The 576,716-nt window shown below is 43.3% G+C and overlaps 5 protein-coding genes across 14 annotated transcripts in view; 2 read left to right on the forward strand and 3 right to left on the reverse strand.

The window, feature by feature from the left end:
* The first annotated feature begins 669 nt into the window (after positions 1 to 669).
* Positions 670 to 10,982, forward strand: CYB561 (cytochrome b561). 3 transcript variants are annotated; one of them, XM_079798565.1, is made up of 6 exons: positions 670 to 889; positions 6,929 to 7,140; positions 7,775 to 7,873; positions 8,049 to 8,152; positions 8,591 to 8,748; positions 8,944 to 10,977. In XM_079798565.1, the coding sequence occupies exons 2-6, from the start codon at positions 6,942 to 6,944 to the stop codon at positions 9,134 to 9,136; spliced, it is 753 nt and encodes a 250-aa protein (XP_079654691.1). In that variant the 5' UTR covers positions 670 to 889; positions 6,929 to 6,941; the 3' UTR covers positions 9,137 to 10,977. The 3 variants fall into 3 exon arrangements, with proteins under 3 accessions (XP_079654691.1, XP_079654690.1, XP_079654689.1); XM_079798564.1 differs by lacking the exon at positions 670 to 889 and adding an exon at positions 1,056 to 1,164 and having other exon boundaries at positions 8,944 to 10,973; XM_079798563.1 differs by lacking the exon at positions 670 to 889 and adding an exon at positions 1,253 to 1,520 and having other exon boundaries at positions 8,944 to 10,982.
* A 1,402-nt stretch (positions 10,983 to 12,384) lies between these two features.
* TANC2 (tetratricopeptide repeat, ankyrin repeat and coiled-coil containing 2) lies at positions 12,385 to 293,442 on the reverse strand. 7 transcript variants are annotated; one of them, XM_079798830.1, is made up of 28 exons: positions 293,305 to 293,442; positions 248,800 to 248,893; positions 212,333 to 212,404; positions 188,141 to 188,212; positions 159,669 to 159,779; positions 145,533 to 145,681; positions 136,163 to 136,349; positions 134,589 to 134,852; positions 117,894 to 118,019; positions 92,102 to 92,383; positions 87,646 to 87,779; positions 83,159 to 83,390; positions 78,421 to 78,587; positions 74,188 to 74,795; positions 61,214 to 61,322; positions 52,554 to 52,676; positions 50,908 to 51,144; positions 46,565 to 46,750; positions 41,412 to 41,505; positions 35,060 to 35,193; positions 34,033 to 34,156; positions 30,245 to 30,420; positions 29,654 to 29,786; positions 29,082 to 29,111; positions 28,164 to 28,255; positions 25,513 to 25,659; positions 22,796 to 22,896; positions 12,385 to 21,225 (listed from the first exon to the last, which is right to left on the reverse strand). In XM_079798830.1, exons 2-28 carry the CDS (start codon positions 248,864 to 248,866, stop codon positions 19,266 to 19,268), a joined length of 6,117 nt encoding a protein of 2,038 aa, XP_079654956.1. In that variant the 5' UTR covers positions 248,867 to 248,893; positions 293,305 to 293,442; the 3' UTR covers positions 12,385 to 19,265. The 7 variants fall into 7 exon arrangements, with proteins under 7 accessions (XP_079654956.1, XP_079654953.1, XP_079654958.1 ...); XM_079798827.1 differs by having other exon boundaries at positions 12,386 to 21,225; positions 188,030 to 188,212; XM_079798832.1 differs by lacking the exon at positions 159,669 to 159,779 and having other exon boundaries at positions 12,386 to 21,225.
* A 97,686-nt stretch (positions 293,443 to 391,128) lies between these two features.
* Positions 391,129 to 473,089, forward strand: MARCHF10 (membrane associated ring-CH-type finger 10). The gene is made up of 12 exons (XM_079797498.1): positions 391,129 to 391,266; positions 396,028 to 396,134; positions 405,853 to 405,972; positions 425,623 to 425,794; positions 439,641 to 439,793; positions 445,652 to 447,056; positions 452,039 to 452,205; positions 454,845 to 454,954; positions 464,027 to 464,140; positions 469,206 to 469,316; positions 469,529 to 469,571; positions 472,875 to 473,089. Exons 2-12 carry the CDS (start codon positions 396,045 to 396,047, stop codon positions 472,934 to 472,936), a joined length of 2,547 nt encoding a protein of 848 aa, XP_079653624.1. The 5' UTR covers positions 391,129 to 391,266; positions 396,028 to 396,044; the 3' UTR covers positions 472,937 to 473,089.
* A 6,024-nt stretch (positions 473,090 to 479,113) lies between these two features.
* On the reverse strand, positions 479,114 to 536,819 carry MRC2 (mannose receptor C-type 2). Of its 2 annotated transcripts, none has more exons than XM_079797497.1 (30): positions 536,131 to 536,819; positions 503,650 to 504,051; positions 502,564 to 502,737; positions 502,204 to 502,368; positions 501,590 to 501,703; positions 500,984 to 501,127; positions 498,013 to 498,201; positions 497,695 to 497,849; positions 495,910 to 496,017; positions 493,543 to 493,658; positions 492,926 to 493,074; positions 492,101 to 492,318; positions 490,655 to 490,797; positions 489,473 to 489,575; positions 489,053 to 489,191; positions 488,907 to 488,942; positions 488,466 to 488,626; positions 488,284 to 488,351; positions 487,351 to 487,451; positions 486,905 to 487,047; positions 483,788 to 483,902; positions 483,505 to 483,668; positions 483,222 to 483,330; positions 482,485 to 482,723; positions 482,197 to 482,365; positions 481,956 to 482,102; positions 481,527 to 481,646; positions 481,153 to 481,332; positions 480,660 to 480,686; positions 479,114 to 480,538 (listed from the first exon to the last, which is right to left on the reverse strand). In XM_079797497.1, exons 1-30 carry the CDS (start codon positions 536,258 to 536,260, stop codon positions 480,315 to 480,317), a joined length of 4,452 nt encoding a protein of 1,483 aa, XP_079653623.1. In that variant the 5' UTR covers positions 536,261 to 536,819; the 3' UTR covers positions 479,114 to 480,314. The 2 variants fall into 2 exon arrangements, with proteins under 2 accessions (XP_079653623.1, XP_079653622.1); XM_079797496.1 differs by having other exon boundaries at positions 479,114 to 480,541; positions 536,131 to 536,817.
* An 8,116-nt stretch (positions 536,820 to 544,935) lies between these two features.
* TLK2 (tousled like kinase 2) overlaps positions 544,936 to 576,716 on the reverse strand; it is a gene marked incomplete at its 5' end in the record, with an annotated part of 85,766 nt that continues 53,985 nt past the window's right edge. Inside the window, 10 exon segments of the mRNA XM_079799206.1 lie at positions 544,936 to 547,838; positions 550,462 to 550,569; positions 552,400 to 552,511; positions 556,726 to 556,864; positions 558,050 to 558,219; positions 561,609 to 561,698; positions 567,132 to 567,223; positions 570,052 to 570,133; positions 571,850 to 571,947; positions 572,770 to 572,836. Coding sequence (XP_079655332.1) covers positions 547,665 to 547,838; positions 550,462 to 550,569; positions 552,400 to 552,511; positions 556,726 to 556,864; positions 558,050 to 558,219; positions 561,609 to 561,698; positions 567,132 to 567,223; positions 570,052 to 570,133; positions 571,850 to 571,947; positions 572,770 to 572,836 — 1,132 coding nt within the window. The 3' untranslated portion in view covers positions 544,936 to 547,664.

Genomic DNA, 576,716 nt, shown 5'->3' on the forward strand with positions numbered 1-576,716 from the left:
GCAGGGCATTTAAACCGCGGGACTAGTGAGCTTTCCCGACAACCCTTTTCTGGGCCCCTCTTGCAGGCCGAGAGCTTTGTTACTTTCACTGTAATAAACTTGGCTTCCCTTTGCTTATCCCTTCCTTGTCCGTGAATTCATCAACTTCTAAAGACACCCTACCCAACAGGTCTCACTGCCAGGCATTCAACAGGAAAGGGCCTTTTGTTCTAAGCTTGTAGGAAGTCTGGGCTGGCCTTGTCATCTACCCACAGCATTTCCTGGAAAAAGAACCTGGCCCGGGCTGCAGTAGGGGCTGGCCTCTAACCTTGGCCTTGCCGCCCCCCCTCGCCCCCCCTTCCCCCCCCCCCCCCCCCCCCCCAGGTCGTCATGAGAGGCTGGGAAGGACTGATTTGTATCCTTAGGGGGCTGGGTAGTCATGTCTGTCTCAGGCAAAGGCCCCTGGCGTGTGTGTGTGTGTGTGTGTGTGTGTGTGTGTGTGTGGAAGGGGGTGTCCTGCTTTCCAGAGTAACATCTCCTTCGTGGCTGCAACGTGGGCCAAGGCCCGGGCTCTGTCTGACACCTAGTGGCCACCTGAGACCAGGGCGGGGCGAGGCCAAAGCAGAAGGTGAGGGAGGAAAGGGAGGAAATCCGGCTGCGCTCCTTCCCCCGCACCCGGGCCCGTCCCGCCCCGCCCATCCCTCCAGCTGGGCCCGCAGCTTCCCAGGAGCCTGGGCCGAGAAGCCCCCCCCCCCCATACCCACGGGGTCGCAGGTCACCATGAGCCCCCGAACGTGGGGGACCCCGGATTAGAAGGTTACCTGCGCTGGGTCTGAAAGGCCGGGTGGCGGGGCCGCCTGCGCGCCCCCCAGCGCCCTGCGCCCTGCGCCCCTGCCACGCGGGACCCCAGGTTGGGGCTGGGATGTGACAGGACCATTGGGGGCACTTCCGGACCCCGCGACCTCCCTCTCCCGCCCCCCCTCCCCCGCGACCCCCCTCGCTTGACCTTCCTCGCGTCGTCCGCGGCGCCGCCAACCCGCCGCCGCCCGGTCGCCATGGCGACGCCGCGGCACCGAGGGCGGCGCGACTCGCGGAACCGGCGGAGCGGCCCGGGCGCGGCGCGGGGAGCAGGCCGGCAGGTGGGCGGCGCGGCGGGGACCAGCTCGAGGCCCGGCACCCGGCCAGGTAGGCGGCCCGGGCCTGGGGGAGCGGCGCCCCGCGAGGTCGGGGAGGGGCTCAGGAGCGTGCGTGTGTGCGGCGGAGGGCACCGGGGGGCGGCGGGCCAGGTGCGCCCCGACCGCGCCCAGCGGGCCAGGCTCCCGGAGCGCAGCGATCTCCGTGGGCCTCACCCGCCGCCACACCTGTCTGCTGCCCGGGCTCGGGGACTGCCGAGCGAGGCCCGAGGGTAACGACGAGCTTGTCTGCTCCTTCCCGGGCGGTCAGCCTTCGGCCCCGGCTTCCTCCGGGCGAGTGTCTGCGGCAGTTGGCATGAAGGGCCCGTGGCCGAGATCGGGCCGTGTTCCCGGGCCGGCGGAGAGGAGGTAGGAGACGGAGTGGGTCCGCACCGTTTTCCGTGGTTGGTCTTCTGACACCTGGAACGGAGACTGCCAAATCGCGTGCCTCCCGCCGGCCGCCTCGCTTCTGTCCTCCCTGCCCCTGTCGCAGGGCCGGCGTGTCCAGATCCCTTCCTCTAAATCCTCAGCTTTTTGGTGTGAAAGTAGGAGTTAATCATTGGGGAAATCCTGACTCCTAGGCTTGGCTTGGGTGGGCCCTGGATTGTGGGCCCAGGAGGTGCAGAACTGAGCTGTGCAGGCCTTTGGCACCTGGGGGCTGGCCGGGCACCACCCTCCCTGCGGGCCCCCTCCCCCAGGGCACCGCCTGGGAGCCACGTGGAGCCTGCAGTCCTGGCAGGTCCTCAGAGGCTGGCACCCCTGCCACACCCCTCCCCCCCAGTGGTGGCCCCTTGGTGGTCGTGGGGAATTTTCCAAAGACTCATTAAATGAAGCTCGATTCTGTTCCTGTGTTTTCAGAGCAAAAAAAAAAAAAAAAAAAAAAGCTTTGCCACCTTCTTGTAGGGACCTTGGTTTCTCCTGTGAAATTGGATTGAGGCAGAAAATACAGGCAACGTGTAAATGCCAAGATGAGCCCCATACAGAGGAAGGGCTGCAACCACCTCACACCCTCATATCGCGCCCCCCCCACCCCCCCACCCCCCCCCCCCCACCCCCCCACCCCCCCCCCCCCCCCCGCCCCTGAGGAGCCTCCTGAACCCAGAGTGCAACCACCTCCTTGTCCCACTGCTTCCCTTGGCCGGCAGAGCTTGGGGTGGTTCGGGGTTCTTGCTGTCTGTGCCACTCGGCTCTCTGTGGCCCCAAACCACGGGTGTCAACAGCTTTTGAAATGTGGCTCTTCCTACTAAGAACAGACTTAGCTTTTGTTCGATGGCTGTTGCCTGAGTGCTGACTGCGTGGCAGGCAGTGTGCGCGGTGGGGTACAGGCCGGTCCCACGGAATCTTTGCTTCAGGCCAGGAAAGTGGACCTCGGCGTCCTCCTCCTTACGGACGGGGAAGCAGGCTCCGAGGGGAGACGGGGCTGCCTGGGAGCACACGGTCCTGACCTGGGGCGCTCTGAAACCACACGTCTGAGCGGGCCGCACTGTGACTCGATGGGCCCAGGGGGCTTTTGCCTTTGCGGACCCTTCCCCATAAAAGTGATAGCAAATAAATAGGGTATTTTACGACTGGGTTGGTTTAAAGACAAATATAATCCAGATTGGAGTAAAAATTAAAACATTTTCTTCTTCAACCCTAAAATTTTATTTTTCCTCCTGATTTTAACAGAAATCAAGACTTTTTTTTTTGGGGGGGTCCCTACAAGTAATGGAGTCCTGGCACGGAGTCCCCTGTACCTCACGGAGAACTGGACTCAGTGTCTGACTTCCAGCTCTGCTTTCTTCCTGGGGGCTCCCGGGAGGTGGGCTGGTCAGCAGGTGCCCTACCTCGCAGCCCAGCCCTCGTGTTGCCTCTCCTTCGTCATATTCTAGGACGGCGGTCGCCAACCTTTCGGACCACCAGTGGCCCGCGGACCACCGGTTGGGGACCACTGTTCTAGGACACTCCAGGGTTAGCATGTCAAACTCACGCCCGCCCAGCAGGCCGCATGCCTCATTTAAATTGAACTTTATCCCCCGCCCCCTCCCCTCCCCCATCAAGAAAAGGCCCAGCCCCGCCCCCCACACACTCTGCTCTAACTCAGTTAAAGCCCTGCTGTAGATAAGGAGGGCAGTGGCCAGGCCGGAGGACGTGCGCAGTGTCTGGTCCCCGCCACGAGATTAGGCCTGTGACCTTTTAACGAAACCGTGGGCAGTGGGAGGGAGAGGGATGCTCAGCACGTTCGAGCCCTGCGGGCGGCTCCTGTCCCTGTTGATTTCATTACGTGGAGTCGGACGCAGGTGGACATGGAGGGAGGAGTGGCTGCTGAGGAGCTGCCAGAGATCTGGCACCACAGCCCGTGCTCTGACAGGAAAGGCGGTGGACGTGAGGGGCCGCCTGGGCCCCCTCTGGCTCCAAGACTGGTCTGGGCCACAGAAACCTTTGGGATGGAGAGTGGCTGCCTCCGGGCCCTTGAAGCTGCTGCCCACATTTCGCTCTGGGGACAAGGGAGGCCCAAGAACTGCCAGAGTTCTGGGGGGCCAACCCAGCTAGGAAGGAAGGACGAAGAGTGTCGTTGCTCTCCCCCTTGGGGAAGGAAGGAGCGTGACCCCCAAGGCATTTGCTTACGAGGGAGAGCATCTCAAATGAGGTCAAGGTTTCAAATGCAAACGTGCTTGTGGGTAGGTCCGATTCCATCCAGCCTTGAGGTGTCTCCTCTGAACCCCCCCGCACTGGAAGCAGCCCCTCTTTGCACAAAGATCGGCTGTCAATTTTGTTGAACCAAATAAGCAATGGGGAAATGCCGTTGCCGAAGGCATCCCCCAGTTCATCGTCTATAAGACACAGAACCACTCACCACTTTGTCTTTTCTGTAAATCTGGATTTTCATGCTTAGATCTTATTTCACGCTTAGGTCACCTGTAGGCGGCAAGGCACAGGCCTGCCAGAGGTGGGCTGGTCTGGCTTGGGGTGAGTTTTCCGGTCACCCCTCATACCTGGGCTGAGAATCACCCTTAAATTGGAAGGGGACGAGGGAAACAGATTGGGCCTCCGTAATTCCAAAGGGCATTCTTTGTCTCTGGCTGGATGCCGAGCTACCAGGGTCCACGTGGACCCCGAGGGCTGCCTTTGGAGCATTCGACAAGAAGGTCTTGACACTAGCCTTCCTGCCATCCCTCCTCTCCTAACCCGCTGTTCCCACCCTGCTGCGCCTGTCAGCCCACAGGGGGCACCAGTGGTCATGTGATGTGGGTTAAACTGCCTTAGGAGCATGGGCCCCCCAGGGTGAGGAGGACACGGGGCGGGGGTGGGGAGAGACTGCCTCGGGGCCCTGCTTCAAAGCACCTTCCTTGGCAAGCTCCCAGTCGGATCCGGATTGGCTTCAGTGTTCGGAAAGCGTGACAGCTGTCCCTTAGTGACTGGGCATCAGAATGGGCAAAGTCACAACACCCACAGCCAGCCAATCCGGGGCGAGCCAGAGGAGGCGCTCTTCCGCGTGGACCGTGGGAAGTGCTCTTGGAGCCGAGTGTAACCTGGGGCTTGAATTCTTACGGCCCTTTCACTTTGAAATCTGTGTCTGCTCCGCAAGTTATCGACGTGCCCCTTGAGGTAGGGCCTCTCCCGTGTAGTTCCAGCCTCCAGCAGTGCGTCCGGCATGGAGGAGGTGCTCAGCAAACAGCTGAGTTGAGCAGCTACTTGCTGCTGATAGTTTTGGGCACGTCCTTGATCCTCTTTGAGCCCCAATTTCATCCGTCACATGGGGATAATACTGCTGTCATGGTGCTATTGCAAGGACGACGTGGGAGACCGTGGGAGGTGCTGAGGACAGAGTAGGGGCTCCCAGTGATGAAGTGCCCTGTCCTCCTGCAAGCACACGTCTTCCCCCACTCTGCCTGTCTCCTTAGGGAACTGGTGGGTCGGAAAAGCGCCGGCTCTGGCTGGCCTCACCACCCAGTGGCTCTGAGGTCCCCGCGACCGTCCGTGGCCGCCTGAGCTCCCACTCTGCTCTTGCTAGTCGTCCCCCTTGGGTTAGAGAGGAGTGGCAGGCCCGGGGGCAGAGCAGGTTCCCGCTGTCCTTCCTAATTCAGAGCTAATCAGATTCTGACCGCCAGGGCTCTCTGGGGTGAATCTAATAAAGGACAGGACAGCGTTTCTCTTCAGCACATTTTCCTTGTTGGAGTCGGGCAAGGCATTAGACCCCCAGGACACAGAAGAGTGAGGCCTTCAAGGAGCTCACAGGGTGGTCAGCAGAGAGGCCGCGGGAGCCCAGGAAGCAGGACACCAACAGGGTGAGCAAGCGCCAGGCCAGCCTTGGGGACAGGGCGGAGGGGGATGAAGTGATGAACACACGCCCATGTCAGGTTGGTGTGGGGCGGCGGGGGTGGGGTGGGGGGGCTGCGGGAGGGGAAGAGGGGCAGTTGCAGGGAGCAGGGATCCCGGCGCACAGGAGCGTGAAGTGGGGAGTAACACAGGTTGTGTCATTAGCCCGGGAACAGTGACAGTCTCCCGAGTGGACTGGGCTGCGGGTGGCACCTGAGTGAGGATCATTGACGGAGTTGGCATTTCCCTGGCGGGGATGAGCGGCTGTTCCTGTGGCGGGTCAGACGGACTGAAGAGGGTAGAGAGATGGGGCAGAAGCTCGGTGCCCTGGCTTGGGGTGGTGACAATGAAGACAATGAAGATGGCCAGGAGGGACGTGATGGGAGAGGCCTGGGGAGGACCCCGGGATTGGGTGGGCTGTCTGCGCTGGGACTAGGAGGACGGCCGCTCTGGTTCCCTGGGAGGTCGGGAGAGGACTGTGGCTTCGGAGGGGCTGTGTGTCAGGATGTCCAGGTAGAGACGTTAGCGGACAGTGTGTCCAGGTAGAGACGTTAGCGGACAGTGAGAGATGGGGTTTGGTTTGGGGGAGAGGACACAACTGGCACTAGCTGTAGGAGCCACCAGTGTGGAGGTGACCCCTGTGTTCCTGGGTTTCTGACTCAGGTGTTCCCACCGCCATGGCAGTGTTTCTGGGAGATGACTTGACACAATGTACCTAAGACCTAAAAAGAACCTGGCCCTCCGCCCCGGGTCTCCACTTCCCCAGTGAGGCGTTCATCAGGCAGGTGTGCAAAGAACACTGAGGGCTAGTGTTTAACAAGTGAACAGCCGCCCAGTTCATCCTTAAGTTAAAAAAGCAGGTGAGCCCTGGCCGGTGGCGCAGTCAGTGGAGTGTCGTGTCCTGTATACCAACAGGTGGTGGGTTCGATTGCCGGTCAGGGCACCTACCCAGGTTGCGGGTTCAATCTCCTTTCCGGCCGTGTGTGGGAGGCAGCCTATCGATGTTTCTCTCTCACATCGATGTCTCTCTCTCCTCCCCCCCCCCCCCCCGCCCCTCCTTTATTCTCTCTTTCAAAACAATAAAAGCATGTCCTTAGGTGAGGATTAAAGAAAGAAAAGCAGGTTAGAAATTGGTGTGATCCTGTTTCCATAAAAGTATGTGTATGCATTTCTAGGAGAAAAGGATGTAAGGTTATAAATGAAAATGTGGAGGTTTTCTCTTTGCTTATTTGTATTTTACTGTAGGCAGTGTGTTACTAACTCCTTCCTGTTAGGACAGCCGGCTCTCCCACTGAGCTGCTCTCAGAAAATGGGGGGTGGGTGTGGAGGGGCTGGGAGAGGCTGGTGAGCACGCATTAGCCCAGAGTGTGGGGTGTGGGGCAGCAGAGAGGGGGGTGGCAGGGGGGCGCCTTGGGGCGCCTGGGCTGTGTCATTTGGAGGTTGTGGCAGTCCCCTGAGCTCTGCTGTCTTTCCTGCAGCTGCTGCCTCAGCATGGAGAGCCGTGCCAGCCCCCGCCCTGGAGGGCTGCCCTACTGTGTAGCTTTCTCCCAGCTGCTGGGCCTCACCGTGGTGGCGGTGACCGGCGCCTGGCTGGGTCTGTACCGGGGAGGCATTGCCTGGGAGAGCGCCCTGCAGTTTAACGTGCACCCGCTCTGCATGGTCATAGGCCTGGTCTTCCTGCAGGGAGACGGTGAGTCCTGCGAGCTCCCTGGAGCCGCTCCCAGAGGGGTGCTTTGTGACCCCATCATCCCTGAGGTCTAAGATTCTGGAAAAGACAGAGAAGGAGCCTGGAGACACTGGGAGTCCAAACAGGAGCCCTGACATGGGTGGTGGCTCCTCCTCTCTCCCTTTCCAACGTGTCCCAGCTCTTGCATCTCTGGCCTCAATAAGGAGCCCCCACGGGTGTGTGCGCTTCGCGGGGAGGAGCCTGGGGGAAAAGTGAGTGTGCGTGGGGCGGGGAGGAATGCTGGACAGTCCTCTCTGGGTAGGAGCGAGGCCCCACCCTGCCTGCTGAAAGAGTGGCTCAGGCTTCAATATCGGACTATTTGAGGGCCCTCACAGCCATAAGGGGAGCTCAGAAGTTGGGGGCACCTCCGTGTGACTGCATGATGAACCGAACACTCATCCTGGAATACACAGGATGCCTGACCAGAAGGTGTCGGGCCATGGGGGTGGAGCCAGCTTTCTCCTCCATTCCCTGCGGCTGGGGTACCTGGACAAGCCCTTGACTCAGATCAGCTCTCAGCCCCGGGGTGTCTCCTGGCTGCTCAGGCAGGAAGGCCTGGTGCTGGTGAGGGTGCTGACTCCCTTTCTCACTCCCACAGCCCTGCTGGTTTACCGTGTCTTCAGGAACGAGGCCAAACGCACGACCAAAATCCTGCACGGGCTGCTGCACGGCTGTGCCTTCATCATCGCCCTGGTGGGTGAGTTCCTGGGCACAGCCCTGCCTCCCTGCCTCCCAGGCATCCCAGGCGGGGTGGGGACAGTGGGTGCTGGGACAGGAGCCCAGAAGTCCCAGCTAGTCAGGTTTCTCCTGGGTCACCTGCCCTCTCCCTTCCCCCATTGGCCCATCCTCACGTGACCCCTGTCTCCGGCCAGGCCTGGTGGCGGTGTTCGACTACCACAGGAAGAAGGGCTATGCTGACCTGTACAGCTTGCACAGCTGGTGTGGCATCCTTGCCTTTGTTCTCTACGTTGTGCAGGTGAGTCCTTTCTGCCCCACAGCGGTGGGGGGGCAGGGGGCAGGGCGAGCCAGGGGTGGGGCAGGCAGAGGAGTGGGGAGGAAGGAGCTGAAATAGTGCGTGTGCCCCATTGTCCAGGGTGCGTGCCCTCAGGTGAAAGTCCTTTAGTACAGCTGGATGCTGCTTTCAGATTCTGAGGTGGGTCTAAGCCAGGATTTTAGGGGTGAGGGGCCTCGGATCCCGGCGCCCTTCCAGCTGACACCCACGCAGTCTGGCCAAGGCCCAGCCCCCCGAGGGTGCAGGAATGACGGAGACCAGGCCTGAGGCCAGGACCTTACCCTGAGTGCCCAGTGCTCCCGCCACCGCTCTGACAGTGGCAGAAACCCGTGGGTGGGTGAGGGGTTCCTCGGGTTGGTGAGCCGATGGCCAGCGTGGTCCCCTCCTCACCGTCCCTTCCAGTGGCTGGTGGGCTTCAGCTTCTTCCTGTTCCCTGGAGCTTCGTTTTCTCTGCGGAGCCGCTATCGCCCACTGCACATCTTCTTTGGCGCCTCCATCTTCCTCCTGTGTGTGGGCACAGCCCTGCTGGGCCTGAAGGAGGCGCTGCTGTTTCAGCTCGGGTGAGTGGCCTGCCCCCTGGGCCTCTGCCTTCTGAGCCAGCTCTCTCTGGGGAGTGAGCCACCCAGTGGCTTTCTCTCCGGGTGGGGGAGGGAGGGGCTGGCTTGGACCAAGGCATCTTTCTGGCTCAGGCGTGAATGGCAGTGGCCTAACGGTGACCCCAGGGGTGGCTTCTCTCTCTCACCCTGACCCTGCAGGGCCAAATACAGCACGTTCGAACCCGAGGGTGTCCTGGCCAACGTGCTGGGGCTGCTGCTGGCCGGCTTCGCCCTGGTCGTGCTCTACATCTTGACACGCGCCGAATGGAAGCGCCCCCCGCAGGCCGAAGAGCAAGCCCTCTCCATGGACTTCAAGACACTGACGGAGGGCGACAGCCCCAGCTCCCAGTGACGGGCTGCTCGGGCCCTGCGGGGGTGGCGGGGCCTGGCCGCAGGGCCGCCTCGGGTCCCCGTTATCACAGGGGTCTCTCCCACAGCCTCGGGGGCTGCCTTCAGGATCCCTGGCTCCCGGGATGCTGGGCAGAGCAGGTGGGGACCCGAGTGGGTGGGGACCATGGGGGCAGCCTGCCTCTTTGAGCAATGGCTTCCGGGTTGTAGGGCTTGGCCACCTCTGCTTCCCCCTCCTCGCAGATGCTTTAGTGCCCTGTTAGTCGTGCGCAGACCCTGCCCCTGGTGTCCCCATCACCCCCTCAAATGGAGAAGCTTTGGGTAGGCGTTTGGGTGGTTGCAGAAGCTCAGACCCCTGAAGGAGTCGGAGAGCGGCTCCCCCAGGAGAGGCAGTAGGTGAGGGCAGAGCCCTGGGGCTGTGGGGGAAACTGGGCCTCAGCGACAGGCCCGGCAAAGCCAAGACTTGCTTTGTGAACTGAATTCGAGCCAGGAGTCTCGTTAGCCTGGGGACACGTGGTCCGAATGAGCCTGGTGTTTGGCAGCGGAGCCAGTGAGCCTATCTGTAAACTATGTGGGTGTTCAGAGCGAGGCTCCCCTGGAGAGGGGCGGGACTGGCCCCTGGGAAGCTCTGGAGACGGCTCTCGCCCAGCTGTGCTCTTGAGCCTTCCCTTCTTTAGCTCTGGCCGCAGGATGGCTTTGCTGGGAGAGGGGATGGGGCACAGACAAACCTCCCCCGGCAGCTGAAGAGGAGGAGAGGGCCCTGCGTAGGCTGCTGTGGGTGGTGGCTTACCTCGCAGCTCAGCCTGCGGCTCCCCTTGTCCATGCTCACCAGCCAGGCAGGCACTGCTCTGACCAGAGGCTGCGGGCACGACCTTTTTATAAGTGAAAAGCTGCTCCTCCCGCCCCCTTTCCCTTTCAGGGGGAGGTGGGGCTGCCCGCTTCAGTTGGGGAGGACAGCCTCATCTGCCCTGACCATGCAGGGCCCATCCAGGGCCCATCTCTGCAGGAAGTGGGGACTGAGTCGGAATCGCAGTAATCCCCCAACCCCACACGTGTGCTGTGCTGTTAGCTGAGTCACTGTTTGGCTTCAGTTTAGAAATAACGTGATTAGAGCATCGATCTTGTGCTTCTTGGACGTGGCGAGTGCTCTCTCCTTGTTTTGTTCATTTTCTGGGCTTTGAGGAGCATGACACAGTTCCAGACAGACAGTTTACTTAAATGAAGAAGCTAATAACATTTCCAAATCGAGCGTGTTTTTTTAACCGTTGCCTTTTTCACAGCCTCATGCTGCCTTAGAGAAAGGGGGTAGTCTTCTCTACTGCTCAGATTTCTGAAACTCAGTGCCTCCGGCGGCGGCGAGGCCACTTCTCAGCAGGTGGCGGTGGTCCAGCGCCCTCCCCCGCATGGGCTCCACCCAGCCCCCCTCGCCTCCCCTGCAGCTTGCCTGGACGAGGCTGTTGGCCCGTTTAGATGGTGCACTCAGTGGGGGCCCAGGCTTCATCAATTCTTTCATCACTGAGCACACACTTGTGTAGTCAATGTTTACATGTGAGAAAACCCCACCTTAGACAAACTACCAAAGGAAACTGTGTATCTCCCCTGCCCAAATGCCGCAGAGAAACGGAGCCTTGGATTCGCGAGAAAAGTCTGTAAACCAGTCTGTTTGCCAAAGTGTATGTTGGGTGACTAAGGAGCCAAAAAGCCCCCGAAAGCTGACCCGCGGTAGTTTATCGTGTTTTGCCTGTGGCCAGTCTTTTGTGAAATATAATGTAGTGTTGATGCAACAGGAGATTCAATAAATGTCTACAGCAGATGTCTCGCCCGTTATCGTCATTTATTGTGGCAATAAGGAGCCAGTGCTTTCGGCAGTCAGGTACACGAAGGCAGTTCTGCCGGGTGGAGAGAAATAGGATGTCCCCAGGCGGGCACACAGGTCAGTGACGAATGGTATCAGCACAGGCTCAGAAACAGCCCAGATCTGCCCAGGCACGGGCCTGGTGGGAGGCTCTTCCATGTGATGAGGGAAACCCCCTTCTCACCCCTCGAGTGGCCTGCACGATGGAGCTGTAAGGGGCTGATAAAGGCCTCAGCAAGACGTTTCCCCCAGTATTCCATTAACCTTTTTCTTTTAAAAAATATGCCTCTTTATGCCTTAAGAAGAGCAAAGCTTTGGGAACCGAGGTCCCGGGGACGTTGGGTGGGATCTCACCGGACGGAATACACCGTGTGCTCCTGAAAAGCACTGTCACTTAAAACGACTCCCCAACTTAGCTCACTCCACGGGGACCCTGCAGCAAAGCCTCTGATGTGGCCACGGTCCTTTGTTGACACAAATTCTTCCTAACATTTCCTTCCTTTGCAGTGTGGTGTCTGAGCCAGAGCTGCAGAGGTCTCTGCTTTATGCAGCTGAAGAGTCTTTCTCCCGAATCAAGGTTCTCTGTGGACCTTCATTTGCTTAAAAGCATGCAAAGCACGTTGCTGGATACACGCCACAGCTGAGCTCAGTCAGGGTCAGGGCTATGGGCTCTCAGGGAGAGGGCAGAGGCACCTTGACCTGTGAGTGTGCCCTCTCTCTCTGGCCTTTGTGCGAGCCTCTGAGACTGAGGGGTCTCTGTGTCTGAACATTCCAAGGACCCAGACAGGGCGACGCCCCTCCCTCCGGTGTCACTCCTTCACCTCCTCAGGAGGAACCCACCTCCTCACAGGGCCTGGAAGCCCCTACACGTGCCAAAGTGACCCCTCTTGACCTCGGCAGAGTTGTTTCTCCAAAGGAGCACAAAGCAGCGTTTTCCAAGCGTCCTTCTTGAGCCGCTGCCCGTACTCCCGCGATTGTTCAGGTTGCTTGCTTGTTGGGCCACCTCTTCTGAGCACGTGGGCAGCCTGGCACAGGGAAACCGTGCAGGCCGGTCTGAGCCAGTCCCACCTTTGCCTGTGTCAATTTAAGTTCTCAGCATCTGCTTCTGCATTTGTGTTCTGGAGAGAATGCTGCCCTCTGTCAGAGGTTACGTGAAGAACAATTAGAGAACATGTCTAGTCCCTATCCACAGCGTCTCGAGAAGAGCCCATCACCATGGCTCTGAACAAGGCCGCTCTGCGGGACCTCCCCTTTCACCACGGCGCCTCCCAGGCACAATACACCTGTTATGAGGGCCCCATCCTTGTTCCTGGGAACAGACACACTCAGTCCCCAAATTTCTCGACTCCTCCAGCTCCCATTTTTAAAGCTGAGAGGATGACGCTGCGTGCCACCCCCGTCTCTGCCTGTGGAAGGGGGTCTGGCTACCATGTGGGCGCGTGTGCAGCGGTGCATTGCGCTACAGGAGCTGCTAACGGGCGCCTGTGGGGAATGGAAATAAGGGGAAGACGGTCTGATTCGGGACTTCTGGGATTCGACAAAGACCTTGCTGTTGCTGCTGCTGTTTCTTTAGTCAGGTTCAGGGTAAGTTCCTTTTTAACAATTAGCTTTTTAGGAATCACTACCTTCACCTTTCTTCCAATGTCCCAGGCATCCTTAAAAAGCTCTTTTTCCCTCTTGCCAACCACTTATTTTATTTTTTAATGAGCTAACTGGCTGCCCAGGAATGGCTTTCAGATGAGCAGGTGGTTCTTTCGGGTCCTCTCCTCTCTCAACAGTCCTGGCTTCCAGGCCAGGATGGCTGTGCACCCCGGGTTTCCTGCTCCCCAGCTTTGGTCGTGTGGGGGAAATGGAAGTGGCTACGCAGCAGGCATGTTTGTTCACACAATCCGGTGTCTAGAGGAAGTGGTCTCCTTCCTTGCTGGTCCCTGAAGTAAAAAGAGGTAGGAGCTAGGCAGGAAAGGTGGCCGGACTCAGTGCTGGCCACTTTGTAGACAAGATAATGAGCCTCCACAGCCAGTTTCAGGAAATCTGCAGCTCTCCATTCACAGTGCATTTGCCTAGCTCTCTGCATGGCGAGGACTGGAATTTCCGGCCAGATTTCTGAAGAAAAGATAAAGCCACTGAAAGCAGTGGGCTCCCAGCGCTGACCGAGCCAGCCCTGGGACAGCTAGGGCTGCCCCCTACCCTCGGGCACAGCTGCTAACCTAACGGCTCTAACTGGGTTTTGGGACGGCAGCTGGAGTGGGTGCAGCCTCACCTCAGCTATTCAAATGAACCGAGGTCAGTGCTCGCTTGGTGTGGCTGGAGAAAAACCTCCCACTGAAGACAAGGCCTCCCTTTCTCATCAAACGCGTGAGCCTCGGCGGACAGGCCCTCAGACGGCCTTTTCTGGCCCACGGTTCTCCAGGGCCCATCAGTGTCCAACTCCAAGGAGGTGCTCAGGCACTTCACCCCGTGAGCACAGCCTGAAGGGGTGATTCGGAAGGTCTCCCAAGAGACCAGCCAAATCAGCTCGCATTTGGCCTTCGCCTTAACCCGCCGGAGTCGTCCTCAGGAGCTTCCTCGGCACCGCAGGCCTCAGTGAGGGTGAGCTTGAGCCAGCTCCCTGGAGAGTCACGGAAGGAGAAAGCACCACAACGCCATGGTTTTCCAAGTGTTACCCATTTATAAATAAGTACATTTGCTTTCATACATACAGTTCATTGTACAGATGGCGATCTGTATACATGGGCAGGAAAATGCATTCACTTAACTTTTCACATCTACCTCACACAGCTCACATGTACAGACAATAAAACTGCTCAAGCAAGTACAGCAAAGGGAATGCCTTCCTTATACACAGGGGCTAGATGCCTCTGGGGGGGTGGGACTCCCCACGGCACGAGTTCACAACTGTGTGGTGTTCAATATATCAGCATAGAGAACAAACATGCATTGGGTAATATATACTGTACAGGGAAAGTCCTTTACATCTGAGTTATAGAAAACCTAAAGGAAAACTAAGTGCATTAAAGCTTTTTCCAGCAAGTGTCTTGAAAGGACAGCAAAAGGAGGAAGAATCAAAATCATATTAGTACAAATCACTCTTTAATTGTAGACTGTACATGTCTGTACTAATTGAAATCATCTTGGATTTGGAGGAGACAGAACAGAGACGGAGATGCTGTGCTGTACGGAAGGGAGGCCACGCCTGAGAACGGCACCTGTCCTGAGCCTGACAAGGAACCGGCCCCACTCAGCAGGAATCAGCCAAAGGAAAACAAAACAAAACAAAACAGAGAAACAAGGCCAGAATAGGAAGTGTAACTTACAGATTTCCAAAATAACCTGTGAATGAAGTAGAGATCTAGAGCCAGCATTTCTAACTTTTTTCCAGTTAAGTTGGTACACAATAAGGCAGGTACATTCAAGTACTGAATTTTCCAGAATTAACTCTGTCTGGTCCCGGGGACAGACGGGATTGAGTTGAGTCCCCCTAACCAAGTGTTTTGGTTAGTGATTAGGCAAAAGAAAAATCCAGCCAGCAAGTGCTAGAAAAACAATGCAGCTAGGCCCCTTCCTTTCCAGAGTAGGTCTGTCTGAAAAAACACAAGCGATGCTGGCCTGCATCTACGCATCCAGCTAAAACCTGACAGGTCAGCTTAGTGGAGATATCACAGAGTCAGCAGGAAGAAATGAGATGAGGTGGGTGAGGAAACATGAAAGTAACACTTGATTTTTGGTGTCCAATTATGCGTTCATTTGGTACTGACTTTCAAAGCTCTGACTGTGGCCATCATGTGGCCACAGGCATCTCAGGGTGGCTCAGCTGTGAGGCATTGGACACCGAAATGCAGGTTACCGACACTTCAGCCCTTGAGTGGTCTGTTATAAAAGGAGTTGATGAAGACCTGGTGGTGATTCAAGTAGCGCTGCACATGGCTCCACCAGCCCCATTGTGCTTGTGTCCAGGCCCCCAGCCAGCCACCTGTTCTTGGGAGCAGCCAGAGCTGAGTTCAAGGCATTGCATGGTGAAGGTTTCCATGACACGTCTTTGTAGGTAGCTCTTACCCCTAAGCCCTTTGTTCATTGTTGTTAGTCATGGTAGATGGTCAGTCGGGAATTCCTAAAGGAAAAGGAGAAAAGGCCACACCTCCCAATGCACATGCAACAGGGCAGCTCCGGCCTCCGTGCGGGAGCAGCAGCAGGCGGCCTCTGCAGGTCAGCTTGGGAAGTGGGCAGCCCAGGGACAGAGAGGCAGGGTGGGTGAGACTGGGACAGGGATAGGCACATCCTGACCCCCCAGGAGAGCCTGTTCCATTTTGTGGCAAAGATTCAGTGACCAACTGCTTTTGTCCAAGGCATTTCTGCAGTAGAAAAATAACTATCTTTGAATCAAACCATCCAACTGTGACACGTCTGGAGTTAATAAAAGCTGGAGGCCAAGAGGGACTGAGATGGGTGCTCACGGGGAAGAAGGGGTCTTCTGCATACCCATCCCTCCACCAGAGCAAGGGAGTGCTGGCCAACCTTCTCCCAGCCTCTGCCTGGCTGAAGGTCCAAAGCAGGGAGTGTTCACAGAGCTCATCTTCACAACTGGCCCAGATGTGTGAAGACCCCTTTCCAGACCTTTGCTCGCCTTCCTGAACCCTCAGAGCCTATGGGCCAGCCTGGTGCCCTAGAGGCCTTCCCTGGAGGAGATGCTGCCTTTCTTTGCTACTGGACAACGCTGTGTAGAGCCACAGTGACGCCTAGTGGTAAAGTATGGTGAAGCAAGGTGACATCCACAGAACCCAATGTCTAGGACTAAAATCTTAAGGAAAATACTTAAGGATATTAAATTAGATACTGATTAATTTTTCTATTGGGTACATCTCTGGAATACAAAAATACCAATATTTAGAGAGGGTTTCATAAACTACTATACAATATAAGGACTAAGAATCCCTTTCTCTAAGCTGTTCTGTTTACAATAATTTAGGAAGAGTGTTTAGTAATCCAGGCTTAACTAAATCAGCCAACTTGTATCTCTGGACAACGACCTGGGGTACTGTACATGATTCTAATTAGTGGAATTTTCCTGAGCCTTCGAGTTTAAGTTAAACACATCTAAAAAGAGGGCACATGGGAGAACAAAATGGGCTTGTGCTCTATTAACTCGGGACTTTAATAGTGCACGCCTGCGACCTGGGCAAGCTACAGCAGCAGATACAAAATGGTCTCCATTTTGTCCATGCCAAATTCTCATGTTACACAGGTTTTCCCTTTACTTTGTAAATAAACATTACTTTTTAATTGTTAATTGTGTGCCTTACTGATCCAGTAAATAAAGTAACCATGTCTCAGGAGTCCCTAAGAACATTGCTGGAAAAGCACTTTAAAATCACTGCAAATATTTTTTTGTATTTAAAAATTCTTACTCTTTTTGATGCTTATATACAAGTTATTTCTTGTGCTATAAATGTTGTGATCCACTGCTTGATTTCTTTCCTTTTTTTTCCTTGAAAAACACACTATAAGACAAGAGCGTTTTTGCTATTTTCTAATGAAGACAGTACTCACACTTAAATATCCAGTATTAGAGTCACAAATTCAAACAGTAAAGTGCACCCATTTATAGACATGACGTGATGGAAACCCATTAGTGCAAGAATTCTGGGCAAACGGAACGTACAACCTATAAGCTGAAGTTTGTCACCACTGTCTCCATTTCAGGGTGATGTGAATAGGATGAGAGGAACTTACTGGTTTCATATGAAAAATCCCCCCTCCCCCCCCCTGAAGCCAGACATTGGTTCAGCAAATGCTGTTGGGAGAGGGGCAACTCTCAGGTACAGTACTAAGATCATCCCATGGCAGTGAAGTAGCAAAACAGGGCACAGGCAGTCTGCTTACAAGGAAGAACTCCGTCTCCTCCCCTATAAGGTCCAGTGGGCATTTTGTAGGCAAAAACAACTGGCGCCCAGTAGTGATATTCACTCCCTCTTCCAATGGCTAAAAACAAAATGTATTTTATCAACATTTTAGGTATTCTGTCCAATGAGACATAGACCCTAAAATCTCCTATTTATCCTGGAAAACCGAAAGAGAGACCGTGGGGAGAAGTAGCGTATTTATAAAACCACAGAACCTGTTCACCCACCTAGTCAGGGGAGGACAGATGTATGTGTCTTGTTCCAAATAAGCAGGGGCACTTTTCTAAGACACTGAGAAGTTTTTCAAAATGTAGCAGCGGCTCCTCAGTGAGAGGTGGTTAAAAAGGGACAAGATGCAAAAAGCCCAACAGGGTTAAGACCTGGACAGAGAGGGAGTGAGAGGCTGCTGGGCTCCCAGCTGTAGGCTGTGCTAATGCTGTAGATTTTCATCTTCTTAATGTGAGAGAGAGAGAGAGAGAAAGAGAGACGGGGGGAGGAGGGGAGAGAGACACGCTGATGCCCACTCTGCTCTCATTGAGCAGATAGTCCTTTGGCATCAGAGAAAGAGTCTGGGTCTTGAGTTAGCCCAGCTGTTGCCTCTAGCACAGGGTCAAGTCCCGGCCTATTTCAGGCTTGGAGGCAGAGGGGTCCATCTATTTGGCAGAATCTAAATTAGTGAAGAAGTGTTTCTGGTCTCAATTTCATGCTTCAAGAATGTTGGAGCGATGCTTTCAGAGGACACTTACTATTACAAACAGGTCTGATCCCACCTGGATTTTTATTCAGGAAGTTGCCCTACCTGTAGCCCTTTACGAACAAGAGCAGAGTGATTCCTCACAACAGAGAACTAATTCTCTTTTGTTGAGTTTGAGTTTAGAAGGTTAAACTTTAAGAACTGATAAGCACTCAGTGCCGGGCCTATGCTCAGGCTTTGGCTTTCAGTGTTCTTGCCACTCATCTCATGCTGGCCTCAGTCCCTCAGGGGGCAGCCTAGCTAGAGACCACGAGACACAGATGTGTGGAGGGTGCCTGGATCAGAAGACCTGGTATCTTATGTGCCCCCACCCAGGCTGAAAGGGGGCCTTCTTCACCCTGAAAGGAGACACTTTGTGGTGCCTGGTTTTCAAAATATCACTCCCCGAACACTCCTACCTAAAAAAAGAAATAATAGATAATGAAACTACAGATCTCAAAATGGAATAAGACAACATCTGGCACAAACTGCAATGGCCCTGGGTGCAAATTCTGGGAATAAGTCTTTTAGTCCCATGAGAATTCAATTTGTTTCTCAAAGAACCAATTTCTTCACTAAATACCATCTGGGTTAAAAAAAAAAAAAAAAAAAAAGAGGGCCAGTAGAACAGTCTAGCTCCAGGCGAAGATCCACCTAACAGGATTATTGCACCAGCCAATCTTCAGTTTACTTTTTGTGGAATCTGATGCTCTGTGACACTTCAGGATCTAAAGGGGGATTTCTCCAAAGATTTTCTACAGCCTTTCAATGAGAATCCAGAACAGTCTTTCCTTCTCTCTTCCTATATATTTATTTATTCCCTCCCTCACCCATGGAAAATCAGTAGTTTTCAATGGTAATTGTTGACTAAAGATCTAAAGAATAATTTCAGTGAATTATTAAAAATTATCCATGATTTTTATCCAATTTTCTTGGCTGACCAAAATATTTAAAAAGCTGGTTGTTTTAAAAATGTTGTTAAAATGCTTCTTGGATAATAAATGTAGTGGTATTTCAAATAATTACATTGGTATGTTTTTTCTTCCAATTTAACAGACATTTCTTCTCTTTCTCTTTGATCCTTTCACCCCCACAGGAAGACCAGCAACAACCTAAAGGAACATTCAAGACCTGAAGCCTGCAGGGAGCTGGCAGTAGGGGAGACCAGGGCACCAGAATGCACTGGGGCTGGCTATCTGGAAAACACTGGGTCAGAATGCAAAGGCAAAGGGAGCATCACACTCTTTCTAAAGTTCCTAGAAGAAAACGAACACCTTATTTTTGTAAAAAAAGAGAAAGACATTTACACAACAAGAACATCAGTGAAAGCGATTGTCTCCTGGAAAAAGCTGACCAGTGTGTCTGATCTCCCTGGGTTAAAGCACACGGCACAACAATCTCCTCGTTGGCATCTGAAGAGAGGGAGAGAGCATGTGGCTGGGCACAGCAAGAGAAACTGAAGTCCTGGCTCACTGGAGGCCAGCTTCCCAGTCGGCTGCATGCAAAGGATTTCAGCATGTGGGCTGCCACCTCTGAACACCACACAGAAACTACATGAGAAATTAAGCTAGAGAACTACCTCAAATGTGGAAACCAAGCCTAAAAATGTGCAGTGAAAACATACGGGTCTCACTCCAACAAACGTCTTTTAAACATTAGACTCCACAAATGGTCTCTTTGGTTTGATAGGGGATGTCTGCCCTTGTCGAGAGTCCCGGGACAACTGCCTGTACAGGTTGTCCTGGTATGCCTGAGCCACAGGGAGGGTCCGAGCCACCTTCACATCGGGGTATGAGGAGGCCTGGCTGACTCTCTCTAAGAGGTCTCCGCGGGACCCGTTCGCCAGCATCCCATGGGGGCTGTAATAATCGTCCTCCAGCAAATGGCCATTCTGTGCATTGTTGGTTTTGTTATAAAAGGCAATGTTGCTGATGGATGATGGTGGGCTGAAGGACTCAGGCTGAGGCAAGTTTCCTGGAGACGTGGGGCTGAGAACAGTATCCACCGATGACACTGCCCAGGTCCGATTCTGCTGGTGAAGGTGGGGGTACTGTTGAGTCCGGGCTGTTTTATCTATGATCCCCATGAATGGTGTGGTCCTGGATCGGGTGGGCTCACTGGGGTAACCTCCCTGAGTGGGAGACACTGGCGACAGCTCATCACATGACCTATCATATGCAGGTTTTAGTGGGATCTCCATCTGTTGAATCGAGGAGGATGGCCGGAAGGTAGGAGTTAGGTTGGAGGCAGATGAGATACTATTGCTAGATGGAGAGAAGCGAAGGCCTACGCTTTGGGAGTGCAGCAATGGCCTGGGAGTTGGTGGGTGGGGTTTGATTTCGTTGGGGTTGACGCCAATAGGTCTTCTGATTAGATGTGACACATCAGGGGAACCTAGTTGGCTAGAGGAACGCTCCAGTTCTAGTTTTGAGTGACAGACCGGGTAATAGGATGCGGACTGACTACGTCCAATCTGTGGTGTCTGGCTGTATCTCATGCCACCTCGATATGCTGAGGATGGTCGCTGTGGAAGGTCTTCTTTGGTCAGCCCTCCATGCTGACAGATGGCGCCCGCACTCAGACTGGCCTGGACATGCTGCACAGGTCGCCCATCCCCAACAATCCCCCCAATTGACCCTTGATAAACCAACCGGCTCTGACTTACTCCTATGTCCCCTTGTGAAGACTGGTACTTACTAGCCATTGAGTGGGCTACTTGACCATAGGCCCCTGTGGAGATGACAGTGCTTGAATGAACAGCAGAGCTGGGCTGGTTGCTTCTCACAATCTGGGCCTTCGCAGGCTGTAGCCTGAGCCCTTGCTGGGGAACCGCCACAGGAAGCTGAGGCATCTGGTAGGGCCTCTGGGCCATTTTGGATAATGGAGATTTTGGCCTGCCAGGAAGCTGACTAACATTTGTTTCTTGCTGATAGCGCACAGGCGAGCCAGACTGGGCTCTATAGACACTCATGCTTTCAGCTGGAGGGCTGGCCCGATACTGAGGGCCTCTACGGAGAGGGGAAGGGGGAGGGCTTGGGTATTCTTTGCCCTGCCCTCCCACAGGAGGGGGGCTAAAGCGGTAAGATCCACCCTGATGAGCCGGGGAAGTATGTGGTGGACTAGGCCTGTAATGAGAGTTCTGGTGAGTTGGAGAAAGGGCAGGTGAGGTGGACTGATAGCTCTGTCTAGTGGGAGAACCTACAGAACTACTGGACCGGAAGTCAAAAACCTGATGAGAGCCAAGCGGAGAGCTGGAGATGTAGGCAGAGTCCCTATGGGCTGGAGAGGAGGGTGGGCTCTGGATGATCGGGAGCCCCTGACTGGGCCGTGCCTCTGTCTGGAGGCCAATAGAAACATTTTCAACATCCTGCTCCAGGTACTCCTCCTCGAATATGTCTTGCACAGAGTATATGTCTTCATGCTGTGGTTCAGGTTCTGCTTCTTCTGGTAGCTGCTGCTGAGGCGGCTGTGGTGGCGGCTGCTGCTGCTGCTGCTGCTGCATCTGCCTACACTCCTCCTCCACTCTCATCAGAAGTCTCTGGATCTCACGGTTGTTTGGACACAGCTTGATGGCCTCGTTCAGGTCCTCTAAGGCTGCTGCAAACTGTCTGCTTGACAAAATGTAAACACAGGAACTGGAGTTATTCTGAATCAACAGGAATCACCCAGAGCTGAGAACATGGTCACTATTTCAGAGAACTGTGGGAGCATCTGTCAGAGTCGGGGGTTTTTAGTTTTATTTGATTTGTAAGGAAGGAAACAGGTAGGCTGTCATTCTAGAGGAGTCCAGAATGCTTCTCTAACCCGTTCTGCCTCCATCTTCCTTCTGGCCTTTCTGGGATTAGTGAAGAAATGTCCTCATTTTGTCACTCCAGCCAGGCCCTTCAGGAAGATTCTCTTAGTGCCCAAATGCACACCAGGCAGTATGAGGGTTGGGTGGGGTTGTCATTTACAGGGTCACTGTCAATTAGCTTAGGAACAAAATAATAACTAAAATGTTTAAAGATCTTGCTGATACAGCAGAATTTTTTTGTTATATTCTTGATATTTTGGCTCCAAGTTTCAGGCCTGTTCAATTCCTAGGCAAGAACCCTGTCTTCTGCCCTTCCTGCCCCTCATCCCACAGCACTATTGCTCCTCCATTCTGCTACATCAAAGCTGGGAAGATATTAGGCTTGCTGACTAGACAGCTCAGATTCTAATTTACAAATTAGGATGTGAACTATCGAAGATATTCACGAGGCCCATTCTCTTTATTAATATTGCCCAGAAAAGAAGCAATTGGATTTGTGGGGAAGGAATTATTCGGTGGGAAAGAGAACTTGACAGTCAAGCTTCTGAAGAGCTTTGCTACCCCAGCTAGTTAAGATTAGTATTACTGCCACTGTTGTCACTGGACTTACCCTGGGTTTGGTTTCCAGGACCACATCCCCGCCCTGGTTATATCAGTGAGCCTGAAGCAGTTCTTTCCCATGTAGTTTGGGAGAAGGGTGGGATGCTGGCAGGAGGCATCAAGGACAGGGACAAGGTATCCAAAGATCACTGATGGCAGGTTCTAGGTCTTTCTGGGACCCTTCCTGCCCACTGGCCAAACCACAGCAGATGGGCATGAGGGATGGAGTCCACTGTGGGCCCCCTCAATCCTGGCAGCAGGGCCTCCACGAGTTTGCGGTAGGGCTTTAGGTAAGAAAGAGGTTTGATGCCACCAGACTTGAGGGAAGCCCCCCAAGGAAGACTAAACAATCCAGGGATTCCCCAAATGCCTACAGGAAAAGAAAGAGGAGCCTGTGATGTAAGTGACCATCCCACTTTTCCATCTGAAAGGGTTGAGGGGATGTTGCTGAGTGACTTCTTCCTAAGTCACCAGTGTCTCCTTATGCTCCTGCTTGGGGGTTAACACGATTGAGAGATGGCAGAGGCTTCTTGGAAGAAGGTGCCACTCTCCAACATGGAAAAGATGTTTTTCACCCAAAGCAAAAGGCTCTAGCTTTCCACAGCCCCGAGACTTGCCAACCTTAAGCTGAGTATTGCTATGGGAGCCATCCCCAAAGCGTGCCCTACGAGTCCTCAGGGATAGACACACTTGGGTACATATGCCCCAGGATGGCCTACATGGCCTTGGCCAGATTTTCAGAAAAGAGACCTCTTGCTTTTTACCCTCTCTCTCTCTCTCCTCACCTGCTGCTGCGTTTTGCCCTTGCTCTTGCATAGTAAGCTTCATAAGATTTCGGTTTCAGCTCCAGGGCCTTAGTAGCAAATTCCTCCGCCATTCCAAAATCCTGTCATTACAATAGGTGTGCAAATAAGTCATTGAAGAGATATGAAAAATAGACAACTTGGGAATAACACAGATCATATGTACATTTCTTTGACACTTATGGATGGAATACCTGGGATTCCTGACATGCCTGGTATGGCTTTAGCCATGTGGCCCACAGCTTGAAAGTTCCTTCTGCCTTTGCCCTGTGTGGCCCTGCAACCGCTCATAAGAATTTATCTGCCCATAAGTATAAAAATACTTTTAATTTTCCTTCTTTCTGCCCTTCTCACGAAGTTCTTTCTAGGCCAGAAGCCAAATGTCAACCCAATGAAGTGCCTCCAGTTGGAAACCTAAACTCATTACACATGCATGAGGCCACACACAGAAATAATCACTTCCCATGACACACACATCTACACCTCACATGGAAATTCACCCTACCTCCCACCTCCCTGCCACACCCACTATTCCTTGGTTTTCCAAGGGATGAGTGAAATCCAAGAGGATGAGGTCTGTGCTGGCTAGATGGAGTAAGGACAGTCGATGTGTTCAATTCTCTGGTCTGCTTTGTGACCTTTCAGAGTGTGTTGTATGTTTTCTTTCTTTTCTTTTTAAAAAAAATATTTTATTGATTTTTTTACAGGAGGAAGGGAGAGGGATAGAGAGTTAGAAACATCGATGAGAGAGAAACATCGGTCAGCTGCCTCCTGCACACCCCCTACTGGGGATGTGCCCGCAACCAAGGTACATGCCCTTGACTGGAATCGAACCTGTGACCCTTCAGTCCGCAGGCTGACGCTCTATCCACTGAGCCAAACCAGTTAGGGCTGTTGTATGTTTTCTTATGCATACCTACTTCACAGGTAGGATAAGAGCAATACAGTATGTGAATGCTCTGTAATCAGTTCTTGGCACAAAGTAGGTGCTCAGTAAATGGTAGTTTCCTTTTTATTTCAGAGGACTTCTCTGGTCTGTTTCTTCTCTTAACTGGTTCCTTATTTAGGAAACATTTAAAGTAAAAAACCCAAAAGAGGACCCTGTCTATGACTGGGGTCTGTGCTATCACTTCATCTCTTGATCATGGAGGCTCCCTGGAGGGACAAAGCCGTAGTTTTTAACCCTTACACAAAAGAGAAGTTTTTCCTTCCTCTTTTAATGTCAAAGCACAGCACAGTAGCCTCTGGTTACACTTGTGATTCCTAATGCAGAAAACAAGGCCTTAGGAAGAACAAAGGCCCTGGGACACAGGTAAAAATTAAAAAATAAATAAATAAAAAAAGGATGGGCAATTTTCTACCAAAGACAGGCTTCAGGTGCTAAGCAGAGTACTGCTCATGGGAAGTGATTATTTCTGAACAAATGTGGAGCTAGAGAGAAAGTATTCTATCTTAGCAAGGTTGTCTTCTATCCCTACTGTTTCCAACCTTACCCTTTACTTTTTTCTTTTGAGACTATTGTTATGTCTGGGAAGATCATTTTTTCGAAGTATACTATTTGTTAGGCAAAGAGAAGCCAGCAGGGTGGCAGCAGCTCCTGTGCTCTGTCTCTCTCTCACTAGCTGCTGTCCCAGGAGACCCTGGTGAAGATTCTTCTGTTTCATCTAAGAACCTCACTGCCTCCCCTAAGACACCCACCCCCTCCTAGGAGAACCTCTAGTGGCCCCACTGTCCTCAGCACCCGGGGCAGCTCTGCCTCTTAGGGTCCTAACTGTCCTCTGAGACACCCAAGGCTGTATCAGGGCTCTTTTCATTGTCAGGTTTTAGATGGATGATATGAAGATCATATGCGCAAATAATCTTTCCGATATTGATAGCAGAGCCATTGCCACTGAGCTGAAATCTCACTATTGTAGAGCTGAGTTCTTTATTGATCAACACTCCTGTTTGGCTTGGATTATTTCTATCTCTTGATGAACTATGAAACCTCAGGCTGGTGGATGACAGAGACTCCTGACATGATCTTAGCTATTCCCAGTATCTGAGAGAGGGTTCTTGGCCCTGGAGTGTCTGCATGTCAAGGCTGCTGAGGGCATCAGAGACTGTCTGCAAGGCAGGCAAGAAGGACCAAGGATTATTTGAGCGATAATAAGGGACCAGGAAGAGTGCTAAGATTCTATCTGTAAAAAGAAGGGACATGGCATGCTAGGATAAAAAGATGAGTAGACGTGAAAAGTTCAAGATTAGCCTTAGAAATTAAATCTTGAAGTTCATGGTCCTGAGTCCTCTTTCCAGCCCATCCATACGTGACTCGGGAGCCTTCTACAAAGGGAGGGAATGATTAAAATTCATAACTAATTGCAGCTGAAATTTTAGTGACAATTGCTCTCACATTTTCCCAACGACCAGAAAGTTGACTTTGGGGTGGGGAGGATGATGACAGTTTTTTAATCACTTTCAGTGGGAATTATGAAAACTCAGAAACCTATAAAGTGCCCACAGCATTAACTTTTTTACAGTTTGATATGGATTGTACTTAAGAGTTGATTTCTTTCAAATTGCAAATGTCAGTGCTCTGTGAAGGACAACCAAGTTCCAAATGGGCCAGAGAAGGATCAGGGGCCTGGTAAAGGCTAGTGAGTGACTTGGACTGTCAACCTCCAGGACTGCAGAAAGGAGCTGGGATGAGAATGACTTACGTTCATTTTCCTGCGACACCGAGAGAGGTTGAGGAGAAGAGACACCTTCAGTTCCCGGAAGGTTTTCAAGTCCTCACCAAACCCTTCTCTAGGGAATTTCTTCAGAGCGTACTGGTAGCGCTGGGCAGCCTCCTTTACTTTACCTTTCTAATGGGAGGACAAGATGGCAAAACACAAAGTTGGTCTGCTGAGCAACTAAGTTTGGTCCCATTCCCTTCTTCTCTCCAGTCATTATGAAGAGTTAGCCCTCCCAAATGCCACTTCAGAGAGTAGGTCCGGCCCTGAACATGAGAGCAGAAGGGGCCAGCCTTCCCTTTAGTCAAGAAAGGCTCGGGTTGAAGGGGTTACCCAAGATACAAGCCAGAGAAACAAAGCCGTGTGATGAAAGGCCTGGGACCAGCTTCTCAACTGGATTCCTAAGGGACTGACCTCACTCTTTCAAAGGAGCTTTCTCTTGACCTGATCTCCCGGCAACACATATTTCCTAGTCTCAAGCACACCAAAATGACTACTTCCTGAATTTTGCTTATCTGGAAAACTCTTTCCTTGTTTGATGTTCCACCTTGCCAGTCCTCTAGAAGAGGTCATTCTCTTCCTCACAAAGGATGCAGGAGCTAAAACAATCTAGTTGCTGGTTCCCTACTCTCATGGCATAAAATAATATCAATCAGTTTCCCCCGTTTTTTGGAAAAGGCATGGGTAAGGTGATAGTAGAGAAGTAAAGTTTAGAGTTTGTGATTCTATCTGACTATGTAGGAGGGATTTCCCAAGATAAAGCAAATCTATGATCAACTTAGGGACCTGGTCACAGAAGTCTTGAACTTTTATTACAATTTGTATTTGAAAATCTACACACTGAGCCCAGAATGATGCAGGAGGCACCCTCATTCCTCTAGTTAATCTTTATCTACTCTCATCTTTCTGTATAGCTGCAACTTTACCAGGAATCCCTCTCTCTTATTTTTTCTGTAGCACCTCTCATTAAGGAGAGGTTTGGAATCTTCCAAGGTAGGATTCTGAGTGGGACTAGTAGTAGCTCTTCCATTCTCATTAGGAGGTAGGACTCCTTGTCTTAGACTATCAGAAGTTATGTTATAACCAGAGCTTAGGTTCTTGAGGGAATGCAATTCTCAGGTCCATAAATATGACAGTAAAAGAGGCCCTTCCTTGAAGTTATGTGAAATCATGGTTGGGTCAGGACTCAAGTTTCCTAGAAGGCTAAGAGTCTTAGATTATCATGAGTCTCACTCAAAGTTCCCCAGGAAATACAACTCTGTCCCCAGGAACTCTGTGCACTCCTTACTCTGGGGTGGGAGTGTACATACAGTCATCTCCAGGGCCTAGAGACGTCTCAGTGAGGCCCAATGCCCAAAGCTGGGCTGAATTTGTGTTTGTTTACCTTCAGGAGAAGATGATTCAGCTAATCTTAACACAACATGTTAATTCTGACATGGAATGTTCTTAAGGGACTTCCTATAGGCCGTGAGCGTTTGTGCTAGGAGGACATGGAGCCCTCAGCTTGAGTTGTGAGTACAAAAAGACTCCATTCTTTTTGTTATTGTCATCCAATGAGTGACTTCAAGCAAATCTTCTAATTGCTCTCTGTCTTGGTTGTCTTATCTTACTCAGAGATATTGATAAATTATTATTATAGACTCTTAAGTCTATGTATATATTAAACTAGAGGCCCAGTGCACAAAATTCGTGCACGAGAGGGGGGGTGTCCCTCAGCCCAGCCTGTACCATCTCCAATATGGGACCCCTCGAGGGATGTCCGACTGCCTACCGGGATCAGGCCTAAACGGGCAGTCAGACATCCCACTCACAATCTAGGACTGCTGGCTCCCAACTGCTCGCCTGCCTGCCTTCCTGATTGCCCCTAACCACTTCTGCCTGCCAGCCTGATCACACCTTAACCACTCCCCTGCCACCCTGATTGATGCCTAACTGCTCCCCTGCCAGCCTGATTGCCCCTAACTGCCCTCCCCTGTAGGCCTGGTCACCCCTAACTGCCCTCCTTTGCAGGCCTGGTCACCCCTAACTGCCCTCCCCTGCAGGCTTGATCGCCCCCAACTGCCCTCCCTTGCAGGCCTGGTCCCTCACAACTGCCCTCCCCTGCTAGCCTCATTGCTCACAACTGCCCTCCCCTCCTGGCCTGATCCCTCCCAACTGCCCTCCCCTGCTGGCCATCTTGTGGCGGCCATCTTGTGTCCACATGGGGGCAGCCATCTTGTGTGTTGGAGTGATGGTCAATTTGCATATTACTCTTTTATTAGATAGGATATGTAAGACAAGATCAATACTCTTTTCCATGGACTGAAAATATCTGCACTACATTATTTTACTTTGACTTGTCCCATGAATTTTCAGGTCCCACTTAGCAGATTCCATGTAGAATCTATATTATTGCCTAACAGTGGTTAAACTAGGTCTTTAGGTTGATCAGCTACAGGCATGTGTAGGCTATTCTTGCTCTCTTGCTGAGAAGGTGAAAAGCCTGGATTTTCAATTTATAAGCGGGGCACAGAGGGATGACATTCTCCCTTTGTCTCTAGGACCAAAGATGAGAACTGTCAAGACTTCGGTAGGTTCCATATGTAGAAAACAGTCACTGGCTGTTTTGAGGAAACTTCGTTCCTTTTTCCCCTCACCTTATAAAACATGTCCCCCTCTTCCATCAGCTTGCTCAACAGGATGATCATGATGTCTGGTTTGGAGGTGGCCATCGCCCATGTGGCTGGACCTGTAGTGTACAGGATGCATGATGGGTAAAAAACTCATACAATGTAAGGGTGGTAGGAAGCTAGGTGAAAAAAACATCCTGGGGGAATTTCTGCTGAGAGAACAACTTGCTCCACAAGAATTTCCTCATCTTTTGGACCTGGGAGTATCTTAATGACTCCCACTGCCTAGAAGCTGCACTGGACTATATTCACCTTAAAATAAGAATATCTGAACTGAGTTTGTACCACAAGAGGGCAGCAAAGTCTGCATACTGTATTTGGGCAGGCAATGGCTTAGTTTGGAGTTATTTTAAATTAAAAAATTGGGAGGAAGGGTTTACATTAAATGTCACTATAAGATTTTAAACATCCAAAAAGAGAAATTTACTTTAGAATCTGGGACTCAAAGGCCCCAACTATTCAGTTTATTAATATTTAAATATGTACTTTGCAGAGGGAAACCATTCAAGATTCTAAAAGCTCCCTTAATTTGTAAGTATTGAGTAGGACTCCTGGATTTACTGTGTACCAGGAGCCCAGTCCCAATGTCAGACAGACATGAGACAAGCCAAGATTATTGAGGACTATTTTACCCCCAAAGAGAAAGAAAAGGTTAAACTGATTAGTTTACAGATGCCTGAATTATTTACCAACTAAGCTTTTCAGGGTTAGTTATGAAAAGTTCAAGTTATTCTCTACAACAGTCATTTAAAAAAATCTTCTTTTAAGGTGAAGTAAATTAAAAGATTAGAGGTGTGGGGACTCATGCAGGCTAAATCAAAGAGGAGAAGGCAAAGCTGACCAAGCCATCAGACCACGCCTGATGCTGACAGCGGTGAAATATACCTCGTGGGCGACTCGGTAACGTCTGACAACCTTCAAAGAAAGGAGAAAACAAAAAGTTGTAGGAGAGGAAAAAAAAATGGATGAAGGTGAAAAAGAAGGAAAAAGCAGCAGTGAGAGGCAGGCAGCAAAAAAGCCAGCATATAAGCCAACCCTTGTCTACAGGTCTGTGGGTGGGGAGCGAATGGGGCAGCAGCAGCAGGGACTTAAGAGTCTGAAGCACATACAGAGCAAGGGAAGCAAAGGCTCACGGCCGTGCAGGGATCCAGGATGCTCACAGGGTGGGGCTGATATAGAGGCACTAGCACTAAGATGTGCTGAAGGTTCAGAGCAGCCTCCTGGGTAAGGCTACAAGGGGGCATGGCAGAGAACCATGTGATTTTACTCGGGGTAGTGTAGACCATGGCTCAGATGGCTTTCTCTGGGCCAAGAGCCTTCCTGTTCACTTGGACAATATTTGGGCCAGGGCAGAGGGGAAACTATATACACTCACACCAAACACCCAAGGCAGCCAGACCACTGGACCAGTCTGGCCTCTGGGCACAGATGGCCAGCACCTTCTTCCTTTCTCCTACCTATCTTGGCTCCTTTCTTCAGAAGAGTGACAACGACTGAAGTGTTCCGGCACCCCACTGCCCTATCCAACGGGCGCATTCCGCTGTAGTCCACATGCTCGATCATGGCCCCGTGATCCACCAGGAACTGGACCTAGCACATGGATCAAGCAGAGCAGTTAACATAAGTGCAATGGTTCAGCTCCACCAAGGATGGCTGCTGCCTGCCCTTTATTCAAGTGCTGGTCTGAACCAGGCTGAGTAGCCATGGTATTTTAGGCCATACCTATATGCTTGGTCTTTAGTGGTGTTTTGAATTTTTCTGTCCTCTAAAGTATAGCTCCAAGAACTTTTTATCAGGAATCACCACACACAACCCTCAACCCTAGATAGCATTATGGATGGAGAATTCAATATACACTTGGTTCTAGCTTAAAATTGTAAGCTTTGAATGGCAAAGAGCCTATTATTTCCTTGCTAGTTTCAAAGGGAACCTAAGATAATTCTTTTCACACAGTTGGCACGTCGTACTCACTAAATTAGAGATCAACTTACTGCACAGGGAACACTCCCCTATCCTTACCACTGTGAAGGTTGTTTAAAGACACTCACCACCTCAGCATCACCATAGAAAGCTGCCAGATCCAATGGGGTGCGGCCATTCTTGTCAGCATGGTCTGTGGCAGCTCCATTATCCACCAGAGAACGTACTACAGAGAGATGACCCTTCAAACAAGCCCAGCTGAGGGCTGTCAACCCTTCTTTGTCCATCAGAGCAATGGAGGCACCTATGAGAGCAAGTATAACGCAGGGCTGAGGAAACATGAAAATTAATAGCAGAAGGGAGTGTTGAACTTATGGCGTACATTCTGCCGAAGCACAGCTTTTGTTTCTGGCCTGTGAGTTACCTTTCAATAAAAACTGTTAAAAAAATCGATCCTACAAGCTGTTAGTAGAAGAGAAGAAAGTCCAGCTGTTTTACTGGGCATTCCAGGTCCTCCACAATCTATCCCAAGCACACCCTCTGTTCTTTAGTTTCCTACTTCCCTGTGAGAATCCTCTACTTTGGCAAAATGGATGTACTCACTGCCTCTAGAATCTCCCATACTCACTTTTGGTTCTGTTGCTTCCATGTGCAGAATATCTTTTTCCCCCACGAGTTGCCTCACTTCTGCCCATTTCCTAGAACCATCTCCAATCCCCATTTTCAAGCTTCTTGTGGTTGGTTCACTGTTACTTCCTCTTGAATCTGTTTAACATGTCACCTTATTCTGTAGTTAATCTTTTAAATTCTCAATGAATGTTTTCTGAACTCAGTGCAAGTTTTCATTTATAGAATAGTATAAACTCCTTGACAGAATGTGAGGGAAATGGACTCATGGAAAGAGACCCAGGACATAGAGAAAATTCAAAGTTTAATTAAACTAGTCAGCCTTCAATAACTTCATGCCCACTGTCTAAGCCCCTTTTATATTCTGCATCTGCCTTCAAAATGTCTATTTTCATCTGTAAAGATCAAACTCAATTGACACATTTTGTAATTAGCCTGAAATTCAATATACACTTGGTTCTCAGCTTAAATTGTAAGCTTCTGGATGGCAAAGAGCCTATTACTTTCTTGCTAGTTTCAAAGGGAACCTAAGATAATTCTTTTCACACAGCTGGCACGTCATACTCACTAAATTAGAGATCAACTTACTGCACAGGGGACACTTTCCAGGCTGCCCCCTCAGCAGGACAGGATTCAGATGTCAGACCAAGCTTAGGACCTGCCCCAGCCAGCTCAGGTCTACTCAGCAGCTATCTGGGCCTATCACCTGTGTATCACTAGAGGTCAGATAACTACTTTGTGGCTTCCCATAGCAGGACGAAGGGCTGGAAGGAACCACACCTCTAACACATAAATGTTCTGGGTGAGCTTTTCACAATGGTACATTCTGCATTTAAAACATCAACTCTGCCCAGCTGGAATGGCTCAGTTGGTTGAGCATGTCCTGTGCACTGAAAGGTAGCTGGTTCAATCCCTGTTGGGGCACGTATGGAAGGCAATTCATCAATGAACATCGATGTCTCTCATATTGATGTTTCTCTCTCTCTTTCTCTCTCCCTTCCTCTAAACATGTCCTCAGGTGAGGATTAAAAAAATAACAATAAAAATATTGACTCTACCATGGAATGATTTTGAATATGAGACAGAATCCAAGGAGTTTTCTTAGACACATCTATAAATTCCCTGGACAGGGCATCCAGAGGTGAAAAAAACAGGATAAGAAGGTTCTGGATGTAAATTATAGATAAATTGATTTTTCCAAAAATAAGAAAAGTTGGAATTTAAGAAGTTAAAAGGAGATACATATGAAATAAGCCCAAAATTCAATTTGTAATTTTCCTCCTCTTTCTTTTCCCCCTTGCAGTTAACAAGACTAACAGTTCTCCCAAACATCCATCTTCAAACTTTGGAGTTATCTTCAACCCCTCCTCATTTCCTAAATGCAATCAATCTTTATATCAAAATCACTGTTGCATTTGGCCCTTCTGTTCTATTCTAACAGCTACTGCACCTGGATTAGGACCTCATTACCTCTCATCCATTCTACTACAATGGCTTCCTAATGGATCCCTATAATTCCGTCATCAAATCTATTCACATTATTGCCTGAGTGACTTTTTTTTTTTTAAAGCACAACTCTAGCATAAATTCCCTTTTTAAAAGTCTTGAAAGGCTCCCCACTGCCTTTAGAATTAAGTCCAAACTCTTTTAATCTGCTCCTTTTCCATTTCTTTGCACATATGCTTCCCATTTTATTTCTCAACAGCACTCATGTACTTCACTGGACAACTTGCCTATTTCCCCAAACCTGTTGTGTACTGTTCCTCCTTCTTCACCTTTCAATTACATTACTCCCCCTCCCTGAGCACAGAACATTTTTCCTATTCATATTTTGAAGTCTGTCCTATTCTAACTCAAATACCTTTACCAGAGCACTCAGGATTCTCTGCTTTTTAAGGTAGTTATTTACCTCTGTTTCATCCCTTCCTTACTAGATTATGGACCCTTTGAAGGGGCACAGATTATAGTATATTAATTTAAAAAAATTACTCACAGTTACTGGCATAGAGTTCTACAAATAACATGGGCTAAGTAACTGTTCATAGAATTTGTTCATTTAGTAAAAGTTGCTGATTTAAGTGTGAAAAATTAAACAGTACAAAGATCAGAATCTCTGCAGTGGTTAAGGGAGAAGAACTTGCTGGAATCTGTGCCTGATGATCTTCTATTGGAATGTGCAGTTACCTCAAGGCCATTAGTGGCTGAAGAGCTCCTGCCTTTCCAGGAGACTTGGGTTGTCCTTAGACATTTACTCCTGCCACATCTTACCCTGGGAATCCAGGCACATCCCACTTCCTCAACCAACTCCCTCTAAGCAGAAGTGAGAAGAGGTATCATGAAACCAGACTTGTTTGGTAGCTTGTACTGAGGAAGCAAGAACCTCTTTGCACGCGGGGAGAGCAGTTCTCTGATTCTGACCCCACCTTTTGAGCCTGAAGTTGTGGATACAAATCTTCTTTGGAAGATACAGCTAAAGATCCAGTAAGTGTTTGACCAAGTTGTAGTTTAAAATCTTAGAAGAAACCTCCTCGTCCTAACTCAGCTACCCTTAGCTGCTCCAACCTGGGCGTGATTCTTCAGGAGGTTGGTTTCCTTGAAGTGTATGTGCTTATGGATAGATGTTTTTGGTCCAGTTTACTAACAGGAGAAGCTAACTAGAATGGAATCATTAAGACCAGTCACAATCACACTACCTCTTGCTTCATGCAAATAAATGCTCAAGTTCCACTAGATAGTAGTGCAGAGTCAGCAGTGACCCCAGCGTTTCCACTGCAGAGGCCCACCAGCACTCCCCACAGGTAACTGTTCTGCACAGGTAACTGAGGTCATAGCAATCAAAAGGAATCTGAAATGTTTTGATGGTGGTGTGTATCCTTTAACTTATTTCTCATTCACCAGGAATACGTGAATGTTGGTAAATGTCAAAAGGCATTTATTACAAGAGGAGGGTAATAATATCCTGAGTCCTCAAATAGGGTACCATTGTCAGCAATTGTCTTAGTCTCCAGCTGCCTTCTTTGGATATAAGAAAAATGTTAGTTGTGCAAGACTGCAAAATAACTGATAAAGTTAAAGTCAAAATACAATCCCTAGAAGATGATCATTTAAAATGCAAAGTTTGGTGATTATTCAAACTCTTTAACTTAAGAGTTTGAATATGTTAATTTGGTTAGAATACTAAAGATCCCTCAAGCCACAAGGATTAATAATATCTTTCTTAACATTTCTTGGAATCCATCACTGGAAATTATGGGCACTGACCATCCAGCCCTGGCAGCCCAGGACTAACCTTGTGCAAGTAGAAAGTCCACAGTTCCCAGATGGCCTTCAGAAGCAGCCATCATCAAGGGAGTCCGACCTTGCTTGTCTGCCATGTTGACATCAGCTCCATGGGTGAGCAAAAGATCAACTATCTGCAAGTTCAGAGAAACAGGAGCCAATTATCCAGGAAGAGCTGCTGAGCAGACGCAGGCATGCTATCCCAGACACTGTGTGAACCCCCACATAACTTTCCACTGCAAGCACCCCCTCAAGTTCCACACAGTCCTTCTACCATGTGATTTGATCTATGACTCTAGAAGGACAGCCAAATGTGAAGAATTCAACTCTGAATGCTCAACTCAGCCACTAAGTAAAAAAAAAAAATTTAAGATAATAATGGCCAAGATGTGGACTAAGCAATCCCATAACTAAGCTCCAACACAAGTCACCTCCTGTGTCAGTGCCATTTTATTGACCTCTAGAAGTTGCAAAGCTGCCTGCAGTGAATATTTGTGACTGAACTGAGTATTACAGAGAGTCTCAACTCTTTAGCACTGTTTGGCTTCTACAGCCTTTTTTCTACTCAAGTACTTTGAAAAGGATTATTACCAATATGCTTTCTTTTCCATCCTAAGTGTACAAATTAGCATTTATCCAGAAGCCAAACATCTGGAAAGACCGCATAACTAAAATTTATATACACCACATTTTCTTTTAGGAAATCTCAGACACCTGCAAATAAGTGGTTAGCAGGGATCTGTTGAGATATGAACCTCCCCAAGAACTTGTGAATACTGTGAAATGTTCTCTAGAAAAAGGCAATTCTACGACCAGGCCAAAAGTAGCCAGTCTTTCTATACAATCTAGATGATTTTGAATGCTAACTTTTTGACATATTCTCAACTATGGAATATTAATAACAAACACCCAAGTCCTCAAACGTGATGATTGCTGGGTAACTCAAATTTTGTGATTCTTTTTTCTCTCTATGCATCAGGACTTCCCACCTAGAATTCACTCTTGCCCGTGGTCCTGAAAGTAGCTGCCATGCTTACCTGCCAGTGGCCCTGGCGAACAGTGCTGAATAGGGGCACTGCCCCTCGACGGTTTGGCTGGGCCACTGCCGCCCCTTGTTCCAAGAGCAGACGACATACCTCCAGTTTGCCCCTTCCGGCTGCAGCTGTCAGGGCTAAGGGCAGAGAACACAGACTGAAAACAGGTGGCTCTTGCAATCTCTAATCCTGTGTGTTAAACATGGCAGTATAACTGTGTTTGATTAATATAACTGCTACTTTACCTCCAAGAATAATGATTTTAGCTACTTTTGTCATGAAAATTTAAATGAATACAACTACATTTAAATGGGCTTCTTTATAATAGACAGAAACAATTATAAGAACACATTTACTGAAAAATCACCTTTGGTCAAACTTACTTCATTTTATTTTTTCCTACCCTGACTCTTTTTTGGTACCTCTTTCCTAGCTACACACCGTCTACTGGTCTATGTGTGGCTGGAATGCAGGGAGAAGGGCCTTTGCAGAGTAAGGTCTTTTTTTTTTTTTTTTTACAGAGAGGAAGAGAGAGGGATAGAGAGTTAGAAACATTGATGAGAGAGAAACATCAATCAGCTGCCTCCTGCACACTCCCCACCGGGGACGTGCCCGCAACCGAGGTACATGCCCTTGACCGGAATCGAACCTGGGACCTTTCAGTCCGCAGGCCGACGCTCTATCCACTGAGCCAAACCGGTTTCGGCCAGAGTAAGGTCTTGTTTTTAGAATTAGCTAGGCACAATCTCTGGCCACCTGTTCTTGGGCCCTTAAACCCAAGAACCAAAGTTAGAAACTGCAGTCCACGGGCCTTGGGCCAGTTTTTATTCCTTTCCTTCATTAGTTGAGACAGACATTTCTAGTACATCTGCAACCATTTTTATATGAGGGTCAGAAGTGTTCAAGGTAACAGTCAAGATGAGAGGTGTGACAAAGGCTCTTTTCTTTTTTTTTTTAAATATATTTTATTGATTTTTTACAGAGAGGAAGGGAGAGACATAGAGAGCTAGAAACATCGATGAGAGAGAAACATCGACCAGCTGCCTCCTGCACACCCCCTACCGGGGATGTGCCCGCAACCAATGTACATGCCCTTGACCGGAATCGAACCTGGGACCTTTCAGTCCGCAGATCGATGCTCTATCCACTGAGCCAAACCGGTTTCGGCAAGGCTCTTTTCTTGTGAATATAAAGATGGAGTCACAGAGAGAAATTAAGCTATAGTGAGTATAAGGGACACAGCAGGAAGAAACTTAAAACGGTCTTTCCTTGCTGCTGTTCTTTGATACAGTTGGTATCTGCAATTGAAATTCAAATCAAATGGTCATTTATAATCTTTTTCAAGTGTAAATTATCGCATTTTGTCTTTGGGCTTGGCCAAATTTATCCACAACTGATTCATGTGCAAAACCAAGATGACCTGTAATTTCCACCAAGATAAACCTTCAAGTAATCTTTTCCTTCCTCAATGATAAGAAGGGCTTAAGAAGGGGCAATTTTAGAAGATATATTCACTCAAACTAGATGCATCTATGCCTTGTCCTATGTGCACTTTCAGTTTTATTTGAAAAGTCCTAACATTATTTCTGTCCTGTTCCTCACAGATAGGAAGTGGCGTGGTCCCACCTGGGGTGAGGGTCATTTCTAAACCACCAATGGATGTGTACAGGTATTGATGGGTCTGACTATTGACTTGATAAAGAAGTTTTGTCTCTTATTCTTCAAATCAAAATCAAAGCGATCTTCCCTCTTTCTCAAGTTTGTATTTCTAATAGTTCAGAAACAACAACACTTTAGTTCTTGGGTTAGAACACCAGAGCAGTTTAAGAACTTGAATGGACATTATAACATTGTATACCTGAAACTTACACAATGTCATAGATCAATTATATCTCAGTAAAGCTGGGGGGTGGGGGAAGAGAACTTGACTGAGTTAGATACTTGTGAGGAATCATAGCATCACCTTGTTGGTACATAAAACAAATAATTTGGAAAATTTCTAACTCCCATGTTCTGATCCCATTTAAAGTAGCCACTAGGTAGGTGACAGGGTTGCAGCAAACTTCCCTTTTAATATCCTGTGTATGGGAAAAGGGGGACAAATACATTATTTTTCACAAAAGAATTTATAATGCCCTGGAGAAAATATCCACAGTATTTCAGAATCAGTCTTTCAGCAATGATGCCAGTTCATAGAATACAGTTGACATGCATAACCAGGGCCCATCTTGAAAACAACTTATACTGTCCACTCTAACCTGGAATTATATTGCTCTGGTTGGCTCATTTCAACCCACTGGATTGCATATTTATATGAGAGGGAATGTTTCATTTGGCCTTTTTCTTTGTTGTATCTTCTTAGGTTATGATGTAATTTGGCAGGAATTCATATCTCAAAGCTGATAGCTGGATATGGTCATTAACACAGCTGGCCAATTTCATCTCAGAGCAACACAACTATGTAAAATGGGATCTGTGCTTTTCAAAATCCAAAAGCAAGGAGTTGCTTTGGCTGGATTTTATAGAAGTCTTATCAAAAACTTAAAACTTTTTTGAGGGAAAAAAAGGAAAAAAGATTAAGGTAAAGCCAGTTCTATAAAAACAACAAACTGATTCTCAGTGCAAGCACAACAGTTTGGAGCCAAATCTCTTCCTTAGAGACCAGTAACAAAATTTGCTCGCTAGCTTGTCAGCATCTGATGAGATTATCGGACATAAATGGTCCTTTTCCAAATGGAAAAATCTAAGGAGTATGAAGAGGCAGGCAAGACACAGCTCAGAGTTGGGGAAAAGCCAGTTTGCTTGGATGGGATGCTGACACTAAATAGAATGCAGCGAAGCAAATGGTTCTTTGTTGTTTTTTTCAACCTAGAAAGAGTGCAGCAGACAGGTCATGTAAGACCAACGGGAGGGGGTGGTTGTGAGACAAACACTGATCACTGCTATCCAAAACATTAATTAAACATTTATTGAGCTACTTGTCAGACTCTGCTCTTAAGGAACTCATGGTTCAGTAAGAATCACAGACAAACAAGTAAATTACTATACAGTGTGATATGTACAACAGAAATAAGTCCATGAAGGTTGGTTGTATGGAGGTGTCACAGGGGAAGAAGTGTTTGGGAAGAGCTAGATGCTGAAAGAGAAATAGGAGACTTGCAGGCATTCAAAGGCAAGGAGGAGGCATGTTAGGCACAGGCAGAGAATGTATAAAGGCAATGAGGTAGGAAATAGCATGTTTATTGTATATGGAGTAACTGGAGAGATGGGCAATAGATGAGGCTAGAGATCATGACTGGTCTTTTTTTAAAAAATATATATTTTATTGATTTTTTACAGAGAGGAAGAGAGAGGGATAGAGAGTTAGAAACATCGATGATAGAGAAACATCGATCAGTTGCCTCTTGCACAACCCCTACGGGGGATGTGCCCGCAACCAAGGTACATGCCCTTGACCGGAATCGAACCTGGGACCTTTCAGTCCGCAGGCCGACGCTCTATCCACTGAGCCAAACCGGTTTCGGCATGACTGGTCTTTTAATGCTACATTTAATAACTTAATGTGACAGGTGGTCATTTAAGGGGGGTAAGCAGGAAAGTGACATGAACAGACTGTGGCTCAGAAAGATTGCTTTGGCTGAAATCTTGGAGATGAATCACAAAAGGGTGTGGCTACAGACAAGAAGATCAGTTAGGACGTATTTGCAATAACCTAGGCAAGAGATGATGAGGGCATGAATGAGGGTATCTTGTTTACTCTGGGAACCGGCTTCCTCTAGCAACTCAAGGGCCATGGAGTGGCTCAGGCCCTTGAGTTGCTGGAAGCTTTTAATGCTGGTCCTAGTTTTTGCCCATAAGACAAAGGAGAAGAGGAAGTGGTGAATAATCTTGTCACCCTAATTGCTTTTCTTCTGTGTTGTTCCATAAAAAGTCTGTGAAAACCCTGTGGGATGGAAGGGGTCAGCCAGAGGGTGAAAGCTGGATGTAGGAAGATGCTACCTGGAAGGATAAGAGGCTGCAAAATGGGGACAAAGGCAACAAGAATATTATGGTGATCTGCTTTTAGAAAATCAGACATGTAAAAATTGCACCTCAATAGTTCACTGATTCTAAGATGCGCTTTTTTCTTTCACATTTTAACACCTCTGAATTGAAATCCCTCTTACGATTGATTTGATAATAAAGAATTGTGCCAGTTTAACTGGCAGAGGTTGTTGTTTTTTGTACTGGCACAAAATGTATTGATTATATAGTTTCTTATAGTTACTGGTGTCTTAGATTCAATTTAGTAAGTGGTACAGATTGTTGAAAACATCATGACCATCATATTTTCCTCAGGGATAAATTATGTTGTTTAGAACAGGGTTGCAGTCAACCAGCTGGCTGTAGATGATAGACCTTCATTCCCTATATAAGGGAAACATATATAAGATTTTGTCTTTGGAGGAAACATCACAATTCAATGGATCATTATAAATTTTAAATGATTATGTACTATAAGTTAGAAAGGAACATGTTTACTTAGTTCTATCACTATAGAAAGAAAAGCAACTCATAGTTTTTGGTGGGTTGTCAGAACATTTTTACATAGCAAAGATATCATTTCCCGCAAATTTTTCTAAGGTCAAATAACTTTTTATGGGTCTATAAATTATACTGCAAATGTATTTCATTCTATGCCATATTTAAATAGCATTTTATGTTTCTAATGCTGAAACTGTTTCATATAAATACCATGGTAAACACAATTCTGATTATAATCAAACTGACACGAAGCTTTGAGTTTTCACAATCTTGAGATATGATAGATGTGTAAGACAATGTAACAAATTTTACTACATACTTAAAGTATGAAATGTTTTAAAAGTCCTGAGACCAAAAAGTTTTATTCTATTAAGCAATTCATATAGAGAAAAATGTCTTCCACTTAGTTCACACCCTTCTTGAACATTTTTAGTAATTCTTTTAAATATATAACTAGAATGTGTTAGTCTTGTAATTTCTATCCATTATCACCATTAGACCACTACTTTTTTGTTCTCCCTGTGGTTATATGTGCATGGTCTGACCACGGGAGTCTGCTGGGAGGGATGGCAGCGCTGTGCTGGGGAAGGCTTTGCTGACAGGAACAGTAAACCAGTATGTCCCTTCTGCAGCTCTAGCTCACAACATGCGTACTCCAGCACTGCTGATGTCCTGGCCAGTCTCTTCCCCCAGTCTGTCCTCTGGCTTCCCTCAGGGTGGGGTCCCAGAGACAACAGCTGTTTCCAGCTGCACATTTTCCTTTAATCTGTCACAGGCTCTTAAGCTGCAGCTGCCTGGCATCTGCTACCTTTGGCTCTTACAGAGGGAGGGATTGTTTGAGAAGCAAATTCCTGGGCTTTGGACCATTCTACATAATGTTAAAGAAGCCATGAAACCTATGTAAGATTTTTGCCATGGATGGAAACATTGCAATTCAGTAGGTGATTGTAAATTTTAAATGAATTCAAGTATCTTTTCTTATTTTTAATAACACTCTGACTCTAAGCAAAACACATAGACTTCTTGTTTGGTAAATATTCTCCCTAACTTGGCAATCTCAATATTGGTCTCCTCCTGGCAAAAATGATACATATCTGTGGTGACTCTACAGTTTTCATTGCCCTGGTTCCATAAAAACACATAGGTTACTAATGTTTCTCCAGATGTTGCAGTTTAGACTTGGGGGAAAGACAATAACCATTTCCTACAAAGGTCACAAGGAAGAGGCTTCTGTTTATGTAGTAAATACCGAGCAATACAGAAATCGCTTTGCTACAGACAGAGAGATGGCATGTGGCTGCGCTTTACAGGGTGGCACCTTCATGTTGCCCCCCAAGACCAACTTGACTCATACTGTGTCAGGTACCACTCTGCCATAGCACTTGGTGAAGCCAGAGTCGTAGATAAAAATGTAATCTCCTGGTTTACAATTACAGGTGAAGAGAGTTATTTTGATGGGAGAATTATTTATTCCTAACTGTTACAAGGATAACATCAAAAAAGAGAAAGGCCACAACTATTTTCTGCTCTGGTTTGGCACATTGTAAGGAAACTTTCAGTCTTTTAAAAATATTTGGAAACAAGAGCAGGGGAAAGTTTTGTTTGAAAGAAGACTCTGGTGCTAATAGTATGGGGAATCCAAAGGGAAGGCGAATTGAAAGGGGGAAATTGCTTGACTTTTTACTTCGGCTGAATTGGTCTCCAATACAAAAGCCACCAGAGAGATGCCTAAGGTATGCCAGAGAAAAAATGAGGGTGGGTGATGCAGAGAACACCTCTGCACACGTACAACAAATACATGAGAGAAGAGAGTGATGTCCATGACATGTACCTGTCTCTCCCCAGAGACTGTCAAAGCTGTTGATCTGTGCTCGCTCCACTTCCTCTTCATCTTTTTCTGGAAGATCAAGTAGGTAGGAGACAATCTGAAACAAGAAGTTGTGTCAGCTCAACCTCAGGTGGAAAACTATGCTACTGACATTAGCCTGTGAGGTTTGAAAGCTACCTGGATGACACAAGTGTTATGAAGTCTCTTGCACACAAAAGGAACAGAAGTGCCTGGCCTAGCAAAGAAACCCGAAGCTGCCATGATGAGCATCTGTTCCTATCAGGCACAGTTTACATGCTTCTCTGAACACAATTCACTTACATAGCATATGATTTTTAAAAATTACATATTTCTTATATTTAACTTAAAGAAGCAACCCTTCATCCTCCCAATAAAAATACCAATAAATAAACATAAAAAACAATCATTAAAAAAACATAAAATAAATATGGACAACCTTAGGGCTTGTAGGTCTTCAGAGCACAGTGATTATCTCCTTTAAGTATAAGGACTGTTTTGGGGACATGGGGGAATGGCTGCAAATTAGAAAGGAAAGTGACAGCTCTGTTTCCAGAAATGTGGCTGTAGAGAGAGTTTTAAAAAGCCTCGCAGAGATAACAAAATTCCAGCTTTACTTAATATTCCTGGGTGACATGTTAGGTCAGTTGATAGGGTAGCCATATCACTGAAGCAACTCCTGCAGTGGTGAGCTGACTGGTACTGGCCCATGAAAGCTGAACTTTAAATTTTCGGGACTTTTGCAAGCCCAGTGTTAAACAAAGACGTTTATTAAAAGTTAAATCACAATTAAATTATATTTAAAACAAAAGTTAAAAAATAAAATCTTGTTATTTCCTGATTTAACTGTTTTACAATTATCTATGCTCTTGAGGTGATTTATATCTACTGTGTCTGTATGATGAAAATATTACAGAATGGTGTGCTACTGTGTACATCTCCACAACTTTGTGTTCAGTGATGTCACATTGGTAGCTTGAAATCGGCCATGGAAAGAGTATCTACACCCTGAAACTGGCAAACATTACAAATCAGGATTTAATTTAGCGCTAAAGCTGAAAGAATTCCAGTTTTAAGAACATAATTTGCATGAGGGCAAAAAGTAGTTTAACAATAGGTCACATATCAGATTTAATGACAATAAAATTATTGGGTAAATTGGGTTACAAATTTCATCTATAAAATCATGGTAGAGTTGCATGATAGCCAACTTGCTAGGTTGGCTATGACACAAATTTAGCAAACATCAACATTAGCATTCAATTAAGAGTATTGTGCTCATTATCACTTGTAAACTGTGTACTAATGTTCTTTGTATCAGTAAAATTTATAATAAATTTAAGTTTAGTCATGCATTAGTTAATGACGGGGACATGTTCTCAGAAATGTGTTATTAGGCGATCTTGTCTTTGCCTGAACATCCTAGAGTACACTTAACAAAAACCTAGATTCTATAGCCTACTATACACCTAGGCTATATGGTATAGCCTATTGCTCCTAGGCTACACACCTGCACAGCACATTATTGTACTGAATACTGCAGGCAACTGTAACACAATATTAAGTATTTGTATATCTAAACACAGAAAAGGTACAGTAAAAATACAAAATGAAAGATAAAAAAATGGTGCATCTGTATAGGGCACTTACCATGATGGCGCTTTCAGGACTCGAAGTTGCTCTGGGTGAGTCAGTGAGTGAGTGGTGAGTGAATGTGAAGGCCTAGGGCCTCACTACTGTAGACTTTATAAACACTATACACTTAGGCTACACCAAATTAAAAATTTTTTTTTCTTCAATAACTTTTTAACTTTATAATTAAAACACACTTTCAACTCTTATATTAACAGTTAGATTAAAACACAAAGACATTGTATAGCTGCACAAACTGGAAAAATAAAAAAGGAGACATATGTACTACTATTTGTAATACCTTAAAAGAAAAAAAAGAAAATAAAAGTTTTTAAAAAATAAAAAAGATATTTTCTTTATGTCCTTATTCTATAAGATTTTTCCTATTTTTAAAATTTAAATTTTTCTATTTTTAAAACTTTTTTTTGTTAAAAACTAAGACACACACACACACCTTAGCCTAGGCCTACACAGGGTCAGGATCATCACTATCATTGTCTTCTACCTCCACAACTTGCCCTTCAGAGTGAAACAGGGGGGAAAGGATGGGGAGGAACTGGATTAGATAAATTCCCAGGTCCTTTCCAATTCCCACATTCTGTGCCCATAATTCTAGGTACCTTGGGAAGGTGTTCAGGGGCAATAACATGCATAGAGCTGTCATCTCCTATGAAAACAATGTCTTTTTCTGGAACACCCCCTGAAAGACCTGCCTGAGGCTCTTCTTGAGGACTTGTCATTCTTTTCAGAAATAAGTCCATGGTGGTCTTTTAAAAATTTTTTTATTTTCCACCATAAATTTGCCTATAAGCAGATACTGCACTATTAATGAAAAATTTTTTGTTGTTAGGGTACATATTTTCAAACTTTTAAAGGAGCTTATTGAGGTCTTCAAAAGCTTCTACTTTTCTTAGGGATTCTTCTTCTCTTTCTTCTGCAATTCCTTTTCTCTTGCCTCTTCTTCAGTTATGTATTCCTGTTCTAGTTCCAACAACTCCCCATTAGTCAGTTCCTTAGGAACTACCCCTAGGAGCGCCTCAATTTTATCATCACCCACATCCAGGTTAAAGTGTTTGCCATCTCAGCTACAGCCTTGTTGATTTCTGCAACCTTCACATCCTTGGCAAATCCTTTGAAATCAGGGACAAACCTCTTGAGTGTCTTCCAGATGTCATTTATATACTCCTTGGTTACATCATCCCAAGCCAAAGCAAAGGTCTTAATGCAGCCATAGACACTGTAATCCTTCCAGAAGTGCCCCTGTGTCTTTGACACTTGCAGCAACAGCCTGGGCAAAGGTCCTCCTTAGGTAGCAGGCCTTAAAAGCTGCTATAACTCCTTGATCCATTGGTTGGATCAAAGTGGTGGTGTTTGGAGGAAAAACACCACTTTGATTGATATTGGGATGAAGATCACCAATAAAAGGAAGATGTCCAGCATCATTATCTACAATAAGCAAAATCTTGAAAGCATGTGATGCTCTGAATAGCACTTCTCCATTTTGCTGGCATAGTAATTCAGGAGGGCATCTTGGAAAAGGAAATGGGTCATTCATGACTTTATTTGCTCCTGTAGTACACTGCCAGTGTCTGCATATTGATACGCTTGAAGTGGTATCTTACTGTTCCAGATCACAAAGGGTTTCTTTCAATTTGTAGCCTGAAACATTGCCCCCAGGCAAGACTGTTATCCTGTCCTTAAGAGCCTTGAAACCTGGCAGTGACTTGGTCTCCTTATGTATGAAAGTCCTTTCAGGCATCCTTTTCAGAATAGGGAGGTTTTGTCCATATTGAAATTCTGGCAAGTAATTTTCCTCCACAATCAGCTTATCTAGAGTTTCCAAAAATTCCTCAGATGCCTTCACATCAGCACTCACACTCACCACTCACTTCTGCATTATGAATAATGATTCTTGAATCATTTAAACTACCCAGAGCTTGCAGTAAATTCAACATTGTAGTTGGGTCCAGACTTTTCTTTCAACATTGCAAACAAGCATTTTGCTTTGGCCATGATCATCACAGTGCTGAGAGGGATACGCTTTTGTGTCTGATCTACATTCTAGGTCATTAGAAATTTCTCCATGTCTGATAAAAGCCCTTCTTCAAATTTTTAGTCTGGTTGCCCTCAATGAAGCAGACCCTTTAACAACTTCTGACGTGTAGTTCTTGTTCTTAAAGATGGAAGCTATAGTGGAATGGGGCATGCCTGACTGGTGAGCACTCTTAATTTTGTTTTCAGGTCAATCACTTGATGTGCCCTCTACCTGGCAACATTAGCAGTGAATTTAGGAGCCATAATGAACAAAACAACATGAGATTAAATCAAGCACAATTGAAAATGATGTGTTTGATCCACTGGTTGAATCAAAGAAGTGGTGAGGTGATAAACACAAGATGAGTGAGGCTGCTGCTGGAGTAACATACATAATGTTTTACACCAAACTTTTTTTTATAAGTCGCAAGTGTATACTCTAAAATAACGATAAAATACAGTATGCAAAATACTTAAACCTGTAACATTCACTTATTATCACTATCAAGTATTATGTACTGTACATAACTGTATCTGCTATACTTTTATACAACTGATAGAAGTTTGTTTCCACTAGCATACCACACACACATGAGTAATACGTCACACTACAACATTACAATGGTTATGACATCACTAGGTGATAGGAATTTTTAGCTCCGTTATGATCTTATGGGACTACATTCATATATGTGGTCTGTCGTTGACCAAAATGTCATTAGGTGGCACATGTTAGGTGGCGCATGACTGTATGTATGCTCTTGTCTCTGTCTCTCTTTCTCTCTCTCCCTCTTCTCCTCCCTCTCTCCCATTCCACTCACTCTCCTTCCCATAGCTGATTGTTAACATTTCCTAGTATACTACCAATTCCATATATTTTGCCACTATATTATTACTATCATCAATAAACAAGTTAGCAAAAATACCGTTTGTATAGTATTTAACAGTTTACAAAGTACTTTTCATAACAGCCTTGTAAAAATAATTTATTAGACTCACTCTACTGATGGGAAACTAAGGTTCCATGAAGGTTGGGTAAATTGCCCAAGGTCCAGAGCTAATGAGTAGCAAAGTTGGGACTCAAATCTAGTCCTTCTGAGATTCTAAATGTTGTGCTATTCCCATGTCACACTGCCTATCCATGGGGACACAGCTCAATAAATAATCCCTCTGAGCCTAGTGTCAGTGTGTGTTAAATAGGGGTGAAAGGATGGGGAGGAACTAGATTAGATAAATTCCAAGGTCCTTTCCAATTCCCACATTCTGTGCCCATAATTCTAGGTACCTTGGTTAGAATTCAACTGCTTCATGGAGTCTATGCTTCCTATTCCTCAAAGTAGTATTCAAAAAGCTAATTCATATTAATTAGAGTGGCAATTTTCAATAATGCAACCCTTTTCTCCTGGTCTCCTAGTCTTTCAATATACAGATTGAAAAAAACCCCAAACAAACCTTATTGCCTGCTTTCTTACCTCAGTGTAACCCATACTGGCTGCAGCAATGAGGGCCTGCTGGATGGCCTGGCTCTTCTTAAACACCCCTTGCTGCTGGCTGGCCATTGTCCAGTCACACTGAATCAGAAACTTGACAACCTCCAGATGACCTCGGAGTGCAGCATGGACCAAAGCACACTGTCCATTCTTATCCAAGTGATCCACCTAAGGGAAGGGGACAGAGAAATCTGTGTAAATGAAGACTGGGGCTGTACCCCAACTCTAGTCACATCATCCCACTGCACAGCCTAGACTACTAAGAGCCAGTCTTTCCCATGACCTGAACCAATCTGAGAAAATTTAGAGGATACTCTCCTACTCAGCCTAAATCACTACTGAGCTATAACTCTGGTAGAAGCCCCCCTGGGGAGAACCTGGGGTGGGGGGAGCGGTTACAGGGTCAGGCTTTTGTTTTCACATCAAAAGAAACAAACAAACAAAAAAAACTACAGAAACCTCCAGTTCCAGCTTTGTTTTCCTGAGGTATATTCTCCTTTGTCCTTAACTAGTTCTTTTCCAACCAAGATTGGAAAGACTTGTAGCTCTCTTGGGATAAAAAAATGTATTTGAAACCATGAAAGGAGAACAACAACAACAACAACAACAACAAACATTCTGAAGCGCTCTCTCTCTCTCTTTCAGAGAAGTAAAGTATCTTGTATGATGAATCACACATTTGACCACCGAGCTTTGGCAAAGGCTGCATCTTTCTTCCAGTGTGAGGGCAGAATCTCAAAGATTTGACCAAAATGGCTAGAGGTACTTGGACCTTAATGCTAGACTCAATTCCAGAAGCAGTTTTTACAATGCAGTGTTGGTTTAGGCTGAGAGAAGGGCCTGATTAAGATCAATCTACCAGAAGGTCCCTAGCCACAGCCTTTTCTGACAGGTAGGCAGGTTATCTTCCAGTGGCAGTTAGAACATTTGAAACAAATTCTCTATCTTATTTTTCCCAGCTTTAGGTCCACTCAGCCATTTATTTAACAAATGTTTACTGAATGCCTACTATGTGCAAGGTGAATAAGATAGTAAAATATAAATTCTGTGCTCAAGGATTTTCAAACAAGGTAGGGGAGATGTGACCAATATGATAAACGCCTGTCCAACAAAGGAGTTTATAATAAATGCCATACGAAGAGTAAATGTGCAATAAAATTTCAGAAAATTCCCAGCTAGAACCTGAAATGAATTTAGTCAGAAAGGTGTTATGGTCTGAATGTTGGTGTCCCCCCAAATGATATGTTGGAATTCTAACCCGGATGGCATTAGAAAATAGGGCCTTTGGGGAGTGATTAGGTCATGAGGGCAGAGCTCTCATGAAGGGGATTAGTATCCTTATAAAGGGACCCCAGAGAGCTTGCTTGTCCCCTTCTACCACGTGAGGACACAGCAAGAAGGCTCCGTCTGTGAACCAGGAAGCTCTCACTGGACATGGAATCTGTTGGCACCACGAGCTTGGGGCTTAGCCTCCAGAACTGTGAGAAATAAGTGTTGTTTATGAGCCACTCACTCTATGGTATTTTGTTACAGCACCCAAATGAACTTAGGTCTAAATTAATTCACTAATAGGAAAGGATTAATTCTAGTTTTTGTAAGGAAAGGGTACATAAAGGGGAAGTTTAAACTGCAAAATTGAGAGGGTCTTATGAATGAATGGGTTAGGGATTTGAAAGGACACAGTACTCATATTGAAAGAGCTTCCAATGGTCAAATATGGGCTAATTTGAGCAACAAAATAAATCATAATAGCAACCATTATAGTTCATAGTATAAAATCAGTATCTAGAAACCCACTATGCTAGAAATAATTGAATAAATACATGTGGGAGAAGTAACAGCTCTTCCTTACAATAGAATTCCAATAAAAAATATTGAAGGAATGAGAGAAATAGAAAAATCACCATTAGGCAAACACCTTAGCAATAATTACTGCAGTAAGAAATCACTGACGGATCCTAAAATTAGTGGACAAAAGCATGAGAAACAAGTCTCAAAGCGTCTCCCTAAAATATAATTCTTAATTAAAAAGAGAAGACAGTAACTTCACACCTGAGAAACCTGGAAGACACTACCTTAACAAAGCAACAGAAGTTAATGGTATCACTTCGGTGGTATAATTGACAAAAATATATTCTAACGATGAGAAAATATCAGACAAACTAAAATTCAAGAACTTTCTACAAAATAAATGGCTAATATTCTTCATTATCTCCTTAATGCAGAAGCCATGGGAGGGAGTATGAGGAGAGGACAAAAATCTTAGTGAAAAGTTATATTAAGAGAAGGAAGAGAGAAGAGCAACCAGACAGGCAAGAAGGGTACTAGGACCATATTACAAGTTCTGAGAAGTATAATCAATACTAAGGGGTGAGAAATGAGAAAAAGTTACTTTATTTGGTGACTGGCAGTTGTTGGTGGATTTTGAGAGATTGGCTACATTTGAATGCCAGGAGACTGTGTTTTATTTATTTATATGTTTGTTTGTTTATTTAATTGTTGACAGTATTACAGATGTCCCTCATGTCTCTCCTTCCCCCCCCCACCCTGCCCCAACCCCACCCCATCCAGGCCTTCACCCACATTATTGTCTGTGTCCAAGTGTGTTATTTTTTAAAAGACTATTATTTATCAGGCACTAAATCAGATAGAGTTCATCTCTTTTAAAAAAGGCTTTCTTGTTTTTAATTATCCTATTTTCTGGATAAAACAAGTGAGACTGAGAGGGGTTCAATGACTTCTCCAAGCCCTCACAGAAAGTAAGTGCAAATGCAGGCTTTGAACAAGTTGTGTTTGATCCCAAAGTATATAATTTTTAATGACTTGTCTCCTCCTTCTCTCATGGAAGCCACACACCAAGTAGTTAAGGAGTACTAAGTGAACAGAGGTAGCAAGTACAGATGACTCTTAGAACAGGTGTGGTAGATATAGAAGGTAAGAGATGGGAGCTTCTGGTTAGCAGGAGAAAGGAAAATTTCTCTTTTGAGTTAGAGGAGACATTCATAGGTTTGTAGAAACTGGGGGAAAGGCAGTATAAATGTAGAAAAAGAATGAAATACAATGTGAGAGAATGAGCAACTTACTGAGAGAAAAAATATAGGTGGAGGCCACTGCTTTGGAAAGGGAAGGAAACAGTTCCTTCCTAAGGCAGAAATGAAGGGGAGTGTAGGTAAGGATTCATAGTTTTGAGATATACATTGAGAGGAACTCAATCTTAGTAATGTAGGAGGGTAAAATAAGTTTGAGAGGGTACTGAAAAGAACACAAAAGATTTATACATCTACTGTGGGGAAAATGAGAGATGAGTAAAATGACAGCTGAGCAGCAGGAAAGACCCAGGTGAGATTAAAATGTGAATTCACAGCAACAGTAATAAGGCCCAATTATCATTCTATTTCTTGAGGTGTTCATTCTATTGAACAGGACTTTAGAGGTGGCCCATTACTGTGTCACCGTAAACATCAGAGGCTCAGGGATTCCACTGAGAGTCCCAGGTCCCAGTTCCCAAGGGAGTCTCAGGAGTCCCATTCTCTTCACTGGTAAAAACACTGGACACCTCAGAATGAGGTCATACTTATATTTCATATTACTTATATTTCATTGCAAAACCACCAAAATCCTCAGTTTGTTTTCATGACTGAAACAAAATACCACAAAGCTACAATTTCCCCAGAGGCCTCCATTTTGAGGCCAGCACTTTTCACCAATATTTTGAAATTGAGTTATTTTACATCAGTGGCTTTTGGGTTACTATAAAGCAAACACATTTTTTAGAAAGGTTTTTAGAGAATTAAAATATACTAACAGAAACATTCTGAGTGTCTCTGGTCAGTTTGAGGATAACCAGAGAGAACCACCTTCTCCCCATACCTCTCCGGTGGTGACCTTCAAGGATAGGAAGAGGGAGTCTGGTCTCTGTTCTTATCTCCATGGTTAACTTATCTTTACACATGAAAGGCTGAGGCTGCAGGCACCATTCAGTTCAGATTTCCCACTGCAGTCTCCCTGCTCCTCCACCTTCTCCTTCCTTACTCTGAGCTCAGTAGAGAATTTCCTGGTTGTTAGGTACAGACTTTTAGTGGCTGCTGCTAATGAGATTTTCTAAGTGCCCCTCAAATGGTTTAGGACCGTGTCCAGATGCAGTGTGGAGCTGGCGTGCAAACACTGGGATGTCTGTGGAGCCCGTCCTCCCTTTGATCTGCTCCCTAACAGGGTCTGATGTGCTCCACCTGGATTCATGAGGTAACACAGGAGATAAGGATGACTACAGCAGGAGGAAAGATAAAGGGAAGAAAGGAGAAGCAGCAGAGCCAGGCAGCCATTACCTTGGCCCGTTTCTTGCACAGCAGCACAACGATGCTCAGGTAGCCCGCCGCTGCGGCATAGCCCAGAGGAGTCAGGCCACTTTCAGAAGAGACATCCACATTGGCTCCAAACTCCAAGAGGAGGGCCACCATTTCTGTGTAGCCAAGATGAGACTGGACACACAGAATTGGGGCATTATTTAAAACTTCTGTCCGATAATTAATGTTGGCACCTCCCAAAATCAGCAGTCGGCTGACCTAGAAATAAGTAAATAAAAATAACACTCAAAAAAATATAAGTCACATCCTTTTAGTCATCTTTTATTAAGTCATCTGGGACCCCATAATAGTGTCTAGTAGCATTTAATGAACTGCTTTGTTTTATAATTGTTATGTGTTCCTTTTTTTCAATACCTTGCTTGTGAAAGGGATGTAAAATGTCTCTTTACATAAACCACTTAGTCACTAGAGAAAATGCCATCTGTACTGTAGTGCTGAACACAGTCTCTACCATTGAACTGTTGGTCAGAAAAGCCCCTACCAAAACAAAAGCTACCTGAGATTGACTTACTCCCTAAAAGCAGCAGGACCTGATCCTATAAATCAGGGTCAACTACTATATAAGGTCAATAGTTTGCTCTTTAATTCACAGAATAAAATGTAACAATTTAAAACATATTATTGCCTTGGCTGGCACGACTCAGTGTTTGAGCATCAACCTAGGAGCCAGGAGGTCACAGTTTGATTCCCGGTCAGGCCATATATGCGGGTTGCGGGCTCAGTCCCCAGTGTGGGGCATGTAGGAGGCAGCCAATCAGTGATTCTCTCTCATCATTGATGTTTCCATCTCTCTCTCTCCCTTTCCCTTCCTCTCTGAAATACAATATTAAAAAAAACATATCCTATATAACAGGCGTCCTCAAACTACAGCCCGCGGGCCACATGCGGGTGTTTTTGCCGTTTTGTTTTTTTACTTCAAAATAAGATATGTGCAGTGTGCATAGGAATTTGTTTATAGTTTTTTTTAAACTATAGTCTGGCCCTCCAACGGTCTGAGGGACAGTGAACTGGCCCCCTGTTTAAAAAGTTTGAGGACCCCTGCTATATAATAAAAGCCTAATATGCTAAGTGTCCTGTCGTCCGTTCAACCAATCAAAGCATAATATGCTAATGATATGCTAAGGCTGCTTAACTGCTTGCTATGACGTGCACTGATCACCAGGGGGCAGACAGTTGACCGGTCAACCAGTTGCTATGATGTGCACTGACCACTAGGAGGCAGACACTCCAACCGGTAGGTTAGTTTGCCGCTGGGGTTCAGCCCATCAGGACTGAGCGAGATGGGCCAGACATGCCCTGGAGCCCTCCCACGTCCCTCCCCGGCCCTGATCGTGCACCAGTGGGGTCCCTTGGCCTTGCCTGCGCCCTCTTGCAATCTGGGACCCCTTGGGGGATGTTGGAGAGCTGGTTTTGGCCCAATCCTGCAGGCCAGGCCGAGGAACCCCACTGGTGCATGAATTTGTGGACTGGGCCTCTAGTTATCAATAAAAGGCTAATAGGAGACAGTCTAAGGCAAGTCAAAGTTCAATTAAACAGCCACTTAAATGTTCTCCTAATTCTATGTTTCACAGTTAATTCTTTAATCTACGTAACTTGTATGCATTTACCTTTATATTTGGAGTGTAGAGATTTCTTAAAGATGCCAATGCCATGGACAGACCTTCTGTGCTGTAGGAGATCCAGAGACCTTGGAGGATGGAGGATGACACACCAACTTTTTTACTCAAACCCTGAAAAAGAAATATTGAGACAAGTCATTAGCCCAGCGAAAAAGTACCATTGGCAATAAGTTAGTAACCTCTAGGTTTGGGGTACTAATAAGTGAGAGTCTCACCCTAACAATGCCTGTGCCCAGCAAAACCACTGATACGGACAAAGACTGGTTCTGTTGGAATAAGCTAAGTTAAAATGTGTCTATCTTAGCAGTCTCTTGTGACAAATCTACACAATACCTCTCTCTTCTGCTATATTTGGATATAATTCCCCCCTGACACACACACACCTTTTCTATTAGCCTTCTTGAATCAATCTCTTAAATTCAAGTTAGTAAAATACACACTGTGACACAGACAATGCAATGTGATCATTGAGCTCCATCTCATTTCCTTCCTGGGCATTTGGGAAAATGATATTTCCCAATCTCCTTTACAGACATGTGGGGCATGTGTCTGATTTCTGGCTAATAAAATATGGGCAGAAGTAATATATCATGTCCAGGCTTGGACCCAAACTTCCTGTGCATTTCTCCACACTTTCCTTTTCTTTAAAAAAATTTTAAAATTGATTTTAGAGAGAGAGGAAGGGAGAGGGAGAGATAGAAACACTGATGACAGAGAAACATCATTAACTGGCTGCACCTGCATGCCCCCCACAAATTTATGCTGGGGATCAAGCCCGAAACTCAGGCATGTGCCCTGCCTGAGAATCGAACCAATGACCTCCTGGTGCATGGGTTGATGCTCAACCACTGAACCATACCCGCCAGGGCCTTGCCACACTTTCTATTGTTCTTCTTGAATGGAGGATTCTGAGGTCCTTGGAGATTTTACTACTAAGTGGAAGAAGCCAGTCCAAGGATCTGTACTGAATTGCAATGTAAATGAGAAATAAACCTTTGTTAAATCATTGGGATTTTGTAGGTTTGTTACAGTAGCTAGCATTCCTCACCCTGATACATAGTGCAATGATCATGTCTGTTCACCCTCAGGAAAACAACAACATAGGTTGACTGCCATCAGCAACAAATTTTCTCTTGTATGGCTGGCCTAGTTCCCATGGCATGTACTAATGTTTGCCCCTTTCACGTGGGCTTCTCCAAAAGGAAGTTAGAATAATTTGTGTTTTAAATTTTCTGTTGTTCGGGCAAGACTCTTTCACAGTTATCTTACCATTCTGCCAGTATCTGGGTCAAGTGAGGAGTTAAAGCAGGAAATCCTGAGGGCAGGAAGATATTAACAATGAAGTTTGAGATCTAATAACTGGATCTGGGGAGGCATTCATTTTAAAAACTTAAGCTACTTCTGCTTGCTTTATGCCTTGAAATGCACATTCTTCTACTTATGTTCAAATCAGCAACGTGTATTTAGCTTCTCTGAAAGATGTAGCAACTCACTCCTCTGCTTAGGTCCTACAAGTCTTGAATTTAAATTACCCTTGAATGTAAATTACCCTTTTTTTCTGCATGATATCCAGGATAGTTTCAGTCATTCAGGGCACCAAGTAAATTTTAAATGAGAAAGCCCAAGCTGTCTAGAGTAAAGCTGGATGTTCCCAGAACGTTGTGTTGTAATTTTTGCTCAGGGGAACTTGGGTGGATTTCCACTTCTGGTAATGGTTGATCTAGGTAATTTGGACAAACATTCCTGCTAAGGACAACTAGAAAAGCTGTACAAAATTTAAAACACATCCTCCTTGAAGACATGGAAGGACTACAAGTTGAAGAAGAATTGCTGGGCCAAAGATATAGGATAGAATGAAGCCCAGAACAGTTGGGCTTCATTAGAGCTGTTCCCCACTGGGTGTGCCTGCCAATTCTACAGAGTTACCTAGGAGTGCTTTTGATAGCTTTGGAATTTATGAGTAGGTGAAACTATTCTGTATGATACTGTAACGGTAGATACATGACATTACACATTTGGCAAAATCCATAGAACTATACAACTCACACAATGAATCCTAATGTAAACTATGGACTTTAGGTAATATGTCAATATAGGCTCATCAACTATAACAAATGTCCCACACCAGTGCAAGATTTTAATAATAGCGGAAATGTGGTTGGGGGAGTGAGTATATGAGAACCAACTGTATTTTCTGTAAACCTAAAATTGCTCTAAGAAATAAAACATATTAATTAAAAAACAGAAGCCTGGGTTATACTCCAGAATAATGAATAATGGTCTCTGGGAGTAAGGCTCAGAAATATGTGTATGTGCTTAAAGTTCCCCAGGAGAATCTAATGTACAGTAGTCCCCCCTTATTCGTGGTTTTGTTTTCAGTTACCTGTCATCAACTGCAGTCTGAAAATATTAAATGGAAAATTCCAGAAATAAACAATTCATGTTTTAAATTGTGCATCATTCTTAATAGCATGATGATATCTTGTAGTCCTGCTCCATCATGCTGGGATGTGAATCATCCCTCTGCCCAATGTATCCACGCTGTATGCACTACCTGTCCAGCAGTCACGTTAGTAGCTGCCAGTTATCAGATTGACTGTGGTGGTATTGCAGTGCCTGTGTTCAAGTAACGCTTATTTTACTTAATAATGGGCTCAAGGCACAAGAGTAGGGATGCTTGTGATTCAAATACATCAAAGAGAAGCTGTAAAGTGCTTCCTTTAAGTGAAAAGATGAAAGTTCTTGACTTAAGAAAATCAAAATGTATGCTGAAGTTGTTAATCTCTACAGTAAGGACAAATCTTTTTTGTGTGAAATTGTGAACAAGGAAAATGAAATCGTGCTAGTTTTGTATCATCAACTGCAAAAGTTATGACCCCAGTGTGTGTAAGTGCTTAGTTAAGATAGACAGGACATTAAATTTGTGGGTGGAAAACATGAATAGGCAGCAACAAGTTACACCAGAAAGCATGAAGCCTGTATGAAAACTTCCATAAGGCATCCCCTGAAACAAGTGACATCTAGCCATTTACCACAAGTAAGGGATGGTTACACAAATTCAGGAGGAGGTTTGGACTAAAAAATATAAAAATTACTGGAGAGGCTACATTCACTGATGAAGAAGTTCCGCTGGGGGTCTTGGAATGTATCCCCTTTGGATAAAGGAGGACTACTGTATACACAAGTTGAAAACCATTGATCTAAATCTCTTGATAAATCTCAAATATACATAGAATTATATAATGACTGTGATACTATTTATGCCAGGTTTAAAAATCATGAAATAATTCTGTATATAGTTTATGAATATATATCTATGTTGGGAAAGTATAAATTATGGATGAGAAGAACACATATTAACTCAAGGGTAGAAATTATCTCTGAGAAGGGAGAGAATTGGGGTAAGAGAAGGATACAAAGGGGACTTCTATTGTACTTGTTTCTTAAACATAAAGAAAAAGACTTGAAGCAAACATGGACAAATCTTAACACCTTTAAAAATGGTATAGCATTTGATTATTCAATTATCTCTGCTTTCTTATGTGTTTGATATATTTCATAATAAAAAAAATAGGAACAGGGACATCTTGTCCCCTAAGATGAGAAAAAGAAAGGTAAGAATTGATAATGATATAGACTGATTTACTGGTGAGAGGAGGAGAGTAGTTAAAGAAGTCACACTTGATTGCTTTATTTTTTCAGTGACTCATAAATCAGGCTGTTTAGTTAGTTGACTTGGTTAAGAGCTAGAGGAGAAAAAAATGGGAAAAGGAGTTGGTAAATGAACTTCAATTAAATAGTCCAGTAAAGAGACCACAAAGCAGCACTCAGTCCCAGTGAGGCTGGAATAAATACATAGGAAATGAGTCTGAAATATAGAGCTAGATTCTAGGATTTGTGGTATAAGTTTTACTTGTACCACGGACTTGCTAGTCTACTGATTTCTTCTGCTTGGTGGGGTTGACCCTTTGCTTCTAAGAGTTCAGTTTAGTGAAACTCAAGTTGACAAAGGTGACAGGCAGATCCCTTTACCAGGCAGGAGGTAGCAAAAACCCCACATAATTCTAAGCTGATGGATTCTTAAAGAGACCTTGAGGTTCAGACAACTAGAAAAAGGTCTTTTTAGTATCTATAACTATTGCTCAGGCAAGAAGAGATCTCGTTTTGTCAGAGATGAATGGTAATGGAGTGCCTTTCTTAAATATTTGTTAGAATCTAAATTTATAACACTTTACTAGCTGGTAGGAAACTTGATCAGTATTTTTGAATACTTCCTGAAGAAACAGAAAGCATGAAGAAGCAAGAGCAATCTCATCTTAGGGCTCTTAACTATGGCTCAGGTATCTTAAGATCATGGCAAAAACTAACCTTGGGGGGTTATTTAATAAGTTTCTTTTAGGCAAATTATTTATAAATATATTGCCAATAACCCACTAGTAGATATCCAAATATCTCAAATGGATTATTACCCTTCTTATCCACCACTCACACAGCCATGTTTGGTTGTAATAAAAGGATCCTGGTAAACAAAGGAAATTATGTCTTTCATTATAGAAAAGGGGCTGGCAAACTATGGCCCAAGGCCAAATCCAGCCTTCCACCAGTTTTTATAAATCATGTTTTATAAGAACACAATGACACCCACCCATTCATTTCTGTATTGTCTCTGGCTGCTTTTGAGCTACAATGGCAAAGTAAAGTGGTTTCAATAGAGACTCTATGAAGTACAAAGCCATATTTGCCAATCACCGCTGTAGAGGATGCTAAGTAACCTCTGAAGTGTAAGGGCGATATAACCATATAAAATCTGTGCTTATGATTAAGTCTTATTGTCAGGAGGTTTTTATTAATAATTTGAGTCATATAACCTTGTATTAGATATACACTGAGTGGCCAGATTATTATGATATCTGAACGCATAATAATCTGGCCACTCAGTATACGTGTGTGTGTGTGTGTGTGTGTGTGTGTGTGTGTGTATGAGGCCCGGTACATGAATTCGTGCATGGGTAGGGTCCGGCCAGCCTGGCCAGGGGGAGGGGACATGGGCGGTTGGCCGGCCTGCCTGCTGGTCGAACTCCTGGCCGAGGGGACAATTTGCCTATTAGCCTTTTATTATATACGATATACACTGAGTGGCCAGATTATTATGCATTCAGAGATCATAATAATCTGGCCACTCAGTGTATGTCTAGTATATATTATGTATTTGCATTTTATTATGTACTTTACATATTTTATATGTATGCTCCTTATAACAATCCTGACAGATATTTTTACCATTTTATAGATGAGAAAACTGAGACTGCTTAAGGTAAATGGGTTCTGTACTTGAACCCATGCCTTTTGATTAATGTCAAAGGATCTTCTACCCTTTAGATCAGCAGTCGCCAACCGGTGGTCCTTGGATCACTGGTGGTCCGTGAGGTCCGAAAGATGGCAACCGCTGCTCTTGATGTCTACTTACAGCACTTTCCCCCTGGCCAATAGTTCTGTTCTGGTAAGAAATGCTATAGGATTGACCAATCCAAGGAACATTTTAGAAGGCAGCATTTAGGGAGCTAATGTAAGAGCATTCCAAAATCCTTCCAGTGAATAGACCCAAACCAGTGAAACACCCTGCATCACAAACTAGATTGAAATATCTCTGGCCACAATGCACAAACACCCTGTTTTCTTTTCATAGATTAAAAAGAAAAAATTTAAATAGCAATGAGAGGATTATAAAAGAATTGTAAGTGCTTAATATCATTGGTCATTAGGGAAATACAAATTAAAATCACAGTAAGAAACTACATCATATCCACTAATATGGCTAAATTATATTTTGTGGCATAGTGCATACGATTTTCTTAATATCAAGAAAAGGTAAGACAATGTCTAATAAGTATTGGCAAAGGTTTAAAAAAACTGGAACACTCATGCATTGCCGGTGAGATTGTGAAAAAGTACAGCCACTTTGAAAAACAGACTGGCAATTCCTCTTCTAGATATATATCCGAGAAGTAAAGACATAGCCACACAAAAACCTGAACAATGACACTGTAAATGTGCTCAAGTGCCACTGAGTTGTTCACTTTAAAACGGCTCATTTTATTTAAAGAAAACTAAAAAGGGGAATATCTGTACACTAATGTTCATAGCAGCATTATTTACAATAGCCAAAAAGTAGAAACAACCTGGATGTTCAACTAGTGAATGAATAAACAAAATGGATTATTTGGCAGTAAGAATTAATCAAGTATTGATATAGGCTATAACATGGATAAACCCTGAGAACATTACGCTAAGTGAACGAAGCCACACACAAGACCACATATTGTATAATTCCATTTATATGAAATGTCCAGAAAAGTTAAATCTATAGACAGAAAGTAGATCGGTGGGTTGCCAGAAGCTAGAAGCAGCATGTAGAGTACCTTCAAATGGGCACAAAGATTATTTCTATGGTAAAGGTACTAACAGTGGTGATAGTTACACAACTCTACTTATACTAATTGTCACTGACTTGTGTGAGTAAAATGAGTGAATTTTATGATATATAAATTAGACCCGAATAAAGTTGTTAGAAGCAAAAAGAATGAAAAGGGCTCCACAGCCAGCCTAATCTCCCGAATTACAGACCCACAACCTCCGATTTTTAGACTGATTAATGACATGCTATGTACTTTTTCACAAAGATAAAATAAGGGAAATTTAAAATTAATTGGAAACAAATATAAATTGGGCTACATGTCACTGCTGATTAGAGGTTCTAAGTGGTACAGGGTATAAGCACAGAGTCTATTTTTGCCTTTTCATGACCTGCAGCTGATGGGCACTGAGAATTCTAGCAGTCTGTGGGAAGCCAAAGCCTATCACCAGGGAGAACTCTGCATTTAAAAGACCCTAAAAGTGTAGCATCAGGAAAACCGTAGTCCAAGTCTACATTCTTCTACTTGCAGTCATGTCAGCACCTATGCTGTACACCCAAGTATTTATGGCCTGAATCACACAGGGAGCCACTCTTATCTTAGGCAACCATGTTGTCTGTAGCAACGTAAGATAAAACTATGTCAATGATGGGTGTATGGTTAAAATGTAGGTCTCCATGCACTGGATACAGTCACAGTGGGTCATTTACCTGTTAATGTGGTGTTCATTTTATGGTTCAGAAAAGACAAGCATAAATTGCTTTGCATCTGATCCTAGGCAGACAGTGATGCTAAAAGCTTAAGAGTTCAAAGTGGTGATGCTTAAAAGTTAAATTTCCTATCTAACTGAAGGATAATTATCTCAGAATTTCTCAAAGTAGCAGATACTTTTTGGCCCATTTGAAACAGGAAGGAGCCACCTTGCCTGCTATTTTAGTCCCACTCTGCTCCCACTTATCATTGGGTGAGATAATTTTTTTTTAGTACAGTGATTTTTCAGAGAAGAAAATTATGATTCAAATAAAGGACCCGTCACTGTGGGTTCACATCTGTCTATCTGATGAACAGGCTTCTCTGGCTGTGTGCTTACATACGGGGAAGATTTGCCAGGCTCTTTGAATTGTCCTTCCTGCCATCTTTCTCTCTGAAGAGAACTAATTTATCTTTAACAGTATCTCCTGGAGGAAGTCCAACCCAGAGAACTGTTTAAGATACCTGTATCTTTCAACCCTGAGCCAGGAAAAGCAGTCTGAAGAGACTGTAAGGATGGGAAGTAGCAGACTTCCAGCAAACTGTGGGCTAGAAAAATCAGAATATTTCTTCCTTGACCTTTGTGTTTTTACCCTATACTGGTATCAAAACTAAAAATTCCTTGAGATTAGGGTCTGCATCTTTATTGTTTTTGCAGCACTAGTACCTAGGACAATGCCTCAGTAAGCGCTGAGGAAACAAATGCATTTGTGCACAAACAGTGAATGATGTGCCCTCCTCTGGGTCCTCCATTCCAGCCTTGTGAATGTTGAGAGATGGGAGCTGATGCTATAGAGTACTTAAAAGTTTTGAAACTACTGGGAGAAAAATTGGGGTTATAATTTGAAGAGAGAATGGTTCCAGATGCTTTGAACATCACAACACTAGAAGTATTAAAATCTTCACTAAAAGAATTATGAGGCCCTGGTCGGGTAGTTTAGTTGGTTAGAGTGTTGTCCTGATATGCCAAGGTTGCAGGTTCAATCCTTGGTCAAGGCACATACAAGAATCAACCAATGAATGCCTTAATAAGTGGAACAGTAGGTTGATGTTTTTCTCTCTCAAATCAATAAAATACAAAAAAAAAATTTTTTTTTTTAAGATTTATAAGAAAATTGAAAGAGTGCTCGCTCTCAGTGATTTTTTTTAGATACTGTGAAAATCTGCAACTAACTGCTACAACATGACTGTCCTCAGGAGATCGTAGGTCATATATTGAATATACATCTATATGCTTCTCATCTAAATGATAATGCACGTACATTTCCTGGAAAGCCTAGCAGTCCATTAAAATGGGTTGACAAATGAGGTTTTCTTTCCAAATGCCTAGGGAGGAACAGCCATACTTTTCAGGACATGGACTGGCTTTGCAACAAAATAATTTCAGAAAGCAAGGACTTCACAGAAATAACAGTAGCTTAAAAACACTGTTAAGGAAAGCCTGCTGGAGATGGAAAGAAAAAAGCCTCTAACTTCTCTAGTTACCTTAAAAATGTGTGCTTTGAGGATGTGATGTCCCAGTTCAATAGTCTGCTGTCGGTTTAGTTTTCCCTCTTGGCGGGAAAACCAAAAGGCAAGTAATGTGTGACCACTCCTGCAAAGAAAAAGAGACTCATTTTAGAAATGTTAATGCACAAATTCTGCTTTGGGTGGAGGACTGTTCAGGTCTAGCCAAACCTCCAAGATTCTGTCTCATTCAACCAGTTTCTTAGGGAAGGGACACTTGCAACTGGGCAAAGAATGAGTATTGAAAAGTTCGTAGCTTTTACCAGTCCTTTACCCAAATCACACGTGTGAATATCACAAAATGTCACTTCTAGTTAGCTTACACCCATCCCACACACAGATGGCATGAAAAGATTTTCATTTTTATTTTTTGTCTCTGTCAACTACTTTATTTCACCCATGCTTTAAATGTCAGTATTCCTCAGGATCTCATTTTTGGTCCTGGTCTGTCCTCTAATTAGCTCATCCATCATCAGAGCCTTCACCACCACCTGCATCCTGTATCTTTTTCTCTAGTTAGACTTCTCAGCCTTAGATCAGTATACATCCAACTGTCTATTGGATTTCTGCACCTGGAGGTCCCAGAGTATCTCAAATTCAAACTGGATTAACAACCTCTTCCCCAAGTGAAGTATTCTCTGGTCAGCAGCTATCTTCCCTTTCCTTCCAGTGGAGGAAAAGGAGTAGTTTTTCTTTGGAATGACCATTATATATACTCTATATGTCTTATACAGTATCTACCACACTTCCACATGCTCTCTCCTCTACTAGACTGTAGGTTTCCTGATGGCATCCATTCCTCCCGATCTTCTTATGAACAGATTCCCACTCTGTTATGAAAGAGAAAACCCCTTTTCTGCCTCTGCATGTTGTGTTACCTGCCCCTATAGTCCAGAACTATTGTGGCCCTCTTGTGGTCATGTGGCAGCTACCCTAAGACAAAGCCAAATGAAGAATTAAGCTAAGAGAATTGCAGAAATATAGCACCTGAGTCCTGACTGTACAGCATTAGGAGCTGCCCTAATTTTGGATTTCTTGTTATATGAAGTATCTAAAAATTTATTATTTAATCCATTCGAGTTAGAATTTTCTATTTCTTCTAGCTCAAAGCATCCTAATGAAATACTCCTTAAAGTATGAATGTATGTATGGATAGGTATGTGTGTATGCAAGTGTATATATCGAGGGTTATGTGTGTTTCTGTTTACATTTATGACAGGAATTCTGAGTGATTTATGTTCTTCAAAGCACCTAGCACAGCATACTGCATATAAAAATTCCCCATAAAATTTTTTGGAAGCAAAAGAAAACTGGGCATTAAAGAAAGGACATGCGATCGCCTTTGGGATGTGCCTTCTCACCACACTGGCTCTAGCTCTGTGGACACAGAACTCTCTGTGGAACTGTATTACTTTAAGTAACTCTCTTCTCCCCACCAGGTTAGTGGCCAGCAGAGTCCTAATGCCACTGGTAACACAATTCTTCTATTCCTTTCATTTGAAGTGTCATAGAAAAGGGAAATGAACCCAATTTCAATTTCAAATCCAGTGAATTAATCCAACAGAAGGAAAAAGTAGCAAGTGAATTTTTGTTGGTAACACTTCCTTGAGAGGAAGCCCAAATGTCTACTGGACGATATTCTTTCATATTGAACACTGGCTACTCTGCCAGGTTTAATATTTGAGATATATCACACTGAAGCCTAAAAAGCAAACATGTTCTTTATTTCTTGGTTTTTGTTTTTGTTAAGTTTCAGTAAAGAACAGGGGGTGGGAGAGTTCCCATCTTACGGGAATCATCTCATAGAGATTTCATTCCAATAAGATTAAAAAATAATTTTACCACGTTCTAATCTTGAGCTTCACAGAATTTCTGAATTCTAGTGGTTACCTGATTGGTAAGATGAACCACAATTGCAGGGAAGTTATTTAAATGAGAGAATATCTCAGACAAGGATAGCCTTCATGGAACCATCAGTAGCCTCCCTGGTGTAAGAATTATTACTTTAAATAACTCATCCATAGCTGTACATAGTGACTAGAACTCCTGAATACAGGCCTCTGACCCACCACCTATGCTTTAGGTAATTAATGAAAATCCATGCTTATCAGAATTAAGGGGGAAAAAAGTTCATGTCTGACAAGAAAATGAAATTTCAGTTAGACACAAAATTGACTTTGCCCTAGTACCTTCATTTTACTACCATAACTAAGAAATCCTGGTAAGACATTTGCATTTCTCTAGTATACATTTCAGCTAGCTACAGATAATAGTGCTTGCTTTGTTGTTGCTCATCAGGCACACTGGAGAAACAACAAGCAATATAGGCCAAGAGAAAGATGAAGGAGACACTGTAATTATTTTCTTTTTAGATATAATCAAATTACATTACTCATAAGAGAATGACTCTGATCAGTTCACTGAACTCAAAGCTTATGGTGTTCAGGAAACAAAGGGTAAAAGCAATTTACAATATATGCTGGCATTTCCATTTGTGCCCTACTGTTCTAATAAAATATGGTGCCACTGGCTAACCTGTGGTCTGAATGTGTTACACTACATTTGTCTATATTTATGTGTATTTTTCTTATCACTTTCTTACTCCTGAACTCACTTCCTTTTGACTCCTAGCCTTACTATTCTCTAAGATCACCAGTAGCTTCTTAATTGGTTTTCTTTTAGCCTGTGATTTTGTTTCTTTCTATTTTCTCCCTCTAGCCTTAGGTCAGAGTTGAAGATTCTTCCCCAGCATTGTCCCTGGTCCCCTGTCCTGGATATATACATGCTCTGACAAAAGGCAGAGAAGGGAGTATCCAGAATAGTAGAGGGTCGATCCTACCTCCATTCTCATTTTCAGCACCTCCATATGGATTATTGGAGACAAGTGATACTCACCCTTGGACAACTGTGGATTACAAGGCAGTGAGGAGCTATCCTTGCATGATAACCCTATTTCCCTAGACCTCGAAAGTTGAGAGCAATGAGGTCTCTTAGAAGAAAAAAACCTTTTCTAAAGCAAGAATCACCCTCCCTCCACCACCGCACATTTAACAGTTTGGAAGTTGAATAACTTGTTTTATACAAAACATATAATGGCACTATATTTGTTTTTCTAATAGATTTTCACTTAGTACCATCCCCCCCCCCCCCGCCCCGCAGGGAGATAGCTAGCCTTAAAGTTTCTATTTGTAGCACTGAAACATGCTAACAGATGGAATCAAATATTTCTAGCATGAATGTTTTCTCCATTGTTCTAGTCACAGTCACTAATGTGTAGTCACATAGATTTCATTAGCTCTTGGAATGACAAACTTGACATACAACACTTTGGTGTTTCAGAGAAATAACACCGAAGTGTTCTGATATTCCTGTGTGGTGCTCAGATGTAATAAAGTGGAATAGTCATAGCCAGCTGGCAAGAAACTGCTTGCAATCTAAAGCCTATCTTATTTATCTCATAATTTGGACTGAAATAATGTTTGCTGCTGTAAAATGTCTTTGTTATAGAGGTAAATGTGGAGAATTACTTAGGGAGACCCAGTGAGACCAGCATTATGGGGCAGAGATAGGTAGCTGCCTACAAAAGATTTGTGCTCCTTTGCACAGTCAAGAGCTGTGGTGAAGTGGCTACTTTGCCAGGGATCTTGCATTCACATTCAAGAGGGTAATGTGATTGAGTTCTGGCTAATGGAATACAGGCAGAAATTATATTGCTTCAAACTTGGCCCAGAAAAATCTCCTTTGACTTCTACAACCTTACTGTTTCTTGTTTCTCCTTCTAACTCTAATATTACTCTTGTAAATTATTATTTGGTTCATCACTTTATTCTAGTATTAAATATATTGTTATCATGCTTCTAAACTTCCTGCTTTATACTCTTTACTTGAGTGATCTTGTTTAGTCCTATGACTTCTACTGTTAGTTTTTCACTGATAATTCCCAAATCCATAACTCTGTGTCTGAGTTTTCCCTTTTTCTATTTTCCAAAGTCACATGTTTAAATATATTTGTGCATCTTCTCTTGGAGGTAATTCATTATAAACATGCCCAACATAGGACTCACCTTCTCCCCATAGCCTGTTCTTTCTCCTGCTGTTGCTCATGCTAGGACCCCTCCTCCATTCAGAATGCTCTGTCCGTCAGTAGCTTAACTATGTTACACTGCTCAGGGTAAGTGTTTAAGTCACTTTTAATCCCTCCACCCTTACCTTCCACACACTCATACACACCAAGTGCTGTTGAGTATCTCCAAAATGTCTCTCACATGCATACCAGGCTCTCTATTCTTACATTACAGGTCGTGGTATTTCTCACCTAGACAAATAGGGCCATATACCACTTGTCAGAGCTGTTTTTCACATCATCAGAGTTATCTGATCATTGTCTCCTCCTCCTCAAAATTATAGAGATTCCTTATTATCTACAGAATAAAATGTTAAGGTCTTAAATATGGTTTTCAAGGCTTTTTTTCCTAGCCACATTCCTATCAGTCTTTCAGACCATCACAACTTCTTTCAATTCCCCAAAGGCACTTTGCATCTCACACTTGCACTATGGCCCTATTGTTGGTTGCTATGTGCCTGACCTCCCTTTAAAGGGCAAGGCTTTAATGCTGGGGATGTCTTATTCACCTAAGTTTCTCTAGGGTATAGCACAGTCCTTGTTGTAGAAGTTCAATAAATGTTCCATAAATGAATAAATGCTAAGCAGATGTGTTCCAGGAAGAGCAACATGAGGACTTCTAGGTCCACTTTCCAATTCACTACCCAACTCAGCTTTGAATCTGTGGGCATCTCTGTTGCCATTGTTCAACTGTGAAATGAGTGTGACTATGACTCAAATATTGAGAATAGATTGACAATCCTTATCTTTTTCACCTCTCACTTAAAAAAATCTGCCTGCACTTAAACTTTGGTGATTGCTGCCTTACAGTCTGCTTGATGCTATCAAATCTCAGCAAATAACACCCACACTTCTTTCCTTCCTCTTTAGCTTATCAGTTAGAAACTGCTTTGGTATGTTCTTCTCATGGATTTCTCATGGATCCTAAATATAAAATACATTTCTAGTCAGCTTGTCTTACTGTTTCTTTTTCAATGTGGGAATTAAAGAGCCTGATGAACTAGATGTAGCAGACTAAGTAAAGTATGCCCAAGATCTACCTTTGTAGAAATGAGCAGAGCAGCATTCTTCTTTTTAAACATAGACTTTGGAGAGATTTACTGCTTTCTCCCACTTTGCCCCAGTTTCCAATTGTCCTTTAGTTCATTAGTGCACCACTGGCCTTAGGAAAACAGACGCCTCTCCTCTGACAATGGAGTCTTTAAGCAGTCGGCAGGGCTTCACGAGGCAGAAGAGCTATGACTCCACCAAACTGTCGCTGTTTGAAACGTCAGCAGTAGGCACAGGATTTATCACGTCGCTCTTCCTCCTCCATGTACCTAAGCTCTTTGTTTATACCACTAGTACAGCGCTCTGCCTTGAATTATAGTTATAAATGTGTCTGTTAAAACCACTAAGCTGTAAGTCCTGGTAGACAGATCTATTTTATTCATATTTGTATCCCCTTCAGTGCTTAACACAGAACCTTGAATATATTATGTAATAAATGTTCACTGAATGCTTGTTGAAATGCCTGTCTTCGCTCATTCCTGACACATGGTCACAGAGTGAACAAAAGACAGTCTTTTGAACTGTGAGAAGAGTTTCTCAAATATTTTCAGTTGCAAGCTTAATATTAGTACCACTTACCATTTTTTTGTCCACTAATTCATTATTAAAAAAATATTTACTGAGTGCTCACTGTGTGCCAGGCACTCTATTAATCATTAGGAACACCAAGGTGAGCATGCTAGAAAACATTTTTGTTCTCATTTGAGCTCACTGACATTCTAGAGGGGAGAGTAAACAAGAAAGGAGTATTCACATACAGTAAATTAATGAGAGATTGGGATTAGTGTAGAAAGTAAAAAGGTTGCTATGATAAAGAAAACCAGGAGAAACTTACTTAGATATGGTGACAAGCGGAAGTCTCTCTGAAGAGGTGGCATTAAGCTGAGATCTGAAGGAAGCATGAGATCTTGCCATGTGATGAGTGAGAGAAAGTGAGCTCCAGATGGAGGGAATTGTTAAGTGCAAAGGCCTAGAGGTGGGAAGGAGTTCAGCAAGTTCAAGGAACTGGCAGATGACCGGTTATGACCAGGAAATTGTGTATAAACTAGCTCAATTTAGAGAGGTAGGCAGAAGCTATCTTTGTAATACAGAGCTTTGAAAAATCTGTCTTTAATTTTATTATAATCACAACAAAAAACCATTGAAGGATTTCAGGAAGAGGTTACATGGTCTGATTTGCGTTTTTAAAAATCACTTTGGCTTTTGGTGAAATGGATTGAAGGGGAGGCCAATTAGGAGGATAAGTAGTCCACGTGAGAGCCTAGGGTATGGTAAGTAGAGATGGAAATAAGTGGATACTTAAAAGTAAAATTTGGGTGGTAGCATCAACTAGATATGCTACAGTGAATACATGTCTCACAGCCATGGGTTCTTGCGGTAGAGAGAATAGAAGACTATTAGAGTTGATTTTACCAAATGTGGAGATCTATCTGCTTCTGAAAGTCTGTAGAGACAGCAGAGTAAGTTGCTCTACTCACAAAAAAGACAGTGTGCTGTCATATCCCATTAAGCTGGCGATACTCCTGATTACTGTGCCATTAATCTTAGTTTGACAACCTAGGAAAGCCTGTGGGGTTCCCACCTTTTCATTCAGCCAGTGTTGCTTCAGAGACTCCTTAACAGGATAAATTAGCCTCTATTTCTGAACTCTCAGTACAGAAGCCCCCTTTTATCCAAGGTTTTTACTTTTCGTGGTTTTAGTTATCCATGGTCAACCATTCTGAAAATATTAAATGGAAAATTCCAGAAATAAACAATTCATAAATTTAAATTGCATGCTGTTCTGAGTAGCATGATGAAATCTCATGCCCTCTTGCTCTATCCTGCCCAACAAGTAAATAATCCCATGGTCCATAGTATCTACACTGTGTACAGTACTTGCTTGTTAGTCACTTAGTAGTCATATGGGTTACCACACACACAAAAATAGACTCTCTCACATAATTTTTATTGTAGTATATTGCTATAATTGTTCTATTTTATTATTGTTGTTGTTAATCTCTTATTTTGCCTAATTTATGTTAAATTTTTTTATAGGTGTGTATGAATAGGAAAAAAAACATAGTATGTATAGGGTTTGGTTACTATTCAGTTTCAAGCATCCATTGGGGGTCTTGGAACATATCCCACATGGATAAGGGGGTTGGGCGCTACTGTACCCAAAATTTCCCTTAACCACCTGCTCTACTTCTCCCCATTTTCAGATTTTTAGGTGAAGTTGTTTTAACCAGTATTTGCTATAAACACACACACACACACACACACACACACACACACACACACACACACGGTGGGGCAAAAGTAGGTTTATAGTTGTTTGCATGGAAAATAATACAATAAATAAATAATTATACAAGAATAAACTCTGGGTTTCATGTACCCACAATTGTAAGCCTACTTTTGTCCCACCTTGTATACATGTATAACTATATCCATATCCATTTAACTTAAATATATTTTTAAACATATAAGCACTATCACTTTCTTGTAGCAAAATCAACCAATATAGGAGAGTACAAGTTCTTTCTATGTTTTTGTTAGTTCACTCTCTTACATGCCTGCCAAATCTTAAAATGATGTTCTTTCTCCATCTTATAAGCAGAATTATTTCTCTGTATAGTTATTAATTAGCAAACTTCACATGAGTTTCTTTGACAATAAGAATAAGTAATTCTCAGTTTTAAATGTGCTGGGGAAGAATTCTGATAACCAGCTTCTTCCAAATTTAATTTTGGGTTTGAAAAAGGAAAAAAATGTTATTGCTGTCCATCTTCAAAGATATGAGAGTTTTAAAGGTGGGAACATTTGCCTATTTGACTAATAGATGTAGGTCCCATGATTTATGCTGAGAGAAAAATTTGTAAAGTAGAAGAACATTGGCAAACTGGACACACTCCAATATATACATTAGATTTAATGTAATTCTCCCCTTGCATTATATCATAAAACCACAACTATGGCCACTAGAGTAATACTCTTAAATTTACTCTTGATGCCAATAGGGAGTTAGAAACATAGCTAATAAGAAAAAATATTTATTGTTAAATTAGACAAATCCCCAATAATATTACAGATTAATGAAATCTCAATTGGAAACCACACATCCAAATCATGACATTTGAATAGTGATTTCTCCTTAGTGGTAGAAAAGAATTAGAAATGAAGCAAATCTAAACCCAATACAGAGATCAGACAGTTAATATTTTCAGCAGGTAAGATCATCTACTAATGGTTAAGTGCTAGTAAGGGATGTTTGGTATACTTCCCTTCTCTTTGCCTTAACTCTTCCAAACCTCCTAAGGGTTGATTTAGTTCCTGGAGTTCCTTTTTTCTTCCCATGACCCATCACTTTGCTGAATTCTTTCCTAATGCTTTTAGAAAGCAGAACCCATGGTCTAACTTGAGGGTTTGTGCTTCAGTGGGGGAAGGTTAAGTGTCATCTGGCCTAGAGGCTCATGTTTGGAATAAAAAACACCAAACAAACAAAATCACCATAACCCTGCAATTCACCATTTTGTGGTCATTTCAGACCTACGTATTCTACAAAAAGCCAGACTGTCCAGGTCCTGGCACAGAGTTTTCCTTTATAGGAAGATTGCCCTCTTTTTTCCTTAGATAAGCTGCTTCTTCTCTGACACTCTGCTTTGTGGCATGGATCTGAAGCACCAGGTCTCCAATGTATAATTCACTGACTAACAGGGCCCAAATAATTAGAAAAAAATCTCAATAGACCACTTATTATATCAACTCTGTTCACAAAGAATCAAGTAAGTACTCAACTATCCTCATAGGTATAAACAGGATTTGTGTAGCCTTTTCCTTTTTTCACCCACCATAAAAGTTGCTTCTCTTAGTTTGAGGAAATCAGGACACCCCCAAACTAGGCTTCCAAATAACAATCTCAGGTTGTAGCAGCTTGGTACTCATTAAAAAATGTTCACAACAAGCTTTATGTGTTTTATTCAAACAGTTAAAAAAAAAAAAAAAAGGCAGCGAGAATTAAAGAGAAAATAAGGCAGCTGGGCCTTCTAATCTCTGTATTAAAATCTTACATATATATTCCCATTTATACATATATGTTGATCTGCAAGCTGTTCCTAGGGAAGGTGAGACCAGATACTATGAAAATAGAGATAGTGAGGAAAGGAAACAGAAAAATAGAGTGGGGATTCATTCAGGGATAGTCTAAAGCTATGGAGAAATATTAAGCCGTACCACAAGGCTTTAAAAACTAGACAGTACCACTAGGCTGGAGGTCCCAACTGTCTACTCTATCAGCCTAAAATTTTACCTAGCAAAGTCACTAGTAGGTTAGGCATAAGGCTGGTGACTTCTCTTAAAAGCCTTACTTAAAATGCATAAGTTGCTTCAAATGGGTTTTCTACTTCCCTCTTATTAGCATAATAGCAGAGATTAGTTTATTAGATTAGTGAGTTAATCTGATATCTCAGTGCCTAAGGGAATAAAATTATAGGACAGATTAATTTCAGAGTATGACAGTGATGAATAGTGGGAAATAAAAAGCAGAATAATGTGGTGAAGTCTCAGGTTTGTGAGGGATTCAAAGGGTATACTTTTATGTAGAATGCAAATCCAAAATCTTACAAGTTTTGAATAAAAGATTTTTGAGTGCTACTTTACTTAGTTTGGTAAACACATATAAACACACACATACAAATACCCTACACCTTGTTAACAAGCCAAGAAAAGACATCTTTAACTCATCTCTCTCTGTGACAGTTGTATGTCTATGCAACATTAGGTAATTTCTCTGGGGCATCAATTCTCTGCCCTGATTCTGGAACAATAGAAAGTCTGATACTTAAAATGAAGAAACTGTCTCAACTGCAACACTGACTTCTGTCTCTGCTATTTCCTCTTTCCAGCACCATCCTCAGATTACTGACTCTTCAGTTTAGCAGAAGCAGCTCTCCGGGTGGCCTATTTCTGATGAAGATCAACTACTTTTGGCTTCAGTGGAATATTCTTATCTGTGTCTAATGCCCTAATAAGGTCAACAAGTTCAGGGTGAACAAGTGAGTGCTGAAAGTCCAGGAAAATGGACTAGGAGACAGAGATGTTCCCTTGCTTCTGAAAGTTCTTCTTACACAGAGATATGGATGTTAGGCACTGGCTTATCTAGTGTAATTTTAGAGGCATCAAGTTGGTCTCCCCTGGTCTACTGAGATACATTAGATGCTACAGAGAGAAACTGGAAAGAAGGCAGAGAACAGAGGGGGAAATATGTACAGGAAGTAGAAGCAGAAGGTCACAAAGACAAACCCTGCTTGGAGAGAGCCCTACTAATCAGACTTGCCTGAAATGGAAAGCAATTACAGCCAGTTTCTTTGAAAGGCCACCTTGGGCTTTGCCAATAGCATTAAATTCTTAGTGAATTTCCATCTCATTGACCCAGGGGGCCTCAAACTCTGAGATCAATACTTTAGTAACAAAGCTGGTGCCAGACAGTGCTGGGTAGAAGACTGAATTCCAACTGAAATGAAATGTAAGGAAGCTTTTATGATAACTCTTGGTCCTACTATTTTATTCTCTGCCATTAAGTGATATATGATGATCCCTTAGCAGCCCTGAGCGTTATTCAATAACCAGGCAACAGACTACAGGTACACCTCGTTTTATTGTGTTTCATGTTACTGAGCTCCACTGATGCTGCATTTTTTAACAAATTAAAGGAAAGACTCTTCACCCACGGAAAGATTATGACTTGCTTTATTGTGGTGGTCTGAAACGGAGCCTGCAATATCTCTGAGGTGTGCCTATACACAGCATTTAAAGTTAGAAGTGTTTGCTTTTCTTGTCTCAGTGTATCAGCCTGTTGCCGAAATGCTCCTAGTTAATAAACAATGTTGAGAAGACTGTAAAACCATGATATGGCTACATAAATACCACATTTTTTCCTTTGGGAGCCCCTGAAGGTTTCATTTGTTATAAGGACACTGCTAATTCTGTGGTAGTCTGGCTACTGTGAACCTCAGCTTTCAATTCTCTGAAATGTTTCAGAATGAAAGAGCAGATCAGCTAGCAAAGTTTCCCTGGAAACTGATTTCAAAGTGTTTATAAGTTAAAGAGACCAATTCTAGATAGGTTTCTTTTTCTTAAATATGTGGTTGCTAACTCTTATGTGTTAAGCATCAGTGGCAGTACTTGTGGGGTTTATAATAAAATCCTCTTGGGAATGTCATACAATTTTTGTTTGTTTGTTTAAAGCTTGTGCCCCAAAATGCTAATAGTAGAAGACTGTTGCTACCTATCCAATTAATCATAGGATTGCATTAAAGTGAACCTGACGGGTCCATTTACTGCAAAGAGAAGGAAGGAAAAAAGACATTCCTAAACACCCTGTATGTACTATGTACTATTCTAGGCATTATACTTACTACATGACCTCACTTAATTCTCAACAACTTTAGGAATTATTATCCCTTTTATGTAAGTAAGAAAACTCTATCAGAAACATGTAACTTCCCAAAGGTCACAGTTACTAGAAGAGGTAAGATTTCTAAGCAGGTAATCTGACTCAAAAGTTCATGTTCTTTCCACTAGTTTGTTTCTTTAAGTTTCCCTTTGAGGGTAAATACCAGGAAATCTACTGTCTGGCTTGATATCGTCATCAGAGTCTGGAACTAATTTTCTAATGAATCAGCCTGAAGTGGGCGGAGCAGCATGCCCACAAGCAGTTGTCTCTAATAAGGCTGGGTGATGAACAAGCCAAGAGAGTAATAAAACCTCATAGTCAAATTTGGCCGGTCTTTTTGAGCCAGAATAAACTCTGCATTTGCCACCTATGTTGTTGGTGTCTTTGTTTCCAGGAAATCAGTAGACCTGCTTTTGAAAACACCAACTTAATTAAAGGAATAATTCTTTGAAAAAGGTAATGTGGAGAAGTAGAAAGAACACACCCCTAGGAAGACAGAGATCTGGTTCTACCCAAGAGAATGGGAAACAGCTTCATATTTAGTCTGGTTTGTTGAGCTGAGGAAGATTTTTAAGTCAGGGTCAAGTCCATCAGGAAAGAGTGCTGGGGTGAATCAGTGCTGTCTGCCATGGCTGAAGGACAGGGGAGTGGTGGTACATACCATGTATTTGCCACCCCTCTTCTAGTCCCTCCTCCTTTCTCCCACCTATTAACTTATGTTGGACAAGTGATTCAGAATTTTTAAGGCCTTTTATAGTAAAATGGGAATGGCACCTTATTTATCTAAAGGTAAAGTGGCTAGACCAACTGATCTCTTCAGTTGGTCACCAGTCTTTTTCAGCTATGAGATTTAAGCTTCAATTTCCCAGTGTAAATCTTAGCACTGGCTGGCCTTTAATGGGATTAGTCATTGGTGACTTTTAACAATGGTATGGCTTTTAAAAGGGCAATCGCAGTTTTAAAGTGATTCTGCTCTAAGTCAAAGAGATGGATAATATATCAATTCTTTCTTCATAACTGAAGAACACTGAAGAAGTCTGTTAAATGGCTAAATTAATTATAGCCTGGGATCACCAGTGTGAACCCAGAATATTATTTAGGAAAAATACAGGAATGTACAGGAGCATTCTACATTTCTATGCAGATTTTGAATCTCAAGGAAATAACAATGTGAGAAAATAAATTAGTTAATCTCACTACAACCTTGTCTTGAGAAGAAACAGAGATACTTCCTTTATGTGAAATGTTCAATGGAGAACACTTCTCATTGCTTTCAATACCCATGCTCCCTGCAGTTAAAAACAAAATAGGCTCAGAATTGCTTATTACAGATCTATGGCTTACCTGGGATCACAGAGAAATTTGGTTTTCTCTCCTTCTTCTCTCCAGATAAGCCATTCTCGAAAAGAAGGATGTACAAACATACGAGTCATGTCTCTGCGCTTGATTAGAAACATGGAGAGGTTCTCCATTCTCTGCTGAAAGTCCTCCCATTCTAGTGTGCCTTCAATGCTACCAGCATTGATGGCCTGGAAGATATGTTCATCAGTCAGTGGGTGGAGAGAGGCCACTGCAACATTCAGGAGAGGCATCACCCGGTCAAAGGAAGACTGGGTTGGGAACTTCATATTGCACTGGAGCAAATAAACCTCAGAGAGCGAAACAGGAACTACTTTGTAGCTAGAACTCTTTAACACTAGATAGCCTTTCTCTATGAGGTCAAATGTGAGTTTCAGGTATAAATAGGACCCTTGACTGAGGGTCTTGAGATGAGAACTGAGTTTGCCAAATGTAGTATTGTCCATTTTGCCATTAAGTGAAATGTTATTCTGGATCTCTGAGCTGCTGTGTATCCGGTGCAGGATGTAAGCCTGCAGGTCCTGGTCTATGGCTTCATTCTCTTCTAGTCGATCCAAAAAAATCCTATGGAAAGGCAGCAGCTTGGTAATTTCCTAAAACAGATGGAGAGAGAGAGATAGACAGAAAGACCTTCAGTTTCCCCTAATTCTTATGATAAACTATGGGGTTAAAAATTTATTCTGAATTTCTGAGTGGCTGAAGTAAACATAACCAAGTATTAGTATGCATAGATTAAAACAAATTAGTTGCACAGGAAGAACATTCTTCCTACTATTGAGACTTAAGATAATTTTATGGTTCCTCATAAAGGATACTTTAGGAGTGATTTAATGGTCAATATTCGAAATAACACTTCTAAAATAAACAGAAAATGGAGTACCTTATAACTTTTTTTTTTCTCAGTGTAAACTATGGCATAATGTCCAAGTAAGAAATGCATACGGACTCAAAGAATGCCATATAAAAATGTGGCTTTCTAACCTTCCAAATAAAATGATGCATTTTAATACAGACCTTTTGAAGATGCTTTAGCCCAAAGGAATATTTCTAATAGTGGAAAGCATGGTGTCTTGGTGATTAGCTTGGACATTATATTGGGGAGAGGTGATAGGGCTTTGTGGTAACTCATGATCTGGATTTCATCTTCTGTCATCTGCTTACAGACTTTGCTCCTGTAAGTATCCACTCTCTTTCCTGCCATCCATTTCTTCTCTGCTACTGGATCACACAAACCCCGTAATTCCTCCCCTCAGCTACAATCCTGTATCTCAGTTCCTATTTTTTAGTAAAATTTCATAGTTTTCTCTATGTACTGTATCTAATTCTTCCTTTTCCATTCTCTCCTCCATTTGTTGCAATAAGGTTTCCACACCATCACCTGACTGAAATGGTTAAGGTTATCAATAATCTTCACCTTGCCAAATCCAATAATCAAGCTGCAGTTTTCATTTTCCTCAGCCTCTTGGCAGCAGTATTTGACACAGGGGATCACACCGTTCTCCTTGAGTCACTTCTGCAGCTTGCTACCTTATAGCATGTTCCCTTAACTTTCCTCTTAGCACACTGGCAACTCCTACCCAGGAATTTTTGCTGGTTCCTCTTTCATTTCTCAGTCCTCCCGGGCTCAGGTCTCCATTCTTTTATCCAGCCACTCACTCCCTAGGACAATTAATTTGGTTCCATAGTTCTAAATTATCATCTCTATGCAGATAATGCCTAACTTTGTATTTCTAGCTTAGTCATCTCCCTTGAGCTCTCCTCTTTTATTTCTGTCTACTAAATGTTTACACTTAGATGTTTCATACACAAACCTAATGTGACTAAATCAGAACTGCTGACTTTCCCCCCCTCCACAAAACCTTCCCATGTCAATAAATGGTATTATCACAAACCCTACAACCAAATTGTAGGAGGTATCTATGATCTTTCTTCTTTCCAGCATTTACCCAGTTGCTCACCAAAACCCCATGATTCACACCCGAATCTTCTCTCTTGCTCACATCCACATTTAACCCATAAAATCCTTTTGATTCTTCAAAATTTTGTCCAAATACGACTTTACAGGGTCTCCATCATCATCTTTAATCTAAGCCACCATCATCTTACACCTATATTTCTGCTTCCATTCTTGATCCCCTAGATTTTATTATCTACACAGCCAGCAGCCAAAATCTTTTAAAAAGGTAAATCAGATCTGATCACTCTATAAGGCTCCTTGAAGAGGCCTTTCCTATCTGTCCTATCTAAATAACTATCACCCCCATTTATCCCTTTATCCTATTTTGTCCTTGTAGCACTAATACTACCTATAATTTTAACATATGTATATATAATTTTTTACTTGTTTATTGTTTGTGTTCCTCACAAGAACATATGCTTTATGAGGGCAGGGAAATTGTCTGTCTTGTTCATTGTTGTATCCTTAGCTTGTAGCAAATGCCTCACATACCTGAAGAACTTAGGAAATGTAGAAATAATAAATGATCAATACGAGGGCTCGTTGTTTAACACCTATAAATTATTTCACTGTCAGAGCTGAATGAAAATAATTTTTTGAAATTCTTGGTTGAATTGAATGAAGTATCTGGGAAGTATATAAAGACACTGAAATTTGGACTTTGTAGATTAATATGCATAATACTTTTCCTGTTCTTTGGCATAGCTGAAACTCATACTTAAAAAGTCTTTTGAGATTACACATGGCATTATATAAAAATATAAATGAGGATAACATCTCCTAAGCATAGATTTAATATAATTAATCAGAGATTGTGTTCCTAGAAGTTTCATCTATTCATCTTTCATCTTTAACAATCAAGCTACTGACCGATTATGACAGATTATATGATTTTTATTTGTAAAGATGCGTTTATGTTGATTTATTCACATCCTTTAATTCAAATTACTTTGAGATTAATAACAAACATCTACAAGATGGTAGCCAGGATTAGAAGTATACTTTTTTATCAAAGAGGGCAGTGAAGCTAATTGGTTAATATACAGGAATGGTACTAAGTGCCTGGGAGGGGGAAAAAGGAGGGAAGCAAGACTACTTTCTGTACATTAGCAATTGTTATGAGGGGGTTGCATCAAAATACAGTAAATCCTCACTTAACTTCATCAATAGGTTCTATAGCTTTAAGTGAAACAACGTATAACGAAACCAATTTTATCATACGCTAATTGATAGAAACAAGAGTTAAGTTCATATGGCATCTCATCAGTGTTACAGCGAAACAACACTGAACAAAACGTTATTCAAGAATCTGCAATAGGTGTATAATAGATAAGATTTTAGTGTTCATCAAAATATTTTTATGTTTATAAAAAAGACAGTTTGTTAGGGGGAAAATGTTGAGAAATCCTGTTGCAAACCAAGTGTGAATAAGTAAAGAATGGGAGATACCAACTCAGCTACAATGAGAATGGCAGAGAAGGTGGGGTCATTTATCCTTCAACCATATGTCTTTACAGGCTCAGTTCCACATTCCTAGTCCTTCGCTGGGGCCATTAAGTGATCAGGGAATGAGCAGGGAAGGTGATTAAAAATAAACCTTATCTCGTAGTTGTAGTAAATTTAACCTCAAACTTTAATATTGACAATAGTTCTTTTTTTTCCCAATTTTTTAATTAAGGTATTATATGTGTACATATCTTACCATTGCCCTCCCCCCCACCCCACTCCCATATATGCCCTCACCCCCCAGAGTTTTGCATCCATTCTTAGATGAAGGCACATAGAACTCCACCATCATGCTATAGAAAAGTTGTTCAAGTAGAAGCAGAGGGAGGAACTAGAAAATCTGACTCTAGATTGTACCAACTTTAGCATGGCATTAAATGATAAAAAAATATAAAACAAAAGTCAAGCAGTAAATTAGAGTGTTAAGAACTCTATTTGCGTTGCTGTTTATCCTCAGGACAATGTCTAGAAAAATGGACACCTTCTTTTCATGCTATTTTGAAGGACACTTTATCAAAACTTACCCAGAGCAATAGGAATGAGAATCTGAGCTAAGAGAGTCATATAGAGAGAATGTGCTCTCTAAATCTTATGTCTTACTCTCAAAATAGACCCTTAGAGAATTATCCTTGCTAGGGCTCTAGGACATGGTAGAGGTTTAGTAAAACTTATCACTAAAGGAACAAGGATCTAGAACTTTTTCAGTTTAAGCACTCTCTAAGGGAAATAATTTATGTTCCAAAGCAAACACATACCTGTAAACTGGTCCTAACTGTTACAATTAGTTTGAGCCAGGAAGGAAATTTTCCAATCATTTTACTCAGAAATGATACAATTGTATCCCCATAATCCGGTTTGTGAAATTCTGCTTCATTTAATCCATCAATTAAGATGATGAAATCTTCATCTGGAATTTTTCTCTCTGAGGTAGAAAGAAACAAATTACTTAATAATTACCAAGTGGATAAGTGAGTTCTTTATGGGTCTTTGATTAGATATTTGGTTGGGGCAAAAAATACTAATAAAAGGTCTTTCATTTGTTTACTAAGTGCTCAGAGTACATAATTTATTATAAAGAGAATAATTCATGAAGTGAATTCATTTGGTTTTCATCAGGTGTAAAAGCTTTTGTCACATATATGTTAAATATATGTATTATCATCATTTCCCCCATGTTATCAGATGTGAGATAGTCTGAGCATTACATTTATGACAATCTGCACATGGTAATTCATGTTCCTTTGGGAATTAAAAAAAAGGAGGTTTAATTTGAAGTCCAAATCAGTATAAAGTACTACATGTGAATGTGTAGTAACAAGGAAGGGATGGGAGAACAGAGAAAAGGAATCCCAACCAATAGACAGATTTTAACTAGGCAGGTTGGATCACAAACTCTTATAGAACTAACAGCCTCCTAGACTATCCCTAAAATAGCTCCAATGGGATTAGACTCTTTCATGATCTTCCCAGGGGATGAGAAGTCACATGAAGTCTGCCATGCTTGTGGTTCAGTTCCCTCCTGAACTCTATTATATCTTAAATTGACAAAATCAGTTTATCCTTAGGGCTAGGATGTAGAAGAAGGCTTGGTAAAATTTCAGGCTTCTACTCTCATTAAATGCTTACTGATTTACTACATTGAACAATTAAAAATCCCCAGGTTGAATCAACATTTTAGTACAAATGAGTTGAGTAACAAGTAAAGGTTACTAGTTACAGTAATAGGACCTTACAGATCCTGAAGGGAAGAAGGCTGGGGAAGAGAGAAAGAAGTCACTGGATGCCTAAAGTGGGAAACAGGTTCTATCGAGGAGGAAAAAGATGGAGCTTGGGGTAAAAGGAAAGCTCTATGGATTGTGTACAAGATGATCTCTGTTAGCCTTTAAAAGAGTCAAGACCAAATGAAAGTCTACATATTTTGGTTTCACATTTGAAAAGATGTACATTTTTCTGCATGATTAATAAGACTTGATATTTCCCCCCTAAAGTACAAGCTTTATATAAAAGAATTTAATTTCAATATCCTAAGTACTAGAAGTCAGTTTTCAAATTATGAAAAGTTTTTACTATTACTTTCATCTGGTAACATTTTAGGAAGAGAAATGAACTAGGATCCTAGCTCTTGCTATTAACAATGAACATTAATGAAACAGCATTCTATATGATGTAGTCTGAGAAAGCACATTATTCCTTTGGGGAGTCCAAAGCATTACGGAAGAGAGGAGTTGCTTGGCACTAATTGGGATTTACCTGCACAACTGGGGGCTCTTATGTTCTTGGCTTTGAGGACGTTGGCTCTCTTAAGTGTAATTGTGCCTTTAATTTCCACAGAGGAATTTTCTAGTTGCATTCTGCTGGGCAGATATAACAGACCTATCCCTTGTTACTGAACACCGTCACCTGACCCCACCCAGTGGTGCACTGGAGCCCTCCTGACTGGTTCAGGAGAATACACTGTAATATTTTCAAGAGCTGGCACCCTAAAATAGGCAAGGTGGGAATATTTATTTACACAATGGAAACTGGCCATTGTTACAAGCCCTCCTCGTGCAGCTGGTTAAAAATTTACTAGCAACACCACTGTCTCCACTGCTTCAATTACACTTCCTTTAACTTCACCAGGCTCCTTCATAAGAAAGCCATGATTTTTAAGTGGAGAAAAAAGTCTGATGATAATGCACTCGTTGAGATTTTCTTTGGGAAAAACATTTCAAACACATTCTCAAGCATAAAGATCAAGAACTTGGTGTTAAATTGCGAGGTAGATGTTTTAATGAACAAAACAATTCAATGTCTAATAAAATTAAATTTTTATTTGCATAAATCACCAGTAGATATTATTCATCCCATGAGTAAATAATATATCATTTCTTAAAAAAAAGAAATAAGTGCATCACTTAAGATAATTATATTATTCTAAATCTTGACTTTTTTTTGAGATCCTTTTCTTTTGAAGGAGTTACTTAGAAGTCACCTATTAATACAGTTGCTATTAGGTGTCAAAATATTTCCCCTGTTAAGAAATAAGAATGGCATGTTTATCTAAAAATATATTTTTTAGGATTCAGATAAACAAAGGTAAAGAATTTCCAAATGATACTAATATTGCAAAACACTGAGAACTATTCCTAAATATCCTTTTTCTTTGCTAAATGATGAAGTTTTCAATTATCAACTTATAAGGTAAGACTTTGAGGATCTTTAGACTGTGTCTTTCAAATGCAACCAGCTTTATAAGAATGTTCCTACATGTTCATTTTCAAACCTTTGTAGGTTATTAAAAACATACTCTAACTCAGTAGCTTTTAAAAGATTTTACAGACAAATGAAAATTTTAAAAATTGCTACTTATATATTTAAATGTAAGAACATTTAAAGTACAACTACTATCCACTATCACCATTATTTCACAGAATAAAACAATATTTTTACATTAAAAAAGTAGGAGAGACATAATCTATCTAAACTTTACATATATGCATATGCAAAACTACATCTATATTTATAGGTGTTTCTTTCTTTTCTTTTTAAAAAATGTATTTTTATTGATTTTAGAGAGGAAGGGAGAGGGAGAGAGATAAAAATATCAATGATAAGCCCTAGCTTGTTTGGCTCAGTGGATAGAGCATCAGCCTGTGGACTGAAGGGTCCCAGGTTCGATTTTGGTCAAGGGCACATGCCCGGGTTGCAGGCTCAATCTCCAGTGGGGGACGTGCAGGAGGCAGCCAATCAGTGATACTCTCTCATCATTGATGTTTCTCTCTCTCTCTCACTCTCCCTTCCTCTCTGAAATCAATAAAAATATATTTAAAAAATAGCAATGATAAGAGAGAATCATTGATCAGCTGCCTCCTGCATGCTCCCTACTGGGGATTGAGCCCACAACCCGGCATGTGCCCTGACTGGGAATTGAACCGTGACCTCCTGCTTCATAGGTTGATGTTCAACCACTGAGCCACCCCCAGCCAGATTTTTTTTTTTTTTAAATGGAATCTATGGGGGTGACATCAGTCCACAAAACCATACAGGTTTCAAGTAGGCTGTTTCTATTTTCTTATTTTGCCATGGACTAATGAAAACCTCAAATGGACTGGTTCTTAGGAACCACTGTTCTAGCTGACAAGTCTTTGGAAAGGTTTCCTAAAGCCATTAATCCTTGTTTTTAATCCCTTGTAAATATATATATTCGCCAGGGATTCCTCACTGCCCTCACATGTATACTTAACAAATACTTGAACTTTCTTCCTTACTAGTCTCATTGTAAGACTCTACTTAGGTACCTGAGAGAAATAAGAATTATAGAAACAGCATGAGATGAGATGGTAGCAAGTACCAAAGTCAGAACTGAATCCCAGTGCATGATATTTCATTATTGGTATATTGTACAGAAATTAATAGAAAATGAAAAGGCGGCTCATATTAGACATTTTTGTTCAGACAATCTGCATATTACATGTGAATTACCTTCCTTTTGGTTGTCATAACATATTAGTATGACCTTTCACTTCATATTGATGGCTGAGAAACTTCAATGTACAAAAAATAATTAAATATATTTGTGGAGAAATTTCAAGATTTAAACAAGCCTAGGGTATGGTAAAGCTAATAGGTATAGAGATATTCACAGAGATCATCAGAGTGGAAAAGAGAAATTTTGATAGTTGAGTAAACAGCACGAAGGCTGAAATAGCTGAAGATGATAGCCAGAAGAATGGAAATTATAATCACTTGTTGTTTCCTATGAGTAGCTCCAAAACCCTCAAGAAAGGTAAGTAATTCTCCCAGGAATAAACAGGATTGCTCAGGAATCTCATGCTTTCTCAAATCTTTTTCTTTGGCTTCCAGAATTGACAAAACATTGTTAAGGGGATGGGGCGGGGATAGGGCAGAGATGGGTAAAGGAGGAGACGTTGCACTTAGGCCATAGTCAACACTAGAGATGCCGAGGAAAAGAGGAGGAAAGGCAGAGGCATGAGAGGGAGGATTCCATTTCACCCCTTGCCCCACTTAAAAAAATATCTTTATACCTTTTAGTGGTCAATTAAGCTATTTTTAGTATGTATAGTGAGTTGTGCAACCATGGATGCCATTTCCATTTACCTGAACTGTAGAGTAATAAAAAGCATCAAGCATAAAGATGGGAGGTTTCTAATAGTGGAAACTCCACAACACCAAGTTGGAGCCGTGATTTTACTGATTTATTTGAACTCACAGAAAGGACTGGAAGTTCTACTATCTTTACCACAAGAAAGATGCATTATGTTTGGAAATGATAATGAGAATATTTATAAAGAAAGAAGGAAGTGGCATTTCCTGTAGGAATTATTATTTTTCAAGTAAAATCTTTTATCTGTTAACTGTATTCTGTGGGATATCAGCTATGGAACATTTATTTTTGGCAATGTGATAAAAAAAATCATTTCTGTAATATGCTGCAGGTAAACTCGGGCTCCAACGCCTCCACCTTTCATCTTCTTTGCATCTCATCTGTACCTTTGTGGAGATTCTCTAGAGGCTCCAGGACACCCCTCCGGAAAGAGGCCATGGGGTCTTGAACACAGGACCGAAGGCTCAGCATGCTCTGTAGGTGAGGCTCCCGAAGAAGCTGCTCCCGATAGGCCGCCAGCTGAGGGGAGCGGCAGAGCAGGGCAGCAACATTGTGGACAAATTCTGGCACCAGGCAGGTGTAGGCATTATCTGCTTGGCAATAATGATAGGCAACTACCTACAAAAGAAAGATGAGAATGCAGACACGTTTACCAATAGCAAGAGCAACAGCCACAATTATCTTCTCTAACATGGTTTTTTGTTTCCCTATCCCTCAACTTTTTCAAGTAAAAATAAAAGCTGCTAACTCAGCCTGGCCAGCATGGCTCAGTGGTTGAGCGTCGACCTAGAACCAGGTCGATCCCAAGTGTGGGGCGTGCAGGAGGCAGCTGATCAATGATTCTCTCTCATCATTGATCTTTTTATCTCTCTCTCCCTCTACTTCCCTCTCTGAAATCAATAAAAATATATTAAAAAAGAAAAAGTAGCCCTAACCGGTTTGGCTCAGTGGATAGAGCGTTGGCCTGCAGACTGAGGGATCCCAGGTTCGATTCCGGTCAGGGGCATGTACCTTGGTTGCGGGCACATCCCCAGTGGGGGGTGTGCAGGAGGCAGCTGACCAGTTTCTCTCTCATTGATGTTTCTGGCTCTCTATCCCTCTCCCTTCCTCTCTGTAAAAAAATCAATAAAATATATTTTTTAAAAAATTTACTAACTCAGAAATTGCCTGATTTATCTAAGATCAGAAATTTGATAACATACTTTTACTGTATACATATATCATAATTATATATCAATTAATATTTATAAATACAAATGAATTTTCCCTCTGGATTATAAGAAATAGGAAGCAAGCCTGAGAATAAATATTTACATTAATCTCTCTAATATTTATTCAGCATAGAGCAGTATAGGAGTCTGATTTTATAACAAAGTATTAGGAATAATATATTCAGAGAAAAACCATATGTCAGCCTTACCAAACACATTTGTTTATGTCATCACATTTTAAATTATATTTATGCTATAAAAAGCCTTATAAAAATAAAATAATTCAGTTTTAAGAATTATTACATATTTTCTGAACACCTGTAGACAAGAAAATCAAAATTAGATAACAGGCCTGGCCAGTGCTCAGTGGGTGAATGTCGGCCCATGAACCAGGAGCTCATGGTTTGATTCTAGGTCGAGGCACATGCCCGGGTTGTGGGCTCAATCCCCAGGAAGGGGTGTGCAGGAGGCAACCAATTGATGGTTCTTTCTCATGGATGTTTCCAACTCTATATCTCTCTCCCTTCCTCTCTCTCTAAATATATATATATATATATATATATATATATATATATATATATATATATATGAAAAAGAGAAAAATTAGGTAACAGGAAGAAGGAAAGGAGTGAGATTTTTTTTGTCAGATACAGGTCTTAAATTCAAAGAACTTAGAAAATGTATGGGTCTTCATGGAGGGACCTGGAGAGTATTACGCTAAGTGAAATAAGCCAGTCAGAGAAAGACAAGTATTGCATGATCTCACTCATATGTGGAATCTAAGGAACAAAATAAATTCAGAGACAAAAAAGTATGGAACAGACTGTCAAATCTCAGAGGGAAGGCGGGGCGGGGGGGTGGGTAGGGGGAAGAGGGGGAAGAAAGAGATCATCCAAAGAACTTGCATGCATCTCTATTTATATAAGCCCAGTGACTGAATGGCGGAATGACCAGAACGACCAGTCGACCAGTCGCTATGACGTGCACTGACCACCAGGGTGCAGACGCTCAATGCAGGAGCTGCCCCCTGGTGGCCAGTGTGCTCCCACAGTGGGAGCACCGCTCAGCTGACCAGGATGAGTGGTGCTGCCACAGCAGGCTGATCCCCGCAGGCCATGCCCCCCACCAGTGCATGAATCCATGCACCAGGCCTCTAGTATAAGTATAACCCATGGACACAGACAATAGGGTAGTGAAGGCCTGGGGAGGGATGGGCTAGAAAGGGTCAATGGGGGGGAAAAAGGGGACATATGTAATACTTTCAACAATAAAGATTAAAAAAAGAAAAGAAAATGTATGAGTCTTAATATCACCCAGGGTGTGGGTTGGCTGGCTGGAACCTGGAGTTTTAAGCTTGGAATTTGTTTGAATTTGCAGAGCTTACTCTTTGCCTCAAGGACAAGTGCAGAGGGTCGTTTTAATCTAGACCATTCTGTTGGTTCCTTAGTACCCACAAAGTGATAAGATTGTGTAGATAACATGAAATTGGCAGGGGAGATTCAGCTTGAATATATGGAAGGAACCTGGCATGGTGTTCAGCACACAGTATGCGTAGTTGTCTCCATCATCATTGCCTTCCTCCTTCTCGTCCTCTCCATCATCATTATGGTCATCATCAAGGTTCTATATAGTCTCTTTTTCAGCCACTGGTTTTGTTCCTACAGGCATTTGAAATTTGCCCCAAGAGCACTCATAAATGTACTATTGGGATTCCAGCTCTTCAATCATCTCTCAGAATTACCCATTAAAGTGTTCTGCTTTGAACGGATTCTTAATCTGTAGGTATGGTCATCCCAATTCCTTAACAAATGCTGGAAATGTAACTTTAATACCTGAAATCCCTCTCATTAAGCATACAAAGATTGAACAATACAGAAAATGTTACTAGACGTATAAAGCTGAGGATAGGAATTGCTTGTGAGTGAAGCAATGATATGGAATTGGAAATGAGAAATTGTACTAAAAAAACTTAACTCTTTTCGTCAGGTAGACTGCTCACTGCTGAAGTAAGGAACCCAAAGAGAAAACTAGGCAGCAATTAATTTGTGACCTCAATGAACAGTGAATGTTAGTGATTATGTCCACATGGATACAAATCTCCATTTTATAAAAAGCAAACATCAAACCTCTAAATCAATATGAACTTCCACCATATTTTACTTCAATTGATTTCACAGCTCAAAAAGCAAAACACAGCTGAGCAAATCAGCTGTTAACTTACCCTTTACCTAAAGTAATGAGATAAGTTTGAAGTTAAAAATTCTGAAATTTAGGAAGAGGGTTCTTTTGCTGCTTTCATTAAAAACCATCTGTACTCTTGGCTGAATGAGGTTTTATCTAACAAAGGTTAAATAACATGGCTAATGGTGCCCCTTTTACAGCTACTTCTCTTTTAATTTTAAATATTTCTTTGGTATTTCAAATATAAAATCTTGATTCCTTTGAAGAATTCAGGAAGAAAGATCATTCAACATCTTCATAAAATCTGCACTGTGGTCCAAAATAGGTTTATTAGACATTTCAAAATAGTTATGTAGTATGTGTATGTACATACAATGTGTCAAAAACATTTGATACTTCCTGCAAATTATCTATTGACATTATCTACAACTTTCCTTACATATACAAATAGGAAACAAATCTGGGAATGTAGTTTTTTCCTTCAGTCTTCCATTGTATCAGTGTTCAGTGATGGACGTTAGATCACTCCCTACAGCTTTGAGGAAGTCATCAGGGCCATCCATACTGGGTCACTATTATTCCAACTTCCTGGAAACGGTTCAGAATGAGTCTACACTCAATAAATCAGGCAGGTAAAACCTTTCTCCTTGGTGAATTCTTGTTTCTTACAATTACTTGTTGAAATTTCATTTTCAGTTATGTCTTTTGATTATTATCAATTTTTCCTTCTAAAGTTTTTATGTTAAATCCCTAAACTTGTAGAGTTGGTATACAGTATTATATTAGTTATTAAAACAATTCTACCCAAAATATATAGGATCTGACCAAAATCGTATTAATTTTTTAAAGACAGTAAGTGAATTTTAAATTACTTCTGTGAGGGAAGAAAGGAAAGGGGAGGTTTGTAGATCATATAAATAAAAGAAAAGACTGGAGGTCAGTATAGCCTTGGGCATAAAAAGCTTTTGACTTAATACTGTACATAAGAAATGATAAAACTAAGCAGAATCCTCATTAAAGGCCCTAATCAAACGACTGAGTGGCAGCAAATTTGTCAGGCTTGTTTAAAAGTCAAAGGCCTACATTCTCTAAAGACCATTTCCTACTTCAAATGAATAATCTGTGATAGGATTAAACTAATCTCAAATAAAGAAAAGGCACCTTTGAATATTTGGAATTTGGACATAAAAATTTAATTTACACAATGACTGGCATTTGTATCAGTTAAATTCTGAAGTTGATCATATAACTTCTTTGAGTCTCAACTTCCTTACCTACCCATTTCCTTTCCAACTCTAAAGTTCTGGTTCTGTAATAATAAAGTATTTTTCTAGGAACAGCAAAGAAAAATACACTTTTCTCCATGTTCTCATGGTATACCTGTACATATTTCTGTTCAATTTGCCTAGGGTTTCCCTACCTTTGCCCCCTTGATGTTAAAAGGGAACTAGCATGCCCACAAACTGGGAATCCTATTGTACCTGTGAGGCTAGTCTCCGCATAGCCTCCTCCTGCCGCCTGCGCATTTCTGGAGTTCCTGGGCAGCTTCCACTGGTAATGGATGAGTGGGCTGAAGGTGGTTGTGTGAGTGGCAGCTCTCTGTTGGCATCCACATCTGGATTAAAAAGATGAGATGTTTGCATCAGACAATCATAAAACTCTGAACTAAAGAAAGACTGGTGAAATTTCATTTGTTGTATGATCCAGCAATTCTATTCCTAGGTATGTACCCTAGAGAAATAGAAACAGAGGTCCATTCAAAAACTTGTACACAAATACTCATAACAGCTAAAAAGTGGAAACAACCTAAATGTCCACCAACTGACAAATGGTTAAAATGTGGTATATCCGTACAATGGACTATTACTTGACAATAAAAACAAATGAGATACTGATCTATGCTACAATATGGATAACCCTTGAAAATATTACATTCAGAGAAGAAGCCAGTTACAAAAGATTATATATTGAATAATTCTATTCATATGAAATGCCCAGAAAACAGAATCTATAGGGACAAAAAGTAAATTAGTGGTTACCAGGGGGTGAAGGTAGGGAGTTAAGAGGAGACTGGAGATAGCTGTTTTTTTTAACAATTCAATTTGTTCATGGAATTTAGAAAATGTCTTACCTACACTAATAAGTACAAAATATATTTATGAATGCAGATCATACTTTAAAAAATGGGTACCAAAGTAGTTGACAATAAAAACAAATGAGATACTGATCTATGCTACAATATGGATAACCCTTGAAAATATCACACTTACTCAGAGAAGCCAGTTACAAAAGACCATATGTTGTATATTTCTATTTATATGAAATGCCCAGAATGAGTAGATGTTAATTAACGGTCAAAAGGTAAAGGAGGAGGAATCAGGGAAGACAGTCCTCATTCAACTCCTACCAGTGAAACTGAGATATTTTCCCTTCAACTGGAAGAGTAAATCTTCTGGTCACTGGACAGAGTTCTGAGCAATTGGAGGAGGGTAGCTGTGGGAGATGACAGTGAAAAAATGCTTGAAGAAAAGTGTCAGCTGAGGTCAAGTTCAGTGACTGTCATTTCTGTTGTTTATTCCCTCTCCTCACCACTCCCATTTTTCTGGTATTTGATTTTGTGGGTAGTTACTGTTTGAATACCTTCTGTCTTCTAGTTATTTCTTTTAAATATGCCTTATTTTTTGTCTGCATGTCTTTCCTTTCTGTTGGTATTCAGAGAACAGTAGAAATAAAAGTTAATATGAAGCCAGTGTGCACAGCGAACTGGCAAAACAGACTTCTGAAATGAGCAGAGTAGGGAGGGTAGTGGTTACTTACTGAACAGCTGTTTGGGGGACTTGGCAGCTGTTGGCAAATGTCAAATCCAAATAATAACTAACATTGACTTTCAGTGATAGGAAAATATAGACTTGTATTAGAGCTTCCCTAACTACTGTACTGAGGATACTTGTAGTTAATTCAATAATGCCTGAATTACACAACAGGTCTATTTTCATAAAATGTTTTGCTCTTTGTGTGTGTGTGTGTGTGTGTGTGTGTGTGTGTGTGTGTGTGTGTGTGTGTGTTGGAGGGGTGGGAAGATGATTGGTGGGGGAAGGTAAATGGGGGAGTCAGGTTTGGGAAGGGGTGTAGGTGGAAAGCAGGATGACAGGCTAGTGCCTGCCTTGACAGCTTTTCTGTACCTTCCCAGGGAAATGACAAGGAGGGGGCGGGCTGGGGGCTGAGTGTCTGTGGGGGAAGGCTGAGCCAGGCTATGCAGTACTGCAGACTAAACTGCTCAGGTCTTCTACAGCAGTGCTGCTCAGTGCGGAGGAGGCAGGGCCAGAAGAAGAATGACAGATGATGCAGAGATGGAAGATGGGATGTGGGGGCTCCAATAATTTTCCACTTGTTCTCATTACTACCACTACATCACTGGTATCACTTACTGAGGGTTAGGCGAGCCGGTGGGATTACAAATAAATTTATCTAAGCTTAATGTAAATTAAACACTGTAAAAAACTAAGCCAACTCTCTATATAGACATCATTCTTATTCTGCTACTGCCAGCAACATTTCAGTGCCAGCTCATACAGTAATAGATTAATGCTGAAAACAAAACAAAACCCAAAAAACAGTGTGCATTTTATCAGTCACCTATTCTTGACTCTTCTTAAGGACTGGTGGTTCGGTTAAGATGGTAGAGGCAGAATGTAACTTGGACATCAAATATTACAACAAAAATTATTTTTTTCAAGGTAACTGCTGGCTCTGGATAATTCTGATAAACACACAACCACATATTTTATCCTCCTTGACACCTTTCCAAGGTTTGAAAGTTAACTATCAGACCAAATCTACAGTTTCAACATATGGACATTTATCTCATGAATGGGAGGGTCATTATTTTTAGTTTCTCTGGAGATAAAGGCAATGGATGTTGAGAATAACTTAATGAACCACCTTGAAAGAATCTCTACTTTCGGGAGCACAGGGGCTGTTTTTTATTAACTCTTGCTCTCCCAGACATGGGGGGTATGGGGACTCCCAGATACCTTTGCTTTCTGAGAAAGCAGCTCTTCTTGCCTTTGGCATTTATCCTGTCATGCATGATTCTACCATTCTGTTATCTGAAACAGTGATAGAGGAGTCAGAGAGACTATTAGCTATCTGCTTTTCTGCCTGACACCCTCAAATAGTTAACCTCTTGGCTTACTCAGATAAGAGGTAGTTTGGTGTGATACTTAAGCACACAAAGGAAAATACTGGGATAGGTGTGGAAAAATACTTTTAACCATGAATATATTCTTAGAATCAGAGAATTTTAGCAAAGGAACAAATCTTAAAGATCATCTAGTCCCACTTTCTCATTTACAAATGAGAAAACTGAGGTTTAATGAATTAAAGTAAAATTATCAAGGTTACAAAGTATAGTCAATTTGAATGTTGGGGCTCAAACTCTGGGCTCTTGATTCCCACATGACCTATGCCAATCAACCTCAGAAAGTTTCATGTAGAAACTAAGCATGACATTATTCTTAAGAAAATATTCTTTCATACAAATTCTTATACTCTGGTAAACGGACTCTTGATTCAAACAGTTTTCTCTCTAGGCACTAGCTGTTCTTCTACATGTTAGATATCCATAAATTTACCTATGGCAATCTGCCTACTTAATGACATAAGAGTGCTAATTAATTTCAACAGGAAGCCAAGATGTTTGGAGGGCGTTCAGTGAATTCCTGTTGAGTTTTAGCACTGTGCTAGACTCTGTAACAACTATAATCTCAGACAAACCATTTCTAGTGACTGCTGTTCTGAAAATTTGTGGTGAACTAGACGGAGCTACACTAGCAGACCAATAGTTTCTTTCCGTTTTTTCTCTCTTATAACTAACAGAAACCAGGTAGACTATACGTACAGTGTGTACAGGAAGAACATTTCCTTTTATCTCCTTTACTGAAGTGAATGAATTCTACCAAAAAGGAGAGCAAAATGGGCAAGAGAATGGCTTCTGAAACCAGACTGCTTAGTGTTAAATTCTAGTTTCACCATTTACTGGCTATAAAACCTGGGAGGTTTGCTTAACCTCTCTGAGCCTCAAATCACTTATCTATGAAATGAAGACAACAGGACCAACCTCACTGAGTTGATAGGATTGGATGAATTAAGACTTACTAAGCTGTCAGACAGTATCTGGCATTAGGGGCCATATGAGTATTCTATAAATAAGTAAACAAGATCCTGGTGGTGATCATCCCAAGCTGTGCTCTGCCTGGGATGAAAGAAGTATGGATAAATATGAGGTCTTAGCATCTTCTCACAAGGAAGCAGGAGAAACCCTTCAAGGGCACAATGACGTTCAAGCCCAGGCAGTGCAATACTGACATCAATGGCAAGGAAATGAAGGCATAAACAGATTGTGCTGGCAAGTAACAAGGAGACCTGGGCACAGGCTGAGCAAACCTGACAGTGATGAATGCAAACGGCTCTTACAGGCAATTGCTGTAGTTATTCTCCAAAGGACAGACAAGCCAGATAGCCAGTAGGGAAGAGTCATACATTTTTCTGAAAGTTTTTTCCCCCCCAGTCACACTGAGGTGACTGTTGGATATGTGGGATAAATGTAAGCAGAGTATTATATTCTTTCCCTCAACTCTGAATTAATGGTCCTCACATACAAGTCAGGATTTGCAGATATATAATAACAAAAGCATAATATGCTAATTAGACTGGACGTCCTTCTGGACGAAGCCAGGGCTGCAAGGGAAGTCCAGGTCCCGGGTGCCAGAGGGAAGCCCGGGTCCCGGGTGCCAGAGGAAGGAAGGCCTACTCGTGCACAACATTTCGTGCATTGGGCCTCTAGTCAGAAAATAAAAGGATATGAGACAATATAAATATGTTAGAAAAAAAATTCAGAGCAATGAAGCAGGGAGTTCTTTAAAAAGGAATACTTACGTTTGGGGGAGGCATGCGGGCTGTCTGAGGCGATCTGTCTCATCCGTGTTCCATGGCAGCTGAGGGCCACAAGTCTGGAGATGATGGCGGTTTTGCCGAACCCAATGTTTCCCACAATCACTACTCCTTGGTTCACGCTGGCATTTGAACTTTGAAGTTGAGCATCTATTTCATGGAAAACCCAGTCCCGGCCAACAAACACTGACTCTGTAGTGATGCTGGGCACTTCAAAGAGCAGAGGCTTCAGGGAGATATCTGGAGGTCTATAAGGTGCAAAGCGAACTAGAAGGAACAATAAGAAAAAAGAACTTAGGCCAAACCATCAGCATTGAGAGAAATAAAGACAAAAAGCATCAACTTAGAGTTACAGTATGATGGTATTCTGGCTTATTCAGAAAATAATAAAACTCTGATTTTGGTTCTATGCAGATAAGCAATGACAGGTGACTTAGAGCCATTTGATACTCTAGTTGGCAGAACACAAACACTGTCGAAACAGTAATGATTTATGGGACAGTCAGAAAGTCAGGGTAATATTAAAAGCTATTAAACAATGGGGATGGCCTGGGCACTAGCAATCAGGATAGATGCACAAGTAGTAAAAAAGTAGGGTCCTGAAGGCCCCCTTCTATGCCTGGGGATAACCTTGTAATTGTTGGACTGTGAGGAGGTGCAGAGTTGGAGTTCCTGGGGGAGAGACCAGACTGGCGGTCCTTACCAATCAGTAAGGGCATATATCAACATTAACAACCAATATGGCCATACTAGTATATACCAGTCCTGTGGAAAGCAAGGTAAAGTTTCTTTAAAAATACCAATGAAACTAGAAATTCCTTTAAGTTCATGATTTTATATACATACATATATTAAAGGAAGCAAAGCCTCTAAAGCTGATGGTTTAAAAGGTCTTAAGCAGTCAAAGAAGTAGAAACCAAAGTTTCACCTAATGTCTTTGCACTTGTACTAATTGTATCCATGCCAATTAAAAAGATTTTTGACTTATATACACCTGTCTTGGGGATGAATCTCTATTGCTTTTCTGTGCTTATGTAGTTGTGGGATGTGCTAAGGGCCAAGTAGGAGTTCTACTTTCAATAGTTCTCCAAAAATGTGTAATAGATGTGACTTGGTTTTAGAGATCAAAGTTCTAATTGTATTGATGGTAAAAAGAAGTCCTGCCTGACCTCTCTTACCTGAGTTAAATGCCTTCTCCCATAACTATTCTGAGAGTAGCTCTAAGATGTATCATTTTATCTGTTTGTATCTTTAACTTAGCACAGTGCTTTCAAACATAGTAGGTGCTCAATAAATACATACTGAAAGAATCAATTAAAAATAAGGTATGGAGAGAACCAAGATGGCGGCATAGGGTAAACACCTAACTGTTGCCTACCACAACAATTTTGAAACAGCAACTGGAAAACAGAACGCACACCGTCCAGAACCACCGGAAAGCTGGCAGAGTGGAAAACCTGCAACTGGAGAGGAGAGGAGAGTGGGACGCTGAGCCTCAGAAGCCGTGGAGGTGCGGAGATCCGTGAGCGCGGAAAGGGCGGGCGGCTGAATACGGGGCAGGCTTGCTCGCAGCGCGCGGAGAGGGAGGGCAGCAGACGCTGCGTGGCTAGCTTTCTCGTTTGGGAGAAAAACAGAACCTCCGGTCTGCACTGAAATTCAGCTGCGGTCGGGGAGAAACTGGGCTGTTTGGCAGTGGATGAGGCTCGAAAGCTGCCTTCTCTCAGAGGCGCGCAGCCATTAGGGCACGGAGAAACCGACCCTCTTAGGGCGGCGCGGACGGAAACCAAGTTTGTCTGCGCCATTCTGAGACTCCGCCCCATCCGAGCTGAGCACAGCCCTCCCAGTGACTGGATTTCTCATTCAGGAGTAAAACAAAACCTCCGGTCTGCCCTGAAACCCAGCCCCAGCTGGGGAGAAACTGTTAGGCAGTGGGAGAGGCTCGAAAGCTGCCTTCTCTCAGAGGCGCACAGCCATTAATTCGGGCACGGAGAACCCGTCCCTCTTAGGGCGGAGCAGACGGGAAACCAAAGCTTGTCTGCGCCACCCTGAGATTCCGCCCCATCCAAACTGAGCACAGAAGCTCTCCCAGCGGAGACACTGCTGATCCTCACAGCCAACTGGCTTGGAGATCAATTCCCGCCAGTGATACCAACAATCCCAAACACTCTGAACTCGTTTCTGGGGACACGCGGGGGGACCCAGACGCCTACGGGACTCTCGGCCATCGGTCGGAGAGTGAGAGTGACTTTTCTGTCGGTGTGGACGACACCAGATTTCAACCACTCTCATAAGGGACACATTCAAGAGGCAAACTCAGTGAGCACCAAAGCCCTACTGTGTCTCCAGCACAGCAATTCTTCCGTTATAGACACAGCAGGCCCTCACAACCAATTGGACCGGAGGTCAATTCCTCCCAGTGTACCAACAGCAATCAGGGCTTTTAACTACACCAAGACTTTCCACTCAGCCCACAAAGGGCGACCACCTAGGGTGATTGGGGAAGCTGAGCTACTGGCCCCTATAGGTCACCGACCACACAAAGCCACTCCATCAACACAGGGAGGCAGCAAAATGTGGAGACATCGAAGTATGTCACAAGTAGGAGAGATAGATGAAAGCCAACTAATGGACGACACAGTGTTCAGAACCATATTTATAAGGTTACTCAAGAATCTTCTAAAAACCGCTGATAAACTTGAAGAGACCTTCAAGGACCTAAATGAGAATACCAAAAAAATGGAAAAGGACCAGTCAGAAATTATGCATACACTGTCTGAAATAAAGAATATACAGAGTAGACCACCGCACCCGAAGAGTCAAACCAAAGATCTGGAATATGAGGAAGAAAAAAACACCCAACCAGAGAGGCGGAAAGAAAGAAGAATCCAAAAGTGTGAGGATAGCATAAGGAGCCTCCGGGATGGCTTTAAGCGTACCAATATCCGAATTTTTGGGGTGCCAGAAGAGAGAGAGCAAGATACTGAAAACCTATTTGAAGAAATAATGACAGAAAACTTCCCCCACCTGGTGAAAGAAATAGACTTACAAGTCCAGGAAGCGCACAGAACCCCAGGCAAGAGGAATCCAAAGAGGACCACACCAAGACACATCATAATTAAAATGCCAAGGGCAAAAGACAAAGAGAGAATCTTACAAGCAGCAAGAGAAAAACAGTTAGTTACCTACAAGGGAACACCCATACGACTGTCAGCTGATTTCTCAACAGAAACTATGCAGGCCAGACGGGAATGGCAAGAAATATTCAAAGTGATGAATAGCAAGAACCTACAACCAAGACTACTCTACCCAGCAAAGTTATCATTCAGAATTGAAGGGCAGATAAAGAGCTTCACAGATAAGAAAAAGCTAAAGGAGTTCATCACCACCAAACCATTATTATATGAAATGCTGAAAGGTATTCTTTAAAAAGAGGAAAAAGAAGAAAAAAGTAAAGATAAAAATTATGAACAACAAATACATATCTATCAACAAGTGATTCTAAAAATCAAGTGAATTCAAAATCTAAGGAACAGAATAAACTGGTGAACATAATAGAATCAGAGGCATAGAATGGGAGTGGATTGATAATTCCCAGGGGGAAAGGGGTGTCTGTGTGGGGGTTATGGGAAGAGACTGGACAAAAATCATACACCTATGGGTAAGGACAATGGGGGGGGAGGGAACCGGGTGATGGGGAGATATGGGGAAAAAAAGGAGAAACAATTGTAATAATCTGAACAATAAAGATTTATTTAAAATAAATAAATAAATAAATAAATAAATAAGGTATGACACTCTAAACCCACTTTATATTTTGGAAAATAAGGGCCAGGGGTGGGAAAGAGAACAGGAGAAAAGGAAATCATAAAGGAGGAAATGAGATCTATGTATACTGTTTTATTATTCTAGAACATACCTAAACCACTTACATATCATAAAATGAGATCTAGATATGACAGCTTACTTAAGAAAAATACATAAGCATGCATATATGTACACTCTCATTTAAAACTGTCTGAAATCCATTAGAATGATAACTGAGCATTTTATAAAAGGATGACAATTACAAAAGTAGTGCAAATAATTAAAAATATAAAGCCAAACTCTAATAATAGAAGCAAATAGTTTCCTGTATCAGTTTAAAATGTCCCCAAATTTCACTTAAAAAAAAAAAAAGGCTGTGGAGATACAGCTACATGGTCACTTATAATTTCCTAATTCACATCTCTTTGCCAAAACTTACCCTTTTAAAATCCATAACTATAATCACAGCTCAGTGAAAATTAGACTATAACTTCCTAAAAATATTTTTTTAAATTCTAGTGTCTTATAGCTAATAGATTCTATTTTACTTTTCTTAAGCATTATTTTATGAACTATAATTCACATACCATAAAATTCACCCTTTTAAAGTATACAATTTAGTGGTTTTTAGTATATTCCAGCCCCTGGCAATCAGAGACTTTCTCTCTTTACAGACTTGCTGATTCTGGACATTACACACAAAAGTTATCATATAATATGTGGCATTTTAGGTCTGACTTCCTTCACCTACCATAATGTTTTTGAGGTTCATTTTTGTTATAGCATATATTGGTACTTCATTCATTTTTATTGCCAAATAATATTCTATTGTATGCCTATATCACATTATTTTTATCCATTTATCAGCTGAAGAACATCTGGGTTGTTTCTACTTTTTAATTATTATGAATCATGCTGCTCTGAATACTCATGTACAAGTTTTTGTGTACATATGTTTTTAATTCTGTTGGGTATATATCAAGGAACGGTATTGCTAGGTCATATGAAAACTCTATATTTAACTTTTTGAGAAACTGCCAAACAGTTGCATTTTATTTTATTTTTTTTCTCTTTCTCTGCAAACTATTTTTATTTTTTTAGACAGATCTTTTTTTGTTTGTTGTTTTTTTTCTTCTTTAAAAAAATAAATCTTTATTGTTCAGATTATTACAATTGTTCCTCTTTTTTCCCCCCCATAGCTCCCCTCCACCCGGTACCCACCCCGCCCCTCTGCCCTTACCTGTCCTCCCACTGTCCTCATCCATAGGTGTACGATTTTTGTCCAGTCTCTTCCCGCACCCCCATACCCCTTCCCCCCTGAGAACTGTCAGTCCACTCCCTTTCTATGCCCCTGATTCTATTATATTCACCTGTTTATTCTGTTAATCAGATTTTTTATTCACTTGATTTTTAGATTCACTTGTTGATAGACATGTATTGGTTGTTCATAATTTTTATCTTTACCGTTTTCTTCTTCTTTCTCTTCTTAAAGAATACCTTTCAGCATTTCATATAATACTGGTTTGGCGGTGATGAACTCCTTTAGTTTTTTCTTATCTGTGAAGCTCTTTATCTGACCTTCAATTCTGAATGATAGCTTTGCTGGGTAGAGTAATCTTGGTTGTAGGTTCTTGCTATTCATCACTTTGACTATTTCTTGCCACTCCCGTCTGGCCTGCATAGTTTCTGTTGAGAAATCAGCTGACAATCGTATGGGTACTCCCTTGTAGGTAACTAACTGTTTTTCTCTTGCTGCTTTAAATATTCTCTCTTTGTCTTTTGCTCTTGGCATTTTAATTATGATGTGTCTTGGTGTGGTCCTCTTTGGATTCCTTTTGTTTGGGGTTCTCTGCGCTTCCTGGACTTGTAAGTCTATTTCTTTCACCAGGTGGGGGAAGATTTCTGTCATTATTTCTTCAAATAGGTTTTCAGTATCTTGCTCTCTCTCTTCTTCTGGCGTCCCCATAATTTGGATGTTGGTATGCTTGAAGTTGTCCCAAAGACTGCTTACACTATCTTCATATTTTTGGATTCTCTTTTCTTTTTGCTTTTCCGGTTGTGTGTTTTTTGCTTCTTTGTATTTCAAATCTTTGACTTGATTCTTGCGATCCTCTAGTCTGCTTTTGGATCTCTGTATATTATTTTTTTATTTCAGTCAGTGTATGCTTAATTTCCAGTTGGTCCTTTTTCATATCCTCGAGGGTCTCACTAAATTTATTGGCCTTTTCTAGAAAATTCTTGAAAAACCTTATAACCGTGGTTTTGAACTCTATATTCAGTCGTTTGCTTTCCTCCATTTCTTTCATTTGTGACCTGTTTCTTTGTCTCTGCATTTGGCTGCTTCCCTGAGTTGATAGAGTGGCTTTGTGTGCTAGGTGTCCTATAGGGCCCAGTGGCTCAGCCTCCCCAGTTACCTGAGGTGGACACTCTTGGTGCACCCCTTTGTGGGCTGTGTGCACAGTCTTCTTGTAGTTAAGCCTTGATTGTTGTTGGTATCACTGCGAGGAATTGACCTCCAGGCCAACTGGCTGTGAGGATCAGCTGTGTCTATGCTGGGAGAACTTCTGTGCTGGAGACATCCTTATGAGACAAGACTTGCTTCAGTGGGGCTTTGGTGCTCACTGAGTCTGCCCCCTGAGTGTGTCCCTTATGGATCTGAGGAGTTGTAATCTGGATGGTCCTACTATGACCCCTGGGTACACTGGCTCTTGGATCTCCAAGGAGGTGCTAATTTAGCCTCTGCCTGAGGCCACCCAGAAGGAGCTACAGAGAGATCTACAGATTCCTCTTCTTTGTTTGGGTTTTGGAGGTGCCCAGATGAGGCCCAGCTGTGAAGCAATGCAAGCTGCTGCAGGGCGTTGGGCCTTATTTTGGATGTTCTGGGTCTTTCTGACTCAGCTGCAGTTTGTTAGGTAAGTTTAGATTTCAAAGGACCAGGCCATTCATATGCAAAAGCCTCTGCGCACAGCTTGGATGGGGCAGAGTCTCAGGGCGGAGCAAACAGCAATGGCTTCCCATCAGCCCTGCCCTAAGAGGCTCCCGGGTCTCAGTGTCCCGTGGTAATTGCTGCAAGCACCTCTGAGAGAAAGCCGCCCTCGAGTTCTGCCCGCTGCCAGACAGTCCAGTTTCTCCCTGTATGAGTCTGGGTCCCCAGATTCTCGCCCGGAACTGGAGTTCAGAGCAGTCGGGAGCTTGTGTCTCCCTCCTGCTTGAAAAAAGACAGCCGCGTACTCAGTTGCCAGCCCTCTCTGCGCGTGCACCTCCGTACCTCTGCATTTTACTTCTGCAGTTCCTCTGAGTCTCAGTGTGCTTTTCTCTTCCCTTCTAGTTGTAGAATTTCCACTTAGCCAGCCTTCCTGTGGTTCTGGATGATGTACGTTTTGTCTTTTAGTTGTAGTTTTGAAGTTGTTGGGCGAGCAGCAGTTCAGGTGTTTACCTATGCCGCCATCTAGGTTTCTCCCCCTGTATTTTATTTTTTGCTATTTTTCACAGAATACAGTCACTATAGAAAATTTAGGAATAGTAAACAAATAATGCCCTAGCTCAGTGGTCGCCAACTGGTGGTCCGTGAGGTCTGAAAGGTTGGCGACCGCTGCCCTAGCTAGTTTGGCTCAGTGGATAGAGTGTCAGCATGCGGACTGAAGGGTTCAGGGTTTGATTCTGGTGCCCGGGTTGCGGGCTCAAACCCCAGTAGGGGGTGTGCAAGAGGCAGCTGATAAATAATTCTCTCTTATCATTGATGTTTCTATCTCTCTCTCCGTCTCCCTTCCTCTCTGAAATCAATAAAAAAACAAAAACAAAACACAAAAAACTAATAATTGTGTTCCCTCTAGCCAGAGAGAAATACTACTCACATACTATATATTCTGAGTTTTATCTGTACCATATACACTTATTTTACAAACAAAAAAATGGGATCATATGATAGACACTGTTTCATAATTTGCCTTTATCACTTAGCAATTCCAGAGTTCTGAAAAAGTTGATTCTGTCAGACGTGCCAGCTTCATGGTTGCTTCAGTGGAGGGACTGATTATTGTATTGCCTTACTTCATCATTTTCCATAATGTCACTCAATAGCAGGGGCTGCTAAACCCTCATGGGGTTTCCTGGTATCTGAGTGCCCTTGCTGGGCAGACACTTAGACAAACATGCTGAGCTCTGGCTGAACAGTCATAGAACTCCCGGGGAGGAAGGAGAAAACAGAACATCAGTTGGCTTGAGATGAGTCTAATTATGCCTAGAGAGACCTAAGGTTACAGAGAACTTAGGGAACACAGAACTGGTTTCAGAACCAGAATTAAAACCTAATTCTGACTCAGAAATTCAGGTTTTTCCCTATTATATTATGTTGTAACTGCTCTATAGTATGTAAGTATTAAATCTTAAAGTGACATGAGTTCTCCAACTGATGACCAGAATTGATAGGTTTAGCTAACATGTTAGACTCTCTTCTTTATCCTTCACTTCTCCTGTGCTTCCCTTTAGGAATTACATGCTTCATCAGAGGTGACCTTTTCAAAGACAGAAGAGCTACTCAGACACACTCAGTTGCTTTCTAAACTAACTTATCTGTTCAGGTCTAAGATTACTTTATATTGTGTATCAAAAGGGACTTTCATGGCCCGGCCTGTGTAGCTCAGAGGTTGAGCCTTGACCCATGCACCAAGAGGTCATCGGTGTGATTCCTTGCAGACTCGATCCCCAGTAGAGGGTGCACAGGAAGCAGTTGATCAATGTTTCTGACATCAATGCTTCTCTCTCTCTCTCTCTCCCTTCCTCTCTGTCTAAAATCAATAAAAACATATTATTTTTAAAAGGGACTTTCATTGATATGGCTAACGTGATTTTATAATATTGAATAAGTATAGACTCAATTTAATTCTTAAATTTTTTGGAAAAATTCTATTAACTTGTTCTCATGTTAACGTAATCGCTCACCATATTTTATTCTACTGAGAAAGCTTTGACATTTAAAAGTTATTTTAAAATTTTTCTAAAAATGTAATCAATTCACAAAAACCACAAGGGAAGAACAGACAAAATTAGCCCAGTACCATATGGTAAAACAACTGTAGATACCAAGAACAGCCTAGAAATGATTTCTGTACCTCTGAAACTGAGGCTTTTGTCAGATCAGTACATTAAAAGAAAGCCATACTTCTTATGTACCAAGAGTAAAGTTAGGACATATGAATAAGAAAGCATTTTGGTCTGTATTGTAGGACATGTAAGTAATAAATATTCTCTGTGGAGTTCATATTCCTAAATATATGTTTCTTTGTTTGGGATATCAACTAGTTTTAAGAGATTTTCTAAGGCAGAAACCACTGAAATAATCCAGTGAGAAATTACCACAGCAACTATAGCTGAGCTAAGGGAAAAAGATGAGCTGATCCATACCATTTAGTAACAGATGTGGCTTTCTTACCCTTGGAATTCAAGAAGTGGAAGTCCCAGAGCAGACAGACCATCCCATCCTTCTCAAAACATGCCAATAAGGTATACTGCAATTTACTTTGAAATTTGTAAAAAATAATGGGTGGATAAAGAAAGGGGTAGATGTATAGACATATGACAAAATAATATAGCAAAATGTTAATGATCTGATCAAGGTGGTGGGTATATGAGTGTTTATTGCAGAATTCTTTCATTATTTTGTATATCCGAGAAATTTCCTAATAAAATGTTGAAGGAAAAAAGGAAAAACATTGCAATAGGGCACAAAAAATCAGACAAGCTTTGGATAGCTGTTTTTAAAATGGATTTAATAACCACACTAGACTCAGATCAGTGTATGCATCTCTTCAGTGCAAATTAGGCTCACAGCAGACAAATAAATTCTCTCTAGGAAACAGTCTCTGTGAGACTTCAATAAGTATAATTACATATCTAGGCTTATAGCGAAAACTGACCTTTATTTAACTAAGGCAAAGAGTAAACATTTAAAAAACAAACAAAAGTGCATTAAGGCTAACAGATCCACTAGCCCAAATGCAAATATAAACACCTGCAGCAAGAGGAGAAGGGAAAGGGAAAGTGGGGGCAAAAGAACTCTAACTGGATTTAGAGTAAAGCATATTTACTCATGGAAAACAACCATGAATCATCATAAAAGAAGTCAGTCACAGGACTGGCAGGAGAAAGGGTAGTGTGTAACACAGCCAAGGTCTGGTGCAAACAAGAGCAGAATTGTATTTCCTCACATTCTCCCATAATGACTGTAAAGTCTAGCCTGGAAGCAACTCTGTTCCTCAGAACAAAAGATAACTTTTTAGGGTTCATGCCATGCATGCTATTCTCAACACAGAGGAGAGGAAAAACACATGTGCTTCAGACAAAACCTGGTATCACATTAGCACCAAACATAAGTAAAAAGACACGCTTTTCCCCCTTAAGAAATACTTAAACCGAGGAATGGGCTCATTTATCCACTGAATTTCCAGAAAGCTCACTCTCCCATTACAGGAGTCAAATCTCTATAGGGTCTGTTGTTTATTCTTGGTGCTCTGGAATAGCACAGTAGGCAGCTCTTCCTACCTCTGGAAATGATTTTTTTGAAGAATGTCCTAAAGGACAACCTAAAGATAATAGTCTGAGATATGTTCATTCCAGATAACTTCTGTGTGGTTGTTTTTTAAAGATTAAATAAAGCAGAATCACTTTTTGGGTCAGCAGGGGATCATATAGTAAAGTGGGTAAAACTGTGTGGACTCAGAGCCAGATGCTTCAGTTTGCATCTTGTCTCTGTTACTCACTAGCTGTGTGACCTTAGGATAGCTACTTAGGTTCTCAATATCTCAGTTTTCCTCATTTTAAAATTAGGGATAACCATGATTCTGTGAGGATTAAATAAGTTAATGCATGTAATGGACCTAGGACAGTGTCTGGCTGTTAACTGCTATCACTATTCATATTATCAAGCCAAAATAGATATCTAGTGCAACCATAATCACCCCCCTCTAACACACACTTAAAATAAAAATATTGAGAACATACATAGCCCTCTTCCCTTTGAGGCTTCTAACTTATCTCCTTTCACTAACCAACATTTTGAAAGAGCCATGCTTGCTATCTTCACATACACAACAATAATTCATTCTAGCCTGGCCTCCTTCAATTTTACTCTTCAGAAATTTTTTTGGTTAAAGTCACTAAAGACTTTCTTACTGTTAATTCTAATAACTTATTATCAGCCTTCATGCTTCTTAATCATTCCTCAGTATTTAATAGTTTTAACTAAGTCCCATTTTTTGAAATACATTCCCTTCTTGGGCTTAAGATGACACTTTTTTCTAGTTCTCCTGATGTATCTTTTAATGGTTCCTCCTTTTCTGCACATCCCTAAAATATTGTCATTCCTAGGTTACTTCATGTAAACAGCCAGCAAATATATGTACCTGACATGATCATGCTAACACCAACACTTCTATTCTCATATCTCATCAACTTACCCTACCACAATCACCCAACCTATTAAGTCCTTTTTAACTAGTACAATTCTTGTCATATGGTATGTATATTCAGTAACATTTAACAAGTGAAATCATGAATGAAAATAGTGAATATTGATTTTCCATTCTCAACTGCAAAGAAATATGGATAGACTTGGTTTTATTAGAACAGAATGGCTAGGGGAAAAGACAGTTACAGGATGCAAACCCAGGTCTTTGAAAATCACTGTTCTGTATTAAGACAATAAAAGGAAATAGCTCATTTGTTTGCCACTTTTCAGGCATACACTCTTGTTTAAAGGCTACTGTCATAAACATTAAATAAGACAGTTGGGGAAGAAAAACTATTATTTTCCCAGCTCTGTGTATAACATAAGCAAGGTCTGGATGCTGGCCAAGGTACTGACAAAGAATAGCATTCCCACAGGAAGCTGGGGGAAAAGAAGAAATGTGCCTTAGAATTAGTGTCCAGAGGGGAAAGAATAAAAATTTTTAAAGACTAATTTTCTTTCTTTCTTTTTTTTAAAGAAAAGTTACACACATTCATTTGGGTAACTAAGGTCTTACTAATGTGAGATTTACCGTTGTGCATTTAATTCTTCATTATTATAGGTATAGTAGGTATTTTAGCTCACAGAGAACACAATTGAACTACCAAGACAGTCGTTTTCTAATGAGAGATGGATTTATGCTTTGGTCCATCTCATCTATTAATTTTCTTTTTAAAAATTTGACATGAATTTTCACTTCTGGCCCAGATGAAATAACAAGGACCAGATTTACTCTCCAACCTAAAACAATTCCCAAACAAGTTCAGCTCTAGACAAAATATATAAAATAAAGGTTTTCAAGATACTAGACATAGGCAATGAAAAATAGTTACTCTGAGAGATGAAAAACAAGTAAGACAAACCCTATGCCACTTATTACCTTGAGAAAATTTCCAGGCCACGATATGGGGAGGGAGAACCTAGTTAGGTTCTGGCTGACTCCCTTAGTTGAGAAGATGAAGCTGAGAACCCAGGCAGACCAAGGTAGCAACTGTTAAGAGGACAGAGTATTGGGAAGGAGAGATCCGTACAGAAATAATTCTGAAGACTTGTGGAGCATAACCCTTGAGTAATCAACAGAGTACTGATGTGTATAAGAAAACCACTCAAGACAAGGTAAAGACCTAACCGAGAGGATTAGAGAGAAGAGTGCTCACATAGGGCTTACATAGGGCCAGGAACTGCTTACACAGGGCCGGAACAGTGCCTGTTCCTACCAGTCAGAATAAAAAAATTCACAATTTACAGGACAGTGGGTAGAATATCCAGAAAGGTCTCGTCTCAGTAATCCTATATAATAAAAGGCTAATATGCAAATTGTCCCCTCGGGAGTTCGACCGCCTGGGAGCTCGACCACTTGCTATGACGTGCGCTGACCACCAGGGGGCAGCACAGAACAAAGGAAGGCCCCGGCCGGTGGCCGGCAGCTAGGGGAAGGAAGGCCCCAATTGGTCCTGATCACTGGCCAGGCCTAGGGACTCTACCTGTGCATGAATTTCATGCACTGGGCCTCTAGTACAGAATAATGAGACCTGTAATAAATATTGTTCCAATCCTATTCAACAAATTTTAAAGGTAAGACCCAAAAGTAATCATACTGTTTCCAAATAACTTAATATTCCAGACAGAAGTTAAAGAATATTTATATAAATACAAAAACATCCAACACCCAATGAGTTTGAATTCACAATGTCAGGCATCCAAACAAAGATTATTGGATATGCAGAAAAGCAGGAAAATATCAACCATAATTAGCAGAAAGATCAATCAATTGAAACTGACACAGAATTGACAGAGATGTTAGAATTAGCAGAGAAAGATATTGAAACAGTGACTATATTCTACAGCAGGGGTCCTCAAACTTTTTAAACAGGGGGCCAGTTCACTGTCCCTCAGACTGTTGGAGGGCCGGACTATAGTTTAAAAAAACCTATGAACAAATTCCTATGCACACTGTACATATCTTATTTTGAAGTAAAAAAACAAAATGGCAAAAACACCCTCATGTAGCCTGTGGGCCGTAGTTTGAGGACGCCTGTTCTACAGGTTCAAAAGTAGGGCATGCGAGATAAAAAAAGATCCAAATTTAACTTCTAGAGAAAAACGATACAACATAAGAAATGAAAAACACACTAGATAGGATTAGTGACATTACAGAAAATGAGTGACCTTGAAGAGATAGGACTAAAAACTATCCAAAATTAAACACACAGAGAAAATAAGAATCCTCTGAAATAAAAAGAGCATCAGTGACTGGGACAATTCCAAGTGGCCAAATATAGGTGTAATTGAAGTTACTGAAGAGGTAGGGAGGGGGAGACAGAAAATGTATTTAAAGAAATAATGGAGGGCTATGACATTTCCAAATTTGATGAAAACTATAAACTCACTGATCCAAAAAGCTCAATGAACCTCAAGTGCAAGATATATGAAGAAAATGACTCCAAGGCACATTATAATTACCTGGTAAATTGTTCAAAACAAGTGATGAAGAGAAGTTCTTAAAAGCATCCAGAGAATAAAAAGACACATTAAGCACAGAGGAACGAAGATAAAGATGACAGCAGATTTCTAAGAAACAATGCAAATGAGAAAGCAGATCTGCAACTTTAAATTATAAAAAGAAAAACCTGTCAACCTAGAATTCTATACTCAGTGAAAATGTCTTTCAAAAATAGTGATGGCCCAAGCAGGTTTGGCTCAGTGGATAGAGCGTCAGCTTGTGGACTGAAGGGTCCCAGGTTTGATTTCCATGGGTTTCGGGCTCTATCCCCAGTAGGGGGCGTGCAGAAAACAGCTGATCAATGATTCTCTCTCATCATTAATGTTTCTATCTCTCTCTCTTTACCTCTCCCTTCCTCTCTGAAATTAATAAAAATATCCTATATAATAAAAGAGAAACATGTAAACTGACCATACCTCCATTAAGCTCACCAGCCAATCAGGAGTGAGTATGCAAATTCACCCGACGAAGATGGAGGGTTAATTTGCATACACAGGCGCTGAGTGGCCTGGGTCCCGGGAACATCCTTGGGACCCAGGCCACTCTTAGCCTGTAGGCCCGCACATAGGCCCTGAGCAGCCGGGGTCCCAGAATGCTCCTAGCCTTTACGGGCCTATGGGTGCAGGCACTAAGCGGATGTTCCTGCCCTGTGGCCGCTTGCACATGTGCCAGCGCCAAGCGGCGACCTGGGGCCACACCCCCCAGCTCAGCGTCCACAATGCAGGGCTGCCAGTCTGGGGTGTGTGTCCCCGGTGGCGGTGGCTGCTGCACCCCCCAGCCCGGTGCCCACAACGCGGAGCTGGCTGGCGGCCTTGGGGGCATGCCCCCCCAGGCAGTGGGGACACGCCCCAAGCCCATGAGCTGCAGAGGAAACACCTTTTCTTTTATTTTTTTAAAAGAATATATTTTATTGATATTTTTAGAGAGAAGAGGGGAGAGGGATAGACAGTCGGAAACATCGATGAGAGAGAAACATCGATCAGCTGCCTCCTGCACACTCCCCACTGGGGATGTGCCCCCAACCAAGGTACATGCCCTTAACAGGAATCAAACCTGGGACCCTTCAGTCTGCAGGCCGACGCTCTGTCCACTGAGCCAAACCAGTTCGAGCGTAAAAACCTTTTCTGACCGCTCACTGGCTAAGCTCCCTGTACGCCGCCACAGTGTTCTTGGTAACTTGGGTTATAAGAATCCAAGAAGGTGATCTAGGGTTTTTCCACCACACTCCTGGAGGAAAAAATGAAGGTCTGCTGCTGGAGGGGCTAAGAAATGCCATATCCTGCCCTAGCTGGTGTGGCTCAGTGGATAGAGCCTCGGCCTGCCGACAGCAGGATCCAGGTTCGATTCTGATCAAGGGCATGTACCTAGGTTACAGGCTCCTCCCTGGCTGGGGCCCAGGTCAGGGCGCATGCAGGAGGCAACCAATCAAAGTGTTCCTCTCACATTGATGCTTCTCTCTGTCTCTCCCTCTCCCTTCCACACTCTCTAAAAATCAATGGAAACATATCCTCAGGTGAGGATAAAAAATAAAAAAAGAAAGAAAGCAATGTCATATCCTATGAAAGACACATCTTGAAAATGCCTAAAGAAAGTTGTCATTTTTTCATGGTGAAGGGACTGGAGTCCGTGTTGATGAAAACACCTTGGTGGCTGCGGTGGCTGGCAGTGGCTGCAGTAGCAGGGTGATGGGGTTGGCACCTTCCCCTAATCAGCCCGGTCACCTCCCGCAGAGGGAGGCCAGACTGCGGCTTAGGCCCGCTCCCTACAGGGAGCGGGCCTAAGCTGTCAGTAGGACATCCCCTGAGGGCTCCCAGTCTGTGAGAGGGGGCAGGCTGGGCTGAGGGAACTCCCCGCAGTGCACAAATTTCGTGTACCGTGCCCCTAGTATTTAAAAAAATAGTGATGAATTTTTTTCAATTTCTATATGTCTGACAAAGTCTTTATCACCAGTAGATCCACAATATAAGATATGTTAAAAGAAGTCTGCCAGGTAGAAGAAAAATTACACCAGATAGAAACATGGATTAACACAGAGAAATGAACTGCATCAGAAATGGTGACAAAACGGGTTAATATATAACACTAGTGGCCTGGTGCATGAAATTCATACACGGAGGGGGGGTTCCCTCAGCCCAGCCTGCACCCTCTCCAATCGGGGACCCCTTGGGGGATGTGCAATCTGGGACCGCTGGCTCCTAACCACTCACTTGCCTGCCTGCCTGATCGCCCCTAACTGCCCTCCCATGCCAGCCTGATCTCGCCCCCAACTACCTCTACCTGCCTAATCACCCCTAACTGCCCTCCTCTGCCGGCCTGATCTCGTCCCCAACTGCCCTCCCCTGCAGGTCTGATCTTGCCCCCAACTGCTCTCCCCTCATGGCCTGATTGCCCCTAACTGCTTCTGCCTGCCTGATCACCCCTAACTGCCCTCCCCTGCCAGCCTGATCTCACCCCCAACTGCCCTCCCCTGCAGGTCTGATCTTGCCCCCAACTACCCTCCCCTGCCGGCCAATTTGGTTCTGATTGGTCAGTTTCTATGCCAGTCAGTGTCAAAAACTCTGCCTCCTAGGCAGCCATTGGCTCCTCACAGTTCACCCAGATTTGGTTCTGACTGGTCAGTTTCTATGCCAGTCAGTGTATCTGGGCCTATCTCCGGGCCTGATCAGAGAGGTGGGGCTGATCAGCAGCGCCCGCGGAGGCTTGAAGAGAAACAGAGGCGCGGCTGCTGGTGAAGCCCAGAGAGAAAGAGAGAGGCAACAGCTGATCAATAGCTGCCACGGAGGCTGCGGATCAGACCCTGCCTCTCTCTTCGGGCCTCTCTCTGGGCCTGATCTGCAGACCCCTCGGCAGTTAGTGCTGGGTCGCCACAGCAACCCAGCACTGACTGCAGGACTGACTTCCAGTGTTCAGTCAAGCCTTCAGTCAGTTGTTACAGACCCTGGGTTTTTATATATTAGGATTTTTCCTTATTTTTTTTAAATTTTTTTTTAATATATATTTTATTGATTTTTTACAGAGAGGAAGAGAGAGGGATAGAGAGTTAGAAACATCGATGAGAGAGAAACATCGATCAGCTGCCTCTTGCACAACCCCTACTGGGGATGTGCCCGCAACCAAGGTACATGCCCTTGACCGGAATCGAACCTGGGACCCTTGAGTCCACAGGCCGACGCTCTATCCACTGAGCCAAACCGGCCCCGGCGATTTTTCCTTATTTTTAAAAAACTCTTTTACAGATAACTGTCTTTTATATGGTGGAACTTGTAACATTTATATAAGTAAAATGTCTGACAACAATAGCATAAAGGCTGGGAGGAGAGAAATAAAAATAGATTACTGTGCAGAAAACAATTCACATAACTGGTTTTAGACTGCTATCATTAGAGAGCCTGTTTGTGAGGCTGGCCCTTACCTGAAATCTCAGAGTGTGAATTTCAAGAAGATTCCTACCATTGACCAGAACTAATAAGAGTAAATTGCTGTGCCTAAATTGTTTGTACAAACAATATAGTTTGTGCTGAACACCTGCTTTTTTTTTCTGGGAGTCTGGAATTTTGGTATGTTTTAGGCAAGAAGGTCTATAGACCAGACCCCACCAAAAATCTTGGGCACTGAATCCCTAATGAGCTTTCCTGGCAGACAACCTTTCACATGTGTTATCACAGTCATTCCTAAGTGCATACCATGTGACTTCATTGAGAGAGAATACTTGGAGGCTGTGTCTGGTTTCCTCCGGACTATGCCCCATGTGCCTTTTCCCTTTGCTGATTTAGTTTTGTATCCTTTCACTGTAATAAGGCATAGATATGGAAATGATTATATGCTGAGTACTGTGAGTTCTCCTAGTGAATCATTAAACCTAGGGGACACCCCTTACACAAGTATTATAAAAGCCTTATGCTCTACATAAAATGGTATAATATAACTTGAGGGTATACTGTATAAATTAAATCTATATACTAAAAATAATGAAGCAACCAGATACCAAAACCCAACAATATGAAGAGTATAGCTAATTAACTAAAAACATAATATAGACTCATAAAAATACTCAATTCAAAAAATGGGATGAAAAAGGGAAATGCAAGAAAACAAAGAACAGATGGAAAAAAAAGGAAAGCAAATATCAAAATGAAAGATTGAAAACTGCCCAAGTAAAAATATTAGCTTTTCTTAAGTATCAACAGAGTTCATTTTAAAGCTAATAGCCTTAGCCAGTTTTGCTCAGTGGATAGAGCATTGGCCTGTGGACTGAAGGGTCCCAGGTTCGATTCCAGTCAAGGGCACATGCCTGGGTTGCAGGCTCAATCCCAAGTAAGGGGCATGCAAGAGGCAGCCAATCAATGATGTTCCTCTCTCATTGATGTTTCTATCTCTCCATCCCTCTCCCTTCCTATCTCTCTAAAAACCAATAAAAACATATTAAACAAACAAATAAAAAGAATGGGTAACAAGGAAGAATGTGAGAAAATCAGGCAACATAAAAGCCTAGATATAGGAGCTAATGAAGATGGTGATTCAAAGCTGAATCCAAGACTTAAAGTCTTAATGAGAAGAAAATTGGGGTACTATTAATAAAAATAAGAAATTATGAGTTGTTTTGGGCTAATGAATCACTGTGGTGGCCTCTCTGATCATAGCCCCTGATGAAAGGCAGCCATGTGGGAATTATGTTTATATGCAACTCTGTTTCCCATCCCTTTTTGTATTATACTAGAGGCCCGATGCACGAAATTCGTGCAAGGGCCTCTGCCGTGGCCCCCGCCTACTGTGGCTTTGTCCAGAAGGAAGGACGTCTGGTCTAATTAGCATATTACACTTTTATTATTATAGACTAGAGGCCTGGTGCATGAAATTCATGCACTTGGTGGGGGGGGGGGAGGGTCCCTCAGCCAGGCCTGTAGCCTCTCGCAATCCGGGATCCCTTGGGGGATGTCCGACTGCCAGGATCGGGCCTAAACCAGCAGTCGGACATCCCTCTTGCAATCTGGGACCACTGGCTCCTAACCACTTGCCTGCCTGCCTCATCGCCCCTAACCACTCACCTACCTGCCTGCCTGATCACCCCTAACCACTCGCCTGCTGCCTCCTGATCACCCTTAACTGCCTCTGCCTTGGCCCCTGCTGCTGCGGCTTTGTCTGGAAGGATATCTGGAATGACGTCCGGAAGGTCATTCGGCTGGTCTGGTCTAATTAGCATATTACGCTTTTATTATTATAAACTGTCTATGACATAGTATAGTATGGTGTTTAAGAGCACAGTCTCGAGCCGAAACCGGTTTGGCTCAGTGGATAGAGCGACGGCCTGCGGACTCAAGGGTCCCAGGTTCGATTCCGGTCAAGGGCATGTACCTTGGTTGCGGGCACATCCCCGGTGGGGGGTGTGCAGGAGGCAGCTGATCGATGTTTCTCTCTCATCGATGTTTCTGACTCTCTATCCCTCTCTCTTCCTCTCTGTAAAAAAATCAATAAAATATATTAAAAAAAAAAACAAACAAAAAAAACAAAACAAAAAAAACCAAAAAAAAAGAGCACAGTCTCGGGAATTTGTCAGATAAATGAATCTTGGCACTGCCAATTACTAGATATGTAACCTTAAGCAAGTTATTTAACCTCCCTAAACCTCAGTTCCCTTACTACCGATACTTACATCCAAAAGTTGTGAGGATTAAATAAGAACGTGTTTAAAGCTCTTAGCACTATGTCTATAAAGAACAAGCACTCCAAAAAATGTAAGCTATCACTTTTATATATGTTTAAAGTGTCTCATTCTCAACATTTGTCTAAGTGTTTTAAGAAATCCACTGTATTCTATTAATGTGGGGATGAAAAGGGGGAAAGGCTTATTTTACTCTGGAAAATAATATTTTCAGTCTTTGAATAACTTTCATATTGAATTTCAGCTTTTGACAGTGGTTTTCTAGGACATTTTTTTTAGAACGATGTGGAGTTATTGCTGAATGGAATTTTCAGGAAGGGAACAAAAATATTTGGAAAACAGTAAAAGAAATAGGAAAAATTCAATTTTCCCAAATATTGCCACTTTTTACATGTTTCCTCATATTTAATACCACAAAATTCTGCAGTTCTGTATTTTACTAGTATGTGGGGAAGTGATCCCATTAGAAAAGTATTTTTATATACTATTAAACTGGAAAGCTTAGATCATCTTACTGAAACAAAAAATGCTTTGCAAAATGTTACCTAAGTAAATTTAGTAACATTATGGCCACTTTAATAAGATTTAGTTACTTTTGGAGAAAATAATGATAGAAAGATTAACTGGGAAACGGATTCCTTAAATCTAATTTAGATCAAAACATCAAAATGGCTTAATGGCTACTTATTTTTCCTTATTGCACTTAAGTCATTTAAAATATTTTCAGTGATTTATTCTTACAGAATTAGATATCATAATTAGAATTTCTTTCATGTTACTTCACAGCCTTTCTTTAAGGAGTGTTATTTAATGCAAGAGGTCAATATGTGCCTGTTAGAAGATTATGTAGTTTCTAGACTCTCCTCTTTCTCAAAGGTAATTATTTCTTTCTTCTGGGTCTTATGGGGGAACTTTGTTGTATATTAGCTATTGTTTGGGTTTTCATAATTTAAGATGGAGTTTAGCAAATAAGGCTGGCTTATATACAAACCAGATCTGGAACTACTTTAACAAGTAGTGATCAGCTTAAAAAAAAATCATAGCCAGACTACTCCAAAAAGTATAAATTAGTTTCTAGAAGACATTCAAAGGCATCCAGTTTGAGTACTATAATTTCAAATTTTAGGGTGCTCTGCAACAGAGTTGACATACTAGTAAAGCTTACAATCTATCTATCTAATATTTATATATAGGCAGTTATGTGCAAGCAACCTTATCTCTAGATTTTGAATTTATCTAAAAAGAAAGAAATTTAACCTTGTAAAAATAAAACAATGAACAATGAGACAGAAAACACTGATGGAAATATTATCTTGTAAATGTGAGAGCTAGTCAGGCAATGATCAAGATGACTAAGCAACCTCAAGGATGTATGACTCAGTGGGCTATTGCAAGAGTATTAGCTTCATGACATGCATCTTAGTCATATTCATAAAGAATTCATTGTTTTGGAAAAGTAAGGGACTCAAAAATGGTGTGAAGCACTGATTTTATTAGACAAAAACTAAATTCTTTGCTTTGATAAAGCCAAGTTAACGGTAGCAGGGTCAATTTCACATAAATTCTGCCAATTAGTCAGAATACCATTTGCACCTATGCCCTCCAACCTAGAAACTATTAAAGCAGCTAACTAAACCCAGTGCCTGTGAATGGCCATTTATATAATGGAATTTAGTAAAAGTCCTAAGGAAACAACATATTTTGAGAAATAAGTTTTAATTAGGAATGTGTAATCTCTTCGAGCAGAATAGTGATTATGATTTAATATCAGGAAGGTTAGAGACTTATCATTAATAATTTGTTGCTAATTTACCCCAAGTAGCTCCTATTCAGTCATTATGCTATATTTTGTTTTGTGTATTTTAACTCTCCCTGCTTTGCTTTACATATTCTATCATAACGTTTACTATACTAGTATTTGTCCATGAAAGCCAGCAACCTCTCCCCTCCTTTTACTAGGCAGCAAAATTAGTTTGTCTTTCTCTGTGGAATAGAGATGCCATTAAGATGGTCAGAAACAGTGAGAGGTTTCAGGTGGATAATTTCTAGCATAACTCCACATTAACACAATGATGATTACATTTTAAAAATGGATACCCAATTTTAAAAACGAAAATTAAAAACTTTAATAAGGTTTCAAATTAATATCTGTCAAGGACATTAGGCTCTGGGACTAGAAAAGGCACTTGCAGAAGTTTAGCCAGTTGTATATTCTGCACTATCTTCCATAACTATCATTAAAGCTCAAGCCCTTAGGTGGTTGACAGCTAGGAATCTCATAACTTATTGCAATAGGATCCAGGACAGTGCACTTATGTGACCTTGTATCCTTTGTTGGGCCGTGTCTCCTTTGTCGGGCCGGGTCTCTAGAAACATAAATTTTGGTAGAACAACTGTTCAAAACAGCTATCTTAAGAAGTATAGAAATTTTACTAATGAAGTGAATGTTAATACCCCACTTGAAGACCCAAATTCTAGCTCAGATTTTACCCCAGCAATTTCTGTTTCAGCAGTCAAAAGACTATCATTCTGAGCAAACAATTGCAGTTACTATTAAGGTAATTATTAAATGAACAATGCCTGTATTCTTAAACCACATTCCTGATCAACTTCTAACCAATTTGCAAATTGCACTTTTTTGCGTTCTGTATGGTCCCTAAAGCATAAAGCTTATCTTCAATTATAATGGTATCCTCTGCACCAATGGTTCTTGAAATGTGATCTGGGGACCACTGGGTGTTCTCAAGATACTTTCAGGGGGTCCACAAAGTCAAAACTATGTGCATAATGCTAAGACATCATTTGTCTTTTTCCATTCTCATTCTCTGATAGTGTACGGTGGAATTTTTCATAGCTTACATGATGTTAACACACAATGGGTTTACTATTGTTTAAAAAAGTGGACAGATATTTTTTAAAATTCTCAGTTTTAATTTCTAATATGATAAATATTAATAGACATAATTCATAAATACAGGCTTTTGACAGTCCTCAATACTTTCTAAAGTGTGTAGAGGGGTCCTGGAACCAAAAAAGTTTGAGAATCACTGCTCTAAACAGAATAGTGCAAGACTGCCTGTATGAAGCACCAAATAAATCCTTGCCACCTCTTTAGACATATATTCAAGGATTATTATTTCAGATAATCTCTGTACTTGGAATCAGTAAATTCAGCACCTACTGGATACACTACAGTGTATGTGACCATTAACTGTGAGGATCCAGGGTCATTTAAACCAGAACTCTGATTTAAAAACTGTATCATGATTTGTTTGAGTAATATTTTAAAATATAGAAAGAAATACCTCAATGTAGAAAGATACATCTTAATTTATACTAAAAAGGGTTTTTAATCACTTTACTATTTTTTTCTGGGTAAAGCTGTTTTACTCCAACCATAACCAGAAGAAGAAAAAGATATAAAACTGAACAATGACTGCAATTTGTATGTCCCTTTAAACAGAATTAGAAAGAATAATGTAACACGTTTTTTAAAAATTATGCTAAGAAAGCAATATGATTCTATTTTTACAATAAAGTGCAATGTTTTGGATGTAAAGATCACAAATTATAAAAGCTTGCCAAGCAGGTCTATGGAAACATGAGGAGAGTGTGTCCAAGTTTGCTTTCCTTTCTTGTTAATGTGTTTTAAGTCATTTCATAAGTCACAGAGTACATTTGCAAACAGTAATTAAGATAACATGCTACTCTTTGAGGGACAATTTTGTCCAGGGCCTCAAAGTTCTAAATTAAAGTATGCTTATTTTAGAAGGCAAAATACTGCTTAGTAAACATCCAGTAACTTATGGATTAATGCATTCATCTGGATGGCATGTACTAACCATTTAGACCATAAAAAGGAAAGCTTTTGAAAGAAAAGACAACTTTAAGGAACTGAAATTCTAATATCATAGTAACATTATCAGTGAACAAATTCCATTTCTAAGTGTTATTGTAAACAATGTTGAGATACTATCTGTAAGGGTATAAAATTAGTTTTGTTAAGGGATATATTATTTAGGCAGAGCGATTCCTAAAGACTTAGTCATACTTTGAAAAAAAATCTTTGTATGTACTCTGGTTTTACTGAATGTTCAGGCTGAAGCTCAATGCAATGAAAAAGATTTTTTTGTTGTATTCTAGATACAACTGATATATGTGTGTAAACATCAAGCTCAGTAAAATGCATTTGTCAGAGCTCTTACAAATCTTTAGATACTAGAAGCAGAAATGTCCCATCAAGTATCACTAGAACCCAATATGAAGAGTTCGCAAAAGCACACAGTTAAAACCTATCAGTTAATTTTGTTTTCTATCTAAAATAATAAAAGTGAAACATGCTAATTAGACTGGATAGCCAAACGACCTTCCGGACATCCTTCTGGATGAAGCCACCGTGGCGGGGGCTGAGGCAGAGGCAGTTAGGGGCAATCGGGCAGGCAGATGAGTAGATCGGGGCATCAGGCAGGCAGGTAGGCAGGCAGAGTGATTAGGGGTGATGAGGCAGGCAGGCGAGTGGTTAGGAGCCAGCAGTCCCAGATTGCAAGAGGGATGTCTGACTGCCAGTTTAGGTCTAATGCAGGGATTGGGCCTAAACCGGCAGTTCGACATCCCCTGAGGGGTCCCGGATTGCGAGAGGGTGCAGGCCGGGCTGAGGTACCCCTCCTCGTGCACGAATTTTGTGCATTGGGCCTCTAGTTTAGTATAAAATTCATTATTCATTGACGAGCAAAGCAGAAAATAAATTCAACAATGTCAGTATGTTTTACAGAAGTGAGATACATAGTGATGCCAATGTGGCAGATTTTAACCAAATTTGAAGGTCTATATCTATATGTATAAAAGAGTAATATGCAAATTGACTGAACAATGGAATAACCAGAACGATAGCTTGACCAGTCGCTATGAGGCGCACTGACCACTTCTCTGTTCTTCCCCAGGGCTGGCAGGCTCCGATCCCCAAATGGCGATGGGGAACTGGGGGTGGGTGGCGGCGGGGGGTGGGGCCGGCTGCCAGCAGCTGGGGAAGATGGCCCTGATCACAAGCCAGGCCTAGGGACCATACCTGTGCATGAATTTCATGCACCGGGCCTCTAGTAGATCAATAGTTGTATCCAATCTTCTTTAGTATTTCTATGCATCTTGGAACAAATCATTTATTTAGTTTTCTGACTAAATTTATTCAGGCTTTGGATATAATCAACTTACCAGCACTAAAATATTACTTGACACAATACCACATTTTGGGCTGGAAATACACTATTGCACATATAAGCAACTAGTATGTGGCTAACTAAAGAAATGGCAAGCAGGATGGATAGAATTAAAAATAAAACTATGACTACTAGTATGACTAAGGCCATCAACTCACTATTGTTGATGAGAGGTACGATAATTGTTGCGATACAATCATTTGATGCTCCCAGTTGCCTACTCATCATTGAAAAACTGTCAGTATAATGACTTCCAGAATGGACAGCAGGCATGTATGATCTTTTTTTGGTGTGAGTTATGCATTTTGGCAACATAGGGATTTAGAATGGGGCACAGGACAGGAGGTAAGAAGGAGAACAAAAGCAAGATGAAAATCTGTAAAAGAATATTAAAAATATACTTGATGTAGTAGAGCTATGGATTACTACTAGATACTAGATAAAGCAAACCATCTGTTAAGGCTATTAAAGACAGTTCGGTTCATTTTGAGCAAACAAGAGGCACAAGCAGAGATACCAGTAACAGTCTCTCAACTAGCCCATGGTTATAACAAAATGAAAGTCTTTGAAAAGATCAGGATCCTGACTGTAGAAACAAGCAGCATGCACAGAGAGTGTAAACAGGTACCTGAGTGGGAAACAGATAAGTTTAGATGTTGCCAGGACAGGACTAGAAGCCCTGTCTAAAACTCCAAGAAATTAAAAGTACAACATGTCACTAGAAATGGCCACTAGAATGAACATAAATAAATTCTCTAGCAAAACACCATTATCAGCACCAAGTTCATGCTGAAAATGGCTAGGGTTGAATTTGGTCAACAATCACTTAGGAAATTCAGGGCTTTTAAAAGATTATTTCCCCTATCACCACCAGCCCTTTCAGAATTTCAAGGAATCAATGCCAACACTTCTATATGTAGGTAATTACAATTCCGTTGTGCAATGTATTTGTATTTCTCTTCTATGGTTACATGCTCACTTCTTAAGATAGGTTTAAGTAAGTGTAGAAATTGGAAACAAAGAAACTTTTTGCCTATAGTCCATTTCCATTTTCCCATGAGCATCCCCAAACAAAGTAATCCTGTGGTTCTAACCTCTTAAATCCTGTTGTGTGCGAACACCACCCATGCTCTGTCTTGGCATTCGAAGAGAAGTTCTCAAAGGTGTATGTCTCTGCTCATCCAGGTAAGCGAGGTCCTCCAAGTGGGCAGAACTTGTGGCTGACAAGACAGAAGAGTTTAGTCAGAATACTTAAGTTTCAAAAAGTTACTTTCAGTTCAGTTAGTCTGTATCTCAAAACGTTGGAATCAGAGCTTATTCCAGCAGATACATTTACCAACTGTTTGCTGAATTCAAAATCCTCATCAGTGTCTAGAACATGGGCCAGGGAAACATGTCAACAGTTGTCTTCAGCTCCTTCATCACTATCAACTGCTTGAGCTTATGGAGAATACTAGCAACAAGTTGGCAAACCTTAGTACCTGATAACAAAGATTATTAGTTTTTGTTTCTTTTGGGGTCACAAATCCCATTTACAGAATAAGATATAAACATCATCAATCAAGAAACCTGTTTCAAATTATATTGAGTTGTAAGAAAAACATGACATTTTATTTTCCACACTCTTCTTTCATGATAATGAAATAGAAACCAATTTGTGTGTGTGTGTGTGTGTGTGTGTGTGTGTGTGTGTGTGTGTGTGTGCTGGAAAGGTGGGAACCTGAGACAATGGATAGAGAACTGCCAAAGAGCATTTAGAAACTGCCAATATCCATGAATTCCAAAAACATTCTGTTGCTATCTCAAGATAATCAAGTATTAAGGTCCTCCCATTCCATGTATAAATCCTTTAATTCCTAACACAGCCACAAAAGAGAAAGAAAATGGGATTGACACTGCTGAGTATTGAGAGCTGTTGGGTCCACTTAAAATGAACCAAAAAATGAAGAAACTAAGAATCAGAAAGCACTGAGACAGAATAGTTTTTAACAAAAAAAAGTGGAAAAACTCTCAAATGGTTATTTAGAGCCTATAAATTTTTAATTAAACCATTAATTCAATTTGTTGCTATGTAAGATCTGTGCCAGAGGTAGGTTCAATCATTCAATGACAGTTATTTACTGAGAACCTACCATATGCCAGGCACTGTTCTTGCTGCCCTCCTTGGCTTAGTAGCCAGTTTACCTCTGATGACTGTTTAGAATGGGTGAGAAGAAGCAAACTGAAATCACTTCTTGGCTTCTGAGATCCAATGAAGTATTATCGTCTACATTCCCAATCAAAATAAGACACAAACAACAATAACATAAGGTGAATTATGAACAGTGGCACAAAAAAATTTACACAGAGCTCTACAAGCTAAGAGAGAAAAAAACAAAGAAAACAGGAGAGAAGGAAGAAGAGAAAAAAAATGTCAAGAACAAGTGCAAGAGATAAATATTCCCCCTCATCCTTCAATTACTGCAATTGTCTTGGTTACCTAGGTCTGTTAGAAATTCAGACAAAAGACTTACCAAATTATAATACAGTTTCTAGAAAAAAATAAAAATAAAGGTCTTTGAAAACTAGTCTAGGGAACTTACACCAAGAAAGCGAAGTCAAATGCCACATTACTCACCAGAGGGAGGAAGAGAGTATCAGAGGAATAAAGATAATCTTGTTCTCAGCATTCTGAAATTAAAACTATCCAGAGTAGATAACTAACCTTTTATTGAAAAACACTGGGGACAATGACTCTTACACCATTCCCACTGTATCTATGAATTAGTTATTTCTTACGTTTAATACAATCCCTCCTGCTTTACCCAAAGTCTACTTTCTTTTGTTTGGTTCTTTATCCATTAAAGGGAGCCCTCAGAGGTTCCGTCTGCACAGAGCCTTCCTTGGAGCTCAGAAATATTATCATCAGTTGAGCAGGAGCCAGTTCACAGAGATATGAGTTTCAACTTTGTGGGGTCATTCCTCCAGTCTTCTACAGTTTACCAATCTCAACCTCTTCTCCTGTTCCATAGGCTCAGAGGTGGTAGTTGCTTCCTGCATTTGCTAAATCCATGATACCTCAGTAAATAACCCTTTCAGTAATTTAAAATCTAGTTAACAATTGTTCTCATGTCAAATTTTCTGTTAAAATACCCATATGGTTTCTGTCTTCTGGCTAGCCTCTGACTGGTACATCAATCTATCTAATAAAGAGGTAATATGCTAATTGACCCTCACGCTGTCGAAAAGATGGTGGTGCCCACAGCCAATAAGGAGGGAATATGCTAATTGACTGCCCCGCCCTCAATGATTGCGGCACCCAGTCCCCTCAGCCCCCCAGCCGCCCAGGGCCGCCCAAGGCTCAGGTAACCAGGGCCGGCCGAGGCTTGCGCTGCCAGCAGCAGAGGCATGATGGGGCATTTGCCTTCCCCTGATCGCCGGGTCACCTTCCGCCCCTGAGGGCTCCCAGACTGTGAGAGGGGGCAGGCTGGGTGGAGGGACCCCGCTCCCCTCCAGTGCATGAATTTTCATGTACCGGGCCTCTAGTAGAAAATAAATGACCAGCAATCCCTTTCTATGATGTTTATAATAAAGAATTATCACAGCATGCAAATGTAAAAGAGATCTTAAAGGTCATCCAGTCTAGAGGTCAGCAAATTAAGGCCAGTGGATGAAATCTGGCTTGCTACCTATCTTTGTAAGTCAAGTATTATTGGAATATATACAGCCTTGCCTATTTAAGTATTCATTTACAACAGAGTTGAGTAGTTGTGGCAGAAGCCATTTGGCTTGCAAAGCCTAAAATACTAGCTGGTCTTTTAATAAAAAGTCTGTTGATTCCAATCTAATCAAGTCCCCTCATTTTACAGATTAAGAGACAGTACTGTAGAGTGGCCTGTCTAAAGTGAATCACTCAGGTAGAGCCAGGCCTTGAAACCAGCATCTCAATCCAGTGAGTGCTATTTACATTGTACCCTCTTCCTCCTCCATTTAAAGCTACACAGATCTAATTCTTTCTTAAAAGGCTTATTTCCCATATCTTATTCACCTTTGCCACTTTCCTTCAACTCCCTATTGTTTATGGCTTTGAAGGGCAATAATCAAACTTAGGCCTTGCTAATGCAAAGTAATGATGTCCAGCATGTCACAGACTAATGCATCTCTGCACTTTGAATATTTTCCACAGAAAGAAACAAAAGAATAAAGCCCCCATTTTTTAAAAAATAAGGAAAGTTGTCATAACATACTTTTAAATCTGATAAACAGAAGAGTAACATAAAAAGATTAATGACAATGAGAATCTTTTATGCACATTAAAACAAAATTCAAATTAAACCTTAACGGCTGGATGAGTGATTTAGTTACCATTATGGCAATATTAACGACAAATTATATAATTTTAAAGCAAGACCCTAGCAAGGTTCTATGTGCCAATACATTAAAATGGTTTGATATATTTTAATAAAAAGAGAATGTCTATTTCATTAGTAGTAGGCAGAATGACATAGAAATATATAACATGGAATGGAGCAAAAAGCTGTTGCAAGAAAAAAAGCCTTGAGTCTATCTTTTTTTATATATTATATCCTTCTATTCTACAAATCTTTTAAAGATTAAACTAAGGGAGATCTATACTTTGAGTATGAATTTAAATTAAATAACATTTACATAATCCATTGAAATTACTTTGTATTAGAAACAATCTCTGGCAAAGATTTTTAGCCACAGCCTTACTTTCCACATGTTCAACTTCTTAAATTCAATTAAGAGCTACTGGCAACTTAAAAAATATTTTAAATTGATTTCAGAGAGGAAGGGAGAGGGAAAGGGAGATAGAAACATCACGATGAGAGAGAATCATTGATTGGCTGCCTCCTACTGGGGATCGAGCCCACAATCCAGGCATGTGCCCAGATCGAGAACTGAACAGTGACTTCCTGGTTCATAGGTCAATGCTCAACCACTGAGCCACACTGGCCAGGCAACGTTCATAAAATATAAATTTTAGTGTGAACTTACGTTTTACTAAATTAATCTTTACTATAGTAATTCCTAGGAATATAAACATCAATTGTTTTATTGCTTTATTTAACAAAACCAAAAACGCAGTAAAATATTTTGAAATGAGTACATTCCTCAATTTTGGACAGATGACATTAAAAGAAACAGACAAACATTGCAATTACTGATCTGTATGAATAGTCCATTCTTTCACAAATCCAAATACTCATGGGCAAAATGAACCTTAAAAAAAGCAGTGACACTGAATATCAAGTGCAACAACTCTGAAGTCCTTATTTAGGGCCTAGACAGATCTGAAATCAGCCAATGGGGAACTATTCCTTCAATCTGAACTGCAGTTAAATATGGTTAATGTTTACCTAAGTCTATTAAATAATACTTCTTTTTCTTATGTTAGCAATTAACATATTTTTGTTGTCTCTCAGTCTATCACTATTTTCTTTATCAAATTAATCCAAAGTAATTTTATTGCCTTTTTCCTCATTAAATCATTATTTTCCTTTTTAAAGTTTCTTCTATTTTCAGTTTCTTTCTGTTTATTCATTTTCAAAAATCTTGTCCCTTCAAATGCCTTATTTAAAAGCACGAGTCAGGAGACCTGAAATTCTGTTAGCTGTGTCTCTTTGTTCTACTAACTATATGTAGTTGTATTCTCCCTCAGAGTCACTTGAATCTTTTCCATTTACAAACCACTTTCTGAGAAAGAGTCTTCATCATACTTTGTCAAATGGGATCTCACTCCTTGTTAAAATTTGCCCAGGCTATACTTTTTCTGCTTCCCTGACTGATCCCTCAGTCAGATTAATTGTTTCTCCGTTTCAGCAACCACATACATATATTGCTAATTAGAACTTGTGTTATTCAGCTAGTTGTTTACATGTCTGTCTTCTCTTATTATTAAAAGGTTCTTGCCCTGGCCAGATGGGTCAATTGGTTGGAACATCGTCCCATACACCAAAAGGTTGTGGGTTCAATTCCTAGTCAGGACACATACCTAGGTTTTGGGCTTCATCCCCAATCAGATGAAAGAAACGTATCAGTCTCTCTCTCATATCAATGTCTCTCTGACAATTAATAAAAGCATATCCTTGGGTGAGGATAAAAATAATTATAGAAGGTTCTTGAGGACAAGAAGGCAACATCTGATTCATCTCTAATAACATTATCCCTTCAGAGTAAATCAGAGTGCCCAGTATGTAATGCTCAATACAGAACCGAATTCCAGACTAGTCCTACTTAGATTTAGAAATCTGACTGGCTCTATCCTTATCCTCCTCATTACTCTGCTTAATGCTTAACAGACATCACTATGGTAATATGCTTGGCTCCAACAATCCTATATAATAAAACCCTAATATGCAAATCAACTGAACAGCAGAATGACAGGTGGAACGACTGGTCGCTATGATGCGCACTGACCACCAGGAGGCAGACGCTCAATGCAGGAGCTGAAAGAAATGGCACCATGGACCTGGCGCTGACAAAGCAACACTCGGCTTCCCCCATATGGAACACAGGCCCCACGACCACCCTGGAGCGACAGCCCACCAAACTGCAGCCAACGCTGTCGAGACCCCATGGTGCAAAATGTGGCCCACAGCCCAGTCCAGCCTGGAAATGGTTGCTGTGGGCACTGGGTAATGACATCACATAGTAACGTCCGGCTTCCTCTCCCTAGAGACTAGCCTCCTTGCAGTTTCTTTAGCCCAGGAACATGACTTGCTTTACAGCCAGGTGCAAACATTTTACACTTTAACCAAATGTCTGTGAAGCATTTTCCCGTGCCTCATCTCATTTGATCCTCACAGAAGTCCTGGAATAGGTAGATAGGAGACTCAGCACAATCCTATTTTCTTTTCACTAGCCGGAAAACAGATTTAGAAAGTTTAGAAACTTGACCCGACTGAAAAGAAGTAAGAAATGATGGGCCTTGAAAATGACTTCAGGTTTTCTCACTGCACAGAATATAGTCAAACACTGCTGCAGTTAAATATTTTACCCTTTGTTCTCCCTGCGTGATCTACAATAATCCTCTTCATGTTGATATTTACTGCTGTGTTGCTGACAATTACCTAAAAGAGAAGTTGGGGTGCTTCACTGGGCTGGAAAAAGTTAGCTAAATCAGAAAGCAGGTCTAATTGAGCAAGTTTATCCTATATAATAAAGAGACAATATACAAATTAACCCTCACACCCTCACAAGATGGCTGCCTACGACCAGGCCGGCAGGGGCGTTAGTGAGGGATGACCAAATGACTGAACAAGCAGGCTGCGTGGGGCGACCAGGCTGGCAGGGAGTTAGTGAGGGACGACCAAACGACTGAAGAGCAGGCTGTGTGGGGCGACAAGGCTGGCAGGGGGGTTAGTGAAGGACAACCAAACGACTTAACAGCAGGCTGCATGGGGCGACCAGGTCGGCGGGGTGGCCATGAGGGGCGACCAGGCTGGCAGGGGGGGTCAGTTGGGGGTGACCAGGCCAGCGGGGGGGGGGCAGTTGGGGGCAACTAGGTCAACAGGGGTGGCAGTTAGGGGCGACCAGCTGGCAGAGGGGGGCAGTTGGGGGCGACCAGGCCAGCCGGGGGGGGGGGGTGCAGTTGGAGGTGACCAGGCTAGCACGGGGTGGGGGGGCAGTTGGGGGCGATTAGGCTGTCTGGGGGGGGCACTGAGGGGTGACTAGGCTAGTTGGGGGGGTGACCAGGCCAGCAGGGAGGGGGCAGTTGGGAGCAACTTGGCCAGCAGCAGGGGGCAGTTAGGGGTGACTAGGCCAGCAGGGGGGCAGTTAGGGGCGATCAGGCAGGCATGCAGAGGCAGTGAGGGGCAATCAGGCCGGCGGGGTGGGGGTGGGGGCGGCAGTTAGGGGCAACCAGGCAGGCAGGTGAGTGATTAGAAGCCAGCGGTACAAGATTGTGAGACGGATGTCCGACTGCCGGTTTAGGCCCGATCCTGAGGATCGGGCCTAAACCGGCAGTCGGACATCCCCCCTGAGGGGTCCCGGATTGGAAAGGTTGCAGGCTGGGCTGAGGGGACCCCCCCACCCTGTGCATGAATTTCATGCACTGGGTCTCTAGTTCTATATATATAAAAGGCTAAGTTGACTTGCACATGCGCGATCCATATAAAGCTCTTGCTGGTGCCAATCACACGCATGTGTTTCGATTTGTCATTGTCAATCATGAATTTGGTTGACACTTCTATTATAGAGAAAGGGTGAATAGCGATAGTAAAATATTTCTTCTAATTAATTTCCTTTCAATGTGCATGAATCTGTGTACCAGGCCACTAATGTTCATATAATCTTCCTTCAAGTACTCCTTTCAGATACTCTCTCTCTTTATTTGTGTGTGGTTAATCCTCACTTGAGGATATTTTTTTCCATTGATTTTTAGAAAGAGTGGAAGGAGGGGGGGAGCGAGCGAGCGAGAGACACATCAATGTGAGAGAGACACACATCAATTAGTTGCCTCCGGCACTCACCCTTGAACTGGAATCGAACCCTTGACCCTTCGGTCCTTGGGCTTATGCTCTAACCATTGAGCAAAATTGGTCAGGGCTCTCAGGTACTCTCGATCTCTTAACTTTTCTCTAAAATACATGCCACTTTCTATCATACTATATAAATTACTTATTTATTATGTTTATTTTACTTTCCCTGGCTAGAATGTAAGCTCCATGAAGTTGGCAATCTTTGTTTTGCTTATTAATGATTCTTAAGTGCTTTAAATATTGCCTGGCATGTTTAGAGTAAATCAGAGTGCCCTGCATATAATGCTCAATATAGAATGAATTCCTACTTAGATACAGAAATCTGACTGGCTCTATCCTTATCCTTAATATTTTGACATAATTTTTAGAAGTTAAAATAATGCTCTATAAATGCTTGTTTAATGACTCAACAATTGTATTTAACATATACTTTGTGTTTTGGTTACATTTAAACAATCAATGAGTAACAAATCAGGATTTGTCTTATCCAGTTATTTGAAAGCTAAAGATGAAGGAGGTGGCCATAACAACAACACCTTGTACAACATCATCCCACACAAACACCAATGATATATCTAATAGACATATACATTCTCATCTCATGATGCTACTCTTACTGTAAAATTGTATAGGCAAATATTTGCGATAATTCTGTCAAGTTAAATTAATACTATAATACTTAAAGAACACTTTCCAAATATGTTTAGAAGAGATGATTTGGTAAGTTTAAGGGAAATAAAGAAATAAGAAAAAACAAATCTGTAATAAACCTTTCATATAAAAATTAAGTGCTTTAAAAAGTAAACCCATAAAACCTGTCAATAAAAAAGCCTTCTCCATTTTCAGAGAAGGAAGAGGAAGTAGAAAAAGGGAGCATATTATTTTTGAAATTTCATTAGATTGGAACAGCTGACTCACTTATAGAACATTTAACTGACATACTTTTTAGAATTCAAAATAATTTAATACACAAAGGGGCAGAAAAAAAAATTCAGAGACAACATTTAGTACAAAACATTCCAGAGACAGCTCTATATTGAATTTGAAACCAGTTTGAATTATTTATTCTTTTATCAGTTGCTATTACTGCAAATAGATTTTAGCAGCACAATTGTCATTCTGGCTGATCTGAGAAGGGAGCCTGGAATGACACTTAGTTTGCAACAGCCTGGGCAAGAAGCCACTCTGAGTCCTTACACCTTTAGATTCATTAAGCCAATGTTCTTAGGTCTGAAAAGCCCATCTGGATTTTTTGTAAAGTCCTCATTACAGTTCCTGATTCGATTCATTTAAATCCCTCGGGAGTCCCATTTTTGCATTTACCTGATTCTTAGGATCCTTTTCTTAGGAAAATGTGCAGCTCCAAACATTAACAAGTAGATGGTGAAAGTTTATATTTTAACTGACTTCTGTTGTCTGTATGTTTCCCTGATAGACTGACTCTTCATTTTCACACACAGCATGGAGGACAGCTGTTGCAAGTGAACATTTCCTGCTTCCCACATCCCTCCAATTCATTGCCAATTTCACTTTAAGACATCATGTATGACCATAGACAGCCTACTCTGATAATTTCTGCCATGCAACCGCAAGTCCACAAGGGTTCTTTATTTTCTTCTAATACAACAGGCTTAAAAATAAATATGGAATAGTGATTTACATTTTGAAAACAATAAAACACACAGTTTTAATTTTCTCATACTTAAGACTTTTAATTTAAAGGTATATAACTAAATTTATATTTGGAAAACTGAGTTACCCCAGAAAAAACACAAGCTTTACTACTGTCAAAACTCATCTTTAATGACTTCGTCATTTTAGTTAAAAGCTCTTGTTTTCAGTAAAGAGTACTTTTTACATATGTGGTATGTGGAGCTTTTAATTGGTATATCCTATCTAATAAAGCAGTAATATGCAAATTAACCATCACTCCGCTACACCCACCACCCACGCCCACCAACCAATCAAGAGTGATATGCAAATTAACCCAGCCAAGATGGCAGTTAACTTGCATATCCAGGCGCAGAGTGAAGACTGAAGACAGTGGAGAAGGAAGCCAAGCACTGCAGAAGGGAGCAAAGCTGCAGAGAAGTAAGCTAGCGGGGCGGTGGAGAAAAGAGGGAAGCAGGCAGGGCGGGGGAGAAGGGAGTGAGCGAGGCAGTGGAGAAGGGAGTAAGCGAGGCAGTGGAGAAGGGAGGAAGCAAGGCAGCGGAGACGGGAGGGAGCGAGGCAGCGGAGACGGGTGGGAGCGAGGCAGCGGAGAAGGGAGGGAGCGAGGCAGGGGAGACGAGTGGGAGCGAGGCAGCGGAGAAGGGAGGGAGCGAGGCAGCGGAGACGGGTGGGAGCGAGGCAGTGGAGAAGGGAGGGAGCGAGGCAGCGGAGACGGGTGGGAGCGAGGCAGCGGAGACGGGAGGGAGCGAGGCAGCGGAGACGGGTGGGAGCGAGGCAGTGGAGAAGGGAGGGAGCGAGGCAGCGGAGACGGGTGGGAGCGAGGCAGCGGAGACGGGAGAGAGAGAGGCAGCGGAGACGGAGGGAGAGAGGCAGAGGAGACGGGTGGGAGCGAGGCAGCGGAGAAGGGAGGGAGAGAGGCAGCGGAGACGGGTGGGAGCGAGGCAGTGGAGACGGTAGGGAGGGAGCGAGGCAGAGTAGACGGGTGGGAGCGAGGCAGCGGATACGGGTGGGAGGGGGCGAGGCAGAGTAGACGGGAGGGAGCAAGGCAGCAGAGACGGGTGGGAGCTTCTCTCAGGCTGCAGGAAGCCCTATTCCTGCAGGAGTATTCCTGCAATGGGCGGCTAGTCTAACTATAAGATTTTACCTGTTTGAGTCTTTACGTTTCTAAAAGTATACAGTTAAATCTAATAGACCAATATATTTATACTTATAATAAACAGACTTCTGTTTTACTAGTAATAGTTAATAAAAAGTACATGATTGCTTTTAAATTTCATTATATAGATTTTTTCATTTTTTAGTTAAAAGCTCAGAAAAATTTATGCCTTAACTGGTTTGGCTCAGTGGATACAGTGTCAGCCTGTGAACTGAACGGTCCCAGGTTCGATTCTGGTCAAGGGCATGTACCTTGGTTGTGGGCACATCCCCAGTAGGGGGTGTGCAAGAGGCAGCTGATCGATGTTTCTAACTGTCTATCCCTCTCCCTTTCTCTCTGTAAAAAAATCAATAATAATAAAAAAGCTCAGTAAAATTTATGCCCTAACTTGTTTGGCTCAGTGGATAGAGCGTCAGCCTGCGGACTGAAGGGTCCCAGGTTCGATTCCGGTCAAGGGCATGTACCTTGGTTGAGGGCACATCCCCAGTAGGGGGTGTGCAAGAGGCAGCTGATCAATGTTTCTCTCTCATCGATGTTTCTAACTCTCTATCCCTCTCCCTTGCCACGTGTCCTTTCCATTCTTTTTAAAATCAAGGGACTTAGGGAATAATACAAAGTTTTAGTTTTTAGAGTTCAATCCAGCAGCAGCCTCAAGGACTGTAAATAATTCCTTGACAATTTCCTGGTCCTGCTCCATGTGGCCCTATAACAATGCCAACAAACTCAGGCAAAAAGAGGGTGCTTCTCTTCCCCCAGTGGAGAGCAGTCTGCAACACAGCAAGGACCCTTTAAACAACTACTCCCCTAGGTGTTTTTTTTTTAAGTGATGCAAATGGTATTTTCACATCATTATTCATCATTATTTAGCCTCTAAAATAAATAATTATATTACTCATACTGAGATAAAGTTTTCTTAAAAGAGAAATTTAAAAGCTGGATTTGAATAAGGCCTTTTATTATTGGCATTTCATCACATACCCCTCCTTCCCTGCTGTACATATGCTTAGAACAATTTAATAAATATACTGTATCTTCCCTCTCTATTTCAAGCTCTTACCATAGTTAAGATCCTTAATTATTTCTGTTAACCAAGGAGATTTGATCTTCCCCCAGTTTGGGGAAACCACTTCTATGTACACACTGGAAAGTAAAGGAAAATATGTATATCTAGAGCTAAAATGAGAAGAGGGCACCCTCTTGAGCTAAGAAAATTTATTTTAAAAGATGATTTAGATATCTAATCATTTAAGCTACCAGAGATGGTGTTCTTATCAAATATTTATATACATTATACAGTTAGCAGGATAATACCATATGCAATTAATTTTATTTTTCTACATTCAGGAAACATTTCCAACCTATAATCCATTCAATTTTAAAAAGAACTGAGTCATTTTTCTGCCTCTTTGTGAGGACACTGAAACCATGATTGTCAGACACAGAAAACCTAATACAAACTATTCCCTGACGTATGACTTGCCTTGTAGGAAATAGTAGGTCTGTTTGTATTACATTCAACACTGACAAGAAATGATTATCTGATTAAGTATTTTGTTCAACATAGTCAATATGTACTATGACAGTATAAGCTCCTATTCTCCAGGACAGAACTAACTGCCTTCTGATGGTGCATTTAACTTTTACCCTTCCTTTCCTTTGGAGAAGCATGATCAGTACTACTTAGAATTTGAATATCATTTTTAGTCAGTGTTATAGGATGACCATTGTGATTGGTAAAAAAAAAAAAAAATCAATAATTAAGGTCTGTAGGAATAATAATTTGTGCTAATATTATTCCCCCACTCTTTTTTTTTTTTTAATATGAGGGGGACAGGAAAGGAAAAAGAAGAGAGAAGAAAACAATTTAAGTATGCACAAGACGTATTTTCCAATACTTGAATAAAAACAAACTCCAATAGCAAAGAAAAAAAATCACTGTTTCATGATACTTGATATAATCGGCATACTTTCTATTAAAAAGATAAAGAAACAATGATAACAGAAGCACAGTTCATAAAAGAAGCACAGTAAAATTTCTGTGATCCAAAAATATATCAGTAAGAAATGAAAAAATAAGCGACAGAAAATATTTTGCAAAAACATCTGATAAAAATATTTATCCAGAATTTACAACAAATTATTACACAAATAAGAAGACAAATAACTCAATAAAAATGTGCAAAAGGTTTGAGTAGATATTTCATCAAAGAAGATATATGATAGCTAATAAATACATAAAATGTGCTCAGCATCATTAGTCATTAGAAAATGAATATTAAAACCACAACAAGATAACATTTCATACCCAATCAAAAAGCTATAATAAGGGATAAAACAGTAACAAATGGTAGAGAAGATGTGGAAAAACAGGAATCCCCCTACTGTGGGTGGAAATGCAAAATGGTGCAGCCACTTTGGAAAACAGTTTGGCAGTTTCTTAAAAAGTTGAACATAAATTTACTTTGATACATCATAGGCATCTATCCAAGAGAAATAAGGACATATGTCCACCCAAAGAATTACACATGAATGTTTGTAGCAGCACTATTCACAATAATCAAAAATTGTAAAAACCTAAATGTTCATCAACTGGTGAATGGATAAAATCGTATATAATAAAAGCATAATACGCAAATTGACCAAACAGCGGAATGACCAGTCGGCGGGGTGGAGGGGGAGGGGCAGAGCTGGCAAGCAGGCAGCACCAGGCCAGCCAAGGCGCGTGCCAGCGGGCAGAAGGACGAGACGGCAATCAGGGGGTGGCGGCAACCTGCGGCAGTGGAGGGGCAATCGGGGGGGGGGGGGGTAGGGCTGGCCACTCACCGGCCAGTGCCATCCCCTGATCGGCCCACCTGGTGGCCTTCCACAGTGGGAGGCCAGACTGCGGCTTAGGCCCACTCTCCACGGTGAGCGGGCCTAAGCCATCAGTCAGACATCCCCTGAGGGCTCCAGGACTGCGAGAGGGTGCAGGCCGGGCTGAGGGAACCACCCAAGTGCACGGATTTTTGTGCACTGGGCCTCTAGTGTAGTAATAATAGCTGTAACAACTGAATACTATTTGTAATAAAAAGGAACAAACTTCTAATACATGGATGAACCTCAAAAACATTATAACAGACATAAAAGACCACATATTGTATGACTCCATTTATATAAAATGTCCAGAAAAGGTAAATCTATAAGATAGAAAGTAGATTAGTAGTTGCCTGGAGCTCGGGATGGGAATGAAATTAATATTAAATAGACATGACAAGTCTTATTGGGATAATAAAAATGTTCTAAAACTGATTCATGATGAAGGCTGCATAACTTGGTAAACATATGAAAAATTACTGAGTTGGGTGAATTACTCAATATGGGAGAATTTTATGTGTAAAATATAGCTAAATATACTTGATTTTAAAAAGAATAAATTTCACAGAAACTGCTGCTACTACTGAACTAAGGTGGAAATTAGAATAATTTCTGGCCAGTCTGGGTACCTAACAACTTCAACAAATGAATAAGTAAATTATCAATTTATTGAAGTTATTAGGTTAATATACACTAAAAAGAGGTATTTCTTCAAAGATCAAGTTATGTTGCCTCAGACTATTTCTAAATCAAAGCCAAGGGAAAATCCTTCTAGAAAGAAGTTTAAAAATACTTTAAAATTTATTTTAAATTGAGGTATTATTTACATAAAGTATGTAAATCTTATGTGTATAGCTCAATACATTTTTTATACACACACACATGCCACAAAGAGACACACCCATGCAACCACCATTCAGATCAAAATATACTAGTAGAAGGCTCCTTTACTTGCTATTCCCATCAAAAGTAACCACTACTTTAGCTCTATCACCATAGAAGTGCCATAGTTTTGTCTGTTTTTCTGAACTTTATATAAATACACATACTTCATACATTCCATAATGTTGTCTGTAGCAGTAGTACCTTCTTTTTCATTGTTGTATACAATTTGTTTTCCAGTCTACTGTTGACAGACAGTTGAATTTTCAACTTTTGGAAGTTAAGAATAAAACAGATACAAACATCCTTATTATTTGTCTTTTGGTGAACATTAGAACTTATTTTTTATGGGAATCCCATATAGGAGTAAAATTGCTAGATTTTAGGTAACATGCATTAATAGCTTTATATGTCTTTAATAGATCTTGCCAAGCAACTTTTTAAAGTGGTAGTATCAATTTATTAATATACTCCCACCAGCAATGTACGACAATTTCAATTGCATTATATCATCACTATCACTGGCACTGCCATTCCTTTTAATTTTGTGGGTATGGGTGTAGTAGTAACTCAGTGCCAAGAACCGTGAAGGATCTGATATTTTGCAGATATTACCTAGAATATTGGCATTTCCTAGGATTTTTATGTAAATGGAATCATATACTATGTACTTTAAAAACAATCTGGCTTCTTTCACTAAACATAACTATTTTGAGATTCATTAGTTGTTATAGTGTAGCATCCATCTTATATAAAAACTGTTTGAAATTTTAACCCTGCTATTTTGGTTTCTGTAAATGCTTGTATGCTTAAATAATAAGGAAAATAAGACTACTCCCATTCCAGAGAGGCCATAAACTATGCCCCAGACAGAGTTGTCAGTGCTGGAACCAGGCCAGGCCTTGAGATATGGTCTTATGGCCCCTTCCCAGCACATAGGCCTTCTTTTTCAGAAGGTCCAGAAGTCTCATTCCAAACTTGGAAAACAAAGAACTAGAAAAAGTATAAATAGGGAAAGTTTCCTCCATGTTGGGGGCTCAGAATTTGAAAGACACATTTTTCTCTGGGCCTGTGCATAATTATAATAAAATGTAACTCCCCTTTCTCTAAGCGTTGCTTGGTTTTTCTCTGGTCTTCTGTAACAATAGTATCAATAGTTCATTTCTGCCCTAGCTGGTTTGGCTCAGTGGATAGAGCGTCAGCCTGTGGACTGAAGGGTTCGATTCCAGACAAGGGCACGTGTGGGAGGCAACCAACTGTTGTGTGTCTCTCTTACAGTGATGCTTCTTTCTCTCTGTCTCTCCCCTTTCCTTCCGGTCTAAAAACCAACAAAAATCCCCCCCGCCGCCCCCCCCACCCCCACCAAACAAACAAATAAATAGTTCATTTCTTTTTGTTGCTGGGTAGTATCCATTGCAAAGATATACTATAATTAGTTTATCCATTCACTGTTGATGGGCATTTGTTCACAATGTTTGGCTATTACAAAGAGATTTGCTATAATCATTTGTGTATGTCTTTATGCTTTCATTTTTGTACATCTACTTTTATTTGTATAAATACTATTGGGCTTTTCACCTCACAATGTCTTTCTCATAAGGTATAGCATCTAGGATTCTAATATGACATTATGGGTAAGGATCAACATATTTAAAAAAGGCCTAGGAGAGAAAATATTCTATCATCATATTAAAGCAAATAATCTTGAAAAATTAATAATAAAATCTTCTGAATTACTGTTCTGCCAGGTGAGGCATTGTCCACATAACCAAATGATGACAGATGCTGATGGTCTCCCAGAGGTTGGAACAAAGAGTGATGGTTTAGGAAAGGTATGAAAATGAAAAAGAACTGGGAAAGGCAAGAAGCATTACACTATCACCTGCATAAATAATTATATCTGGGAACTAAGAGCACTTGACTACAGTAAGTAATTTATTATCTTGTATCAGTAAAATAATCCTATCCAGTCATTCATCAGGCAAGTGAAAAAGACTAACTGTGATTTTATAGTATGGACAACGTTCAAATTATGACACATTTTTAAAATGCCAGGATTCCCAATTATTCTGCAGAAGTTCTTGGTCTGAATTATTAAATAGTAACTTAGGTGTAGGAAAAATATCTTTAGACATCAATTCTAAATAGCTGCTTAAGAATAATGGCTCTATATTCCAGCCATTTAAACTTCGGAACCATTCCTTTATGACTGAGGCTGCTAGTGGTATTTATGAGTTATTCTTTAGCAATGTAGGCACCTGGTAATTCTTTTATAATAAGATAGCCAGGATACTGTGAAAACAGTGAGCTCTTAGAATATGGAAGTGGAATTCTTGCCTCTCTACCACTCCCTCAAACTACAGAGGATGATTTCTGATAATACAAACTCTACTGAAATATATTTCAATTTAATTTAATGTTTTTTAAAATTTTAAAACCTCAAACTGAAATCCTTTCAAAGACTTCTGTGAGAAAAAATATTTTTAGAAGTTCAACAATATACTTTATAGATTCTTTTTCTGATTTTGTGCATGTTTTTTGTATTTTGGGAGAACTAAACAATCAACCTTTTGAGGAACACAAGCCTTCCCCCAAGTTAAAAAAGATATACACATGTATATTACCTAAACACAAAAGAGCAGCTTAATCAAAGAAGATGAATGGGAAATTTAAATACTGTTAGATAATTTATTTTCATTTCAATATATACGCCAGTAAAATGGTCATTTTTTTGAAAACCTTACCTGCTACTGAATTTGGTCGTGGCATAAGATACAGAGGAATAGATTGTACTGATTGCGATAAAACTGTTTCCAAATTCCTCTCTGGGATCTTATTCAGACTATAGGTGGAAGCTGTCATATTTTCATCTACTCGGTATAAACAGGAATCCATGCTGGATTTTTGAGACTGCCAAGGTTTTAGATTTCCTCCAGATCCTAATTCTTTACTGCTTTCCCCAACATATTTTGTGCGTTCTACATTTTCAGAATAGCTTGTCAACGTAGCTAGAAAAAAAGAGTAAAATGAATTGTTTAAAACAACAACAACAACCCTGGAGATTAATCTGTTAGTACTATGTAAATTCAAGACTAGATAGTAAGAATATTAGTTACATTATTTTTTAAAAGTTACTGATGATCTTTTCATTTCCACCGTGAAGTTTAGATAATTGAAACCAAAGTATATCTCTCACATATTTTCTCTTATCTCTCTTATTTTTACCTTAACAACTCTATTTAAATAAATCAAACAAACTCATACATCAGTGCTAAAGGACAAACAAGGCAGGCCTATCAGTACTAAAATGTTCAGAATTTCATCAAAAGGAAATTTATATAATTTTCATGAATTACTGGAGTGCTCCAGAGGTCTCAAAAAGATCTGTATATTTATACTCTTTTTATCTTATATTTTCCCTCATTTAAATTTATTTCCTGATCCTTTATATGTAACAAAGAATTAGAAAAAAAGAAACAGTCCCTAAGAAGAAGCTAATAGAGGAGAAAGAATCTGTCCTAATAAGGAGGCAATACAGGGCCTTGTTTGTACACTTCAACTGTAGCTCTAATCCTATCTAGTCCCTTAATGAAATCAAACAAAAACTGAAAAGGCTTCCAGAACTTTATTGAGTCTTATCACTAATTATAAACAGGAAAATTTCCATCAACCTTAGATATGGAAGGGCTCAAATACATTAAAATCTAGATTATAAAAATCTCAGCAATAATTATAAAACAAGAATATCATCCCAGGAGAGTTTTTAAATGTTAGTTCATATTCTCTTCTTTCATTTTAAATATTCGTATTGTTAAAAGAAGAGACCTAAGTTCATGAGGTAATTTCCATGTTTCTTTTCAGTGAAGTTTTCTCTTTGGAAATTTAAATGGAGTTCTGGACTTTGTAGTAGCAAGGAAAGAAGGTGAATTACAAAGGAAGACACCCTGGTTGCCTTCCTGCTTTGCAGCTCTTTATCAAAATATGTCCTCCTTGCATCTGAGAATTAAGTGCTGCCAACCAGTCTCCATATCCCCACTGATATTAGGGAGCCCAGTGCCACGGCAACATCTCCCTGTCAACTCCATCAGAGTGGGCAGTCACTATCAGGCTTCTCAAAATACCAGTGGCCCCCACCTCCACTTAGTCATGAGTTATCCTTTTCATATATTGTTCCTATTACCCTTTTTATATATTCCTGGATTCAATTTGTTAAGAGTTTTGTTAAGGATAACAAATACCAGCTTTTTTGAAAACTGTAAGCTTGTGTAATTATTTTTTAAAAAAAGACATAAAATGATTAACATAAAAACCAACTCACCAATGATGCCACTATCTCTGCTTTCGAGGGTGGAGGTTGGACTAGTGACAGCCCCATAGCTGCAGTCCTTGGCTGTTGCATTTGTACTGACTGGTGGGAGGGTGGAGCAGGGGCTACTAGCTGGTGGAGAGGCAGTGCTGCTAGTCAAGGTGGAACAGGGACTTATCCGCTGGGTGATTGCTGAGGTCTGAAAAATTGGAATGAAAAATAAGATAAACTCACCAGCTATTAAAGTAAAATATTATCTTATGGTAAAACAATCTTTGATGAGAAAAAAGAAAATCTGCATGCAGCTTTTACATTTATTGCGGTTCTATTTGTTTTTGCCTTCCAGGATAAGATATTCTGCATTCTACAATTAAGGTGATACTTAAAATGAGCAGAGACTGTGGCCAGTTTTTCTGCCTAGGAAATTTCCAGTAACAAGTATTCTTTATCATTAACACGAATTAATGGAAAACAGTTTTATAATATATATAATTTTTATTTTTTACAGAGAGGAAGGGAGAGGGATAGACAGTTAGAAACATAGATTAGAGAGAAACATCAATCAGCTGCCTCCCGCACACCTCCTACTGGGGATGTGCCTGAAACCAAGATACATGCCCTTGACCGGAATCGAACCTGGGACCTTGCAGTACGCAGGCTGAGCCAAACCAGGTAGGGCTGGAAAACATTTTTAGATTAAGCACAAGTTGATCTTGCTAAGTTTCCAATCAATAAAATTTCTGAAAGCTTGGAACTTTGTCTTGTTCATAATTTTTCTTTGGATAGAAAAAAACCCCTACAGCTGAGAAAAAATTAAAAAAAGGTTCATAATGCAAATAAGTGTGTTTTGGAAAAACATAGGTGGCTGCCCAGAAATAATAAATGAATGCAGGGAAAATGCTTTAATCTAAAAGTTAGTCTAATAAAATAGATCAAACAATATTAATTTAATTAAAAACTAAATTTTTCTGTAGAAACTGATTACTGACTAAGATCTCTTTGTATCCTGAGTAATTCTTACACCTGAAGTTATCTCCTTTTTTAAGTTTTTGATGGGAAGGAATAAAAATAATCACAAAAAAGATTGGTGGTAATATATTCGATTTACTGAGTTTAATAATAATTCACTTTTCTTTAGCTCTTTCTACTCAAATAAATTACTAACATAATGAATAAAAGTACTATTTTTTCAAACACTAAAGAAATTCTATCCTTTTCAAAATGTGTGTTCAGTGACAAAATCACATGAAAGAAAACTGATGATAAATTTCACATCTTTAATTCTTAATTTTAAAAGAAGCTTTTCAACTTCTTTAAATAAAGAGTCTTCATATTCTCTCTGCTAAAATTGAAGATTTACATTTAATATTTGATTGGAAAAGGTGTTGATTACTAGATATGAGGATATTAAGGCTCTTTGACTCACCCTAAGATATTTCTAGATGAAATCCCTTGTATTAAATAATTTGTGTTGAAGCCAGGTTTTTATTTTCATTAATATGCTATAAGCAGATCATAAAAGATACATTCAGCTCAACATGCACAAGTGACATTCTCAGAACCCTACATCCAAGTAAATCTTTTCAATCATATCAATAATATGGAACTGATTTTTCCTAAAACATAAGCTATCAAATCTATGCCATTTCTTTTCTACTATAGAATTTTTCTCCAGAGTAGGAAGGAGTTTCAATTTCTTTATAATCCCCTCTATCTTTACAAAATATCAGATGAATGATTTTTAACTGGGCATGCAGTAGAATCACCTGTGGAATGACAAAAACAAAACAAAGCAATCTTTTCCCTCTTTTTTTACTGAATTTATTGGGGTGACACTGGTTAATAAAATTATATAGGCTTCAGGTGTATAATTCTATACATCTGTATATTGTATTGTGTGTTCACCACCCCAAGTCAAGTCTCCTTCCATCACCATTATATCTTCTACCCCCACTTTCCCTCTGGCAATCATCATACTGCTTGTGTCTGTGAGTTGTGTCTTTTTTTTTTTTTTTGCTTAATCCCTTTATCTTTTTCACTGAGTCCCCCAAACTCCTTCCCCTCTGACAGCTGTCAGTCTGTTGTCTGTATCTATGAGTCTATTTCTATTTTGATTATTAGATTCCACATAATGAGTGAAATCATATACTTGTCTTTCTCTGACTGGCTTATTTCACTTAGCATAATGTTCTTCAGGTTCACATGCTGTCACAAATAGTAAAATTTACTTCTTTTTAATGGCGTAGTAGTATTCCATTGTGCAAATGTACCACAGCATTTTTATCTACTCATCCACTGATGGACACCTGGGCTGCTTCCAGATCTTGGATATTGTAAATAATGCTGCAATGAACATAAGGATGCATATATTCTTTGGAATTACTGCTCTGGGTCTCTTAGGATATATCCCCAGATGTGGAATTGCTGAGCCATAAGACAGTTCCATTTTAATTTTTTGAGGTAACTCCATACTGTTTTCCACAGTGGCTGTACAAATCTGCATCCCCAACAACAGTGCATGAGGGTTCTCTTTCTCCACATGCTCGCAAGCGCTTGTCTGCTGGTTTATTTTTTCTTTTTCTTCTTTTCATTTTTTCTTCTCTCCCCCTCCCCGCAGCCTCAGTGTATTACAGTGATTTCCACAGGCACCTCTTCCTTGGGAGTCAGCCACCCTTTCAACCTCTGCCTTCTAGGCCAGTGGTCGGCAAACCGAGGCTCGCGAGCCACATGTGGCTCTTTGGCCCCTTGAGTGTTCTTCTTTTTTTTTTTTTTAAATTTCTTTATTGATTAAGGTGTCACATATTTGTCCTCATCCCCCCATTCCCATCCCACACCCCTCCCCATGGATGCCCCAAACCCCTGTTGAACTTAACCATTGGTTAGGCTCTTATGCATGCACACAAGACCTTTGGTTGATCTCTCCCTTCTCCCCCCACCCTCCCCTATCCTCCCTCTGAGGCCCGATAGTCCGATCGATGCCTCCTTGTTTCTGGTTCTGTTCTTGTTCATCAGTCCATGTTGTTCATCATTTCCCCTAGATGAGCGAAATCATGTGTCACTAGAGATATACTTATAAGAATTGAATGTGCGACGAGCAATAATAGTTATGCTGACAGGCAGATGAATCAGTCTGTAGTGAGTTTCTTTCTGGACCAACAGTTCTTTTGAGACCCAATATCAATGTCCACCAGTTCCTTATGAGTACGTGTCGGCACTGACCCCTCAGCTCTGGATGGTGGACAAATGGTGGTAATGCAGGTCCGACTCCCTCTGGTTTGGTCTCGGCCGGACCCAGGGGCCCACGGCCTCACCCGGACCCGGGGCCAGGCTCACCCGGATCCAGGGGCCTACGGCCTCACCCGGACCCGGGACCCAGGCTCACCCGGATCCAGGGGCCCACGGCCTCACCCGGACCCGGGGCCAGGCTCACCCGGATCCAGGGGCCCACGGCCTCACCCGGACCCGGGACCCAGGCTCCCCCGGATCCAGGGGCCCACGGCCTCACCCGGACCCGGGACCCAGGCTCACCCGGATCCTGGGGCCCACGGCCTCACCCGGACCCGGGGCCCAGGCTCACCCGGATCCAGGGGCCCACGGCCTCACCCGGACCCGGGGCCCAGGCTCACCCGGATCCAGGGGCCCACGGCCTCACCCGGACCCGGGGCCAGGCTCACCCGGATCCAGGGGCCCACGGCCTCACCCGGACCCGGGGCCAGGCTCACCCGGATCCTGGGGCCCACGGCCTCACCCGGACCCGGGGCCAGGGTCACCCGGATCCAGGGGCCCTCGGCCTCACCCGGACCCGGGACCCAGGCTCACCCGGATCCAGGGGCCCACGGCCTCACCCGGACCCGGGGCCAGGGTCACCCGGATCCAGGGGTCCACGGCCTCACCCGGACCCGGGACCCAGACTCACCCTGACCCAGTTCCCAGCCTCACCCGGACCCAGGGGCGCGCAGCTTCACCCGGATCCGGGACCCAGCGGGGTTTCGTCTTCTTGATCCCATTTCCTGTTGGTCAATTCCATCTCAGTAATTCCTTCGGCCATTTTCTCAGAGCTCCAGGGCAGCCGCCGCAGAACTCGTTGGGCGGCGGGCTCGGCGAAGCTCCGGTGTGCCCGGTGCGCGGCAGCGGGCTGGTCCGGGGTGGCTGCGTCGGCCCTTGGGTCTGCAGCGGTGGCCTGTCACCGAGCGTGCGCACCTGGCCGCTTCTGGGGCGTTGAGATTCTTGAAGGACTCGGAGGTCAGCAAGCGCGGAGTCTCCCACCCCATGTCTCCCAGTGGCTCGTCTGTCCGTGCTCGGCAGCGAGTGGGGCCTTCCCCTCAGCCGGAGACCGCCGGGGGAACTGCGCCGAGCACGTTCCAGGCCGCCACTGTGTCGCCTGAGCCGTAGTTCTTAAAGTGTGATCTTTGGGTCACCGGCATCAGCATCATCCCGAGTACCCCTCTCTTTTATTCTAGTTGTAGAGCATCTGCTCAGTCAGCCCTCCGGTGGTTCTGGATGGTGTCTGCTCTGCTCTCCCGTCGTAGTCTCAAAATTGTTGTGGTAGGCAACAATCAGGCTTCCGCCCTATGCCTCCATCTTGGTCTTCCTTTGTATAGTTAAGTCTTGATTGTTGTTGGTGTCGCTGGGAGGAATTGTCCTCCAGGCCAATTGGCCGTGCGGATCCTCTGTGTCTATAAAGGAAGAGTTGCTGTGTAGGAGACAGATTTATGGGCCGGGTCTTGGTGCAGCAAGGCTTTGGCGCTCACTGAGTCTGCCTCTGGAATGTGTCCTTTATGAGAGTGGTTGAAATCTGGTGTCATCTCACACCGACCACTAGATGCCCTTGTTTCTGGGTCTCCAATGGTGTGTAGGTCAGCTACTACCTGAGACCACTCAGCAGGACTTACGGCAAAAACTGCAGTTTCCTCCTCCTGTCTGAGCGTCCCTAGAGCAGTCCGACTAGAACCGCAGTTTATCTGGTCAAGCTGCCATAGGGCAGGCCACCCACATGCAAAAGCCGTTGCTTGGAGCCCAGGTGGGCCTGCAAGACGTGCGGGGCGGACCTGCAAAACGAGCGGGGCGGGTCCCAGGGCGGGGCGAGTCTCAGGGTGGGGCGGGGCCTCAGGGCGCCACCAGGCCATGGCGTGGCGAACCACACTGGCTGCAAGTCTGCTTTTTCTGCTTTCCACGTTTCTAAGCCCCCTCAGTTCCGCACTCCAATGCAGCAAACACTGATTGCTGGGCGCACCTCCACAAGGAAGTCACTCCCACTCTCCGATCCAAAGGCCGAGAGTCCAGCCTCTCCCCGCAGGCGTCTGGGGAGCTAATCTCCCCTAGGGTTGGAACAAAAGCCACAAGTCCCTTCCCCCGACCCACGCGCCTCTGCACCTCAGCTCCTCCATAGTTCGCTCTTTCCTCTTCTCTCTTAGCTGTAAATCCACCATTCAGCCAGCTCTCCTGTGGTTCTGGGTGGCAGACGCTCTGTGCACGGCGAAGTTCCTTTGTTTAACTTTGAAATTGCTGTGCGCGAAGTTCCTTTGTTTGACTTTGCTGCCTTCTTGGTTCTCCTCTCTCAAAATGGCTAGAGGACTTGAGTGTAAGACAGGAAGTCCTAAGAATCCTCTAAGTCGGTGTTGGCGGTCTCCGGGGCCCCGAGGATCTCAGTGGGGAGCTGGGCCAGGTCGGTGACGCGGGTGGGCCCGTCTCGCAGAAAGATGGTCTCTTCCTTCACCGAGAGCCGCTGCGCCGAGTCCGCGGCCGCCGCCACAGCAGCTGCCGCGGCGCCCACGAGCTCATGGCCCCGGCTGCGGTGTTGGCTGAGAGTAGCAGCCGCCCGGACTGGGGAGACGCGAGCAGGAGTCGCCGCGCTCACCAGTCCATCTTTTAGTTGTTTTTCCGAAACTGCCATGTGAGGCAACAGATCAGCCGTTCACCTCCGCCGCCATCTTGGCTTCTCTGGCCCCTTGAGTGTTCTAATGCCACTTCTTCAAAATAGACTCGCCCAGGCCGAAAACCGACTTCTGCGCATGGGCCACGAAGTTTCAATTGCACTGTATGTGTGCGCCCGCACGTGGTATTTTGTGGAAGAGCCACACTCAAGGGGCCAAAGAGCCGCATGTGGCTTGCGAGCCGCGGTTTGCCGACCACTGTTCTAGGCCAAGTATGCTCACTTAAGGGTCCTTTCCTGTAAGACAATCTCATGGAGACTGGGCCATGCCCGGAATAGCCCAGCCAAGGCCTAACAGGCGAATCTACTCCCAAAGGGCTGACACTAGTTGCCAAGAGCCGAGCCCAGCCTCTAAGACCCCAATTAGTCCCGAATAGACAAAGCCGTTCCCGAAGGGTGGAGTCTAGCCCTGCAGAACTGAACCAGTCCCAAAGGATGGAGCTAAGCCCAGAAAAGCCGAGCCCAGATCTGAACAGCTGTAGCCAATCCCAAAGGGGGGAGACTAGCTCTGTTGATTTATTGATGACAGCCATTCTAACAGGTGTGAGATGATATTTCAGTGTGGTTTTAATTTGCATTTCTCTGATGATTATTATTGTGGAGCATCTTTTCATATGACTATTGGCCACCTATACGTTCTTTGGAGAAGTGTCTATTCCAATCCTTTGCCCATTTTTTAATTGGATTGTTTGTTTTTTTGGTGTTGAGTTTTATAATTTTTTAAATAAATTTTGGATATTAAGTCTTTATCAAATGTATCAGCAAATATGTTCTTCAATTTGAATTTTTTCTTGTTTCTTGAGATATGCCTGTAATACTATGAGTTTCCTTCTCAGGACTGCTTTTGCTGTGCCCCGCAGATTTTGGGTTGTTGTGTTCTCATTTGTTTCAAGTTATCATTTGATTTGTCCCTTGATCTCATTGTTAACCCATTCATTGTTTAGTAACATGTTATTTAGCCTCCGCATCTTTGTGTGTTTTTCTGTTTTGTTTTTTTCCTTGTGGTTGATTTCTAGTTTCATGCTATTATGGTCAGAGAAGATGCTTGATATTAATTTCAATCTTCTTAAATTTATTGGGACTTGTTTTGTGTCCTAACATGTGGTTTATCCTAGGAAATGTCCCAGGTGCACTTAAAAAGAATATATATTCTGCTGCTTTGAGGTGAAATGCTCTGAAGATATCAATTAAATCCATCTGATCTAGTGTGTCATTTAAGGCCACCGTTTCCTTGTTGATTTTCTGTCTGGAAGATCTATCCATTGTTGTCAATGGGGTGTTATAATCCCTACTATGCTAGGGTGGTGCGGCTTAATGATTGAATGTCCATCTATAAACCAGAAGGCCACGGTTTGATTCCCAGTCAGGGCACATGCCTGGGTTGTGGGCTCGAACCCCAAAAGGGGGTGTGCAGGAGGCAGCTGACCAATGATTTTCTCTCATCATTGATGGTTCTCTTTCTCTCTCTCCCGTCCTCTTTGAAATCAATAAAACTATATATTTTTAAAAATCCCCTACTAAGACTGTATTACTGTCAGTCTCTCCCTTTATATCCATCAAGATTTGCTTTACATATTTAGGCCCTCCTATGTTGGGTGCTTAAATGTTTATAAGGTTGTATCCTCTTGTTAGACTGCTCCCTTCATCATTATATAGTGTCCTTTTTTTGTCTCTTTTATTTTAAAGTCTGTTTTGTCAGATATAAGTATTGTTACCCCAGCTTTTTACCCCTTTTCATTTGCATGAAATATAAGCATGCTATCTTTGTTAGTACACTGTCTGGCTCCGAAGAAAAGTCACCAAATGAACATGATCTCCTAGTTCATAGTAATCTTCCTAAGGCTTGAACTTCTGATTATCAATTTAGTCACTTTCTTCTGTAGTTCCAAGATAGTGTTATGGTATACTATACTCCAAGAAGGCTATCATTTAGCTTTATTATTAACGAGAGGCCCAGTGCACGGATTCGTGCACTGGTGGGGTCCCTTGGCCTGGCCTGCAAGGATTGGGCCGAAACTGGCTCTCCAACATCCCCCAAGGGGTCCCGGATCGCAAGAGGGCGCAGACCAGGGCAAGGGACCCCACCTGTGCACAAATCCGTGCACTGGGCCTCTAATAGGCATATAAGATCTTTGGTTAATCTCTCTCCCCCCCCCCCTGCTTCCCTCTGAGATTCATCAGTTTGTTCCATGTTTCAATGCCTGTGGTTTCCACTCCTGTGTCAAGCTTCTGACCCCTGGTGGTCAGTGCGCATCATAGCTACTGGCCAGTCGGCTGGTCGGCCAGTCAGCTGGTCACTTAGACTGTTATATATATAGATACTTTGCCTTTGTTTAATGCTATACAGTTTTTAAAAATTTAATATTTCATTTACTCCTTTATTAACTAAGTATAAGACATATTATTTCCCTCATTTAAGAAATTTGAAAATGGAAGTATGAAAGCTATGAAGTAGCTTATTTTTTACATATACATATAGCTTATATATTTATATACTAATAATATTGCATATTATTTTATACCCTTTATTTATATGGCATCTTACAGCTTACAAAGTATTTTAATATTTATGATTTAACTTGATCCTAACAACAATCCTGTCAGGTGTTATTATTTCATATTACACTGGAATAGTATGGTTCTTAACAGACTGCATGGATTTAAATATTATTAAACCACTTTCTGGCAGTGTGTTCCCATTTTTTTAATATCTAAAAGTTAATATAAATGGACTCTACTATATTGGGTTGTAAGGAAGCTTAAACATATATACCGTAGGACCTTGGGTTATGTCGGAGATCCGTTCCTACTGCACGACATAATGAGATTTTCGCTGTAAGTCGGAACCCACCTACATAAGTATCTATGTCATTCACATGGAGCACATACACAGCAGTAATGAAGTGAAACAGTAAAAAAAAATTAAAAGAAAGGTAACAATTCCTGACCTTTACTTGTGGTAAATAAATAATAAAAAACATAAAGCACATATGTACATACATCGAAATGATGGAACTTTGTGGGGTTTTTTTTAAATAAATAAATGGAAGATGGCAACGTAACCACGAAAAGACGTACGTTGAGTCCGACATAACCCGAGAACTGCCTGTATATCAATTTTACTTATTGGTTTATTTACCCATTCCTTTTCTCATTCATTCAATAAATGAATCAAAATCTTAACATGATTTTTTAAAGCTAAGAAAGAAACTTAAAGATGTTTTATAAACAGAACAGATAAAGTGATTATGAAAAATTAAGTTGTATCTTCAGGTATCAAAAAGCATTCAACAATTGGGATTATTCCTCTCAAAACACACACACACACATACACACACACACACACACACACACACACACACACACACACACACCTGTGACATTTGCCCTTTCCTGGTATAACAGGTTGATTCAGCCCATGTTTCACAGAATTGGTGACAAGCAGTTTACCTGATTTTCATCTTCTACTTCCATGTTGTATTGGTCACCTGGCTGAACTTCTGTGACTTTCTCTCCAAGGAGGAAACCCAGACGAGTCATGAGTGTGTTTGCTGCCTCATCTACAGATGGAGGGGGACCAAGTTCCTGTTCAGCATCACCTGAAACAGGAAGACATTGAAACATGAACCTTACAAAATAAAATGGCTATTTCTACAACTATTACTACATTTAGCTTGGTTATTTCCTTTGTTTTCACATTGTAAATCCAAAATAACAGGGTCCCTGTCTAGAACCTGATTTTCCCACATTTACATATTATAACTGATATACTCTACTCAGATTATCCTCTATTTATTTACTTAAAATGACTTTGAGAGAATGTTTTTGTAACTTACTGAATAGAAAAGTTTCCTATTTCTTTGGCAGTTAGCCTTCCAATATAGTCCTCGTTTTGGGATCTAGTTCCTGGCCATAATCACCACCTTTATTAAGTTTTTTTTTTCTTTCTTTAGAGTTTGTGTAACTATTCTTAATTTTTAAATTAAATCAGTTCAAACTTACAAAAAAAGTTTCAAGATAATACAAAGAATATTTTTTCCTTAACCATTTGAAAGTACTGACATGAGGTCCCATCATCCCCAGATATTATGTATTTCCTATAAACAAAGACATTCTCTTACATAACTACAGTACCAGCAGAGAAATCAGGAAACTAACATTTTACATTATTATGATCTCACGCACAGACCCCATTTAAATTTTCACATTTGTCCCAGTAATGTCCTTTCTAGCAAAAGGATCCAACAATTTAGGATTAATCAATGCATTTAGTTCTCAGTTCTCTTTTATTTCTGGAACAGTTTCTCAGTCTTAACTTTCATGACCTTGACACTTTTGAAGATTATAGGCCAGTTGTTTTGCACAATGCCCCTCAATTTGAGTTTATCTTGTTACCTCATGATTTGACAAAAGTAGTGCTGTGCTAACTTTGATTGCTTGGTTATGGTAGTGTATGTCAGATTTCTCTACTCTAAAATTACTTTCTCTCTTTGTAGTGAATAAGTATTTTTCAGGGGGATACTTTGAGACTATGTAAATACTCCCTTCTTCAACAAACTCCCAAACTAAAAAAATTTTTGTGATAAACACATTTGTCATTTTAACTGTTTTTAAGTATAAAATTCAGTGGCATTAGGTTGTGCAACCTTTTCCACTGTCCATTTCCAGAACTTTTTAATCTTCCCCCAAAGAAACTCTGTACCCATTAAATAATAACTCCCAATTTCCCCCCTTACTAGTACCTAGTATCCTCTCTCCTACTTTCTGTCTCTGTGAATTTGCCTATTCTAGGTATCTCATATGAGTACAATCAAACAATATTAGTCCTTTTATGTCTAGCTTATTTCACTTTGTGTAATGTTTTCAAGATTTATTCATGTTTTAGCATGTATCAGAATTTCACTTTTTTATTTCACCCCTTTTTATGACTGAATAATATTCCATTGTGTGTATACAACATTTAGTTTACCTATTCATCTGATGTTGGACACTTGGGTTGTTTCAACATATACTATTTTATGAATAATGATAGTATAGACACTGTTGTGCAAGTATCAGTCTGAATCTCTCCTCAACAAATTTTGCCTCCTACTTTTAGCATCCATTAATTTTCTTGGTTGAATTAATTATCACCATGCTTGCCAAAGAGTGATTTTTCTAAATTAATTACTCTTTCTATGGTGTACTTTTTTTTATCCATCCATCCATCCATCCATCCATCCATCCATCCATCCATCCAAGCTCAAAGATTCCTATCTTATTCAATGAGTTATAATCTGTTACTACCATTAATTATTTTGTTGCTCAGATTGTCCCAGATTTGGCCAGGGAAAGCTCTTTCAATTTGGCCCCTGTAAACTTTTGTCATATCCCTGTCATTTTCTGAGCACTTCTCTGCTTTCTGGCACAAGATGTTCCAGGCTCATCTTGTACTCTCCCTGCCTGGAATGAGTCTTTTTTCCAAGAACCCTTGGTTCTTTTTAGTGAAGAAAGGTATATAGAATATCAGGTATGTTCAATGCTATTAGGATGTCATTGTCCTCCAAGTCCACTCAGTGGACTAAGTCATTATATTCATACACATACATACATATATGTATGCATACATAAACATACACATGTTTGTTTATACAACCCCTCCTAAAATTCACAGTGATGCTCTAATTCCAATTAAATACCATACAATTAATGGTAGTTTTTCTCCTTTCCAAAGCTGTAACTCTGTTCCCCAATAATGACAAATCTGGCTCTCATTAACCTTAGTTACCTCATCTAGTCCTCCTACATGTAACAAATTTCACTGTTGCTCATTGCCACCCTGCACACAGATGCTCTACTTATCCTGATTGGGTTCCTATCCTATGCCAGAGAGACCTGACTTACCACTTCTCCCACAGTCAGGTAATTTTTTTCAAAATTGGTATATATAATTAACATACCATAAACTATCACCTTGAAGTGTACAATTCAGTGCCTTTCAGTAAAGTTATCAACCATCACCACTCTATAATCCAAGAATATTTTCATCACTCCAAAAATAAACCCCTTTCAGGTTCATTTTTGCCCTGAAAATAGGACCCTTAAAATTCCTTATCTCTGGCATTCATTTTAATCCTCTGCTTCCAGACTGCTACATTCTTTCCATACAATTAGTTTTTAGAGTCTCTTTCTATTTAGGCTACTTTTCAGTAGTTACCAGCTATAGAAATTACTCTTTTCAAACCTTGTCCCTGAGGGATGCTGAACAAAGTCAGTATAAGGTTCTTCCTTGGCCTCACCATCGAGATAAATTTACTCCAAATAAAGAATGTATAGAAATCACATAAAAAGAAACCAGGGAACTAAAGATGATCTATTCTAAATGGGATGCAGAATGATTTACTTAAACTAAATACCTATTTACATTAACTTGATTCAATATCAACATTTTTTCAGGTTTTGTTTTACATTCAGATGCATTTGGTCTAACCATATAACAATTCACAGTAGCACAGATCCTACAGGACATTAAAATTTTTTTTAAAACCAGATATGTCCTTTCAGCTTAGTAAGCATTAGCTATAGTATCACAGTTTGATACCAAAATACAATAGCTTCTTAATTTTTAGAATATTTAGTATTACACATGAAACCATTCCAAATGGCAAGACATTGAGATGTACATTGTTATTATTCAGTTTAACATTTATCTTAACTTCTCTACTAAAGTCACAAGGTGGGGGTCAGAGGAAGGGACTATATGTACGTTGTTGTATACTATTATTTAACTCAAATGTTCCATCTGTGGAAAATCTATATAAAACTCACATCGACTTTATGTCAAAAGTAGAAAAACAGGCTCTATTTTCCCTTCCCTATTTCCTCTCCAAGAGGCAACAAAAATAGATTTTTCTGCCACAGACCAGAAATAAGAGAATTGGTAGGGTTATTTATTTATTTATTTTTAATTTCTTTATTGATTAAGGTGTCACATATTTGTCCTCATCTGGTAGGGTTATTTTTATGGTACAAATATTTAGATTTATATAGATTTTCTCCCAAGAATGATTAAAAGCTTCTTGTTTCTTGATAAAATAAAAAGGTAACTGCTCATTAACTACTCTTTTCCCTTTCTATAGATTAAACTAGTTAAGCTTTTCCAAGTTCTTCTTGGCATAGATTCCTGACTTCTGGATATTCTGGGGTTCCATTTCACTTTTTTCTAGAAAGTTATTCTGATAATTACCAAATTCTTTATATTTACATGTTAATACTAGTTATTATGAGAATAAAACATGGAGGAGATACAGTCATTGATTTTAAAAAGTTTATAATCTACTAGAGGCCCGTTGCACGAAGATTCGTGTAAGAATAGGCCTTCTTCCCCTGGCTTCGTTCCCGGCTGCCCAGGAGCCTGCAAGTCCTCGCTCCCGGCCAGAGCGCTGCTCCTGTAGCTCCCTCCACTCCCCGCCCTCCCCCTCATAGCAGGCACCCCGCCCCACGCCGCCACTCTGGGCCTGCATATGCAAATTAACCAGCCATCTTTGTTGGGTTACTTTGTATACTCACTCATGATTGGCTGATGGGTGTTGCAGAGGTATGGTCAATTTGCATATTTCTCTTTTATTAGTGTAGATGTGGAAAATATGACATACTATATGCTTCATTTATTTAATATATAGTGCAAGTCACCAAACATTTCACAAATATTAACTTAATCTTCATAACAACTTTCTGAAGTAGGTATTATTACCTTATTTTACAAATGAGAAAATTGAGGCACAGAGAAATTAAATTATCTACTCAAAGTCACACAACCTATAAATGGTTGTAGCCCAGGCTCCCCTACTGCAGAATCCATGCTCCCAACTAGTATGTTATACTGGCTCCCTCAATGGAAAGAATTATTACAATTAGTGAGAATGTTTATGTAAGACAAAAGAAAAATTAGTAAAGGGAAGTTTATTAATACAAAAAGCTCTGCTCATTAAAGACACTATTAAGATGGTTAAAAAGCAAGCCATAGAGTGGGAAAGATATCTTTAATTCATATACCTTAAAAAGAACTCATATCTAGAATGTATAGAGAATTTGTATAAATTATTAAGAAAAATAAAAACAATCCAATTGCTGGCCTGGTTGCCCCTTAAAAAGAACTCATATCTAGAATGTATAGAGAATCTGTGGGAAAAGAGTAAATTAATTACTCATTCTATGGTGTACTTTCTTTTATCCATCCATCCATCCAAACTCAAAGATTCCTATCTTATTCAATGAGTTATAATCTGTTACTACCATTAATTATTTTGGGGAAAGAATAAATTAATTCTTTATACAGGAATTTACAAGAGGATAGCCAAGTGACCAACAAGCATATATGGTAAAAAGCTATTCAACATTATTGGGATACTAGAGGCCTGGTGCATGAAATTCATGCATGGGGGGGGGAAAGGAAGGGGTCCCCTCAGCCCAGCCTGCACCCTCTCTAATCCGGGACCCCTTGGGGGAATGTCTGACTGCTCCCCTCTGCTGGCCTGGTCACCCCCAACTGCACCCCCCTGCTGGCCTGGTCACCCCTCATGGACCCCCCACCAGCCTGGTTGCCCCACGCAGCCTGCTGTTCAGTCGTTTGGTTGTCCCTCACTAACCCCCCTGCCAGCCTGGTACCCCACACAGCTTGCTTGTTCAGTCTCTTGGTCGTCCCTCACTAACACCCCTGCCGGCCTAGTCGCCCCACGCAGCCTGCTTGTTCAGTCGTTTGGTCGTCCCTCACTAACCCCCCTGCTGGCCTGGTCGTAGGCAGCCATCTTGTGAGGGCATGAAGGTTAATGTGCATATTACTTCTTTATTATATAGGATGATCATCAAAACCACACTGAAATACCACTACATATGTGCAGCACAGAATAGCACACAAAACAAAGAAAAAACAGCCACCTGACAATCTATATATATAAAAGTGTAATATGCAAATCGACCGAACGGCCGAACAGTGGAACAACCGTCTGGACGACCACACTATGACACGCACTGGCACCAGGCCAGCCAAGGCAGGTGTGGGTGGGGGTTGGGGTCGGCTGAAAAGCCCAGGTCCCAGGTGCCGGCAGCCGGAAGAAAGCTGGTGCCAACAGCCGGGGGAAGGAAAGCCTATCCTTGCATGCATTTTGTGCATTGGGCCTCTAGTCTATATATATAAAAGCCTAAATGACCATTACAACAAAACAACTGGTCGCTATGACGCACACTGAACACCTGGGGCAGGAGCTGCCCCCAGCCCGCAGGGCCTGATCACCCATGGGGCCTGCCAGCCAACCTCCTGGTTCCTCCCCCGGGCTGGGACAGGGAACCAGGGGTGGGTGGCGGCAGACATGGCCCCTTTCCCAGGGAGGCCAAGGGTGGCTCCCTCCTCAGGGCCAGTGGCCAACCTCCCGGGTCCCTCCCTCATTCCTCTTCCCGGCCAGCAGGCCCCGATCGCCTGATCAGGGCCTGCTGGCCAACCTCTTGGTCCCTCCCCAGGCCAGCAGGTCCTGATCGCCTAATCAGGGCCAGGCCCTAGGCTGGGACGGGAACCAGGGGTAGGTGGTGGTGGATGCGGGTGGCGAGGGAAGGAGGAAGGGGAGAGTTGGGGAGGTGGGGAGATAGGGAACCATACAGTGGCGGCGTGGGGGTGGCAAGGGAAGGAGGTGGGGAGGCGGGGAGGCAGGGAGGTTGGGAATCTGATTGGCCCTGATTGCCGGCCAGGCCTAGGGACTCCACCCGTGCATGAATTTCATGCATGGGCCTCTAGTATGGGATATAAGAGCACTTAAATACTGCTATGCTGGTGGGAATGTAAATTGGCAGCATCAAATTTGGAAACAATTTCAAGCTGAACATACTGAAAACCTTCTGACGCAGCATATCCACTACCAGATGTACACCAAAAGGAGAGGTATACATAGGGGTAGCAAAATATATGTAACAAACATTTGTAGAATTGTTCATAACAGCCAAAATTGTAGGCATACAATGAAATATGACAGCAATAAAAAAGAGAATCTTACAAACATACCATTGAACAAAAGAAGAGCGACAGAAGAGAATGCATACTAAATTATTACATATATGTAAAGTCTGGAAACTGGTAAAAGAAATAATTGATCATCACAATCAGAATAGTGGTTATGCTTGCAGGGAGTGGATAATGATGCAGAGGAAGTATGAGAAAGCTGAAGTGCTGGTAATGTTCTATATCTTGATTTAGGTAGTGATTATACGCTTGAGTTCACTTCATAAAATTTTACGGCTTGCATAAATTTACAATTTGTGTACCTTCCTGTATTTATATTTTCATTTTTAAAAATTATAGAAAAGGTATTAAGGACAGAAGACACTGGGTTTGAAAATGAAACAATATTCATCAATTTTTTTTTCTCTAAGAAAGAAGTCTAGAATTATGAAAAAAGAAATGTTATATGTATTTTAAAAATTAGTACAACATAATAAATTATTTGACCAGTCCTCTTATACCAGTTAACAACTTCAAGTGGAACAATGACATAAGGATAGAGAGAAGCCAATGTGTAAAGAAATATTTTGTAAGTTAAAGGAAGTGTTAGAGAGCAGAGAAGGAAACTAACTTGTCTTGGAAGAGTGGAGGGAAGAAAAGGAGGGAAGAGGGTTCTTGGAGAAGGCCACACTAAAAATTCTTGTAACGGAGGAGTTTTGATTTTTTTAACAGAAATTAGAGAAAGAGAGTAGAGGAAACAATTTCCAAATTCAAATTCTGTATCACATATTACTTTAACGCAAACACAAAACTCTAAGATCAAAACTGATTAAATGTAATATACTAGTTAATGTTTTAAAAGAGTGTTTTATTTCTGAAATAATATTGATAGTAGTATCCTATATAATAAAAGGCTACTATGCAAATAGACAGAATGGTGGAACAACTGGTCACTATGACACACCCTGATCACAAGGGGGCAGACACTCAATGCAGGAGCTGCCCCCTGGTGGTCAGTGGGAGCGCTGCTCAGCCAGAAGCTGGGCTCATGGGCTGGCGAGCGCAGTGACAGTGGCGGGAGCCTCTCCCACCTCTGCGGCAGCGCTAAGGATGTCCGACTGACGGCTTAGGCCCGTCAGTTGGACATCCCGGAAGGGCTCCCGGGCTGCAAGAGGGCATAGGCCGGGCTGAGGGACCCTCCCTAAGTGCACAAATTTCGTGCACTGGGCCTCTAGTTAGTAACAACAACAACAACAACAACAACTAATACTTATTGAGATATTACTATCTGGTACTTTTCTAAGTGTTTCATGTGTCTTAAATAATTTAATCTCTACAACATTTCTTATCTTACAGATAGTAAAAGTGAGGCACACAAAGATTTAAGTTCTTGACCACAGTTCCAGAATTAGGCAAGTAAGCAGAGTCAATATTAGTCCACGCTGGTTGGCTCCTGGAAAAATTACCTCATTATTTTGCCAAGAAATATATGATTATTGAGTATAAATTGTTTATATGGTTATTTTATTATTTTCATCTTTAATAGTATCCAGCAGAATTATCTGATGATAGACAATATAGGAAAGCATTCATTCAATAAATATTTACTGAGTACTTTCTGCGCCCAGCACTATGTTAGGTGTTACATAATACATTATGAACAACGGGGTGTGATCCCTATCTTGAGGAGCTTAAACTCTCATGGAGGAAATTAGTAAAAAAAAAATAATAAATTAATTAAATCATAGTAAATTAAACTCTGTGAGAACTGTGTAGGCAGGATATAAAATACTGTAAAAAAAAAAAAGCAAGTGCTGAATATTCAGAACACTTTTCTTTTTTTAAAATTGAATTAAGTTTATTAGAGTAACGTTGGTCAATACATTAAATGAGTTTCAAGTGTGCCTTTATTTTTCTTGATGACACCAATTCCCCTTTCAGAAATGGTTTATGCTTTCAACATTTGCAAAAACTACCTTCACTTAAAGTAAAGTAGCCAAACTGTGGAGGGATTAAACTATGATTAAATCTGTGCCAAAACATAAAAATAGACACATAGATCAATGGAAAAGAATAGAGAGCCCAGACTAAACCCACACATACATGGTCAATTAACTTATGACAGAGGCAAAAATTTACAGTCTCTTCAATAGATTAGACTACTATCTTATACCATGCACAAAAATTAACTCAAAATAAATTAAACACTTGAATGTAAGACCTGAAACCATAAAACTAAAAGAAACCATAGGCGGTAAGCTCCCTGACACTGGGTTTGGTGATGAATTTTTTTGGATCTGACTCCGAAGGCTAGGGAAACAAAAGCAAAATTAAATAAGTGGGACTACAGCAAATTAATTAGCTTCTGCACAAAGGAGGAAAATACATATATTTTCCCACCGACCAGCCGGTACATATAATATGCACTGGCAATTTAAAAATAAATGTTGACTCACGCATGCGCAATACATATAAAGCTCTCGCTGGCGCCAATCGCACGTGTGTGTTTCAATCTGTCATTGTCGATCGTGAATTTAGTTGTTTTTGTAGACGTTCTGAAGCTGAAAGAAAGTGGCGTTGTTGACAGGATATGTCTGAAGACCATTAATAAATCACAAAGACAAACTCTAGGCAGAGTAGGAATATTCCTATCTAAACCCGTTTTTGAACATGGTCAGTTATATGTTGCTTTCTCTTGAGTTCGAAGAGCGTGTGATGTTAAAGTTGTAAATATTTCAACACAAGGGATATTAGTCAAGCACTCTGAAAGTGTTTTTACTCTTAATGTGGTATACAGGGAGATATTAAAATAAGTTTAATCAATTTATCAGTCATTGTTTTTATCAATGTTGTTTTTATATCATGTTTTTGTTGTTTTTATAAAATTTCTGTTGTTATTATTTATTAATCAATTTATATATTATTTTCATATACATTTTACTAATTTTCTTTCATCTCTGACACATATTATAGAGAAAGGGCGAATAATGATATTAAAATACTAGAGGCCTGGTGCATGAAAATTCGTGCACTCAGGGGGGTCCCTCAGCCTGGCCTGTGCCCTCTTGTAGCCTGGGACCCCTCGGGGGATGTCCATCTACTGGCTTAGGCCCGCTCCCTGAGGGACTGGGCTTAAGCTGTCAGTCAGACATCCTTAGCACTGCTGAGGAGGTGGGAGAGGCTCCTGCCACCGCTGCTGCACTCACAGCCTTCAGCCCTGCTTGTGGCTAAGCGGAGCTCACCCTGTGGGAGCGTACTGACCACCAAGAGTCAGCTCCTGCATTGAGCGTCTGCCCCCTGGTGGTCAGTGCGCGTCATATCAACTGGTTGTTCCACAGTTAGGGCCAATTTGCATATTACCCTTTTATTATATAGGATTTCTTCTAATTAATTTCCTTTCAATGTGAATGAATCCGTGCACTGGGCCACTAGTCACAAAATAAAAAGACAAGCTTCTAAATAGGAGAAGATATTTGCAAATCATATATCTAATAAAGGGTTGATATTCAAAATACATAAAGAACTCATACAACTATAACAACAAAAAATAACCAATCCAATTTAAAAAATGGGCAGAAGATCCGAAGACATTTTTCAAAAGAAGATATACAGATGTTCACCAGGCACATGAAAAGATGCTCAATATCACCAATTAGCAGGGAAATGCAAATCAAAACCACAATGAGATATTACCTGTTACAATAGCTATCATCAAAAAGTCAAGAAATGACAAGTGTTGATGAGGATGTGGAGAAAAGGGAACCTCTATGTACTGTTGGTGGGAATATAAATTGCTACAGCCACTATGGAAAACAGTATGGAGGGTCCTCAAAAAATTAAAGATAGAATTATCATATGATCCAGCAATTCCACTTCTGGGTATTCATCCAAAGGAAACAAAAACAGTAATTCAAACAATATAATTTACAATAGCCAAGATATGGAAACAATCTAAGTGTCCATCAAAAAATGAATGGATAAAGATGTGGTGTACACATACACGCAATACTACTCAGCCACAAAGAGAATGAATTCTTGCCATTTGCATCAACATGGATGAACCTTGAGAGTATTATGCTAAGTTAAATAAGCCAGACAGAGAAAGACAAATATAGCATGATTTCACTTATATGTAGAATCTTAAAAAAGAAATAAAAAACCCCAAATATATACAGAGAACAGATTGGTGGTTGCCAGAGGGGAAGGGGGTTGATGAAAATGGGTGAAGGGGGTCAAGAGGTACAAATTTTCTTATATAAAATAAATAAGTCACAGGGTATATAATGTACAGCACAGGGACTATAGTCAATAATATTGTATTGCATATTTAAAAGTTGCTAAGAGAGTGAATCTTACACGTTCTCATCACGGAAAAAAACCTGTAAATTGTATGGTGACAGGTGATAACTAGACTTATTGTGGTGATCTTTCACATTGTATACAAATATCAAATTATTATGTTGTATATCTGAAAATATTATAAGTCAATTGTACTTCAATAAAAAGCTGTGCCAAGAAATAAATGTCTAATAGCTAAGGTATCCAAATCCCTAATCTGTACTCCATAATGGCAGGCTATGCAATCTAGTTTCACAGACTCTTTTAATTCTCAGAATTCTCTTACCATTTTCACATCGGGCTGTTTACATTTTTCTTTAGAATCTGTTAATTATAAACTGCTTGTTCTCATCTATATAAAATTGCTCAGAAATTTGTATCACATTTAATCAAATAAAGAAACCCATGCTTTCTGTCTAACAGTTACAAAACCTATGATTAGCTTGATTAGCTTGGTTCAATTGCCAAAGCAAACCTGGTTAATATTCATTTCTTAGTTCTTAAATGATTACCTAAATTTTTCCTTTCCTAATGAATGTTGGAAAATGGGTGACTGCTAAAAGCAGAAGATATTATTTGTCACAGCAAGTACTGAAGTCAGTGGGCTCTTCCACATCTTCCCCACTCCCCAAACTAAGCTCCTGATTGTGAGAATCACTGCCTACCAGTGATCAAGAATCAAAGCAACCAACCATCAGCTCAACTCTACTCACTGAGTGGCTGACTTTAAAGCATTCCTACCCTCTTCTTAGTTCCCTTGGGCAAACTTGAAGAAGAAGGGGTAGGAACAGATGAAACAATTGTTGAAACCAGGGTCTGGGTACATGGCAGGTTGTTTGGGTATGCTTAAAACTTTACACAACAAAAATTATTTTCTAGCTTGGCCATGTGACTTTACCTGGACCCTGGACTGTTATGAAAGAGGCTTGAAATGTGCATGTGAACTTGGGCTTATATTCTTGCGCTCAGGTGATTCACCAAAAGAAGTGCTTCTCTCCACCTGATGCTCCTTCAGCCTGAGGCCCAGAATGAACACAAACAGATCTGAGCCCAACTTGAACCCTAGAGCTGAACATGCAGCCAGAAACAGAGCTATGCCAATCAATATTTACAAATCCATAGGTAAGAAAAAAAGTTGCTTGTTTTTTGGTTGTAATGCATTTTAGGTTGATTTGTTACAAAGTATTATTGAGCACTTAATTTTTAGATAGTTAATTTGCCTCAAATACAACCACAACTTAAGTAGCAGACCACAATGAAATCCTGGTAGGTTTTTTCCTACCATGTATTTTCTGATCAGTATAATCACTGCCTTACCTTCATAGTCACTTATTTCTAGTTGTCACCTTACTCCAGATTCTTTTCTATTTCTTATTCATCTATTGATCTTCTCTTTTTAAAAATACAACTTACATAAATCATATTCTTATGAAGTATACAACTGAATAAATTTTGACAGATTTATACATCTGTGAAAACTGCCTTTAAAATCAAGACACAGAAAGAACATTTCTACCATCTCTGTAAGTTTCCTTGTGTTCCTTCAAAGTCACACCAAACCCTCTCTCAACCTCTACCCACAGGCACCCAGTGATCTGTTATCTTACAACATGTTTTAGTTTCTTCCTGGCTTTCTGAATATCTAAACTGAGGTTTAGTTTGGTTTTATTCCAATTTAGCAAGGAACTCATGCTTGTGGAAAATATATGTAAATAATAACATGGATAAGGTTCTTCGTAGTGATTCAGCAATGACATTCCAACAACAGCAGCTACCTTGCTTCTTGACAATAACAATAGCTAGTTTAGATTAAGGATGTAGGATGAGCAATCAGGAAGTAAAAGATGGGTCTCCATAAAAATTATTCTGCTTTACAAATCTGAAAAAGACAAAGCCTCTGACAGAATTCTTCTTCCAAAACTCAATGTAGAAAGAGAGAATTAGTGGATTTATTTTACTTTATCACACTAAAATTTGTGTGAACAAATGCAAAGCACAATATTCCACTGCCCGAGAAGTATAACAATACCTCAAATCATGAAAGTAACTCTTCTAACAATGTGCTACAGTGCCATTATATAGCTGATCTGTTCCTTTTAGAAAAAGAAAAGCTGGTGCCTAATACGTAACTATTGTGATTAACTAAAAAAAATGCATATTCATCTACAACAGTGGATGAAGCCCAGGGTTCTGCACCCTGAAAGTGAAATCCCCAAATTTTTCAATATTCAAAACTAATTTATAAAATCAATCGCTTTGCAGCCTTTTGGCTAAGATAAAATGTAGTATAAAATCAAACGTCTGATTAGGTTTGACCCAGGTTTTTGCCTATTGTATTTTTCTTTTGATATATAAATATGTCTTATCTGGGATCAGAGATTTATTATCCCGACATTTCAGAAGAGAGCTACTGATATCTTCCCTAGAACTAGAAATCGTTTTATTCTGCTGACCCCTAATACTGTAAATATGTAGCAGTTGTATTCATTGTGGTTTAACTTCAATTTTAAAAAGCAGTAATAAACAAAGGACCTAAAACCACACCTTCTAAGGTCCTTTACTAAAGCTCTGATCTGTATACTCAACTAAAGCTGTGAACATTTCTGACACAGCCCTATAGACTTACTGGAGAGTGAGTGTAAAGAATGTTGCCAGGCAACTCATCTAAGTTTGGAAGAATCTAAGCATTGATAATGACTCTGTCTCAGTTTGGCTCCCACACAAGAAGGGTTTTAGTGAACTCCCACATATATTTACAGGCCATTCATGAGAAGAGATATTTCTAAAAGTGTGTGTCCAGGAGTCCAAATCAGGAACCTATAATGTTTCTTTTCTAATTCAAGTTTAATGTCACAACTATTTTCTACACTGTCTAGAAATCTAATAGGCATTAGGCAAAATAGGCCACATGTAGAGGGCTAATGTTGAATGAACATTTTTTATTCATATCTTTAACATTCCTATTTGCACATGGCCAAAGCAACATTTCTTCAAGTATCCCAAATCATAAAAATCACTCTGAAAACTAATTATTACCACAATTATTTAAATTATTTTGAAAATTATCTTTAAAATTTTTTTCAATACTTACTCTCATTAATATCAATAGTCAAAAGGATGTTCAGTAAAAACTATGTTCTAATAAGGACAATATGCAATCAGTTGTGAAAGAGGTAATGGATGTTTTTATAAATGGTATACATACAAAATACTGCTCTGCTGGATGGGCCTGATCCAAAAACCTCCCTCTTTCAAAGCAGACACTTTGCATGCAGGCTTACCAGGGCAGTATGCATCCACATCCAGTTTCTGAGCTGAAGTGAGGGTTGGGGAGCCAAGCTCGGATTCTGGAATTCGTGGGCTCTCAACAAACTTTGCTTTCCTCAGAGGGGCTAAGGACAAAAAAAGAAACAGAGAGGGGGAGGGAAAAGGGGGTGGGGAGAAAGGAAGGAAGGAAGAAAGAAAGAAAAAGGAAAGAGAAACACAGGGAAAGAGAAGGGAAAGAGAAACATAGAGGGGTCATGAGTAAGGGGAACAGCAGGCAACAGATGGAAGCACTTAAATGAACGACACACTCTGTCAGACTCAGATCAGGTTACCCTATTTTTTGTGCCAGAAAAAAAAGATTGCATTCTTCATAGAGGAGATGGGTCTTGTTAAAAAATCACAGCAAACTGGAAAAGCTAAAATCTAATAATCAAAACTATGAACAGAAGTTGTAACTGTTTATAATCTTTAGCTAGTTCTCTCTCTTTATAAAGTGAAGAGCTTCCTTATTTTGTCTTTCATTGTCATTAAATACAGGTATTAACTGAGGAAAGTACAGGACTAAGTTCTAGGATTTTGTTTGTAATAATTGTAATCAAAGGTTTTCTTTATTCACAAATATCTATTATAATACTCAGTTGTGATAAATACCATAAGAAAGATTAATCTACCTCACTAAACAAGGAAATCAATCACCTGAATGTTCAGCTACTGGCATAAGAAGTCAAAACTGCTAGTTGACTAAGATATTAACTAGGCCATACCAGTTTGATACTGGATGCTAAACAGGATTTAATTACAAATATAATCATGTGGTCTATGGAACAGTAATTTCTGTGCCATGGAATCCATTCATTCTTGTAAAGAATGAAATATAAAATATAATTGACAAATTGAAAGCTTTACCTATTGAAAGCTCATATAAATTTTACTTACTGATTAAAATTAAAAATATGAAGATTGCTTTGGTACTTTCAAACTAAGTTCTATTAAATAAACTACAATAGGGTGAAAGTGTTTAGCATAGTATCAATTAAATATGAAATTGATTTGTATGCTATAAATTAGTGTCATAACTATAGGTGTCTAAGACATTGAGTGCCTAAGATCACATTACTTTTTTCAAGTTTCTGCATATTCTTCAAAATCCTCACCCATTACTCCATTACTGGTCCACAAGGAATTCTAAGTTATTCCTAAAATATTCTGTAAAAAGTAATATGGAACTTTGTTACTATAATGGCCAGAATTTTTCTCTATTTTCTCCAGAGGATAAAAATAATAAAGTATTAAAAAATATTTTTGAAATATGCCAGTACTCAAAACCTACAACTAACTCACACTTTAAATCCTAGAGTGTATATGTACTAGTACATTTTGAGCTTCTATTTAAAAACCAAAATAAATCCAGTTACTATCTAATGGCAACAAAGGCTAAGGGTGCCAACAGTATGGTTTTCCACTAAAAGTAAGCTTTGAAATAGCAGAACTCTCACCTCTGCTAAGAGTGTATATAATACTTGAACCTATTTTTAATAGCCATGATTACAAATGAAGATCGGAAGTGATGTATATGCATGTCTGCAGGCTTCTAATAGCCAATATCAGAATCTTTTATCATGATCTCACCAATTAAAAATAATGAAGTGATTTATTTATCTAATATTGTTTAGTATAGAAGAAATTATTATAAGTTAATTCTGAAAGCTCTTAGGTCCTTTAGAGAATTTTATTAATACACTGTCATGGCAACAGAATAACTATTTTACCTGCTGAGTTCTGACAAGGACAGCACTGGTCCCTGCTCAAGGGACTCTATATATCTAAAAATCTTAATAACAATTTTCATAATGAAATTTGGGGCTAGCAGACAGACAGAAATTAGCAACTTAGGGTAGGTATGTAAGAAAGAAATTCAAGGAGGAAAAGAGAAGTTGAGGGAGACCTGAGTAATATACAGGAATTAAGAGATGGAGTCAAGGAGGAAAATCAGGATCGTAAAGATCTGCGAAGCTCAACGCCTTGTAGAGTTCTGTTTTCCCTTCTCTGAGAATTCCAACTGAGGCTATCTTTAGCTCATAGCAGACATTTAATTATTTTTTTCTGCCTTCATCTCTCCTTTATCCATGCTATACATCAGGGGTCCTCAAACTTTTTAAACAGGGGGCCAGTTCACTGTCCCTCAGACCGTTGGAGGGCCGGACTATAGTTTAAAAAAAACTATGAACAAATTCCTATGCACACTGCACATATTTTATTTTGAAGTAAAAAAAAAACAAAACGGCAAAAACACCCGCATGTGGCCCGCGGGCGTAGTTTGAGGACGCCTGCTATACAAGCCCAATAATGAATCTGAATTATTTTGTAAGGTCGCTTATAATGTCGCTCTGATCTAAGTTACAGAAGACTAGTCATCTGTAAGTCAATCAAACACAGGTGGTATAATCAACAGCATGACAACTGTCCAATAAGTCTTAAATACTGCTTGGTGGAGAACATAAAAGGCCAACTTGGAAGATGGGAATAATATTTTGCCTAGAATTTTAATATACTTATTTATTTAAAAAAATGGCATATAAGATGATTCAGGTGAATAAGAGAATTCTATGTCAGAAGGGTTTATTAGGTAATAAAACAAAGGGAAAAAAAAGAAAAGAAAAATGAAGTGGTTGAATTGAAATGGGTAGGAAGAATCTAAAACCAAACAGGGATTTTATTGTAATGTAAGAGATAACAGGAAAGTAGGGCTCTGAGAAGTGATCTGAACCAATATTGGGAACATGATTCTTATGCTGTAAGAGAATTGAGTTTGGGAATCTGGCAGAGATTGACAGGAAGGATACATATTGGTTCAGAATATGGGCTTAGTCATTTCAAAGATTTAGGTCTTGGTTCTAGTACTTATTAGTAGTAACAAAATGAGCAAGTTAACTTAGCCGAACATGCATCATCAAAAATTAGGATCAGCTTAAATTTAATTTTTCATTCAAATATAATGGTACTTATTATGCTTTATAGATTAATTATATCTGTAAATAAAAACAAATATAATGCTTTAGATTACAGTGCCTAGAATAGTGTCTGGCATATGGTAACTAGTTAATAATTATTTGCTACATGAATAGAAACAGTAGAAAAATCAAAGCAAAAACAGGGGTTACAAATAGAGTTTTAATAAAATAAATGTTTTAAAAAGCACTCATGGTGTTCGCTTTGGCAGCATATATACTGTACTAAAATTGGTATGATACAGAGAGGATTAGCATGGCCCTTGCATAAGAATGACATACAAATTCATAAAAAGCACTCATGGATAACATAAATGTTAATCACACTTATAAATACCCTTACTAACTTAGACTTTCATAAGCAAACATTATATAAATCACCATTATTATAATCAGACTAAATAATAATTTAATTTCTAGCTTTAATGACTGGATTATTTCCATTTAAAGTTTCCGACAAAATATGCTAACGAGGATATAGTTGAGTTAAAAATGAAACACTAGAAAAGACACTTTTGTTGTATCCAAGCACCTCCACATTCAGCAATATTTGAAGGATGCATTAACAAAAGAAGTCAACATCTCTTTATTCTTTACTTTCCCCAGGAAGGTTAGGCAGCTGCTTTCTGACCCTCAAAGGCATGTAAGTCACTAGTTGATCAGTCGGATCCTTTTGAGCCTTTTTAAAGCTTTGCTTAGGCAGATGTAGGGTAACTTTTTAGTCTAAGGCTAGTTGAGCTCTGCTACCAAAATGTGTCCTTTCTTGGATTTCTACTGAATGTTCCTGATGCTTTTAATAAGATCTCTACACACTCTGGCTGGTCAGAATGGAAAAACAAACAAACAACAACAACAACAAACACCTCCCGTTCCTGTGGGAACTCTAGGAATTGTTCAGTTTAGAGCTTCTCTAGTCTCATGGAGTCCTACCCACCTATGTGCAACTCATTATTAAGTTAAAGGCTCTAAGGATAATTTTGTAGTTCTCTTTCTGCTTAGCTCTCTATTCTTCAATACTCTGTAAATTCCAGTTGCCTTGCTTCATTAATTTCTGATCTCTGTTTTCTCAGTTCAACAAGACTGTCACTCTCTGAGTTCCCCACCATCAGGAGAATACTTTTAGGCAAAAAGCCAGAGTTGACCTAGTTTACTCCTCCATCTTTTCTCTCAGGGATCACTTCACCATACTGTCAAATGTCCAGTTTCTGAAAACTGTTGTTTCTAGTGGGAGAGCAAGTCCAATACTGGTCACTCCATCACAGTGGGAATAGGTATCTCGTGGTGTTTTAATTTGTCTTTTCCAGATGTTTATTATACACAAACGTGGCTGACAAAAGGCAGAACCTTTGTCTTATATATTGCTGTAGCCTTAGTGTGGACCACAAAGCAAGTACTATTATTTGTTAAATGAATTAACTATTTATGTTTATTTATATATTTTTGGAGGCATTAAATAATCTCTTTATGTCTTTCATACATTTGGTGATTAAGGCCTAACAAAATTGGTGATTCAAAGTCATATCCAAGGTAATTCAAGAGTAAGTCTATTCCTCCTACAAAAGTTCTATTTTCATGCAACTATGTTGTACTACACAAAGGATATACTAGACACATTTATATAAAGATAGACCATACCAGCAATAAAGGTGGAGACTAACATAGTGCTTGCTCCAAAGAAAGAATTACTACAAAAAATTATTGTAATAACTTTTAGGACATTCCTACAAGACAACTTCAGTGGCATTTTGAATAAATTAAATAGAAATTTTTTCATTTCATGAAACTGATATTTAAATCTTTGTTTACCTACACATGCTATTACAAAGAAAAAGGCAAATTACTGCAGCATACAACTCATTGTTATCATGTCATTTCTTTATAGTAGTGAATGGCAAAACTCAGGATATATGAGATAAAATGATAAAATAAGGCAGTATAGATTTCAATTACTTTAATATCTTTGCATATATAAATCAATAATCTGAGTTCAGAAAAGCCTTTTTAAATATGCTAATGATACTCCAATGACAATTAGATTAATGGTATTAGGTTTCATTTCCACATATCTGAAGAAGCACTAAGTTTTTAATAATATGAAAGGAGTTTAAAATTGTTGGTATGTTGGCTTATGTGATTATTGGTTTACTGATATGAGCAATTCTATATATTTGTCAGGCCAACTTCTGAGTTTAAAGTACTAGTAGCTATGTTATATAACTACATTTAAATTTAAAATACCACATAAACATATCATCATAGAAATTGGAAAATATAAGAAACAAATATAATGCAATTAAAAATTATCAGAACCCTACATACCTCTGTTAAAGTTTCAGAGCATCTGATCTTTCCTATATTTCATATAAAATATTAATGCCAATAAAAGCAGCTAAAATGACTAATGTCTTGTCTTTTTAATATACAGCTTTTGAAAGGAATACATAGACCCTAAAGGTGGCAAGTGAATTCACTGAGCAACATTTTACACGAAGAGTTGTATCTCTAATATAAAAGCGAACATTAGCCACAGTTTTTCCTCATTAAATGACTCTCGCCTCCTCAAAATATGAAATGTCTCAAACAAATTTTATATATGTAATATATAAATAGATAACATATTTACATATGTCATTTATGTAATAATATGGAGCATACATGTGGTATGACTGTAAGGAATGAGGCTAGCTGCACTTGTAAATGTTCTAAAAATTAGCTGTCCAACTGACGTGGCTCAGTGACTGAGCACTGACCTATTATCCAGAAGGTCACGATTTGATTCCCAGTTAGGGCACATGCTCAGGTTGTGGACTCGATCCCCACTGGGGGGCATGCAGGAAGCAACCAATCGATGATTCTCTCTCATCATTGATGTTTCTATCTCTCTCCCTCTCCCTTCCTCTCTGAAATCAATACAAATATTTTTTAAATAAAATTCAGTCAATTTATCCCCATCTTAAATTAAAGGAAAAAATATATGTTCTCTAGCACCTTTAACCTTTTTCACTCGGATGTCGAGTGTGACTCGACACGGTTAGCATTAGAATAAAGGAATAGAGAAAAAAGCAAGTGAGTGCAAAGGGTTAAACAGAAATATCTACAATTCATATCTTCTCATCAGACACCTATGAGAAATTATAAGGAAAATCTATATATATAAAAGGCTAATATGCAAAGTGTCCCCTTGGAAGTTCGACTGGGAGACTGTGAGTTCAAACATTCGCTATGACGTGCACTGACCACCAGGGGGTGGTGTGGAACCAAAGAAGGCTCCTGCCGGCAGCCAGGGAAGGAAGGCCCCAGCCAGCACCCAGAAGGCCTCGATCGGCCCTGATCGCTGGCCAGGCCTAGGGACCCTGCCCGTGCACCAATTTTGTACACTGGGCTTCTAATAGTAGAATAAAGAAATGAAGATCATGATGAAAAGAAAGGGCTTTAAAGTGAGACTTGTGTTACATGGCCTATATAATGTGGTCTTCAAAAAATTACTCAATTTTTCCAAGTTTGGATTCCGCATCTTAAAAATGTGAGCCATATCTCCCTCTTAGAGTTGTTATGAGGATTAAATTTAAAGAGCAAAGTGTAGATAAGGCTAAAAAAAGATACTGTATTAATATTTATTATTCTTTGATAATAGAATAATTCTATTATTCTGAATTTAGAGGATTAGTAGCAACTGCACATTTCAAAAATAAGCCAGAAAGTTAATGGTCCTTCACAGTTAATCTTTGAAAATGTCTCAGTAGTCATAATGTGCTACTGAAGGCTATTGAGTGAGCTCCCCCTGGAACCACAAACTAAAATATAAACCTTGGAGCCCTAGCTGGTTTTGCTCAGTGGATAGAGTGTCAGCCTGCAGACTGAAGGGTCCAAGGTTCAATCTGGTCCAGGACACATACCCAGGTTGCAGGCTCGATCCCCAGTAGGGGTGTGCAGGAGGCAGCCAATCAATAATTCTCTCTCATCATTTATGTTTCTCTCTCTCTCTTTTCTCTCTCCCTCCCCCCGCCCTCTCTCGCTCTCTGTCTTTCTCTCTCTCTTTTCTGAAATCAATAAAAATATATTTTAAAATAAAATAAGATAGGGACCTTGGATTTATGGATCAACCATAATATACACAATAAAATGTTCTGTACATCTCTAAACTAAGTAAGCCTATGTAATCATAACAATACTATGCCACTTATCTCCCAAGATTATTGTAATGACTGAAATGAACTCATCTTTGTAAAGGAATTAGCATAGTGCCTTGTACATAAAATGTACTCAATACTAGATGTTGTTGTTTTTGGTAAATGATAATGATGATATGATAGGTAATAGAAAAAACATGGACATGTACAAAGTAAATTTTAAGATGCTAATAAAAATATTTGGTATCAAGAGGGGATGATTTATGATAGCAAACTGCAAGAAGTAATCTACTCACATGTCTTGCCTCAGTTCTATCTCCCTATCCCTTGTACCCAAAAGGATAACTGTTACTTATAGGTGAAGTTATTTTGTTTAATATATTTTATTTATTTTTTACAGAGAGGAAGGGAGAGGAATAGAGAGTTAGAAACATTGATCAGCTGCCTCCTGCACACTCCCTACTGCAACCAAGGTATATGCCCTTGACTGGAATCGAACCTGGGACCCTTGAGTCTGCAGGCCGACACTCTAGCCACTGAGCCAAACCAGTTAGGGCTAGATGAAGTTATTTTCTTTAGAGGAATATGTATTATAACAAGAATACTAGGACAGGTCCTCTCATATGTATAATGGGGAAAGGTACATGTTGGAAAAGAGGTATATATGAGAAAGCTAGTAGCTCATTCTTTTTTGAATATTTTATATGACATTGGATTCAGGTTTCTGGTATTATAAATTTGAAATATAAATTTTACCCCCCCTCTATTATTATCTAAATCATCAAACCCTACCAAAATTTTTCTTTTTTTTCTTTTTTATTGATTTCAGAGAGAGAAAGGGAGAGAGAGAGAAACATCAATGATAAGAATCATTGATTGGCTGCCTCCTGCATGCCCCCTACTGAGGACCACATGTCCCCTTGATTGGAATCGAACCTGGGACCCTTCAGTCCGCAGGCTCTATCCTCTGAGCCAAACAGGCTAGGGCCAGATAAGCTCTTTGAATGTAGGAACTGTAGAATAATCATCTTAGAACAGTGTTTTAAGAATGATATATAATGCCATCACATTACTGTTTTCCATTTTGCATCAGTTCTCAATAATGGCTGAAAATATGCTGACTAAGTACAGTAACATAAACTTCCTTGGGAAAAAATAGTTTTACATATACTTATGAACTAAAAAAAATAACCTTGGATACTAGCATGTAAATAATGGTCAGCCATCATTTACTGATAACTCCAAATTGATTTCTAAGAGGCAGACCCAAAAGGCCTAAGGTTAACAAAGAGAGAAAAAAGTTAAAAATTAAGGAAAGAAATGAAAAGCCTCTTTTTTTTTTTTCTGTTTCAAGACATCAGGAAAGTAAAATGAAGAAGATCCTGGGCAGTCAATGTGGGAGAAACAAATCTGCTGCAATCTGCATAAACATAAACACTATGCCAGACTGTAATGAAATCCTAAAAGGGTAAATTACAACAAATAAGCCTTTGTCCCATGGGCAAAAATGACTACTGAGACATTTTCAAAGATTAACTGTGAAGGACCATTAACTTCCCGGCTTATTTTTGGAATGTGCAGATGCTACTAATCCTCTCTCTCTCTATATATATATATATGATAGAGAAATATGCTAATTAACCGGGACACCATAACGGGTCGACCGAACAGGAGGAGGTTGTGCGCGCAGCGTCGGGGGTGGGGTGGCAGGGACCTGGGCTGGGGAAGGGCCTGATCAGCAGTGGCCGTAGCTACTTCAAGGGCTGGAGAGGGAGGCAGGGCCGGACCAGCAGCAGCCGCTGCCGGGCCCGGGGAGGGAGGCAGAGCCAGACCGGCAAATTGAGGGTGGGCAGCACCGCGTGATTTCGAATTGCGTGCTGGGCTTGTAGTATATAATAAAAGCCTAATAAACAAACTGTCCCCTCGACCAGGAGTTTGACCGCTTGCTATGACGTGCGCTGACCACCAAAGAGCAGCACGGAACATGGCAGGGCATCGGTGACGCAGCACTGGTAGTGGGCAGCGGTGGAGGTGCTGCCAACCCTGATGGGCCCTGAAGAGAGTGGGACCACAGCGGGATGGAGCAGGTGAGCGGGAGGCACCAGGCCAAGGTGGGTGCGAGTGGGGACCCAATCGCCCCACCCATCGCCCTGTAGACAGTAACCAGCAGCTGGCATGCCCTGATCGCCTGATGGGGGCCAGGCCCCAGGCTGGGACTGGGAACTGGGAGTGGGTGGCAGCAACCAACCTTCTGCAGCACCTGGGTGTGGGGCTGCGACCTCTCGGCGGCTACCTGGGGGCAGGCATGATGAGGACGGAGGTGCAGTGAGAATGCAGGGTGTTCGCCAAGCTTGCTCTCACTCCCCCTGCTACCCTCCCCCAGGATGCCAGGGCTCACACACCAGGAAAGCCTCCGTGCTCAGGTGCCAGGTGCCTGTGAGGAGCCTATCCTGCACCCGGACTCTTCCGGGTGAGCCGAGCCGCAGCTGCCAGGACCACAGGGGCCAGTCGGGCTCCCCATGGGTTCGCGCAGGAGCTGGTCTGCGAGGCCGGCCAGGAGAGAGTATGCTGCCCGCCTGGTTTCCGTGCGGCACCACTGGGCGGCCCAGAGGCCCCAGCCCGCAGCATCTGGCTGTGCTCACCGCATCTCCAAATGGGGACACGGGCGCCATGACTCAGGCAGAGGGGGGCGCATGGGGGCCCAGGGGCTCAGGTGCTGCCCAGGGCCCAGAGGTCAGCTAGGACCTACCCTTCCACGCTTCGATCACCGACCAGGCCTAGGGACCGCACCCATGCAAGAATTTCGTGCACCGGGCCTCTAGTCTTATAAGAAACTCACAACAGAGAATACTTCACCACCCCCTAACTATGGGTAAAGAATCACATTCTTTAACCTTAGAATATCTGTCAGAAACTCCCAGTCTTTGTAACAGGACAAATAGCTTTTCATTTCTCTGAAACTCTGGGATTATCTGACTGGGAAGGAATGGGGAAGAATATAAGGAGGGAAGGGGGTGAAGGGATTGAGCATAAAAGAAGAAAAAAGAGAAAGAACTTGTGGATACGGACAACAGTGTGGTGACTGGAAAAGAGTATATGGGGGATATAGAGGTGGTGGTGGAAAAGAGTATATGGTGGATATAGAGGTAGAAGCAGGAATTTTTATTCTGGATTTTCTTAAATACACAAAGGAATGAAGTACTATTTGCCTTACTCTTCTTAGTTGTGTCAGTGAGAGGGTGATCTATAAATATGCAAAAAGTAGACTGATTTAACACAGAGGTCTTTATTTTCATTAGACTCCTCTCACTCTTGGTTTTTAAACTAATAAAACACATTGCTCTATTCACCATATTACATTCTTTAAATATGAGGGAAAAAATCTTGGTAGTAGGATGGAAGTAGAAGCAGTATTACACAATACAGTCAAGAGGAATGAAAGCAAATCTCAAAAGTTCATAACTTTTTCTTATGCTTTCTATTATTTTAAGAATGTACCTCATTGGATGTATGGTAAAGTGAAAACATGTAAGTATGGAACAATAAATGGTAAAAGAAAGAACACTAAAGTCAGAGTTTCTATAAAATTTAGCACAGCCCAGCGGGTGTGGCTCAGTGGTTGAATGTCAACCTATGAACCAGGAGATCACACTTCGATTCCTGGTCAGGGCACATGCCAGGGTTGTGGTCTTGGTCCCTGGTAGGGGGAATGTAAGAGTCAGCCAATCAATGATTCTCTCTCATCATTGATATCTCTCTCTCTCTCTCTCTCTCTCTCTCTCTCTCTCTGAAATCAATAAAATATGAAAAACTTAGCATTAAAACTAAATGTTGGTTCTCTAATACACACATATTTCTATGGTTAGAAACAGGTAACTTTTGAGAAAGTGTCAGTATTTATGAAAGACAAAAATCTCAAAATCCTATAGGGTCCTGCTTCTCTACAGCCTAGAAAGCTTCTCTACCAGATGGATCCACTCACAGAAAACAACTATAAACTCGAAACAAAATATAAAAAACAACTACCTCAAGGCCCTGGAGATTGAACAGTAGACAGAGTCTGGAGGAAAGCTGACAGTTGCAAGAGAAAAGACCAGACTGGGATGAGTGTCCCATTTTTTGGCATATATGCAGACCATAGTCAGCAGTGCATGGAGTCATTAAAATTCCAAAAGAAAACCTAGTTTTTCTAGTCTTGTGGCAACAACAACCACTGAAAAGTGAAGGGAGGAAGATTTCCAAAAAGGAGAGAACTACAGGAAGGAACCCAATTTCTGTGTATAAACTCTGCTCAAATTTCTGGCTGATTCCTGAACCATGCATGAGGCAGAACTGAACTGAAATGATGCCCAAGAGATCAAGTTAACTGCCTGATAAAATATTAACACTTTTTGAAGAAATATGACAAAATCCAGAGTATCCACTAAATAAAATGTCCAGGATACAATACAAAATTACTTAATACATGAAGAACCAGGAAAACACGACCCATTATCATTAGAAAAAATGGAGATCACTCCAGATATTATAATTAGCAAATAAGTAATTTAAAGCAATTATTATAACTATTTTCAGTGAGGTAAAGTAATATGTTCTCTTAATTAAAAAAAGGAAGAAATCTCAGCAGAGAAATAGAAACTATTAAAAAGAAACAAATGGAAATTCTACAACTTAAAAATGAAACAGCTGAAATAAAAAGTCACTGAATGGATTTAACAGCATAGTATTTAAATGTTTAAACATGACAATTTAAATAACAGTATATAGTGTGTTTGTATATATGTATGTACACACACATACATATACATATATACTATATAGTAAATTGAAAATAGTTTAAAATGATAGAGGAGTAAGTGAATTTGAAAATAGCTGAGTGAAAATTATCCAATCTAAAGACAACAGAGAACAAAGAGCAAAAGAAAAAAAACCCCACCTCAGGACCTGTGAGATGATATCCCAAGGGTGTGTGTGTGTGTGTGTGTGTGTGTGTGTATGCAATTAGAGTCTCAGAAAAAGAGAAAACGGGGGTGAAAAAGTATCTGAATAATGGCTAATTTCTCAAATCTGTAAAAGACAACGTTTCATAATCAAGAAGCCCAGGAACCCTGTGCAGGCCATCAATTCCCATTCTTAAAGTATTAGAAACATCTTTGACAGATCTCCCATATTCCTAGATTGTATTTGCTTATGCTTATTCCTTAAAATCTTTTTCTCCTTGTACCCTTTCCACTGCTACCATCTCAGTTTACCATTGTCCCAAAGGCCTCCTCAATCCATTCCTGGTTTTACCTTCCACAGAATCCTTTATGTTCCAGACAAACTGATGTATTCACCATTTGAATGCATCCTGTCCTCTTGCTTCAAGTTTTTACTAGTCACCTTATTTATCATTTCACTTTCTAATCCACATGGTAAATGCAATCTTTCCCCCCACTTAAAAACACACACCATACTATTCTTTAAAATATTAAAGTTCAATTTAACTGGGGAATTTGAGCAAAATGTAACTTTTCCATAATCTTCTGGAGTGCCAAGATGATTGCTGTCAAACTTTGCTCTGCACAGTTATCCATTCTTCTTTCCTTCTAAATCCATAATCTCCGTTAGTCACTTCTTTCCCTAAGTGTGCTCCTTGGAACACTTACTTGTTGCACATGATTTTGCAGTTGTTATGTAAGAAAAAACAAAGTGTCTGTTGTCAAATAAGTTTTAGAGATACTAGATTAAACAGTTAAATAGGTTCCTTTATTGCAGGACTTCTCACAGCTTTAAAAATGCTAAACTGTTAGTTTCTTCATCATCATTCTTTTTCATTTCTCTCATAAAGTTATTTCCTTTCTCATCCCACTACAGCTTGACCCAGCTCCATACCACTACTCACTCTTTTGAACAGAGTAAGCCTTCTACCTTTAATTAGATTCATTTTTCATCCCTGCTTTTTAATTCCCAATCTATTTCTCCAGAGAAATATATACTTATTTCAGGATCTTTATTTCCTAAAAATAATACCCAGACCAAGAGATCTCAGTAGTATGTCTTAAACTTGGGAATTCATACATATTGGTAGTATATTTTCCTGAAGAGTGAGTTTTAAAGATTTCTTTTTTGAAATAATAAAAATGTAAAAAGTAGACTATTTTTAAAAATATTTTTTTACTTTTCAATTACATTTGATGGAATGTAGACTACTTTAAAAGAAAAAAATATGACTTCCAAAAACATCTAGGTTTGCTTTGGATGTCCCTTTAAGCTACATCCTGCACTCCTTTCATATGCATTCAAATTTCTCTGTCCCAAATATATATGTAAAAAATATCCAGGTTTGCTTTGATGCCCCTTTAGGCTACCTCCCATATTCCTTTGGTATGTATTCAAATTCCTCTGTCCTGAAGATACTCCCTAGGAAAAGTCCAAGAACCACTGAAGTAGGCCAATGAAGAGGAAGGGTAGAGAAGAGAGTTATTACTTAGAGAATGTTTCCTTTGTGATAAGTATTATACTAGATCCCTAATAAATATTATCTTTCTTAATGCCTACAATGACACAATAAGGCATTATTTCATTAATGTTATAGAAAAGAAACTTCAGAGGTTAACATGTCCTAAGCTACAAAGCTCACAAGTGGTTAAAATGTTTTGCTTGAGAACATTAGAGTGATAAAGAAGACACATTTATAATAGAACTATTGACTGATTCCCATGAGAAAAAAATAACTAGAAATCACTGTTTTAAAATAATTTATCATCATTGTGAAATTTTTGGTCTTAATGTAGATTCTGACAGGAATTCAGATTCTGACAGAAAGGAGGCACCTATTTCCTACTAAAAGCATATTAGCAGTATTAATGAATTTTTAGATATTCAGAAGTGCTATTGGATGACATGTTCAAGTTTTAGTTAAACCAAGGAAGAAACTAAAGCCTTTTATACTTATAAATGTTATATATTATTTAGTCATTAACTTATTTCCTCCCAAATAAAAGCAATGCCTCCTATCAACTAGGATTTTACCCAGTTGTCTATTATATTAATAATATTGGAAAGACTTCAAGGGATTTCAGAAAGTAAACCTAAAGACGTCAAACTCTTTTGAAATTAAGGGGTTAAATTATAAGTCCAAAGTAGAAGGCTTAATTTTTTCACAGAACATTGCCAGTTAAATCTGCAACTTGAATCTTTATATATTGAACAAACCAGATGGCTCTTACTTTAAGAAAACCTAAACTAAGAGTACGGTATATAATACACAGATTCACCAAATCAACTTACTGCAGAATCTCTCAAAATAGGGAGCTTCACTAGTGGATTTTAAGTTAGACAAGATACAAACAAATATGCTTATATACAACATTTCAGGAATATATTATTGGGTAAGGCACCAAACATTAAAAAAAACAACACAGGATGTCCCAAGGAAGATTCTTTAAAATGAATAAATCTATTATTAAAAATATAACTGTTTTTCTAAAAAGTGCTCAAATCAGTCTCTTTTACTATTAATAAGAATTATGGTACCGAGGTAATGGAATACAAAATTCTTTATACATATGCATTTATAAGGAAAAACTAGTAATAAAAAAGTGTTAACTTACAATGTATAGTTATTAAATATACATAAATTTTAAAATTCATATTTTCTTGCACAATGGTTAAAATGTGAACATTCAATTTATTTAATCTATTACTTACAAGGCTTTCAAATAAAAGTAAAATCCTTTTACTAAATGACATATGACAGTAAGTATAAGTGATTAGTACTTTCATTATCCTTTAATATATTAATTCTCCCTATTCAAAGGTTTCTTAAACATTGAGCAAAGTCATATGCACAGCTCTATAGACTAAGATCTCAAGAATGTAAGAAATATAAATCAAAATGCAGTAATAATGAAGTAGCAAAGTATTTTTTCCCTAATTGTACAAATTAAAGGAACCCAGTTATACCCTGAAGTATATCTTCTCTGAACAAAATGCATTTAAGAAGAGGAATTCAGGAAGATAAATAACTGAAAAAACCTAGATAAAATGCCTTTTTCTTTGTGAGTGGCTGAAGATCATTCTAAATATTCTAATTTTGAAAAACCAAGTTCCTACTTTTAGTACATTTCTAAGTTACCACAGCCAGAACTAAAAAGAGAAATTAAAAGCCAGTAAATGAACAGTCTTTTAAGAAAATTCAATCTATAAATTCAATTTATCTTAAATTGATCATTTCCGAATGGTCTGAAAATACAAAAATGGAAAAACTCTAGTTAACCTTTCTCAACTGGGAAAACAGACAATATAAATCAACGTAAGTAGCAAATAATGTTAAGTTAATAAATCCTTAAAGTTATGCAAGTACATTCATTTGTAAGCATTGCAGTTAATGAAAAAGGCTTAATGTATTAAAGAAGCATGTTTCCAAAAATTCTAGGTTTCCACACTATTCTTTAAAAGTGTACTTCTATTGCAATAGGAAGTAAAAATCTATTCTGGAATCACAACTAACAAAAAAAGCAATATGACCTTCACATTTACATTAAAAAACTGAATTAACAGCTTTCTTCACAATGAAATATTTTTAAAAGTATGAAACTATTTCTAAATGTTCATACATACACACATAAAAGTAAAAGAACACAAAATTAAATATATATGCTTAAAGACATTTCTTAATGGCTCCCCTGAAAACTATGTCAAATTCTCTTAGGTTGTATTTCTTTTTCTACAAAGCTCAAAGTAGGCCTCGCATCTCAAAAATCCATGTAACACACAAATACTCTACTCATCATACTCACAGGCTTTAGTTTATCTTCCTCGTTAGTCAATACTTTTTAGTCTTTTCTCCTGAAAACCTGAAAGGCTTCTTCTTATTCACCGTCATGTTGTTATCAGAACTGACACATCAGTAATGATCCACACTTGAATCTTCGGCACTCAGCTCTTCACAATGCCCAGAACTTACTGTGTGTTACAGGTGATACTTCTTACAGCAAATGTTGATCATGGTCCCAAAGCATAAGTGATGCTCCCAAAGGAGCTCAGAACCCTAACAACCTCACCTGCTTCTTTTTGTATCCAGAGATGCAATGTGGTATTTGTCTTGAACAGCTAATGATTTCAAGACAAATTATACGGACGAGTTCTTTTCATTAGATTGCCTGACATAAGATCCATTCAGACTACTGCAGCAAATACAGATTGTATGATTCCCTTAGGAAAAAGGAAGTATTTTTATACAATATTTCTCTGTGACGCAGTTTAATTTACCCTTCTGTTAGAGCGAACTGATGGAAGAACTGGTTCTGAGGTTTCTAATGGCGCAGCACTAACATAGTGAATGATTCACGGATGTTCTTAACATTCAGGAGTAACATGGAAGGCTAGCAATACAGCCCAGGTCCAGAGCTGATGAATGGCGCAGTGCTGCTGTTGTCATAGCAACTGAGAGGAAAAAAGCAGCACCATATAAGGAGCTGTGACATGAATTCTGGGAACGATTTATTTTAAAAACCTGTAAGCTCCTCATGCCGTAAAGCTATAAACTCCTCTCTTAGTTATTCCTTCTCAGATTTTTCTTTTCTGAATTCCTATCAGAGCTGTATGAATGAATATATATTGCAAAATACAGCAAGTAGTCACTAACAAAACACTGCAATTAATGTAACTGAAAATATTAATAATACTGTATATGTGCCTGCTTTATCTTCATAATTTATTGGGTTAAATGGTAAATTTAGACAGTGGTAAGGAAGGAACTGTCTAGAATGTAAGATATCAGAAAAGTTATTTTTAAATATTTAGAGATATTCAAAACCTGACTGAATGCCTTTCATTCAGATGGCAGTATCAGATACACCAAAACTACAGAACTATCAATTGATTAACTAATATAACAGCAATGGTATCATTTTCAAAAAGAGACATACTACCTTCTATATTCCTTCTAGATGCAGAAAGGTTCAAGAGACACTAACTTCCTGAAAATGTGAATAGCCTTCACTCATGATCAAGGAAATGACTTGTGTTAATCACTGGTGAGACAGGGTTAGTGTTCCATCCCATGTGTCTGAAGGCCTTTCCCTATAGGGTGTGGTGAACCTTTCTGTTGTCACAGTTTCTCCTCACCTCCCAGGAATCCAGAAGAGTCCCTTCCCTTCCAGTGGACAGCAGGATAGCTTGAAAAAAGAACCGTGGGAGAAGGGGAGCTAGGGTTAATGTACGGATTTAGCAGTGGTAATGGTACTCTGCAGTATTCTAGACATGGCTGTGAACTTTCAGTAGGCTTCTGAAGCATATGGTCCACTGGTGGTATTCATCTATTGAGATAGAACAATTCTATATGACAGTGATTTCAATCTTTTTTTTGGTCTCGTAGCACACATAAACTAATTACTAAAATTCTGCGGCACCACAAAAAATATATTTTTTTGCCGATATGACAAAAAAAGGTATAATTTTTATTCTTTCACACCAAACAGCTATTGTTGTGTTAGCTGTTGTCTCTCTTTTTTTTTTTTTTAACCTGATAATCTAAGGTAAATAAAGTCAGTGCCTCTGACTAAATAGCCAGGTATTGCAAAAATTATTGTAGCACATAGGTTGAAAATGACAGCTATATGAAATTGTTTATATCATATCAATGGATATTTCTTTCCTACCACCACATATTTCATGAAATGTTCCGATATAAAGTAAAGCAAAAACAATAAGGTAAATTTATTTATTACACTGTTCTCTTACGTGGGCAGCATTGTCACTATAATATATATTCATCAGTGAGAGAATATTCTTTCATGCCACATATTTATTATTCTTATGGGTTAAATATATCATTTTCTATAATGAGGGAAAATATGGTTTAGCATTATAATAAGTTCTATTTTATGATGTGAATATATATTAAAAGCTAAGCATTATATAATCACATACTATAATTTACTTCCTATTTGGAGAATCACTAAGAGGATTTCTTGTGAATCATGGATATTTACTTACTTGCCTTTCAAGATGTGTTGTGACTGAGAAGTATTTCTGAGGACCAATATTATTTAATCTTTACATCTAACATTTGACACTTTGTAAACTGCTCAAATTCCAGCAGGTGGGCAGATAAGCAAGTAGGGAAGACAGGGTCAATTAAGTATAAAAACAGACTTCTAGAAACTGTGGCATAAAATCATGGTGAGTTTTCTGGGCAAGATCACAGAGGAAGCATGAACAAAGAAGGATTTTCTTTTTTTCTGTAACCATCATGGTATTTTCCACATTTAAAAGTGATAACCCCATGCCTAGCCGGTTTGGTTCAGTGGATAGAGCATTGGCCTGCAGACTGAAGGGTCCCAGATTTGATTTCGGTCAAGGGCACATGCCCGGGTTGCGGGCTTGATCACCAGTAGGCGCCTTGCACAGCCAATCAATGATTCTCTCTCATCATTGATGTTTTTGTCTCTCTCTTCCTTCCTCTCTGAAATCAATAAAAATAAAAAATAAAAAAGGGATAACCCCATAGATGGACCTTGAGAGTATTATGCTAAGTGAAGTCAGTCAGAAAAAGCTAAGAACCATATGATTTCACTCATATGTGGGATATAAAAGAAACTCATGAACACAGATAGCAGTGTGGTGGTTGCCAGAGGAAAGGAGGTGGGGATGAGGGGTAAGGGGACCTATTATGATGACAGGAGAAGATTTGACATGGGTGGTGGGCACACATTGCAACATACAGATCTTGTAACATAGAAATCCACACCTGAAACCTATATGATCCTATTAACCAATGTCACCCCAATAAATTTAATTTTAAAAAGTGATGCCCAACTCTTAGAACCACCACATACTAGCTAAAAGGGATTTAAGGGGTTCAGAACAGGCCTCCCCAAGATGTGCCATTTGGCATGTGAATTATTTTAAGCTGTAGGCAATTGAGACCCTGTAGGTTCAGGTGAAACTTCTGCCCCTCCCTTAACTACCTAGAAGAATTTAAATTGGGGCCTTACCCATAATAAGAGCCATTACCAGAAATAACTTATGACCTATGTATAAGGAAGGGCATATTTCTAATTACAGAACACCTGTTCTTCTTATCATTTGCAAATGATCGCCCTCCCCTCCAAAGCCCCAAGGCTCTTCTTACCTTGTGCCTTGGCTCATGATGCCATATATGCTCCATTTTACCTTTCTGTTTCTGAACCTCTTATGTATGTGGGGTCTCTGACTCTCTTATGTATGTGGGGTTCTGATACATATGCATGTAATTGAATTTGGTTATTTTCTCTTGTTAATCTGTCTCTTATAGATTTACTTAGTAGACCAGCCAAAAGAAACCAGAAGTGTAGGAAAAAAATTTTCTTTTTCCCCCACATGATATCAGCAATTACTAACCAAGTGATTACCAACTTTTCCACCTGTTAGGATTCCTTTTATTTTTCCCCATATAGACTTCCATTTTGAAAGATTTTATCTATCAAAAATTTATTTATTAATTAAACAAAGAAACAGTAACTATTAATCGGAGTTTCTAATAAATGTGAGTTGATCACAGTAAGATGATGCAAATTTATTTAAAGCAAAAAAAATGTATTTAACTGGCAAACCATGTTTGACACAACAAGTGCTAGGCACATAGAGAAATGCTCTACAAACATTTCTGTATTCCTCTTAACTCTAAGGTATTATTATTCTTACTTACATATTATCCAGACATAAAGCTTACAAATGAATGAGTGTAGAATTTTAACATAGTTCTTTGTCCTACTGGAAGGCCTGGACTCTTAACAGTATGGCACTATCCAAATCCCATGTGTGTAAACATCACAAAAGGATTCTTTATTTGATAATACATGTTGACATGCAAGTGCTCAAAATATACATACTGACAAAGCCTCTCTTCTTAATAAAACTTTGTCAGGCTCCTTCTGAGCCCTGTTTTCCACTATGCCTCATCCTTGAGTCTTATATTCAAGCCTGCAGTCTAGCCAAGTTGTAGCAAGAATCCTACTAAGTCAGTTTAGTGAGAATCACCCCACCCTGATAGCTGATCACTTTGTCCTTCCTTCAGCAAAAATTGTTAAATTGGTTTAACAAAAATCCTATCCTTGATGTCTCCTCTTGCTAATTTTCCATCCACTGCTGCCTTCCCTTCCTTGCTTCTTGGCTATAAATCCTTAACTGTCTTTACTGTATTTCAGAATTGAATCCAGTTCTAAACTGAGCTCTCTTTTTCCCTGTTGCAATACTTCCTGAGTAAAATCCCTCTTTACCACTTTAATTACTGTCCGGCTCTGGTTTTCTTTAATAATACTGACTCATGATACCTGAAGTTATCTAAATTGAATTAAGTAATAACTGACTAACATCCTTTACTTTTTGTCTGGAAGGCTACAGGGAGAGCAATGGGAGCTACTTCTACCACTGAATAAACCTTCAACCTATAAAACTAGAGCATCTGAATTAGAAACAGTACTCGAATGAGGTCCAGACCTACTTTAATTAGCATTAGTGTTAGTATTCCAAAGAGTTTAAAAATCTTCATTTACATTTTTATTTAGCTTTAAAAGTATTTGGTAAGGTACTTTATCCATATGGAAATTAAAATAGAAGTATCTAATTTAGGACTGATGGAGCTTAGACTACCACACATCTACTAGATTTTTTAATCTAATAAAATTCACTATAATACAACTTATATTTTTTCTAAAAATGCTCTTTATATTTTCAATTTGGTGGCTTTTCAATACTTTTCTCAAGACTATGTTTCCATTTTATCCAAGTTAAAAATGACAAGAATAAAAGCATTTATTCAATGTTTATTATATGATAGGTTGTATGTTTAAGAAATCTTATTTAATCTTCACAGAAACTCTGTATTTTTCCTAATAATAAAATTCACTAAAGTGTATCTTGAATTCGTTTTCCCCCAAACTTCAAGATAATTATTTTCATTTAAAGAACATATAAGTGCATTAAAACATATCAGACTAACATTATGCATAGGCTCTTTTTATCAAAATAGCTTTAAATGATTTTTACAGGGTGTCCTGAAAACAAGTCAATGATTCCATTTTATCTATGATGAAAATAACTACTTCGGCTGCAGTTAGTATCTAAAATAACTAGGTTGCAGCATGATCAAATTGATTACTGTGATTTATTTACCATCTAAATTGGCTTGCCACAGTCATTCCAATCTATTGGTAGCAAATACCTTTTAAATCAGGCCAAAATTACTTTTTCCCAAAGCCTAGTTAATAATCCATTTGATATCAGGTTACTCCTCAGAAAAGTAGAGAGGAACTCATTTGAGGTAATTAAGTAAATTACTTGAAGGTCACCTTCCAAAGGCTCAGAACTGATACTGAACATAGCTGATAGAAAGTCACACAAATCTTAAAGTTACAATAATTATAGCTAACATTTATGGAATACCTAACTCTGTGTCAGATGCTATCTTATGAGCTTATACATACCAACTCATCCAATTCTGTTAATAGTTCTATACGGTATACACTATATAATTTTGTTGGTGTTTGTTCTTTTAAATTTATTGGGGTGACACTGATTTAGGTATATACTATTATCATTCCCATTTTAGAAACAAGTAAACTGAAGTACAGAGACTTACAGCAAATTTACACAAGTTTACAGAATAAGAAAATGGACAACAGGGTCCATTTTGTTACAATGCCTCATGAGATTTTGGATTTTAATGTGGTAAAAAAAATACAACTACTATATAAGAGTATAAAACAAAATTTATGTCATCTCTTTCCCATTTTTTAGTTAGAGTTATTGTATCTCCATACCACCACCAAATGTATGTGTTTATGTATGTATATCATTTCAAAACACCAATGGATTACTATTATTGATAAATATTTAGATTTTCATTTTTTACTATATAAATAATACTATATATATATATATATACACACATATATACACACATATATACACACACGCATACATAGATACACACATATAAATTTCAAATTTTTTCAAATTTATCTGAGCAATAAAATTGCTGCCATAAATTATGTGCATTACAATTTTGATACATATTGTCAAACTTACAAAAAGGCCGCACCAATTTACACCCCAAACAAAGTGTGAATACTCAAAATTTAACTTCTATTAAACTTACAGTGTACATAATAGACAAACAGTATAAATTCAGTAAGTGTTGAGTAAATAGACTACTGGCACTCCCAATTATCTATATTCTAAGAAGTATGCCGATAGGCTTCATGATATTACCAACAAAAACATCTTAAAAAGAACACTGAATAAGAATCTAGAGAATTGTGGCAATTCCATTACCACAACACTATGCTATCTTTGTACACTCTCTTCCATGTCTCCTCCAATGCACAGCAATATCCAACTAGGCCAAATGAACCTTGAGGCTTGCTCAACTTCTATAGCTTCTAGTTTTCCTTTATTGCCTAAACCAGCGATTTTCATCCAGCATGCTGCAAGAATTTTTGAAACATGCAATACCTGACTATTTAGTCAGGAGCAACTGACCTCTTTTCCCTTGGAATGTCAAATAAAAAAATGACAACAGCCAACACAACAATAGCTGCCCTACATGAATGAATCAAAATTATATATACACTAGAGGCCCGGTGCATGAAAATTCATGCACTGGAGGGGGGGTCCCTCAGCCCGGCCTTCCCCCTCTCACAGTCCAGGAGCCCTCAGAGGCGAGAGGCGACCAGGCGATCAGGGGAAGGCGATGCCCCATCACACCTCTGCTGCTGCTACTCCGGTAGCGCAAGCCTCAGGCGGCCCTGGGCGGCTGGGCAGCCACCATCCGAGGCTTGCCTGTGCCTCGGGCCGGCCCTGGGCGGCTGGGGGGCTGAGGGGGCTGGGGGACTCCAGAGGCAGGCGCGCGGAGCAGCGGGCCCGGCCTTGCTGCGCACCTGCCGCCCCAGCGGGGCTGAGGGGACTGGGCACCACCATCTTTGAGGGTGTGACAGCCAATTAGCATATTCCCTCCTTATTGGCTGTGGGCGCCACCATCTTTGAGGGTGGGACAGTCAATTAGCATATTCCCTCCTTATTGGCTGTGGGCACTGACATCTTCAAGGGCAGGGCAGTCAATTAGCATATTCCCTCTTTATTAGCTGTGGGCACCACCATCTTTGAGGGCGGGCAGTCAATTAGCATATTCCCTCCTTATTAGCTGTGGACGCCGCCATCTTTGTGACGGCATGGGGTCAATTAGCATATTCCCTCTTTATTAGATAGGATATATTTTTGTCAGATTGGCAAAAATAATTTTTGGTATGCTACAAAATTTTAAAAATCAGTTTATGTGTGCCATGACATGAAAAAGGTTGAAAATCGCTGGCTTAAGTCACTTGGCTATCACTTCTGCTACTGGAATAAAGTCTTACTAGTATTTGATATACCAGATGCTGTGGGTGAGTTAGCTAACTTCCCTAAAGCTCAATTTTTACATTGGTATAATGAGACAAATTTGGAGTTTAAAGGCCTGGATGTTAACCCTGGCTCTGACAGCTTTCTAGTTGCGTAAGTTTGAGCAAGACATCTGACCTCTCTAAGACTTAATTTACTCATCTGTAAAATGGAGATACATGTGAAGAATACACGAGCTAATAATATGTGTATGTCACACTGTAAGCATTCAAATGAGAATTATCACCAATATTATTACTATCATTCAAAAAAGTATAACTTTTAAAACATGCAAAATTTTAAAGTTCCAAATTGGTATCTAATGTTAAAAGCAATTTTTAAAAACTCCTCACTAAATTTAAACAATTTTTGTTAACAACAACAGCTAACACATTCTGGACACAATATTTGCCAATGCCATTTTAAGCAAGTATTAAACATTGTGATCAGCCTCAATGGTGTAGGTCTGATTACCCATGATGTTGGAGATATCATTATCCCATTTTACATATGAAGAAACAGAACTACACAGCAGTGAAGTAAGTTTCTAAGAGCTGGGTTACAAACTCAAGCAGTATAAGCCCAAAGCCTATTTCTCTCTTAACCACTTACACTGTATTAATTTGTTTTTATACTGAATAGAGTGAGGTATGTAGGCATGTGTGTAGATATACAATATATCTATATATATTTAAAATTTCATTTTCTATCGCCAAATTTCCTATATGTCTTTATTCTTGAGCAGACCTTTCCCCACTCTCACTCTCTGAAGACTAAAGATAAGTCAAAATATTTAGAAATAGAATAGACCTATTTCTGCAAATAAGTCTTCATATATATACCTATGCGAAGGACTATAATAAATATGCTAAGAGTACAGAGATTATATAATAACAATGATAGGAAAAGGTTACTCCTTTATTATGTCTTACAAGATAAAAAAAGATTGTCTTTTTATCCCTTGTTAAGAATTAAAGATCTATTCAAAGATCAGGAAATCATGTACAAGATTAATGAAATGGGATACACTAGTCTCTCATACTCCATTCTTCAGATACTTGCCATCAAGATGTGATTAAAAGGTATATCAGATCACATTACTTCCCATTCCAGCTCTGCTTAAAATTCTAAGTATAGGCTCCTTATTATGACCCTAAAAACTCTGGCTTCTACCTACCTCTCCAACTATGTTCTAGTACTCTCACCCCGACTTACTCTGCGGAAGCCACACTTGCCTTCTTTTAATTCCTGGACCATGCCAATGGTGCTTTCTGCTTCAGGACTTTTGCACTGGCTGTTCTTTCTGCCTGGAAGGCTATGACCCTAGATCTTCCCATGACTGGCTCCTTTTTGTTATTCGCACTTCAGTTCAAATATCTCCTCCTCTGACCACTCCATAGAAATAAATCCTACCTCCACCCAGTCTCTCTCTACCCCACTTCCTACTTTATTACCTTCATAGTACTTGTCATTATCTAAAATAGAGTATTTATTTATTGGTTATATGTTCATTACCAGTCTCTTTCCCAGCAGGAATATAAATACCTTCAAGGCAGGGGCCTTAATATGTCTTTTTTACCACTTTACTAACTGTATCTAAAGTAGTACCTATAAGGCCTAAAAAAATATCTTCACTATAGCACAGAAAAGAAATTAAATATTAGAAAGTCAGAAAGAAAATAGAATAAGATGACTAATCGGGCCCTACTTATTTAACTTGGTTGGTAATATGAATACAGGGAATATAAGACAGTTGGAAGTTTACGTGCATGGAAATAGATAAATTAGTAAGTGTTGCCCTAATGGCCAGATTACTTTAATGCATTTTGTTAAGAACCATTCTCTGGGAGAAATTTCCTTATGGTCAGGTAATCTTTCTCCAGTCAACTTTCTCTTTACTTATTCAAAACAAAATATAATTAGGAAAGGAAAGATAACTGATGAACAATTTACTAATATTTTAAAGTTAAGTTTTAGATTAATTTCATTTCAGGTTAAACTAGAAAATTCTTAACATCTCTTTCAATTTGCAGAAAATTGGCCACAGAAAATTTTTTATAATATCCTCTGTCAAAAGACCAATTTCTTTCATTAAGAAATTTAAAAATGCATTCTCTAACTTTAAATTCTTAGATCCTTGACAATCTAGGACAATAGTCAGCAAACTCATTAGTCAACAAAGCCAAATATCAACAACGATTGAAATTTCTTTTGAGAGCCAAATTTTTTAAACTTAAACTTCTTCTAATGCCACTTCTTCAAAATAGACTCGCCCAGGCCGTGGTATTTTGTGGAAGAGCCACACTCATGTGGCCAAAGAGCCGCATGTGGCTCGCAAGCCACAGTTTGCCGACCACGGGTCTAGGAAAACTAGAACTATGTGTATATAGAAAATAAAACAAAACTGTTTGAGAGGATACATATACTTCAAGCATTGTGAAATTAAAACTAAATAGTTTATACATGTAATTAACCAAGTATACCTCTTATTAGTGGCCCGGTGCATGAAATTCGTGCATGGGGAGGGGGGGGGGTGTCCCTCAGTCTGGCCTGCACCCTCTCCAGTCTGGGACTCCTCGAGGGATGTCCAATAGGAATGGGCCAAAACCAGCAGTCAGACATCCCTCTCACAATCTGGGACCACTGGCTTCTAACCACTCACCTGCCTACCTGCCTGATCACCCATAACCACTCTGCCTGCTGGCCTTCTCACCCTCAACTATCCCCCCCTGCCAGCCTTCTCGCCCCCAACTTCCCCCCCGCCTTGCCGGCCTGATCACCCCCAACTGCCCGCCCCTGCCGGCCTGCTCACCCCCTAACGCCCCCCTGCCAGCCTGATCGCCCCCAACTGTCCCCCTGCCGGCCTGCTCGCCCCCGACAGCCCCCCCTGCGGGCCTGCTTGCCCCCAACTGCCCCCACCCCCGCCAGCCTGATCACTTACTATTTCCCTGTATTACCTCAGTGATATTAGGCATGTTATTGACTTTGTTATTACATGTATACTAGAGGCCCGGTGCACAAATTTGTGCATGGGTGGGGGTCCCTAGGCCTGGTCGGTGATCGGGCCTATTGGGGCCATCTCACCCAATCTGGGAAGGAGGGACTGCAGGAGGTTGGCTAGCCGCGAGAGGTTGGCTGTGGGAGCACACTGATCACCAGGGGGCAGCTCCTGCATTGAGTGTCTGTCCTCTGGTGGTCAGTGCGCATCATAGCGACAGGTCGACCAGCCAATCAGTTGACCTGTCGTAACCGTTGCTTAGGCTTCTTTATACATAGAGATATCTTTTTATATATCCTATATATCTTTGCCTATTTAAGTTGAAGTTCAAACTGGAACAGGCAAATGAAATAGAAAAGTGGTATCTCCAGAACCTCAAGCAAGCCAGCTAACTTCTATAAGGAAATGGCTATTTCTTTCTAAGTGTGTGGTAAAATGAAGCCACTTGACAGCCATCAAATTTGTTTTTTTTGTTATTTTCAGTAATCAGTAATACCTTAAACTGCAAGAAAAAGTGGGTGTTTCTAAGCAATGAAATTTTATTCACACAGAATCACATAAAATTTATCCTATTTTTAGATATCAGAAGAAAATAAGTATTTTAGTAAAATATTACTCAGCTATTTTACTGATTTTTATCTAATAGCCAAAGAATCAAAGTAGACTTTGCTATTTCAATATGCCTAAAAACAATAAATATTATAAGAGGAATGACTGATGCTTTGTGGAACTATACAATAAAGAAATACTATTTTAATGAAAAAATATAAGCATTGTAAAAGTTTCATTCAAAATAGATGAAAGAGAGAAAATCTGACTTTGGGTGGTGGGCATACAGTGCAATATACAGATCTTATAACAACGAAATCCACACCTGGAACCTATATGTTCATGTTGACCAATGTCACCCCAATAAATTAAAAATAAATAAATGGAAGAGTCTAAAATTTCTATTTCCTCCTGTCTCCTCCTATTTTCTTAAGAATTGTCATATGATAATAAAACCTCCCTACTGTCTAGCTCAATGCCAGACACACAGGAAGTAGTCAATACATCCTTTGGGAATGACTTAATTTATTGCCTCCATGTACTCATAATCCAACAAAACAAGTCAACTTTCTGACATCGGATATATACTGATAAGTTAAAAAAAAAATCTAACGAAGTGACTCAGGCTTACATATTTTCACACATAAGTATCATTGAACATACTAAAATGTCTTCCCTGAAAAAGATTAAACAAACAAAAGTTCATTTAATGAAGACAGTATCAGACCTAACAACTTGATTCAAATGGGCAATATATATTCAAGATCATATTAAAGTCAGTGCAATCCACAACTTATAAATGATAGTAAATATCCTAAGAAGTTGGAGGAATGTACAGTGGAGAGTATCTAAATCAGCTTTAAAAACAGATATGAAATATACAAATCAAGATTTCAAACAAAAACATGACTAATGTACCTTTGCTGAACTATGAAGCTCTTATTATCCTAAAATTATAATATCTCCATCTGTTAATCTGACATGAACAAGCTGATAAAATGAAATCAGAACAACAGTGTATTCTGGCAAAACTTGAAATTTCCTGAAAGCCTAGAAAAATATGTCCACAACAGATGGATAATTTAGAAAATAAATACATCAATCTGTCAAACTGAATATTATTCTAATTCCCTAAATTAAAATCAGTAGGAGCTCCTCTTTCCAAGAGTCTATGATATTAGAAAGGCCAAAAAGGAAAAACACCTTAAGATGCACATAAACAGATCTGATATGACCTAAAGTGTCATACTGTTAGGTTTACTTAATTTAGGCAAGGTCCTTACCAGTTAACTTCTTCACAGGTTGGAGCCGAACACTGATAGACTGATGTGTGAGTAAGGGGGAGGATGGAAGAGAGCGAGACATGCCCTCCATAATCCGAATGTGCTGCATACCTTCACTCACTGGAAGTGGTGGGACGGCGTAGTCTGGCTCAAAAGCACAGTCGCTTTCTGTGGAGATGCCACCTGTTAGAAGAGGATGGAAACAAAAGAGTTGGTGAGAAAAGATTCTTTCTTCTCTATTAAAATTTGTCTTTTAGGATGATTCAGAATAGCATATCCTATATAATAAAAGCCTAATATGCTAAGCATCTGGTTGTCAGTTCAACCAATCAAAGCATAATATGCTAATGATACGCTAAGGCCGCTCAACCACTCACTATGACGTGTACTGACCACGGGGGGGGGGGGGGGGGCGGGCAGTTGACCGGTCGACCAATCACTATGATATGCACTGACCACCAGGGAGCAAGCAGTCGACCAGTTGCTATGACATGCACTGACCACCAGGGGGGAAGACATTCCAACTGGTAGGTTAGCTTGCTGCTGGGGTCCGGCTGATAGGGACTGAGTGAGATGGGCCAGACATGCCCTGAAGCCCTCCCGCGGTTCCTCCCCAGCTGGTCAATCTCCTGTGTCCCTCCCCGGCCCCACGGTGGGGTCCCTCGGCCTGGCCTGTGCCCTCTTGCAACCCAGGACCCCTCGGGGGATGTCGGAGAGCCAGTTTCGGCTTGATCCTGCAGGCCTGGTCGAGGGACCCCACTTGTGCATGAATTCGTGCACTGGGACTCTAGTATAAAAAATAATTATAGTGCAAAGCCATAAGTATTACAATTAGAGCAAAGCTCTTCAATTCCCTCCCACCCCCCGCCCCATAAGACAAACATGAAAAAAGATATTCACCTGCTTAACAATCCAATATATGCATTTGCTACTCGGTCACTGTAACTATTTCTTACCCCCTCTCGCCAAGAAAGTATGAGAAAATACAAGTGGATAAAAGACTGACATTATTATATGGTAACCTGTGAATCTTTCTCTAACATTTTAAAATGAGTAAAATATAAGCTGTTTACTTCCGCTTACATACTGTTAACTCCAACTCCTAAGAAAGTCAGATTATATACTTCAGACCAACTTTCCCCTAAGAAAACTAGAACATTTTTTGGGTGTTCCAAAAAAAAAAAATGTAGCCACACTTTGGCTGCCATTATTAATTCCAATGGGTTAAATCTGAAAAGAAAGAAACATTAATTGAGCTATCAGCTGTTAAAGTGTGTATACATTTTTTGGGACACCCTGTATATATTTTAAATCTTTCTGAAGGCACTGGAAAGTTAATAGCATAATGAAGAATTACAGAAGAAAACTGAAGCCTGGCATTTGGGGCTAAAGAAGCTTTTGACAGTTTTATAGAGCTAGAAAAACAAATATTGGCATGAAGGGAGAACAAAGTTGTGGAGGGGGACCTGGTAAAACTCCAACACTTTCGTTTGGAAGGCCAAAGGGCTACACTCTAGTAGTAAATATAAACCCAAACTAGGCTGGCCTTTACAGGACTGAAACCCAGCTCTAAATGTCTACCACAAAATTAAATTAAGGAAATCTTGGATTGCTAGTGCCTGCTAAAAATAAACATAAATCTTCTTAGAGGAAGATAACAATGTCACCAGAGGTCTCAAATTATTTGCACAAATTTTCATACACAATAACAATAACAAAGAGATAAGATAACATGAAAAAAGTAAGTCAGAAAGACCATGCAGAAGAAATAGTCTCACAAGAGATACAAATGAACCAGGAGGGAAAAAAGACTAAGATACTTAGGAATAAATTTAACCAAGGAGGCAAAGTATTTGTATACTGAAAACTATAAGACATTGATAAAAGAAAATTTAAAAACATACAAATAAATAAAAGATACCTGTGTTCATCTACTGGGAAGAATTAATATTGTTAAAATGTCCATACTACCCAAAGTGATCTATAGACTCAATACAATCCCTACCAAAATTCCAATGACATTTTTTCACTGAAATAAGAAAGCAATTCTAAAACTTTGTAAGAAAAAATGAATCAAGTAATCTTGAGCAAGATGGACAAAGCTGGAGGCATCACCTTCTTGATTTCAAATTATAAAGCTACTAGAGGCCCAGTGCATGATTCAATCATGCACGTGTAGGGTCCCCTACACGCTTTCGCTTTTCGCGGTGGAGCTGGGTGCTTGTCCGCTGGTGCCGGAGCAGGCAGGCACCCAGCTCCCCCACTTTTGATGGTCCGCGGCTGCTGAGGGGGGCTACCCAGCTGTTGAGAGGCGCAGGGGGCGGAGTCCCGCCCCCTGCGCCTCTCAACAGCCGCTGACGGGGGCTGCCGTGGACACCTGGCTACCCTGCCATTGAGAGGCGCAGCCGGGTGTCCGCGGCAGGCCCCCTCAGCGGCCGCGGATCTGGCCGTTGAGAGGCACAGGGGGCGGGAGTCCCGCCCCCTGCGCCTCTCAACAGCAGGGTAGCCCCCCTCAGTGGCAGTGGATCCCTGCCTCTCAATGGCCGGATAGGCCACCCCGAGTCCCGACCCCCAGCCTCCCGCCGCCCAATTGTGGGCGTAGCGGAGTAATGGTAATTTACATGTTACTCTATTATTAGATAGGACGGTAGTCAAAATAAGTTAGTAGTAGCATACAGACAGACACGCAGCACGCAAACAGACCAATGGAACAGAATAGAGAGCCTAGAAATAAACCCATGCATATATAGTCAACTAAACTTCAACAAGGGCACCAAGAAGACACAAATAATCTCTTCAACAAACTGTGTTGGAAAAATGAGATAGCCACATGCAAAGGAATGAAACTGGATCCTTACCTTGCACCACATACAAAAATCAAGTGAAATGGGTTAAAAATGTAAACATAAGAACTGAAACTATAAAACACCTAGAAGAAAATATAAAAGGAAAGCTCCTTGAAATTGGTCTTGGCAATGATTCTTTGGATTTGACATCAAAAGCATGGGTAACAAAAGCAAATATTAACAAGTGAGACTATATCAAACTAAACAGTTTCTACACAGCAAAAGAAACCATCAACAAAATGAAAAAGGCAACTTACAGAATGGGAAAAAATACTGCAAACCATTTATCCAGTAAGAAATTAAAATCCATATATTTAAGAAATTCATACTCAATAGCAAAACTAAATAACCTAATTTTAAAATGAGCAAAGGGCCTAAATAAGCATTTTTCCAAAGAAGACACAAAAATGGCCAAAGGTACATCACTGATAATCAGAGAAATGCAAATCAAAACCACAATGAGACATCACTTCATACTTGTTAGGTCAGCTATCATTAAAAAAAAAAAAGTCCAAAGATAACAAGTATTAGCAATAATGTGGACAAAAGGGAACACTTTACACTGTTGGTAGGAATGTAAACTGGCCATTATGGAAAACAGTTTGGAAGCTCCTCCAAATATTAAAAACAGAACTGCCACCCTAACCAGTTTGGCTCAGTGGATAGAGTCTTGGCCTGCAGACTCAAGGGTCCCAGGTTCGATTCCGGTCAAGGGCATGTACCTTGGTTGCGGGCACATACCCAGTAGGGAGTGCGCAGGAGGCAGCTGATCGACGTTTCTCTCTCATCGATGTTTCTAACTCTCTATCCTTCTCCCTTTCTCTCTGTAAAAAATTAATAAAATATATTTAAAAAATAAAAATAGAAATAGAACTGCCATATGAATTAGCTATTCTATTTCTGAGTATATATCAAAAGAAATAAAATTATTATCTCAAAGAGATCATTGCATTCCTATGCTGAGTGTGGCACTATTCACAATAGCCATGATTTGGAAACAACCTCAGTTTCTATTGATGGATAAATAAAGAAAATGTGATTTCATACATGCGCACGCACACACACACACACCACACACACACACACACACACATATTAGTCAGCCTCAGAAAAGGAAATCCTGCCCTTTGTGACAACATGATGAATCTGGAGGATATGATAAGCGAAATAAGCCAGACATACAAAGACAAATACTACATAATCTCACTTATATGTGGAATCTTAAAAATACGGAGAGAAGAATGGTGGTTACCAGGAATTAGGGGGCTGAGGGAAAAGAAAGATGTTCAAACTTTCAGTTGTTAGATAAATAAGTTCTGGATCTTAGCAAATTGACATCTTAATTAGCTTAATTGTGGTAATCATTTCACAGTGTATACATTTACCAAAACATCATGTTGTAAACCTTAAATATATACATACCACTTGTGTTTATCAATCATACCTCAATAAAGCTAGGAAACAAAGAGTGGAAAATATCAAAAACAAGCACATGGTCTTACATGAAATGATGACAATGTAGTTTAAACCAAGAAAAGATTAAATCAATTGTTCCCAATTGTGTTAGCTTTAACCTTTGCACTCGGATGTCGAGTGTGACTCGACACAGTTAGTATTAGAATAAAGGAATCGAGAAAAAATCAAATGAGTGCAAAGGGTTAATTTCAGCATATGGAATTCTAACTCATTTTGAAAACTGCTGGGGTATATGACCCTATATAATAAAAGGGTAATATGCAAACTGACCATCACTCCAACACACAAGATGGCCACCCCATGTGGACACAAGATGGCCGCCACAAGATGGCCAGCAGGGGAGGGCAGTTGTGGGTGATCAGGCCAGCAGGGGAAGGCAGTTGGGAGGGATCAGGCCTACAAAGGGAGGGCAGTTGGTGGCAATCGGGCCTGCAGGGGAGGGCAGTTGGAGGCAACCAGGCTGGCAGGGGAGGGAAGTTAGGGGCAATCGGGCCAGCAGGGGAGCAGTTAAGCATCGATCAGGCTGGTAGGGGAGTGGTTAGGGGGTGATCATGCTGGCAGGCAAAAGTGGTTAGGGGCAATCAGACAGGCAGGCAGGCGAGCGGTTGGGAGCCAGCAGTCCTGGATTAGAGAGGGTGCAGGCTGGGCTGAGGGACACACACCCCCATGCATGAATTTCGTGCACTGGGCCTCTAGTGTATTATAATTTAACCAGTCTCTTGTTTATGGCCACTTATGCAGTTCTTTCTAGATGTAGATACTAAACACAGAACTACTGGGGCAAAAGTGCTGAGAATTTCTATTGAGAAATTCTGACCAAATGCTGTATTAAAAGTCTGTATTGCCCTAGCTGGTTTGGCTCAATGGATAGAGTGTCAACCTGTGGACTGAAGGGTCCAGGGTTCGATTCCTGTCAAGGGCACATACCTCGGTTGCACGCAGGAGGCAACCAATTGATGGGTCTCTCTCACATGGATGTTTCTCTCTCTGTGTCTCTCTCCCTCCCTTCACTCTCTCTAAAAGTCCATGGAAAAGTATCCTTGAGTAAGGATTAACAACAACAGCAAATCTGTATCATGTTGCATGTTTTTTTTTAAAGTATGCTTAATATTTGAGAAAAATGAAAGTATAGAATGTCAGCAATGACTTAAAATTATGGAAACAAAAACTTAATAGATAGACTGAACAAGAGATTAGATAGAATTAATAAACTGGAAAATAAAACATTTGTGCATCAAGGGCACTATCAAGAGAGTGAAAAAACCCTCAGAATGATAGAAAATATTTGCAAATCAGGTATCTGATAAGTGTCGAGAATTCAGAATATATATAGAACTCCTACAACTCAACAATAAAAGACAAACAATACAATTTAAAAATAGGCAAAGGACTTGAAAAGACCTTCAAAGGAATGAAGAAGATCTACAAATTGATAATAAGCACTCAACATTAAAAGATATTCAACATTATTACTCGTTACAGAAATGCAAATCAAAGCCACGATGAGATATTACTTTAAAACCAGTAGGTTTTTTTTTAATCCTCGCCCAAGTAAATGTTTTTACTGGTTTTTAGAGAGAGGGGAAGGAAGAGAGAGAGAGAAACATTGCTGTGAGTGAGAAACATCAATTGGTTGCCTCCTGTACAAGTGAGTGAAAGCATCTCTTTTCACTTGAAATGTTCTAAGTTAAATGATAATTTTAGAATCTAATAATACTCCTTAAGGAATAATATTGCAATTAGTCCAATCTGGATGTCCTAGTTTACTTTTCTGCTTAAAAATATTTTCCTTCATCTTCTCTGTCCTATAAATTGTGCTTGAACTCATTGTAGCTATAGGGAAGGAAAAAAGCCTTAAAAATATATGTTTTAACTAAAGAAAAGTACTGGGAAGCAGTCACATAATTGGACTGTATTAGTCAATCTTTCTTGGGTAGATTGGGCTATTAGGTTCAGAACTACTCTGATGTGTCTTTGATTTGGGGCCTACTCACTGAAGGGTCAGTAATTACATAGGTAATGCTCTTCTTCTCTATGGTAGGTTACAGGAGTGTAGGAGGCCAAGTCAAGTCAGAGGAGCATATTTAAGGCCTCTGTTCACTCACATTCCACCTGGCATACTTTAGAGAGAACTACTAAAAAATTACATAGCAAAAGAAATAAATATATAATTTTATAACAGGAAGGAAGTAAAAAATTGGGAACCCAATTTACCAAGCATATAAGATAATGTTTATTGGTACCCCAAAGTACTTAATCTTTATTTCCTACCTTTCTTTTTACTACCACTTTTCTTGCTTCAGTCAACCAAACATAAGTTACTGAAATAAGGTAATGGAGATATAATGGCAGAAAAATATAAACTGCTACTTTGACAGAAAATACTCAGTTATGTTGGATACATTGTGATTAGACATTCAAAAACTGATCTAACAAAGCACAGAAATAGTAAGTACATGGACAATAAAGAAATATTAGGGCCCGCCCTGGTCAAGTAGCTCAACTAGTTGGAGAATCATCCTATATACCAAAAGATGGTGGGTTCAATTCCTAGTCAGGGCACATACAGAAGGCAACCAATCAATGTTTCTCTGTCACATCAATGTTTCTCTTTCTCTCTCTCCCCTGCTTCTTCTCTCCCTAAAAGCAATAATAATAATAATAATAATCATCATCATCATCATCTCAGGTAAGGATTAAAAAATAAAATATTAGTAATTATGATTCAATAAAATTTCAGTCATCACTGTCTTATATTTAATACAGATGATTATTAGATATTAAAGTTCAAGTTAATTTTAAAATTCTTTACCTAAGGCAATCCCTATTCTAAACAACTATATTCTAATATTTCAAGTTATGTAAATAACCACAAATAATACTTATAAAACAAACCCCCCAGCATGATAATTTATTGAACTATACACATGATTTGCAAATTTTTCAGTTTACATGTCATACTTCAATAAAAGTTTATTTTTAAAACATACACAGAAAAACAAAACAAAACATAGCATGGTGATTAACTCCTAAAGTCAAGAGCTCTTACATATTTCAGAAACAATGAGGTTTTGTCTACATTATTCCAAATGTTCTTTTAAATCAAGTTTTATATCACTTTGTGAGTTGGTAATCCTATATTATAAAAGGCTAATATGCAAATCGACCAAACGGTGGAATAACCAGTCGCTATGATGCACACTGACCACCAGGGGGCAGATGCTCAATGCAGGAGCTGCCCCCTGGTGGTCAGTGCAGTCCCACGGGGCGAGTGCCACTCAGTCAGAAGCCCTGAGCTGGGCTCATGGCTGGCAAGCACAGCAGGGTGGCGGGAGCCTCTTCTACCTTTGCAGCAGCACTAAGGATGTCTGACTGCTGGCTTAGGCCCGGCCTTAGCTGGCAGTCAGACATCCCCTGAGGGCTCCCAGACTGCGAGAAGGCACAGGCCAGGCTGAGGGACCCCCGCAAGTGCACAAATTTTGTGCACTGGGCCTCTAGTATTCTCATAAGTCGATCTATCAGGCAGGAAACAGGCCAAGAGAAGTCTAAAAACTAGTATAGGATCATGTAGTCAGATAGCATGAATGCCTATGTAGAAAATTCTAAGGAATCTACAAAAAAAAAGCTGCTAGAAAAAAAAAGTGAGTTAAGCAAACTCAAAAGTTAAAGCAGCAATTTTCAACCTTTTTCATCTCATGGCACACATAAACTAATTATTAAAATTCTGCAGCACACCAAAAAATATACTTTTTCCTATCTGATATAAAAAATAGGTATAATTTTTATTCATTCACACTGAACGGCTATTGTTATGTTGGCTGTTGCTATTTTTTATTTGACAACCTAAGGAAAAAGAGGTCAGTGCCCCTGAAATAGCCAGGGACTGCATGTTTTAAAAATTCTTGTGGCACACTGGCTGAAAATCACTGCTCTATAATGAAAGCATCATAACAATAGTTGTTTTATCTGCCTTGTTTCTGCCCCTCAGTCTGATTGAAACCTGGGTTCTGGGAGGATAGGGGTGGTTTAGCTGACCCAAGCCTCTAGTCTTCTGTGGAGGCCCAGAGCTGACCTTTCCACCTACGTATCCTATTGGTGTTTTCGTCTCACGATCATGATCTCAGCACAGAAAAAACATCTTTTCTTACAGAGGCTTGAATGCACTGGCTAGGATCTCTCAACACAGTAGCAAAAAGTAATGAAAACAGGCATCAGAGAGGGAAAACTCAGCTTTTCCTTACAATGTCTGCATCAATGAGATACAAATAGAAGGGAATCTTACTGAGATATATGTTATGAATGTAATCTATGTGAAAAAGCCCTTTAGAGGGAATACTAGTCTTATTTTGTAGGAGAGAAATCATAGAGGAGAGAAAATCATGAATGCATGAATTGTAAGAAGGCCTTCAGTAACCATTATTCCTATTACAAACATGGGAGATTTAAAAATGAGGGAAACTCTTTAAATAATTTCATAGCAGGAGAGTATCTAGGCTATTTTCAACCCCAAAATGTACATGAGGTCTCACACTGAAAACAAACTTTATTAAGGTAATAAGTGTGGAAAATTCTTCAGGAACATCTCTAGTCTTGTGGTACACAAGAGAATACATACTGGGAAGACAATCTATGAACAGAGTCTTATGGGAAAGCCTACAGCTGAATCACTCACTTTACTATTCACCAGAGCATCCATACACACTGGGAAGAAACTCTACAAATGCATTGACTGAAAAAAAAGCCTTCAGTAGGAACATTAAGCTCACGATGCCTATGTGAATACACACAAGAGAGAAACACTATAACTATAATAAATTCAGAAAACTCTTTGAAAGGAACTTTATTTAACCTTATTGAACACATGAGAACATCCTGGTTAGGAAATATATGAATGCAGTGACTATGGATAAGTTATCAGAAGTCACTCATCCCATGGGGAAAAAGTGAACACACAGAGAAGAGAAACTTTTTATGTGTAATGAATGTGAGAAAGGCTTCAAATGATCCCTTTCACCTTTATAGACATACAAGAATTCACACTGGAGAGGAACCTTTTAAATATATACAATGTGGGAAAGCCATCAGCCCAAAATTTCCCTTGTTTTACATAACAGAATTAATACAAAGAAACAAAGAGTATGAATGTTTAACAAGTACCAGCAAGGATTTGACATTGAAAAACTTGACTAGGTTCTAGTTCCAGGAAAAATAGAACAAGCATATTCTACCTTTACTCACCCACTGAATGCAAATATAAACCCTTGAAAGGATGCACAAAGCTCACTTACAGTTTCCCAAGAGGGACAAAAAAAACCAAACAAACAAAAACAAAACAACCTCCCAAATGAGAAGCACCAATGAAGTTCACAGTCCAGGGACATAGGCTTACCAAAAGACTGAGACCTAATCATAGGACTATAGGATGCGTTTCCTCCCCACCTTACATTTACATTACTATTTACCACAGTTCATATTACCCAGTACATGTTTCCACTTTTCAGCAGAAACTTACAAGGCATACCCAAAGGTAAAACACACACACACACACACACACACACACACACACACACACACACACACACACTTTGAAGAGACAGAACATACATCAGAAGCAGACCCAGATATGATTGGAATGTTTAAATTCAGGCTATGAATTTAAAAAAATACACACACACACACACACACACACACACACACACACACACATTTATTTATTTATTGATTTCAGAGAAGGAGAGAGAGAGATAGAAACATTAATGATGAGAGAGAATCATTGATCAGCTGCCTCCTGTATGCTCCCTACTGGGGATCAAGCCCACAACCTGGGCATGTGCCCTGACCAGGAATCGAACTGTGACCTTCTGTTTCCTAGGTCAACGCTCAACCACTGAGTCACACTGGCCGGACCAGGCTATAAATTTAAAAAATAAAATACTTACATATAATTCTAAAACAAAAAAAGGTACAATATCCATATCAGAAAAACGATAAAACTCTGATGAAAGAAATCAAATATATAAGTAGATGGAGAGAGTTCATATTCATGGGTAGGAAGAATCAAAACTGTCAAAATGACAGCTCTTTCAAAATTGACCTAACAGAGCAATTGGAATTAAATCCCAGGAAGTTATTTTTGCTGATATCAACAAACTAATTCTAATGTCCATATGGAGAGTCAAGGAACCAGAATAGCCAACTCAATATTTGAAGGGGAAGAACAAAAACAGAGGACTGACAATATTAAACTTCAAGACATACTATAAAGCTACAGTAATCAAACAGTGTGGTACTGTGAAAAAGAATAAACAAATAGATTAATGGAATAGAATACAGAGCCTAGAAATGGGCCCACATATAGTTAACTTATCTTTGACAAAGGAGCAAAGAGGAAATACATGGAGAAAAGACAGCCTTTTCAACAAATAGTGCTGGGACAACTGAACATCCACATATTTTTAAAAAAGAATCTAAAAAGGGACCTTACACCCCTCAAAAAAATTAACTCAAAATGGATCATATACCTAAAAATAATATGCAATACTATAAAACTCCTAGGAGAAAATCGCAATGACCTTGAATATGGCAAAGATTTATGACCTTGAAAAACACTGTCAAGAAAATAAGAAAAACTTCAGACTGGGAGAAAATACTTGCAAAAGTCACATCTGATAAAGAACACTAACTCAACAAGAAAATGTAAAACACAGGCAAAAGAAGGTAATAGATGGAAATAAACATATGAAAAGATATTCAACATTATATACCATTAAATTGCAAATTAAAATAATAATGAGAATCCCCTGCATACCTATTAGAATAGCCAAAATCCAAAACACTAACCACACCAAATGCTGACAAACAAAAGGATGTGAAACAAAAGGAACTCTCATTCACTGCCAGTAGGAATGCAAAATGGACGATGTACTTCGGAAGAAAGTTTGGCAATTTCTTACAAAACTAAACATACTCTTACCTTATAATCCAGCAATCCTGCTCCTTGGTATTTACCCAAATGAGTTGAACTTATAGCCACACAAAAAACTGCACATGGATGTTTACTGCAGCTTTACTCACTACTGTCAAACTTGGTAGCAACCAAGAATTCCTTCACTAAGTGAATGGATAAATAAACTGTAATGCATCCAGACAATGCAGTATTATTCAGTGCTAAAAAGAAATGAGCTTATCACACCATGAAAAGACATGGATGAACCTTAAATGTATATTACTAAGTAAAAGTTGCCAATCAGAAAAAGGTACATATTGTACAATTCCAACTGTGTGACATTCTAGAAAAGGCAAAACTTATGGAAACAATAAAAAGATCAATGGTTTCCAGGGACTGAGGGAAGAGAAGGATGAACAGATGTAGAAGGAGGATATGTAGGCCAGTGAAACTATTCTATACTAGAGACCTGGTGCAAAAAATCCATGCACAGGGGTGGGAGGCGGGTGTGTCCTTCAACCCGGCCTGCACCCTCTCCAATCTGGGATCCTTCAGGGGATGTCCAACTGCCAGTTTAGGCCTGATCCCACAGGGAGTTGGACATCCCTCTCACAATCTGGGACTGCTGGCTCCTAACCACTCGCCCGCCTGCCTGCCTGATTGCCCCTAACTATTTCTGCCTGCCAGTCTGATCGCTCCCTAACTGCTCCCCTGCCAGCCTGATCGCCCTCAACTGCCCTCCCCTGCTGGCCATCTTGTGGTGGCCATCTTGTGGCGATGTTGTGTGACGCCACCTAGGCTTTTATTATATAGGATAGGATGATACTATAATGGTGGATACACATCATTATACCTTTCTCAAAATCCACAGAATGTACATCATCAAGAGTAAACCCTACTGTAAAATATGGTTTTGGATGATTATGATGTGTCAATGTAGGTTGTAACAAATGTACCACCATGGAGCAGGATGTTAATAGTGGAGAAGGCTGTGTAAACATGGGTGTAGAGGCATATAAGAATTCTTTGTACTTTTCATTTAATTTTACTGTGAACCCAAAACTACTCTAAAATATAAAATCTACTTTTTAAAAATTAAATACACAAACATAACAACAAATAAAAAAGGCTGCATATCTGAGGCGTCTGAAAATAAATAGTAGTGGGCAGACTGGGAAAGGAGCACAGAACATGAAGTTCCACTGAAGTGGTGGTGAATTTACCACTTAAAAAAATATATATGTTTTTATTTATTTCAGAGAGAGGAAGGGAGAGGAAGAGAGAGAGAAATGTCAATGCTGAGAGAGAATCATTGATTGGCTACCCCCTGCACGCCCTCTACTGGAGATCGAGCCCAAAACCCAGCAGCATGTGCCCTAACTGGGAATCGAACCGTGACCTCCTGGTTCATGCACGTGTCAACCACTGAGACACACCAGCCGAGCAACTTATCATGTTTCTTCCTCAGGTATTGCCTGGCCTGGACTCAGAGGCAGCCCAAAACTCATTAAGTGTACACAGGGTTAAAAAAAAAAAAAAAGCTCCAAGTAAATCCCTCCCTTTCTGGTGAGGAGCAGAAAAGGGAACCCTTGCTGATCTGAGAGACCAAGGGAAATCCCTATTTTTCCCCCCAGTCTCCAGGCAATTCTCTGGCAGCAACAGCACAGAGGTAGTAGTGGTGACTGGGCAGGTACCTAAAACTCCGAGAGAAGGTAATCCTTTTTTCTGACTCAAGGAAATATGAGCCCAAAAGTGTGAAGCAAATCTTCATTGCTGCTTTTCCTCTTATCACTTAACCTGGATACAGATACAGTGGCTGAAACTGAACAGCAGAACAGGAAAACTAGAGTCCCTATTTTTTAGCCTGAGTATGGGAAGGGAGATTCTGGGAAACTGGAAAGTGTTGGTGAGATTGGGATGAGGTCAGATAGCAAAGAAAACAATCCCATCAAGTTGAATATGAACTTCTGGTACCATCTCTGAGCTCTGCATGCATGGGTCTGGTCCTAAACAATATGCCACAGGCTTTGAGAATATAGCAACAAGATATACCACCACTTTGATCCAAGAATCGATAATGGATCACATATGTAGAACTGATCTAAGGAGTACTACTGCAAGTGCTTAGAAAACTGAACTGACACATTGGGACCCCAGCCACTAGAAAATAGTTAGGAACCTTTGTCCTGAACATAATCTAGTAGACTGGCAACCAACACACACACACACAACCAACATTCTCCTTAGGTTTTAAATAAAACCCAGGGTCTCATACCGTCATACTCAAAATGTCCAAGATGTAATCCAAAATTATATGGTGTATAATCCAACAGGAAAATTTCAACTTGAGAAGGAAAAAATCCATAAACAGATATCATCCTAAGATTACACAGATATTAGAATAATAAAACAAAGAACTTAAAGCAACTATTAGAAGAATGCTTCAATAAGTAAAGGCAAATATTCTTGAAAAGAACAGAGATAGAAAAATCTCAAAATCTGGTGTATATTTTACACATACAACACATTTTCCTTCAGACTAGTCACATTTCAAGTATTCAGTAGCCACATGTAGCCAATGACTGACTACTGTATTGCAGAGTAACGTTCCATACCTATATCCAAAATCAAATTCAGTCAGTCTCTATAGTATAAGGTAAAAAGTATGGTCCAATAACTAAACACTGGGAAGATCCAAGGGTGATAACTCTTACCATATCCCCATTCAACTTGTCTACATGATCTATGCAGAAGACAGAGAATGACAGTGAATTTTTATAACTTATTCAGGTGTGACTCCTGCTGCTGCTACTGTTTTAAATGTGGTTTTGTTGCTAAAGCAAATCAACATATCCCTGGCACCTAGTTTGCATTTATTGACTTGAGAATGAGAGCATCATAGGCAGTATGCATTCAGCTGTCAGAGTTAGCTACACATTTCACTGCCCTACCTCCTATTAATTCACCTGCTCTGGGTAATAATCTAATCCACAGGGACCTTAACTGCATTTCCATCCCATAAGCCACCATGCTGGTCTACTACACTGATAATTTCATGCTGACTAGACTTGGTGAACAGGAAGCAGCAACTGATCTAGATATTGTGGTTAAAATACATACATGTCAGAGGGTGGGAAATAAATCCCACAAAAATTCAGAGGTCTTCCCCATCATTGAACTTTCGGTGAGCCATACGGTCTTGAGCAATAGGCTTTCCAAAGTGAAAAAGTTGCTGCCCCTACTCTCTCTCACTAATGATAAAGATGTACTTGAATTTCTGAAGCAACTTGTACCTCATATATACCAGTATATGAAACTATGAACCATCTACCAAGACTGTTGAGTGTGAGAAAGGCCCAGAACAAGAGAAGTATGGGCTGCTGTGAAAGCTGCTTTGACACTTGGGTAGTAGAACCCACCAGATCCAATGTTGCTTGAAGTATCTGTGGCGAACAGGGATCTTGTATGGTGCTTATTACAGAAATTTAGGTGACTCTCAGGGCAGACCTCTAGTATTTTATTTTAAAACTATGCTATCCTGTACAAGTAACTATTGTCCTTTTTTTGAAAAACAGTTTTTGGCTGACCACAGAACCTTAGAATGAATGGTTGACCATGGGCCACTATGTTATCATGTGACCTGGGCAGTCCACCATGAATTAAGTATTGTTGAACCAACAAAGCAATACGATTGGTGTATACTGCAGCACTTCATTATGAAAAGAAAGAAGTGTATATAAGATCAGGCTTGAGCAGGTCCTGAAGGCATAAATAACTTGCATGCATGGGCAAGTGGCCTAGATGCCCAAGGTTCCTACTTCTGCTATATTGCTCCTTTTCTCTCAATCTGGATATATCTGATTTCATGAAGAATTCTCTGTGACCATCTCACTGGGTGGAGGTTGGAGGGTGGGATAATCATGTTTGTTTACTGATAGCTCTGCACAACAACATGAGGATGACAACAACACTACAATCCTACTCTGGGGTAGTCCTAAAGGATAGTGGTGAAGGGAAACCCTTCTTGGCAAAAATGTGAACAGGGTACTTAGTTATTCATTTTGCCTGCAAGGAGAGAGGACAGAGGTACTGGTTCTACACTAACTCATGGATAGTGTTTAGTGATATGAATAATTAAAAAACTGGTGACAAGGAAATCTGGAGATGAGGTATACTGATAGACCTCTTTGAAAGGGCAAAGAGTATGATATAACTTGTGTCCCATGTGAATACTTACCAAATAGCAAACTCTGCAGATTAGATGCATACTAACCCAGTAAATAAGATGCTTTGTTTGGAGGACTCAGCCAATATCTTTACCCAACCACTCTATGCTTGACCAATGGGCTCATTAACAAAGAGGTCATGGTAACAGGGATGGAATTTATATAGTGGCTTGGCAATAAGGACTTCCACTCACCGAGGCCAATCTGACAATAGCCACAGCTGAGTGTCCAACCTGCCAACAGTCCATGAATGTTGCATGCACTGGGAAAGAGGTAGTTGGAAGCCACCAACATATGGTACCATTCATGGGATGGTCAGCCAGCTACCTCTCCACTCATTTCTAGACTCTGGTGGTTTCCCCTTCCTTCTTAATAAATCAACTATAAACTTAAAATAAATATTGTTTATAGCATGAAGGTTTTCAGGTTGTCTCATTCTGCCCCCTTGTGGGTATCAGCTCTTCAATCTCTCACTGGAATAAAATTTATTAAATTCAAACTGCTCCTCAAATGAAAGAAAACCAAAAAAAAAAAAAAGTATTCAATAATAATTTTACCCAAGGCTTTATTAACAGGTTCCTTCCTCATCATTTGTTATCCAACTGTTTATGAACCTTCATTAAAATTTATAAAGTTTTTGCCCTAGCTGGTTTGGCTCAGTGGATAGAGGGTCAGCTTGCGGACTGAAGGGTCCCAGGTTCAATTCAGGTCAAGGGTATATGCCTAGTTTGCAGGCTCGATTCCCAGTAGGGGGCGTGCAGGAGGCAGCCGATCAATGATTCTCTCATCATTGATGTTTCTATCTCTCTATCCCTCTCCCTTCCTCTCTGAAATTAATAAAAATATTTTTTTAAAATAATAAAATTTATAGTTTTTCAAAGAGGTTTTCTGTTATCTCGCAGAAAAAATCATATAAGATATAATAAATCAAAATCTTTCTAGTGTCCAACATATATTTTTGAACCTTTCTAGCTGCTATGCTTTTATTCCCTTTCTTTCATAAATATGGACAAGCAAGGAGTGGCTTCTACCAGGCTTCTAGTGTTAACTAGGCCAATTATAATACTAAGTAAGATACTCAATATGTTCTGACACAAAATATGCTTGGAGCTGCATATTCCAAGAGTTTAAGATGTTACTAAATATAGTATTATGAATCACTTTGAAAATATGAACACTCATAGATGAGGAAACAGTCGACTAAATAATGGCTTAGTTGTGCTATAGACCATTATACAGACTTCAAGAAATTAGAATTTAAGTATGTCTCTGGAGATATGGCTACTTTACACTGTTAATTGGGGAAGAACAGAACAAAAATTGTGTTTTATTTTTAAAAATATTCAAACTAATACACACACACACACACACACCCACACACACACACACACACACACACTACTATATCCTTGCATAGGCCAGTATGAGCTCAGTGACACATCCTTAGCACCCCAAGATAATAAGAAATTGTTAGCTAGAGCAGCGGTCGCTAACCTTTCGGATCTCACAGACCACCAGTGGTCCGCAGACCACTGGTTGGCGACGGCTGATGAGGGCCAATTTCAAGTTTAATTTTATGGAAAAAGAAGTATTACACAAAGAAGAATCAACAAGAAGTTAATTGTCTGAAGAAATATAGGACTAGAAATAATGACACTTCAAAGGAATTTGTCACTTAAGGTCAGACCTTTCAATTCTTATCCAACCATCAACAAACAAATTTGTATTTTAAGAATTAGAATGAAAAGATTCTAAATACATGCTACTAACAAGGCTCATATAAATGAAACTTGGGGTGTATATCAGTATAAAGCCTGATTATTTCCCACTGAAAATAATACCTTCACAGTACTATTCTGAGAAATAAGTGAGGATGATGTGAAACCACCTAGCCTAGAGCCAGCATATATATATTATTACATGTTATGTTTATTTTCTTTATTCCTAAAGCAATCTATGTTGAAAGTTTAAATAATTTTTATCATAATGATAACTACTAAAACAACAAAATAATTTTGTGCATTAGTGATGCCCCTATACCAGATATACTCTTACACTGAGATAAATTCTATACTGAATAATGAAATCTTTTTTCTTATCATTCAATATAATAAAACACTGCTGGCTTAATAAAAAAAATCTTTGTAACTTAACAGACTAAAGAATAATTAGAGTATTTTTCAAGAGCATGAACATCTCATCTACTAAATATTTTACATATTTAAAGGAAATAAAAATAATCAGAAGACTGCATATTTGACAATTTAGTACATTACTACTATAGATTCACCAGCATGTACTTATCAAAGAAATGGGCTCTAAATAATGGGACTCAGGCAAAGTCAAACATTGTATAGTTTCCCAGTCTTCCAGTATGAGCTGGTCGTGGGCATTATTACACCAATACACCTTGTATATCAGAGCCTAATGCCTGCACAATGTGATCTTTGCGAAAGTAAATAAAAATTTGGTTTCCACCATATTACACTGGCTCATGCACTTATTTAATATCTAGAATTTAAAAATTAAGTTTACATATAGTTGACCTCTAATGAAAAAATTATTTGATGCAAAAAATGGAGCTAGTACAACAACAAAAAAACAATTCTTATGATGTAATCCATGATTCCCAAAAATACAGAACCAGAATTCCTAGAATTGATAAGCTTCCTTTATCAATTTGATAGCTTAAATGCAAGATGCAAAGATCCTACTGTGAATAAACTCCTGAAAACCAGAAACCCAACAAATAGGACCAAATTAGTAAATAATACAATGCAATTATATATAATATACTATACTGTAAAGCAGAAAATATCCACCCAAGCTTAGAAGGCCATACCGGGTTAAATTGGCACATCAGTTTTACAGTCATATTTCAAGAGCCTTATTTGTACACAAATCTATAGAGTTGATAGTCTGACAAACTACTTATATTCAACATATTTCTCACTGCTTTACTTTTCCAGTGACATAACTAATAGAAGTGGACATCAGATCAATATGTGGCCTCGGCATATCCACATACTTTCCCAAGCACAGTAAGTGCTAGATATTTGTTCATTCTTCCATTGAGTACATCATGACAAATTTTTATATGCAAGTGTTCTAGGATACAGTGGTGAACAAGACAAAGTCTCTGCTCAAATGAAATTTTCTTGTAGTTGAGACAATAAACAAGTAAATAAATAATTAACTTTAGGTAGTGAAAAATACTATGAATTTTATGGCCAGGTATTTAGGTAGATGGTCAGAGAAGGCCTCTTTCACATAAACAGAAATCTATAGCTATTTAGTCAAGAAAGAGCAAGTGTACAGGCCTTGCAAAGAAAACACTCATAACATGTTTAAGCAAAAAGGCTAGCACAGATGAAACAGAATTGATAATGGAGGGATTGCTGAGGACATAGAGTTAGAGTATTAGGAAAAGGGCAAAGGGATCATGCAAGGAAACATAAAGACTTTGTGGAGTTTATTCTGAATGTGATAGGAAACCACTGGAGAATTTATTTTTCAAGCTTGGGGAAAGGATTTGATTTGTTTTAATAAGAGCACTATAGCTATCAAATGGACAACAGACTATATGTCGGCAAGAATGAAAATTAGTTAGGCCCGGCTGGCGTGGCTCAGTGGTTGAGCGTCAACCTGTGAACCAGGAGGTCACGGCTCGATTCCTGGTCAGAGCACATGCCCAAGTTGTGGGCCGATCCATGATTCTCTCTCATCATTGATGTTTCTCTCTCTCTCCCTCTCCTTTCTTCTCTCTCTAAAATCAATAAAAATATATTTTTTAAAAAAGAAAATAAGTTAGAACACTATTATAGTAGTAAAGGAATAAATGATGGTAGTTCAGACTAAAATAGCAACAATATACAATATAGGTTATGTGGAAATAACAGAAAATGTATTTTAAAAAGAACAAATTCTTAAAGCATTATAAAACAAAACAGAAAACCAATAATGAAAGAGAAATCCATGGAAAACAGAAACTAAATGCATTTGGACTGAAAAAAATTATAGCCCAGAGTATGCATAGGAGGATAAACTGTGAAAGATGAGTGTTCCCAGTCTGTTTTAAGCACAGAACCAAAAGATACAAGGAACAGGAAGGGCCAAGGGGCAGCAATCTGAGTAAGAGGGATGGGACCTGATTCAGTCTAAGTAGTCAGGCAATCTCCCATCTCCTACATTTGATAAACAGAAGACATGAGAGGTCTCTGCCCCTAAAGCAGAGGGGTGAGTGTGGGTGGGTATGTTTAAGTCAGAATCCATCATACTCGAAAGATGGATCAGAGGCGGATCTAGCTAATTAACACACAGGAAAGAGTACTTATGCTCAAAAGATAAGACACCTCACCAGACACTTTACCTTACATGTCTAATGTTATTATTGGAGAAGAGACATTAAACAGAAACTGTATCCACAATCAGGTAGGGCAGTTTATCATGCATTATGCGCCTACATAGGCATATCAGTTGGATTAACCAAAGAACATATATGCATATATGCATAACCCATGGATACAGACAATAATGTGGTAAAGGCCTGGGGGAGTGAGAAGAGTCAATGGGGAAAAAGGAGCGACATCTATAATACTTTCAACAACAAAGATACATTACAAATAAATAAATAAAATTAGTTTGCTCTGAACAGACTGGCATCTGCTCTGGTTGGTTGATATTTACGGCATACTCATTATTAAATATTTTGAATATCATTCCCCCAAGATTCTCCAGATTTTAAAAGGTCACTCAAGAAAAAATAGATAATTCAAATATTCCTATATTTATTAAAGAAATTCAATTTGTATTTTAAAACTTTCCCACAAAGAGGAATGAAGTGATAGCAATTCTATACAAAATATTCCAGGAAATTGAAAAGGAGAAAATATTCCTCAACTTTCAACTACTCCTGTGAGGCCAGCAATACCCTGATAACAAAATCAGACACATTATAAGACAAGAAAACTTAAGGTCAACATCCCAGATGAACACGGATGCAAAAATAATGAAAACTCGCCCTACCCGGTTTGGCTCAGTGGATAGAGCATCTGCCTGCGGACTAAAGGGTCCGGATTTGATTCCAGTCAAGGGCAAATGCCTGGGTTGCGGACTTGATCCCCAGTAGGGGACGTGCAGGAGGCAGCTGATAGATGATTCTCTCTCATCATTGATGTTTCTATGTCTCTCTCCCTCTCTCTCTCCTCTCTGAAATCAATAAAAAAATATTTTTCTAAAAAATGAAAACTGTCTTAGCAAAAAAAAAAAAATCTATCAAATGTACAAAAACAGGCCACATAGGCCAGATCTGCTCTCCCTGCTTTAGAGCTGCTTCTTAACCATAATAGTCCAAATCAAATAACGAAAATATTACACAAAAGTGGAGTAAACTAATAAGGTTTACTATTGGAGGTAAATGGCATGGACATCAGCTATCCCACACCATGTCCCAAGGCTGGACTTATTCTAACATCTTCTTTACTACACACTGTTTTCCATTGAGTTTACAATATTTTCACTTATTTTATATATCTATCACCAATTCAAACCTGAGCCTTTGCCTAAAAATTTTCTAAAGATAGTTAAATACATCAGGTTACTATCAATCTCATTTCTTGAAAAAGAGTCTTCTGGGGGCTTCTAACCTACTTCAATCTGGTCTGGTTGCCCTCTGTCCCTGTTTTTTTCATTGTCATCCTGAAGAGTTCTTCACTTTCCCCTTTGTTAAATTCCCTCTTCCCTGTAACCGATTCCTTTTATTTGGCTGACTTTTTTATTTTGATGGATTATATCCTCCAACAGATTCCTAGAAAAGGCAGGCAAAAAAACACACACAAAAAAACCTTACATGTCTTAAAACATCCCAATTTTATTCTTATATCTGATCAATAGTTTTGATGCATATGGAATACTAAGGTTGAAATTATTTTCCTTCAAAATTCTGAAAATGATGTTCCATTTTCATTCAGTTTTATAATGCTTCCACTGAGAGGTCCAAAGCTAATTGATTCCTGTTACTTTGTATATGACAAGCTTTTTCCTCTCTCTGGGAGCATGAAAAATCTGTTTTGCCCAGTAATTTGAAATTTCACTACAATGTATTTTTGTTGGTGTTTATGTTCATCCACTGTACTGAACACTCAGTAAGCCTTTCAACCAGGAACCTCAAGTTCAAGAAAATTCTTTTGAATAATTTTATTGATGATTTATTTCCCATTTTCTCTGTTCTTTCTTTTGGAAACAACTATTATTTGAAAATTGAAATTTCCTGGACTGGTCCTGTAAGTTTCTTAACACTCTTCACTTCTTTTCTATAATCTTTTTTTTTCTCAACTTTTTCAGAGATTTCTTCAACATTAATTTCCTATTACTTCTGATAGCTTTTGATCTCTGCTATCAGAATGTTAATGGTGAAAGCCTCTTTTAAAAATCAGAATATTATTCTTTTATAGTACCTCCTCCCTGTTTCGTGGCTGTATTATTTTCTCTTATTTCCCTGAGGATGTTAATAATGGTTCAATTATTTTCCACTGTAAAATTTCTGTTCTCTCCAAGTTGCTTTATTATGTTTATTTTAATCTCCATTTTTAAGAGGATTTTAAAAAATATCTAGTAATCTTTCATTAGCTGCTCATACTTAGGAGAAAAGGCCTCAAAGGCTGACTGGGAGCTTTGATATATGGAGTGATCTAGCTGAGCTGCTTACTTAAGAAACCTCTGATGACTACATTTACGTCTTCCTTTTTAGTCAGATTCCTCAAAACAATTAAGTAATAGTGTAAGTTAAAATTTCCAAATCAACCTGCATGAATTATTCCTCTTTTTATTCTGCAACAAACTATTTAATAAAAAAAAATACAACTCCAAAACTTGGGAAGAAGGAAATTGAAGAAAAAGGGAACAGGATTATGAAAAAGAGCTTTTATAGGATTAAAACACCACACATTTGTAAATCTAAACTTTGTTTTATTTGTAAGTAAAGAGTTTCTAAAAAACCAAACTCCGTAATGACTGCCTGAAATTCTGTAATATATTTAGGTTCTTAATTCTCATTCACTTATAAGATCACTTCATTCATTCAACAAAATTTTTTCAGTAATTACTATATACCAGAAACTTATTCTTGGCACTGAAAATAAAGCAATAAACAAGTCAGACAAAATCTCTGCAATCATGGAACATTCATTCTAGTTTTGGACAGAGAAAATAAAATAAATACAAAGGAGATAAGTACTATGAATAAAAAAAGAGTAGGAGTGCCACTCATGTAATCTATATCTATATCTATAAAAGCATAAGCAACCATTATGACCAAATGATTGAAACGACCAATGGACCAGTTGCTATGACGCGTATTGACCACCAGGGAGCAGAAGCTCAATGCAGAAGCTGCCCCCTTGTGGTCAGTGCGCTCCCACAGCCAACCTCCCATAGCGGGCCAACTACCCCGGTCCCTCTCCCAGCCAGCCAGCCACCATGAGCCCCTGATGCTAAACCATTCGTAGACAACCTGCTTCTGGGTCAGGGTTTCGTATTTAGCAGAGCAGCTCCCTTGCTGCGATCTACTGAAAGTCAGCCCTCGACACAAGAGTTTGTCTCGCTCACATCCTCTCCCTTCTTTGGGGGCTGCCTGCCTGCCACGGTGGCGGCACAGTGGCAAGGGAAGGAGGCGGGAAGGCAGGGAACTGCGTGGTGGCAGGGTGCCGATGGCGGAATCGGCGTCTAGCGTCCATTCCTCCCGCACCTGGCCCGGCGACCATCGCCTCCTCTCCCAACCCCACCGGGCCCTCCAGGCCCTGGGCTGGGACTGGGAACTGGGGTTGGGTGGCAGCAGACACGGCCCCATTCCCAGTGGGGCCGAGGGTCAGCTCCCTCCTTAGGACTGGAGGCCAACCTCCCGCGGTCCCTGCCCCCAGCTGGCCAACCTCCTGCGATCCCTCTACCCATCCGGCAGGCCTTGATCACTGGCCAGGCCTAGGGACCCCACCCGTGCACGAATTCATGCACCGGGCCTCTAGTTTTAAATAAGGTAATTGAGGGAAGGCCTATCTAAAAATGTCACTGGTACATCACATTTTAACCTAGTTTGGAAGCTGTCACTTCAAAAAAGAAAACAATTAAAAGCCTATGATGATAAATTTTAAACAGAAAAAGAAAATAAGAATATCCTAACAGTAATTATAAGCAAAAGCCACCTCTTCTGAGAGAGCTAAGACTATAAATATAGCATTGACCAAATTTTTAAAAGCCAGTGTGATGATACTCTAACAAACGTTACTGTTAAACATTTACTTCTGGCCCGGCTGGCTTGGCTCAGTAGTTGAGCGCCGACCTATGAACCAGGAGGTTGCAGTTCAATTCCTGGTCAGGGCACATGCCCAGATTTCAGGCTTGATCCCCAGTGGGAAAAATGCAGGGAGCAGGCAGTCAATGATTCTCTCTCATCATTGATGTTTCTATCTTTCTCTCTCTCCCTCTCCCTTCCTCTCTGAGATCAGTAAAAATATATATTTTAAAAATTTACTTCTGGTTATATTCCATACGTGTTACCCAAACATATACCACAATGCTCCAAAATTACTTAAAACCTTAATATCATTTAAAAATGACTTGAGATTATTTTTTATTTTCTTTTACCTTTAACAAATGATATCATATACAACTGTTTTAAATTAAATATATTGGAATATAGAACCTTACGACTGTAACAACTAAAGCCCTAGAATATGTAAACTAGACGCAGTGAAAACCCCAGTCCTCAGATTAAGTAGTAGGAAGGTATAGCTAATATCTTTTCTTTCTAATTTACCTTGCCCAGAGCGACTTTGGCGAGAGTCTACACTTGACTGTCTTCGATCCGGTGGTTCCTCGCTCCCTCCATCTGCATAAAATTAGAAAAAACATAAGCAAATAAATAATAAAATTTATGTAATATAGACTCTGGTTCTGCCTATATCTTAAAATTACTATATGTATCATTTGTTTTCATTTCTTATAATTTCAATCATTAAAATATTTGAGGATATTTCCTATATAAACCAAAGGTTCTTATCCTTAAATTTTGTATTCTCTCTCTTAAAGGGTATTCTTTCCTTATCCACATACATATACACTTTACTTTACATATAATAAAGCTATGTTATCAACTCTGAAGTTCATTCACAGAATTGCAATTTAGAAGCCTTGATTTAAAGCATTGCCTAAATTAATTACAGCTGCTTATTTATCTAAAGTAGTGGTCGCCAAGCGGTGGTCCATGAGGTCCGAAAGGCTGGCAACTGCTGGTTTAAGGAAACCTTTGGAGCAGCGGTCACCAACCGGTGGTCCATGGACCACTGGTGGTCCATGAGGTCCAAAAGGTTAGCGACCACTGATCTAAAGTATGTCAAATAATCCCCAGGGCTATATGTTTTACTATAATAAAAATTACATGTTTTATGAGTGATAAGAATACTTATTATCTATAGGTATAAAAGCCTAAGTGACCGAACAACTGGTCAACCAGTTGCTATGACGTGCACTGACCACCAGGGGACAGGCGCTCAATGCACAGAATTGGGCTCCCTCCTGTCTGGATCGGGCCTGCGGGGATCAGGTCAAATCCGGTTATCCGACATCCCCTGAGGGGTCCCGGATTGCGAGAGGGCACAGGCCAGGCTGAGGGACCCCACCAGTGCACAAATACCAGGCCTCTAGTCCTATCTAATAATAGACAAATATGCAAATTGACCATACCTCCGACACACCCACAAGCCACGCCCACAAGCCACGCCCACCATCCAATCAGAGTGAGTATGCAAATTAACCCAAACGAAGATGGCTACAACCACAGAGAGCAAGGTTTCCTAGGTAACAGAGGAAGCCAAGCTTTCTACCTGACCTTGCCAGGCCTAAGCCTCCACTCAAGCTACAAAGTTTCAATTATAGAAGGTAAACAAATTCAAACAAATGGCAGCAGAATGGAGATTGAGAGAGCAGGCCAGGGTTGCCGCCGGCAACAGGGGAAGCAAAGCTTTCCGCACACCCTGGCCGGGCCCACCCACTTAAGGCAACAAAGTTTCAATTATAACCCCAACACAAATGGCTGCCAGCCTTGGAGGGAGCCCTAGGCTTGGCTCCGCTCCAGGCTACAAAGTTTCAATTGTAGAAGAAAAATAAATTCCAGATACCAGGGCCTCCGCTTGGGTTGCTAGGGGGCATGGCCGGCCTGCAAACCACCACAGGCCCCTCGCTCAGGCCGCCCCACACCCCAAGGGAACCCCCACCTGATCTGGGACACCCTTCAGGGCAAACCAGCTGGCCCCCACCCCTGTACCAGGCCTCTATCCTATCTAATAAAAGAGTAATATGCAGATTGATCATCACTGCAACACACAATATAGCTGCCCCCATGTGGTCAAAGATCCTGCCCCCATGTGGACACAAGATGGCCACCACAAGATGGCCAGCAGGAGAGGGCAGTTGGGAGGCACCCAGCCTGCAAGGGAGGGCAGTTGAGAGGGACCAAGCCTGCAAGGGAGGGCAGTTGGAGGTGATCAACCCTGCAGGAGAGGGCAGTTAGGGGTGACCAGGCCGGCAGAGGAGGGAAGTTGGGGGCAAACAGGCTGGCAGCAGAGTGGTTAGGGGGTGATCAGGCTGGCAGGCAGAAGTGGTTAGGGGCAATCAGGAAGGCAGGCAGGCAAGCAGTTGGGAGCCAGCAGTCCTGGATTGTGAGAGGGATGTCCGACTGCCCGTTTAGGCCCGATCCCTGGGATCGGGCCTAAACGGGCAGTCGGACATCCCTTGAGGGGTCCCATATTGGAGAGGGTACAGGCTGGGCTGAGGGACAACCCCCCTCCGTGCACGAATTTCGTGCACCGGGCCTCTAGTATAATACATAAAAGTGCAATGTAAATCAAAATCAGAAAAACTCAGAAATGAGAAGACAGAAACCAAGAAAGAATCCTATATAATAAAGATGTAATATGCAAATGGTTGTTACACCGTGAAGCGTAACGACTGACCGCGTAACGACCGGATCATGGATCAGCAGGAGGGTGGGGCAGCGAGCTATGAGGGGGGCGGGGGAAGGAGGGAGCTACAGCAGGGCAGGGCAGCAGGCAGAGAGCTACTGGAGGACGGCAGTGAGCTACTGGCGAGCTACTGCCGCAGGGATTCGTGCGCAGGGCTACTAGTTAGAAAAAAACAAAAATAATTTCAGTTATGAAGACTAAACTATTAAAAAAACACAAGAGCAAATAAACACAACAAAAAATATTTTAAAAACAGAAGGTAAAAGAATGAAAATCTTTAACAAATTATTTTTAAAAGAAGAAAGAAATTAAAAAGGATTTGCAAGATGACAAATGTTGGAACTAGGCAAAAAAGATCCAGATATGAATAAAAATAAGAGTCCCTAGAGAAGAAAACCAAAGTAAAAAAATGGACAAATATAAAAGCTAGAATTTAAAAAAGCTTCCCAGGAAAAAAATGTCTATGTATGTGTAACATATATGGTTATATGTCTGTGTAAATACATGTATACATACTCACACAAACATACATATATGTGAAATTACATATAAGAACACCATGTGTACTTGAGACAATCAACTTAGATCAAGGCACCAAAGCATTTTCTATTAAAATTCCTGGACTTTAAAGAAAAAAGGAGAAAAAATCCTTTGGGCATTTAGGCAAAACATCACATGATTTATAAGAAAAAAGTAATAGAAGAAAATGGAGTAATATATTTAAAATACACAAAGACATATTTGAAGGTTTTCCATAAAATAAAATTTACCTTTAAGTATAAAGAGTAATGACAAGCTGTTATCAACACGCAAGAATTTAGGAAATATTGTTCTCTTCCTAGCTCTAACAGAGGACTAACATTGGGCAACCAAAGTGACTAGAGACACATCAAAATAAGGACTGGCAGTAAGAATTACACATACAATTGATGAAGGTTTTAAAACAGAGAGATTATAGTATGTAATAATAGCTATAAGACATGACAATGTAGATACAGAGCAAGTCAAGTTATTTGCATAATAAAGACTTACTACAAATATACAGGGTGGGATAAAAGTAGGTTTACAGTTGTTCTTATGGAAAATCTATCCTACATAATAAAATGCTGATATGCAAATCGACCAAACAGCAGAATGACCAGTCTCTATGATGCACACTAACCACCAGGGGGCAGACTCTCAACGCGGGAGCTGCCCCCTGGTGGTCAGTGCACTCCCACAGGGGAGCACCGCTCAATCAGAAGCCGGGCTCACAGCTGGCGAGTGCAGCGGTGGCAGCGCTACGGATGTCTGACTAACGGACATCCTCCAAGGGTTCCTGGACTGCGAGAGGGTACAGGCCAGGCTGAAGGATCTCCCACCCCCCAAGTGCATGAATTTCATGCACCGGACCTCTAGTCTACACTAATAAAATAGTAAGATGCAAATTGACCATACCTTCATGACACCCGCCAGCCAATCAGGAGTGAGTATGCAAATTAACCCAACAAAGATGGTGGGTTAATTTGCATATGCAGGCGCCGGGCGGCGGGGCGGGATGCTTGCATCATCGCCATGGTGATAACACAGGCATTCCGCACCGCCCCAGCTGCTCTGAGCAGTGTGGGAAGGTGGAAAGGTGGCTCCCGGCTGGAGCAAAAAGGCGGCTCTGGCCGGAGCAAAGGCGGTGCCGGTAGCCATGGGAAGGAAGGTCCGTTCTTGCACGAATCTTCATGCATCAGGCCTCTAGTATATATATAAAACCTTAATATGCAAATAGGCCAAACAATGGTTGCTATGTGTGCTGACCACCAGGGGGCACGCATGGAACATGGGGGCATTGACAGTAGGCAGCAGAGCGCGGAACATGGTGGACATTGGCTGCGGCAGGATGGTGGAGCAGGTGAGCGGGGGCACCAGACCAAGGCTGGGCGCCGGTCACTGTCATCAGGACGAGCTTCTGGTGGTTACTGAAAATTCTTTGCTCCTGCGTGCGCCACAATCCCTCCCAGTGCTCACACCTGCTGCCAGTGCCAGCCCCGATCGCTCGGCACCATCAGTGGTGTGAGCAGTGGCTGCCAGCCCTGATCACCCCTCAGGGCTTCTCCACCTCCCCCTGCTCCTGAGGGGCAATCAGGGCAGCAGCCACCGCTCACACCTGCTGCTGGTGATGGCCCCATTCACACCCACAGCCAGCACCAGAGCCGCCGCTCGCACCCACTGTCGCTGTCAGTGGGTGTGAGCAGTGGCTGCTGGCCTCAATCACCCCCGAGGGCTTCTTCACCTCCACGTGCTCCTGAGGGGTGATCGGGGCAGCAGCCGCTGCTCGCACCCACTGCTAGCACTCGCTGACAGGGCTGGCCCAAATCACTCCGAGCCGTCAGCAGGTGAGAGTGGGGCCGGCACCGTCAGAATGTGAGAGCAGCGACAGCGGGAGTGGGGCTGCCAGTAGACAACAGACTGGGGGCCGCAGCGGGAGGGCCCGGGTGGGGGCACGGAGGATAGGCCGAGACCCACCCCTGTGCCCACTGCAGCCTCGCAGCCCACAGTTCCTTTCAAGGTGCATGAATTCGTGCACTGGGCCCCTGGTAATAGAATAATCTTACCTAATAACAGACAAACATGTAAACTGACTGTACCTCTGATACACCCACAGCCAATCAGAGTGAGTATGCAAATTAGAAGGCCAAAGATGGCAGCTGCCCAGCTGCTCCAGGTGCGGAGTGGCCAGGTGGGGCAGGACACATGCTATGAGAGGGAGTGCGGGGGGCGAAGGGACCTACAGGAGCAGAGTGCCACAGCAAAGGCCTGGGTCCTGGGTGCCAGAGGAAAACCGGTGCTGGAAGCCAAGGGAAGGAAGGCCTACTACATGAATCTCTTCATGCAACGCGCCTCTAGTCCTATATAATAAAGAGGCAATATGCAAATGGTCATTACACCGTGACATATAAAGACTGATCATCAGGAGGGTGGGGCAGCGAGCTACAACTGAGGGAGAGCTACAGGAGGGCGGGGCAGTGAGCTATAAGCAGCAGAGAGCTACAGCGGCGGTGAGCGGGCGGCCAGCTCAGGCAAGTGGCAGCAAGCTACTCGCACATGGGTTTGTGCACAGGGCCACTAGTTAATAAATAATAATACAAGAATAAACTTGCATATTCACAACTATAAATTTACTTTTGCTCCACCCTGAATGTGAACTTAAGAGAGGAAAACCCACTGATGTAACAGGTACAGAAATAATAAAGGAAAGACCTGACTGTCCAACCCAAGTGCTAACTTCTCAAATCAGAGCTGAGATTTCCTGGATTTGAGATAATCATCAGAGAACATCTGTTTTTTTATCAGCTTACTGAGTTAAATTCAGGAAATAATATAAAACAACATATCTTTAATACTGAGAAACATTGTTAATAGATTTTTTTATTCCCATTATTTCAAAGAGTTATGAATAATCTCACAGGAGAATTACCACATAGGATAGACAGCTTTCAACTCAGGTGTATTAGAGCACTAATACATTCCTAATAAAGAAATACCAACCATATAGAGAATATTCAGTATTTAATGATTTCCTATGAAGGAATTTAAGTTAGGGGAAGTCTAATAAGAAAGTGACTAAACAATTCCAAGAAAAATGTTTTCTTTCCTGTAAGTAAGGGATACTTTAAATGATTTATTCTTTTCAATTCAGGATCAAAACATTATAGTTGAAAAATAAGCAACTTAAGTGACTTTAAATATGTCAGCTCAAACACATTTTTAGTGTTCTCAGCTAGAATAAATATTAGATTAGATTTCTGAGTTTAAATTTGGGAGTTGTCTTCAATCTTCCTCTAGGAACTTAAGTATATGACCCTAATAGAAGGGGTGGGGAGGCATTAAAACTGAATGGAATACAAATACACACACACACACACACACACACACACACACACACACACACGTATTAAAGTTTTACTATTCAGATATGAATAGTATACACTTAATGCCAACAAGGACAGACATGACTTGGTGGACATAAATGGAACTTAAAAGAAAATGCAAAACAATGACCAGGAACATAAGCCAAATTTGTTTATTAGCCAAGGGCCACATATAAAGAGGTACATACATGCCATGTTCCTGGCTACATAAGCACTCTGATAGCCAGGAAAAAACAAACAAACAAACAAAAAGCTTATCTACTTAGGGTTAGAAAAGAAAGGAAACCACAATTTGTTCAGTATCTATTCTCTGCTGGGTACAGTGGCAGTAAGGTCTTTACAACATTATCTCATTCAATACTGATAATAATTCTATGAAACAAATATTATGCCTATTTTATTTATTTATTTATTTGTGTGTGTGTGTGTGTGTGTGTTTTAATTTCTTTATTGATTAAGGTGTCACATATTTGTCCTCATCCCCCCATTCCCATCCCCCACCCCTCCCCACGGATGCCCCCACCCCCCTGTTGTCCTTAACCATTGGTTAGGCTCGTATGCATGCACACAAGTCCCTTGGTTGATCTCTCCCCCCGACCCCCACCCTCTCCTACCCTCCATCTGAGGCCCGACATGAGCGAGATCATGTGTCACTAGAAATACACTTATAAGAACCGAATGTGAGACAAGCAATAATAGTTATGCTGACAGGCAAATGAATCAGTCTGTAGTAAGTTTCCTTCTGGACCAACAGTTCTTTTGAGACCCAATTTCAATGTCCACCAGTTCCTTATGTGTACATGTCGGCACTGACTTTTCAGCTCTGGATGGTGGACAAATGGTGGTAATGCAGGTCCGACTCCCTCTGGTTTGGTCTCGCCCGGACGCAGGGGCGCGGCTTCACCCGGACCTGGGACCAAGCATCACCCAGGATCCGGGGCACGTGGCCTCACCCGGACCCAGGTGTGTGCGGCCTCACCCGGTCCCGGGATCCAGCCTCATCCGGACCCAGGGGCGCGTGGCCTCACCCGGACCCAGGAGCGCGTGCCTCTCCCGGACACAGGGGCGTGGCCTCTCCCGGATCCAGGGGCACACGGCCTCACCCGGACCCAGGATCCAGCTTCACCCGGACCTGGGACCAGCCTCACCCGGATCCAGGGGCGCACGGCCTCACCTGGACCCGGGACCCAGCCTCACCCGGATCCAGGGGCGCACAGCCTCACCTGGACCCGGGATCCAGCTTCACCCGGACCCAGGGGCGCGTGGCCTCACCCGGTCCCGGGATCCAGCCTCACCCAGACCCAGGGGCGCGTGGCCTCTCCCGGACCCAGGGGCACGGCCTCACCCGGACCCGGGACCCAGCCTCACCCAGATCCAGGGGCGCACGGCCTCACCTGGACCCGGGACCCAGCCTCATCCGGACCCGGGACCCAGCCTCACCCGGATCCAGGGGCGCAGGCCTCACCCGGACCCGGGACCCAGCCTCACCCAGACCCGGGATCCAGCTTCACCCGGACCCAGGGGCGCGTGGTCTCACCCGGACCCAGGTGTGTGCGGCCTCACCCGGTCCCGGGATCCAGCCTCACCCGGACCCAGGGGCGCGTGGCCTCTCCCGGACCCAGGGGCGCAGCCTCACCCGTACCCGGGACCCAGCCTCACCCGGATCCAGGGGCGCACGGCCTCACCCGGACCCGGGACCCAGCCTCACCCGGACCCAGGGGCGCGTGGCCTCACCCGGACCCAGGTGTGTGCGGCCTCACCCGGTCCCGGGATCCAGCCTCACCCGGACCCAGGGGCGCGTGGCCTCTCCCGGACCCAGGGGCGCGGCCTCACCCGTACCCGAGACCCAGCCTGACCCGGATCCAGGGGCGCACGGCCTCACCCGGACCCGGGACCCAGCCTCACCCGGACCCAGGGGCGCACGGCCTCACCCGGACCTGGGACCCAGCCTCACCCGGATCTAGGGGCGCACGGCCTCACCCGGACCCAGGATCCAGCTTCACCCAGACCCAGGGGCGCGTGGCCTCACCTGGACCCAGGGGCGCGGCCTCACCCAGTCCCAGGACCGGCCTCACCCGGATCCAGGGGCACACGGCCTCACCCGGACCTGGGATCCAGCTTCACCTGGACCCAGGGACGCGTGGCCACACCCAGATCCAGGTGTGATATTATGCCAATTTTAAATATAAGATTCAGATTCAGAGAAGTAAATGACTTTCCCAAAAGCACACTGTTAGTAAGTAGCAATCTTAAAATTAAAATTGTCTGGTTTCAAAATTCTGCATTCTTTTCAAGACTCTCCACTACCCACTATTATAACAACTAGCGTTACCGTTGCAGGAAAAATCCTGCAATAGGATTTCCTGCTGCACTCTACCCCGCCTCCGCTCCTCCCTTGTCGCCCGCCCCGCCTTCTTGGCCAGCCCGCCTGCTTTTCCCTTCTCCCCCGGCCCCGCCTCCGCTCCTCCTTTCTCCTCCCCCCGGCTTGCTTGCTTCTCCAAAGCTTTACTCCCTTCTGCAGCTCTTGGCTTCTTTCGACGCTGTCTTGATATGCAAATTAGCCGCCATCTTTGTTGGGGTAATTTGCATGCTCGTCCTGATTGGTTGGTGGGCGTGGCTTGGCTGGTGGGCGTGGCGAAGGTGCGGTCAATTTGCATATTTGTCTATTATTAGATAGGACAACAACAACAACACCTATTAAGATGGGGATGGGGAGAACAGAAAGGGGAAGAGAATCAAAAGCAGACAGAGACGGATTAAGGGGCTGCTGTGAAAATCCAGAAGAGTGAACACTTGGGCTAAGTGAGTAGTGGAAGTAGTTAGATTCTGGATATATTCTGAAGGTATAGTGAAGAAAATCTAAGCGAAAGAGAAAGAAAGAAGTCAAGGGTATCAAATATTTTGGACCCAAACAATGTTTTTGCAGTTCACTGAGATAGGAAAGACTTTGAGAGAATAGGTTTGGGGATGAAAAGAGTATTTGGAGCTCAGTTTTACACATACTAGGTTTGAGATGCTTTAGACAAGCAGAGATGGACATACATGTCATCAGTACATAAATTTTATTTAAACTGTATGACATCCCCAAGGAAAAGAGTATAGATAAAAGACACAAAGAGAAAGAGAGAGAAGAGGTCAGAGAACCAAACTTTGGGGCTGAATCCAACATGTAGAGGCTGGGGGAATGATAATAAACCAGCAGACAATAAGAAGTAGTGGCTGGAGAATAGGAACAAAACTAAAGAGCACAGAAGTCAAGAAAAGAAAGGGTTTTATGGACTGAAAGAACAGATGTTGATAGGTCAAGTAATATAAAGACTAAGAATTGATTATTAAATTTAGTCAATGTACATGATTTAGCGTGGTTCCTGTGGCATGGTAGGAGTGAAACCTAAAAGGATCAAGTTCATGAGACATTAGAAAGAGCTTCTGAAAAGGGTCTTATTTCTCCCTAGACATGAAAGACAACCCATGGGGATCCTGGATATTATGGCTGCCATCTTGTAAATACAAGGAAAATAAACCATAGGATAAAGTTAACACTATGAAAATTAGGGTTGAGAGATGGAAGATATCAAGGTCCTTGTTGACACTGAATTACTAAAGAAAAGTACCCTATCTTTGGACTACAGTTATATAATCCAATAAATCCTCTTCATCACATGAACCAAAGGTCAGTAAACTAGTCCACAAGCCAAATCTGGCCTGCCACTTATTTTGGACAGCCCGTGAGCTAAGAATGAATTTTACATTTTTAAGTAACTGAAAAAAAGTTAGAATAATATTTTATGACACATAAAAATATGAAATTCAAATTTCAAATTTCAGTGTCCATAAATAAAGTTTTAGTAGCACACAGTCATGATCACTCCTTTTATATACAGTCTATGGCTGCTTTTGTGTTACAATGACAAAGTTCACTAGTTGTGACTCCATGGCCTGCAAAGCCTTAAATATTAACTATCTGGCCCTTTACAAAAAAAGTTTGCTAACCCCTCGTGTAAGTAATTAGAGGTCAAATTTTTTGTTACATGTAACTATAAAATCCTAAATAATGCATTCCCCTATACTAAGGCAGCACCAAACTACCTGATGATATTTAAAAAGGAAATGTATTATAAGGCCTCCATCAATTTATTTATACTGCTTTGCTTTACCTAAAATGTACTTGACAATACCTCCAGTTGACAATATAATAAGACTGTACTCAATGTATATTAATGGTGTTGGGTGTCTATCACCGCGGAGTTGGACTCCATCTTTGAACTATTATTATTTATAAGACCTTAGGAAAATTAAATTCTCTGTACCTCAGCATCCTTATCTATGAGTTGACACGGTAATACCCTATGGAGTTATGGTGAGAAACAAATATAGTAATGTACATAAAACATAGCATGCCATCTGCCACTAAGTGAACACTTATTAAATGATAACTGGAATCTTCACCTATCATAATCACAATGAACAACATCCTTTCACCAAAAGATTGCTTAAATGTCATTTCCTATCTTCTCTATAAAGACTTTCTGGATGCCTACCAGAAATAATTAATTGTTCCCTCTTCTGTGCTTCCATAGCACATTTTACATATCTGTTTTACAATACTATCACACGGTATAATAATTATTTATATGACTATATCTGGACTGTAAAACGTTCAAAGTGTGCCTTTGAAAGCCCTTTTCATAATATTTTCAGTGCCAACTTGGAGTCTTGTATAAAGTGGGTACTATAAAAAATTGTTGACTTAATTTTGTCAAGGAACAGCTGTAAAATTAATGCATTCATAAAATCAAATCAAATTCAAGAAAAAAACAAATAGTATTGATCAGGTTTGAAACATAGTTAAAAGAATTCAGTGTTTTCCTTTTATTTTTATCCAAACTCTTACTACAAAAAAAACAAAACAAAACACAAGCAGTATTAATCCAAAGTACTATGATCTTATCCTCCCCATCAATCTCAATGATCTCTTCTCCATCATTCTATATCACCTCCTTGCAAAAGGGAATACATATAGTTTATTTTCAAATCTATACACAAACATACTGCAACATGTTAGAGAGCTCTAACAGTATATAGTTGGAGAACATACTAGTAGATTCACAGAACGATAGAGCTAGAAGGAATTTTGAGTTTGTTTTTGTCAATTTATTATTTTTTAACGTTCTATGAAATTGGAGCTTTGAAAAAAAGTGCAGCATAGAAACTTACAACAGGTAAAAAGCAATACTAAGTACATATATACACACATATACATACTTACTTTATTTATTTTTGTCCTTATCTGTTGAAACTGGATGCTGAGGAAGATACATATGGGTCTCAATCTTAGCTGCACATTAGATGATCTAGGAATCCAGGGATTTTTAAAAATTCTACTGGTGAAGCTATTCCCCAGATCAATTTAATAAGAATCACTGCAAGTGAGACCCAAACATAAATATGTCTTTAAAACTCCATGAATGATCACAATGTGTAGCCAAAATTTAGAAATATTAGTAGAGATTAAGTTGTGCTATGGTATCATGATGAACCAGATCTACCTGAAATTTTCCAGTGTTGACAGACAGATGCTGTAGGTAAAAGGTCCTAATGGTACAGAAGGATGTGATCTCTAAATTGAGGACAAAGGTTACATTCACAGATTCACTCTCTGATATAATTCCTATTTATTACTGATAGCGCTTTATTTCGGTGACTTTGGGAGTTTGTGAACTAAACTGGGATAACATTGTGTCATATGGAGAAGGGTTTAACCTACAGTAAACTAATCTAAGTGTTCTCCTTTGAGCTGGGCTCTCAGTTACACCATCAAGATGATGATGTCATCTGGATGAAAAGATTCCTACGATTCTGAACGCTAGAATATCCTCTTCCTCTTCATATTAACCTGTATCTCAGGGATGCCATAGCTGATAAAGTATTGAGAAGGTATGTTCAGGAACAGTACCAGATTTCATTTGGAAAGATAGGCAGGAATAAAAGAACATGATGCATTTGGGGAAATTCAAAGACTTTGGCAATGGATAGAGCACAGAACTATAGGGAAGAGGCAGGATATGAAAGCAGAAAAGTTGGCAGAAGCATAATCACAAAAAGCATAATCATTATTCATGATGGTCAATTTGAGCTTTATGTTTGAAGTGTGGGTAAAAAAAATTAGTGTTCTCAAAAGATAAATTTGGCAAGCATACATAAGTTGGCAATATGGGGTCACAGGCTAAAGGCAGAGATCACTGCAATAAGCCCAGGGAATGGAAATCCTGAATAAATGCATGAACATTGAGAATAAAAATGAATATTTGGGATGCAGAACTACAAAGACTTTGTACCCATTTGAAAGAGTTATGTCTAATCACTATTATCTATTTTCTTTTCCCTTTCTTCCTCAAAGCCACTCCCATCAGGCTTTTGCCCACACCAGTCCAGAAAATTCACACTTTTAAGATCTCCTATAAAGTCCATTGCTAAATTCAATGGTCAGTTCTCCGTTTTCTTATTGTTTTAAATATGTTTTTATTGACTTTAGAGAGGGAGGGAGGGAGAGAGAGAAACATCAATGATGAGAGAGAATCATTGGCTGCCTCCTGTATACCGCCCACAGAGGATAGAGACCACAAACTGGGCGTGTATCCTGACCAGGAATCAAATCATGACCTCCTGGTTCACAGGCTGATGTTCAACCACTGAGCAACATCGGTTGGGCAGCTTTCTTATTTTTTAATTTATCAACAACATTTGATGCAGTTAATCACTTCTCTCTTCACTTACCTTCCAAAACACCATATTTTCCTACCTCTGTAGCTCCTTCTTTGTCTCCCTGACTTGATATTTTTCCCTAAACCAGTGATGGGCAACCTTTTGAGCTTGGTGTGTCAAACTTCGCCAAAAAACTGAGCATAACTCGGGTAGTGTGTCACTTTGAGGAAAAAACATTATTTCGCAAATGTTTTATCCTCAGGAGCAGCAAATGTTTCATCCTTGGCATGCGGCCGCCTCAGCAGCCGCGAGTCATCAGAAATGGCTATGCGTGTCAGTGCTGACACGCGTGTCATAGGTTCGCCATCACTGCCCTAAACTCTCAATGTTGTAGTACTTCAGGGCTCAGTTTCCTTACTGCCTCTTTGCCACGTACATTCCCTTGGTTATCTCAAACAGATTCATGGCTTTATGTTTCATCTATATGCTGATGTTCCCAAATTTATATCGCTAGCTGGACCTTATTCATGAACTAACCCAATACATATGGAATTGCCTTCCCTACATCTCTACTTTGAATATCAAACAACTGTCTCAAAATTTAACATACTATGCTTCCATAAACCTGCTCCTCTCACAATCTTCATCTCTGTAAGACAGTAACTCCATTCTTAGTCGCTCAAGTCAAAAAGCCTTGGAGTCACCCTTAATCCCTCTTTTCCCCTCACACTAGCACAAAAAATACAACAGTAAATCCTGTCAGCTGTACCTTCATAACATATCCACACTATTTCTCACACTGCTACTTCCACCCTGGTCCAAGCCAACTTTTGTCTGTAAAGTGGTTTCTCTGCTTATGCACCAGCCTGGCTTCAATCTGTTCTTAATGCAGCAATCAGAATGGTTCTGTTAAAACACAAATTTGATCTAAACACTCCTCTCCTCAAAACCCTTCAAAGATTTCTCATCTTAATAAGAGTAAAATTCTAAGTCCTTAAATCAAGACACTACACTACCTCTCTGACTTCATCTCCTACTCTTTGCCTGATTCACTGAAGCATAATGGTTTCCCTCTTGCTTTAAACACTCCAGGAATTTAATAAGTCTTAGCCCCTGTTTAGTTGCTTCATTAATTCTAGATTTAGAACTAGATGGGGGGGGGGGGGGGGGGGACATGAACAGCCAGAAGCGAAATTATTAAATCCTTTGATTTTTTTCTGAAAACCAAATGCCATTTTCAAATTAGAGTTCTGTAATGATTTTCAATTCTCAACCCAAATATTTATGTTTCACTTTTAAATTCTTTATTATACTAGGAAGCTCCCAATTCATCGAGTATAATAGATAGGAAAGGTCCATCTATAACAACTGCCTTTTTGAAATCTCTACTTGAATGTCTCAAATATACCTCAAACTCAAAATATCTGAACATAAAATTCTAACCTTCCTCTCACCCCTTCAAACCTGATATACTCTATCAGAGCTCCCCATCTCAATGAATTCATCACCAAATTAATATTGATTTTCCTTCCTAAATGTCTTGAATCCATCCACCTGTCTCCATCTCCAACCTGCATCCATCCCTATATCCACTCTCTTCTAAACGATTATCCACAAAGCAACTAATTCTTTAGAAACTAGGGGCCCAGTGCACGAATTTGTGCACCTTGAAAGGAACTGTGGGCAGCAAGGCTGTGGTGGGCACAGGGGTGGGTCTCGGCCCATCCTCTGTGCCCCTGCCCAGCCCCTCCTGCTGCAGCCCCCAGTCCCCTCGCTGCCGGCAGCCCCGCTCCTGCTGCCGCCGCTCCCATGCGCTGAAGGCACCAGCCCCACTCACACCTGCTGACAGCGCCAAGCGATTGGGACCGGCGTTGGGCGCCAGCAGCGGGTGCGAGCAGCGGCTCCAGCACTGGCTGTGGGTGCAAGCGGGGCCGGCACTGGCAGTGGGTGCAAGCGGTGGCTCTGGCTCCGACGCCGGCAGCGGGTGCGAGAGCTGGGTGGGACCGTGCTCGCAGGAGCAAAGAATTTTCAGTAACCACCAGAGGCTCGCCCCAATGACAGCGACCGGCGCCCGGTCTTGGTCTGGCGCCCTACCCCCACCCCTGCTCCACCATCCCGCAGTGGCCAACGCCCACCATAGTCCATGCACGCCCCCTGGTGGTCAGTGCACATCATAGCAACCATTTGTTTGGCTGTTCTGGTTGTTCTGCCATTCAGTCTATTTGCATATTAGCCTTTTATAATATAGGATAGAAATCTAATAGTTATCCATTTAATGTTCAAAATGTTTAAATGATCTCCCATCAGAATAGATTTAAAATTTTTTAACATGGTCCATAAGGTTCTACTTTTCCAGCTCATTTCTAATTAGCTCTTCCTTTTTTTCCCCCCTTATATTGGCTTTCTTTCAGTTCTTGACCTCTATACTCAGGGTATCTAGAACAAAAACCTGAGAAACAACTACAATATATCTGGAGAGTCAGAATAAGATGGTTTTCACCCAAAATACTTTCCTATATGTGGGTAAGTTTCAAAAGGACTGGTATTAGAGATTTTTTATTTTATGTTAAATAGTCCACAATAAAATAAACCCTTATATTCATTCCTCTTAATCCCTAAAAAGATAAAATAAATGCTACTAAGAGACTAAAAGTTAAATCTCCCCCTCGCCACTCCAACCCCCAAGAAAAGGCACAGTATCTTTCTATTTTGACTAAGTATATTTAAATGTAATGATACTCAATTAAAAACCAAAGTAACAGAAAATCATATTATCTAAATATGCCTTAAATTTTTTCAAGTAAATTATATTTTATGTATTCTTTATGCCTAAATACTACTTTGTTGTTTATATTTATATGTAAATATGTTTTTAAAGTCCTTAGAATAATAACATGAACTTGTAAGCACCTAATCTTTACTGTATTATGTGGTTGTAATAATGATGGCAATGAAAATAAAAATTCAACATAAAAATGTTTTAAAGAAAAAATGCTATTAAAGCTAACAACATGACCTTGGTATATGTAATATACAAAGTTCAAAAAGTTGTCATTGTAAGACTCTTATTAGATTATTACATTTTGTATCTTTCTCCTCAGAAAGTAGGAAACATGAATATAATAATGACTACGTGGTTGAATAATAGGAATCATTAAGATCAAGTGGAATATAAAAATATTTAATCAAAGAACAAGGAAAGAACTGAACAAAGAACCCTGAAAACAGACTTGCATGTAAGCAAAGAAACTTTATATGTGAGAAAGTAGCATTATAAAATACTGAAGAAAGGAAAGGCTACTCAACAAGTTAGGAAAACTGCCTTCTCCATATGAGAAAAATAATTAGATCCCCTTCTTATACCACAATACTATTACAAAAATAGTAAGCAAAAAAAGAAAAATCAAAATGTGCTAAAAACCTGGAAAAAAAAATCTGAAAGTAACGAACAAAACTTTAACCATTTTAAGAAAATACTAGAGGCCTCAGCCCAGCCTGCTCCCTCTCACAGTCCGGGAGCCCTCAGGGGCGGGAGGTGACCCGGCAATCGGGGGAAGGCGACGCCCCATCACACTTCTGCTGCTGCCAGTAGTGCAAGCCTCGGCCGGCCCTGGTTACCTGAGCATGGGGGGGGGGGGGGGGGGGGGAGGGGAGCTCTGGGCAGCGGGGCAGCCACCATCCGAGGCTTGCCTGCACCTCGGGCCAGCCCTGGGCGGCTGAGCAGCTGCCATTTGAGGCTTGCCTGCGCCTCAGGCCGGCCCTGGGCAGCTGGGGGGCTGAGGGGACTGGGAGACTCCGGAGGCAGGCGCGTGGAGCAGCCGGACCCGCCTGGGGACGGGCCTGTCCATGCCGCATGCCTGCCACCCCGGCGGGGCTGAGGGGACTGGGCACCATCTTGTGGCTGTGGGCACCGCCATCTTTGAGGGCGTGGAAGTCAATTAGCATATTCCCCTCCTTATTGGCTGTGGGTGCCATTATCTTTTGTGAGGGCATGATGGTCAATTAGCATATTCCCCCTTTATTAGATAGGATAGGATAATATATTTGCAATCTCTCAGGAAAGATTTGTGAAACAACATAGGGAAAGAGTAATAAATATGAATAAATTAAAATCTTAAACTTCTCAACAAAACAAGAAAGCCCACTGCATGGGAAAACATATTTGCCAATGTTATATCTGATAAGCGTTTAATCTCCAAAATTTATAGAACTCATACAACTTAACAAAAGGAAGATAAGCAACCCAATCAAAAAACGGGCAAAGGACCTAAATAGACACTTTTTGAAAGTGGACATACAGAAGGCCAAGAGACATGTGAAAACATGCTTAAAGTCACTAATCATCTGAGAGATACAAATCAAAACGATAATGAGGTATACCATCTCACACTTGTCAGAATGGCTATCATCAACAAATCAACAAACAACAAGTGCTGGTGAGAATGTGGAGAAAAAGGAACCCTCGTGCACTGCTGGTGGGAATGCAGACTGGTGCAGGCACTGTGGAAAACAGTATGGAGTTTCCTCAAAAAATTAAAAATAGAACTCCCATTTGACCCAGTAATCCCACTTCTAGGACTATATCCCAAGAAATCAAAAACACTGATCAAAAAGGATATATGTTCATAGCAGCACAATTTACAATAGCTAAGATTTGGAAACAGCCTAACTGCTCATCAGCGGATGAATTCCATCTACACAATGGAATACTATGTTGCTGTAAAAAACAAAGGAATTCTTACTATTTGCAACAGTATGCATGGACCTGCAGAGCATTATGCTAAGTGAAATAAGCCAGTTGGAGAGAGATAAATATCACATGATCTCACTCATTTGTGGATATACTGAACAAAAATAGATCCAGAGACACAGAAGCATCGAACAGACCATCCAACCTCAGAGGGAAAGCAGGTGTGTGTATGTAAGAGAGCAACCAAAGGACTTGTATTCATGCATGCATATAAGCATAACCCATGGACACAGACAGTAGAGGGGTGGGAACAGCCAGGAATGTGGGGAAAAGGAGACATATATAATACTTTAAACAATAAAGAATTTTTTTAAAATTTTGCACTTCATTCAACCGGAGTTGAGAGTTTCAGTCTTATAACCAAAAGCAAAGTTTAAGACAGGACAGAGAGGAGAGAAGATATCTGCAATAAACATCACAGACTAAGGATCAACCTAGAACAGGGTCTACTAACTTCTGCCAAAAAACTAAAGCTAAAATATTTTAGGCTTTGCAGACGTATGTTCTCTGCTGTGACTACTCAGCTCTACCACTGAATTGCAAAAGCACCCATGAACAATAAGTAATTAAATGAGTGTGGCTGCATTCCAATGAAACTTTACTTATGGACATTGAAATTTGAATTTCATAAAATTTTCATCGTTGTGACATTTTACTTTTTTTTAAATCTTTTCCCTGAATCAATTAAAATAAATGTAAAATTAAACCTTAGCTCACAAGCTGCACAAAAATAGGTGGTGGGTGGATTTGACCCATGGGTTACCATTTGCTGAACCCTATCTAGAACATAGAAAGAATATCCATAAATCAATAAGAAAAAGATAAATAATCCAAGAGAAACAATGCATATGGGATATGAAGAGGCTAGTACCAAAAGAGGAAATATAAAAGGTCAATAAACACATGAAAGGATATTCTGCCTCATTAGAAATTATAGAAACAGAAATTAAATCAGTATAACATGGGGAAAATGAAGAATTCTGACCATTTGAATGTTTGCAAGGATATAGCAGGACAGGAACTCTCAAACACTTCTAAGAAGCGTGTAAATATGTACAGTAACACAGGAGAGGAATTACATAGTAAAAGTGAAAAGGCAAATAGCCCACATCCTGGCAACTCCATCTCTAGATATAGTCCCTAGGAAAACTCTTATATGTGTGCAAGAATATTCACTGCAGCATTTTTTATAATAATGCAAAACAAAATGAACATTGAAATAAACTCAAATTTCTATTAGCAGAATAAGGATTAAAGAAATGCACTCTAAAATTGAATACTGTACAATATATAAAAGAAATAAACCAAGTCTATATACAGCGAGAGCAAAATAAACAAGATGTAAAATGATACAGAGATAATGATACCACTTAATAAATTTTAAAACACGCACACAATACTAAACTAAAAATTGTTCATGGATAAATTATACTGAGATATTTCATCTCTGATAAAGAAGATTCAAACATTAATTTTTTTTTTACCAAATTCTAAATCTGTATGAGTCTGTGAATTATCTATGTCTTTCTACATGTGTTAAGCTATGGTAATAACAATGAGAATTAGAGAAAAATATGCCATATTTTATTCTGAAAGTTATGGGAATTTATATTTGTGAAAATTCATTCTTATAGCAAAATATAGAATGGACTAAAGGGTCCTGAGACCAAAGACATGATAATTTAAGTGACAAAAGAAGATATCCTAAAATAAGAAAAAGAGAAGGTTAGGAAATATTCAGAAGTTCTAATGAACTGGACCTGATGGCTCATTATATGTTGGCAGCCATTTTGGGGAGCACAGAAACCTTCATGTGTTTTCCAACTGTTTCCTGAATACACTTGCTGAGCTTTTAAGTAGCTCTTAGAACTGACATCTACATTAGTTGATGATAATGAACCATCAGCTATAGCTAAGTGATAGAAAAAGGATTTTAGAAAACAATATATCCGTTAAAGCAATTTTGGAAGAGATGTAGTAGAGAGGTTTTCTCTGCTCTGCAGTTTCTGCCAGATAATATACATACTGTATTACTTAAACAATAATAGGTCATACATACTGTTATACTGAGCATACATATATGCTCCTGAGGGCTAACAATACTGTTGAATACCAACACATCTTAATATTTAGTTCCTGGAGGAAGAGATGATGCAAAAGTTCGGGACCACACAAGTACAAATCCTGGCTCCAACACTTACTGTATGACTTAGGTCAAGTCATTTAACTTCTTTTTCTCTGCCCCTGTTTCTCTATCTACTAAATAAATAAATATTAATAAATAAATTTATCCCATAAAGTTGTGAAAATTAAATTAGTATAATTATGTATGTATTTATGTATGTGTGTGTCTTTGTACACACACAAAGTGTTGGCTGTTATGTATTCATCAGTTACTAGATACCCATTAAGTGCTGGGGCATCATACTATGTGCTTGAGAAGTAGAGATAACAATTTCACATTGTTTGCCTTCTTACACTGTGATAGGCAAGTGAGCTAATGTGCTGTCTCCAACCTAAGTAATTAACAATTCCTGAGCTATCTCTCAATCTGTCTGAGTCTATCAACAATGTTAACATCATTTAATCTTTCAACAATTGATTAAAAATCCATGGGAAAGGTTTATGATTATACAGAGAAAAATTTTTTTATTAATATACAAATATATGGATTTGTCATTTTCTAAACTATATTTTCATTCTTATATCTAAATTTCCCCATCACTCTATTTCTTCTATCCTTCTAAATGATTCTAATCTAAAAGAATCATAAATAAATCTAACACTAATCTAAAAGAATCATAAATAAATAAAACTCCCCAAAACTTACCTCTAAATTTCCCCCCTTATTCTAATATTTTTATTTTTATTTCTTTTACTCTTAACCACACTGTTAATCTGAAAGATGCATGAATACCCTCAGAAACTACCTGGATCTTAGAATTGCAAAGACAGTAATGGTTAAATGAATATTAACAAGAGGTGTTTTTTTTTTACTGCTTAATTGAAAATGAATTACTCTATTTATAGCATAAAATCTTTTGATTTTATGCAGTAATAGATTATTTATCATTTTCTTTAATAAATTATGTTTACTGTCAAAAGCATCTCGTATAACAATCATCCTCTCATCAACTTTGTAATATTCTCCTTCAACAAAAGATATCTTAATTGCATCGAGCTCTGTATCGCAAATTTACAGTACTAATCCTTGCCAGCCATTTTGTTTTCTGCTTGTAACACTAGCAGCCAGCTGCCTTCAGCCTGACTCTATTAGCATATCGAATAATTTAGAAAATAAGCATAGAAATGGAATCTAACGATATAATTGGTTTTTATCAGACTATATCTATACATTATATATGCCTCCTTAAATGTTTTATTTTGATGCTTTTCTTCCTTTCAATATAATTTATTTTCTTAATTTAAATACTCGTTCCTGCTCACAGTAATTTTCCCTCCCCCAGATTCTGTAAATGAGGTTGACCTATTATTGTTTAAGTATAAGAATTTTCAAATTTTAATAGAATGAACTACAAGTGTATTTTAAATATTTTCTGTAAAATTATAAAAGGGTTGGATACTGTAATTTACAACTATACTCCAGCAGACCATCTAGCCAAGAATGATAAATAAATAAAAAGCTAACATATATTGTTCTTACATCTCAAGGGTGTTTCTAATAGCTAGCAGACAGCAAACAATTCTCCACCTGTTTTGACTTTCAATAGGCTGCTGTTTGAATGTCTGTAACAACGTGCCCTCACTGAGCATCACTGAAGTCTTAGCTGACACATTATCTAATGCAATTTTAATGATGAAGGGTAGAGCCAAAGAGTTCCGATTAGTGTCCTGTTCTTCAGAACTCTTTTCCAACACATACTCCCTTCCCCCCACACAAGTCCTATTCATCCATTATTAATAAGTTCTGAAATTATATTATTCATTAACCCATTCTATCACTTATCATAAAATCCCTTTTAGGGTTCCCTTGCAATTCATATAATAATACTATTTTAAAAGTTTGTTAACTTAAGAGAATATAACACTCTCTTGAAGTAACAATAAGCAAAAAAAAAAAAAAAGAAAGAAAGAAAAGAAAAGAAAAGAAAAAGGCTAAGAGGGAAAAAATAACCCGCAAGGAAATAAACTGCTCAAAGATTAGAATTGCTGAAGTGCTTTAACAACTTCAATTTCTCTTCCAAACCCCTCCCCATCTCCAAGGCTTATTTGTGTTTTTACTGTGATGCCAACTAACCATCCAGGCTGCTGTAAAGCCTCTGGTTAGAATGGATTTCAAGGCTGCCGTGTCTTGTGAGGAACCAATCAGATTTCTTTGTTTCATCTGCAACATTCCATCAGGGTTATATAACATTTTAGATACATAAAGCATCCTAATAATTATAGCATATTTCAATCTATGGTTAGCAATCTATGGCCACTAAATCTGGCACAAAATCCCATCATGATTCTTCTGTGTTATTCAATAAAAGCGAAGGAAAATAGTACAGAAGAGAGGATAATTTGTTTTCTCTTGGGTGAGAAGAGAGAGTGGATTTGCATTGTTAAAAGAAATAGTTTTTGAAAATATAGAATATGAGCAATTTGCAGACTACTAAGATTAATGCTGATTCTTATTATTTCTGTCTACAGTAAAGTGGGTGAGTTAACCCAACACAGTGGCAAACAGCCATAGAGTTGTTAATTCTTATCACACACAACATGTCAGTAGTATAGAATAAAACATTACAAATAGATTTTAAACTCTGGTTTAATATTTTGCAATTTTTTTTAAAGTACAGAAAAACTCAATGAAGCATTTTACGTGACTGGACAAACATTTTCTCAAATAAGAAAATCTGAACTTTAAATGTCATACCCCAATTTAACACCTAAAATACTAACCAAAAAATAGTATGCCAGCAGCATTGCTACCTATATGACTATATGATCAGAATACTTGCAATTCACTTGACTGGAAATACACACACACACACACACACACACACACACACACACACATATCAGAATTAATGCTGCATAACTTAAATATAGTTGTTTTGTGCTATTAATACAGAACTCAGATTTTTAAGAATACATTAAGCTGGAACCTGTGAATCTAGTATTTTCTTTCTTTTTACAACTCAAAAGCATCCCACATATGATGGTTCAAATCAGCACAGGATTAAAATAGTGCCTGAATGCATAAAAAACCTGAATCTGTTGGGTGTGGCTTAAGTAAATATATCTTGTTTCAACTGGACAGCTCCCCAGTAATATGCTGCCACCGAAACCCAAAATATATGAGTACATAACTAAAGTGCTTTCTGGGAGGGGGTGGGAAACTAAACCTCCATGTTTTTCTCTACTTGGTGTTCAATTGTTTCTTATACTGTACTTCTAAAATGACAAAATGTCTTGAGTGAGCATTACTCAAAAAACCAAGGAAAGAGAAATTTTAATTGTCCTACTTTCCTTATTTTATACTCACTGTCTACAACGTGGCCATTCTTACAAACATTTTGCTTTCATAAAAGAGGTAATCATTTAAGTCATGACTATGTGCAATGCGAACTCACTGCATTATAGTCATCAATAAAATATAAGTGCCAACTCCAGTGTTCATTCTACTTATTTGCCATCTCACCAGAGAATGCTCTACTAATGCTCTCTACTATTATAAAATGAACAATATAAGAGACATTGATAGGAGCTGTGACAAATGTGTGACAGAGAAAATATAAAATCTGTAAGTACTTTTTAAAAAAGTCTAGTATTAATAGGAAAAACCCTTCACATATATGCAAATGTGTGTACATGTATACACATTACACATATACATGTAGTACAAATAAAAAACTATTCATAAGCTACCATGCATGCATTTATTAATGCTACACATGCAATTTACCCGAAACCTCTATGTATTAGAAGCCATGCAGATTTCAAAACTATACATTTTCATTCTTAAATGGCCACAATCAAATATTAAAACAGCTAAGCATATCTGACATACTGAACTATATCCAAGCTTTTAATCTCGTTAAACAGTTTCCTCTGCCATTCAGTATAGCAAACCCACCTTTGAGTCATATTGACGGTTATTTTTTTCCGATGCCCTGAAATTGCTGCACCATTTTGTTTGTCTTCTGGACAGTGGAAAATTCAGCAGAACAGCAGTGAAGGAGTGTACTGGAGTCAGCAGAGGCAGTGCCAGCCTCCTACTGCAGTCTGTATATTGAACGCACTCAAACCCACAGGTGCCTACGTAAAATCCTCCAGCTGCAGCCTGCAACTTAATGTTTCCTTCAGCAGCAGATCTGTATGCTAGTTTCACTTTGCTTTAACCCAATAAATGAACAGGATGCACAACAATGTGCCATCTTTTAAAAATGAATTTTACATAAAATAATTACATAGAAATAGTCTCTATTAAGTAGCCAAAAATGAATGACTTTTAAAATCTGAAGTATAATCACAACTTATGAAGATTCAGAAGGATAATTGAGAGAAACTCATTTCTAACATTTTATAAATTCTAAACTGATAATTTAATTTTTTCAAGAAAGAATGACATTAAAAACTAACATGTGACTGTCTTACATCTGCTTGCACAGCTTATGAAAGTAATTTTTTCAAATAACACAGTATATCATGTATAAATGCAGAAAGAGGTCTGCCTCTAACCATACCTTTTCATTAACAAATAAACCATTTATAAGAAGAAAATATGGAACTGATATGTTAAAAGGCAAAGTGAATCTACATAAACCAATTTTCAAAAACTGACAGGTGAAACAAGAAACAGAGACTCACCATCCTTTCATATAAACTTCAAACATATACACTCTTATCCTACCAGAATTAGAGAATTTTAAAACTCTTAGAAACTTTAAAGAAGACAAATAAGTCTAACTCTAATTTTTTAGATGAACAATTTAAGGACCACAAAAGTTAAGGCTAAACTACCTTTCTCAAGGTCATGTAGCTGGTCAGTAGCAAACCTTGATCTTCTCATTCTAAACACACCTTTTAATAAATAAATAAGAATTACTGAAATTCACCTAAGACTAAACAGTAACCTGAATATTTCTATAACTATTAAAAAACTAAGTCTGTGGTTTAAAAACCTTTACAAAAAAGAAATATCCAAGCCCAAATGATTTCAATGAATTCTACTGCTACCAAATATTAAAAAAACACCAATTTTACACAAAATCTCTCATTAGATGACATTACTCTAATACAGTAAAAGTAGATCAGATCATTACAAAAAAAAAAAACACTACAGCCCTATATCCCTCATGAACATAGAAACAAAAATCCTCAACAAAATATTAGCAAATCAAATCCAGTAATGTACACACACACTCTCTCTCACACACACACTATGACCAAGAGGGGTTTATCCTCCTAGGAATGCTAAGTTAATTAAATATTTGGAAATCATTCAATGTAATCCAACATATTAATGGTTCAAAGAAGAAAAAGCACATGATCAGATCACTTGATGTAGAAAAAGCATTTAAACAAAATTCTAGATCCATTCATGATTAAAAATTAGAAATACAAAAAAATTACCTCAACTTGATAAAAAAAAAAAATCTACCATCAACATCAATCATCCTTAGTGGTCCAAGACTGACAAGAATACTGACTCTCACCACTCTTAGCCACCATCTTACTAGAAACCAGTCAGTTCGTACAGACTGAAGAGGAAGAAATAAAACTGACTATTCTCAGAAGACATTATTGTCCACTTTAAAAATTCAAAGGAATCTACCAAAAACAAACAAAACAAAACAGAAAACTCCCAGAACTTCATGAGTTTAGCATGGTCATAGTACAAAGTCAAAAAAACAATAATCAATCATAGTTTTATATATATTTATACACTAGCAGTAGACAATTAAAAGCCAAAACTTTAAAAATACTACCAACAATAGCTTTTTAAAAAAATGTTAATACATGATTATTGATTTCAGAGAGGAAGGAAGAGGGGGAGAGAGATAGAAACATCAATGATGAGAGAGACTCATTGATCGGCTGCCTCCTGCATGCCCCTCACTGGGGATCGAGCCCACAACCCGGGCATGTGCCCTTGACCAGAATCGAACCTGGGGCTCTTCAGTCTACAGGTTGACGCTCTATCCACTGACCCAAACCAGCTAGGGCCAACAATAGTTTTTAAAAAGGAAATACTTAAGTATAAATCTAACAAAACAAATACAATGTATGCTGGAACTACAAAATGCTGACGACATCAAATAAGACTCACATAAATGGAAACACATATGTTTATACACTGAAAGACCCAATATGATAAAGATTTCAATTCTATTCCAATTGACCTATAGATTTAATGCAATTCCAAGCAATATTCCAGAGGGTGTGTTTTTTTATAGATATACAGTTTAAAATTTATATGGAAAGTCAAAAGATTTAAAATAGTTAAAACAGCCCTAGCCAAGAGGGAGAGGGAAAGGGAAGAGGGGAGAGGAGAGAAAGGAGAGGGGAAGGGAGGAGGGGAGAGGGGGAGCAGGGGAGAGGGGAGAAGTGGGGGGAGGGGAAAGGGAGAGAAACATTGATCAGTTGCCTCCCACATGTGCCTCCAACCAGGGATTGAACATGAAACCTTGGTATGTGCCCTGACCAGGAACTGAACCTGTCATGCTTTGTCGCACAGGATGCTGCTCCAACCATTGAGCCAACCAGCCAGGGCTCCATGGTTTATGTTTGTGTTTTTTTTAATTGTTTTAAATATATAATCTTGGATTAATAATCAAAGACAACTTTATCAGGGGAACTTTAATCTATTAAGAAATCACTATTTTAAATTTCAAGCAACTTGTACAAGTTGAGGATAGGGAGCAACTAAACAGAATATGAAAATTACTTCCTTTAAATTGGAAAGAATTATATAGTCACAAAAGGGCTTGTACTGACAGCATTAACCCTACATAGCTTTCTCTGGCTTCCTTCTTCAGCAACATAGATGGAAACAGTAAACTATGAAAGTAGATAATCATGGAAATAAATCTTAAGGGCGAAATACTGCAGTGCATTGTAAAAAGGGTTGATAACATTAAATTGTCCTGAAGTCCAGAGGAAGTATAATCCCAAAGCTCAAACAAAGGTAAATTAGAAAGGACTCAGAAGAATGGAAAGAAACCATGGAGTTAATAAATTACATTTGAAAGCAGAATTTAGTACAAAAGGTAATTTCTCTGGATAATTATTCATTTAATATATGATCATTTTGTACCTAATATGGGTGTGGAATAATGCAATGTCACATCAGCCAGTCTCTCTAGCCAGAAATTTCAGAACTAATTATTGCCTTCATTCTTTCCTTTTCCTCGCCACTCTAGTAACTAAATCCTTTCTATTTTACCTCAAAAATATCTTCCTTGTGTATCCTCTTTACTCCTTTAGCCTTTTTATCGTCTCTTAGATTCTACTCATCACAGTCCATTTCATATACTGATGCCAGTCCATTTTATATACTGATGCCAGAGTTACCTTCCTTAAAATGTCATTCATTCATGAAACAATATTACTGAGTGCTTACTATGTGCCAGTCTGGTGCTAAGAATACAGTGGAAAAGTGAATGTATTATAGTTGGAAAGACAGACAAACAAGATAAATAATAAGATAGTGATAATTGCAAGAGTCACAATATAAGAGGGGGGACAAAATAAAAGGACAAATATAAAAAGGGGGCTAAAGTCTTAAATCTGGTAGCCAGGAAAGACCTCAAGGAGGTGACTTCTCAATTAAGTCCCCAATGAAGAAAGGAAGCTAACATTCCAGGCTAAGGGCACAACAAGCATAAAACTCCTAAAGCAGAAGGCTGATATGGCTGAAAAAAAGTGAACAAGAGTTACTTTTACAGGAAATGAATCAGGAACAGTCCTGGCCAGGTGGCTCAGTTGGTTGGAGCACTGTCCCAGGTAACAAAAGGTTGCAAGCTCTATTCCTGGTCAGGGAACATACCTAGGTTGCATGTTCGCTCCCGGGTCCGGGCAGGTACAGGAGGCAACAGATCGATGTCTATCATCTATCTATCTATCTATCTATCTATCTATCTATCTATCTATCTCGCTCTCTCTTTCTCCTCCTTCCTCTCTCTCTCTAAAATCAATTTAAAAAAACATATCCTCAGGTGAGAATTTTTTTTAAATGGTTAAAAGGGTGAACTTCAAACCTGGCCGGTGCTCAGTGGTTAGAGCGTCAGCCCACAGATCAAAGGGTTGAGAGTACAATTCTCAGTCAAGGGCATGTACCTCGGTTTTGGGTTCAATCCCAGACCCCGGCTGGGGCACATGTGGGAGGAAACCAATCAATGTGTCTCTCTCATATTGATTCTTCTCTCTCTTTCTCCCTCCTCTCTCCCTTCCACTTTGTCTGAAAATCAATGGAAAATATATTCTTGGGTGAGAATTTTTTTTTAAAAAAAAAGGTGAATTTCATGTAATATATATTTTAACACAATAAAAAGCCTTAAAAAAATCAATCCATGGCCTGTGATACCAGTGCAACAGTAAACAGTACATCATCCTCACACAAAGCAATTCCTACCTGAGATAAGCTTATAAAGAAACCTTAGAAAACACACGAGGAAATGATCCATCATGAACAAGTCATATTAAACACAAAAGGATCAGCACCCCAAGCATTTAAGGCAGGCGTCCTCAAACTACGGCCCGCGGGCCACATGCGGGTGTTTTTGCCGTTTTGTTCTTTTACTTCAAAATAAGATATGTGCAGTGTGCATAGGAATTTGTTCATAGTTTTTTTTAAACTATAGTCCGGCCCTCCAACGGTCTGAGGGACAGTGAACTGGCCCCCTGTTTAAAAAGTTTGAGGACCCCTGATTTAAGGTAATACAATGATGCAAGAAAACATAAAATCTAACATCTCCATTATATCTCCAGCTCAGGTCTCAATCAAGGGCAGACCCTGATTATCTGAAAAATTAAACGGTATCTTTTGGCCCTGACCAGTGTGGCTCAGTGGATAGAGCGCCGGCCTGCGGACTGAAGGGTCCCGGGTTCGATTCCGGTCAAAGGCATGTACCTTGGTTGCGGGCACATCCCCGGTGGGGGGTGTGCAGGAGGCAGCTGATCGATGTTTCTCTCTCATTGATGTTTCTGACTCTCTCTCCCTCTCCCTTCCTCTCTGTAAAAATCAATAAAATATGTTTTAAAAAAAAAAAAAGGTATCTTTTGGTCATAATGGAAATGTATCCTACAATGCCTTGGATAGTTCCACAAAATGAAGTAGCAATAATGCTCCTACCTCAATAATACCATGGTTTTCCTGGCTCTCTGTCCTAGACATATCTAGTCTAACTATGTGACCACGTAATTATAGTTAGTTTTAATACCTTATAAGTCATCCCCTCCACCAAAATCAGTTGTTTTTCTCATCACTGATTATTCTCATTTATTCTTTTTCCTTACTTGGTGAAAGAAAGACATACAAGTCCAAGAAGTACACAGAGTCCCAAACAAGATAAATCCAAAGAGGCCCACACCAAGACACATCATAATTAAAATACCAAAGGTTAAAGACAGAGAATCTTAAAAGCAGCAAGAAAAAGCAATTAGTTACCTACAAGGGTACTCCCATAAGACTGTCAGCTGATTTCTCAACAGAAACTTTGCAGGCCAGAGGGAGCAGCAAGAAATATTCAGTGATGAACAGCAAGGACCTACAAACAAGATTTACTCTACCCAGCAAAGCTATCATTTAGAATTGAAGGTCAGATAGGAAGCTTCCCAGGCAAGGAAAAGCTAAAGGAGTTCATCACCACCAAACCAGTATTACATGAAATGTTAAAGGGTATTCTTTATGACGAAGAATGAAAAAAAAGAGATAAAAATATATGAACAATACAATAAATAGATATCTATCAACAATTGAATCTAAAAATCAAAATAAACAAGAACAGATTCATAGATACAGAGAACATTTTGATGGTTGCCAGATGGGAGGGGTGTTAGGGGAACAGGTGAAAAAAGTGAAGGGATTTAGCAGTAGAAGTACAAATTAGTAGTTATAGTATAGTCATGGGGGTATAAAGTACACATAGGGAATATAGTCAATAATCTATCTATAATAATAAAAGCATAATATGCTAATTAGACTGGGCGTCCTTCTGGATGACCTTCCAGACAAAGCCGGGGCTATGAGGGCCAAGGCAGCTGCCACAGTGAGCGAGGGGGAGGCTGAGGTAAAGGAGGCAGCCGCTGCAGTGGCAGGGGCAGAGCCCCTTGCATGAATTTCATGCATCGGGCCTCTAGTCCTATCTAATAATAGACAAATATGCAAATTGACCGCACCTTTGCCACGCCCACCAGCCAAGCCACGCCCACCAGCCAATCAGGATGAGTATGCAAATTACACCAACAAAGATGGCGGCTAATTTGCATATCAAGACAGCGTCGAAAGAAGCCAAGAGCTGCAGAAGGGAGTAAAGCTTCGGAGAAGCAAGCAAGCCGGGGGGGAGGAGAAGGGAGGAGCGGAGGCGGGGCCGGGGGAGAAGGGAAAAGCAGGCGGGCTGGCCGAGAAGGCGGGGCGGGCGACAAGGGAGGAGCGGAAGCGGGGCTGGGGGAGAAGGGAAAAGCAGGCGGGCTGGCCGAGAAGGCGGGGCGGGCCACAAGGGAGGAGCGGAGGCGGGGTAGAGTGCAGCAGGAAATCCTATTGCAGGATTTTTCCTGCAACGGGAACGCTAGTATTCTAATAACTATGCATGGTATCAGGTGGGTATAAGATTTTGGGGGGATGATCACTTAGTAAGTTTTAAAATGTCTAGTAACTGGGGTGTACACCTGAAACTATTATATATCAATAGTAATGGCAAAATAAAAAATGACTTGAAAAAGAAAATTTACTTTATGTGTAAACCCAGAAGAAATATGATATGTCTTTCCATTTGTCCAACTCCAATTAGGTTTCTCAAATTTCATGGGAATTTGATGGTTATTATCATTGTGAATGTAATTTTTTCCTCATTTACATTTCTAATCAGTAAATACTGGTAAAGCTGAAAGTACCAATCACCTTGCCAAGTTATATTATTGTCTCTACTAGATATTTACTAGATTCTCTGGGATTTTCACCTCATTTTAAAATAAAGATGACTGTTTTTTCATTTCCAATGTTTGTCATTTTATTTTCTTGTCCTAATTGTATACTAGAACCTTCCAAACAATTATGAAAAAGTGTGGTAACAGGATAAATCTCTAAAGGTTTCTGTTTTAAGAACTGGTTGCTACATTTCCTTATTTAGTATGATGTTTAGATGTTGGATTAGGTAAAAAATTTTCATTATATTTAAAGCACCCTTTTCTATTTTAATGGCTGCTCAGTTTTATAAAATGCTTCTTTTCAAATAGAATGATACAATAATGTGGTTTTTAATTTTTTTCCAATTTAAAAACTTCTGTTAATGTTTTAATATAGAAACATCTTTGCACTCCTGGAATAAATTCTACTTGTTGCAGTAACTTATCAGCATTTATATTTAACTATAAGTTTTACTCGCTTTGCTTGCTTTTCATTCTGCATCTCCTGCCTTCCTCACATTTATTTTTTATTTTGCTAGAAGATGACTTCTAGCAAAATAATTGGTTAGTACTTTTATTTTGCTCCTAACAGCTGTGTTATACTTAGGGTACTTTCTGAGTTTTTGAATACCTGAAATTGACAGTATTTTTCCCCCCTCATACCTAACTGATGCTTTACCAAACAATGAGAAAATGATACCAAATAATGACATTACTTATATCAAAGAAGCACATTTGAACTTTTATTACTTGCACTAGAGGCCCAGTGCACGAAATTCACGCATGATGGGGGAGGGATCCCCTCAGCACAGCCTGCACCCTCTCCAATCTAGAACCCCTCACTGCCGGCAGTCAGACATCTCTCTCACAATCCAGGACCGCTGGCTCCTAATTGCTCACCTGCCTGCCTGCCTGATTGCCCCTAACTGCCCCCCTGCCAGCCTTATCATCCCTAACTGCGCCCCCTGCCAGCCTTATCATCCCTAACCGCCTCTGCCTGCCAGCCTGGTCGCCCCCAACTGACCCCCCTGTCGACCTGGTCGCCCCTCAACTGCCCCCCTGCTGGCCTAGTTGCCCCACGCAGCCTGCTGTTCAGTCATTTGGTTGTCCCTCACTATCCCCCCTGCCAGCCATGATCCAAAGTTAATATAAGAACAAAATAGTCATCCAATTACTCATTAATGACTACAGAAAAAACTGTAATGATAAAAACATTAATGATGTCATTCCACAAATACACTTTTCTTTTTAAGATACAATTTATTTGTGTTTGAAATTCTTGCTTTGGAGTATGTTTGAAAAAACATACTGCTTCTCTACAAATAGGGTTCTTTCCATACAAAATATAAATCACTATTTCATTTATACTCTAAATTATAAACATTAGACAAGAAAAACCACAGAGAAAAATAAATACTAGAATAAGACACTCCCAAATCCTTATTGACATCATTAACTACCTAGTAAATCCAAGGAATTAGCTTTAATGCTACAGAGCTTTGACATGTGTAGAATTAATGATATGATATCTACTAAAGCAGTAGTTAGTCAAAAGTCTAGAATACATTAATTTGTAACTGCTAAAGCACAAAGTTTTTAAAATATTCTTTTTGTTGATTTCAGAGGAAGGACAGAAACATCAATGATGAGAGAAAATCACTGATCAGCTGCCTCCTTCACTCTCCCTGCTGGGGATCGAGCCTGAAACCCGGCATGTGCCCTGACTGGCAATCATGATCTCTTGGTTCATAGGTCAATGCTCAACCATGGAGCCAAATTGGCCAGACTCAAGTAATTTTTTTTTAAAGTGAATGAGCAAGAAGGTGGCATGAGGGAGAGGGGAAAACAGAGTGTGTGTGTATGTATATAGAGAGAATGATAAAGTAAATGCAGTGAAAAGTAAATAATCTGTGAATCTGTGGAGTTCTTTATACTATTGTTGCAACCTTTCAATAAGCATAAAATTATTTCTAATTTTTAAAAAATTAAACTAGCAAATGGAAAGAAGTTTAAGAACTGAAATACATAAAAACTAAAATTAAGAACTGAATATGGCTAAGAATAGTGAAGACTGAATTTATGACTGTAAGATATGTCAAAATAAAATACCCAGCATAAACTAAAGCACAGAGACAAAAGGATAGAAAGAGAATATAAGAGACATAGTTGATATGCATATGGTCTACCAAATGTATAGAAAGAAGAGAGAAAATTTTTTTAATTGAAAATTTGAAGAGAGAATAGATAATTGCTTTCAAAACTGTGAAAGACATCAAGCCACAGATTCAAGATACCCTACAAACATAAATAAATAGAAGAAAAACAAGGATAGGTAAAAAGAAAAACACTCCTAGGCACATCAATATAAATCTAGAAAACTAAAAACAAAGAGAAAAAGAGATAGATTGCCTTTAAAGAGACAGCAATTAAGCTGACAGTTGACTTCTCACCAGAAATAATTCAAGAAGCCAGAAGACAATGAACAATATTTGAAAGAAATAAACTGCCAATCTAGAATTCTACTCCCAGCAAAAATATTCTGCAAGAAGTAAAGGAAAAATAAAGGCATTTTCAGAGAGACAAAATTAAAGGAAATTTGCCACAAGAAAATCCCAACTAAAGGAAATTATAAAGGGTGTTTTCCAGACAAAAAGAAAGGTTATACCATCTAGAAAATGAGGGATGGAGGAAAGAATGAAAATCAATGAAAAGGTCAATATTGGGTAAATCTAAATAATAGTGGCCACATAAAACAACAATATTAATGTCTTGTGGAGTTTAAAATACATATAGATGAAAAGAATCTGAAGTTCTTTCATTGTCCAAGAAGAGGGTAAAAGTACTAATTGATATCAAACTGATTGATGTTTAAATCTTTAAGGTAACCACTGAAAGAATTATAATAGCATATAATTTCCAAGTCTATAGGTGGAGATAGAAAATAATAAAAATATTTTGACCAATCCAAAATAAAGCATGAAAAGGGGGGGGGGGGAAGCATAGAACAGGTAGGACAAGAAGAAAGCACATAGTAATATTTTATATTTAAACCTAAATATAACATTGGTCGAATTAGTATAGATGAACCAACATTACCCTTAAAAGACTTGTCTGAATGAATAAAAAAGGAAACTCAACTATATGCTACTAACAGTATAACATATAGAAATGTTTCAAGTAAAAGAATGGGACAAATCATATCTTGCAAACACCAATCAAAAGAAAGCTGGGATAGTCATCCTAATATCAGACAAAATCAACTTTCAGACAAAAGGCAATATTAGAAATAAAGAGGGACATTTCATTATTGTAAAATAGTCATTTCAACAGGAAGAGATAAAAATTCCAAGTTTCAATGGATATAATAAGATAGCTTCCATATGCATAAAGCCAAAGTGTCAGGAACTAGGAGAAACAGTTCCACAATTATAGTGTGAGATTTAATCACACCTTTCTCAAATAATATTTTTTAAAAATAAGTGAGCATATAAGTGAGGATATAAAATATTAACCAAATTGACCTACATTGCACCCAACAACTGCAGAATCCACAATATTTTCAGGTGCATCCAGAACATTCACCAAATTTGATCATATGCTGAGCTGTAAGGCAAATCTCAAAAAATATTTTAAAAATAATTGAAATAAGCGAATATTCTAGAAAAATTGATTGTACTGTACAAAGAGCTGTTCTTAAAGTGTTAACAAAAATTTTTATTGGCAGTTCATCTCATGGTAAAATTGCATAACAAGTAATGAACCTAAAGCAGTCATATTTTAGCGCAAAAAATTAAAATTTAAAAGCTATCAAGACTACATTATAAAATTTCCAAAAGCCTCCTAATATTTAAATTAAAAAAGGGGGGGATAGTAGAAGAATATCATGTAAGGAAAAATATCCTGTAAGTAAATTACATCTAGAAAATTTTTACTTTAGAAAATTAACTTTCATTTGTAATGCTAACAGCAAGACACCCATGAAAAACACACATGGTGTCAAAACAAGCCAGAGGAAAATCATTTGGGCAAGAAATAAAAAAGGATCCCAAGTCAAATTTATAGAAAATATTCCTTTATTAACTTTTGGTCGAGAATATGTTTGTATATTTTCAGAAAACAACTCCAAGACCATGTGGATTCCTGCAACAGAGAGGAATTGACAGGACTGCTCCAGCCATGAAGACAGAAGAAAAACGGTGCAGAGATGGAAGACGCTGACGACGCCTTGCCATACTAGCAGACAGCAGCTGTGCGTCGCTGAGGGTTGCCCAGGACCAAACTAGAGACGGTCAGACCTGCATCACCACCATTTGTCCACCATCCAGAACTGAAATATCATTGCTGACATGTACACATAAGGAACTGTTTGACATTGAAATTGGGACTCAAAAGAACTGTTGGCCCAGAAAGAAACTCACTACAGACTGATTCATTTGCCTCTCAGCATAAAACCATTATGGCTTGTCTCATTTTCGGTTCTTATAAGTGTATTTCTTGTATCACATGATCTCACGCATCTAGGGGAAATAATGAACAACATAAACTGATGAACAAAAACAGACCCGGAGACAGGGAAGCATCGATCAGACTGTCAAACCTCAGAGGGAAGGTAGGGGAGGGTGGGGGAAAGGGAGAGAGATCAACCAAAGGACTTGTATGCATGCATATAAGCCTAACCAGTGGTCGCGGACAACAGGGGGGTGGGGGCATACGTGGGGAGGGGTTTGGGATGGGAATGGGGGGATGAGGACAATTATGTGATATCATAATCAATAAAGAAATTTAAAAAAAAATAAAGACAAGAGTAGATCAGGTAAAAAAATAATAATAATAATATAGGATAGGTTCTCTGATAACAATACAGTCAAGCTATGTTAATAATAAGATAACCAGGAAACTATCAACTGTTTAGAAATTAACAATTATCTATGGGTCAAGAAGAAATCACAAGGGGAGTTAAAAACAGTTTTAAATGAATGATAATGAATATACTACCAATATAAACTTGTAAAATGCAGAAAAATAAGAAAATTGAAAATATTAAAAGAATATAATAAATATCTACAACCCATTAACAGAAATCATTCAGTATATTTTTCTTCACTATTTCTCCCAATATGTAAATTTTAGGTTTATTTTTATCATGAAAGCCCAGGAACTACTTTGTTCTTTAAAAAAAATTTATAAACTTGATTGTAGTGACTGTAGAAATCTTCAATTTATATTTTACTTTCTATATAACCCTTTAAGGACAGTTCCTATTTTTATAGTCTCAATCCCCAGAGTGTCTAGGGCTAAAATAATTTCACATGTTAATCCAAAAAGTAAATTTAGGTCTAGAATGTTTTTAATAAGTAGTGCACAGAAGTATTACTCTTTTACATATTAGAAGTAAATATTTCTCTTCACATACTTTTCTTTTACCTGACTGTTCCTGGTAAGTTTCAAGTGTTCCTACCTCTTAACCCTTTGCACTCGCTTGCTTTTTTCTCAATTCCTTTATTCTACTCGGGATTTAATTTTTTAAATACCCCAGATTTTACAAAGCGCAGCAGTAGAATAAAAAACTGGAGTTTCTTTTCATACAAACTTATTTATTTGGATTTATTTATATTTCAAATTATTGATACATTCAAAGAGTAATTTTAATCTCAACATCCGAGTGCAAAAGGTTAATAGAGTATAATAGCCTTTAGGAATATAAACTTTCTTTTTTTCTAAATTAAATAAGCCATTTAATAAACAAATAAAGTGTTGTAGTATTAATTCAGATCCCTAATAGAACTCACTTTTCTAAAATATCATACCAAATAAATGTAGTCTGGTCACTTACCACTTGATCTGTTTTTACGACTTGATTTCCCTCCAGTAAGAAGCATCTTGAGACTATTCCGAAACATGGTTGTGCTATTCTGGTACTCACAAAACTACAAAATAAAATGTGGGAAAATACATTAGGAAACTCGATTTTCTATTCAAAATTCAGAATTAATTTTTCTATTTTGTTGTTTAAAGTATTACAAATAGTAGTACATATAGTAGTACATATGTCTCCTTTTTTTTTCTTCCCATTGGCCTTCCCTGGCCTCCCCTACCCCCCAGTACATGCTCTCACTCCCCACCCCATTGGTTATGCTTATATTTTAAATGCACTATAAGGAATTAACTATGTTTTAAAACACAGTACAAAAATTATAACTAAATGACAAAAACATTTAATTAATTAATTAATATTAATTTAATGTATAAACATTTCCTCACAAGTATATTATAATACTTTGAGTACCCTAAGAGATAAAGGTAGCACCCTGGCCGGTGTGGCTCAGTTGGTTGAACTTTTGCCCCAGGCCCCAGGAGGTGGCCGGTTCAACTGCCCGTCAGGGCACATGCCCAGGTGCAGGCTCAATCCCCAGTAGGGGTGTGCAGGAGGCAGCAAATCGATATTTCTATCTCTCTCTCTCTGAAATCTTTCTTTCTCTTTTTAAACATATTTTTAAAAAGAGAAAGATAAAGGTAGTTATCACTGAGGGTACAGAGAAACAGAAAAGAGAATGAGGTAGCTATAAATACAGTCTACCTTTTTCTTTTTTTAAATATATTTTGTTGATTTTTTACAGAGAGGAAGGGAGAGGGATAGAGAGTTAGAAACATCGATGAGAGAGAAACATCGGTCAGCTGCCTCCTGCACACCCCCTACTGGGGATGTGCCCGCAACCAAGGTACATGCCCTTGACCGGAATCGAACCTGGGACCCTTGAGTCCACAGGCCGACGCTCCATCCACTGAGCCAAACCGGTTAGGGCCAGTCTACCTTTTTCATTTGACTCTCCAATTTTCCCATATTTTCCAATTTTCCAACACAGACACCCAAAGGTTTAAGAGTCTAGAAACTTACAGCCGCTGCAGATTTTCCATTGGTCAAGCCAGAATTCTACCTCACAAGACTACTGATATACATGAATCAGTGCCTTTCCTCTTTATTTCCCACTCCTATCAAAAAAAAAAATAAAAAAATTCTTCCAATTGTAATTTGTCCTCTCTCATGTTCTCAAAGACTTTTATCCAAAAATAATCTTCCTTTTCTTTCTCACTCAATTTTTTTCTCTGTACTGAGTCATTCCAATCATAACATAAACATGCTAGTATGTCCTAACCAAATACAAACAAACCCCTCTCTTTATTCCCACATGGTCCAATTACTGCTCCTATATCCTTGCTCTTCATAGAAAAATTTCCCCAAAGTGTTGTCAGTACTTGGTGTCTTAAGCAGATTGAACAGAGTAAATATCAACTAAAACAGAGGTTAACAGAAAATATCCAAACCAAAGCAGAGATAACAGTTGAATCTATAGAAACCAGTGTAAGGGGCATATATGGAATCCATTGAAGATTCTAACATCCATATCATTGAAATTCCAGAAAGAGAGAGGAAATAAGGAACATTTGCAGTGGTAAAAACCAAAAATGTTTTAACATTGATGAGAAACATAGTCACATCTTTCAACAGCGAGAAGAAAAAATAAACACATTTAAAGAAGCAAGAATCAGTATACTGAAAGATAACTTTCAAAAGTCATGATGAATGGCAAAAAACAATGAAATTACTTCTTAAAAATTCTGAAAGAAATAGATGCCAATCAAAAAACTTATTCACTGTTAAAAATGTTTGAAAATGAAACAAAAGTGATTTCAGAAAATAATTCAAATAATTTATCAGTAAAAGAAATACAAAAAGGGAGAAAGGGAGTTCTTCCAACAGAAGAAAAAGGATACAAGAAAGAAACACCATAGGAATGCAAAAAGAAAGAGCCATGGTAAAGGTAAATATGTTGACAAATATGAATAAACAATGACTGTAAAAATAATTACTAGCTTAAGTTTAAAACAAATGTTGATTTAAAATATATGACAACAAAAACAAAAAAGTCAGGAGTGGGGTAAATTGAATTAAAGTTTCTAAGACACCTGCATTGTGCAGAAAGTGGCCGAAGTAACCATTTTACACTACACTGTGATAACTCAAACTTCATGTAGTAATTTCTAGGATAGCTGTTAAAAGCTAATAAAGGTGACAAAAAGAATAGTTAAAATATTTGATTGAATCAAAAAAAGTAAGAATTGAGAGGAAAAGTATAGTGCCTGTGGATAAAATATAAAATAAATAGTAGATGGTAGCTTTAAACTCAAAATTATCCGTTATTATGTTAAATATGCACTCCACTAAAAGACTATTTATGTAATAAAGCAATCATAGCAAAATGTTAACAGTAGATTCTAACTAATGGATATATATATGTGAACTAAAATTATGTTAAATTTTCTATATGTTTTAAATTGTTTATGTAATATAAAAACACACTCCTACAATGAAAACTCTTGGCCCAGATGATTTCAACAATACATTCTACCAGCAATTAAGGAAGAAATAATATCAATCTTGCACAAACTGTTCCAGAGAGTAGAAAAATAGAGAACATTTCCAAATGTGTTTTCTAAAAAAAGCATAAGCTTGATAACAAAAGACAGCAAGGTCCAAGAAAGAAATATTACAGACTTCTCTGTTGACACAGATGCAAAAATCCTAAGTAAAATATTGGCAAAAATCACATCTATTAATATACTGATCAGGACTAAGTGGGGGTTTAATCCAGAAATGCAAAAATAATTTAATACATAAAAATCAATAAAATTTACCACATCAAGAGAAATCATCAATAGATGAAGCACATAAAATTTAACATTCATTTATGATTTTTTTAAAAACTAGTACAAAATAAGAAATCAAAGAGAAATTCCTTCATATTACAAAAGTGTATCTTTCAGCGAAGCTCAGTGATTGAGCATCGACCTATGAACCAGGAAGTCACAGTTTGATTTCCAGTCAGGGCATATGCCCGGGTTGCGGGCCCAATCCCCAGTGTGTGACATGCAGGAGGCAGCCAATCAATGATTCTCTCTCATCATTGAAGTTTCTATGTCTCTCTCCCTCTCCCTTCTTCTCTTAAATCAATAAATATATATTTAAAAAAAACAATTAATAATAGCAAACATTGTACTTAATGGTGAATGATTGAAAATATTTCCCAAGATTGAAGAATGTGACTTGTACTCAACATAGTCCTGGAAGTCTTAGCCAGTACAAAAAGGTAAGAACATAAAACAGAAAGTATAAAGAATGGAAAGAAAATATTAAAAATGCCGCTTTTACAGACAATATGGTTTACTTGGAAAACCTAAAAGAATTTATAAACTATTGGAATTAAGTGAATTTAGCAAGATCACAAGATATAATGTAAAACATAAAGACTAAGGTGAATACCATAAAATAACTTACCCTTTTTATTAGTAAAGACTAGTGGCCTGGTGCACGAAATTCGTGCACAGAGGGGGGAGGTTTCCCTCAGCCCAGCCTGCACCCTCTCCAATTGGGGACGCTTTTGGGGATGTCTGACAGTCGGACATCCCTCTCGCAATCTGGGACCACTGGCTCCTAACCACTCACTGGCCTGCCTGCCTGATCGCCCCTAACTGCCTCTGCCTGCCTGCCTGATCACCCCTAACCACCTCTGCCTGCCTGCCTGATCACCCCTAACTGTTCCCCTGCTGGCCTAATTGCCCCTAACTGCCTCTGCCTTGCTCCACACCCGGGACCCGGGCTTCCCTCCCTCTGGCCAGCCATAGGCACCCAGGACCTGGGCCAGCTTCACCCAAGCCAGCTACAGCCACAGGGGACCGTGGGCGGGTGGCTTTGCCCAGACTGCAGCTGCAGGCACCCGGGACCACAGGGCGTGCGGCTTGTCCCTCTCCCAGGCTGCAGCTTGGCTGGTCCCCATTCCTCTCTCCCCAGTGTTGAGTATCTGAGCCATTATGGCATTATGGCGTAATGACTATTTGCATATTAGCTCTTTATTACATAGGATTTTAACTTGTCACAGTCTGTCTTCAAGTGGATATTATACTACTTCACATCTTTATTTTCTTTTCTTTTTAAAATATATTTTATTGATTTTTTACAGAGAGGAAGGGAGAGGGATAGAGAGCTAGAAACATCGATGAGAGAGAAACATCGACCAGCTGCCTCATGCACACCCCCTACCGGGGATGTACCCGCAACCAAGGTACATGCCCTTGACCGGAATTGAACCTGGGACCTTTCAGTCCGCAGGCCGACGCTCTATCCACTGAGCCAAACTGGTTTTGGCCTACTTCACATCTTGTTTAGAAACTTCACTGTAACAAAATTCCATTTTTCCCAGGCAATCTTTGTGCTATTGTTGTCAAGTATTTTACTTTCACAGATGTTATAAAACTGACATTACATTATTATTTGTTTAAATAGTTAATTATCTTTAAATATATTTAAATAATAAGAAACTTCTATTATATTTTTTCCTATGCATTTACTGTCTTTGGTGTTTTCCATTTCTTGGCATAGATCATTATTTGTATCTGGTACAATTTTATTTCTGCTTGCAGGACTTCTTTTAACATTTCTTACACTACAAATCTGCTGGTCATAAAGAAAATTCAATCTTTTATATATGAAAAATATATTTTAATTATTTTTAAAAATAATTTCACTCAGTCTAGAATTATAAATTGAAAGGATTTTCCCCCCTTGTGAGTACTTTAATGATGATACTCTACTATCTTCTCCCTTACACTGTTTCTGATGAGAAATATTTTGTAATCCTTATGTTTATTCCTGTGTATAGTGTGTCTCTTTTCTTCTGACTACTTAAAAGATTTTTCTTTTCATCATTGGTGTTGAGCAATATGATTTTTATGTGTCTTGATGTAGCTTTCTTTATGTCCTGTGCTTACTATTCACTGAGCTTCTTTGATCTGTGGATTTATATTTTTTATCATATTTTGCTAAATTTGGAAATTTTTGAATCATTCTTTCTTCAGATGATTATATATATATATAAAGTTCGGGTCTCTAGAGGAGGCTGGGGAGGAAGAGGAGTGAACCAAACCCAAACCGTAGGGTCAGGACCTCAGCAGGCAATTGAGTACGGGACAGCCAGCAGGGCCATCCCTGCAGTAGCCAGTTCATGACCAGCTGCCTGAGACTGGCTCATTCCTGGGCTGGGTGGTTTCATGCATCTGCTCCGTGCTGCCCAGCAGTGCGGTGCCTGTCAGGGCTGTGCGTAGCTTATGGGGAAGGCACGGCCTGGGGAGTCAGAGCCTTGATCCCGCGCAGTAACCAGATCTGGGCACTGGGAATGTGGCCAGTACTCTGCACCCTGAGTCGCCCCATTGTTGCGTCCCCGGAGCAGTCATGGTGCCTTCTTCCATCACAGTCCCCTAAGCTCGCAGCGATGGAGGTGTGCTGTCATAGGTTTGGGTGAACAGAACATGGAAGACCCGTGGGTGATAGCAGGCTCTGGGTGCTGGCTGGGGAGGCGGTCATGTGGGTTTGCGTAAAGCGCTCACAGTCACAGCTTTGGAAGCCTCTTTCTTAGTTTCTCAGAGAATTCGATTGTAAGGAAATGCAGGTCTCGTCCTGTGTTGCGGTTTCCATGGGAAACCTCGCTATTGGGAGTGTCAGAGGGGTTGGCCGGGAGCGCCTGCAGCAGAGAGACACCCTTCTCCCGTAACCTCTTTGCAGGTGGACTGGTCGCCAGATGCCCGGGAACTGCTCAGCGGATCCCTGGTTAGAAAGGGCGGGGATTGGGGAGAGGAGGAGGAGCCAAGCTGCCTCTTCTCCACCTGCCGGAAGGCGCGGAGCCCGAGGCATGATCTCCAGCCCGCTCACCTGCCCCAGGAGGCTACTTCCAGAGAGACAATGAAGGCCAGGCTCTGCTCCTGTGTCCTAGTAGGTCTGAAAAGTAGGAGGCAGAGCCGTGCTCTCACCTGGGCTTCGGGGCAGCGGCATCCTGGTTCTCAGCAGAGATGGTAGCCCTGGGGTCGGACCACTCCTCGAGGAGTGGTTGGAACCGCGTGTAGGAGCCGCTGGCGCAGGCGCACCCTTGGGAGGCAGATACAGCAGGCAAACCATCGGACCTTGTTGCCTGGGCGACGATGCCAGTGTCCTGCCCTGCCCACTAGCCGCTCCGTGCCTTCGCGTGTGCAAGCTACCCACAGGCCCGCCATCTTTGTTGGGTTAATTTGCATACTCACTCCTGATTGGCTGTGGGTGTAGCAGAGGTACGGTCAGTTTACATGTTTGTCTATTATTAGGTAAGATAAATATGGCAATGAATCCTAAAAAGAATATTTCAAGCATTTATGAAATATTCCTTTTATAGATTCATCTTGAGATCTATTCCAATTCCTCTCTGAAATCAATATAAATATATATAGTTTTAAAAATGTATGGGGAGGGGGAGGGAGATATCCTGGTTTAGTGGACACTATGATGTCCCACACAGATCCCCATTACAGTATCAGTACATCCATCCCCCCCCCCCCCGCCCAGGTTTTAATGGCTCATAGCTGCCCCCCCCCCCCCCCAGAATTGCTCTATGCTGACCAGAGACACCAATGGCTTTTCACACAAGGGTACAAGAGACCAGCTGCTTTAACTCAGTGATACACAACTTGGTGGTATGATTTACGTTCCATTGCTCTCACCCATCTCTTCCTATCTTTTAATTTTCTTCAAATACTTATCTCTAAATAATGTTAAATACCTATTTGTTTATTGTCAGTTACCCCTAGAATATAAACTATTTGTTTATTGTCAGTTCTCACTAGAATATAAACTCCACAATGGCATAGGAGCTGCTTGTTTATTTACTGCTGCAAGTCCATAACCAGAGAACAATAGTGCCTGCTAAGTAGGTGCCAAATAAATATTTATTGAATTAATGAATTATATTTCCTCAGTTTGTATTTGATTTGTCCAAGTCAAATCCCTTACAGAGAAACCTGATCTTACTCTTTTTATCCTCAATGCTATCTCCTGGAGGTTCTCAATACTTCTTGAATGAGTAAATGAATGAATGAATAACTGAGCAAAGACTTGATTCATCAGATTAGTAACCTGGTAAAGATGTAAGGAGATACAATATAAGTAACCTTCAATAGACAAGACCAGGTTATGAATTAACTAGAACAATGGGGAATACTTAGGGTGATCATGCAACAGAGATAGTCAGGGAAAGGCAAAGAAATTCTAGGCAAGTTCAAATTTTTATCTGAGGAAAACCCAAGAAAATTCTAGTCATACTTCAAACTTTTGCCTCAGTCAGATCTTACATATATATATATTACATATATATATACACACATACATATATACATATATATACACACACAAACACACACATATATATACATATATATATATACACACACACACACACATATATATATATATGTACACTTCTTCAAAGTTTCAAATGAAAAAAATTTATAAGCACAGATTATTATTAGGACAAATTATTTTAAATTACTAAGATAGGAGTCAAAAAGAATAAAAATCCCACATCTAAAAATAAACCAAGATAACATTCTAAAGTTAATTTAAATGAAAAAATGCTGATGGGTGGAATAAATTAATTATAATGATGATCACTTTTTTGAAGTGTAGAGGGTTTTGTCTTCACTAATTCTAAAACATTCTATAAAACTTGACTGAAATGCATAAAGAATGAAATGAAACATATACTTATTTAAAGCTAATTATCCATCTCATAGTTACATTTTAGTAAAATGACTTTCTTATTCAAATTAACACATCACTAGGAAATTTGCTGTAATAAAATATAGAAATTCCACAAAATTGAAGCTAAGTAGGAAGTGGCAGTTTGAGCTAATTGGATTAATGACAGCAATATATGGATAAATTATATCCTACTCTTCCAAATTTTATACCCAAATTTTAAAATTATAACTCTCTCAGGAGAAATCATTAAATATCTGACAAGTGAATCTCTGGCAGAATAACAACAAACAGCCCATTCTCAGGCCCCAATCATTTCTAACTGTCATTTACTTAATTAATACAAACATTATGTTTTCTTTTTTTTTTTTTTATAAAGTGGCATTTTAAATGCATTTTTTTAATGTATTTTATTGATTTTTTACAGAGAGGAAGGGAGAGAGATAGAAAGTTAGAAACATCGATGAGAGAGAAACATCGATCAGCTGCCTCCTGCACACCCCCCACTGGGGATGTGCCCGCAACCAAGGTACATGCCCTTGACCGGAATAGAACCCGGGACCTTCCAGTCCGCAGGCCGACGCTCTATCCACTGAGCCAAACCGGTTTCGGCAACACTATGTTTTCTATATGACCTCTAAGCTTTTATATTTGTGACACCTGGTCTAAACCATTTAGGTGAAGTGTTAACTATTCTCCTCTAAATGGTCCACCAAGGCTGGATACTCATCTCTTATCTCAACATCTTCTTACACTATCTTATTAGTAGACAATCAATTTTCATCTTCAGTCTTCATCTCTCCTACCTATCTAAAGCCTTTTCTTACCCTATTATTCAAAACAGGAGCACAATATCTCCCCTGCATTAAGTGTTTATGTAAAGCTAGAGGCCGGTGCACTAATTTGTGCACCAGTGGGGTCCCTCGGTCTGGTCTGTGGGATTGGGCCTAAACCGGCAGTCAGACATCCCCCAAGGGGTCCCAGATTGGAGAGGGTGCAGGCTGGGCTGAGGGACACCCAGTATAGGATAATGTAATCAAAATAACTATTAAGCACTTCTGCACAATTCAAGCTAAGTAACCACAGTACTCCCTTTAACTTTTCTTTTTAGAATATTTTCCATTCTATTAATCAGCTTTAAAAACAACAACACTCTTTTTCTATATTCTTTTCCACTTTGAGTAGCTTGGTATTATTTTTTATTCTCATTTTTGGAAATGATTTATTCTTACTTTTTTCTTTGTTTTACAATTCTAGAAACAAGTCCCTTGACATCAGAACTGTGCCTTATAGGTTAATTATGTAATTAAAATGCTTTTAAACTTCTATAGGATCTGAAGAAAATGTTCTAAATAGTAAGAAAATAAAAAAGTAATAGAAAAATTCAATCAAAAAACTTGTATGCATATATGTATAACCCATGGACACAGACAATAGGGTGGGGTGGTGAAGGCCTTGGGGGTGGGGGGTAGTCAGGCTAGAAGAGGTCAATGGGGAAAAAAGGGGACATATGTAATACCTTCAACAATAAATATTTAAGAAAAAAATAAGTAATAAACTAAGATATTGTCTGTAGAACTCTAATTACAAAAAACAAGAATGCATACCATGCCATCTTTCCTTACCCAGGCAAACAACAAAATCTCCTTTCTTTTTTTTAATATCCTCACCTGAGGATATGTTTTTATTGATTTTAGAAAGAGAGGAAGAGAGAGAAACATCGATGTGAGGGAGAAACTTCCATCAGTTGCCTCCCGTACACACCCCAGCCATTTGAGTTTTATGAATGAGGTAAATTATTATCCAAAAATGTAGGGAATATGTATAGAGGTACCTTTATATAGGTTGATAAAAAAAAGCCTCATACATGTCCTTACCAGCATTAAACTGAATATCAGAGGGCAGCAATAGTAACCCTTAAACTATGATCTCTGTATTCATAATTGGCAGTGCATAATCAACAGCCTTAGACTACTAAGGCAATGTCTAGAAGGAGTAGAGGTCAAGTGAGTTCTGTATATATATCTGGAGCAGCCTTCATTTACATAGCTTTAAAATCTCAGCCATTGCTCTCAAATGAAAGTGGTATATTGATATAGAGTGGGAAGATCTGTATCATCTTACAGTAATAAAGAGGAAAAAATGAACAGTGAACCCTTCTGATAGGAAAGACTAAAAGTAATATTCTCTATTTCAGTAATGGCAGAAATTATCACTAATTAATGGGATCCTATATAATAAATAGGTAATATGCAAATGGACCCTCATGCCCTCGTGTCACAAGATGGCTGCCCCCATGTTGTCACAAGATGGCCACCTCCACGTCGTCACAAGATGGTTGCCACAAGATGGCAGCGCCACATCATCACAAGATGGTCGCCACAAGATGGCTACCCCCATGTTGTCACAAGATGGGTGCCCCATGTCATCACAAGATGGCCACCTCGTCGTCACAAGATGGTTGCCCCCACATCATCACAAAATAGCCGCTACAAGATGGCCACCCCCACATTGTCATAAGATGGCTGCCACAAGATGGCCGCCCTCACGTCATCACAAGATGGCCACCCCCACATTGTCACAAGATGGCTAGCAGGGGAGGGCAGTTGGGGGCGAACAGGCCTGTAGGGGAGGACAGTTGGGGATGACGGGCTGGCAGGGGAGCAGTTAGGTGTCAATCAGGCCGGCAAGGGAGCAGTTAGGCGTCCATCAGGCCGGCAGGGGAGTGGTTAGGGGCTATCAGGCAGGCAGGCAGGCGAGTTGTTAGGAGCCAGCAGTCCCGAATTGTGAGAGGGATATCCAGCAGCTGGACATCCCTCAAGGGGTCCCAGATTGGAGGGTGCAGGCTGGGCTGAGGGACACACCCCCCTAGTGCACAAATTTCATGCACCAGGCCTCTAGTATTATATAAGGTACTATAGTGCTCCAATAAATGAGTTTTGGAAACAGCTGTATACTATCTCAGAAATATTGTCCAATAACGCAGAAGGATACTTGACAGCTTATATAGTACTAGTAGCCCTGCGCACGAATCCATGCGCCAGTAGCTCTCTGCAGGGCCTGGCTGTTCTGCGCCCGCTCCCCAGAGGCTCTCCGCGGCCTAGAGGCCCATCCATGCCCCAGCCTGGCCACAGGCCCATCCGTGGCTGGGCACAGAACGCTCACACTGCCCGCTCTCAGCAGCCGCCCCCCCCTCCGAGACTGGAGGACTCCAGCGGGCTGAGAGGACTGGGCGCCGCCATCTTGTGGCTATGGGCGCTGCCATCTTTGTGACGGAGTGATGGTTAATTTGCATATTACCCTTTTATTAGATAGGACAAGCAAACCAGGGCCAGAACTGGCAAAGAGAATAGGGAGGGGAGCCATCACTGCCTGCCAACTGACATTAATAAATAGAGATTAGCCAGTAGTGCTCCAAGAGGGACCAGAGAAGAGCCTCATTCACTGGCCATGTTTAGCAACACAAATCACCATTCCACAAGAAAGCAGGACACAGTGATCATAAGGTGAGAGAAGGGATACACAAGGCCACAGAGTGGGGTTCTTTTCAAAGAAAAGTAAGACCTCCCACTACTGTACATGGAAGCAATGAGTTCCCTTCCACAGACTTTAATGCACGAGCCTCAGATTGGGAATTGTGCCTGTTATATATCTAGGGCAAGAATATGAGAATGGTATCAGTCCTGCAGAAGGATGGGTACGGCTTGAATAAGAGGCACAGTGGGAAGGGCGGAGAGAAATCTACTAGAATGGCAACATTTCTTCTGGAACAGGAAATCCAACCAAAATTCTGATCTATCATAAACTGAGGGTGCCCAGAAAGAACACATTCTATGTGGCCTAAGAATGCCACATAGTTTCAGTGGAGTAATGATCCTACTGATTAAAGTCAGTAGAAAATTAAGTATTCTCTTAAGGAGTCGCAGGGTTCAAACTGAGGAAGAGAGTAGCAGGACTGAGTTGTCTCACTGATTTCTATCCATCCATCTGTACTGATTTAACTCTTTTTTTTTAAATATATTTTATTGATTTTTTACAGAGATGAAGAGAGAGGGATAGAGAGTTAGAAACATCGATGAGAGAGAGACATCGATCAGCTGCCTCCTGCACAACCCTCACTGGGGATGTGCCTGCAACCAAGGTACATGCCCTTGACCGGAATCGAACCTGGGACCTTTCAGTCCGCAGGCCGACGCTCTATCCACTGAGCCAAACCGGTTTCGGCAACTCTTTTTTTTTTTAAATATATACTTTACTGATTTTTTACAGAGAGGAAGGGAAAGGGACAGAGAGTTAGAAACATCGATGAGAGAGAAACATCGATCAGCTGCCTCCTGCACACCTCCTACTGGGGATGTGCCCGCAACCAAGGTACATGCCCGTGACTGGAATCGAACCTGGGACCTTTCAGTCCGCAGGCCAACGCTCTATCCACTGAGCCAAACCAGTTAGGGCCTGATTTAACTCATTTAATAGTAATTTGTCTATTCAGGTTTTCTATTTCTTGAGCCATCTATTTCATCTAAGTATTAAAAAAGGCTTAAGATATGGAATATGGGCAGGAACCAATGGTGTTAACTACAGAATGGAAAAGCCCTTATCTCTTAACTAATCTTATATTTTCTATCTATCTGCATTACACTCTGAGCAATTTCTTCAAATCACTAATTCTCTCTTCAGCTATTTGTACTTTGCTAACTTAACCCTTCCACTGAGCATTCTTTCCCCTTCCATCTTCTTGTTATTTTAAACATTTTAATCATATTATATAAGAATATAAATAAATTTACAAGAAATATATTTTATAAATGTAACTTTTATATTATTTCCATTAATACCAATATCTGAAGGTTTTGTAGGTTTGGTTTTGTTGTTTCTGATTATTCATAATTCATAGCAGCTTATTTTCCTATGTTTTCTGAACATATTTTTTCTATTCTTGCCTTCTAAATTCACTTTTCATGTAAGTTGCAGCTATTCAATCTGTCTTCTAACTTCTCTTTCTTATTTTCTATTTCTTTATCTCTGTACATTTATCCACCAGTCCGTGACATGGATGGTGAAATTACAGACTCTGTATGTGACCATGAGTGTTCTCAGTATCATGCCAATGGTTCTGCTGCTTTTCACTGCAGTTAAGTAAGCAGCACTTCCTAGTTACAACTCCCAGAAGTCAGAGTACTGTTTCAGGCCAAATTATACAAAGAGATAATATAATACACAAGAGAAATCTATAAGGATGATCTGAAAAAACTACATACTATATTATTCCAATGACATGATAGTCTGAAAAAGGCAAAACTCTAAAGATTAGTGGTTGCTAGGAGTTAGAGGGGAAGGAGGGATATAAACAGGCAGAGCACAGGATCTTTAGGGCAGTACAACTATTCTGTATATTACAATGGTAGATACATGTCACTATACACTTGTCAAAACTCATAGAATGAATACCAAGAGTGAACCCTAATGCAAACTGTGTACTATGGGTGATAATAATGTGTCAAATGTAGGTTCATCAATTTTAAGAAATGTGTTCGTGGAGAAGGTTGTATGTGTGTAGGGACAGAGGGTACATGGGAGCTCTTTGTACTTTCTGCTCAATTTTGCTATGAACCTAAAACTAAAACTGCTTTAAAAAATAAAGTTTATTGTTTTATAAAAAACAGAAAGAAATAAAAAAGAGAATGAAGGAAGGAGGGGAAAGAGAAGAGCCATTAATAGGGAAATGATTATATTTTTGGCATAAGAAATACTGTGAATTATGAATATTATGTATGGTTTAAACAGTATGCTGTACACCAATTCTAAAGGAAAAATTCTCCAAATTTTTATCCTTAAAAAAAAAAAAGCAAGTCACACAGAAATTTGTAAAATATGGCCTTATGATAATTTTCAAAACTATGGACTTGCATGAGCTATCTATATATATAAAAGCCTAAGCGACCATTACGACCAAACGACCAGAACAAATGATCAGTCGCTATGACGCGCACTGACCAACAGGGCACAGACGCTCAACCCAGGAGCTATCCTATGGTGGTCAGTGCACTCCCTCAGCCAACCTCCCACCGTCGGCCAACCTCCCATGGCCCCTCCCCCGAGCCAGCCAACCTCCCGGATCCCTTCCCCCGGTCGGCCGGCCCCCCAATAGGCCTAGATTGCTGGCCAGGCAAAGGGACCCCACCCATGCACAAATCTGTGCACCAGGCCTCTAGTATATTTAGAACTGTGAAGTAAAACTTATGAGAGAATACACATAAAATTTTACATTGGCTCTCAGAGGAGATGAACACAGTCTTGACAGGAAGAGGAAAGTGAAATTATTATTAAATATACTTATACAATTTAAAGAAAAACTAATAAAGAAAATTCAGTGTGGCTTATAGTACATTCACCATCTCTGTCTAGTTCCAAAAACATTTTCATCACCCCAAAAGTTTTTATTCATTATTGATATCAGTATAAATGTTTAATTATTAAGTGAGTATAAATTTTCTCTGAATCCCCACAAAGCAGACAAGAACTCAAAGAGTGAAGGATGAGAGAACACTCTAGAAAATCTTTGGCTTTCAAGATGACTGCCTCCTCAAAGAGTTATCTCACCAACCTACAATATCTCAATGCATACCCGGTGGCACATATGCCAAAAAAAATCCAAAATCATGACAAAAGGAGTTTTAAAATGTAGATACTTTTAATATTTTCTAATAAAATATTTTAAAGTTACATTACAGAACTGTTTTGTCACCAGTGCAGTAAAAGGTCAAATGAAAAGAGGTGTGTTTACACAACTACTACTACCACTTCCTCCATCATTTGCTTTCCCTTGGTTTCTCCAAACCATATAATAAACTAGTCCAACATGCCTGTAAAGTTAAAATTAAACTGTGTTTTTAGAGGACTACATCCAGGCAATGAGCATTCTTATAAATAACATTAAGAAACAGCCAAAACACATATACACAAAAAAAAACTTTATTTTAGTAACATGTATTAGCTAAAATTCTTTGCAAATTATATTCTTGGGCTTAGGAATGCTTCTCTACTTCTAAAATACATGAAATACAGATGGCAAGACTGCCTCAAGTCCTTTTCTAGTATTAACATATAAATAAAATTTTAAATGAAATGTCTCCTGATCTTCTATTTATTCAATGTTTATTATGAACAAACTAAGTGTAATGCCTTGAGCAGGTACTGGAGAAATGTTTAAAATTTAATAGTAGTTCCTATCTAAAAGGTGCATCCAGTCTGGTAATGAGAGCTACAGAAAAATGAACCCAAGGTACAATTTAAGAGAGAGTCTGGATGGTACTACAAGATAAATACAAAGTGCAATGTGAGTTTATAAAAGGGAAAAACTACTTAGAGGGTTAATTAAACAAACATTTCTTAAGTGTCTACTATATGCCCAGTACCATGCTGGGTACTAAGAATAGCAACATTGTCCTCCCCTCAAGAAATTTATAGCCTAGTAGGGGAGTAAGAGACTCTATTAAATATGGCTTCATATAATGTAAAATTCTGTGATAGAGGTAATCACAAAACACAAGGTAGTATCAAAAAACTACAAATGCTTATGTACCCCCCTTTAGATAGGGGGCGAAAATTATTCTACTGAGTTAAAATAAAATGATTCTGCTGGTTTTCTGACATATTTTTTAGAGGTTAAAAATCCTATATAATAAAAGGCTAGTATGGAGGAACCCAAGATGGCGGCGTAGGTAAACACCTAAACGGCAGCCGTGCACAACAATTTCAAAAACTACAACTAAATGACAAAACCTATATCACCCAGAGCCACGGGAGGGCTGGCTGAACAGAAGCCCCACAACTAGACGGAAAGAGAGAGGAGCGTTCAGGACACAAACGCTGAAAAGCTGAGGTACCGGGGCATGCACGCAATACGGGCTGGCGGCAGATCCCAGCTGGCAGCGGGCGTTGCTTTCTTCAACCCAAAGGGGAAATGCGCGGGACCCAAACTCCTACAGGGAGAAGCATCCTCAATGCTTCTCTGTCTCTGGACTGTTTGCCATCAGGTTGGAAAGTGAGGGTGGCTTGCTTGCAGAGCTGTGCGGAGGAATAATTGTAGGCTGCGCTGGGGCGCAAGATGCGGGGTCGCGCTCGAAGACGCAGGAAGGCTGGCTCCCAGCCATTGCTGTTTGCCACGCCTTAACCTAGTGACGCCCTGAGACCCCGCCCCGCACAACCTACAAACTCACTCAAGCTCCAAGCAGCGGCTTTTGCATATGAATGGATCACCGCTTAACCTAGCAACCAGTTCAGACAGCTCCAAAATCTCCAAATCCCAAGCAGGGAGGAGAGGACTGGAATTCTCCTGTAGCTCCTGCAGAGTGGCCTCAGACAGTAGCTGACCTGCACCCCATTGGAGATCCAGAAGCCAGTGAACCTAGAGGTCAGTGTGAGACACATATTTCAACTCCTCACATCCATAAGTGACACATTCAGGAGGCGGACTCAGAGAGCACCAAAGCCCCACTGAAACAAGTCCTGCACCAGAAGTGTGTCTCCAGCGCAGCAGTTATAAACACAGTGGGTCCCCACAGCCAATTGGCCTGGAGGATAATTCCTCCCAGTGTACCAACAGCAATCAAGGCTTAACTACACCAAGACTTTGCACTCAGCCCATAAAGGGGTGCACCAAGACCGTCTACCTCAGGTGATTGGGGAGGCTGAGCTACTGGCCCTATGGGTCACCTACAACACAAAGCCACTCCATCAACACAGGGAAGCAGCCAAAATGCGGAGGCACAGAAACATGTCACGAATGAAAGAAATGGAGGAAAGTAAACTATGGGACGATATAGAGTTCAAAACCACATTTATAAGGTTACTCAAGAATCTTCTAAAAACTGTGGAGAAACTTGATGAGGACTTCAAGGACCTCAATGAGAATGTCAAAAAAATGGAAAAGGACCAGTCAGAAATTAAGCATACACTGTCTGAAATAAAGAATATACAGAAACTCAACTGTAGGTCAACGTACCCCAAGAATCAAACCAAAGATCTGAAATATGAGGGGGAAAAAAACACCCAACCAGAGAAAACAAAAAATACGAGGAAACAAAAAACACCCAACCAAAATGTAAAAAAAGATCCAAAAATATGAAGATAACATAAGGAGCCTCTGGGACAACTTTAAGCGTACCAGCATCCGAATTTTTGGGGTGCCAGAGGAAGAGAGAGAGCAGAATATTGAAAACCTATTAGAAGAAATGACAGAAAACTTTCCCCACCTGGTGAAAGAAATAGACTTACAGGTTCAGGAAGCGCACAGAACTCCAAACAAGAGGAATCCAAAGAGGACCACACCTGGACACATCATAATCAAAATGCCAAGTGCAAAAGACAAAGAGAGAATCTTGAAAGCAGCAAGAGAAAAACAGTTAGTTACCTACAAGGGAGTACCCATATGACTGTCAGCTGATTTCTCAACAGAAACTATGCAGGCCAGAAGGGAATGGCAAGAAATATTCAAAGTGATGAATGGCAAGAACCTACAACCAAGATTACTCTACCCAGCAAAGCTATCATTCAGAATTGAAGGTCAGATAAAGAGCTTCACAGATAAGAAAAAGCTAAAGGAGTTCATCACCACCAAACCAGGATTACATGAAATGCTGAAGGGTATTCTTTAAGAAGAGGAAGAAGAAGAAAAAGGTAAAGATAAAAATGATGAACAACAAAAAGACATCAAATACATACCTACCAAAGAGTGAATCTAAAAAGCAAGTGAATAAAAAGTCTGAAGAACAGAATGGACTGGTGAATATAATGGAATCAGGGACATAGAAAGGGAGTGGACTGACAATTCTCAGGGGGAAGGGGGTCTGAAGGGTGTGAGAAGAGATTGGACAAAGGTCTTACACCTATGGATAAAGACAGTGGCGGGGGTGAGGGCATGGGTGGGGTGGGGAATCAGGTGGAGGGGAAGTATGGGGGGAAAAAAGAGGAACACTTGTAATAATCTGAATAAAGATTAAAAAAAAAAAAGGCTAGTATGCAAATAGACTGAACAGTGGAACAACCGAACAACCAGTCACTGTGATGTGTGCTGACAACCAGGGGGCGCGCACAGAACATGGTGGGAGTTGGCTGTGGCGGGATGGTGAAACAGGTGAGTGGGGGTGCCAGACCAAGGCAGGGCACCGATCGCTGTCATCGGGGTGAGCCTCTGGTGTTACTGAAAATTCTTTGCTCCTGTGCACCGTGGTCCCACCCTGCACTCGCACCTGCTGCTGGCACCCGGCACCAGCCCCGATTGCTCAGCGCCATCAGCAGGTGTGAGCAGCGGCTGCCAGCCCCAATCGCCCCTCAGGGCTTCTCCACCTCCCCCTGCTCTTGAGGGGCAATAGGGGCAGCCGCTCACACCCGCTGATGTGGCCCCGCTCGCACCCGCTGCTGACACTGGCCCCAATCGATTCGCGCCGTCAGCGGATGCAAGTGGGGCTGGCGCCGTCAGTGCATGGGAGCAGCAGTGGCGCGAGTGGGCCTGCCAGCAGATGGGGACCGGGGGCTGCAGCAGGAGGGGCCGGGTGGGGGCACAAAGGATGTGACAAGACCCGCCCCTATGACCACTGCAGCCTCGTGGTCCACAATTCCTTTCAAGGTACATGAATTCGTGCACTGGGCCCCTAGTACTTAAAGAAGAAGTGTAAGTGACAGTCTCTCATCATATCCCCTATTTTAAAACTACAATCACAAGCATCATTATCTTTATAGCATGGTTATTAGACCTAAGGATGGCATCCAAGGCAGTTTATGCAAGACAGCAATGGTCAAAGTTAAACATTCTCATTGTCAAAACACTAATAGAACTTATAACTAAATGAATATAGGTATAGAGAGAATAAAAAAAAAAATAAGTATAGGTTAAAGGTAAAATATCAGCTTGAGAGGCAGGATCAAGGAAGGAAGAGGATTCAGTGAATGTTGGCTCAAGTGGCTAGCCATTAAAGAAAAAAGAGGGGTGAGAGAAAATGGATGGAATCCTACTTTTAGCCATACACAAAAATAAATTCTAGATGTATCAAAGACAATATAAATTATTAAATACCTAAACTATAAAAATAGTAGACTTGCAGGATAGAAAAACCCATCTTAGAATTCCATGCAAAATCATGCAATAAAAACTAGAGGGCTTATGAAAAAAAATGGGGGTAAAAGAACACTCAAAACTACATCAGTGATACATTTGAAAACAATGATAGGAACCTTAAAAAAACAATTTTACACATATTAAATGACTAAGAAATAAACATTGTAAGAAATATGGCACTTTACCTTTACGTGAGATTTGCTTGTGGAACTGAGTGCCACAAGGGTTGCAACATGTGAATTATTATGAAGTGGTGGAAGGAGCGTTATCAGGTGCCACATACAAGGTGGGGCAAATGCAGGTTTACAATTGTTCATACAGAAAATAATTACTAAATAATAATACAAGAAAAAAACTGTTTTGCGTACTCACAACTGTAAACCTCCTTTTGCCCCACCCTGTATAAAGTTGTAACACCAAATGTGGATGGGTATAACTCATAACACAAAAAGTCAATTAAGCCCTGACCGGTTTGGCTCAGTGGATAGAGCATCGGCTTGCGGACTCAAGGGTTCCAAGTTCGATTCCGGTCAAGGGCATGTACCTTGGTTGCAAGCACATCCCCAGTAGGGGGTGTGTGGGAGGCAGCTGATTGATGTTTCTAACTCTCCCTCTCCCTTCCTCTCTGTAAAAAATCAATAAAATACATTTAAAAATAAAAATAAAAAGTCAACTGAGGTAGCTTATAGATGTTTGAGGTGTGTGCATTTTGTGTATTCCTATGCAATTTGTTTCAGCTGGGTATTTTTCTGCATTTACCTAGTGTTTCTCACAGAGAAAATTGTGCATAAACACATACAACTCCCATTATGCTCAAATTGTTCCCTGATATATCAATCACATTAGGATAAATGTACAATTTCAAAAGAAGTAGTATAGCAGAATTGACTATATAGGTGCTTAGATCCACCAAAGTATTAAAAAAAAAAGAAAATACTCAAATCTTAATTCTTAGGGTATTGAGGATAGGAAGTAATTTACAGTTTTCTAATCAACATTCTTAGAAAGCAATGACTGGATAGTCTCAGTTACTACAATAATCTAAAATCAAAGACTGTAAAAAAACCTCATAAATTTGTAAGTAATTAGTAGAAGTTACATTATCATTGAGGAGATCAAAATAAGTTACCCACAAGAACACTTTTGCTGACCAACATAGTTAATGTCAGAGATAACTATAATGATGATTAGTTATAGTAAAAAATTAACTACTCTTATCAGGATAGCTGTCTTCCCAAGCAAGTTTTTTAATGATTTCATCATGAAATATAGACATAGTTAAATTGATTAATCTTCCAAATATGAACCATCTTCAAAATTTCAAATATGCTACATACAACCTTTACTTGGCTTCTACCCTATTCCCAGCTGTCTACTTAGAACATTTTAAGATAATTATTCGAGCCCTAGCGAGTTTGGCTCAGTGGCTAGCGAGTTGGGACTGAAGGGTTCAATTCTGGTCAAGGGTACGTACCTTAGTTGCAGGCTAGATCCCCAGCCCTGGTTGAGGCACATGCAGGAGGTAACAAATCGATGTGTCTCTTTCATATCAATGTTTCTCTTTCTCTCTCTCTCTCTGTCTCTCCCCTTCCCTTCTACTCTCTCTAAAAATCAATGAAAAGTATCCACAGGTGAGGATTAGCAAATAAATAAGTAAGTAAGTAAAATTATTCAGTTCCTAAAGCCCATAGACATTGGAAAGAGAAGATACCAGAAAGGAGCCCAGGCTTGATTAAGAAATGGCTAAGGACTGCGGACTGAAAGAAATGGCTCAGGAGAAAATATAAGGCAGACTGTTTAATTATCCCAGTATTTTCACCAAATCAGAAACAGCATTAGGAATCAAGTTTCCCAATATCTGTCTTCAATCATCATCACTGCTATATCTGATTCTCTTTTTATACCAAACAAATAAGAGATTTAATTGTATTAGTGCAAATGGTAAGAATTGGGGCTTTGGGGAATCTTCTCCATTGCCACTTACTAGTTTTCTGAGTGTGAGCAAACTATTAGCCTTTCAAAGCCTCAGTTTCCTTATTTGAATATTGAGGCTAATCCTATATAATAAAACCCTAATATGCAAATCGACTGAACTGTGGAACAACCAGTAGAATGACCGGTCACTATGATACGCACTGACCACCAGGGGGCAGGCGCTCAACGCAGGAGCTGCCTGCTGGTGGTCAGTGCGCTCCCACAGGGGGGAACGCCATTTGGCCAGAAGTCAGGCTCATGGCTGGCGAGTGCAACTGTGGTGGTGGGAGCCTCTCTCACCTCCATGGCAGCGCTAAGGAGCAGTGAGCAGACAGGCGGTAAGGAGGGGTCCCAGACTGCGAAAGGGATCCTGGAACTGCGAGAGGTGTGTCTGACTGCCGGCTTAGGCCCGATCCCCCAGGCGGACATCCCCTGAGGGGTCCTGGACTGTGAGAGGGTGCAGGCCGGGCTTAGGGGATACCACCCCCCCAAGTGCATGAATTTCGTGCACAGGGCCTCTAGTAATATATAAGTGCCTATCCATTCAGTTGTTGTAAAAATTAAGAGAACTAACATAAGTGAAACACTTACCACAGTCTGGCACCTACTAAACAATCAATAAACACTGTATTAATTGAGGATACAAACCATCATCAATTTTTCCCAAATCTCTGATCATCACTTTTCTAAACTCCTTACTTCTTGGTTTATAACTACACTGGCTGCTGACTTATTTTTTTTTAATGTCACCTTCCTAGAAGTAAACTTTTGTATAAGTAAAATAATTTCTCATAGCTTCTCTGAGATAAAGTTCAAGGGAAAATTTACCCAAAAACCATGGCTCCTTTTCCCCATCCTGAAGAAAAGTAGAGTCTAATCTTGCTTTGTTCTGTCTCTATGCTCTGTTCCCAGGGAATGCTGAAGAACTAGAGTTGGTACTGGTTTTTGTCTTCTGAAAGGACCTTCAGAGCTGTGTCTTGCCTGGGTGCTGGATGTGTAAATCTGAGGTAACTAAGTCACACTCAATGAGAATCTTATTATTATATATTTGTCCTAATTCTGTGGCCCTAATTGTATGCCATTTTTTAAAAATTTCCCTTCCTTACTTATTTTCCTCCAAATTCCTGATTTGCCTATATTGTACTATCACACAAAGCAGTTGTTACTTTGCCTTAATACACGATCTCATTGTACATCAACATTTAAACTTCAAAAATCATTCCTGCCCTGGCCAGGTGGGTCAGTTGGTTGGAGCATCATCCCTTACACCAAGAAGTCGTGAGTTCGATTCTTGGTCAGGGCACATACCTAGGTTGCTGGTTCAATTCCCGGCCCAGATTGGGGAGCATGCGGGAGGGCGCCAATCAATTTTTCTCTTTCACATCGATATTTCTCTCTTCTCTCTTTCCCTCTCCCTCTAACAATCAATGAGCATGTCCTTGAATGACAATTGAAAAATAAATCATTCTTACACATGAACAATATTGCTATGCTCATATATGATCAGAGAAAGCCTCACTATAGTATGAACAAAGCTTAAGTGCTGAAGAAAATCTACAAAAAAGTAATTAGAGCAAGAAAGTATGTCTAGTCTAAGACATCCTATGAACAATATAATTTGATTTCCCAGATATTTGTCTCTTATTTTCTTGCAATAAAAATTATTGCTCTCACCAAGCAAAAATATCACAGGTGAATCTTCAAGATCGTATAAGACTTACTGTAATGACTATAAAACTATGGAGAATATTGATCTTTCTCAATACTTTTTTAATCATGTTACTTCTCATTTCTACATTTTAGTCTCTGCCCTCCCCCCTCCCAAAAAACCCTTCACTTTCTCCCCCCTCAGTTGTGTATTTACCCCCTACTACATCTTCAATACAGTAGCAGATAATAGTTATTGAACGCCTAACTGTACACCAGAAATTGTGCTAAACATTTTACATGCATTCATTCAACCCCAAAATCCTATAAAATGTGTCTTTTACAGATGGGAAAACTGAGGCTACACAGGGTCCAGTAACTTGCCACAAATCATACACCTTAACAAATAAAACAAGTCAGAATGTGAACTCAGATGTGCCAGATTCCAAAACCTGTGTTTGTAATTACTTCTTCCCTATATATGATGAGATAATGTTTTTCTTTAAAGTCATCTTTATATCTCTAACATGTAGTTCATTGTCTGGCATGTAAAATTCAATAAATATTTTCTGAAAGGATAAGTTTAATTATTCTGACATTCAAAGTGTCCCACTGTGAGAGAGGAAGAAATTCCCTCTATTCCTTCGTGCAAACCTTCCCCAAGAAAACTATGATCACTGGCAGTGGGGAAAGGAGGAAGAGAAGAGATCTTAGGCTTTTTCCCCCACTGTAAATAATTTCTAGTTGTTGTAATATCTCTACTGTACATATTTTATCATACGCTTTTTCACATGTTTATAAGCTACACAAACATGTTTTAATGAGTAGGCATTAGTAAGACTAGAAAGAAAAAAAAATGTGGCCCAAATAAATATACGAAGTGCCTTGTAAAAAATTATATGGATATAAAACAAAATGAGAATTATTTTGCCAATTTGAGGTCAAATTATCTTTAATAGAAACATTTATCAAGATATCAGGTTGGTGACACTTTGTAATTTGATACATAGTGTTTCTATCAAACATGCTAAGAAATATTAGTATATAGGCATATGGTCACTATAAATCACAGAATACTAATCAACTTAATAAAAGAAACCTGAAGTGATCTGATTTCCTACATAATCTCCAGGTTATATATATATATATATATATATATATATATATATATATATATATATTTAATATATATTTTTTCTTTTTAGGGAGAGGGATAGAGAGTTAGAAACATCAATGAGAAAGAAACATCCATCAGCTGCCTTCTGCACGCCCCCTATTGGGGATCGAGCCTGCAACCAAGGCACCTGACCTTGACCGCAATCAAACCTGGGACTCTTCAGTCCTCAGGCTCTATCTGCTGAGCCAAACCAGTCAGGGTATAATCTCCAGGTTATTAAACATTATTATATTTAGTTTCATTTGAAGAGTCAGCCACAGTCCTTATCAAATGCTTGTGATAATCCCCTATTTGAACAGATCTCAACAAAGTAATTTACAGCATTCACAGTTTATCTTGATTCTGATATGACAAGAATCTCTTCATTTTTACATATCCAAAAAAAAGCATCAGGTACCCTCTGGTACTCATGATAATTTTTTAAACACCAATAAACTAGTCTTAAAAGGCATCACATTTTATTAAACTATCTTAAATACTATTTATACAAATCAGATGCTCAGTGAACAATATAAAGAGATCATGTAACATAATGGAAAGAGTATAATCTTTGGACAGAGATTTACCTATATTCATGACCTGGCCCTATCAATTACTAACTGTATGACTGTACAAGTTATTTAGCCTCTCTCATCCCTAATTTTTCCTCTACCACAAACATGAAACCATCTAACTTGCAAAGCTGTTTTAAGGAATAGAGATGTATAATTGCATACTACCTACCAACTATTAAAGTTGCCTACCCCAAATTCTCCCTCTCTTTTTTATTAACAAAACACTAATTTTGGATAAGGTGGTAATGTGACTAAAATATCAGACTCCCTGTATCTATTGGTGACCAGATGACCAGTTGTAACCAATGAAATGAAAACATAAGGCTTATGAGCAAGGACTAAAGAAAAATTACTGTTTTAAAAACTAAAATGTCTGGGGAGGAAGTAGCTATCTTGCAATCCATAAGGCAAAAGCCACCCTTCAACAATAGCAGAGAAAAAAACATAGCAAGAGCCTGTGCCCCTGATGGCACTGTAGAACTGCCTTATTTCCTGTTACCTGAAAAAAAAAAATCCTATTTGATTAAGCCACTCTACTTAAGTTTCTATTACATACTGCTGAACACAATCTTAACATTATGTAAAAACACCTAGAAAAAGAATCCCCCCCCCCCAAAAAAAAAAGAATCCACCCAGGAGATCAGTAAAGGCAATTACTTCACAAAACTTCTCATTTAACAGAATGTGTTAGATTATTCATCAGTAAAGTAGTGTTAAATTACTCATCTGTAAAGCAATGATACAGTGGGATATCAACTAACACAAACACACACACACCCATTATTAAAAATGGGGTATAATAATGTATTCATTAAGATAAAAATTCTATCAGGAATTTTTATCTTAATCAGGAGGATCAAAGAATGATAGCTTTAATCAAGAAAGGTGTCCTTGATGAAACAGAAAAAAGAAAAAATGCAAATGAGTGAAAATTCTATTATTATAGCTTCATTCTCTGATATTTAAAGTACTAGTGACCTGGTGCATGAAATTCGTGCACGATGGGGGGGTTCCCTCAGCCCAGCCTGCCCCCTCTCACAGACTGGGAGCCCTCAGGAGATGTCCTACTGACGGTTTAGGCATGAACCCTATGGGGAGCAGGCCTAAGCCGCAGTCTGGCCACCCTCTGTGGGAGGTGACTGGGCTGATCAAGGGAAGGCGCCAGCCCCATTACCCCGCTGCTGCAGCCACTGCCAGCCACTGCAGCTGCCAAGGTGTTTTCGTCAACACGGACTCTAGTCCCTTCATTGTGAAAAAATGACAACTTTCTTTAGGCATTTTCAAGATGTGTCTTTCACAGGATATGACATTTCTTTCTTTTTTTTTTATCCACACCTGAGGATATGTTTCCATTGATTTTTAGAGAGTGTGGAAGAGAGAGGGAGAGACAGAGAGAAACATCAATGTGAGAGGGACACTCTGATTGGTTGCCTCCTGCATGAGCCCTGACCTGGGCCCCGGTCAGGGAGGAGCCTGTAACCTAGGTTCATGCCCTTGATCAGAATCAAACCCGGACCCTGTAGTCAGCAGGCCGAGGCTCTATCCACTAAGCCAAACCAGCTAGGGCAGGATACGACATTTCTTAGCCCCTCCAGTAGCGGACCTTCGTTTTTTCCTCCAGGAGTGTGGTGGAAAAACCCTAGATCACCTTCTTGGATTCTTATAACCCAAGTTACCAAGAACACTGCAAGTGGCGGCATACAGGGAGCTTAGCCAATGAGCGGTCAGAAAAGGTATTTACTCTCGAACTGGTTTGGCTCAGTGGATAGAACGTAGGCCTGCAGACTGAAGGGTCCCAGGTTTGATTCCTGTAAAGGGCATGTACCTTGTTTGGAGGCACATCCCCAGTGGGGAGTGTGCAGGAGGCAGCTAATCGATGTTTCTCTCTCATTGATGTTTCCGACTGTCTATCCCTCTCCCCTCTTATCTGTAAAAAAATCAATAAAATATATATTTTTTTAAAATGGTGTTTCCTCTGCAGCTCATGCGGCCCTTGCATTGTGTCCACTGGGCTAGGGGGCGTGTCCCCGCCACCCGGTGGTGGCTGCTGGGGTCTCTGCACACCCCAGAGACTGTCAGACAGCCCCCACCCCCACCGTCGTGGGTGCCTGGCTGGGGGGCATGCGGGTACCCCCAGGTCGCACGCAGTGGCGGCCGCCGGGGTCTCCGCACGCCCCAGAGGCCAGCAGCCAGCCCCCCATCGTGGGCGCTGGGCTGGGGTGTGGACCCGAACCACCGCTTGGCGCCAGAGCACGCGCAAGCGGCTGCACCCATAGGCCTGTAGTGGCCAGGGGACATTCTGGTACCCCTGCCGCCTCAGGGCCTAAGTGCAGGCCTACAGGTTAGGAGCGGCCTGGGTCCTGAGGATGTTCCCAGGCCACTCAGCGCCTGTGTATGCAAATTAACCTCCATCTTTGTTGGGTTAATTTGCATAGTTGCTCTGATTGGCTGGAGGGCGTAGAGGAGTTATGGTTAATTTGCAAAATGTTTCTCTTTTTATTAGGATACCCACACCACAATGTACAAGCTCAAATGCTATCGAATGAAGGGGAGTAAACACAACTGGAACTAAGGATTCTATTTCAGATAAAGTAAAATTTTGAATAGATAGTTAATGACAGATAAATATTAAGAAAAAAGTTAGTGTTTTTTTTTAATTTTTATTTTTTATTTTTTTTTAGTGTTTTTTTTTTAAATCCAGAATTCTTATCTTCAAATAATGAAATAAATTACAAAATGATAATCAAAATATAATTTTCTGGGTCAGAATATAGAAGAGTAGAGTGTAATATGAAGCAAAGTAGGCAGAATTGATACGTAATACAATAATCAGGGAAAGGGGCAGAGAAAGGGTGAGGATAGATCAAGACAGAATCAGAAAACAGAGTTGGGGATAAAAAAGAGAGATAAAACTTTAAAGATAAAGTTTTAAGTTAACCCACTTACAACTTTAAACCCCACTCACCTACACCCTTTCCCAGATCACTGTCACCTAAGCAAACTTACTTAATATCACCTTTAAATCTTTCCCTCTACAAATTATCCAGTCCTCCTCCTTAATATCATCTCTTTCCTTATCCTTGTGAGTTCTGCAAGACCTATTAAAATCCTATTTTTCTACAAATTTCTCTGATAATCTTCACATGCACTCATAATATTTAAAACAATTTTCTAGATGTACTTCTACAGTAAATGAATTTAAGTTTTTCTTTCTTCTGATTATGAGGCATGCCAAAGTTTGAGAACCACTGCTGTAAGCCTTTTAAAGAGCTCGAAGTTCCTGAAGAATATGATGAAATAAGCTACCTGGGGGAAAGAAAATCCCAGGCAGAAGGAACAGTGAATGCATTGCCCTGATACACCAAGGTTGCAGGTTTGATCCCGGTCAAGGCACATTCAAGAATCAACCAATGAATACATAAATAAGTCACACACACACACACACACACACACACACACACACAAACACACACACACACACGCATGCCTTGAGTAATAGTAAAAAGGTGGTAAATTATAAAGTCCCAATGAAGTCAAAGAATTAAGGTAGCTGGTAGAAGAAGTGAGCCAGAAAAACTAGAGGTGGTAGTTGGGAGAGCAAAATGCCAGAAATTGTCATTAAAGAAAGTTGTAGTTATTGGTAATAACAAGGTCTAAGGCAGTGACTCTCAATCTTGGCTGCACATTAAAGTCACCTTGGAAAACTGTTAAAAATAATATCCCAATCCACACTCAGACTAACCAAATCAGAATCTCTGGGAGTGAGTCCAAGGAATCTGGAGTGTTTCAAAGCTCCCCAGTTAATGCAGATGCACTGAGGGTTTAAAAACATCTGCATAGGATATGCCATAAAAGTGAATGACTGAGGTAGAAGACAAGATCAGTAGAGAATTCAAGAGGCCAGACTATCAGGATCAACTGTATGGATACTAAAATCATTAATTTTAACTGGCGTCGTAAGAGAGTAACAGTAAGCCCAGAAGAAATCTAGAAGCAATTATGAGAAACAAAGAGGAGGAGCCAGCACTTAAAAACTCTGCAGGGATAAGTTTCAGTTAAGAGAAAAAAAAGTAATAATGTTTAGGTAAGAGTTTAAAGATGAAAAGGAATTTTGCAGATAACTGACAATGAGCTCCAGAAGGCACAGAAGAAGGGTCTCATGATCATAAATGGGTGAAAATTGGGATCAGACAACAGAGAGGAAGTTAATAGAAGGTCCAGACACAACTACTAGAGAATAAGCCAGGAAGTCTCAGAAAGCAAGCTGCCATACTTTTTAACCCTACACAAAAACAACAAAAGAAAAAGCTCTATGAAGATAGAAAAACTTTTCCTGACCCAGCCACATTCAAACTGATTTTAAAATTAATTTCAAATAAAAGTGAGTCACAGAAAAGTATCAATGTCAATCCTATACAAAGTTGTTATAAGAAAAGAAAAAATAAGGAGATTAATATCCCTACAATGAAACCATGCCAGAAAGACATGCCCACATAATAGATCAAAACTGTAACATGCTATTTCAAAATGAGCTAAAAGACCTTAAGAAAATGACACAAGACATGAACGAACAGATATGAGAATTACACAAACTAAAATGAGATGACATTAACTCAGGAAAGAATTAAAAATAAAAGAATCAATGGTACATCTACACAATGGAATACTACGCTGCGGTAAAAAAGAAGGAATTCTTACCATTTGCAACAGCATGGATGGAACTGGAGAGCATTATGCTAAGCGAAATAAGCCAGAGAAAGATAAATATCACATGATCTCACTCATTTGTGGGATATAATGAACAATATAAACTGATGAACAAAAACAGATCCAGAGACAAAGAAGCATCGATCAGACCTTCAAACCTCAGAGGGAAGGTAGGGGAGGGTGGGAGTAATGGGGAGAGATCAATCAAAGGACTCGTATGCATGCATATAAGCCTAACCAATGGACACAGATACCAGGGGGGTGAGGGCATGAGTAGAGGGATGGGGGGCGGGGGGGGGGGGCAATGGGGTAATAAGGACACATATGTAATACCTTAATCAATAAAGGGGGAAAAATAAAAAAGAGCGTAAATCTGAAAAGAAAAAAAAAAAAGAATCATTGCAGAAATGAAGACAGGAATGAATAAAGGCAGATAGATAATCCCTTAAGAAAAATAGGTAAGCCCGGCTGGTGTGTCTCAGTGGTTGGGCATCAACCTATGAACCAAGAGGTCACAGTTCGATTCCTGGTCCGGGCACATGCAGGGGTTTCAGTCTTGATACCCAGTGGGGGGGGGGGGGGGGAGAGGGTGCAGGAGGCAGCCGATCATGATTCTCTCTCATCATTGATGTTTCTCTCTCTTCCTTCCTTTTGGAAATCAATAAAAAAAAATTTTAAATAGCAGGTAAAAAGGAGGAAAATTTCATAACTTAAAAGATAAAAAGGATTTGAAAGTGATAAATACTGAAGACAGGCAAAAAATATTGAACATATGGATTATAAGAATCCCTGAAGAAGAAAATCAGAGCAAGGAACAGAATATAAAAAATAATTTTTAAACTTCCCTAAAATAAAAAAAATATTTGAAACCACTTTTTGAAAAAGCACAATTTGTCCCTAAGAATATCAACTTAAAATGAACAAAATGATTTTACTAAACATTAAAGAATAACACAAAAAAAGAAAAACTGGGACCAGAAAGGGGAAAATCAAAAACTATACAGACAAGAAGAGTTCAAGAAATGAGAGACAAATTGGCAGTATTGGGTTTCTCATGATAATGAAAGTGATAAAGTGCATAATGAGATTAGATTGATAATCTCAGAGGGTCATAAGAGTGACACAATTATGTAGAAGATAAAGAACCAGTTACTTATAAAGAAAGGAGAACAGACTGGCATCAGACTTACCTACTGCACAAGAAGCTTGATGACAGTGGTATAAGGTATATATATTATATAGGAAAAAAATAATTGTAACTGAAGAACACTATATCCAAGGATTCAGAAATTATACCACATATACTCTGAGGAAAGTACTACAAAATGTTATAAAATGCTTTTCTGGCATCTATTAAGATAGTCACTGGTCTCTTTTTTCCAGTCTTCACCACTCCTAGAGTTGTAGCTGGCAGTATAAATATAGCCAAATCCAAGAACAATATCATATACAACCATTCCTGGAAATGGCTTCAAGAAACTTAGATCCCAAGTAATGCATATTTTGAAAACAAGCACAAGAAAAGCCTCAAAAAGATTTAGGCCAGTGTTTCAAAGGCAATGAGCACCTGTACAGAGGCCAATAAGGTGCTCATTAAACCCAAAGTAATAAAATAGAAGATCTTAAAATGTGCCAGCCCTAAAATGAACAGGCTCACCTGTATCATCCACTTCTGTCTCTGGAAGTATGCTTATTTCCATACTGTCAAGGTACCAGGCTTTGGCAACCAAAGGCCAGTTATCCCCAACACAAAGTCCCCCCCCCCCCACTCACCCCAAATGAGAGAGACAATCATATAGTTTTTATCTTGTAGTATATTAATGTAACAAATCTATATATATAAAAGCCTAATATGCAAAGTGTCCCCTCGGGATTTTGACCAGGAGTTCAATCACTTGCTATAACGTGCACTGACCACCAGGGGAAGGCGCAGAATGAAGGAAGGCCTGGTCCAGCAGCGGACAGCTGGGGAAGGGAGGCCCCAGCCAGCAGCTGGCAGCCACTAGGTACCCTACTGTGCACAAATTTCGTGCACTGGGCCTCTAGTTATGTTAATATTTAACTGCCTTTGCCTTCCTAGAATAAACTACTTGATCATGAGGTACTGTCTTTTAAATACACTGCTGGATTTATTTTGCTAACATTTTACTTAGAATGTTTGCTTTTCTAGTCATGAGTAAGAATTGACTAACATTTATAACAGCAAAAAAATGAAAATCTTAACATCCATCAGTTAAAGAAAAACGGACTAAATTATGGTGTAGTATGCTATGGAATATTACTCAGCTTTGTAAAATTAGAGTTTCATTTACTAAACTGGAGAGATTGCCATGATATATTCTTTTCCTTTATTTTTTTAAATCCTGACCAGAGGATGTTTTTCACTGATTTTTAGATAAAGAAAGGGGGAGCCAAAACCAGTTTGGCTCAGTGGATAGAGCGTCGGCCTGCGGACTCAAAGGTCCTGGGTTCGATTCCGGTCAAGGGCATGTACCTTGGTTGGTTGCGGGCACATCCCCAGTAGGGGGTGTGCAAGAGGCAGCTGATCGATGTTTCTCTCTCATCGATGTTTCTAACTCTCTATCCCTCTCTCTTCCTCTCTGTAAAAAATCAATAAAATATATTTTTTTTAAAAAAAAGAAAGGGGGAAAGAGATAAATATCGATATGACAGAGAAACATTGATATTAGAGAGAAATATTACCCCTATTGGGGACCAAACCCACAACGTAGATATGTGCCCTGACCAGGAATCAAACCCGCCACCTTCTTGGTGCAGGGGACAATGCTCCAACCAACTGAGCCACCTGGGCAGGGCAGTCATGTTTTCTTAAATGAATAAAGCAAGTTACAAAAAGCCTGTGTATGTGAGTGTAAAAGTAGGGGTAAAGTAGGTTTACAGTTGTAAGTACATTAAACAGAGTTTATTCTTTTATTATCATTTATTAAATATTAGAGGCCTGGTGCACATAATTCATGCATGGGAGGATCCCCTCAGCCCGGCCTGCGCCCTCTCACAATCAGGAACCGCTGGCTCCTAATCACTTACCTGCCTGCTCACTCCTAACGGCTCGCCTGCCTGCCTGCTCACTCCTAACTGCTTGCCTGCCTGCTCGCTCCTAACCACTTGCCTGCCTGCCTGCTCGCTCCTAACAGCTCACCTGCCTGCCTGCTCACTGCGCGTCATAGTGACCAGTTGTTCTGGTCGTTCTGTTGTAATGGTCGCTTAGGCTTTTATATATATAGATAGATTGTATTTTTTCCATAGGAACAATTATAAAACTTTTGCCACAACTTGTATGCTTATGTTTTTGAGCAAAGAGAAAGATGTTGAAAAATACTCAGTATTGGTTAAAGTTGGAGTAAAAGTGGAGAAGGGAGACCTTGAGGGAAGAGAAAAATAACTTTTTCTTTATTTACCCATTTTGTTTATTTTAGTGGTTGCAAGCAGAGTATTACTTTTGAAAACTTTTTACAAGGTAAAATGGGGGATAAGGGCTAACAGGAGAAAACACCAGTTATAACTAAAAACAATTGATATTTGTTGACAATAAATGGCTACCTTTAGCCATATTCAGCCAATGACAAAAAGAGAATTATCTAAAGCAAGAAAAAAATCATTATAAAGTTCATTCATTTAAAAACACAAAATCCACCTGACCAGCATGGCTCAGTGGTTGAGTGTTGACCCATGAACCACGAAGTCATGGTTCGATTGCCAGTCAAGGCACATGCCCAGGTTGTGGGCTCAATCCCCATTGTGGGGTGTGCAAGAGGCAACCAATCAATGATTCTCATCTTTAACGTTTCTATCTCTTTCTCCCTCTCCCTTCTGCTCTGAAATCAATAAAAAAATAAATAAAATCAAAATAAAAACACAAAATCCTTGTGGCTCTCTCTTATGGGGCATGCCCACACCTTTCCCCACCCTCTTCCCATCACGTGTGTTTTCCTTACCTCTCTCTTTCTTCTAAGCGCCAAGGGCCCTTCTGTCTCTGTAACTTGTTCCCTGAGTCTATTTCTTCTACAGCTCACTTCTTCTATCTCTATGACTTTCTAAATAAACTTTCTCTTACAGTTTGTGCCGTGGCTCTGGATTCTTCCTTAGCCAGAACTCAAGTAAAAAAAATACAAATTCTATATAATAAAAGTCTAATATGCTAAGTGTCCGGTCAACCGGTCAGCCGTTCAACCAATCAAAGCATAATATGCTAATGATATGCTAAGGCCGCTCAATCACTCTCTATGATGTGCACTGACCACGAGGGGGCAGACGCTTCAACCGGTAGGTCAGCTTGCTGCTGGGGTCTGGCTGACCGGGACTGAGCGAGACAGACCAGACATGCCCTGGAGCCCTTCTGCGGTCCCTACCTAGCTGGCCAACCTCCCGCATCCCTTCCCATCCCCAATCATGCACTGGTGGGTTCCCTCGGCCTGGCCTACGCCCTCTCACAATCTGGGACCCCTCAGGGGATGACAGAGAGCTGGTTTTGTCCTGATCCCACAGGCCAGGCTGAGGGACCCCACTGATGCACAAATTTGTGCACCAGGCCTCTAGAATAAATATAAAAATCCAATCTGGAGCCAAAGTTGCATGTAAGTGGTCTTTCCCAAGTGCATTAAGCAAGATGCCTTCAGGATGAACTAGTTTTCATTTTAGAACTAGCACAAACATAGATATTAGGACAACTAAGAATAAAACTAAGAGATAGTGAGTCAAGTCCATTTAAAGAAACATATTCAACGACTAATTGTATAATGATACACAGTTGAGCAGAAATGAACAAAATGTTGCAGAAATAATTGAAGCTTGGGAAAAATGAGATTTTGAATAGTTAGCTTATCATACTAAAAAGGACAGGCAAACTTTTTCTATTATTTTACACTGTAAATAGACAAATCCTTTTTATTAAGTAAATCACAAAAGAAAACAAACCACCTTGACTGGTTGCCACATACAAATTTTTTAAAAAGAAAAATTACATGGAGCATGGGGTGGGGGTGGGGGTATAAAGTTATCACACACAGAAAGTTCCAGTTATTCACAAAAATGAAAGATGTTTATAAAAGTTGAAAATGTTTACATGATTGAGTTGGAAAAAAAATTGTCAAAAAGCTCTTTGTCTCAAGCTGTGATTTGCTACATTATAGAGATTAAAAATTAATTTTTTGTCAAGTTTGTACTGCTTAAAGACAAAGAGTCCAAAAAATAAATGTATATTAGGAGCATGCCCAACAGCATCTCTCTCCTAAGACTTTTTATTTTAAACTTTATGGTATTCAAGAACTCTTTCTCTCAGCTCTTATCAAATCCTTCATAAAAGAAATTTTCAAAACACAAAATAAATCAGTAGCCAAATTACCTTGGGTTTTTTTAAATGACTTGCAAGGCTGAAAAGGAATGTAAGACAAGATAACAATGCTAATAAAAATACTAGGGAGGAGCTGTGGGAAGCATACGTCAAAAAAGAGAAATCTAGGACACTTTCCAAAGCCTAATAAAAATTAGCACTTATTAAGTACTAGACATTGTCCTAAGGATGATGAAATGAAATAATGTCCAACACTGACATTATTTCATTTCATCATCATCAAGACCTTGCAAGATAGGTTTTAGACCCTTAGTGACAGAACAATAATTCTAACCTGTTTTCATGATACAAAAACTCACAAATTTATGTTCTACCTACTATACAATGTGGCTCATGATTGCAGAATTTCAAAGCTTCTTACAACTGAATAGTATTGTCATCCTATAATATAGGAATGTCTGAGTAACAACTTCTAAAGAAAGTCTATTTTCCTCTTTAAAGCCCTAAAAAGGTAAGAGCTAAGATTCTCTGATGCTGAAGCAGGACTTGGGTATGTAGTAAGTCTTCATCCCACATGTCTACTAAAGCTAATTACCTTCATTCACCCTAATTCACAATCCTGGAAGCCCTACAGGATTCCATGGAATTTGAAAAGAAATAGAATTCTAGAGCACCACAAACACCCATCAAGCTTCCATAGGCTGATTAGCTTTGGCTTATTATATTTTGACAACTACAGCTAGAAACTGTGGAACCTTACAACACAAGATTAGGAACAAGGGACAAGAAGAGACTTCATTTAGGCAGAGGCAATTTACTAAGATCTGAGGCAGATTCCCCATACCTAAAATGATTAAATAACAGTATCTACCCACTCCCATTTCCAAGTTTAATAACTAATCTACTTATAAGGCTATAATCCATAGGTAAGGAAAAAGGGGTTTCCATAGCAATAAAAATTGGTGCTGTATTTCTTCATATTGTCAATTTCTATAACCAGATATGGTAATGCAAGCATGGTGTTACAGACAAGGAAATAAGCAATAGCTACCTGGTCCAAATATATCTGCTTGAAATAACAAAAGTTTTCCCTTATTATTGCTTGTATGCTCTTCTTTATGAATTTAATGTCTGTAATACTTGCTGATATTTATTAAAAGGAGTATATAAATCACTGTTTTCCTTTTCATACTTTTGCCACCTAAAGAAAACTGTAAAACTTATCAACATTGGCCAGTGAAACTTTAGGAAAGTGATAAACTCTAATACATTTATTTTTAACAACATTTTTCCTAAAAGTATAATGAGTAGCTAGGGCACAAAATTTTGAATTAAAACTTTAGGTTTTATTTAGGAAATAATATGAAATGTCCACCTTCAACTGAAAGACTACTGTAGTAAAAGTAACTACTGTACACAGTAGGTAGTCAATAAGTATTTAAGTGAATGATGTAATATTTTAATACACTGCATAAAAAATCCAACTTTTCCCAACATAACTAATCTAGCTTAACTCATATTCCTTAAACCTACCAGACCTGAGGCCCTGAACCTAACTGTCCCCTATACCTGGGCTCCTGAGCATTAAAGAGAAAAAATCAAGATGATATAGATAAATGTTAGTTACATGCAAACAAGTGGTTAGAATAAGATGGAACTTGGAGACATTGTAGAAAATAGGTCTAGGCAAAGTACCAAAAATTAGGTACAGCAGTATAGCGGCAGATTCGGAAATTACTGAAAAATCGGTACAGCGGTCTGGTAGGGTTAAATACAATGTGTCTGTATTATAAACTAATATATAAAATCAAGGGTCTTTACTTTCATATAACAATGATTTTTATGCAAAATATGAACGAGAGACCACCCCTGAGCAAACAAAGAAAAATGTTCTCTTATGTGCTGTGCTCCAAACCTCTCTGCTTAGGATACCTCTTCTAAGAAAAAGGAATAGAAGAATCAAATAGATTCCACATATGGGGAAGAAAGGAGGAGACATCTGTAATACTTTCAACAATAAAGATAAATTTTAAAAAAGAAGAATCAAATAATACACTTCATCAGAAACTGCTTCGGCGTTAGACATAGTATGGGTATCATATGGAGGTACAACGGGAGTGCTCTGTCAGATAAATCACTACTAAGGCAAAGTGGCCAATCTTTTCTCAGTAAATAGACAGAAGCAATTATGCCCTACAGAGGCCTCCAACAGACATGGTTGGTCTTGTCTCCAACTCAAGACATTTAATGAACATTTAATGGGCACAGACTATATAACAGACCAAGCACTGGTAAACTTTATCTATAAAGGGCTAAACAGTAAATACATATTTAGGCTTTGTGGGCCACATGTTCTCTATTATAACTACCCACCTCTGCTGTTGTACCCAGAGAATAGCCAGCCAATATGTAAATGACTAAGCATGGATATATTCCAATAAAACTTTCTTTATGGCCACTGAAATTTAAATTTCCTACAACTTTCACATATCACAAAGCATTATTCTTCTTTTGATATTTTTCAACCATTTAAAAATGTAAAAACTATTCTTCTCTTTCAGGCCATTCAAAACAGATGCTGGGCTGCATTTCGCCCATATGCTATAGTTTGCAAACCCCTGTAATATAAAATGAAAATATTTCATCAAAAATTCACACAGAGAACTTTCTAACATTCCTGCCTTCACCCCAATAAATATTTTTTAATCTAGTTTTAACTCTAGAGTTAGTTTTAATTATAGTCCAGGTGTTATTCTGAATAATTTAGATGGTATAGGTAAGTATGTATATTTCTGTAGAGAATGTTCTCTAACTCCACAATAAGAGATGAGAGAGCCTGGATGGCGTGGCTCAGTGTTGAGCACTGACCTATAAACCAGGAGGTCACAGTCTGATTCCCTCAGGGCGCATGCCCAGGTTGTGGGCTCAATCCCCAGTAGGGGGTGTGCAGGAGGCAGCTGATCAATGATTCTCTGTCATCATTGATGTTTCTCTCTCTCTCCCTCTCCCTTCCTCTCTGAAATCAATAAAGACATATTAAAAAAAAAAAAAAAGAAAGAAAGAGAGAGCCGAAACCGGTTTGGCTCAGTGGATAGAGCGTCGGCTTGCGGACTGGAAGGTCCCAGGTTCGATTCCGGTCAAGGGCATGTACATTGGTTGCGGGCACATCCCCTGTAGGGGGTGTGCAGGAGGCAGCTGGTTGATGTTTCTAGCTCTCTATCCCTCTCTCTTCCTCTGTGTAAAAAATCAATAAAATATTTTTTAAAAAAAGAAAGAGAGATGAGGTTTCAAAGGCATAACTCAGACAACTGTCAACAATCTTTATTCTATAAATAGAGCAGCTAAAATGTACTAGTAGGTGCTCTATTTACTAACTATGTACTGACTATGCTAATGCTGAACATAAAATATGAAAAGCCACAGTGCCTGCTTTCAAGGGGCTCACATGCTAGTGATAAGGCATATAAATAATAAAAATGTGATATGACAACTACTATAATGTTCATACTTAACAGGTGCATTAGGAGAATTGACAAAAAAAATGGCATGCCCAACTCCACCCAGAAAAGTAGGCAAAACCTTCTTCACTCAAAAGATACTGGTTGAACCCAGCCGTAGGGGCTCGGTGGTTGAACGTTAACCTATGAACCAGGAGGTCACAGTTCAATTCCCGGTCAGGGCACATGCCCGGGTTGTGGGCTCGATCCCCAGTGTGGGGTGTGCAGGAGGCAGCCGATCAATGATTCTCATCATTGATGTTCCTATCTCTCTCTCCCTCTCCCTTCCTCTCTGAAATCAATAAGAATATTTTTTTAAAAAAGAGAGGGGGAGATAAAGGAGGGAGAAGAGATGGGAAAGGGGAGGGGGAGAGAAAGGGAGGGGGTAACATCCATGTGAGAAACTTCAATCAGCTGCCTCCTGCACACTCCCTACTGGAGATGGAGGCGGGAGCCCAGGCATGTGCCCTGACCGAGGAATCCATCCAGAGATCTTTGGTGCATGGAGCAACACTCCACCAATGAGCCACACCAGCCAGGGCTCGAGTTGTTTTTTTGTGGGGTTTTTTAACGGAATTTGAAAGGTAGGATATACCATGCACTGAATAAAGGTAGAGATTGATATTATGGAGAAGAAAGGGGAAAGACAGGACATGATACGACTAATACCAACTTAATTCTTTTGCCTCTTAAACTTACCTTAATCCAGGGGTCCTCAAACTTTTTAAACAGGGGGCCAGTTCACTGTCCCTCAGACCGTTGGAGGGCCGGACTATAGTTTAAAAAAACTATGAACAAATTCCTATGCACACTGCACATATCTTATTTTGAAGTAAAAAAACAAAACGGCAAAAACACCCGCATGTGGCCCGCAGGCCGTAGTTTGAGGACGCCTGCCTTAAACTGTTATTTATCTTCAACTATTCAAGAACTAACAAAAGCTGAACGTAACGTATTTTTGTAATGTGTAACCCATGAAAAAGCAACTAGCTGATACTTATAACATCCACAAAGCTTTCAAACGATTAATAAAGATTTTTAAAATAAAATAAACTAAGTAAAAGAAATTTGTTTCCATAAATAATTATGGTATCATAATTACTTAGAACTTTCTTTGCCAGAAAAGTTTTTCATTATTGCATCCTCAACCTGCTCTAGCCTTCTAAAACTCAGAAACCAATTTCTTATTCTTTATCCAGTATTACCGTGAATATTAAGCACTAGAGATAAAATATCCTCTAAAAGAAAGAAAATAGACCACTGGGTGGGAAAATATAGCAGTAAGTCTAAGCTTTTTCTTTTAAGCTATTTCTCTCCACAGATTTTTAAAGAGACTCCAAAGATATGTACTCTCCATCACTATATACACATCTCCTTAACAAGTTTCTACAAAATATGCTACTGAAATAAAACAAGTGACAGTTTTCATGGTATTATGACAAAGACTAAACTATTTATATAGTATATTTAATAATAGAATTTGATGACTATAGGCACTCTGCAGATACGACAATGCTAAGTTTCAATTCATTTGGGGGGGGGGGGAGGAGGGGGAGGAGTCCAAATGATTAAATTAGCTTCCAAACTACTTTATAACATTTGTTACCTTGCCCAGACTAGTGCTAGAAAAGTAAACAGCATTCTGGAATAGTTTACTCTAGCTCCTTGAAATAAAATCTGGGTACCATCAGTAAAAACATTTCAACTAACATTGGTGATTCTGTGTAAATACAATCTAATATAATTCAACTAATATGCCAAATCAGTATGTCCCAAAGATTCAATTTTAATGCTAGTGTAAGAGGAAGAAATATGGTAAGGAGAGAATTTGACACATTTCTTTTACATACATGTGGTTCTACCTTATATCTCATCAATATCAACTACCCGAATATTTTCCTTTTGGAACTACTAGTTTAGTATATTCCTTTCTGGAACTACTTCCTTCTCCATTCAAAATAATGCACACACAGTCAATTCAGAAAATACTGAAAGAGCAAAGACATTTATGGGGAAAAGGGGGGGAAAAGCTAAGGATAGTCAAGAATCAATGATGAAAAACGAAAAAAATTTTTAAAAGAATCAATGATAGAAATAATCAAAGAGGAAAATAATCTAATTTTTAACAATGTTAGTACAACTCTATGATAAAGATGCAAACAACAAATCTGATTTTATAAGTGAAGTATGCTAAAATAAACTACCAACCAACATAAATGCAGAGCATGGTCTGAGTCTATGACAATTTATTCAAGTATATAAGCATACATCCGGAATGTTGTAATCATAATCTGTAGATTATATTGAATTCCCTTATTAACAAATGTATATAAAAGTGAAGGCAGTGTTTGATTACATAGGATATGTGATTCACATAATGGCAGAAAGTTTGCCTAAGAGAAGAAAATAATTGTTACAAGTGTAGGAGGTGACATTCCATTTCTCAAACTGGGTGGAAGATATATGAGTATTGGCTGCATATTCTTTATATTCTGATATTCTTTATATTTTACACATTTTAAAATATTATTTCATATATAGTTAATACCTATAAAACAATGTTTTAAGTGTGAGAAAAATCTGAGCAAACAAGTTATTTTAGGGGTTTTTTTTGTTGTTAATCCTCACCTGAGGATATTTTTTCCATTGGTTTTTAGAGAAAGAGGGAGGGAGGGAGAGAGGGAAAGAGAGAGAGAAAGGGGGAGAGACAGACAGACAAACATCGATGTGAAAGAGACACATCGATTGGTTGCCTCCTGCACAAGCCCCAAATGGGACTGGGGAACAAACCTGAAACCCAGATATGTGCCCTTGACCAGGAATTGAACACATGATTCTTTGGGGTGCAGGTCGATGCTCTACCACTGAGCCATACCAGCCAGGGCTAGTTTTTCTTTTTAATCCTCACCTGAGTATATTTTTTTATTGATTTTTAGAGAGAGGGAGAGAAACATCAATGTGAGAGAGAAACATTGATTAGCTGCCTCCTGTACATGCCCCAACTGGGGACTGAACCCCAAACCTAGGTATGTGTCCTGGTCAAGAATTTACAACCCTTTGGTGTATGGGACAACTCTCCAACCCAGCTACCCGGCCAGGATTGAGCAAACAATTGTTGATGGAAGAGGTAAAATGTACATATGCATCCAATCCATTTTTGTTAATTACTTAAAAAAAATAAGCCCTAGCCAGTTTGGCTCAGTGGATAGAGCATCGGCCTGCAGACCCGAGGGTCCCAGGTTCAATTCTGGTCAAGGGCATGTACCTCAGTTGCAAGCTCCTCCCTGGCTAAGGCCCTGACTGGGGCCAGTATAGGAGGCAACAAATCGATGTATTTCTCTCACATCGATATTTCTCTCTGTCTTTCCCTCTCTCCAAAAAGCAATGGAAAAATATCCTCGGGTGAGGATTAAAATATAAATAAACAAACAAACAAACAAATAAATAAAGTGAATAGGTAGAAAAATAGATAATTTCTCTTTAATTTTCTTAGAGAAAATTACCAGTAAAGGTTTACTGGTATTAGTGTACTCTCAGAGATACTATACACACATATATATGTACATACACATATACATATCAAACTACTTAAAGGTAACTTTCTACTTCTAAAGTTTCCCCCAAAGCCAACCTCCATCACAAATATTTCCTTAACCATGCCGAAACCGGTTTGGCTCGGTGGATAGAGCATTGGCCTGCGGACTCAAAGGTCCCGGGTTCGATTCCGGTCAAGGGCATGTACCTTGGTTGTGGGCACATCCCCAGTAGGGGGTGTGCAAGAGGCAGCTGATCGATGTTTCTCTCTCATCGATGTTTCTAACTCTCTATCCCTCTCTCTTCCTCTCTGTAAAAAATCAATAAAATATAAAAAAAAAAACAAAAAAAATATTTCCTTAACCATAAAAAGTACTGATATGCCAGACTGGGCGTGGCTCAGTGGTTGAGCATCAACCTATGAACCAGGAGGTCACGGTTCGATTCCCAGTCAGGGCACATGCCCAGGTTGCAGGGTCGATCCCCAGTGTGGGTTGTGCAGGAGGCAGCTGATCAAGGATTCTCTCTCATCATTGATGTTTCTCTCTTTCTCCCTCTCCCTTCCTCTCTCTGAAATCAATAAAAACATATTTTTTTTAAAAAAGCACTGATACTCCTCTACTCATGATCCCAGAAATAAATTACAAAAATAAATTCCTAAACAAAAATGTTCATGTTACAATTTTTGGTGTATTTGTAGGCTTAATATTTGTGTATCTTACTTTTTACACAGGTTTATCCACATCTATAATATTCGCTTTATGATGGGCACCAACATTTTAATGATGTGTGATAATACTAATTTGATTAAGAGGGCAATAAAGTACACTGGTGAAGAGCACAGAGTTCGGAGCCAGAGCTCCTGAATTGAAACTCAGCTCTTCTACTTGCTAGCTATATAATCTTGGGCAAGCTACTTAACATCTCTGTATTTCAGTTTCTCAACTGTAAAATGGAAATAACAGTACACACCTTATTGGGTGTTGAAACTAATTAAAACATGTATCACAGGACTTAACAGGTGCTATGTAAGGATGAGATATTACTAATGGTACTACTACTAACAATAGTTCTGCACCATCTTCCCAAATATATTGAAAATATCTTTAGAATTTTGAATTATTTACTAAAATTAGATACTATTAAAAATAAACATTAAATCTGAAGGCTGGTTAACAGTAAGTGTAAAACCCTGCACCTCTGAAGTGAATAGGTGATTAATAAACCTACATAAGCACTCTATCAAGAACAATCTGAGAGAAGTGGTAGCTCCCAAGTGCAACTATCAATTTCTTCCCTTTCACAAGGGGGCAGTGATAACAAGAAAAGAATGGGACTCTGCAACACCTCTTTCTACAGACAGTAGGGGGTGGCAGTACATATGGCTTAGTCTGAACAAAACAGGAAGACCCAACAGAACTGCTCTTTATTCTCCTCTGGCCCTCTCCTCTTTGCTTTAGCCTCAACATAGCCAGCCTCTAGGTGAGGAATATATCTACAGAAAAGACCAAAACCCAAAATTAATCCCCGAAGAAAATCCAGTTTTGTGTTTGAAGCAAATGATTCCTCAGTAGCTGAATTTGGATCCAGAAAAAAAAGCCAATCAGTATAAATTTTCAGATTAACTGGCAAATTACTTACTGTCCTTAATATGAGCACAACATTCAGGCAAGTAATTCAGTTTATCTGCAAGAATTGTAACATAAAACATAAAATCCATCAATAATTAACCTCATCCTAATGAACACATCCAGGCATTTCTGCTTGCTTCATGGTATATAGACACTCATTGACTGTATACATATAAGTTATATTAAAAAGCTCGTCTTTTGTTACCTCTGAAATTCAAGCTATGTTCTAACAATTCTTTCAAAACACAAATGTTCTTCTTAGAAGTCACAATGTTTTGCAGCATATGAATTATAGACAGATAGAGACAGAGAGAAAAAGAGAGAATTGATTTAATATTTTATTTTTTGTGCTTAAGATGATCTACCTGGGAAATGCTGCAGAAGCACTCACTGGCAGAATCCATGTTGTTGCTTTTTATGCCACATTACTGCATACAATTTATTTTCCCTATTTTGCCACCATACAACCAAGAACATGAACAAATATATCACTACTGTCATTCACTGTAATTAAACATTGCAATAGGTTTTGGCTCCAACCCCTCAAAATGCCTGAAAATGTATCCCTTTTGTTCACCATATTGTTTTGTTTTCCTCATTCCAGATATGTTCACCTGTGTAAAAATGAAGACAGAGGGACATGTGAAAAAAAAATTTCCCTTTGCCTAAGTGATCTTCAACTCACAATTATGGTCAAGACATGGCGGGGGGCGGGAGGGGGGATTGTGTTGTTGTTCCTTCTTTTCCCGGAGAGGAGCAGAGAGTGAACGACACCCAAAACATCACATCTTCTTCATGCTAATTATCACTGTTTACATTTGGTGAAAAACATTTTAAACATTCCACACCTGGGAGGGAAGACACCTGGGAGGGGATACAATTGTATCAGTGCTCTACATGCTGATGTCAAAACCTGGAATTATTTTAGCCCTATTTTTTCTTTCCCATCTCACAACCAGACACAGTCTGGCTTTTCTTCTTCCAGGTGAGTACAATCTCTAATAACACAAAAAAATTGCATATCATAGCTGCTCTCGATTTCCTGTGATAAAATATCTAGCAAGGAGCCTTATTAATCCCTTCTTATACTACGCCTCCTTTCCTGGCGGGGGGGGGGGGGGGATTAATACCAATAATAACACTTCTACCATGAATTTCAACGCCACACAGGCCAACCTACCCTATGTCTTACCTGGCACATGTCACAACTACTTTTATGCTGCATCGTGGGGGCATATTTTGCAACTCGTTCTGCACCACATTCCCTGCCACGTTTAGCAATCTGCCTCGCATCTCATCCTGGGTCCCCGTCATCCGGAGACGCTCTCGGCACCAAATTCCATGACACCTTTGGTGACACCCCCAAACGACCGACTCCGGACCCGGCGGAAGCCACCCTGAGTGCCACATCTGGAGCCAGCCTGCCCCACGCCTCGGACACCGGAGGCACTTCGCTGCTCCTGTCGCTGCCTCCCCGCGCGCCCCCGCCCCCCTCTCCCCGGAGGCGAGGCGTTGGAGGCGAAAGCCCCTGTCACTGAGGCGACCTTTCCTTCCCCGCTCCGCCCGGCCCCTTACCTGCCGCCCTGAAGGAATCGCTGCACCTCGGGGTCAAGCCCCAGCCCCCGGGGTCTCCGAGGACCGCACCGCCCGCCGGCGCCGCCGCGATTCCCAGAGCACCTCGCTGCGCTCCGACGCCCGCGGCGGGTCTGCGCCTCCGAAAGGCGCGGCCGGGGCCTCGCGGGCCGCGAGCGCAGCCCGCGGCGGTCCTCCTGTCAGCGGCCGCGCGGGTGCAGGTCCTCGCCCCTCAGAGAGGCGGCGGCGGCGGCGGCGGCGGGCGCCTCGCTCCGCCTCGCGCGCGGCACCGCCGGGAGGTGAGCGCGAGGGGGATGGGAACGGGGGCGGGGCCGCCCGGAGGAGGCGCAGAGGGCGGCGGCGGCGGCGGGAGGGCAGCGCTGGCGGCCCCGGGCGCGGCGCTTGGAAAAGCTCGCAGCTTCCCCCGCCAGGCCGACGGCTCGCGTGAGGCGGCTGTGCCAGCGGCCCCGCCGGAGCGGCGCTCCCAGCAACCCGCGCCGGACCGGCCGCTCACTAGCGCCGCTGCCGCGCCGGGGGCGTCGCACCCTCGGAGGCCGCCCGCAGCCCCGCCCCCTCCGGGCTAGGCGGGGAGGGGCGCGAGCGCGGAGGGAAGGCGCGTGCGTGGGGGCGCGTGCGTGGTGGAGCGCGCGCCCCCGCCCCCTGCACAGCTTGGGGGTGGGGAGCGGCCAGGAGCGTGCAGACCGACCGGTTCCCTGCGCTCAGGGGTGGATCCCTGGCTCTGCCGCGCTGTGCGGTCTGGGCATTTCTTGCTCCCTCCGGGGGGCTGTGACTAGTGGGGTCGACGGCTTTTAGGGGAGAAAAGGGGAAGGAACTCGATAGCAGACAAGGCCCTAGATAGCCGGCTCCGCCCCCAGGGGTGATGTCACTCTTGAGGTGCTGCTCTGTCACGTGCGCCCACTCCGGGCCTGTCCTCCGGCTTTGATGGCCGGAGCGGTCCTGTAGATTTCCCCCAAACTTGGGTCACCTCACGCACGTATCACTCCGGGCGTCATCGATCACTGCTCATGTCAGTTATTCTCTCCCTATGCTCCATTCTGCTCTGTAGGCTGCTTCAAAATGCCACCGTGGGCTACGGTGGAAATCAGAATAAAGTGGAAAACCCGCGGGGGAGAGGGGGTTGGAGAGGTGTGGCAGGGAGAATGGAGGCTATGTTATCTAGACTTGCTGAAAATTCACCGACCACAGCTTGAGAGTCTTGAGGTGCAGCTGTGACGTCACTTCTGTCACTGCCCGGTTGGACAAGAAGTAATGTGGTTTTAAGAGCTAGTCCGCCAGACACGGAAAGTCACCACATTAACGCTTCCTTGAAGGTCCTATTCCCTCCACCTAGATCTTCTTCCCCTTTATTCTTCCTTTTCCTTGCAACATAAAACAGCAAGTCAACTGTGGAAGATGTCTGAACATAAGTATTTTTTCGTGTGCTGTAAGATGATGCGAAACAATCACTATTGCATGCTCTGCCTGGCTAGTCTTCCCTTCCATAAACTGAGACGACCTTTCGTGGTTATCCATGTCCCAATGAGACGCCATGATTGGAAATAGATGCACCAAATTACTTCAGTCAAGGAACCTGTGTCTGGTCTTTCTTAGAGAGGTTTGTTTGATAACAACCCTTTGGACCTACTTCATCCAGAAGTTTCTTTGGCTTTTTAAAGATAAGCATTGAGCCCTAGCCGGTTTGGCTCTGGATAGAGCGAGGGCCTGCGGTCTGAAGGGTCCCCATTGGATTCCGGTGGAGAGCAAGTACCTGAGTTGCAGGCTTCTCCCCTACCCAGGGCCTGGTCAGGGCTCAGGCAGGAGGCAACCAACCCATGTGTTTCTCTCACATCGATATTTCTGCCTTTCCCTCCTCTTCCACTCTCTCTAAAAACCAATGGAAAAATATCCTGGGTGAGGATTAAAAAATAATAAATAAATCAATAAATAAATAAATAAATAAATATTGCTTTTGGAACAATACAAGAAATTGAATATGAAGCCATTTCCAACAGTTAGTCTCTACAGTTAACGCTTGAAAAGTTAGAGCTAAAGCAGCTTTGAATACTACAGCTAAAATGGCAAGGTGAAGGAGTGGTAAATGGAATCTTTGGGTCATAACTCCCCAACCCCCCAAAAAACAAAAAACATATCTATCCTATGGTGATAGAGGCAGAGTAGTGATTACTTATGGGGAAATTGATAGAGAGAGGGCAGGAGGGAGCCTTCTGGGTTGGTGCAAATAGTCAATATCTTGATCTAATTATTGATTACAATGGTTAATATATGTGCAGAAAGATTTGTGTGGTTTACTCAGTTTTTTTTTTAGGTTATATCACAAAGAGACATTACAACCTGGGTTTGAATCTGCGTCACCCACCACTTACACCAGCTTTGTGACCTTGAGCAAGTCTCTGAGCCTTCTTTGCTTCATCTATCTAATGTGGGTGATGATACTTCAGAGGAAGGTTGTAAAAATTAAATGAAATTGCCCAGCTGCAAAACTCAGTGGTTGAGCATGGACCTATGAACCAGGAGATCATGGTTCAATTCCTGGTCAGGGTACATTCCTGGGTTGCAGACTTGATCCCCAGTAGGGGGTGTGCAGAAGGCAGCCAATCAATGATTCTCTCTCATCATTGATGTTTCCCTTTTCCTTCCTCTTTGAAATCAATAAAAATATTTTTTAAAAAGATTAAATGAAATTGTTTGAAAAATACTTAGCACAGAGCCTGGTATATAATAAGTGCTTAGGAAACAGTAACTATTAGTTATTCTTGCACTCAAATTTACCCTATTTAATTCTCCTTTGGTCTCATTTATATGATTACTTTGAATCTAAGTCTTGCCTGTGAGTTTCACTGAGGCTAATAATATTCCTTCCCTTAAGAATTAACAAAAGGCAGTCAGGAGTGTAATCTGTTGATTTTCAAACTAGTTCAGGCAGCAGCATTTAGAAATTATGGTGCTCATTGTGGAACACCATGGAATACTGATAGCTTTAACTCTGCCTTTTGGACTTGATACAATTTTACTAGCACTAAATCTGGCTATATTATGTTTATGCAGATCTCCACATATAAAAAATAATGCATTTTCACCCTAGCTGGTTTGGCTCAGTGGATAGAGTGTCAGCCTGTGGACTGAAGGGTCCCGGGCTCGATTCTGGTCAAGGACACATGCCCAGGTTGTGGGCTGTCATGCAGGAGGCAGCCAATCAATGATTCTCTCTCATCATTGATGTTTCTATCTCTCTCTCCCTTCCTCTCTGAAATCAATAAAAATATAATTTTTAAAAATAATGCATTTAAAAAAATAATGTCTGCATTATTCCTTTAAAATTTGTTTGCAACTTTTCACAAGGTAGAAATACCAAAAGTTTAACATAAAATGAAAACCTTTAAATCCATCCATTTTTTTCTTGAAATTATAAAAAAAAAAAGTAATTGTTCAATTTTAGCAGCAGAACTCTTTATTAGATTTGCCCAGTCAGCTCTAATAGCTGTGACCCAGAGGGTCTCTTGCTCTGATGAAGTAAGCAACTCTGACTCACTACCCTCCTCATACTTCTTAAGATCAGTCTCCATTTCTTTTGGCTGGCCTTTCCCAAATCCCATGTTCACACTGGGCAGTGGCATTGCCCACTGGAATGAACTCACTGCTTCACTGTTTTGATCATCTAACATGATTCTATTCAGCCAATTCTCTTCCACATAATTCTGCTAATAAGTCTTACAATTTGCTACCACACTCTAACTCTCTGGAGGAAGCAATTATTCCTGACAGAGGTAATGGTCGGGTACAGTAGGGATGGAGAGCAACATTGTAGAGAGAAGTTACCTCTATTCTCAGCTCCTCTCCTTGATTTCCTTTTCTGTCACTAATACCTGAAATACTGAGGATGCTCATTTGTTTTACACACTAAACATATAGTCTAGTCAAGATGATAATTTAGTCTATAACTTAAACTTGGAAACATAATGTATGCTATATAAGAAGAACCTGCAAATAAAGTAGTCCAACCTTACCCTATACCTCCCAACTTTTCAGTGCCATGTATACCACTCAAAATACCCTTTCTTGGTCTATCAACCCTGAGCAATCACTCACCTGCACATGTCCTTAAAGCCCTGACACCTTTGAGTCTTTTAGGTAAACCATCAGTCTACCTTTATCTATCCTTTCCCTCAATTCTCTTCTTATTGAATAAAGACCAGTAACATCTACCATTGATTGATTGCTTACTGGCTTTAAATACTTTACTGAACGCATTGTCTATACTACCTCATTTCATTCTCACAACATCCTATCGGGTAAGTATCATTCTCTCAATTTTCTAGATGAGGGTGGGAAAAGAGGCTCAGAGTTTAAATGACCAGGTCAAGATCACACTGAGTGGCAAGCAGAGCCACAATCTGAACCCAAATATAAATTTTATCCTTTATCATTTATCCTTAAGATAATGCTACATAAAATGTAAACGAGAACACAGAATACATTTTTTAAAAATGTGAACCATGTTTCACAATGAAAATATTTCTGAAAAGTTGATGTAAAAGAGATTTTTCTGACTGTAGATTTTCATAATCTCATCACTTACCTTCAATTGGTGACTTCTAACTTGATAGCTTCAACATTTTCCCCACAAACTCTCACCTCAGCCTTTTGGTTAATATTTAATAATTTCTAGACTAACACTTAAAAGCATTTCCACATAGAAGACCTACTATTTAAAAGAAGTTTCTATTAAATCTGTTTTTTATAAGTGAAAAATTCAATATAATGTGAATAAGCAAAACTCCACATATTTTTACACTGACATTTATAAATGCTTGACAAGTATTTGTGCCCACTGTATGTGTATAAGTATGAAATATTTAATTAATTTGATAGAAGTCTTGCCTACTAGAACCTCATAATCTATTTGGGAAACAAAATGCTTTAGGCATTTAAATATTAATACAACACTATAGAATTAGGTGTCGACATGAGTAAAACAGTAAATTCTGTAATAATTCATAAGAGAGAAGAAAATAAGTTTGACTAGAATGGCATGGGACCACTTCTTGAGGAAAGTAGAATCATAAACATATGTAGCTGGACAGAAGGAAGGACTATTCCAGGGAGGGCCCGGGAAAATCAACAAATGTTCAGAACAGAAAATGAGCCTAACAACTCTTAGGTCAAAGAATGACCTAAGTCTTTTTTAACAAAGGCAAGCATTGGTGTGAATTACAAATAGACATGTTGCAAGTCTAAAAAAGACCCTTCAGCAACTGTGTGGATGCATACAAGAGTATTTACTAACCAGGTGATAAAACATCAGTTGGTAAAAGGTTGGAAAGGTGGGCCAGGACCAAACTGCAGGGGGTCCTGCCCAGGAAGAAGACAAGATGACAGTGTTTAAAGCATTCATCTAAAATACAGGATGGGTTTAAGTAAAGAGGGACAAGTAATAAGGAGCTGGTTAAAAGGTATTACTATTAAATGAGCTAAAGAAGATGACAGCAGATAGTCAAGAATTATGGCAATAGGAATAGAAAGGAGTAATTCCAATAGACATTGCATGGGATGAATTAACAGAACTTTCTGAAAAACTGAATGCAGGGAGAAGAAATCATAATACAACAAAGTGGCAAGACTGTCTAGAAGACTATGGTACCAGTGACAGAAGCTGGGCAGTCACAGGACTAGTTTGAAAGAAAAGAGAGAGATGGTTTGGGCATATTTTGTGTTTGGGCATAAAGCAGTTCTTTACTGCTTTTGAGTTATAAATAAATTCCTTTGAGAATCTGATGGAACCAATGGATCCTCCCTTTAGGAAAAAAAAAATGTAGTCATATTTTACATAATATACAACTTGTAATGGACACCCATGGAATTGATTGCCAGAAAGCTCTTGAACCAAGCAGGGCCCAAAAAGCCCTTTCTGGAAATTTTATCCTTTATATCCAAAAATTTTTTATCCTTTATATCCCTAGTAGCTAAAGCTATGGATGCTGTTAGCTAATATGTTTCCTAACAGGTAAGCCTGAGAAACAGAGAATGCTCAAATGCAGAATGAGAGGGGGGCAGGGGACAAGAGGACAGAAATGAGATCAAGAGAAAAGGAGAGAACATGTCCAAATGGCATTTTAGTCCATGGATCCATCACATTCCTATTTTTGGATTCAGGAGATACCCTAGTCCTTTATTGAAATTTGTCCGTGGTTAAACTTAAGTCCTATTTCTGCCTCTTACATATAGGAGCCCTGATTAATTTGCAGGTTAAAGATATTAATTGAAACTTACCCATAAGCTCCAGGTAAGAATCCTGATTTAAGATAATGGAAAGTCACCCAACTGGAAATAGGCTGTAGACAGATGGACTTTAGGTGAGAATGGGGAAAGAATGAATAGTCCAATAAAGGGAATATAGCACAGATGTGAAGAGCAAGAACCCAGACTTACTGCACTCAAACCCCAATTCAACCATTTACTAAATGTGTATACAAGTAACTTATTCTACATTTCTAGATCTCAAGATACGCATCTGTGAATTGGGGTTTAAAAACTACACCCTCTTATGGGATTGATATGAGGATTAAGTTAGTACATATTGAAGTACCTGGCCTATAGCAAGTCTCTATGGACTATCATCATTCAGTGTAATAGGCCTATGCCTAGGCATTTTGCATATTTTATATTATTTAATCTAATATTCATAAAAACTTTATAGATTGGACTTGTTATTCCCATTTAACCAGAGAAAAACACTGAAGCTCAAAATAACTTGCCCCAGATCCCACAATAAGAGAAATCCAAATTAAAATGCCAATCTAAAATTTTTGAATAGAACATGAAGAGGAAGATTTTTTTCTACAATTAATAGAGCATACCATCTGTCCCAAGAATTAATGTGTCAAAATAAGGGGAGGTGATAACCTTAAAATATAGAAAATGAGAGTCAGAGAGTAAAATGTTAGCATCCCTGCCAGGAGAAGGTGGGAGTACCCTGGCCTTTTGACTCAACTTGTCCAGTCCTATGGTAAGCATATATTTATTAAAGATCTGGATACACTGGCTAACATTAAATCATACACCTACTCTGATTTCTGCTTACTGAATTTAGATGTTCAAGATCTTAAGCCCCATGAAGACAGGAAACATGTCTTCCTTGTTCATGGTTACATTTCTCACATAGTATATCTGATATATATATATCTTCCTCCTTCTCCTCAACCTCTGGCCTCTTAAATAAATTTCTAGCCTTGTTTGTTTGTTTGTTTGTTTGTTTGTTTGTTTATTTATTTATTTATATTTCACAGAACCAGAATATCACATCTATAGTGCTATAACCAAACATTACACTCCATTCTAATACTACAACTGATGAGTTACAATACTCTAATGAAGTGTACTTGGTATTATGTGGCTAAATTTTTAAATTAGAACTTTCAGCATTTTCCTTGGAAACCTGGCAGACCATTAGGGGAATGTTGGTTGATGTAAAATGTTCAATGTAACTTTCATATGCCCTTTTTAAAATATACATTTTTATTGATTTCAGAGAGGAAGAGAGAGGGAGAGAGATATAGAAACATCAATGATGAGAGAGAATCATTAATTGGCTATCTCTTGCACGAACTCCACTGGGGATTGAGCCCCACAACCCTGGGATGTGCCCTGACCAGGAATCAAACTGTGACCACCTGGTTCATGGGTTGATGCTCAACCACTGAGCCATGCCAGTCGGGTTTTCATATGTCTTTTTGTATTTCCTAAGAGCCTTATGGCTCCTAGTTTAGTTCCTGGTGGGGTTGATTTTATATGTATTTGAACATTTAATTAATTAAATAATCAAGTAGATCTGTAAAAAGGGGGAGATGGAAAGATAGTCCATATCAACAAATATTCTAATCCATGTACAAATTTTCCATTGTACAATTAAAAATTGGCCTTCTGAAAAATAGAATCATTTCTCATTATTTTAGTTATGCTGAACCACTCTCCCAAAGTCCAATCACCTTGGGGTTATAGGCAGGTCAGAATTCGTGGACCTGTAAAACTGAGGACAGATTCTGGACCAAGTTGACCTTTCAACCGAGCTCCCTCAAACAACCCTCACTTCGTTGTCATGCCTTTTCAATTCACAACAGTTTGAAACTATGAAAATAAATTAATTTACCATTAAAATTAGACATCTTAGTTTATGGAATGAACTTTGAGAATCACTTCTATTTGGGGAAAGGGGATATTAAAAAGAAGACAGAGAAGCAATAGGCAGAGGGCACATCTGCATGTCTGGTACTGCTTTAGACACAGACTTCTTTCTCACTCCTCTACAGAGTTAAAGGTACTTAGTATCAATAATGTAAATTTTATAACAGGCATTTGGACTGGAAAAGGAGGGTAAATAAAGTACCATCTGGAACTCCCTATAAGTGGACCCCTAGTTTATTTCCTACCCATTCCTACCCAGTTTCTTACTTAATACAGTCCTGGTAACATACATAAAAATCGATTATGAAAAGTTCAAATGCACTGCATATTACAAGAGCATTTCCCCTAGAGAGGTGAAAAATAGTATTCAATTCCCAATTGCAACTCACCTTTAAGATATTATCTTTATAAAGTACTAGAGGCCCGATGCACGAAATTCGTGCAAGGGGCTCAGCCCTCGCAGCCGCAGCTGCCTTGGCCCCTCGCAGCCCTGGCTTTGTCCGGAAGGTCATCCAGACGGTTGTGTGGAAGGTTGTCTGGATGGTCGTTCTGCTGTTCGGTCTAATTAGCATATTAGCTCTTTATTATATAGGATTTCTAGCAGGTATTATCTTTTCCAATTTTGTCCATTAATATCTACCTGATGAAGACTAGAGTCACTGCTTTGTACATAACTAACAACTCTATCTTTGTTCAGGTGTATGTATTAAGTTTAGGAAACCTATGCTTCTTATTAATAGTATCACCATTTTCAATTTTCTACTTTCTACTCAAATTTATAAATAGTGGTAAAAAGTATAATAAAGTACTAAAACAATTGCATAAACAAATTTCAAAAATGGTGATGCTGCTGAAAATAAACTCTTGACTGGTAGGCTATCCCACTGTGTAAAAGTATATACATGAATGTCACAATTCAATATATATAATAAAAGCCTAATATGTTAAGTGTTCAGTTGTCTGGTAGTCCATTCAACCAATCAAAGCATAATATGCTAATGATATGCTAAAGCCGCTCAACCGCCTGCTATGACATGCACTGACCACCAGGGGGCAGACGTTCCAACCAGTAGGTTAGCTTGCTGCTGGGGTTCGGCCAATCAGGACTGAGTGTGATGAGCAGGACATGCCCTGGAGCCGCCCACCACCCCCAGGTCCCACCCCAGCTGGCCAACCTCCTGCGTCCCTCCCTGGCCCCAATCATGTACCGGTGGGGTCCCTAGGCCTGGCCTATGCCCTCTTGCAATCTGGGACCCCTCAGGGGATGTAGGAGATCTGGTTTCAGCCCGTTCCCACAGACCAGGCTGAGGGACCCCACTGGTCACGAATTCATGCACAGGGCATCTAGTATTAAATAATAACCGAGGGATGGCATTGTATGAGAGAGTTTAAGTTGATCCAAAGTTGAAACCATAAACATTAATGTCCATCTATTTTTCACACATCATAGACTCCCCCCACCAAGGGCATCATGCTAAAGAAACCACAACACTGTCATCATCAAGGGTATTTACTGTGCCCACATACAAAGATGATCCCATTGGTCTGCCACTAATAAGACATAAAGTTTAAGTTGATTTTCTAATAGCAGTTTTTTGGGGGGGTTTCTAATAGCAGTTTTTATTGAACCTGCCATGTCCCCTCGCTCAAAGCACCTAAATAATTACAAGGTAATTAATAAATAGGAGGGGAAATCAACAGCAAAGGGAGAATGATTGTCCTTTACAGAAAATGAACACACAATCATGGTGTAGCATTGTAGCCCTTACCAATTAGCCGTGACTAAAAGTAAAGGTAAGAATAAGGTACATGCCCTAACCGGTTTGGCTCAGTGGATAGAGCGTCAGCCTGTGGACTCAAGGGTCCCAGGTTTGATTCCAGTCAAGGGCATGTACCTTGTTTGTGGACACATCCCCAGTAGGGAGTGTGCAGGAGGCAGCTGATTGATGTTTCTCTCTCATCAATGTTTCTAACTCTCTCTCCCTCCCCCTTCCTCTCTGTAAAATATCAATAAAATATATATTTTTTAAAAAAGAATAAGGTACAGTTGTGTAAATTGCCTTTGTTTTCTTTCATATAATGGAATACAGTTAATTTCTTTTTAGCTGAAAGAGGCTTTAGGCAAGAAGTGATTTTTTTAATATAAGGGAATTATAGCTTTGTTGATGTGAAATGTAAGAGGTTTTAATTATTAAGAAGAGGTGGGAAGAAGAAAAGGTAGGAGAAATTAAGGTTTAGATGGGACATTATCCCACACATATGAAGCCCAATGAACAATTTCTCCAGGTTTAGTCAAGCCAGCCTGACACACAATGTCAAAGGAGCAAAAGAAAGTAAAGAATCAAATTCGGTAGAAGAAAGGAAAAGGGGCACTTTAACGCTATGTTACAAACCGAATTGTAATGAAACTTCATTTATGTGAAACTTGGCTATCTGGCCATCTCATCTATTGAAGCACAGCAACGAGCCAAGGAAATTAAGGAAATGAAAAAAGACCTCTGCAGAAACAAAACAGAGATCACCACCGTCCATGCCCTAAAGATCCTGCCTATCACGCCTAAATATTATTCATTGAAGCCCTTTCTCAGAGCCTATTAATTTTTACTTGAGTTCTATTTTTAAAGGCCTGGCAATCTGGTTTCCAAACTCATAAAAAATTAAAAGCAGTAAACTAGAAGAGGGAGGAGGAACTACCACAAGCAGGCATGCAGATAGTAGTGAGAAGTGGAAGCTGAAAGTCTGCAAGCACCATAGAGATGGGAAAAAGAAATGCATGAAAATTGACTTAGTGATAAAAAGCACAGCAATGTAATGCCTTGCACAGAGGGGAAAACAATCCTACCTGCACCTATAGACCTTGGGGAAGAAATTTTAAAAACTGATTCTACATTAACCCCAAGTAATCTAGAAAATTAAATTAAGTTATGCATCACTCAACTTTATATAAATAGTTCCATAAGGCATATAATACAACTTTGAAGATGTGGGATATTTTATATCACGTTGAGCGATGTGAAAGAGTCAAGTGTACAAGGAGATAATGGCCTTCCCGGATAACGGCTTTTGTTTCCACTCAGATTCTCACTGCATCAGCTTGTTATGACACTGCTGTTTTTTTAGTCCCCATTTTATTCCTTTCTCATCTTGCCCCAAAAGTGAGTGGCTAAGTGATAGGAAGAAGGCAAGACCAGTTTGTAAGAGCAAGTAAATTAAATATGAGTAAAATGTTAAAACTTTAAACAAATATGAAACTACTTTCAATTTACCCTTATTTTGTGTCACTGTATTGAAGACCTTTCAGGAACTATCTGTATTATGAATAAAATGTAGAAATATTACTTAGAGGAATATATTTAAGGAAATAATCCAAAATAGAACAGATTTATGCATAAAGATATTCATCATATTAGTATTTATAAAAGTTAGCAAAAAAAGAAAAAATGGAAACAATCTACTTGACTAACTTTAAAGAATGGTTAAATAAATTGCATCACATAAATATCTTATGGGCAATTATGCAACCATAAAACATGTATTTTCATTAGTCAGGAAATTGGGCATAATATTAAGTTGAAAAGTAGGATACAGAATTGAATATGCAGCATAATCTCAACAATGTACAAAATATATTGCAAGAAGATGGAAAGAGCTCAATAATAGCCACAAAAATTTTTTTAAAAACGTAGGAACAAACTATATGTCCAATACCCACACACAAAAATTATGAATATTTACTGAAAGAAAAAATGTTTTAAAGCTGAATAAATGAAAAGGCATACCTAGAATATATCTGAAGAACCCGAAACATTAATTTGAAAGAACATATGCACCCCTATGTTCATTGAGTGTTATTTACAACTAGTGGCCCTGCGCACGAATCCATGCCCAAGTAGCTCGCTGCCGCTTACCTCAGCTGGCCTCCCTGCCCACCGCTGCTCATAGCTCTCTGCCACTAGCTCACTGCCCTGCCCTCCTGTAGCTCTCTGCTGCTTATAGCTCGCTGCCCCGCCCTCCCACTGATGGGTCATTACATGACAATGTCCTGACCAATTTGCATATTACCCTATTATAAGTATAGATAGCCAAGATTCAGAAGCAGCCCAAATGTCTATCAGTAGAGGAGAGGATAAAAAAGCTGTGGTATATTTACATAATTGAATACTATTTTGACATAAAAAAGAAGGAAATCTTATCCTTTGCGATAGTATGGATGGACCTAGAGAGTAGCATGCTAAGTGAAACAAGCCAGTCAGAGAAAGATAAGTACCATATTTCACTTATATATGGAATCTAATGAACAAAATTAACCAACAAAATATAAACAAACTCATAGATACAGAAAACAGACTGACAGCTGTCAGAGGGGAGGGGGATGGGAGCTGCATAAAAGAGGTGAAGGGATTAAGCAAAAACAACCCAAAAAACTCATAGACACAGACAACAGTATGGTAATTACCAGAGGGAAAGAAAGTCAGGGGCGGAGGGTAGAAGAGGGGATAAATGGTGATGGAAGACTTGACTTGGGGTGGTGAACACACAATGATATATTATAGAATTGTACCCTGAAACCTATAGAATTTTATTAACCAATGTCACCCCAATAAATTCAATAAATAAAAATTAAAAATAAAGAAAAGGCATATGATGTTCCCTAGTGGGAAGATTCAATATTGTAAAGATGCCATTTTACCCAAATAATGTACAAATTCAGTGCAATTCTAGTCAAAATTACCATGTGATTTTTAATTAAATTAACATGCTAATTCTGGATTAGGTAGGATTTTTTTTTTTTTAAGTATAATGAGGGTCCTCTTCCTACCAGATATTAAAACCTGTTATACAACCACAGAAATGAAAGTGTGATATTGGCTTATAGAAATAGAAAAACAGATTAATGAAAGAGAACAGCTCATCAGCTACCGACACAAACATACGTGGGAGCATTCCAAATAATTGAGAATAGGTGTTGGAACAATTAGTTATCCATTAAAGAAAAAAAAGATACATATCTTATATCACACCATTCAAAAGTAAATTAACTTCCTTTTCCTTGGGACTGACATAGCACAAGCCAAGCAGGCAGCGGTGGGGGGGGGGGGGGGGGGGCAGGGGGCCGCTAAGGAAACAACCAGCATGGCAGGGAGATGGGTTATATGCAGGGGCAAAGGAGGAAGTATATGGGGATGGTGAGAGCAGGTTTCTCTCTGTCAGAAAAGAGGGTTACAAATATGGAAAGTGAGAAGCCTGAAAGAACTCTGTGATGTCAGATTGGAGAAATCAGTGTAAACTCAAAGTTTTATATATCTATTTCCTGGCTTGGACACTAATGCTCAGGACACTTGTTTTTAGGCAATGCACACGGAAGTATTTAGAGGCAAGGGCTTCATGTCCAAATACATCAGATGTCTCAATGGATCACAAAAAATATATAGTATATATATAATATATATGTGGGGTGAGAGAGAAGAGTGTGATGAAATGATAATTGGGGAATCAAGGTGAAGAGGATATGGGAGTTTGTTACATTACTCTTGCAACTTTTCTGTACATTTGAGATTATTTCAAAATAAAATGTTTAAAAAAATAATTTCCAGATGTATCAAGAACCTAAATAATTCTACTTCTTGGAATCTTATTCCCCCACCCAGTACTCTTATTTATCCACAAAGATGTTGTATATGTATAAGAATTCTTATTTCATCATTTTTCATCATGAAGAAAAATTCAAACTATAGGAAATATGTATCAACAGGAATGGTTAAATAAATTATAGTATATCCATATCATGCAATGATGTGCAGGCATAAAAAAGAATAAGGTTGCCTTGGCTGGGTGGCTCAGTTGGTTGGAGTGTCGTCCCATATACCAAAAAGGTTGCAGTTTGATCCCTGGTCTGGAATATATATATATATTGCATTCTGAAAGATTTCCTCTCAAGATGATTATAATATTTAATACTGGGAATTACCTTTAGTTATCTGGAGAATTCCTAGTCCAAGTCTCACATATAGGGAATTGGCCTTCCAGTGGACTGTACCCAGGTACACTTTATCATTAACTTAATAGAGGATTAGGCAGCCTGCTGAGCCACTCCCTGCTTGCTGGGCCCCAGTCCAGAAGTGAATTCCCTTGCAGCTCTCCAAAATTAGGTCAAACAAGTCCCCAGGGACTCTCAATAGAATGAAGTTGCCAAAGGCTAAATTTGGCATCGAAGTCAGGCCCTGGACGGGGATAAACTGTGCCAGCATTTTTCAGCTATGCTTTCAAGACATTGATCAGAATAGGCAGGACTAGATAGCTGTTTCCAAGAGTGGCTTAGCAGCCCAAAGCGGAAACAATTGTCAAACCAGAAATTTGGGGTGAACCTAAAAATGTAAAATTCCTCCTCTACTATCCCTTATTTGAAGAATATTTAAATTCCCCGTCCTTTCTCTTGCTCCAAGCAATTTATCCTAGTGACCATTCCTGCCAACCTGATGAGAGTCTCAGTTTGGCCCTACTTAAGACAAACAAAGACAGGTTAATCATTTTTTTTTTTCTGGTTTAGCTGTAACTGACCAGTTTTGTATTTAAGTTGCTTTTTATGTTTTTTATTTTTTGCATCCAACAGTTTTATTTTTATTTTTTGTTAATCCTCACCCAAGGATATTTTTCCGTTGATTTTTTCAGAGAGAGTGGAAGGGAGGGGAGAGATAGAGAGAAACTCCAATGTGAGAGAGACACATCTGTTGGTTGCTTCCCACACGTGCCCCAACCAGAGCCAGGGATCCAAGTACATTGCCCTTGACCAGAATTGAACCAGGGACCCTTCAGTCCTCAGGCCGACACTCTATCCACTGAGCCAAACCGACTAGGGCTTAAGTTGCTTTTATTAAACTGTTTTTTCTTGAGTTGCAATTCACATGCCATCAAATTCATCATTTAAACTATATAATCCAGTGATTTTTAGTATATTCGGAGAGTTGTGCAACATTCACCACAATAAATTTTAGAATATTTCATCATCCCAAAAAGAAATCCTTTACCCACTAGCAGTCACTCCCCATTTCCTCTCAACCCTTCCAGCCCTAGGCTACCATTAATCTACTTTGTGTCTCTATAAGGTTGCTTATTGTGAACGTTTCGTAGAAATGAAATCATTCAATATGTGGTCTTTTGTGTGTGGCTTCTTTCACTTAGCATGTTTTTGAGGTTTATCCATGTTGTAACACTCTATTCCTTTTCAAGACTAAATAATATTCCATTGAATGGCTATATCACATTTTATTTATCTATTCACCAGTTTACAGATATTTGAGTTGTTTCCACTTTGAGGCTATTATGAATGATGCTACTATGAACATTCACATACATGTTTTTTTTGTGTGGATATACATTTTCCGTTTTCTTCGGTATATACCAATGAGTAGGATTTCTGGGTCATGTGGTAACTCCACGTTTACGTTTTTGAAGCTGCCAAGCTATTTTTCAAAGCGGCTGCACCATTTTACATTCCCACCAGCAATGTGTTCAGGCTCCAGTTTTTCTGTATCTTTGCAAATACTTGATTTGTTGTTCGTTCTTTTGACTATGGATTTTCTGTTAGGTATAAGGTGATATTTCGTTGTGGATTTGATTTGCATTTCCCTAATGACTAATAATGTTGAACATATTCTCATGTGATTATTGGCCATTTGTGTATTTCCTTTGGAGAAAAGGCTATTCAGATCCTCTGCCCATTCTTTTACTGGGTTGTTGTCTTTTCCTGTTGAGTTGTAAGAGTTCTTTATATATTCTGGATAACAGTCCCTTATTAGATATATGATTTGCAAATATTTTCTCCCTTTCTGTGGATTATCTTTCACTTCCTTAACGGTGAAGAGGAAGAAGGGATAATAGAGTGACTATTGACGGGTAAGGAGTTTCTTTTTCAGGTGACAGAAATAGTCTGGAATTAGATAGTGGTGATTATAATATTTAATACTGTGAATAAACTAAAAATCACTGGCTATACTAATACTGGATTTTATGGTACATGAATTATATCTCAATTTTTTTAAAAAAGTATGAAAACCATTTTTTAAAAGTGTGAACTGATTCACCTGACTTAAACCTGATGTCAGCATTTCATTTGAGTTTAACCATTTTTTCTGACACTGCTAGTCGCTGAGATACAAACATTAAAAGACTTTGTCTTCACCCTTAAAGAGCCCAGAGTCTCAAAGGGGAGACAGTCACATACTTACTTCATTTTCATTGAACTTGGTTAAGACTAAGTCAGAGGAGTGCTCTGGGCTCATGAAGGCCATACTAAGAAATCTGGGCTTCATTCTAGAGGCAGTAGGGAGCCCACTGAACTTTTTTAAGCTGAGGAAGGACATGATCCGTTCTGTTAGACACATCCTCCTGGCAGCATATATACGAAGGCAGCACAGCTAGTGTCAGAGAGATTAGTTAGGAAACAATTATAGTAGTTTGAGTGAGAAATGGTGGTAAGAATGGAGAAGAGGAGATCAGATTCAAAAAAAATATTTAATAGGTAAAACTTTACAGGACTTGGTGTGATGACAAACGAGAGAATGGGAAAAGTCTGGATGACTCACAGATTTCTGGCTTGGGTCACTGGGTAGATGGCAGTGCCATTAAATGAGAAAAGAAACGTAAGAAGAGGAAGTTTGTGGGCTGAAATAATGAGCTCAGTTTTGGACAATGTTTAGGTGTAAGACACCTGGAAAATTATGAAACGAATCCATCCAGAAGACAATGTAACTTTAACCTAACTCTGATGCAGTTTCCTGATCTATAAAAAGGCAGCACTGTAATAGGACTAATAATTATAAATACTATATGATACACATATATTCTGATATATATGTATGTATCAGAATTCGGGTATTAGGGGTATAATCTGCTTTGGGGAAATTGCAAACTCTATTAACTATTTATTCAATATGTGCCTAGCTTTCTACACGGAAACTTGCTCAGTGGTATCAGAGGCATATTTATATTAACAGGTACAACTTGATTTAAGCCAATTCAATGAAATGCAAATGCACCAAAAAGATTAATCAGAGGGTGATAATTGCTGCCCGGAAAGACTCATCATAAGAGTCTTAACTAGGTATTCCTCCTGGTGAATAAAAACCAATTTGCCTTAGAGAAATTAGACTTACATAAATTAAAAACAATAAAAGCTAACATTTATTCTGTGCTTGCTGTATGCTAGGCAAAGTGCTAAGCTCTTTGAAAGTATCGTCTTTATCCTCACAATAATCCTATTGAGGTAGATACTATTAGCACTCTCATAAATAAAGAAAGGAAAGCTTCAAGAGATTAAATAATAGAAGCAAGATCATTAATCTGGTAAACAATAAGCCAGAATTGAGACCCAGGTCTCTGACTCCAAAGTACAGTTCCATGACCAAGAGCTATTATTTTATATGTAAAGCAGAGGTCATATTAATGCTTAGATCAGTGTAATGATCGAAATAACAACCTGGTCTGATTTGTGTAGAAATTAATGACCCTTCACTATCATGTTTATATTCTTATTCTTCTTTAGCAGTCCCAGTTAATTTTCAGATTCACTCTCTAATGGTCCATCATTGAGGACCCATTTTCTCTCTGTCCATCTCCCCCTCCTCTCATCACATTTTTCTATTCAGCTTGCAAATTGGATATGTTCCGTAAACAAGGAAGGCTCTGCCTTGAAATAGCAACATTTATGTTATATCTCAGAAGGCCCTTCATCAAATTCATTCCTCGTCTGGGCTCCTGGATTCAGAACCGCTCAACTTACTGCGGCTCAGCCGGGAAGCCCAGCAATACAAAACACTCATTAGAGGAGGAGGAGGAGGAAGGGCCAACGCAAATGTATATTCATGATGAGATGGGCCGGTGGTGCCAGAGGAATTTGCTGAGTGGGAATGGAGAAGTGAAGAGCTGTTTGTTCTTCATCAGAGAGCGTGGCTGTGCTTTTTCCAGAAAATGGAAAGGAAGCCAGCTGAGCAGGGTCATCTCTAGCACTGATACATTTGGGTTCACAGAGAATGGGCACCACAGAATTCTTCCCAAGATGGGCCAGGCTGGCCGTCACTGCCAGGGTCTAGTCTAAAATATGCTTGACTAAGGGCATTTCTGGTCTCCTCAGCCCCACTCAGGCTCTTTAGGCAAGGAATAATCCCTGCCCGGGGTTATCATTTGAACAGAGACCAAAAGTTTTGAGAAGAACCTTGCCAAAGGACAGAACTTTAATTTAATATACAGACTTTTCAAAAATTTGTTGGACTGAATTTATCTTTTCACGATGGGAAGGCACCTCCAATAATCAGAATGCATTGTGTTCAGGATCTAATTTCCCAAATGTCAGCATGCAGTACATTTCAAAAGTAATTCACTTGGCAGTATGTTTTTCCCATTACACTCATATGGCATAAATTATTGCAAATAATAGCTTAAGAAGTTGGGATCGTCTAAGGGATCTGACTGGGCTGTTGACAGTGAAGGTTATTTCTATTGAAAAGAAAAGGAGAATTCCACATTATTAAAAAAGTAAACATATTTGATGTCTTCTATTGCAACCCTTTTGCCTCTCTCTAGCCTCACATATTTCTCCATTCCTCAAGCCTATTTGTATATAGTTGCCTGAATATGACTTACTATTTTGCCTCTGTGAAAAATCTATGCAACTTTCTCTTAGAAAAATCTATGCAACTTTTCTTCCACATATTTCCATCTCATCTTCAAAATCAGAACATACCTCTTTTTACATGCCTTCCCTAATAATCACATCCCAAGTGTAATCATTATTTTTAGTTTCCTTATTTATTTCAGCTTTAGTCTACACTATACCATATTTTCTTATAGTTATTAAAATATTTCTTTGGATCTTATCTCAAGTTGTTTTATGTGTGTAGTTTTAGCCTCTAATTAGACTTTGCATTTTTCTGGAGAGCTCAAGAACTGTGCCTTTTATTCCTTTAGCATCCGGGAATAGTACAATGACTCACATTAAAATGAAATAAATGCCATACCTATGATATACTCCAACTAGCCTTAAATGTTTGATAGTGATACCAAGAAAGATTTTATTAAACAGTCATTTAATCAATTTCAAAAGGTTAAAGATGTAATGTGAACATCCAATCTGTCCCTCATGGATCTTTTATCCAAGAAGTTATTGAAACTTTCTTATATGTGTTTATAGTAGTTGCCTTTATCAAACCTCAGGATAACAATTTATTAACTAGTGATGGAAAATTCTTTCCTAGAAAATAATATCAGCCCACTCATTATCAATTTATTCTTCAACATATTAATTCAACAAATATTTATTGAACAATAATATATAGATAATACTTTGAAAGGACATTACATTTACAGTCTATTTGAGAAGCCAAGAAACACAAAGAAAATAAATAAATAAAACAAAAAGTTGTCTCAGTTTGAGTTCTGCATAAGAGACCCGCATCACATGGTGCTGAGTTAAAGGGGTCACATGGTGCTGAGTTAAAGGGGTCACATGGGGCTGAGTTAAAGGGGTGGGCAAGAGACGTAAATAAAGGAGTGGCCAATGAACTCTTCCTGAAGATGTTATGGTGTAAACTTGACCTCAACGGATGGGCAAGCGAGAGACCAAAGGCACAGAGGCAAGAATGTACATGCCATGTTTGAGTGACCGTGGATTTTGGTCCATTGGTATGAAAGCATACATGAAGACCCTTTTAGCACTATAAGGCATCATTATTGTTGTTGTTTTAAACAATACTAACTTAGATGTCCTCTTTCCCGTGCTGTTTGTTCCTTCCTGCATTTCTGAGCCTTTAGCTGGGATTCGTTTGAGTTCTACTTGAAGAATTACTTTTATTATTTCTTTTAGTGCACATCTGCTGACAATGAACTTTGTAGGTCCTTATTTTTATGAAAATGTCTCTGTTCTACCTTAATTTTTGAAGAATGTTTTTGCTAGGTATTAAATTCTAAGCTTGAAAAAAATGTTCTCACTCTTTAAAGATGTCATTCCATTGTCTTCTGTTTTCCATCATTTCTTTAGAAAAATTAGCTTTCAGTTTTATTGTTACTCATTAGAAGATAATGTGTTTTGTGTTTTTTGTTTGTTTGTTTGTTTTACCTCTGGCAGATTTTAACATCTTTATATTAGCATTAGTTTTCAGTGGTTTGTTCAGGTGTGGTTTTCCTTGTATTTATTTTACTACATATTCAAAGAGCTTATTGGTTCTCTGACTTAATGTCTTTAGTTAATTTGGGAAAACTCTTGGTTAGTGTCTTTTCAAAGGTGGCTCCTGCCACATTCCTGGTCCCCACTCCTCGGGACTCCATTGACAATCATAAGATCTTCCACTGTGCCCCATTTGTTTCTTACGTTTTCTACTCTATATTCCATACTTTTTTCTCTGTGTTTCAATCTGAATATTTTCTACTGATTTATCTTCCAGTTCAGTAATCTCTTTTGCTGGGTCTAATGCTGTTAAACCCATTTTAAATTCTTAATTTCAGTTATTATATTTTTAAATTCTAGAATTTACAATTAATTCTTTTTTTTATTAATACCAATTTTCTAGTGGAATTCTTCCTCAAACATACTTGAGTTATTTATATAGTCACAAATTTTTAAAAAAGTATGTTTAATTCTTCCTTAAACATACATTTTTTTTTTTAAATTGTGACTACATAAATATCTCAAGTATGTTTGTCACCTGTAAGTTTATTTGCATGGTCTATTTTATGTCATGATTTTCAATCTTTGGTCCTATTTCCTGGTTTTGTTTATTTTTAATTGAATGCAAGATTGTATATATGAAAAATTATAATTCTCTGGATGATGGAATTATCCTCCACAGAAGAACTCATTTTCTTCTAGCAGTGAGATAGAGTTCAGGCACATTACCTTTATCCAGGTAAGACTGGCTTGCCCTAATTCTAGGGCATAGCCCTTTCAGGACTCTTAATTATAAACCTTGTTCCTCAGAGTTCTTTCTTCTTGATGGACCCTGTAATGGTTAATCTTATGTGTAGACTCGACTGGACTAAGAGATGCGTAGATGGCTGGTAAAACATTATTTCTGGGGGTGTCTGTGAGGGTGTTTCCAGAAGAGATTAGCATTTGAATCAGTAAACTGAGTAACGAAAATCGCCCTCACCTATATGGGCAGACATCATTCAATTTGTTGAGAGCCTAAATAGAACAAAAAAGTAGAGGAAGAGTGAATTCTCTCTCTCTCTCTCTCTCTCTCTCTCTCTCTCTCTCTCTCTCTCTCTCTCTCTCTCTCTCCTTAAGTTAGAGTATCCATCTTCTCCTGCCCTTGGACATTGACGCTCCAGATTCTCAGGGCTTTGGACTGGGAGACTTACACCAACATGCCCCCATTTTCAGCCCTTTGGCCTCAGACTGGGAATCACACCATTGGTTTTCCTGGTTCTCAGGCCTTCGGATTTTATCTAAATAATACCACTGGCTTTCCTGGTTCTATAGCTTGTAGATGGTAAATGGTAGGATTTCTTGATCTTCATAACTGCTTAAGCCAATTCCTATAATAAATCTCCTCTTATATATCTACCAAATACTATTGGTTCTGTTTCTTTGGAGAACTCTAATACAGACCCTGAACTCCAACTTTTGTCTCTCCAGGACAGTCTCAAAATAACAATACCACTACTATCACCATTATGGGTAATAGAAACATTTAAGCATTTTTTTTTTTGCATTTGTTCTCTTCTCATTTTTTTAAATAGTTGGACTATATCTACATTGTCAGAGCATGCCGCCATTATATAACACACTATCTATCTTTTAGCCCTCATTTAGTCTTAGTTATACCGGTAAATATATTTAATGCTCACCACCATTCCTTATGTTGATGTCTCTCCAGTCATTTTGTTTGTTTGAAACTCATTCATTAGAAGATTCCTTGGGAAAGGCTCAGAGGAATAATACTTCTTGAGCTCTTAGATGTTGATAATAGTTTGTCTGTATCCTTCATAATTGACTCATACTTTCTTAATTTAATTATCTTGATGATATTACTGCATTTTCTGATAACGATCTAAAAATGTAAGTCTGATGATAATTCCATTTTCCCCTTATAACTCATATATAGTTGACCCTTGAATAATGCAGGGGTTGGGGGTGCCAATCCACTGTGCAGTAAAAAATCCACATGTAACTTAAGTTGGCCTCTGCATATATGGATTCCCAACCTCAAATTGAAAATATTATATTCTTTTTTTCTAGAGGTCCAAAGGATTTTTTCTTTAAATCCAGTAATTTTACTAGAATTGGTCATTCTGTACATTATCAGTATGTCATTTCAAATTTTTTTCAAGAAAGATTTTCTTTCAAGTTTTAGAATTTATTCTGTTTCCTTAATTTTGTTTTCTTCTTTAGAGCATTCTGTTCTGTATTTGGATCTTCTTTGCCACTCTTCAATATCTGTCACTTTCTCTCAAATCCTTTTTTGTCTCTTTCTTCACTTAAAAAATATTTTCTTTAATTCCACTGATTTCTCTTCAGGCACTACTGTTGAATTTATTGCTTTTATTTTCTTTCTAGAATACTCTTCAATTCTTAAATTATTATTTCTTTATTTTAAATTATTTCTTGAGTTGTATCACTTTATTTCTGAGTTTCTAATCCATTTCATGCCTTGTATTATTTATGTTTTTTTTGCTCACTTGGCAATAGTAGGTTAGAGTTTTGCTGTTTTGTGGGATGTCTTTCTGGATTGTTTTCACTGTCTGTAGGGATGTTATTCGGCCTCCTTGTCCCCCCTTTTTTTCCTTATTAAAACTGTGTGACATTTATAATTTTGCTTCTTATGATGTGACAGTAGTTTTCCCAAACTTTTGTTATAAGGTGGCATTCAAGAAAACTTTTCTTCGTAGAACTTCCTCTGTTGATTTTGGAGAGTGATGTCGTACCACATTAGTCTGTAACTCTTAATTCCCTCATCTCTGGTTGTCCAGGTCCTGTTCAATTTTCAGTCCACTCCAAGCAGTTTCTCTTTGGTGTGAGGCTCTGTCCTACAAAGGGGCTGATTTGAGAGTTCATAGGAGCTAGGCTGCTCCAGCCCCATCAGACCTTTTCCCCGTGGGCTTGATATTGGGTATTGGTCAAAACCCCTTCCAGTTTCATCTGCTGTTCTCAAATTGCCCTACCCTTTCCAGTCAGGGTCTATTGTCAGTTTTGAGGTCCTCCTGATCTCAGGACCATCGGAGGCAGCTTCTTTATCGGTTCCCCAGCACAGACACTGATACCATGCACATATTGTGGCTGTTGTTGGTTTATACCCACCTACTTGAATTTTGAAGTTTGTAAGTAGACTTTCTCACTTTTTAAAATATATATATTGTTTATGGGTTTTAGGTTTTGCTATCCATTTGTTCTTTCTGTTATTATGTAAGTATTCAGAGACAATGTAAAACTATGCTACTGATGCTCTCATTTTCCCAGAATCTTCTCCTGAGTTAATTCAATTATAAGTATATTTCATATTACAGTCCCTTTGGGAGACTGCTCATAACTTATGGGTGTTGACATCTTGCTTCTGCTTGGTCCTGGGAAAGTTAAGGACTTTAAATCTTAGCTGTTTATGATACCACAATTAATTACCGAACATAAGGAAGCTAAAATATGAACACAGTAAATTGCCAACTCATGAATGTTTAAAAAACATTTACATTTAATTCCAGCAGAAATATTTATGAGGATTTGGGTATTGTTTTTGACAATAAATACAAGAAACTATTTGTGCATATAGTCTCAGAATTAATACAATGAAGCTTTCTTTTATAGGGTACTTACACATAAATCACTAGTGTACAAGCTCCATAGGGTATAACATATTTGCATATATCATTGTAAATTTTATTTTAATTTTACTACTCTTATGTTCGGGAAATTGTAATAACTGGCTAAAAAAAAAATGATTTTCAGTAGGCAGGAAGTCAATTGATAGTATCAATTGCTCTAACAGAATCCAGCATGAACCTTTAGAACTAGAAAAAAATCTCAAGTGATCATTTTGTCCAGAGCACATCCTTAAGACTCTTTCTAACTCAATATGTTTAAGTACAGACTATTTTTAACAATTAACAAGATCTATAAGAAATGGGTTTTTGGGTTTGCTATCAGATGAACTAAAGTGTAATGACAGCAAGCACCGCTGACAAAAACAATACTTGAGCACGACTTCAAAAAAATGTAACAGAACTCTGGTAGCTAGGAAACAGCAGCTCAGATAATACACTGAAGAGGAATAGTTGAGCCAGAGGTAACTCTAGGGCCATGTTATGATGCTTTGTGAGTGGCATTGTGCACAGTTGCCATAGCTACAGACCTCACAAGCTATGGATACACAGACCCTATGTACCCACCCACTCTGCTGCCACTGCTTTCCACACCTGCCCCTCTGAGTTTTCTACAGCTCCAGTGTAAGGAGAAAAAGGCCATATGGCTTAAATCAAAATATTTTTTTCACTTCTCAAAATCAGAATGCCAGAGATTGAGAGCAGAAGGCAAGGAAGCATTGGGAAACACTTATTTCCCAGGGTCAAGAGGCTTCAGCATGTCCACTCCAGAGAGGAAAGGCTGGTGACTCTTAGTCACCCACCTCCATGTCTAGTTTTGTGTTCCTTTTTCCCCTCATATTCCTCTTCTGGCTACACAGATCCTGTCTCTCTGCCTTCCCCACCCTCAGCTGCCTTGTCTCCACAATGGCGCCAGGCAGAGTTATAACATTATTCAAAGGAATACATGTGAATTGAAGTGGTAGAACAGGGATTAGAAATTTTGGTATTCTGTTTTCTTCCAGCGGGATTAAAGAAATGCTTTTGGATACTATTGCCAGATTTAAAGCAAAAACAGGGTAAACTGAAGAAAAAAACAATGGTTGCTGGGGGTAGAGAGTGGGTAAAAGAAAATAAAGAACAGAAGAGGGAAGCCTCTTGGATGTATTTGGGGAGGTGCCTAGATATCACCCTGAATTTGGGGGTGGGGAGGTGGGCAATGACAAACACATGTTGGAGAGGTGCCCAGTGAGAACATTTAGTTTCCCCTGGTGTACTCTTCCTGGTGAGCTAACTCATACTTGGTCAACTGGCAGACTTACTTCTTCACATTCATCAATGTTCTAATGAAAATAAAATGGTTTAGATGCTTTCTGGTTCTATTTTGGGGATTTCAGATGAAGTGAAATGTCTAGGCCCTTTAAGCTCACATTCTTTCTCTGTTTATCCTATATAAGCCAACCCTGTTCTAAATATCTGCGATGGTTGGCAAAGAGGAAAGATGGCTTTGCCATTTACATTAGTTTCCTAGTTAGTTAGTTAATTATTTGTCATAACAAAGAACCATAAATGGGGTGACTTAGAACAACAGAAGTATATTATCTTACAGTTCTGGAGGCTAGAAGTCTGAAATCATACTTCCCCTGAAGCCTGTTGGTGAATCCTTCCTTGCCTGGTCCCAGCTTCTGGTGGTTTGCCTGCAATCCTTGTGGAGTTCCTTGGCTTGTAGACATATTACTCCAATCCTGCATTATCACACGGAGTTCTTCCTGTATCTCTTCTCATGGGTTCTTTTTCTAAGGATACCAGTCATATTGGATTAGAAGCCCATTCTACTTCAGTATTACCTCATCTTAACTAATTACATCTGCAATGACCCTATTTCCAAATAAGGTCACATTCTCAGGTATGGACTGGGGGGAAGGGAGGGTAGAACATATCTTTTCTGGGAGACACAGTTCAACCCATAATACCATCCTGCTATGAGCCCACTGAGGGTTGACTGATTGTCTCAGCTCTATGTTCTTTTTACTCTGAGACCCAGTTGATAAAATAATCACAACCGGAGATGTTGCTGGTTGCCTTGGCAGAAGAGGGAAAAATGAGTGTGAAGAATTGTGTATTGCATCTTAAGTCATCTGCCAGAAGAGACCTGTATCACCTCCCTTCACATTGCATTGGCGAAAGTAAGTCACGTGGCTATACCTAACTACCAAGGTGGTGGGGAAGTGCATTTATCCTATGTGTCCAGGAAAAGAACATAAAATATTTGGAAGTTAGCAATAATAACTACCACACTCTCCTTCTGGAATTCTATTAGATGTATATTAGATTTTTTAATTCTATCTTGCATGTCTCTTCACTCCTCTTTTATGTTTCCCTTTATCTCTTTCTGAGCTGCATTTCTTTAGATAATTCATGAATTATCTCTTCAGCTATGTCTATACTACTCTTCAATCCAATCACTTTTAAATTATAAAAGCTACATTTTTCATTTCTAGGGTTGTTGTTTGTTTTTTTTCAAATCAGCTTTTTCTTGTACTGCCCCTTTTTGCCTAATTGATTCTATTCCTTCCTTCATATTTGTAAACTTTTTAAAATTTCTTTCATATTGACCTATTATTTTCAAGTTCTAGGAATGCAAATCCTGTTGTGAGTTATATCTGCTGACTTTTTGGGATGTTTTATATAGTTTATAAATTTTTATTATGAGTTCATCTTCTGTGAGGAGAGCCCCATACTCCCTGGGTTATAGAGATGTGCTTATAGGGCAGTTTTCCTCTGCAAAGGCCCTATGACTATCCCCGGAGCTGGACAAATGCTTGTGTTAGTGCCTTAGCTAGGATCACAGAGCCACATGGGAAGTATGAGTTCGGACCCAATACTCCACTCGCAGGCACTGTGGCCTTGGCTTCTGCTTTCTCATGGGTAAAAGTCTTTGAACACACTGTCTTGGGTAGACACCCAGCTTTGCTAATGCTTCCAGAGGCTGGTGAGAGGAATCTTTGTGGCTCCTGTTTCATGAATGATACAGACCTCTGTGATTTGGACCTGGATACAGGTAGCTGAGGCCCAGTTCCCTTCAACACAGGTCCTGCAGCCTGCACTCTGCCACTCATGCTGACAGAATAGCAGTTCCCATCCATTCAGGCCTATTTCAGGCTCCAACATTCCTGCAGCCATTCGAATTTTGAGCCCTGTCATCATTCTGATATTCAAGCCCTTCTCCTTCCCAGGACTTAGAGAGACCTCTTATTCAAGTTGAGCTCAGGTAGTTATTTTTTAAAAAATGGTTTATTATATTCTAATCAGTATTTCTATGTGCTTAAACTTGAGAATGGGGTTCTTTTAATTGCCACAGTTCTCCATATTAACCAGAATTTCCTTTAAGGTGAAAAATGATTTTAATTCAATAAGATGATAGCTAGAAGTTTATGAAGAGTCAAGAAATGGTTTTGTTTTTTTTTTTTAAAGAGGGGAGACATGAGCCTATATGTTTGCTCAAGGAAAGAAACCATGGACAAGGGAGAAATGGTAGATATGGGAATGAGAGGGAATAATTGCATAGGAAAAGACTAGAATCAAGAATGGAAGACCTTGGGATTTGGCCAGTAGGTAGAGGGATTCACTTTGAATAAGAAAAGCTTCACCTCTTCTTTAGGAAAGCATGAAAGAAAGGGTGCAGGTTTATATAAGTTGTTGGGGAGAGTCTGGAAATTGAGGCTGGATATCTCTATTTTCTCTGAGGTGGGATGCAAGGTGAGCAATGGAGATGGAAGCCTGGGGGGCGTCAGAGCTTTGCAGAATCAACTGTGAGGAATAGGAGAGTGAGTCAAATATGGACACATAAAGGTACCCCCAAACAGACATGCACTTACAATGCCACTAATACCAGTACAGTGGCTGGGCAATACATTTAGGACTGGGTAAACCCTAAACTGCCCACTTATAGGAGTAGGGAAGCACATGGTCGGGTTGGTGGAGGCTTAGAGTTTGCAAGGCAATTGCAGATAAAGGACAATCAGGTGTGGGTACAAAGGATGGGAAGAGAGTGGATGAAGTAATGAAATACAGAAACTGAGCTGATGATGAACTAACCCATCCTCAAACAGTAACACAAAAATGAAACACACTGGACCATGGTTAATGACACCATCCCAGTGGCACAGTCAGACCTCTTGAAATGACATCACTCAGGATGCACTTTTGTGAGCAGGTTTTCTTCTTATTTCTTCGGTAACAATTGCCCTGTCATTGTGGTGACAAGAACTCTCTGCTTTTGCTTTGCTAATCCTGCCACATAGATTCACTGTCTCCATAAGTCTCTAAACTCCCCCAAGAGTGACCACTGTGCAGAGCCCTTAAATCAGGCCATTACATAGGCCTTTGACCTTTGGATCAGGCGTCCAGCCTTGGCCCAGTCAGGTAAAGCCAGGGTGATCAGGTCACACGACAGGCATGTACCGGATGCATAGGGACCTCTCAGAAAGGTCTGAGACTTTCCACAATACTTTCCAGAAGGAATAAAACTGCAAGCAGGACTTTCCCCATAAACATTAGAATACCATTTTTCCTCCTGGACTTTGTAATAGATCTCCATCCATTTCTCCAGTTATTACTTCTCTCCAATTTGGGGAGTTGGACACAGTTCAAAAAATCCCTTATATAGAGCACCTAATTGTGTAAATTGCGTATGTTATATTTGCTTGGAATTTACTCCACCCACACCCCTTATTCACATACACACATAAATAAGTTTATACACTCTTTTTTTTAACCCCATTTTGAGGAAGAAATAAATTACTTTCTACACACAATTTTCTTTCTGGCATGCCAACATTAACAGTAGTAGTGTAGAATCTTCCAAAGTGTGATAAAATGAATGGCTTCAGTTTCAAGGTGGAATTTTTACCACTTAATATAAAACATTCTGGCAATGTCTACCAATTTATGTTATCTAGGGCAGGGCTCCACAGAATTTTTCTACAAGGGGCCAGATAGTAACTATTTTAGCTTTTGAGGTCTGTATCACAACCACTCACCTCTCTCTCTCACTGTAGGACTAAAGCAGCCATAGACAATATGTAAATGAAACTTTATTTACAACAGCAGGTAGCTTTATAAAACTTTATTTACAACAGCAGGTAGCTGGCTGGACTTGGCCATGACCTAGAGGGTAATTACTTATGGTTTGTGCTATTTAGCAGAGTAAGAGCTGAAACTCACAAGAGTAGTGTTTTTTTCTAACATATAGGCCTGGAAATTCTTCTACTGACTTTCCTTATGTAGATGAAGTTTTACAATAATAAATAACTGAAGGTCCCCACATCACAATACTCTTTAAATCGTGCAGTGTCTAACCTGTGTGGCCATATGCAACAGCATTGAAAGTGATTTTTCTGCAGTTCCAATTAGAGACTAAGGCAAAGGAATAGGTAGTGTATTCTTTCATCCATCCATCAACATCCTGGTTGAGACAGTGTGACAAGTGCCAAGGACACATAAATAAATCAAACAAGATTTTTGTCCTCAAGGAGCTTATGGTCTAGTAAGATGTATTGGTTTCCTACAGCTGCCATAACAATGTATCACAAACTGGGTGGCTTAAAAAAAAACAAAAGTAGCCAAAACCGGTTTGGCTCAGTAGATAGAGCGTCAGTCTGCAGACTGAAAGGTCCCAGGTTCAATTCCGGTCAAGGGCATGTACATTGGTTGCGGGTACATCCCCGGTAGGGGGTGTGCAGGAGGCAGCTGGTCGATGTTTCTCTCTCATCGATGTTTCTAGCTCTCTCTCTTCCTTCCTCTCTGTAAAAAAATCAATAAAATATATTTTAAAAAAATAAAAAAAAAAAGTAATTGTCCCGCAGTTCAGAAGGCTAGAAGTCTAAAAGCATGCTCCGCCTTCTGAAGCCTGTAGCGGACAATCAACCTTGCCTCTTGCTAGCTTCTGGTGGTTTGGCGCTCCTTGGCGCTCCTTGCCGCTTACAGCGAGCAGCAGCTCTTCAATTTCTGCCTCCATCATTACGTGGCATCCTCCCCTTGTGTGTCTGTGTCTGTGTCTGTCTCTCTCTTCTTCTTATAAGGACACCAGTCACAATGGAGTAGGGGCCCACCCTACTCCAGTATGACCTCATCTTAACTAATTACATTTGTAATGACTCAACTTCCAAATAAGGTCACATTCCAAGGTGCTGGGGGTTAGGACCTTAACATATCTTTTTTTTTTTTTGGGGGGGGGGGGGGCAATTCAGTCTATAACATAAGGTAAGAATTAATGTGAAATAAATATGAAAAATTATGGCTGCTATGATGGAAATCTGTGTAAAGTACAGGATGAGGGCAGGGATAGAGGCAATGTGTTTTACTTGGCAGGGTCAGGGAAGATTTTACAGGTGAGATGAAGCTTGAGCAGATTCTGGAATCAGTACCGAATGTTTGCTGGGTACAGATAGGGCATAAGGTGCATGTGAGGAACGGAAGGGCGGCCCCTGCAGGAGCGGCGGCAGAGGCCATAGTGTGACCCACCCAACTTCAGCCTGAAAGGGTTTAGGCTTCCTGTTCTCCAGAGAAATAAAAATGAAGTCGAGAGACACCTTGGCTGTTGGATGCATCTGTGTCAGTTATTGGAGATCACTGGCAGCTCCATAACTTCAATCCAGCAGGAGCTCAGGGGGCCCAGCTCATTGGAAAGCAGGTGACTAATCAAAGCCACATTTGCATACCAAACACACTGCTTAGCTTCGTTTGCCTGTTACAGATTAATAAAAATAGCCAGGCTGGCTAAAGGCTCCTTTATTGGCACATCAGATAAAATGGAGAATATGTCCATTCTTTTTATTTCAAAGAATAAGCTCACCCATGGGGCGCTTGAGGGGGCCATGATGGAAACTGGGACCAGGGGCACAACCCTCCTCCCAGCCTATCGCCCCTACGCATCCCTATGGCTGAGTGTTGTTTCTGTTCCTGGCACTGTGCTAAGTGATTAAAGGCATTATATCTCCTTATCCCCCATTTGTAGGTAGAGGCAGTGAGGTTTAGAGAGATTAAATGTGTTGCCCTACTCACACAACTAGTGACTTTGTTTCAATGATAATCTAAAAAATAACCATAACCAACGCGTGCACTAGGGTTCTGCCCTGCCCAACACAGCAGCCACTAGCCACGTGTGGCTATTTAAAGGGAAAAGAATTTAAAATTCTGTTCCTGGGTTACACTAGTCCCCTTTAAGTGCTCAATAGCCACATGGGGTTAGGGCTCCCATACGGGACAGTGCAGATACAGAACATTTTCATTAAGAATGAGGGGATCACGTTATAACTGAGAGCTGCCTCATGATTTGGCTCATGCTCGCTTTGTGTTTGTGATCAGATTGGCATGACATAGCATTCTTCAATTGTCCCAGGCAAATGAGAAAAGAATAACTGCTGCATTCATGAAGGTAATCTAATAGTTCAAGTAAAGAAAAACTGAAAGAGATCATTTTATAAATGGGCCAAAATCAAAAGAGCCCCCCCCCCCCCAACATGGCAATCAGTACCATGTTTACTTTGCAATCAGTTACATAGTTTCAGCAAAATAACATCATTCATCTCATTAAATTAATATTGTCAATTTAAATATCATTGGCTCCATACTTTTGTTATAATTTCATCTGGGGGTGGGGGTGGGGATAGACTTTGGTTTATAAGAACTACTAGAGGCCTGGTGCATGAAATTCGTGCACTGGGGGGGGGGGGGTCCCTCAGCCCAGCCTGCACCCTCTCCAATATGGGACCCCTCAGGAGATGTCCGACTGCCTTGTTTAGGCCCGATCCCTGTGGACTGCTGGCTCCCAACCACTCACCTGCCTGCCAGCCTAATCACCCCCTAACCACTCCCCTGCCAGCCTGATTGATGCCTAACTGCTCCCCTGCCAGCCCGATTACCCCCAACTGCCCTCCCCTGCTGGCCTGATCGCCCACAGCTACCCTCCCCTGCCAACCATCTTGTGGTGGCCATCTTTGACCACATGGGGGTGGCCATCTTGTGCGAGGGCGTGAGGGTCAATTTGCATATTACCTCTTTATTATATAGGATAAATATTACAGGAGTTTGCACCTACTTTATTTTTGTACATTTTAAGATAACATTATACTAAAGATAATTTAAGTAAATTTAAGGATCAGGGGAGAATATTTTTAAAGTATATTTTTATTGATTTCTGAGAGGAAGGGAGAGGGAGAGAGAAAGAAACATCATTGATGAGAGAGAATGATTGATTGGCTGCCTCCTGCACACCCCACACTGGGGATTGAGCCCACAACCCAGGCATGTGCCCTGACTGGGAATCAAACTGTGACCTCCTGGTCAATGCTCAACCCCTGAGCCATGCTGGCTGCCTGTGGAGAATTTTCATCCCTCTTTAGAAGGGGTCGTTATATTACTCAAGATTGAGAAACACTATGAAAGCCTTTAGGATGAAGGAGCCTGAACACGTCACTCGTAACACACAGTCCCAAGCCTCCCGCGCTCTCATGATTGTCGGTATCCTATCAAATCCAGGTAAACTGGAGCCCCTCTGGCACTGGGACGCCATAATTCTACCCAGGGATGTAGTATGATACCAACTGCAGCAACTGGCAAGGCTTTTTCTGTCACCCTGATGAAGCATTTTACTCCATAATTTTCAAGTTATCCCCACTTTAACATTCAATGAGTAAAAAACTTGGTTTACACTACTCATAAATACAGGATTTTCCCCACCACCCATTCATGGCTCTTAATATGCAGAAAATGTTTGTAGCGAGCAAGGAGACCACAAAGCAAGACTTAAACACTTTTTGCTTTCTGCCACAGGAACATTTTTTCTCTATCTTAATCAGACCCACTATTCTCAAGCACCTCACTGCTGGGAAATAGGACACAAGAGTGTCACTTTCGTATTAGCACTTCATCATGTTTTACTGAGAGATTTCGTGTCTTCTCACTTAATCTTGGGCCTCCAACTTCCCTCCTTGAAATCTGCAGATGATTTCACACTCTGAGGCAAGCACTGCTTTTCTCGCCATAAATGAGAAGAGGAAGGCATATCCAGGCGGGGCTAACCCATTGGGTGCACCCCAGGGCTACAGTCAGCTCTTTTCACTGTGATTGCAATAGTCAGAGAAGTCCATTCAGGCAACTTCTACATCACTGGGGAAGTAAACTATTGTTTTTAGTGGTATTGTTTGTTACATTGAAACCCCTTATTCATGTTGTTGCACAGTATATGTATCCCCAGATCCTTGATTGAATGTCTTACCTCTTGTTTCTGAAAAGTGCTTGGTAAATATGTACAGCATGGCCTGCAAAGTGAGACTTAAAGAAGACACAGCCTCTTACGTAAGTGGCAAATAAGCTACCCAAATCCTATGAACCAGGATACTATACAGTGCTGAGAAACTGCTCACCATCTTTTAAAGTACCCCAAGAAATACAAACTAACACTGAGTTTGGTAAAATAATCCAGCCCCTTGTCCTAAAGAAGGTGTTTCTAATTGCTGAGATAGGTAAAGCAATCTTTTACTCAGATTTTCCCAGTGTAGTTAATTATAATTGTTGAAGTTCAATCCTGCTAAGTTAATAACAGTAGTCACTATTCATTTGGTTCTAAATCTATACCAGATACTAAGCCAAGCTATTTACTTATATTATCTTACTTCTTACAACCACCTAGCGAAGGTAGGTAGTATTACCTCTGTTTTACAGATTTAAATAAAACAAAACAAACAAACAAAAAAAGAGGAGGCTTGGAAATTAGCCTGAGGTCACATACTAGTAGCTACTAAACGTTGGAATCAGGATTTACATTCAGAACTTCCTGAACTCACTACCAGACTCTAAGCCTCACACACAATAATATAGTTTATTAAGTCTAATAAGAATATATATATAATAATGAGTTATATACAGTTCATTTGTTGCTCCTTTTCAAATTAAACATTCTGATTTTCAGTATTTACTTCCCACTTCCAGGAAAATGTCAAGACAAAACTTCACTATGGTCAGTTACAAATCATTCTTAACTTACGTCTCAGGTGTTGGCAACTCAAATACCCTTCACAAAGTCCCTTTTTTGCAGCTCTGAGTTCACGAGGTTTGGCCCTAAGTCCCCAAAGCACTTTCATCTCTAGTCTGAGAGTCCTCATGAACAGAACTGACGCCCTTTTCATCCCAAGGTGAGCTCTCAACAGGGCTGTGCAATCATGACTTCATTTATCCAGTGGGCTCACCTTTGCAGGAGAGCTCAGCTACCAACAGCTGGGCATCCACGGGACACGAGCAGAATAATAAATTACCCACTTGAAAATTCAAGGGGAATTTGGAGGGCCTGGATTTTTTCCCCCCAGGTCTCTCGGTAAACATCCTAATTTCAGTTAATAAAAAAGTACTGGTCTTTAGAAAACCACAAGGTTTAAATTCAGGTTACTGGGAGTGGGAGGAGAGGGCAATAGGAGATTTGACTTTGGTGGTGATAAAAACCCACACCTGAAACGTATATGGTCATGTTGACCAATGTCACCCCAATAAATTTAATTTTAATAATTGCCCAATAAAAAATAATTCCGGTTACTTTTAGAAGATCTTGGTATTTATTTTGAGTCTTATTAGGTAAGCTTTGATAATTAACTTTAAGAAACCCTAAACTAACCTGTTTGTTGTGAAAGCAGCTATGCCCTCCCTGCCCTGCCCCACCTTCAGGCCCCGGGGCAGACTCAGAAACCCCAGGTACCATTATTACTTCTTGTCACCTATCAGTTTATTTAGGGGGAAATGTACCCCCAGAGAGAAGAGTAACAGTCTGGCAGGTACTGACTGGGTAGTTATTTCATGTGCTATAAAACCTATTCAATCAGATTTATCTAATATGAAATTAGCGATGTTCATTAGGAACTTGTCTAAAGTTTGAATTTGCACCACGAATAAAAAGGGTTTGCTAGGCAAATAATTAATGCTTACATACTTGTAATTTGTAAAAAAAAAAAAAAAAAAAAAAAAAAAAAAAAAAGAGGGGGGCGGGAAGAGAGAGAGATTGCTAAACCTGCAGGAAAACACACACACGTGTTGAGAAAAACAAAGCCTGAGCCGGTTTGGCTCAGTGGATAGAGTGTCAGCCTTCGGACTGAAGGGTCCCCGGTTCAATTCTGGTGAAGGGCACTTGACCAGGTTGTGGTCTCAATCCCCAGTTGCGGGGGCGTACAGGAGGCAGCCGATTGATGATTCCCATCATTGATGTTTCTATCTCTCCCTTTCCCTTCCTCTCTGAAATCAATAAAATATATTTGTTTTAAAAAAAAAAGAGCATGTCTTTTGCCAGGGACTTAATTGTGTTTTCCCAAAACTCATATGTTGAAGCCCCAGCCCCCAATGTGATGGTATTTGGAGGTGGGGCCGTGGGAGATAATTAGGTTTGGATTAGGCCTTGAGGGTAGCTCTTGATGGGATTAGTGCCTCTGGGAAGGGATAGGGAGCGCTTGCTTGCGTTCTCTGCCTTGGGAGGACCGGCCAGCCAGGAAGAGAACCCTCACCAAACCCGGCCACGCGGACAGCTGGTTTCAGACTTCTGCCTCCAGAACCGTGAGCAAATTAATTTCTGTTGTTTAAGCATCTAGTCCATGGTGTCTTGTTATGGCAGCCTGAGCTGATTAGCACACCTATTTGCATGCAAAGATAATTAATAATTTTACGCTTACCATTTGTGTGTTTATGGATAGGACCTTGTCTGCAATGCTTTATATCGTATTGTGTTCATTTGGAAGTGATAAAACTGCCTTTAGAAAGTTGTATAGTGCAGCTTTTTCAATAGTTTGGACAGAGTTGCAGGCAATTAGTCAGAATTTATGAACTTTTACTCTTTTGCCTCAAAACTCTAAGGAAGTCATTGTGTATCATAACAAATGTTATAGCCTTCGTTCTAAGAGACACCTGGGCACCTTCTCACAGCAAAACTTCAGGTTTTATTTTAAGAACGCTAACACGGAATGGATTTATGTGGAGAATTGCCGACGCTTGGTATTACTGTATTATTCCCTCTACTTTTATGGATATTCAACGTTTTAAATGAATACATACATGCATACAAGCTACATTTGAGCTAATGACTAGACAAATTTACTTTGCAATAGTGTGGTTGCTTAGTTGTGTTTTTGTCCATAACCATTTTTTAAAAATGGAAAATAACAACCTCCTGGCCCCCATTTTTTTTTAAAGTGCAAATTGTGCCAGGGGAGAGGATGGGAGAGAATGTTTTACACTCTATTTTCACAGCTGTCTTATCAGTTTCCTAAACTCAGTGAGGGTGGGGCACAGGAATTTCACTGGGGGGGGGGGGGGGGGCATGCAGAGAGGCTCGGGGCTTTGTTGTTATGGTTTGAAGATAACACTATCTTCCCAGGCCAACCTCTTGGAGTGAAGATGTTCTCCCCGTGGGGGAGGACGGGTCCTTAAAGCTGTCTTCGTAGAGTTTACTGGAATGGTTGACGCTTAACAGTCTAGGAACAACTCTGCCAGCCTTGATTTGGTACTCAATTGTTTTCACTTGGGCACTTTCCCACACTATGCATAGTTCCACTAGATAAAGCCTGCCCCTCCTCCAGCCTAAAACTCCCTGGAACCTAGGTGTGGCAGGCTTGCTTTGTTCAGGATGAAGTAGGGCAAGAACTGTCAGGTAAATAAGGAAAGTACCCTTTCAGTCTTCTTGCCTGCTGACGTCATGGCTCTGTTCTCTTGGCTTTAGTGTGGAAATGAGAATTTCCACAGTTTCCAAGGAAGTGTCTGTTACCGTTCATTAATGGCTGAATAATTATTTAGGTTCTTGACCTCTTTACATGATCTGGATTTCCCTGACTGTGAGATATGGATTGAGCTGAGGACTTTATAAGAAGCAGAAGGACTTTTTTTTTTTTTTTTGGTGGTTTTTTATTGTTGTTTTTCTTTTTTTGCAGAGTTTTCATTTTACTCATAACCTAGTTTTAGACTAGAGATGTGGGTGGTGAGCATCTAGGCCCTTCGTGTGGCATTACACAATCTATTAGAGTTATATAGAGTGGATAGAAAAGTGCCGGTAACCCACTTTTAAAAAGTGTTTCATAATATAGACTCTGAAAACCTGGAAAATTCTTCAGGGCAAGGAATTCTTTTTTTTTTTTTTTTTTTAGTTCTAAATCTTTATTGTTGAAAGTATTACATATTCCCCATTTTTCCCCCACTGACCCCTTCTATCCTGCCCCTGTCCTTCACCACACTATTATCTGTGTTCATGGGCTAAGCATATATGCATACAAGTTCTTTGGTTGATCTCTTCCCACCCACCTACCCCGCCCTACCCCGCCCCCCCACTCCCTGCCTTCCCTCTGAGATTCTATGTTTCTACGTCTCTGGATTTATTTGCACATCAGTTTATTTTGTTCATTGGATTCCACATATGAGTGAGATCATGTGAGACTTGTCTTTCTCTGACTGACTTATTTCACTTAGCATAATACTCTCCAGGTCCCTCAGGCTGTCTAAAAGGGTAAGGGGTAAGAGATTCTTCTTTTTTACTCCTGCATAGTATCCATGGTGTAAATGTAATAGTTTTTTTTTATCCACTCACCTACTGATGGGCACTTGGGCTGTTTCCAGATCTTAGCTATTGTAAATTGCGCTGCTAACAGGGCATGGGATTATTGACACTGTTTCTTGATACAGAAGGAAATTCTCAAAACAATTAAATACTCATTGCTCCTACGGTTCACAAGGTCGAGGGGGAAAGGAGGGCAAGGGTGGCAGATGAGAGACAGAGGTGAATGCTTGGCCTTTGGGACGTATCAACCACTTATTGGTGCAAAGATTTGTACCTCAAACCTAGAAATCCCATATTTGGGGGATTTCAGTTGGTATAACTTAGGTCGAACATAGCAGGTTTTCATCAGAAATTTTTATTAAAAGGAAAGCATACACTAAGGTCTTCTCTTTCGCTGTGTCTCTCCAGAATTTTTTGGAGGGGGACGGGTTTTTTTTTTTCAATTACAGTTTGCTTTAAATATTATTTTGTATTGGTTTCAGGTGTTCAGCATAGTGGTTAGACAATCATATACTTCATAAAGTGTTCCCCCTGATATTTCAGTACCCACCTGGCACCATACATAGTTATTACAATATTATTGACTTGATTTCCTATGCTGTACTTTACATCCCCGTGACTATTCTGTAACTGCCAATTTGTACTTCTTAATCCCTTCACCTCTTTCACCCAGCCCCCACACTTATTAGGGGGAACCACTTCATAAATTACATAAAGGTCTAACCACTATGCTGTACACCTGAAACTAATATAAAATAATATTAAATGTCAATTGTAATTGAAAAAAAATTTTAAAGAGTAAGAAGGCTGTTATGTGCATCACTCAGAACAGAATTTTACTTATTTTTAAAAAGTGTTCTTTCCCTCAAACTTTATAAATAAGGCAAAGAGGATTGGGTGGTTGAATGTTAGCAAAATAAAACCCTCAGAAATAAATGAAAAAATAAAAATAATAGGTTGGTTCCTCTGGCACCCAGACCCCATCCTTAGTGGCTTCCCAAAATTCACCTAATTAACATAACTCATTGTCCTTGAAAGGGGCTTATTATGCATAACAAAGGACATCTATTTCACTTTTATGCTCTGGAGCTATTTCAAACTGAGGTGGGGGGGACTGAAGACAAAATTAAATATTATAACAAGGACCCTTGTAATTCCCTATGGCTCTTAATAGGGAATTACAAGGGTTTTAGGGGCTCTGTGCTAGAAACAGTGGACATAGACCAAATATATATTTCTTATTACAAATCACAATATTACAGGACTGAATTGTACTCTCCCAAGTTATACGTTGAAGCCCTAACCCCAATGTGGTTGTATTTAAAGATAAGGCCTTTAAGGAGGTAATTAAGATTAAATGAGGTCATAAGGGTGGGGTCCTAATCTGATAGGGACTGCTATCCTTATAAGAAGAGAAACACCAGAGTCCCCACGCACAGAGAAAAGGCCATGTGAGGACACAGCAAGAAGGTGGCTGTTTGTAAACCAAGGAGAGAGGCTGCACCAGAAACCAACCTTGAGAGAGCACTATGATCTTGGACTTCCAGCCTGTAGAACTATAAAAAAATAAGTTTCTGTTTTTTGAACCATCTCACCTGTGGTATTTTGTTATGGCGGCCTGGGCATACTAATACATCTGGGATAGAGTCCAAACAGGGGTTTTTTAAAAGTGAACTCCCTGGGTCATTCTAATGCACCACCAGGCTGGAGAAGCACTGAGCTAGACAGAAAACTGGAGACACCTATAAAAAGATAAATAGTCAGGGTGACAATCCAGGGCAGCCCAGCAGGAGGAGGGGCAGTCCAGATGAAGAAAGCCAGCCTCGGGGATGCCTTCAGCATCTCTTGGCACAGTTTCGGCTCAGGCCTGCCAGAGTAATTAAGATCGGAGTAGGATGACAGTGCCCTTAGCAATCATCAGTTCCTGATAATCTCATCTAAATATTTTTTGTTTTTGCTGCCTCCTCTCCATCACTAGTTGTCCCTATCCTTCTGTGCTCTACGACAACCCACAGGCCAAATGTGGCTTCCCCTATTTTTAAAAATAAAGTTTTATTGGTGTACAGTCACACTTATTTATATGCTGTCTATGGCTGCTTTTGCACTACAGCAGCAGAGTTGAGGATTTGCAACAAAGACCACCTAACCCATGATTCCAAACTATATTCTGTGTCACCATTGATAGGAAAGGTCTGCCGACCCCTACTCTAGCAGATGGTTAGTGGTTAGTCAGATGCCAGCCATTGATGTATTAGTGCCTCACTGGTCCAAAAGAATAAAAATCCTTCCTAGTGTACCCACGTCAGCATTTGCTGAGCACCTGCTATGTGACAAACTTTATGGTAAGAAGTAGGGATACAATGGACGAGGGAGCTATATTGTCTTTGTACTCAAACAAGGCCACTACTGTAGCCTCTCACTTTAGAGGGTTATGCATTTTACAAATACACACAAAAACAAATGTAGGAAAGAATTTGCAGTGCTCAGCATGGCACAGAGTGACCTGTAACTCTAAACAACTCCTCTTGCAACTCCCACCGTTCAGTCCCCAGGAAAAGGCTTTGCTACATCCCGGCAGTGTGTCCTCAAAACTCAAGATGACTGTATCAGATGCCACAATGGTTTGTGGGCGGTGCCACTGCAGATGTTGGTGAAAGACACTTTTTTGGCACGCAGCGAGGATTTGAGCAATGGAAGGGCTTAGGTAAGAGAAAAGGCAAATAAAGTTGTCAAATCCTTCCTGTCAGCATGAGTGCAATAGATTGTTGCAGAAAGAACTATGATTTCCCAGTGGGGCTGAGGGTCTATTTTCATGCTTCTTTTAATATTCTTTCAGTTTGTCGTTCTGGCAGTACTTTAAGAAATAGTGTGATAACTATATTAAACAATTCACATTATATTTGTGCATATGTAGGTCTAGATATAGCATATGAAGAGTAATGCCAATTCTTTACTAATAGACATTGCACACTCAAATTGAAATCTTTTATGTATGTATTTAATAAGATTTCATTAAATTTTTACAAATTTAAATTTTGGCTTAAATTATTTTGATTTAAATGATATTTGATTGTACTTTTAATTTTGCCTTAATTTTTTAAAAATATATTTTTATTGATTTCAGAGAGGAAGGGAGAGGGAAAGAGAGATAGAAACATCAATGATAAGAGAGAATCATTGATCAGCTTCCTCCTGCACACCCCACACTTGGGATCGAGCCCACAACCCAGGCATGTGCCCCAACCAAGAATGGAACCATGACCTCCTGGTTCATAGGTCGATGGCTCAACCACTGAGCCGCGCAGGCCGGACAATTTTGCCTTAATTTTAACATATAGTTGTGCATAATTCAGGAGAAAAATAACATACAAAATAATTGTCATGTTTTGCTTTCTTATTTTACTTTGTTGATGAAAATAATCCAAATTTCATGTACTTTTAAAAACAACTTTATTTTTAATCCTTTAGGTTTTATTATGAGCAATTGAACAAACATTACGTTAAAAATCTAGATTATAATAACATAGTTAGTGGTTCACCAAAATGAAGACAAGAAAAACAAATTTTGTAAAATAAATATACACTCGTTCTGAAATCGTATGTCATTTTTATTGCTCATCAAAACATTGGTTAGTGGAACATTTAGACATTTACAATAATTAAATTGTCTTTAATATTTTGCCAACTTTTACTCACATTAAATCATCGCTTTACAGATTTTGTACCACATATGAAGGAATATTTGTCAGGGTCAGTATAGAGTATTTTATTTAACTCTGTTAGCTTGTAGTTTATAATTCTTAAATATTTAGACAAATGGTATATGGGACTTTATTTATACTGTTGCCCCAGGGCCCACAGGAAGAGAAGCAGGCCCGTAAGATAGATCCGGGCGGAAGATACTAATAGGCCACTGTGATTATTGTCCTGACCCAACAGGAGCGTGCTAAGGAGAGATATACAAGCAATGTGGGTGGTTAGGGAGGATTTTCTGGAGGAAGTATTTCTAGGCTAAGAGCTAAAGGGTAAGTCATTAACCAGGTAAAGGGAGGGAAGGGGTGGAAGTGAAGAAAAAACTTAAGAAGAGGAGAGTGTCAGGCAGAAAGACTAGAATAAGACAGGGACAGCAAAGTTTTGGTTGTGTGTGTGTTTTTTTTTTTTTTAATGAAGGGCCAGATGTAAATATTTGAGGCTTTTCAGCACACACAGGCTTTGTTGCAACTAACAACTCTGCTGCTACGTGTTGTATGTTGTGTTGAACTGTTGTCTGTGTTGTAGACAATACATAAATGAGTGGGTGTGGATGTTTTCCCACAGAACTTTATTTACAAAACAGGGAGCAGACCCGCAGATCCTGGTTTGGGGACTCCTTGGTTATGGGGAGGCCCAGAGTTGGGAGAAAGCCTACTTGAGGGACCAACAATGGCTTGGTGTAGCTGATGCACAGAGGATGAGATGGAAGCAGGGAGTCGTGAATACGGGGAGTTAAGAACAAGGCTGCAGGAAGTAGATGGGAGGAGTCCGGATGTAAAGACTGAAGAGGAGGCTGCCTTAGGCATCATGAACTAAGGCAGCAGTGGGCAGAGGGAGAAAAGCATGGTTTGGAGAGATAATCAGTGAGAGGTAGTGGAGAGAAAGAGGGAGGGAGAGGGTCAGCTTCCCAGACTTGCAGCAGGCAGTGATAGCTGGTTCTGGGGGAGGTGGGAGACCTGGGGAGCAGCCTTGTGGGAAGGGTTGAGGACAGGTGGTGGGATCAATTGCCCAGAAGGCTCAGTTCAGCTCCTGCCACAGACACTTGGCTATGTATATGCAGAAAATTTTTGTCAGAAAAGTGGCTGGCAGTTTCTATGAAAGTATAGTCTGTAAATCCTGAGCAAGTCAGAGGGAAGCTGAACACGCAGAGCTAAATACCTTTGTAATGACAATCCTGGAGAATAATTACTATTGACAGGCTTTCTCTAGCCTGTGGGGACTGCAGGCTTTAGCTACTCTGGTTCCCTTTTATTCACGACTAATTTCATAACAGCACAAGGCCCCACTATCTGCTGGTAACAAAAGCCAACTTGGTCAGGAAAGACGGCTTCATCCAGGCAGTAAATCTGGTCAACCAGATGGGTTGGCACTTCAGACATCAAGTGTCCCGAGACGCAGGATTTGTTGCTGGCTTGGGGGTAGGAGTGGGGTGTGGTGACGTTCCTACTGCCCCACACCCACAGCTCGGCCTGGAGTGGTACCCTGTGTAACATGAGGGTGTTCTGGAGAGGTGGGTGAGGGGAGGCAGCTTGGGTGAGGACTGGGGTGGGTTAGCTGTAAGCGTTTTTTCCTCCATCAAGCCAGAACAAGGGTGGCATTTGCATCAGTGAAACAATTTAAGAGATTCTCTGGAGGTGAATGTCTGGGCCTGTGGCATTTGTCATCCGTCAGAAGTACACTCCGCAGAGCGCCCGGCCTTAGAACAAATGCTGCTGGGGCTGTTGGGGGAGCAGTGGCCCCAGTGACACAGCGGGGAGCAGGTGCGCGGCGCCTCTTAGGGCTCCGACTGGCCTCCATCATCTCACCTGGATGATGGCCTTCCGGATTCCCCTCTGAACCCCTTCCAATCCGTCACCCACCAGGCTGCCGGAGTGACCTTTTTAAAATGTAAATTGGATCTTGTCACTCAGTTTAAAAGCCTTTAACGTTTTCCCATTGTATTTAGGAGAAAAATCTGAACTCTTCGGGTGGTATGCCGTGGCCTGCCTGTTGAGGCCAGGGCTCCCTCTCAAGCCTCTGCTGGTAGATTCTAACAGCCCAACCACGTTGGCTTTCTCTCAGTTCTTCCAATACCCCAAGCTCCTTCCCCCCTTATTCTAGAAAGCTTTTCGCACTTCCTACCCCGAATATGGCTGGCTCCTTCTCATATTTTAGATATCCTCTTAAAAATCACGTCCTGCCCTGACAGGTTTGGCTCAGTGGATAGAGTGTCGGCCTGCAGACTCAAGGGTCCCAGGTTCGATTCCGGTCAAGGGCATGTACCTTGGTTGCGGGCACATACCCAGTGGGGAGTGTGCAGGAGGCAGCTGATCGATGTTTCTAACTCTCTATCCCTCTCCCTTCTTCTCTGTAAAAAAAAAATCAATAATTTTTTTTTTTTTTTAAATCACCTTCTCAGAGGGACCTTTTCTGATTGCCCAGGCTAGGCTGGGTCTCCCTGTCTTATTCTGACATAGCACCATGTGGCTTTTTTTAATCATAAAACAACATAATTTATCATTTTGAATTATTTGTTTGTGTGTTTATCATCATCTCCCCCCACTAGACTGAAAGCTGCTTGGAGGCAAGGACCATAATTAATTTGTTCAACAGTGTATTCTCAGAAACTAGCACAATGCCTGGCACATGTGTATACTCAGTACATATTTGCTGAGTAAATGAATAAGTGAATAAATAAGAAGCCATTCAACCTATTGTAAGTGTGTATGTCCACATCTACTTGTATAATTTCTGTTCTGGTTACCTCCTGCTGGATTACAAACCGCTGAATATAGTGGCTTACAACAACAACTTATGATTTCTCATGTTCTGTATGTTCAGTGGTCGCAGCTGGGCAGTTTTTCCTGGGATGTCTCATATGGTTGCAGTCAGATAGTAGCTGGGGCTGGAGTCATCTGAAGTGACAATTGGTGTTGGCTGTCGATGGGGAGCACAGCTGGGCTGTCCACTGGAGCGTGTCCCCGTGGACTGGGCTCTCCATGTGGCTTGGGCTTTTCATAGCTTTGTGGCTAAGTTCTAGAGAGAGTGTCCCAGGGAAGTGTCTCCTTGTATCTAAGAGACCCAGGTAGAAGCTGCAAGACCTAGCCTCGTTAAGTCCCACAGCGTCATGTAAGCCATAGCCTAATAGTCACAAGTAAGTCGCGAGGCAGCCTGTTCAAGGGAGGAATTTTAAAGTTTCACAAAGGCATACATACTAGTTCTGAGAGGCATGGTTTACTGGGGGCCATCTTCGCAGACTAGCTGCCACAGTGTCTTATATCATGATTATGTAGATGTTTCTATTCCTAGTTTACACTCCTTTGTTTCTTTCTCTTAGGCTCATGCCCAAACCTTCTATCACTTGTCTCCTTTGTTGCAATGCCACTCGTTAGTACAGGTTGAGCATCTCTTTTCCAAGTTTTCCGAGGGCTGAAATTAGTCATTCAATTTCCAGGGACTCCAGGAAACTGGTCTGCATTTTGGCTGCTAACTTGCTGGGGGAAGAGCGGCAGATTTTCTGTGCCTCTTGGTGGAAAAGAGGCTGGAACATTCACATGTACGATGCAAACAGAGGCTGCTGGGCACCGTCCAGGAATCTTGGTTGTCGCTGTTCAGTGCCGAGAGCAGTGCACTGACCCTGGCCAGCACTCTCGGCACTGAAATCACCAGCTTTGAGAGCCAAGCCCGAGGAGAATTGAGTTTGGGATAGTTTCAAGGGTAGGAGATGCCAGCCCTGTCTCCGTTTGCCTTGTACCTAGTGTTTTCGTCCAAATGTGAAAAGCTCTCCCTCTCCACCTCCCCTGTACTCCCACAAACTGCCCCCCCCCCATCCAAATGTCCTTCCAGCTGCTATTTTTGATTCCAGCCTCAAGGCAAATGTTTCACTGTAGCTGAATTACTGTAAAATTCCTTCCTGTGCTCCCACAGATAATGGGACAATTCCCTGGAGAACCTACCACTTCAGAAATGTCCTAGAGGCAATCCCAAAAGGCAGATCTAAGGAAACAGACCTATCATAAAAGGTTATCATCAGAAAGATGGGTCAAACAGTATGATTGTTTTTAATGGCACTGGCTGAATCTAGGTCCATTTTCTTTTTCTTCTGTGTATCAAGTCAGTTTCAAAGCACCAAAGACAACTGAAGGGCAGAAAATAGTCTTAAGCAGTTTGCTGATGGACCCGTAAATATACAAACCTGGGATATAAAAAGAACTTCAGCAGGCAGTGTATAAACAAGAATAAAATCTTATCCAAAAACAACTTGAAAAACTGCAGAGGAAGCCGCATCCTTGAGAAAACAATGAGTCATAAATCTATTTTTTTAAAAAACTTCACTGATGGACAGAGAATACAAAAAAGCACTAGCATGACTACTGACAATAGGTGTTTCCATCTCACTGCCATTGCCCCACGTCTGGGGAAGGAATGAGAAGTTTAAGAGAAGTAAGGCGGTCTGAATTATCGTGAAAAGGATTCCTCCAATGAAACACTTCTGGAAATTTGTGTTGTCTTGAAGCACTATTTTGGTTGCTAATTGGTTAGTCCTTCATGCTTCAGCTATTGAAGTATACACTTCACTTCAAATTCATTAGTTCAGTACTGAGACAAGTTCAGATGGGCACCTTTATTAGATCTGTTTTAGATTATAAAAATATATTGTTTATTGTAGAAGAGAAAAAAAATATGAAAGCCCTAAGAAAAAGAGGCAAGTCAGAATGTAATTTACAAAGTTACAAAGTTGATGACAGCCAAGTGTTCCCTGCAGAACTCCCCCAGGGGACAGACAAGTAGAAAGATAGAGACTTATGAGGACAAATGTATAGGTGTCGAATAGATTTAGTCTCAATTCCTCATCCCTCCCTCTCTCCACACCCTTGTCATGTGACTTTGAAGATCTCCCCCCAAAGGTGAAGAGTAGATTTTCCTACCCTTTGACTCCCTTTGAGTTTGGTCATCTGATTGACTTGGGTCAAAGGAACATTCACATGTATGATGCAAATAGAGGCTTATGAAAGCACTTGCTCAATTGAACATGTTACTCTTATACCTCTGCCATTGCCAAGAGAAGAATGTGCCCAGGCTGGCTGACTGGTCCCAGGACAGTAGGAAGGACATTGGAGCAGAGAGAGTTGCCCTGCTAAGCTCTGTTCACAAGAGAGCCCCAGCTCTTCTGGAGGAACCTAAGCCAAGATGGAGCTTTCAAATAAAGCCTTCCCTAGTTTAAAGAAATATCCTTTGGTGGGTCTCTTATGCCTATATTCACCACCAAAGTCTCTGTAGAGACATGCATGAATGAGCCCATTTAGATCAGCCAAACCTAGATGCATGAATTGTAATAATAAAGGATTATCATTATGGATCACTTGTTATGCAACAACAACTAACCAATAAAGGTGTTATAGGATCATATTGACTCCCCAGGTAGTTCCATAACCTTAGGATATGGCTAGTATCATAAGGGTTAATAACCAAATGAATCTATAGTGACATTAGTGGCTATTTGCATAATGGGCCCATCATTCCTATTCAAAAGTACAGAAAGCCTTCCCTAGTTTAAGGAAAAACCCTGAGACTTTATCCGACATCTCCCTCTTGGCTTGGGTTCCTCCAGAAGTTGACGCTGAGGTAAGGATTCAAGAGCAAGTAGTTTATTTAAGCAGTGTAAGTGTGGGAGTGGGTGATGTAAGGAAGGAAAAGCAGACAATGAAGGATGTGTTACCAAGCCAGCTACTATGAGCAACTGGCACTTAATCCCACTGGGCCAGCCTGAGAGCCAATGTAGAATAGGCCTCAGAGTAAGCCCACTCAAGGGATGGGAAGCTGGGCTATTTCTCCAGCTCCTGCCAGTCACTGGCTAAGGGCTGCCCCAGGGGAATCACAGCCAGCCACTTCCCGCCAGCCACGCTAGCAGTGGCCAGAGAGCACCCTCAGGAAATGCAGATGCTGGCCACTAGAAGTCTGGTAGCTCTGCCATTGAAGAACTAAGGCAAAGGGATAAGAGTAGGGCCCTGACAGCATCTGCTCTGGTTTTACCTCAACTTGGGGAGCACGTGAAACCATGGTAGGCGGAGTGCTAGGCAGGTTAAGCAGGTGGGATGGCAGCACTGGGATTCCATGTGTGCTGACCAGAGCAACGTCCTCCTCCATGCCAGTTTCCCTTTACACTCTGCACATTTTCCCATGGCTTCTTCAGTCCTTCCTCATAGCCTCATATCACTTTCCAGGGTGTCCGTGCCACCAAGGTGAAGATGGGTGGCAACGCCCATGGCTGGCTCTTACTGCAGCTGCCCACAGATGGACAATTCAGGCCAGTCTCGTCCATGGAGCAAAGAGATTGATGCTGCCCATGACATTGAACTACAAGCCCTTTAGTTTTACAACATCTGCAAATACAATGTCAGGCTTCCCTCTGAAAGGCACAACCATCCAGTGTGGTAAGTACAGTCACACCTAACTTCACTCAGTAGCTATAGGTTTAAAAAGCCATGTATATTGATCAGTGCTGCTCCAACTTTTTCACCAAAGTTCCATTATCAGCAGAAAAAGGTAAACCAAATACCACAAACCTGTTCATAGGCCAACGTGGGTTTATCCTATATAATAAATAGGTGATATGCAAATTAACCCTCACACCCTCACAAAATGGCTGCCTACGACCAGGTCAGCAGGGGGGTTAGTGAGGGATGACCAAACGACTGAGCAAGCAGACTGCGTGGGGCAACAATGCCAGCAGAGGGAGCAGGGGGCGACCAGGCAGGCAGGCAGGTGAGCAATTAGGAGCCAGTGGTCCAGGATTGTGAGAGGAATGTCCGACTGCCGGTTTAAGCCCGATCCCCAGGATCAGGCCTAAACCGGCAGTCGGACATCCCCCGAGGGGTCCCGGATTGGAGAGGGTGCAGGCTGGGCTGAGGGGACCCCCCCCATGCACGAATTTTATGCACCGGGCCTCTAGTTCGAATATAAAGACATTTTAAATTACTTAACATCGAGGGCTATGGACATAATGTTTCTGCCTGCCAAAGGGATCGCAGTCCCCTGCTGCATGAGTGCCATCGGCTGTCATTGATAATGGCTCTGATCCCTGGCCATGGCCACTGACATGAGCGAGACCAATCGTGCTACCCCACTGGCACATGTCTCAAGGCCCGACTGCAGTTTCTTTTGTTAATAGGTGTATGGATAGGAGGACAAAGAAGTTCTTTTTCTTCTCGTGGGTGGCTAAGCAAGGTAAATGAGGATCTGGAGTGGCCAGCAATCAACTTCAACTGGGAGAGAGCCCGCACTCAGAATAAGGCCAAGCAGAGCAGCAAGCCGGAAAGAGAGCTAGAGCTCTGACATCATAATTAGAGCACCTGTATCCACCCATACCTGAGGCTTCGGGGGCTTTCCAGCCAAGTGAACCCCTCCAAAAAGGGGGTGGGGGTGTGTGAGTTTGCTTAGGCTAGTTCATTTTCAATGGAAAGATTTCTAAATTGTTTAGTAAAACAGATATTCCAGAAAAAGTGCCTTGTTTATCCCGAGACTTCCTAGTTCCCCCAGCACATTGTCATGTAACCCCTAGGAGATACAGGTGTGAGGCCTTATATCTTTACTTCACTGCACCCCTGACTGTTCAGATTAGCCTGGGTTCTGAATACTTCCGCTCTGAATTTCCCCAGCCCCTCCCCAACCTGAGCCTCCCATGAGGAGCTTAAGCTCTTGGCTGTTTCATATCCCAACTACCTGTTTCCTCCTCTTCCTTCGCACACAGGTTTGCTCCCAGGTCTTCTTGGATCCTCTGCTTTCTACTTAATATCACTCTCTGCACAGACATCACTCTTCTCTGCTTCCTTATCCCTACCTTCCTGATGGAGGACAATCTAACCTTTGAAAAATCACATCCATGAGATGTTAGGACAGAAACTCATGACAGATTTCTGGGCTCAAAACAGAGAGGACTATTCCAGGGTTGCATGCCATCATCATCAGAACAGACTGGGATAATCCGATGATGTTGAAGTAGTGAGTTTGGTTTTTGGGAACAGAAGGTGAAGGCAGGATCCCTCTCCCTCCTTCTTCGTTAATCCTCTCCTGAGGATATTTTTCCCATTGACCTTTTTAGAGAGAGTGGAAGCGGGGGGGGGGGGGGGGGGGGGGGGAGGAGGGGGAGAGAGAGAGAGAGAGAGAGAGAGAGAGAGAGAGAGAGATCAATGTGAAAGAGAGAGACACATTGATTGGTTGCAACCCAGGTACGTGCCCTTGACCAGGAATCAAACCCGGGACCCTTCAATGCGCAGGACAAGGCTCTACCACTGAGCCACACCAGCCAAGGTAGGGTCCTCTTCTTTAAAGAAACTATTCTATGCACAGCACTATATTTAACTGTTACAGGAGTACACAAAAGAAATAGCAGACAGGCCCTGCTTTCAAGGCAATTTTAATTTAGCTGAAGGATAAAGTAAAAATTTAGAGAATGATCACGAGGTAAAACATAACTGAGTGCGTGGCAGAGCAGAACAAAGAGTGTGAGGTGAGTAATGAGCAGGTGTGATAGAAGGGAGTGACTGAGCGAGGCAGTTCTTAAAAGAGGGAGTCCTGGAGGAAATGGATCTTCAGCCAGGCCCCAAGGAAGTAACTGACAAACGTAGACTCCAGCTGGTGAAGGGAGAGGAGGCCCCAGTCTGCAGGAGTTGTGAAACTTGAATCTGCTCTGACCTGTTTGTCTGTGAAGACACGGGCCAACTCTGAAGCCATTTAGCCTGCACAAAACCACTGTTTTGGTCAAAAGAATGAAGTAGTTTGGCACTGGGCACACCCTGTAGATGATATCATGTCTGTAGATCAAAGTCAGGCTAATGTCACCTGCAAGGGAAGAACACTTAGAAAACACAGTTTGTATTGTGTTTTTATTCGGCCTTCTGTTTCCAAGTGGTTGTGTGTGTGTGTGTGTGTGTGTGTGTGTGTGCGCGCGCGCGCACGCGTGCTTTTGTGTGTGGGTTTTTGTTAATCCTCACCTGAGGATATTTTTTCCATTGATTTTTAGAGAGAGTGGGAGGGTGGAGGAAGGGGGTGGGGGAAAGAGAGAAACATGGATGTGAGACACATCTACTGACTGCTTTCCACGTGCGCCCTGACCAGAGCCGGGATTGAACCTGCAACCCAGGTGTGTGCCCTTGACCAGAAATCCAGGAATCGAGCCTGAGACCCTTTGGTACACGGGCTGGTGCTCTAACCACTGAGTCCACTGGCCAGGGCTCCAAGGTAAATTTTTAAGGTAAAGATTTTCATCTTGATTGCAGCTCTTAGTAAATTAGTCTGATTCCTTGCAGTGAAATACGGAATTTATGGTAAAACAAATTATTGTTGATATGTTAATTGTGCTAATGAAAGCAGAAGTCCTATCTAAAACACAAACAAGCACACCTACTTTTTGCCCTAGGAGCAGAGAGCGAAAGAGAGTTTGCATACTATTCTGTCCATAGAAACAGAAGGCCGAATAAAAATACAATACAGGCTGAAACCGGTTTGGCTCAATGGATAGAGTGTCGGCCTGCGAACTCAAGGGTCCCAGGTTCGATTCCGGTCAAGGGCATGTACCTTGGTTGCGGGCACATCCCCAGTGGGGGGGGTGCAGGAGGCAGCTGATCGATGTTTCTAACTATCCCTCTCTCTTCCTCTCTGTGAAAAATCAATAAAATATATTTAAAAAAAAAACTAAAAAAAACAACAACACAATACAGGAGCTAAAACATGGTCTTTAGCTATAACAAAAGCACATCTTCAAGTTTCTTGCTTCTTCTGGCAGGATAAAAACAACGTGTAAGAAACCACTTTTGTCAAGACTAGAAGCTTTGGCCTTATTGCCATTGTTAAAAGCAGTCCAAGAAATACTATTTAAGGCTAATTTTTGCTGCCCTTTTGAGGAGACCTTTGAAACCATTAAAGGAAAAGAAAAAAAAAGCCCATAAGAAAAAAACAACACACAATACTCTGAAATTGAAGGACAAGCTCCTCTTTGGGAGTAAGTGTCAAATTGTTTTGTACCCTGTCTGTGGGTAACAGGGAACTATGTTCTTTGGGGCTGCCAACACCTTTCTTGACAGTCACTGCAAAAATTGAACAATAAATGGAACTGACAGCCTACTTCACCAGATCGGGAACACATCTGAACTTTGACAGAAAGACAGGTGGACTAGAGTTCATTTCCCTGGGGGCTGGGCTAACGGTACCTAATGAAAACGACGATGGGCATACATTGACTTCCAAGGCCTGGGTTCCCTCTGTTCTGGTTCCGGTCTCACCGCAGAATGAAGATCAATTTTTGCATCTTTTCACTAAAGGGATGAGATGTGAAATTACTCCCATTGACGATAAGCATTCTTAAGGGCTCTTGGTAATTGCATAGCCCAGCACAGGAGAAAAGAGGCGCTCACAAAAGCACCCAGACAAGTGGTTGTCATCCATTTCCTCTGGTCCTGACACATGTAACTGTAGTAAAAAAAAAATGAGGTCTTGGGTTCTCTCCCAATCCAACCAGCAGAATGCGGCCAGCAGGGGATTTCTTCTCTCGCAATCTTTGGAAAGTTTGTGTACCCAAATCCAATGCCTGGTAATTTCTGTAAATCAACGTCTCCCTCCCCACTCTCCTCACTTTTCCCATTTTTAAAAATTATGTCCCACTTGTGGGATGAGTGCCAAATGACCTCTTCCACAATGGACCAAAGAGGACAGCTTTGTTTTCATACGGGATGCTTAGATTGGAGACAGTTCCTGGCTGCTGCCTTCTTTCTGGTCTTACCTCAGATGCGCTGGTCTATGTAACAGGGACAGAGGAGGCCACCGTCCAGGTGTTAGGACGTAGGCTTTCTAGCCTGATGGAGTGTGGATATGAGAGATACTGTTCAGAGTCTCCAGACCTCAGATTGCCGTGAAGCGGATCTGGCACTAATGAAACATCACTCTCAGGAAGGTGCCCAGAAGGTCAACTTCCTCGCTGCTATAATGAATGATTTATTTCCTCTAAAAGATTCCATCCAATGCAAACAAAGTTAATTTAATATGAAGAACTTTATTTGCAAGCATAAATATAACTTAAGTAGGAAGTTCCTATTTTGACAGTTTGACAATACAGGTCTAAGCAACGGGAAGACAATTCTCCTGAAGTACAGAGGGAACTGGGTTTAAAGTGTTAGGAGTTCAGGCTCAGCTCTTTTGAAATTCTGGTTCAGTTTGGGATGGGCAGTCTATCAACCAAAAGGCACATTTCTTTCATTCTTTTGCCTGTCTGAAGTTAAAAAATAATAAAATGTTTCTGTCCATGTTTGCTATCAAAGAATTCTCTTTTGCAGTCCCAGAAAACCAGATAGGAGAGGAAAACCAACATTTAATGAGTATCAGACATTCTGTTTGGTCCTTTATATTCAGTACATACTTCATAAATGCTAATTTAATTTTCAAAACACTGGTGAAGAATTATTAAACCTAAGCTTGAACTCCTTCTTCTATATTCCATTATGGCACACAGTTCACCAATTTTCAGAGAAAGAGAATACAATAAAATGTCCTTGACAGTAAAACCATAATGTAAATAATCTTTGATTATGATCAGAAAGGCACTTTGAGATTTTATTTTCCTAAACAACAACTATCATAGCTTAATTTTATCTTATTACTTTTACATCCATTGTAGTTAAAGAATAAAACAGGTATAGGTTAGGCTGAATCTGTACTGATCCTCTGTCATATTGTAATATCAAATTATTCACTTAATTACCTTTTCTAATAAACTGAGAGGGAAGAAAAAACAGTTATTCGAGCCTTTTTGTTTTGTGGATTCTATATGGTATTTGGTATTATTTACTTCTTTGTATAGCCTGCTTTCAACCTTTGGGCCTGAGGACTTTAATCAATACATAATTATGGCTCTGGCTGGTGTGGCTCAGTTGGTTGGGCATCGTCCCATGTACCAAAAGGTTGTCAGTTCAGTTTCTGGTCAGGGCACATGCCCAGGTTATGGGCTCAATCCTCGGTGTGGGGCATGCAAGTGGGGGACATGCAGGAGGTAGCCTATTGATATTTAGCTCTAGCATTGATGTTTTTTTTCTCTCTCTTGCTCTCCTTTCCATTCTCTCTAAAAATAAATAGTTTTTAAAAACATAAATTCATAGATCTTAATTTTCTGAACAAAAAATTTTGTTTTTTTTTAATTTAATTATTGTGAATTTAGATAATAGTTGACAATATAAATAGGTTCAAGAAGAATTGAGAAAAATATGTGGATCTCAGCTGCCTAATAGCTAAAAAGAAATTGAGGAATTTGGAGTACATGGCTCATTTCTGGGAGCAATGTCATAGAAAATCACCACTCTTCCCCACAGAATGTTACTTAGAGAGTATTTTAAGGGAAGGATTGCATTTTAATGCATTTCTTACATTTATTTCCATCATTTCCCCCCTCAAAACCCATTTTGCTTTTTAACTATCTAATCTCTGTTTTATTACCATTTTTTAAGTCTCTCGGGATACAAATCTTAGAATAGCATTTCCCAAAATGAGTTCTATGAAATACTAAGGTCTGTGATATACTAATAATAAGATTCTACCAAATGAAGAATCTCCTTAGGAAATGCTAGATTAAAGAATATTACACAGGCCCTAGCGGGTTTGGCTCAGTGGACAGAGCCGCCTGTGGACTGAAGGGTCCCAGGTTCAATTTCAGTCAAGGGCACATACCTTGGTTGCAGGCTCAATCCCCTGCCCTGGTTGGAGCACATGCAGGGGGCAACCAATTGATATGTCTCTCTCTTTATTGATGTTTCTATCTCTCCCTCTCCCTTCCTCTCTGAAATCAATAAAAATATTTTTTTAAATAAAAGAATATTACACAGGTTTCAGTTTTGGTAATGGCCCAGTAGCTCATGTTAGACCAACATTTCTGCAGATGAAAACTAAATTCTTGAGAAAAAGTAATTCTCAAAAAATATAAACAACTACTTGACAGCACTGGAGGATGATCAAAAGCAGGCAAATTCTGAACGTGAGCCAACTCTATGATGGTAATGGCATTGGATGACTTTCCCATTTTTATAGCTTTTGGCCTTTTTGTAGAGCAGGTCCTACAGAGAGCTATGCCAGGCAATATGGCTAAAATGCAAATAGAAACTCAGTAAGATTGACTTGAAGAACTAGAAGACAATTCTGGATGACCACAGCAGTTGAAAATGGAAGGCATTTCAGAAAGGAGAGAATCAGAAAAAGGGGAGGCCCACATTCTATGTGAAACTGCTCAGGTCTTTGTCTGATATCTGAACCTAGCACGCATGGGACACACGCCAAGTAGCCCAGCTAAGAATGAAAAAAAAAAAGCTGAGACTTTAGTTGATCCCCTTCTCAGGGAACATAGAGTTTGCAGGTTGAATTCAGCTGTGTTATCTTTCCGCTGAAACAAAAACTGAAAACTCTTTAAAGGAATATAGTAGAACTGAGAGTTTCTATAATGTATCATTTGCAATATCCAGGGTGCAATCCAAAATTATTCCAAATACAAAGTAGGAAAGTGTGACTCCTATTTAAGAGAAATGATCATTAACACAGACACCCCCTAGTTGACTCAGATAATGACATTAGCAGACAAGAATTTTAAAACAGCCATTATAACTACGCTCGATGATGTCAAAGAAAATATACTCACGATGACTGTAAAGATATAAAATCTCAGCAGAAAAATAGAAACTACTAAAAAATGGAAATTCTAGAACTGAAAAATACAATGTCTTAAAATTATACAGATTTCTTTAATGCATAGTTTTAAAAAATGTTCATGTGCATTATGAATATCTAAGGGAAATAAACTATAGGGATGTTTCCCAAATTTATTTAATCATAGAACACTGAAGAACATCTCTATGGAACAGTTTGAGAAGATTCAAATTAAGGTATCAGTGATTAGACCATAGACAAAAACTCTAGATCTTTGGTTTGAGTCTGGTACTGAGTCAGTATTTGTAGGTCAGATATCCTGAGTTATGAGAAAGAGAACAAATACGTAGTAAGTACTTACTATGTGCCAGGCAGTATTATTTCATAAAATCGATTTTATTATTTTTTAATATACAGTGTTTTATTAATAAGAAATCGGGGCTAAGAAAAATTGAATAACTTTTTTGTTGAAGATATCAATTAATAAGTATAAATCAGCATTCAAACTCAGTTCTGCCAGACTTAAAGCTTATACTCTTCATTCTATTATTCCTTTGTTACTCAAAATGTGGTGTTACACATCGATGGACACATGTTGTTTCCACATCTTGGCTATTATAAATAGTGCTGCAATGAACATGGGGGCGGGGGGCGGTGTGTGTGCATATACCATTTCTAGTTAATGTTTTCCTTTTCTTGGGATGAATACCCAGAAGTGGAATTACTGGATCATATGGTAGCTCTATTTTTAATTTTTTGAGGAACCTCCATACTGTTTTCCATCGTGGCTGCACCAAAATACATTTCCATGAGTTCCCTTTTCTCCACATCTTCGCCAACACTAATTTTTTTGTCTTCAATGATGGTCATTCTAACAGGTGTGAGGTGATAACTCATTGTGGTTTTGATTTGCGTTTCCTTCATAATTAGAGATATTGAGCACTTTTTCATGAACCTGTTGGCCATCTTTATGTCTTCCCTAGTGAAATGTCTATTAGATCCTCTGTCCCCTTTTTAATCAAATTGTGTTTTTTTTCTTTTGCTCAAGAGTTGTATGAGTTCTTTATATACTTTGAATAGTAAACTTTTGGAGATATATGTAAAAATATTTTTCCATTCTGTAGCTTGCTTTTCATTTTGTTGGTTTTCTTTGCTCTGCAGAAGCTTTTTAGTTGGATGTAGTCCCCTTGTTGATTTTTGCGTTTGTTGCCAAATCCAGTGGAATTTTTATCACCAATACTGATGTCAAAGAAGCTTACCACCTGCTTTAAGAGTTTTATGGTTCATGCCTTATGTTCAAGTCTTTAACTCATTTTGAGTTAATTTTTGTGTATGGTGCAAGATAGTGGTCCAATTTCATTCTTTGGCTGTCCAGTTTCCTGCACCATCTATTGAAGAAACTGTCCTTTCCCCGTTGTATATTTTTGGCTATTTTGTCGTAAACTAATTGATCATATACAGGGTGGGGCAAAAGTAAGCTTAAGTTGTTCTTTTGAAAAAAAATACATGCAGGTTATGATTATTACAATAGCTTTATTAACTCTGGCTAGGACTTTCCAGTACAATGTTGAGTAGGAGTGGTGAGAATGGGCACCCTTGTCTTATTCCTGATCTTAGAGGAGAAGCTTTCAGTCTTTCACCATTGACTCTGATATTAGCTGTAGGCTTGTTATATCTAATAGATGTTATTATGTTGAGGTGCATTCTTTCAATACCTAATTTGTTAAGAGTCTTTATCGTGAATAGATGCTGATTTCTGTCAAATGTTTTTCCTACCTCTATTGAGATGATCATGATAATTGTCTCTTTAATTATATTAATGTGATGTATCACATTGATTTGCATAGGGTGAACCATCCTTGTACCCCAGAGAGAATCCCACTTGGTCATTGTCAATGATTCCCTTTAATATGCTGGATTTGTTTTGCTCATGTTTTATTGTAAATTTTTGTATTTGTGTTCACAGGAATATTGGCCTGTAGTTTTCTTATCTTGTAGTATCATTTTCTGTCTTGGGTATCAGGGTAATGCTGGCCTTGTAAAATGAGTTTGGAAGCTTTCCCTCCACTTTAATTTTTTGGAATAGTTTGCAAAGGGTATTAATTCTTCTTTGAATGTTTGGTAAAATTCACCTGTGAAGCCATCTGGTCCAGGGCTTTAGTTTGTTGGGAGTTTTTGATTTAGAGTTTGATTTTGTTAGAAATTATTGGTCTATTTTTCTTGATTCAGCCTTGGGAGATTGTATACTTCTAGGAATTTATCTATTTTTTCTAGGTTGTCCAATTAGTTGGCTATACTATAATTGTTCATAGTATTTTCTTATAATCCCTTGTATTTTGTAGTGTTAGTTGTCATTTCCTTTCATTTTGATTTTATTTATTTGGGCTCTATCTTTTTTCTTGATGAGTCTAGCTAAAGGTTTATCAATTTTGTTTATCTTTTAAAAGAACCAGCTCTTGGTTTCATTGATCTTTATTTTTTTTTAAACTCTGCATCTTTTATTTCCACTCTGATCTTTATTTCCTTCCTTCTACATGTAAAGTAATTACTGGTAGATATGTAGTTATATCAATTTATTGTTTTCTGATCGTTTTTATATTACTCTTTTCCTTTCTTATGCTCTTGCTCTCTTTTCTGGTATGCTGATGACTTTCTATAGAGTTGTGTTTGGATTCCTTTCTCTATTTCTTATATGCCTTTTATAGGTTTCTTGTTTGAAGAAACATGTGCTTCCTATATACAAAACTATGTTTATAGCAGTCTATTTTAAGTTGATAGTCGTTTAAGTTCCAACACTTTCTAAAACCATTACAATTTTTACCCACCCCCTCCACATTTATCTTTTTATTTTTTAATGATTTTGTGTGTGTGTGTGTGTGTGTGTGTGTGTGTACTGTACTGTTGTGATTACACATGATCTTCCTACTTTTGCCTTTATCCTTTGTATTAGCTTTATACTTGATTGATCCAGTTTTTACTAAGTTATTACCTTCATTAGTGAGAATTTTTTTCTTTTCCAATATTTCTGATTCATATTATTTTATCATTTCTTTTCTACTTAAAGAAGTTCCTTTATCATTTCTTATAAAACTGGTATAATACTGCTTAACTCAGTGGTTTTTTTCCCCCATGGGAAACTATGTCTCTTTTGATTCTAAATGATAGCCCTGATTAGGTGATCTTGGTTTAATTTTTTACTTTTCATCACTTTGAATATTTCTTGTCACTCCCTTCTGGTTGCAAAGTTTCTTTTGAATAAGCAGATCACAGTCTTATGGGAGTTCCCTTGTAGGTAACTAACTGCTTTTCTTTTGCTGCCTTTAAGATTATCTGTCTTTAACCTTTGGCATTTTAATTATCATGTGTCTTGGTGGGGGCCTCTTTGAATTCATCTTGTTTGCGACTCTTTGTGCTTCCTGGTGAAGTAAATAGACACAGTGAAATTCATCACATGAGACAATGGGTGAATGCCGATGCTCAAGTCACATAACTTTTTAAAAACTAGCAGACAGACTCATTGAGATATTAAGGGATGGTGTCTTTAATCAGAGACAAACATAAATAGGATGTAGGGAGAAACACCCCAGTTTAGGAACCAGCTAGGGCTAGGTTTATATCCTGAGCTTCAGTTTCTTCATCTCTGAAGCAGTGCTGAAGATTGTTGTGAGGATTAAATTAGATGAAATGTTAGTGACTTGCGGAGTTGGAAATCAGGCTTTCACTCATCACCACAGCCAGGGTGTCTGTCTTCTTTCCTGCCTCCATCCACACTTAAGGGATTAGTGAGGTCTCTAAGAGCATGAGTTTTGACGTTAGTTGGATTCCAGCTAGGAACCCTGGCTTTGCTAGTTAAAAATTTGTGACCTGAGGCAAGTTATTCAATGCCCCCTGAGACTTATCAGAGATAAGGAAAGCTACTACATAGATTAATGGGCAGATATAAATCACATGGTTTATATATAGCTCCTACCACAGCAACTGGTAGGAGATATGCAATACAAACTGTTTTGCTACAACATGTGCTTAACTATAGATGACCTCACATGCCATGGGTAAATGGGGAATTGGTAGAACATGGAAGCCATATCGGTTCCTACGCCATATTTTTCCTAGCATGTTAATGTTTTGAAGCAACCAGAGGCAAGCTTGCTCACCGCAATTACCTCTTTCAAAAAGAGGAAACCTTAGCACTCTCTGAAGGCCTGAAGGAAAAGCTGAGAACACACAGAGCTTCCTTCCTAAGCCACAGAATCACCATGTTACCCTCATGTCCAGCTTTTTGCAGGTGAAGCAGCTGCAAAGACATTTCCCATTAAACTAGAATGACAGAGTAGTGAAGAACACTACTCCTTAAATGGGATGTTTAATTTTGATGAAAAAGGTCATTAGAATGAATGCCCTCAGGACTTTCATATCAAAAAGAAGCCCCAGGCCCCTGGGTCCAGGTGAGGCCACGTGCCCCTGGGTCCGGGTGAAGCTGGATCCCGTGTCCGGGTGAGGCCATGCGCCCCTGGATCCGGGTGAGGCTGGGTCCCGGGTCCGGGTGAGGCCGCGCCCCTGAGTCCGGGTGAGGCCATGTGCCCCTGGGTCCGGGTGAGGCTGGATCCCGGGACCGGGTGAGGCCGCGCGCCCCTGAGTCAGGGCGAGACCAAACCAGAGGGAGTCGGACCTGCATTACCACCATTGGTCCACCACCCAGAGCTGAAAAGTCAGTGCTGACATGTACACATAAGGAACTGGTGGACATTGAAATTGGGTCTCAAAAGAACTGTTGGTCCAGAAAGAAACTTACTACAGACTGATTCATTTGGCTGTCAGCATAACTATTATTGCTCGTCTCACATTCGGTTCTTATAAGTATATTTCTAGTAACACATGATCTCACTCATCTAGGGGAAATGATGAACAACATAGACTGATGAACAAGAACAGACCCAGAAACAAGGCGGCATCGATCGGACTGTCGGGCCTCAGAGGGAGGGTAGGGGAGGGTGGGGGTAGGGGGGAGAGATCAACCAAAGGACTTGTGTGCATGCATACAAGCCTAACCAATGGTTAAGGACAACAGGGGGGGAGGTGGGGGATGGGAATGGGGGGATGAGGACAAATATGTGACACCTTAATCAATAAAGAAATAAAAAAGCCCTAACCAGTTTGGCTCAGTGGATAGAGCATCGGCCTGTGAGCTCAAGGGTCCCAGGTTCGATTCCGGTCAAGGGCATGTGCCTTGGTTGCGGGCACATCCCCAGTAGGAGGTGTGCAGGAGGCAGCTGATTGATGTTTCTCTCTCATTGATGTTTCTAACTCTCTCTCCCTCTCCCTTCCTCTCTGTAAAAAATCAATAAAATATATATTTAAAAAAAAAAAAAAGAAATAAGAAAAAAGAAAAAAAAGAAAAAACAACAACAAACAAACAAACAAACAAACAAAAACACAAAAAGAAGCCCCAGGAGCCTGAGGGTTCAAGGTTGGGATACAGCATGCATGTGTTTGTATAGCGTAAGGTTTAGTGGGACTGATATTTCAGTTTCGACATTGTGTTAGGGCCCTGGTTACAAAGTTGTATAGGTTTTGAGTGGTCTGCCCCAACCCTATTTTCTTCCCCCAGCAGCCAGCTATTTTCAGCGAGCTATTCTGTAGGCCATAAAAGTATTTCAGGAACACATAGATGGTGTTACAGCAGAGACATCCATATACATCCCCTTTCCCTCGCTTCCTTACGTAAGAAAAACATCTAAGCAATATGAAAGTGTAAAAACAATGGCTTACATTCATTATGTACTCTTTGCAGAGGAGTTAGCACTCATTTAATTCTCAACCCTGTGAACGAGGGGCTGCTATTATACCCATTTTATAAAAGCAGAAACTGAGGCTTATATGTAACATGAGTCAAGTGAGATTAGTAACTTGCCCAAGGTCCCACAGCTAGAAAGTGGTAGAGTGAGAATTAAAAATCTGTGCTTTTTCTATGCATTTAAATACATATCATATTGTTTTATTTTGTTGAGGGGTTTTAAAAATGTAAATGGCATTATACTTAATGGTTTCTTTAATTTACAGGCATTAGGTGCCTTATTAGAAAGCCTAAGTAAAGGAAAGCTGTTAGTAATTCACATCTATTTACATTTCACAGGACTCATGTTTCATTCCAAGAAATCAGGCTCATCAATTATTTGCATTTTGTTACAGGTTAATTATACAAATAATTAGCCTTGAGATTAGACGTGAACATGAAAGTATAATGAATAGTTTTGCTAATTGCTCTTTTCTGTTGTGGACAGTCTCTGATCTGAAGTATTAACAGCTCCCCTATTCCGCCTGCTAAATTTTCCTATCTTTCACTTTGTGGAAAAGTCCAAATCAGGGGTGACAATTAGATTTCCTCTGTCATGCCAACCTCAACCTGTTGATTCTGGCCATTGGGAGCACTGTGTTGAGAAGCCCAGAAGAGGGAGGATGTTGGGGGGAAGGCTGCCATCTGGGCCCCAGAGGAATCACATTGTGATTGATGAATGTGTTTGCCACAAGTAAGAATGTGGGTTGGCAACAAGTGAGCCAGACATTTGCCATCTCTGGCCTGAGGACTGAAAAACTTCAATCTTGGAGGTCATAGCATCATACTTTCTGCTCCCTTGAACAATCCTGCAAATAGGCTGTGTTCCGGGGCAGCAGAATCAGGCATGGATTCTGTCTCCTAATAAGAAAGGCATAAACAGCCATACACAAATTAAAAAGTGCTAAGTGCCCTTGCTGGGCCAGTGTGGCTCAGGGGTTGAGGGTTGACCTATAAGCCAGAAGGTCACAGTTCGACTCTGGTCAGGGCACATGCCCAGGTTGCGGGCTTGATCCCCAGTAGGGGGCATGCAGGAGGCAGCCGATCATTGCTTTTCTCTCATCATTGATGTATCTATCTCTCTGCCTCTCCCTTCCTCTCTGAAATCGATGAAAAAGATATTAATATATATATTTTAAATAAATAAAAAGTGCTAAGTGCCCTAAAAATAACAGACAGTGTGATATAAGATATCAAAAGAGAGAAGGATTTTTTTTTATAGTAACAGGAAGGCTGAGGCAGAGATGGATCAAGTGACCCTTTTAGGTGAGCCTTAAAGGACAGACACACATGGATGGTGGGGGTGCAGTGAGGAAGGCTCAGCTTTTTTCCCATTTGGGAGCAGATAATGAATCACCTGTTTCACAAGAAAGAAGGAAATGCGAAACAGGCATGTACAAGGGAGCATTCAGTGTGGCTGGAATGTAGGGAAATGAAGGGAAGTAAGGAAACAAGGGCAGGCCAGGTTGTAAAGGGCCTGGGAATGTTCCAGAACATTGTCTCTCAAGGTGTGTCCACAGGAAGTTCATAATTTTTACGTAACAAAAGGATCCTGTTGTCAACTGTGTTGGGAGAGACACTGAATGAAAAACAAACGGATTTCTATAGCACAGGAGTTTTCAGAGCTTTTCAAACGCGATATACACTGCGAATTTCCAAGAGGGACATGTAGTTTACAAAAATCCCAAACTTTGTGATCACAGACTTGTTTTTCTTGGCCCAAGAGATTCACACTGCGTGTGGGAGCTTTATGAAAGTAATGACCGTGCAGAGGTGTGATGCCCACGGAGGACACAGTCAGAATCCCTTAACTGACCAGCCGGCTGATCTTCCAGGAACCTGCACTAGTGCCGTAGGAACAGGGAAAAATTATTTGCCCCAAATTACGTAGATATCAGCCTCTTTCCCTCCCTGTTTTTCCTTCTGCTTCATTGTGATTGGATCTGCCTTAAGCTGCTGACGCTGGGCCCCCTTTTCAGCCAGGCTCCACTCTTGCAGCTCAGTTCCCACCCTGGTAAAACCTTGCCTTGTTTCAGGGTTCCAATGGTGCCCTGTTTTGAATCTCCCATCTGTCATCCTGCATCCCAGACGAGCTGCCTGCCCTGCCCTCGGCGGCCTGATGCCCCTTGACCTCCGGGACTCTTCCTTTGCCCCTCCTCTGACCTCTACATACTTTGAGTGCTTCTGGTCCTCCTGGTAAACCTCGGGATGGCCTGTCTCCAGCTGCTCACAGCTCTGGGGTGACTGTGGCTCCAGCTCGGCCACTTGTTCCAAGACAAGGCACCTGTGCCCAACATTCTGGGGATCTCACGCATGCCCAGTAAACACTTTCTGCCATCTTTCCCAGCGGTGGTGGAATCCAGGTGAGATTCCATAATTCTGCTCGGAGGGAACAGTAAAACCTGGAAAACCAGATGCTGCCACTATGAACCAGCTGTTGTGACCAGAAAAAGGACTTGGGAGTCATTGCAAGAGTGCGCAGCCACGACTCAGGGCCCCAACAGCCTAATATTGAAATTATTAGGAAGAATAAGGAACAAAAGTACAAAAACATTACCTTAACCTTTGTGAGGCGTGTGCAGTTCTGGTTGATGCATCTGGAGAAAGAACGGAGTTACAGGCATTTCACACGATCGAGGGACTGGAGGGGCTTTGTATGAGGCTAGGGTGGAGGCTGACAAGGACGCATGCTCGTCTAGAGAATTGTGAAATGTATGGGTAATGTAAATACAGACCAAAACCCATTAGAACTAGGCAGTATCCTGAGATATTCTCAAGATTTCAAGCAAGTGGAAACTGGTTACTAAATGTATGAACACATCACCTCCTCCCACAAAGAGGTAGCAGTGGCTGAAAATGGAAACAGCTTCAAAACTGCTTACATAAGGTCAGGGCCGCTGGAACTAGCACAGGTTACCGAGGGAAGTCTGAGTTTTGCAGAGGAAATGATAGGGAGGCCAGTGCTGTCTTCCTAACACCCGGCCTTCGCTTCACTCTCAGTGTCAGTGGAAAAGATCTTGGGTTAAGACCATGTATGCCACTTTAAAAACAAGAAGGTTGCCTATACAGTCACCAGTCTAAGCACTTTTAAAAACATTACTTTTAATCCTTACAACAATACCATAAGAGATGATAACAACCCCCATTTCATCTCAGAGAGGTTCAATAACTACTCAAGGTCACACAGCCAGTAAAATGGAGGAGCTGGGACTTGAAGCCCAGGCATGCTCTGTCCTTCATGCCTAAAAACAGCCTATGACTACCAGCCCAAATTCCAAAAATGGTGCTTTTGTCCTGTGCTCTTGCTAAATGACCTCAGTCATTATAGGTGCAGTGCATTGATTCCTATTCCTCAAAAGTACAAAGTACCTAACAGGAGAGAGGGACAATTCGGGTCCTGGGGCTGAGACAAGGGAGGACGTAATCAAGCCAGGCATTTCGCGTATTTGTCTCATCTTTCTCACAACACCCACTTTAATTTCCATTTTGGGCTTGTGAAGACTGAGTCTCTGGGAGATTATGTAGAACAGCGGTCGCCAACCTTTCGGACCTCACAGACCACCGGTTGGCGACCACTGATGTAGAATACCTAAGAGCCCAGAGTGCAGAGGCCAGAGACCCAGTATGTGAAACCAGATCTGTCTGATGCCAAAGCCACCTCCCTGAAGGGGGCCGGGCAGCCCAGCTCTGCTCTCCTCCCTCCCAGGAAGGCAGCCTCAGGGGTTACCTCCATGGCCACAGGCTCCAGAGGGCTCTCTGCTCTACACTTTTGCTAAGTCAACCGCTGGCAGGAGCGGAGGAGTCCCGTGCCATGCGCCATCCAGAATTCCAGTTGGGATTGTGTCTGTTGAATGATTTGGATGAGTGCCACCTTTTACCTCGTCAACATTTTTCCTAGTCAGCTACAGTGCTGGGTTTTTAACAAGACAGATGGATATTCTGGTTCCTCTTACTCAGGGTTTTTCAACCTCAAACATATTGACATCGTGAGTAGGAGACTTTGTTGTTGCTGGGGGCTGTCCTTTGTATTGTGGGATGTTTAGCAATCTCCCTGGTCTCTCTACCCACTAAATATCAGTAACACCCCTCCTCCTCCACCAGTTGTGACAACCAAAAATGTCCGAAGACCTTGCCAAATGTAGCCAGGGGGGCGAAGTCACCCCCTGGGTTGAAACCACTGCTGTAACTCAAGGGGACTCCATAGTGTCCTTGCCTTTCTACCAAAAACCCAACAAACCTACTCTCACCCCCCCACCCCCACCCCCACCCGCACCCCCAGGAATATAAGCCACGGAGAGATGGTCCAGTGACACCTGTGGGTGGAGTCTGGCTTCCTGGTTTGGGGGAGGGAACGCAGCACAGATTGCTGGCCCCGTACTTACTTGATGCCCCCACGAGACGTGAAAAATGTAGAGCTTTCAATGTGCAGATGGCTCGCGCTGCTTAATTACCAGCCGAAAGCATGCTAACATTTCCCTCCCTCTCCCTGCCTGCAACAGCCCACCAGGAGCAGTGGAGGCATTAACAACAGGGAGCGGGTGCCCTTTCCCGCATCCTTATCACACACTAATTATTTTATTCTAAAGAGACAAAGTAGAGAGAATGTAACATATGATTCTGACGACACTTCTTTTTTTTTTTTTAACTGTCTGCTTTTCCTAGTGACTAGAGCATAGGAGCTGGTTGCTAGGCAACTGGGAAACTGCAGACTCGTGTACTGGCCATGCTGGTTTCGGAAATGAGCCATAAAAGGAATTCCCCAGTGAGAAGGGATCCCATACCATTGCCTGGTTGCCATGGACACCATACATAAGTGATGGATCCGGGGTTACAGGCCCTGCTTAAGAAAAAAATATGTCACCCCCGCTTAAAACTTGAATGGTGTGAGAAAGGTATGGAAGTCTTCTTGCCTTACATTCTCCATCGGCACGTCCCAGCCCCTTCCCCACGTGCTCCCTCTGAAAGAGAGGTTGGAATCTAAGTGGCTGAGACTTTCCATCCAATTTCAGCTCTGCTTTTATTTAATATGTTCCAGTCTTCGCTCGAGTTGTGAGTCTGCAATCTAGAAAGCAAATTTTTAAGCAAGAAAAGATGCCTCGGAGCCAGACAGGCTGTCTGTCTATCATCCACCCGTTTGGGGGGCCATACAGCATCAAGATCAGGCACAAGGGCAACTCTCTATGTTCACACGTTCTATTGGAATTTTGCAAAACAAGAGAGATTAGCAGAGAGAAAGACAATAGCCGTGACTTCAAAATGAAATTGGCATGTCATGCAGAGCAAGGCACACAATAGGCCACAGCAATTCTGTTAGAAATTAGAAACAGACTTCAGATAATAGGAATGAAAAATGTGAGGCAAATATAAAGATGTAGAGCTCAAAATGCAAAGATGTGCAGGTTTAAGCTGGGCTCCCGGTGCTGAACAGTAGCACAGATGGGCCGGCTGTAACGTCACCGACGACATCCTCATAGGACAGGAGACTTGGGACACTGGACTGTAACCCCCAAGTCTCACTGATGGGGAGGCTGAGACCCAAAGAAGGGTAAACAAACATCTCTGAATGGTGGTCCGTATAAAACAACTCTGCATTCTTAATATCGCTGCACAACAAATAACGCCCCAAATATAGTCACTTATGACAACAAATAGTGATCATCTCAGTTTCTGTGCGTCAGGAATCCAGCAGCAGCTTACCTGGTGCTTCAGGCTGGAGGCCTCTCACAGGCTACGGTCAAGTTGTCAGAGGGGCTGCAGTCATCTCGAGGCTCAGCTGGGGGAGGATCACTCCCACGGCTGTTGGCTGGAGACCAGTTTCTTGCTATGTGGGCCTCTCAATAAGGCTGTTTACGACATAGCAGCTGGCTTCCTCGTAGCCAAAGAGCAGCCTAGATGGAAGCCACAGTCTTTTTTAACTTAAGCGCAGAAGTGCTATCCCATCATCTTCATCATAGTCATTAGAATCGAGTGACTAGGTCCAGGCCATCCTGAAACTAAGGGGAATCCAGAGGGCAAGGAGAGCAGGCGGTGGGGACCCTAGGTGGCCATCGCAGAGGCTGCCTGCCACCATGAACAAGTACGCTTCCTGGGAGAGATTGGGGGTGGGGATTGAGTTCTTAATTGGGCCTGGAACATGGGGTGGGGAGAGCAAGTCTAGGAAGAGGCAGCGAGGGGGAGTGAAAGTGGTGGAGGATGGGTGAATGTGAGGAAGGAAAAGAAGGAATCAGGGAGGTGGGATGAAGAGCACAAATTATAAGAATTATAATTATAGAGGATGAATCGGAAGCATAAAGGGATACTAAAGACCAGGGAGCGGGGAACAGAAACAGGAGGTAAAGAGAGCTGGGAAGCAAGGAGCAAAGAGCTTAGGCAGACAGTGCATGAGAACAGGGAGAAAAGATCGCTAGAGGTGAGTTTGGGGGAAAGTGGCGGTGGGAAAACTCTCCAGAAAAGGTGGAGCAATGGGGAGGTGCGCTGGGGCTGGGGCCGAAGGAAGTAGCTGGACAAAATAATGACGATTTATTGAGTACTAAGAATATGACTTGAGCTCATTTAGTCTTCATGCCGGCCAACACAGTAGATGCTGTTATTTCCAGCATTATCAGAGTTGGAGAAGTTGAATCTTAGAAGGATTGGGTACCTGCTAGAGTCTGTGCAGTCAGGAAGTGGCTACAGATGGCAGGGCATCTTCTTCCAGGCAACTGGCCCCAAACTCACAGTCGTCTTGGTCAAGGGGGGGGGATTGAGAGTTTGGACATTTACTCCCTTATCATACTATACATGGATGTCAGCTTCTCTTTCCTTTCTCTCCCCTAAAGCCCCATGTCCCAGCACAGATTTGCAAGGCTGGATTTCTTGCTAGTAGTAGTAGGCTCATCAGAACATAAGCAGGATGAGTGCCTCAGTTTACCCGATGGGCCCACATAAAATAAAACTCTTCTGCTAGGCTGTGTAGTTGCTTTTCCACGTCTGCATTGTTAAGAGATATGATGAGGGCACTTGTTCTTCAAATTCCCACAATGCCTTGCACTGTCTTCAGCAGGTATTCAAAGAACTTTGTGGAACTGAACATTTATTTCTACTGAATCCAATGAGAAATCCTGCTGCTTTCACTTATTAGCTTCACAGCAAAGTGGGAAAAGCCTGGCTCCCTCCCCTCAGCCCAGCTCTTCACCAGCTGTTTGACTCTGGGCAAATGACTTCACCACACTGGAATGCAGTGTCCTTATCAGTATTTTAGGTCTTTAAAGTTTTTTTCTAGTTCTGAAACCACCAATTACACATCAGGGACTAGAATTAGGAATCACAGTAGAAATGGTCAATGGATCTGATACCGGTACTGGCTGCCACTTAGGCAGACTTGACATAGAACTGTTCTGGATTCTATTTTGCCAGAATGTCAGTCCATTAATATGCCTCTCAAAGGAAGTTCAGCTCCACTCTTTTGTGGCATCTGTGTGCAGTAGAGACTCCATGAGCTTAATTCTCCTCCTCACCAAGATCCCTCTGTGATAGTATGCTAGGAACTTAGAGGCTCATCAACCCTCATAACAACAGAACAACCAGGCATGATTGGCTCAGCTGCCGGAGTGCCATTTGGGATAAAGAGAGCAGCAGGACTCACCAGGGTCAAGAGGTTCCAGATCTCCATGAGATGTCATGGGAATTAGGATGCCTGGGTCTCATCACACTTTCCCGTTGTCAGTGTTTGGAGCTGGTGCCAAGGACTGAGGGACAATGTCACATACCTCTGTTTGGCCCCTGCTCATTGGGGTAAGTTGCAGATGGTCTGCCTGCCACACAGTTGTTCGTGAGGTACCCAGGGATCTGCAGCCACTTTTAAAAGCATCTTAAGGGGAAAACATATGGTAATCATAGAATACCATTGGTGGTGGATTAAAGGTCGTCTTGAGAATAAAGGCTGTATACAGGGTGGGGCAAAAGTAGGTTCACAGTTGTATGGAAAAGTAATAATTAATAAATAATAATACAAGAACAAACTCTGTATTTTGCATACTCACAACTGTAAATCTACTTTTGCCCCACCCTGTATGCTTGCTGCTATATCCTGCATCTACTTAAAGTGATGGATGGGAGCATTTTGAAAAGGCTTGATATGAATCTGTTGGTTGTGTCCACTGGTTCCATTTCCTAGTATTTCTATATAAAGAAAATATTTTGAGGGAAAGACTTCACTTTCCTAATAATAAGTCTCTAAAAGCCTTTTTGATTTGCAGAAAATGCGTATCGAAGGCACTTACCAATAAAGAGTCATTATTTTAGTGACTTTTGGGAGCAGTGGAGAGTCTACCTCCTCCCACATAGTCTGAGAAGTATAATAGATGTGTTGGTGTCCTGCCCATGGCCATTTACATTTCAGCCATTTACATTTGGCTTCCAACCACCAGCACTCATAGACTAAGAGCCTTCTTGGATTTCATAGCCCCTGATGGGAAATTAACACCCACACCCTCACTGGAAGCAGCCCTCTATCAATAACTGAGGGAACCGGCATAAAATATCCCAGCTCCCTCACCTTCAGGTGATATGTAACCAAGGTGTGTCTCATACACAGTCTCCCAGAGGTCCCAGCAGGATTGAGCCCCACTTACCTACCTAGTGCAGTAACCTACGCTAAGACATCTCTTTTATTGACTTCTCTTCCTTGTATCACCTCCCACTCCCTCCTGGTACTTGCTGGCATGACCTCCCTAATAAACCATTTGCCCTTAAACCCTTCCAGGACTACTTTTAGAGGACCCCAAACTTCTGCTAGGGCACTAGAAAGGAACAGAGAAAAATGGTTATTATTTTTTCAAAACGATTTCTATAAGCAATGTGCTCCCATGGTGCACTTCAGAGTTTATTTACAGCTCATTACCTTCCTTTACCGAAATGTTATGGGGCAGTTTAGGCAGGAAGTGCTGCCGCTAACTGAAGACCAATCAGAAATGAAGGTGAAGCCTCTCTGACACGCTCATAGAGTTTACTAGAAATATTGACTCAACATACAAAACTTCTATTTACTCACCATTTTCCTCTGTTAGGAGAACTACGGCATCCATTGAGTCTTGTGTCCATGGAGTCATCCAGAAAAACATGCTGGCTGGGAACAAGGGTCTTTTCAGAGGAGACAATGCTGGAGCTGGGCAGTGCCCATACTGGATCATCTGGTTTGCCTCCAGCAACATCTGGTCCAGAGGCTGCCCAGTGGAGGAATGGGGGAAGGGAGAGCAGAAACATCATAACTTGAAGGGTAACTGGATAGGAAGCAGCTTACAGCATGTGGGCTCAATTTTCCTCAAAAAGCTCATAATACAACTGTCAAAAAATGGCACTATGAGCCCAAATTAAAAGATAATTATGTTTAGTCCCAAATTCAACACAATAAAGGTTATTTGCTCTCAAGTCCTAGCAACCATCTCATAGGGAGGAGAAAATACCTACAAAAACAAAACGTAAACTCGCAAAGCAGTAATAAAACCAGCGCACAACTATTCATTTCAAGTCTATTTTGAAAAGCCTTTGATAACACCAGTAATTCCCCATAAAGTTTCTATTCTTTTGCCACAATTCCCTTCTGGAGATAGGAAAAGCCTTTGCTGTTTTACAGCCATTCCTTTTAGGGAGATAAAGTCTACTTTATTCCCAATTTTAAAAGTTTGTCATTCTTAAAAATAAGAATAAAAGAAAGAAATCCCTGACCACCTATATCCAGCTAAACCCACCAAATAGGCAGGGCTTAGTGGCAATGTCAATGTGAATCCTTCTTGTTTTGCACACAACAAAATTCATTTAATGGTCTTAACAAGGAGTTTAAATGTAGCCCCAGAGCCCTGTCCACAAGATGCTGAAACATTCCAATAAAGAGTAGAAAATTAAACCAAGTGTCCACCCATTTCCAAATATTCCCATGCTTCAAAGCATGCAGGCTGGCCGGTACCCCTTTTATGTCCTGGGTGACATCATGGAGGCTGAGAATTCCTTTGGGTACCGACCACAGAGGAAGGAAGAGGAAGGGGCTTAAGACAACTTTGACTGCAAGAACAAATCTACTTAAACATGCTCCAGTAAGAGGGTTGTAAGATTTCACTGACTCCGAGGAAAGTAATCAGGCCTCCGGAAGAGTGGGAACCAGCAGCAGTTGCTGTGGGGGTGTGAGGTGGTAGAAAAAGGGCAGGCAGAGCTGTGTGCAGGGACAGTTGCACCTAGAAGGAAGCAGGTTTATGGGCAATCAGTCTCTTTAATATAGAAAGACAAAAAAGAAAATAGGAGTAGAAGGTGGAGAAAGGGGTAAAATAAGAGGAACCAAAGAAAAAAGGAAGATATGCATAACCTGAGGCGTGAGGAAGTATCAATAAATGCTTCAGCCAGCAGTCAGCAGCTCCCTGGCAGTAAAGACTGGCTATCCCTAATGCAGAACCAGCCTGCATAATACGAGAAATTGAGAATACAAAACCCTCCTAATTTATCCAAATTGGTCATTGTTGTTTACATGATTTGCATTCTGATTTTGTGGACTGTTTTTAAAGAGACAAAGTTGTATTAATTGAAAGGATGTATATGACCTTGATGAAGTCCCTCTACTTTTTATACTTAAGTTTTAAAGTTTTAATAACTTGGATTAAATGTGTGATAAAAAGACTGGTCTCCTAGTCAAGGTGGCAGAGTAGGTAAAGGCTATTCTTGCCGAAACCGGTTTGGCTCAGTGGATAGAGCGTCGGCCTGTGGACTGAAGGGTCCCAGGTTCGATTCTGGTCAAGGGCATGTACCTTGGTTGCGGGCACATCCCCCGTGGGGGGTGTGCAGGAGGCAGCTGATCGATGTTTCTCTCTCATTGATGTTTCTAGCTCTCTATCCCTCTCCCTTCCTCTCTGTGCAAAAATCAGTAAAATATATATATATTTTTAAAAGGCTGCTTGCCTCCTCCCACAACCATGTTAAAATTACAACTAAATTATAGAGCAACCATCATAGAGAATCAAAAGGTACCATCAGACAAATGAAAATGAAAACACAACCACCCCAAATCTATGGGACACAGCCAAAGAGGGAAATTTATAGCAATATAGGCCTATCGCAAGAAACAAGAAAAAGTTCAAATAAGCAATTTAACTTTACACCAAAAGGAGCTAGAAAAAGAACAAATGAAGCCCAAAGTAAGTAGAAGAAAGGAAATAATAAAGGTCAGAGTAAAAATAAATAAAACAGAGTCTCAAAAAATAATAGAAAATGTTATTGAAACCAACAGCTGGTTTTTTGAAAAAATAAACAAAATTTATAAACCTTTAGCCAGACGTATCAAGAAAAAAAAGAGAGAGGGCCCAAATAAATAAAATCAGAAGTGAAAGAGGGGAAATGACAATCAATACCACAAAAATATGAAGGATTATAAGAAAGTACTATGAACAATTATATGCCACACTAATTCAAAAAGATAAATGTATCCCATGTTCATTGCAGCATTAAAAACATTAGCTAAGTGCTCATTGATAGACAAATGGATGAAGAAGTGGTACATATAAAGAATAAAATAGTACTCAGCCAAGAAAAAGAATGAGATCTTGCCTTTTACAACAACATGGATGAACCTAAAGGGTATTATGCTAAGTGAAATAAGTCAGATAGAGAAAGACAAATACCATATGATTTCACTTATATGTGGAACCTAAAAAATAAATGAATTTACAAAACAGAAAAAACTGATGTTTTCAGATGGGAGGAGGTCTGGGGTTGGGTAAAAAAGGTGAAGGGATTAAGAAGTACAAATTGGTGGTCATTAAAAACAGTCAAGGAGATGCAAAGTACAGCATAGGGAATCTAGTCAATAATCCTATCTAATAAAAGAGTAATATACAGATTGATCATCACTGCAACACACAATATAGCTGCCCCCATGTGGTCAAAGATCCTGCCCCCATGTGGACACAAGATGGCCACTACAAGATGGCCAGCAGGGGAGGGCAGTTGGGAAGCACCCGGCCTGCAAGGGAGGGCAGTTGAGAGGGACCAGGCTTGCAAGGGAGGGCAATTGGAGGTGATCAACCCTGCAGGAGAGGGCAGTTAGGGGTGACCAGGCTGGCAGAGGAGGGAAGTTGGGGGCAAACAGGCTGGCAGGGGAGCAGTTAAGCATCAACCAGGCTGGCAGCGGAGTGGTTAGGGGGTGATCAGGCTGGCAGGCAGAAGCGGTTAGGGGCAATCAGGAAGGCAGGCAGGCAAGCAGTTGGGAGCCAGCAGTCCTGGATTGTGAGAGGGATGTCCGACTGCCCGTTTAGGCCCGATCCCACCAGGATCGGGCCTAAACGGGCAGTCGGACATCCCTCCAGGAGTCCCAGATTGGAGAGGGTACAGGCTGGGTTGAGGGACAACCCCCCGCCGTGCACGAATTTCGTGCACCGGGCTTCTAGTATTGTAATAACTATGTGTGATGCCAGGTAGGTTCTAGAGTCATTGGAGGGGAATCACTCTTGTTATATAAATGTCTAAGCACTACTAGTATACTGTACACCTGAAACCACTATAATATAATATTAAATGTCAACTGTAATTGAAAAGAAAATGGAAAAAATGTATATAAAAATGATCCATAATTGTATTTTGGGCACTCTGATTTAATTTGCTCCATTAGGGTTAATTTCACATATATGGTAGCAACTCTTTTTTTTTTTTTTTTTTTTTTTTTTACAGAGAGGAAAAGAGAGGCAGAGAGAGAAAGAGAAACACCGATGTGAGAGGAGAGACACACCAATTAGCTGCACCCCACACATATCCCTACAGGGGACCGAACCCTGCAACCTGGGCCTGTATCCTGACCGAGAATCAAACTGGCGACCCTTTGTTGCACAGGATGACGATCAACCAACTGAGTCACACCAGCCAGGGCATATGGTGGCCATTCTTTGTCCCAAGATTTATTACCTAAACTTTAATAAATCAGTGTTTAAATTTCACTTCAGTTTCTATCAGAATTTTTTCCTGAATTCATAAGAAATTAAAGCACTTACATGGATACAGAGTTGAATAAGACATAGCCCTGTCCTTATGGATCTTGTATTTGATAGGAGAGGAAGTGAGTGGAAGGGGAATTGGACACAATAAGACATATACACTAGTAACTATAAAGCAGTAAACACTATTATCTGTTTCAATGCAGGCTCTTCTTAAAACCTCTCCCAGTTCACTGATTGCAGCCTTAGGACACCCCTCCTCTGTTCCATCTTCCCACCCCCAATCTTTCTATGTAAATCTCACCTATCCTTACATGCTACTCATGCCATAACTGTACAGTCTTGTCAGATCCTTCCATAGCATGTGATCTTCTGGGGAGTAGGTGGAAGTTATCCTTGCAGGTTGAGTGGTACCTTTAAGATACCGAGTCAACTGGCTTGGTGAAATCTCCCAGGGAGACCCTGGACACTGCTGGGCACCAGACCCCTTTTTCTACTCAGACACTTACTCTGCTGTCATTTCTGGCTTCATGTGGGACTTCACAGTTTTGATTCTTCCTGAGGTGGAGGGGGATAAAGGGCGGGGGAGAGAGAGGAAAGTTAGAAATGGAGAGGGAAGAAGGGGCGGGGTAGACAGAAGGAGAGATGGAGAGGAAACCAGAGAGGGGGGAAAATAACTGATGGGCTTGCCAACCCTCATTCCCACTCTTGCCTTCCTGTCCACAGCTGCTTCTTAAAATCCAGGTGGGAAACCACACAGGTGCTGACAGGTTCACGCATCTCCATCAGCCTGTCCTTAAAGAGAGGCTGAGCACCAAGGACAAGGTTGGCCTGGTGACTGGGAAGGAGCTCTGCCCGTACAGAAGGGTGTATCATCCTGGAAACCCTGTCGCTGGAGGTTTGGGTACAGTAGCTCCTGCCTTCACTCCTTCTGCCCCGATGCCAATGGCGGTAGGGATTCAAGGCCTGTTGCCAGCATCAGTGCTCGCCTGTTATCCCAGGGTCCTCTGGCCTGCAGCCCATCTCCTAGTCAGTCGTTATAAACTCTTACTGCTTTGAAAGTGCATCCTCTGGCCAAAAGTATGATTCTTATCAGAGGCTACCAGCAAAGGACAGGTTTTACTGGGGTTCCTGTGCCCAAACTTGAAAAGCAAGTTCACCTCCCCGGTTACTCCACATACTTCTGGTGCTACCCTACTGTTGAGAAAAGGTCAAGTGCTCCACCTTTATAACGACCCCTGAGATCACCGTGCGGCCTAGTGACCACTGGTTTCTGGTGACTACAGCGAAGCTGACCAACTGCACCAGTTTGCCTACAAGTGAGGGTTTCCTGGGACTTGGGACATTCAGTCCTAAAAGCAGGCAAATCCCAAGCAACTCAGGACAAGTTGATCACCTTAATTAGAACTGGTCCCTGACTTCTTAGACTCACTCCCCGGCATCCATGGGACCTAGAGCAGTGGTCGGCAAACTCATTAGTCAACAGAGCCAAATACCAATAGTACAACGATTGAAATTTCTTTTGAGAGCCAAATTTTTTAAACTTAAACTTCTTCTAACGCCACTTCTTCAAAATAGACTCCCCCAGGCCATGGTATTTTGTGGAAGAGCCATACTCAAGGGGCCAAAGAGCCGCATGTGGCCTGCAAGCCGCAGTTTGCCGACCACGGACCTAGAGCATAGACAAACATTATGGAGGACAAAGGGAGAGCTGGATCTGGAACAACCTCAGGCCACAGCTGTCCTTGGCCTTGTTCAGAAGTCTTGCTGTGTTCAGGACCCTTGCGTGCACATGGAATGGTCTTTGGATGGGGAAGGGAGAAGGGGAGCAGAGATGTTCATCACCACCACTTACTTGGACTGTATTCTAAGTCTTGTCAAAATGGTATGCTGGTAGTTATGTGTAGATGCAGAAATATTGTGCCTAGTACAGAATTGGGTCAGAGACCTGGAACACCCAAACCTTCCTTTCACCACCCACCCCTTCCTGCAAGGTAAGAAGGGGATCTATACTCACTGAGGACAGAGGGAGGCAAAAGGACACTTCACCTTGCTGGCACTTTGGCCCCAAACCCTGTTATCAGACTCTAGTGAACCGGCCTGGGTCACTGAAAGGGCTCTCTTGGGCTGTATCAGAACCAAAGCACAAATCCAAACCTCAGGTCACACCATGCCAATGTGAGGAAAAGCGAAGCCAGGGAAGTCACTGGTGAGCAGAGCCAAACAGTAAGGTGGGGGCACACAAGCAACAGAGTGTTTGCCCCAGAACCAAAGCCAGGAGGGTCTCCTAGCCAGAGCATTGGGAATACCAATTGGGCCTGAATATACACCACACTCCATCCGCGCCCTCCCCTCCCCCGCCCCACCACCTCTCTCCTTGACCCCCTGGAAACACCAGCACCCAAAAGGAGGCGTGGCTGGGTCTCTAGGCCATGCTTTATTTTTTTTGAAATCTTACAGGCATAGTATCCAAACAGACTATGCATGCATTCTGGGACCTTTAACTGTTTTAAAAGTTCTATCTTTCTGTCCGTGGCCCATTAAAATGGCCTAATTTGACCCATTCACTAAGCTTGCCTCCTTTGGGGAGAGGTGACTGCCCCCTGCCTTCGAAGACACCTCTGTGTAAGTCTCATAGGACTAGTGGTCAAGAGCCCTGAGCTTTAGTATTTTTGAAGGTGTCTGTAACTGACTTGAGACAAAACAGTTTTCAGTTTCCTCGCCTGTAAAAGTGACTGGACAAACCCTTTGGGACAAAGGTTCCTTCCAACTTCATGACCTTTCTCTCCTTTCTCCCTGTCTCCCCTCTCCCCTCTCTCAGGGTGAGAGAAGAAGGCATTGCCACGCATAGACAGAAAGAAGAGGTGAAATGCTACCCACCTCACAAAGTTACCTAGGTCCAGCCCTGATGGTTCTTTTGTAATCAGTCCCCCACCCATCATTTCTAGTTGTCTCTGTCATGTCTATTTGGTTGCCCCAGACTAAAAATTCTTTCAGTTTGGGGATCCTGATGTCTATTTTGTTTGGTTTTTTACATCCCACCCTCCATACAATGAATGCCCAGCACAGAGCTGCGCACTGAATGATTAGAACAAATAGCAAGCAAGGCACACACTGGGTTCTAGATATCACACCTACCCTTCTCTAGATCTTCCAGAAGATAACGAATCACTTAAAAAAATTTTTTTTAAGTTCAGATAGTAAAAACACAAGGAACTAGAAAACCAGAAAAGTAAAACAGTTGTCTTGACACAGTGTGACCAGGTAATAAAGAGGAAATTTGGGTTTCATTCCTTGTTTTTTCCCTTCTAAGCCACGAGGAGCAGAAGGAGGTAAGAGACAGACAAGCCTGAGGAGGGTCACCATTCCTGGACCAAACAAACCGAGGACGGCCAGGTACCCACTGGCTCACACCAGGTGCTGAAAGAAGTCACCGTCGAACCACACTAACCTGGGCTCGGGATGGAGCGCAAAGGATGTAGTATTGAAATAGCATCTATGAAAAGTCTCCAGTAGAGGATATTCCAAAGGAATTTTCTTTCTTTTCATTAGACTCCTTAATAAAGACTTTTTAAACATGGATTCGTGCTGAGGTCCTGGCAAGCAAATAAGCCATCAGTGAGGCAAGGCACTGGACTGCATTCTCTCCTTATGCGGCCTCTAACTGGCTGTGTGCCCTTGAGTTAATCACTTACCGTCTCTCTGCTTCCTTGTCTTCATCTGTAGAAGACGGCGTTGGACTAGATGGATTGCTAAGCTCCCTTCTAGCTCTGACATTATAGAAGAGGGGCGCTATTAAAGGGTTGAGGCAAAGTCCATCCATCAAACCCTCGGGCTGTCTTTCTGCCCTGTTCACTTTTTCACGGAGACTGTAAATTTTATTTTATTTTATTTTATCTTATTTTATCTTATTTTATTTTATTTTATTTTATTTTATTTTATTTTATTTTATTTTATTTTATTTTATTTTATTTTATTTTATTTATTCAGCTTGAGAGAGTGAGGAAGGGGGAGGGAGAGAAAGAGAAACATTCATGTGATGTGAGAGTGAAACATTGATTGGCTGCTTCCTGCATACCCGCCCCTCCCCCAGGGGATGGAGCCTACAACCCGGGCATGTGCCCTGACTGGGAATGGAACTGGCAACCTTTCCGTGCATGGGATGATGCCCAATCAACTGAGCCACACCTGCCGGGGCGACCGTCAAATTCTTAATTAGTAGGTTTAAAACATGGAGAATACAAAGCTTTACTGTACAATTGGGAAGAATGAAGGTTTACCTTTCAGAGCAGAGAAATAGAACTTGCTTAGATGTCTCACTGAAGCAAGTCAGACCCCCACAAAAATGAAATGGAAGTGTGAAAGGTCGCGAAAATCTGGGAGTCTGTGCAAGCAAAGGACAAGTACTGTGTTGGTATTTTTAAAAAAGATTTTCAATCCGTTTGCAACACCTTTGTGCTCCCTTTATGGATTTCTCCATCTTTTCAGTCTACAATGAACTATTTTAAGACTCTGTTTTCCTTCTATACAGTAAAACCTGTTCAGATAGGCAATTTAATTGTCATCATACTTTTTCTTAGTCTTTCAAGACCTTTTGTTATGGTGAAATTATTTTAGGAACACCAGGCACAAATCCATTAAATGCTTTCCTTATTTAACTGATGAACTATTGTAGGTGGTAAAAATTAATTTCATCCCACCCCTGATACTCACATATCTGTTAAATTGTTATAGTTGAGACATGAACGCTGCAATAACTAAATTCAAATGAGAGTCTTCTCTTAAAACATTAAGTTCATTGTTTCATTTATGCCAAGATGTATCCAAAGAGAAATCTATACAAATTTTTCACTAAATGAAAACGGCTCAACAGGTCCAATCTTGGGGTTGATGTTGCAAATGTTTTCACAGTCTGGATATGCTTAGGAATTGGAAGGCCCTGTGTTAATGGATTGGACGAGAATCTTCTAAGCAGATGTGTTTAAGCTCATCCCGATGGCAGATTAGACATTCGCACACAGTACTGTCAATACCAAGGTCCTGGATTGAATCACTGCACAGCTCAGCCAACACTGCTCAACCCATCGCTCAGGCTGGAGCCCTACCACCTCTCTGCGGTCTCACATTTTACACACCCCGTGGAATGGCACAGATGAGAAGGGTAGAGGATGTGGATGGAGTCAGATAACCCTTTCCCCACCTCATGGAAAGGAACTCCAAGCACAGGCATGCATGGCACCACACAAACCAATGACAGTCAGACCCATTAACTCTGGTGGGAAGGTGGGTTGAAAAGGAAAACATCTCATCTCCATCACATTGAGAACAATGATCTTCTTGGTAAACTGCGGGGTGAGGGGGTTCAAGGGTAGGGATGTGTCATCAGAGAAAAAAGGCAAAAGCCAGAGTTTCTCTTTAGGGAGACAAAGCAAGAAAAGTCCAAGTCCTGTCCCTGAAGATAAATATAGGGTATCCCCCCAAAAAAGTATACACACACTTTGAATAATTACAAAGGCAGTGTTTATTGAAATACATCTCATTTTCAAATTTGAGCTATCAGCTGTTAAAGTGTGCCTACATTTTGGGGGGACACCCTGTATTTCCAGAACTACCAAGGCCCTGGAGGAGTGTGAAATGGGGATTGACTTGTAAGTGCTTCCTTATTTACAACCAGTCCCCTCCGGAGCCAACTGTGATGTACTTAGATGAATGTCAGCGCCTTGGGTAGAAGGAGCGGCACGCTGATTCCTCTCGCGTCAGATTTCGTTCCAGTTTCTGCCTGTAAATGTGTGCCGACTGCTCCAGAGAGTCCCCAAGCCTGGTGCTCTCACCCCGCTTCTGTTTTCCCCCTTCATCTCTTATTCCGGACTCCTCTCTCACATTGCTCCTTTCTTTCAAAACCCCAAATGGTAGATTGATGAGAAGACACAATCGATGACAGTGAAAAGAAGACAGTCTGAAAGGAGGTAGACAAAAACCCCCAAATTCATACTGTAGCCCCGAAGTAATTACGAAGAAAAATCTGGAGTTCACACCGATGCTGAGGTTAGGGCTTAACAACATAACCAGGAAGACCAGTGATGACTTAAAAAGAACAGGGGAATGACACGACAGAGGTCTTATTTTTTTTCCCCCGGTCTATAAAAATAATTACTTCATTGTATTTCCCTACACACACACACACACACACACACACACACTGATATCTTTATTTTTTTATATTAAATGGCAGTGAGCCATGAAAGACTGCAGAGAATTATAAGTGGAGTCTGCCTTAAAAAAAAAAATCTCTCCTCAAGTGACAGTAAATTGGATGAAAGCTATTTTTAGATGAAATATATCTAACTAATGTCCAGATGTGACTCTACCACATGAAGAGAGAAGCAAGTCTATCTAAAGCACTGAGCTGTGCTTGAAAACATTTCTGTAGCATTTCTGGTAATAATGATTTATCATGGAAAGACTGAGACCGTACTGACCATCAGCCGCTTCCGCGGTTCCCCGGGGAACAGCATCCGCACACATGGCTTCAACATGTGGATGATCCCAAGGTTTACATTCCTCGTTTAATTGTTACTAACCCTCTGGGCTTGCAACTCGTCATATTCCCACATGAGGATAAAGCAAGGAGGGAGAGGAACACGCATGTCAGGGTTTCTGCGCCGAGCCAGTGGGGTCCCCTCATGGCTGTCACCTTCAGAGGTCACCGGCGTGTTCAAATGCTGAGGCTCTGCTCCAGTCAGTCTCAGAAGTCCTCCTGCTCGGTCCTTCCACAAATATTTATTAAGCACCTACCCTTTTCCAAGCTGGGCATACAGTGAAGAGCAGGAAGAAACACAGCCCTCGCTCTCATGCCTGCAGTCTAATGGAATTTCTTTTGGAGCCCAGATTACAAATTACAAGAGAAAATCAATCCTAGTGCTTTAGCAACACAAATAGCGGTGTCATGTTGGATCACAGTCTTCATTATTGTGCATGACCCTGAATAATGTCTGGCCATTTGAAACAAACGTCAATCCCTGGAATATAGTCCCTGGAGATGTTAAAAATGATGTCATACAGGCTCTAAGAAAAGAGTTACACATACATTTGGGGCAGTGGCATCACTGGAATAAAGGCATGGCCTCGGCAAGTGACTCTTCCTAGAGTTTGTGCCTCGACTATGGAGTGAGGACATCCTTCCCGGGGGCAGGGAGGTGGCAGGCAAGAAGCAAGGGGGAGAGGGAATGGCAGGGAACTCAGTGGGACAAGTCCAATCCAAGTCTCGGCAGGCGATCCAATCCCTGGATAGAGGAGGGCATGGAGCTCTTATTGGGAAGAGGCATCAAATCAGGGCAGCAGCAGGAGCGTTGAACCCAGAGTTGGAAAACCTTAGCCAAGTGTGTGAGAGAATCCATCCAAAAACTGGATGGGGAGGCGCAGGAACTAGGCATGCAACCTGGGCACCAAAGCCCAGGGAACTAGAAATATCCAGGTTACCCAGAACAACCTGGCTATTAGGAGCTGGACAGGTGATCTGGCCTCACCCAGGGCTGGGGAAGGAAGTGGCCGGGGATCAAGGCTTCATGGTGCGTGGAAGTGTCTGACACTTCTACTCCTGGTAGGAGCAGCCGCAGCTACTTAACGCCTTCGAGACTGTCTGGTTGGCCTCTCCTTTGTCCCAGGAAGATGAAGCCTAAGGACAACTACAAACTGTAAGTCCTCTCTTAACATCATCGAGATAGGTTCTTTAAATAACTTTTTATTGATTGCACAGAGGAAGAGAGAGAGCGAGAGAGAGCGAGAGAGAGCGAGAGAGAGCGAGAGAGAGAGAGAGAGAGAGAGAGAGAGAGAAACATAAATGATGAGAATCATTGATCGGCTGCCTCCTGCACGCCCCCTATTGGGCATTGAGCCCACAAGCTGGGCATGTGCCCTGACCGAGAATCAAACTGTGATTTCCTGGTTCATAGGTCAACACTCAACCACTGAGACACGCTGTCTGGGCTGATAATAGGTTCGTAGAAATGGCGACTTGAAGTGAAACAACCTATAAGGAAACCAATACAAAGGCTAACTGATACAAAGAAGAATGAAGGTCCTACATATATTTCTGCCCACAAAAACATCTAAACAAAGACCCCAAAACACTTCTAATATTAAACATTGAAATAAATGTGAGCTATACATACATTTAAGAAAGATTAATAAAAACAAGTGAGAAAATGATTTTCCAACTCGCTTATTTCGGTTCAGGGTGGCAGGCGGCCAGAGCCTATCCTGGCATCTCTGGGCACAAGGCAGTACCCACCCTGGACAGCCCTCCCATCAAAGGGTACACTCACACCCCCCTACACACACTCACTCAGACTGGTACAATGTAGACAAGCCTGTTTAAGCCAGCGTGCTCATCTTTGAGATGCGGAAGGAAACTGTAGTAGCTGGAGAAAACCCACATGGACATGGGGAGAACATTCCAACTCCACACAGACGGTGGCCCCTGTGGGGAACTGATTTTTCCCCCCTCATCAATGTTATAATGAAATGACGTTATTCAAGGGCCTGCTGAACTCATTATAGACAGTCAATAGGGGTTAAGATGTTATAGGACAAATGACTTTATTTTCTAATGATTTCTTATATATCCAGTAGCTGCCGCAGGCTGGGAGAAAAGTATTAACAAAACACAGATCTGATAAAGGACTGGTATCCAAAACAAACAAAAAACTCTTAAAACTCAACCATAATAAACAATCCAATTTAACAAATGGTCAAAAGATCTCAAAAGACACTTCACCCAAGAAGATACACAGCAAATAAGCATATGAAAAGATGCTCAACATCAACTGTCATTTAGGAAATTCAAACAAAAATGAGATGCCAGTATATACCAATCAGAATGGTTAAAATAAAAATAACCAACCAAACAAAAACCCAATAATACCAAATGCTGGTGGGGGTGCGGAATGATAGGAAGGCTCATTCATTGCTGGTGGGAATGTAAAACGGTACAGCCACTTGGGAAGATATTCTTGCAGTTTCTTACAAAGCTAAACATAATCATACCAGAGGATTGAGCAATCACACTCCTTGGTATTTACCCAAATGAGTTGAAAACCTGTGTCTACACAAAAACCTGCACACAAATGTTTATAGCAGCTTTATTCATAATTTCTCAAAACTGGAAGCAACCCAAGATGTTTTCAAAAGGTAAATAGATAACACATTCATCAGTGGAATAGTATTCAGTCATAAAAAGAAAAGAACTATCAACCCATGAAAAGACACAAAGGAATGTTAAATGCATAGTGCTTAGTGAAAGAGGCCAGTCTGAAAAGAATATATACTGTATGATTCCAACCATAAGATATTTGGTAAAAGGCAAATCTACAGAGACAGTAAAAAGACTGATTGCAGAAGTTCAGGGGAAGGGAAGGATTAATAGGTGGAACACAAAGGTTTTTGAGGCTGTGAAACAATTCTGTACGATACGGTCATGGTGGATTCATGATATGCACTTGTCAAAACCCACAGAACTATACATCACAAAAGAGTGAACCCTAGCCCTAGCTGGTTTGGCTCAGTGGATAGAGCATCGGCCTGTGGACTGAAGGGTCTTGGGTTTGATTCCAGTCAAGGGCACATGCTTGGGTTGCAGGCTCAATCCCCAACAGGGGCGTGCACGAGGCAGCCGGTGGATGATTCTCTCTCATCATTGGTGTTTCTATTTCTCTCTCTCCCTCTCCCTTCCTCTCTGAAATCAATAAAAATATATTTTTTTAAAAAAGAATGAACCCTAATGTAAACCATGTACTTTAGTTAATGTATCAATATTGGCTCATTGATTTTTAACAATTGTGCTGCATAAATGCAAGATTTTTATATTGGGGAAAGGATATATGAAACTCTCTATGCAAACTGCTCAATTTTTTGTAAACCTAAAATAGTTCTAAAAAGTAAAATCTGTTAGTTTAAAAAGAAAAAAGGTCCGCTGATAGGGTTTCAGATTCATCATTGCAATTTACCTTTAAGAAATTGCCACTTTCACCAAAGGACTTGTATGCATGCATATAAGCCTAACCAATGGACACAGACACCAGGGGGGGCGAGGGCATGAGTAGGGGGTAGGGGGGCAATGATGGGATAAGGACACATATGTAATACCTTAATCAATAAAGAATATATATATATGTGTGTGTGCTCGCCCGGCCAACATACTCAGTGGTTGAGCATTGACCTAGGAACCAGGAGGTCACGGTTCCATTCCCAGTCAGGGTATATGCCTGGGTTGTGGGTTTGAACCCCAGTGGGGTCATGCAGGAGGCAGCCGATCAATGATTCTCTCTCATGATTGATGTTTCTATCTCTCTCTCCCTCTTCCTTCCTCTCTGAAATCAATAAAAATATATTTAAAAATAAAACAAATTTTAAGAGTATAGAAATTTGGGTGTCGGGAGACAAAAAAGTTTGAGAACCACTGCCTTGGCCTATGTGGTCTGGTTAAACTTTATTCTTTTTTAAAAAATATATTTTTAAAAATCCTGCACACCCCACACTGGGGATTGAGCCTGCAACCAGGGCATATGCCCTGACTGGAAATCGAACCATGACCTCCTGGTTCCTAGGTCGATGCTCAACCACTGAGCTACGCTGGCCGGGCTAAACTTTATTCTTTAGGCTATTTTCTGGACCATTTCACAAGTGATACACTAATAGCAACTGCATCTAGTAATAGTTCCACGGAAGCTGCCAATACCCAGGAAGTGGCCATCGGGGCTGCCTGAGTGTATGAAAAACATGTGTGCGGAGCGTATCTTTTTTCAAGCATGAATGTGGATTTTGTTCCATTTTCATTTTTCCGTTATCTTCTTTTAAAATGAAATATTTCCAAGAATATAATAAACCATGAAGGTAGATAAAGAAATACAGTGCAAGTCAAATTTATGGTGTGGGAACATAAGGCTTGCTGTTACAGCTTTGAATGGCAGCTAGTTTACAATAAACATTGGGCTTAGCCTGCTAGAAAATAGCCACAGACAGGGGGTAATTACTTGTCCATCTCCAAGCATCAGAAACTCTGGAGCCCCTCCAGTTGAATAATGCAGATCTGCCAACTGTCACTCATTGGGACTGACGCGCTTTTTTTGTTGTTGTTTTCATTAAATTGGGGAAGAAAAAGAACATGAGATAAACCTCCCCTCTGAAAGCGCTAAAATTCCATGGGTGGATCAATCCAGGACCCATCCTCTTCCACTGTCTTTATTAGTCTTGAGAAAGTCACATAGACTCCCATAAACATAGCCACAGAGGGGAATGGAATGTATAGTGTGTTAGAAAGGGCCCATTGCCAGCAAATCTGAATATTACAGTGAGGTTTCTATAAACAGTCGGAGCAAGACAGCTAGATCCCCATGCAGATAACAAGGATATAAATGGACCTTTTAATGAGCCTTGCATCATCACATATGAAATAATAAATACACCCAAACAGATAAAAAGAGGAAGAGCAAAATTATGCAAAAATCCTGTCGTTCAGCTATGTGGGCAGTGTGCTCAAAATAGAAACCAAGCAGCTTTCCGAAGACTTGAAGTTTTTAGATAAAGAAAATATAATCGCTCTAATTCGTGTTTAATCCTGTTCTCTTCAGCTCTTGTTGGAAACTGTTACCCACCTCTGGTTACCTGAGGACAGTGGAACTGTTCCCAGAAATACACCTGAAACAGATGCTCACAGATACATATTCCAATTTTACGTTTTTTACATGTGAAAAAAAAGAACTGTGCAAAATTCAGGGTTATGTGTAAAGAGAATAACCAAGGCACACACATTGTACCTTAATCTCTACGAGGCTTCACAAGTGACTTACACTTACGTTTGCCGTATGAAAACTTTAGATTAAAGGGTAATTTAGCATCAGCTCTTACATTGTCAGCTAAAAAGCTGCACCTGTTATTGTTAACACCTTCGCTTAGTTGAAGTCAAGGACTCTCAGTGCCACGTTGGGTACTTATTCAGGGTATTTTCTTCTTGAAATGAAGAAGGGAAGAGTAATTCGGATTTTTATTTTATCATTTCCCTGGCTCAGAGGTGGCCCCAGTCCTACAGTGGAAACTTCCATTTCATTTCGCAGTGAATGAAAGCGTTTTTCCTGATACAGCGGTGCAGAGCAGAACTAGCCTGTCCCGCGGCCATGCTGGTAATAGCCGGACTCCTTATATGTCCCAAAGGAAGTGAAAAATAAGTTATACTAGATCTTCTGAGCCGTAAGGACCTTCTCTTCCAATTCCATTAGGAAAATTTATGATGCAGCAGAGGTGCCAACCCCAAAAGAACAGTGAGACGACGAACAAAATGTAAAAGGAAACCGGGGCACTACTTTTCCTTCCGGGACGGACAGTAACTCGCATCCGCTTCCCAGGGTCTAGGGCAGTGGTCGGCAAACTCATTGGTCAACAGAGCCAAATATCAACAGTACACCGATTGAAATGTCTTTTGAGAGCCAAATTTTTTAAACTTAAACTTCTTCTAACGCCACTTCTTCAAAACGGACTCGCCCAGGCCGTGGTATTTTGTGGAAGAGCCACACTCAAGGGGCCAAAGAGCCGCATGTGGCTCGAGAGCCGCCGTTTGCCGACCATGGGTCTAGGGCAAGAGGCAGCAGACCAACGTTTCGTAAACTAGTAGCACTCAAGATTGAGTATGGAGAGTCTTACAGGTAGAACAGAGCTCATGAGCTGGCTTTATTTGACGCTTACAGTGTTTTGCTAAAAACTGTATTTGTTACCAACATTCACAAATCAGGATATTTCATTAAAACAAAACAGAAACAAACACAAACCTGCATTTCTGTCTTCCTGAGCGTTCAGAAGGCCTAGGGACACAGCTCCTGTGTGGTTGTGCCACGGCAGAGGGACGGGCGGGAGCCGGCAATGGTGGCTCTCCTCCCTGCAGCCAGCCCCCAGCCCCAGCCCCAGCCCCAGCCCCCAGCCCCAGCCCACCTTGCTCGCACGCGCACTCACAGGTGTGTGAGGCCCCTGAAAATGAGCCCCTCTCGTTTCCACTGTGAGTCAGCAAAGACAAGGTTGATCAGACTCAGGTGTTTGCTCCTTTGAGGTTCCTCCCTATTCTTCCCAATAAAACTCCATATTCAGTCCAGTTTCAGATCCCAATGGGACCTAAAATGGGAGGCATTTAGGGCCATGTCCCAGATCAGAGTCCCTTCAAAGTTATCCATTGCTCTGAAGATTTCCTGGGAAATAAGGGTGTAGAGTCTTTTCTTGAAGTTTATATCTAATCGAGGTTGTATCTCAATTCAAAATGAGAGTAATTCTGGAATTAAACAGAAAAAAGACCCACAGAGGAGATTATTGAAATGTTTCTCTGTCTATGAATGGCAGGGGGAGAAGGGGGAAGGGTTGGGGGGAGGGGAAGAATCCCAGGTTCTGGGCCCCACTCTGCCTCTCACAGGCTGTGGGACCTCAGGGGAGTCACATCACTCAGCTACTTCACCTAGAAAATGAAGGGGATGTTTCTGCATTCAGAGCCCAGACCTTACATTAGATCAGCTGGGGGGCTTTAAAAAATACCACAGCCTAGACCCCTACCGGCTCACCACGTTGTCCCCATTCATACACTCACTTCTGCCAACTCTGCCCTGAAGCAGGAAATGTACAAATGGCCAAGAATGAACAAATTAGGAGGGGTGTTTAGAGAAGATAACATCTAAATGTCCCACTCGCCCAAATCTGTTTCTCAGCACCGGTATCTCAAATGCTTGGAAGCAGTTGCTTCTGCAGGCTGTGGGGTTTCCAGCCCACAGGACCCAGATTAGCCGTTATCAGGCCCCGACCCGGCCTTATCATCCAGTCACAATAGAGGGCCGGGAGGGAAAACAGGCAAGACGGAATGTTTGGAAACAGGGCCAACTTGAAGGGCAGAGAGAGCAGGCAGCTGTCCAGGGGTGCAAGCCGTGCGGGGCTCACCAAGAAAACGCTCTTTCCTAGCTGGCTGAAGCTTTTATTTATTTTTAAACGTATTTTGATTGATTTCAGAGAGGGAGAGAGAGCTAGAAACATCAATGATGCCCCCACCTGGGGCATGTGCCCTGACCAGGAATTGAACCCTGACCTCCTGGTTCACAGGCTCAACCACTGGGCCACACCGGCCAGGACTGGCTGAAGTTTTTGCTTGAGGCTTTGAGGCCTCTCAAATGCACATGCTGCCTGGTGTACCCCCTAGTAGTCCTTTATACCTCAATGTGAATACTTTTCAGATCAGTTCGACTCAGTAAATATAGATTGTGTGGCTGCCCTACGCAGAATTTGATGAGACCTGTAGGCGCCCCCTCCAGACAGGGAGGGAAAGACACGTGTGGGTGGAGGGGGAGGAAAAGGGCAGAGCCAGGAAGGCTGGGAGAGCCAACAGCCAGCGTCACCCAGCCCACGGCTGGCCTGCGTCTGGCACTGTGAGACAGACAGGCTTCTGTCCGAAGGGAACTGACAGCAGGCAACACAGAGCAGGGCCTCAAGCGATGCTGAGAGGCACTTCATGCCTCACCGTGAACCTCTCTTTTCTCTCTGTTCATCCCTCCCTCACCCTCTCCCAGGCCCACACCTACCTCTGTTTAGGACTCGCTCCATGGCCTCGTTTAACGTCCCTTCCTCCCCCACAAGCACCAAGACCACATCGTACTCCTCCAGGTCCCCAGGAGTTAGCACAGCACTGGGCATTTAACCGCTGGCTAAGTGTTTGACGAATGGCTACATGACCGCACCCCCCCGCCCCTCCCCCGCACCCCTCCCCCCTCCCCCCCCCCCTTGCCTTCCTGGTAGCACCAGGAGAGTCTGTCATCCCGGCGCTTGGTGCCAAACCTCTACATCAAGTTGTGTCTGCATTTCCAAACTCTGGACACAACATTCTGAAACAAAGACGAAGGGGAAGAGGTGCGGGACAGGTCAGGGCATGAAGGTACTGCCACCCATTGTGCACACATACCTATTGACACGCTGCCAAAACTGCTCTGCCCTTCCCCATGGCCCTGCGTCCCTGTTTTACCCCAGACCTCGGTAGGTTTCTATGAGAAAGACCCATCATTCTGACGTGTTTGCTCTATTTTCTAACCAAGTAAGTGAAAAGCAGAGCATATCAAAACCTTACCCCCACGATAATAGGTTATTATACTTTTTTAACAAACTGACCCTCCACCGCTTGCCCCACTTGTGATATGCTTCAAGTAAGTGCCTGTCACTCGGAGAGCTCAAGGTCCCAGCCACAGTTGTGTGGCCTTGGGTAAGGGACACAGGGAGGCTCTTTGTCCTCCGGTTTCTTCAGGGTGTTCGAGGAGATAATGGTATATTCAATGGGTATGAAGAACGCTTAACATTAGTCTGCATGAAGCTCTTTGAAATGCGTGAAGGGCGCTACAGTGTATAAACTTAACACTTGCCCTAGTGTTCACTCAGAACCCTGTCTGAACATTTATAAAAATCTCTCTGTGGGTGTGTGTGTACACACACACACACACACACACACACACTCACACAAATATATTTAGATTGCTTAATTGCTTTTAAAATTTTTAAGTAAACACACTGAAATGATTACAAGGCATCTGTGTAATGTATCCAATGCAAGCCTGCCACGATAAGAGCTATTTGAGAAACTAAATCACATCAATGAAAGAATAGCAATGAGTCAATTGATGAAATATTGCATTAGCAATGGCCTCCGACCCCATATGATGCCAACCAAATGCTTTTTCCTCTCTTTGTAATTTAATTATTTTTCAGTTAAATTAATTTCTTAAAATCCACTCAGATAAGCCGCCTGTGTTAAACTCAGACACACACACACACACACACACACACATACACACACACACACCCCTCCAGGTACAGGAGAAATAAAGGACAAACTGCACTCCTGTTCTGACTCTCCACCTCTGCTTTACTTTGGAAATGGACAAGACCCTGTTTCTTTTTTCTGCCTGACAAGCAATTTCCATAGCTTCTTCCTGCTAATGTGTGATGATGTCAAGGACCCCGACCACCCCAAGACAAAGGCCCAGTCACCCCAATAGAAAACTATGAAAAAGCAGCCATGAGAGCCCCCACGGTGTGTTTGCCATGCAGGCCGACTGGCTTCCTTTTTCTTTTCTTGTTTTTTTTTTAAATAATTTTTAAAACTTATTTTAATACAAACTAACCGGCTCAGAAGGCAGCACTCTGAGAAGTGTGCTAACAAGCCCGCCGCGCACGTCTGTGCTCGGGCTTGCTGGTCGAGCGTATTCGACACACATCCAGGAATCTGTTTGAGGACTGAGCGTGGTTAAGTCATGTTTTAAGAATGTTCTCTCATTATCCTGACTCAGAGGGCGCCGTGAGCCACGGAGCGGAGGCTGCACAGCGATACCTTCTGTTCCAGCTGGTTTTCAAGAACTGCCTTCCACCGTACTGAGGGCCACAGAGTGACGTCACCCCAGGTCCACTCCTTCACGGCTTCTCCTTACAGGGCTGGAGCAGGAGCGGTTTTTCCTGCTGACATTTTTTTGAAACTGTGTCACCTAGGAGAGGTGAGGGGACCTGAGAAGGGACTAGCACGGAACGAGAGGAGAGAACCAAGGAGAAAAATGACCAGCCAAGATATTTGTTTGGGAAAAACAGAAACATCAGAGCTGTGGTTTGGCAAGTAACTGACGCCTAATGAGAAAGGCAGAGAGAGAAGTGAGAGGAAACAGGGATGAAGGGAGTGGGGAGAGAGATGGGGAAGGAGAGGCGGAGGAGGGCAAGAAAGGAAACAGAGGGACGTGACAGGAGCAGGAGGCCGCGCGTGACTGAAATGCACCAGTCAAGGACAGTACTAGGCAAAGCCCTGCAGAGAGAGGCTAGAAGCTGAATCTCAGGAGAGACTACCCAACATGGAACCTCTGGTCAGGTCAGGGTCCTGGAACTAGGAGAAATGTCTTAGATAATTCTTCTTTAATCATCTTGTCTCATGCCAATGGACAAGCACATGCCTAAAGTTTCCTCAGAGGCTAGAATAGGAATCACAAGGCCATAACTACCAATTCTGGTAAGGAACCTCCTCAGGGGTCTCCACATGGTGTCACACACACACACACACACACACACACACACACACACACACTTCAAAACCACTCCATGGCTTTCCACTGCACTTAGAATAAAGCCCAGCCCCAACTCTACAACCTCACCAGCCTTCCTTCACAACAATCTTCCGGCCACACTGGCTTCCTCTCAGTTCCTTGAGTCTCCTGAGCCATCTCTCACCTCCAGGCCTTGCCAATGCTATTTCCTCTACCTGGGCGTCTTCTTCACCATCAGAGGGCTGGCTCCTCTTCATCCTTTATACCTCACCCAGAGAGGCCATCCTCGACCCCTTTGTCTAAAGAGGGTACCACCCTCTCTGTCGCCATCCCCAGTATTCTCTCTTACTATACCACTAATGTGTCCTAGCACTAATGATCATTTGTCAGTGTATATGTATTGATTTATCTACAAGTAAATTGTCCTTGACACACCTACTAGCCAAATATTTGTTAAGTAAGTGGGTAGAATGTTCCAGCTTTGTGGATTTGGGATGCACAGCTTCAGGCACTGACAGCAGTCACCAAGAACCTATCTTTGCTTCGAGTGTCCCCTCCTCTTCCCTGCCATTCTTCACCTGCTCCCACCTAGTCCTGGAAGCTGCCCCTGCTCCCTGAGAATACCCCAACACCCTGAGCAGGCCACCGCCTCGCTAAGAGGAAGGTAAGCAGCTGTCCTTGGGTGGGCAGACGCCATGAGAAGCCACAAGGGGTTAAAGAAAGAAATCAGAGTTAGCAACTAATCTGATGATCTTGCCATATAATTAGAAAAACAGAAAAAGAGAATCACAAAAGAAAGAGCCCTGGAGAGAAGAGAGAGCAAACATTGGAAATATTCTGTCAGGGATGAGTGCGCCTCTGTCTGGTGCAGACATCGTAGGGACCAGGAAATGGGTGAGTAGAGAGGAGGCCGCCTGCCCCCCAAACTAACAATGCCCCTGCCCCTCTCCCTCTTCACATGCTCAGCACTGATATCCAAACAAAATATCACGGGGTAACCAACACTTCATGACGGCCAGGAGTTGCTCAGTACCCATGATCCCCTTCCCTCTTGATGAGAAGCATTGTTTTTGTTTGGCCTGAGTATTTATCTGTCCAGAAACATGTTTAATGATCATGTGAGACCCCGGATGCTGTCAAAGCTTTCTTACTCAGAGCTTGATGATCAGCCCACAAATGAAACTCTTGGCCAAACATGTATGGCTTGAGTTTATCCAAAGTCCAAACAAATCAGATACTCCTCCTGGACAGAAATCAAATTCTTTCCTTTGGTAATAATTTCTCAGAAATTCAGCAAAGCAGTATGCTTTATGTTCCCAAAGTTCTGATAATCACATTCAATCTGGTATCACATGCATCAATTGCCGTAATGAAGGGCTCTGAGAAGTCTGAAGCTTCCAAAATGGAGAAAGAAATCAAAGCCTGCTTAAACTTTTGGGAAATATCTCAACACTGTAGGTTCCAAAAACTTTAATGAGTTTGTCATCCCCCCCACCTTTTTTTTTTTTTGTCAAACAGCACACTAGACCAGCTACAATTCCAAATGAGAAAAATTCTAAGAGATCCCGCAAAGGACATGCTTTTTTATTATTAATTGTAGGGAGCTTGCCAATCCCTAATAGAGTCTACTTTATTCCACATGAGATCTCAGATCTCAAATATTTGACCTATGAAAGCCCAGCAGGCATTACTAAATTTCATACAGTTCATGGATGGCTGCAAGCCTCAAATTGGATACACCCTCACATTCAGGGATGAGGTCATGAAATGTCATTCTCTGAAATTCAGGATTAAAAAAATATATAATCAATATGACATTAACCACCATGGTATTAGTAACATAAGATTCAGATTTTAAATAGGTTACAAGCCTTTAGAGACGCTTTATAAATCTATGGTTGGTGTTCTTGGGATGTCCTCAGATCTCAGCAAGGAGAATCAAAGCTCCATAATGTCAGTGATGATAACGACCTTTGTTGAGCAGCTACTGTGTGCCGAGCACACTGCCAGAAAGTTTGCACTTGCCGTTCCATTAATCCTCACGACAAACTGGTGAGGAGGCTCTGGCTATGACGGTGTTGAGGTACGAAGGGGGATAAAAGTTGTTCATTATCATACAGCGAGTGTCACTGCTGGGATTCCAACCCAGGTCTTCTCAACTCCAAACTGTGCCATTAATGGCATTAAGGGGAAGAGAAATGATCCCCTGAAGTTGTGCAAAAAGGCAGTTAAGTGAAACAAAAACGTGGTAAAAGTCTCCAAAAGCCTTGAGATGAGTTACCCAAATCAGTGATCCAGAGGGCAGTGTCTGCGGAGGAAAGAAAGGTGACTCCGTACATCCTCCTCAGCCTGCTGGGATGTCCCTGAAGAACACCCAATTCCCTTGGACCTAAATCAATACTCACTAAACCTCCTGATCTTTAATTTGATCTCCTGGGGATGCCTTTCCATCAGGGGGAAGTACCTTGTGCATATGACCAGGGCTGGTCAGTTGCCAGCTTTATTCTCTGGGATAAAATAATAACTTGGTCAGGAGGAGGACATTTAGTCTCTGCTGAACAGAGTTACTGGGAATCAATTCCTAAAAAGATCAACTTTGAATTAGCTAAAATGGTGTTTCTAATCCTCAAAAGCAAGGATCCAATCCTGAGTCTTCAATGGCCTCCATCAAAATATATACATTTTGGCCCAGGTCGGTGTGGCTCAGTTGTTTGGTGTGTCCTCCTGTGCACTGAAGGGTTGTGGGTTCGATTCCTGGTCAGGGCATATACCCAGATTGCAGGTTTGATCCCCGGTTGGGTATGTATGGGAGGCAACCGATTGATGTTTCTCTCTCACATCAATGTTTCTCTCTTTCTCTCTCTTTCCCTCTCCCTTCCTCTCTTTCTAAAGAATCAATAAAAGCATATCTTCAGGTGAGGATTTAAAAAAAAAAGAATACATTTGGAAACTGCCTACCTCACTTTCTGGACATCTTAATGACTTTGATTTAGGACCACTTTTAGTGAGTGACATTAAGAGATTGTCATATTGCATATTCAATGTGGCCAAATATAGCTATGGGATGAGTGCAGAATGTCACAATAGCCCATGGCATGTTCAATAAGCCATTAGCCAGTTTTTAAAATTAATCAGATGAGTTCCCTGTACCGAGTTCTAGAGGTAAACCCATGAAGCTTTCAAAGACTAGCATGCCTACAGTCCCCTTCTCAGGAAAGCCACTCTCAGAGATTGTTTCTGCAAACAAACTGCCATACTCCAGCTGTGTGCACTGAATGAAGGCAGCATCGCCACATGGGCCACAATGGTAAGAGCAGAAACCCAATAGTCATGGCCAGGCTCAAGGAAAAGAGGACAATGTTATATGTAAGGGCGGCCATCTGCTTCTGAGGCCACTCGGCATGAGGCTCTGTGCCCATCAGGAGAGCTCCTGATTAGATGGTGACAAAGTGACCTAGTTAGACTCCCTCTTAGGAAGAGGAAATCTTAGGAGGACAAAGAGAGCATGGGTTTGTTCTGGATCAAGTGAGCAGCTGGGGCAGGTCTCCATGAGGCTCCTAGACACCCTCGTCCTCCAAGGCTTGGGAGGCTTAGGATGCATAGCCACCCCTCGGGACAACTTACTCTTTGTATTGAATTAAATATTCCCCTCAAAATGTTATTTCTGAAACTTAATACAGGGTCTACTTTTGAAATTTTCTACTTGAAGTTGCCCTTTGCAGAACTCTTGAACTAAAGAACTTCTTGAAACTTATTTGCTAAAACCAAATATTTCAATCATTCGAATCCACTAAGTTTTCTGTCTCCCCGTATTCAACATCTACCAGGACATTGTACAGAGTCATGAAAAGTAGGACCCTTACCCCAACCAGCAATTATGTGTCCTCCTCACTTTAATATTCCTCTTCCTTAGCCCTTTGTTTTTCAATGCTGCAGCTAACCATATTTTTAATTTGCATGCCAAGCTTAAGTTTACTCATTAAACATTAAACTTGGAGTTGCTCAATGACTTTATACAAGCTGACCTCTGGCACTCTCACCCGCTTTCAAAGGCACCATGATTTTTTTCAAGAACTTAATTTTTGGAGACCCTTGACATGTAGAAAAGTTTAAAACTGAGCTATAATCCCTAGCTGCTTTGGCTCGGTGGATAGAGTGTCAGCCTGCAGACTGAAGGGTCCCAGGTTCGATTCCAATCAAGGGCACATGCCTGGATTGTGGGCTCGAACCCTAGTGGGGGGCGGGCAGGAGGCAGCCAATCAATGATTCTCTCTCATCATTGATGTTTCTATCTCTCTCTCCCTCTCCCTTCCTCTCTGAAATCAATAGAAATATATATTTTTTAAAAACCTGAGCCGTGAAGTGATATCTCCAAACCTTGTTATTTAAAAATCTTAAAATATTTATGGTTTACACTCATGTGCATTAAATAAAATCTTAAAATATGCCTCAGAAAGTAAAACTACTGATTATTGAGGGTTTACTATATGCCAAGTATGATGTTAAATGCTTTGTTTATCCTCTCACATTTCATCCTCACAGCAATCGTTTGAGGTAGAGAGTATTATTTTAAACAAATCTTGAAGTGGAAGGAGAAAAATCGGGGCCCAAGGTGAAATTTCCTTGCTGTAGGCAACATCAGGGAATTGGGAATGGGAAACTCTGCTTTTGAGTCCTGATCTGTTACTTACCTGGTGTCCTTGGGCATGTCATTTCTCTTCAACTACCTAACCTGGGCTTCAACTTCCTCCTCGGTTAATTGAGAATTGTTATAATTATTTTTATTTAAGAGGGTCCTATCCAACAGACAAGCTTCTACCTCTCATTTCACTATTATAGTTTCAATCGTGTGTCTTAAAGATTTTGCATCTTTAGGTATCTTGTTTTGAAAGGCAAAAAACCATGGGGAGAGGTCTTAGATTGGTACTTATCAGTTTTAGCTTCAATGACCAGTTAATGCTTTACTAAGGCTTACTTGATAGCTAGCTGAGAGCTAAAGCTGGGTTGGGCTACTGGAGATGGAAAGGTACTGACGGCTGGTGGATCAGTGAAGGTTGGGTGGCAAAGTGCCTCAAACAAAGAATTCACCTAAATACATTTTATCTGGATTCTTCCCGGCTCAGGAGATGCCTTAGAAGTTGGTGTGAAGGCAGGGAGGAATGCTCGGTGTGTTGAGCATCTGGCTGAAATAGGAGTGAAGAAGTGTTGAAAAATGAAAACCAAGAAAGTGAGCCCTGGGTGGAGGACATAGGGAAAGCCATGGTCAAGAGTTTGGACTTCATTTCAGAAGTAAAAGAATATTTGAAAGTTTCTTATCAGGGAACCAGTGACATTAGATGTATGCTGCTTTCAGAATAGGGTAAGTGGTGGGAATAAGGTGAGGAAGACAGGGCTCCGGGTGTGGTTAGGAGGCCCTTACAATAATCCAGTGATGAAGTCATGGAGCCCCAAACTCGAGTGGTGATGGTAAGAATAGAAAGGAGTGTGATGCTGCAGAGGGCACAGCTGCCAAGTGGATGTGGGAGAGTGCTGAGAAGACCCCAAACCACAGACTCCTAGGGATTCTGGGCACTGATGAAAGGTCCAAGAATTTCCTTTTTAAATATGTTTTTATTTATTTCAGAGAGAGGACGGGAAGGGGAGAGAGACAGACATCAAGGATGAAAGCAAATCATCCATTGGCTGCCTCCTGTATGCCCCCTACTTGGGATCAAGCCCACAACCCAGGCATTGCCCTGACCAGCAATTGAACTGTGACTTCCAGGTTCATGGGTTGATGCCCAACCACTGAACCACACAGTCGGGCACGGGTCCAAGAATTTCTATTCTCCTTTTCCCCTATTCTCTACCCCAGTGGTCGGCAAACTCACTAGTCAACAGAGCCAAATATCAACAGTACAACGATTGAAATTTCTTTTGAGAGCCAAATTTTTTAAACTTCTTCTAACGCCACTTCTTCAAAATAGACTCGCCCAGGCCGTGGTATTTTGTGGAAGAGCCACACTCAAGGGGCCAAAGAGCCACATGTGGCTTTCGAGCCGCAGTTTGCCGACCACTGCTCTACCCAATCAAAATGCACTAACTTGATATCAGGTGGCAAGTTATTATTGAGTGCCTAAATACAGGGTGTGGCAAAACTCGGTTTTACAGTTGTATGGAAAATAATACAATTAATAAATAATAATACAAGAGTAAACTCTTGTTTCGTGTACTCCCAGCTCTACACCTACTCTTGCCCCACCCTGCATGCAAAATAAATGGAAGAGTCATCTTTGCCTATGAAAACCACAGACAAGTAACCCTGGCAGAGAGAGGGCAAGGCTCTGTGGGCCCTGCCCTAAACCTCTAAGCACCTTCTTCCTAGGGAAAGGCCGCCCAGATAACTGATAATGGGGAGCTAACTGGCTTCTTGTCTGGTCATTCGTGTCTTCCTCTTCAGGTTGAAGCAGGCACTTCAGAGCCCCCCTGCATAGCTCACACCCCGCCCCCTCCACCTGCACTCTCTTTCCCTCTACCTATGTACTGTCTTCAATATTCTTTTATTCAATTAAAAATATTCCCCTCGCTCGTTTTCTAGTCTCATTCTTGACAAAGCACAGCACGGATTCAGGGCAGGAGTGTAGGCCTCAGTATCTAGGTTTGGAAATCAAAGACAAAGCCAACCCGTCTCCTCCCTCCTTCTGCATCTCTTCTCCGCCCTCCACTATCGCCGTGTTTTTTTTGCCTTCAAAACCGCATCCCACTCGTTCCCACGGCAACCAGCGAGCGCCCCACGGCCCCGCTCGGGACCACGGGCCGCAACCCCCACCCTACCTCCACGCCAGGGCCCCCAGCTCCCGCGCGGCAGGAGGGGGCCGGTTGCCAGGGAAACGGGAGGACGCCAGGGAGCCGCCCCCACCGCCTCCGCCCCTAGAAAGGCCGGCAGCCGCCAGGAAAGCCGGGGAGGAGGAAGAGGAAGAGGGGCCGGTAGAGGGAGGGGAGACGAAAGAGGAGGAGGAGAAGGAAGAGGAGCTCAGGGACGGCCTCCCAGGTGCGATTGATGGGCCGCTCCTCCACCGGGGACCTGCCTGACTGCCCCGCCCCTGGGCCCCTTAGCGCCCCGCAGGGGAGGAAGGACTGACCTGCCAGGTAACGGCCCAGCCCCGCCCGCCCCAGCCGCCCCTGGTCCTCCGCGTAGGTGGGGGGAGGGCAGGGGACAGCCTCTCCTTTGACTAAAACGATTCCGCGGGGAAATCTGGCCTGAAGCCTGGGTACCTGGCCCCTCTGTCCTCCCCCTCCCTCCTGCTGGTACCACGCCGTTTTTTCTGGCTCCGAGGGACCGGTTTGGGGGACGCGGATCATTTATTTGCACGCTGGCAGCCGCCCGCACCCACATAACTTGCCCGCGACGGCCCTGGTCTGCAGCCAGGAGAGGTACACAGGGCCCCTCGGCCTCTGAGGGCGAAATTGTGGATGTTGCTTGACATTTCCACCCTCTGAAGTGATGGTCAGCGTGTGGCCGCCCATCCCTCACAGTTTCACAACACAATGAAGAGTCACCCCCAAGGACACCCGCCGTCACCCCGCCCTCCTCCCCTCCACCAGCCCTTCTTTCCTAAGACCTAAGCCAAACTGCCTGGGAGAGTCACATCACACTCCTCCACCCCTCAATTCCTCTTCTTTATTTTTGGTCACAGTATTCGCTCAGTACCGGAGCGGGAGGCCAATCAGACCAGAATCACTCATCTTTGTTGCTTATACTCAAAGACATCTTAGTAAGATTTTAAAACTCTGAAGTTTTTTAAAAGCTAAGATTTAAACAAAACCTGAGATATTTGGCATTACAAATTAACTGTGTAAACGGATGAATAAGATCTCCCAGATCCTTCTAGGCACTCAGTTGTGGAACAGGAAGAATTAATTTTTTTTTTATTTTTCAAATTATGGTTGACACCCACTATTATATTGGTTTCAGGTGTACAACACAGTGATGAGACATTTATGTAACTTACGGAAGTGATTGCCCTGATAAGTCACTTAGTACCCATCTGACACTAGACACAGTTATTAAAATATTATTGACTATGTTCCCTATGCTGTATTTATATCCCCATGACTGTTTTTATAACTGGCAATTTCTACATCGTAGGGGGACTTTTATAAACAGGATTGTCAGGTATTAATATAGCCATTTGGATTTTGTTTCAAAGGACACTTCAGCCTAAAGAGGGGCTTAAGTTTACATTTTTCCTTATTGCTGAACCAATGAAATGTTAACTTTAATGGTATCTCTAATATGAGAACATAGTAAGAAAACAGTGAAATAGCTCGATGGCTATGAAAAAGAAATCCCTTCAAATAAATTCTGACAAATGTGGTCACAGAACAGAGAGCATAGCTGTAGATATATTTTTTTTAGAGAACTGAAAAATATTTTCGCAATCAGATTCTGCTCTCCTTAGGGAAATTTGAATTTGTTGGAAATTTACACGCGAGAGGAATGCGTATGTCACCAAAGTTCTTAGAATATTCCTCATTGAAATTTCACAGATACGTAGAATTTTAGGGCCAAGAAGGATCATCTGCTCTTGCTTTCCCATGTGCCTCCTACTTCCTTCCCCTTTTCTTTTCCCTCCCAATTTAAAATGGTTTCTTATGAAGATGTCTAAAGCACAGATTTGGCCCAACATAGTATCACCAGAGACTTAAAACAGAAGCATGCATGACCATGAATGGGCTTAAAATTGAAAAGCAGTTTAAAGGTGAGAAACAAGCGAATACAGGATGCTATTTTAGAAATATTTGCCTTACCCACATTTTATCATCATTCTCCCCCCTCCCACTTGTCTGTATTTGCTGAGGAAACTTTTCTGGCTTCAAATGGCCATCTGGTTGAGTAGGCCCTCAAAGCTGAGATCCATGGATCAAGCATGATCTCATGTGGATTTATTTCCATACAGTTATTTCTGTTTCTTGTTCATCCTGGTCAGTTTTTCAAACCTGCAGTGCAGTATGAAGTTCAAGGGACACTTCAGAAATGTGGAGAATGTTTGCCTTAACGGTGGTGACTGGCCATCTCTGGATCTGTCTCTCACAATTTGTTTCCTTGGTCTGATAGTATTTGTCTAATCTCACGAAGCATTGATGTATTTAAATAAAAAAAAAAATCACATGTGGCACCATGATGCTTCTAAATATTCATCTTTATGGTCAAGTCTATCCAGAGAGAGTTTTATGGGAGGGAAAAGAGACTTTTGTAGGCAATTTTAAAGTCCTTTATTTGGTAGGTGATTGTGAAGTCAGCGGTAACCTAGCAAGTAATTCAAATAGTGTTATTTCCTCCCTATTTAAACAAAGTTATTTCATGGCTCTTGATTTGGAAGCCTCCTTAAAATAATACTGCGTTAAAGCAGGGCAGATTAGCTGGCTTTTCTACATTAACTTTGTAACCAGAACGTGTCATCCAGTGGACTCTGGAACGTGCCCCTTTAGCGACCATTAACATATTTTCATTATGAATCCTTATGTTCTCGGCCTGATTAATATTCAGACAGGCTTCTCTTCCCAACAGTAGCATCAGGGGTTCATCTTTCTGCCTGTGTTAACACCATCGTTTTCTGAAAAGGGTAGGAACTTCATTTTGGGCAAGTACAAATTCATGTGAAAAGTTAAAAGTGATCTTTTGAAATAGAATCTCTCGCCCTGACTAGCTGGCTCAGTTGGTTGGAGCATCGTCCCGTACACCAAAAAGGTTGCGGGTTTGATTCCCGGTTGGAGCCCATGCTTAAATTGTGGGTTCCATCCCTGGTCAGGGTGCATATGGGAGGCAACCGATCCAGGTTTCTCTCTCACATCATTGTTACTCTTTCTCTCTCCCCTTTCCTCCTTTCCCTCCCTTCCTCTCTTTCTAAAATCACTAAACATATCCTCAGGTGAGGATTAAAATAAAAAAATAAAATATAATCTCATAAGTGACTTTTAAAAGACTCAGAGATTTGGGTTTTGTGTATACGAGTAGATTGTGGAACTACCTATTAAACCGTGTTTCTATACTTAAGATAAAATAACACTAGTTCTTCCTGTTGCTCAGGGCTAGATGATAAACCTGGGAAGATTTCACAGCAACAAGACCAGACACTGGGTCACCATGAGTCAGGGGCAAGCTGATTCCGTCAATGTCTGCATAACTGAAAATCCAGAGAATGAAGAAAAGTGGCAGAATGTAGACACCTGGGGGCAGGAATGTTGTCTGACTTATCCTGCTGTTTCCCCAAAGCCTAGACAGCACCTGTCACATGGTCATCATTAAAAAAATACACGTAGAGCCCTCACTGGTTTGGCTCAGTGGATAGAGTGTCGGGCTGTAGACTGAAGGGTCCTGGGTTCGATTCCGGTCAAGGGCACATGCCTGGGTTGTGGGCTCCATCCCCAGTAGGGGGCGTGCAGGAGGCAGCCGATCAATGATTCTCTCTCATCATTGATGTTTCTCTCTCTCTCTCCCTCTCCCAGACCATTCCTGTCATCACCAACGCCTGATGACTTTCTCCCCTGCGTATCTCCTGTGGGCATTGGCGTGAGACTCTCTGGGTTCAAATCCCAATTTGTCCACTTAGTATTTCTCTAACCTTAGGCAAGTTGCGGAATCCCTTGGTCTCAGTTTCCTCAGCTACAATATAGAGATACAGTGCCTGCCTCATAGGGTGTTCGCGAGGAATTGAACAAGTTAGTATGTATAAACGTTTATAACTTGCAGAGGCTCAATAAACAGTATCTTTGATCTCCTCTTCCTCCTCCTCCTTCCCCTCAGCCCCTACTTCTTCCTCCTCATCATCTCCACTTTTGCTACCCAAGTCTGGTCACTATCTTATCTCATCTGGATTACTATAGTATGTTCCCAATGGTCTTTCCACTTCCATGTTTACTCCACATCCCCATCCCGCCCCCCCTCCCGCTGCCCTCCCTCCCCCCCCCCCCCCCCCCGCCATCTATTCTCCATACAACAGCTGGAGGGGCCTTTTAAAAATGCCAATCTACTCCCCAGACTGGAACCTTCCAGTGTCATTCTATGGCTCCTGAGCTTCAAGGCCCCACCCCCATGAGCTGGCTCCTGCCCACCTTCCAGCCCTTTGGTGCTGTTCTCCCCATCTCTGTGCTCCAACTGCCTGGGACGCCTGCTATTCATCCACACCAGCCCCTTCCTGCCCTGAAGCTTCTGCACCTGCTGTCCTTTCTGTCCGAGACGCTCTCTGTCCTGCTTACCTGCCTCGCTCCTTTGAAAATCCAGTGTCATTTCCTAAGGAACACCTGGCCTCTTGGACCAGATTATGCCCCCCCAACCCCCCCAATAATAATACTCTCATAGAACCCCATACATCTCCTTAGCATTTATCACAATTAAGGTTCACTTGTTCAGTGTCAGCCTTCTCTTCCTAGACCGTAAGCTCCTCAAGGCAGGGGCCATGTTCATCTTGCCCAGCGCTATATACCCCTGTGCCCAGCATAGTGCCTGGGTTGGAATTAGGGGTGCAATAATTGTTGAATAAATGACTTTCAGTTCCCAGGGGCTCATAACTTCAGTCATTGATAACTTAGCTAGGTTCTTGGGTTTGGTTTTTTGTCACTTTGTAGACCTGCTTCTGTCTCAGGTATCTGTCAGTCTAACTCCTGTGACTAACCAAGACAGGATCACCAAAGCCAGCTGATGGCTGCATTATTTATGCCCAGAACAGGAGGGTGGTAAGGGCATCCACACCAATGCAAAGAGTCCCTTGAATCTGAAAGGAGCATCTGTGCCTTTCAAACAATGGAAATTAGATTAATAACGGGAATGAACGCAATTATACTAATCCCAAATATGGCAAAGTAACAAAGGGTTCTGTCACAGCACACTTATTTCTCCTTTATGTGCAGGTCAGGGATTAAGAATCATGTTGCATGAAGCAAGGGACAGACAGAAGTTCCTCAGCGATGCTCAATCTCTGCGGGACATGCAGCATAAGGTGGCGTCTGAATATCAGGTACAGTAATTGCAGAAAACAAGAGTTACCTTCCACCTTCGTTTACAGTATGAGGAGAGAATTCGGCCCACAGCCTCAGCAGCAATAGTTTTCTAGAACCCCAAACCCACCACTTACAAGCCGTGTGATCCTGAAAAGCCACTGTACCTCCGAGTCTCAGTTTCCTCGTCTGTAAAATGAGGATAATAATAGTACCCACACCTCCTAACACTGTCATGGGAATGAAATGAGATAACCTTTTAAAAGTATTTAGCACAGAGCTGGGCACACCAACCTTGCCAACAAATGACATTAGGGCTTCCATGTGATAAACCAGCTACCAAGGAAAAAGGCATTACGGAGTAAACTGGGTAGCCCTGCTATTTATAAAATGACTTGGCCCTTCGTTGTCATCCTGCCAGAAGAAAGATGGTTAGCACATTCCACAATAAGCTAGCTATTCGTCACCCTGGTTACAGCGTTTACCTGCCAAAAACAAAACAGAGAGCCCGAGGAGTCATGATGCCATTGCCCAGCGCTGGCATAGGACAAACTTTGGGAAGTGTCATTCAGCCCGCCGGCTGGCCGGCTGGCTGGCGCTGGCCCGGAGGTCAACCCTCACCAACCCCGGAGGCATGTCGTCAGCCTCGATCAACTAAGGATCGAAAAGTGCTCCTTCCCCTAAGGAAGACACAGAACTGCTGTTATCAGGTTCTCCTCCTCCTCAGCAATTTCAAATATAACTGAACCTCCCAGGTCACCAAGGAAACCAGACCTAGCTCAGTAACCTGATTTCACCCGTGTCACACAGCTTAGCGCTGGGGCTGCAAGTGGAGTCAGCAGATTCCTCCCGCAACTTGGCAACACACCTACCGACAAGACTATAAAATTGAGGGAATTTGTATACAACAAGTGAGAACATAAATATTCGAACTGGTCATGCCGGGAGTGCATCTACTTTTCACAAAGATGCCTCCGCCACCCGGTCCACGTTTCGAAACACTTGTTTGAAATTGTCTTCAGAACAGGCACGTAAGATAATCAATCTTGTCTGATGGTCTCTGTTGAAAAACAAAAATCACACAACTGTGTGTGGCTCATAGCCCCTGCAGTTTCATTTTCTAATCTCTGTTGGGCTTTCAACACTGTTCTTATTCATAAGAGCACTTTCAACACTATTCTTATAAACAATAATACTTAAGTGCCTACTATGTCCTGAACAAAGTCCCTTTTCTCCCAGAGTTCTTATCCCAGAATCGAGAAACAAATAATACACACAAGTAAATAAATATGTAAGATCACTTCCGTTACTGATGAATATAATGAGGCAGATAAAACAGGGGTAATGGGGGTGGGGGTGATACTCCTTTAAACAGGCAGGAAAGTCCTTTTTGAGGAAGTAACTTTGGCTGCGCAGGTAAATGATGGGAAAGAGCCAGCCAGAACATCCGGAGCTGAAAGGAAGCGAGTGCAAAGGTCCTGAAGCAGGAACTAACTTGGAGCATTGGAGGAAACAAAAGAAGGCCAGAATGGCCGAAACACATGGACCAAGGGCGAGTGTGGGCCGGGTTATGTTTCCGGGACAAAGCTTGGTATTTGGAGTTTATTCTGATCGCAATGGAATTATTGGATAATTTTCTTTCTTTCTTTTTTCTTTTTTGAATTATTGGATGACTTTAAGGAGAGGAGCGGTATGATCTGATCTACATTTTAAAAAAATCTCTCTGGCTGCTGTATGGGGAAAGGTCTGAAAGGGGCAAGAGAAGCAGCAGAAAAACTAGTAAGGAAACTACAGTGGAAATTTAGGAGAGAAATTCTGGTGGCTCGGCCAGAAAGGTAGGAGTCGGGGTCGCAGGAAGTGGCCTGACCCAGGAAATAGAAGCAACACAGCCATCTTGCTGATAGCTGGAGAGGGGGGATGAGAGATAGAAAGGAACAAAGGATGACACACCGCAGCATGTTCACTTGTCCATCATCTCCCTCTGTTATCATCACTATTTTTAACTTACCTACTTTTTTCAAAGCTCACATTTTTAGCCTTTGTTTTCTGGAGCTTTATCTACATTTGACACTTTTTTTCTTGAAACATTACTCCTTTGGCATTACGACATCACACTCTCCAGATTTTCCTTCTGTTTCTCTCTCTCCTTCCCACCCCTCAAATGTTAATTCCCCCAGTTTTCCATCCTCCACCCCATTTTTTTCTAATTCACTAGGTCTCCATGATCCATCTCATCCCCTCCTATGTTGTTTTAAAATATATTTTTATTGATTTTAGAGAGAGAAGAAGCGAGAGGGATAGAGGGATAGAAACATTGATGAGAGAGATATATGGATCAGCTACCTCCCACACGCTCTCCGACCAGGGATGGAGCCCGCAACCCTGGGCATGTGCCCTGACTGGGAATCTAATCAGGTCAGGGACCTCTTGGCTCAGGGGTCGATGCTCAACCACTGAGCCATACCAGCTGGGCAAATCCATTCCTATGTTTTTAACCACCACTCATATACTAACGACTTGTAACCTGAGTCTTCCCAAAGTGTCAGGATCAGATGCACACTGTTGTTGGACATTTCCATCTGGATGTCGCATAGGCACCTCAAGTTCAGCATGACCACGGTTGCACTCCATATATCCTTCCTCCTGCCTCCCTCCCCTACATTCCCTGCCTGGTGATAGTGGCCTAAACCTTCCCTGACTCCTCCTCCCCCACCACTCACATCCCACTATCACCAGCTCCTGCCAAGCTTACTGAAACGCTCATGACCTTGTGCCTCCCTTTTTATCCTATTGCCATCACCCTGGTTTCAACCTCCATCATTTCTCTCCAAGACTATTCCAATATCCTTATCACCGGTCTCCTTGCCTCCAGCCTGCTTTCTTGGAAAAATCTTATCTAAAATGTGAATTTGACTATGCCATTGGAATGCATGAAAACCTTCGGTTGTTTCCCTCACTTAAGGTTGGGTCCAAGACCCAAGAACTCAATCATGTCTCTAACCTCTTCTTGACCCTTCTTTACTTTACTCTCTTGACAAGGATGGTGAGGAGTCCAGTTTAATTTAGAGTCAAAGGGAACCTCTGAACTCCTATAGCACCTTTTTAAAAAAAAAAAAAAACTTCAGTGAATTATAATTTATATATTATAAAATTCACCTCTTTTAAGTGTATAATTTAATGACTTTCAATAAATTCACCAAGTTTACAGCTATCACCACCATCGATTTTAGAACATTTCCGTCACTTCAATACCACAGCACCCTTTTCCTACCTCTCTCCCAAAGCTTATGAAATTGTCTTTTGTGCGACTTCCTCTCAAACTGGACCACAGCTTCTTAAGGGCACGGGTGGAATCTTATTCTTCTCTGTTGAACCAAACACCTTGTCATGGATGAGAGCCGCCAGTGTTCCTTAACTTGACCACCAACTCTGCTTATCAGACTTAGATCCAGATGACTTGTAACTATTCCTACAAGTCAAATCCACCCTCAATGGAGCATTTTCCAAGCCACTCACCACAAGGTCTGCAAAAAAAACACACCAGGTTGTCTTTAAGACATCCTGAGTATTGGTCGAAGTAAGTATATAGTAACCCACAGAAAATACTTTAAAGGGAACCACAGTGAGTTAGATTATTTAATCTATTCCTTGCCTTGTTCCAGAAAGGATTTCAAGTAAGGGGTTAAGAATCAATTGCATGGCTTTAATGGCCCTTCAATAAGTTGGTCCATATATCACCTATGTGTAATTAGATAATTTGCTAAGGTAGACTTTTCATTGGGTGGATATTAAAACCCTGGGTCATTGATGAACTTGGTTAGTTACTTGTAGAAATCGCAGCTTTCACTCGCAGTGCCGTGACCTGCTTGAACACTAGGAAGTCCCCATTTCTGGGTGTACAAATAGTCTAAGACCTAATAACTAGATATGACTCCTAAATCATATACTTTTGCCACACATCCCTTCCTGTGTTTGACTGGCTCAAATGAACTGGCTCAAATTGAAGCCCTTAGAAACCTCCTGTATACACTATTCCTGCTACATCCTAAAATATGCTAAGGGTTGGTATGCACCAAATTAGCAGTGCCTTTGCAGGTCTGTGTGCTAGCAGCAGGAGAGGGTCCAACCCACCCTGAGTTATTTTGATGCTACTCCTTTCAGTGGTTGGGTGGGACCCTTTTGAAAACACAAGAGGAAATAAACATCTCTTTGGCATATTACATGCTATTTCAGAATCTGGTAACTAGTACATAATTATATGCCATCTCAGAATTTGGCTCTATTTCTTCAAGGGTGTTCATGCTACATAGCTTTTTTTTTTCTTCTTTCTTTCTTCCTTCTTCTTTTGGTCAAATGTGTTTATGTACCTCGAGGCAGAATTTAGCCATTAATGTCCACTGAAAGCTGGAGAGAAAGATTACACTTAGCATTTTGGAATGATTTTCCATAATCTAATGTGTTCAAATGGGTTTCATCTCGTGTCACTTATTCGTCCTAATTCCTTCAAGTACAGATCAAACACTGACCGTGATACAGACTTGTTCAAGGGCATGGTAGGTGACTATGCCTGGTGGTAAGGGTTTAGAACCGTCCACTCAGAAGGTTGAGGGAATGAATGGAGGGAATGAATTCCTACTTGCTCACCTCTGAGGTGTGTCTTTCTCTACTTTTCTTGGCTAGAACAAGAAAATCAAGTCATTTGAGAGGAATATCACATCAAACTGTTTTTACACCTTTGATTACTTAAAACCTCTCAAAACTAATGAATTTTAATCATGTCACCAGTGATCATTAAAACCCCAAACTCTGGATTATGCATGTTAGATCAAAAGAACAACAGCCAAAAAGAACCAATTAAAGGCACTTGCCAAAATGCTTGCGGAGTTTGAGGAACAATAACCTTGACCAGGGCCACTGTTGACTGAGATGTAGAGCTGGGTCTTAGGATGGTTTTTATTCTACAACTGTGAGGCTGGGAAGTGTTCCTGTGGTTCACGGATGGCTTCTTCAGGCACCAGGAGGCCGGGTAAAGGAGGAGACTGGTCATAAAAGAAACAGAAGAAGCTTTGAGCATCCCTGTTGATTCAGAAAGCTGTAATGCTGCAGAAAAGGTGGTTTCCGGAGGGCACCTGAGCGACTAAACAGGTTCTCCTGAGCTGGCTGCCAGGGGAGGAATGGGCTCTAGACACACAGGTCTACTTCCGGGACAGAAAAACAAGGATGATGTCCAGGCCTGAACAGAAAGAGTCTTTCTTCTTCCGTGACCAAAATCAGAGTCACATTATTTGGCAAAGGCTGACTTCAGAAATAGAAGTAAACCAAGAAACGGGATTGGAAACAATTAAAATACTCTTAAGATCATAATGGTGGTAGTGATGATGAGTGTCTTATACTGGGCACGCACCATGAGCCAGTCACTCTGCTCAGCATCTGACCAACAGCGCCTCGGGCTCCCCAACACTCTGGCAGCACGGGGCCATCTCACATGCCCCTCTGACAGATGAGGGGAGTGAGAATCAATGGAGTTAGTCAGCTGCCCAAGGTCACGATGCTAGAAAGTGGCAGAGCTGGGGTTTGTTGTGTTTACCAGGATTGAGTTACAGTGAGTCACGAAACCCACGTCATCCCCCACAGGCATAGATGTACCTTCTGTGTTCTGCCCCCACAGTGGTGGCTTCTGCACAGAAGGCAGCCTGTCTGCGTGAGCTGTAGTCTGAGGGATGAGCTCGAGGGGTGGGAGTGGGGGGCTGGTGGGGAGGGGGAACACCAAGAAAGAGTGAAGGAGGAAGCCCTGATCCTCCCCCAAAAGGAAGGAATAAGAAATCACCTGACACTCCTTCAGCTTCAAGACTGCCCCCAGCCAGTTACGTCACAGGAACAGAAATTTATTTATAGCAACCTCGCTCCAGGCACGTGAGTTTGAAAGGGAAAAATCTGAAAGTTCTGAGTAAGGGGAGCCCCTGGTGACTGTGAATTACAAGTCAATTCCTCCTCCGCATCCGGTGATGTCACACTCCTCTGCTCCTGTCACTTCAGGTCCCCCCTGAGCAGAAACAACGTCAGCGTCAACAACAAAAACATCATTGACATTTACAAATAACAGGAAAACTAGCCCCTGGGTAGAGTAGGGCTGGATCCTTGCTGTTTCTAGGACTGGAAGCCTGGACTTGGCTCTGTCCCCGTGTTCCTTCTCCTCAGCAAAGCTGTGGCTTTAAGGGGCTTAATGTTTGATTTACACAGAAAGACTGCTTGGCTGGATCAAAAGGAAACAATTGGAAGTACCTATCTTGCCACTGGTTTGCTCCCTTCTCCTCTTATGAGAGAAGGGACCAGGAACCAGAGGAGAAAAACATTTTTTTTTTTCAACATTGCAAACCATTCCATTCCTCATCCCCTTTTGGTAAAGAAATATTTAAGTCGCATGCATTCTTGGAGAGAATTTTCAAAAAACACTCAGCCCACAAGAATTCTGTTCATCCCACAAAAGCTGCCTGGGTCCTGCGAGCATTAGCTAAGACGGGTTCCTCCGCTTTCAGCCCATCAGCACTTTCTTGCTCCTTTGATACCAGTAGGGTATCACAGACATCTACCGCATCAGGAAACCATGGGCCCAGCCAGGGCTCCTCCCAAACCGGGCCTCCGATCACAAGTCATTGTAGAAGGAACAGAAAAAAAGAGGCCCGCACTTCGCTAAACTTCACTAAGCTCTCCAGCTAAACTCTCTTTGGTGCTTATCTTATTATTTATTATACTAGAAGCCCGGTGCCCGAAATTCGTGCACGGGTGGGGGGGGGGGGGTTGTCCCTCAGCCCAGCCTGTACCCTCTCCAATCTGGGACTCCAGGAGGGATGTCCGACTGCCCGTTTAGGCCCGATCCCGTTCGACTGCCCGTTTAGGCCCGATCCCAACAGGATCGGGCCTAAACGGGCAGTCGGACATCCCTCTCACAATCCAGGACTGCTGGCTCCCAACTGCTTGCCTGCCTGCCTTCCTGATTGCCCCTAACCGCTTCTGCCTGCCAGCCTGATCACCCCCTAACCACTCCGCTGCCAGCCTGGTTGATGCTTAACTGCTCCCCTGCCAGTCTGTTTGCCCCCAGCTTCTCTCCTCTGCTGGCCTGGTCACCCCTAACTGCCCTCTCCTGCAGGGTTGATCACCTCCAACTGCCCTCCCTTGCAGGCCGGGTGCCTCCCAACTGCCCTCTCCTGCTGGCCATCTTGTGGTGGCCATCTTGTGTCCACATGGGGGCAGGATCTTTGACCACATGGAGGCAGCTATATTGTGTGTTGCAGTGATGATCAATCTGCATAGTACTCTTTTATTAGATAGGATAGAGGCCTGGTGCACAGGTGGGGGCCAGCTGGTTTGCCCTGAAGGGTGTCCCGGGGGTGGGGTTCCCTTGGGGCGTGGGGCGGCCTGAGCGAGGGGCCTGTGGTGGTTTGCAGGCCAGCCATGCACCCTGGCGACCCAAGCGGAGGCCCTGGTATCTGGAATTTATTTTCCTTCTACAATTGAAACTTTGTAGCCTGGAGCGGAGCCAAGCCTGGGGCTCCCTCCGGGGCGGCAGCCATTTTCTGTGGCAGTTAATTCACCTTCTACAATTGAAACTTTGTAGCCTTAAGCGGGTGGGCCCGGCCAGGGTGTGCGGAAAGCTTTGCTTCCCCTGTTGCCGCCGGCAACCCTGGCCCGCTCTCTCAAGCTCCATTCTGCCGCCATTTGTTTGAATTTGTTTACCTTCTATAATTGAAACTTTGTAGCTTGAGTGGAGGCTTAGGCCTGCAACGGCTATGGAAAGCTTGGCTTGCTCTGTTACCTGGGAAACCTTGCTCTCTGTGGCTGTAGCCATCTTGGATTGGGGTTATTTGCATACTCGCCCTGATTGGCTGGTGGGCGTGGCTTGGCTGGTGGGTGTGGCTTATGTAGCGGAGTGATGGTTAATTTGCATATTACCATTTTATTAGAGAGGATAGTTTCTGTCCAGTGTTTTTGGAGTTTTCGGTTTAAATTATTTATGAAAACAAACACTGCCCAGGATTTCTCACAGTGGCTTACTGTCTATATGGAATAGTTTTTGGAGATAAGATTAACTGTGAGAAAGAAAAACAACCATTTTGGAGTGTTCACCCTTTTCAAGCAAGGCGGGTGAAACTGCACATTTCTCTTGGGAAGCCAGGATCCCACGCGCGGCAGGTAACCAACTGGAGGCCAACTCAGTTGAGAAGCAGAGTGTAACTGACTCCCTGGTTTCCCAAGTGGGAAATGTTTGGTCAATATCAGGTCATTTCTGTTCTTAACCTTGTAGCATAATATTAGGCTCTCCCCGTGTCGGGAAACCCTGGCAAGTCAAGGAAGGCGATGCTTTTCCAACAGAAGTCAAAAAATGCCCAAGAAATCTTTCCTTTCTCAACCCAGCCAGGAAGGCGGACATGTCAGGCCTAGTTTAGAAACAATACTGTTGGTCTCTACACGGCCTTTCTTTACTATGATAGTGGATAATTTGGCTCTGGCGGGGCCGTGGTGAAGTCAGTCAGTGGCTCTACAAACCTAGAAATGCTCTAAGGAGTTTTACTCTTTGGGGGTATTTAAATCATCAGTTGAAATCCCCACAGCACATGATATTCTTGCGTTTGTCCAGTTCCCATACTGGAGGAGAAATATCTTGGAAGTAGATTTTCTTTTCATTTTGTTTTTTAACATGAAAAAAATTATTATTTTTATTATGTTTTCATAGCATTTGGGGATTACTTTCCTTCCTCAGGCACAAAAATGCAATTCAGTTAACATTAAATGCTAGATGTTGGGGGATTCAAAAGATAAGAAATGGTCCTTACCATGAGGGTTCTCACTGATCAGCAGGAGAAACAGGTTCAAAATATAAATATAATAGGGGCGAAATCGCTAATTCAAGCTTTATATGTATAAAGGAGCACTTACTTTGGCCTGGGGAAGAGTAGTGAGGCAGGGGGAACCTGAGATGCCATCCAGCTAGTTCTTAATTTGTCAGAACATCCTGTGAAAGGCATTCCCAGGGGAAGGAACAGCGTGTGCTAAAGGTCTCACATAGGAAAGTTCTCCTGTAACGAGAGTGAAATCCCAGGGGACAGAGGAGAGTGGAGGTGAGTATGAAGGAGGAGCTACTAGTATGAAGAGAAAGAGACCAGAAGGAAATGTTAATATGGTACATTAGGTACTTCCTTCCTTGAGAAGGCATTGTGGGGTAAATATTTGACAAAGTGCCGCTCAGTATATTTGTTGTTTGAATTTATGAAAGCAATGACTAATATGTTTCACCTGGCATTTTGGGCAAAGGGAAGAGGGAGTGATGCCTGGGCGAAAGTGTTCATACCTGGTAACAGGTTTTGATCAACCCTGCAGATGTACGTCGTGTATTTATTTATTTAAATATATATTTTATTGATTTTTTACAGAGAAGAAGGGAAAGGGATAGAGAGTTAGAAACATCAATAAGGATGAGAGAGAAACATCGATCAGCTGCCTCCTGCACACCTCCCACTGGGGATGTGCCCGCAACCAAGGTACATGCCCTTGACCGGAATCAAACCCAGGACCCTTTAGTCTGCACGCCGATGCTCTATCCACTGAGCCAAACCGGTTAGGGCACATCGTGTATTTATTTCGTGATTTATTTCATGTTCTTCACAATAGGAAGCATGAAGTTATCAAAGCTAGTCATAGATCCAAGATGACAACAAAAACCCACCCTCTTTTGTTCTCCAGGCTTGTCTGAGAGGACAGGAATACAGAAGAGACTCGAGTGAGAAGAAACGAGATCAACTTGGGGGGCAAGAGACAAATGTGGAGAGAGCCCGGTTTTTAAACGGGTCGTCTTCCAAACAGGTACTTAGAACTCTGGAAGACATTCTCCTGCTGGGTGTGTGTGTGTGTGTGTGTGTGTGTGTGTGTGTGTGTGTGTGTGTTTTACTTGGGGGAAAGCCCGCACAAAAAGGAGATGTTGAAGAATCCTAAAGGTTAAAGGTCAGGGCAGGAAGAGGCAAGGGCAGGAGCTCCCATTCTGGGTACCACCCCCCCAGCCACATGATTCCTCTTCACCCTGGTTCGGCCTCCCTCTTCTTTCCTTACAGTCTAACCCATTGCATTGCAAATCCAGTTTTCATTTTAAATGAAGAGAGTAAAATGCAATAATAACTGCATCCCATAATAACTAGCCATTGTTCAAATATTTGTGTCTAGGATGACAATAGTAAATAAAAAGAGCAATATAATATAATAGCAATATGAGAACGATGACAGTAACAGTAGTAGTTAATAGTTACCATTATTTGAGTGCTTACAATGTTCACACTGTGTTAGGTACTTTATACATATTAGCTTATTTAATTTTCTTAAATCTCTATATATTATTTGCCTCATTTTATGGAGGAGAAAACTGAGCCTTAGAAAAGTTAAGAAAGTTCACCTCGGATTTTACAGCCAGTATGTGGTAGGGTAGGGATTCTGTTGCAGGCAGTCTGAGCCCAGAGAGGGTGCTCTGAACCATGGAGCTGTATGATCATATTTCATGTGTAAGCGCTTATCTGTGTAAGAATCTTCCTTATCCTAGGTAAGCTGAATACCACAAGTGGCATTCAACACCCATTGTTAGCATGGTGAATTGATTTAAGATGAGTAATATGCCTTTTATGAAGTCTTATTTAATATTTTATGTCTGAAACATACTCTAGAGGATGGACTCTCTTTTCTATTGGCGGTGTGGATCCCTGAGATAGGTCCTGGATACCTGATATCAATCAACTTCTTGTTGGGATTTCTTCTCTAATCTAGGATGTTCACACTGTGGTTATTTAATGTTCAAAGGACACCTGAAAAACATCAGTGATTGATGTTCATGGATGTAGCTGCATCCCTGGGAGAGATCTATACTCCCTATTAAGGAACATACACTCACACGATAAAAGATTCCTCCTCGAGTCTGAAGGTGACAGAGACTATCTCACAATATTGGCAGCCTGAGAAGAACATGTTGCCTGGATCTTTCCTGTTACTTAAGGACAAAATGTGATACCTGATGCTGATGAAACTTGGGGAGGGAGATTAATCCAAAAATTAAATCTAGTCTGGCTAGAACAACACATTTTTAGCATTAAGGTAGCTTCTTATATTTTTGTACTTAGGAACAAAAATCAAGGACAGATTTTTTTTAAGTAATGTAAATTTAAGTCAAATAAGCATATAGCAATCTCCCTAGATTGGATTTATTAAGCAATGAGCAGCAGGGTTCTTCCATTTTCATGCAAAGACCCAAGTACATGGTCATGGCTGTTTTGTATGGCAATGCTCATGCATCTGAAATATTCTAGGACTTGAAGTTTCATGCTCCTCTTCACAAACTTATTTGGGGGACAAGCTGGTAACCGATGCCTGTCTTTTTCTTCTTCAGCTGTAAAAATTATTCATTCTTTAAATCATCATTGCAAAAACACTCAGACCACATCTACAAAGGACATAGTTGTCCATATAAAAGTAATTATGAAATAAAGACAAAAATAGGTGGTAAAAATGCATAAAACTGGCAATTTCTATTCTAAAGTACAAGGACAGGAGTATTCAATGTCAGAGGACTCAAAACAACATTATTTACATAATCCTAATTTTTTCCCAAGGGTCTGGGCCTTGATTGTACAAGTGCCTTCAAGGCCGCATCTTCTCTATCAAGAAGAGTGACAAAATCGGAATTTTCCACAGTGAAACTCACCCCTGCTTGGCTCTCTGTGTGACAGGTATCCCTTGGGGGACACTAGAGGATTTGCCTCTGGATACAAAGGCGCAGGAAGGGCAAGGTGAGAGATTTCACCGAACGCAACATTTCAACAGCCATCTGACTTGTGTGCTCGTAACATTGACCCCTCCTGGCTCCATCCTTCAGCGTTTGCTGGGTATGAGTGAAGCCAAAGATCCCTTATGAGACTCAAACCAGATCCCAGAAATCCTCAGGCCCCAGGATCATGGGTTGGCTTGGAGAATTTCCATCCCAGGTTTGGATCCCAACCTAAATGTCTATGAAGAGCTGGTTCTTAAACCTTCATAGTCTGGGCCTGCCCTGCTATATCTCAAATCCTGGGGGAATGAAGGATGTATCAAAGCTCCTTCTACAGGATTCTCCTTACCAGGGAGGTCTGGAGCTAGTCTCCTAGAGGAGGCTCTGAAAAAGAACGTTGTCACCTCACCAAGAGAACCCAGGTAGACTGGTCCAGTTTCCAGAGCTCAGTGGATTAGAAGCCACATCAGGCACTAGAGTGCAAAAGATCCTTGGTCAATCAGAAAAGGGCAGGAGAAAGAGCAGCTGTTTAAACCTAACCAAAGCCCTTTTCCGTAGGTGAACATCCTCCTGAGTAATTTCCTTCTAGAGATTTCTGTGCCTGAAAACTCTAAGGAATGTTTTACCTCTGGTTTCTGAAGGCAAGTTCACTCTCCGACTGAGTGGGTAGTATGAAAGCGGATTGCTTAATCCATGGACATTTTCCACTGTGCAGTCATGACGTGAAACATGCCACCACCAAACTTTGACACGCATTGCAGTTCCCATCACTTAACACATACGCATTGCAATTTGACATGTACTGTAATTCCCATTCCTAACCCAGCCTCAGACTGTCAAATTCTGATGAGCCTGGAATAAGTGAGGCATTTACTGTCAAGTTACAGAGGCATTTACCGTCAAGTAATCAAGCTATAATTTCCCGACACCTGCCTAGAGGTGGGCAGATCCCAAATGCACAGTTAACGTGGTGGCCACTGCATTATGACATGACTCCCTCATTACAACCAGTGGCTTTAAGCCCTGGTCAGGCAGAGCTTGTGTTCAATCTAAATCTAAGATAAAGCAGTGACTATGGAGCCTATGCTGAGATGTTATGTGGAATGGTGCCTCCTAACTACGGTTAGTTGGTGGTGTGGCTTAGAAGAAAGAACACTTATCACTAAGGGCCAGCTCTGTCCCACATCGCAGCGTGAATTCAGGCACAAACCGCTCTCCTAAGCACTTCAGTGTCCCACCAAGGAGATACTTATTACCATGCTTATCTCATGGGATCATTATGAGAACAAGTGAGACGCTTAAATGTCATACTAACATTAGGTTACATTATAAATTGCCTTGGTGTTCAACTATTCTTGCAAATGATGCTCCAACGGATGTCAGTGGAGGGGCAGGTTCTGATGCTTCTAGAATACCTTCTTCCACCTCAGCTCAGCCCCGGGCCAGATTTCTACAAGCCAACCTAAGTGGCAACTTCATTTTAGACCCTTTTCAAAGCTATGTGCAACGTTTTGAACTGTTTAATCGGCTTAGAATTTAACAGGGAAATAAATAAACATCAGCTCCACATAACCACCTGGAAGCTGGATGAGTTAGTAGACTGAAAAATGAAGTGGTCTCTCCATATGAGCAGGAACTCATTTCCCCGGGACAGCTGCTGGCCTAGAGGAGCTGGCTGTGACAGACAGGGCACTGGCGTGTTCACGGAGAAGGGACTGGAGTCCAGATTTCCCCATAGAAAATGATGAAAATGATTAGCCCAGGACCTGGGGACGGCAACCTTCTATGAAAAGACACATCCTGGGCCCTTCTCATCTTCCAAGATCCTGTATCCTTGCTGGAAGGGATGTTCAAACGTCAAGGACTGAGGACACATGGTCACTGCATTTACTTTGTTGGCAAAGAAAGCAGAGACGAGATCTCTGTTTTTCAGGAGCACCATTTGCTCTGCTAATAGGAGAAGGAATATTGTCCTTTCATCATCGTCAACCGAGCAACTAAGAATTTAGATTGCAGGTCACAAGGACCCAGCCTTACTTTGGAAGGAGGCAGTTCACCTGATCCCAGCAGCAGCTGGCTCTGCCCCAGGCCTGCCAGAGCCAGGGTGTTTACATCAGCGAGATCACCTGGATCTCCAGGAAAGTGAGGTAAGGCAAAGGTGAAGGCGGTTATGCAACATAGACATTTTCATCATACGTTTCTCCACACAAACTTTGGAGGCTACAATAAAGCCTCTCCAAGTAACCTGCAGTGGCTTAAGAAGTCAGAAGATCCATCCATACATCAGGGCAGCAAACGTCTAGAACTGAGCTGTCCAATACAGTGGCCACTAGCACATGGGGCTATTTAAATTTAAATGAATTAAAATAAAATTTAGAAGTCAGACGTTCCTGGGTCTCACTAGCCACATTTCACATGCTCGGTAGCCACAAGCCACATGAGGTCCGTGGCTGCCATATTAGACCACGCAAATATAGACCATCTCCCTGGTTACCGAAAGATCTCGGGCAGCCCCGCTTCAGGTTGTGGTCAAGTCCAAAACACAAACAAGACAACACCCATGGGCCAGGAAGGGGTTTTGTTTCCCAGATACTGGCCAAGCATAACCCACAATGTAATACTTTGCAATACAATAGGCAATCAAGCCAGGCTTGATTTGCATTGTGTGTTTTTCTACCTCCTGGGTATATTTGCACAATTCCTTTCACCACCTATTTATTCAGCCTATCCTGTCTGTGAAATCTTCAGCTTCTCCTCTTTCAAACAGCTCTTAGGGAGCTGTTCTCCCATTAATCTGTCAGTGTCAACCTACCAGGCACCCTTAGCAGTGTCACGGCAGCAGGCAGGACTTAGCACGGGCATACGCGTTCCGGGAGTCACACTGTTAATTTTCTCTAACGTCTGCTCATCCACTGTCAGATTCCTGTGGGTCAGGCCTCCCTTCTTCCTGTCCCGAGGCCCCTGTGCGGAGGAGACAGCTCACGCAAGCACACACTGGTTCTGTCTGCCCCGCCCTGGGAGGCAGTGAGTCATCTCCAACACCTGGCTCGGTGCTTGTCACAGCGCCCTCTTGCCTCTGGCTCAGCTCCTGCTCCCTCGAGGTTCACCTGAGTAATAAGGCTGCTCAGCCCACAGCGTCTCCAGCCCGAAATGTACCTCACAGAGGCGGAATGCACAGCCCACGGTTTGACCCGGGCGGGTCTGTGGGAATTCTCATTTGAGTTTGTTTTCCATTTTAGCTGTTGATCTGTTCACCTTGCTGTGCCCCAGGAGCCCCTCAGACTCCAGGTGCTGGGTGCGTCATCCTCTGCCCTCAAATTGTTCCTCTTCGTGAATCTATTTCTGCCCAAGGCAGAATTCTGGAAGTTATCTAAGAATCCTCCCCCTGCTGCTCCTCACACTTCACAGTAATCAGACACCGCCGAAGCTGGACTGTCTTATCTCCTCTCTCTTGAATCTGTCCACCAGCACCTCCCTTTCCAGGGTCTTTTTTTGCCTGGATAGTTGTAGGAGTAATTTCCCTGGTCCCTTTGTCTTCACCTCATCCCTTCTCGCCAGTCTTCCAGGCTGCAGGATGAATGATCCTCTAGCCTGGCGGGGCTCAGTGGTTGAGCGCATCATGGTTTGATTCCCAGTCAAGGGGTTGCCCGCTCGATCCCCAGTAGGGGGCATGCAGGAGGCCTCGGATCAGTGATTCTCTTTTATCATTGATGTTTCTGTCTCTCTCTCCCTCTTATTATCAAAAATCAATAAAAATATATTTAAAAAAAGAAAAAGAATGATCATCTAGAAGCAAATTGGATCGTGTCACTCCTCTATTAAAAATTCTTTAGTGGCTCTAGCTGGTTTGGCTCAGTGGGTAGAGCGTAAGCCTGGGGACTGAAGGGTTTCGGGCTCAATCCCCAGTAGGGGGCATGCAGGAGGCAACTGATCAATGATCCTCTCCCTTTCCCTTCCTCTCTGAAATCAATAATTTTTTTAAATAAATAAATTCCATTGTCTTTGGGATCATGTTCAAATTCACTAGCAAGGTACTCAAGGCCCTGGTGGCCTGACCTTCAATTCTGAGGGCACCTGCTCTGGGAAGAATTTCCAAGGCTTTTCCTGGGGGGTTGGGTGACTCTGCTCTTGTCCCTCCTTTGAATTGCCATCACACCCTCTGGGTTCAAATCTACCTTGAGGTGCACACCTTCCTCTCTGCCTCTACCTTAGGCTAGCGCTGCTCAAGAGCAGGAGTGTTCGTTGTCGCATTCCCAATGGCCACCACATAGAAGGAGCTCAACGAATGTGCAGTGGCTGACAGTTGCCAGGGTGTTGTAGGCATGAGCGCATGTTGAGGTCAGAGCGACAAAGCCACAGCAGCCAGAGCAGGACTCCTCCCCCTGAGCGAGAGCAGAAAGGTCATGCTGCTACTTGGGAGAATGAACGCTCCCTGACCCTGCCTGAAATTGTCGAGAGGTCAGTGGTCTGGTGAGGCTGCCTGTGTGCCGTGGCCAGTCTGGGCTTGAAGATTCGTCGATTATAATCAACGCCTTGGAAACCTCTGCCCTGGAGAGAGCATTCCTGTCCTGGCATACCACTCTGCAAAGGGACAGCTGGCTTCGGTAAAGCTCTGGTAGTTGCTTTTGTCCCAGGTAGGCAAGAACACAAAGACATAGGACCGCTGGGGGGCAGCTCTCCGTGGACCGAGGAAGCTCAGAAGGGCCCACAGTCGACTCAGGATTCACTGTCCTTCGTGACAGAAGTCGTCTTATTGTGACTGGACGTTCCGCCGGATCACTCTCCAGACTGCGTTGGATCTTTCCTTTATGATAAGATTGTCGCTGCATTGGAATAGCTGGTGCGCAGGCCCCTCTGTGGGCAAACCTTGCTGGAGCCTGCCAATGGCATTAGTGGAGCAAACGGGTATTATACCTGTGTCTTGGGCAAAGCCAGCAGTGCTTCATCCCTCCTCGGTTTCTGCACTTCATCAGAGTTCCAGTAGGTAATTTTAAAATAGGGCATGGCAGTAAAATGGGGCAACTGCCAGTTTAAATGGCAGCTGCTTCCAGAATACTGACGGTCCTGCCTTTTTCAGCAGATAAGACAGCCCAGAGTCAGTCCTTGCACCAGGGTGATTCGGCCACCAGGCTGCAATACAAACACCTATTGTTACCGCCCATCCCCTCACTGAAACTGTCAGAGCCCCGAGATGGGTGGCCTCTGACCGGAAGAGTTCCCGGTGTTAATTGAACGCAACGGCTCAGAAATTGCATGAGAGAAGATTATTATATAAAGGGGCTTTTTTCTCCCATTTTCTGTGGTGCTGTGTATTTCAGTTTACCACGTTTTATTTTTTAAAATCCCGTTTTTAAAAATGATTCTGATTCATTTTTAAAACCAAAAATAAACTTATTAAAAACCAATTAAAATTCAGATATCAAAATGTAAAATGTTTTCAGTTGTGAGGTATTATTACTCAGCTGCATGCCTGCCTTAAACGTGGTTTACCGCATACAGCATTTCATCCTGGAGCCTGGTTGTCTTGTTTTCATATTGCTTTGTTTGTTAAGGAATTATAAACCTTTGGTGTCTGAGACTCGGTGCTGGGGGCTAGGGACGCGGTAATGGTAAGCCCCGCCCCCGCCCGCAGGGAGCTCAGCTGGGTGAAATACGACATTAAGCAAATGCCAGCGGTTCAGGACAGTGTCTGCTGAGCGTAATAAAAAAGCATGGGGAAACCTGGGAAAACTCCACAGCGCATGCAGATTTTCAGCTGGACCTTAGTTAACGGCAGGATTTGGGGAGCTGGAAGTGGGAGTGGGGAGCTGAGGTGGGGGGACATGGCAGGTGGATGGAAGAGCCTAGGTCGACAGCTGGGCACATTTGGAAAAGGGTGAGCCATCCAGCCTCTCTGCAGCCCAGGAAATGGCATCAGACCCCTTTTCAGAGCCCCCCTCCCTGGAGGGCGCTGTTGACCTCCCTCCTGCACCCCTTCCTTAGGCTCAGGAGGCAGGAGGGTGCCCTGCTCGTTCCCGGGTGCGGCTCCCAGACCACTGCTCCCCAGACTCTGTGGGAAGCAGGGGCCCACTGAGGCTTATGCTGTTTTATTCCACCATCTCCCCTGCCCCACCTCACACCCCTCCATCATCCTGTTGTCTCCTGGCCTCTCTCCCTTACTCAGTGGAGACTCTGTGGCTCCATCTCTGTTCACCCCATTGCCTGACCTCCTGCCACAATCCTACACCACTTCAGCATCTACCTGGCTAATCCAGCCACACCCTAGCTTCTCAGGTCCCAGTGCCTCTTAAGTGCCCGCTCCGTTTCAGTCTGCCATCCCCGCCACCAACAGCACACCCTCAGCTACATCATCAACCAGAAGTTCGCCATCTCCAGAAATCTACTGATGAGTACCAGCCTTCCAGCTCTCTGCTCATCCACTTCCACGGTGCCATCTCGGCCCTCTGGGAGCCGCTGCCCCGCTGGCCCCTCTCCCCGCGCCCTCTGTTGCTCCTAAGCAGCCTAGATTCTGTGTGTGATCCCTTGGTTCCCCTGACTTTTGTCTTCCCCCCCCCCCCCCCCCCCCGCACCTCTGCCAAAGCCCTGCCCATCCACGGTCTCTGGACCCGACACCCAGGCCACTGGCGACTGTTGGAGAAAAATCACCCAATGCTGCCCCTGAAAGGTCACAGCCACCAACCTCCTGGAACTCCTCAATGCTGCCCAGTTTCCCTGGCCAACTCTCTTCCACTTCAAACCTTCTTCTATTTCCCCTCTTCAATGTCTCAGTCCTCAGCTCAGAGCTGCCCACCCCACCCTCCCCTCCCCTCATTCCCACCTCTCCGCCTGTGCTCAGGAGCCCACCTCCTAGCTCTCTCAGGACCCTTACTCCATCCATCATCCTTTCCCTGTACCAGAGGCTTCCATCAGCATTTAATCATGATGTAAGGTCTCCTACGAAAACTGAAAAAGAAAAATACACGCACACACAAAACAACAAAAAACAACAAAACAGCCCTTCCTCAATCCCACATCCCCTCCACTTGTTTCTTCTTCACCGCCAAAGTTCTCAAAATAATTATTTACACCGACTGACTCCATTTCCCCACCTCCTACTCACTCCTCAACCCACTCCAATCTGGCTTCCACGCTCATCATTCCACAGAAGTGACTGTTCATCAACTGACTTCCACGTCTCTGAATGCGGCAGGTCTCCTTCAGTCCTCACCGTCCTTGACCTCTTGGCAACTCTGACCTGGCCACTCCATCTTCCAGGAAACACTGTGTCACTTCTGCGAAGCCACGTTCTTCTGCTGGCTTCCTCCTCATCCCATCCTTCTCCACTCCGCTGAGTCCTGGAATTTCTAGGCTTGGTTCTCGTTTCTATAGCTGGCGGCTTTATCCTATTTTTGTACTGCAAATCTTTTGGACAGTATGGTGAACTCTCCAAATCCTCTTCTTAGAATATTTTCAAATGTAAAAAAAAAAAAAAAAGATACGTAGGATTTCAAAGGAAACCACTTGCATTGAAATAGTCATCAGAATATTTTTAGAAATCTGTGATTCAGTAATGTATGTGCTTCATTATTAACACATTAAATAACAAGTGATGGGCGTAAAGGGTATTTTGAGACATCGGCAACAAATTTAATGAAATGTGAAAATATCTGTGATTTCTATTGGTGACAAAATCGCAGGTACTGCTAATACTACTGTGGTTTGCTGCCTGCATTCGTAAATGAAATATATGCTTAGATTTCAGCTAGAGGTTGGTGGAGATAAAGATGATATTTTCCCCATCCAAGTTCATGCCCCATCCCCAAGAAGCCCTGTTCAAGATTTTAACTGCCAAAATCAAGACATTATCTGCGAATGACTCCCAAACCTTTATTTCCAACCCAAACCTCACTTTTGATTTCAGATCTTAATAGCCAATAGTTTACTCAGTAATTTCTACTAGGAGGTCTCAAAGACATCTCAACTCCACAGGCCCACTGCTACAGTTTCCAACCTGACCCTTCATTCTTCCTTTTGTGTCGTCAGAATCTGACACTTTCTCTCATCCTCACCCTCATATTCAATACATCACCAAGTCCTATCAATTTTACTTCCCAAATATATTTTATTTTTAATCCTCACTTGAGGATCAAATCCACAACCTGACCAGGAATCGAACCCACAGCCTTTTGATGTATGGGACGATGCTCCAACCAACTGAGCCATCCGGCCAGGACTTCCCCAATATCTTTTTAATCCATCTGTGTGTTCTTCTCTGCTTTCCCCTGGTAATAGTCCACCGAGACTCCACACTTCCACTCCTGCCCCCAAATCTCACTTTCCTGCCACAGGTAGAGTGATATCAGCAAATGGAAATCGTTGCTTTACTTGACTACTTAAACCCCTTCCATGGCTTTGTTGTTATTATTAATCGTCACCTGAGGATATTTTTTCCATTGACTTTTGGAGAGAGTGACTTTCTGTGGCTTTTGGAAGGGGGACCATAATACATCTTGTAGTCAACAAGGCCCTGTGGTATCTGGCCTTCCATACAACTCTATGCTTCACCAACACTAGCTTTGGGTCCTCCTAAGTGCCAGGCCACCTCCTGCTAGCGTCTGCACATGCTGTTCCCTCTTCTTGCAACACTCACCCCACCTTCCCACCCTGCCTGAGATCTCAGCCCAGGTCACCTCCTCAGGGACCCAGATTCCTCTGCCCTATCTTCTCATATTTCCATACTATCCATACATTTCCTTTAAAAAAAAAGTATGACTTGTAATTTTACATTTGTTGAATAACTATTTTATTAAATGATCTACCTCCCCACCTAGACTGTAAGGGCAAAGTCTTTGTTTTACTCATCAATCACTCCCATAGCCCAACATATATAATTATGTTTTTGTGATTTTGGTTGTTCATATTTTTCCCAGTTTTTGTTCTAGAAGTAAAAATTACCTGCAATGAACATTTTAGAGTACTATTTAATGAGTTTTGGCAAATGCATGGCTGTAACCATGTAACCCAAACCTCCATTAAGTTTCTGTCATTCCGTGAAGTTCCCTCACGCCCCTTCCCAGTCGGTTCTCAGTGTTTGCACCATAAATTAGTTTGCCTTTTCTTGTTCTATTTCTGGAAGACCGTTTGATTTCAACTTTCTCAGACCCTTTTTATAAAGTGATGGAATATACATTCTAAATAGATGAGACAAATAAATGAACCTGTGTAATAATTAAAGTTACATACAAGTTACAAGTTAAAATTATAATCTTTTCCCAAAATAACAAAGACTTTTGAAAAGATAATAGTTGGAAAAGTTGCATAGAAACTGGCATTCTCATACACATCTTGAAATGTAAATCAGTACAATATTTCTAGAGGATACTTTGGAAACAAAAAATTTAAAATTGTTGTGATGCTTTCATTCTAGTAGTATAAATTCCCACTTTTGGGAACTTAAAAGGGTAAAGTAAGATGTGTATAAATATATAAGAACATTTACCATAACACTATCATAGCAACAAAAAGAATTATGATGGATCCACATAATTCAAAGAAATAATACCTTACTTAGTGAGTTTACTCTTAGAGTAATATTTGTATGGTAAATCTGAAATTATTTCATGTTTGTTGCAAAGTAAAACAAACAAATATATTAATGTAATTAAGAGAAAAGATTATAAATATAATTGAAAAGAGATATTAATATAAAAAAGGAAAAACCCACATAGTGTTAACTTTTAACTAGAAATATTACTATGAACTCATGATTTTAAAAATACATGTTTCTAATTAACTCCATTGAAAGGATTTAAGAACAATGTCACCCCAGTAGCAATGAACACACCTAGCATGCAGGCATTGGTTTCTAAATACCATTCTCAATGAAAAGAAAGCAATTCTGAGGTAGGTAAAGCACAAGGTGAGTCTATAATATTTATTATACCAGAAAACAAAGAATTACTCAAAGACTTAAGTCAAGAGCCAAGGTGGATGAACTTCCACTCTCCATTTTTGGTACAATTTCAGCATTGAAAACTTTGATGAGGTAATAAAATAAAAAACATAGATGAATAAATAGATGAATGATCGATAAATGAGAAGGAAGAATGCCACCTAACTGTAGAAGAGATGATAGAATTAGAAAAATTATTTTGCTACCCCATTATAATTTTCAATTCAAGCAGGGCACATCAACAGATGCTAAAATCACTGGGTGAAATGTTGTTTAGGAATAGGCTACTATCTCAGAATCATCCCATAGATTATCTACTGATTACGGAATAGGTGTGGGGAACGTACATTAGAGAAATCTGGCAGTCACCACCTCAACTCAGAGATCCAACAGCATTGCTTAGGGCTGATGTGATGTTATAAAGCAGGACTCCACACCACCTATAGGATATTCATGCCAAAAAAACTATTAACCTGAATTTTATTATGAGGAAACAATCAAATTCAGAATATAGGATATTCTATGAGGCTGGGACTCTTCAAAACAGTAAAAAACATGACAAAGAAAACAGGACAGAGAACTAAAGAGGCATAATAACTTCATACAGTGCATGTACCTTGTTTGATTATAAATCAAAACAAAAAGCTAAAAAGACATTTTGGGTATTATATGGTGACAGAAGATGATTTGACTTTGGGTGATGGGCGCAATGCAATATACAGATCTAGAATCATAGAAATTTACACCTAAAACCTATATGATCATTTTAACCAATGTCATCCAATAAATTTAATTTTAAAAAGACATTTGGGTGACATTTGAGTTTGAATATGCTCCTCCATATTAGATAATGTCATGGAACCATTAAATATTCTTAGGTAACATAATGGTATTGTGGTTTTACAGGACAGGAAAATGTCTATTTTTATAGAAGGTAAATATTATTTAGGGATGACGTATCATGAAGTCTAGTCACTTTGAAATTGTTCAGGAAAATAACATAGAGAGAGATAAAGCGAATTGGCAAGGTAAAGGATAATGGATGTTTTTTGTGCTATTCTTTCAACTTCTCTATAAATTTGAAATTTTTCAAAATAAGGTTGAAAATTTAAAAAGGGGGAAACTATTGATGCACTGTATCAAGTGAAAAAGTGTTGTAAAAAATATTTATATATACATAAACAGATATGTTAGGATAACGCTAGCTGCTATAACAAGGGGACCAAAAATGTGATGATGCAATCAAGACAGGAGTTTGTTTCTTGCACCTGTGACAGATCAGGTTGGAGGAACCAGATCAGCAGTCAGCTCTGCTCCACTCGGACTTGCAGGGACCTTTCAGTCCGCAGGCCAATGTTCCATCCACTGAGCCAAACCGGTTAGGGCCTGATGATAGTTTTATTGTCTTCAGCACATGACTTCCAAAGTTGTCTTTCTAGCAAAGGTCAGGGCTAGAGGTTATCTCTGAAGCAGGCTGCCCGCATCACTTCGGCTCACTTGCCGCTGGTTAGACTTTACTCCTGAGGCTACATGTAGTTGCAGGGGAGGCTGAAACATTCAGTTCAAGGTGGGCAGCCACATCCCAGCTTCAACAATCATCACGTGGGAAGGGATTTTGGTGGGAAGCTAGTAGTCTCCATCCCAGTCCTTAAAAGGGGGTCTGAAAGAATACAGACCAAGCTATTTGCAGTTTTAATTTCAAGGTTAAGGGGGTTTTGAGTGTTTTAAATTACTTTTCTTTCTGCTTGTCTTTTTCCATTATGAGCATACATTTCTTTTGTGATAAGAAAAGAATTACACTTTACAAAAATCAGTCATTGAAACTGCTGAAAGATTATTTCATGGGCAAATCTGTAGGATGCTTTGTTTTCGCCCTCTGAAAGCAACATACAAGCTCATCTTAAATGTCACCTTAAGCATTTTTCTACTCGGAAACCTTCCGTTGGACCCCATTCTCTATCTCATTGAGTTTCAAGCCTTTGCTTAAATCTCAGAGCCCCCCAGCATTTGACCCCACCCTACCATCCAGCTTTATTTCTCACCTCTCCTCCCCATACCTATGCTCTGGACACTTGCCTCACTCTCTGAGAATCATGCCATACCTCATACACCATCCGTACCTTGGCTCATGTGCAGCCTCCAGCCTAAGACAGTTTTTTGTTTTAAATATGTATTTTTATTGATTTCAGGGAGAGAGATAGAAACATCAATGATGAGTCATTGATCCGCTGCCTCCTGCACACCCCCTACTGGGGATCAAGCTTGCAACCCCAGCACGTGCCCTTAATCGGAATTGAACCTAGGACCCTTCAGTCCACGGGCCGACGCTCTATCCACTGAGCCAAACCAGCTAGGGCCTAAGACAGTTTCTACGCATCCTTCAGGTCCCAGAAAACACCACCTACTTCATGAAGCTTCCCTTGATTTCCACCTTTTTCTCTGAGTTCCTTTGAAATTCAGAACTGGTGCCACACAATTTATCACATAATCAAATATTTTGCATTTTGCTGGTATAGTATTAATCTTGTCTCACACATTGTAAGCGTCTTGTTTTTATGTCCCTTCATAGTGCCTAGCATGGGGTTGAAGACATAGTAGGTGCATATACTTCTCAATTAATTCCCATGTTTTATGAAGTATTATTTTGAGTAGGACGTATTTTCATGGACGAGATCCTTTAGATGGATCAAGTCTTTCGAATTCCTCTGATGCCCCTCCCAGCTAAAAGGAGAATATGAATTGAGATAAAGGAAGAAGGAGAAACACATTGTAGCAAAACCATACCCCACCTGAGGGCATTCTCAATGTGCTTCTAAACACTACACTTCACTGTTCAAATTTTTAAAATCCAACCAATTTCTGGCCACATACCACCTCCTTACCCACTGCCACCACACAGAACTCCATCCCAGAGAACACTACACACTGGTCCTCAAGATATGAAAATGTGTGGCCACCACCCAGGTCAATCAATAGTGATTTCCAGCCCTGACCGGTTTGGCTCAGTGGATAGAGCGTCGGCCTGCGGACTGAAGGGTCCTGGGTTCGATTCCGGTCAAGGGCATGTACCTTGGTTGCGGGCACATCCCCAGGAGGGAGTGTGCAAGAGGCAGCTGATCGATGTTTCTCTCTCATCGATGTTTCTAACACTCTATCCCTCTCCCTTCCTCTCTGTAAAAAATCAATAAAATATATATATTTTTTTTAAAAGAAACAAAAAAACCAGTAATTTCCACAGCACACCAGGGATTGGCTCCAAGTTTCACCCAGAGGCCGATCCGTAGTGGTTTGGGTAGTAATCATGCGTAGTGGTTTGGGTAGTAATCATGAAGCGAGTCTGAAGCCCCACCTGCCACTTGAGAGAGCAGACCCAACGGCTTTCCAACCTAAAGAAGACTTTAGTCACGAGGCCACCGCTGCTCTCAGATCAGAGTCTCAGGCTGGCTCATTCCACCTTGCCAGCATGGGAATCAGAGAAGAGGAGGCCGGAAGGAGAGTTCTCTACAGAAGCCAATGGACACAGGTGCCCGTGATATCCATGCACATGGCAGCCCTGCCGACTCCGAAAAGCATCTTGTGGCAAATGGAGAGCCAGGGCTTCCATTGCTGATCCTGGTCTTGCCAACCCCACCTGGCAGCTGGGCGGGTCTTCAGGCGGGAGAGAGAAATGGGGCAAGGAGCAGTTTGATTCAGGTAGGTGGGACATGAGAGAGAGAGAAAAAAAAACATAACAGTTACTAATCCCTGTTTTTAATTGTTGTTCAAGTTTACAAGTCTGATAAGCTCAAAATTGTCCTGAACATGTGAAGGACTTTGCTGTCCTTAGTGTTTTTTGGGTTTTTGTTGTGTGTTTTTTTGGACGAGAGACAATTTAGCCCACTTTGTGCTGCAACAGCACTCTGGGTAGAACACACTAACCTTCCATTTCTTGAACACATAAAGGCATCCATCCTATCCAGAATGCTGTTTTATACGGGCTGCCCTCCTTCCCCAAGGCAGGTGTTTGTTTGAGGCACAATTTGAATATGGACTTTGAGGACAGTACTCTGAAAACGCTCATTAGCATTCACAGACCCTCGGTCACCCTTTCCATGTTGTCACTGTTTGCGTGCCGGGGTTCACTGCCTTGATCACTCTCTTTCAGAATCTCATGAGACTGCATTTATTTCAAAGGTGATAGACATGCAGTCTTTCTCTGGCGCCAGCCTGACACTCCTCCTTGCCTCTTCTCTCTTATTTACAGCAAGCCGTGCCCTGAGCTACACTGTGTCCTAAGATCTGCTCGGCTCAGCCATCCATCACGTGATACATGACAAAAATGGGTTTTGTACGCATCAACCTGAATTCAGTAGCACATCTTGGGGTGAGGGGCGGGCATGCCAGTTGAGAACCAGTTCCCTGGGTGCTGGAAATGAGCCATCAGGCGAGAGTTGGAAAATGACTTCATCTTTTCTGTCCCCGACTTCATCTAGTCCCCTTGCTCTTCCGATCCTCTCTGTTCATTGTCACATTGCCATTTCAGACTCAACCCTCTCAGGTCCCAGTTTAAAAATCTAGTCAACCCCACATCCCTGAGAAACGTTGGTTCTCCTTCTTCTAGGAGTCTAACTGTAACCATTCTAATGTGACTAAGTCGTGACTGCAGTGCCCAAGGCTGCGTACCAGAGGTAAGCCCCGCCCCTGCTTTTCCCAGGGTGAGTCCTTCTGTGACCTCAGGAGAGAGCCTCGCCTTGGGCCAGGTAATAGCTCTGCTTCAGTATGGATGATGCCATAGCACAGCTGGGGGTCTTTGGAAAATGTTAAGAGTCCTATTCCAGAAAGTACTGATTTTGACAATGACTTCATTTCGTTAACACGGCTTTATTAGGACTTTCTCATCAAATTACCAATAGAAGACTTGAAGGCAACACCTCCATCAAGTAGTGCGGTGTTTTCATTTTACTTTATCTTTTATGTTCATGGCTTTGATTTCAAAAGAGAGAGCTGGTTCTCTTCCCCCAAATAATAGCAGTGTGCTGTCGCCTCCACCTCCATGTGACATTTTAACGTAGGAACATATGGGGGAAGAAATGAAAATTGTAATTACTGTTCAAAATTACAAGAGGAAAAGACATAGTTTTAAAATCAACTTTAAATCAAAATAATTATTATTGTTTGAGAATCTAAATGTTGCTAAATATTTGCCATTAGAGCTTTACTGTCTGAAAAAAAAGAAAGTGTGCCATATTTTCTTAAGATTAGATCAATTCTAGCTATCATAAATTGCTCTCAGAAAAAGTCAAGAGTCCATTATAGGAATTGACCCACCTCTCTGTTCATATCTCTATGGGATAGGTGAAAATTCTATTGAAATCTTCATTGGGGCTTTTGGTTTTGGTTTCAACCGTGGATTGTTAATGTTCAGTCATTAGCTGGTTAATTTTTGAAATGGCTGAACATGAATTAATGGCTAACTGCAAAAGCCAACGTGCACATGGCACTTACTGTTTGCCTGGCACTATTCTAAGTGCTATAAACATACCTTAACTCATTTACTCCTCACAGAACCACCAACAGGTAGATATTGTTGTTCACAGAGGGGCAAATCTGAGATGCAGAGAGAACTACCTCAATGTCAATCAATAACATGAAAGAGCCAGGATGCACTCCCAGGAACCTGGGCTCTGAATCTTAGATACCACACTTTAGTGCCAGAATGAATTACTAACAAATTCATATACACACACACATACACACACACCCGAGGGTCCTTCTCCCAAAAAATCTGATAGCTTTTCATGAGAAAGGATACATGAAAATGGCTGAGTATATGAGAAGACATTAATAAAGACACAAGAAGGTCAAGTGATTTGCTTGAGATTACTCAACGAAGCAGGCAGGAAAAGATCCAATAGCACGTTCCTAAGTATATTCTTGCCATTCTGGTTTTAGTCTCCAACTGACAAAACACCCACTTCCAGCTGCAATTTCTGGACTCTGAATGACTACCAACTGGAAGTAAGGTTGATGGAACCAGGAAGCAGAGATGGATGTACTCGGAACACAGGGGCACAATTCCATATGCAACAAGCATGGCGTAATTGGCCAAGCTTTCCGTCACCTGTTCTACTAAAGGCTTAAGGTATAATGAGTGAATGGGTAAAGGAAAGATAAACATGGCTTAACACTCCACCCAATGAAGTCTCTCAGCAGCTCCTCCCAGCTCACCATGGCCTGGTGCAGCAGAGAATTCTCCACCCACTAACGTGAGTTGTTTGTGGGAGGAATTCTGTTCCACGCGCACGGATGTTCTTCTTGCCTATGACAATCTCAGGCATCAATAATTAAAATTTGCCCACATTTCCTTCTCTGAGAATGGAGAGCCTATTTCGTGTTCAGAAATGACCTAATGTTTCATCTTTGACATTTCAGAATAATTTTCAAAGATTTCTATTTAATTCCAGAATCAAAAAGGAAAGGGGAGAACAACCAATTCATTATGCCCTTGCCTTTTCCTGTCCCTTTATCTGAGGGTGGTCTGTTTGCTGAAAATGTAGGGAGAAACAATAATTATTTGTTGGAAGGCTGTATCCAGACTCTGAATTACAAAGCATGATTTACAGTCTTGGAGGATAACGATGTGTCCACCTGTAGATTTGATCTTCTTTACAGAAGATGGACGAGAAGGGGGATTTTTTTAGAGTTTAGTTTGTCTTATGTTGCACCCAATAATTCAAAGCTAGTCAGAGTATTTTCCTGAGTCAGGAGACTTGAAATGAAAATGCCATAACTGTCGGTGAGACCGATGAGCAAGATCAATACAAATTGCCACAGCTGGGGAGGTGAGGGGGACATTAATTTAGCATTCTGTGTCTGCAGAAGACTGCATTTTCCATTACTAGACTAATGCACAATGTGGGGGAATTTAGTGATAAGTGTTGGAATTCCTGGGGTTGACGGGGGCGGGGCGGGGGTGGGGGGTGGCGGGAAGCCTTGTGGTTTTGTTTGTTGCCGAGTGTGTGGCCTAGCAAATCATACTAACACCAGCACCTAAAAACCATAACGCAGGACTTAAATCACCCTTCTAGACCAGGTTTCTCACAAGCCATTTATATTGTTTTCATCATTACTTTGGTGGTTGGAAGTGTGGCGAAGTACATATGCTATCGAATGGCTGCATAACTTTTACTGCCTCTGCAAGGCTGTGTTAAGATATTCTGACATTGCAGGAATCATGATTTGTCCGCGCACAGATTTATACTGACTTCTTTCTAGCAGACTGACAAGTAGGGAACTTTTTAAAAGATCAGTCTGTCTTATGTTGCACCCAGTAATTCAGAATATTAATCTGAGGTCTGACTTATTCGATCCCAACACATTATCTAAACTTTCTTTTCATTGTCAAGTGTATAATTAACACAAGGAATGTTTTTTTCCTCACCCACCGCCAAAGTAGTTCAAACAACAAATAGCAAGAAGTTTATGTAGCTTTGAGCATGAACTGTTTACTGGTCATCAAATTTCAGTACTTAAGGGCCAGAAATGCAGCCTTTTCATAATGTTCTACAAGACAGACCAATAAATGTGCATTCTTCTTATAATGTTCTACAAATAAGACTCATCACTTCGCTATTATTTCTACATTAATAAGCCCAGTCCATCAAAATCTCACTGGTGACAGGGCGTATTGAGCATCATGGTGGGTTGCTCCCGAGTTATTGACGGAGGGGGCTTGTTCCCTCTGCTTAGCAAAAATGACCTGCTAGGCTACTGATACTCAAACTCCTTTCCTTTTCCATAGAGTGATAGTGAGGAGGACCTTCAAGCCCAACCGGGATTATCTACCAAGAATTCTGCGATGAACTATGATTCCAGACTTCCAGCAATTGACCAAACATCCGTCAAGCAGAAAAATAAAAGTACCATGACTGCAAGGCAACCAGAGAAAGTGGGCTCCAGCAAACCCTCTCTAGGTGAGTAGCTAGTTTATTCAGATTCACAAGTTCTAAAATCCCAGCAGGAAAGGTAATGACAACTATCAAATGGGTGATGTTGATTACATCCAAGTGGTTTCCAAGTGGCCACTACAGGTTTTTGAGGGTCCGATGATCTTATGCAAATGGTCAAACTCATTTTGGGGAATATCAGATCAAGGAGGCATGGATTATGCAGAGTAACTGTCTCCACTGCCCGCATTTTCTGCCCAGTCATTGGCTTTGTGTGGCACTTGCTGGAATTGCTGCCTTTTCATCTTTTTCACCCTTGGGGGGTGGGGTGGGGTCAGGAAATAAAGGCATTTGGCCCCAGGTATCAAGTTTTATGACTCCAGCAACAGCATGAAGAGAAGCTTTCACAAGCATCTGAATGGCATAATTTATAGCCAAGAAAGAGTGATAAAGGCCTCCACTTCTGAGGTTGTCCTCTCTGGGAGAGAAGGGGCTTGATAAATCCTCCCTTTTGTGCAATTTGGTAAATAATTCACTCTTTAGCTGCCTTTGAAGCGAAGACCAGTCCTCTGCTTGAGGCAGGAGTGATTTAATAGTATCCAGAAAGGGGATAAATTCAACTGGACAGTTTAGAATCCCTCGGGCTCATCCCCATCACAGCCAACATCTGTAGGACAAAGTCGATTCCTCTGGGAACTGACGTGGACGTTGGGGTTACTGGGAAGAAAGTCTGCCGTCTGCTCGCAGTGCAATGGAAATGATCCAAATTAACTGCCGAAGGATTCACAAATAGCGCGTGACCCACGTACATCCAAGCCACAACTACTTTCTAATCCTAAATAGCTCTTGTCATACACCCCTCCATCCAGTTAAGTCTTAATGTATTGCTAAAGAAAATGGCAGCTCTCAGATTAACCACCCACATTTTGTTGCTTTTAATGAAGTAAAAAGCAAATGAACTTCTGAAATGATGTCCTTTCAGGCAAAGCCCCAACTCTTTTTGTCTTACTTAATCAGGGGGACACATCATCATAGTTAATATCTCACTTGGAAGACTTTTAGTAGGAATTGGTTTCTTAATTCCGCTGTTTAAGAATGAAATAAGGCAGATAGGATCATTCCCCAAATATTTCAAAATACATGTTGCAACTTGTTGAATTGAGGATGTTTTTAATAGAAAAAAATGAATTTAAGTTTAAATAATGCAATTCCATACACTTGCTATAATTTTTATCTTTCTTGCTAAAGCTGGGTAGCTGCTGCGTGGTGTGCTTTGTCATCCTTTGAGAAATATTATTAAAATGAACAGTGTAGGCTCACTCAATGATTTTAGCGTATCTGATTAATACAGATGTAAATTCTCCATATGGAACTTACAACACTGACAAAAAGGATGAGTTAATTCACTTTACATTCTATAAAACATTGAATTTGAAGAATTACTAGAGTGCAAAGCACTAAGGTTTAGGCAAGAGAGCCAAGTTGGCAGAAAGATATCAATTTCATCAAATGAGGGATGTTACTTGTAATAAAAAGCCTTTAAAAACTACCACCGTGCCCGGCCAGTGTTGCTCAGTGGTTGAGCGTCAACCTATGAACCAGGAGGTCATGGTTCGATTCCTAGTCAGGACGCATGCCCGGGTTGTGGGCTTGGTCCCTGGTGTGGGGCGCGCAGGAGGCAGCCAATCGATGATTCTTTCCCATCATTACTGTTTCTATCTTTCCCTCTCCCTTCTCTCTGAAATCAATACAAATATATTTTTAAAAATAAAATAAAAACTACCACCTTTATAATCACATTATGACCCATACCATGTCCCAGACCCATGCAGCCATGAGCTGGACCATGGCCTGGCTGTGGGCATAGCAGCCCTGGTGACATGTCAGTTGCTATAGAAGCCAAATTCATTGTGTAACAAACTAGGCTGATCATGAAGTTGGCTGAAAGCAAAGCCTTGGTGTGTTAAGATGTGTTCTATTTACAAGTGTAGACTCACCCCTTAAGGAGCCCCTCAGAGTTCCTTAATTAGCAGAGCAAAATGGGAGCCCAGAGACATGGCAGGAATTTAAGCTGTCTCTTCAGGAACAGGTGAATTGACTGATGGGGACAACTCAGAAAATTCAGATAAATGCCCTATTATAGAAAAAAAGGAATTGGGCCCTGAATTATCTGGATACATTGATCTAATTCACCAGGTATATTTATTGTTTCCTGCTTTTCTTCACCTCTGTAGAGAAATTATTTTCCTAAAGCATTTTGGGGTAAATCCAAAGTTGGCAGAGAGTCACCAAAATTTCTTCCCATGTCAGACCTCGAATTCTTTGCAAAACTGAAGCATCAAACACAGTTAAATCCCTTTGCAACATTTGCCTCATAGGTTAGCCTTCCAGATGGTGTTATGCCAGACCTCTACCAAATAAAATAATGTAGCTAGGACAACAAGTGTTGGTGAGGATGTGGAGAAAAGAGAACCTTTGTGCACTGCTGGTGGGAATGCAGCATGATGTAGCCACTGTGGAAAACACTACAGAGTCACCTCAAAAGATTAAAAATAGAACTGCTTTATGACCTAGTGATTCATCTTCTGGGAATTTATCTGAAGAAACATGAAACACGAATTCGAAAGAATGTATGCACCCCTATGATCATTGCAGCATTATTTACAATAGCCAAGATTTGGAAGCAGCCCAAGTGTTCATCAGTAGATGAGTGGATAAGAAAGCTGTGGTACATTTACACAATGGCATACTACTCTGTTGTAAAAAGGAAGAAAATTTTACCCTTTGCAACAGCATGGATGGACCTGGAGAACATTATGCTAAGTGAAATAAACCAGGCAGAGAAAGACAAGCATCATATGATTTCATTCATATGTGGAATTTAATGAACAAACTGAACTACCAAGCAAAATAGACACAGACTCACAGATAGAAAACAGGCAGACAGATCTGGTGTATGTGTTGAGGAGGGGATTCTTAGGAGTGGTGATAGAGGGGTTGAGCAAAAAAGAAAAAAAAAAGAGAGAGAAAGCTCATGGACATCGACAACAGTGTGGTGATTGTGGGGTAGGAGGTGTAAGAGGAGATAAAAGGTGATGGAAAAATTAAAGTAAATTAAATTTTTAAAAATAATGTAGCTGGAAAATGTGACTTCCATGCAAATCTATGCAATGATGAGCCACGTCATAAAAAAAAGTTTGTCCTTCTATGTGAACTGCTATCTAGGACCCCTAAAATGGCTATTTACAATAGAGGAACAATCCGTGCTCTCTACAAATAGATTTATAACTGAGAAGGCGTCAGATGTTCATCGTTCTTCCCACTATTAGAAAGAATTCACACATTTTAAATTAAGTCCATATATTCCCTGGAACAGTTTCTAAATGAGTTGGCTTGTGCTTCTCCTTACTATCTTTCTCCACCCGGGGTGTGCAGGTTATGGGTGGGCATGTGCTTTGGAGTCAAAATGCTTGGATTAGCATCTGGGCCCCATTGTTTACTTGCTATGTACCTTTGGGAAAGTAACTTCTTGTGCCTCAGTTTCCTCATCTGTAAAATGTGGGGGAGAGGGTCAAAGCAGATCTCATCTGCTAGGATTGCTGTGAGGAGTAAATGATAAAACTATGCTCAGCTGTAGAATACTGCCTGACACCTAGGCCTTTGATACGTTATAGCATCATGAATCTAGCACATAAGAGCTGCGTTTAATAAGGAGAATGAACTAGAAAACGCTTTTATCTTTGTCTTAATGTTGTCCCCTCCAACCATTTTTTCCCCTTTGCCAAAAATCAGTTATATTTTTTAAATGCTAACATAAATACAGGTCCAGACTTTTATTACACCCTGAATTTCCAGAGCAAAACACCAAATGGAGAGAGATGAATGATCAGAAAGCATTTACCAAGCCAGAGATTGGCTTTATCTCCCCAAAGACATGGAAAAGCCAGGCAGACTCAAGACCCAGCTGGGTCCGATGTGCAACTGATTCAGAAATCTGATCTCATGATCAAGGTGGACACTGATACAGGGTGAGAAATGAGCCTGGCAGCGTCCCGTATTCCTCTTTCGGAATTCTGGATGGATCTGTAGGAAGCAGAATGGTCAGCAGGCCTGGTGAGGACAGGGGGACAGGGAAGGGCAGGGAGCTACAGCGGCCTCTGGCTCCCGGACTCCTTCCTGCTCCCCAGTCCCCTCCCAGCCCCAGCCTGAGTTGGAAAGGAGCTACCTCTCCTTCCCAGGACACACAGAGGCATCCAAAGGCCATTGTGCTGTGGGGCTCTGGCTCCTGGAGTCCTACAGCGCTCTCTACCCCAGTGCCAGGCACATGGGAAGTGGGGGTGCCCTCTCCTGCCCTGTCCTCTCACCTAGAGCTTGGGCATCGCCCCCTGGTTATGTGCCAGGGAAACGGATCTGGATGGAGTCCTGGAGCCTGCTTCCAAAATCTTGCCCTTTTAAACAAAGCCAAGCATTCTGAAATTATCCTCACTTATTATTGAGTTCAATGTTAGTCATTACCAGACTCAGATTTGTAGGAGTGGCAGAACCTATTCAGCCTAATAGTGGCTTATCGTGAAGATGTGTTCTTGTAAAACTAAGAAAAAGCAGTGAATTCAATCTATGAAGATAAGCATCTAAAATTACCGTGGTCTCTTTTGAATTGGGGAATATCTATTTGAAGAGGAGCTTGGAAGAGAAATGTGAGGCAAATTCCAAATCTTCATAACCTACCTTGAAAATAAATCCTGAAAATTTTCTCTGAAAGGCCAAGGCTAATGGGTTTCCAGGCAAGTCTGCTGGTGTCCAACAACTTTCTTTTTTAAAAAAATATATTTATATTGATTTTCAGAGAAGAAGGGAGAGGGAGAGGGAGAGGGAGAGGGAGGAGGGAGAGGGGGAGAGAGAGAAACAACAATGATGAGAGAGAATGATCCGCTGCCTCCTGCATGCCCCCCACTGGGATCAAGCCTGAAACCCAGGCATGTGCCCTGACTGGAATCGGACCATGACCTCTTGGTTCATAGGCCGACGCTCAACCACTGAGCCATGATGGCTGGGCTGTTCAACAACTTTCCAAATTACCTGCCCAAGTTAGAAAACAACCAGCATAAGTGAATGCTGCCATTTTTACACAGATCATCATAATTGTCAGCCCTTTTATGCTAATGCTTCCAAGACAGAGGGGCTCAGGGTATCACAGAGCAGAATTTGAAGTCCTGGCTCAGAATCCTAATCCACTGCTTTATAGCCTATAAATGTGAACTGTCAACTTCTCCTGTTTCCTCATCAGCAAAATGGAGTTATTACCTGCCTCACCAGGCAGACAGGAGGACTAAAATCCTGGGTATAGACTAGGCCTTGGGTAAAGGTTAATTCCCAATCCCCCCTCTGCTTATGAAGCCTGCCCAACACCATATGCTACTCTCAGGTTAGCCTCTTCATAAGAGAAAATTGTAGTTTGAGATGTAAGAGAGACTATAACTTGATTATAAAACCTTTTCATTATTTGATTATCAATGAAGACATCCATTTATCCAGTCCCTGTGGGATGCTAGCAAATACATTCAACTGCCCCCACCGTCCTCGGGTATATGATGCCAGGGTGCACTGGTTTTCTCGCCCGTCGCTCATCCATTCACTTCATTCATTCACTGCATGCTTACCTGCCAGCCACTGCATGGGTGCCGGGGATACAGAAATAAAACACACAGGGCCTGCCCTCCAGGGCTCACAGCCTCGCGGGCAGGAAGGACACCTACATGCCCTGACCACGGTCAGTTCTAAGAGCGTTGAGCGGGGTGAGAACCCTGAAGGACAGGGGCTTTAGCCAGAGGAGCAAGGCAAGAAAGATGTGCCGGCTGGATATGCTGAGTGTGCCAAGGCATGGAGGGGAGAGAGCAAAGAAGAGGGGAAGAGAGAGGCGGACAGACAGACATCAAGGAACTACAAATCAGCTAGGGCCTCGAGTCTCCAGGTATCCCCAAACTAGGAGGCATCACCCGAGAGCCTGTTAGAAATACAGACCCTCGCCCTAGCTGGTTTGGCTCAGTGGATAGAGCGTCAGCCTGTGGACTGAAGGGTCCCAGGTTTGATTCCAGTCAAGGGCATATGCCTGGGTTGCAGGCTTGATCCCCATTAAAGGACATGCAGGAGGCAGCCGATCAGTGATTATCTCTCATCATTGATGTTTCTATCTCTCTTTCCCTCTCCCTTCCACTCTAAAATCAATAAAGATATATTTAAAAAAAAAAAAAAGAAAGAAATACAGACCCTCGTGTCCCAACCCAGACTCACTGAGTCAGACCTGCCTTTAACAAGCCCTCTGCACATTTGAGCTTGAGAAGCTCTGGTTTAGGGTCAGGCTGCCAATTAGGATGTGTAGAGTATGAAGTTGACACCCTATAGGAAGGCAAGGACCAGGTCCCCCAGGGCCTTGAATGTCATCCTGAAGGCGATAGAGCATCAGTCATGGACAGAGGCCGGGCAGGAAGTGATTGGAGGAGACAGGCATTTTTTTTAAAGCTGAGTCTGGCTGTAGCACAGAAAGGGGGACTGGCTGGGAAGGTGAGGACGGCCAGACACAGGCCGAGATCAGAGAAGCAGTAGCTGCCGTGGACCCGGAGAGAAATGAGAAGGGCTTGACCAGGAGCAGAAGCAGAGGGGATAGGGAAGAGGGCCGAGCTTGAGGGACGTTGCAGGAAGTAACCCTGACGGAACTTGGTGACTACTGGGTGTGGACATGAGGAAAAAGAAAGAATCGAAGAAAACTTGGAGTCCTGGCCCAGAAAGCTAGGCCAGCGGTGGTTGCCTTTGCCAAGGCTGAGAAAGTGAGAGAGGGTGGGTCCCCTGCTGTGGGTGCTGCGTTGGAGGGCCAGGCAGGAGGGCCAGGAGGAAATGCCAGGAAGCCCCCAGGTACCCAGGTCTGCGGCTCAGCACAGACCCCGGCTGCCAGGAGGAATCCAAGGGCCTACAGTGAGCAAGAGGCGGCCGCAACCACAAGCGTCTCCCCGTGAGAGTGGACGGAGTAAGAAGAGAGACGATGAAGGAACCCTGGGGGCTGAGAACAGTTAAGGGGAAAATGCGTGAAGACAACTCCGGAGAAATGATCTGAGGAGGAAGAACCACTCCCTGCAGGAGCCGAGAGAGGCGTTTGGGAAGGAGGGAGTGGATAACAGCGTCAGGTGCTGCAGAGGATTCCAGCAACTCAGGACGAGACCCCTGCCTTATAGGGTCAGGCACACCTCTGAGACACTGCGGGCTCAGGTCCAGACCCCAGGATAAAGCGACGGTCACAATGCACTAAGTCGTGGATGTTTTTGCTGGTGAAGGGTCTTGCCTTTTGTTTGTAAAAAAAAAACCAACCAAACAAAAAAAAACCACAACACCTGTGAAGCACAGAGAAAAGCCCAGAAAAACAAGGCATGCCTTTGGTGGTTTTCAGCCGGGGTGGTTACAATGATGGTATTTTAGAACTGGAACTGATTTTAGCTGTAGCATCTCCTAAGCTTCTCTGATGTTAAGAATCACCAGGGAGATACTCATTCCTGGTCCCCGTTCCTGACCCAGAGCGTCAGAACCTCCAGAAAAGGTGCCTGCAAAACGGGGCTTTTAACAGGCGCTACAGCTGATTCTCGTCAGAGAGGTTTGGGCACCTATCCCAGAGCCTTGCTTCTCAAGCGTTCCAGTTCACAAGAAACACCAGCGACCTTGATAAACTGCAGGTTCTGAGTCAGTAGGTTTGGGTGGGCTGGGTTCCCGTGTCTCAGAAGCTCCCAGATGATGTCCAAGGACCACCCTTGGAGGAGCAAGGCTAGAGAGCACACCTGTCTCATTTTGCAGACGAGGAAACAGGCGTCAGGAAGGTAAGCCGTTGATCCAAGGTGCCCCAGCTGGTTAGTGGCAGAGCTGAGAGATTTGTCATACCTGAGGGGGTCTCTCTGATCGTGACTTCTCCTTCAGGTGCCCCTATTCTGCCTTCAGCAAGGTTGGCAGACTGCGTGTGAAGTTAGCGAACCAATCATTAACTTCACTTGGACTCCTCCCTCGTCCACCTGCTTCCCCCCCCCCTCGGCCCTCTCCCTTCCCATGACCCCACCGGGGTCTCTCGGCTTCTCCCTCTTCCCCCACGCTTCCCCTCGGCCGCAGAAAGGCCAGATGAAGGCATGCCCACCACCTCCGACCGGGGGCAGCTGGAGGGCTGAGGGGAAGAGCCTTACCTAAGTGAGATCCCGCCGGCCACCATATGTTGCTGCCGGAACAGCTCATTAGACGGCCTGTGGGCGCTGCAAGGGACCGAGAGCTTCCACACAGGAACTTAGTGGGGGGAGAACTTTCCAGCATCTGTCAGGGATGCCAGAGACTGTTGGGTGGGGAAAGGTATGTTCCTGGTGAACTCTTCAGTGACCTTGCCATCCCAGCTAGGTGCCTCCTGCCCCACGACCCCTGGAGAGGTCACCCCCAAAGAACAATTTTTGAGTTTCGATTCATTTCCAGACTTTTTTTTATGTCCTTTCCCGCCGTGAGTGCTGCTTCCTGACTGCTCTTTTTCTTTTGTGCAGGTGACAGCAGCGAGCACCCCCTGTTCTGTGTTGAATATTCCCCTTACTGCTCCGTCTTTGCTTTCTCCCCCGTCCTGCAGCCCAATACCAATTACTGCTGCCTCCTCCTGCCGCTCGTGCCACCTGCCGCCCCGGTGGCCCAGGGCCCTTCCCCCCACCTCCCTCGAGTGTCCTTCCCCCCCTTTGTGAGCGCCCCGGCCTCCCCGAGCCCTGTGCCCCAGTCGCCAGCAGCCCTGTGCTATTTCCCAATCTCCTCGCCCGCCCCATCGGAGATCCCTGTGCTGTGCCTGCCGGGCCCCAGGAGGCCCAGTAAAATTTACCTCCTGTGGTAAGCGGCCCTGGCAAGGCACACAGCACAGTGGAGTCGGGGAGAGGGGGACATCAGGCTCCCAGAAGGCAGGTGGACGGGAGGGGGCCCAGAGGGCCATGCCAAGACCAACCAAACCCAGGAGGTTGTGCAGGGGAGGAGCAGGAAGACAGCGGCTGCCACTTCAACCCTCCTCTAGCGCTAAGGAGTGAACCACCAATAAAATCCCGTCCTCTCTCCAGGCTCATGTGATTTCTTCACTCCCGTGTCCGGCACCCTCGGGAACGTGGCCACCAGAAAGCGGAGGGGCTCTCGCGTCTGATCAGCCCCCGGGCTGTGTGCGTGTGCGCCCACCAGGCGGCCCTGGGAGTGGCGCCGGGGCCAGGGCCTTGGGGAAACACACGCTGGAACTGAAACCCCTTCGCACCACACTGAAGAGGGACAAATTAAAGGGCTCAGTCGCTGTTTACATTCCCTTTTCTGCCTACTTATTAGGCACTGCATTTCCCCAAATCAAAAATCCCACCTCCTGGGTTCCAAAATAAAACATATTTATGGTCCATAATTAGGCTTTAATGAAGATCTCCTCTGGGTACGTGAGAACACACATTTCCAGCACACTCAGATAGATGCGGCCTGTTATTTGTGACTGTACGGAAAGCTGCCTATTACACGAGGCAACCCCAGCGCTGGTAATTAGCTGTCATTCTTCCCACCATCGAAAGGAAGCAATGAAATTGTTTAAAAAGGCATCTTTTGGACAGAATCTTGGTATCTCCTAGGCACCGGGCATCCGAGTCAAGGTAGAAAGGGTGAGGGGTCAAGGTTCAGGAATTGTATTGTTTGGTTTCTCATTCTTTTCAACTTTGTCTACCAAAAACTTTATTATGGCCCGGCCAGTGTGGCTCATGTGACCCATGAACCAGGAGGTCACAGACCGATTCTGGTCAGGGCACATGCCCGGTTTACAGGCTCGATCCCCAGTAGGGGGCGTGCAGGAGGTAGCGGATCAATGATTCTCTCTCATCATTGATGTTTCTATTCCTCTCCCCTTCCTCTCTCTGAAATCAATAATATATATATATATATTTTAAAAGTTTTTAAAGAAAGAACTGTACTATGGCAAGTGATGGGAGGCACTGAGCAATTTTTAGGTGCAATGGCCCTGATTTTCAGTCATCAGGAACTTGTATAAATAGGAGATTTCTATCTTTGTTTCCTTTCCTGGTCCAATGAAGAACTATTTAATCAACAACTACATTGTCAAGAGAACTGAGGCAAGACACCTCTGATCTCAACAGCTGCTGGGTTTCCTTGCTACTGGAGGCGTCACCTTGCTCAGATCCCAACACAAAATATGGGTTTTGCATTGTCCAAAGCAAACCACCGACTCCCCAGTGTTCACCGACCAATTTCAGGATGTCGAGTTGCCTGGTGACGGAGCTCCTGAACCCAGTCCCCTCCCTTCTCTGTAAGGCACAGGGCCTACCACCTGCAGAGGGAGTTATATTTTACCTTCCCGTGTAAATGTTACTTGGCCTTCCTCAGATGAATGTATGTATCGTGCCACGGTGAGCAACATCCCGAGAAAGGCCCCAAAAGGCTGACATTTGGTTCACTTTGGGGAGTGGGTGGAGTGATTAAGAACTGGAGTCCAGGTACATAAAAATCTATGCAATCTAGGTCACCTCATTTACGCCTGCAATTGCACACGGAGAAGGAATATTTCACACGAGTTTGCTTTCCATGGAACCTAAACGGCTCCACAGGGAAGAAGTCAGTGGTGCAGCCAAATTAGATTACAATCTTTAAGGTCATGACCAAAATGTCTTCCTCATCTCTGTGAACCCTCAAATTATTGCATAGCAAAGACACGCAGGTATTTGTTGAACAAATTATAATAATAATAATAAAAAAGAAGTTGCTATTTGCCTTTTGGATTTTGTAAAAGGATTGAGGGAGAGTCAGGAATGAAGGTTACTGAATAAGTTATTCTCAGCCTATGGAGCCTGCATGACAATAAGTTTCTGGTCCAATTCAGTTCTCTCCTGGGAGTGACTTCAGATTTCCAATTATTATCACTATTTATAGTAGAAGCAGCAGCTACCATTTTTAGCAGCTCATATGCACCACACACCGAGTTAGACCATGTACATACATTATTGCTAACTCAACAAGAGAGGAATATTCCCATTATGCAGTTGCAGATACTGAGGTGGAAATTACTGACCTCAGGCAGGATCCTGCCTGAACCACCAGTGGTGATTTCTTGGCTGCCAGATCCGGTAAAACAGTCTCTGGTCGTTCAGCTTTATTACTTTAGTTTGTTGAAAACTTGATTAGAGGAGACGTGGTAATGGAAATCATTTAAAAGAACGGATGCTTTGAAGAAGGCACTTTTTGAATAAGAAAACAAAATGACCTATTACCTTAAGCCATCTTGGGTGTTTCGCAGAAGGAAAAAAAAAAATGGTTCTACTTTTGGAAATCACCATAGTTTCAGCTGGATGCATCTTCTCCAGCCATGCAAATCATACCAGGCGAGTTTTATTTGTCCTGCAAGGTGGAGGGGAGTGGGTGGCAACACACCAGCCGGCTAAAGACAGGGGCTCTGTCCTTAAGGACCTTACCGTCCAGCTGGAGGGAGAAGGCACACGCATCAGGCACTTTTAGAATATTTAGATGCGAAAGGCCATAGAAGCCTGTAAGTTCTCAGCAAAGCAGAGTTTGAGCAGACTTGGTGGATGTAAAATTGGAAACAGACCTTGAAGGACCTGCTGGCTGGCAGGCCCTCTGAGAGAGAGGATCACTCCCCCTGAGGGTGTGAGGGGATGTGGATGGCGGGGGGCGGGGGGGGGGGAGGATTGGGGGGGAGAGCTGGGGAATGGTGATGTTCTGCTGCCTGGCTGAGAAGGAAATTTGAATATTCTGCTGGGACTCCTGCTGGAAATCAGAGTAAATGCTTGTGCCCAGGACCTTTGGGCCACGTCCCAAATACGCACTGGAGTTGGCCTGAGCCCCAAGCCTGCCCCTTGCCTGGCCCCCCCTTTGCTTCTTCCGCATTAAATAAGAATCCCGCTGCTTCCTCGCACCCTGTCAGTCTGGTGAGAGGTAGGGGCAGTTGTGGACTTCTGAGAACTGGGGAGGGATGCACCCTCGAAGAGAAGCCTCCAGCTTGGAGGAAGGCGCAGAGAAAATGCCTCTCACATCTTCTGTGCTGGGTCCCTTACTGGAAAGCCCTTGATCCCTCTCTGTCACCCTCCTCCTCTCCTTCTCCTCTTGGGCAGTGAAATTGTGTCCAAGTCACCACTCTCCACCCTCCAAAGAATATATTCTCATTTTCTGGGGAACTCTCTCCTTCATGGTCATGCCCACAGCCTCTCTGAGCTCCGCCAACTTGCTGTAAGCTTCCCTCTGCTAGTAACTTCCCTGTGGACCATGGTCCTCTCTGTGTTGGGGCGCGGAACCCACTGCCTGCCCCTCCTGGGGCCTGTCAGGAGAAGTAGGCAGTATCCAACCATTGTGCTAAACGAGGCTTCCTGGGCTGCCAAGGAGAACTTCATTCCTTTCCTGACTCTGAATGAAAAGTATTCACACAACCACAACTTACACGGGAACATAAATCCAGTTGTCCTCACGTGCCAAAAAGGCTGCTCTCTCGCACACACTGGGGGACCCTTCCCAGCTTCACCCCTGTTGCCTACTGGCCACGGCTATTTATGAAATTTCTGAACTGTCCAAAAGGGGATGAGCCAGGAAAATTCTCTTGGAAGGATTTAGTCCAGATACTCACACTTTTAACTACTTGTGAACTCAAGAACTTGTAGAAATGCATGGAAAATACCGAGACTCCCAAACTCACAGGCACTAATGCTTAATAGTGGTGAAGAAGGAACATGAGATTATTCAGACCAATTAGCAACCTAGTTCAAGATGTGAATTTAAAAATGTATATTCCTGCCCGGCTGGTATGGCTCAATGGTTGAGCGTTGACCTATGAACCAGGGGGTCACAGTTCAATTCCTGGTCAGGGCACATGCCTTGGTTGCGAGCTCGATCCCCAGTGTGGGATGTACAGGAGGCAGCCGATCAATAATTCTCATCGTTGATGTTTCTAGCTCTTGCTCCCTCTCCCTCTTCCTTTCTCTCTAAAATCAATAAAATATATATGTATGTATATTTTTACGTATATTCATTGGGCATTCAGTCCATGTAAGCACTTCAGCTATTGTCTTCCTGAGAGTGTATCATCCCAGCACAGTGGTGGGGGCCACAAAGGCAAGAATAAGAGTATATGGTCCTCAGATGCTCGGGATCCTTCTGGAAGGCCATGTTAGCTGCCAATAAACCATCTGGGGGTATGGACGTGCAGGTACAAAAAGGCTGGGATTCGGACTTGGATGGCACGGAAGGAGCAGGGCCTTTGTGCGCCCGACTGTACAGAGCTCTTGACAGTGTTAACAACAGGCCCATCCCAACATCACTGAACTGGAAGCTAGAAACCTCTTAGCAAAAGAACAGACATTGCAGGTGTCACAGGTACCCACTCACGGTGAAAACAGCGGGGAAGTAGGTATTATTATTTCTTGTGTTAGGGGAACCTGAGGCTTCGAGAAGTGCTTTGCCCAAGCCCATGTGGCTACAAGGGTGTGGGACCAGGCTTCTCCTCTGATCTCCTGGCTCCATTCTCTTAACTGCCTTCCCTATTGCGGGCCCTATGAGCATTCTTTCTTCTTTTTGCATGAGGATTTTTTCCCCATTGATTTTTAGACAGAGGGGAAGGAAGGGGGAGACACAATGAGAGACACATCGATTGGTTGCCTCCCGCACGGGGATTAAGTCTGCAACCGAGGTACGTGCCCTTGACCGGAATCGAACCCAAGACCCTTCGGTCCGCGGGCCAATTCTTTATCCACGGAGCCAAACCAGCTAGGGCCCTATAAGCATTCTTTATACAGAATGTATTTTCCTGTAAAATATTCATTATGGAAAATTCATTTGCACCTTTCAGCAGCCCCGCCACCACAGATTTTGTCACGGAAGAGGAGGCCAAACCTGGGAAGAATGACGGTCAGCCCAGACATGCATAGCCCAAGAGGGGCTGGGGACCGAAGCAGACAGAAATCACAGCTGCCAGGGAAGGCGCCGGCTCTCTGGGGAGCAGGTAAGGACCGGTGGCTCATGCATCTTCGTCCTCAGAGAGAAGTGGCTTATCCTGTTATCTGACGAATTCTATAGGGTGTTTAGACACTTGTACTTTTATGTAAAGGAGAGTGTACCTTACAATGAAACACAAGGTTTTGAAAACAAACCATTGACCCTAGTTCCCTTCTCCAAGGGGGAAAGCAGGGCGGGGGAGTTTATTATTTTTCTCCATCATCCCTCCATAAGCGTGACTATGCATGGTTTTGAGTGGATGCCTGCCATTAGGCTTCCAGAGAGGGCATTTGCGTGTTAGGTGTTGGGTTCAGGGTAGAGACGGGGGGAGGGGAGGAATGTCTCACTTGCCCACAGTTCCCCCCCGCCCCCCAGGAGTGTCTGTGGGTGGCAGACTGCTCACCTCCCACAGAGACCTTTTCCCCTCTGATCCAAGGTGTCAAGATCTTACTGTACGAAATAACATCATAATGAATGTATACTTCATTTCAAAATGCTGTCTTGGTAGACACCGCCTCTTTCAGTCCTGCGCATTTGTGCTAAGGCCCAAGCCATTGCTGCTCTGCTAACCATGTCGCCCTCTCCGGTGGTGGCAGAAGGACAGGACCTGAGGACTCAAGGAAAGCCCCACCTGACAGCCAGCCCTGCCATGGACCTGTCCTTCCCCATGGGGAAACCACTGAGCTCACACTTCCTCAACACCCACTGAACACAGTAGCCTTTATTTTAAAACTAGAGGCCCGGTGCATGAAAATTCATGCACTGGAGGGGGGGCGGTCCCTCAGCCCTGCCTGCCCCCTCTGACAGTCCGGGAGCCCTCAGGGGCAGGAGGTGACCCGGCGATCAGGGGAAAGCGACGCCCCCATCACACCTCTGCTGCTGCCACTGCCGGCAGCCCAAGCCTCGGCTGACCCTGGTTACCTGAGCCTTGGGTGGCCCTGGGCGGCTGGGCAGCCGCCATCCAAGGCTTGCCTGCACCTTGGGCCCACCCTGGGCAGCTGGGCAGCTGCCATCCGAGGCTTGCCTGCGCCTTAGGTCGGCCCTGGGAGGCTGGGGGCCTGAGGGCGGGTCCGGCCGCACTGTGCACCTGCCACCCCCCTCCCCATGGCGGGGCTGAAAGGACTGGGGGATTCTGGTGGGGCTGAGGGGACTGGGCGCTGCCATCTTGTGGCTATGGGCGCCGCCATCTTTGTGACGGTGTGATGGTCAATTTGCATATTCCCTCTTTATTGGATAGGATATGACACAGACACGTGTAAATATAGAACATGATAGTGTTTGGATGGCCTGAGATTAGAGCATATGCGAACCTGTAGCAACCAGACACCCACAGGACCCAGGGAAGTAATGCTCTGGCAGGGCAGAGCTTACTTCTAATTCCAGCACTTCTTCCTCTTGGAGGTGGAGCCCTAGATGGTCAAATAGTCACTCTGGGCTACTGTTCCCTTTAAAATAAGGATAATAAAATCTATCTCATTGCATTGCTATACTAGCTCAAGGAAATCATGTACTGACCAGCACATGACTATAGGGGGCAGTGAACTATTGTTGGTCTCTCTCTAGCCACCTCCCCAATAGCCCTTGATGAACCCTCGAATATTATTTAAAAAGTGAAGCTCCCCATGCGTGAAACGTTCCTAGACCCATGAGGCTCATACAATCCTCCACCTGCACCCAAAAGACAACTTCCATTATCCTGAGAGATTCATTGAGAATTTGTCCCAATTTTCTCTTACGCCCAGGGCTCCTTATCTTCCCCCAATTATTTCCTCAGTAATCTCTCTTTAGTTCTTTTTTCCATATTCTAAAGTCATTTGCATAAATTGGAGAAGGGCCCAGATGTTTGAATTGTATCTGAGAGGTAGTATATAGAAAGTTCTTACAAATCAATAAAAAAAACACACACCAAGAATATGAATACCTAATAGAAAATGGGGAAGAGGCATAGCAGATAATTTCACAGAAGAAATAGGTAGCTGATAAACATTTGGGGGTAAAAAGTTCAACCTCCCTAAGTAATAAATGTAAGTTTACATGAGAAAAATTTGGCCTACCAAATTAACTAAGGTTTTTAAAATAATTCTCAATACTTGATAATGACACTAATAACTAACTTTCCAGGCACTATTGTGTCAGATGCTATGCCAAGCCTGGTAACACGGCTGTGAGAGATGCTTTCATATCCCACCTGTAGGGTAACTTGGTACAAATTGGAATTTAGCAATGTGTCAAAAGGTAGAAATTTGTACCTTTTGATCTTGCAATTCCATTTCCTACAAATCTATTCTAAGACTATAAGACAGATAGTCAAAGATGCATGGGCAAGGACATTTATCCTGGTGTAATTTATGGTAGCAAAAACCTGGAAACAATCCATATACCCAATGATAGGAGAAGAGTTCAACAAATTTAAATTGCAATACATTTATATACTGTAATGTACCCTTATATCAGAATTAAGATCCTGTTCTTAAAATTGATGGCAGGAGATAATGCTCATAACAGTTTTAGGGAAGGAAAGCAGGACATAAAGTTGCATATAGCCAAATATCCCAATTTTGTTTTTTTTAAAACAATATTTCCAGATAAGAGAGTCCCAGATGCCTCCATGAATAGGTGGGTGGGTATGGCAGGGGAAATAGATAGCAAGGGCTGTGGGTGGGGCCTGGGATCAGCCAGCACATACGTGCTCCTCCTAAAGGTGTTAACTCAGGGTTCAAATGCTAACACCAATGCACAATTGCAAGATGAAAACAGCCCAGGGGTCTTTTTTGGTGCCCTGACTGGGAATCGAACCGAGGACCTTTCAGAGAATGGGACAGTGCTCAACCAATTGAGTCACACCGGCCAGGGCCAGCCCAGGGATCTTGAGTTTGTAATCTATCCCGGAATTCCAGGGCAGTGGCAATGCCATGTGAGTTTTGGAATTTGGGTGGTTTTTGTTTCTCCATCCTCTTCTGTATGTTCCACATTTTCTACCGTGAATATCGACTACTTTTATAACCAGAGGGAAACAATTAAAACTATATGGCTGTCCGAATGTAGGCAGCTATTGGCCAAGCACACGAAGAAGTCCAGACCAAAGACCGTCTTAGGGCAGATGGATGCCGTTTCTGGTTTCCCGCACCTAGAACATTCAGTTGCATCTAGCTGAACTCCTGGAAATGGCAGGCACGCCATTCACTGCTGGAGCCCATGCAGGGCCTCCGAGAGGCCCAGGCAGCATCTGTGGGGCTGCTCTATGAATAGCACATCCCTGGCATACCACACCGGTGTTGATTCCCAGGCCTCCAACTATGAAATCTGCTCCCTATTTGATAGACGCAAGAAAGAAATAGGATTAAAATAGCATAAATATAGAATGCACAGTCTGCCACCTTTAGGGGAAACACACACACACACACACACACACACACACACACACACACACACACGCACACCCGGGAGGCGCTGATGGAAGTTTTAGAGGAAGGCAGTTGTGGTGGCCAGGAAGGGTGGAGATGTGTTTCCTGGGGTGTCCGCATCCACAGGAGCTGCAGCAGCACTTAGCCTGTGACTCCTCCTGCCCCAGAGGCCAGGTCACCAGGTGACAGCTGGTGGCTTCCAGGAAATAAGCTTATGGCTCCTGTTGACTTCCCGGTTTCTGTTTTGCAGAAGCTGCCCCAGCTGATTCTTTTGCTCATTAGGTGTCTCCCAAAGCCTGAACCAAACTGGCTCTGGGCAGGTTCTGAGAGTTCAGGGAGCGACCAGAAGATTCGGTTCCGGCCTATAGGTACACAGCCAGATGCTCAGGGCATTCTGGCATTGCTGATATGTCTATTACCGGGGCTTATAAAACCCAGGAGGGGCCTGGTAGGAGAGCGTAAATGATTTCTAGAAGAGCCGATGAGTAAAGATTCGCACTGAGCAGCTGAGTGTCCCCTGCAGCTCACAATAAAAGAGGCTTACAGCACATTAGGACGTTAGAGACTCGAGCTGGTGCTCCCCTGGGAGGCCTCAATTAAAGCAAGTCAGTATTGACTTGCCCTTGTCTGAGCCAGACATGCTCGGAGGATTTGCATTTCACCTGCCTGAGCTGTTATCACGCGGCCTTCCTGAACCTGTCCAACTGAGTGGAGTCCCGTCCACTCTACACGATGAACTGTGAACCGCTTTAGAAATCGAATGGTAAGGACAGCAAGGGCTTTGTCAGATCCTGCAGGCTAGCAGCCAGGGAGCTGAGGGGGAAGGCCAAAGTCAGGAGGGGACAAAGGTAAGTGGGATCACAGAAGTATTTTCAGTGTCCTATGCACGTCAAGATGCTAAAAAAAAAAAAAAAAAAGAAAAGAACCCTCAACAACACACACAGACAACGATGAGTTACATGGATGCTCATTTTCACAAGGAAATTGGAAGTCCAGCCAGTTTCTTTCTTTTTTTAATACTTTTTTTTTTTTTTTCAGAGAGGAAGGGAAAGGGAGAGAAACATCAATGATGAGAGAGAATCACTGATTGGCTGCCTCCTGCACCCCCCACACACACTGGGGATCAAGCCCACAATCCGGGCATATGCCCTTACAGGGAATAGAACCATGACCTCCTGGTTCATAGGTCAACACGCAACCACAGAGCCACGCTGGCCCGGCCAGCCAGTTTCTTCAGCATAATGCAAACCATGTATCTTAAGAAGACAAACGGGGTATCAGGCTTTATTTATTTATTTATTTATTTATTTATTTATTTATTTATTTTTAATATATTTTATTGATTTTTTACAGAGAGGAAGAGAGAGGAATAAAAAGTTAGAAACATCGATGAGAGAGAATCATCGATCAGCTGCCTCTTGCACACCCGCTACTGGGGATGTGCCTGCAACCAAGGTACATGCCCTTGACCGGAATCGAACCTGGGACCTTTCAGTCTGCAGGCCAACGCTCTATCCACTGAGCCAAACCGGTTTTGGCTCAGGCAGGCTTTAGTTCAAATTTTCACTCCATCACCAACTAGAAGTATGAACTTGGGCAAGTTACGTGATCTCCCTAAGCCTTGGTATCCTCACTTAAAATGTGGTGTGACTGTAGTACCTGTTTCATAGGATTGTGAACCTAAATATGTACATGTGACACAGTTAACATGGTGCCTGGCCTGTTCAGTGTACTAGTAAGCTCTCAATAAGTAGGCTTAGTCATTATTTTTATAAGGCAAGTTTTAACCAAATGATTGTTTGGTAAAATTGTATTTATAGCCAGAGGTTACAAATTGACTAGGGGCTAGTGGAAAAGAGGAGGTAATGTGAGCATTATTGATTTTTATTTGCACTAAGTAGTAAATGCAATCACAGATCATATATTTAATTGGGCACCAGCTTCTAGAGCCTACCTCCCAATCTGCCAAGGCAGACTGTACTTTTCTTAAGATTTTGTAGAGCTGTGTGTGAAGCAAGTGTGTCATAAATGTGTGTTGTATGAATTCAGATCACAAAGCACTAGTGGTTTTTGTAGAAGTCATTCCTGGAGTGTTGGTTTTCCTTTCCAACAAATACTGGAATAAAAACCACCATTTGAGAGATTTACACATCACCAGCCCTGACTGGCTTGGGGCTGGACAGTCTGCCTGAAGCTTCTGCAGAAAAGGATGTGTAGCCTCCAGGTCAGCCCATTCCCCCAGAACCAGCCTGAGTCCCACAAACATACAAAGGAGAAGTCAGAAGCAGTCCGAGGAAGCCAGCTCTGGTGCAGAAGTCTCATACCCTCCCGCCATGTTGACCACATGTCTTTTCTCCTCTAAGCTTGTTTGTTGCTTAAGAGACTCTCACCCTTGGTAGTGGAGGTATTTCATCCGTGAGCATCTATAGTAAAAGGATAAATTTGTATTTTCTCAATGCAGATGCAGTTCAACGAGAAGGCCCAATGTGGGCAAGTGACACTAAGCTGAAGAGGCCAATTCTAGAGAGAAGAAACTTGGTCCCATCCTCACAGCCCTTGGCAATGAGCAAGAATACCTCTGAAAGAACCAGAAAAGGGGACCCACGTGCCCTTTCCCAGAATGAGCCACATCCAGCACTATCCCAGGCCTTCCCAGGAATGAACAGTCCTCGAGTATTGAGTGAGTCCTTGGGGCCACCACTCTTCACCACCACCATGGGGGGGTCAAGAAGGGTGCCATTTAGGTTCAGAGATGAAGATTTTTATTCCATGTTATCATTAAGTCATGGAGAAGAAGATGATGACACTGAAGAGGAAATCCACGCAGAGGAAGAACTTTTGTTGCTTGGTATGCACGCACCCCATTCTCCTTCCAATCATAAGAGAAGTCAATTTCTTGGAACTCAGGCCAAAAATAAAAATTTTAAAGAAAATCCTGAGAATTGCAGGGCTAATTCTGTAAGAAATGAGTCCAGTCATGGCTCACTAGGAATAAGCAATGTAATGGAGCCGGTGAGAGAGCAGCCTTCTGTTGGGCAAAGGATGTTCCAAGACCCCAGGCTGCCTGATGGGGAGTCTCCTAAAGAGAATGACAGTGGTGACCATGAAAATGAGAAAAAGACCTTTCATTCACAGGACACCAAATTCAAACCCAATCTAGATGATGATCTCAATGCTGAAAATGTATTTAGTGATCCTACTTCTCTGGAAGACAGGCCTGGGACCCATGATTGTGAAAGAGAATGGCAACCCCATGTAAATAGTTCTAGTACTTCTCTTGATTCTTTTATTTCTGGTAGACCAGCAGCTCCGAGATCATCAACAAATTCATCTTATAACACTCCTGGATCAATAATGCATTCTGCCCCGAGAGAAGACATTCCAGGAGACTTGTCAATGACATCTACTTTAGTTCACAGTTCAGACTCAGAGGGAAACTCAAGGTTTAATGTTCGTCAACCACTGTCTCCGATTAGAAGCAGGAATTCATTTGCCAGTGTCGAAAACCACAGTTACTTTCCAGTAAACAGTGCACATGAATTTGGTGTCAGGGGAGCAGAAGCTAATCCTTTAACAAGTCAATCTCAGAGGGCTCCAGTGTATACAGAAGATCTCTTACTAAACTCTCAAAGCAGCATGCCACTGATGGAGCCTTCCAGCTCCTTTCCATCAGGAATGAACTTACAAGGACACTTGCTTGTGCCTGGGTCCCTGCAAGAAAATATGCCATTTACTTTCTTTGCAGTGTCCGATTTCTCAAATCAAAGTGGTCATGGGGACAGAAGGGCAGTCTTTGGTTTCATAGATGAAAAAGAAGCCACTGAAAAAAAGGCAGACCCAGAGAAACTCAAGAAATTGCAAGAAAGGTGAGGACTTTTCATAATTATATGTAAATACATATATTTTTTATTCCATTTTTCCTATGCTGACATAAGCAGTGCTTTTATTGAAGGGTCATGGGAATGTTAAATAATAGGTAGGCCCTTCCTTGACATTTTAATGACCACTTATATTGAGAAAGTTGTCTATTTTGTTGCTCTTAAAATATATGCAGCTATAAAGGAAAGTTTGGTGTTTCAGTTCAATTTCTTCAGTATTCCCTACGCGTTTTTCTCCCCCCTTGAATACTGCAATTTTAAGAAAGGTAAGTTTGCTAGATATTAGGATTTCTGACTGCTCCATAGGACTAGCATTTCTTACTGTCAATTAGGAAACAACATTTTTTATGAAAAGGTTGCTATCTCCCCAACATCAGCACTTAAAGTTCACCAGCTCTCCCTCATGGGACTTTGCACAAATCCAACCAACAGTTTTAGAATTGGAATCTTCCAAAGTAAAAGGCAGGTCCCCAATGGTTACCATAGTTACCTCAGTTCTCTGAAGGGCTGCTCTGGGGTAACAACTGCTTCCATTTTATTTATTTTTTATTATTTTTATATGTTTTTTTTTAATTTATTTCAGAGAGGAAGGAAGAGAGAGAAAGATAGAAACATCAATGAGAGAGAAGCATTGATCGCTACCTCTTGCACTCCCCCTCTGGGGATGGAGCCCGAGATCTGCACATATGCCCTGACCAGGAATCAAAACCTGACTGGGCACCTTTCTCTCTCTTTGTCCCTCTCTTTGTTAATCCTCACCTGAGGATATTTTTCCCATTGATTTTTAGAGAGAGGAAGGGACAATGTGAAAGGCACACATCGATTGGTTGCCTTCCACACATGCCCAACCAGGGCCATGTATCGAGCCTGCAACCAAGGTACATGCCCTTAGTCAGAATCGAACTTGGGACCCTTCAGTCTGTAGGCTGATACTCTAGCTACTAAGCCAAACCAGCTAGGGCTAGGAGCTCTTCCTCATGCATGAGAGAGTAGATTTTTTTAAAAATATTTTTTATTGATTTCAGAGCGGAAGGGAGATGGAGAGATATAGAAACATCAACGATGAGAGAATCATTGATTGGCTGCCTCCTGCATGCCCCCCACTAGGGATCAAGCCCACAACCTGGGCATGTGCCCTGACTGGGAATCGAGCCAAGACCTCCCAGCTCATAGGTCCATGCTCAATCATTTAGCCACACCAGCTGGGCAGGAAGTAGATCTTTTTTTTTTAATTACTCTTTTGTTTCTTATGAGTTGGTATTGGATATTTCACAATTATCAAATTTGATAATTTGAAAGCCGTCATTAAGCACCATGTCAGGATTCTGCCGTTTCACTTATGATAGGTGTTACCATGCCCTGATCTTGGCTTACAGATCTGGAAATCAATTCTTTGAATTCTGGCCCTTTATGTGTAGCTCATTTGGGCCACTAATTATCCTATTGATATTCATTTATAAGTGGGAAAATTCCATGGTAATGAATTAGACATACAAAAAAGGAGAAAAAAATAGAACATAGAATGCATACATACTCCTAGATGTCTTTTATCCAACTGCAGAAATGAAGCAAGTTTCTAGTTAGTAGCACCTTTTCTTAAACAAGCTACCAGGAGACTGCCCCATGGTTAAGGTCCAAAAAGCCTCACACTCATCCATCCTCCCCTACCCAGAAATACAGCTTCAGACCCACTTGTCAGGAGTCTCAACTTCCACCACCCAAAGTGGTGCCTTTGGGCTAAAAATAATTTCCTTTAAAAATGCATCTACTTCTAGGCACGGTAGTGCATTAAACAGCTATTATTTGTGTGCTTTATCAGACACTCTCTTTTTTCTGTATATAATAAATCTTATGCCTTTCTCACTTCAAAAATATTCATTTTAGGAATTATTAGAAATATGAACTTAAAAGAAAAATTATCTATAACTCTATAATCCAGCGATAAGCACTGACAAAACTGTTTTCAGTCTTTTATCTTTGCATATAAATGCAATTTTGAGTAAACATTGGTTCTTATTTCATAACTAGTGGCCCAGTGCATGGATTCATGCACATTGAAAGGAAATTAATTATAAGAAATATTTTAATATCGCTATTCACCCTTTCTCTATAATAGAAGCGTCAACCAAATTCACAATCGACAATGACAGATCAAAACACACACGTGCAATTGGCGCCAACAACAGCTTTATATATATCCCGCATGCGCGAGTCAATGTCTATTTTTAAATTGCCATTGTGAGTCATATGTACCAACCAGTCAGCTGGTCGGATTGTTGGACGGACAGACGGTCAGTCACTTAGCCTTTTACATATATACTAGAGGCCTGGTGCACAAAATTTGTGCACTTGGGGGGTGGGGTCCCTCAGCCTGGCCTGTGCCCTCTCACAGTCTGGGACCCCTCAGGGGATGTCGGCCTGCTGGATTATCTCCCAGAGGATTGGGCCTAAACCAGCAGTCAGACATCCCTTGTGCAGTCCGGGGCTCTTGCAGTCCAGCGCTCTCGCAGTCCGGGACCCCTCGCTCCTTACCACCCGCCTTGTGCTCGCCAGCCGTGAGCCTGGCTTCTGGCTGAGTGGTGCTCCCACTGTGGGACCATCTGCCCCCTGGTGGTCAGTGCGCATCATAGCGGCTGGTGGTTCTGCCATTTGGTCAATTTGCATATTAGGGTTTTATTATATAGGACTAGAGGCCCGGTGCATGAATTTGTGCATAGGTGGAGTCCGTCTGGCCCGCCCCGATGGGGGCCCATCAGGCTGGGCTGGCGGGGGGGAGGGGCTGCAGGTGGTTGGCCGGCTGGCCCTGCCCCCGATTGGGGTGTTGGGGGCCAATTGGGGGCCAAGCCAGCCAGGGGTGGGGGCCTGATCGGGGCCCAGATCAGGCTTGCCGGCTGCCGCAGTGTGAGTCATAGCCACTGGTCGTTCTGGTCATTCTGATCGTTCCGCTGTCTGGTCGCTGGGCTTTTAGATAGATAGATAGATAGATAGATAGATAGATAGATAGATAGACCTTACTTTAATATTTCAAGCCCATTTCTCAATGCACTTCATGCTCTTTAAAATGTTTCCCTTGGTTAGTTCCTTTAATACATACAAATAAGTATATAACATATGTACCTTCTAGAGAATTAGAAAGAAAACAAAACCCAGACATCCCTGTGTCCATCTTCAAGCTAACAGAACATTGCTGGAGCTGGTGAGCCCCTCACCCACCTTGTCTCACCTCCCTCCCACAGCTCCTCCATCCCACCCCTTCCACCCCTAGGAAATCATACATGCATTGCCCATATCATTCTTTGCTTTTTATTTTGTTGTTATTGGATTTTTTTTTTTGCTTTATGGTTTTACCATATGAATATATGTCCTCTTAAACAATATATTGTGCATATTTTTGAATTCTATAGAAATGTCACTATTATTTTTTATCTATTCTGTGAAATGTAATATCTATTCTTCTACAATTTGCTTTTTCCCCTTATATCATTAGTGAGATGCATCCTGATATACAGTTTTACTTTGCAATTTAGACCTCAACATGAAATAGATTTGGGACTTAACTGTAAAGTGATGTTTAATATGTGGTGTGAGGTACATGTTATGAATTCCAGTTGTCCAGGATCTTTCCCTGCTGGCCTACGGACCACCTGTCATGTAGCATACATATCAATGTATAACTCCATTTCAGGACTCTCCGTTCTGTCCTATTGGTCCTTTTTGTTGATCCCTGGTCCAGTATCACATCATCTTAATGTCTGTACCATTATAAATTTTAATAATATGGTACAAAGCCTCCCTTTCTACCTTGTTCCTTAAAAAGCCCTTGACTATATTTAAGAATCAGCTTGCTGGGTTTTCATTGGAATTGCATTGAATCTATAGATTATTATGGGGAGACATGACATCTTGGAGATAAACATTTCTTTGATAAACATGGTATACATCTCTTTTTTTCTTTTGTGTCCATAACGGAAAACTATAATTCTGTTCTTTTTTATTGAACTTCCTTTTCTTAGGGAAAAAGTTCTCTTAAGAAACTAAGCATACACTTCTACATCCACAGCAGTGACAATTCTCCCTCCCTCTTGCTTTTAGTCTCCAGTCGTTTCCTTTCCTTGACCAGGCAGTCCCCAGTCCCATGAAATTCTAAAGAACAGCAACAACAAAATAGCGTTGTGTTCCTCAAAGGCCTCCCTACATGAGCATCAACCAGCTAGTCTTCATTCACCATTTATCTGACACAAATATATTTGCTTACATTTTCATTCATTCCACCCTCATCAGATTCTGGAATATTGGCATAAATTGTTGGCAAGTGTCGTGGTATTGGTGCGCTCATGTCCACGTTTATTGGCTCATCATTCATCCCAACCAACATCTACTGAGTGGCCTCTATGTGCAAATACTTTGCCAGACGCTGGATGCACTTTACAGTTTGCAGAACAGGTTCACCATCCTCCTTGCATCCAGTCTGCCCACGACCCGTGACGTAGATAGCGGGTGTACCATTATCACCTGGCGTTACCGACAAGGAAACAGAGACCTGGGAAGCTTAAGTCACGCGTCCAAAGTCGCCAAACTCCCAAGTTGTGGAGGCGAGCCTGACCACAAATCCCATGCACTCTCCCACAACTACAGAGCCGACTTCCTCACAGTGGCCACGGCAGGGAGAGGGGTTCCCAGCCTTTCCCACCCCTCCAGACTTAGGGTAGCATGCTGGTTCTCCTGGGCAGCTCACTGCATCAGCTCCTGCAGAGGCACCTGGAATAACTATCCGTGCACCTATTATCAGTAACCACGCCTGGAAGAATCTGCAGTTGGGTCAGAGGGAGCAGGGGGCGGAACTGGGAGCCCTGCGGGCAGGTGTGGGGGATTGCTCCCTCTCCCTTCCCCCGTCCACGCCCTGGGAACTGGTATTTGTGGAAACTGCAAACGTCTGCACTCTTGGTCACGAGGGCTTGTTTTCCATTTAGTCTCCTGGAGGAGGACTCAGAGGAGGAGGGAGACTTGTGTCGCATCTGTCAGATAGCCGGGGGTTCCCCCACCAACCCCCTCCTGGAGCCTTGCGGCTGTGTGGGAAGCCTGCAGTTTGTTCACCAGGAGTGCCTGAAAAAGTGGCTGAAAGTGAAAATAACATCAGGTAAGCGGGGAAGGAAAGCGAGTGGCAAACGTGCGAGGACATAGAATAACAGGAGGCACCGCAGTGTGGGACTCAGCGCCTTGACAACAGCTCACTCCCCTCCTCCGAGCAGGAACTCGGGGAAACGTGGCCACCAAGCCAGGGCTCCTGCTCACGGCCCTGGCAGATAGTAGCAGCACTCACTGCTGTCTTTCAATCATGGGAGGAAAAGGAATAATTTTTTTCCAGGCCTGAGAGAAGAATCCTGGACCTTATGCTATTGAACTTGACCCCTGCTTGAGGCCTCAGCAGAGAGGCTAAGGTTGCCTCCCAGGAGGAAGGAAACTAGAAATGGGTCAGCCGTTGGACCTCAGCAAGCACACAGCCACCATGCCAGTTAGTAGACACCTGGCCAAAACAGTTCTGCTTCCATTTACTTGGGGGGGGGGGGGGGGGTGGTCACTAAAGAAACGGAGCCAAGCTGCCTTTTTGCAGAAGGGGTAGGAAAAGAGCACCGGTCGAATTTTCTAGAACCTTATTAGACAAAGAGCCTTCCATGCGCTGGTTTTGTCAACTCTGTCTTTATCCGATCAGATCTTGTAACTGGTCATGAAGCCCCAACTCCCTGGGGAGGTTATAACCTAAATACAGCCACATCAGTAGGTCAGTGTAGTTTTCTTGGCAGAGAAGGGAGGGGTTTCTTTAAAACATGCTTTTAGGAATGAGAGCCACTTGAGCAAAAAAAATACAGAAGCCCAATGCAAAGAACAACTCCATGAGAAAATAGCTGCTGTCTTTCAGACACAGGTCTCCAAAACTTTTTTTACCCCCTAGCCAGATCCTCTTTCCCTGCTCTCCTACTTTCTCCTTCTTTGGGGCCACCCTTCCAGGCAGCCTGGGAGACCTAAGAGCTCTACCCTGTCCCCATGGGGTATGGCTCTGCCCCCTTAACTAGAGCAGAACACCATTTAGAGAAATGAACACGTGGCATGATCACACTGTCTCCTCCCTGAGTCCCTTGTACCGTATACGAATCTGCCCGAGCACGCACAACATAGGGCCACCGTCCACACGGCTTAAATGCATCTCCGCATAGTAGGCAGAGGACTCCGTCTGCCTACTATTTCCAAGAGCAAAGAAACGAGTGGATTTCGTCTGCTAATGACTCTGCCGTGCAATATTTCCTCTTACTAGAAATGTAGGCCGATTACGCATCTAGCACAGAAAAAAAATTACTCATGAAATAGACGATAGAAGTCCTGTTAAATGCCTGTACATGCCGACGCTGGTCAGGTGTGTTGACTAGGATTATATTGGAAGACACATGGGACATTCAATAGCCTACAACCGTGGTTAGCAAACTGCGGCTCTCGAGCCACATACGGCTCTTTGGCCCCTTGAGTGTGGCTCTTCCACAAAATATCACGGCCTGGTTGAGTCAATTTTGAAGAAGTGGCGTTAGAAGAAGTTTAAGTTTAAAAAAATTTGGCTCTCAAAAGAAATTTCAATCGTTGTACTGTTGATATTTGGCTCTGTTGACTAATGAGTTTGCCGACCACTGGCCTACAACATTGCAGACTGTTGCTTTAAAAAAAAAAAAATTGGGTGAACAAAATGCAGATAAGGGATGGCTGTTCATCCTTGTCCTTTGAAATTCTTTACTATTTACTATTTCTCTTTACCCTCTGTGGGGGAAAATAGGGCTCTGAAACTGAGCAAACCTTATCTTTACCAAGTAAGTGCGGGTAACCAATTCGTCCTGTATTCTCTAATGCAAGCATGTCAAACTTGCGGGCCGCGGGCCACATGCCTCATTGATTTGGCCCGTGTTAGCCTTTGAGTTTGACATGCTTGTTCTAAAGTATAAAATAAACATTGGCACATCATTAGCCAAAATGCAGCAACGACACGGAGGGAGAGACGTCTGGCAGGATGCTTGCCCAGACAGAACAGCCACAGGTCTGCACCTTCCACTTTTGCACTGGGAGTAGGGTAAGTGGAGAAAAATGCCGATCTAGAACACTTGTCCAGAAAAGCAAAAACAACCACCAAGGAAGCCTTCTCATGTTTCTCTTCCCAACTCTGACTGCGCTCAGGTTCGAGCGCTGGCCCGGACACTGCTGTGCTAGTTCCCACTCGTGGCCCCAGGCCCCCTCCCTTTGCTCAGGTGGGAAGTCACTTGCGTGGGAGTGAAGGCAGATTTTAAGCCACAGACTGAGGATACCTTCCACCATCCATTTGGTCCTTGGACCTGTGTTAGGGCTGCAAGAAAAAACAAACAAACCACAAAACAGCAAAAACATAGGCCCAATACTTACTTCTTTTTTTTTTTTTTTTGCAAACACCTGTGTTACAGACTCTCAACCTCCATGTAGCAAATCCAATTTTATGAACCAGTATGTTTATATTGAAACTGAAAGCAAGACCTGTTATTTAAAAGTCATAGGACTTTCACTTATACGAAGCTTGCATAATAATGAAAATGATTGCAAAGGAAATCTTTCTGTTCTCAGATTGAAGGTCATTTTAAAAGAAGGTCACTGAAACTCTGAATTCATAACACACACAAGTTGGCTCTCAAAATGTCAACACCAAAAGACCCAAAGTGTCAACACAGAAAGACCCAGGGTCATACATAACAAAGAATTCTTTAATTTAAGGGGCGAATCTAGGCGCTGTGAAGACCTGTGAGATGTGTAAGCAAGGCCTGCTGGTCGATTTGGATGATTTTAACATGACTGAGTTCTACCAGAAGCACCAGCAGTCCCGGGTAAGAGACGCGCACAACCACTCTGCCTCCACAGGCTAAAGTCGGTTAGACCTACAGGGTCAGCCCTAGCCGGTTTGGCTCAGTGGATAGAGCCTCAGCCTGCGGACCAAAGGGTCCTGGGTTTGATTCTGGTCAAGGGCACATACCTCGATTGCAGGAGGCAACCAATCAATGTGTTTCTTTCACATCAATGCTTCTCTCTGTCTTTCTCCCTCTCTTCCACTCTCCCTAAAAATCAATGGAAAAATATCCTAGGGTGAGGATTGACAACAACAAAATAATGATAATAAAGGTACAAAGTCAGAAACTCTTTCCCTGATATAAGGAAGGCAGGAGGCCTGTGCACACGTGCAGTGGGTAGCGTTCATTTAGCTCACTTCTTGGAGAAGGTCTGTTACTAAATTAGACCATTGGAGGGTTGGAGAGTCTTGATCACCCTGGGTTGAGGTCCTGTTGCTGTTAGGGACAAAGATAGGAAGCTGTAGTTGCTGAGTGGACACACAGAAATAGGAGAAGTCTGGCAGGCTCTGAGCCCAAATTTGCTGAAGGAATTTAACAGAACAGGAGAAAAAGGATCAGGATCTTAGAGGAAATGGTCTTCCATTCATATAACAGGTAACTCTGGGATGCTCAGGAACTGCCTAACTCAAGGGTAATAAACATGTAGTAAGCACCTACTGTGTGCTTTTTTAACACCTAGTGAATAAACTCTCCTGGGGTATTTGAATTGCAATTCTAATACTGTAAAGGAGTTAGTTAACCTTAGGGGGGAAAGTGATTTATGCCCAGGATAATAGTTGATTGCCCAACTCTCAGACAAACAATCTGTGTTTAGAATGCACTGCACAATGTGGAAGCCACAGCCACATGTGGCTAATGAACAGGTAGCTACTTCCAATCAGGATGTGTTAAATACACACTGAATTAAAAAAAAAAAAGAGTGTCAAGTATCACATAAATACATTTATATTCGTTATTTGTTGAAATGATAATATTTGGGATATATTGGGTTAAATAAAATAAATTGTTAAAATTAATTTCACCTTTTTTTCAAATTACATGTGTAGCTTGTATATGTGGCTCACACTATGTTTCTTTTCTATTGGGTGGTATTGATCTATAAGGTGCCTTGCACATAATAATCAGTCAGTAAATATTTATCAAATGAAAATAGCTCCCAGGACCATTATAATTTAAGACTGACCTCCCTCATAATGTGATTAGGAAAAAAGATTAGCCCGACCAGCGTGGCTCAGTGGTTGACCTATGAACCAGGAGGTCACAGTTCGATTCCTGGTCAGGGCACATGCCCGGGTTGTGGGCTGATCCCCAATGTGGGGCACAACAGAGGCAGCCGATCAAAGATTCTCATCATTGATATTTCTATCTCTTTCTCCCTCTCCCTTCCTCTCTCAAATCAATAAAAATAATTTATTAAAAAGATTAATAATCATGACTGTAAAGCACGTAATTTTAAAACCTAAAATCATTGTTAACTAAAATGTCAGCCTCAGAGGAGTCCCTGTGGCTGTCAGACCTGCAGCCTGTATCCAGACCTTTCGTGCAAGTAGCACAGCTGAGCCTGCATGGGGCATGTGAGTCTGGGTATTTCTGCAGTTACTTTTTTAAAACCCTAAGGCTGCCAGACAAAAGAGCGAAATATCTATACGAATGGGGATTTGAACGGCGCAACTAGTAAGTTTGATACAATGGACCTAATGCCACACCAGCGTTGCAAAGAATGGGCATCAGAAAGTGGAAGAGAGAGGGGAAGGGAGGGGGAAAAGAAAAGATTTTTCTGAGAAATAAACTCAGTATTTTGAGTCCATACATGTGGAGGGTCTTGAATCATTCAGTCACAACCCCCAGGCACCGAGATCTGAGATGAGAAACAGAAGCGACTCACATTCTTGGACCCTGAGGATGTCAGAGTCAAAATTTTGAAAGGAACCAGGCCCTCTGAGTGCCTGAGGTCAGGGTGCCAGCTGGGGCGCAGACAGGGCCCCTGTGGTCATCTCGAAGAACAGATTATTTCAGGAAACGCAGCCGGCCAGACTTCCTGAGCAGGACGCGTCCAGACCAGGCCGTGTTCCTCGGAATACTGCCAGGATGGTCTGCAGCCTCACAAACACCGTGCGGCCCGGGGAATGCCTCGTCCAGTAAATCCCCCTTTGGGCCCGAGCATGTCCACACCGTTCCCCCTCTGCCAAGCCGCTGCCCTGCATCATGCACTGCTGCTCTCCAGTGGTGTTTGTGAACTGACTCGATAACAGCCAATTTTTCCATTTGTACTAACACGTTTATACTCATGAAGCCAGAGCAGCCATCCCACCAAAGAACACACCAGCTTTGACTAAGACGTGAACCGAAATCCTATTCCCTTCCCCAAAGTTGCTGTGTGATCTTGGGGAAACTACACGAACTCTCACCTACGGGAAATGGGAGATGACCACTCCGGCCTCGCAGGGACGGATGTAGGAAAAGACCCAAGTGCGTCGCCTAATGCCGCGTCTGTGCACAGAAGGCTCTCAGTCAGTGAGAACCCCGTGTTACAGCCACAGAGATGCCCAACGTCTGGGCACTGCAGGGAGAAAGCGAAGTGCATCCTGAACCAAGCCAACTGGCCTACTACACAGGGGCCACACTACATCCTACGAGCTGAGAGACCAGCTACAAGCACACTGTTAAAAGAACTGTAAAGTAACTGCCAGCCAGTCTGGGCAGGAAAGAGACGATGGTGGATTCCCAAGGGGTGAGTGCTGAGAGCTGAACGACAGGCGCAATGTGGGCAGCGGAAGAAATCAACAAGAAACGCCTAAGCATCTGAGACCGCCAATGTGACCACCCTAGGCCCGCAGTGACAGGGGAGGGGCAGTTTCCAGGACCAGGAGAGCTGTGACCTGAGGAGAGAGTGCTAACAGCCTGTGACCTTGAGTACAGGTAAGCAGCCAGGCCACACCCCGCCCCCGGGAGCCAATCAGGGGAATAATTGCCCCAGCCTCCCCCACAACCCCACCCCCAAAACCCCCGCCCACTGGTCTGCCACAGCTTCCCTTTGGCCAAACCCAAGGGGAGGCCAGAGCACAAGGGGGTCTAGTTAGCGCAATCCATGGAGCTCGGCCTCAAGGCCACAGGGCAGGGTGGAAAGCGGATCTGGAGGGGAAAACGGAAATTACCCAGCACCGTAATTACGTCCCTTGGATGCAGAAAAGAGTTGAAATTGGTTTCAGTGAGAACTTGACCGGCCTTCAAAGCCTTTTGAAAAGGCCCTGCATTACAGTCACAGGTAGGGACCGGATCGGCAGCCCTTGAGGGGCCACTTTTACAGCAGTTCTGACTGTTTCCATGGCCCCATTGTGAATTGAATAGTGTCTGTGTGCTTAAGGCCCGAGTTAAACTTGAGACACTACAGAAGCATGACCTAGACACGTTCAGGAGCTCTCCATGGATCAAGGCCGAAGTAACTGTTGTTTAACACAACGACGTGGAAGATGTAATACAACCTGGACCCGCCCCCAGCTGGGGAGGCCCCGGCCTGCCCTAGGCGTCATGTGCACATCTGTGCATCTGCGACCCAGGCCCTTCCTGGCTCTCACACCATGACTCCTCTGGCCCTCCCGGCCAACCTCGGTGCTGCTCCCTCCTGGGAAGCAGGTTCTCTTGTTGAGATGGGGTAGCCGGTGCCCAGTACAGACACGTACAAAGAGGGACAAAGCCAGGAGAAGCCGCGGCCAGGCATCCGCTCAGCCTGGCTCTCACCTGACCTCAACGAACTAGCTAGCTAACTCGCTAACTTATTTCCTCGTACTTTTCTTTAATTATAAAAATCTCCCCTAATTAAAATGAACATTTAGCTGCATACCTTTTTTTTGTGATGATTTATTAAACTGCTGATGCCCGGGCCCAGCCTCAGTGATCCTGATTTAATTGGTCTGGGATGGGACCAGGCACTAATTATTTTGTCAAGTGTGGCCAAATACACATAACACAAAAGTTCAACTTTTAAACACGTGGAGCGCCCACCGTTTGCGGGAGGTACGGAGGTGCCGAGGCTGACACAGCCGCTGCCTTCTAAAGTGGAAGGCTGTAAGTGATCATAACGTTGTGTGTGTGGCGGGGGCGGGGGGGGGGGGAGCAGAACAAGGGACGTGCGGGCAGCTGTGGAAACAGCCACGGAGGGGCCTGACCTGCTCTCAGGACCAGAGAAGGCCTCCCCGGGGGAAGAGACTTTTAAGACCAAGAAGGAAAGAGAGGAGAGAGCCTTCTATCAGCGTGCCTTTGAGGACGAAGTCGGAGGCACCTGTCTGACCACAGACAGCCTGGGGCCGTTCCCCGTTGGGGGCCCAATCAGCACTGTCAGTGGTCCGGGCGGGTGGGAAGGGGCTTAGGTCAAAGGATGTTTTCCTGGTTTGGTTCAGTGCACCTGAGTAAGGGCGGAGCGAATGCTGCCCAAGAGCCCTAAGGGCACTGGGATCTGATATCCCCTCGGTTCTCAGACGTTGGGTGGTTCCCACAGGGCCCCGCAGAGTCAAGGCTTGTTGCTGAGCATCGCGGGGCTGGATCAGGAGCTCTTCCAGGCCGCCTGGAGCGGGCCCCGGGAGGCTGAAGCAGTGCGGGGCCCAGCGGCACCATCGGAGGGCTGGCCAGTCTTATGACAGTCAGCTCTCCGTCTCTGCTTGCTCCTCACCCCCTGCACATCTTTGGAAGTGCTGCGTGGGTGTGCTCTCTAACCGGAAGTAGTTGATTCTGGTTGGGACATTCGGTGTTTTAGTGAAAGAACTCCTGGGTAGTAACAGGAGAAAACAGGTGTGTTTTGTTGTTGTTGTTGTTAATCCTAACCTGAGGATAGTTTTTTCCATTGATTTTTAGAGAGAGTGGAAGGGAGGGGGAGAGAGAGAGAAACATCAATGTGAGAGACACACATCAATCAGTTGTCTCCCCGCCCCTGCCCCCCACTGCCTGTGGATTGAACATACCACCCTTCAGTCTGAGGGCCAAACAGGCCAGGGCAGAAAACAGGTTTAAGACAAATTTAGATCACAGGCAGATCACAAATGATCAGAATCTTCCCAAGTGCCACAATAGGGGGTGGTGGCAATTGTGGCAAAATGCAGAGTACTCTCTGCAACTAAAGATGTTCGTGTCCTTCCTTCTTTCCTGTCAGGGCTCATCTGCCGGCCAAATGGAGCTTCTTTAGCTCCCAGCTGTTGATCCTTAGTTTACAGCAGTGGTTCTCAAAAGTGGGTGGTCCCCAGACCAGCAGCCTCACCTGGGAACTTATTAGAGACGCGTGTCTTGGGTCCCACCCCAGACTCCGGAATCATAAACTGGGAGGGGAGGGGGAGTTAGTGCACAGCCACCTTGTTTTAAAAGATTCTCTCAGTAATTCTGATTCATGTTCATGTCAGAGCTACCAGGGTTGAAGGTCACGGCTGAATGGGCCACTGTCTGATCACTCGTTCACATGCGCATGTATTTCCTGAGCAGGCACTGGGCTAGGCACTCGAAGCACAGGAGCCAACCAGGCACAGGGGGCCCTTGTCCTGAACCCTATCTTCATTCTCCCCCCTCACAGGACACTGTGGTTTTGCGAAATACTGGGTCCACTAGGATTAGCTCATTTTGCCATAATGCGCTGGGGAAACGGGCAGAGCAGTGGCGACTGCTCCCCTTTTATAAAAGGGGAGTCACTCTGGTCATGCACAATTGAAACTCTTGGCTCCAAGTCGCAGCCCCTGGTGGCCCCGGGCTGCCCACTCCGGGCCGGGCCCACAGTGCGATGGGGACACGCTCTGCCATCTGGGCCCTGCAGCGCAGGAGGGTCTCGGCGGGGCTCCGGCGGTCGTTGCTCGGAAGCGCAGGCCTTGCCTGGCTCCATCGCCGCCCCGGGCAGAGGTCCTTGGACACACGCAGGCACCTAATCACCCTCACACTTGGGAGCATCTCTGGAACCTATTTAAAGACTTGAGAGAACGTGCATCAGGCGGTCCGCTCCTTGAAGTGGATTAAATGGAGAACTTCCATCGGTGGCAAATCTCATGGTCGAAATGAAGATTAACGAAATGAAGCGGGGAGGGGGCAGGAGAGGAGAAAGGAAAACATCTGGCACGAGGGCTGAGCACTGCAGACCTCCCCACGCCCGCCTCCCACCCATCCCCACACCGCACTTGGACACCAAAGTGCAATGCGATTGGGTCAGGAGTCGCCCAGTAAATAACACTCCAACACCTAGCCCCCTTGGCCCTTGCAAACAAACACCGCAGAGCTCTCTGTGACAACCAACCCCTCCCACGTGTGGCCGGGGTGTGAAGGATGACTCCCTGCCTGGGTGGCCGGCCCAGCCCCTTTGGAGCATCACAAGCTCCGCGGGGCCACTTAAAGCGGCCCGGCCAGTGAGATTCATGACGCGGAGTGACAGGTTCCCTCCCACAGGCCAGCGAGCAGACACAATCTGCTAGAAGTGACTTTTCAAATTATCTGCAGAAAACATTAGTGGATATTTTCCCATCTGCATGCCTCCGGGCCTTATTGAGTCATAAAAAGTAAATGGTTTCCCTGAATGCTTTGACAAACCTGATAGTTCCAAGCCATTTTCTAGCTGATTGATTTGCCATTATGCATCGGGGTGTCTCTGAGCATAAGAGGCTTACTGGCGATGACAGTGCAGGAGACAGAGCGGCAGCTCGCAGGAGGCCGCGCCCGTGGAAAAGCAAACAGGACGAGGTGTGGTTTGCGTGGAAGAGGTGAGGGGCAGGCTAGGAAGGCTTCCCGGAGAAGGTGGCTTGCAGACGGACACAAAGGAGGCACCAGCTTTGACTAACTCCCGGGGAAGTGGGAGGAGGCAATTAAAGCAGAAAAAAGGTGAAAACAAGCAACTTCCTCTCTGCCTACTCCAGGCCAAGGTCAGAAGAGCACAGAACGTGACTCAAGTCTAAAAATAGGAGGCCGACTGCCAAGGACAGTGGCAGAGCCTTTGAAGACGAGTTTGTAGGGCGGCGGAGGGGCCTTGAGCAGTGACCTTGGGGCCAGTGACCCCCGAGATCCGGAGTTGGCCCCGATTCAGAAGGAAGAATGCATCGGTCCTTGCCCAGCTTGGGCATCCATTCTGGCAGCTGGTTAGTCCTGGAAGAGGTGTGTGCTGTGCCGGCTTCCCACGCTGCCCTTGGTGGGATGGGAATGTGGCTGCTGCGGGAGCCGGGAGCCGTCACTGTGGCAGACCAGCTGCAGTGATCCTGGGAACACAGTCAGTGTTCGGACCTTTCCCAACGGCTACGCAAAGGGCCACGCCCTCTCCCTGATCTGCGTCTCCCTGGGGCTTCCCGAGCCCCCGTCTGGCGCTTTCCCAAGGCCCCGCCCCTGGGATCTGGCCTGAGGACAGATGGGGGATTAAAGTGGCGGAGGGGAGGAGTCGTTGCTAATGCCACTAATTTATTGAAGGTCAATGAAGCGTCCACAGGGTGAGGCCTGGCCACACAGACCACCAAAGGAGCTGAGAAGAGCCATGGTCAGCCAGGGGCCAGGTCCGCCCCATGTACCTCCCTACGTGCTAAGCACCAGTGAGAAAAGTAAAACACAACCCACCCACCAAGAAAAGGCAAACACATGAACAAAGGTTTTAGATGCAGTGTACAAAATCAAGACAAATGCTTAGGAGTCCGGGAGTAAAGGGATGCCTGAAACAATTGTTAGGAAGGCTCCTGTAAGGAAGTGACATTGTGACAGCGATAAAAGAAGTTTTGGGCATGGCCCGGCAAAACGGTGGAGAGGGGACATTCAAAACAGAGGCACAAAAACAAGCCAACAGCCCAAACCGGGGAAGGGCACGTGCAAAGGCCCTGGGGTTCACAGTGCCAGGCACATGCTCTCTGGGGATTAAGTGGTAATAGATGACCCTGGATGAGGGGCAAGGGGGGACTTAGGTGAGATCATTAAGTAAAGATAGTAACGTAAAGAACCAAGGCCTTCTAGCTGCTTTGGCTCAGTGGATAGAGCCATTGGCCTGCAGACGGAAGGGTCCAGGTTTGATTCTGATCAAGGGCACATGCCAGGGTTGCGGGCTTGATCCCCAGTAGGAGGCATGCAGGAGGTAGCCGATCAGTGATTCTCTCTCATCACTGATGTTTCAATCTTTCTCTCCCTCTCCCTTCCTCTCTGAAATCAATAAAAATATATTAAAGAAGTAAATAAAAATAAATTTTTGAAAAAACACACAAACAAGGCCTGTGCTCTTTCTCTGGCCAATGAGGGATCTAGGAAAATAAAGTACCGTATTTTCTGGTGTGTAAGACAACTGGGCATATAGAAGATTTTCCTGGGTTAAAAGGTCGTCTTATACGACAAAATACGGTAACCCTCTCGTGGCACCTGTGCCCCAAATTCTCCCACAGAAGTCTGCCTTCCTAAGACAAACATCAGCTCTTCTCAGAGGCCACAGCTACACACATACTCCTCACTTCTGCCTAATATGGTCCCACCTCACCCTCTCCCCAGCCCATGCCAAATTTTTTTAAAAACCCAAAACAAACACCTGCCACCAAGACTCCAGCCACACCAGTGAGTAGGGAACTTGGGCCAACACACACACGGCTCTCTTCATCCCTGTGTCTCTGCTGGCATTCAGCGCCTCTGAAAGGCCCTTAATACCCCTCATACCACCTTCCCAACTCCCTCCCATCCTGAAGGACCATCCAAGAAGCCTTGCCCCATGTCATCGCCTGGAGGCTGGAGCTTTTTCAGGACAGCCTCCCTAATAGTGAAGAATTCCCCCAGGGCTGCCTGCCCTCTACCCAGGACCCCCTCCTGCTCTGTTCTCTGGTCCTTGAGGCCAGGCCTGGCCTTGGGGCTTGGGCTCTCGCCCCTTTTTAAAATATACATTTTTTTAAATTGATTTCAGCCTGCAACCTGGGCATGTGCCCTGGCTGGGAATGAACCATGACCTCCTGGTTCGTAGGTCAACGCTCAACCACGAAGCCACCAGCTGGGCTCTTGTCCCATGTCTTGTTACCTCTTGGCCTTGTTACCCTCCATGAATATTTTATAGATGAACTGAAGAGCTTTCTTTTCCGATCGCAGCTGCAAAACGAGCTGATGAATTCCGGCTTGTACCTGGTGCTGCTGCTCCACCTCTATGAGCAGAGGTTTGCGGAACTCATGAGACTCAACTACAGCCGGGTTGGGAGAGAGCGGGTAAGTCTGGCTCCAGCCCGGCCCACCCAGCAGCAGGCCCCCAACCTTGCAGTGTGTTTATTAGATGTGCCATCTGCTGAAGTCCTCGCCGTCCCCCGGTAGGACACAGCACTGTCATTGTCAGGACTGAGACTTAAAGGCAGCTACATGTATGCACAGCCCTCTGGCTGAAAAGTAATTGATAATCACATGATTGCTGACTACTAAACATGAGTAGTCATTAAATGGTCACCTAGGCGAGTGAGTCACTAGGGATATTTGCCCCCAAAATAGAGGCCAGCAAAGTTGCTGGGGCTGAGTGCCCATCATGTGTGGGCACGCCCACTGCCCAAGCGCGAGGGACCTCCCCGCACAGGAGAGCTGTGTCCTTGGCTTCGGATCCCAGGGTACGTTATTCCAGCATCTGCGTGTACGCCAAGAAACAAAGGTGCTGACGGTGTCACCCTTTGTCATTAGAGAAGAGACCGGGAATGATCATCGGGGGCTGCCCTTCCTTTAACAAGAGAACCGGGGCCCTCCAGGAGGCTTCGAGGTTGGAGGCAGGAGCCTGACCCGAGCCAAGTCAACCAAAATGCGGGAGGTGGGCAGGTCGACCTCTGAAGTGTCATGATCATTGTCAAGCCAGAACTCCGAGCCCCAAGGCACTTCCCTCTTGGTCAAGCTTCTCCGTGGCCGGGCCAGGGGAGAGTGCTGGCAGGCCAGGCCCCCTCCTTTACCTTAAAGTCATGCCAGCGGCTGATCTACTTTTAGTGTTTTGGGTTCCCAGAACCCCTTGAGGCTTGGAACTTGACTGCGGTTCATGTCAGAAGGTCAGGACTGGAAAGCCAGCCGGTGTGGCAGTGAGCAAGCCACCACGAGACAGTCTCAGTGACACGCTGCCACCCTGGCCCATGAACCTCCCTTTCTTTTCACTTCTCTCTCTCTCTCTAATCCTCCTCCTATCCTCCTCCACCTTCTCCCCTTCCTCTTCCTCCTTCCCCTCCTCCTCCTCCCTCTCCTCCTCCTCCTCCTCCTCCTCTTCCTCCCTCCCCTCCTCCTCCTCCTCCTCCTCCCTCTCCTCCTCCTCCTCCTCCCTCTCCTCCTCCTCCTCCTCCCTCTCCTCCTCCTCCTCCTCCCTCTCCTCCTCCTCCTCCTCCTCCTCCTCCTCCTCCTCCTCCTCCTCCTCCAGTAGATAAGAGGCACCTGCTGTGGTCATGGCCTGGAGGCTGGAAGTCAGTGATTCCAAATGGCGCTGACATTGCCGCAGGCCTTGCATGACTGGACACTGTTGCGATCCATTTGGCGTCAACCCAAACTAAAAGGCTGCCTTCAAACCATTAGTCATAAGAGTTCTAGATTTGTCCCTACCTTTTTTTTTTTCTTCTGCTTAAGTTCTCCCTTTAGACCCTAAGCTCTCAATTAAGAAAACAGGCTGGGTCTTTGCCAAGCTATCTCCTCAGGAATCTCACCCTCTTTTTGACCTGGCCTGTCCTTCCTTTAACTCTTCCGTAGTTTTAATGGTGACATAAATTCCTCAGAGAAATACACTAAAAAAAGAAAAAATAATAGTACAGGAAGCAGGAAATGATCCTTTGTTAACATTTCTGTAACCTCATTTTCATGATTCCACATCTTTCTAATGAACTCTTTATTGCACATTGAACTTCAAAGCACCCCAGTGTTGATATAGGTTACAGATGGCTGCCACATCGGCAAGCTGACGCAAGCCGGGTTAGCCTTCAAGACAGCAAAGCAAACAACAAACAGTGCAACCCAATGGGTGAAAACCAAGGCTCCCGAGCACTGACTCTGCGGAACCTTCTGGCAAAACTATCCTCGAGGAAGGGGAAGGGACACCAGAAGCCAGCTGGGAACCGGGACAGGAAGGAAGCAGAAAGAACGGGGCAACATTCTTCTCTCACCGCAGCTCACATTTAACGAGAAACCCTGAAATAGATCTCACCCACTAAACCACCGAGCAATCACCGGTACAAATAACCAGTTAAGAGGTACACAAATGGAAGTAGGAAGGCAAGGTCAAATTCATGCTTCCGGACTTGAGTCTCGGTATTTTCTTGTAGAAAATGCTCAGAATCTGTGGGTAACACTTAGCAAAGGAGAGGCACTACGTAAGGAGTGAGCCCTCCTTCCCTGTCCTGTACCTACCGAACTGGAGAACCCATTCACACCGGGCTTCTTGGCTGTGTCTCACGAAGGTGTCCAGTGATGAATGCCTGTCAGTGGTGATGATCATTCATTCACTCATTCATTCATTGATTCGTGCCCCGGCCTGTATCAGTGGGGACCTGGCCACCTACTAGACATGATGTCTTGATGTCCCTTTTTTTAAGGAGCTTATGATCAAGTTGAAATTTTTAAAACAGAAAATACCATATTTATAAATCGGGGAAATAATTGGAAAGTCACACTTGGGCAAGAGAACTGGCAGACCCGGTGAATTCCCAGAGGCTGTGATATTGACACCACCAGGTGTCCCCTGACTGGGGTTTCCGATGATCCCACAAACAGCCAATTTGTCTCTCCGGTGAGGTTGTGCGCTATCTGAAGGCAAAGCCCAGCCTTCTACTCCTCTCGTGATGCTGGCACACACTGAATCCTATTTTACCGCTGACCATGCCCCGGACACTATGGATGCCAGGAGCATCAATTGATTCCACCAGTGCTAACTGACCGTCAAAGAAAGACGTGGTCTTGTAGGGCGGAGGTGGGACGTTTCATTGGCAACGGGGGCATGGAACCCTTCTCTCTTTTGACCCCTACAGTCCTCCAGTGCCTAGACAATGCCTGGCACAGTATAGGTGCTCAATAACCTTTGATGCTCAAACAATGAATTAATGAACCAGACCCTCACTTCTTCCAGGAAGCGAGTCTTGAGTTACGTTTTGGAGATAGTACAAATTTGTGGAGAGAAAGGTATTCTGGTAAAGAAACATCCAACTTCAAGGTATAGATATCTGTTTAAAGATGTTTCTGTGTGCCTACTATGTACCAGGTTCTAAACTAGCTTCTGGGAATAAAAAGATGATTATAAAGGACTCAGAGTCTAAAGAGAAAATAGACGTGTAACAAGAATATCAACAACGTGCCTTGTATTACAACAGAAGATTGAGCCAGATGTGGGGAAACAGAGCAAAGTTAGGTGACGTGAGGAGCCACCGTTCTCACCCCCTCCTTCCACTCCTCCAGGACCGGCTCTCCAGGCAGGGTCCTCAGGGACACTAGCCAGCACCTCCAGGACATTGCTTTTAATCTGAGCAGGTTGTACTCTTGGCCACCAGTCTTCCCGCTGCTTTGAGAGCCTGCTAGCCAAGCTCCTTCCATCATTGCTCTCATCCACTGATCAGCTGAGGAGGTGGTGATTGCACTGAATCTTGAAGAATTTAGCAGGTGGACAAAGGTGGGCGGGGAGGGGAAGGGCATTCTATGGAGAAAGAAATGCAAAGGCTCAGAGACCTGAAAAGTCTTGCGTGTTTGGGAAAGTCAAGGAATTGAGTGTGGCCAAGGCTGGCAGGAAGTGAGCTTGGCAGAGAGCAGGATGTGATGGGTTTGTCCGCTCAAGGATTTCTAGCTGCGTTTGGCAGGCCAAGAGGTTTGCATGTTTGAGAGGTAACTGGAGCAGCCACGAGGAGGGCGGGCTGGAGCGGGACGGAACCAGCTGGGTGGCTGTTGCACTGTTACAGGGCAAGGGGCCCACGTGGGGAGCATTGGAAATGGGAAGTGCAGGCTTGGTGGGCACAGAGGGAGGTACATATGGGCTGAAGGACGCACTGAATGGTGTTCTGTGCAAGTGCCCAGCACGAGGACACTAGACGCACCAGCCTCACTTGACCCCACTTGGCTCACCCTTTAATCTGAGGGGGACACAAAGCTGGCCTGCGAGGTGAAGCTAAGCAGACTTGCCTTCCCTGTCCTCTCTTCCTTTCAGCACCCACATAGGGCACTCCATTATTCAGGACATGCCCCCCCCCCCCCCCCCGCAAGACCCCTTGTCCCGGGTGTCCTTATAGCCATAGGTCTTATCTCTACCATGCTCCTCCCCCTCCCCCCCATGAAATGTACCCATACCCTGAATTTCTCTCCCTGCCTGCCCATGGCAGCTCCCCTATATCCCTTAGGGGCCTAACTCACTAAACTACATAAAACAATAGAGAACCCCAGTCAGTGTGCTGAAAGGCAAAAGGCAAAGGGCAGAAGGACCCCGGACCCTCCATCATTGCAGCGCTCTGCCGGAGTGAGGCCCGCCTTTGTCTCCTGCCCCAAGTGTGCTGTGTTAACACTGCACCTGCAGGAAAACTTTCACCTGAAGAAACTGGGGGCGGGTGGGGGGGGGGGGGGGGAGTGCAGCGGCTAGCCTGGGAGGCAGGTAGAGATTTGAAGTAGCTTTCAAATCCCACTGATCCATTTATGTGTGAGGCTGGGTGGACTTTCCCTAAGCCCTCCCCATTCATACCATTTCTACAAAACCAAAACTCTGGCCTCAAAGGACCAGATCTACCCAAAATACGGGAGGCCGGCCCTCGGCCCACACGCACCAAGATGGCTTTTCCTGGTGGAGTGTGAGCGCTGGCTGAGATAGATGTGATCACCTGGCACAGAGTCTCGAGACAGGATGAGGCCGGTTAACACAGCCCTGATGTATAATTTACCAAGTAACTGGGGCTGCCCTCTATGAGAAATTCCATCCTTCTCTCGCCCCCTTCCTGGCCTGTGGGTGAGAGGCGCCCCAGAGGCCAAGGCTGCCTCCACACTGGGCAGCCTGTTGCCCCAGCAACAGTGTCTGGCACCCCTTGTTTTGTCCTCGAGCCTGTCACAAAACCCCCTCTTCTCCTGGGGGAAGAGCACCAGCCTTCCGCACGATCCCACATCCTCACAGCCTGGCACAATGGGCTCCCACGGAGTACACAGTGTTTCTTATTGTGGCACAAAATGCCATAAAGTCAGAACAAAGAGGGAGCCCAAGGCCTTGATGGGCCTGCTGCTTCCTGCCGGGGCAGAGAATACAAGCGATTGTTTAAAAGCCAGTGGTGAGGCAAGTGGCCAATTAGCAAGGCCTTCACCCCCACGGCCTGAAAATGGGATTCGGACCATCAGAACGGGATTTCGCTATTCAGATCGATTGCAGAGAGGAAGCAAGCCGGCTCACACTGCCGAAGTTAGAAGCCCTGAACTGGCACAGGTGACCTGGGTTATGCTGCGGGCCGTCCTTAGGGCCAGGCTGAGGCCTGCGCGCTGAAGGTCAGCTTGCTCCAGGCACCTCGGCGCATTTTCTCTGCCCCTTTAAGGTGACGGTAGAGCGTTCCGAGAACATCCCCGAGTCTAGGGAATGACACAGCTGCTCACAGTTGCCCTGGAAAGACAATTCATTTTTCACTGTCTTCTTTCTCATAGTTGTCAAGAAATTTCCCACGACCCGGGCCGGAAGAAGATGAAAGTAGGTTTTGGGGTCAGTCCTGCCATTTTGAGGGTGTTTGCTAATTTACTTTTTCTGTCACTGTGTTGAACCTAATACTGTGGAAGGAAGTAATGGCCACCAGCCAGAGGCAAACTTAACCCCACCGAGCTTGGGAAACTAGCAGCAGCAAGTCATCAAGGCAAGTCCGAGCACTGACCCAGAGCGGATAAGGATTCCAGCTCACCCTGAAAGCAAGGAAAGGGGGAGACGGTGTTGTCGGGGGTAGGATGACGCGCCGCCGGATTTTCCCTTTTCCTTTTTCCTTGGCTGGAATTCTCCAGCCTCTCAGGTTTATCTTCCAAACCCCGGAAGGGGGCTCTTTAGCCATTACCGGAAGGGACCACACTCAGTCACCAGCTGGTGGCTTTTTATTGGATTTCCTCACCATTCGGCCCCATCAAGTGGGTCTGCTGGACTCAGAGGCTGAACCAGGCCTCCTGAAAAAGGTCCCTCCTAGGAGGCAAACCTGTCTTCAAACAGGCTCAGGATCTCAGGAAACCCCGCTGGAGAAGGTGTGGTTAATGAAAGCAGGAGGGCTTGCAGGGAGAATAAACATTACAGTCTACTGGGGGGCAGAGAGTGGGGGGAGAATGTGACAATTCGGTCGCCAGAGGCTATTCCAGGGAGAAATGTTACCGCTGCCTGCCCTAAAAGGTTTAGGACAGTGAACCCCACACTGGCTTTGCCATCAGAATCACCTGGGGACTTACCAAAAGTAGATTCCTGGGCCCCTCCCGGAGTCTCGGGTCAGGCCCAGGCCCAGGCCCAGGCCCAGGGGCGAGCCCCTGGTGGTCAGGGCGCAGCTGGTCAGGGGGATGCTTTTGGGGACCTCCCACAGACCTGCCTGGAGGAGAAGCCGAACCAGCTCACAACTGCACAGGGTGAGGCCCAGACGATGACTCTAGAGAACCCAGTTGACTGTTGAGGGCACGCTCCTCTGAGAACCGGGGTGTAGGTGGGGGGGGGGGGGGCATTTTCAGAGACGCGGGGGTGGGTGGTTGGGAGGGAGGGGGCCTACCCTCCGTTCACAAAAGGAGCCCATAGAGTCCTAGTCCTGGGCGCGACCGCGGTGTCCTCCGGGGCCACTCCGGCGGCCACCCCGCCATCCGGCACTGCTGCCAGGGCCGCCCCGCCCCGGTGGCGCCCCCTCCGGGAGCCGGCTGGGAGCGAGCGGGAAGGGAGCGGTGGGGTCGAGAAAAGACCTTTGTGTCGCGGGCGCACACACCCCCGGTCTCGGAAAACGCCCCTGCGCCGCGTCTCGCTGGTCCCGATCGCGGCTTTTGGCGAGAGCCCCAGCTCCGGAAAGGGCGCGACAGCGAGCCGGCGTTGGGCGCCGGAGACGACTCGGGGCCCGAGGCTCCGGGCAGGGTCTCGGCGCCGCGCCCGGCTGCGCCCCTCCCCGGCGGCGCCCGCGCCTCTTCCCGGTTCGGGGAGACCTGCGGCAGCCGGGCGCGCCCGGGTGGGTTCGGCTGGGCAGGGGCGCCCCCTAGCGCCCAGCATGGGCCGCTGCCGCCCTCCTGCTCGGGGAGGCCCCGAGGACGAAACCTTTTCCCCCCACGGAGCTGGGGAAGGGACAGACCGGGCCCAGGGGAGACTGGCGTCTCTGAAGGGCAAGAGGAGAGCATCCCTGGGGTGATGCTTAAAAAGGGGTCTCCACGGAGGGGACCCTGGGAGCCCTCCCTGCAAGTGCCCTGGCTGCGATGCTGCCCTCCCGCCTTGCTCTAGAGACATGCCATTTGCCATCCTACTTGAGGAATCTGGGTCCAGCGCTAGGACCCGCATCCTCCCCCGCACCAGCCCCAGTGTGGGGGCAGCCAGTTCTCCCTGGAAACGTGGATCTCGGTCCTCTGCACCGGCCCCAGCCCCGCGCACACACCAGAGGCCGGCAGGCACCCTGAGGTGGAGGAGAGCCTTGGCACCTGGCTCCCCGCCAGAGCCATGATCCAGAAAGGAGCCCGGGCGGCCAGAGGCAGAGCCGCCTGCCTTCCACCCTCCCGCGGGCCGCGCTCCTCTTGGGTCCCCAGCAGCCTGGCACGCCTCACCTGGTTGGCAGCGCTTGATTCGGATGGGCTGCCAGAGCTGAGTCACAGCTGTGACCTGCTGCCCTAGCTCAGTTCAGGTAAACAAGGAGGAGGAAAGGCAAAGCCTCGGGGCCCACTAGGTGGCACAGAGATGCCAGCCTCTTGGGGGCTCTGTGGTGCCCATGCCAACCTTCTCACCAGGCACCCCGCCCCTGCACCTGGTAACCGAAGCCACACACACATGGCACAGGTGGCACAGAGGTAAGGGCCGCTGGGGAGAGTCCCTGGGTGGGTGTGCCCCGATCTGACAGCCTGTCACACCTGTCGGTGACCCGGCCGCCCTGGCAGTGCTTCCCCCGCTGGCACAAATGACTGTCACCACAGCCAAGCCCAAGGCCAGGGAGGGGAACGGTGCTTCCCGCCGCTATCAATCCAGGTGGGAACGGGAGCGGGCACGAGGCCTTCAGGCCGCAGGCTGCGCCAGGGCCCCTCCCCATTTGCACAAGCCAAGGCAACTCTGGGGAAGAGAACAGGGCGAGCGAGGAAACAGGGGAAGCTTGTGGGGCTGGGGCTTCCTGGGGCGGAGGTAGAAGCTGAGAGGGTCCAGGTAGGGATCGGAGGGTGTCCATTGCTCCTACTCCTTGCCCTTCTTCCACGGTCAAAAACTGTTCCCACAGTCAGGGGGCACTCACTCAAGCCAATGGGAAAAGAAATGTATTGAGAACAAGAGTTTCCCCCAAGAATAAAGAGCCCCCTCCCCCATCCCATCTCCTCACTCAGACCCCCCTGCCATCCCACGGCCTCTCTGTCTTCCCTCCCATCACATGGCCCTCTGCTTCCAGCCTTGATCCCTGAAAGGCTTCTTTACAACCTAGGCCAATCCCCTCCCCCCTTTCCTGACAAGTTAAGGAAGTGAGGGTTCATGTGGGGGCACTACCCCGAGAGCCTCCTCCAGCCATTCATCCGGCAAACATTTGCAGCACCAGGCCCCGGGGGGATCCGAAGATGAGTAAGATGCTTTTGTTGAGGGCCTCACAGTCCAGCTGCCTGGCCTGGTGGGAAGCCCAGTGGGAAGTCTAGGAATTTCCCAGCCCCCGACTGCCGTCTCTGTTCCCCACACTGTTCCAGGCACTGCAGCCCGTGTGTGGCTGGCCACCAGGGCTGGGGTGGGGGCAGGAGGGGCAGCAATGGCATGCCCCTCCACGGCAGATCCTGCAGTCTGCTGTGGCTCTGCAGCCTGAGAGAGCTTCTTGCTTTCCAGATTCCGAGTTGGGAGACGGAAATGAAAACGGCATTTATGAAGGCAACAGCCGGGTCATCTAGCAAGGAGCTGGCCCCGGAGCTCGGCGGAGACCTCTCCCCCAGCCGCCCTTTCTGTGTCCCCAGGTGCCTCCCTCCCTCCTCCTCTTTACTGAAGCTGAGACCACGTGTCCGCAGTTACCGTTTTTTACCTTCTGCCACTCCCTTCTCGGGATCTGGCTTGAGCGTCCACGGACAGCAACAGCCACCAGCCCAGACCCAGACAGCACAGGCCACGCAGCCTGGCCTTGTTGAGCACCCACAGGCTGCCCTGCTGCTGCCCCTCAGCCCAGAAGCCCCAAAGGACCCAACAGCCCTGACAGGCCCAGCGGCCTGGGGTCCCTCTGCTGAGGGCACCTGTTCAGGCCTCCACCCCGAGTGGAATCGAGGTGCGTATTCAGTAAACGGACTTACTTTACCCAACTTCGTTTTAAGCTTATTTCAGTCTCATTGGACAAAGGCTCGGGGCCTCCGACTGGGAGGAGAGGGGAGCACAGCCACAGCCCCCTCCCCACCTCCACTTCTCCTGCTCCCCACCACCACCATCAGGAGGGGCGACACACCCTGCACCCCCGGGGGCTGGTTAGGACCCGATTGGTGTGTGGACTCCACTCTTCTCTCCTAGTTACATCTTAGGGCCCCAAGACCAGATCAGACGGGGTGAAAAAAGGTCAGAGAAGGCTCATGATAACATTGTGTGTGTGTGTGTGTGTGTGTGTGTGTGTGTGTGTGTGTGTGAGAGAGAGAGAGAGAGAGAGAGAGAGAGAGAGGCGGGAGGGGTCAAAAAATAAAAGATGGTGGCTACTGATAAATGCAAAAATATTATGCTAGGTGAAATAAGCCAGACACAAAAGACTACACAGCATATGGTTCTATTTACATGCAATTTCTAGAAAAGGCAAAACTGTAGAGACAGAAAGATCAGTGGTCACGGGGGTTGGGACTAGGGATGGAGACTGACTGAAGACAGCTGCCGAGGACTCTGGCAGGTGATAAGCATTTTTCTTTAATCTTCACAATAACCCCGTGAGGCAGGTATCATTAACCTCATGTTACATGGGAGGAAAACCTGTATTAGGATTCTCCAGAGAAGCAGACAGAACCAATGGGATTTAAACAGATATATAGAAAGAGATGTATTAGGAGGATTGGCTCGCGCAATTACGGAGGCTGAGAAGTCCCACCACCTGCCGTCTGTAAGCTGAGACCCAGGAACGCTGGTGATGTCGTTTCAGTTCAAACCCAAAGGCCTGAAGACCAGGAGAACCGATGGCCTGTGTCCACGTCTACGTCTGAAGGTCTAAGAACCAGGAGCGTGGATGTTCGAGGGCAGGAGAAGATGGATGGCCCAGCTCCAGCACAGAGAGAATTTGCCCTCCATCTTTTCATTCACTCAGGCCCTCAACGGGTTGAATGGTGTCCACCCACGCTAGGAAGGCAATATTCTTTATACAGTCTACCAATTCAAAGGCTAATCTCTTCCCGGAGCATACTCAGAAACAATGTTTTACCCACTATCTGGGCATCCCTTAGCCCAGTCGACTTGACACATAAAATTAATCCTCACAACATCTAAGCTCCAGGGAATGACACGCCCAAATTTACAAGGTGTAAGTCAGTTTGTTGGCCAAGGCCATGCTCTGGACCACCTGAGAGAGAGGGTAGCATCCTTAACCAGCTGCAGAAGTCGGGTGCATAGCAGAAAGGCCCTTGAAGAATGGTGGAGCCCCGGCAAGCAAAGAGGCAGAGGCAGGAAGAAGAAGTGGGGAGCACACACAGGAGCATCTGGCTAGAGTGGGGTCATTGGGCAGGGGAGTCAGGGGGCCCCATGTTCAGGTCAGGGAGCTCAGGGTCCACACACAGACAGGAGGCAGCTACCAAAAGCCACCAACCCACACTGGTGAGCTGAGGGAAGTGGGACCCAGAGGAGCTGATGGCAGGAAGAGGAGAGAGCACACTCCCGTTAAGGGAATAAATGGGAACTTTAAAATATCCAAGAGTGTACATGTCTATATATCAACCGACCTCCCACCTCATCTCTGTGCATTCTGGACTTTAACCCCCATGATTCCAGCCCAGGCTACCCTGATATAAGTACCCCCGCCCCCCGCTTTTTGAAAGTTCATTTTCCGCCACTTCGCTTCCATGGAAAAAGCTACACTAGTATCTGTGTTCGATAACCAAAGAAAATCTGAAGAGTTTTTTCACTTTTAGGAAAAAAAGTCAAAAAGCGAAAATAGTGTTCTGTATTTGTTCTGCCATGAGCCCTTATAGAAGCAGTGAGCATGGCCCCACCTAGCGCCTCCCCTGGGAACTGCACCCAGCATCTCAGCAGCAAGCTGCCAGAGCATGGAACCGCGTCTGAGAGGCTGCGCTTTATCTGGATTTATTTTGTGCATCTGTTATCACGTGTCCAAGGGATCAGAAAAGCCTAAGCGAGCTCATAAGGATGTCACCCACCCTTAGAATAAAATTGGACATAATTAAGCATTTGGATCATGGTGGTGAGCGAAGTAAAGACAATGTGCACGCTGAATTTGGGGTCTGGGAATGCTCATCTTCGCTTTCCGCCATTTCGGCTGACAAGGGGGTTGGCAGGAGCGCTCTGCTTCGGGTGGGCTGGGGAAGCCTGAGGCGGCCTTGGAAGGGAAGCCATAGAAGGAAAGGAAAGAGATCATTCTTGGCCCTTCAACTCAAAAGAGGCTTCCGAAGCCTTCCGCAGAGATGACAGGTTGAGACAAAGTCCTTGAGTCTCAGAGACTGACTGCAAGATCGCAATGGGGGGCTCCCCAGTACCCACTGCCCACTCCCAACGTTCTCCGGAGTGCAGGGAGGGTGGAGGGGCGGTGGCAGGGCAAGTTCGTCTCTCTGTGCCTCAGTTTCCTCTTCTGTAAAAAGGGTCCTAGCACCTACCTCGGGGTGTGTTGAGAAGATGAGGTGAGTTCGTTCATGGTAAGCAGTCAGAACAGGGCAGCCGTGGTAACGACCCGATAAGCATGTTGATTATTATCATTATCGTGGAGGAATGGCATGTCTGAGGCGGCATTCTGAATCCCCTGCAGCCCCAGGGAGAGGCAAGACAACGTCCCAAGTTTCCCAAGCCCCGGAGAGAGGCAGAAGGGCCTCTGTATTAGCCAGCAGGGACATACCGCGAACCCTGCCACTCCGTAACAACTCAGAGCTCAGAGGAGGGATACCAGCTCGACGAGATAACCTTCATCGCCCAGAATTCCCTTTGAGGGCTAACACTGAAGTCCTGCCACGGCCCGATGTCGGAAGACCGTCCATTTATTTGCACCAGCACCAAATCCGCTTCAAGTCCTTCCCTTTCTCCAGGGCTGGCACCCGCCTGCTCTCCCGGACAAGGAGGGACTGAAATCTGCAGCTCAGGCCTGAAGTCAGCCTTTTCCCGGGGCTCCTGGCAGCCCAGGCCCCCAAGATGGAGAGCACCAGGCCAGGCCTGAACATCTGGGCACTCGGACCTGACGCCGGCCCCCTGGCCGCCTCTCCTCATTTACCCCAACTCCCTTCTCTTTTCCTCCCTCTTCCTGCCTTCTTTTCGGGGGGCCTCCCTCCAGATAAAATCTTCACCTCGTCCCAGCAGCAGACTCAGCCCCAGTGCTCCAGGCGGCTTGGCAGGGCTTGGGCAGCTCCGTTCCAGGAGAGCCATATGGTGTGGCTGGCCGGCTCCTCACCCCTGCGGCCTCACAGCGCTGCCCACTGGGCCAGGCCAGCTCTGCCAGGACACCTGGGAGGAGGCATCTCTGCCCCGACAAGAAGAGGTTGTGAAAGGCCTGACACCACCCTCCCGTTCATTCATGGATTCTGCGAGCCGTCACTGAGCGTCCAGGTGGCCAGAGCTGGGCCGGCTCAGTCCTGCCAGGCAAGGCTGGGCTCAGTGCCTGGCATACAGTGCCCTTTGCCTGGGGCCCACGGGGATGGGTCTCAGGGCATCCCCCTCCCAGCAGAGAGGGCATGTGGACGGGTTGTTTAGAGCTCAGTGAACTGGAATGAGCAGACAGAAAGGACGCTCTGCCATGTGCTCTACTGGAGCTATCCTGGAGCCAGAGGCCAAGGCCGGGCCCAGAGCCTCCCCCCTGCCCTTCCTCTCCTCTGGCAGCGGGAAAGCCAGCAAGGAGGCTTAGAACAAGGTCTGTGGGGGCCCGAGACCCATGACACTGTCCGAAATGCTTGTGGGTCGGGGCAGGGCTCTGGCAAGAACTTCAGCCACCAGCAAAGGAGAGAGGAGTGAGGTCAGGTATTTCGGGGGGGGGGGGGGGCAGTTTAAACCTCTGGACACTCACCCTGGCCAGTGTGGCTCAGTTGGCTGGAGTGCTGTCTTGTACCCCAAAAGGTGTTCCTCCCTCCCTCCCTCCCTCCCTCTCTTTAAGATCAACAAAATATAAAAATAAACCTCTGGTCACTCAACCAACCACTGCCTGCAGGCAGCACAGGGCATCTGGGTCCTCACTTCCTCAGCTGCCCCTGCCACCCCAGAGCCGTGATCCTGCCGTCACCCCTCAGCTTTTCTCCTCTCCCAGGGCAAGGGCTGCTGCCCCAGGGGACTCCCCTGCAGCTGGGCTGGGGCCCACGACCCACAGGGCACTGAACCCAAAAGGAGGCTGTTCCAGAGTTTGGAGAGGGAATCACTTCAGGGTGAAGGGGATACATCATTATGGGCCCCCACGCCCCGCCCCCCGGGATTGGGGCTCCCTCCCGTTCCCGAGTCCTGTTGCCCCTGCTGGCTGCGCAGGACCCTGGAGGAGGGCCTCGGACTTGACCTCAGCCTCCGACTCGGGAAAGCAGCTCCCAGGCCCCGCTGGGGCTCTGGCTCAGGAAGTGGAGCCCGGCGGAAGGGGACAGGATGAGCCTTCGCAACATGTATCCTCTCTATGTCATTAGGCTTTGAACCATGTGACCCTATCGCTTGTTTTAAAAAATCACAAACAAGATAACACACACACACACACACACACACGTCCACCACTGTAGTGCCGAGCCAAACCACCTTCTTCAAAGGTCAATCAGATTAGCCGTTCCCACTGACTTTCCACTCTACTTAACCCAGTGGTCGGCAAACTCATTAGTCAACAGAGCCAAATATCAACAGTACAACGATTGAAATTTCTTTTGAGAGCCAAATTTTTTAAATTTAAACTTCTTCTAACACCACTTCTCAAAATAGACTCGCCCAGGCCGTGGCATTTTGTGGAAGAGCCACACTCAAGGGGCCAAAGAGCCGCATGTGGCTCGCGAGCCGCAGTTTGCTGACCATGGACTTAAACCAACACCCACACACTCTACCGCTGGGCAATTGGGTCTCACCAACCTCCCTGCCCGCTCCCCCCACTCCCCTTCCTCAAGCTCCAGCCAGCCTGGCCTCCTGCTGGTCCCCTGAAGCACCAAGGACTCCCACAACAGGGCCACGGGCACTTGCAGATCCTAGTGCCTGGACCGGGCCGACAGGATCGCACCGCTCACTCCCTCACCTACCTCTGGCAAAACCCGCCCCAACCTGTGTCCAAACTAGCACCCCGTCCCGTGCCCCGCGTCAGCCCTCCTCACGGCACCCGGCTGACCTGGCACAGTTGGCCATCCTTTGTTGTCTCTGTTCCGTGCTGTATCTCCGCTCAGGTATCCTCTGGGTGGGTGAAGGTGGGGGTAGGGGGGCGGTCCCGCCTCTGGGTGGTTTCAGAGCCCAGGCTCCAAGGACAAGTGTGCGCTTCCCCGAAGCTCAGAGGCTGCCCTGGGAGGTGGGTGGTGTGGAGCCCCCGCCCAGGGCTGGCCCGGGCACCTCAAATGCTCCCCTGGGAGCCACAGCCCAGAAATATCAGGAACAGCTGACATGTATGGGGCACTGACTGCACGAGCTCGGGCTCCAGGCGCTAACTGCTTTGCACAGCTGGCCTCACTTAATCTTCCAATGCCCTGACACAACCCTAGGAGGTGAGTCCTGTTCTCCCATTTACACCTGTTGAAGGTTAAGTTGCCCGAGCTTCCCCCACCCTCTCTCTCTCTCTCTCTCTCTCACACACACACACACACACACACACACACGCCTCACACCTCCCCAGGAACAGAGAGAGAAGGGGGAACAGGCCCCAGAAGGCAAGATCCGGGAAGAAGAGACCAGAATGAGGGTGTCCCTGTGGGGCCCAGAGGTAGAAGCAAGATGGTGTACTGCAGAAATAACGCACGATGCCAGCTCAAGAATGCCATTTATCTCGTAAGCGATATGAGGAACAAGGCCCACGACAGGACAAGGCAGGAACCCCTCTCTCAAGCCTCTTACAGGTGTTTTATTTGTGTGCTTTTCTTTTTTCCTTTTTCTTTTTTGACAATAACGGCACATTTTAAAAACTACAAAAAAAAGGACCAAGCCTTTGAGTCCATGTTCACATTGTCCCGCGCTGCGGCACCGGGACTGGCCGTACACTCCACTGTGGGGTGGGGTTCGGCCTCTTGGAAAGGCACTGAGTGGGCTCCTGGCGTGGGCCACTCCAGGAGCAAGGGTGCTGTTCCTCTGGGCCCCACGAGAGGGCGCCCTGGAGCCATCCCAGGCTCCGCCAACCCCTCCTCTCTCTCCAAACCAGAGCCAGGAGTTGGAAACATGAGAGGAACTTACTAGTATTTTGGTCCCCACGGGGGACTCTTCGGGGACTTTACAGAGCCCTCCCCCAACCGGCAGGAGATGACAGCCCAGCCTGGCCCAGGCGCCCCAGGAGGTTGAGCATCTCTCCCTGGTCCTGTCTCCAGTCCAGCTGACACCACAGTGGCGCCCTGGTCCTCAGGCCAGACCCAGGCCACCCCTGCCACACCCCAAGGCCACTCCAGCAGGCACAGGAGTAATGGATGCTCCGACCCCCTCAAATTGACCCCCCCACTAAGAGCAAAAAGACTCTCCAAACCCCAGGACCCTGGCTCAGAAGGAAGGGCTGGGTGAGAAGCAGGGAGAGGGACCGGGGCAAGGGGCTCAGAGCTGAGGCTGCCAGGTGGGAAGGAAAGAAGCGACAGAGGCTGGCTGAGGGCTCAGCGGAGGCTCCTCCGGCTCTGTAAGGAGAGGGTTCTGGGGCTTGGTCAGCAGGCCCAGCAAGGGGTGGGGTGGGGGCCTGGGAATAAAGAGGCTTCCCTCCTGCCTCTGGTTACCATGGAGGCACAAGCCCAGGTGATAAGAACTTAGACCCTAGGACCCCAAAAAGGGAGACACCACGTGCACTCAGCCAGGTCTCAGCCCAGCCCTCACGGGAGGGAGGGACCCCACCAGCCCAGGCTCTGCCCAGCCCCAGCCCCCAACAGCAGCTCCCAAGAACATCCCTCCACAGGCCATCTGCACTGGGAGCGGGTGGGGGGCGGCCCAGCTGACCCAGCTCCTCCTGCCCGGGGCCTGCCCACACCCTGGGCTCTACTCCTGCTGCTCGTTCATTTCCATGTCGGACACCAGAATGTTCTTCTCAGTGGCCTCGCCGGGGCCGGAGGCGCTGCTGCGGCTGTAGCGGGCACCCTCAAAGGCCCCACGCTCCACACTCTGTCGCCTCCGGTAGAGGATCAGGGCCGCGGTCACCAGGGCCAGGAGCAGCAGCACGGCCATCAGCACCACCACCAGGGCCGCCGGGTTCTCTGGGAGCGCTGCTGTGGCAAGACCGACACCCGCTGGGTCAAGAAGCACCGCCACCGGCGGGCAGCCCTGCCCCGCCGCCCGCCGCCCGGATCGAGGGGAAGAGGAGTCCCAGCCCTGCCTTCCACTCACCTGATGGGGCGAAGCTGCTCTCCTGGGCTGTGGGGAAGAGGGAGGGCCAGTTAGTAGAAGTAGTAATAGTCAGAAGAAGAAACGAACAGGTAGAGCCCCGCTGAGTGCCTGACGCTTTATTAGCTCATTTAATCTTGTAGGTTCTGCTATTATCCCCATTTTACATAAGAGGAAACTGAGGCCACAGAGTTTAAGTAACCTGCCCAAGGTCTCAGAGTCGGTAAGTGGTCTGCCCAGGGCTTGAACCCTGTCCATGCCCTGAACCATTACAAAGTGATGGGTTTGCTGTCTAGCTTGGAAATTTGTGCAAGAGCCAGTCCTTCCTACAGACCCATTTACCCCAGGGGAGGGTCCCGGCGGCCCCAGGCCTGTCTGTTCATGCCTTCCCCTGCACTGTGATCTCCTGCAGAAAGAGAAGTGGCCCCCGGCCCCGCCTCTGCCAGCTTCGAGGGGGTGGGAGGCGGCTGAGCGGCGTGCCTGCCAGGGCGCTTACCTCGAGGGAGCTTGCAGACAACGCCCATGGTGATGTTGGTGCAGGCGCCAGGCCGCCACTGCCCGCTGCTGCTCTGGATCCAGTAGCAGCTGTTGTGGCTCAGCATGCTGGGGCCCAGGCCAGGGGGCCCCCAGTTGGAGTAGTTCACAACTGTGTTGTCCTGCCAGACCAGGGTGCCTCCTATGGGAAAGAAGGCACTGAGGGGGTGCGGGGAGGACAGACAAGGTAGAGCAGGAGCAGGTGGGAGAGAGCAAGCCTGTTCTAGTACCCATTCTCCCTCCCACAAGTCCTCACCCCCACCAAGCCCTGGTGAAGGGCATCTCCCCCGTAGCCAGAGGCCTTCCCCTCCCCACCCCCCCACACTGGGTACCCACCTTTGGGGTTGAAGTTCATGCCTAGCCAGGCGCCCCGACTCTGGTCCTCAGAATTCTGCAGGTGCTCCCAGACAAACACGTTCTCCATCTCATCCCGAATGGACAGGACCGTCCCACCCACTGGACACAAGCGAGGTCCACGTCAGGCCAGGTGCAGCCCCCCCGGGTAGCAGAGCCCCCCGAGGCCCCAGCCCCCTCTGGCAGGCTGAGGAGAGGATGTAGTGTGGGGTCCCTGCATTCATGTGTGCACAGCAGGGAGGGGTGCACACATATAATAGCACTATGGTCTGTCTATGGGAATGTGACGGGCACTTCTGTGTGGGGGCCTAGGGGAAGGGTGTAGCGTGGAGACTGCGTCCATGGGGTCTGAGTGTCCACGAAAGGGGTCACCACTGGAAAGACCCATGGGCTCTAGCCTGCCCTGCCCACCTCGCTGGCAGCGCTGCAGCGCCTCCTTGTGGCCCAGCTTCAGCTCCAAGTGGAAGGAGTAACAGTGCTCCCGGAAGGGAATCCACGAAGACTCGGCCAGGTCCTGGGGACAGCTGCCGTGGTAGTTTGTTCTTCGGGGAGGAGGCCCTGGGGGAGTGCAGGGCTGAGGAAGTGGCCCAGAGTCCTCCCCAAACGGCCCACGTCTTACCCACTCCCTCCACCCTAGCAGGTGGGCACTCACCACTGTTAACTCCGCACACAGCCCCCTGCAACTTGGTTTCACAGCTGGTCGTGTGCCAGGCCCCATCCACATCCACGTAGGCACAGCCCCCTATATGTTGGGGCTCCCTGTCCTGCCAGCCCACATAGCTCAGTGGCTCCTCCGAGACCCAGGAGTACCGCCGGGAACCCTGGGCAGGAGGGGGCCATCAGGGCGGGAGGAAGGGGACCAGCCAAGGAGGTGGGGGCAGGGAAGGCAGGGGGGTTCGGAAGGGATAGGAGGGCAATCAGGGGAGTCTGGGTAGCTGACCTCTTCACTGGCCAGCCCGATCCAGAGGGGAGTGCGCAGCCCTCGGGCGGCCTGTGTGAGGAAGGCCTGGGTGTAGGGGTCAAGCACGTGCGCCAGGCTGGTGTTGTAGCTCTCACACAGCAGGAGGGCATCCTGCCAGCTCAGTGGCTTCTGCAGCAGCCGGAAGGTGCCGTTGAGGTAGGAGAGCTCAGTGCCCGGGGCAGGGGGTGATGCTGCTGGGGATGGGCTCAGCAAGGGGTCTACAGGGAAGGAGACGGGGCTCAGGCCGGGCTCTGCCTCCCTCACCCCATTCCCAGGCACGAGGCTGGGGGAGCCCCAGGTATCAGGCAGAGACCAGGTCTCCACTGGGCACAGTGAGTGTTAGTCACGGTTATGATTCAGGATGTATTCTTGCTAATGAACCGGGGAGCAAGCTAGAGCCTTCACCTGTCCCTACCCCAGGAGCCCAGGGCAGAGGAACCCATGCATGGAGCTGCAGGCGCCTCAGACAGACCCTCAGGGTGCTCGACACCACCGATGCCTGGTGTCTCGTTTTTCCTGGTCAGCCTCTCATACCCCAAACCTTCCCGCCGAGACCTGCCTTTCTGCCGAGAGTCTGACTGGCACTGGGCCTTTCTGCCCATCAGCTTCCCCAGCAGATACAAGACTCTGGGGGTGAGGTCAGGAACCATGCTTTATTCCTCCTGGCATGGCCCAGAGCGCCTAGCCCAGTGCTGGGGTTCACTGGTCACACATACCTGTGCCCTTCTGGCAGATGAAGCCGTGTGTCTCCTCCGTGCAGCTCCGATCATCCCAGCGGCCAGTGAAGTGGGAGGAGGGGCTGTGCAGCACCACCGCACAGCTGGTCTGGGGGGAAGGAGCTGCTCAGGGGAGCCCCAGCAGCTGCCTCCACCTTGTGCCACTGCCCCCAAAAGGCACTATCAGCAAAAAGCTGGAAGAGGGGGGACCCGGGGCGTGAAGGCAAGCTAGGGCAGCGGGGCAGGGCTGGGGGGCAAAGGAGAGTGGGGAGGGCTTCCTCACCGGTATGTTGCCACTGGGGGCAGGGTTAGGGCCAGAGGGCTCCCCTGGTGCCCAGTTGGCATACAGTAGAGGCTCTTGCTCCACCCACTGGAAGTCCTTCTGCGAGGCATGGAGGCCAATCCAAAGGTCAAAAGTCACATTGAACAGGCTGGCTGTGATGAATGCTACAGTCCCCCAGAAGAGAGAGTTGTGAGCGACAGGGCAGCCCCCTGCTCGCTCGGCACTAGCCATTTCTGGGGACTGTGTCAGAGGATACTGGGGGCTCCCCAGGGGCTGGCCCTACCTTGCTCTAAGGGGTTTGCAATGGTGAGCAGTTGGGCCTCTTGCTGTTCGCAGGAGAACTGTGCCTCTGACCACTTCACCCGGTCCTGGGGGTCCTGGCCCTGGATTCGGAAACACTGGGGGAGGAAGGGGAGGCGTCATGTCCAGCTCCACCTCCTTGTCCCACCCACCCAGGAACTCCACCATGTCCCCCTCAGCAGTAGACCCTGGGGAGGCTTGGGGGCTCTCAGAACCAGGACACTTGGGTCCCCGTGAACAAGGCTTGAGCACCCTCTGAACCCAGCACAGCAGATCACTTGCACTTGCCCACACCCTGGGGAAGTGAGAGTGGGAGGACTTCTTCAGGCCACCAACACTCCACTACCTATGAGAACAGCACCCGGGCCACGCCCTGGGCGGATGGACAGCTCCATCTCGCTTTTCGCTCAACACCTTCGGAAGCGTTGTCTGAAACCTGTTAGCTTGCCCTTTGAACATACATGATTATCACGGGATCCTTTTATATGTATTTTTGAATGACCTTCGTGAGGCAGCAGCTTCTAACTCTTGTAATTTCATGTTCCTCTTTCCCCGCCCGCCTTCCTCCCACAAGGTGAAAGGAACCCCCGTGTGGGAAATCTTCATCAAGTGAAGACTATGTCTTCGAAACTAAATGATTTACAGTAACTTTCTGCTCAGAGGAGGTGCGATGGAGAAAGAATATATGTAAGATATATTCTGTTTCATATGAGGTGGAAAAAGCCATGAGAATAATTTTTGGAAAAATGTAACGACATGGGAAAATGCTCAAAATACAACACTGAGCGGGGAAAGCTGGCCAGGAAATTGCGTTATTTAATATGAACTCAGTTACGTGGGAAAAGGCAGGAAGGGGAGTAACAAATACTGACGGTGGTTCGCTCTGGAGAGTGTGGGTGAGTTTTATTTTCTTTCTGTATTTTCCAAAGTCTTAATAACGCACTTGCCTTACTTTTATTTATTTTTTTAATAGAAAAGGAATCATATTTGCTTGAGTATTCTGAGAGGAAGAGCTCCATGATACTAAGAGTCTGGCTGTACTCCAATGTATGACACAGATTTATGGATTATATTACCTAAGGTTACCTGACCTAATCCTCACAGTCAGGCCAAGTGGTCTACGATATCCTGCAAAGAAGTGTGGGCTGAAGCTTGTGCTGATGATGCCAGCACAAACAAGGAAATGGTGACCTTCTCTTCCTGTGATAAGCTCCTTTTAGCCGCCAGTGAAAACAATGAAGGTCTAATCAGGTCTGACCGATCAGCCCCGTGTGCAAACAGAACCACTTTTAGAAAGAAATTCACACTCTAAAGGGAGTGTTTTGAGATTATTATACTAAGCGAAATAAGCCAGTTAAAGAACGACAAAGATCACATGATCTCACTCAGATGTGGAATCTAATGAACAAAATAAACTGATGAACAAAATAGGTCCAGAGACATGGAAGCATGGAACAGGCTGACAGATCTCAGAGGGAAGCGGAGTGGGGGAGCAGGAAGAGATTAACCAAAGAACTTCTATGCATATATGCATAGCCCATGGCACAGACAATAGTGCACTGAAGGCCTGCGGTGAGTAGGGGCTGGGTGGAGGGGGACATCTAATTGTCAACCATTAAAAAAAAAAGGCCCAGCCCGTGTGAGCATCAACCCATGAGCCAGGAGGTCACGGGTTTGATTCCTGGTCAGGGTACATGCTCAGGGATGCGGGTTCGATCCCCAGTGTGGGGCGTGCAGTAGGCAGCCAGTCAATGATTCTCTCCCATCATTGATGTTTCTATCTCTCTCTCCCTCTCCCTTCCTCTCTGAAATCAATAAAAATGCATTTTAAAAAATTAAAAACAAACAAACAAACAAAAACGACTTGATCAGGTTTTCTGATTAGTTTATGAGGCAGACTGTTTAATAGGGGCAGAAGGACTGAAAAGTGGAGAGAATTGCTTAGAAAGCCCAGCCAGTGATGGATGAACATTTTTCACTTCGATCTATTTGTCTTTTGTGAGGCAACGTTTTAATCAGTAACAACCATTAAAATCATGTTTGGAAAAAATCTGAACTTCAAACAAGACCCGTGAGTCATGAATCACAAAGTGTCAGACCAAGATGTTTTTAAATGAGGAACATTCAGCCACTGTGCTCTTTATAATTATTTAAATATTAACAGTGATTATGATTGATGATTTTTTAGTGAGCACAATTATTTTATACTACTAATACAGAAAAAGTTAAAAACTTAAAAATACTGTATTTAAATCTTTAGCTCATGCTGTATATTCTCATGCATATTTTCATATATATATATAATATTAGTCATATTAGCATGGAGGTAAATATATATATATATCTTTTATTAGCATGGAGGTAAATATATATATATCTTTTGTAGACACACACACATATATATGTATATATGTGTGTGTGTGTGTGTATATATATATATATATATAAATATATATATTTATATAGATATATAAATATATATATATATTTACCTCCATGCTAATAAAAGATATATATATATATTTACCTCCATGCTAATATGACTAATATTATATATATATATATATATATATATATATATAATGTACACACAAACTTTATGTTCAGTATTTTGTTTTCCTAATATATCAAAATGTTTAACAAGCCCTGGCCCATGTGGCTCAGTTGGTCGGGCATCAACCTGTGCACTGGAGGGTTAATGGTTCAATTTCCAGTGAGGGCACATGCCTGGGTTGTGTGCTTAAAAGTATGTAGGAGGTAGTCGATCAATGTTTGCTCCCACATCAATGTTTCTCTCTCTCCCTCTCTCAGTAAAAATCAATAAAAAATCTTTAATAAAAAAATAAAGTTTAACGACTGCTGGTCTACAAAACTCACCAAACGATTTGGACAACCTTATCTACTGATGGGTCTGGAGGTGCTACTACATGAGTCATTTTCCAAGGAGTCTAGCCCTGGCCGTGGGGCCCAGGAGAGGCTGGTGGGCACTGGCAAGAGGCCATGATGTTGATGTTGCCAAGGGCCAGGACTCCTGAGGCGAGGGCTTCTCATATTCACGTCCTCTCCCCTGACTCCCTCGTGTGCCCCCCCAACCTCCTACCTTATTGAGGAACTGACTCCAGCCAGAGGGGCAGCCCCCCCGGACCGTGGGTGGCAGGTCGAGGGGCTGTGTCTCTCTGGTTTTGTTGCTGCGTTTGCAGACATAGGGCAAGGCTGTCAGGCACCTCTGGTCCCCCCAGTCCTCTGCAGAAAGGGGAGGAGAGAACAGTCAACCCCCCCAACTCAGGGCTGGCAGCACCCTCCTCTCATGCCCTGAGGAGGCTGAGCTGGGGCTCAGGTCCCTGTGCCCAACTCTGAACTCAAGTTCTCTGTGGCGGTGGAACCATGAGGACAGGCCCTCCCCGCTCTGGTCCTAGCCCTTCCTGAGTTGTGGGAACAAAGAAGATAAGAGACTGATGACCACTGACTGCACAGGCTCACCTTACTGCCCCCAACATCGACCCGCTCCTCAGCTTCCGCACCCTCTCTGCCCCACCTCGCCCTCACCTCGGCTGGCAGTCATGTACACACACTTCTTTTCCTTGCCGATGGGCCGAGGTTTGCCAGGTGCCCAGGAGATGAAGTTTATAATGGAACCATCTGTCCACCTGCAATGGCACCACGCAGGGGTGACTCCAGCCCTGGCCCAGGCCTCCCCTCCCCCGTAGGCAACAATGAAGGCCATGGAAGAAGGGGCTCATCTATAGGCTGGGAAGTTTTAGGAGCTCATCTATAGGCTGAGAAGAAGTTTTAGGAGCTCATCTGTAGGCTGAGAAGTTTTAGGGGCTCATCTATAGGCTGAGAAGTTTTAGGGGCTCATCTGTAGGCTGAGAAGTTTTAGGGGCTCATCTATAGGCTGAGAAGTTTTAGGGGCTCATCTATAGGCTGAGAAGTGGGACTCCAGTGCTCAGTGCAGCTGGGACCAAAGGACCTGGTGCCTCCGGATGAGGCCCGGCCCGCCTGGGGCACCGATGTCTCTAACTGGAGGAGTCTCAGAATCCCCGAGCAGGGCTCCAAGGGCTAGGGCGTGCTGATACCTGTGCGCTCCTGGTCCTTCACACGTAGGTGGGCCCTGCAGATGAAGAGGCCCCTTCGGGCCCGTCATTACATTCTTGCCCACGTCCTGAGGGGGCTTTATTCACGAGTGACTCCAGCTGCCATGACTTAGTGCCCAACAATGTGCTGGATGCTGTCCTTCACATACCTTATTTCTAATACCTCATTGTTTTCATATTCAGATGAGAACACTGAAAGGTTAAGTCACTTGCTCCAGGTCACACAGCCATCGAGGGGCAGATCTAAATTCAGATCCAGGCCTATCTGTGTCTGTGGTGTGCAGCGTCCCTACCTCCAGCCTGGGGTCGAGGCTAGCCATCCATGAAGGCGCCCTCTCCCGCACCTGCCGCCCCCTGCCCTGCCCCCCGCCCACCTGCCCCCTACCTGAAGCGCCCATCGCTCTCTGAGGTGTGCAGGCCGATCCACCAGTGCTGCTCCTGGCCCCGGGAGAACTAAGGAGGCCGGGTGGGCAAGGTAAGAGTTGCAGGGCCTCTTCGGCTGCCAGCCCTGCCCTTCCCCGGCCCGCCCGTGTGCCCGCTTCTCCCCCTGCTCTCTTGCGTGCCCACCTTCTGCAGGTTGTGTCCCAGGAAGTCCAGCTCGGCCTGGCTGTGCACGGAGGCCAGCTCGGCACGGAACCACGTGCAGATGCGCTGTGCCTGAGTCCACGTCGAGTGGTGCTCGAAGAACTTGTACTCGGCCTCCTGGAAGCGCAGCCATTCCCGCCGGCCTGCGGGGGCAATGCCAGCGTGGGAGTGGAGGCCAGGCTGGAGCTGCCTGCCAGGCCGTGGAGGACAAGGTGGGTCCAGGGCAGAGCCAGGGCAGGCGGGCCTGTGAGTCCAGCAGACCCGGACCAAGGGAGCTGAGGGTGCCCTATCTCTTGGTTGGAGCCCCTAACTCTCTTCATTCTGTCCCAGCCAGACCCTACCCTGGAGGTGATGACCCTTCCCCTTTCTGGACTGCTCTGGGGTGAGGGGTGGGGGGTGGGGGGTGCACAGGGGGGGCCTCACCTTGAGAGCTGCCGTCAGGCTCCCGCACTTCCGAGCCTACAGGGACAACGTAGACAGAGACGCTGCAGGAACAGGAGACCCGCCCTGGATCCCCGGCCTGCCGCCCTTCGCCCCACGCCCAGGCCCCCAGAGCCACCCCACTCCACCTCGAGGGATCTTGCAGATCCAGTCCAGCTGCGTCTCGCACTGCAAGGCCACCCACTGCAGGGAGGCCAGGTCAAGCACTGCACAGCCCCGGATGTCGTCATCGTCGTGCCGGCTCCGGTCAAAATTGTGGTAAGAGAACTGAAGACGGGGGTCAGAGTGGGAGAGGGCCCTGAGGCACGAGGCGCAAGCTGCCCCCGCCCCCAGAACAGACGAACAAGAGACCTGGACTGAGCTGGGAACCCCCAACCCGGGCTGCACGCCCCCACCGGCCCTTTCTTTACCTTCCTTCCAGCCCAAGAGAGACCTTACCTCTGACAACCCTCACCCATCTCCAGGACCCGTCCCCGCCCCCAAAAGACCACGCCCACAGCAAGCCCCGCCTACAATTAGGCCCCGCCCACCCCATCAGGCCCCCTCACCCCAAGGCCGTCGCTCCAGCGCCAGCTCTGGCCCCCACTGGGGTCCCGACGGTTCAGGCCGATCCAGAACCAGTGCTGCTCGTGGATCTCGGGCTCAGATTCCCTTCAGCACAGCCCAGGGGGTGGGACAGAAGCGATTGGAGAGAGAGAAGTAAGTGACAAGCAAGCCCCCTGCCCCTGGCAGCTCTGGGCTGCTTAGTCCCTGGGGCCTGGGGCCTCTCCATCTAGGCTTCACCCTCCTGGGGAAAGGGGGGCCCACAGTGGACCCCGCACCCAGCTCATGGGGTGGTGGGTGGCCTGGCTCCCTTCCCTGGCTTCCCTTTGGGTGGGGCTTGCTCTGCCAACAAGACCGAAGGTTTTCGCTGGAGGGAGTTTAGGAAGTGGATGGGATGGACAGACCTGGGGCTCTGGAATCAGGTGAACCTGGATTCTAGGCCTGGTTCAGCCATGGACCAGCTGGGGGACCAACCCAACCTGTCAGCCCACGGGGCCAATGATAGTACCTACTTCCTAGGGTTGCTGGGAGGACTGACTGCTTAGCATGGTACCTGGTGTCTGGTGAGAAGCGATACATACGGGCTATTCTAATTACTAGTGAAATAATGTAACCATGATGTTTGCCGCGAGGAAATAGCCCTGGGTCTCGGGGAGCCTGGACCCCTCTGGGTTGTCCCCGGTGCTAAGGGGATTACAGGTGCGGTGTGTGTGTGTCATAGGATGCCAGAGCCCACAGGACAGAGATGAGGTCCTAGAGGAACATCCCTGGGTAAATGCTCACTTCTGTAGCCTTTCTCCTCCTGTCTTTCAGGAAAAGCTTTTTGTTGAGGAGGGTGTGTTATTATGGAATGGTGTAGGGTGGGGGGAAAACACTCAACTTGGATCAGCTCGAACAAGGTTTTGCAATGGAGGAGGGTGAGGGAGGGCAGTTACTTGTGTAAAAGTTTGTAAGTCTGGGGAGGCGGGTGTTGCAGGCACTGTGACACTGGTGGGCAACACCAGGCCTCCGATTCCAGGGGAACCAGGGCCCCTTGAGGGGACAGACGGTCCTGGCACTAGCAGCAGATACACAGGTCACTCCAAGCCCTCACACAAGCCTCACTGGAGTAGCCTTCACCCTCCTTTGCAAAACCAGAGTCACACACACACACGCACGCACGCACGCCACCACCCCAGGCTCAGTACCCGAAGATCTTGTTGAGCATGTTGGCCACAAAGTGCTCCTCCTCATAGCTGGCCAGGCTCAGCAGCCGGGCCCCCAACTCCCGACAGGCGCCCTGGGCCTGGACCCATCTCTTCTTGTCCTGCAGCCGCTCTGAGCTGAACACCTGCAGGAGCAGAGTTCAGCTGTCCAAGCTGTCCCCACTGGCCCGCCTCCCCAGGGACACCTGCCCTCCCATGGCAGCAGTGGGGAGGGGGCTGGGGCTCACGGGAAGGGTTCCAGGCTAGTTTTGACAAACATGCTCATCAGAGAACGAGCCCCAGAGGAGGGAGCTGGCAGAGGCAGCTCCTGGAAAATGTCCCTGCCCAGTCCCCCTAACCAGAAGAGAGATCTGGGCTCTCACCCCAGCAGAGCCACAATTTGCTATGGGCAAGTCCCTTCACCTCCCTGGACTTCAGATAAAAGACTATGGACTACATCAGTGGCTCCCAAACCCATGGGGTTTAAAAATACAAATGATCAGGCCCCACCCCTACCTAGTGAATTCCCATTTCTATAGAGGCAGCCTGAAGATTTTATTTTATTAAAAAAAAAAAACAAAAAAAAACAACTAAAGGCCTGGTGCATGAAATTCATGCACTGGGGTAGGTGGGGGAGAGGGTCCCTCAGCCCGGATTTTTAGAGGGCGCAGGCCAGGCCGAGGGACCCCTCCAGTGCACAATCGGGGCTGGGGAGGGACGCAGGAGGTTGGCCAGCCGGGAAGGGACCACGGGAGGGCTCCAGGGCGTGTCTGGCCCATCTCACTCAGTCCTGATCAGCCCGACCCCAGCAGCAAGCTAACCTACTGGACAGAGCATCTGCCCCCTGGTGGTCAGTGCACGTCATAGCAACTGGTCGACCGGTCGACTGTCTGCCCCCTGATTGTTAGTGCACATCACAGCAAGCCTTAGCATATCATTAGCATATTATGCTTTGATTGGTTGAATGGCCGACTAGACGACCGGACACAGCATATTTGGCTTTTAGTATATAGGATTTTTTTTGTTAATCCTCCCCCGAGGATGTTTTTCCCACTGAAACTCAGGTAAGTGCCCTTGACCTAGACTCAAACTCACGACCCTTCAGTGTTCGGGCCAACAGCCCTGAGCAACAACCAGCCAGGGCTGAAGCTTTTCTATTCGTCAAACTCTCTAGCCTGGCCCCTCTGGAAACCTCTGAAACCAATGATCCGTATGGTTTCATCAATTCCTCAAATGTTTATTGAGCACCTCCTATGTGCCAGGTCTCCGATTCCACTGACAAGCGTTCCACCAGAAATGCTCTCTGTCTGCAGTCCGATGTGGGGGAAGTGTTTTCGGAGCGACTGTATGGATCGTGGCCGGGTCCCACTGGGATCCCACCTCCCCTCAAGGTAAGCTGCCTCTTTGCTCTTCCTTCTCTCCCTCCGCTCATGCCTAAGGGCTACCTACCTTATAGCAGTGCCGAAGTTTGGGGTCTGAGGCCCAGCCCTGGGGACAGGAGCCAGTCAGGCTGGGTGTGGGGTCTGGCCCAGGCAGCTCAGGCGTCACTGGTGTGCCCAGGCTCTGCCGGCAGATGTAACGAGCCCAGAACATGGTGCAGTTCTTCACCTCCCACAGCCCCATGGCACTGCCCGTGGCCAGGGCCACACAGCCCCCGCGGCTGTACCCTGAAGGAGAGAGAAGGGACGCCTTTATGCGGAGCAGGAGCCATGCCTCGGCGCTCCCTCACCCCTGTGGGACACCACCACCAGCGTGGCCCTCTCTGCGGGGATACAGTCTGTGAGGTTGGGGCCCAGGTGGAAAGGAAGGGGGGTAGCGTCCTAACTCTGTGTTTACTCCTGTGAGCTCTTAGGCAAGTTGCTTAACCTCTCTGAACTCGTCTCATCAGCTACCTCAGCAGGTTATTAAAAGGGTTAAAAAAAGATAATGCATGTGAAATGATAATAATAATAGCAAGCACTTACATTGTGCTCACTATTCTAAGTGCTTCACATATACGAATCGTTTAATCCTCACATCAATCCTATGAGGAAAGTTACCAGTATCTCCATTGCCCAGGTAAGGAAACAGAGGCTCAAAGATGTGCAGCTAATACACAGCAGAATCAGGGTCTGAGACCGGTGGTTTGGCTGCAGACTCTGTTCTCCTAACAGCTCCCCCTCACTGCATGCAGGATCAGTTCACCGGGAAGCCCTGGTCTTGGTCCTGGCAGGACAGGCCCCCCTCGGAAGTCAGAGCAAGAGGCTGGCTGAGTGCCGTGCGGGAGGGGCTCACCAGGCTGGTCCCGGTTCCAGTGGGTGTACATGACCTCGTCCCCACTGAGCCAGCGGAAGGAGCCGGTGCCGTTGAGGTCCTGCAGGGCGGTCCAGAAGTACTCGCCATCCCAATTGTAGATGAGGCTGCTGACAAAGGCCTGCTCGAACCTGCGGTGAAGGGGCTGGTCAAGGGGTCATGCTTTGGCTCTCCCTCCACGCCCTGGGCCCCAAGCCAGGTGCCCTGCTCCTGGAGCCGAGGTGCTGTGTCTGACTAGTAACTCGGTTAGGGAAGCGGGGATCTCTGGGGGCCCTGCAGCTAACACACAGCAACCCAGCTGCCCTCTGTGCCTGGCTGAGAAGAAAGAGAAAATCAGACACAACCAAGGCTCTTTTGGGCATCGAGCCCACACCTATACCTGTTTGTGCCCCTGCCCAGGCCCGCCCCACAATGGAGCTGCTTAATCATCAGGAGTCTTTCTTGTGACAATATTAGAAAAAGGTCCTGGAGCCAGTCGGGGCTCAAAGGACTCAGGTCCTTCTGTGCTCGATGACAGGACGCCCCCCTGTTTGATGGAGGGTCCACATTAGGCCAAGACATAGGTGCAGGCTGGTCTGGGCACCCACCCCCTCCTGTACCTGTTGGTGATGGTGACCAGCTGAGCGCCCTGGTCAGTGCACAGGCGCCGGGCCTCACTGTAGGTCACTTGGTCCTCTCCCAGCCAGTAGCAGGATGGGCTGTGCCACTTCCAACCCTGGCTCGAGAGAGTGGGCAAAAGAGGGGTGTCTGTGGGGAGGACACTCCTCTCTCACCCACAAACCCTGGGGCAGGGGGATGCCAGCGGCATCACGGAAGGTGCTGTAGGCCGGGGCACAGGACAGAGGGACTTGTCTGACCGCAGAGACGGCCCTCGCTGTGCTGTACGCTGAACTGTCACACCACACTCCTCCTCCCACCATTACCCACGACCGCCAGACCAGGGGAGGAAGCAGGGCCCAATGATGGCTGACCGGAGACAGCCCGTGACCCGCTAGTGGCCTGGCGCAGAAAGATAAGTGGCCCGTCAGACTCCTCTCGAACGTGTAAACCAAGAGAAGCAGTGGGAAAATTGCCAGTTGGCTGAGAGACCAGAGCCAAAAAGCTGGGAGAGCGGCCAGGACGTGGAGGGGGCTGGGTGATCCTCAGGGGCCTGGAAAAGCTGGAGTGCGTGGAGGCTGAGACTGGCCTGGGGGTGGGAGGGGAGACAGACCCGCAGCAAGGGGCAGCAGAGCAATGGAAGAAAGACCACGGCTCCTGAGTGGATGCCCACCTGGTCCCCACACCCCCCAGACCCCTCTCCCCTTGAGCCACCCTGAGGGGCTCTCTGCTCCTGCCTTTCAGATGAGGAACTGAGGCTCAGAGAAATTAAGTGACTTGATGTTATACAGACAGTACAAGGTAAAGCCCGGACTCGAACCCACTCCACGGAGGCTGGCCTGTCCTCACCATAGCCTTGCTCCTGCTAAGATGGCTCCAGATGCCTGCCAGGGCCTTTGCCGCCAGCAGGCCTTGAAGTGGGAAGCCTTGCGGGGCGGGGGGGGGGGGGCGGGCTCGAGGTTAGGAGAGAGATGCGGCCCTCTGGGCAGGAGCCAGGGCAGAAGAGAACCTGGTGTGTATGGATGTGCGTGTGCTCACTGTACGCATGTGTATGTATTGGGGTGGGGGGTGGGGGAGAATCCCATATGCCCAGAGGGCTGTGCCAAGACCCCTGGCTCTCTCAGAGTGCTAACCATGGCTGATTAGCCCAACACATACACTCTAGGCCGGCCCTGGTGCAGGGCAGTTAGTAGTAATTCCTCTTCCCCCACCTCTACCTCACCCAGGCCAGAGCCCCGAGACCATTCCACGACCATGCTGGTCCCCCAGACTCTCCAGCCGGGCCTGTCTGTTCTCTCCCGCCTCCCCAGGAGGTCATGCCTGTTGGTGCTTCCTGTCCCACCCCTGAGGAAGAGTTTGGGTGCAGGTGGGGTGTGGTAACGCGGCTTAACCCAAAGGAAAACGAAGAACCACACTGGCAAAGGGCTGGTAGGACTGTGGCCTTAGCAGATGGGGATGTCAGGGCCAAAACACCACAGAGTGTCCTTTCTGAGCAACCTCCCCACAAATATCTACACCACTTACCCCTGCTCGGCTGGGGCCAGGGGAGGGGCCTGGGGGCTGGAGGAGGGAGATGGGTTGATCACCCACACTCACCCTCATTCTTACACTCACCCCTGCACTCACTTATTCCCCTCCCTCCCTGAACATCTGGTAGCCCCTGGGGCTGGGAGCACAAGGAGGGAGACCCCACAGTGGCCTCCTTCCTCCAGAGACAGACAGACAGGCACCCACTCTGTCAGATGGCGCGATGCGTGCCAGCAAAGACAGGGTGCTCAGAGGACACGGGCTCACCCCGGCAGCCTCCACTCAGGTGAAGACTGGCCATGCCCAGCCGGTGTGGCTCAGTGGTTGAAGTTCAACCTATGAACCAGGAGGTCACTGTTTTAATTCCCGGCCAGGGCACATGCCCAGGTTGTGGGCTCGATCCCCAATAGGGAGTATGCAGGAGGCAGCCGATGGATATTTCTCTCTCATCCATGTTTCTATCTCTCTGTCCCTCTCCCTTCCCCTCTCTCTAGAATCAATAAACATTAAAAAATAATTTTTTTTTTTTTAAAAAAGCATGGACCAAAACTTAAAAAAAAGAGAGAGACTGGTCAGACTAGGGGTACCTACTGCCACCTCCTGTTCTCTGGAAAGTGGCTTCCTCTGGAGAAGAGGTTCAGGAAGTGGGTGGGAGTTCTGCTTCCTCCCCACAGCCCCACCCCACCCACCCCACTCCTTCTGGTGAGCGGGCAGTTTGGAGAGCGGGAAGCAGGCTGTGCCCAGGAAGGGAGGACGCAGCGGGAGGCTGCAGGATTTCCATCCCCCTTCTCCTGGGAGCCCCTCTGGCTGCCACCAGGACCCAGACCCAGAAGCACCCTCACCTTCCGGCAGCCGTGGTCCTCCTCGGTGGTCTCCTGGCTCAGCTGGCCCGCTTTCTTGCAGATGGACGGCAAGGATTGGTTACAGGGACTGTCATTCCAGCGACCTTCCTGGGGACGCAGGATGAGAGGGAGTCTCAGCCCTCCTCCCCCAAATCTAAATCTCCCAAACCCTTCACAAACCAGGTTTCTAGACCTGACCCTGCCTCTGCTTGCTGTGTGATTCTGAGCAAGAGGCTCGACCTCTCTGTGTTCCAGGCTCTAAAACGGGGAAAGTGGGATTCGCTGGGTAAGCCTCACGGGGCGGATGAGAGCATACAGAGTTGATGTGCAACTGCCTGACCACATTGACACGCATTGTCTAAACGTGAAGAGGCACTCCTTTAGATTATGTATAGCCCATTTCATAAACACTGGCCGAGACTGTTAGTGTAATGGAGGGCAGGACAGACAGACGAGATTCCCAGTTCTGCAAGGTGTCCCGCCAGTACCTGTAGAGCCAGGTTGAGCAGACTGTGCGCCCAGACCTGGATTTCAGATGATGCCCTAAACAGGAATTCAGTCCTCAGCCCCTCCTCAATCCTTTGCCCTCCTCTGTCCTCAGCCGCCCCACGGGTTGTGTGTCTGCCTTTAGCTCCATCCTAAGGGCAGAGGTGCTGTGTATCCCAGCCCCCAGGGGAATGCCTGGCATGTAGCAGACTCTCAACAAATAAGTGTTTATAAATTTTAAAAAAATACATTTTTATTGATTTCAGAGAGGAAGGGAGAGGGAGAGATATAAACATCAATGATGAGAATCATTGATCGGCTGCCTCCTGCAAGACCCCCATTGGGAATCAAGCCTGCAACCTGGGCATGTGCCCTGACCAAGGGATCGAACCGTGACCTCCTGGTTCATAGGTCAACGCTCAACCACTGAGCCACACCAGCCGGGCATGTTTATAAATTTTAAAATAGCACCCTCTAGTCCTGGCCAGTGTGCTCAATGGTTAGAGCGACAGCCCACATACTGAAAGGCCTCGGGTTCGATTCCCGGTCAAGGACACATATCTGGGTTTTGGGTTCGCTCCCACCCTTGGTTGGTATGTGTTCAGGAGGCAACCAGTCGATGTGTCTCTCTCACATCGATGTTTTTTTTTCTCTCTCTCCTCTCCCTCCCCTCCCTTCCTCCCTTCCAACTCTCTCTGAAAAGCAATGGTTTGTGGTTTCCCACCAGAGAGTGACCTATGTGTCCCTGGAGTGGGTAAGCTATCTCTATGGCATTGTCCCTTTTTAAAGGGGCTCTTATCTCTGCTTGAAGCCTTGCATCAATCCCGCCATCTGCCCATTCCGCCTCTGAGTCAAAGCCGTGGCAAACAGTCCTCACCCACTACGTTCATGAGGGGATAGGACCCTGCACAGAGCATCCTGGCCTGTGGAGCATGTCCACGTAACGTGGCCTCTGATGCCACCTGCTGGTGAGAATAGCAGCATCCTAAGGTTTCATGAGAATTAACTCCTTTAACCCTCCCAGTGACCCCCTGAGGTTGGCACCATCCGTGTTCCATTGACAGCTGAGGAAACCGAGGTACACAGAGGTTAAGTAACTTGCCCAAAGTGACCCAGCTAGTTGGGGGAAGGGGAGGGGGGTCAAACACTGGCGATCTTCCATGTGGAAGGGTTGGTGGGGAAGACGGGGCTTCTGAGAGGCCATGGGGCGGGGTTCCAGGCAGGTACCACTAGGACTGGGGTAGCACCAGAAGGCGGGTGTGTATTTGGGGCCCTGTGGTAGGGAGAAGGGGTTCTCACCGGCCCCCAAATGGTGACACAGTCCTCCAGGCTGTCCCGGAAGTTGTTAGGCTCAAAGGGGTGCCAATGGGTGAAGCTCACGATGCTCCCATCGGACCACTCAAAATTCATCTGCAGCTTCAGATCGTTGAGGCCAATCCACAGCTCCTCCACCTCTGGGGGTGCAGCCGGCGGGAGGAGAGAGGGGACAGGGGAGGTCAGCCTCGGCCACCCGCAGGGCAGGAGGGGGCCGCCCCTGAGCCTCCTGGGCAGGGCCAGATGGGCATCGGGAGGCCCTGCCCTGCACCCCAGACTGGCGGTGGACGAGCGGCCCCTCACCTTGCTTGATCTGCTTGGTGATGAACTCCAGCTCGGCCATGCTGTGGATGCTGAGCAGGTCACCGCCGCCCCGCAGGCACGCCTTCTTGGACTCCTGCCAGCTGCGCTTCTCGGCTTGCAGGCGGTAGCAGTGGCCCTGGAAGGGCTGCCAGCTGGGCTCACACTCCACCTTCACGTTGGCCCACACATCTGCAGAGACCCCCAAGGCCGCTGCTCAGCAATCCTGCCCCCCGGCCTAGGCACTGGCCCACGGGGCAGGGCCCCAGCCTCAGTTCCTCCCCAAACCTCTCTCGCATCAGCCCTTCCCGCCAGGACGGGTCTGAATGCTGAACGCTGATGAAAAGATAAAACCCTCCAGGGCCGCTGGAGGCCCAGAGGCAGAGCCCCGGGAGGTGGTGGCGGATCCCACTCAAGACAGGACGGCCCCTCTCACCGGGGCTCTGAGAGAGACGTGAGCAGGGAACCAGGGCAGGCCAGCCCCGGGAGCCTGTTTCCTCTGCTGGAGTGGCGTTTCCTGCCACACGGTTCAAACTTAGCTCGTGCCCACCTTGCTTAGTCAACGAAACCCATGTCATTATCTCAGATGACATCTGCTGCGTGTGGACTCCGTGCTGTTCCTGGTGGTCCAGGATGAAGGGACTAATGAAATGGGGCCCCACCAGGTAGGCGGCAGGTAAAGTCACCCGCTGACTGGCTGGCACCCCTGGCTGGAATTGCTCCACCTGCTACTCCCCCCACCCCAGCTCCTCTCCCTACTCCCCAGGGCTGACAAACTTAACTGGTCCCTTCCTCGACCCCACTTCCTTGCATTTCAGGTTCACCCTCTGGGGAATGGGGTCCAGGGGCAGCTGAGACAAACAAGCCCTGGCTTGGACCTTGGCAAAAGAAAATGAGATTTTACCACACCACCCGCAACGTCAGGCTCGGGCAGGATTCTGCCTGGCTGGGCAGGAAAGCATGTGCCCACTCGAAGCACCGCCCAAGACTGGGATTCTGGGATGCACTCCGCTCTGGGAGCCGCTCCAGGGTCCAGCCATCCCATTTCCTGGAGACCCAGCAAAGGGGCAGGGCTGAGAGCCAGGGCGGATCGCTCCGGGGCTCTGGACCTGTCAATCATCTCTGTGGGCCATGGAGCAGAGACCCCAGGCTGCTGCCCCAGACAGAAGCAGTGTTTAGTGGGTGTTCAGACCCGAGGGGCCTGCTTTGGGGTGTAGGAGGAAGGGAGCTCAGGAAATGTGGATGCTTCAGGGGCACGATGTTGCCTAACATGCTTTGAGTGATGAGACTGGGAAGGCAGAAGAAAAACTGCCTAGAAAAATGCCCCAGGCAGAGAGAAGGGGGCTGGGTGAACGAGGAAGTCCAAAGACATAGACAAATCCGTAGGTTTGTGCGATGACGCGCCACAGGGGCCACGCCATGGAGACCCAGGGGACAGAGAATTCGGGGAGAGGCCAGATCCTAGGGGGACCACAGAGGGGCTAGGCCTGCCCACAGGGGCCCTCCTTCCTTCAGAGAGCAGCTTCTGGAAGACCTGGAATCGGTGCCTGCTCCAGGCTCCCTCCAGCTAGAGGTGGGGCGCCCAGGTTTTAAGCCTTTGCTCTGCCCCCTAGGAGGTGAAGCCAGAAAGGAGGAGCTGACAGCCCCGAATCAGTCCGTCCTGGGCAACATTTTAATGGTCAGAAGCAGAACTTGCACTCTGTAAGTTCTTTCCTTTGGGTGAGTTTGTGGATTTTTTTTTTCTTCTGGTTTTGCTGTATTCTGCTTGGAAAAATTCCCTTTTCACCATTCCCAGGGTCCCTGGATTCCTGCAGGAGCCCCTCCAACCTCCGCTGACAAATGCCTTCCGCCGCCTATGCACATGCATGCTCCTTTGGGAACTCCTCCTGGGGGCCCCTAGAGCGAGCTCTATGAACCATGTATGTCAGCAAGACACTCCCTGGCTTAGAAGCCTGCAAAGGCTCCCGCTGCCTACCTGGCCCCACCCAAACTTCGCCCAACAGCCAAGACCCTTCAGGGACTGACTGGCTGCAACCTGCCTTTCTGAACCGTTCTCTCTGAGCCAGTGCTTCTCAAACGGTACATGGTACGGGCCTTGTGAAATGCAGGTCCTGGTTAAATTAACCTGGGGCAGGGCCCGAGACTCCGCATTGATAAGGAGCTCCCAGGTGACCGGCTGTGCTGCGGGGCTCAGGACCCTACTTTAAGGAGTTACACTCCAACCAGACCACCCACCAACCTTAAAACGTCCCTGTACTTCCAGGCCTCCACACCTTTGCTCACGCAGTTCCCTCTCCCAAGAATGCCCTTCCCACACACCTCTTTGTGGCTTTTTAAGCTTTCACTCAACTTGAAAGGCCCCAATCAAATGTGACGTCCTTGAAACCCGCCTCAACTTTCAGAAGCTTACTTCCTCGTCTAGGCATTTCTTCTCCTCTGACATTATTGCACATGTTTTTATAACAGTACAGAGATCAGGATATTCCAGTTGTGCGAGGAGGTGTCTGTCACCTCCAACAGACTGTGACCTCCACGAGGACCAGATGAGTAATACCAGCATTTAGCACAATTCTTAACAAATCCCCAAATGAATGAATGAATGGCACTTCCCAATTTGTTCAGACTTTAGCTTAACTGTTAAATAAGAACAGGAGGCCCTAGCTGGTTTGGCTCAGTGGACAGAGCGTTGGCCTGCGGACTGAAGGGTCCCGGGTTCGATTCCAGTCAAGGGCACATGCCCGGATTGCGGACTCGATCCCCAGTGTGGGACATGCAGGAGGCAGCTGATCAATGATTCTCTCTCGTCACTGATGTTTCTATCTCTCTCTCCCTCTCCCCTCCTCTCTGAAATCAATAAAAATATATTTAAAAAAGAACAGGGGGGGTCACCTTGTGCTCTGAGACTGGGCCAGCTGTGGCTGTGGCCATGATGAGCCCCACCCCCACCCCCACCTGCACTGGGACCAGGTCTCACCGGGAGGCTCGGGCTGGGCTGGGGCGTTGAGCTTCTTCTTGCACACATAGGGCAGCGCGGTGCTGCAGTCGCGGTTCTGCCAGCCTCCGGAGGACTCCGTGCGGATGACCCCACAGTTCTCCTCGCTTGGGTTGTCCGGCTGATCTGTGGGGAGGGCAGGGTGCCAGCACCCCAGGAGAGAGACTCACACCCCTGCCCCGGGAGCCCTCCTCCGAACCTCCTGCTCCCTCGGAAGCACGAGCCAGCTGCAGATGCCCAGCATGGCGCTCAGCCCTCCCTAACCTGGGCCCACAGGTCCTGAGTTCTACTCAGCAACTGCTACCGGCCCCACCTGGCATCCCTGGCCAGGCTGCTGGCCCACTGGGTACCGGGGGCTGAAATCCAGTCCATTGCCCAGGCCCTATGCCCTGAGCATTAGTTCCTAATTCATACAAACGCATTGCATGGGCTAGTGGGGCCCTCCCAGGGGGTGGGGGAAATCTGCCCCCTCCCAGCCTCACTCTGAGGAATAAATCTGCCTCCTCCCAGCCCCACTCTGAGGAATAAATAGGGGACAGTGCCTGTGGGGTCCCCAGGCCACCCTGTACCCCGAACCCCATGCCTCACCACTCTCCCAGTTGAGGTACTTGAGGGGTGAGTTGTCCGACCACTGCCAGCCTCCACTGGTGTCCAGATCATTAAGGCCAATCCACAGTGTGGAACTATAGCCAGTGAGGAGCCCTGACAGCAAGACGGTGACAATGAGAAGCAGGTCGCCCATCCTCGGCCCTCCTCCTCTCTGCCCCCAACACCATCCTTACCCCCGCAGGCAGAAAGGGATGCCTAGCCGGTTTGGCTCAGAGCATCGGCCTGTGGACCAAAGGGTCCTGGGTTCGATTCCAGTCAACAAGGGCATGTACCTCAGTTGCAGGCTCCTTTCTGGCGCAAGCCCTAGTCCAGGCTCATGCAGGAGGCAACCAATCGATGTGTTTCTCTCACATCAATGTTTCTCTCCATCTTTCCCTTTCTCTGTCTTTCCCTCTCTCTTCCACTCTCCCTAAAAATCAATGGGAAAATATCCTCGGGCGAGGATTAACAAAAAGAAAAAAATGAGAGAGAAAAGAAAGGGCTCAGGGTTCTCCAGAGGTAGGAGCAGGTCTCAGGGTCCTGGCCTCCGGCCCTGTCCCCAGGTGCGTCAGACCCCCGTCAGCCAGCCCGGCCCGGGCTGCCCACCGCCTCACCGTTGATGTAGGTCTGCTCGTGGATCTCGGTGATGCTCAGCAGATCCGCCCCTTGCTGCTCGCAGCTGGCCCAGGCCTCCCTCCACGACAGCGTGGACTGGAAGTTAAACTGGTAGCAGCTGTCGGTCAGCTGGTCCTTGTCCCAGAAGGTCTCACAGTCGTTACCTGCCACCGTGACAGCCGGACATGGGTTCCTCCCCGGCCCTGGGCGTCAGGGCCTACACGGGGGTCCCTCGCGGAGTGCAGACCGCGCACAGGCCGCTCCACGCTGCGAGGAGGGGCCGCTTCTCACCCCAGTCCCCAAAGTCCTGCCGCCCGCACCCTCAGGGCCAGCCTCCCGCCCTGCCGCCCGGCTCTCACTCTTGATGGGGCAGAAGCCCCAGCGCTCGTCCTTGCCGTAGTCCTGGGTGGTGGCACACCACAGGTGCCCGTCCTCGCGGCCCGTGCTGGTGCAGCCGTGGAACCACTGGTTGTCATACTTGAAGGGGATGGTGCAGGGTTTGCCGTGGGAGTTCCCCTGGATGGTGTAGACCTCTGCAAGGAGGGGAGCCGGGCCTTGGCATCGGGACCCCTGAGGCTCCCACCCCCTATAACCCAGGGAGCCCGGAGTGGGCGGGGGTCCGCAGAGGGGGGGAGGGCAGTGACATCAGACAACGGCTTGAAGGCTCCCTCTTCCACCAGATGGTCCCAGGAGCCTGGGAGAGGTCCTGCTGCCCTCCCCACAGCGCTGGAGGGGGGTCCTCCAATGCCCCTGATGGCTGTCCAAACTCCAGCTGGGTGAGGGGGTCTCCAAGTCACCCACAGAGGTCTGGGCCTGAAGGAATCCCTACTCAGGTCCCTGGCCTGGGGGCTCCACTGTGCACCCTTCCTCCCCAGGTTCCACTCAGGGTGGCTTCCAGGAAAAGGATCCCCCAGGATGGAGCTGCCCTCTGGGGGTGACCCTGGGGTCTCCCGAGAGAGTAGGCCTAGGGAAGGAAATTTCACATCATACACTTTTGTGCTGATTGAGGCCTTGACACGTGTGTAAATTAATTTTGTAATTTTTAAAAAAAGTAAATTAGCCGAAACCGGTTTGGCTCAGAGGATAGAGCGTCGGCCTGCGGACTGAAGGGTCCCAGGTTCGATTCCGGTCAAGGGCATGTACCTTGGTTGCGGGCACATCCCCAGTGGGGGGTGTGCAGGAGGCAGCTGATCGATGTCTCTCTCTCATCGATGTTGCTAACTCTCTATCCCTCTCCCTTCCTCTCTGTAAAAAATCAATAAAATATATATATTTTTAAAAAGTAAACTAGATGCTTTGAAGTTCATTTTCTTACTCAAAAATGCTTCCCACTACAATTGAAGATGTGACTGCCGAAGGTCTACAGAGGAAAAGGCCTTGTCACCCGGGAGAGTGTCCCTCTGGGCTCCGGTCCCCCCGACACTCGGCTGCTAGCAGCCTCTCACCGTAGTAGGGCCGAGCACACAGGTCCTCTTCGCTGCCATAGATGGACCACTGGCCACTGCGGGTCTGGTCGCCACGCTCGGGGGTGCCCGCCTTTGACGTGTTGCCAGCACGGCCCCCCAGGAGCAGGTTCAGCTGGTCGCCCAGCGTGCGGCAGTGCCAGCGAAGGTTCATTGCCTCCCGGTCACATTCGTACATGCCCAGGGAGGCTGTGGTGTTGGTGCCCGGCCAGCCTGTTCCCAGGCACTGCATGGTGCCCAGGTTGAAGAGCCGGTTCCGGGAGACCCACTTCCAGCGCTGGGCAGGGAGACTGCTGCTGCAGCGTGAGGAGACCCTGACCTGCCCGCCCTGGGCCTCCAGGCAGCCCTCCAGTCCGTAGCTGAAGATGAGGAAGACGTTGGGTTCTAGAAAGAAAGGCAGGACATGACGCCATCACAGGGGCTCTCCTGGCTGGCCCCTGATGGCCAGTGCTACCTACAGACATGCGCCAGGAGCCTGGTGCTGGATCTCAGCCCTCCGCCACCCCCCCACAAGCAAACCCAACTCCACAGGCAAGTGAAGATTTTATGGGAGCGGTGGAGGCATTCACATCACACAGCACATCGAAACCTGTACCCCAGTCTTGACAGTAGCGCGGTTTTCTGCCAAAGTTTTCCAGCCCCGAGTCGTTGTCTGGCTCTGCCCCACTGGCTCCATCCTTTCCTCCCATCTAGAATGTCCCCAAACCACTCACGGCCCCCCATACCCAACCTTTCAGGCCTCTGCTTAAAGTCCTTTGAAAGGCAACTCAGCATTCTTCAAACACAAGTCAAACTCTTTACTCTGAGCCTCAAGATCCTGCATGGTCTGGTCCTGCCTACCAGACTGATAGCAGATGAAACTACTCCCCCGGCGCAAGTCACACTGACCTCCTGGCCCTTCCTGGAACAGGCCTGACTGTCCTGCCTCAGAGCCTCTGCACTGTTGGCCTCCGCTTGGCATTTCACATTTCAAAAAAAAAAGCCACATCTTTCGAGAAGCCCTCTGTGACCTCCTATTTGAAAGTGTCCACACAGTTACTCTCTAGCAGGTCCCTGGATTGTAATTCTCTTGACAACATTTATCATTATCTGATCTTTTGTTCAGCGTCTGGATTATTTGCGTCTATTTTTTCTCTTGATCGTGGGTCCCTTTTTCCTGCTGCCTACAGGTCTAGTAATTTTTTAAAAATATATTTTATTGATTTTTTACAGAGAGGAGAAGAGAGGGCTAGAGAGTGAGAAACATCGATCAGCTGCCTCCTGCACACCCCCTACAGGGGATGTGCCCGAAACCAAGGTACATGCCCTTGACCAGAATTGAACCTGGGACCCTTGAGTCCGAAGGCCGACCCTCAATCCACTGAGCCAAACCGGTTTCGGCTGGTCTAGTAATTTTTATTATAAGCTGGACATTGTAAATAATGTTATAAGGAGTCTGGATTTTTAAATTCCATATGGGACCTTGTGGATGACATATTCCAGGGAGTCTGGATTTATCTTCCTAAAAAGAATGCTGCTTTGTTCTGGCATGCAGTTCAATTACCGATGAATCACGTTGATCCTGTAGAGGCTTGGTTTTAGGCTTTGCTAGGGTGGGGCTGTTTGGGTTTTGCCTTTAGTCTTAGGGTGTGTCTCTGAGCCTTCGGTTTAATCACAGGTGAGGCCCTTCTGGAGTTTCAAAGGAAAACTGCAGGCAATTACTAAGCCCCTCTAACTTGGTGGAGCTTGAATTCTAAACATTTTCCTCGAACCAGGCAGCAGGGGGGGGAAAAAACCTCTTTGCCTCCCAGCTGCCGTTTCTTCCTGGATCCCTTAAGGCCTCACAGTTTAAATATATTTCTTTATTGCTTTCAGAGAGGAAGGGAGTGGGATAGAGAGAGAGAAACATCAATGATGAGAGAGAATCATTGATCGGCTGCCTGCTGCACGCCCCACACTGGGGACTGAGCCCACAACCCCAGGCATGTGCCCTTGGCTGGAATCAAACCTGGGACCCTTCAGTCGGCAGGCGGACACTCTATCCACTGAGCCAAACCCGCTAGGGCAAGGCCTCACAGTTTAAACTGCCCGTGCACCGTTTAGCAGTTGCCGTGAGCTTGAGGAGCATTTGAAGGGGAACTCTCTATGGCTCCTTCCTCTCCAGAATGTTCCCTCTTGATTTTTAGCTTTTCTGGTGGCCTCAAACTCTGACCCAGTAACACGGCCACTTTCTGTTTAAACTTTTTGTGGAGGGAAGGGGCTTCCTCACAGGGGGATCTGATCATAAATTCCTAACTGGGCAAGTCATGGTGGTAATCACACCCCAGGCAAATAACTGCTTTAGTTAAAGGCTTATCCTTGCCTTAAGCAAGCCTTGTCCATTGTTTCTGTGCATCTAGGTTAACACACTTTTTCTTTTGGGGGGATGGGGGTGGTTAACACACCTTTGAAATGTCTCGTTTCAGACCACCCTCAAGAGAACACATAATCTTATTAACTATCCCCTAATCCAATCCCCACCTTGCATTCTCCCAGCTTCAAGTAATCTTCCTTACATTACCTCCTTAATTCCAAGTGCATAAATAAAAGCAGCAGCAAACTGTCATTTCTTGGAAGCATTTTCCCCAGTCTTGAGATTTTGCTTCCAGGTATATCCTCTGTTTAGTGCAAATAAATTTTCATAAAAGTTCTCTATAGATTCGGTTGATCTTACATTGATGTAAGAAGCAGTACTCTTGGGGGGGAGGGGGGCAGCTTCTGGGGGCCACTCACATCATCTGCTTCTTTTCTTTCAAGTATTTTTTCCCTCCCCAGCATCTACCTGTTTTTGATTGCTCTCAAACCGCTGCGTTTTATATTCACCCTTAGCCTATAAGCACTCTTGCCAGAGGATTAGACTGTGTCAATGTAAGAAACTCCAAACCAGTAGAGAATTTTTATGACTTTATTTGAGCCAAACTGATAACAAATGCTGGGAAGCAAAATCTTGAAGACTTAGAAAGTGCTCCAGAGAATGGCAGTCTTGCGGCTTATTTTGTACATTAGAATCAAAGGAGGAGCTGTAAGGAAGGTTACACGAAATCTATTGGTAGTAGATTCAGGGGGCAGGAGAAAGCAAAGGAGAGGGGAATCTCTGATATTGGATAAAGAGTAAAACGGGGAGCCCAGCCAGCATGGCTCAGTGGTTGAGGATCAACCTATGAACCAGGAGGTCACGGTTCGATTCCCATCAGGGCACATGCTCTGGTTTCGGGCTCGATCCCCAGTGTGGGTCGTGTAGGAGGCAGTTGATCAATGATTCTCTTCCATCACTGATGTTTTATCTCTCTCCCTCTCCCTTCCTCTCTGAAATGAACAGAAATAAATATATTTTTAAAAAGAGTAAAACAGAGAGACGTACTTCTTTTGCATTGGTGGGTACTGAATAGTTAACAATGAACCTTTACAGTACAAAGAGATGGTATGGGGGCAAAAAGATAAAAATAATGGTGGTCTTGCATAGTGATCCTCGCCTGGAAAAGATTACTCTGACATTTCAAAGGTGTTATCTTAGAGGGAGAAAGGAGGAGAGACATCGATTTGTTGTTCCACTCATTTATGCATTCATTGGTTGATTTTTGTACGGGCTCCGACTGGGGATTGAATCCTCAACCTTGGCCTACTGGGTGGACGCTCTAACCAACTGAGTTCAGACCATCCAGTGTGGTTACTGGTGGCCTCCGAGTTTGTAAAGCTCACCATGCTGGCCTCCCCGGAGCCTGTCAGTTTAGTATGTGGCCCCCTTTTCATCCACAACTGATATAAGCTATCCTGCCATTTCCAGAACTCATTACCTGACATGTTTTTATTTTCTGTCTCCCTTCCTGTTCATGAACTCCTGAGGACTTTCTCTGTCTTCACCACTGGGTCCCCGGTACCCATCACTGGCTGACATACAGGAGTGCTTAATACACACTGAATGAACCAACGAATGAATCTCAGGCCTTGATACCACAACTCACTAGTCTCTCTTTCTGCTCTCTGTCCCAGCTGCCAGATTAATCTTTCTAAACGGAGCACCCACAGCTCCTGTTCACTGAGTGCTCAAAACACTGGGCAGGAAGGCAGGGCAGGGACCCTGGTCACTCCACTCTTCGAGAGCACCAGGCTGGGGGTCCTCTCTGGGCAAGCCACAGCTGACCTCTGAAGCGCCCTTAAGGTGACTGCCACAGCTACTCATACTCCTCGGGGCCCCTCCCCTCAACGTGTTCTTCCCCTTCCAGCAAGCCACCTAGAACCCTAAACTGGCCCCAGGGCTTGACCCAGGCTTGCCCAGCTTGCTCTAGAGCAGTGGTTCTCAACCTTTCTAATGCCGTGACCCTTTAATACAGTTCCTCATGTTCTGGTGACCCCCAACCATAAAATTATTTTCATTGCTACTTCATAACTGTAATTTTGCTACTGTTAATGAATCGTAATGTAAATATCTGTGTTTTCCGATGGTCTTAGGTGACCCTGCTAGTGGTTCTCAACCTGTGATATTTACATTATGATTCATTAACAGTAGCAAAATTATAGTTATGAAGTCGCAACGAAAATAATTTTATGGTTGGGGGTCACCACAACATGAGGAACTGTATTAAAGGGTCGAGGCTTTAGAAAGGTGGAGAACCACTGCTCTAGGGTATGGGGATTTGGTTCTCAGAAACCCCACTGCAGTCAGTTGTAAGAGAAGGTGGCCCTCAGCAGGGGGTAGGGAGAGGGCCTGGGACCGGAAAAGGGAGAAAATAGTGCTTGCTTTCAGAGAAGCTTCTCAGAGACGGAACTGGACAAACTGGACAGTACAACCCAAAACATCACAGGAGCCCCCAGCAACCCCGGGGGACAGTTCCGTCCCCTCCTCCTCGAGCAGAGAACTCACACGTGGACCACAGCGATCCCAGCCGGGCTGTGCAATGGTGGCAAACGAAAGGGACCCGTGCCCGTCGGGAGAGGCAATCCCAGCATCAGGCCGCCTTCCCCTCACTTGACAGATGAGGAAACTGAGGCGCAGAGAGGGGAAGAGATTAGGGTGCCCTCATTTTCCTCCAGTGTCACATGAACCACGGCTGCAAGTCCCCTCCCTCCTCTGATGTTCTGGGCTCTGGGTTCAAACCCACATATCTTCTGGAGTGCCTGCTATGTGTGTGCCACGTCCCAGGCAATACTGGGGCCATGAGCAAACACAAAGCACTGTCCTGGTTAGAGAATACTAGGTGTACCGGTTAATAATGCGGGTTTTTTTCAATAGATGGAGTTACACACATGTTGATATATATGCGCTTTGATATGTACGCTATGTTGTCGTATTGCTCCTTCAGATGACCCCTTGTTCCAATCGATAGCACACGCACTTTCTGAGCAGCACTTCAAAACGTACGAAGAAGTGGAAAATTGGGTCTCTGAATGGTCTGCCTCAAAACAGGAAAAGTTCTATTGGGACGGTACCCACAAATTACCTGAAAGATGGGGGAAGTGTGTGGCTAGTGATGGACATTACTTTAAATAAAGCACTTTTGATGTTTCCCTTGAAATTATAGTGTTTTCTTTGATTAAAAAATCTGCATTATTACGGTTAATAATGCGGATTAATTATTAACCGGTTAATATTGTGGATTAACTATTAACCAGTTAATAATGTGGATTTTGTAATCCAAAGAAAACACGATAAATTTAAGAGAAACATCAAAAGTGCTTTATTCAAAGTAATGTCCATCGCTAGCCACACATTTCCCCCATCTTTCAGGTAATTTGTGGATACCGTCCCAATAGAACTTTTCTTGTTTTGAGGCAGACCATCCAGAGACCCAATTTTCCACTTCTTCGTACGTTTTGAAGTGCTGCTCAGAAAGGCGTGTGCCATCGATCGGAACAAGGGGTCATCTGAAGGAGCAATACGACAACATAGCGTACATATCAAAGCGCATATATGTCAACATGTGTGTAACTCCATCTATTGAAAAAATCCGCATTATTAACCGGTATACCTAGTAGTGGGTTTGGATACAGCAGGGCATGAGGGCAAAGAAGCCCTTTAAAATCCGGGTGTTTCGGGGGTGGGTGGGGGGGAGTGTGCCTTCGGAGGGCAGGGAGACTCCCTGAAGACACTAAGGATCTGGAGGAGGCAGGAGGTGAAGACTGCAGGTCACAGAACTGCCTTGGCAGCCAATGAGAAAAGGATGAGGAATTCGGGAGCAGAGGGTCCCAGGGAATCTGCCAAGCTGGAGGCTGGGGGGGGGGGAGGGGGGGGGGGGCTCTGGGAGAGCATTTTCTACCGCAAGTTGAGAGGAGGCTGTTTCTCCAGGGCCCAATGGAGAAGAAGAGCTTTGGCTGAGCTGGATCCACAAGGGGAAAGGGAAGGGAGCGGAGGCGTTTCGAGAACTGACTCTGTCCTTTGCGTCCACGCTCTCAGCAAACCTAAATGGAGCAGCAGAGAGGACTCAAATTAGGGAGGCCTGATGCCCCGATCCCCCCCTATCACCACAGGGGCTCTGCATGGAAAATATAAAGATATACAATCGCTGGGCTCTGCATGGAAAATACAAAGATATACAATCCTTGACCACCTCATTGACTGCTCATAGTCTCGGGCCTTTGTTTTATCTGCTCAGCAAACTTCCCATCCCCTTAGTATTATTTATAAAGAATTTTCCTGTACTTCTGGCTACGTGAGGGCATACAAAGCTCACTCTTGGCCATGAAGAGTGTCCATCCCCTGGCCACGGTGATTGGGCACAAACTCAAACAGGGCTGTTCAGAGTCCTCCCCTGAAATACATGAAATTTTCTCTCTGTTGAGATTGCTAAGCTGGGGCTGTCAATGGCCATGCTTCCTGCCATGAGACCTTCCTGCTACAGGCAGGAATGGGGATAACAGAGAAGGAGACGCAGAGCTGAGATGGAAGGAGAGGAATGAGTCCTAGTGGTGCTGACCAGCCAGTCCCATCCCAAATTCTTGCAGCTCTTTCTGATCATTTACAGCCACATTCTTTTTTATTTTATTTTATTGATTTGAGAGAGAAAGAGAGAGGATGGGCACGAGGGGCGGGGAAGGGGAGAGAAAGACATAGACTTATTGTTCCATTTATGTATGCATTCACTGGTTGATTTTTGTTATGTGCCTTGATGGGGATGGAACCTGCAACCTTGGGTATCAGGCCAACACTCTGATCAGCCCCCGGGCCAGGGCCACATTCCCCCCACACTCCCGTTTAATTCGGCTGAGCTTGTTTGCACTGAGTTCTGTCCTTGTAACCAAAAGAACCCTGATAAACACACAGCCCCATGTCGGGAGCCAGAGCCTCTCCCCGTCTGGAACGCGGGCTACGTTTCCTCACACCCCTGGCGGCCCTCTGTCAGACCAGTAGTGAGTATCCTGGGCCTGCTGCCGCCTCTGGGCCACGTGGGGGTAGTTGGTGCTCGGAGGCTGGACCCCACCCCCTCCTCCTAATCACCCTCTGGCTGCCTCCCACCCCTTCCCAGGCTTCCTCACTCATGCAGATGACAGAGCATTTGTGAAGCACTGTACTGGGTACTGCAGGGAAATCAAACAATCTGCCCTCGTGAGGTTTACAATGAAACCGGAGGGGCACAACTCACAAGCCATGCATGGAAGTTACAAGCAACACATCGAGTGTACCAAACAGTCAGGACGTGGCTGGGGGTGAAGGTGTTGCCAGAAATGGGTTCTCCAGAGAGCTGAAGTGTGACAGGAATCTTTCTGATGTGTAGCCCACGCTTCTTTGCTTCTCAGACATCCAGGTCACCATCCTGGATATTTGTCCGTTTGCTCGGGCAGCTGGGTTTTGTTTATTTATTTTTAAATATTTTTATTGATTTCAGAGAGGAAGGGAGAGGGAGAGAGAGATAGAAACATCAATGATGAGAGAGAATCATGGATCAGCTGCCTCCTGCACGCCCCCCTACTGGGGATCGAGCTGCAACCTTGGCATGTGACCTTGACCAGAATCGAACCTGGGACCCTTCAGTCCACAGACCAACGCTCTAGCCACTGAGCCAAACCAGCCAGGGCAGCAACTGGGCTTTAAAGCTACTTGTTCCACATGGAGTGACCCGTCTCCGCCTTGCCTGTTGTGGTCACTGTCCCCCCTTTCCTTTCCCGTCTGCTGAAAGAGACACGCAATGCTTTGGCGGAGTCCTGAGGCTGAATGCAAAGGCTGTCTGGCTGTCTCTCAGGAGCAAAGCTCCCGGCTGTCCCTGCAGCTTCCCGGACTCAGCCCCGCAGCAGAGGCAGCCAGAGGCCTGACCTCGGATACGACGGCTGTTCTCCATTACAAGTTGAAGACATCATGCTGCAGGCAGCGCAGAGGAAGTTAATTCTAGCACAGTTCCTGGCACGCAGCACACTCTCCACAAGAATCTGCTGAATGAGAGGCATGTCAAACAAAACCCCGAAAGGCAGAGACGAGGACAAGCTGGGTGTTCGGAGCAGCGGGAACAGCAGGAACAAAGGCCGGGGACCCTGTGACCAGCCTGGCTCAGCTCCTAGAGCTGGAATCAGGGGCCAGCTGGGAATCGACTAGATTTGTCCCCGAGGGTGTGGGAGGGTGGCCTCCAGCCCATGAGCCTCTCCTTAAGCCAGCCACCCCTCCCAAGGCCACGCAGAGGCGAGGGGTCATCCCAGGGAGAGTCAGGGGCCGCCCACAGGGCTGCCAGCCAAGAGGAGCAGCTGTTTTCAATGAGCAGCTTGGCCCTGAGGCCAGGCCTGGAAATGTCCCTGAGTCAGCAGAAGCTGCCGCCCCGCCCTGCGGAGGGCCCACCCCGGGAACGGGCACCACACCCTGCATCACCTCTGCTGCAGGCTGTATCCGTGCCCGTGCCCGTGCACGCACAGGGCCCGCATATGGGGAGCGGCGTCCCTTCTAGAGAGGGCCGGGGAGTCCCATGACATGAAGACCCCATTCCCTGCCCAACTGTTCACTATTTCCACTAAAATTCTGGGGTACTGTGGGCTCCCTCTACTCTCCACTCTCCAGGCTTTTCACACTCCCCTCCCTGCTCCCCAGCAGCCCCTCCATTCCAGCCACGACAAACTGCTAGCCCTCCATTGCTTAAAGTGCCTGTGACTAAAACCGAACAAAAGGCCGCATTTCTATTTACTGAATTATTATTATTATTATTAGAGAAAGGAAAGGGGAAAGGGGAGGAGAGAGAAACATTGATTTGTTGTCTCACTCATTTATGCATTCATTCGTTGATTCTTTTTCCCCCAATGTTTTTATTGATTTTTAGAGAGAGCGAAACATCGATGTGAGAGCAGAGCATGGATAGGCTGCCTCCTGCACACCCCGCAATGGGGATCGAGCCCGCCACCTGGGCATAGGTTGCCGCTCAACCACTGAGCCACACCAGTCGGGCCACTGGTTGATTTCTGACAGGAGATGAAACCCACAACCTTGGGGTATGGGGATGACGCTCTAACCAACTGAGCTACCAGGCCAAGGCTATCATTCATTCCTAGAGATGCTCTTCACCCCGTGTGTATTTTACAACTGTGATATGCTTTGATCTAGGAAGATGTTAAAGCAAACTCTGCCAGGGAATGGCTTGCCACCTCCACCTAATACGTGCAAGAGAAGGGGATGTGATGGGGCGGAAATTCATGTGAATTCAGAGAGGCAACTGTCAGGCTCTGTCCAGTTGCCCCCTCCCACAGGCACACAGGCGGTGCCAGCTCAGAGCGGCTGGCCCCTGGGGCTCTCTGGAACACAAATCCTCACCTGCCTTAGCCTTCTCTTGGGTTTAATGGTGTTTCATCTCACCCCCCTGCTGATTTTGTAAATATGTATTTTTATTAATTTCAGAGAGGAAGAGAGAGGGAGAAAAAGCAACATCAATGATGAGAGAATCCTCGATTGGCCGCCTCCTGCACGCCCCCTACTGGGGATCGAGCCCGCAACCTGGGCATCAGCCCCTGACCAGAATCCAACCCGGGACCCTTCAGTCCACAGGCCGAAGCTCTATCCACTGAGCCAAACCAGCCAGGGCCCCCTGCTAGTTTTTACTTTCCGACTAAAACATCAAAATCTCTGCAGGCTGCCCTTTCCCAGGACCCATCCTGCAGGATGAAGTCAGGGAGCTGCTGATTGACCCTGGATAGAATGGCTCTGCCTCTAACCTCTGCCCGCTCCCGGGCACTCCCGCGCGCCTTGCTCCCCTGCCCTTTTCCGACGGCTCTACCTCACCGGAGCACCCCAGGGGCGAGCACACCTTGGCCCCCTGCCTCCTTCACCCTGCCCCCAGGACGCGAGGCGCTGGGACCACTCCGTCCTCTGCATCTCTGCGGCGGCAGCTGCGCCCCCCTGCGCAGTGCGCCTCCTCCTCCGCCCCGCGCCCCGCCTCCGCGGCGCGCCCCCTCCCCGGCTAAGCGCCCTCCCTCCACCGCGCCCCCGCGGCTGCCCACCGCCCCCTCCGCCGCGTGCCGTTCCCCACGGCACCCCCACTTCAGCCATGCGCTGTCCCTCCACGACCTGCCGCCCTCCCCCCATGCCCCGCACGCCCTCTCCAACGGGTCCCGGAGCATTTCGGCGCGGAGCCTCCCCCGAGGTCGGCCGACTCCCCAGCGCAACTCTGCAAACGCCCGGTCGGCACGGCCCGGCGCCGTCGGCTAGCCCGCAGCCAAAATAAACAGCGCAAAGCCGCTTCCTTCCCCGGGGGGCAGCTTTCACAGCGACGGCGGGCTCCGGCCGCGGCAGGAAGTGGCTTTCTGAGCCAGCACAATCCAACCTCGCTGACCCGGCCGCGCGGGCAGGGCTCCGCGATCCCCAGGGGAGCGGGGCCGGCTCCGCAGTTGCCATTGGCAGGGAGCGCACGTGGGTGGGCCGGCCCACGCCCCAGCGCAGGGATCACCTGCAACTGGCAGTGAGCGCAGCACCCGCAACGAGGCCCACCTACTCGTTAGGGCAGCCCTCCATGCCCCCCTCCGCCAGGCCTCTGCTCAGCCACTAGTTTTAGGCATCCGTGGGAGTCGGGAGCAAATTATTTCATAAAATCGCTTACAGGAGAGCCCTCTGGGACCCCAACCGCAGCACCAGGTTAGGTGGTCCGTACCTGGGTGACTGAGGATGAATTGGTGAGTAAGAGAATACTGGAGACACCCAGGCAAATTTAGACAGTTGGTTTCTGTTTTTGTTTTAGTTCTGACAACGTGGCCTGCAGAGGTGTGTGTGTGTGTGGGGGGGGGGGGGGGGGTAATAGGAGGGGGAGAATACCTTAAAGCTAAAATAGAAGTACAGCAAAGTCAACAGAAATGAAGAAAGAACCTTTGATGCCTTTCTGTATTTAATAACTTTCCACAGTGAAATCAATATTTTTTAAAAATGTAGCTTCCCACTCACAAAAAAAGAAACGTGTAGAGAATTCTACTGAAATGGAATAATTTGTGAGAAATTGAAGTTTCAAATGTAAACATTTTGATTCACAAGAAAATTTTCATGAACCATTTCTAGATAAGTCTTTCAAATAACAGAAGCGTAGGGATTCCCAACTCCCCTACACAGGAGGCCCTCACCGGCAAGCACCCTGAGAGCTGGGGGTCATGCTTCGCCTGGCCTCTCCGCATCACCTGGAATCACAGGAAATGTCTGTGGGATGACAGAAGGACTCTGAAAGGAGGGATCTTAGATTTATCTTGTCAATCCTTTACAAAGCGGACACAGGAACACGGAAAGGCTCAGTACTTGTCCAAGGATACTCACACAACTGGAGCCAGGACCTTCTCATTCGGACTAAAACTTGCTCAAGTCCTAAACAGCAAAATGCCAGTGTTTGCTTATGTAAGCTAACCATAGAATGTATTGTCTTCTATTGAGAATGAAAAGGAGAGTTGGTGATAATTACACCTGTACAAGCTTGCAACGGGACTCGCCCAGGCACACTAGGCCATATGGTCACCCTGCACTTACAGAAAGAGATAGGTTAAAGTTTATCATCACACAGGTTAAAGTTTGCTATGTGTTTACTAGGTACCTAGGTACCAGGCACGGGGTTCCAAGGCTTTGTCTTTAATCCTCTTGTTAATCCTCATAGGGACCCTCAGAAGTAAGTACAATTCCACGTGGCAGATGAGGAAACTGAGATCAAACACCCTGACGACACTGCGGTAAGGGTGGGGTGAGAGGCCAGGAAGGCTGGTTCCAGAGCTGGGCTCCAAACAGTTGTTCCAGGTACTTGAACCTATAACCCACACACAAGTTGTATTTGACCTTCACAGGGTGAGAGAAGTGAGCCAACATTTAAAACTGGAGAGATTTCACAGATAAAGCTAGACTTCCAGCTTCTCTTGGAAATACTGAGAGGTCTGACAGCACCGAGCCAGTGTGCCTGCGGGGAGGGGCTCACCAGCTTGCCACAGTCCCCACCCATCCCTTTTGTGCCCCACGCGCCAACCCTGAGGTGGAATGAGAGTGGCCATACATTATCATACTTGTGCTGCCCTGTTGGTGTGGCTCAGTTGGTTGAGCATCATCCTATGCATGCACCAAAAGGTTTCAGGATGTTTCTCTCTTACATCGGTCTCTCTCTCTCTCTCTCTCTCTCTCTCTCTCTCTCTCTCTCTCTCTCCCTCCCTCCCTCCCTCCCTCCCTCCCTCCCTCCCCCATCCACCTTGGGTGAGGCAGAAAAAGAAAAAAAAAGAACGTGCCTATTTCAAGCTGGAAAAAAAAAAAAAGAGGGGGAGTTTCTCTAAATTAGGCTCCACCGCCCTGCAACCACAGTGTCCCTGGGACATGCCGCTTTCCCATTACAAGATGTGTCTGAAACGCAGCGCAGTATGATTCCGAGAAAGCACAGCACATTTCACAACCAGCTTTTGCTCTGCTCACTGGCAACTCCCCAGCCTGACTTGGTGACATTCAGGGATGACTTGTTTGGTTCTAAAAGCAAAGCATGGCCCTCTTGAAAGTTAACTGAACTTAGACCCTTTTTCGCTAGGGAACCTTCAGGAGCACCCTAAAAACGAAATGCCCAAGACTGAACACCTGCTGTCTCCTGCAAGGCCAGGCCAACGGGACTTACCCACACCTTCTCTGGAGACACCGTGGTGGAGGTTCGCTCTGGAATCTGGACCCACCCAGGTTCAAACCCTTTATGGGCCCTGGGCTGGCTGCCTCATTTCTTCGAGCCCCACTGCAGGGAGGACACTAATTAAGACCCGTCTCATGGGTTTCTGGAGGATTAAGCGAGAAAACACGTGAAGATACTCTGTACCCGGTAAGCACTAACCTTTCATTATTGTTGTGTGTTTTTTATACTTAAGCAAGACCCTCCTTTGTGATTGGGGCCCTGAGCTCAAGAATCTATGTTTCACAGCAGAGAGCCTGGGAACCAGGCTTAGCAAACACTGCAATTGGGATAAGAGAAAATTACAAGAGGAGAGAAGGCCAAGGACTCGAGTGTTTAAGCTGCTCTTCAGAAGAATTCAAAGAAAAATAAATCCACGGTCCAGATGTGGAGTCCTCCTCCCATTCCCGTGGGTGCCTGGTCCCTGGCAAGCATCGTTTGTTTCTGGCCTCTGCACAGCTGAACCCTTCCTCAGGTGTGCCGGGAAGGGAGCTGCCAGGAGGAGGCCCCGGACAGCGTGGCAGGGAAGCGTGGGGGGACTTGGGGGAGGGCAGGGCAGCCTGGGGTGTCCCGCCACATCCTGGTTCTGCAGAAATAAACTCCAAGGGCAGTCACAAAGGGAAAATGAGGCCACAAAGTGCACAGCTGGAAGGGAGAGAGTGAAAGGCGGTGGGGTAATGCCTGCACCACTTGGCATGGCAAATGCTGGGACAGGAGGCGGAGGACAGAGGCTGCGTGGGACCCTCCCTGGGACTCAGGCAGTCCCGGGGCAAGGGGACCCCAAGAATGGGAAGGAGAAAAGGGGTGGGGAGCATGGGCTGAGAATCAAGATCTAGCCTAAGAGTTCAGATCTGCCATCATAACCTAAATGACCTTAGGGAACTCAAAATATTTTCTTACCTATAAAGTGAATTATAAAATACCCTCACCGGCTCCTGGTGAGATCGACAGGGAGAGATCTACAGGAATATTGACATGATCCTTTTCGGGTCTCCCTCTCCCATTAAATGAGCAGGAGCTGTGTCTTCTCCTCTCCCCTCCCCAGTTCAGATCATACAACAGGTGCTCAATACATGCATGTTGAACTGAGCGGGACCAGGGGAGGTGGAAAGGCAAGCTGCCCTGTGCCCTATGGGCAAGGGTTTAACATCCTCTAAATGATACCCTCCTCTAAAAACAGAGCTACACACGGACAATGAAAAGGAGGGAAACATGAAATTATTTCTTGTGCCAGGAGGTTTGGGTTATACGTAACTTTCCATTATATTATTATGTTTCTAGAGTAAATAAAATGGAGGGGAGGGAGGCACAGGGGGCATTTTAAGATCTCTGAAGCAACAAAAGCTCTCTGCATTTCCCATAGAGTCCAACTCGGGGCTCAGTGTTTCTGTTCAGTGAATGTAACTTGCTTGGTCCTGAACAGCCACAGGTCATACGCACAACACCCCACAACCACCGCCGCCAATACAACATCACAAAAGACCTGACATACAAAGGCATGTAAGCACAGGTCTCCTCACATTCCTTCTCGTTTCCCACTCTTTTTCTGATTTCTCCCATACATTTTTAGGACCATAAAAAAGGACTGCTCCCACAATCATGACTGTTCCTCCCTCCCTGACATGAATTAAAAATCAATGGCGTGCCGAGACCGGTTTGGCTCAGTGGACAGAGCGTCGGCCTGCGGACTCAAGGGTCCCAGGTTCGACTCCAGTCAAGGGCATGTACCTTGGTTGCGGGCACATCCCCAGTGGGGGGTGTACAAGAGGCAGCTGATCAATGTTTCTCTCTCATCGATGTTTCTAACTCTCTATCCCTCTCTCTTCCTCTCTGTAAAAAATCAATAAAATATATTTTTTTAAAAAAGAACACCCCCCCCCCCACACACACACACACACCCGGTCAATGGTGTCCCGCTTTTTTTAAAAAAAAAAATCAATGGCGTGGTTAAGAGAGTTCAGGCTCTAAATACAGGCTGGGTTTCGGTTCCCGCTCTTGAACTAGTCATTTGACCTCTTCAGGCCTCGCGTCCGCATCTGTTGAGTGGAGAATGTACTCGTGTTTGCCACACATCACAATCACTGAGCACCCGCCTGTGCCAGGAGCCACCCGTGGGCACACTGCCCCACACAGCCTGGGTTCGTGGTCCAAGTGGCTCCAGCGGGCAACCCTTCTGAAGGGGATTTTGGCAACGCATCTCAAAAGCTTTCAAAAACACAAACCCTCTGACCCCAGAATTCACTTCTTAGAAATTTAACTTAAGGAAATAACTAAGAGTCTATGCAGTGGACTTTGGGGGATAATAATGTGTAATACAGATTCATTAGTTATGCAAAAAAGTGCCCCTCTAGTGGGGGGGTGTTGATAACGGGGACATATGGAAAATCTCCATACCTTCCTCTTAATTTTGCCATGAAACTAAAATTGCTCTTTAAAAAATTCTTAATAAAATAGATTGAGCCGAAACCGGTTTGGCTCAGTGGATAGAGTGTCGGTCTGCGGACTGAAAGGTCCCAGGTTCAATCCCGGTCAAGGGCATGTACATTGGTTGCAGGCACATCCCTGGAGCGGGGTGTGCAGGAGGCAGCTGGTCGATGTTTCTCTCTCATCGATGTTTCTAACTCTCTATCCCTCTCTCTTCCTCTCTGTAAAAAATCAATAAAATATATTTTAAAAAATAAAAAAATAAAATAGTAGATTGAAATACAAAACAAGAAAAACAAAAAACACAAAGCATCTATGCAAAGACTTAGCTACACAACCTTATTTATTATAGCAATGATTGGGGGCAAATTAATGTCCAATGATTTGGTGTTGACTGAGTAAACTGAAATAATGTCACATAATAGAATACGAACATAATGCAGACAATAGAAATTAATTTAAAAAAAGAGTATTTAGGTGTGGACAGAGCTTTATGATCTGATTTTTTTTAAAATATATTTTTATTGATTTCAGAGAGTAAGGAAGAGGGAGAGAGAGATAGAAACATCAATGATGAGAGAGAATCATCGATCCGCTGCCTCCTGCAAGTCCCCCATTGGGGATCGAGCCCACAACCCAGGCATGTGCCCTTGACCAGGACCCTTCAGCTCACAGGCTGACGCTCTATCCACTGAGCCAAACCGGCCAGGGCACGATCTGATTTTTAAAAACTGAATGTATAGCCCTGACCAATGTGGCTCAGTAGGCTGGGTGTCGTCCTGTGCACCAAAAGGTTGCCAGTTCGATCCCCAGTCAGGGCACATACAAGAAATCAACCAATGAATGCATATGTAAGTGGCACAACAAATCGCCCTCTCTCCCCCCCCCCCTAAAGTCAATAAATAAATAAATATATACTCCCCAAATAAAAATGTTAACTGAACAGCAAACAAGGGAAAGATATTTGTAACAAATAGGGCAAGAAACTCACAAAAGGCAATGAGAAAAACATAGAGGCCCTGATCATGTGAAGGTGCTAAAACCTGAAGAGAGAAGATAATCAAGGCTATAAACAGATGGCTCACCAAGAAGAACTATCCGGGTCTAAGAAGCTTAGGGAAAATGTTGAAGAGCATTTGGAATACTAAGTAATGTTCTTATTTGCTGGATCTGAGTGTTGGTTCCTTGGGTGTGTTCAGTGTGTGAAAATTCAGTGAGCTGAACATTTATGATGTGTTCACTTTCCTGTATTTATATTATACTCCAAGAATTACAATTTTTTAAAGCAAGGATGGATAAACACAAAAGAGAAATTGGGTGGCGGAGGTGGGGTGGGTGGGAAAGAGAGAGGGAGACAGGAGAGAAGCATGTAAGTCGGTACTGGGATTCCTCAGAGATACAGCGGTTCAGTTCCAGACCACTGCAATAAAGCGAGTCACCGTGCATGTAAACGTTATGCTTACCCTGTTCTGTAGTCTATTAAGTGTGCAATAACATTCTGTCTAAAAAGTAATGCACTATACATACCTTAATTTTTTAAAATATGTTTTCATTGACTTTTTTTAGAGCGAGAGGGAGACAGAGAGAGAGAGAAACACTGATCAGTTTATACCTCCCATACGCACCCAACCGGGGACTGAACCCACAACCTGGGCATGTGCCCTGACCAGGGAATTGAACCAGTCAATTTTTGGTGCACAAGATGATGCTCAACCAACTGAGCCACTCTGGCCAGGGCTGTACATACCTTAATTAAAGAAATACTGCCCTGGCCGGTTTGGCTCAGTGGATAGAGTGTTGGCCTGCGGACTCAGGGGTCCCGGGTTTGATTCTGGTCTAGGGCATGTGCCTTGTTTGCAGGCACATCCCCAGCGGGGGGTGTGCGGGAGGCAGCTGATTGATATTTCTCTCTCATCGATGTTTCTAGCTCTCTCTGCCTCTCCCTTCCTCTCTGTAAAAAATCAGTGGAATGTATGTAAAAAAAAAATACTTTATTGCTGAAAAATGCTAACCATCAGCTGAGCCTTTAGCGAGTTGTAAGCTTTTTCCTGATGGAACATTTTGTCTCGATGTTAATGGTGCTCAATGATCAGGGTGTTCGCTGAAGGTTAAGGTGGCTGTGGTGATTTCTTAAAATAAGACAATGGCCCTGGGCAGTTTTGTTCAGTAGTTGGGGCTCAGCCCTCGGACTGAAGGGTCACGGGTTCAAATCCAGTCAAGAGCCGTACCTCGGTTGCAGGCTTGATCCCCGGCCCTGGTCGAGCAAGTGCAGAAGGCAGCAGATCAATGTGTCTCTCACACATCGATGTTTCTCTCTTTGTCTCTCCCCCTCCTTTCCACTCTCTCTAAAAGTCAATGGAAAAATATCCTCGGGTGAGGAGGATTAACAAGACCAACAAAAAGACAACAATAAAGTTTGCCACATTGATGGACTTTTCCTTTCACGAACAATTTCTCTGTAGCATTCGATGCTGTTTGATAGCATTTTACCCACAACAGAACTTCTTTCAAATTGGAGTCAATCCTCTCAAACCCTGCCACGGCTTCATCAACTAGGTTTATGTAATATTCTAAATCCTCTGTTGTCATTTGAACAATCTTCCCACCATCTTCTCCAGGAGTAGACTGCATCCACAAGAAGCCTTTAATCATGAGATTGCAGCAATTGGCTCCCATCGTCAGGTTTCACTTCTAATTCTAGTTCCTTTGCTGTTTCCATCACGTCTGCAGTCACGTCCTCTACCAAAGTCTTGAACCCCCAAAGTCATCCATGAGGGTTGAAATCAACTTCTTCCAAACTCCTCTGTTAATGTTGATGTTTTGACCTCTGCCCATGAATCACAAATGTTCTTAATGGCATCTAGAATGGTGAATCCCTTCCAGAAGTTTTTCGATTTGCTTTGCCCAAATCCATCAGAGGAATCACTATCTATGGCAGCTACAGCCTTACAATAGGTATTTCTTACAGATGTGAAAGTCAAAAAAACAAGAAGAAAAAAAACAACAGATGTGAAAGTTAGTGACTCCTTGACCCATGGGCTGCAGAATGGATGTTGTATCAGCAGGCATGAAAACAACATTAATCTCGTACATCTCCAACAGAGCTCTTGGGTGACCAGGTGCATTGTCAGTAATATTTTGAATCTTTTTTTTTGGGGGGAGCAGTATATCTCCAGTGGGCTTAAATATTCAGAAAACCATGTCATAAACAGATGTGCTGTCATCCAGACTTTCTTGTTCCATTTATAGAGCAGAGTAGATTTAGCATAATTGTTAAGGGCCCTAGGCTTTTCAGAACGGTAAGTGAGCACTGGCGTCAACAAAAAGTCACAGCTGCATTAGCCCCTAACAAGAGAGGCAGCCTGTCCTTGGAAGCTTGGAAGCCGGGCTCTGACTTCTCTGTAGATATGAAAGTCATAGATGGCATCTTCTTTCAACGTAAGACTGTTTTAACTACATTGAAAATCTGTTGTTTGGTGTAGCCATCTTCCTTACTTATCTTAGCCAGATTTTCTGGATAACTTGTTGTAGATACTGCATCAGTACTTGCTACCTCACCTTGTACTTTTGTTATTAAGACTAGAAGCCCAGTGCACCAAATTCATGCACGGAGGGGTGGGGGGTGTCCCTCAGCCCAGCCTGCACCCTCTCGAAATCCATGACCACTGGCTCCTAACTGCTCACCTGCCTGCCTGATTGCCCCTAAGTAGTTAGGGGTGATCAGGCAGGCAGGCAGGCAGAGGCGTTAGGGGCAATCAGGCAGGCAGGTGAGCAGTTAGGAGCCAGTGGTCATGGATTCGATATGTGCCTTCTTCACTTGCCTGCCTGCCTGATTGCCCCTAACGCCTCTGCCTGCCTGCCTGCCTGCCTGCCTGATCACCCCTAACTATTCACTGGGGGAGTGGGGCCAGCCGGGGCAAGGGGCCATGGTTGTTCTGGTCTCTGGTCATCCTGGTCGTTCTGATGTTTCAGTCACCAGGCTTTTATTATATAGGATGGCTTCTTTTTTGTTGTTAATCCTCACCTGAGGGTATTTCTTCCATTGATTTTTAGAGAGGGTCGAAGGGAGGGAGGGAGGTGGGGAGAGAGAGAAAATAATATTAATATGAGAGACACATCAATTGGTTACCTCCCCGCTTGAGTCCCGACCAGGGACCAAGGATCGAACCTGCAACCCAGGTATATACCCTTGACCAGGAATCAAACCTGAGACCTTTTGGTGCTTCTTAAACTTCATGAACCAACCTCTCCTACGTTTAAACTTTCTCCTGCAGCTTCCTAATGTCTCTCAGCCTTCAGAGAACTGAAGAGAATTAGAGCCTTGCTCTGGATTAGGCTTTGGCTTAAGGGAATGTTGTGGCTGGTTTGATCTTCTATCCAAACCACTAAAACTTTCTCCATATCAGCAATAACACTGTTTTTCTTTCTTTTTTCCTTCTTTTTTAAAAAATGTTCTTTCTTTCCATTCTTGTAGTTTTTAATTTTTAAATATTTTTTATTTCAGAGAGGAAGGGAGAGGGAGAGATAGAAACATCAATGATGAGAGAGAATCATGGATCGGCTGCTTCCTGCATGCCCCACACTGGGGATCAAGCCCACAACCCGGGCATATGCCCTGACCAGGAATCGCACTGTGACCTCCTGGTTCATAGGTCAATGCTCAACCACTGAGCCACACTGGTCGGGCTCGCTTTCTTACTTTTCCACTGGAGTAGCACTTTTACTTTTCTTCAAGAACTGTTCCTTTGCATTCACGATTTGGCTAACTATTTGGTGCAAGAGGCCTAACTTTTGGCCTACCTCCGTCTTTGGCTTTCGATATGTGCCTTCTTCACTAAGCTTAATCCTTTCTAGCTTAAAGTGGGAGACCTATGGCTCTTCCTTTCACTAAAATTCCTAAGAGGTAATCGGAGGGTTAGTAATTGGCCTAATTTAATACTGTTGTGTCTTAGGGGAAAGGAGACCTGAAATGGGGGCGGGGCAAACAGCTGATTGGTGGAGCAGTCAGAACACACACGACCTTTACCGATTACGTTCTCCGTCTCATATGAGTGGGGTTTGAGGTGCTCTAAGATAATTACAATAGTAATATTAAAGGTCACTGATGACAGACCACCATGACAAATATAGCAACAATGAAAAAGTCTGAAGTCCTGTGAGACTATCAAAATGAAACGCGGTGACATGAAGCGAGCAAATGCTGCTGGGAACAGGCCACTCCCTAGATAAGTGATCCTGGATCTCAGCCTGTTTGGCTCAATTTCTTTATCTGAGAAACGGAGGGATGAGCGGGTTACAAAGGCAGCCTATGTGGGATTGCCTAATACTGACCCTGCTGATTTTATGTGCTCAGTAAATAGTCACGTGGTCTCCAGTTCTCATTTGTTGCGTAATGTTACACAGACGTGCCATAAAGTTCATAAAACGTGGGAAGCCTTCCTAAAGGCTTTTCTGATTTGCCCTCCAGTCTCATCTACACGTACCGCCATTCAGTGCTTATAGAATTTTGTGTCCTGCTGTTCTCTAAATGCAAACTTGTATTACAACGTTGGAGTCCTCTCTCCTTGCCTCTTCTGTAAACACTTGGCTAATTAGTACAAAATGAAGATGCTCATGTTCGGGGGGGCTGTTAATGGAAAGAGCTCCAAACCAGTGAGCACCCCAAAGGAGAGCTTCTTCAGAAAAACCTCCTACGAAGGCCTGCAAGCGGGGGAAGCTCAACTCCAACTTGTCCTTTAGAAAGACAATGGGAGGGGCAGGCATGGAGCTGCTGGGAAAACTGCTACCGGGCCTCAGCCGGCAGGGCCTCAGTCCTGGGGTTGTCAATTCCGCATCCAGGTTTGCTCAGACCTTTGACAGCCAGGTTGGAGGGCTGGCTCGCTTGAGCCTGGGAAAGGCCCGCCCACCCAGGGAGGCTCTGATTGGAGTTACATGCTGCAGGCTTGGCCAAGATGTGTGATGGAAGTTGGGGAGGACTGACCCCTGTACCCCAAATTATAGACATGTTTAAAGAAATCCTTACCCTGTTCAATAATATCTATATATATAAAAAGCTAATATGCAAAGTGTCCCCTTGGGAGTTCAACCAGGAGAATGGGAGTTCAATCCCTCGCTATGACACGCACTGACCACCAGGGGACGGTGCAGAACACGGCAGTTGACCAGCGGCAGTGGCGGGGCACTGAGGGAGCGACAGAAGGAGGAGGCGGGGAAGCAGGGGGAACCTCGCCGTGGTGGCATATGGGAAGCAAGGAAAGGAGGTGGCGGGGAGGCGGGGACCCTGATTAGCCCTGATCGCCGGCCAGGCCTAGGGACCCTACCCTAGGGACGGTGCACCAGGCCTCTAGTATAACATAAATAGTACTAGAGGCCCAGTGCATGAAATTCATGCACTTGGTGGTGGGGGGGGGGTTCCTTCAGCCGGCCTGCACCCTCTCGCAGCCTGGGACCCCTCGGGGGATGTCCGGCCCAATCCCCTAAGCTGGCAGTCAGACATCCCACTTGCAGCCCAGGGCTCTTGCCGTCTGGGACCCCTCATTCCTTACTGCCCATCTGCAGCAGAGACAGGAGAGGCTCCCGCCACCGCCGCTGCGCTCGCCAGCTGTGAGCCCAGCTTCTGTCTGAGTGGTGCTCCCCGCCGTGGGAGCGCACTGACTGGTGGTCAGTGTGCACCATAGCGACCGGTCGTTCCGCCATTCGGTCGATTTGCATATTAGGGTTTTATTATATAGAATAGCAGCATATGACATAAATAACCTGTTGAATTTTGGTGTGAGCTTTCTACCAATTTTATCCATATACCCAAAATACAATTTATGTTCATGTCTATTGTGTATGCATATACACATCCATACAAACATTTCTGAGTCTTGTGGTCCTTAATATTTCAGCAAAAGGATTTGTCTGTCTTTAATATGCTGTTCCATGATGCAATATACTACATTTCATTTACTCCTTCCCTAGCTATTACTGGTCTTCAATTTGTAAACACATTTTCTTCATTATAAATAATGTCATGTTGAACATATTGTTGCATCAATCTTTGTAGGCCCTATTATGAGAAGTGAAAACGGCATCTTGCTTTTTTAATTACTAGCAATTTTAAACATTTTCCATAGGTTTATTGGACACAGGAATCCCATCTTTGTGGATGCTGTTCACAACCTTTATTGTCTTATATTTTCTGATCTTAGATGCCTTAAAACTACTAGAGATTCTTGTGTGATTTTTTTCCATTGGCTTATATGAGCTTCTCACAATATATATTATAGATATCCCTTCCCTTTGTGTTGTTCTTTTTAAGTTTTATTGGGGACCCCCACTCTGATCACAACTTCTCCCATTAAGGGTAACTAACCACTGAGCAACACCAGCCAGGGTTGGCATTGCGTTTTTTATTACTCCCGGCCAGTTTTGTAAAATGTCCACAGTCTAAATTAGTCTGATGTTTAATCATTCAATTCATGTTAAACATTTTTGAAAAGAAAACAATGTGGGGGATGTTGTGTCCTTGCCATTGTATCACATTGTCCGTTTGTCCCCTTATTGGTGATGCTATTTTTTATTAAAACATAGTTAATGTACAATATTACAAGAGAAGGGCAAATACTGTATGGTTTCACTTCCATGTGCAATCTAAAAAAATAAAAATAGAATCAGAGATACAGAGAACAAACTGATGGTTGCCAGAGGGGAAGGGAGGGGGAAAGGACAAAAAAAAAGATGAAGGGGAATAAGAGGTACAAATTTCCAGTTATAAACTAAATGGCACAGGGATGTGATATACAGGCACAGAGAATATAGTCAATATCATGATAACCTTGTTCAGTGTCAGATGGTTACTAGACTTTAGCGTGATCACTTTGTTGGGTATATACTAGTAAATGTTGAATAACTATGCTGTATACCTGAAACTAATGTAATATTGTTAGCTCATCGGCCCATGAACCAAAGGTTCACAGGTTCAACTCCCAGTCAACCTGGGTTGTGGGTTCGATCCCCAGCCCCGGTCGGGGCACATGTGGGAGGCAAACAATCGATGTGTGTATGTGTCTCTCTCTCCCCCTCCCTCCCTCCCATCCACTGTCTCTAAAAATCAACGGAAAAAATAGCCTCGGATGAGGATTAACAGCAACAAAAAATGCAATGCCATAAAGACAAAAAGGCCAAGCAACTATTGTAGTTTAAAGAAACTCAAGAGACTTGATGCCAAATTGGATTCTGGACTCACAGCTGTTAAAAACAGCTGTAAAGGGCACTTTTGGGACAACTGGAGAAATGCAAACTTGGCCTGTATATTAGAAAAAATTGTATCTGTATTTCTTGTATGTGTGATTATGGTATTGTGGTTATAAAGATGTCTTTGCTTTTAGTTGATACAGGGTGAAGTATTTAGGTGTGAAATGTCACATCTACAACTGCTTATAGCTTACACACACACACACACACACACACACACACACACACACACACGGTAAAGCAAATCCGGCAACATGTCAACAGTTGTGCTTCTAGGTGAAGACTTACAGAGTTCCTCACTGCATTCGTTTTTGCAACCTGTCCAATGGTCTGAGGAAGAGTATAATGCCGATGCAGTCCTGTGCGATTCCCCCCACTCCCCATCATGTCTCTCAGATGCACCCGTGCTAACGCATGTAACCAAGGTCCACTCATTCACTGCTGCATTGTATTTCATGGCGTGTCTATACCTGTCATTTATCCCTACTTCGTTCGATGTGCATCTTTGGTTTTGCGTTGGCTATTCTAAACAGTGCTTCCAAGCTCTTCCCAAACCACCAATGCTCTTCGATATCCCCAGATCCTTCAGAAATGAGAAGCATGGATGGGGTTATACCAGGAAGTCCTTTCCTCAGCGCCCAAGACGGACCCCAAGGCTGTGTCCACCTGGCTGGTCTGACTCGGAGTGTTCCCTCTGCGGTCGGACAGGCTCCCGACCCTGAGATTTCAGAGCAGCCTCGCCTCCATCTTTCTTTCAATGAACTTAAAACTAGCACCTCAAATGCAATCAGTGAACGCTGGACTCTATTGACATTACTCTCCATTTGGGGGATTGCTCTCAAAATACAAGCGCTGGGAAGGCAGGGACCATGCCTGATTTGTTCACCAAGGTGTCCTCAGCACCAAACAGCATGCCTCGCGCATTGTCAGTGCTCAGGAGAAAAAAACAAAACTGAAAACGGAACAGTTAACCAAACGAATGAATAAATGATTCTCAGTGATGGGGCATGCATCTTCACTTCACTGTTACTGGTGTGTACACAATTTGTCAGATTGCCTTGTGGTCATAAGATGTTTAATCATTGTTGAGTACCGACATTAGCTGTATATGTGTTACTTATCCTAGCCACATACATTGTCAGTCACGATGAGGTATCTTTGTTTGCTATACTCCTACTGTTGGGCTTTTGGCTGGTTTCCGATTTGTTTTGCAACCACAAATAGCACTCCTATGAACTTTTTTGCCTCTTTGGGATTAATGCCTTACGAATTCCCAAAAGTGGAATTAGGAAGTCAAAGGCTACCAAGTCTTACATACCTAGTTTCTGACAGATTGTCTGAAAGACTGAATCCTGAAAGACTGAACCAATTTACAGTGCCCCAGTCACACACACTAACCTCCTCCCAGCTCTGCCGAGGCCAGGTTTCCTGTTTTTACTAGTTTAATTATGTATTTAAAGAAAGCTATTTCTTTAACTTCTAGTGATCTTTGCCCTTTCTATGTGACAACTTGCCATCTGTGAGCCTCCTCAAATGTGACTAGCTAGACATTGAAATCAAAATTTTAAATTATAATCCAGTTGTCCAATAACATATAAAAGTGAAGATTCCTTTCGCCATTAGTGTGTTTTTTCTGGAGTGTCTCACATTAACTTCTTAGAACAGCTGAAGTCTACTAGAATTTACTTCAGTCCATCGGACTTTCCTCTGTTTATGCAATGCCATATGTTTTTTTATGATTGTGACATCATCTCAAACTCGGGAAGAATAACTCTCCTCAGGGCCTCTCTACTACAAAGAAAATAATTCTCATCTCAAGAAAAAAGGACTATTTTATAGCTATGTGGGCTGATGGCTGTTAACTTGTGGCAATCATTTAGTAATATATACACATCAAATCATTATGTTATGTACCTTAAACTAACACAATGTTATATGTTAAGTATATCTCAATAAAACCAGGGGGTGGCTCTTTGGAACACTTAACTGCTCTTTCTTTCTTCTTTTTTTTTTGTTAATCCTCACCCAAGGATATTTTTCCATTGATTTTTTGGAGAGAGTGGAAGGGAGGGGGAGAGACAGAGAGAAACATCAATTGGTTGCCTCCCACACACACCCAGACTTGGGGCAGGGATCAAGCCTGCAACCAACCAAGGTACATGCCCTTGGCTGGAGTCCAATCTGGCACCTTCAGTCTGCAGGCTGATGCTCTATCCACCGAGCCAAACTGACTAGGGCTTTTTTTAAAAAGTTTTTCTTTATTGTTGAAAGTATTACAGATGTCCGTCCCCCCCCCCAATTTGGCCCCCTCCTTCCCACTCCCATCCCCTCCACTTCACCCCACTATTATCCGTGTCCATGGGTTATGCATATATGTATATGTTCTTTGGTTGACCTCCCCCCCCCCTTTTTTTATTTCAATAAATCTTTACTAAATGCCACTGTGTCCGAGGCCCTGTGCTGGGACCTGTGCAGGGATAGAGGGAGGAAGTGGCCCCAGCAGGTGGGTGACAGAGATGAAATGCAAGAGGAGCGCTGGAAAGAAAGGCTTCCTCAGATGAGGCAACTGGAGTGCCTCCGGTGAGAGCTGGGACTCAGACAGACCTGTGGGGCAGGATCCTGGCGCGAGAAGAGCATGAGGCGGCGCTTCGCGGGGCAGCACTCAGGGCCTGTGGGTGCTGGCAGGAAGCTCAGTTCGACTTGTGCAAGGGGGTGGAGAGAAAGGGTAGACCCTGATCATGGGAAGCTTCAAACTCTCAATTCAGAAATTTCAGACTTGTTCTGTTGACGATTAAAGCTGCCCGTTAGGATCACATATGCGGCCCTGGCCGACTGGCTCAGTTGGTTACAGCATCATCCCGATACTCCAAGGTTGTGGGTTCGACCCCCCAACTCCCAATCAGGGCAGATACAAGAAGCAACCAATGAGTGCATAAGTAAGTGGGACAATAAATCAATGTTTCTCCCTTCCTCTCTCTCAAAATCAATCTATCAATCAGTAGAGAGTTTAGACCTGCTTTAAGGAAAAAATGTGTCTGTAATTAGGATTTGTATATTGAAGACTGTGCTTTTTCATACTTAAATCCATTTTTTTAATATATATATTTTATAGATTTCAGAGGGAGAGAAACATCAATGATGAGAATCCTTGGTCAGCTGCCTCCTGCACGCCCCCAACTGGGGACCAAGCCCGCAACCCAGGCCCTTGTCCAGAATCGAACCCGGGACCCTTTAGTCTGCAGGCCAATGCTCTACCCACTGAGCCAAACCAGCGAGGGCTTAAGTCCCTTGATATTCATATTTTCTCTTCCTAATAATATAAATAGCAATAATTTAATATTATTTCCTACGAAACTAGTGTGTCCAGCAGGGTACCAGGCACGTATCTCATCCATGCATTGTTGCATTTTTGTGTATTTCTTACAGTAGCCCTATGAGGCGGCATTACTTTACTTCTCCCATTTTACAACTTAAGGAACTGGAGCCTCTGTGCAAGGTCACGCAGCTGGTGAGTGGCAGTAAGAATGGTCCCACGGATACTGTCCCAATGTGCATTTCCAGAGGACTGAGTGAGCGGGAACGTTCCCCGCACGCGCACTCCTGCCTCAGTCTACACCGGAGCCTGGCACCCGCCTCTCCTTCCACTCACTGAGGACAGCGGGAAAGGCTGGGACACTGGCTCCCCATTTTCCCTGCAGGAGCTCCAAGGCCACCCCACAAACCTCTTCCCATGTCCTCCGAGAGGGGGTCCGGGGAAAGAGAGAACATGAGACAACCCACTCCTCCGTCTGAGGCTCATCCCTGTGTGTGACATCCGGGTGCTTGTCCCTCAGCCCAACCGAGTCCAAGAGGCAGTGACCCGGACTCCACGCGCCCTTCTCCTGATCTTGGAGGAGGGGCAGGTGCAGCCAGGGACCGAGGGGAGCAGGGTGTCCCAGGCAGGGGGGCCGGTGTGCGCAGAGGCCTGGAGGCGGGGAGGCAGTGAAGGTTCAGGGAGGGTGGCGCAGGGCGTGCTAAAGAGAACAGGGGGCAGGTGTGGGGGCCGGGAGAGCTGGGAAGAAGCTACGGTTTCACAGCCCCTAGACAGCAGCATATCAGAGCTGTGGGGGCAGAATGCAGAGTCAGAGGAACCGGAGGGGGCGAGAGGCAAGGCCCAGGCAGAGAGAGAGCACGGGCCGGCCCAGCAGGGTGGGAGGGGTCCGCACAGTCCAGGGCTAGGGAGAGGGAGCTGCGTGGTCCCAAGAGGAGCAAGGGCAGGGAAGGAACGCGTCACTGGATTTCCACACGAGCCCACGCTCCAGTTTAGGGGCCAATCCAATCTGTCCCGAGGGGCTGGGCTAGCTGAGGCTGGCAGGTCCCGGGGCCACAGATGGCTTCCTCCGGCCTGTTTACTGACACAGCCCCTAACGGAGGAGGAACGGGGATGTGCAGTGCCCAGGGTGAGTTCCAAGAGCTGCGTCACCCTCCGATGGCCCACCCCACCCAGATTTATAGGGCCAGTCCTGGGAAAGCGGCCCTCCCCATCTCAGGAGGGCCAAACAGGAAGAGGCACTTCCCGTCAGCAATGCCCGGGGCCTCCAAGGGCAGGGGGAGGTGGACTCCAAGGTACAGGCCCGGGCATCCCTGCTCTCCGCACTGTGCAGGCGCCGTAAGCACCACTGACTGAAGGGAGAAACCTGTGCACCTGACCAGGGAAGCTGGGGCTGGGCGGGGGCTGGCTCCTCTCCATCAGGCCCCTCCGTCCTCGCTCACCCACACCTCCTCGGAGTGGGCACCTCAGAGACCTTGAGGACACTCAGCAACACTCAGTCCTGCCTCTTGGGCCCACTGGACTGGGGGGGAGACAAGCGCCCGGCCGGCCGGAGTGTCATAGAGGGCTGCCCCCTCCCCCATTCCCGGAGTTCCCCTCAGGAGGACACGGCGAGGGGATGTTTGAGAGGCCTTGGCGCTGGAGGGGAACCCATAACGGGAACTGTCCAGTCCTTCCTAGCACATCCCGGGCAGCGCTGAATCCTGCAGACACAGCGTGCTCTGGCACTGAAGCAGTCACGCTCAGCAGCCACCCCTGGGTTCGAATCCTGCTTTTACCACTTCCAAATGGTGTGTGTGTGGGGGGGGGGGGGGGTGAGCAAATAACTAATCTGCTGCCAGTGTGTCCGGTGGGCGAGAACACCCTCCCCGGCGGTGAGATGCAGAAGAGCTGCGCCCACAGCACTCGGCACAGCGCCCAGCCCACGAAGCAGCCATTGCCGTCCGCCCGGCTCCCCTCCGCAGGTGCGGCGGCTCCTGTTTAATGCTTACATTAGCGGGGAGCCCAAACGAATACCCTTCTGAGAACCTCAAGGTGCATCTGAAATCATCTCGTCGGCCCAAAGCACGGTACCACATAGGCCTCAGCAAGCCAAGATTCTCCCGTGTGAACAAACAGGGGCCAAGACCCGGGGGGCTTCCTCCTCCCCTGCCTGCACTCCCACCTTGTCTAGGTAAACTTGGGGGGGGGACCCCAGAACCAACCATAGCTCAGGTGGGCACCACCCCCGCCCTGACAGTTCACAGAAGGCGAGCGGGTTGGAACAGGAAGACTGACTATGGGGGGGGGGGGGGGGGTGTGCAGGTGGTTTGTCTGGCTGACTCGAAGTAGCAGCAAGTCCCTGGGGTCTTTCGAAAGGAAAGCTTCCCCCCCGTCCTTTAGACAGCAGAGTCTGTCCCCACGGGAGGATTCCCCGGGTGTCCTTACTCCCTGGCCTGCATCCTTGGGGGCTCCCAGCAACTCTTTATCCAATTTGCACCTCATTTCTCTGCTCAGAAACCTGCAAGGGTTCTCCAGCGTCCTCCACTGAAAGAGGACAAGTCCCTCCCGCCCCCCGTTTTGGCCTCTTTCACTCAAGTTCCACCTCCACCCCACCCCATCTCACTCAGGCACCCAGCAAGCTCCCACGTATCCCCCAGAAGAGCCCGCCCTCCTGGTCTCACCCTCTCTGCTCCCCTCCCTGACTCTGCAAAGCCTGGTCCCACCCAGCCTCCCTCCAGACAGCCTCGCTGACCTGTTGTCGCCCCCCCCCCCCCCCCCCCGTCTCTCCAGCCTCCAGACATTAAGGATCCACAGTCCCAGATTTTCACTTACCAGTTGTGTGACCCGGCCTAAGTAAATGATCACCCCCCCTTGCGCCTCCATTTTCATTGCAAAATGGGCCCAACTATACCTACTTCCCTGAGTTGTTGTCAGAGTTAAATGAGAAACTGCACATAAAGCATTCACATGGCTGCTGGCCTTGAGCAGGCACCCCACCAATGGAATCCTGCCTTTCCACCCTGTTCAATGTGTCTGTTTCCTTCTCCAACACGACTTCCTTTTCTCCAAGGATGCAGCTTACACTCTTCTGTACTTTCCCTCCTCCTCAAGTATTTGGCTCAGCACTGAACATTGAACGCTGTTCAAAAATGCAGTCATGTAACAAATTAACAGCCCTAGCCAGTTTGGCTCAGTGGATAGAGCGTCCATCCTCGGACTGAAGGGTCCCGGGTTCGATTCCGTTCAAGGGCATGCACCTCGGCTGCAGACTCGATACCTGGCCCTGGTCAGGGTGCATGCGGGAGGCAACCATCAATGTGTCTCTCTCACATCGATGTTTCTCTCTCTGTGTCTCTCCCCTTCCCTTCCACTCTCTAAAAGTGAATGGAAAAATATCCTCGGGTGAGGATTAACCAAAAAGAGAAAGAAAAATGAATAGAGGTCTTCCAGCCACAGGCACTGGGGGGCATCCCATGGAGGTGGAGAAAAGATGGGTTCTGCCAGCCCCTTGCTGCCCCAAGGGGCTCTGCGCTGCTCCATCCTCTCACCCCACAGGGAGCCACCCACAGACACCCGTCCCCCAGGTAAGTCTCACCCCAGCAGCGGTGGCGGTGGCCTGACAAGCCAAGCTGAATCCTAGCTCCCACAAAGCATTTCCCGGGCCATTCGGATCGGGGTGCTGGTAAATTCCTCCTAGTGGCCACCTGATTCATCAGGTACAGGGGGACGGAGGGAACGGTGGCGTGCAGGGACAGGACCCACAACTTTACCCTCCTCTTCCTCAACTGCAGGCAGGGAGACCAGGCCACCCCACCCCACACCTACGCTTCTTCAGAGGGGGTGGTGAGGGCTGTTACTGAGGCAATGCCACTGGGAAGTGGGGGCTCCAAGTGCAGGGACACAGCCAGAGGGAGAGTAGGGGCCGCCAGGAGACCAGAAGCAGAGGGGACACTGCAGGTGGCCTCCCAGACAGGGCCTCTCTCTACACACGTCCAGTTCCATGGGGAGGGGGTGGGCGGGGAAGAGGCCCAGTCAGCACTGTGGCCACGGCTCTCCCAGAGCCTGGCTTTAAAATGTGCTCGGGGCCTCTGGAATGGCCGTCCTCCCCCACCCGCTTGCCTCCTGGGTTCTACACAGAGAGCAAGACACAGCAGGAGCTCGGGAGCAGGGGCAGCATGTGCCCTGACCCGCAGTGGGTGGGGTTACTGCCTGGCTTGTGTGGGTCCACATTCAGTTCCAGGAGGGTCTGGAATTCACTCTGCTTGGCGTGAACAGGATCGCCCTGACCCCCACCTCTCCCATCAGCACAATGGGAGCAGATGTGTCTTTTGGGGGCGAAAGTCACACCTGGTGGGCAGGCCAACCCAGCCAGCACTGGCCATGGGACTATCGGGACTTTGCACAAAACTGCAAACACTGCGCTGTCTGTCCTTCTCCCTCACCCGGATCCCCATAAAGCCGGGCGCCGCTGGGCCGGGGCCTGGGGCTGTAATGACTGCCCCCCCCCCCCAATTACAGCTCAGCCTCAGGCAGGAGCCCCAGAAGTGAGTGGCTCTTTCCTTTTGGCTCTCAGATTCTGGCTGAGGGGTCCATCTGTCCCCACATTTCATTGTCGCCCTTTAGAAAGAGCAGCAGAAAGAGAAGGTACAGCTTAAGTTTTTGTTTTTTTGTGAGTCGGGTTTTTGCATCTTTAGTAGCTCTTTGGCTGCCCAAGATCTGTCTACTCTGGAGGGATGCCAGTTTGGTCGGAGCCACACACACACACACACACACACACACACACACGCACACACACACACACACACACACAGACACACACACACGCTGTCCAGCCTGTTGCTGCGTCCTGGCGGCACAAACTGGCCCACAGAGCTCGGTCCAAGCAGTGAGGATGCTGCGGGCCACCAGCGGCCCTCGAAGACCAAGTGTGGGAAAGAAAAGGATAAACACCCCGAGATCCAGGAAGGCGCACAAGCCCTTACGAGTCACTCGAAAACAACCATCAGGCATCCGTCCCGGGGAGAAGCCAGGAGACCCTCCCGGACGGAGCCTCCCGTCCCCGCAGGCGCGCCCCGCAGGTCCCGGGCCGAAGCGGGGCGCTGCCGGGTGGTCCGGGAAGGCCGGCGCGGGGGTCCCCCCGGAGCCCGCCCTCTTCCACCGAGGCTGCTGGAGACCCCCGGGCTCCCCTCCCCCTCCGCCCGCCACATCTGGTTCCACTCAGGTCCTCCCCCACCTCCAGGCGCGTTCCTCCCCCGCTCCTCCCCGCTTTCAGAAAAGCAGAGATTTTTAAAAACCCAGTCACACACGCACTCACACTTGGGGGGAGGGCGGGGGGGAGAGGAGAGAAGGAGGGAAAAGTCGAGACGAGAGGCCCGCTCCCTGGCGCTTCCCCTCGCCCGGCCCCCGAAGTTGGCCAAGTTGGCAGCGCCTTACCCGGGAGGGCGGCGGTGGCGGCAGCGTCCCCGGGGGGGCTGGGGCGGCCCAAGGGCAGACCCCCGAGAAGCAGGATGCAGCGCAGCAGGTGACGAGGCCAGGGCGCGGGAGCCGGCCGGCGGAGCCCCATGCCCGCGGCGCGCCGCCCGGGGGGCGCGGGGACCGGCGGAGCGCGGCGCGGTGTGCGGCGCAGGGGAGCGCCGGGCTGTGATGGCCGCCCGCGAGGGGCTCGCTTCCTCCGGGCCGGGAAGGAGTGATGCCTCCCGGGGAGAGGAGAGGAGGAGATGAGAAGGGAAGGAGGCAGGCCGGGCGGAGGGAGGGCGGAGGGAGGAGCGCGGGACGCGGGAGGAGGGTGTGAGGGGCAGAGGGGAAGGGAAGCGGGCAGCGTGGGGGGTGGGAGGCTGCGGGCGGGCGGGCGGGCGCGGGGCGGGGGCCGGAGCCGGAGAGGGCGCCGAGGGGGAGAGGGGCGGGGGATCCGCGGGGTCGAGGACCCCGGCGTGCGCGCTCTCCCGTTTTCCGTTCCCTCTCTCTCCGCCTCGCCTTCCCGCTGTTCCCGGCCTGGGCTGGGAGCCCCAGACGGTGCGTCACAGCTCCCCGGCTGGCGCGGGCGGGGAAGAAACGGCAAAATTTTCCGCAAACTTCGTGGCGTGGCGGGACAGGGACTGCGAGGCCTCGCTGGTCGGGGGCGGGGGCGCGCGGCTGCCCCAGGCGGCCACACCCGGCCCTGGCCCCTCTGGCCCGCCTCTTTCCGCCGCTGTCTCCAGCAGCGGGGTCCGCTCCCTTCCAGCCCGGGAGGACCCCTCCTCGGGTCCGGTGGGAAGGGGTGGAGCTCAGAACTCGGCCGCCGGTTAAAGGATTGGGGAAGGGGGAGGCCAGGCCCCCTTACCGTGGGTGGAGCGCAAACTTTTGCACGTCGTGTTTCGGCATTTGTGTAACCCCTGTCAACGTCCCTGGCACAGAGGGGTGCCGTGCTTTTATTTGTTGGGGCTACATGGAGAGATGCCCCGGAAGACAGACATCACTCTCACCAGCAAGGGGATGGCTGGCTGGTCGCACAGGACCAAATGGAAATCTCATAAAAGGGAAGACAATCCACAACCAGTCTGTATTATGCAACAGGTCACCGGGGGTCTCGGCGCAGAGCCAGACAGGCATTTGGAGGCCCTCAATGCGGAGAAGATTCGTGTTCTCCCACCATGAGTAATCAAATAAAAACACTATGGAACTAATATAAATTTTATTGTTTCCCGTGTAGTCCACCTCGGTGCTATTTTTGGAAATAACAAATTTAAAAAGTTCTCCCCCCCCCCCCTTTTTTTTTTTTTTTTTTTTTTTTTTTTTTTACTACTATTGCCTTTGGTAAATCTTTCCCCATCTCGGCAGCCAGGGTGTGGGACCAGAGATGCTCGCTTAGCTCTTCCCTTCTCTGCTGGACTGAGATTCTTGGCAAGTACCGAGGATGCAGGGCCCCAGAGTGAGCACCCACTGAAACACCCTGGAAAGATTCCCACTATCTGCACTTTTGCCCTAAAATATGGTTAGCAGCCAGGCCAAAGAAGTTGGTGGCACTCCATAGCTAGCTTGGCCGCGTCCCTGCTGGTGACGGTGCTGCGTGGAGGCCCTGGGGAACAGACCTTCTCCGTGTGGTGTGCTGGGACCTCAGGGCTCTGCAGGCTACCGCCATGCTGGGGCTGTCCCAAAGATCCTCCTCTCGGCCCCCCTTCTCGCATGTCTCCTGTTACCTACAAAGGGTTTGCAGATTTGCCAGCTTTGGCTAAGCTGCTGGCTGTCTTTTCCCCTGTCCCTGAGCAGCCAAAAAACAGGATGTCTTCTCAAAGTCAACGTATAGGCTTCTATCAGCTCACTTGTCTCTGGAAGTGCTGGCCACAGCCCTCACTAAACCCCCTTTCCTCAGAAGGGGAACTCGGGCAGGGCTCCCAAGGTTCTGGCACAAGGTTGGAGGGCCCTGCCCCGCCAGCCTGAGTAGGTTTGGGCACTCCTTCCAACAGCAGGGCACAGGTCAGCTACCAGACATCACCACTGAATGATGTGAGTCCAGAGAGTCCACCATTTGCCAGCACCAGTCCAGGGTGCCCGGCACACAAACGCTCTCTCGTTTCTTCATTTCCCCCCGGGGAAAACTCAACCACCATCCTTTGCTAGCCCTGTGCTAGCTGCTAGGGAAGCAAAGATGAGTAAACCAGGTAGCAGCCCCAGAAGAATTTTGTTTAGTGGGGAAAACAGACACAATTTTTGTCCCATTCCAGGCAGAGAAACTGCCACTCAAGGGCTGAGGAGCACGAAAGTGCGTTTCACTAGCAGGGGCTGAGGTTTGCTCCTCTGACTCTGACGCCCTGCTCAGCCAGCCGGGTTACACATTGCATTCTGCTGATTGTCTGGGACCACATCTGCGGCCACCGTCTGTCTTAGATCTTGAACTCGCTGGACAAAGAGCTGGGCCACATGTGGGCAATTCTCCCTGTGGGGAACCAGCTCCGGTCCCCCACTGCTTAAAGATCCGGTGCGGGATCACTTGTCAAGGGAACATGGTCACAGTCTGCAGGCATGTTGGGTGTTGGGAGGGGTGGGGCTTTCAGAGGGACCCCTCACCAGCACCCAGACCCTCATCTACTTCCAAAGAAGGGCCAGTACCCTCTATGCCACAACCTCATCACCATTCCTTTTAAAGCTCAGTGAACCGCCATTAGTATGTGCCAGGTGTCAGGCTAGGTGCTGGGGACTGGTGAACTCTACGGCCTGGCCCAGGGAATTTCTGCCAAGATCCTGTTTGCTATAGTGGAATCGATAACAGTCAGACACTGACTGGTAGCCAAATGCAGGACAGTGGATCTGCTGATTCCCTCCAACCAGCTGAGTGGAAGGAGCAGACTAGAATCCTGGCTCTCCCACTTACTAGTTTTGTTCAGTGAGCTCCTCTCTCTGAGTTCACAATTCCTATTTGTAAATGGGGCAGCCATTCCTACATTGTCCTGAAAGTAAACATTCCATATAAAGGGATGAAGCTATGGCCCTTGCATAAAGACAATCAGGAATGCTAGTCCCCTCCCTGCTTCCCATCTTCCTTGGCCTTTTGGACATCAGGTGTGTCTCTTGATCCTTCTTGCTTCCCCCCAGCCCCCCACTGTCCATGACTGCTGCTCAGGTCAGTTTTATCGGGATTGCCACAGAGTGTTTGCCTTTGCCCAAGAGAACAATGCAGCTTCCCCTCCTGCCTGAACACCCCCAGGTTCACTACAGATACACAAGTGGTATTCTGAAGTGTTAACGAACCCTGGTAGAAGCATCTCATGCTCACTTTGGCCGATGAATTAGAGCTTGTCTGTAAAGAGCCCGCATGGGGCAGTGGGATGAGTCCAGGCCTGGGGGCTGAAGCTGAGCTGGAATTCCAGTTCTGCCATTCGCTAACCCCAAGCAAGTCCCATGTCCCCAAGCAAGTCGCTTCTCTCCTGAGTCTCAGGTGCCCTTTGCCATACATGTTTTGGTGTCATTACTCCCTGTCCCCAGGGTTCCTCTCACATTAGGCTCCTCTTTCCTGGTTCTGAGCTTGGTGGCCTCTCCAGCCAGAGGTGCCCGGGGAGCAGAGCAATTGCCCCTAGACACTGCTATCAGGCCACACCCACAGCACAGCTCAGGAAAGGCAAACACAAGACAGGAACAATGCCGTTGGATGGCCAGGGCAGGAGGATCTGAGATGTGGTCAGTCCTTACTGAGGCAACTAGAGAAAGGGGGCAAACCCCAAAGGGCATCTAAGATTTTCCCTACCATCACCCTTTCCAAGCCAGGCCTGGCCGAGCTCAGGGCTGGCCTGGAGGGTCCCACCCTCTCTACTCTCTCCCTGGCTTCCTGCCACTCAAACTCTGGGCTCTGCACTCAGTAAATCTGCCCTCTGGTTCTATATGGCTACCCCATTGTCCTCAGCCCTGAGGATCCCAGAGAGACTGGGCTAAAGAAGGAAGAAGTTTCAAGGTTTGGTCCTACCTCTTCCAGTTTGTAAGACATTGGGACAATCAGTTAACCTAAAGGAACTATTTTTCTGGCATCCACATTACAGGGGAAATTTATGGCTGGCCTGTCTTCTCCTGACTAGTCTGCCCCATCATGGCCACAAATATAACCTGAGAAAAGTTCTGCCCATTTCCCCACGTTCTTTCCCTTCACCCTTTAACTGGAGAACACCCAGAAGCCCCCCTCCACCCTCCACTCCCCAGGAGGGCTGCCGAGTTTGTATCCACTCACTATCAGCCCAAGACCTATATTAGACTTCCTTTATTTAAAAAAAAAAAAAAGTTTCTATTCTGCTGATTGTCTGAATAGAAATTGATTTTATAGAGGAAGGGAGAGGGAGAGAGAAACATCAATGAGAGAGTAACATCATCAATTGGCTGCCTCCTGCATGCTCCCTGCTGGGGATGGAGCCAGCAACCAGGAAATGTGCCCTAACCAACAACCTCTTGGTGCACCGGCCAGGCCGGGCTAGACTTTCTTTAAAAGGGCTCCAAATCCCAGCCTTTTCTTTCCCAAGGGGAAGGAAAAAATTACCTCAAGATCGCTTCTGGTAGGCCATCGTGCTGACTTCCTCCCGGTGGGTCTAGGAGTTTGGACAAGGATTTCCAGGTGGAGAAGTCACAAAGCAATGTCTGCGGCTGTCAGCAGGGACAGGCTGAGTTAGTTGAGCCCAAGCTGCAGCAGGGGTCACAAATGGAAGGGCTCTAGCTTCCTCACTCAGAGGCTTTGGCACGTCAGGTGGGGAGCAAGCTGGCCACCAGAGGTGCAGAGATGGGCAGAGGCTGGCCTGAAGCACAGGCTGTGCTGAGCTGAAGAGTCAGTTGCAATTGGGTGGGATGTAGTTCCCAGAACCTTCTAGTGCCCCACCCAACTGGTGTTGGAGCATGGGAGAGGGACATTTGCCCCACCCTCTCTGCTCCACAGGGGCTGCTGCCACCTGGAGTAATAGTCCCTCCAAGCCTGTCCTTGCCCTGAGGACGGGGCTGAGCCAGGAGTTAAGGCTACTCTAGTCCATAGCTCTGGTTGGTCTGGGGGCTTCGGCATCTACCTCTCTTTTCAAGATGTTATATGAGCCCAGCTGGGTGGCTCAGTGGTTGAGTGTCGAACCATGAATCAGGTCATGGTTCAGTTCCAGGTCAGGGAACATGCCCCTGATGCGATCTCAATCCCCAGTAGGGGGCGTGCAGGAGGCAGCCAATCAATGGTTCTCTCTCACAGCCCCCTGCAGGCAACCAGTTCATAGGTCGAGGCTCAACCACTAAGCCATGGGCAGCATGCCCTTAAGGCGCAGGCTCGGGTCTGACTCTAGGACAGGCTTCCTTCTAGGATCAGGCTGCTACTTGCACTGAGAGGCCTTCTATGTCCAGCAGACTTCTCTCCAGGGCCCCTGTGACAGGGAGGAGGCATCTGGTGTAACACCCTCTGCATTTTACTTTTTCAGTTGCTGAAAAATCTTTTTTTTTTCCTAAATTAGATTTTATTTATTTTTAATTATTATTATTTGTTTGTTTGTTAATCCTTACCTGAGGATATTTTTCCATTGATTTTTAGAGAGTGGAAGGGATGGGGAGAGACACAGAGAAACATTGATGTGAGACATACCAGCTGGTTGCCTCCTCCATGTGCCCCAGCTAAGACCTGGGATCAAGCCTGCAACCAAGGTACGTGCCCTTGAACCTGGAACCCTTCAGTCTGAGGGCTGACACTCTATCCACTGAGCCAAACCGGCTAGGGCTGCTGCAAACATCTTTATGAAAACATCTCCCACCCCGTTCAAGCCTTACAGAAACCATGAAGAAGTCAAGGCAGAGGACTCAACTCCCCCACCTGCCAATTAGAACACAGGAACAGGAAGATAGAGTTCTCCAGGGCTGGCATGGGGCAGCACTGTAGCTTCATCTGTAAAGCAAGATGACAAGATCAGATGGCTTAGGGAACCTGAAACAGGAGTACTCCGGGAAGCCATGTCCCCATTTTCTCAAAGTTCAGTTCCAGCCAGCACTACAAGGCTGGGCTGCTGCCCAGGCCAGTAGGGTCTCCAGATTTCCAAGGGCTAGCCGTGAGGGAGGGGAGGTATGGAGTAAAGGCAGCCTGGGGAGTGGAGCCCTGGACTAGGGTCAGATATGCCTCCAGGTGGAGCCAAGGTGCAGCCATCACCCACAGCAGTGCGCGCCCCAGGATGGCACTCAGAATCCACCTATTTTCAAGCCTGCAGTCCATCCCCATTCAATCCTGCTCTACTTACTACCAGGCACCAAGTCTCTCTGAGCCTCAGTTTCCTCATCTGTAAACTCAGTGAGATGCTTTCACCTTGCCTGTGCTGGCGTTGTGAAGAAACACAGCGGAGAACCTTCCCTGAAAGCAGCAGTGCTAGAGCCCCTTCCCTTGACAATCCTGCCCTCTGCAACCCCTCCCCAAGCTGCCTTCAGGGTGAAAAGGCTTGGGCAGCACGGGAGGCCACCACAGTTGCAGACTGTGCTTGGAGGCTTAAACGAGGCTTAGGTTACCACAGTTCTCTAGCTGGGCACTTACCTCCACACCCAGGAGGCCTGACCCACGGCCAGGGGTGGATGGGGCCTTGTTAGCCAGCCAGCTGCTCTTTGACCCCTTCGAACCACGGGTCTCTTGCCCAGCCCCTCACACACACACACACACACACACACACACACACAAACACACACCCCTTTGCTGACTCCAGACTGTCTAGGGCCCCTGCTGAGCTCCCCCAGCACAATAGGGCCCTTGTACTCCCTGCCCCCACCAGGTCTCAGACCTGCTCCCTGGCTCCACAGTTTTCCCAGCCGCTGGCAGGTTCCCCCAGCCCACCTGCAGAGCTCAGCAGCAGCCACTAACCCACTCCCACCTAACCTTCCTCTCCCTGCAACCTCTCTATACTCTCTCCTTCCCACCCTTCTGAAAAGCTGCAATCCCCTCCTGGGCTCTCATCACCCCTAAGCCAGACTGCCAGACTGGCTTCATAAGCAGACCCAGGCCTCAGCTTTGTCCTGCAGCTCTGGATCCCTCAGGTAAAAGAAAAATGTAATCAATTAATTCACGAGAAGGTACTGGTTAAGTTGTTTTATTTTAAGAAAAGGCTAAAGGTAAGCAGCTTTGCTCAAATTAGTGAATGATTCTTGAGTGTATTGTTTAGGTACCAAAGGATGTGGTGTAGGGGCCCTCTTGGGGCTCCCCATAGAGGAGCGTATGTATGACATCAGTCCTAGGACAGCCCAGAGCTTAGATTTTTATTCCTAACAGAAAATAAAAGTCATCTCGCTTCCAGAGGGATAAGTTTAGATAAGGCCCGATAGCCACCCTCTCCAGTGGCCCCACCCTGATACGAAGTTCTGCAGGACTTGTGACCATCAGTGCCCATGCCACCTGGGGGACAGAGAGAATGCTGGGGTGGGGTGGGGTGGGGTGGGGTAGGGCAGGGCTGAGAACGTGCATCCTCACAGGTTCCCAAGTGATGCTGATGCTTCCGGCCTGGGGCCTCACTGGCCTAAAAGATGCTCTTTCCAGACTTAGAGGGAAGTAACTTGGGCCCGGGTTAAAAGACTGCTGACCTCATAGGACAGAGGTTGATATTAAATCTCAAGCCAGAGGGCTTAAGGCTCCCAAAAGGTCTGCATCACTTACCAAAGACAAAGGATCTCTTGATAGTCTGGCAAGTAGAAAGGCTCTGAACCCCAACCAGCGAACTTGGGCGTCCCAGGACCAGCAATCCCACTTACTGGATTTTGTGATCTTTTTATTTATTTATTTTCAAAATATTCTTTATTGATTTCAGAGAGGAAGAGAGAAGAGATAGAAACTTCAATGATGTGAATCACTGATTGGCTGCTCCTGCATGCCCCACATTGAGGATCGAGCCCGCAACCGGGGCATGTGCCCTGACTGGGAATCGAACCATAACGTCCTGGTTCATAGGTAGAAGCTCAACCACTGAGCCACGTCGGCTGGGCTCTTGTGATCCTTTTAAACCACATTTTTTAAAATTTCCCTCTTATGTATCAGGTACTTTACAAACCTTATTTCTACTCTGTAATAAAATCATGCGAGGAGCTACCCCAGAAGCTTGCAGAGGTGGGATTTGAACCTAATTCTAAAGCCCAGGCTCTTGACCATTAGGTAGTTCTGCCATAAGATAAGACAGAACAGCTAATTTTAGGAAGAGGGATCCCCCGTACCCCAAGTAGCTGTGCACCATGCCCCCACCCCTCTTACCCCAGGCAGATTTAAATTACAAACAAAGAGAGCTTGGGCAATTAGGATGATGAATACAGGGGAAAGGATTCTCAGAAAAAAAGAAAAAAATCACCAAGGTGGGTCAAGCTTGTAGTAAACTTTGCCTTCTTAGAAGCAAGGAGCTGGACCTGCAGCTCGCTTCTGGCTCTAAGATTATAGGAGACAACTATATTTACTATGTTTAAAGAGAGCTATTTTCTAAATTAAGCACCACAAGAGCTCCTTGACTGCTAATCTTCTCAGCTGGAGGAAAACCTGTCTTTCCTGGACTAGCAGGAAACAGGGAAACAAACCTAAAAATATAGCAGATGTGTTCAGATCAGCCACAGAAGTGGGGTGCATATGGCTCTCAATGGTGAATCCCCACTTTAAAGCTGCCCGTCTCACAATGGATAATTCAGAGCCCAATTCCTTCCCCTCAGACTCCCATATTCCATCCCTTCCTGGGGCCCAGTGCCTTCACCCCTGGATTGTGAACTGATGGCTGTGCCTTCCCTGTCTGCTCACTGCTATATTCCCACCCAGAAGCATAGCTGTTAGCACATCCGAGGTGCAAAAGGTGTTGCACGAATCAACACATTCCCATCGTGCCTGTGATGTCCACTGGGTCTCAGCCAGCTGCCAGGGCTCCCTAGCTATACCCTAGATGGTAAGGGCTGTTTGAACTAGAGTAAAATCAAGAGGCTGGGAAATTCACTTCTTAAAACTTATTTTAATATCCTCCCCACCCCCCAGATTGGGAAAGGCCAAAACAGTCTGGCTGGATTTCATTACAAATTAATACACATTTTTAAAAATCACTGTTTTAAAGTAAATCAACATCATGGCAATAAGGGATTATCCTTGGAAAAAGTGAAACCCATATTAACAAAATATATCGTGGAAGAACCCCACTTGGTGATTTCATTGGCTATTTAAAAGTCTGGTAAAGGTCAACATTCTGCATGTTTTCTGGGGCTGGTCCATGCAGTGGAAAGAGGCCTTGCCCAAACTCAGTCGAGCCCAGGCAGCTTCAACCAGGCCCTAGACTCAAGGAAAGCAAGGAGCGAGGGCATCCCTTCTTCAGGACCAGGTAGAAAAGGTAAGTAAAGTCCTGCAGCTTCGTTTAGCCCGTGGGGAAAAAGGAGGCAGGAAGTTAGAGGGAAAGCTTCAAGATGCAGCATTTCTTCAACTGCTAAAAAAGTTAAAAATTTTTACAAGATTACTGAGTGAGAGGGAGGAAAAAAGGAGCAGAATTTAATATTTGGAGTAAATTCAAATCTAGTGTCAACTTCATCCATCTCTTCATGTGCAGACACCATCCTTTTGGCATTGTGCTCAACCTTTGAAATCCCCTGAGTACTCTTTGCTTTGCAGCTTGATTGTAATGGTTAAAAAAGGTATTTTACACACACGTGTGTGCACAGATATTTGTGTGTTTATGTGCACGTGTGTATAAATATACATTGCAATAAAACAGCTTAGAAAGCTGGCGGCACCAAGGGCTCTGGGGCTGACTTCCTTCCATTCAGAGTCCACAGGATGTTACCTGCCCACATGCCTCTCTCCAATTTGGAACTCTGCTTCCCTTAAGATGGCCTGATACTGGGGTGAGGGGCAGGTTCACAGAATAAACAAAGGCCCTAAAAACATGTCACCAATGGCATTTATCACATATAATAGAAACACTGGAGTCTTGAGTTAGTTGAGAGCTCTCTACCCTTCCTGACTCCCCTCCCCCTGCCCAGGGAACTCGCATGCCTGAGTGCTGCATCTTTAAATATTTCTGGCTGAGCCCTTTTGCCACATATGTCAGTAACATTCCAAGCTGGCTACCACATGTTCGGGCTCTGGCCTCCTCTCTCCACTGCAGAGTGCTCTGCTGTTTCAAGGGCACGGTAGGGCCACGCAGCTCCCATTTTAGCTCCATCTTCAGTTGATCACATTTCAGAAACAGCCACATTAAAAAAAACATTAGTTCCAAAAAGAGTTCATATTTGTTCATATTTGAAATACCTATTTCCCTTGAGATTATGTTTTACCTCCACTTAGTGCATCTATTAAAGTGAGTTAGACAAAGCATGTGTGCACATGCACACAGAGACACACACCGGCACACACCCACAAAATTTAGAGGTTGGAGGTTATTTCCTGCCAAAAGATCTAATAAAGGAAAGCTTATGTGCTGATCGAGTTTTAATATTGTGGCTAACAAGTAATGTGCACCATTTAGCGAGCACACAGAGACTGTGGGTAGGAACTCCTGATCCCTGGGGCATTGGATTTGGCTCCCCAGCCCGTTTTCTGCCTGACTTTGGAACAGTTGCGATAGTTACTACATTCAGAGAATCCAAGAGGACTGCATGGACAGATGAACCTTTATTTAAAAAAATAGCACTTCAAATAAATTAAAAGGGACAACCGTCAAGTGTTCAAATTGTGAAGAAATAGTTGAAAACCTAGAGAGGCCCAAGCTGCAGTCTTCTAACCTCATTCTTTGTCCAATGGCAAAAGCCCACACATCTCAGTACTCCCACTCCATTTTCCCTACTGACACGAGGGAAGCAATTGCACACAGGAGACCAGACGGAGGAGGAAGCTGCATCTGATTGGAATGAACATTGCCACGTACTTGCTAATACGGGTTTCACTTTGTGACCAAATGTATTCTTTGAAAATAAAAAAGGGGGGAGGGAAGCTGCATGTTTTTAAAAATTGAAATTATTTAGGGATAAAACACTAACTCTAGTGCCTTTAACGGGCAATAGCAACTTTTTTCCTCCGAAGTCAAACACCATCCCCAGCTGAGCCTTTGTGCTACAAGCTTTTCAGGAGATGTTACCTAAACTTTATTAAAAGAAAAGAACAAGTTTAAATATAGACACTGGACTAGCCCAGTCTGTATTTTCAAGTCCACATTCTTCATCTGAAGCACTGCATCAGGGACCCCCCTGAGTCTGCATGTTTTCAAGTTCACAGTACATGGAACCAGTTTTTCTTTTTAATTTTTTTCCTCACTCAGAGCAGCCACACGCAGTGGCCGTTGACGCCGGAACCTCGGGCGGGGCCTTTTCCTACGAGGCCTGGCCAGAGGTGCCCAAGGTTTCTCCTCAATGAGAATCGATGCTGTCATGCTCTATGGATGGGAAAAAAGCAAGAAAATAAAAGCACCTGGTACAGGTTTCATGAGATCCATTCGGATTCGCTATGTTCCAAACCCGCTGCTGAATGCCATTTGTCCACTGTGTGTGTTGAACAGTCTGTGGCCTAGGAGTGGGTCTCAATTCGAAGAACTGTTATTGGACACCCCAGAGGTTGATGCAATAGCAGCTCCAGCAGGGCTACTTGTGGAGACCGATTTTCGGATGTGAGGCAGCAAGTAGGGATCACAGGCCAGCTGCTGGACATCGATGCGGTCCTCCTTTCGGTAGGCCAAGCATCGCCGAATAAATGCCTGAAAGAAAAGTTTCTTGAAGCAGGTAACCTGGTGCCCCAGAGGGAAGCCTAAGGTTCCCTGGCAGCTGCCAGAGCCCTTCCTGGACCTGCCGTGCAGACCCGGAGAAGAGCACGGGAGGAGGCGCACTGGCAGCAGGACCTCTCTGTGGTCACTGACTCTTTCCCAGATGGAGGTGGATGAGCCATTCCTGAGGGGGAATGGGCATGACATCTAAATACCTCTGCCCCCAAAGCACAGAGACCAACACAAAAAACACTCTTTGCCTTGGCTGGTTTGCATGGGAACAATCTACATTCATGGTCCTGCATCTATAATCCATGGCCTCACGTGACCTTTCTGAGGAAGTGGGAATTGTAATGACTACCGCCACAGGCAGGGTGAGGAGACCAACACTAACACCACAATGTGCCACCGATTGGTAAATGCCTCCCCTGTGTATCTTGTTCTTCTCCAAAAGATCGTTAAGCAAACGAGAGGACACATAACTAAGTAGTAAAGGAAAACCGGGATAGGACTTGTCTCCCCAAGAGACATAAAGACAAAAGGCATAAACCCTGTGAGTTGGGTTTGATTATAATCCTAATTTACTACTAACACAGAAGTTTCCTTGGCACTAGGTATGAAAGGCTATGTAGTCTGTTCTTCAAGAAGTAGATTATCTATCTTTTTCACCAGACAATTCTTTTTAATTAAAGTCTTATAATTATTTTAAATAAGTGAATCAATTTTAAAAAATCTAAAATGCCATCATCCAAAGTCCATACTTTACTTGAGGGTGATAATGGCATTTCCACGGAGGTTCACTTATTTTTAACAAATGTCTGTGCTAGTGCAGGTTGTTGTCAGTGGGAAAGGCTGTGTGTGGGGCGGGGGGGGGGGGGGGGGGGGGAGGGAGGGAATATATGGTAACTCTATTTTCCACTCAAATTTGTTGTGAATCTAAAATTGTTCTAAAAAATAAAGTCTATTTTTAAAAATCTAAAACATGAAATAATTGCTTTTCTAGTCCCCCCATGTTTAATTCATAAAACACAAAAGTATAAACCAATCCTGTTTTTCAAAATAAAGGACATCTAGAGGTAATTACTTGATTAAAGCATTTGTAAGATAAAAACAAATTCACAGAAGTGAACATAATGATCCTTGGTCTTTAAAAATAAACCTTTTGCCCTGGCCGGTGTGGCTCAATTGGTTGAGCGCCCCATATACCAAAAAGTTGCTGGTTCTATTCCTAGTCAGGGAATATGCCCCTGGTAGTGAGCTCGATCCCCAGGATGGGTATGCAGGGGGCAGTCAATCAATGTTTCTCTCACATTGATATTTTTCTTTCTCTCTCTGTCTCTCCCCCTCTCCTTTCCTCTCTCTAAAATCAATTAAAAAATAAGCCTTTCTTGCCCTGGCCGGTGTGGCTCAATTGGTTGGAGCATCATCCCTTATACCAAAATGCTGTGGGTTCCATTCCCATGGAGGCACATACCTAGCTTATGGGTTTGATCCCCGGTTGGTCGGGGCACATACGGAAGGCAACCAATTAATGTTCTTTCTCACATCAATATTTCTCTCTCTCTCTCCCTTCCCCTCTCTTGCATATCATCAGGTGGAGGATTGAAAGAAAAAACAAACAAAAAAAATCTTACCTTAGTGAAATATCTGGAACTAGAATTAAATAGGTTTTCTTGTGTTGGACACTAGTCAAATAAACTTTTACATTTTGAATTTCCTCTCTACATAGCTGCCAGTAAAGGCTTTTGAAACAGCAATCTGATCACAAAGTTGCCCTGATTAAAACCTTCAACTGCTTTCCATCAGTCCACAATCTGCCCTGCTGTCTCTCCTACCACTCTCCCCTCTGCTCTGTCCTCACTGTGGACCTGCTAAGCTCACACTCACATCTAAGCTTTACTCACTTTTCTCTGCTCATAATAATCTGTACATGGTCCCCCACCTTCACATCATTCAAAACTGCTCAAAACCTCACATCATCACTGAGGCCTTCCCTGATCATGCCATCAAAAAAGGGGTTCCCACTTCTCCAACCCCTTACTCTGATTTATTTTCTTCATAACATTTATCACCATTAAAATGAAATGTATCATTTTTAGTTATTGTTTGCCACAACTAGTGGGATGCAAACTCCTTAAGGGCAGGGACCTTATCTGTGTAGTTCACTTTTTAAAAAATATTTTTTTTTGTTGATTTCAGAGAGGAACAGAAAAGGAGAGACAGAAACATCGATGAGAGAGAATCATGGATTGGCTGCCTCTTGCACGCCCCACACTAGGGATCAAGCCCGCAACCCAGGCATGTGCCCTGACCCAAAATTGAACAGGCAACCTCCTGGTTCATGGGTCGATGCTCAACCACTGAGCCACGCCGGCTGGGCTGTAGTTCATTGTTTACACATTCACAGTTTCTTCTGCACTGTCTACTGTTTAATAGGCACTCAATAAATACTTGTTGTGGGAGGAGAGAAGGGTAGAGGTTAGAGAAATACACATTTGGAAGGAAGAGGGTGTTTTAATACTTAAATTTTGTACTAAAAACCCATCCACTATTGCCCATAGAAATAATACAAAAAGCAAAGCAGTCATTTCTGCTGGCCAGTTTGGTCAGAACTTACCTTTGCTTCAGGTGTTACTACTGGCTTTGGCGGAAACTGCACTTCAGTAGCTTTAAGAATAGTATTTTCTTGCAGAATGTCTTGCTGGGACTGGTTATGGCCAAAAGGCTGTCATATAAAAATAAAAATAAACAAAGGTGGGCCTCTGGTTAAAACAAAAGAGAACAATTCAAAATTCCTGGGAGGAACGGAGAAGACATCCTAATGAGAATTGCTATAGGGAACTTTGGAGATAATCTCCTTGAACTCTCTCATTTTTATAGATAAAGGGTACAAAAGGCTCAGAGCTTAAATGACTTGCTCACAGTCCAACATCTAGGTTAAGGCAGAGTGGAAACCAGGGGCAGATCTGCTGTGTCATCCTCTGCTAAGCTTTGCTTACAGCAAAGAAAAAGAAGATGCAGAGCAGGAACCAGCAACCTCTTTTGTCCTGAGTGATACATGCAGGCTTAAGCAATACATGTGTGATACTAGCAGGCCCAAGAAACAGATAAAAAGAGATAGAAAAGTGAAAGAGTAGAGGGGTAAGGTCAGACTTGGGGGCGGGGAGGCACAAAAAACAGGCCCTAGACAGTTTGGCTCAGTGGATAGAGCATCGGCCTGTGGACTGAAGGGTCCAGGGTTCGATTCCAGTCAAGGGCACATGCCTGGGTTAGGGGCTCGGTCTCTAGTGGGGGGCATGCAGGAGGCAGCCGATTGGTGTTTCTCTCTCATCATTGATGTCTCTCTCTCTCCCTTCCTCTCTGAAATCAATAAAAATATATTTTAAAAAACAACAACACAGAATTGGGGCTACTTAGTGGCTTTATCTGTGCCTCAAACTGCCATTTTCTAGTAAACTCTGAAAAATTAGGTTAAGTCCAAGTGTCACTTCTACAGTGTTTCTACTGACAGATCACAAAACAACTCTTCCTGGATAACCTCTGCCACCACTCTCGGCAACACTTCCACATTACAGAATATAAGTGATAATTAACCCCTCCTAGTTCTGAATAGCTTCCTGATTAGAGAAGTGGGATAAATAAACAAAGAAATCAAGAAGTTAAAGAGGAAGCTGAAATCTGAATTAAAAGCTCAACACTTCCACATTATCAGAGTATAAGTACCGTAATAATTAACCCCTCCTAGTTCTGAATAGCTTCCCAATTAGAGAAGTGGGATAAATAAAGAAAACAAGAAGTTAAAAAGGAGCTCGGTCTGGGGATTGTAACCAAAATACTAAGAGTCCAGGAGAGTTGCAGAACTCCCAAATGGCTTATACCCACAGCCTAAGGAGAGCACTAAAACATACGAACACACTGACAGCAGAAATATGAGTAGGAATACACAGCTGGATCCTAATACACACATTTATAAGTGTGCTCACAAGGAAAAAACAAGTGTGAAAATTCACTAGGTTATACTTTACTACCTAGGTTATTACTTGTTCTAATGATATGTCACTTTGATCAGAGGTAACAGACAATGAATACTTTCTGATACCACCTCCCAGTATAGAAATATAAAGCATGCTTTTATTAATAATAGCTTTAACTAATGGGGTGGTTGGGAATAAAGGACCCTGCCAATATTTCAAGTTTCAAGTTTGGGGACCCTTAAGAATGGCTCCTGGGAAGATTGTATACTTTAATAAACTACTTCACATAATTCCCTTACCACATTATTAGAACCAAAACATCTTGGATCTAATTGAGAACAGCAAAAAATACATGTTTTCCACATGAGTCCCAGCAGAATTCATTAAGTGCTTCAGGGTCAAAAATTTCTGCTTATACATAAAGCTATTATTATTCTGTATTTTGTTCAAACCACAACTTTCAATATTCCGTTTTGTATAATCCAATGATTAACCCCAAGAGAATAATCCGCACCATACCACTTTGTACATGTATCACCCAAGACAGAAGTTAATCCAAAACATCTGACCTTCTTCCTTACCTTCCTTCCATAAAGACACTGGTAGAAGATCACACCCACTGACCAGACATCAACTTTATTTGAGATCTTTGGTGGTTCTTTCCCAACCACAAAACACTCTGGTGGTAAATACCTGGGAAAAGAGGGAAATAAGAATTCTCAGAAAAATAACTGTATAAATCTAAGAAATGTACAGGCAAAGGTAAACACCTTGTTGGAAATGAAAATATCTGAATTTTAACAGCTGAAAAAGCAACTTAGACCTACCTGGAGAAAGTTGATGAAAAGACACTCTAAAATAAGGCAGTAATGTCCTATGAAAACTTAAAATACGTTTCTCTACTCACTGAGCGAGGTAAATATTCTTTCTGGTTCCTATTTCACCCACGCCAGCCTCCTTTCCCAGGGTTGTCCCTAATGTAAGTACCATTCAACAACGGTTTAAGGGGTGGGGGGGGGGGGGCATAAATGATGTGCACTCCCTTTTATAACAGCTGCATCAACAAACATTAAATCTAACTAGAGGTGGTATCAGTTTCCTTTCATATTGGCTGAAGATGTTGGTAAAAAACTATTTTAAAAGTCCCAATGATTTCAGGACCCAGAAGAATGGCTCTCTGAGGAGAATGGCTCTCTTCTTAATGTAGTTTCTTTGGGTAATCTGGACTGGAAATAACTACAATATATAATCAATAGTGGCACTGAAGTCCGTATTATCAAAGATATTTTACATTTCCCACTTTAAGGGCGATCAGGGGATTACTAGAAGACTAACTAACAGTGCAAAAAAAGCTAAACAACTACTTGTTAGAACAACTCAATCCTCATCTGAATTCCTTCCCTCCCCATCCACCCCTGGCCTCTAAAAAGACTAGCTGGACAGCCAACCACACCAAATTGTATGGTACGGAAGGTAAGTGCCTCTTGGCATTTAGGAAACCAAACAAATATGCTTCTACTCATTGCCTAGAGCCTTAGCCATGGCACAGCTGGAAGGTGGAATTCTGTAGATAACAGATTGATTTCTGCAGATTTCATGCTGGCAAAATCAGTTCTGTGAAACTATTTGAAAGCTTGCTATGCTTTGGTATAAAAATCTAAATTTATAGCTTGAAGGGGACCACAAGAGTTGAGAGGCAGAAAATGTTCAGATGATGGGCTTTCTTCTTTTTTAAAAAGAAGTTTAGTTTCATGTTGTTTCTCATTTATTATTTTTAACAGACATTTTCGGATGATTAAGACGACTGGCCTAGATTACTATTTCACAATAAAAATTTTTAGCCAAAACACACATTGAGAAATAAAAATACAGATATAGAAATCACAAAGAGGGGGGAAATGGCACAGAAACAATATAGAAAAAATAATTTATTTTAAAAACAGCTCGCCCTAGCCGGTTTGGTTCAGTGGATAGAGCATTAGGACTGAAGGGTCCTGAGTTCGATTCTGGCCAAGGGCACATGCCTGGGTTGCGGGCTTGATCCCCAGTGCGGGGCGTGCAGGAGGCAGCCGATCAATGATTCTTTCTCATCATTGATGTTTCTCCCTCTACCTCTCCCTTCCTTCCTGAAATCAATAAAAATATATATTAAATAAATAAATAAATAAAATAAAATAAAAACAGCTCTTCCAAGTGCTAAAATCTTCCCTAGTTTTCATGGTTCTTGACTCTTTAACACATAAAACAAATATGCTATTAGATATATAACAAATAGAATTTTTATTCTAAATGATCATTTTAATGTATTTATAACTTTTTTGTGGAGGTGGTGGGGAAGAACAGATGTTGTTGAACTTGTCTATATGCAGAGTAATAATTTAGCCAAATATTTAGAATACAAAAGACATTGCCACTTAATAGAAGTCTGGCAAATCACTTTCTAGGTCTCAGTTTCCTCCATCTGTAAATGAAGAAATAAACTAGTTCTTTCCCCAAATACTGAAAATAATAAGCATTCTGATTCCGTATCAAGGACTTTGGGAGGAAGAGTAGATGACAGTTCTATGACACTACACTAAAAATTAAAACAAAACAAAACAGCTGCATATTCCATGACGATATAATCCTCAGAGAAAAATGCTTCTCAAGGCCTAGCCTACAGGTCACTTACTTAAAAGTAGTATTTAATGTAGAATAATTCTAGAACAACCAAATACCACATAGTCACTTAGAATTATGTCCTCCTGTCTATTTTGCAGTTCTCTGGGACATTATAGAGGATGATATATTGAGGATGGTGATTATGACAATGTTTCTATCAATATGGAGACTTTTTAAACTTTCATAGAAATCCATAAAATTTAATTTTCTCAGTAGCCCCTCTCTACCTTGCTGTTTACTATAAAAAAACAACAACAAAACACCTCCTACCAACACTCAGTGAGTCCTTATTCATATACATCCCTCTCCACTTCTCCTCAGATTGCCTTGAAGCAAATCCCAAACACCACATAATTTTTATTTAAATTCCAACCACTGAATTTTTATAGCTTAGCAAATATGGCAATAGGTAGCAATGAGAAACCTAATTAAACGTGAAAAAAAGAACACACTATCAAACAAAAAGCTCAAATTTAAGTTCCAGTGAATTTATACAGCAAAGGTATAGATCTGTTTCCAAAATTTCCAACAGCAGATATTTCTGTATCATTTAGTGACAAGAACACTAACCCACAATAATCACCACAGTGAATACACAACTGTAACTGTAGCTTCTATTTTAAACCTGGAATCTCAAAAGTTTTAATTTAGTGACTAATTTTCACGATAGATACCATCTCCACAAACAATGAGAAACATTAGAAATTTTGTGAGTTTTTTTTAAGCAGGATTTGATTGGTTCTTTAATGCATATAACTTAAATATGATCAGACTGATAAGAACGGGGCCGATCCTACATGTTGTAAAAGATATTCCCCCACTCTTCTCTGTCTGCTTCAGATCAATACCTTCATTCCCAGGCAGTCACTAATCTTTAGATTCAAACATAAGTGATCTACCAACTGACACTGGGGTATAATAGCATGTGTTCCCCATCCCTTTGTGCTGCTACTGGAAGCTTCCTTCATGTTCAGAATCACACAGATGTGAAAAGGCAGCTCTGTTAACACACATTTACAAAAACAAAGTTAAATGTCTGAGCTATAGGTATCTTGTATGGTTCTCGCTGTCAAGAGTCATGCTAGGCAGAAGTAGGATGGTCACAGAACAGGCAGCTGGGGTAGAGTGGTTGGGGAGAGATGAGAGACAACAGAGGGGGGAAAACGTGGCTCAAAACTTTTTAGAATATAGCTGAGAGAGATGGATAAATTTTTTGGCAAACTGCAAACTTTTTCCTGTTTAGATTTTAAGGGTTGCTTTTTACATCCTGATTACTTTACATACTGATCTTCAGAATTCCTTAGTTCTTGAGAATCCATCATCCTCGGGCAACTCTGGAAACAAATCCTTCAGCCCATTAACCCCTGAAGAGAGAGACCTGCATTTGTACTGAAAAGAATTTAGGGCCATTCTTGATAAACAAATGAGCAACCTCTTTCTCTACCTACTCACTAGGGCCGACCCTAAGGAGGAAACACACAACTCATACACCTGACCACACATAATCTCTCTCAATGGTTTTCAAGAAAGGAAAGAAATATTATGACATAAATCTATACTAATAAAAGGGTAATATGCTAATTAGACCAGACATCTTCCAGATGACCTTCCGGACAAAACCACAGTGGTGGGGCCGAGGCAGAGGCAGTTAGGGGCAATCAGGCTGGTAGGGGAGAGCAGTTAGGGGGATCAGGATGGCAGGGGAGAGCAGTTAGGGGGATCAGGCTGGCAGGGGAGAGCAGTTAGGGATCAGGCCGGCAGGGAAAAGCAGTTAGGGGGGTCAGGCCGGTAGGGGAGAGCAGTTAGGGGAATCAGGCCGGCAGGGGAGAGCAGTTAGGGGGATCATGCCAACAGGGGAGAGCAGTTAGGGAGATCAGGCTGGTAGGGGAGAGCAGTGAGGGGGATCATGCCAACAGGGGAGAGCAGTTAGGGGGATCAGGCCAGCAGGCAGGTGAGCAGTTGGGAGCCAGTGGTCCCGGATTACAAGAGGGATCCCAGATTGGAGAGGGTGCAGACTGGGCTAAGGGACCCCCACTACGAATTTCGTGCATTGGGCCTCTAGTATAAATATAAGAGTCAAACCGCTGAAAAGACAGTAACTTTTGGGGAGGAAAATCTGCTTTGGTTTATATTTATAGCATTATTGCTCAAGCAGAAAGGATGTAGATATTAACTATTAATTATCAACACTTCAGTATAGCACAGCCACACCACCAGCCAACCTGGCAGATCTCCCAGATACCTACCAATAAGTACCAGCACCTTGTGACGTGAGCTCCATGCCATCCACTGAATTGTAGCTATCATCATCCATGATCTTGGAAAGACCAAAATCTGTGATTTTTATCTCTCCACACGCTGTACCATTTACTAAAAGAATATTACCTAAAAAGATAAAAATCTTCATGAATAAAAAGAGACTTACTAATTAAGAGAAAAAGCCAAGTAATAACAGACAAGAAGGAGACATCTGAACTCAACGTCCTGCACGCAATACCAAACATCTCAATCCCCAGAATAAAATGAGATCTGGACTCTGAATGCGGGGGAAGAGTCCTCAGTGTCTGGCTGCAACCTTCTATTTTCCAAGAATCACCTGCTTAATGTTCTAAAACTACTACTGTGAGCAGTGGAAATAAATTATAACTCGCCAAAGTAAAATATCACTTGTACAGTTGCTCAAAAATTGTGGGAAAGTTTCATCTGAACTTTCAGTAAAGATCTCTAAACCACGGTGTTTAGAACATTCATTTGGGGAGGGAGGGGTTGTCAAAGAAAACATACAAGGGAATCAAAGATAGTACCACAGTGCCACCTACAGCTCCTAAGGCAGGAAAATGTATTGGACTCAGTGATGGAAAACCCGATCACACAATGGCCACTCTTTAAAAAAAGCACTTCATCGTAATGGATTTTTTTAGTCATGTGAACTGTATTAGAACATTAAAGCATAATGAGTCGTGAGAGTTAATATGTAGCTACCAGAAGAGGAAAGCAAGCTTTACGACTGTGCCACACCAGGAGGTAAATGGGAATCCCCTTCCTAACACCAAAGCTAAGCTGGTTGGAGCTGTCCACAGCGAACACATGCAGACGTCAACAAAGAGTAGAGGCAAGAAGTCCAACTACCCTCTACTCTTTGCTGATGACTATCCAAGTTAGATAGTAACCATACAAAAAAGATGAAAAACTCTGCTCGGAACTTAATGTGCAAAATAAGTTGTTAATTTTGAGCACTTATCAAAGAGACCTGGAGTAGAGGAAGTGCTATGCAGTGTGAGTAATGGGAAAAAACAAAGCGGAGCAGTTCTTTCCTCATCGGGCTGACATCATGAACTGCCTGGGCTCTAAAGACAGGGCATTGTTTCTCTGGAGCATTTATTAGGACCCGCCCTCCTAAACCCAGTGCTTTGTGGCCAGGGCTCTTCTATTCCCACACCTACTCAAGCCATCTAAAGTCAGATGGTTTTAGCCTTCCTGGCTCCTGTCAAATTCTCTCACTTTATAAAATTAAGTCATTTATAAGACCAAAGAAAAGCCACCAATACTGTCTCCTAAAGTTAGACATACCTGGTTTGAGGTCATAGTGTATGATGGGAGGTTTTATTTCATTTAAGTACTTTAAAGCATTCACAATCTGCATGATAATGGATCGGGCCTCTTTCTCCGACATTAATTTGTGCTGTTTCAGGTAGAAGTCCAGATCATTTCCCTCACAGTATTCTAATACTGTACAAAACCTAAAGACAAATAAACCAACATTTGACCGCGAGATGAGAGCAAGCAGATTAAGACTAACTAAACCAGTCCCAGTGAAAACTTCAGGTAATTAGCTTCTCCTTTCTTCTTTGTTCCTTAAAAAAACCTCTTCTATTCTTTATTCAGTACTAGCTACTTGAGTGGGCAGAGGAAGAAACCGCTTACTCTCTTGGTGAGGAGACTCCACACCCCCCGACACTGGAATGTGTGGTGCTAAATAAAGCTCACACATGGCACACCTCAACTGCAATGTATCTTTATGGAAGGGTCTCCTTTACATATCCAAGCTACACCCCATTTCTAAACAAGCATATGTGATCAAATACACAGTTCTCACTACAAACATTTTCAATGACCCTGAGTGCTGACAGTGAGGAAAAAATCTCAGGTTTGCCCCGGTCCCAAGTACTGATTTCAAACCATGTCTCCTGGCAGTTTGACACAATACAGTACTACCATTTCTCTTTGCTAAACACAAGGTATAAAAGTACAGTGTCTATGGTTCTAACAAATGTGTTATTACATAGTATGGGTTTTCTTCCTTCACTTATATCAATACATTAAACAGACCCAAATTTAAAATTGCATGTGTTTATCTTTGAAGGCAGTTATAAACTGAAGTAAGGCATCCTGAATGGTTTGAGTAGTCCTGAGAAGAATACCTTTTAAATGATTGACAATATGGTTGTATGACCCGGGGTCTAGCCAGGAAATAAAAATCACTTAAGAGGCTTTAATTCAGGGAACTGAACACATAGATGATGAAAGACCTGAGAAAACAACTGGCCAGTGAGGTCCCCCAGAGGTCATCTAGAGCAGGAAGCCATTAGCACCCTAAGGCTAGAGGGCCAGAGGGAGATGGTGCAACCAAAACCCAGGGTCACCAAGGGAAAGTGGAACCACAATGAGGGAGGGGTGTCCTCTATCCCCCACCATCTCTGTCTCCCTATTGGCTGAACCCAGTTCATCAACAACTGACACACAAACACAGCCTGCAAGGGCCAACTCACCTAAGACACAGAACAGGGGAAGAATGAGCAGACCAGAGAGCAAACAAACTCAGGACTGAACTATGGGCCTCCGGGCAATTTGAAGCCTTCAAAATGCAATGCAATGTAATGTGGACATACATAGCCTTGTGGGATCCCAAACTGAACAACAACTTTATGCTCCTTATGATACATACTAGCACCCTATTTGAAAATGTCTGAAATTTGTAGATTCTATGAACTGAGACACGGAAATCTGGATTCTCATGCTTAGTTGATTTATTCTTTGACCCAAATGCAAGGTGAAAATAAAATCTCTCTTTTAATACTCAAACAACTCACAGAGGTCTTTCTTCTTTTTATTTTTTGTATTAGAGACATTTTATTTAAAAAAAGAAAATGTATTATAGCCTAAAATAGATTATATAACATAATACAGTATATATTTATATCTTTAAAATATTTTTGTGTCTAGGTTTGGTCCTTCCAAAATGCTGGTCTGACTTATTGTTGATGAAAATTCATCATACACACAACAGGAAGAACAAAGTAAACAACTCAAGAATAGCACAGATTCAACTCAATTTCTCAGATAAGTTTAAAGTATGTATAAATTCAAAACAGCAGATAATCGAAGTCATCATATTTATTATCTTTGAAATAGTTTTTGTACTTATGTTTTGGGGAGTAGGGGTAAGGGTCCTATCTAGAGTTCAATGGATTTACTCAAAGCAAAACAGTAAAGCCACCCTGTGGAGACCTGCTCTCTTCTACCTAGATATTTTTCTCAACCCCAATCCATGCTAAACACACCTGGAAATGGGAAATCCCAGAGATGATAGTTTATGTTCCCAAACAGAATTGTGGTCTCTCTTCGAGGTCACTTCTAAATGTGGGTTGGTTCTCTGTATAGCAATTTCTGAGATAGCTGCTGCCTGAACAGGCCAAAACTCCTAAAATTACACTGGGGGTCTAGAGGAATACTTGCTAGCCATACCCAAAATATGTTCTCCTGACTCGGTTCAGACTCCTACAAAGAAAATGTTTCCAAATGCTGAAACATTTCTCAACTGCTGGATAAACCCAGAGGTAGTACTAGAGCTTACCTATACCTGGTAATGAAATAACAATACTCAAAATTATTAAAGATCTTAGACTTCTGATTCTCAAATCTCCACCTATAAAATGAGAAGGCTGAACTGAGATCCCTCCCAATTCTAACATCTTATAAAGCTATGAACCTATATTTTAACACTTTTGAAAGGTCTGTCAGTGTTCATCAGTCTCCAGGGTGGGACAGAGACGCGATTGAACAGTCCACACTCACTGGTGCATGTAAGTAGGATGCTAGCACCAATTTGTGTGAGAGCTGATAGTTAAATTTCCAGGAATTTTGTGAGCTGGTTATTAAGCCACTGGTAGAATAAATGGATAAACAAAAGGCAGTTACGGCTAAACAATAGAATATATCTGGTCATAAAACGGAAGTTCTGATACATGACACAAAAAGGATAAACCTTGAAAAAAAAAAACATACTAAATGAAAAAAGCCAGTCACAAAAGCCTACGTCTATATGATCCACTCACATGAAAGTCCAGAATAGGAACTCTATAGAGTCAAAAAGTGGATTAGTGGTTGCTTAGGGCTGGGGGTAGGAAGTGGAGAAATAGGGAGATGATAACAAAGGTACAAGGTTTCTTTTTGAGGTGATGAAAATGTTCTAAAATTGACTATGAAGATGGTGGTGCATTCTGTGAATATACTAAAAACCACTGAATTGATTATACATAGTGTGCCACAAGAATTTTAAAAACATGCAATACCTGACTATTTAGTCAGGGACACTGACCTCTTTTCCCTTAGATTGTCAAATAAAAAGATGACAACAGCCAACACAATAGCTGTTGGGTATGAATGAATAAAAACTATACCTATTTTTAAATGTCAGATCAGCAAAAATATATTTTTTGGTGTACCACAGAATTTTAGTAGTTTATGTGTGAAATTAGATGAAAAAGGTTGAAAACTGCTGCTTTAAAAAAGTGAACTACATGGTATATAAGTTATATTTCAATAAAGCTGTGTGTGTTTAATTGACAGTTTGAAACTGGATATGTTGATAGTATTTATAACACAGAAATTGGCAAATATTACAAATTATCCCCACCAAACTGGATGTTAAACATTTATAGCACCAACTGCACACATCCTGTGGCCAAGAGATGTCTTAATTCACATACGACTATTTGCCCATAAATAAATATATTTGGTTCCCTCAAAGAGTTTTTCTTGGGCCCAGATTTAAACTCTATTCCATAAGTAGTCAACACACTACAAGAAAATAGCACTAATTACTAAGCTGAAATGGTGCAGCACTTACGAGTCCGTGTCCAGTGAAAAGTAATCGTACAGCTTAACTATTCTGGGATGATCCAGTTCTTTGTGAATCCGGTACTCCCTACATGCATGCCTATAAATAAAATGGAAAATTAACATTTGCATTCTGGCTTGTCTTTTAGAACTCATCAAGGATAATCTACATATTTTCTTATTTTGCTATTGTTTCTACCTATTCATTCAGTTCCATCTGGTTCCCTTATCTTTCTTCATCCTACTTTCTCTACTAGTATTTACCAAGCTGTTGAGAAGATAGTAGGTACTCAAATATTTGTTGAATGAATGGATTTTCATCCTTTCAAAGTTCATTCAGTGACAATCTTACCGCTTTTATAATTATATCCAAATATTAGAGCTTTAAAAATTATAAAGACAGTTTTTTCCTCTTCTAAAGCTGATACTTCATATCTATAAATGTTTATATCCTGGTGTTACATCAAGGGGAGCAATTAGCATATAAACTCCTTGGGTAAAAGGATTACTGGTTATATAAGGCAATTAGCAGCGCTTTGTATGTTTTTTAATCCTACTCCTTACAAAAAGGATTTAAAGGGCTATCAGCTTTATTTTCTACTAAGAAAATGGGAAATTGATAGAAAATGTGAAATTATGGGAAACCCCAGTTTTTTTTGGAACAAGAATTTAAATATGTATTAAGAGTTTTTATTTAGTACTTTTCCAATTTAGAAGCATTTAATAAGATTAGGAACACAAATATATATTAGGACATATTCATACACTGAATTTTAGGAGAATAGAACATGTTTATACAATGTAATTACAAATAATTTTTATTTACTTCTTTTCAAAGAACAACAGAAAATGATTATATTTTAAGTAACCTAGCACCATTTAGTTTGGGGCATTTTGTTATAAGGCAAGTCATTAAAAAAAATTTTTCCAGACTTAACAGGTTTGGCTCAATGGATAGAGCGTCGGCCTGCAGACTCAAGGGTCCCAGGTTCGATTCCAGTCAAGGGCATGTACCTTGGTTGCGGTCACATCCCCATTGGGGAGTGTGTAGGAGGCAGCTGATCGATGTTTCTCTCTCATCGATGTTTCTGACTCCCTCTCCCTTCCTCTCTGTAAAAAAAATCAATGAAATATATACAAAAAAGGAAATGCTTTAAAAAAATTTTTCCCCATAGTATGGTAAACACACACACACACACACACAACAACAACAACAACAACTAAAAGAAGTGGTGTTTTCTGAAATTGGTGTATTCCAACAGAAAGTTGAGAAAACAATTGGCGGGGAGAAAGAGGAGACTGAAATCTAAAAGTATATATATAAAATATATTTTCCCCCAATGGAAACTGTTGGACTAGGCTTATTTTTCAAGCTGCCACTTCTGGCAGTTTTTGCTTCTTCTGATGCTTCATTTCGTCATTTTTATGTCTCTCTGGAAAGAAAGACTTGCCACACTTAGAGTAGCATTAGAACAGCCACTACCCTGGGACCAAGAAACCTGGATTGAGTCTGGGCTTTGTGGCCCCACCTCACTGGGCTTCACCACCACTGTACTGGATTGACAGCTTTAAAGGGGGTCCCTGCAGATCCATGCCTCCGGAGCCCCTGTAGAGACGCTGAGCAAAGAAAATGGCTTTGGCCCAACTCCCCATTCCACCAAAGAAGCTCCACACGTATCCTTTTTCATATATCAAGATTGGTGTAGTATTTCATTTGGTAAAATATAGGTGATGCTGTTCAAAAAACAAACTAGTTTAAGCTCAGGTCGGTCGCTCAGTGGTTAGAGCATAGGCCCTCAAACCAAAAGGTCTCAAGTTCGACTCCTGGCGGGGACACCTACCTAGGTTGCAGGTTTCAAGCCTTGGTCGGAGCTCACGCAGGAGGCAACCAATCCATGTGTGACTCTCTCTCACATTGATGTTTCTCTCTCTCTCTGCTCTCCCTCCTTCCCTTCCATTCTCTCTAAAAACCAATGGAGAAAATATCCTTGGGTGGGAATTAAAACAAAAAAACAAGTTTAGAAACCTATGGACTAAATAGATATCTGTTCAAGTCATTTTTTTTACTCTAGCATACTATAAATCCATAGTTCCCTGCACTTTTAACATTTTGATTTTGTGCATTTCAAAGTAGAGACCAATTTCTGTCAAGGTACAGAACACAGAAGAAATGAATGGAGACAAAAATTAAGAATCAAAGGAAATGTCATTCAAACTCCTCACCAACTAAGGGAAGTTAGCTCTCCCTCAAGGTCACATCAGGCTTTAGGCCCGCTTCTCATGTTTCATCAGGCAAGGCAGTAGCTCTGCCATGGCCGTCATATTTCAACTTAGCATCCAAGGGATTAATGCACCATAAATACAGAAACTTTACTAAGAAACTTATCCACTAAAGTGTTAATCTTTGACTCTCTTATAAGTGGATATTTATTTATTTATTTTTATTTTATTGATTTTTTACAGAGAGGAAGGGAGAGGGATAGAGAGCCAGAAACATCTATGAGAGAGAAACATCGATCAGCTGCCTCCTGCACACCTCCTACTGGGGATGTGCCCGCAACCAAGGTACATGCCCTTGACCAGAATCGAACCCGGGACCTTTCAGTCCGCAGGCCGATGCTCTATCCACTGAGCCAAACCGGTTAGGGCAGTGGATATATATTTAGATTTTCAAAATTATGTTATCCTAGAAGATTAGAAAAGAGTATCCTACAAGAATATACTAATTAAAATGCAATTATTTCTGCAGAAAGCTTTATATGAAATTGTCCTACTATAGAGATTTTAATATAATATGTTGGGGCATTAAAGAAATCTAGTAATACCTATTAATGCATTTAATAATGCAAAAGTAAAACAATCAGTTTACTTTTTGTTTGTGGGAAAGGAGGTGCAGAATATAACTCAACATTAAAAACAACAGCCTTTTACTTTCTTTGATTTTTTTCCTTCTTTTTTACCCAAATAAATGTCTTGATTCCAATTGGGACTGGAAAGTCATCCATATGAAAGGAAAAGCAATTAGAAGACCTACTTTGCAGGGTTAGAGTAGCATTTTCATCTTTCCACAACACTACTTTTTAGTTTAATACTGAATTTTTAAAGCACTCTCTAAAATCTGTTATGTGCTTGATATAAACCTCTTTCTTTTTCCTCTTGATATAGTTGTAATTTTATATAAACCTCTTTAAGGTCAAAGAAGTTAATGACATTTTGCTAATTCATTATTCTCTATAGCCTGAAATTCATCAATATGATTTCATATCACTTAGCAAGCAATATCTTTCAAAGAAAGGTGGAAATGCTTAAGAATTTTCCCCGAACGATGAATGGAGGTCATAATAACTTTGCACACCCTCTCCCCAGTGTCAACTACGAAATGGCCACTACCCACATGGCTCCAGAGGTGGTCAGGCATGCTGATTCCCACCTCTGGTGAGGAAACAAAGAGTAGGAAGGCACCACTGTAAGCCTGAGCTGGGTCAGTAAGGAGCTAAGAAACATGAGACAAACTCCTCCACTTGCTCTCTCTGTCTGAAAGAGAAATGTGAGAAAGACAACCAATTCATACCTACCAGGACTTGCCCAATATGTCAAGGAGGTACACAGTCCTGGCTTCAATACCTCACTGTTTCAAACCGCTGGGATGTGAACACCTACTGGAGTTCTCTTTAAGGTCAGCCTAGAAGCTGGATATTGAGACTAGGCAAAATATGTACAGATCCTGGCACAGGAACTATCTTCTTGAGAAGATAGTCTTGGTTGACCTTGGTCTTGGCTGACCAAAGTTGATCCCTTGTAGAGTCAATTGATTTAGAGTGGTCAGTACATACATGACAGCTGGAGAATATTTTAAAAGAGGAACATATACTGTTCCGACACTTTTAGGCATTCTGAGGGTCTCAATATAATGGGGACATTTCTCATTTATAACTGGTCAGAACAACATGTGGTTTCCTTCTCTGAAGTGCTCCTGGCATTCACTGAAGCCCGCCAGTCCCTGCACGTCAAGTGACTGGAATGTACTTATAATAATGTAACTGCTCCTCAGAAGCATCTGGATTGCAGCTGCCTGTCACGTAAGATACACATACAGAATGCCATGCATGAACCACATACAATCCCCTCTCCTATCTCTGCTAAGCCCTCTCTCTCTCACTACCACAGGAACATTCTCTTCCCCAGGGCCAAGAGCCATTGCCAATCTGCATGGAATAGGAAGAGTTCCTGGGTCCCCATGAACAATAGGTATAAAGCAAGAGTTGCCTTGGTCCATGTGTGAAAAAGTGGTTGATAATGTAGAAATGTTTATTTTTCCCTTTGAGATTTAGAAGCCAACTAAAAGGCTACTTTAAAGTCCATTGTTTTTCCCCCTCCAAAGAACTATTTGTAAGAAAAAAAAAACCAAAACTGCTTTTGGAGAAAGGAGGCAGGTTCTTTATAGCAAAAGAGGCCATCTCACTGAGCCGGCATGGCTTAGTGGTTACCTATTGATCAAGAGATCAAGGTTAGATTCCCAGTCAGGGCACATGCCCGGGTTGCAGGCTCAATCCCCAGTGTGGGGCATGCAGCCAATCAATGATTCTCTCTCATCATTGATGTTCCTCTCTCTCTCTCCCTTCCCCCCTTCCTCTCTGAAATCAATAAAAGAAAAAAAAAATGTCTTAACTCAGTACTTGTACCTACAACAAGGAAACAACATTAAGCACAGTGGGGGTCTTAATAGCAAATTGATTCTGCATGGCCTCCAGTGTTCGGAAGCTCAGAGGAAACAAGCATAACCTGACATTAATGGAACAAAGAAATTGACAGCTGCACATATAATGACTATTCATTCTAAAGAAGGCACCCCCGACCCCAAGTGCAGATGAGGGCCAGCACTAGTGGCATTCTGGAGAGGCAAGCACAATAAATGGGACACTTAAGATAAAAAACTTGAAGACCGGCAAACTATGCCTGGGGAGGTGAGCACAGCACTGAGGAGCTGAACAAGCCAAACAAGTACCATTGAGGCACATCAGGTCCCCCCCCCCCCCCCCCGCCCCGCCCCGCTGTCTGTCTCCTCCATAAGGAAATGACTGCAGCAGCTAAAAAGTCCCACCAGTCACCTCCCAGGGTCTCCCAACCACTAAAGGACACTCTCCTCTGGTTTCTATAGACAAGCAACAAGCCTATTTCTGAGGCTTTGTTTATTGTAGCTAATTTTATACAAGACAATAAAAGGGGAGGTAAAGAGCATGGGCTTTGGATGAAGGGAAGTCTAGATTTAAATACCATCTCAGCCATTTCTTTTTTTTTCTTTTTTTTTAACGTTAATTCTTTATTGTTCAAAGTTTTACATATATAACCATTTCTTAATTGTTTAAATTCTCCTAAGTATCAGTCCTCATCAGTAAGGTGGGAAAGTTATTCTCTCCTAGGACAGTTATAAGGATTAAATGAAAAACAATATATGTAAAGCTTTTAATACAGTGCTCAAACTTCAGCCATTATCACTAAATTTTGAAAAATCAGACACTCTAGTATCACTTACTTGTGGTAATTCTCCTTTTTTTCATCTCTCCAGTTTTTATTTAACTGGTGAATTTTCACAGCTACATATCTTTGTTCTGTTAGGTCAAATGCCTATAAAGAAAAGAAATACATTATGTTCTAGATAAATGATAAGAATTACAGGCAACTGATTTGAAGCTTCTATTTAATAGAACATACTCAAAGTCCAAGATGCAATATTAAATAAAACAGCAGCAGAAGACAACACATCACATATGTGTTTCAGAGCAGCAAGCATCTTCTTGAAACTGTGATCAGATAATTTAGAAATCTCCAGACACACTGGCACCAAGGGGTGTAGAACATAAAACTAAGCATACATGAACAGAAAGACAGCTCATGCCTTAACAGACACTTACAAACAATTCTCTTTCTGGGCATCATCTAACCTATTTGGGACTTTTCTCCCTTAGGTTGTCTCTTGTCCCTCAGCTGACAATGAGACCTGATATGCCTCAATGGCAAGTCCTGCCACTTTTAAAATGCTGGGGGACACAGACTGCCTTCTTGAAAAATAACCCCTCAGAATACACTTCTTTGCTATGTTTGTTTAGAAAATAACTTTGTAATTTGCCATATTGTGTTTATTAAAATAAAAACAGAAACAAAACCAAGAAAGAAGCCTTGCCTTTAGTCCCATTCATATATGCTGAGTAAATTAAAAGCAGCTCTTGATTCCAACAATGTCTGAAATTAGTCACACCGAGCCACTTCTCCAGCACTGTCCAAATAAAGGGACACACTTTCCCCAGAGACCACCACTGTTGGCAAGTCCAACATCAGATAGGTAGTGCTCTATCATGGGAGTAACAGATGAGTTTTTGAGGATGTTGGGTGTAAATCACAATTTCATAAAGTAGTATTTTTATACAATAGACGACTTCCCAATTCCAAAGGATTTATTGAGGAACTCCTTTAGAATGAATAGTCTTTTTTAGTTTTTAAATTTCAGATTAAAAATTTAGTACTTCAGTTCCAACATTGTTACCACCCATCTGCCAGTTTCCACAAATATATGAATGCATAAAAGCAATAGGGACAGAAACACTCTCCATGAATAGTGGCTATTGCTCTACAGATCTTTTAAAATGTAAGCTATCTCTAGGAAAGCACTGCATGCAAGAGATGGCTGCTTATAAAAAAAACTTCTAATTTACACTAAATATAAACCAGTATTTTTAAAATATGAACACTAGCCCAGCCGGTGTGGCTCAGTAGTTGAGCATCAACCTATGAACCAAGAGGTCACGGTTTGATTCTGGGTCAGGGTACATGCCCAGGTTGCAGACTCAATCCCCAGTGTGGGGCTTGCAGGAGGCAGCCAATCAAGGATTCCCTCTCATCATTGATATTTCTCTCTCTCTCTCTTCCTCTCCATTCATCTCCCTTCCTCTCTGAAATCAATAAAAAATATATTTAAAAATCCATTCAAATAGAATACCTTATTTCACAGAAATGGAAACTTTTGAATTCTATTTTTCCTACAGTTTGAAGTCCACCTGCAAGCATGTACCATAGCTTTACAGTAGAGAACCATTTCAAGTCAAAAGCCATATTAAATACCACATAATTTGTAAGAACACTAAATGATACTACAAGTATCATTTTCTCCAACTATCACACCATATTTCTGAACCCAAGACACTGTGATCACCTGATTTAAGAAGAGCTTTTGGAGCGTGAAGAACAGCAAAAGAATAACTACATTAAATGTACACATCATTGTAAGAAGCATCTAGATTTTACAAATGTTAAAATGCTTTAAGAATACATAAGGAAAAAATAAGATAAAGAAAATACTAACGCCCTAACTGGTTTGGCTCAGTGGCTAGAGCATCGGCCTGTGGACTGAAAGGTCCCAGGTTCGATTCTAGTCAAGGGCATGTACCTGGGCTGCGGGCACATCCCCAGTAGGAGGTGTGCAGGAGGCAGCTGATCGATGTTTCTCTCTCATCAATGTTTCTAACTCTCTATCCCTCTTCCTTCCTCTCTGTAAAAAAAAATCAATAAAATATATTTTTTTTAAAAAAAGAAAATACTAACAAGTACTGGGAAGCACCAACAACCAATTTTGATGATTTTAAAAAAAGAAAGACTCCCAATTCTGGGTATATTACCAAAAGACCCGAAAGCAGGGTCTCAAAGAGATATTTGCACATACATGTTCAAAACAACACTATTCATAACAGACAAGAGGGAGCAACCTAAATGTCTACTGACAGACAAATGGGTAAAGAACATTTGCTACATACACACAATGGAATGTTATGCAGCCCTAAAAAGGAGGAAATCTGGCACCTGCTTCAACATGGATGAACTTCGAGGATACTATGCTAAGTCTAATAAGCCAGTCACAAAAAGGAGGCCTTGGCTGGTGAATATATTAGAATCTGCAGCTATAAACTAGCTGATTTCCTCATTTAGTAAAAATCAGTTGGAGGCATAGGAGTCTACTTTGCTGGCCCAATGGAAGCACTCTAAGCCAGGACCCTCCTTCAAAATTCCAGTGCTACTAAAAACTCTGACTTAGAAGATAAGAACATCAAAAAGCAGTTTTTCAAGTAAGAATTATCTGTAACACATCTATTCAGTTAAAAAATTTTTATGAGAATAAAAATCACATAATTCCATTACCCAGATATTAGTGTTGTTTTTCCTTCCTGTTTAAAACATTTTTTTAATTATTTATTTTTTGAAACTTGGAAACAGGATAAAATATTGTCTCTTGCTTAGTCACTAAAGTTTATTAAAAGCAGTTCTCCCAAAGATACAGGTTCTTAAAGTTTTAAATTTCAACCATTAGTTATCAACACATAATTATCACTATTCTAAATGTCCTCCAAGTTGGTACTAATCAGTGATTTAACCCTTAGTCTTTTTGCTCAGTTCCTCATACTTACCTTGTAAACTTCACTGAAACCTCCTCTACCCAAAAGATGTAACAACAAATATCTGTCATTTAACGTTGGATGATCTTTAAATCTGTGGAAACAGGGAATATATAACATACATAATTATTAAATTATATAATTCAAAAATACAGCATGATTACAATGAGAAGTATTAGCTGTAGAGCCATGAGACATAGGTGCCAGTCTCCGCATAGCCACAATCAGACCTGTGACTTTTGTTGGCCTCCCCCTCTTTCTGCCCTGCTATAAAATGAGGGGGTGGGGGGATGGACTACACTAGATGAGGGATTTTTAAACTGTGTTACTGAGTTCCTCCAAACCATTCAAGGGCCACATGCTCCCACCATTATGTAACTACATACAATAAAACTCCCAGATATTTTACATGGGCTTAAAAACAGATTTGATTATAAAGTGAGTCACATGTTCTATGTGCATTCATCTTCTCTCAATAATGCAAAAAGTCTTCATGCTGTAACTGTTTTCCTCATAAAGGATACCAGCTTGTGCTGTTCACTAAAAAAGAAATAAGAGATTCTGGCAAAAATAACTTTAAAAATATTTCTACCTAGTTCTTGATCTTAAATAGCCCCACTAGTAATCCTGAAATTATTTTCATTTTAAGACAGCAGATTGCCTGTGGAGAGAAGTGACATTACTGTATGATAATGAACTTTGGAAACAGACAGATCTAAGTTTAACTCTAGTTTGGGCCACTAGTTATGGGCCTCTGGTCAAGTTAACTGAATTTTTCTAAGCCTGTTTCCAGATCTATGTTTCGAAGATGACCTACCTTACCAGGTTACTGGGAAGATTAAAAGACAGAACACAAGGGCACTTAGCACTATGCCTGACAAAGAGAGAGTGCTTATAATAGTTGTTGCTGGCACTTTACTGAAGGCCATGGCTCACACTGGCAAACAAAAATACACAAGTTATAGCTATGTCGAAAATTCATGTTTCAGAGTCCAAAATATGTGAGAAGGAACAGACTACAGATAGAAGCCATTTCCCACTTGCTATCTATTTTTCACAGTTTTAGTCTCTTAAATGACTTATAAACAAAGGTGAGCATTTATCTAAATTAATGTACTGAACTTAACAGAGTCTTGCTTAAAATCTCAATGGTCAAATGGCTCTTAAAGGTCATTCAGAAATGGGGTGTCAATACAATAATATTTCCACAACTCCATTATGTCACCCATCCTTCCCTTTTGTAAGGCTCTGTAGGTAAATCTAAACAGGCAGTGTATCCTAACCATTTATACTACAAATCTATATTGTTTTAGTGACCTCTATAGGGAAACATACTACATGTATAGGTATATATTTAATATATAAATCTACTATTTTTATATATATTTAAACTAAAGCAAATCATTATTTTGTTCATAAAACTGTATTATATCCTACAATAGAATGAAATACAGCATGGAATCAATTTACCAAATTTATATTAATCAAAAACATCATTCTAGACCAGCAATTTTCAACTTTTTTCATCTCATGGCACACACAAACTGATTACTAAAATTCTGCAGCACACTAAAAAATATATTTTACCAATGTGAAATAAAATAGGTGTAATTTTGATTTATTCACACCAGTTATTGTGCTGGCAGTTACTTTTTTATTTGATAATCTAAGAGGTCAGTGCCCCTGACTAAACAGTCAGGTATTGCATGTTTTAAAAATTCTTGTGGCACACCAGTTGAAAATTGCTGTTCTAACCCATGTCAGAAAGTGCTCAGCAGTCTTCAAGCCAGTATACCCCCAAATTGCTTACTGTGAATTATCTTCATTATGTATCCTTTTTAGTTCCCTGATATGTAGATTTCTAACCCTTTCTAGCCTTTCCAGCTCTGCCTGGATCTCTGCTTCCTCCTAAAGTAAAAAGGAAAGAGAGAGTTCAGAACACAAGAAATGTTACCTTTCCAGAATCTCATTTCAAAAACAACAGCAGACAGCTCTCTCATGAAAAGCTAAAGCAAGATGTTTTGCATTAAAAAATATTTTTTAAAAGAACTAGACTTTTTGTCATAAAAACAAAGCCTATAACAAAATAATAAATAAAAATCAAACCATACAAAGGATTACAGTAGAAAAAGTAAGAGTCCTCTGCCCCTTGCTCCCTCCCCTCTAGACCACTCCTCAGATGTAACCACTGTTAAGTTTCTTATCTAAAGTTTTTAGGAACGTTTTGTGCATGTACATATAGATATGCAATCTTTTCTTCTTCTTTTTTTTTTTTAACAAAAACCAGGTCCTTTATTTGGTTCTGTTCTGCAAGTATGGATTATACTAGTTGCTTTAAGTTTTACTGATTTAACAAGATCTGAGAATCCAGTGGGGGGAAAACAAACACGTATCAATAGCAGTTTATTAAAATGCTTATTGACCATCATCACCATACGCAGCACCCACCAAAAATGTGTGAGCTGCTGAATTAAAAAGATGAGCAATCTACATCTAAGATGCTTCTGTGAACATCGCCAATAACAAATTCTGTGTAGGTGCCTTTGTGTTACAAGGTTGATACAAGACCTTCTCTTCTTAGCCAGTTTAGGCAAAAGATAAGAGCTGTTATGTGATTTAAAATATCATATGAGATTTCTGCAGGTACGTGAAACCAATACATTTGCCCAAATAACCAACTTATTTCCACACCAAATGTAAACTAAAAATTGCACTTCTCATTATATTTACCTTTTTAAGATGACCTAATCGGAGTTTGAAGATTTCTTCTTGTTCATGGTATTCTGCTAATGTTAACCTGGAAAATAATGGTAGAAATTTCAATAAATTATTTGAAATCATAGTGCGTATATTTAAAGAGAAATGCCAAAGTATGTTATATAGTATATTTAGTCTGTTAAAACGACTAAAAGACAGTTATCTTGCAGTCAGTCCTTTGAAATGAGAAAACTTCTGTGATTTATCAAATGTGATGTGAAAGAAGGACTTCAAAGCCAGAAGTCTAAATTGTAAAAAATGAAAAAATAAACGTGCTATAATTTTACATTATTTATAACATTAGTTTTGTCCCAAACATTACTCAGATGAGAATCCTTCAGGAGAGGTAGCCAAAAATTATGTCTAAATTGTCTTAAAGGGCAAAATAATAAGCCAACAGATCTGCTTATTTTTGATAACTCTCTGACTTTGATACTATAATAACAAAGAGAAGAACGTCTAGAATCTGGAGTTTGAGGGCTAAGGTTCAAAGTGCAACTTGGGTCATGTGACCTTGGGCAAGCAACTTTAATCTCTTGAGTCTCAGTTTCCTAAAAATGCAGCAAGTAATAATACCTATTTAACAAGTGTTGTGACTATTAAATGAGAATGTGAAAAGAATGCATAATTTGTAAAATGCCATTTAAACAAAATTCTCAAAGGGCTGACTTGATGGGTAATCACTTGTTCATTTCATGTTCCACCTACCCCATTCGCATGCTCATATCTCAAGAGTAAGCATGTAAGATACTCCTCCATCTTCACCCTCTTCACATTCTAGAAGCATACACATATAATTCAAAGTTTTAGATGTCCCTGTTCAGATATATTCTAAATAGCAGGAGAAAGAAGAAACAGCTATCCTATCAACCAGGAAGGGCTACAAAAAGAGCCTTTGAGGTCTGACTAAAAGAAAATAAAAGAGTAAAAAGAAGAAACACATCTAATAGAAGAATTATGCCTATCTCTTCATAATTGCAGAAATACTTATATCCATTACTTTATATCACACTAGCAAAAAAAGGAAGAGCCCTGGTCAGATGGCTCAGGTGGTTTGATTCCAGGTCAGGGCACACACCTAGTTTGTAGGTTTGATACTCAGAGGCAACCAACTGAGATCTCATTCTCTCTGTTTCTCTCAAAATCAATAAAAAAAAAATATCCGAGGTGAGGATTAAAAATAAAAAAGGGAGCCTGGCTGGTGTGGCTCAGTGATTGAGCATAGACCTATGAACCAGGAAGTCATGGTTCGATTCTGGTCACGGGTCATGCCTGGATTTCGGGCAGCCAATCAATGATTCTCTCTCATCGTTGATGTTTCTATCTCTCTCTCCCTCTTCTTTCCTCTCTCTGAAATCAATTAAAAACATTTTTAAAAAATAAAAATAAAATAAAAAGGGGAGAAATGAAAAATCATAGCTAAGAATGCTCTCTCTGCCTGAAATAGGTTTGATACCAGGAAAGGATAATGTGACTCACTCCAAGACTCCAGAAAACTGTTTTTGGCTTCTGGCCCAAGGAACGAGCCAAGTCTCTGATACTCTAATTAAAAACTGGACCGAATGCCTTCCAGCTTGGATTTTACACAGAACTCCAGATGGCAGCTATTTATTGACATACTATTGACCTAGATTAAATTCTAATTATTGTTCTATGGAAAGGAAATAACCTATGCCGCCACCTTCTTCTTTTTCTTCTTTTGCCTATGCCTTCTTTATACTCCTAACCCAGTGGTTGGCAAACTCATTAGTCAACAGAGCCAAATATCAACAGTACAACGATTGAAATTTCTTTTGAGAGCCAAATTTTTTAAACTTAAACTTCTTCTAACGCCACTTCTTCAAAACAGACTCACCCAGGCCGTGGTATTTTGTGGAAGAGCCACACTCAAGGGGCCAAAGAGCTGCATGTGGCTCGCAAGCCGCAGTTTGCCAACCACGGTCCTAACCCAATGGCTTTATGCACTAGAGTTAAATAATTTTCAAGTAATATTGGAGGAAGAGTCCCTTCACAAAGTAAATATACGAAAGAAGACAATCATCACATTAATGTGTACAATATTTGCCTAGAAAAATCTTTCAAGTTTGGGTTCCTACTTAGATTTTTTTAAAGGAAATATTTTTTAGTTTTAGTTTTAAAATATTCAGAGCTATAAGAGTGAAGATGTTTTCCAAGCTTATTCACTATGCATACTTTTATAACTATACTTAATGTAATTATTAACTTATTCATCTGTTCATTTTTCTTAAATAAACTGAACTGCTATGGCTGGGACTGTATCCTTTAGGTCTGTATCCCCAGTGTCCAGACCTGAGCTGAGTATATAATAAGCATTTAACACAGACTTACTAAATGAATGTCCAAGAAAAGGCTCCCCAACACATCAAGTATGTCTGGGGTGAGGATTGCTGTTAAGCAATCTTTCTCACTCGATTGAAGATACATTTCTGGAATGTCATGGACTTTTAACAATGGTGTAATATTATACTTGAGGGCGTTTATGGGTTAATATGCTTTTGTGAACTGATATGAAAACATAAAAGGCAAAAGACATACCAATTAATAAATCATACAGTATTATTATATGCTATTTGTAGCTATCTTTAGACCTGAAGCTTATTTTCAACTAGAAGCCCGGTGCACGAAATTCGTGCACGACGGGGGTTGTCCCTCAGCCCAGCCTGTACCCTCTCCAATCTGGGACTCCTGGAGGGATGTCCGACTGCACCGGGATCGGGCCTAAGCGGGCAGTCGGACATCCCTCTCACAATCCAGGACTGCTGGCTCCCAACTGCTTGCCTGCCTGCCTTCCTGATTGCCCCTAACCGCTTCTGCCTGCCAGCCTGATCACCCCCCAACCACTCTGCTGCCAGCCTGATTGATGCCTAACTGCCCCTCTGCCAGCCTGTTTGCCCTCAACTTCCCTCCTCTGCCAGCCTGGTCACCCCTAACTGCCCTCTCCTGCAGGGTTGATCACCTCCAACTGCCCTCCCTTGCAAGCCTGGTCCCTCTCAACTGCCCTCCCTTGCAGGCCGGGTGCCTCCCAACTGCCCTCTCCTGCTGGCCATCTTGTAGTGGCCATCTTGTGTCCACATGGGGGCAGGATCTTTGACCACATGGGGGCAGCTATATTGTGTGTTGCAGTGATGACCAATCTGTATATTACTCTTTTATTAGATAGGATAGAGGCCTGGTGCACGGGTGGGGGCCATGAAGGTTTGCCCTGAAGGGTGTCCCGGATCAGGTTGGGGTTCCCTTGGGGCGTGGAGCGGCCTGAGCGAGGGGCCTGTGGTGGTTTGCCAGCCGGCCACGCCCTCTGGCAACCCAAGGGGAGGCCCTGGTATCTGGAATTTATTTTCCTTCTACAATTGAAACTTTGTAGCCTGGAGCGGAGCCAAGCCTGCTGCTCCCTCCGGGGTGGCAGCCATCTCTGTGGCAGTTAATTCACCTTCTACAATTGAAACTTTGCAGCCTTAAGCAGGTGAGCCCGGCCAGGGTGTGCGGAAAGCTTTGCTTCCCCTGTTGCCGCTGGCAACCCTGGCCTGCTCTCTCAAGCTCCATTCTGCCGCCCTTTGTTTGAATTTGTTTACCTTCTATAATTGAAACTTTGTAGCTTGAGTGGAGGCTTAGGCCTGCAACGGCTATGGAAAGCTTGGCTTGCTCTGTTACCTGGGAAACCTTGCTCACTGTGGCTGTAGCCATCTTGGATTGGGGTTAATTTGCATAGTCGCCCTGATTGGCTGGTGGGCGTGGCTTGGCTGGTGGGCGTGGCTTATGTAGCGGAGTGATGGTTAATTTGCATATTACCATTTTATTAGAGAGGATTAAAGAATCCCACAATGACCCTTTACAAAAATTCTTTTCCCCCTGAAAAACCAATGTAGCCACTATAAGTACACCAATTACAACAGCAATGACTG

This window comes from Cnephaeus nilssonii (genome assembly GCF_951640355.1).
Source record: "Cnephaeus nilssonii genome assembly, chromosome: 19".
Classification (NCBI taxonomy): domain Eukaryota; kingdom Metazoa; phylum Chordata; class Mammalia; order Chiroptera; family Vespertilionidae; genus Cnephaeus; species Cnephaeus nilssonii.

Bases quoted from the DNA above. Each gene is read 5' to 3' on its own strand.
- MARCHF10 (XM_079797498.1), top strand. From the start codon at position 396,045: ATGTTGCATGAAGCAAGGGACAGACAGAAGTTCCTCAGCGATGCTCAA. The intron at 452,206-454,844 runs GTAAGCGGGGAA...CTTTAATTTAAG, and splicing joins GAAAGTGAAAATAACATCAG to GGGCGAATCTAGGCGCTGTG. The intron at 464,141-469,205 runs GTAAGTCTGGCT...TCACCCCCACGG, and splicing joins GCCGGGTTGGGAGAGAGCGG to CCTGAAAATGGGATTCGGAC.
- TANC2 (XM_079798827.1), bottom strand. From the start codon at position 248,866: ATGTTTCGGAATAGTCTCAAGATGCTTCTTACTGGAGGGAAATCAAGT. The intron at 83,391-87,645 runs GTACAATAGGAT...TTTCTTTTGTAG, and splicing joins TGCGGAGACTAGCCTCACAG to GTAGTTGCCTATCATTATTG. The intron at 35,194-41,411 runs GTACATGTCATG...CTCTGCCCTTAG, and splicing joins CAGTCTCTGGGGAGAGACAG to CCCTGACAGCTGCAGCCGGA.
- CYB561 (XM_079798563.1), top strand. From the start codon at position 1,468: ATGAAGGGCCCGTGGCCGAGATCGGGCCGTGTTCCCGGGCCGGCGGAG. The intron at 1,521-6,928 runs GTAGGAGACGGA...TCTTTCCTGCAG, and splicing joins CCCGGGCCGGCGGAGAGGAG to CTGCTGCCTCAGCATGGAGA. The intron at 7,874-8,048 runs GTGAGTTCCTGG...GTCTCCGGCCAG, and splicing joins CTTCATCATCGCCCTGGTGG to GCCTGGTGGCGGTGTTCGAC.
- MRC2 (XM_079797496.1), bottom strand. From the start codon at position 536,260: ATGGGGCTCCGCCGGCCGGCTCCCGCGCCCTGGCCTCGTCACCTGCTG. The intron at 501,704-502,203 runs GTGAGGCGGTGG...TCTTGCTGTCAG, and splicing joins CGAGCAGACCTACATCAACG to GGCTCCTCACTGGCTATAGT. The intron at 498,202-500,983 runs GTGAGACCTGGT...GGGTCTCTGCAG, and splicing joins AGCCCAGCCCGAGCCTCCCG to ATGTGTGGGCCAACGTGAAG.